Genomic DNA, 502,168 nt, shown 5'->3' with positions numbered 1-502,168 from the left:
TGAGCATGTCCTTTTTTCCCACCTCTCCTCCAGTAAGAGTTAAGGTTTTTAACCTCCTGATCAGAATTTCAGAGAGTTTCTTCACAGCATATTTTCATGAGAGTGTTTTTTCCTGCCAAGGAGTAGTTCATCCACCTATTCCACTTGGATTTTTTTTTTTTTTTTTGACTATTGTACCTTTCCTGAGATCAGAACCCAGATGGAAATAATCACTAAGCTTTGTTAGCTCAGCACAAAAGATGACTTTGCTCAGATACAAAGTGGCTTTGGAAAGGAACTTCTCTGTGGGCATGTTTACAATGCTTTCTGACGTTGCCTACGGAGTCACAGATTGTGATCTTCTTTAGCATCAGCAGTCTGCAGAAACAAGCTCCTTAAGCAGTGATGGTATTTTGGCTGCATTGAGGACAAGAGTGTGATTAAATATATTCCTGGATCACTGTTGACTGATTTTTTTTTCCCAGAAAATCAGCTAATGACCTTGGACGTCCCATCTGAGACATCTGACTTCCAGAGGAGAATGTCAGGAATTTCTGAAGAATCAAAACCCCATACCCAGCATATATTTTGAACTGGGCACCCAAAACAAATGGACTCTTGGGAGGAGTCTTCTGTTTTCTGAACACTCCCAAATAACTCAGAATGCTTTGTTGAGGAAGTGAGGTGTCCACTAGAAAATTGCAAACTATTCAGAAATGCCAAGCACCAGAAGGGAACATTAAGAAAAGCCTATTTGACATCCAATGGCAAATTAAAAAAAAAAAATTAAAACGCCAAACAAACAAAAAACTTCCACCAAAATAAAACGAAGTAAACCACAACATTTTTGGCTCTTAAAATGTAAAAAATTCTGACTCACATTGTTTAGCAGCATGTCCCTGGCAGAACTGGGGTTAAGAGTGGCCCAGCCAGAGGTACACCACCAGCTCTCAGCAATCAGCCACTTCGGTATTTGCTGCCAAATGTCTCCTCTGGGATCACTATGCCTATACATACGCTATTCTTCCTAGAATGCCCCCAGGAAAGGACTGGGATAGTGCAGGAGAGAGGGGAAGAAGAGGAGGCATTGCATTGACTCTGGGACCATGACACAATACCTGGGCTCCACCAGCTGGTTTACGGGCTCTGTGAAGTGTGACCTTTCATTTTGGCTCTCAGTGCCTCAGACCGCACACTCACAGTTGGGCACTGGGTGAAAGCAGGCTCTGGACTGTGTGAAAGCTAAAACCAGAGCAGGGGAATTCTTGCCCTTGGCATGAACAGCTACCACAGCAGCTGGCTGAAAATGTTATAATACATGGGAATCTGGCAGGTGGCTCAGGGCTCTGCATAGCTTTTGTGGAAACATTCTGCATTGCCCCAGAAAGCAGGAGTCAAGAGAGAAAGCAATTTGCATGTACTGCATAGTGACAAATAAAATATTGAAATAACTCAAAGTATATTGTCCATGTTTAACATTAAATATAAAGCCCACAGATTACTATGAAATCTTCTTGTGCTCTGAGAGCAAAGCATGCTAACTCTCAGGGAAGGGATACTATGTACATACCACAAGTTCTCTGGATGGCATAACAATTCAACAGGCAATCATGCTGCTGCAAATACTAGAAGAGGCACGTGGGGATCTGTAGGCTCTGAAGCCCTCTTAACAAGTGCTGTGTGCTGTGCAGGAATCAAGGGAGGAACTTCTGCACAGGCAGGGTTACCCCATACCTTTGCAATGTGAGCAACAGTGTTTGAAGCCTCATCTGACTTCTCAGGTAAATCTATTTCTCCAGAACTAATTTGGCACTTGCAGATGTTGATCTAGTTGTAGATAATGTAACAAACAGGATTCAAATTCCCTGAGCTGAAGACAAGGGTTGAGTACATAATGGAAAGGATTCACTGGTTTTTTTTCCCACTCTACTACATACTTCTTCCAGAGAACTGTGAATGCTTCTGAAAGAGAAGAGGAAAAATAATGATGAATGATTTTGAATATCTGTACAAGTCATTAAGTTCTGAAGAATTCTCTCCAGAACAAAGTTCTCAGATATTTTGGGATATTTTGCTGGCTGTGAGGATGTGATACTCATAATTTAATACAATGATACTCATGAAATCAGCGTGATGCCATAAAGTTTTCTGCTGGTATAAGTCAGAAGAAAAGCCAGCATTTTACAGAACATTCTTTCAAACAGAACTTAAAAAATACATTATTTAATACTGTGAGTTTGTCCGGGATCAGCAATGGGAATAAAAAAGTAGATAGAACAACAGATTTAAACTATGTCCTGGAGAAATGTATTCACCAAAGAGGTGCATCCTTAGGTTTTTAATACTTTTAAAAAAAATTTAAGTAATCTTGTCAGATTAGAATTAATACCAAACCAAATTCAGTAGTAGTTCTGTGACCAATCAGTGTGCATTTCCTATATATCAGCCTATATGCACTTTTATCCATGCATTTCTGTAGCTGGTAGTAACTTCAGGGTTTGCTTTTCCATTGCACAGATGATGCCTGCAGGGCGCAAGTCCCAGGCTACTGTAAGTGCTTCTGTATGAACATTTATTGGCATATGAGGCTTAATGATAAACACATTTAGTGAGACAGCTCTCTTTTATTACCCCATTTCTTGTTTCTGAAAAATGTGAAGCAGGAGTAGAAGGAAGACCAGATCCCCACCCCAAAAGGGGTGGAAGCAAGGCCAGTTCCCATTGTAAAGGTACATGCCCATCCTCCTTGGCCATGATACCTGCAAGGTGGAGGACACTCAGTCCTGTCACAAGCTCTGTTTTTAAATGGTATTTGGATGCCTCATGCTTCTCATAGTGCATGCCTATCATGAACACCTAAGGGGTTCTCACACATCATTTAACACTTTGCACACATATGTGAAAAATTGGACATTACGTTCTAGTTTCATGTACAGGCTCTGTGGTTCTCTTTTTAATTTTCCCTTCCTTTTTATTTTTCTATAAACATTCCTGCAAAACCAATGCCTTTAATATCACCATGTGCTTAGCCTCGAAAATTGCCAGCTTTCATTGGAAACGCTGCTCATGATTCAACTGTTTGCCAATTATTTCCTTTAATGTTTTAATCCTATGTGGTCCCATAAAATAGTTCTATGCAAGTTTGATTTTTTCAGACATTTGATCAGTCCAGCTTGCCTGCTAAAAATGATGCTTGACTCATATCCTGGCAACAGTGTTTATTTGACGTGCACTGGTGAAGCACTCTAGAAAACCTTACTCAGTCTACTCCAAATTTAGCCTCCTACATCTGTGTGTGTTTTGGTGTTTGGGTGCGTCTGAGTTATCGCTGTGTCTAGTGGGTGACACAAGCTGATCAGTGCACCTTTGTTGTTTAATTAGAAGTTCAGTGTTGAAGAAGCCTTGAGAGAGAAAATATCTGTGTTCCTTGTGGGCTTTTTTTAGGTTTGTTTATCTTGGGTAGCTTTGTGTTATAAGAAAATCCAAGTCGCTTTAGACTGTGTCTATCTTCAGCCAAATTCCAACTACTTTTGTATTTCTGTCCAAATAAAACTACTTGCCATAAGTCCAAACCTATGAAAAATGTGCAGCTGTGAAGTTACATCCATTCCTATGCTCAAAAATGTAAAACAATGGGACCAAAGTGTTTTTTTCAGAGGGAGGCATACCTGAAGACTAGACAAAGGGAGAGGCTGGCCACATGCTGAGTTTCAGGTGGGAATGCAGGACAGTAAAGAGGGGAATGTCTCATTAAAGTAGCTGTGCTAAGTTGGCTGAGTTGGTCTTCCTGCGCATGACGGGTGTCAAACAATGTGAGCACCTTGCCAAGGAGCATCCTCCAGGATCACAACAGCTGTGGTGGGAGTGGAGGCATCAGGCCAAGGTTCCAGCCAAGCCCCAGGCTAGGGCTGCGTGCTGCTTTTACTGAAAGCTTCTTGCAGTTTCAGTTCAGTGACATATTTCTTACTCCTACTCCAAGAGGTGGGGGCTGGCTAGTTTGTCCTACAAAAATGGGTTTAAAATCCTTTTATTCCTGTTTACATGAAGTGAGCAAACATGTAACTGCTCCAATAACCAGGCACTAAATTCACTTCATTGCACCTCCTCAGCAACTGCACCACTCAACACAGACCTTCAGAGCCTGTGGTGCCACATGCCAGAGCTAATTGGGTTTGCTCATCAGTGGAGGCAGCAAGTGCACAGGTGCTAGCAGCAGGAGAGGGCAGGTGCCTTCACCACCAGCCTTCCACCATTGCAGCTGCCTCAGACACCCCAGAGCACCCCTGGGCGCTGCATGAGCTGCAGTCACACCATGGGTATGGGGCGCATACATCTGAAGAAGGCTGTACACATCTCCTTTCTTATCACGTCCATGGTCAATTAGACTGTATTTTCACCAAGCAGAGGTGTCCCTGCCCGTGCTATGAGGACAAGGCAGCACCCTGTCCCAAGGAGCCTGGTGGGATAATGCTGCTCCTTTGGGAGACCTGACCATTACTGTTTGTAGTGTATGCAAATCTGTGGAGGATAATGGGGCTGCTAAAATTCCCTTCTGCTGATTCATTCCTACCTGAGACTATTTACCTTCAGGGCTCAACATCAGTCTAGTTCTGGAATGTATCAGATTGTGCCAAAAAAGAAATGATGGGGAAAAGGCAGGGTAACAGCCGGAGATTTTAAACCAAGCTACCTGCCGCCAGCCCTGCCTCTGTGCATGCTCTCCATTTCACATCACACAAGCAGGGTGACACACAAAAGCCTTAATGCATTCAGAATATTTCTTTTCAGGATGAAAGTGTATTTCCAGCCAGCCCAGCAAGCTTGGGTTAACTTGCCAAGATTTGTTGCATTTTTCTTTAATTACAGCAGCAGCCAATAGGTTTAAATTTGAGACCCAATGAGCAGAATCCCTGCCTCTCCTCCCTCTTCACTGATTGTTTGAATCTTTAAGAAACAGCTTCCTAGTGTCTTCGGGACAGTCAGGAGAGCCTTTAAGCACATGCTTATCTTCAGCTAATGCATTGCACTCAGCTGGGTGGTACATGTTTGCCAAGTTTAGTGTGTGCTGAAGTGCTTTCCTGGGATGGAGGCTGAAATACACTTGGTTCACAACTCTGAAAGCATGTGATTGCAATGAATTTGTCTTGCATCACAGAGGAATTTTTTGGAAGGTCTCCTGTTTAAACAACAATCCATTGGTGTTTCTGAGGCTTCTAGAACAAAGTTGCTTTTAAAAAATGCAAGTATTTCAATGTTACACATATGTGACATTATGTGTTTTATATAGTTTGCAAAGTGTGGGAGACTTCTGGTAGAAAAGTGCTCTGCACATCCACATCACCATCATCATTATAAATGCATTGAAGGCAGAGGAGCCTAAGCTGATCTATTATGGGCACCTGCCCTGTATAATTTTCTAACACTGCCTGCCTGGCTGAACTAATGAGATCTCCACTAAATTGGGGTAGCCTGTCTTTTTATTCAGATTGAAATGGATTTTCTTGCCTTGAATTCCTGGCAGAGAGAAAACAATCAAAAAATAATGGCTTACAGACAATAAGGCTGTGTGTCGAGCTAGGCATAACAGATACACAGCTGTCAACACTTTTCCTGCTCACATTTACATCATTTCATTATGAGATGAGCAAGCCCAGGATGAGAGGCAAAACAGGGCCAGGGTGTTTACCACTTGACCCCCCCAAAAAAAAAAAACAAATGGGTCTCCTCCTAATAAAGCTGGTTCTTGTAATTTGCAACAGCCAGAGAGACAGGCTCCCAGGCAGAAGGGTAGGCAAATAGTTTGCCTTCCTTCAGATAAGCAAAACTGATTGTGTTCCACTGAAATGATATCTAATAAGGGCTTTTGTATATTTTGGCCCTCAGCATGGCACCACTTCTCCTGCTCTCATCTCTGGAGAGCTCTTAAAGTCCAAGTGATGCATTTTGTAGAGATTTCAAGAAAAATACAGGCATTCTGGACAGCTTTCCTTTTTCAAGGCTACATGGGAAGCTGTAACTCAATACATAATGGCTTGCCTTGGTTGTCAACAGAGTCATACTGGCCCAGGACAAAAACCTGCTTGAGCCCCATGACTCCATTATACTACTCAGGCCAAGGCACACCAACTTCACAGCAAGCAGCAGACAGGAGGGGCGTGTTGTTATCACACCAGGCTGACTCTGATTCCCCAGACTGGATGAAATAGTGACACTTTCCAATGGGATGAACCTGCAGTGTCTTGGTTCTCTGGTGCCAGAACCAACTACTTCAGCTGCTCTGCTATCCTGTCCATGTCATGTCTTTTTTGCTTACCTGATTCAGCCTGATAAACTTATTTTTGGAGTATGAAAATATATCTAAAATATGTACTTGATTTGTCCCTTCCTTGCTGTGTCTGAGTACGTACTGCAAAACTGGAAGCAGTGGAGTTAGCAGCAGCTGCCTGCAGCTCATCTGTTGGCAAGGCTGGAGCTGAAATCACATTCTAAAAGTGCCAGAAAGATAGACCTTCTGAAAGGAAATGTCGGGTGAAAGAGCAGGAAAGCAAGCTCGCTTCCAAACAATAAACATGCAGATCGGAAATAATTGAGGCACTAGAACAAGGAGAAGGGAAAACAAAACAAACCATAACAACAGATCCTCAGATGAACTGGTTTTCCTTGTAGTAGGGAAGAAGGACAAGGGAGAAACGGAAGAAACCAAAGCCATCCAGCTTTAGGTAGCTCAGAACTGACCAGAATAACATTTTTCACTTTGTGATAAATCCTGAGGAGCTGCTATGTTCAGTGTCACAATGATAAGCTGGCATCCTGGTGGTTCTGACAAAACAAAGTCTTTCAGGACCTGTCTGCCTGCTGGCTGACCTACTGATGAGCCAGGAAACTACTTGCTGTGGCTGGTTTCCTTTAAAACCTTTCTTTTTGGTGTTTTAAAACACAAAAAAAATTGACCTGTTTCAACAGAGCATGTCAGTTCTATCAACTCACTGTCTTTCCAGCAGACTCCTGTCTGATGGGGAGATTTCCAAACTGCTCCATGATGCCAGACAATTACAGCTATAAGTATTTTTATTATGGAATACCACAGTATCGTTCTGCAGAAAGACAAAAAGAGCAGAATAAAAACTTAATTCCTTTTCTACTAGACAGCACTTAAACTGTGTCAGAATGGTATCTCCAGGCTCCTAAGCAGATGGCCTGTGGAGGCTACTAAGCAGATGGCCTGTGGGTCACTTGGGGTCCAAGGAGAGAGGGACAAAGGATTCTGGAAAGAAGGAGAACACACACACAAAATCTAGAGCCAAGCAGGGTAAAGAGACTTTTTTCATAGCTTCATGGGATACAGTGTACAGGTGTAAACCTACGTGACACTGTTTTTTACAGCACAAGAAGTACTGCTAAAGCACTGAATTTAGGCACCCAGCCTAGCTGGTTTAGTTACCTGGCTTGCCTCCTTGAATTTCCTTAATAGAGAAGCTCTCCCAGAGGCAATTCAGAACAGAAGCCTGACACAGGCTTACTGAATTGCTCCTGGAAGTGAGTCTCTCTCCCCCTGTTTTTCCATTGACTCCAGGGGGAACCTGGAGAGCCCAGCTGGCTAGCATAACCAGCCAAATTGGGTGGCTAAATTTGGGTGGTCTGAACACCTACAGTTCTGCATGAGGCCTGGATTAGGCTTGGACCTTTGTCTTAAACACCTGCATTGCAAGAAAAAGACATTGTTTCTCTTCAACCTTATGTTGCTATGCTTTAGATGAACTGTATATTTATGTTAGACATTGCTTTTCACACTTGTACAGGATGTGGAAGTGAAAATCTAGTGGTGTGTTGTATTGAAGAATGGGAGGACTGGGGGAAGTTGATAAACAACCTGGAAGCTATCAGAAGTTCACATTCACTTTGGGGCATTGCCTCTATGGAAGACAGAATCTTCCTGCTGGGTGACAGTAGTGAATGATGAATATCAGTGAATATTAGCCCTGAGTGGCTGTATGAGCAACGTGGTACTGTTCACTCCTTGTTCACCAGCTTTATAATGAAATCTGAGTGTGTCTGCTCTCTGTCTGGTTTTTGCAGCCTTCCAAATATGAACATGCCTCCCCAGCTTCAGCCTGCATTGTTGCATTCCAGCATACTCGCTTTGCGTGACGTACCAGTTACCTTCAAACAAACTTTGGGCTAAGTTTGCACAGACCAATTCAAAGGGTGCCATTCAAAGAAGCTGAGCTCTCACCACACATTTAGTCAGATGTTTCTTTCAGGCCAGTGAAATAATATGCAGGCAGCCACCTCCTGCATTTCCAAAGCTGGCCTTCAACAGCACAGGCTCAGACCAGATTAGGAAGATGAATTGTAAATTATTCCTTAAAAAAATAAGCCAAGTCACTTTCTGTGGTCCCAGGAGCCCAGTTCTTACCCCAGTACGATGAGCTGCCTCTCATGTGACAGTGTTTGCAGTTTGAAAGTGGCAGTATCTGCAAACACTTGGCACATAGGAGGAAAAGCACTGGATAGACCTGGGCCTATCAGTCCAAACAGAAGCTTGGGAGAATGACAAGGTCCTGCTCTTGAACATTGTTCCTTCCCCAGGTGATGCACAATCACCCAAAGGATCACCTTTTGTAGCCCAGACTTCTAGTCCCTTTCTGAACAGACAAGAGAGAAATAGATATTTATTATCAGAACAGTCCAAGCATGAACCTAATAGACCAGAGGGTAAGTCTTGTTGACAAAGATGGAGCTATCATTACTAATACATTTTTCAAGGCAGCACCACAAAGATCCTGTGTAATACATCTAACTTTTCCATAGGATGGGGAAGAGGAGTGATGTGGTGGGAAGAAAGACTGAAATGTTTTCCAGTCTTGACATTACTGCTACTGCATACCGCTTCTTATAGTTCCTTCCAGCTGAAAAGGCATTAAAGAACCGATATATGTTTGGACTCATGCAGAGAAACAACAGAGAAGAAAAAAAAAATCCCATGCTCCTGTTGCCTGATTTTGACTATGCAGAGCAGAGACTTGGAATTGTGCTATTATATATTCCTCAAATAAAGGTAGGTCTGAAAACATCTGCCCTGGTCACATTGTGCATTGTGCTTGGCAAGGATAAAAGTTAATACATAAACTCTAATAACCAAGATCTACTGATAGGCAAAAAATGCTGAGATTTTGTTGTGTATACTTTGAGAGAAGTAATTACATTTCGTTATATAATCAGTTATACAACACAGATTCTCCTCAAAGTAAATGGTAGCTCCATCCATGAAGACTTTTGATGTGTGTTCCAAGAATTTGTAATAAATCAAAACATAAATAGACTTATTTTGGTGGCACAGGTTGGATGGCTTACGAGGAAACAAAAGTTCCCTTGAATAAAACACAGCTTTTAATCAAACACTTTGCTTTCACTGAATTTTTACCAAATCCAAGACTTTGGGCCATACATGGGTCTAGGGGTAGTTTGCTTGAGGCCAGTGGTCTTCAGGTCCTGGAATCCCTTGGCCTCACAGCACCTCACACATGCACCTGGTCTGCAGCCACACCCCCATCCTGCTGCCAGAGCTGCTAGCACTGGAGTGCTCCTAACACCTGAGTGCTCCTGGCTCCATGGCTCACTCATCCAACAGCTCTGCCTTAGGAAAGGAAGATGTCTGGAAGCTGCTTGCAACCACCCTGAGAGAGTAATGTTTTTGAATATTGTGAAGCCAGCAGAGCTCCCAGCTTGATTGCAGAAAATTAAATAAAAGTTGGATTCTCATCAGAATCCAGACAAGTTGAATTAAAATTAGAGATCATCCTGCAAGCCTCTGCATGGTGTGTGGCACTCTCAGTATTAAACGTCTTGATTTTCTCAAGAACTGGAAGCAGTTTTGTCAGCACACCAGGATGAACTATCAGCTGGTGCTCATGCAAGTCAGAGGGGACTGTGCCTGATCAAATCAGTCAAGGAAAGCAGAAAGTAAGCACAAGGTTCATTTTTGGGGCCCATTAATGCTATGTAGAAGTAACTTTCTCCTGTCACCACAGAAGCTTTGACATATTTACTGTGGTCAGCCCTCAAGATCTCACATTTCAGCGCTGCAATGCATGAATGAGCAATGTAAGAAAGAGATACCAAATCCTCCTGGCTCAATCCAAAATCTTGTGTCTTCCTTGAAAGAAAATTCTAAATAATGAACAAAAAACCTGGAAGTATTTAAAAGAGAGTGTGAAGAAGGAAAAAAAAAAAAAGAGGGGGAACCTTTCAGAACTCTAGCACAAGTAGCTTGGCCCATCTTGTGTTACATGTCTGCAGGAGCTGGCTGGCAATAATCTTGATATTTGGTCCTCAAGGCCAACAGTCAGGCAATAACCAGAAATATTAGGCTGAGGGATTGGTGGGGAAATTTAGGCCACCTGACTTGACCCCCCAAATTCATGCACAAGATTTTAATTAATTTTGTTGTGGTTATCCTGACATTCTATTTCCTTTATTACTATGGCCTGAAGTCAGTAATACACTTGAAAGTACATGTATATCTTTACCATAACTTTGAACTTTTGAGAAGCCTTATTATCCTCAATGAATGTATGTGAGTACTTTCCTGGAGACTGGGCATGCTTTTACTCACTGGTTCAGCAGGGATAGCCAAAAAAAGAGACTCTTTTTTTTTATTATTTTAATTAAGTAGAGCATGACAATAAAGATTCTGTAAATTATGTCCCCCATTAAACCAATAGAGGCATACATTTTGGTGCAGTCATTATTTCTATTTCAAGGCCCCTAATTGAAGCAACAAAGGCTTAAAATCACTTTCAGTGTTTTACACAACTCCACATGGTGACCTAGTGCAGCTACAGCTGTAACACAGAGATGTATTTAAGGTATTGCCTTGTTTTGGTTATTTAGCTATGTCACTGCACAAGTTCAGAAGGCCTTTTATCAGGAGATTTTCTGCCAGGCTGTGGTCCATGGAAGTCTCTCAGAACTCAGTAGAACTGAAAATTTTGGCTGTAGCAATCATATAAATTTTCCCCTGTGCCTTTAATGTTTTTCTCAGAGGCAGTGTTTTATGGATAATCCCCTACAGTGTGTCCATTTACAAAAAAAATAGGAAAACCCCTTTGTCAGTTTCAAGTTTGGATCCCTGTAGATTAATGCAGCAAATTCAAACAGTGTGAAAATACCTAATTCAGTAGACACGTTTGTAAACAGGATATTCTCCTTTCCTACCAAAGTAAAAACAAATGCATTTTCTTGCTGAATGATCTCCACAAAACGGGCTACATTTATTTATGTGAAGTTAATTAGGTCATAACATTTACTTTTCCTGTTCACAGATTAACAACTTCTTGTAAATCAAAATTGAAACTTTGCCTCATTTCCAGTATGCAATTTTTAAAATACTTTTGGTGACTATCATAATTATATTTTTTAGATTTTGAGATATTACTTTTATTACAATATTTGCAATGGGAAATCTAATCAATAGAATTGTAGCTTTTCAGGCATCACACTTTTCCACATGGCAGGTCTCAACTCTTTTTAATGCTGAAAAACCATTTGAATTTTTATTGAACCTATGTTAGAGATTTTTCTAAGGATTAAACCCACCAATTTATAAGTATGCATCATGTAGTTAAGGTCATACTATCGATTTTCATCTGTATGTAAATATATTCATTCAGTGGATCCTAAGTCTACAGTAAAAAGACTCTTATGAACATGCTTTCTTATAACAATGGGAAGCCTATTCAAGAAAATGCCTTCAAAATCACCAGTTAAATGTACTCACAGATATGTACATATAAAAATACATGCCCATGTATGTATGCATATGTATGTAGCACTGAATAACATTTGAGAAAGTACCAATCTTTATGGGGCTGCTCTCTGTGCCAAGAAAATAATTAATGGACACTTGCAATAATTCTGTAAATCATACTTACAATAATAATATATGGGCTCGAAAAGGGGCCGCAGTAGCATTTTTGGCACAGTGTGAAGCTATTAATTTCTATTTATGTCTCTGCAACAAAGTAATTAAATACATGCATAAATCCCCAATAACCTGAGTTGAACTTCCAAATATTTCAAAGGGCTTTGCATAATGGGCCTGGGACATAAGAGGTCAGAAAGTGAACAATTCTACTTCCCAGCAAATACTGATATTTTGACTCTTTTCCATTTTGAAATGGTGCAATAGGATGAAAATATTTTGCAAAAGGAACACTCCACAATTAATTTTTATAACAAAGGTTAGCAATTTCAAAGAGATTTGACAGGTAAACCATTACAAAATAGTAATACATAAATTAAAAGAAATCCCTGCAAGATCAATAGAAATGGAAAAACGAGAGCAAAATATGTTGGTGCCCTCCCAAAAAATAAAAATGAATTCTCCATCTACATATTTTCTCTTCTCAACACTATAAAACCAAGACAATCCCCAGAAACACTGCCAGTTTTAAAAAAACCCAGATTCCAATTAATTTTGTTTTTGAGCTGTTTGTAAACCAACCAACCTGTATTATTTGTAGGCGTAGGCACATAAAACAAATCTTGATGTCTATTCTGCCTTCAGCGTTCGGTTCAGTTTCTACAATGCTGCAGAAATTGATCTTTGTGTTTCTTATACAATAACTAGAGCCTGGGTTGCATGTTCCATGGTTCCAGGTTATGAAGCAGCAGCTGGGTATCTTCATAATGGAATTTCAGTAAAACCACTTCTAGAAATAATGCACATAATTTTGGGAGTAAATGAATACTGGAAATACATCAACTCTTTGCAGTGAAAAGCAATGAAAAGATGCACAGTTTAAGCTGGGGAATTGAATGTTCTCAAAATTAGATGTATAAAAATATGGCCCACCCATAAAAAAAAAAATCTCAATTTAAAACCAACCAGGCTTGCTCACAGCAAGATATACATCCTCCTGTTATAATTTATGCTGCAGTAGTTCCTAGAAGCCCTGAGTCCCCGTCATGCCACACACTGCACTAATATTTATTTATTTATTTTTAGAGCATTAAAGTTACGTGCTCTTGAGTGAACAGGTAAAGCACTGATTACTTGAGGACACCACATACACCCAGGCAGCCAGCCACAGAAAGTAATTTCAGCCTTTGTTTTAAATAAACACCTGCATTTTCATATGGAGAAAAGAATTTGTTTCACAATGAGCTGTCACAGCATGTTTGCCGGCTAATGAACCAAAAGCTCTTTGAATTCTCTCTCCCATTCTTCCCACACTGCAATTTTGCCAGCCCTCACTATCCCTTTTAGTGCTTTTTCTTTTTTTTTTTTTTTTCCTCTTGAACAAAACATTCCTGCTTAGGCCTGCAGTTACTTGGTAATTCCCATTTCATTTACTGCAGGGAAAGGCCTTGTTTCCGTTCACAGACGAAAGAAGCAGATCGTTGTCACTGCCGTGTGCAGACAGGTAGTCTCCGTTTGACGGTATTTCAGTGGAAAAATATATTTGGAAAAATGTATTTATATAGACAGGGAGCTCAAGACAAGGCTTCTCATGGCATCCAGGATCATGGCATAGGATACTGTGCCACATGCAGCCCAACCTAGTCCCACAGTGCATGAAACCCCCAAAGACTTCCAAGGATCAGGCCCTCCTCCAGCGTGAGAGTGTCTGGCATGTGTCAAAGCACACCCTGCTCCCCACAGGAGCCAACCCCTGCTTCTAGCACTGTAAAACCAGACCCAGCCTCTGCTTTTCTGTATCATATTGAGCAGTGCTCCAGTGGGACTTTAAACAAGAAAGTTTGTTTTCTTTGGGCTCCTGGATCAAGGCAAGTCCTTTGGCAGTTATGACATTTAACCTTTCTGCTCCCCCAGATGCTCACTGGGGAGAAACACATTTTGAAGAAGTGATGTTATGCATGCACAAGGCTTTTTTAACCTAGGAAATTTCTCATGGGGCCCATTATATCATATGAGGAAGAACAACTGAGTCATTTTTAAGTATAGGAATTTAGCATAAAAATAGCCAAGAAATTCTTAGCTTGAGCATCTGTCCAAAACTCACCCCTCCTCCCTTTCCTTCTGCCTTCCCATCATGCGTGGGCTTTCCCCTGAGCTCATTCAGTGTTTTCCTTGCCTGCCTTGTACTACTGCATATATCTCACCTAAACTTTATTGCATGGCAACATGGAAAGGACTCCAAAAGTGCTCCCTTCTTCCCCCAGCTTAGCAGAGGAGCCCACCAGAATGCTGGGAGTGTGGGGTTAAAGACGGTCTCCTCTGGCAGCAAGGGCTGAGCCATGGGAGTGAGAGAACTGCCTGGGGAAGGGAGGGAAAGGTGGTGTAGAAGCTCTCTGCTGTCCAGAGCTGTGGTGATATATGCACACAGAGGTGTCAATGTCACCATGAGACATCTTCATGGGGTGACCCCAGTCACCCTCAGCACTTCACTATTGGAAAAGCCTCTTTTAAGCTCCTATTTTCTTCCAAATCCTCCTGCCCTGAGCATTAGACTCCACAAACCATAGACTTTTTTGAGCTCCACACAGATAATAATATAGAAATAAAATGTTCAAAAAGGCTGTGACACCTTTTGCAAGACAAGTACTGAGAGTGGATAGAGGAAGGAGACGGGATGGCTCACCAAACCACCCCCTCTTCCTGCTCTTTACAAAAGTCAGCTGGGCTGTTCTTAGGGGCCTGGCATGCACGTCCCAGGTGCCTGGATTTGTTGGCACCAACAAAATTCCCCTGGAAAGAGGATAGAGTCCCAGCCCTGCCTTGCCTGTCAGGGCTAGGTTAGGAAGATGAAGGACCTGCTGTCTGCAGTCCATATCCTCAAATGTTAGCATAGCTGGCATGGTGGTGCTTCCTGCAGCGTCTCATCTTCCTCTGGTCTAGGGCCACCAGCATCACCTTCCAAAGCAGCCCTCAGCACGCAAAACCAAACATGTTTAAGCTGAGGCTGTAGCAAGCATGGGCTTTGCTCGTCTAGCAAATTCTTCCTCTCAGCAAAGTCACCCTCTGCTTTGTCAGCTGCACCTTGAAATTAAAAGTACTTTATAAAAAATAATACAGGTAATGTAGCAAGTAAGAATTGCCTAGATACTGCACATCATATTCCCTGTGAGGCTGGGCTGCTGTTCCACTGTGATGACCGAGGGATCAGAATAAAACCTGTGTTCATGTTACAGAAGATGGGGAGGGAGGTGCTTTTGGCTGGAAGGCAGAGGATGTGGGGCTGTGACCCAGTGCTCCTGCTGCCCCTCTGCCAGCTCTCCCAGAGAGGTCCACTCTCTGCCTTTCCCTCCAAGTCCTGCAGGTGGACTGGACACACAGGGATGCCCAGCATGGCTGAGGCTTTGAAACTCCTCCTCTGCAGAGGTAAGAAATAAAGGACAATATTTCCTTTACTCCTTGCCATGAGCCAGATAGAACGAAGGCCGTTTACAACAGATGAGTATTAACATGTAAGAAAGAAAATAAGGCAAAACAGATACGATATCTGATAAAAGTTCTCAGTTGGAGGTCTTTTAGCCCTTATTGCCATATTTACTGTGCTACACACCTGTTTTACACTTCCAGGGACATCAAGCAGTTAATACTAACAGAAAATTGTGTACTATCCCCACAGCAGAGATAAACCAAGAAATTAAACAAGAATCTACCTTGCTTTGAATTGTGGCTGAATTTAACTGAAAGATGTCAAAGTCAGATTAAATTTAAAAAAACCCAAACCAACCAAAATTTCCTTATTTACAACTGCATATGCACAGTTGGGCTCACCAGGATTGAAAGGACCAGAGTGGTTTTCTTGCACCTTGATGAAAGGGAATCAACAGGCCAAAAGACCATTTTAAAGCTGTCTTGAAAGACAAACTTAAAAGAAATACTTTATAACCAGAGGGTAAGGTGGTAGGAGTGGATAGCATTTTGTTCTTCTGTTTATTAAAAACACACCTTGGGCATGATTCTAATCTGATTTAAGCATCACGTGAGGTGCATTTATTACATGGGAAAATTGCCTCAGTGTGTTCACTGACACAGTTTGGACCCAGCCTGTAGAAGCTCCTCTGCATGCAGAAGACTCTCCAGTGCACAGAGATGAAGTGCGGGGCAGGTAGCAGCAGCCAAGAAATAAAAAGGTAATATCTGGGGGAAAGCCACCTGAAAAATAGCAGAAGGTTGAGTGAGCAAGTATATCCTGCTCCTGAAACCTGCAGGGCAGTGGCATCCAAGAAGGGTGGGACCACTGGCAGAAGGAAGGGAGAGTATGAGGAGAAACCAGTGGAGTCTGAATGGTCTTGGAACCACACTATAAAACTGAGCTAATTATAGTTGGCAAAATAATGTGTGAAAAAGCCAGCTGTTCCTGAAAATGCTGGACTCCTGCTGCTGCGAGGTTCAAGGTTTATAGCCTGGAGGTACAGAAACCCCAGAACAAGGAACAAGCAGTAAGATTCTTGTCTTCCAGATGGACCAAAGATCATCTGTGAGGCACCCACTTCACAGTACAGCCAGCTAGAAAACAGCTTAGGGGTGCAGGCAGTGAATAAAAGTGTCTGGCAATGACAGCAACAGGGACTGATGAGCTGAAGCACCTGACCAAGGGTGCAGTGAGCAGAGAAGAGCAGCTTTACACCACAGAGTTAACAGGAATTAATTTGGTGACAGCTCCCTCCATGCAGCCCAATCTTGCCTCCTCCTCAGTGGAACTGTCGGACTTGACATCGACACTGCCATGTGCGTGGGATAAGGGAGGCAGTGAAACAGAAACAGCCAGGGTCTCATTATATAATCATGAATCTCTGCTCCAAAAGTACGACTTATTATTCAAAAATAGCCAGTTTTCTGGGCAATAGCCCAGGGCAGTACTTTGCCAGAGGTCTGTAGAAACCAAACCCATCCTTTTCCCTTTGCTGCCAAAGGAATTGTAATAGGCTCCCCATATCACAGTCACTCCTCTCTCCTAGAAACACAGTTGGAGAAATCATCACAAAGGTCTCCAGGGTTAAATTCCAACTTCTCAGAGTAGATCAGTTGGTTACCAAAAGGATTCAGCAGGCCCCGGATAGCACTGCAACATGACCAGTAAGTCTGGAATTACCGTTTCGAAACTGAAGTGTACTCCAGATCCTTAAAAACAGATACTTCCTTTGGAAAACTCTCCCTACAAACCTCTGGCTGCAGGGAAAAGCCCATTTAGCCCAGTCTCATCCTTACTCTCAGCTGGAAGAAGCCTTCTGAACTTTCAGAGTCCTGTCATATGGAAGCTAGATGTGGAGAGGTTGAGGTTCTGCCTACAGCAGCTAGAGAAGAAGGAGGATGATGCATGTGTGGGGAAAAATATCATAAAAGTGTCTTTAATTATTAATATTCACCAGAGCTTGTGAGGGCCTAGTGGGAGTTAGGACCCCAGAGAGCTGAGCACACCACAAGGCTTTTGTCCCTGCAAGGGGATGAGTCACTACATAGAAATCCCTGTGGCAACAGAAACCAAACATGCTCCCAAAGCAGCAGCATCCTCTCAGTCAATCACTGAACAGCTCCATTACCTTGGGAAAGGCACATTGTTATGTGTCTCCTGAAGCCCTGTCTGGCACATCAGCAGCTGAAGCCCATTCCAGGGATGTCCAACCTGGAAAAAAGCTGCCAGGAACAATATCTTATGCTGCAAAGTTTGGATTTTACTCCAGTCCCAGCCCCTCTGCCCAAGTCTAGAGCCCTGCAGCACAGCAGGTGCTGAGGAACACACCTGGTGTGGGCAGCCTGGTTTGTAAGGTGCAGCGTGAGATGCAGGTGGAGCTCTGGGTGGGAGCCCAGAGAGACAAGAGGCCGTGAGCTGCCAGCCCTTGGCATAACAAAGGGCACAAAGAGCGGTGGCAGCCGGTGAATGGACATTGAGAGACTCGGGAGGAAGAGCCAGACTCGTGAGTGGGTAGATTGTGAGGGGAGAAAAGCCCGGGGTTCCTTTGCTGGGGATCCTCCTCGGAGGCACCAGCTCGGGCTGTTTGTGTTACTGTGCCCTGAATGAATGGCTTTATGGAAGGAGATGTCTGACATTGCCATGTGAAACCCAGGGTCGAACTGGGCAGCTCTAGTGAGTGACAGTATTAAGATAAGGCTAGGAGTGATGAGCCCCCTTTCAACATGGCATCATTCTGAAGCTGGCCAAATTATTCTGGAATTTGGCTATTAAGAGCAGGCTGTGTTGGATTTATTAATAGTGGGCTTTCTACACCATTATTTTCCGTTTTTCAGGATCAAAACTGCATAATGTCAATACACTACAAGAAATGCCTCATCTCAGATCACAGAAAGCAATTTCAGTAGGTGAAACTATAATGTTAGCAGCATTTTATGTCAGTCACTGACATAAAAAATACAACTCCTGTCTACTGTGTCCTCAAAGAGACCCTCTGTTTTTCCTAAATTAGGTGTGAAACATACAGTACATGCCACATTAGGATATGGGCTTCCTACTTCAGGGATAGAAACGTGCAGTCAAGCCTGTAGATGACCAAAGCACCATCTAAACTTCGGCAAGCACAGGCATATGCTCAAGATATGGGTCGCAATATCTGGTTCTGAGTTCCACTCCTGTACATATCTTCTAAAGGTGAATTCAGGGCAATTACCTATGCAAAAGCATCATTCTCACTTCAGAAGCCACATCCACAGAGGAAATCATGGCAAAGTCATTTAGGAAGGGGCCTCAAGAAGATTTCTGCCTTACCCCCTGTGCTGAGGAGAATCACAGGTTCCTAGTTGGTGTGGCTCTGTGACTGAGACAAATGTGTATTAATGTGGAAGAAATCACATATTGACTTTTTATGATACCAGGTTACTTCTTAGAAAGCTGCATGGTCCAGGAGGGTAGATTGTAGTTGCAGCAATGGGATTTGTTATTAGTGAGATCTTTGGTTGCAGCTTAAAGTCTGCATTGAATCTCTCAGGTCAGACTTTCTTGCTGCCAGTGCCATCAAAGAATTTGTAATTGCCTCCATAATTCACTTAAGTTTTTCTGGCACTACATTGAGCACTACCTGATGCTTCCTCCTACATAAGTTCCTTACATTGTACAGGGTAATAATGACTTATTCAACCCTTGCATATATGTATTTCATTTCCCATGCATAAAACATCAGTTGAAATCCAGATTATTATTTTTTTATCCATAGAAAGCAACTATCTCCTATTTCACATGGACTTCCTTGTGACTGCAAAGACATCCTGGAAGAAAACAAGCAATTCAATTAAGGGACGCTTGCTGCTCAGCTTTCCTTCTCTCTTGCCATAAAAAAAAAATAAAAAAATTAATGATTTATTAAGGAATTGGTTCTGGCTCAGTTAATCTGACTGGCAAGGTCAGAACAGTGCCTTCCTGTCTGCCTATCCCATCCTTAATTAGGTACTCCAAATAGTTGCATTTCATGGGAAAAGACCTATGGTTTCTGCAGCTACTGTAGAAAACTCACTCATGAGCTGTCTACTGCTCCACCAGGAATTGTGGCTGGCATACACTGTGGTATAAATTCCATGGCTTATTGTCTGAGCATTTAATGGCAGAACTGCATGAAAAAGTAAGGAACTGTAATAAAAATAATTAAAGAGAAGGAATAATAATTAAAAAGAAATCCATATATGGTAGTTCAAACACACATTACTACATGAGCTAAATGAGTTTTCTTCAGATTCTTCTTCTCCGACATGAATGAGTACTCCCTTTCTGCTCAGGAGCAAGTACACCTAACATGGTAGCGGGGCTTTATTTTGTTTCAAAACCAGCAACATTATGTGACTATAGAAATAGAAATTACAGCTCCACTATGGAAGTACTCATTCTCAAGGCTGCCATTGTCTCTCCACAATGTAGCAGGAAAGTGGTTGTGCAAAGGGAAGTGAAGTTGTAAACACTTTGACAAAATATTAATTCACTTCAGCTGATTTGGTTCACTATCTTAGCCTCAGCTACCATGTTAGCTTCCCGAATAACAACATGGATCATGAAGAGTTGTCAGTTCCCTGCTAATATTCTAGCAAGGAATATATAAGAGAGAGCTATAACTTCCTCCCACTGTCCATGGGATAAATGCTTGATTGGTTTCCTGAGCTGGAGGATGTAAGAAGTGTGCTTTGAGGTGACCCTGCTCCCCAGTATCACCATATAACATTTCTGGTTTATAGAGCAGAATTTAAAACAAAAGTGTCTTGTCTGACATTACATGATGCTAAAAACAAAATCTAGGTGTTCCAAATCCTGGTACAACAACAACCTTTCAATTTCATACCAACCTATTTAATCTCCAGCTCAGCAATTCCAGGAGCAAGATTCTGCAGTTGGGCTTTATGAGCTACTGGCACCTTGCATTTACTTTAGATGAGAAAAAATGCCATGGTCTAGACCTGAAAAAACTCAACCTTCCCCACCACCTGCTACTCTCCTACACACTTATATTAGCACAGCATACACTGGGTTAACAATTTTCAACTAAATTTATTCTCAGCCTCTTTCAATATTTTTTTAGCCCTATGATGAGTGAAATTTTGCTTTATTGACAACAACTTGATTTCTTGTTTACCTGTCATTAATATCCTCAGAAGCTCCTCATGGTCTGTGAGGGCTCTGGCAAACATAGACTGAAACCACTTCTCTGGAGAGCTGCTTGTCAAGGAATTTTATGCCTTGGTCTTTTACACTGCAACATAAATCCTACAGTAAACATAAGGCAAACTTTGTATTCAAGTGGACCAGCTTATTTCCAGAGTTTATTACTTCCTATCTTGTCACATCTTCACCACCTTTGATTTACATAATACTTGTCATCCATAAGGACTTCAGACGCTTGCTCCAAAATGCTTGTGTCTGCTGCAGGCATTCCTGCTTTCCCAGGACAAAAACCAGAGCCACCCTCTCTTTTCAAACTCCACAACACACAGGAAGGGAGTCCTGCTCTCCACTAAGGTCACTGGTTAAAACCCATGCTTCAAAATGGCAAATACCACAGGCAGATTGTATCTGTTACAGGCTCACATGAACTACAAAGTAGTAACCAGTAAGCGAGATTTCTATGCTGATACCTTAAATGTCTTAAACAAATGTCTTTCTCTGCCTAACACAAGCTGCTGCAGAAGGATGTCTCTGCAGTGTTTTACTCAGAGAGGCAGCAAATCTCCTCTGCTTTCACCCACGGCTGAAAAACAACAGACACATTCGGGAGGAGCTGAGCTCCTGGGCATGGCTTGCACCATCATCAATCTCAGCCCTGCACCAATTCCTTGAGCAACCCCAAGAAAAAAGCACCAAACAAACCAACAAAAAATGACCCTTCTCATACTGCTGTCTGCATTTTATCTGCAAGGTGAAGAAAATAGTAAGTTCTTATCAATGTAAAATATCTGTCAATCCATGAAGAGACCTGGCACTCTAGAGATGTTCCCACAGACTGCTGAGCAACCATTGTCTACCATCATAAAAGCAAAACTCCTCTGGGACAAAAGCCAAAAATAATTGTAACAACCAGAATATGTATTTCAATATAAATAGATGATGTATGACAACATTATTAACATCATTACTATTATTATTATTATTATCATCATTATTACTATTATTATTACTATTATTATTACTGTTATTAACAAAAGCAAACTGTAGTTATTTGATGTTTGGATTTTGATCAAGAAATGATGCAAACTTTGTGGAAAAACATTTTTTGCTCAAGAGAAGAGGAAAAATTTTGCTGATTCTCCCCCTCTGAAGACATGCTCATTTTGGGAAAGAGCAGGCAAAACTGACAATCTACTGAATGCCAAGCAAGAGTCTCATCCCTTTGACATTTCATCCTCTTGAATAGTGATATTTCCTCTTGTGATAAAATATCATAGTCTCTCCAGCTTTGGGATCCCAGGCATCAGGTCTAGCTGAGCAGTTGCCAATGAACCAGACATCCCTAGCACCTGTGGGTATGGACCTGGCCACAATGGACCAGAGAGTGCCTCTGAGCAAGGCTCCTCTTGGGAGGCACATGCTCCTAATGGCAGTTCCAGCTGGTGGCCCTCTTACCGAAGCAGGGCCTTGAGGGCTCCTCCCATGGGCAGATAAGGAGAGAAACGCCTTCTCCCTATTAAAAGTCACTTGCAACACATGGCACGGAAGAGGATAAAAGGAAATAAGTCTTGAAAATGTAAGTCTGAAGTGCAACTTTGCTTGAGATAAGTGCTTGGATGTCTGGGTCTATTCAAACTCTCTTGGGTTTGTGGCAAATGGGCTGTGAAATTTCCAAGGCAATTGCCTGGTATGAGGTTATCACTACTACAGGGAGTGTAGAAAGGAGCTCAAAGTTGTTTTTCCTGACTCCCTATGTGCACAGAAGTCCAGTAGACAGCTACTATTTGGTACACTGACTGCCATTAAAAAATGTCTATCCCTTTTTTCTCTGCTCCTTTCACTTTTCCCACCTCCTAAGTTTGGTGCCTTATGCTGACCTTTGAACTCCTGTGCAGTGAAAGTGAATGTGCCCCCGCAATCTGGTAGTGCTGTACATCCACTTTGCACAAGCATAAATTATTTAGCAGTGTTTCAGACAGAAGCAATTGGGTCAACACCATCCCTCTCACAAAGACAGTGCTTTTTGCTCTTGTCTTGTTTGCTCAATCTGAAAGGTCACTGCAACTGGAAGCATATGTTTATTCTTTTATATGGAAAATATAATACTACTTATTTCCTTCCTGAGAAGACAGAATTGCTGGAATAACCATTTCTTTCACAACATTACTGCACTTCTGCTTCTTGTCCTGTCTGGAATCTAGAATTTCAAAAGGGCATAGAATAATGGAAAAGCTATGATGAACATTTCTGGAAAGTAATAAAGGGAAATATTAATTTGAGTTGTCTCTAAAAGTACAAATTATAATGCATTTCCAATTGGTTCATCCACTTTGCCTGACTTTGTGTTCCCGGGGGCTGTCAGCCAGAGCAATTGCTAAGGCTTCCCAATCAGCTCTTTTGAAAGGATGCATTTTCTTTTTTTATCACCAGCTTTGTCTTATCTGCAAAATGATAAAGAAATAAATCTTTATTAATGATGTGTACCCACACAATTAATCCATCTTTTACTTTTAATTTAACCTTTCAGAGTTTTGTTGCAGAGCTATAAGCAGTTCTATAAATTCTGTATTTCTGCAGTTCTTCCCTGTGGATCCCCTTAGCAGCTTTGCCAGAACTGAACCTAAGCTCAGCTGCTAAGGCAGAAATCGCACAGGTCTGTGGAACAAAATTTCTTGGCGTGTGCCAAGAAAATACTTTGATTCATTAACAAGCTAAAAAATCAGAAAAAATGGACTTTATGTATGTAGTAAATGGCCTTTATTTATGTAGTTCTGCAAACTACACTTCAACTTTCTGAAATATTTTCTGCATAGTTTGAGCTTTAACTTATTTTAGCTCTGAGTCTCCTATGGGGAATTTCTGGTTATTCTGAGAATTTCTGATGGGTAAGAACCAGGCATTTCCCTGATTTCCACATTAGTCAATGACCAGGGGTCTCATTCTTTAAAAGCTCTTTGCTTTCTTGAAAATAGAAGTGATATTTGATGCATGTGATACCTGAAGACCAAGGGTGAAACTCTGTGCTTGAGAGTCTTCGTGGAACTTTGCTCTCAGTGTTATCCATGTGATCAACAACATTCCTACTCAGGAGTGATAGGTGAAAGGAATGAAAGGCACGAGGAAAAGTCTTTATAAAGAATAAAACAAATAGGCTGAGTTTTGCTCTTTCACATGACTTCTAGCATGCCAGGAAAAAAAACCCAACCAACCTTCTGTGTTTCTTCAGACATGCTCATTTTAGTGTAATGATGATAAATGAAAAAATGTTTTATTTTTCTTTTCGTATTTTCTTTTTTCTCATTTGAAAGCTTAAAAAGGTAAATTCTTCCAGACAAAGAACTAATTCCTCATGAAAGTGCAAAAGAACTCTTGCAGTAGTACTTCAAGTATGCCTGCTGTATTCTTACAGAACAGATTCCTCTTTCTTTTTCTTGTACAGCATTTTACTCCAGAAGTTGTGCCCTGAAAATGAGCATGAAATGAAGAGCTGGATGCTAGCTGGGTGAATGGCAACAGCACAACTAGAACAAGAAGCTCAGGCACCTACATTGCATTGTAAGCAGGGTTTTTTTTAACCTCTGGCAGAGCTTGCAGAGCAAGTACCTAAGTTCAGTTTGAAGAGGAGTGGCAATGTACTTAGCCACGAAATAAAAAACCACTAGATAGATCAGTAACTTGTAAAGATGTTGTCCATGGGACCAAGATGTTCTTTTTTCCTATATATATTTAGCTAGGGATGTCATTATGAGAGAAGAGTTTTTTCCCTCCTCTGGAATTATATGTAAAAAAAAAAAAATTAAATCTGTCTTTATTCATTATTTTTACATTTCTCTTAATAAAGAGGTCATCTACAATTTCTTCTTTTATATTTTTCATCCAAAGAAAATCACTTACAAGCCACAAAGAGATGACCTTGGAGGTCCATAAATCAATGTGACAGGTGATTCAATCAGCCACATGCCTTCTCTGATTTAAGCAGCTGCTGACTCTCCTGGAGCATGCCGAGTGCAGGTCCCAGAGGCCCCGCCAGTGATGAAGAAAGCAGCAGGTTTGCACTTTTAAAACCACCGAAGCCTGGCTGAGGAAATCACTGACACAAGTGAAATAAGAGGGACTGAATATTTAATTGCATGATCTGCTGGCACTGCGCACACCTCCACACTGCGCCTTCTTATCCTACGTGCGCCGTCAGTGTTGCTGCAGAGACTGCAACTGCCGTGGAGATTTTCTTGCTACAAAGTGATTCTTCAAGTTCATGACTGCAATTTTTGTGCACTTCCCAGGCAAGCACTTCATGAACTTTTAGAGAACTGAAACAAGGGTAGGGGGAATATTGTTCAAACTCAAACAGATGCAGAACTGGACAGGCTGCTGAGTGCCAGCAGGAGGCCTTCTCCTGGTTGGCCAAATTCTCCTTAAATTCAGAATGGCTCATTATATTGCTAAGTTTTGATGGCATTCCTTTGGATTTTTTCAGATAGATAAAATGAGAGGTCTCAACAGAGTTGCTAGGGTCTAAGCAAAGATACAGTTTATTCCTGAAACAAAAAATGTATACTTCATCTACTCTGATAGCCCATATTTTTCTTCTCACTTAAAATTTATTTGCACATTGTTATCCCAAAATACCCTGTAAATTCAACAGTTCACAGTGCTTTCCCAGGAATGAAACCTGTCTTCTCAATTCTACTCCTTCAGGACACCAAAGGAATCACAAAGAAAGATTCAGGAAGATGATCTATGAGTGCTGAAAAGCCTAATCTTTGAAAGCAAGTTGCCAGTATGCTCCTAACTTTGTAAAATCTCCTTTGCATGAGTATTTAGCAAGCTATTGGAACCAGCAGGTTTCATACAGTTAGAATAAAGTCTCTGAGTCTCAGAACCTTTCTTTTTTAGTAGATGATATTGTACAGATTAATTCACTGAAAGAACATGTAAACATGGAAGAAAAAACAGAAAACTGTCAACTTATTTTTATAAAACTTGCAAAATTCATGTCTTTCTTGCGGGGAAAACAATGAAAATGTTCTGAAATGTATGTGGAAGAATTCCTCCAGATCCTGGAACATAAGATCTCTCAGACTGCCTTTGATGAAAGATTTGTCTAGCCCAGTGTCCTGATTTAAAAGTACAGACAGTAGAAGCTCAAGCTAAAAGACACAGGAAAACCAGCAGGTAGTTATATAAAGCAAAACTATCCCTTACCTTACCACCTCCTGTCTCACTGCCTCAGCATGTGGCCACCATCCTGACTGAGTGGCAACAGCCTTACCAGGGCTTTGAATTGTGTCAAATTCAAGCAATAGGATGGGCCACAAGCACATTTCACCCAGAAAGAACAGCTGATTTTTCAAGGCATGGCTCCTTTTTGTCCTCTCCTCCACACATGGTTTTGATCAAAGGTTAATTTGGGAAAGTTTTGTGGCTAATGTTATGAAGAAAATCAGACTGATTTACTGCAATGGTCCATTTTGTCCTTGAAATGGAAAAAAAAATGGTGCACAAAAAGTTTTGAAGGATGTACTCCCTCACTCTCAGCAGGGAAAATGAGAAAGGCAAGGCAAGGTCTCTAATCCCTCTCTCTCATGAATTACTTTCCTTCTACTCACTGTATTTTCCATCATCATTATTTTTTCATGGATCTGCTTTCTCCAATATCTTATTGTCATCTTTCCTCCCTCAAATAAGCCCATTAAGCATGTTCAACTTCAAAAGCTAATAGGCAGAGGTGCAAAAAACCACTGACACAGACATGATCATTAATAATGAGCAATGGTGAGCAGGTCTTATGCTTTTTCTCTTTAATTGCAGCGCATCAGCTGTATTAATGTATGGTGCCTAAACTCTATCCCACAAAATAATGCAGGCTTAGGGAAACAGCAGCCCAGTCCTGATTGTTTCAGGCAGGTTTCTTGTCGCCTTCAAATTGTAATTTTCTACTGAATCCTCAGCCAGCAGTGGGGAACATGCAGGTAAGAAAAGTGAAATACTGAAACAAAGATCAGACCTTCCTTTGGCATTAAAGACTTTCAAGTGAAGTACACAGTCTTGAATAGTCTTGACAGCGTGTGCAAGAAATCCCTGAAACTAATCTATGCTCAGGCAGGTTGCATGACTACACTATTTCATGCTAAGTAAAAATACTTAGAAGAGATGACCAAAAGGCACGGAAAATATTTAGGAACAGAATACAGATCATGCTTCTCAGATGGAAAGTTAACTTCTTTGAAGACAAGGTGAATTTAAAGCTTGGATTAAGGGAAAAAAAAAAAAAAAGAGAGAGGAAAGATTTATGGTACATTCACACTGAAGTCGATCTGAAACATAGGCAATAATTCTTCATTTAGTAGTTGAAGAACAGATTAAAGGCTACTTCCTTAGTTGAAGCAAATTAATTTAGTTTTATGAGTATGAATGGAGGTTTGCATAAGACAAGGATAAGCCTTTATATTTTTCTAAGTGTGTAGTAAATTTGCTTATTTTCATTATAATTCTAACAATGAAATAATTTGGGGGAGAAAAAGATTTCTTTCCATGGAAGAGTTAAAGGAAAAAACATAACGAGAGCTTGTGCCAAGGCTCCAGCTGCTCTGAAATGACAAGTTCTGAAAGTTCTCGCTGAAGCTACGGTGAAATATCTCTGTCTATCATTTCATCTGCTTCAAGGATTTTCAAAGAAATACATCACTACATTCAAAAAACTCAGTCCTTTGCCCGGTATTGCTTCACTTCTTGTAATACTTTTGACAAGTCTCCCTTATGAAGTAAGTCTGAGAAAATGAGCAGATGAAAAGGGAACATCTTTCTAAGGAGTTAAATCACCAAGTTATTCTTAGAACTATGGAGATGACAAAAATTAGGGGTTTTTTTAATAAAATCCATAAAATATTAGTTACAATAAACTTACAGTAACTTTATTAGTATAATGAACTGTCCATGTATGGTATTTTCTCCCTCTCTTATCTCTCGCTCTCTCTTTTTTTTTTTTTAACCAGTAAAATCCCCAATAACTGGGGTACTGTGATATCACATTTTGGGATCCCAGCCCACCCTATGTAGCTGCTCCTCCTCTGCTGGTCACTGTAGCTAATCTCCTGTTCCTCTGCTCTGCCTGTTCTCCAGGAATTGTGGAGTGAGGACTAAGGACAGGCATTTCAGAGAGGTAACACTTTGCAAGTACTTTCTCATTTCAAAGACGTGACATTTTACAAACACTATTTTCTCTCAGGCTCCAGTTTTTGCACTCCAAAGGTGCAAATTATTGCCCTGAATTAAGATGACCCCAGAACTGCTTAGAAGTAGTTGCTTGATTGTCATTTTTACACTTAATAAAATTGCTGTACTTTAAGATAGGCTTATATTTATTACAGAAATGCTGCAAATATGATAACACAAATAAACATAAATTAGATACTTAAGGCAAATCTATTTTTTATATTCATGCCCACTCCTCTCAACAAGACATGACTGGACTCTTTCCCTACTCTACACATCAGAAGACCAAACTTTGGGCTACATGTTTTGTCTGAAATGTGTCTTTCATCAAGATAAAGACAGCAGACAAAAGTGCAAGATGTGAGCAACTATGCCCCTCCATTTGTAACTGTAAAAGTCTTGTTCTGATGACTGCTAAATCCGATAGATTTTTTTTCCTAAGTACAAAACAAATTAACTCTTTCATTGTATAAAAGAAAAATATTTTTCTTTCATTGTCAAAAGCAAATACTTCCAGACACTTGATCCTGACTCTTACAGCAAGGTGTGTATGGAAAACAGGAATGGTTTTCTATCTAAAATTTCTAAGGCACTTTGAGGATTATGTTTCCCTTCTTGGTCTTGGCTCAAAAGTACAAGCACAGCTCTGTCAGCTCATAAACAGTGTAATAAAGATGAAAAAGAGACAATGGTCTTGCAAATTAATCCAACTATGCTGGAAGAAGAAACCATTGAGTTATAAACTTGACTTGGATTTAATCCTCATTAACATCTTATTTGGTTTGGATGCAGTAAGAGGCAGGAGCATGGGAACAAGGAGAGTGCTAGGGAGATTCTGATGACTCTTCTTATTGGAAATGGGAAAGTTTACTTTTGAAGGTGGATATTTTGGGCATCAGTAGACAACAGATAACAAAGCCTGCTTTTCAGAGTTGGATGAAAAATGTTAACAGTAATTCCACTCTTTTGCATGACATGCCAAAATCTTTAGATTTCTCTGAAATTTTAAAGATGTTATGCTGACCCATTTTAAGGAGGCTTATATTTCTCTGTTTAAAAACTTGTGTGGGATACTTTTTTACCATTCTTTCATTCCTTTAACAAATTATGAAATGGGGGAAAATAATAACAGTAAGGGCCATCTCTGAAAGCTCAAATGACCAGGAAACACAGTGTTTTTTTCAATCATGTTGAGGGTTTTGGAAGTCAGCATAAATCTATTTATTTTGATACAATCCCTGTCAAACATGCCACACTTCTAATATTCAGGGTATTATTTTGGAACTCTTCAGGTTCTCAGTTCAATTTTATCAGCCTACTATCAGTTTGAGAAACCTTGGCCTGTAGCAGTATTATCTTTTTATTCCCCCAAACATCTTTGAGAGATGGATGGTCATGTGCAAGGTTTTCTGGCTTTAGGGAGAAGTACAGTAGGGACAGGACAAAAACAATCTGCTCATGGGCAGGTGTGGCAATTCAGAACAGTACACAGCCCTTGTCTCATGGATTTGATGCCAGCTAAGGGAGTTCCTGGTCTTGCTCCATAATGTCACACTTCTAAACTCAAGCATGCATGGGCTGGGATCAGGAACTACATCAATGAACCATACTGCAAAAGATTTAAAGGAGTTTATTCCAGCCCCTCTCTGAGCTGCAACCGGTGTTGAAAAACAAATATGTGCATGTAAGGTGAGGAAGGATAGTGTGGGAAGAACCAGCTGGGATTCACTATGACAGAAGGGAACAGATTAGACCAACATAACTTCTAAACGAAACGTCTGAGCTGGCAGAGCCTGAAGAACATGTATCTTCCTGACATTTATTTCCACAGGCATGTGTGTGATACATGTCATATCTTGTTTCTCCCAGTTTATCACCTGAGTTTCCTACTCAGTTTTAAGATAACCCTCCACCATTAAATCTTGTCTTCCAGTTTTCTGTGCAATATTTTCCTCGTTTTCACTAATAGCATCCAAAGGAGATCTAAAAAAGGTGACACAGAGCTCAGGAAAGGAGGGAGGAGCAAAAATGCCTCTTTGTGTGACAATTTACGTGTGGATAATAGTACACAGTGTTCATCAGCTGCAATTTGAACCAGGTCTCTGGAGCTCTTGAATCAACCTAGTAAACTGGGGTCAGGTCCTGACCAAATCTGGGCTGAATTTCAAGTGATGTAACTCTCTCTCCATGGGCTTCACGCAAAGTTTACACATTATTTCAGTAGGGTTTGGATAGATCTTATGAAGGTGTGAGCAGATGGATTTTATTTTGTTTTTAAGTTAGAAAATATCTTAACGCATTAAAGTTATGAATGGTCCAAAGTGAATGCCAGCCCACGAGCCTCAAACTCAGGTTTTATGCAAGAAATGGTGCAACACTTATTACTATGATATTTCGGTGGCCATTTCTTTTATGATACAAAACACGGATAGTGTTTAGAATAGTCTTCCACACTAATGCAGTGACAATCACTAGAAGGTCCCTGTTCCCTAATAGTTATAAGGGTTACCATGAGTCTTTTGTAAGTGAGTAAATGTGAGGAGACGACACATGGTATGCACACACCAAAGCCCCACGTGTATGTCACGATCCGCCCTTACGGACAAGATTGTGATGGTTCGTTATCTGATCTCAGGGTACAAAACACCAACACGGCAAGGGGGTTTGCAGCAACAAAATCAATGTACTTTATTGAATGATCACAGCAAAATGCATTGGAGAGAATTGGGGAGAGAGAGAGAGAGAAGGAGAGAGAGAGAGAGAGAGAGAGAGAGAAACCCTATAGGAAAGGAAGGAAAGACAGAGTAAGTATATCTACCAACATAGAGGTGATGCAATTCTTCGAGGTCCAGTCGATGTCCAGTCGAGGAGTCGCCTTTACGTTGGGGAGATCTCAAAAATCTAGCTGACTCGAGGGGTTTTTTATATTAAAAGTTGGGAAGGAGAGGGGGAAAGAATACAAAAGTCTTATGATCTCAACAGTGGGGAGAGCTATTGTTTTCCTGGTTCACTGCCTGCAGGCAAACATGATCAGTTCGATTAGCTGTTCTCCCCACACACACTGCCCTCCTCCCCCCAGATTACAGGTTTCAGCCCTTGAGGAGAAAAAGAGTCTTGTCCACATAGGGGTTTCATGTCTCAGTCTTAGAGGGAGTGGTTTCTCCTATCTCAGTCCATCTGCCACGGTTAAAAGAAGGGTCTTCTGTGGAGACCACCAAAGGGTAATTCCAGAAGACAGTCCAGCCAGGCTTGGGGGTGGAAAACTCCAGGCCATTGTTACAGAGCGATGCAGGTGAAGGAAGGTCAAGATGCTCCTTGTCCTTTTCACTGGGAGCAGTGTAGCGTGAGGTACAATAACTCAAGTTCCAGTCCCGGGAACTTGGTGAACCCCCACCAAACCAGGATGTAGGATCCTCTCTCTTTCAGTGGTCTCAGTCTTCTTTCACGACGATCGTGAGGCAGATGAGAAAGCAATCTTGGGCAGAGTCTTACAGTGTAGACTGAACGTTGTTGTGCTGCTTGGGCAAGGACATGGCTAGATGATATAGCAGGCAGAGAGGTATAATAATGTTTTCATTTTTCTGAGAATTTCAAAAGCAAAACCGAAATAATCCATCAAATGCATTCCAAGGGGGGGACACAGCAGAGCTATCTTTGGATGGGACATGTCTCTCACAACCACAACTTCACACAGACTTACTACTGATAATTAATAAAGGATTATGATCCTCAGACAGGGACAATTGTTCACCTGCTGAGCTTCACTCAGGATCTTAGTCCCTTGAGTGAATGCAAAGAGAAGGGTGACTATTTCCATGAATCCATCTGCTTTCACCCTTTAGCTTGAAAAGCTACTAAACCTGAACACACTGTTAGAAAGTTATCTGACTATGGATATCCTACAGATTAGAAGTTCTACTGCAGAGCAACATCATTGCACCCTTCTTTCTGTTTTTCTCAATTTCATCTGGTCCAATAAACATTCCACATTCTTTCAGGGATATGAGCAAATGCAGGGGCTGAGAGAAGTGAGGGGAGGGTGCAACAGCACCAGGGTGTAGTGCCTGGCATTGTTGAGGCTGAGCCATTTGGACACTGCAGAGATGGAGCCACTGACCTGAACAAGACAAGCTGCAAATCCTATGCATGCAAAATGAGATTCACGGTATGCTCTTGTTTCCCCACCTCTGCTTCCCAGGACTGCCTGGTCAGAGATGCCAAGCTTGCTCTTTCTGCAAGGGCAGCCATGGTTTTGGGGACTCCCTCAGAGCCTATATGCTTTGGCAAATCCCCCAGTTTTATCAGGGACTTTTGTGGGCTCAACAAAGGAGGCAGAGAAAGTACTCCAAACCTCAAAAGAGCCTTCAAGTTACAGCTGAGAAATTGGAGCAGGGACCAAAATCAAACACACTCAGAAATTTGGAGAAGAGAGTCACTCCTTCGACAGCTGGCAAGGAGAAAGTAGAGGGGACTGCAACACTGACAGGAAGATGACCTGCAAATTTCCAATTAAAAAAAATCCTTCAGAATGCACTTAAGCCCTTTGAACTGCACTCCATTGATGATCTTAAACAGATTGCACATCAGTTTTCTATCCCATTCCACAAGGTTAAAAAAATAATTTCTATAGAAAGCTATTTATTTAATCCTTTGAATCTTTTCAAGTACATTTTCTGTGTTTGTTATTCACTTCTGATCTTTAGATGTATGGGATTAAATTTGTATTGCAGAAGAGCCTGGAGTGTTTCTTTTCAGTTTTATTTTACTGAGGGGAAACACCCCCCAAGTTTAAATTACTGAAATAAATATCGAATGACCCAAAGCAGCAGTTCATCAAGTTCACACCACTACAAGTCAGAGCAAGCTATGGATTTAGAAAGCATGAACCATGAGAACAATTGCAACACAGATCCAGTGAAAACCCCAGTCCCTAAAGGATTGCACTGCTGTTTTAGGCGATCTACATCTATCTTCCCTGGGTGTATGCTTTGATCATTTTCCCACAATGACATTTATTTCAGATTTTGTGACCTCTTCCTTATTTCTTTGCTGCCTCACTCCTTGAATGCCTGGTTTCTTCTTGTGCCCTATGCAAAGTGAGTCTGGGGTGGTTGTAAAAAGTCACTGAATTGAAACTGCTCTACTGCCCATGGGACGTTCACTTTGTATAGGAGTGCGCAACTCTCTCTGTAATTCTAGGAGGCAAAAAAATAGCGGGTCTTGCTGGGTGGTTTTCTACTCTACCCCTCCCCTGCCTGTTTCAAAATCAATTTGTAATATGGTTTGTGGCCCAGCCTCACAAACAGCTTTACTGCAGCAACTCAGGGAGCAGCATGGGAAAGCTGTGGCCTTAGCAGTTAAAGGAATCTGCTGAGTTACACAAACTTTCTTTTTAAACTATGAGGAATAAAAGATAATTATCCTGACTTTTTCATAACTGTATTCTCTAGGTTCAGTTTCACAGATAGTATATATTATATGGGCAAAAACCAAAAAAATCCCCCATCCAGAAAAGGAATACCTTGCCATGGGAGAAGTGCAATTTCTCTGTACAAAAGGCCAATTTTTATGAGGCGACATGCAACTCTCATTTCAGTGTCTCATATCAGTATCAGTCTGTGAGAAAGTTCAGGATAACCCATTGAAAGTGTGAGGCGAAAGATGCTTGGTGACGTTTATTCTCTGCTGTTCTGTGATGGCAGCAAGCAAGTCCCCCTTGGCAAAGCAAGGAGATAAAAGGTCGTGGATTTTACCCAGTATTTTGCAGGTAATCAGTTACCAGCCCAGCTGACAGGATGAAACTAATTTGCCCATGAAATACACCTCAGCTGACACACCAGTGCCTGATGTCACCAACCAGCTCATACCTTACTCATGCTCAAGTCCCACCAAGACCTTGTACCTATTACCCTGATATTCCTGTCTCTCATGGTTCACTCTAACCAAGCATGGCTAGAGGGGAAAGAGTACATGGTGATTGTGAGGATGATGTTCCCGGGTCCTTGTAAAGCAGTAATTCAACAATCTGATAATCTGCCACGTGAGAGAACCAGGTTCAGCTCCTTCTTCATCAGAAGAGTTGTGTGATTGCACCTCCTCTTATAGAAGGAAATGTTTTAGCCCAGACCAGAAGGTTGCAGGCATGTCCCTCAGTCCTCTTTGCAGAAGAGGACAGACAGATGAAGTAATTATTACAATTGTTAACAAAAAGTACAAAATACTTCTAAATCTATAACTGCTGCAGTTCTTAAAAACAGATACACAACACTTGGCCTCACAATGAAATGATACAACATAAGGATACCTGCTGTAACTGGAAGAGTGGCCTCCCACACATGTACTTGTTCAGCAGTCACAGTTCTTTTTGCTGGAAGGGCTCGGATATTTGCTTTGAAGCTCAGCATGGAGCTAAGGGGAGCAGTTATCACTAACCACTGCATGGTCATGTATTCTCTTCTCATTTTTTTTAAATCCCTTTTATAAAATATTTCATCCTCTTGGAAGCTGCTGTTCTAGTAAGCTGCAGCAAGGTTTCTGAGATGCATGCTGTGCTTTGAATACAGAGTAAGCAGTGAGGTTGCTGTGTCAGTGTCTGCCTTGTGTGAAGCAGCTCTTAGTGAGTTTTCAGAGTTTGCTTCTTCTGTTTTCAAAAGCTTAATAACTGTGGTAACAAGTGTTGTTTGTTTTGTTTTGTTTTTATATAAAAAAAGATGGCACCATTAAGCAAGAAAGCAGTGTGTAGTGTCCTAAATAGGAACCTGTGAACTATACAAAGTTTAGTCTAGCTACTCAGTTTAACTTGCTCTCCATCATAGGCTCTGAGAGGGACACTACTCATCAGCAGTATTTTCAGTTAGGACTCTGAATGTATATTGACATTATCCCTGGCAGCTTGACTGGAAGAAGAGGCCTTTTTAAAACTGCACTAACACATTAAGATACTCAATAAACACATATGTGTTTTGACAATTATAGAGCTGTATGATTTAACTTCAAAACTAGCCATCCTTCAGGAGCTTGAAGGAGCCCATTTTTTTCCTCCTCAAAAGTACAAGGAGGTTGGGCAGTAATTACTAAAATCACAGTGCCTCAATGCACATTAAAATACCTCTTTTCTTCTTAAAATCCATTCTAGAACAAACCCCCTCCTCATCAACTGTATGGATAGGTGAAGAATAGTTGAGAAGAAAGGGAGAGGAAGAACACCTTTCAGCAGGATTTAAACCTCACACTAAACACCTGGAAGCTCTACCAGTGCTAAAAGCCTCTCTGAGAGCAAAGGAGGACAGGCAGCAGAGCAGGGGACACTTTGCAAATGCCCAAAATAAGCAGCTCCACTATAGTGGAAGGCTGACTACAGACAGTTTCTCAGATGGATCCCAGCTCACAAACAGCCTGGAAGTACTGAAACAATGACTGCAGAGATGTGCAGTGTGAGAAGGACAAGTATATTTGCCTCCATGAAAAATACAGAATCTTTCCTGGCCCAGATGCCCCTTACAAAGAGATGCAGGGTTCCTTGGCTGCCCAGGCTAAAGAGAGAGAAATAGCAGGACATGGAAATTAGGAGCCACCCTGGAAAACCTTAAAGACTGTATTCTAAATCATCAGAGTATGAACCAGAGTTCTAAATCATCAGAGTGTGCAAAAGGATAAATTTATTTGGGTGATAACCCCTCTGCTGCACTCCCCTCTCCTCACAGACTTTTGTGGATATTCACGTGTAGGGCAGGGCACTGGGGCAGGAATAGTAGAAGAGATGTAAATTTCACAAACCTGGAAGCATTTGCAAATGGTGCAAGTATTTGCACCGTTATTTGCACAGCTGGGGTGTGTGGAGGGTATTGCTTGATCCTCAAACACCACTGACTTACTATCTGCAATTTATACCCTGTGAAGACTTCTCTGGCAACCAGCAATGCTACAGCAAGATGAGATGCAGAAGAAAATGCTGTCTTTTAGATAATGTTTTCAAAAGTGATTGAGAAAGAAACTGTAGTTCACAGACAGAGTGCTCAGTCTTTTTTTGGTGAGAATGTGACATGGAGTGGTTTAGCTGAATTAGGGCTGTGGGGTTTGCCCTTCAGTGCTGCTCTGAAAAATTCTTATCAAGAACTAAGCCTTACCATTTGTATTGGCCCAGCTCGTCCTGCTTTTCAGAAAGCAATAATTGCACACAGCTTGCTTTACTTTGCTTCAGCTCTCCCCTGGGGAACCAATACTTCTCATTTCAGTGAACAGAGCTGAAGCTGAGAAAACGAAGTCTATTGTTACTTGAGCTCAAGAGGCAAAAGATGTTTGGAAATTTTATAAATTTGGCTTAGAAGACAAGAGTCTTTCCTACCCTCAGCATCCACTGGGACTAGCTGAGCTACAGATTTATGTTTTGATAATATGGAAAAATGTTCTCCCACCACTGCAAGGGCACCACCCTTCTCCAAACACCTTTGTCCATTGAGCAGACCTCTTTGGCAGCTCCCTCAGTACAATTACAGTCCATCTCAAGCACTGCATGTATCATGTATCCTGATTTCCCCTAGGTGTCCAATTCAGATTGAACATAAATGAGCTGTAACTACATCTCAGACGGGAAATAAGGCTTCTAACAAGCAGAGCAGAGAGAATCTGAATCTGTCATGTCACTGGAGGAGTGAATACAAAAGGTTTATTTATTTTTAATAGAGAACTTGGTCTAGCACTTCCTAGCATTAGAGTGAATAGTTCTCCACACAACCATGAGGTTACTGCTCATGGCATCTCTTCTGGGCCTGCAGTGTACCAATGAATTTGCATGAAGCTAGTAAACCAGTGGGCTAATGCTCTGTGCTCTGAGCTAACTAGCTCTCACTGCAGCTGCATCTCCATTTCCTAACAACTAGCTTTGCACATACTAGAGAGCTGGAATACAAAGATCTTCTTAATTCAGTGGAAAGATGTGCATCTCAGAGACTACAGAATTCCACCAGCTATGCTGGCAAGCCTGTCTTCTGTTTGCCAGAGAGACATCACATAACCTCTGCTGCAAACCTTCTTCTTTGTATAAGCTAAGCTACCTTGAAGCTGCAGGACACCCTCCTCCTGTTAAAAAGGCATCAGCTGAGCCTTCTCTCTTTGCAGTCCCTGCCACCCACACCTCTCACTTGCATACAGCTGGTTATGATCCTGTGAGACTTAGGGCAGGTGAAGGGCAGTGTGGGCCACCCATCTTCAGAAACCAGGCCTTGCTATGCTCCATCTAAGTACAGGTCTGGGGTGGGCTGATGCCTCCTAAGTCCAGTCCCTCTTTTCCATAACCCTTCCCTACTTGGGAAAATTCAATAGGGAGTTTCCCCAAGAAACAGCACAATGGGACCAAAGGTATTCCTCATTACTGTCCTAGATCCTGTGAAAGAAATCTCTGAATTGAAAGTTGATTTAAGGTACAGGACTGGTATTAAAAATATTCCAAATGTTTGATACTTACCTTCCTGGCTTGGTGTGAACCTTGCAGACAAATAAATGATATTAGCAAAACCTAAAGGTGTCTTGAGTGCATAGAGTCTTAAAACTCCTAAGTGTTTCTCATATTACTGTAGGTCATTCATCACTCATGTTATCCTCCCACACAGAATAGCCAACACCTGGGATTCACCTCTTCAGTGACTGATCCACCAAAGTTTTCAGATGCTGTATTCTACCTCATAAATACTCAATAAGTTTGACACAAAAATGCTTAGGAGCTTCATGTATCACAGTTGAACCAAAGGGATCCACACCTTTATTAGCTCTAGAAATGACAAGGAAATAAGGGACCATACCAGCACAAGCAAAATGTTGAAAATAGGCTCTATCATGGCATTTCTACTTCTGCTGCAGGAAGGCACCATTTTGCAAGCTTTTTGCAATTGTAAGGGATTGAATTTTTCAAAAAGCTGCTCAGGAAACACATACTGCCAAGAAAGTCCTAACTTAGGGATTTTGCAAAGCATTTATCTGCACATGGTGAAGTTTGGATTTCTGACAGCTCATACATCAGGCAATTCTAAGCCTAGAGGTCCATCTTGTAAGAATTGTTTTTGTTTCCTTTTTTGGCCTTATTATTTGGCTTCTTATTCTAGATCTGTGATTTTAAACAAGCCTTTCTTTCAAAACAAGACATATTTCCTGCTGGAATTTAAACAGTCCTACAGTGTTAAATGAATTATCCCCTTAGACAAATGTCAAAATATATACCAACTCAAAACAAAATAGTGTCTACTGTCTTCAGTTCAGGCTTACAAGCAATAAACTCCAAGAAGCTTATGTAAAAGAACTTGTAATTGTGTATTTTATATGAAATAGCAGAAATACTTTGGCACTAGAGTGCTAGCAGAGAGCATAAAAGTATACTTCTCTTGTACTTTCTAGAGATCAGGCAAATGGGCAAATGGATGAAAGCAAAAAGTTTATTTTCTATGGAAAATTCTAAAAAGCTGAAATAATTCTCTTTTAGACGTTTTAAACTTAAGTGTCTTTGAAACTTATATATATGGGGGATTTTGTCAAAAGCTAAAATGTTTAGACTTTTGAAATGTTTAGGTCCTTCCCAAAGAAATAACACATAAATCTTCAGCAAAACAATTATTTACTAAAATTTTGCTTTAATTTCTTTTCTTTTTTCTTTACTTATTTTGTAAGAATGGCACCCATGAGAAAAGTCGAACTTCGGTATGTGGTGATTTGTGTTATTATTCAATGTTTCCTATAGCTTCAAGAGGCTGTAAGATATAGGATTAAAATTATGTTACCAAGCAAGCACATTCTCCCTGAAACCATTGAGATTTAGGTTGAAATTCAACAAAATGTCTTTCAGTGTATAAATCAGAGTTGTGTACGTGAGGAAGTAAAAGTACTAAGCTGACTTCTGACACTCACTGACTTGTGTGAGTGGCTTAAACATTCTTTAAAGTCTGGCTTCTCTTTTGTGATCCTGAATTTTGACATAGAGTTTTAAATATCCAGGCATTAATTTCTGTTGCTATAATAGTTTGTACATTTCATTTTCGTTTTGAAGTTTTTGTATAGTTTTACATACACATATAGAAAATGGTATCTTCAATGTTACCAGAGAATATTGTAGAAATGGAAGTTATATTTACCTTTTTCAGACCGTGTAAACTCCAAGCATCATCACTGAAGATGAAGTTCTTCACAGTGAATTTCAGTGTAGCTAGAAACACAGCTTGGTCCACTCTCTCTTCAGGGAGTTGCAAAATGGCCCTATGCTACATCTTCCCTGTAACACACTCGTAATTACTTTCTGGCCCTGATTTGGTCCTTTGAAACTAAGCAGATGGTCCTGCCACCCCACTGCCCCCTTCTCCATGAAAGATTGGTGTTGGCAAGTGAATTCTTTGTAGATGGAACCCAGGAGAGGCACTCACAGTGACAGCTGTGGGACCAGCTAACCCTTGACTAATGGGGCATTTGTGATGTCTGTGGTTTCTGAAGACATTGACAGTCTTGGAACCACACTGCCAGCCCTAGAGGGAGGTCTGGTATTTCACACAGACTGTCCACTACATCATTTTTACATTTGGGGGTTATGCATGGATGCACATGAGCTGGGCTCTCCATTTTGAACTAGGTTCAACCATTTTGAACCTTCCTAGTGCTTGGCAGCACAGGTGCATTTTCTCTCTATTCCTTAAAAAGAACCAAAACCAAAACAGCAGGCTTGGGAGGCCAAAAGCAACAAAGCCACAGTTTTGACAAGTGATTATTAAATTGATGTTCTGGGATACTGTAATTTTGGGACAGCAAAGTTAGTGATCATCACTCTTCTTGCTTCCAGGTCTCTGATGACCAAAAGCCAGCTCCTTCTGTCTGGCCACCTGTCACGAGGTGCTGCAGACTGAGTGGTGGCCTCAGAAGAACTTGTTCACCATCACTGGTTTTGCAGATTTGTCACATGGAGCTGGCTAGATTTTGGGAGTCAGTGGTTTGCAAAAGAGCTGCTGGCAGTCAGTAGAAGCAAAGTGCACTTCTCAGCAGCAGACTCAGCAGGTAGGACAGACGGCAGCTCAATCAGGTTAGAAGATATTGGTTTAAAACAGGCAATACTTCAGAGAAGGACCCATTTTTTAGGCTTTGTGTAAAGGCATTTTGACATATGTGACAGAGAGAAGACTTGGAGGTCTCTCATCTATAAACAACCTATTCCATCTGTTGCTGAGCTTCATTTCCTGACCTCAGAGACCTAACATTTGACACCTACTAGACCATTTTTAGCCTTGTACCAGAAACTGAGATAATGGCCTTGTTCTAATGGGAAGCATGACCTCTGAAATCCTGCCCATTTGTAAACACCCACCCTGACCCGGTTTGTACTACTGATACAGCACAGCTGTGCACAGCAGTAAATGACTTCAGTAAATAACTTCATACACTTAAAATACTATTTCTATATAGAGTCAATCAGTAGTTGAAGCCTGTCTCATCTCTCACCTGCCAGCCACTTGGCTTGGGGTGCTAGTCAAGTGAGCTCTCCTAATTCATCAGATGCCAAATCACCAAAATAATCTTTTTCTTAACAAGACCTAAGCTTAAAGTAAACATATTTTGCAAGTTATTCTTCAATGTGTTATATCTGTTATTTATCAAATGCTGTTCTGTTGGCTTACTTTATCTTCATGTTTTCTGCTGCTCACCCATAACTCTTGGCACTTTAAAATTAGCATCTCTTGCACTTCTTTAAAATAAAGAGTGAGTTTTCAGTACAAGTGTTCAGTTAATCATCTTTCCAGTGCTATTCTTTCAGTTTCTATCCTTCCACTCAGACCAGTATGCAGCCTACCCAACTACTATTTAACATTCGAGGGTGCAGGGGTAAGGAATTTAAGGGTTTTACTCAGACTTACAGGAAAATAGAAGAGGCCATTGTTTTTGCTTATTTGATGCATTTTTCACGCAATTTTAGTGTTATTCAGGGGTCCTTCTTTTAAAGGTCTGAAAACTACAATTGTCCAGACTGTTCTAAAATTTTCTAGGGTTAGAAGACAAGGATGAGAGATGCATACTGAGTGATTTGTTTTTGTGGTCTTTGAGCCATATATATGTATAGCTTCCCTATACCCAAACTAAAGAAAAGCTTTCCTTAAGGTTAGGTTTGAACAGAACTTTCTGAAATCAAATTTCAGCTCTGAACTTGTTTAGACAGTCCTAATGGCTTGGCACCTCTTCCCAAGCTTGCCACGTGCTCTACTTTTGGTGAAGGAGAGTTGATCAGCATAATTAAGTGCTTATAACAAAGAATCCAGAGCATAGGTCCCTAAACAGCCATCTTCTCGCTGCTCACAAAAAAGATGGATTACATGACATACACACAAACTGCACTACTAACATTTATCCTGCCAGTTTTGCTCCATGCTGAAGGAGACATGCAGATGCTCTCGAACCCAACCTACATCTAATCTGTGTCACTCCAGGTCTCACTCTTGGCAGAAAGCAGAACAACAATTAAAAAAAAGCACAGTACTGCCATCTGCTTGATTTTATTTGGAAAAATATGACCTAAAGTTGATGAAAAGGCAGAAAGTTCCTCAACCTATTGTTAAAAAATAATGTAGATATATGGATGTTTGCTGGAAGGGACAGGAGATCCATGTAAATGGGGATCATGAAAGGATTTGGGAGGGCAGATGAGAGAAGAAAAGCACTGAATAGGTGAGATGATCAAGTGAGCAGTGCAAATTATGAACATTGAGGTGTTTCCTGAATGTTCACATCCTGAGTACCAAGACAACTGAGGCCCCTGGATGGTCAAGAGCCATGGCTCAATAGGTCAGAGCACAGCAGGAGCCAGATGCCCAGGGCCTGGAAAACTGCTCAGTTTGATATATCTGGAAAGGAGATGTACCATCACTTGGACTTGCAGTAGAAGACACCGAGACATCAACAGCAATTCACTTGTGAATAGTTTAGATGAATAAACTACCTTAAGGGGAGGGATAATGGAAATGGTAGCTGATGGGGAAAGACAGACATGTCTCCCTTGTTTTTGGTTTCTGTAACTCTGGAATGAAATGGCTGAGACTTGGGGATACAGCCCAGGACTGTGATTCCTCTTGGTTGGTCAGTTACAAGTAACACACACGTGGAGTACTTAAAGTACAAAAATAATCTCCATTTAATGTCAAAAGGGTAAGGGGTGGAGAGGGAGAAACAGGTAAAGCAATTCAGTTTCTAACCGTAGTAGTGTCTTAGGCAGATAAACTCATTTCCCATTTGGCTGTGAACATTTTCCCATGGCAAGAAGTTTGCTGAGGGCTATCACTGTTGCCACCTTTGAGAGGAGGCATCCTGGAGCTCCTTCACAAAAAAAGGCTCCCAGGGCTCTTTGTTCATATGTGGCCAGGTGAGGCAGCAGAGCTCTCCTGTCTGGCACAGAAACATGGCCCAGCCACATCTTTTCTTGTCATAGCTAAACTGTGCTTCCTTATAAGCACAGCTCTCTTCTGACTAATGCAATGGGTACAAGCCACACAATCAATGCAGCCAGAAAGTTGTCACTGGCTACTGGTGGCTGCAGGGACAGGGCAGTCGTGGGCTTCAGCGTGCTAGGGGTGTGCTAACAGTTTTGTTATCTAGGGGTTTTCAGATAATTGATCCTGAAACACGTAACTTTTCCACCTCTCCAAAGGCAAGAGGTGTGCTGAACAGTCGGTTTCAGAAGGCGGTGAAACACCATGGCATCTCTTTCACTGCTAGTGAAGTTGGCTGCTGAGGAGCAAAGCTCTGAGGTGGCAAGATTGAGTTGCAATGGCAGCTGTACTCCTCTAGCCCTCGGGGAGGTACTGTCTCTGCCAGCTCCTCCTTGGCTCCTACCACTCCAGAGGCCTCACTTTATTAGCAGGAAATCACATCTGCTTTGCCAGTTTCCAGAGTCTGTTATTTTTCTCTGTTGCACCAGCTGTACCCTCCGTGACACCAACACACAACTGAAAGTTAGCTTCTATTTCTCTTGTAATTTATTGATTGCATATCCATTAGATGGAAAGATAAGCACTGCACATGGGAGGGCTGCCTGAAACCCTCATGCACATATGGCTGCAGATTGGCTTACACTGGAGTCTGCTTGTGATAATTCCTTCCATCAGTTTGTTTACAAATCTGTCTCTGTGTTTTGCGTAACAGGCTGTGTTAGCAGCTACTGCTTGGGATTCTCAACGTGTGTCTGACTTAAGAAGACAGATACCAATGCAAAAGAAGCCAGGAGTGGCAGCAGATACTGTTGGCATTACTTATACATAACAAGAGTGAGAACCACCGCTGCTTCTTCTGCTGCGCAGAAGAAAATTCACACAGGTAAATCTGAAGTACTAATCAAAGAACAGGGACAGACTGGGCTTCCTTCTGGACTGATGAGGAACTACTGGACAAAACTAAAGCTTTTCACATCCTATATCTCTCTCTGTTTAAGAATTCTCTTAAGAATGCTTAGACCTTGGCCACATTCAAGTGCTACATGAAGCCTTGGACCAGCTTATAATTTTCCCACATGGCTCTTTATTAGGGGGCTTGCACTGAAATATTTGTGATTTCTGGCTTCTCATTTATACCCACTTCAAAGCTTCTTAATAACAAAATTATTCTCTCTGAAGAGTTGAATTTTGCTGCATTTGAAAAGAACGAAAAATAATTATGTATCAAGTAATGAAGGATTGGTCCTAAGACTCTTGGCCACTGAAGAAGGACATGGTATTCATTCTGCATTGAGACTAAAGTATTTTATATTGTTTTGAGTATAAACAGCTCTCAGAAATCCTAGTGGGAAGAAATAATAAGGGAGGCAGTCAGCCTGAGATGATGTTGATTAAATCAGCATTAACAGAGGCATTTGTGAAGCTGAAGAGCAAAACTGTAAACTACCAGCTTGGTTCAACTGACCCCCAAACCCATAGGAGATAAAAATGTCTGCAGATTGGGGAGGCATCTCTATAGCCTGGACCTCTTCTCAGTTCCTGCCTCTCTTCAGAGCCATTGTCACCAGATGTGGGTCCCAAATGCTGTCACTACACAGAAAGACACACCTTCCAAGTGGGTAACATGAAGATGGGAATTACAATTTATTTCCTATGCATCTACACAATTCTGATCACAAAGGCAACCATGATCAGAAGAGAGAGGCTATAATTAATGCTTAGTATGAAAACAGACAGACCAAATTGTTCCTACCCTAGCTGATACTTTAGAAAAATTGGGCCCACCAAATTACAAATTCCAGAGTGGAAAGCTGAGAAATCTCTTGGGTGACCCTTTTTTCTCCCCTCAAATAAAAGTCAGAATTTAAAACCTAAAGCCATGACTTGTTTACAATTACTGTGAAGACCTTTCTGGGATTTTCAAGGAACTCCATCTTACAATTCTCTCCTTTACAGTGAGAAATTGAACAATTCCCAGGATTATGAAAGCAGAAGGAATTTGCCGAGTTATATCATATCCAAATGATAATGGAATCATTTCAATTTGAGGGAGTCAATTTTTCCATTTTAGCCTTCTCTTTAGGACACCCCACCCTTTTCTGCAGACTTGCTAAAATCTCATTCCTTCCATCTGAGCTGCTCCAAGAAAAAAAATGGAAGTAACTATTTTCCTCAGCAAAAGCTGACTCGGTAGAAAACATTATCCTTTTGAACACAGCACACAGCATGCTATCTTATCAGAAGCTGGATGAAAATATCTTGGAGGCATTTTCTTTGTTCAGTGCAGTTACAGGGAGCTTTAAAACTGTTCAATCACTGACAGGCTGTTTCTTTTCAGAAGGATTTTACTATCTGCCTTCCATTTGATCCCACACTACTTACTATGTGGATGTTTCTGCACGTCCAACCAACATATCCAGACACAGATGGCTCTGTATCCAGGAACTGTGGTGGTGGTAAGATGAAAAAAGGCTAGTGGTTGTTGTAGTGTGTCATTTTTGTTGCAGATGATGTAAAGTTGGTATGTTCTGTTCACCCCTGTTCACTCCTGTTACATGGTTCTGCCCTGGTTCTCCCCTCCCCATCAGTTCATGCCAATCCCCTTATCTCCACCCCAATTGTCCTTATTTGTGATAATTCATTACTGTAACCCCTCCCCAGACCCCTATCCATCACTCTGCGTCCCCTCCCGTTGTTCCAGAATCTTCTGCTGTTCCCGTCGAGTGATTGGATTAGGAGCTGGTGTCCCGCCCCCAGTTCAAATGCATTTGTCACCCCAACTGTCATTCCTCTGTAGCCCCCTACCCCCCTGTTTCCCGATTGGACCTGGGTCCAGTTCCACCCCTGTTCTCCGCCCCCTTTATAACCCCGTGTAGCTGACTGCCCGGGGTCCCCGGTCGGCTGGTTCCCCTGGTGTTCAATAAAGCCGGATTTCTACCCCCGGACGGAGACCCTCTTTTCTTCACTTTGCCGCAGCTGCCTCTAATTATTCCAGCTAGGCGCTCTCTGGACACCGCAGTGCCTCCGGAGAGTGCCCCCCGGTGCTGGCTGTGTCGGAGCTAGCCGCCGTCGATCCTGCTCCCCCAGCCGGGAGCAGAGAGACACAGTGCAGCAAGTGGTGAATTTTATTCCACTGTTGCAACTGTGTGTACAACTCAATGTAGAAAGCAGGGCCCATTCGGAAAGTACTCTTAAAACTGCCATTAACTCTGGCATCTTTAGAAACACATCTGGCTAGTAAGCTTCAGATCTCTTCTTGAAAGGCAAGCTGAGGTGACCACTACAAAGATTAATACATATATTTAGAGGAAGCCATTGCCAGGTCAATCTGTATAACCAGATCTTTGGAAGCAGATTTTGGTTGTGGGGCCTTTCCCTCTCCTTTTCACTTCTGCAAGCCCTGTAGAAGGAATATGGAGAGTGCCTGGCAATGAACACTTGAGCAGCCTGAGGCACAGTGCCTTCATTCCCATCTTCTTCTCCAAGATGGGTATCAAAATGTGGAGCCTGACTGTGCACAAAGTTATATAATTTTTCCACATACTTCTGTAGGAGCCTTTACTACTTTCCAAGGGCAAAGTTATGGTGGTCAGAGAACGAGCTCATCAGCTATCTTGGATGTCTAAAACATGTTAAACAAATTAGCTCATCTGATATCTGCCACTGTAGAAATTGTTGTTGGAATAAATAACCTGCTTCTCAGATGTACAAAGCAGTGCACCCCCACTTTGAGCACAGCTGGAGCCTTGAAAAACAGGGACCTCAGAAAATTAGGCCATTCATGGCAACTCAGAGAGCAGTAAAAAATATTCGCAAATAGCAGCCAAGACTCCAGTGCTTACTCAGTATGGGCAATGTTGAGGCTTGTTCATCTTCCTATAAACATTAACAGTGCTAAAAAATATCTAGGAGGTCTTTTTGCTTGGTTTTTTTTCAGAAAGAAGAAGAAAGAGAGAAGGAGGAGTGGAGAGTATGAATACCTGCTGGTGCTTGTTTTCAGCATACTAACTGAACCAATTTCAGTAAAATTCCTCATTATCTCAACAAGTGAGACTAGAGATATTGTCAGCTCATGGAATTTGTCAGGACACACCCTAAAAATGGCAAGTGTTTGGCTAAGCCTCTTGTTAAAGTTGCCTTAAATGTATATTGTCCTGTTTGTGAATGTTTGGTAAGCTAAAAATACGTGCCATTTTGAAATGGACACTCTCTTTTGCAAATGCTGTGATGGGTAAAGACAGATAAATGTTTCTATGCAAGAGATTTGTGCTCAGATGTGGAAATGTGTCTGCTTTGAATTGCTACCCATTCCCCTGCTGTGGTGTGCAATCCCTGCAAGAGACATTTATTGAGCCCTTACCCACATCAGTACACAAACACTTTATAATGCTAAAACCAAGCATCAACCTATGTAAAAAGAACAGGAACATGGCTTAGTTGCAATATTGGCACGTTTGCTCTTGAATCTCCATTTCTCTGAACCCCTATAAAACAGATTAATAATGCCAAGCTGTCTCTATGACCCACATCCACTCCTGCCTGCATCCCCCTCCTCTGCTGCAGTTTGGCTGGCATCTTTGTCCCCCGGACCAAACCAGTCACACACATTGCTTTTGGGAGTGACAGTCATCTGTTCTTCTCCTCCCAGCTACTGAAATCTCCTCCTGGTTCCAAAGCCATGACAAATTCAGGCTGCCCTACATGGTCTGTGATTTTGTGATTTACATATCATATGGCTGCTCTTCACACATGAATGACTTTCATTTTACATTCAGCAAAATTCATAGGTTAAACCTTGCCCTTTTCATCCATGAAGGGGGAAACAGATATGAGTATTCAGCAACTGAGTGGAGAGGGAGAAGAGGTTGATGGAGGGGGAAAGAGGAAAGGCTTAATCATTCTTCTCTCATGCTGAGGTGTCTGCCTGATGTAAGGAAGTATCTAGCCAAGAGAAAAATTAGAAGAGAGTGTTAATGAATTTTTTTCTATTGTTGTAATTTTTGTGTCCAATTTAACCAATGCATAAAGCAAGACCCTCTACAGAAAGTACTCTTAAAACTGCCATTAGGTCCATCATCTTCACAAGAAATGTGTCTGCATACAAAGTCTCAGGCTTCTTCCTTTCAGGGAAGCTGCTGTAGCCACTAAAAGGAATAATACACATTTTTGGAAGAAGGCATTTTCTTGGTCATAGACTGATGATCCTGGTTATCTGGTCTTGTTAGTCCACTGGGAACAAGGTATGTACGAGCATTGAAAAACAATATTTTTTTTTCCTTTTTCAGTAAAGAAGTTGACTATCTTACAGTCATCAGCACAGCCCAAAGGCATTAAGGGGTTCTTTAACAGCCTGGTAGCTTTCCTCAGCCAGCAGGGGCTGGAGTGGGGCACCCCTTAAGGATTTGCCTAGCTGATGATGAGCACATTTTGACAAGCCCTGCTCTCCCAGCTCACCCCTAGCCACCTCTAGCTAACCTGCTTACAGGCCTTTCTAAGCCTGAAGTGCCAATATAAGCAATGAGATGAGCATTTGCCTTGTGTCTGCTGGTGTTTCAAAGAGGAATGAAACATCATGACATGAATTAGCCACAAGCCAGAATTCATTATTTTTTCAGTTATTTATTTATTTTTTTTTAATAAAAAGTGGTGCTTCATTTCAGGAAAGCATCTGGAAAAGCATTTGGAGACCTTGTCTCCAAATAAACTGCTTTCAGACTAAACTTTGAATGACAAGCTTCTGAACGAAGCAAGCTCTTCTAGTGATGTGTAAGAGAACTGCCAGCAAATAGCAAAAGATATTGTTCAGCTATAATTAGAGCAGCAGACTTAAACAATGAAGCTAGAAGTATTTTGGCTGTACCTGACAATTTAGAGGGAAATTCGATCAGAAAAAACTGTTTCAGTGTGAGGATGAGTGAGGTAGTACTGATAAACCCATGCTACATTCAAACTAACAGTAACAACACAGCCTTGCTAAACAGAAAATTCAATCCCAAATAGAAAGGATCTTGTAGTACTGGGGCCTGTGTTAATGCTAGTGAAGTTAAATCAGACAGGCAGATACTACACGTATGAGCAGCAGTATCAAAAACTGCAAGGTTCAGTTGGACAACAGCCACTAGCCAATCTGACATGATGAGCTATTCCTAAAATGCCACTAACCCAGTATTAGGATACCAACTCCATTGTGACGACAGAGGGTTGATCAATTCAGCCTTTGGTTATCAACAGAGAGTGCCTTTATGCCAAATTCATGGGCCTAGCAAAATCTATAATGCATAACAGGAACATAGTTACTTGCGTCACTGTGGAGGTTCATTTAAGTCTTGTGTGTGGGAAGGCTCTGTATCCTTTCAAATCAAGACATTACTCATGACTGTTTTCCTTCCAAGTAGTTCATCTGTAAGAACCACCTCTGAGAAGTGTTCATGCTTGCTCATTCATGTGCTGTCTTCCCCACAAAGGCTTTTACCAACTGATTTTGAGAGGAAACGCTTTTCAGGGCTACACAGCACAGCCTTTTGGGGCTGCTTTATCCTATGGGCTTGGTTCCCCCTTGGCATTTGCCTGGCTGCAGGCAGATGGCAGTGGGGGTCTCTGGCAGCCGGTGAGCAGATGACAGACTCCGGGTGCGCTCTCTGCTCCAGCATGCTGCAAGGCAGCCAAACCGAGCTCCTCAGGGTCAGTCCTCCCGTGGTATTCTGAGGATTGCTCTAAATCTGGGAAGGAGTTAATCAGACTGTAGCTGCCTGTGATGTGTCTGCAGCCTTAGAAAGCTGATTAGTATTTTCTTCAGGAGCAAGACCTCAATGTAGTCACTCCCAGCAACCTATTCAATTATTTTTTAAGGGGTTCAGTATCAGATATCTGCAGTGTACAGTCTTACATTACCCAAATTTTATTTTTATTATTTACAGAAGCAGTGAAGAAGCAGGGAAATTAAAAGATACCATAGGCACATCAAATTGTAGGAGGTACCAAGCCATGAACTGTATTTTGTGCTGGTTTATATCCCAAACAGTGTCAAATCACAAGACCTTTAGATATGTAAGCGTAGGAATGACTGCTCTGGAGAGGCATGGGAGTTGGTTTCAGCAAAGGGACTTTAAATCTGTTTCCCAGAAGTTTGGGGATTGTGAAGATTAAATGTTGCTTTGGAATCATCTTTCTGTTGTCTGAGGCGTTCAGTCCAGTGCCTTGACCAGACACCACATGCTGCTTGTTCCCTGTGGCAAACCTTTCACACTTGGCAGCTTGGAGGAAAAACAGAATACATTTGCTGGAACTTTACACATACATTAATTCTTGGCCAGTGTTAAAGAAAAATCAAAACAATAATTTCATGGATATAATATTAAACCATTGAAAAGGGGGGCTTCTAATAAAACTGATGATTTAATTAATATCAGCAAATTGCCCATAGCTGGACCATAGAGTTGTCATGGCAAATAGTCCAGTGTGAAGATTTTAGTTTCTGTGTCAAAAGCACCAGTGCTTCCCATCATCCTCAGAAGCACAATGCATAGCTCAGGGTCTGTGGTAATAGAAGGACCAATCACTTTCAGGTGAGGGCATAAAGCACCTTAGCCTGTCCTCCACAGGGGAAAGGGAGAGAGAACTCATTCAAAACCAGCTGCTAGTGAGGAATGCAGTCTAAGATACCCTGCTGTGAAAGTGGTTTGTTTGCACAATAGTCTTATGAAAGATGGCCTACTATATAGCTGTTGGGATTTCATTGTTGGTCTTCTACAGCCAGTGGAGATTTAACCTTTAGGTCCTCAGATGCTCCCTAGTGCAGCAATCTTTGTCCTCAGTAACCTTACTAGCCATCACACTTCTCATCCAACAAACATTTGGAAATTCCAGCCTGATTTCTCAAGAACTCCTAAAAAGTGACTGCAGCAATATCCCCAAGTCAGAGATAATCACAAATGCCTTCCTGCTTGCAGAAAGGAGCTTTAAAACTTAGTCACACAATATTTCATGTAACTTGGCTACTGGTGGGAGCACTGGGAAGGGATAGTCAGCCTAAGTAGTGGTTTATTGTGGAAAGGAGGAGGAACTGTTGCAATCCATCCCAGAAAAGTTGTGCTGCTTGAGTGGGGTCCTATGCATGAACAGACTTCCATTGTTAAGCTCTGGGGTGAAAAGCACTTTAACCTCAGGCAGACAAGGAAAAAATGCTAGACTGGACCTTTCTGCCTATTAGTCTGTGGGTGAGATACTACACTGTTAGCTAAGGAATGTTCTCAACTTGGGTTCATCAAGCAGAGATGAATCCACACTGTAAATCTGAGTTCATCCCAGACAAGATGACTTAACTCCTTTAGAGCTTGCTTTTTATCTACCAGAGAGCATCATCCTTTCAAATTCCAGGCAGAAGTTTCCCAGAATCTCAGCAATATTTCCTCCTTTCCACACTAGTAAACTCAAAAGTATCTTCCCACATGTCTTGGTGCAAGGAGAACCAAGTGTTAAGTTGCTCAGCCTTCCAGCTCTGCTTTTACACAGCTGAACATGTGCTGTTACTGCAGATCCAAACACCACTTCAACACCTACTTTCTTCCCAGATTCAAAAGCCATTCATAGTGGGGCTCAGAACAAACCTGTGGAAGTTTGCCAATGCTCAGGTAAAATTTAAATGACTTGAATAGTGTTTCTTTGGGGAGCTTTGAAAGGTTTTGATTAGAACTGCTTAAGCTAAAAGGTTCTTTTCTTTAACTCTTGTGCATTGCTACTTCCTCAGGAGAGATTTGGAACAAATTTTCCAGATATAGATGGCTATGTTTGTATTGGAGTGTTACACATCTTCTACATGGCTAAGAAGTGCAGATGTAGCTGGCATTATTTTCATTCTCCAAGCTGTTAAATACATCAACTTCTAGACAAAAAAGATTGGTACTTTGTGGCCCCTGTGTAAAAATAATCAGATGTCATAACCATGAGAAAGAACTCAAGGCCACATCCAAGTCTGAATTTACGCTGCAAATTATACTTGAAACTTCATGGTGTTGGGATCCTTATGATGGGTTCATTCCTGCTAGGCAGAGGGCTGACTGCAAAGGTCATTTGTGCCAGGAGCTGTCAGAGCTCCCAAGGAGCCAGCTTGGAGGAACTAAATTGCACCAAGGGTAAGTTGGGGAGATGAGGAAGGATAGCTGTTGTGGCAGAGCTGTTAAGCAAGAAACCTCAACACTATCAAATCCAGACAGCCAAAGTGGCAGAATCTGTTCAAAATGGCATTCATTTTGGAAGGGAGATAAAAGTACAGAAAACATTTCCTTCTAACTATTGTACATGCAAGGCCTAATTGTGGAAAAGATTTCTCTTCACCCAGTCTAGAATTCAGCCCTTGTTTTGAAATGTAAAAAGACGTGTTTCCTCATTGTCCAGAAATATTTTGCCCAGTCCAGAATTCAGGAAATCCTGTTATACAACACTTAGAAGATGGGTGTCTGTCTGACCTTTAGGAAGCAGAATTAACAGAAGTGATATCAGTCAGAGGTATTTAAAAGCAAAATTAGCAGCATGGTATCCTGTGGAGTGACCTGATAGGGATGTGTTTACTTTATAGCTTGACCTTCTGGCACTAGAAGTTTAAACAAATTCGGAGATTTTCACTGGCCTTGGTACTCAGCTTCTCTTATCCTATGTCACTTCTCACAAGCTGTGAAAATAATTATATATGTGATGGAAAACTGCAATTTTTCTTCCTTGTGACTTTTTCCCATAATGTAAATCTACAATTTTCCTAAAAACCAACAAGGAGCAAAAGTTATTTAACGTCAGATTGTATTTTTCTTCTGTTCAGGGCAAATTAATTATCAATCATTAAAATAAAGAGCATATTAAGTGAGTTACTCCTGAACTTTAACCATAATCACGCATGGCACTGTAGGGAATTGCCAAAACTAGACAGGTAAATAAATGCACAGAGCTTTCAGAAGACAGTGCAAAGCAAAGGCATAAAGAAAAAAGAGATTAGGGACACAGTACCAGCTCTCCTGGGAAACTTATTAATGAAGGTGATAGGATTAAAAAGAAGAGGAAAAAGAATCTTAATGCTTACTTTTCACTCTCCCTCTCCCCCAGACTTCTTCAGGGAAGGTTTTTGAAAATTTGAACACACTCAGACCTAAGGGGACATAATTAGGAATCTGATCTGGCATCCTGTTTCAGGGACTCTCTATGATCTGTGGAGCTGACATGACTGCTCTCACACATTACATCTTACAGTAATATTATTGCAGCTGTGAAGAAATCCCAGTGTCTGTATTTCTGGATGATTACAGATGAACATCATGCCCTGGATATAACCTTTTGGTATGGCATGTAGTAAACTATGAATCTACCGCGACAATCAGGAACGGAACTTCAAATCAAAAAGTTTTGGTTTTAATTGCTCAGCACCCAATGATATTGATAGGAATGTGGCAGTCGAAGCAGAATATAAAGCTCTGAATACATGCCAATCCTCAAGTCCTCACTATGTCAAAATCATCCCATTACACTGAATTCAGCATTGGCATGGATGACCAAAACTATTTAGGCGCACATCACTCAACTCCAATTTAATCTAAGTAATGACTGCAGTCCAATCCATAGGATTTCCATTAAAATGTATTCAAAATATAGGTCTTATCTCTTCATCTGTTTAGAAACAAAGCTAGACATGACAGTTAAAAAAATGCATTTGTCTCACTAAAATATTCTCAGATACAGTTACAACCTAGTTTCCTAGGCTGTGCAATTAGCTGGAAGAAAACAGTCTTTAATTCTCACCATTATCTTTGGACCTTCTCTGGGCTCCACATTTATCACAAACACTATTCTGAACGAGGCAGAGACACCATTAGAGTACTTTGGTGAATAGTTAACAACAATACCAAGAAATAGTACTAGCAGGGATTTTTCCCCTCAAGGTTAGATCACAGATTGATTTTCTTCCTCTGCCTTGACTTTCTTCCTTTAATAAATATTAACAATTCTGAGCCACTGGGAAAGTTGATTGTGAAAAAAAATCAGTATCCTCTAATGATGGCTTTGTTAGAATTGATAACCTCTCAGAGCGCAATTAGGCAAGCTTCAGACAAGTAATGAATAACTAGGGAAGCTGAGAAGACCTTTTTCCTCCCCACAAAGTATTCATACATCCACAAACACAGAGAGTAAAATGTTCATTACTTATCTCTTCTGCCTTTCTCATAAATATAATTAAATATTTCCCTCATTTGTCCCTGAGAAAGATTACCTTCTTGGGCAGAAACAGCAAAGAGGAAAAGCATGGCTGTACTCTTATGTCTTCTAAATGCCTGTTATGTGAGCAGCTTAAAAGTCAATATATAGAAAGGTTTTGTTTGTTTTTTTTTTTTCCCACCATACTTCTGGCACCATCACTCTGGTGCGTAATTTGCACTCACCTGCTAAAACAGACACACAATGTGCTGCACACTTTGTGTGTCTGAAACAAAGGGCTCTACTGGGCAACCAGGATGCAGAGTACCCAGCACATTTATCCCATGCTCCCAGGAGAGGACAAGTGATACAACAGAGGTTTTGATCCAGAGATCTAATTTCATCACTTATTATTTACTGTACAGAGCTGCTCCCTATTGTGTAATTCATCAATTACAATAATAATTCATTGAATTACAATAATAGTTCCTGATCCTACTCTCCACATCTCCCCTTTTATTTTACAGCTATAGAGTCTATCAGCAGTTTCAGGGGTTCATTATTATTCAAAGTGATGTTTAACATCTAGGTTAGAAAGCTGTTTTTCTTTTTGAATCAAATCCGGCTGACATTTACGTAGTAGTTTCTCAGATCTACAAGTAAAAAAAAAGAAGTAGCTTTGTTATTTCAGTCTGCTTTTATAATTTTTCTAGGCTAGCTTGAATTAAAAAACAAACAGGAAGCCCATATACTAGGCTTTGCAAATGAAAAGCCCTTTGAACAGCTAAAATGATAGACTAAATTCAGGGGTTATATGTCAAGTGGTTCAAGATTTTCATCAGAGATAAATACAAGAGTCTGAAGCTAAAATCCCAGCTCTGCTTAAATTAAAACCAAAGACTCATGATCATTTCAGCCCAAGATCATGTAAACCAGTCAAGAAGAAGGAGGAGCTCATCTGCAAGTTAAGTTGGAAGGAGTCTAAATTAAACATCCTTGTGGGATACTTTGTTGTGAAAGATGTCCCCAGAAGGCGACAAACAACCCCAAACAAAGCTAGGGCTTTGGTGAGATCAAAGGTCTATGGAATTTGGTAGATAATAATAAATATATAAAATATTAAAGTCATTTTTAGAGTGCAATGAAAATTTTACTCTGTTACTATAATCTACAGATGGATTTAAAATTAATGGAATTAATTCAAGAGTTTTCTATTACATGCTGTGATTTTTCCACAACACTGTTTCTATTATCTAAGACTTGGCTGAATGACTCACAAATACTGGAAGTGACTCATGCTTTCCACTGAGATCACCATTAGGACAGGTAAACCCTGAAGAAAGGTGCTTCTGGCAGGTATGCAGAGACAGTGATTCATGCATGAAGGCAGGAGACAGATGTTTTCCCAGCTGAACACTCCTGGTCATTTCGGCCACGTCAGAACAAGGCAATTGCAGTGATCGCAGTGGGGAGACCAGCCAGGCAAGGCTCCATCCAATCTGTTTGAGGAGGCAAGGGTTCCTCATTTTTGCTGTTCTACCATAGCATCACATATCACTTCGATCTTTCTGATATCTTTATAGAATCATTGCCCACTAATGATCTTGCTATAGGCATCAAAAGTTTTACTAGAGAAAAATGGTTGGCATTACCTCCAACTATGAGGACATAGTAGATGCAACAGAGAAAAGAGACTCATGCTCACCTGGGCATCATACTGGAAACTCACCAAGCCTAGAACACCATGAAAGATGCCCTGCTTTCCTCTTCTCCCAGTAATTAATGCACAATGAGGAAAATCAGGACATGGATCATGATGAATCCCCATGAGGTAAAATGAGTTAAAACTCTATGGAAAGTGGTACAGCAGAGAGGATCTATAACTTGAGAGGCCTTTTGTCCTGAGCAGAAAAAAAACCTACCATCTATACAAGATGGCAGAAAAAACACTTGATGTCAGTTGCTGGAACATGTAGTAGAAGACAGGTACTTTCCTGTGGTGTGAATGGGTACTTCCAGTGCCTGTCTCAGATTCCCAAATGGTAGTAGCTCGAGTGAGTTGCACCAGTGGCACACCACATATAGATTTTGCCATATAGTTTTATTTTTCTACTGGCAATAAAATAGAGGTAAAATATATTAAAAACACAGTGAAAATATCCTCACATAGTGATTGAGAAACTGAGAAAGACCAAGGCACATAGAAGACATATTTTCTGCATGAAGTAACGGTTCTTTCTACTTGAAAAATTCTTTGGGGTTCAATGATGAATTTCAATAGGAATCCCAAATGTTTGGTTTCCCTTGAGCATGTTCATTTAGCATGTACAGGCAGACTTTCAAACATACTCTCTTCTCAACAACTCCTATTAAGAATAATGAGACTTGCTGTATGCTAAACAAATTAAAGATGTAGCAGGAACAGGATAAGGAAGCAAAGCCTTCACAAACACAGCAGTGCCAAGGATCTGCCACTGAGCTCAGCAGTGCCTCTTCTTGGCCTGTTCTCTTATGTCGGTGCTACTGGGAACCGTTGTCAGATGAGGCAAACATTGTAAGCTGGTTTCTCATTGCAGTCATGCAGCACCTAACCCTGAGAAACTATGGAAAACTATGTCATTATTTGGCTTCATCATATTTACATTGATTTGACATGTACACAGAGGAATGGGAACTGGGCCCTGAAACTTCACACGCCGTGTGGGGAAGGAAAGTCACTTGTTGAACACCAACAGCAGGTTTGATGAGTGCCAAGAACCACAATATATTAATAATATTTTCTCTGTGACATTAAGAAGCTTGGAATTAGATCCAAAAGAGCAAAGAAGTTGCTTGGAAAAAATGTTGTGCACTTTCACTGCTGTCGTATGTCACCCTGCCAGCATGACTGATCCTACAGAAGACAGGCCAAAATAAAGAGTGGGTGATTTCCTTTGCAATGAGGACAATAAAATATATTTGCTATTAGACACAAACCATAAAGATGAAAAGAAATGCAGAATGAAAAAATAGAAGATAATGAAATATTTGTATTTCTTGCAAATACTCGAAAATACAGTGAAATAACTCATCTCCGATTGAAATTATCTCCATAAATGGTGGGTAAGGTAATCTGCTGACAGCAACTGTTTTCCCAAACTGACACAGCTAAACAGATAGCTGTCCCATTTAAGTCAAAACAATTCCCTCCAGGAGTTTTGTGTTGTCTTAATTGAACTTGGTACAAGGGGGGAAGGGAAGAGCAGAAGAAAAAAAAAAAAAAAAAGATAACCACACTTTAATTAAATTGACACAACTATTGTCTTAGAAAAGCCACCTTGAGGTCCTGGATTTAACAATCCTCCTTGTTGTACATGGGTTTGGAAGAATACCTTCACTTATGCCACCCAATACAGAGGCACAGTTGCTGCTGAAGCCCTTTGATGGACAATTTCTTAGAATGCTATTCAGTGCATGCTCCAAAGAGCCAGGTTGAGACAGGGTAATAAACCCTGCAAATGGGGAAAGGAGGACAAGAGTAAACAATTTTTTAAATTATTAAAGGGAACAACCAAAAATATTTCAGAGCAAATAAAGACTTAAATAAATAACAGAGGAGCCAATAGTGACAATGAATGGCAGTAATAAGTTGATCTCTGTGATCCTAGTGAGTGCATCTTTGAGGAGATGGGAATAAAAGTATCCCTTCAGATCACAAAGTGGCTGTGAAGATAAAAATATTGCAATCTGCAAGGCATTCAGGTACAAGGATGATGGAGGCCATATTAACTTACAAAGATAAAAGTGTGGTAACCCAGAAAATAACCCAAAGCAACAAAAACCAGACCTGTTTGCAGCTGGTATGGGGCCTTCTCTGTAGCTACAACTTTTCTGCAAATGAGTCCCATACTGCCACCAGCTAATGTTTGCAAACATCCACGCTATCCTTTACATTATGGTTACAGGTGATTATGAGAGAGCAAGTTGCAGCAGCAGTACTACCTAGTTCTTAGCTAGGCTCTACAGCCACCATAAAGCATGTTAAAGCAGAGCTGCTACAGCAGACCATGAAATGTGTAGTAGAAATCCTTTTGTGTTCCAGGTACTGGTACCTTCCTGATAGTTTAAACTCCCGGATTCCACCCCACGGTGCAAAACTGGAATCTATTTAATAAAAGCACTGACTCAGTCTCATTACTGAGCTATTGAATGGCAGTTTAGTGCTGTAACTACCTATATACTGATACACAGACTTTCTGTAAGGTTTTCCTGCAGTCCTGTAGGCTTATAAAGACTGGTATATATGCCACATATATGTAAATATGGATAAATACACAGGAGAATCCATTTATAGAATTTGAATTTAACCTGCAGACCCAATCATCTGGGAGAAGTTCTTTGGTTTTGCCATTTTACTTCTTTTACTGCTTTTTTGTGAGGGACACTCTAAAGCTATGTACTAATTTCAGCCTTCCTCTATTAATTCCTGTCTTTTATCTTGGTCCTCATCCCTGCTGCATATAGAAACAAAGGACAAACGTGTTAATAGCACTGAGAGATACCAAATAGATATTTAGGGTGATTAACAGGCATGCACATCTGGTCCCTCACATTAACCCATATCATCATGTTACATGAGGGTCCATTATAAACCATGCCATCAAACAAGGTTACCAGGCCAGAAACCAAATTAGTAAACATTTAGGTCTGATACCCAGCTGTAACTTATACCAAGTCAAAGTTCACTGCAGCAAGATGAAGTAGGGGAAAAGAAAAGGAAAAACAAAGCAATTCAGAAGATACACTAATTATCTTCTGCAGTTCAAGCAGAGGAGATGCATAAGTAGGGAATTATCTATGTTACATTCAGGAACAGTTTGGATTACAACCTTTTAACAAAAGGCCATTAGTTACAATGTGAGAAAATCAAGTAAAGAAAAGATCCATAATGAAGCTACAATTATATTCTGGTTTGACTTGGGTGTGGAATAGGGGAGAAATTGCTCATGGGAAGTTTTGGCATCTGTCTCAAAAATGTATTTAAAACAAAGATGAGATTCAGCTGCAAAGTATGAACTTGGATTTCCCCAAAGCTCACAGATGTTTGACTCCAAGGTTTGATTCAAGTGCATCTATATGTAAAGAGTGGAATTAACTCATTAAGATTCACTCTAGCTGTTATTTTAAACCTTTTTGAAAAGTAACATAAAAATGGAATTTCAGCATCTACAGTTTAAGACAAATTGTTGATCTCTAAATCAAATTGAGGTACATACAACCAGGTGTGAATAATTACAAAAATTTGCACCCCCTACCTCCCAAAAGTCACTTTTAGTCAAATGACTTGGTATGCAGTCACTGATTATTTTAATTTGCACATTACGATTTCCGCAGTTGCTTTGGGGAGTGACAGTTCCTTTGGCATTTGATTTGCCTTTCACACAACACTCTTTTTGCTTTTCTTCCCTATATCCATTCTTTGGAGTGTGTTCATCCTGCTCTCTGATTCTTCTTATTTGTACCATTCTTTGATGCAAAACAGGAACAAAAAACAACTACCACAAACATATTTGATGTTCTGAGGAACAGAGGGCTGCACCTAGGAACAGCTGGGGAAGAGTGAGGAGAAGATGTCACAGGGAATAACAAGAACAGTATTTCTTTTCAACCATGCCACTGCCAGAGGGACTCACAGGCCCAGGAGTGTGCAGCAGCTGATGAGGGTCAAAGCTAGTGCCATTCAGAATCCCAAGCCCATCCCAGTGCTACAGAGGTGATGTGGATTGCTTGATGCTGCCCTCAGCAAAAACAGCGTGTGCTGTGTTCAGAAATCAGGATTATAAATCAGAAATATTTTGAATAAAGCAACTGTTGCTTGTTCAGCCCTATGGAATTAAAATCTCTCTCTAGGTAACCATATAAACAGCTTCAGGTAATGGAGCTGGAAAAAACCTTCAGGAATTGGAGCACAGATCCATTTATACTCTGAACTGTTTTGAGTCACAAAGGCCTAGAGCCAAAGATTTCTCTTCCATTAGCCTTATCGTGGATGCAGGTCACAGCTCTGCTCCAAACATGGCACTTCCGTTACTCAAGACATGCATCTCTCATGCTCCCATGGAATGAGTAAAAGCCTTTTCTATAGCAGCCATCAGTCAACAAACAGCTGCAGTTTGCCATTCCTTTCTCATCTTACGATTTTCTTCTTTCATTTTGACACGGTTCTGACCTTAGATATCCTCAAGGTCTTCATATGTGGCAAAATGTGTGGCCTAATCCTCCTCTTGCTGCCTACCTGCTGCGAAAGTCCCATGATGGCATTTTACTTCTGCTCCTGGTGCCATGTTCCCATGAATTACCCCACTGAACACCTGTGTCCATCTGCTGGAGACCATTTACCCTGTAGATTTCTAAACCCAGAAAATATCACTTAAACATCTCACTGCTTGAGAGATTTTAAGAAAACAGCATGGCCTGTGTGGCTACAACTACTCTAGGTAAAAATAAATCATAGGATCATTGGATAAATGAAGTGTGGCAGCCTATCACTCAGTTTTCAGTGGATCAATCCTGTCTCAGCATCAGGATACTTGACATCTCTTACCAGGAAGTGGCAAAGGGCATTCAGGCAGTGCGCTATAGCCTACACAACAGCTCCAGCAGATACAGCTTTCCTCTTACAGCCATGCTCTGGTAAGCCCTTTGCATCCTACCTGCTGTGGGACAGCAAGGATAGGCCTCAATCCCAGGACTGACATCTCAAGACCCAGAAGTCCTGGATGCTGACACAGCCCTGGTCACAGGGTGAAAGCCATACTGGCCCTCCCGTCATTGCCAGAGAGGATGGGCCAAACCTGTCAGATCATACTTCTCTGACACCACTACTCTCAGAGAAGTAGCCTTGGCTTGTCACAAGTAAATAAACCTTGAAGAACTAGGGAATGGCCAGATGTGAACTTCCCTACTTATTCCAGGCTCCATTTGGCTTATAATCTCACCAAAGTGTTTGTGGCAGCTTTTTCTGCCCAGCACTTCTCTGCTTCAGAACTATTTGCTGTTTTCTTGTCCCAGTCCTCATGGTCTGCATGAGTAACTTCCATTAGCAAGACACACTATCTTGCTTTGACACCTGACTGATTTTTTTTCAGTTTCTTTGTTCAATATTAGACAGAAGTATTTAGGAGCAGTACTCAATTAGTAGAACTGTGTCAAGCTCAATTTCTTCATGACAGTCTTTATAAGTCACCTCTTGGTAATACTGAGTGTGGCACACTGTCTCAAACACTCCGAAGAATGTAGATATGTGGATCACCTCCAGAGAAAGAAAAGATGAATGGTTACTTGTAACTTGAATTTTTTGAGCTATGCTATCTACATGTTTGTTCTTTTTCTGCCTCTCTCACCTCACTCTTGACTACTTCTGCTCGACTCACACTTTCTCAAGAGCTGAAGGAAAGGACATTCTCTCCAAGCCCACATGTACGTATAAGAGGGGGACAGAAACTCAATCCACTATTGCTAAGGAAAAGTAACAGCTTAAATCCTGTATCCTCTTGACTCACAACCATGAACACACAAAACAGACACAGCATCTTAGACAACTTTGATTACAGGAAAGTGGCACCACTTGGGCTTGAGAACATGTGATTTACAACACACAGAGATGCTTAGATATCCTCAAATTTATTAAATATTTTGATTTCTATCCTACAAGAAGGAGAAATGATGCAAGGTTGTCTCAATTTTTATCACAATCTTTCCTAACTTTGTCCAGTGTGTCTGTAAATGTCAAAGATGTTGCATATTTGGTAAGATAGCTAAGATATTCCTGGCTTATATAGCTATGTAAGCTCAGATTTTGAAGAACATATATTACATTTGGAGTCATTTCAAGTCTAATTTTTCAATGGAATGGTTATTTCTGGGTGAAGAAACTAAAATAGAATGAGGCCACAAAGCTGGCAGCATTGCTGACCTGTCATACCTATGCTTATGATTCTTACATCTTTACATTACAAATATTTTTAGGTGCTCCTGTTGAAATGTTGTGTTCTGGAAACATCAGCAAATCTTTACATTTTGAGTGAAAATAGAATCCCGCTTTGATGACTGTAATGGAATTACAGCAAAACAATCCTCTATGTCTCCTTTAGCTTAACTGACCAATTGCCAGACTGTCATTTGCTAGACTTTCAACTCCCAGCTTCTCCTATTCATATGGATTACACACTGGGAAGTATAATTAGGAAAATGTTTCTGTGGAATAATACACCACCCTACTGAAAAATACCTCAAGCTTCTAGAAAAATAAGAACAAAATGGCATTTTTGAACAAGAACAACATGGTGAGACAGGCCCATGTCTTAGGTATTGCCCTCCTTACTTTTTTTTACCTTATCTTAGCTACATGCCTCTTCTTAGGTATTATAGTACCATGCTTTCCCCCTTTCCAACGGCTCTTGGCAAGAAAACATAGTTAATCCAGGCCTACAGCAAATCTTGAGAGGCTCAGACATTTTCCCAGAGAAACAACACCCTAATCTAGCTGAGGCACATGAAAGTTTGGGTATTTCTGGAGTCTCTGTGTTCCAAGAAAAATAGAGCAGCAAACTCTTACACACACCTGCTCCACTCAAGTGCTGGCAAATCATCAAGTCTCTCTTCTTGTAGGGAGACTTGGATAAGCAACAGTCTTCCTTGGACTCCAGCTGTTCTGCAGGTAGAGGGTAAAGACCCAACCACCCTACCTAGCTGCCAGTCCTAGTGCTGTGACCTCCAGTTCTATACCAGAAACCTGCACAGGTTTTGCTGCCTGACTACAGGTTTAGTCATCATCTTATTTATATTTTTGATGAGTAAATGAATTTTGTTTATGTCAGCGCCATCTCCCTTGCCAAGAGCAGTAACAATACACCTCTATTGGAAAATAAGGGCACGCATTTCCATGGAAAGAAAAAAAAATAGCTTGCTGTTGACACGTCCTTATAATTTTGGTTACTTCATGGTAAATGCCACACCCAATAATATGTGCAATAGATTCTGCCAGTTGCTGATCTTCAAGTTTTTGTAGGATATAATGTCCACTCAGAAGGTAACCCCAACTAAAGATATGCAAATAAATGGAATCTTCATTTTAATGCCTATTTTCAGTGCCTTGCCCTTTGTTAAAAAGAAAAATAAAGAAAATAAATTCCTCCATTAGCATGTGAGTTAGAAGGAAATATTTTGTTGCTTTTTCTGAGTAAAAGTTTTCCTGAGAAATTTTGAAATAAATTGTTCAACATTTTAATTTTGAATAAACTGAAAACTCATTTTGACTTTTCAAATTTTTATCTTCTCTTTGTTGATATCAAGTCCTCTTTAATGAATAGTGAGAATCCTGTTTGAAACAGTACATTTGTTTCAAAACACAGTTCATTGGGGATCACTTGCCCATGTGCACAATTGCCCAGTGCAGACTTTTGCTCAATAGCAGGCTTCCATTGGACCATACTGACTGATTCTCCCCAGTTCATATGGATACCACAGCAGAAGCTCTCCATTGACTCAGGAGCCTTTCAATCTCTTTGTTCTGGAATATTGTTTTATTTCCTTGTTGATCATGTGGTTAGTTTAGATGCATTCGGCAGCGTGGTAGCATTTTCTTCCTCTCAATTTTTTACACCAGACCTAACTAAAATAAATCACTGTTGAGAAGAGTTTGAAATTCTCTGTAACATTCAGACAAGACCTGCTAGAAAGGTTAAATTCTGTTTTCTCCCCTTTCGATAAGTACATTCCCCTCTTGTAAACTACAGCTTTTAATTCTTTTCACCCTCATGGGCTTGTACACAAAGAGGGACATACACTTTGGAGCATCCAACCAAGAGGTTCTAACCTGAAGTCAACTCATTGCTGGTAATATCAAAGACATTCAGTGAAGTGAATCCACCATCACTGATTGCTAACTACACCAAAAAAAAGTCAGTTTCTATTAACCATAAAAGCAGTTGTCACCTAGGTAGTGTAGACACTTTACCAAATTTCCTTCTTATGAAGAAATAGATATACCATAAAATCTTCTGCATGCTTTGCTGGGCAATTTCCCTGCCAGAATAGGTATCAAAGATGAGTTATGAGATTAAATAGAGACTAACACCATCATATACTTTCCTTTGCTGCACAGCCAAATTCAATTTTGTGTTGTTGACCCTTGCAGCCAAAATAAACGTACAGCTGGGATGATGTTGGCTGGTGACTCCTGTTAGCTTAGCTTTGCTGGGGTTAAGGATGCTTGGAGTACTGCACAGGCGTTGCCTGCAAGTCTCCAGGGCAAATGCCTTTTGCAGAGGCATACTTGAGTGACAAAGTACACCAAGCATCAAAGTAAACAATGCAAAATAACTATAAAACAGACGCCTGGAAGATGGAGAACAGATCTGGACCTGAAAAGAGACATCCTTTTCTCTTGTATCCTTCCAGTGTCTCTGGTGTTCTTTACCTCCAATGGCACAAAGCTGGGTGTGGCAAAGCTGAAACTATGGATAATACCATGATTGTTAAAGTTCCTGATGAACTTATGTTTTCCTTTTAACATTTTACTTGAGAAAACCTCGTGCTCACCTATAGTCTTCTCAATTCAAGGTTGCAACAGAGCTAACATCCCCACAGCACTGGATCTTAATTCTTGGGAATATATGCCTCACTTTGGACCATGCAGCTTTCATGAGTCTTATTGCAAACCTTTCAGGTGCCTCTTCTCTAAAGGCAGATGGGCATGAGCCCCAAACCAAACTCAGTTTTCAGGCAAGGCATTTAAATTCACGAGAAGCAGCTTGCTTAATTGTTCCTCCTCATGCATATTCCAACCAGTTCTGGGGAACATCAGAAAGCTGGAGCCACCTGTGGTTTAGGTGGCCAGATAATAAAGACTCTCTAGTACCTTTCAGCTTGAAGAGAATGCCAAAAAGAAAATCAGACAAAGACCAAGCAGATCTCATGACACTGCCTCCTTCTGTGGTCTAGATTAATTCCTCACTTCCACTCTAGCCCAGAGCTAACCTGTCCACTTAGGTTATAACACTCTGCCAGTCTGACACTGCAATCACAGATACATGCTTCCTCCTCCTTCTCCCTGGCAATTTTACAATAGCAATTTCCCTTCAGCTTCTGGTAGGGTGAGCATATGAAGAATACTTGACACAACAGGTTCTTTAGGGTGGATGATTAGAAAGACAAGTGATGCTGTGGGGATGCCCTGAGACCCACTGCCTCAGCTTCTTTGAGAAGACAGCACTTTCCTTAGACTGCAATTACAAGACACTCAAAACAGATAATGGGCAAGAGCCCTGCACACAGCAGTAACTCATTTAGAGAGCACTCTTCCTTTCCCGGGAGCTAATGCTGCAGAGAAGCTGTTCCATCCTTCTTTTGGATTGGTTTATTGTAATGCCCTTTTCTATTTTGATCAAGTTTATTGCCACAGAGGTAAGTTATTGTCTGAGCTATTCCACACGCCTAGTTTACACAGCACATGTTGAACCATGTCTTTGTTAGTGCTCCAGCATGTAGAAGCTTAGCTATAGCCCCCAGTGTTGAACCAATTGTCACTATGAATTCTTTTGATCCAAAAGTGCTCACGTCTTGTCTTAGGCATGCATGCTTATCTCAAATAGCAATGTCATTGCAAATAGATAAGTAATGATATTTTGTGTTGCTCTTCTTGCCTCTTTGCTCTGCTTGGCGCTTTGTTTTAAACAGGTACAGTTACTCTTTTATATGGTGCTGAGTAGCGACTGAAATGGTCACCATGCCACCTGTCCCTCCTGATGACGGAAGTCCAACTCCTTAGATCAAACAAGCCCAGCAGAGAAACAGAGCTCTCAAATATCTGTTTTTGTTAGAAAGCATGGGGTACTGTAGGGCAGATTTGGCTTCAAAGAGGTCAGTAACAATGGAATCCAGTCCAGTAGCTGTCTTCTCTTGCTCTTCCTGTGATGCCTATCCTTTCCAAAATGCCCAGCTATATGCTCTGCTCTGACAGCAGAGCTCCCTGAGCACCATTAGCTTGGCCTCACTACCATCAGTGACAACAGCATGGCCAAACTTTCTCCTAGTTCTGAGCACAAGATATGAGCAACCAACACAGGAGCCAAAGGATGTTTAGCCCCATAAAAGACGCAACATAGCAAAGATTTTCATAAGGTCTGTGTACCATTGATGAGTAGTCACATCTGGCTGAAGCCAGTGATCACACATGCAGGAGCAAGAGCTCACAGAGAAGCACATGCATTTCCCTGGATAATTGTATTTCTATTATTACTCCAAATATTACTGAATTATTACAGTCACTAAGCTTAATAGTCATCTGCAAAGAAAGACAAGCTATTAAGGCAAGGTGATCACTCTTAAGTACCTTACAGCATTCCTTTGAAGTTTGTCACTGGAGAAGCAGACCCTGGTTAAAGGTCCTGCTGAACTGGTTTCAAGGAACAGGGCAAAAATCCAGGAAAGCATAAAAACAAAGGACTCTTGCTTCAGTGAGGGCATCAGGCCCTTGGCCAAGTGCAGAAATTGTGTAAATGTTTTGTATTATGCCAACATGAATGCAAGTCCTTGCCCCTCTTTCTCTTGACCAGAAATGCTACAAGCAAGAAGACAAAAGTTCTGACAGATGATGAAGAAAGGAATGCCCTGATTTAAAATACAATGATTTTGTATCAGATGATGGAGAGCAAGTTTGATACAAGCATTTTTCAGCATAGGATTCTGGCTTATAGGCCCTGCACTCAATGTTTTGGTCCTCTCTTCAGTCCCTCTGTGATCTTGGACTAGTCACACACTGTTCTTCCCCTTCGGAAAAAGCAGTCGGCAGTGCTTCCCTGCCTCCCTCAGCGTTTGTGAGGATGTGCTCAGGCACAATGCTACAGGCATTGTCAGTGTGGGGGGAAGAGATACCTGTAAGGCAGTGGACCTATGTGTTCCATAACACCACCAAGCTGTGATTCCACTGCTCCCTTGCCATCTTCCACTCTCCAAGGCACTTCTTAAACTGGAGATACAAATACCTCCTTTCTTGTTGATCAGATGTACTGATTACTTCAGGAGTTTTCATCCAGCACATAAAACTCTGTTATCTGTCACTCACTAAAAATCAATAAATGAAATTTTAAGACCAATTTTTTTGTTATCTAGAAAAGCTAAGTAATTTACTGGCAATCTCAATACAACTCATGGTAAATGAATGTATTTTAACAACCAACGTCACTTTACATTTTCTGTTGCAACTTCGTACATTAGTGAGACCATAAATTCTGGAAACAGAATAGGCTAATCAAAAAAGACTCTGTGATATATGAGATTTAAATTAATACCAGTAGTTGTACCTCACTCCCAGGTTACATGTGTGCTTGCTGAGTTCAGTAGTAAAAGTGTCACCAAGTGTAATGATAGCTGGTCTGACAACCATTCACTGGTTAGTTGTGAGCCAGTACTTTGAGGGTCACAGCTACAGAAAGCCCAGCTCTCTGTGGAGTCCTTGTTCTTCATCCTGAAATGGTACAGCAGGAGTAGTTAGACACTCTTACTGTGAGAGATCTGCCAGAGATCACTGGTGGAGACCAAGGGCACTGCACTCATCAAGCTACAAAAGCAACTTGCTACGTAGAATCAATTGAGTATGTTTGTCTAAGCAAGATTTTCTACGCTAATTAAAATGGATACATGCAACTCAGATCTGAAATTAAAAAGCAACACAGAAATCCAGTCTGTCATTATATTGCTTTGTTACTTCTGAGAATGTATTCCCATTCATAAAAGAGTCTTTGACACACACAAATATCGCGTAACACTCTCAAGAGGAAGATCCTGTCTCTTCAGAAACTGGTTGAAGTACTTAAGGATGCAGAAAAGGAATAACTTCACAAAAAAAAAAACCACCAAAAAAACCCACTTTCTGCAGTTGTCTATGCATTAGCCTGGAGGAAAGAAGCAGGCATTCGATATTTGGAGCAATTCATCCCAGCAGAACACAATTAACTTATGCTGCGTATGTGGTCCCATGGCAGTCACCTTCAGATGCACGTGATGGATAAACCCCTCAGAAAGGTTTATATGAAGTGAGGAGGGTATGAGGAACGCAAATGTTAGGTGTTGATCAAGCAGAACGCCCATTTAAGTATCTAAGGAAGTCCTGAAAGCAAGGATTTGTCAGACATCATTCTTTTCCTAAAAATTGTGATTCAGCCATGGTTGGTAACTGGCTGGCTCACTTTGCCTGTGTGTTATCCAGGCCCTCGAATTAAAGGTTGCGGTTCGTGGCAGCACAATTGGGTGGGAATTCAATTCACTGAGGGGGTGAATCTTGTCTTTAATGTCTTAGAAACACACAAATTTTAATCCCAGTGATGTTAGGACTGCAGGATATGGACACTGACAGAATGCTGTCAAGAACCTTAGCACAGCAGCAATGGCCAGCTCTGTAGCCCCACATTTCTCTTCACAGAGAAAAGCAAGGCACAATTGTTCCCAAGAATATTTCTGGGATTCACATTCTCTGAACCTCAAAGAAAGGAAAAACAATTCTTATCATTTGCTGTGCCTGTGTTTGTGCTAAAGTAGAATGCAATATGGAGATTGTTTACCCAAAGTCATGGTGTTTTGTTTCCTTGGCCTATCAGGGCCGAGTGTGTGTGTCGGGACTGTCGGGGGACAGTTACAAATTTCTGTGCAGTTGTGCAGCTGTGTGCAGGGTTGAGTGCTTGGCAGATTCAGTTTAGATGTAATGTAATATAGTATAGAATAAAGTAATTAATTAGCCTTCTGATAACATGGAGGCTGCATAATTTCTCTGTCCCCTCATTGGGGTTGCCTGCAAATTTGATATAGCTCTCAAAAAAGAATCAACTAGTCCATTTACTCCAGCTAAGGAGTTGGTTTATTGAGGGTACAAAAGCTCTCTGCTTCTAAGCATGGCTCTTCTGTGCTCTCCTCCTTCAGAGTTTGCTTGCACACACCTGCAACTTATACATGCCAGCCACACAGAGAGGCTGGGAGGTGGCAGGGAGCCAGATCTCCCATATTTCCTCCTGCACCTTCACCCCAGACATGGCAGTGCAGAAATTCCTAAACTTCTGCAGAGCAGCGCAGGCTGCTCACAGACCTCAAACACTGCTTTTATATACAAAGCTGCTTGTTGGGAACTGGTTAGCCAGCTTGTACTATGAATCAGCTTTATGCTGCTGTGTTTCCTCCAGAGGATTCACCTTTGGGGCAAGAATGCCATTCGTGTGTTTCGGCTTTCAATCCACATATTTGACAAGAGATGGTGTATGAAAACAGGCTTCTCTTGTGATAATACCATCTTTTCCCCCCTTCCACATGGCAGCTAAGCTCACAAGAAGAGCTAATGCTCATCCTGCAAGTATATCAACGAGTTAGAAAGAGAAAACATTAATTTAATTTTTTCATTTTACAAACTTAGTTTTCTCATTTCTTGTCTGCACATGCCAAAGGAAGGCAAGAATAATTTTCTCCCAGCTGACACCACACAGGATTTTTTATCTCTTTACACATACAAAGACCCAAGCAGTTCAACCATAGCTAATTTCCAGAACTGCAGGTGCAGAACCAGACAGTCAGTACAACTAAAGCAAGGCTGTAGAAGCCTGTAAATTATATACATTTAGAGTTTTTTACATCTTCCAAAAAAGCAGCGGGTTGTTTAAGTAAATTCTATCTAATCCTTTGGCTGCTACCTCCCACAAAACATTGAACAAATCCTTTATTATAGAAGAAAAATCTCTTTTTTCTCTAAATTGCTTTTTTTGAGAAGTGCTTCAGTTCACTGTATTTGACCTTCTGTATCTATTTCACAAATCCTTGTATTTTAATTTTCATAGTGTGACCTTTCTTATGGTTAGTTCCTTCCTTGTTAACACTGCACAACCCAAAGGCCTCTTAGGAAAAGTAGATATCTAATTGAACATTGACATACTTACAGAGAAGAAATGCTGTGGCTTTCATTGTATGGATCTCTGTTGTACCCTCAAAAGATGCTACCCATCAGTTCCCTGACCTCTCCTCCATCTTTCTGCACCAAAATCCACAGACAGAAACCATTTATCGTTGGCTATGTCTGTCATATTGTTTCTCATGTCAAAGAAGGTCTTGCATGATAGCAACTTGGTGTGTTCTGTCATTAAATAATCTGATATTTAACCCATGCAAGAGAGGAGATAAAACGGGAAAGGCTGTTATTGATCATCAGGCTTCCTGGCCATGATTTCCTGCCTGGGCTAGAAGAATTGGGTTTTATTCATTTTTCTGTTTATCTGTCTTTTTATTTACTGATGCAAAATGCATTCCTATTATCTTATATAATCTGTGACAAGACAAAGGTATTACATTGATAATTATAATACAAAATGAACAAACTATTCAATGAGTAAAATTGCATCTGAACAGATGCAAGAAGGCACAAATCAAGGGTCATCCTTTTGATCCTTCTGAACAATTCTAAGCAAAGTTATTTTCACACCCCTTTGATGTTCAAACGCTATCTGTACTATATACTGTGCAGCTCTATGGCCTGGGGGGTAACTTGGATTTATGCAGTCTGCTAAAATATTCCAGTGCATGTCACCCCTAAATTTGAGCTATGTAAATACTCAAATGTTACTTTTTAAGCAAGGGCTGTATCTGCCAGGTTTGTTGTCACAATGCCTGTCTCCTGCCTGTAGCAAGAAACAAATTGTTGGTGTCCCTTATATAGACACAGAGGGCTTGCTTTGGGTTCTGAGTACAGCAGCTGGGAAAAGGCAGTATCTGTTACCAAAGCAAATACAGATATTTCAATACAATACATACAGAATACATGCAATTATTTCCAATATTGTGGAGACTTTGGAATTCATCATGTGCAAAGAAGAATGAAAGTGCTTCCTGGCTAAGAGTAGTATTTGCACCATGTGAAGTTCTCACACCTTTGTAGGTACAACAGAATTTTTAGTGCAACTAACTACATGCAAGACTCTACAAGTTAAGACTGCTAGAAATTCTTCCTGAAATGTTGCATTAGCACACTGAAAACCGACTGAGAGCAAAGAGACAAGAAAGAAATAATTTTCCAGCAAATTAGAGTGTAAGTAATATGAAATATTGATCTGAAATCATGAGCCGGTGAGAATTTTATTTTAAAAAACTGCCTGAACTGGACAACACAGCCTTCCACATAAAGCAGTACAATTTTTTCTATGGTACCTGGTCTCATCAGCTCCAGTCTGGTTTATTATTAATTACTTCTTAGAGATGCAGCTGTAGCTGGGAAAGCCTTATGTGGTGGTATCTGGTAGAGATTTTTCCTTCATATTAATCCCTTTTATGTCTGAATTAAAGCCAGAGGCTATGGAAGTTAATTCTATGCTGGCCATGCTAGAACTATAATAACCTGTGAAAACTGCAACCTTGACAAAGAGAATTAATCACTGCTTACATGTATGGGCTTGTGAAACCGAGCAAAGGTTTACATCAGTAGGAAATGCATTTTTCTTTCACTGATTGAAGGATATGAATCTACGTGCTCATTCAACGTCTTGGCACCATGAAACAGGGATTAAAAAAATAAACCTTTTTACCACTTTTACAGAAGAAATTGGATTTGCCAAGACATTTAAAAATATGAAGTTGAAAGATTTATTTGTGCAGGATTAAATGAGACAGCTGAGAAAGTGAAGGCTGGCAGCAGGGCTGGCAGTGTAGTTACCCCCAACATGCAGCTATGTTCCTGCCTCAATCAGTGCCATTAAATTTAACACGGAGACAGTTCAGAGCCAGAGAAGATTGTTGGTGGCCCAGGAAGCTCACAGTATGTCCTGGGAGCTGGTTACTAAATACTTCTGAAGCTGGGTCAGGATTGTAATCTCTCTGGCATGCAGGTTCCTCCATACAATCCCTGATCCAGAGCACGAAGCCTGACTTGGAAAGCATCCATCTGAGCAACAGACTAGTCACTCAATGTTAGTTGTAAGATCACAGTGGCTAGATTACCTAACAGGGGATCCAGATTCAGATCCTTCTGCTACAGATTCAAAATACTCTCCCACTTCCTAGGAATGTGCTTTCATCCACATATTCATGGAACCATCCCTGTTTAGGTTGTGGGATGAAATCAGGTTGTTGTGCAGCTGGCAGGAGCTGTGGGGCAGAAGAGGCTTAGAAAAAAGGGAGACTAATGATAACCTGGCAGTGGCAGCACTTGAAGTCCTAGGGGGTTCATTCTGAGCTGTTGCTCCTCATGCAGGTATATGTGCTTAGCTTGCTTAATCCTACAAAGTCAAACATTGAAGGAGCACCGTTCCTGGCAGCAAGCACCACCCTCCTTTGCACCTATGGTCTTTGCCTTTTCCCCCTCTTTCCAGCTCCCTGTTTACATCCCTTGCTGTACATTAACCAGACACAACCTGGAGGTTAGGGCCCTCTTTCAGGGTGCGTGGGATGTGCAGGAGTAAATCCCTTCGCCCTGAGACAGGAAGTGATGCAGATAGCTCCATTCATAGGTAAATGCTTGAACTAATTAACAATTATACAAATCAAAGGAAATAGAGCTCTCCAGCCTCATTTTTTTAGGAAAGAAGGTGGTTGCTGAGCTTTGTTCCCAATTACTTTCTGCCTCTAATGACATAAAGTCTGTTCAGAGATTTCAACCTTATTAGCTCAGACCCCTCTCTGTCTCATTTCTGAACTGCTGTAGTGTTACATAAGGTGCTAAGCTGGCAGACCCTAAGTTCTCAGGAGAGAGGTTTGCCTGTTGCTCTGTATTTGGGCTGCATCCAGATAGAGACATTTAAATCCCCTTGAGGATCTGATGAATCTAAGTTCCTGTTCAATATCCTCAAAGAATTCTCCAGCGAAGGAAAAAAATCAAGTGGAGAATTTTTCAGTCTTTAATCAATTATTAATCTGTAAGAGCATCTACTCCTAAGAGTACCGGTCTTGTACTATGCCCAGGTTCTCATCTTTAATAATTCACTTTGGACTGAAGAACCCTAAATTATTAAGATGAGACCCACTTTTAATTCTCTGTATATCTATTGGGAGTTGCTTATCTTTGCTATGGCTAAAAGTTATTTTATCTTGTTTTCCTTTAGTTATGCACTAAATTAAATAGTTTATATAACCTTGATCTTTGCCCCTACATTTCCATTCAAATTCTGCTAAACATTCCCCATACTCAAAAAACAAGCAAGGACATACACTATTTTTTTTCCAATTAGGAAAACAAGAAGATACAATCTTGACAAGAAATTATATTTCTATGACAGCATTTTCTATTTGCTACTGTGTAAAAATAAAGTTGGTAAACCCTGTAACCAGACAGCATTTGCAGGTATTTAGAAGAACAGACATAGAAAATGTGATTGTTCAAATTCTCAGTGACAGATCAGGAAACTACCACAATGTATGCCATGATGGATGAATTGAGACTTTACTCATTTTAAAGAAAGATGCCTTGCTTGAGCAACTCTTAAGTGATAAAACTCCTCAGAACACTTACATGAAACCTCTCTCTGCCTCTGAATTTTGGTGACAGCAGTGTTGCCCTGCTCTGTCTAACTGCATTGGGCTGCACAGGGATTTTTCTACAAGTCATGAGAACCTGTGTCATTCCACAACACGATAATCATTGCAGTCACATCTCAGTAGCATTGCAGCATACAAAGGAGGACTGGAAATCATCTCAGGTTAAACTGGCAAATTTCTGTGGGCTAAGACTCAAGTTACATAGAACAACACAGACCTCAGCAGCTTTGATTCATAGGCACTTTCATGAGCTGTTTTTTGTTACTGGGTTGACTTCCCTGAAGCCAGACCTTAAGTTCACATCACACCAGTCACAAGGGAGAAAGTTCAGTGGAGGGGGTTTACTCACCCTCCCAGGGCTGTTTGCACTTTCCACAGCCCCTGGGACAGCTTCATTTCTGGACAAGGGACTGAGATGTGAGTCACAGGTGAAGCACTGCCAGCTTGCGAATGGCCAAGGAATGTTCAGGATGAGTAACATGCAGACAATGAGATGAAAGGAAAGACAGAGAGAGGCTGAAGGGACCTGCCTCCCAGACTGAACAACTATATGAGGACACGAAAATCCCCAGGATCTTTACCAGACTTTTCAATAAATGGGCAAGTAACTTCCTTTGCCAGTCAGAGTAAACAATAGAAATTGCAAGCAAACTGCAAAGCCAGAGAGGGTCTTCCTCCTATACAGGCCCTGAGCAAAAAGTGGGCAATGCCACTTGGGAAAAAGACAACCCAAAATCTCTTTTCATATTCTTCTGAGAACACACACATTTCAAAAAAAATCCCAAATCCAGTTTCTTTTTTATCTCCAAGCGCCTCATGCCATGAGAATGAGAGATTATGCCCTTTCTATAAATAAGGAATAACATTATGGGTTCTGTCATTATCTGTATAAACACCAAATCCTCTTCTGACCCTCACTAAAGTATTTGCTTTGCTTCAGGCTCAGACCTTCCACAGTTTTATTGAGCTCCATGTTGCACTTCACCTGGAACAAACTCATGCTCTGTCAGGGAGATATTATTTGGGACAGGTATGTTGTGATGATGTAAGGCAATATTAAGCCTCTACATACACTGCATGATATTACCTGCATTCAGGTACAGCAGCAGGGGCCACCTATGCCAAAATGCAGAAGGTCATGCTGCATGACCCTCTCTCTTTCTTTAACTGCAAGTTCGGTTTTGTTAAGTGTTGAAAAGCTTCATTATATTCTCCAGGTTCCTTTACATGGTGCCTGTAACTTAAGAACCAGACTCAGAAGATGCCTCATAGAAGTAACACCCTTGATGTGACAGATCAATCGAAGAACAGTAATCTGAAGGATTACTAAGAGGAGCTCTTAAGGATCACAAAGCACTTCTCAAAAACTCAGCATTTATTTGGAGAGGGTGACTTTCTGGAACTACAGTGTCTTTACCCTTCCCACAATGGAGATACTGCTTTTCTAAATTAATAATTTCTACATTTTGAACTCTTTCCTAATACTTATTCTTTGTAGGTTGATCTAGCAGAAAAAGATGAGTAGGTGGTTACAATTCTGCCTGAGATTCAAGATTTACAGGGTGCCCACTTTGTGATGGCTTCACCCTGGATTTTAAGCAAGTCCTGAATTTTATTTTCCTATTTTCCTTAAATGCATTGTGCTGATAAAGTATCTAGTAGATAGGCATGTTACAAAGGCAAATTCTTTGTATCAATGTAGTGATGTAAACCTGTAAGATGAAGGTAGAGGAGATGTAATAACATTATAGAGAAACCCTTCAGCTATTCACACACCAATGAGATGCACTGTTTACTGGATATTGAGAAAAAGCTGCAAGGAAGGGAAAGGAGTCCTGATCCACCTGAAATTCATAATGTGACTGAACTCACTGCAACAAGGATTAGCTTTTCTGTGTTTATAACAGGAGCAGTACAGTCTGAAGCAGGTTTTGAAATACTGTCCTGGGGACAGGGCTGTCAATTGGCAGGTGTACGATAAACCTGTACAGCCCCGAATTCTCTTATGCTATTATGTAACATCATAAAACACACTTACCTTTCCACTCCAGAGCATGGAGTTGTACAAGAACCCCTCCCCCACTGCCAAGGCATTGCCTTGTTAATACCTGGGATCATCTTTCTGTTACATGTCCAGGCTTTTCCTTTCTGATGTAGACTGGTTTGATTCCCACAAATGAGCCTGCAAGCAAGTGATTACACTCTTTGCATTTCATGCAGAGGTATGGAAACCAGCCTGTTCCATCAAAAGTCTGGGTGCTGCCTGGGGAATGTGTGGGAACTGGGCAAAGGGAACTTTTCTCGCCCTTCACAAAAGTTTAGTGCTGGGTATGGTATTAAGCTCCTGGAGGAAATATGCCAGTAAAAACCACACACGCCTGAGCTTGATTAGAATCTGGGGTTTTTTTAGCATCTCAATTGTCTTTTTATCCAAATAGAATGGATTAATTTACTTTTTTATTTATATTAAGTAAGCAAACATTTATGGCACTTGGGAGAAATCTAGAGCTTGAGCAATGACCACAGAGAATTAACTTCCAATAAAGTCAGAGCACAGTGAGGAAGTGCACACCAGGACACTATCTCTGACCAGGTCCACTGGCTAACTGAGATTTTATTTAGGGAGTATGGAATCCAGCCTTCCCAGATTTCTGTTTCTTTTAACCATTTATATACTTGGATCATTTTAATCCTTGCATTATTTGGTTGCATGCATTCTACCTACCCTGAATGCCCCACCTGCACAGCCTCATGATAACCTCTTAGACACTTCACAGCCCCAAGGCCTGCCTTCGTTAAATGAACTTAATCACCATCAAAATGAGAAGCTGAGCAATGCTTTGCTAGATGTAGCAGCACTAACTGCTTAGTGCTAATTCCTTCTCTAGATTGTGTTATTAAAACATAGAGTGAAAAATGTGGGGCAAGTCAAGTAATTTCCTTCCTCCAGAAAGGTCAGCTAAGAAAGAGAAAAGAGAAAAGATCAGCTACAGTGATGTGCGAAGGTTATTGCCACAAATACTGTTTGCTAATTAAAGATGTGGGGCTTGTCATTATATCCACTGGAACAACTCCACTGATGATGGGAGGTGTCAGGGTCATAAGACAATCTATCTCTTAACTTGGGCAAGCAGTCCTAGAAAGAAAGTAAGGGAAGCCTTGTTGCATGGAAGATGAAAAAACCATGGAAAGCATTTATGTCTCCAGCCTTGAAGGTGGAAGTGGGACACCTCTACCTTACCCCAAGGCAGGACTGATGTCAGTGCTAATCTTCTTGAAAAAAAGCCACAAGGAATTCAGTCTTTTACATACGAGAGTATTGTCGTTTTCTCGCAGGCTTTTTTGTTGGTGTTATTTTTTAAGAGTGCATGGACTTGCAATGTTTTCCTTAAAGCCTCAGCTCCAGGAAGCAAGTTGTTATATGAGCAATTCAGCCATAAATTGAAATTACAAGGAATAATTTCTAGCCCTCATAGCTATACAAAGAAGAAAAATGGGAGGGAGGAAATAGAATCTCTAAGGTTCAAAATCAGTAGGGCAAAAGGTCCAATCCCAAAAATAAGCCTGACACTTCAGTTTTTACATCTGTGAGAGATAAACACTGATAACAAAAAATTACAATAATGCCAGTTACAATCAAAAACTGTACAATACCTCTGTCAAGACAAAGGTATTAGTGCAGCTGCCCTGGCACATTTACCGGCTTTTGTCTTCCCAGTCCTCAGCATTTAAATACTTTCCATTAGAAACAGCCTTTTTCTTCCTTCTGCCAACAGAGACTGGAAGCTGACTTGGCAGAGCACAGCACCCACCATGCTCTCTCTCCCTTTTGGCTATAGGTGAAGAGACCTCTTTACATACAGAGCCAACTCCTCCATTCACTTGACTTTCCACGGGTTTAAGTTACCCTGCATTCTCCCTTGTGAAAGAGCAGATATTGGCACAGGGTGGGAAATGCTTTGCAACTCCTCAACATGAAAAATACAGTTAAAGAGGAGGTGTAATTATTAACGCGTGAGCTAGAGAAGACTGTCTGAGAATTTGGAAGCAAATCTAAAATTACAAGCAAGATCAAACTAGTCACCTGAGGGAGGGTGGAGTGGAACAATAAAAATTTATTTCTCAGGGCAGAAAGGCAACAGCAGTCTTGTTGGTGCATGCTAGCAAATATACCCATTTCTCTCATTTTCTATCTGAAAATTAAGGTTATTATAAGGCACATATATCCTTTGTCATACTTCATGAAAACATCTCTACTAAATGATACTCTGCACCTCACAGCTTGTGCCTCTAGGTATGCCATTAAAATAGGTCCCACGTTTATTGGTTTATGCTTGCCGAGGTGTGAATGGCATGTTCATGCATATCTGACTAACTGATAAACAATGTGAACAGAGTGAGCCTTTGTGGATGAAGACAAATTGTTATTTATCAGGTGCATTTATCTCCAGTGTTTCTTGGAGCTCAGTTGTTCTCCCCCAGGGCTCAGAAACAGCAGTTAGGTGCCTCAGGGCTGGACCAGTCCTTCTCTGAAGCCTCTGTCTTGCACACAAGCTTCTTCCTTATGTGTGCAAGAGACCTCAAAGACCCAAAGAGGATCAGCATCAGTTTATATCTTATACAAATTAAAAGGCACTCCCTGGCTTGAATAACCAAGGTAAACACCCTCCTTTTCCTCCACTATCATTTGCCAGCCTTCCAGCTCTGTACCCACCCTTGAGCTCCAGCGAGCAGAGCAATGGATGGGCTTTCCAATGTTTACCTGCCCTGGCTGAATTCATAGGCCCCTTCCCTCGTGTTCCTGCTTCTCTTCTGCGCATATTCCTGCTGCTTCTCTGGCGATGAAAAATTACCACACAGGCTCTACATGGCTGAAAAACAGCCTCCTTGCCATGACCCACAGAGCAGAAGGCACATTTCCAACAGGGGTGTGCGGGACAATGACACAGATTTGATAACAGCCCTTCTTTTTATTTTTTTTTAACTTAATCTTTAGCAAATCTAGAATTTCTTTTCCCACAAGAGCAATGCCAGTGCCTGCCGTGGCACCCTGTGAGACCTGCAGCAAAAATGTCATATCACTTAAAGAGGCATAATCAGCATCTGGAACACAGCTGGCCATGGCATCCAGGTAGATGTAGATGGAATTTGAGCAAAAACATTCCAAAAAGAATAGATGAAAGGAGTGTACACTTTGATACAGAATGTAAAAAAATGTAACAGGAGAATTTCCTGTTAATTTACCTGTCATAGTAATGTTTGCTACGCCTTTTAAAGTAGCCACACGGATGAGTAAGTAGAAAAATAAAGAAAGGGAAAAATTGATAAAGTAAACCACAAATCACATTGTTCAAATTTTACCTTAAGCAAAACTTTATGGAAATCGGACCTGTTTCACCCCAAATATTTATCCTGTGCTTCCTAACAAATGGGAACCAGATCTAACTCCTTTGCAACACAGCTCTGATCTAGGATGAATTATAATTTTAGCTCCGTTACCAGCCTCATCTACTACATTGGGTGGGAAATTATTCAACCATACTGTGCTTCAATTCCTTGGTCTGTCCAAGAGGAGGATACTTTTCCCAGCCTCCTCTGAACAAGTTCCTCACAATGTCTTTCTGAGAAGGCTCATTTCAACGTGAAGCAGAGCCTTCTGCCCCAGTTGCAAGTGGCACATGAAAGTTACATATTGTGGGTTTGGTGGCATTATTACGAAAGGGCACTGCAGAATTCTGAGATTAATCCATTTTAGACCTGCCATTAGAGGGAAAATGGCAGTTGAGTGTAGTACAATGAGTGTATCTGAACTGATGATGAGTTCTCCCTTTGCAGCAGCAGAGATCTGCCCTTTCTTCTGTAATTGGGAGCAGGAATGTCTCCTATGGTTACACTGAAATGGACAAAATTAAATAGTAACCCTCACTGTTCTTCATAATTAATATTCTTTCCTCACACTGCCTCTGCCTCCTTTGATGACTTAAACTCCAGCTGTAATGAGCCATCCTCTATGCTTAAGTTTCTTAGTCATAGCTTCAAAAAAACCCCAAACGATTTAGTCTGTTCCATGACTTCCAACTATATTCTCTCCTTTCCACAAAGTACATACAAATCATTCAGCAGCCATGATCTGCTCCCTTTAGTATAGAAAGTCTGTGTCTGGACACAGTTACAACAGACTTGAATGGCTCTTTTTTGCTCAGTCCTTGGACTCAAAAAACACTTAAATATGGCACACTGGGGAGCAGATCACTAGAGGTAGTGTTTTTGTTTTTTGTTACCATCCACCACAATGAAAGAAGTCAACAACATACTCACAAGAGAGAGGGAAGACATTAACTTTTTATCCCCACCAGAAATGCTTCCTCCAGCAAAATGTTTGGAATGAAGCCACTGTTGTGTCCCTATCACCAATGCAATATTATTTAAAAATAAAATAAAAATCCCACCCACTGGACGAACTCCCTTAGCAGGAACCTCTGTCCATTTGGATGGAGCTGCCTCCCAGTACAAGCAGCTTTTGTTTTACAGAGGCTGCCAGGTATTACAAAGCTGAAATTCCTGTTTGGACTTATTTGAATCACAAGTCTCAAGACAGCAGAGAAAATAAAAAGAAGTAGCAAAAATAAATACTCCAAGGGTGACGTATCAGCTGCCTCATCATTATAGCATAAACATGCACTTATTTTATGACTGTTTATTAATAAACAAATCACAATAAATAATTAGTTTTCCACCTGTTTTTCTTCCGAGAAAATAAAAAAGTTATTCCATTACTCAAGCCAAGAAACTATGACTCTAAGTCTTCTTCTATTGTAAAATTCTGTTAGCTTTCCATACCCATCTCCCTTATTTTTCTTGCACCTTTTGAAAGTTGTGTCATGAGAATTGATTGAAAAATCTTGTAATAGTTATAAAGCTAAAGAACAAACCAAGCAGGAAATACACTCACAAAAGAGTGTTTTGATAAGCAGTGGAGATTTGCTGAAAAGTAAATGAGGGTGGCTAACACCAGTGTGCTAATCTGATGCTCAGACAAAAAGAGTGCAAATATTTTGGCACAGAAAAAGGTTCACTTCCTAGGAGACGTACAGGAAAGGAGAAAAGCACAAAAAAGCATAAAAAGAAATTCCAGGCTACAAATAAATTAATCTCACTTGCCTTTCCAGGTTCATTTCTGGCTCACCAGAAGGCTTCTCCTTTTTATATCCCTATTTTCATTAGTTTTATCTGCCCTCTTACTGTCTGACACCTATGTAGCCCTTCATATTTTCACGCCTGATGAATCTCTCTGTAATTCTGTGGATTAACTGGTCAAAAAGAATGAGAGATTCAGGACATTTTTCTCTTCTGTGGAACACGATTACTTTTTAAAAGAAGTCTTATTCAAGGACATAATTTATTGTTTTCAAGTAAACAAGTGGTAGCTGCCTCTCAGGTGTTTTATGGAGAGGTATCTATTTCTGAGTATTACAAAACAAGAAAAGCACTATCAACCACCAGTAGACCCAGACATGAAGAAGGACATGTTGGCTTGCTCTGCAAGTTTATACTGAGGAAGAAAGTTGTTTTGTTTACATGAACACCTCATCTGGTTTTTCCAGGCAAAGAAATTCTTGACTCATGAATGCCCAAAATATTTCTCTCCCTTTTCCTACAAGCCAGATTAGATCAAATATATGCAGCTGCCATGAATAGATGAGTCTCCTTCTACTTTTCCTAAAACTGAACAAGGAGACATTTTCAGGCATCTGCATGCAACAACACCTAATTTAGTAGTGGTACCTCCTTCCTTGAATACTGGTATGGGGTGCAAGGTGTTTAAAAAAAACCCAAATATTTTTAAGGAGGTTGACTCTTCTTTACATTAAAAAACTGATAAAAAATTGTAATTGAACTTTTTTTTAAAAAAACCAAACATGTTACTCAAATCTGATGGCTTAATGACATATCTTGTAATATATTTATACAAAAATATATATAAATATATAAATATATATAAAATACAAGTATATCATTTAGCAACTACAGGTACCCATACATGTCCAAATATTGTGACAGATATTGTCTATACTTTTATTTCATATATCATCACATCCTGATGAAGCTACCTTTAATATTTTAAATTTTCAAGACTGCTGTTAAAAATTAGGAAAGCTCTCAACAACATTTATAGGAAACAAATAGATCAACTAGGGTGTTATCTAACACTTCTTAAAGCTTGAATTTCTTCTCCCTGTATTATGTATCTCTTAGATAAACAATGCTGGGAAACTGGTAACAGCAGATGAGAAGAAGGCTGAGGTACTCAAAATTTTTTTTGCCTTAGTCTTCAATGGCAACCTCTCTTCCCACATCTCTCGAGCTGATGGACAGAAGGATGGGACTGGGGGACAAAGTGCTTCTCACTGTAAGTAAAGATCAGGTTCATGACTGTCTGAGGAACCTGAGTGTACATAAGTCTATGTGAGCTGATGAAATACATCCCAGAGTCCTGAGGGAACTGGGTGATGTAGCTGCCAAACTGCTTTCCATGATATTTGAAAAGTCCTGGCAGCCAGGTGAAGTCCCAGGTGAAGGGAAAAGGGGAAACATCGTACCCATGACTAGAAAAGGGGAAAAACACTACCCATCTTTAAAATGTGTAGAAAGGAGGCCCCTGGGAACCACTGACCTGTCAGTCTCACCTCTGTGCCTGGGAGGATCATAGAACAGATCCTCCTAGAAGCTGTGCTGAGGCACATGGAGAATGGCAACATGATTCAAGGCAGTCATCATGGCTTCACTAAGAGCAAGTCCTGAGTGACCAGCCCAGTGACCATCTATGATAGAGTAATTACATCAGTGGACAAGGGAAGAGCTACACATGTCATTTATTTGGATTTCTGTAATGCCTTTGACATGGTCACCCTCAGCATCCTGGAGAGAGATTCATTTGAGGAGTGGACTGTTAGAGGAGAAGAAAGTGGTTGAACAGTCGCATCCAGAGGGTCATGGTCAATGACTCAGAGTTGAACAACCTGATCTTGTGAAAAGTGCCTCTGCCTATGGCAGGGTGGTTGGAGCCAGGCAATCTTTAAGGTCCCTCCCAGCCCAGGCCATTCTATAATTCCCTGCTTGTATATCAATAAAAAGTTTATCCTGAATCAGTACAGATGTTTGTTGCTCAGGGTCTTACAAACCTCCCTCAGAGGTGTTTGTGCAATTCAAGTGTCAAGAATCAGCTTTCAAATTCCTACAAAACCAGGCTGTTCCCATACAGAATTTTTGAATATCTTTCCAATTATTTTGTTTTAACAAAAGATGTGCTTCTCAAAACAAAAAGCTCTCTGGAAGGATTTAGTGGAGATTAACCACAGTCCATTTCTACCTCAGTCAAGGTAGACACCTTGAACTGTACATCTTCAGCAGGGGAGTTCTCCAAAGCTCTACTGCAGCAAAATGGGCTGGGATTTATCTCTGCTGAGACTGTCTATCAAGGAGGACATCTTCAGCTTGTTATTCTGTTAAAAGTGGTCTTGTGGCACCACATGACTGAGAAAGCACCTCAGAGGCTGTCAACAAGGGGCTTCTCACAAGAATTTAGGTCTCGTGATAACAAGAATACAGCTTAAGCTGTGCCCATATCCTTCATTTTGATGATAATTAGAAAATGATGTGCAGCCAACCATACAACTGCTGTCCTGCCAGAGAAACCCACACAGCAGTGAGCTGGACTGAGGAAAGTCTGTGCTTCTAGATGGACACAAAACTCAGGAACAGTGGGGCAGGCTGTGAGAGGTGTTACCCATACATTTGATGCCACTAGAAGGATGGGGTATATGCCATATGCATATGCAACAACATATGCCAGTTGCCCTACTAGGACTGGGGCATTGGATACAACAAAATCACAGTTCTGTACATTAAAAAAAGAGCTAATCCTGGGATTGTTAAGACCTTCAAATATGCATTGCTGATGACTTTTTCTTTCTTCAGAGTTCAGGTAATAGTCTCATCCTGGCAGTTCTGTACAGTTTGACAAGTCTAAATTAATTTTTATTTGTTTGGTAAATGACCCTTAATAAAAAGGCTATAAACAAGATGAATGAATATGGCTGAGGAAACTGCAAATCACATACAATGTGCTGTCAAACAAATGCACTCTAAAACACCTCTCTAAGGAAGGCAAACCTAGAACGGCATGAACACTTGGGGCAGGATGGACACTTAGTATGAGGTATCTTCTACTGGACTAAAAGAAGACACTAAAACATTTTAATTGGTGATCTGCTCTCTTGCCCAATGTGAGCATGGTGAGAAGTCCCTGTTACCAAAGAGAGGACTGAGACACACAGGTTGGCCTTTATTTGCTTTTCAAAAGAAAAGAAAATCTGCAGACTTTGGATGTTTGAAGTTCTGTTGGCTAAAACAGAATTTGTAGCCACAGAAATTACTATATAGGATTGTCTGCCATTGTCTCCAGAAACATCCTCTGTTAGCAACACCCAGAAAGATGTAGACACAGCTGGTGATACTGAACCAGAGTCCCTTATCCAGCATCATGAATCATGATCAGATAAATCCTTTTCATCTCATTAGGTCATTAACAAAGGCAAACTGCTCAATGTGAGTACTAATCAAAATGAACATCCAGAAAACAATAGTAAAAGAGTTAGAAAACCTTTCCAGCCTCTGTACAAAGCAAGGATTTGTTTTCCCAACACTCTCCACAGGCAGCTAATGAGGAGCTGAGCTGTTTTGGCTATGTCTGGGTTTGTCTCTGCTCACATGCTCTCATTTGAGTCAGTGTTTTGAGTATCCCCTCCAGCTCCTGCTCACTTTTTAGGATAAGCTAAAAGACGGGAAATGTTTTTCTGCTCATGTATTTACACACACTGGGAGAAGGGCAGCAATCCTCTCAAGAGGCAAGAGGGTGAGCACTCAAGACTGCTTGAATGAAGATCATTGCTGTGGGGTATAAACAGCGGGTGACTGCTGAATTGGCTCAAATGATATTGCCCTGCAGATAGAGGTGACCGTGGCAACCTTTTCCTTGGCACCTGCGACCTCACACAAAAGAGAAGCAGCAGCCAGGTCTGTTCCAGCAGCAAGGAAAGCAGGGGTATGGTCTGCCCACAGAACAACCTTAAAACCTGATGTAGAAATCCGTGCTATTTTTTGTGTTATCTGCTGAGGTGAAAGGTATGCTGAGATGAAAAGGTATCTGTTGCGTTAATCAGGAAGTCTGGGATGATTTTTTCATTTTGTCATTAAAATTCAATTACGTTTCTTTATCAGACCACAGTCTCTTGATTTTTTTATGTTGAGAATTAGTATCTCACTCTCTTGCTACAGGGGTGAAAACACAGAAACCTACTTTGACTGAAGACTTGACCATTGAAGGTTTTTTAACTGTATCCAGCAGCATGAATCAGCAGTGCTCACCCACCCTCTGAGGTGAGAAAAGAAAAAAAATTCCAAACCCCGCATTAACATGTCCCCATCTTCCCAACCCCCAATGCATTAACCTTTGACAGAAACTCAGCCTAGACACTGAACGAATTAGCACTGCTTTGCTGCATATAAAACCACACTCTATTAATATAGAAATATTAATACAGTAATAAAGCAACAAGACTGTTAATGTAATCAGTATATTAGTACATTAAATTAGATATGAAAATTAAAAAAAATATCTAGCATTCATACTGCAGCGGTGTTATGTGCCATATACACGTATATATGTATATATAACAAGAAACATGTCAATGTGTATACTTATATTAAAAAAAATATAGACCTTTGCCTGAGGAATTTCACAACATTATCTGTAGGTCTCACAGTAGACTGAGCTTCTCTGCATGCCTGGGGCTACACAGGCAACATGGAATCATGTGTACAGCCCAGGCATCCTCTCCAGTAACTCCCAAAGGCAAACACCCATGTCACAGGAAACCCATAGATGGAGAGAGTTCTTGGTTTGCCTAAAGCTTGTGATTGAATGCTGGAAAAGACATATTTGGAAAAGGCCTCCATGACTGTTGCCTGTTATTATAGTCAGTAAAATACTTATTTTTATTCAAAATTATGTGAAACAAGGAATCCATATTTTCCAGCTTAGGGCATAGGTAAGGAGCAGCACTTGTGGTGAACTCAGGGTCCATTTGCAATGTCAGCTTGCATTTTTTAAAATTTGTTTTCAGAGAGTTAAGGCCCTTTTTACTGATTGTTGACAGGTGCTACTAGCAAACTGCAGTACCAGTGGGGGAAATAAACCCTAAAAGATTGGAGATGCTTTCCTGGGTCTATTCAAAATAATTTCAGAACAGATGCTTTGTAAAAGAAAAGAAATCTTAAAATAAAATTTCAAACTCTGGCAAGTACTTAAAATTTGAATTTGCTGAATATTAGTTATTCTTTTCATTATATGAGTTTCCATTTGCAGGTTTTATTTTCATAACCTTCATAGGGTCAATAAAAGAAGAAAGAGTTATGTAAAACCCCCAACTTGTTTGTTGTTATACTGGGGGTATGACATTTTTAACTCTAAGGATCAGGAGGAAAGGGTTGTGTCCTCATGCTAAAGAAGCTAATGAGGCCCATGGGAACTCGGCTCTGCTGACTCTTAGTGCTATTTACATTGGAGTCACTCTTAATTTCCTGATCTTAGCAAGACTTGAAAAGAAAAACACTGCTGATCAACAGAGTTTTATCTTCACTCAGAGATAATACACACATCAATACATATTATAATTTTACACAGGACATAGCAAAACCACACACATTCATGTACATTTATAAAGATACAGCATCTGATAAATAACTTTGTTGTTTCAGAGAATGCCAAACAGCTAAGTGAAACACAGGCTTTTGCTGTATCTCCATAAATATCCTTATGTATTTGTGTAGTTAACACTGGTTGCATAAAACTGACATTAATGAAAGTAGTTTGCTGAGGGTTTGACTTTTCCTCTTTAGAAAGGTAGGTGAGGAAGACTTCTGATTTTGGAATGCTGGCAGTAGGGTAGGTATGGATAAACTTTTGGCTGAGATAAAAGGAGCCTGAAGCCCATTTTCCAGAGGGAAGTGAAAACAACCAACAAAAAGGATGAAACTCAGTAAATACTGATTGGTCAGAACAATAATTTCTGTCCTGTTAAGGCAAGAGAAGCTGGGGGAGGGGAGGTGTGGTGGAATTTGGACCTGAAAAGTAACAAAATGTGAGCTATAACAAGTTTGAGGGGAACTCCTGACTGTACAGACAAGAAGGGACAGCACAGGAAGGACTGCTGGTTTTAAAATCCTTTATAAAGAGAATCTCCTCTAGGGAAGTACAGCAGAGCAATAAAACACTTGCTGTAGTCAAGGACAACCTTGTATTATATATGCACCTCACAGCACACACGCACAGAGTCTCTGAACCTGCTCTACCTGATCTTTGCAAATCTGAGCAGCCGCCTGTGTTATCATAATTTTTACTCTGCCAGACACGTATTCATTTGACCTTTTTTGGGAATTTCATGCTAAGGCTAGGCACTGCAAAAACGGGATTTCACAGTTTGGTGTGAAGGTTTGCTTGTCTTGTCTCATCACCTAAAGGAAGACATGAAGTAGATAGGTGTGGAACAACAACAGACAGACAATAAAGATTGGATGTCTTTGGCTAGGTGAAATATAGGACCAAAAATAAAGCCAACACACACATCCTAAAAGCATGAGCAGGCATATCCTGGCTCAAAACCCAAAGGCAGATCTGCATATCTGAATCTAGGTACACATCAAGCTTGCAGAGGTTTAGAATAACATAGGACATTGCTGAAATACTTCAAAGGGCTCTGCAGTGCTTGAGAAGAATTGCTATGGCATGGCACAGCTGTGACCACAGGGGCTTTTCCAGATGCTAATATGAGACTTGCTCTTTAAAAACATAAACCAGAAGGCAGACAGGGATTTCATATGCTCTCAGAATGATCACGGTTCACAAACTTTAGAGGAAAGAAAAAATTAAACAGAAATATTTAGTGATGTTTGCCATTTCCTAAATGGCCTATTAAGATATTAGCATGAAAATACTACATATATATATATATATATACACATATATATATATACATATATGTATATGTATAATGAATGCGGCACTGTGAGTCTACTCTAGTGTAATTTAATATCACATCGTGATTTACACTAGGAGACAAACAGTCAGAGAAATGGTTAAGCAAAACAAATCAATGCCTTTTATGAGGCCTGGGAATTTAATAAGCCACAGGATAAATATTGACAAGCTGCAGACAGGTGGAACAGGTTTGTAAAGACATAAAATGACTGTTCTAAGGTTCAAGAAACCTTGAAGCTTACTAACGGGTTGTACAAGATAAGTTCCTGGTGTGTTCTCTTCCTGCTAAGTAAGGTCAATCAGTCTCAGTCCATGCAGAACTGGGATGACTTTTAATGCTCTCCTGAAGTAACACTGCCATCTAGATGTAACCTCCTTACCCATGCCTTCTGCTGCTGATTGCTTCTAATTGAGGAGATTTTGCCAATCTGATTAGAGCATAACAAAAGCAAAGCATGCATGTGCATATATCAGCAACTGGAGGTTTGGGTTCAGCCCCAGGCGTGTGCTACCTCAGAAGGAAACCAGATTGTCTTAAATTCTTCAGTCTGGTAGGGCAGCAGAAGGACAGGGTACCACACTGCTGCGGATGTCAGAGAAAAGCTCTAAGGCAACCAAGTGGTGGACTGTATCCCGCTTCATACTAACTATCCATGAGGCTTTCCTCACACTACTACCATCAGCAGTTGTAGACCTGCACTTTGGCATGCATGCATAGGGACTGTGAGGTGCTTAGAGTATAAGTAGAAGCAAAACCTCTTTCGTGAGCAAGTACTTCTGATCCCATGGTCTAACAAGAGAGCCAAGGGCAAGGAAATCAATGGTTCACCTCGTCAAAAAGCAAGTTCAGATAAAGAACCTCCAATATAACTACATGAAAATTAAACCAACACAGTTCTAATGATTTGGGTCCTGTTTGACTCATGAGGTCTGTATGAGAGGAGAGCTTTTATATATCCACTTGTGAGCTGAAACACCTGCCAATGAGACTCCTCATATTTACATCAGTTGTAGCATTCCACTGTCAAGCTGTGAATTTTATGGATCCTGAGAAAGTGCAGATTAGATTCAAGCATAAGTTTAAGATTTCTTAGAGGGTCTCTAGCCCCACAGTTTTAACATGCTCTTCCAGAAGTAAGCTGTTTTTATTCCAGGCACATGCACACTCCCTACATAGGCACAGATCTAGATCTAGATGGGAGAAGGAAAAGGTCACATTAATTTTTAGCCCTTACCCTTTATCTAAAGGGCATTTAAGATGACAAACAGCCAAGAACTTCTATTATGAAGCCCTGACACTGAATCTTTTAATGCATGTTTGCATTTTCTCACTTGTAATATGGAAATTGTGTCTAATCCTTTCAAGCCTACAGAGGCAGCTCCGATTTGCATTGCCTAGCAGAAAGAACAGGGCGCTGGCCCATGCACAGGGTCCCACGCTTCTTGCACGCAGAAGACAGACTGGAAATGTAGAACCCTTTTGAAAGAATACTTCTGTACCATGCACACAAGTAAGCAATGTATCTGGCCATTCTATTGTGTTTATTTATTATGGCTCATTCAAATGGGGCTGGATTATTACACGGAAGAAAAAGTCCTCTAGAGTTCAGAAAATTAGCAGATCTATCTCCAAATGTATGACTTGCATTGGCCTAAGATAGAAACAAAGTGTATTGATGAGAAAATCCCAGGCTTAGCTTGAATGGGTAACAGTTAGGAAAACCACCACAATGCAGAAATTAATTTAAATTTATAACTGGATAAGCATACTCTCCCCAGAAAGCAAGGTCATTCTCACAGAAAGCAAGGTCATTCTCAAAGTCTATTTAAAGGCATGTCCCTTTGGATGCACAACAGAGTTCAAAGTTGGAAAAAAGGTAGGAAACACAAGGGCAGAGTTTCAGAGTTGAATGGGAAAAAAACACACTAAAAGGGGATGACAGTCTTTTACAGAGCCTAGTTCTTCAGTACCTCACAGCACTGTTGCAAATTTGAGTGCAAAAATATTAGAGCCACCATGAGTGCATTATTCAAGGTTAGTAGCATCCTTGCAAATAACACTGGAGCTGCTGGATGAGGCTGAATAAACACACAGGAGAGCAGGAATTCAAAGAAGTTGTCTATTTGTTTCTGGCAGCAGCACCACGTAGTTCTGCTAGTAAAAAATCCCCTGCTCCCCTGAAAATGCCAGTCAGTGCTGCTACCACTTTTTTTGGCATTCAATAGAAAGAACCCACAAAAGGGCATCCCTTTACAGACAATGTGTGAAATTTGTCCCTCTGCTGTGAATAGAGGTCTGCATCTCTCCTCCTTCAGGCACTGGATTTATTTCCCAGCCAGTGCTGGAGTGGCCTTGCAGGCAGATTTCTTGCCAGCATAGTCACACTCAATGTGGGAACATTGGATGCAGACAATGAGTGTTTAATAAAAGCTTACAAGGGTTGGGTGTTTTTTACTTTTTTTTTTTTTTTTAATTTAACTTGAGCTTGTTTCATTGCTAATGCAATAATTGATTGCAGTTAAGTCCAGTGCAGTCAAAATTCAAATAAACCCATAAAAGCCCTTTCTGGGAAGTTACAAGGCATCAGAGCAACCAAAAAAAAAATTAAAGAATAATCCCCCATGTTTCTCAAGACACACAAATGGCTAGCCCAAAGGTTGTAAAGAACTCAGGCAAGGCAGAGCAGAGCAGAGGCAGCTTAGGGCAGAGACAGCTCAGAATTGTGGTGAAACAAGAGCTTTGTCTACTACTGAGCAATACTCTGCCCCCAGCCAGTTCACTGCTCTTATCTCCCACCTGCTGTGACTATCTTCTGGCAGGGAACCATCTAGAGGGCAGCCTTTTCGTCAGCTGTCTGTTCTGCTGAGTGAGAAACTATGCTGGCAGGAGGTTAGAGAGAGAACGGAGGCTACCACAGGAATGGCATCCATCATCTCCCAGCATACACCAAGGCAAGAGACACACAGTGTCCCAAGCAGTGCAATACTCTGTGCATTGTGAAGCTGGTGTCACTGTAAACTACAAGGACAAAAGCAGATTTCATGCTTCATAGGGATTTCTTTCTCCAAAACTCTGGATGGCTTCAGTAAAACTTTAGGGATTTTTCTCCTTATTTGGGGTTTGTGGTAGTTCCTTCCCTCTGTTTTAATTGCCTCCAGCAAAGTTACTTAATCCTCTACCTTCCTTCCCACACATAGAAATATAAAATTATGCTGAACACAGCAAATATGCATATTTTTCACAGGTTTTAAGATTGACAATTTTCCCATAAGAGGAAGGAAGCATCTGTAGAAGTTTTGCAACAGTTTTCCTTGAGGTTATTTGAATGCTTTCAGATATTTTAAGAACATGTCTTCAGAGAAAGCACATTTCTCAGGTTTTCCTGTCACCACCTCTTGCTTCAGCAGTTTATATTTTTCATGCAAGTAATTTCAGTGACCACTGTTAAATTAATTTAGAACTGCAATTCCTGTGAGCAAACATCCACATCACTAAAGTCACTGCTATGACTAGTATTGACCCATCAGATGGAAACACTGCATATAAGACAAAGAGTAATCCATTATGAAAATTAAAATGTGGTCTGTCCAGAAAATGGTTAAAAAACGCCAGCAATGGTAGGGCAGTGTAGAGAAGTGTGTATTTTTACCATCAAGATGTATCTCTTCTTTGGGTAAATAAAAGGACAAACTGTTTAAGTCCAGCAGCCCCAAAGAAAGGCTTTGCTCAACTGGCAAAAACATAACACAAGTGTGGAAAAATGTTGTGTGAAATGGTATGTGTGTGGCAGGAGGTTTTTTTTTCCTTCCATCAGTTAATTTGGTAGAAACATTCTTTACCTTAATATCAAGGTAACTCCACTCAAGTTGGCAAGTTCCTACTAGCTGGAGATGCAAAGCTCTGGAGCCCCAGCAAAGGCGTGCTTCCATCTGTGGCACCGAGGTTATTTTCTCAACAGCCTATCTGCAGGATGAGTCGTTTTCTTAATTTCCACCTCCTTTTTGTTTTCTGCCAGTTCCTGTGGTGAGGTAGAAATCCTGTGACTAGTGACCAGTTGCTGAGGCTGGGTTTGCAGACAGTGATCCCATCAAGCCTGACATGCTGCTGAAGTCCAGGTCCATGTATCCCATGAAGATTTAGTTTACATACTCTTACCAAAGATTCAAATATTAGGTAAAGGTAGAGCAGGGCAGAATAAAAACTGAAACCAGAAAATTTCTTTGTGTAGAACCAGAACTGAAGTCAGTAAGGTTATGTTCCTTTGATCATTTTCTCTTCTCAAAGACTGTGTGGAAATCCTTTCCTGGCATTCACCTACACACTCCACACCACTGAAACTACCTGCTGCTACCTCTCCTCAAGCAAGATTGTCTCATATTCCTCTCTTCCAGATGTTCTTTTGTGCTGTGACACTCACCATTTTCATCAGGATTTTGTCATTGTGCATTTCCAGCAAAACATTTTGCATTCCAGCAAAGCAATATTCAGCATGAAAAACTTAGTAGATATCCAGGATCTACCTTAATATTTATTTATCTCCAGTTAAAAGAGTATCTCAAGCTGCCTGTGGGCTTTTCCCAGTTGATCCTTCCCTTCAGCTCACCAAGGTGAAGGGCAATGGGGTACCTGTCACATTTTTGGGCAACTGGCATCTCACTATCAAGGCTGAAAAGATTTTCTGCTGCAAGATCCACAAAAAACAACGTACACACATTTTATAGAATACATTGTCTTTGCCCGTGACATTTTTCTATATCCAAACCCAAAGTACCAAAGAACAGATGGTAATGATACAATCTGGCACAAAATTAAGAAGTCAGTGGATGTGGTAAAAGCACTGGTTCCCAATAGGACCCTGGATAATAAGACCATGAAGAGAGAGTGAACTTGGGTCACCGCCCTGGATTACATCATGCTCAGTGCATGATTACACCTGACATTTCATCTAATGTGTTTAATTCCTCTACTATAGTAGGTTGTCCCCATGACTCGGGATCAAATTTTCTTCTTATTAGGCATTTTCTCTCCTTACTGTTTAATCCAAAGTCTGTCTTACTCTTGTCACTACGATGATTAAAACCCCCACTGCTATTGTAGCAGGAAAGCAGATTCCTTCGTTTCACTGCAGTTATAGTTTACAGATTAGGATGTCCTACCAACCCAATGTTCCCTTCTGCTTTCAAGGCAGTACAGTGTTTTTGTCCCAGGGCATGATGAAGAGCTGTATTACATTGCTTGACACGGAGATGCTGCCTTATAAAGTCAGAAGGCTATATAAATAATTCATGATGAGGAGAACAGTGTGCCCTGAAATCTGCCATACATTACAGTTAGTGCCGTCTTGGGGAAACAAACAAACAAACAAACAAAACCCAACAAAAAAGTTATCTGCAGAATAACTAGATGGGAAACACCTGCCATGACTTTCCTATCTTAAGACAAAAATTTCCAATCAATTACTAGGTCTGAATTAAAAATCTAATAAGCTTTCTTAGAGGGAAAATCTTGTAAATTTAACAAAAATTTCATTTTTCATTATCTAGAGGAGCCCACAAGTTAGACAAGGGGTCTATTTAATTATCGTTAAATGTGGCACTCCAGTTCTTCATCCTCTCTGGTACAAATAGATGTGGAACAGGCTGAAAGACCAGGAAATGAGGAAGGGGAAAACAAGTGACTCCAATAGGTGGCATCAAACTGCTGCCTGGGGATCCTGTGAAGGAACATGAAGGGTCTCTCCTTCTACTCAGCCTTTCATAGGTTCCTCACTTAAAATCATCTTCTTATTTGCAGAACAGGGAACAAATAATAGGAGGGAAGGGCCAGTGTTTAGCATGCAAAGAGTTTCTGTGTAAAATCTGAGATACTTTATGGGTGAAAAGCCTTCTTGGCACGCTCTCACTCGTAGGATCTTAACCTCATGCGAGTGAGTAATTTGCATGCCTGTGGCTGGACAGGCTGGCTCAAAAATTCTTTATTGTCCAAGTCAAAAATGCAGCAGTCTTCTAGATTAGGTCTAAACTGAGTAGAATTAAAATTCAGTATGATTAATATTTTAATCTACCCAAGTTTTGATGTCTCGGTACAGAAAGGAGACAGAAGATACCAAAGAAGGAGGCAGAAGATACCAAAGAAGATACAGAAAGGAGGCAGAAGATACCAAATCCCACAGCCGAGAACATCAGAAGAAATGATACTAAGGAATCTAATAGTTATTTTCTGCCTTTTGTGGTGGGGAAATATCTAAATTTGGTATTTCAACTGTTGACAGAGTTAATAATTCAGATCTACTTCAACAGTGTACAGAAGTCATGACTTCTTGGTGATGTCCTTCTTCTTATACAACAGTATTAGTTTACATTTTCCAGTGGAAAGCCAACCAGCTGTTGGTTTCTGATGCAACTTTCTCACTCACAACATGAGCTATTATTCAGCAATGCAGCCAAGATCCAATTGTTTCCATGATAAATCCTGCCCACATCTGAGATTACACATCACAGTTGGAACTGTGATTTTATAACCACTAAAAAGCAGAATCAGCCAATGTGGTCAGAACCTCAGCAGTGTGGTCTCTGTTCTCACAGCAGTATCTGTACCCAGCCCCAGGCACTACTGTGCCATGGGAGGGATGCTGGGCAGGCATCCTGCAGACCCTCCAGAAAAAACAGCTCTGCCAAGGAGCACAGCTGGTTTAACAGAGCCCCTCCACTGCCTTAGCAGGATTATGGGATAATCCTTTTCCTCAGGGGTCACAGTTCATTTTGCCATCACAGACACATTACTGTCAGTCTAAGGTGCTGGATTTATTGATGCCTGTATCATGCAGCCTGTGAGACGTGACAAAGCACAGATCAGAAATTACAAGAATCTCCCAAAAAAAGGCATAACCTAAAAAGGGCCAGCTTATATCCAGCCAGACCACCCTCCTGGCAGTTCAATACAACTACTCCCAAGATATGCAAAATGTCTGCTCCATTGGTAGAATTGACTACAGCTCTTCATTTGACCATGAAAGCCTGAAGAAATAAATCCCATTTGGTTCACTAGGAATTCAGATGTGTGCAGAGCTGCAGTTTTATCAATGCAGGGTTTTCCCCAAGACAAGCTGTTAACCACAGCAGGATTAGAGTTCCTGGGTGGAAGCAGAAAGGGGAGTGTGAGGAAGAAAGGAGACTTTCTTAGTAAGCTGGGAGTGTAAGTTGCACAACATTACCAGGTCGGTGAAAGTCTCTAAAATGTGCCCTGGCTGACTTGTTCCTAAAATTTTGCCCTCAGTTAATCAGGGGAATTCTGATTCACTGGTTGCTCAGGGTATGGTGGTTACCTACAGGCTGCTTGAGAAAACTGACACCCTACAGCCTCTCAAGATGTGCATCTACAAGAGATTGGCTTCTTTTTATCCCACAGGCAGGAAGAGGCAGACATGATTCTCTTCATCCTTCATTCTGGTGTAACAGCAATCCGGATTGAAGCAAAAGGACCTCATATAATCTGACAAGTTCCTGTGAACATAATAACTATTCTATTCTTATTCTTCCAAATAATTCTAATAATATTCTTAATAGGTCTAAATTACTGCCCCCTGTACAACAGCTAGTACTACAGTATTAGTCCTATTGGTCTCTTGGTTTTTTTCCTTTCCTTCCATATGAAGTGTTTAACTTGACACTGTTTCAGCCCTCTTCATTCCCTCTCTAGAGAGAGGCATAGTACCAGACCTACCAAAAGCAATATCAGAAGTGGAGCTTTACTATGTTAATAAGGATGATTTGGCAGTGAATATTATGCACATTTTCCTCTTCTTTCTAGTCAGACCACAAGTTTCATCAGGGGATGTCAGTAATGCAAATTTTTACCAAATGCCAAAAAACAATTTCTGTCTTTTTCTCTCTGAAGGTGGTCTTTCATTTGGGCTAACTCCATCTGCACGCCACATCACAAAGCCACACCACAATCTGGCATCCAGACTAACAGTGAGTAACATCCAGGCAGTCATGGTATTTTTTGGACCAACTCTACGATATAGTTTCCTTACATCTACTTGGGGCCAACCACAGCCACAGCCTGTGGCTGTGCTGCAATGAAACCCCACAGCATTGTTCCTAATGGGCACATCACCTGCTCTGTCCTGGACCCTGCTGACACTCACAGGCACAGGTTCCTGCCCTGGCCACATGCAAATATTCTTCTTTGGTGCCCTCTCATCCCATCCAGTGTGCACCTAAGCTTTGGTACATAAAACGATAGGGAGTAGGTGTCAAGGAAGATACCTCCCATGTAGGGAGTAGGTGTCAAGGAAGATACCGCTCCTTCACAAACATAAGAAAAAGGAAAACTGTGTCCTTGGCCAGGTATCTGATTTCTCCTATCCTTTTAAAATAGTAAGATAAGTGTCAGACTGGATCTATTACTAAATGCAAGGTGAAAATAAAAGGCTTCTGCTACATACCAGACTGATTATAGATCAGGGACTGCTAGTGATGGTGATTCATTGCCTTGCAATGATTGTCTAGAAAAAAAACCAGCAGGGATTACTCTCTGGCCCTGAGCATCAAACTAGGTTGTCTTCCTCCCCAGTAAAGTGCCCAGGCTCATATGAATACAGGATTTCTAAGGCACCAGTCACACCCCAAAACCCAGCACCCTCAGCTAAGAGATATTTTGGTAATTTATGGCTCAGTAGCTCCTCATATGGCTTCCCCTCAAGGCCTTTCACCATCCTTGTAGGCCTGCCCTGGAAGGTCTCCAAAAACTTTATACCTTACTTCTGTTTTAGCACCCAGAAACACACACAATATCCAAAGCGAGGCCACTTGAGTGAATGACAGAGAGGGACAATCCTCTCCTTTGCCAGGTCACTGTTTCTAGGCCTGATACCGATACCCCTCAGGACACGGGTGGCACTCCCACCTGCCAGGGCATGGCTGACATTTCCATGTCAGTCAGCACAGTGAACTCAGGCTTTCTAGACTGAGACCAGACTTCTAATTCTTCTGTTTCTCTTCCATAGTGTATGTATTTGTGTCAAATCACTTCAAACAAGACAATGGGAATGGCAGTGGGAAAGAAAATGGTCAAATTCTCCTTGTTCTGCTGTCCTTGTGGGCACTTCTTTCTTGTTTCCAGTATGTGACCTTTCTTTGAGGAGTCTCCAGGAAGATCCTACCAATTTCCTCCTGCACCTTCTGAGTGCTCCAAAGACTGCTCTCCACCTTACACAGATCAGTCCACAAGTGGCTCAGAGCTTCAAATATGAGATGTGTCCCACTAACTGAGGGGGCCCCCACCAGTAACAGCCCCAGGAATAGACAGCATGAACAACCTGAAACCCTGGCGGACTTCCATCCTTCCTTGCAGGGCTCCGTGCACGGCTCCAGCTCCAGCAGCTGCTGGCACCAAGACCCAGGGCACATCCCTGCCATTGCTGGGCAGCCTCAAGCAGGGCCATCCTTGACTGAGCACTGTTCCTACCCCTTGGCCCGCACAGAGTGCGCTCTGGCAGCCAGATCCCTGGGAGCCAGACGTCTTCTTTTGTTGCCCTCCTCTGTTAGAGAATTCCTCTCGAGGGGCTACGGAGGCTTTGGCCTATGCTCCAAGGTTGTGTTGCTTTCCTTGACACACTTCCTCAGTCCTATCTCAGCTGACTGCCAGTGCTAGTTCTCTCCCTGCTCCTGTTCCCTGGGCACGGATCCAGTCCTAGCCTTCAGAGATGAGTTCTGAACCTTTTGAGTCCCATTCTCCTCTGCTTGGAGGGCTACAGCACTTGAAGACACCTTGAGATTGCCCTTCTGTCACACCAGTCGCATGGCACAACTGCCTTTCGTGTGCTGCTCCAGCTCCATCTTAAAACTCAAGGCGCTGCTGACTGAAAAGCTCTTCCAGAACCCTGTATTTCAGACAATACCAGTCCGCTTCAATTTTCCAGCCACAGTCTTTTTCCCATTCTATTTATAGACACTTATTCTGGTACCAAGTGCCTCTTAAATGGAGTAGTTAATTCCTGAAGGGATGCTTTCTTCTTTAAGGCAAATATAAAAAGAATAATGAAAGCAGCCCCTTGCAATGGCCCAAAAGTTGAGTAACACTCCTTGGCACAGCCTCTGCTGTGTAAGGTGCCTACAGACAACTTACAGATGAGGCAGTGCCAACCTTCTCAAGAGGTGGGCAAGGACAAGAGAGAGTAGACTGCAAGAAGAGGCTTAAGCTGTGCCAAGGAACATTTGGGTTGGACCTTAGGAAGAACTTTTTCCCTGAAAAGGGGGATTCCATATTGGAATGGGCTGCCCAGGGCCAGGGTGGAATCCCCACAGTGGGAGATGGCCAGGAAAGGAAAGCCTGGGTGGGGCCCTCAGTGTTGCGCTCCAGTTGCCATGGTGGGGTTGGGTCCCAGGTTGGACGCCATGGTCCCAACAGGGCTCTTGGAAGGCAATGAAAGCCATACTTCTTTGACATCGCAGCCCCTGGGCACAGCGTGGGAGCTGGCATCCACTGCCAGCCCCTGCCCAGAGCCCGGGCATAGAGCGAGGCCAGAGCCTGTGTGGAGCTGGTGGCTAGTTGCACAGCAGCACCATGGCTGGTCAGGGCTTCCCCTGGCTCCTGCCGCTTGCGCTGCTGGTGATCTTGGGCCGTCCCCTGGACACTTCCAGCCATCCTGCTGGGGACACGGGCACGTCAGCTGAGCTTGCCGAGGTCCTGGAGCAGCGGGACATGGGCCCAGGGACGATCCCCTTGGGGCATGTGGTGCTGCTTTCTTGGAGCTGTGCAGCTCTGGACCTGCTGGTGATGGGCGTCTCACTCAGCGGCTGGCTGCACAAAAGGCTCCGGAGACACTGGCGAGAGGTCAGGAAGGGACAGAGACAGGCAGATGGAATGGGGCTGGGAGCTGTCCAAGGCCTTGGGCCAAGCCAGTGCTGAGCACGACCTGAGCGCCTCGTAGGGGAGAAAAGTTGGGCAGGTCCCAGGGTCCTGGGCAGCCCTTTGGCCAAGGCCCGGAGGCAGCGAATGGGGCCCGGGCTGAGCCCCAGGGACACCTGGCAGAACCTCCCCCAGGGCAGCCCAGCCAGGCGCGAGTGTCTCCTGCACGGGCCAAAGCCAGCCCCAGGGGCCTCAGCCCCCCGAGGCCCCTCTGCCCCCTTACATCAGCTCCCTGTGTTGTGCCCTCCAGGAGATGCACCAGAGCCCCTCAGCCTCTGCAGGGATGGGCTGCCAGGGACACAGCTGCTGCAAGAAGCTGCTCCAGCTGCTGAGGGACAACCGTGCCCTGGTGTGGCTGTGCATGCACCACCACCCTCTGCAGAGGCCCAGAGAGAAGAGACTAAGGAAATGGGGCACTTGGAACAGGAGCAGACGCTGCTTCTCCCCTTGATGCTGCCTCTGCAGCCCAGCTCTCCGTTAGTAGGTCTCTGCCTGGGATGCATGACCAATGCTCAGCCCGGGCACTGCAACATACATATACTAACATACATATACTAGCACCATAGGTGTTAGTGAAGCCCCCCAGTCTTAGGCTTAGGTATAGTGTTCCCAGCAGTCTGTTCCCCCAAAAGTTGTACTTTCTCATAGAGTTAAATTTCCCCAAAGTTGATGTAGTCTTAGGCATAAGGTTCTCTCCCCTGTAGTTTTTGCACCCCCTAGCTGTAGCTCCTAGGAGAAGTCCAAACTAATAAAGTTCATCTTTTCTCTACATTGCTGCCATACAATCTTTTATTGCTGTCATACAATCTTTTATTGCTGTCATACAATCTTTTACTGCTGTTGCATCTGAGAGGGAACAGCCATTGCCTGGTTTTGCACCTGAGCTGCATAGCAGCTGGAATGGGGAGGTTTGGTGCAAGAGCAGTGCTTGAGAGAGAGTTTGGAGGGCAGGTGGGAAGAAGACTGGGCAACATTCTCTTGCCTCCATCTTCAAAGGAAGCTCTGATTTGATCACTGTCTGCACTGTGCCAAAGGCACAGGGAGGTGTTGTTTGGGTGGTGTATGCTGGGGAACTCAAAGTAGTCATTTAGGAGGCAGAAGGCTGAGACACACACAAGGCTGCCTAGCATTTTTTCTATTATTTTTCTATGTTTCTTCCTTTCTAGGAAGCCCTCCACCCCCTTTCATGCTAAGTAAAGAAACAGAGGAGCAACTTTCTGTAAAAGAGAAAATCCATTCTAAATGAGATCATTACTGCTTACAAATATTGAATAAAACAACCCTTAAATTGAACAGATGTTAGTACTCTACCAAATTACTGCAGCAGCTCCTATCCATTCCTTCAGCATTCACACAGCTTCAGAAAATTCCATCCAACCAAACATCTTTAATTCTCATCTCCACTTGAAAACAGTCTTGCTGCTCCTTTCTCTTCAAATCCCCCTCCTGCTAATAGGCATCACTTTAAGGGGCATCCTGCCACAGTGAACTAGTAGCTGGAACCATAGCACACGAGGTTCTGCTCTCCGTGTGTGTTTGGGTATCTGATTATTCCCTTGGTTTTGTTTTGAGCTCCTCCATTTGTAATGCACCCAATAATATTTTCAGTCTGCTATAAGAATACTCAGAGTTTATAATATCCATCTAATTCCTTGAATCCTTAATCCTCAAAATAAATTGCATTAGATGTTCCCAGCACTCACAGTCCAGAAATTTGAAAATAAAAGCAATTTTGACTAAAAGCTCAGAATTTAAATAAATAAAGACAGCCAAAACCTGGTTCACAACACATGAATTTTAAATAATTTACAACCGTCCCACTATTTGATTGGATTTTACTGTAAAGGCTCAAATCCTGCTGTTTAGCTTTTTAGTGGCTGCAGGCCTCAGCAACTGACTGTGCAGTAGGCATTTTAAGAAACAAGCCTAGAGTTTGAGTGTAAAGCCACTAACACAATGTGTGTACCCCAGGTGGCTGAAATACAGCACTTATAAAGGGACTTGCTGACATCAGAATGTCCTCCCCCTGCAGAGAGCAGGGATCCTTTTGAGAGTTCAAGCAATTCAGACAGTGATCCCCTCAAACTACCCTATGTCAGAAGCAATACACAATTTCATTTTTTCTTCACACCATGAATTCACTTTGACATTTTTTAACTCTCCATTGAATGCCCATTCTTTTCCTTCAGCAATGATTCCTGACTTTTATTAAATGCCTAAGCCTCTCGTTCTCCAGGAAGGAGCCAAATACATACACAGATAGAAGGCAATTGAACCTGCACAAGAATTGAATCTCAACAACTGGGGTGTTTTTGGAGGGTCTCATGTGTGAGCTTGTATGTGGATCAAAATACGGTATGGGAAATGCTACAAATATTTGCTTAAAAATACATTTTAAAAGAAGTACCAATTCTATATGTGCCTTTGGAATTTTGCTTTAAAGCACACCTGCAGATGACTCCAAACTGAGCTCAGCTCTTCAACAAACATTTCTTGTTTGTTTTTTCATTGGGTCAGACAACCAACCATACCTCTGAGAACCACTCTGATTTGGAGGAGTTCCAAAAGGTCTTTGCAGGTGGTCTCAGTGCACATTTTGGTTAGTCTGTGCTTTCCTCAGGGCTCAGCCCTTTCTCCAGTGCAATTTTTGGCCCTCGCATTCTGTTCCTCTTTTCTCCCAGCCTCTCCCCAACTGCCATGAAGACAATTGCTTCTTCTTTCAGGTCATTCCTCTGAGATAATTCCAGTTCTCCAGAGTCCATATATCTTACAGATTTGAAAACAACCCAAACCACGTGGACTTGAGACTACATTACTTTTATTTCAGTTCTTGAACCACCCTTTCCACCACACCAACTTAGAACTCTTGCAAACAACGGGTTTGCACAATCTCTGCAATATTATTCAGTGTGTGGATAGGAAAAAACCAGCAAGCCTGGAGCAAAAATGAGCAGTCCAGATAGGCTCAGGGATTAACACTGAATCAACAATCTGTTTAACCTGCCACATCTGCAGGACCCAAACAAAGCACAGTTAATCCGCATAAACTGAAAGAGCTCTTTAGAAACTTCGCCCAAAAAAGCGGCCCGTGGAGGATCCTGTTCGGAGGGCAGCGGTGCCATCTAGCGAGAGGAAGGACTCGCTGCGCCATTTAGATCCCGCACCAGCAACACAGAACACCCGGATTCACCTGCTGGAAAGGCTGGAACGTTGAAAAGGCGCACTACAGGAAATAAAATGCCTTCTCGTGACGCCATTTTTCTTAAAAAGGAAAGAAATAAACAGATTTTTTAGCAACACCTGAATATTCATTTCTATGGGAAGATTTCTTTATCTCTTCTTGGCTTCCCCATTATAAATATATATTCAAAATTACTGGAAATATTTTTAATTATGGACTTTTTTAAAAAATAAGCAGTAATTTTTTCAGTGCTTTGCCTTCAAGAACTTATATGACAACTGATTACAATGACAATTGATCAGATTAAAACAAGTTTCAAAGTTGATTTTAATCCTATTGCTTCGTTGACTCCAAGGAAGTCTGACAGACACCCCATCTGCCTGTTCGGTACTTTTAAAAATTCTTATGTATGATTATGCACTGAAAAATCTATGAAAATATGAAAGACACATTTATATATACAAGCAAACATTCCAAAAGATGTTAGACCAAAGCTGAAAGAGCCCAACTTAAACAGAGAAAAAGCCCAGGCAAAAGAATAGAATATGTCTGAAAGAAGAAAATATGAGATGCCTTAATTATCTGAAGGGGACAGACCTCAGACAAGTCAGATGTTGCTCATGTGTAACCCCTTTGCACTCCTGTGTCTCATAGCCTAAGACACGGTACCATGGCGCTGTACTATGAATATGTGTTCATGTATGTGTTTAGCATGAGCTGCAGAAAAGTGCTTAGAAACCTAGACACCTTTGTGGCTGTTTATTCATGTCTCACAACTGGTATTGGAGTTCACCTGTTGTATATTGATTCTGAAAGTTTAGTTCATAGATTGCCACTTGTCATTATTAAATCTCAGCAGACCAAGAGTTTCGGGTGGAAGAGCAAGACTTGTGAGCGGGTAGATTATGAGGAGAGAAAAGTCCAGGATTCCTTTGCTGGGGATCCTCCTTGGAGGAGGATCCAACTCAGGCTGTTTGTATTACTGTGCCCTGAATAAATGGCTTTATGGAAGGAGATGTCTGACACTGCCATGGAAAACCCAGGGTCGAAGTGGTGAGGAAACCTGGTCTGACCGTGTGAGTGGGGGATGTGGGGAGTCAAGCTGGGCTTCCACTGGAGCCACCCACTCTGGAGAGCTTCGGTCCCAGCAGTGAAAGTCTCTGGCCTTGGGAGTGTGACCAGCAGAGAGGCTTGAGAATCGTGAGACCGGGAATTTTCCTTAACATTCTTTCAAGCCTGTTTTAAACCATGTGAGGTGACCATGACCAGTTTTTCCCTGAGACAGAGATACGCTGTTCACCTTTTAACTCTTCCCAAGCAAGGTCCTCTGCATCTTCTCAGATGAACAAATTGTGCATATCAAGACACCTTTAAGTTTGTTGTTGCAGCCTCTACAGGTCATGGTATTCGGCTCCATGAAAACAGCGGGTATCCAGCAATGCCTGAAACAAATTTCTGGCAAATACATACATATTTGTCACTCAAAATTCAAAATTTGCTCTTTTATTTTGACAAGCTGTAAGAAAGATCCCCTGACAAAATTATGACTTCACAGCTCACAGCTGTTATTTATGCTCTATAAAATGTCACCAACATCTGCTATCGTAGTGAAATGCAGAACTACAAAGCAATCTGAAGTTCAGATGTAAACAAACAAAACCATTTTCCAAACAGTGGTTTAAAAGGCAATAACGCTGAAATAGCCTAAGTATTTTAAAATCTAAAAGGGTATCAATCTGTTGAATGTTTATGGAATGAGATGCATATGTGAATAGAAAACTTCAGTCTCCCAAATGTAAATTGTATGTGACTCTCTGGATAAAGTCAAGGTTTTCAAAGGTTGTCTTCTATGTTTCTATGTCTGTTGTGTTGGCACTCCTGGTCCTCACATTTAATATTCACAGAAAGACAGGAGCTCCTTTACATAGTGCCTTAGGATGTCTCACTTCTGGGCAATTCAGAAATACCACAGGCACTCTGACAGTCACATCAAGAAAGGGATGTCCTGGGACACTTAGCCAGACCTGCAGGCACCTCCTCTGAGGCCTCATGTCACACAGCAGCCACCCTGACCTGGCTGAGAAAAGGAACATGCGTATTATTTGCCTTAGGGCAGCCAAATTGCTCCAACTGTTCTTTCAAGCATCTGGAAATGGCCCTGATCAGTGAAAAAGCATCAGTTCTTGCAATCCAAATACCTGAAACTTTAGAAATGTCTTGTGGAACACTTTGTGAAAATGTAACCCCTGCCATCAAGGATGCAAAACTATATGTACATTTCCAAATACACACAGTCCAATTTTTACGGCATGCAATGGATCTCCACACCCCATCTTTACTATCCTTTGATACAAAGAACTTGCTGACTCAGAGCAAAAGAACCTGTCCTGATCTCCCAAATGAAGTAAAATCTTCACTTCTTGGACTTTTCTCAAAGGAGTTCCTGCAAAAACAATCAGCAAGGGACACTGCAGAAAGCATTGGAAAGACAAAGGCTGGACATCCAAACCACTCTGACAGTTTCTTGGGATATACTGACAGCCAGTCTCCTAGAAATAAGCTAGATGATGAGATGATGAGAGTAAGACAGTAATGAGAACTTTTCCCAAATGTGCAGTTCTATCCACACTCCCCAAAGCTGTAGGCTGGTTTCAGAACAGCCAGAATCCAACAGACCTGCTCTTCCTGGAGTCATGTAAACACTAGGTATAGGACGGAGCTGGTGCCAAATATCATCGAGATTTTGCAAGTGTTAAAGGAGATCAGTGAGAAGGTTTTCTCCACCTGTGGCACATGGAAGGATGTCGGAACTCAGAATGTCCCACAGACATTCTCGGACGTTCCAGACCCAGGTCAAAAGCATCTGAGACCCTGGCATGCAGCCAGAGACCCCTGTGGCTTTGAATCTGACCCATGGAACAGTTTACCAACTTTGCAGGAAGAACAAGAAGTCACAAAAGTTTAGATATTGTAGTAGAAGTAGTCACGAAGTAAAGGGTAGGATTTCTGAGTGCTGTACAGGGGGGTTTTAAGCCTTGTACGCAGGGGTCCAAGTTTTGTACATGGGGGTCAGGAGATCTAAGATGGAGGGACTTGGGTGTGCCCTGTCCTCTTTCTTTCTCCTTCCTAGCCTCCATGTCTTTGGTGATGTTGGCACTCACAGATTGGTTTAGAGTAGAAAGTCACCATTCAATATAGATAGTAGGTATTGGAGAAAAAGCATAAACATGTAGTACGTAATATATGATATAAAAGATAGCACCAGCCCCCTGGGAGGGCAGTGTGCCTTTGTCTGAGCTGCTGAACGGGCCACAGCAGTTCAGGGAGAAGAATCTTGTAGATAACCAACAATAAACTACCTTGAGAACAGACAACAGAAGACTACTGAGTCTTTCTTCGAAGGCACGGGTTGGAGGAGGGACTTTTCCATCTTTTGGGGTCATCCCAATCCGGGGGTGAAACCCCACAGAAGGACTCCAGGAATAGGAGCAGGTGGTTTCCTCCCAGGATCACAGTTTTATCTTGGCATAGGCAACCTATCAACAGGATCAAGGAAGTCACCACTGCTAGGTGACCTTTAAAAAGTAACATCTCATAAACTTCAAATTTTCAGAGAAAAGTCCAGAGAGAAACAAAGCTACAGGTGGCTCACTACCCTGAGGACCCACGTGGAGAAGCAAAACTTGAAGGTGCACAGGGGCTGATAAATTAGCCTCTATATTTCCTGTGTGTTCATAGAGCTTGGAGCTGTTGGATGCTCTGAGATTGTCTGTCACCTTCCAAGGCTATGACTCCCAAGCCTGGCTAGGACAACACTGGAACTGGGGATAGCCAGAAGCTGGATTTTGAAAACAGTACTTGCTGTGGATAGCAGGGTAGCATTTCCACCTAAGGTTTGGGATTAAGGAATGGAATAAAACATTCTCGACTCCATGGACATTTTTAAGGACTTTAGTGAGATATTTAATGAAAGTGCTAAGATTACAAGCAGCTTCAAGAAAGCTCAGGAGTCTAAGGACAGACAAGTAAAGATTATCCTGCTAAACAACTTGTAGAGGTAACTAAGAGCCAGACAACACTGAAGAACCTCTGCATTCTATGTGACATTCAAGGAGTGGCAGAGAATGTGACACCATCACAGACAGTACTGTAAGTGATTTAACAAAGGGTGTCTAATAAGAAAAAAATACAGATACACTTTGACAACTAGTATATACTATATATATATACAACTAGTATATACTATATACTTGTCAACTAGTAGTAAGATAGGCTAAAGTCATATGACTATTAAACTGCAGACAAGAGGCTGAGCCAGGATCTAACACCTCGGAATAACATGGAGTCCTGGGAACTCTCAGAAAAGAAACCAAAAATGCTCCAAGAAAATAAGAGGAACTGAGGCAGAAGCACATTCCCCTTTGTTTCAGCTACATGCTGGGTGGGTACAATTTCAGATCTAAAGGACTGGCCTCGTTATTGCAGCCAACAAAGACTACGTGGCGCAGTGCTCGTAGGCAGGTAGCCCTACAGTGCAGTGGAGTTGCAGAATTATGGATGTTTAAGATTCACTTCACAGAAAAGACAGAAGTTACGTATAAAACCTTTAATCTTATACTCTTTCAGTCTAAGCCAAAATCATATTACAATTTGTCAGTGTCTCTACAATTGCAAGACTGGAACAAGCTAGTATTTGCCATTTATTTCCAGACTACATTGCTAGTCACAGGAAATCTGCAAGAGACTCACAACTGTGATTCTTTATCCTCTCCTATAAGAGAGGACACAGAGCCTAAGACAGCTACAGAAGAGCCCAAATTGCTCAAGTCCTCTCAAGTTCTCTATTCAAATCTCGTTCATCTAGAACAGCTTCACTGGATCATTTATGCTATAGTTCATATCTGCTGGCCTTCTCTCACATTGCAACCTCTGAGAGGTAAGGCAATAAGAATTCACTGCTCTAGGGTAAAAGAACAGAAAAAGTAATCTTGGCTGTTTTCTGTGAAACATAGTTTGCAAGCATTTCAAAATCAGAAGTTTTATTAGCATCACCTCTCCCAATCCATGACAAAGTACAGACCACCAGTAAGATTAGTACTGCAAAGCTGCTGATGCAATAAAAGACCGTAACTTATGTAATTGAAGCTGTGTATTTTAAAGGCCAAAGGCATCAATAATGCTGAACTGACAATAACAAAGATTTGTCAGCCTTTAAAAGACTTAAATCTGTGTGGTAGACAAGCCATAGATTTTTCAGCATTTAATGTAATTTTAAACAGCTTAATGATTAACTGACAATTGATTACAGCATGTTCGGTGGCCAGTATTTTTGACAGGTTCATGCCTATAAGTTAAATACCAGTTTACCTGGACTGTGGCCCCAAAGGAATAACAAAAACCTCTGCAATGTACAGGTCAGACCCTGTAGATACCACAGTCAAAGCTGAAATACTACCCACCAGGCACCCTTATCTTGCACCCAAGGTAAAACTAAAAAAGGATCCACACTTCCTCCAACTGAGCTACCTAAATAACCAGAGGAGATAGGTTGATACAGATAAATCACACTTTTGTCCCTTGAGTCAAAGGATGTTTAGTTTTGCAATTTAATTGCCAAAGGGGCTTAATGCAGAAGTGCATCAAGAAGCACCAGAAAAACAAAAACAAAAAACCAAAAAAGTTCCGGCACTTTGACAATGTAACCAGTCCATCACTGCTTTACCTGGCATTTTCTCTGACTCCTCAGCTCATCCTTCCCTTTAGTTCAGATCCTTCACACCACCATGCCATGTTTTTCCCCCTTACATTATGTACCACATCTGAATATTCCCTGGCTTCATCACTGCAGGGAAACACAGACTAACACCTCCTTATCCAGCTCCTACAGGTAGGATGAACTAAACAAGGTTTTTTTCCCTAAGCACATGAATTCTCAGAAGCTAACTAAGGGAGTTAAGGGCAGACTATTCTTTTATAGTGAAAATGAGGCTTAGGATTGAGCGAGGAAAAAGTCCTAAAGGAATGGCTGCAGAAAGGAGGGTTAATAGCGATTGAAAGACAGACCAAGCAGTGTGATGCTGCAAGGACGTTTACTGACAAAAGGCACAGATATTTGTATTGTTTTAGCCTCTGCATAACAACTACAAATTGCTCTGTCCACGTATGATTTAGTACATAGCAGGCCATAGTGTATACTTTCTCTTTTGCACAATTACCTACCACAGCAGGCTGTTCTTTTCTTTGGGAGGGGGACACAGTTTCTGAAGTTCCTTCTTTGTGTATCTTTCTCAGTTTCTGCAGTTTTTTCTCACAGCTCTTGCTGTACTATCTTTAGCAATACAAGTGTACTGTTCATGTCGTTCACCTCATTCTGCTCTGCAACAGAGGGTCATAAGTGAGTTGGGATTGAGCAGTTAAGAGCCTACTCTGCTTGTGCCTGGTGCGGATAAAACTGTAAAGAAACTATTTATAGGTTCCTTAGCCAAGAAAAACCCCTCAGGTGATGTTTATCAGCAACACTGCTACATAACATACAATTACTATTTTACAGTGTTAGTTTCCTACAGGTTTATTTTTATGCAAGAAGAGTGATATATTAAATCCAAAAGAACTCCAAAGATGAGGACAAAAATGCCTTTTTCATAGCTTGACTCTAATCAGGATTACAGCTCTTAGAGGCCCAGAGCAGATATCTTTATTCCAGCTGCATAAATTCAGGATAACAAAAATATATTATTTATACTTATGAAATACATATGAGATCAAGTTCTCTGTCAGGAAAAGTGCTGTAACTACTGCTGTTGACTTGAAAACCGTAATGTTACAAATGCCAGTACCAAACATCTGGCAGGTGCTTTACAAATGATTTTATAAAGGTAACCCAGATATCATTCAGATTCCATACCACGAATTTGCTAGAAGATAAACAATTCAATAAATAGCATTACCAGGATAGCAGTGTGTCCACACATTGAGACAGATGCAAGGTTCAAATTTGCAGATACCATTTGGGGAAGACTATTTCATACTTGACTAATTTAGCTAACAATTTGAAAAAGGTGCTAATTAAAATATGCCTGGGGCTGTCAGCTGCTGCCAAAACTGCAGAGATGCTCCATTGAAATGTTTCTACTTTGTTATTAAACCAAGCACTTGGACTGGTTCGGGCAAACAGACACAAACTTACCATGATGTTAGCAGAACTAACTTTTGAAACTTCCCATATCTGATTATTGCAACATTTTGGAAAGCTCTGCAATACTAAGTCCATCACTAAACGGAAGTGACGCCTGGGTAATAAAGCTAGCAGAAAGTGCTAGATCTTCAGGTATTTATTTTTTAAACCAACACCACCTTGCAGGATTCTATCTTTTCAGCAATAATGGAAGTAATTGATTTTTATCTTACTAGGAGAGGAAGGGAGAGAAATTAGATTTACAAACATTTCATTGCCGGTTGCAGTAGTTTCTGTCGTGACTTGGGAACACTGGCAATTTTGTGTTGAAAAACTGCTGGACACATTTGTACCACTTGAACAGGTGATTCCCCAAATCTTTATCACTAATGCAGAGTTGGAGCATTACTGGTGAAATAGAGAAGCAGAATAAGCGACAGAACCTTCCTATTCCTTCTGCAGGAACAAAACAAATTTACTGAGAATGCTGCAGATTCAGACTATAGCAAGGAAGACCTGCAGCTTCTTCATGCGGTGAAAAGCAGCTTTGTCCCGTGAGCAGCTTTGCATGTGAGGAAGATCATGCACTCAACCAGTGACCAAGCAAAACTGCTTCTCTAGTGACCACCCCTTTCAGTTCTCAAATCACCTTTAAAGCTGAACTGTGTGCAGTTCAGAGACACTGTCTCTGGTTCACTGAACAGCAGGACCTATCAAGGTTCTTCAGCAAGACTGGAATATAAGTTTCCATTTAAGTTTCTAACACAGAAAGCAAAGATTTGTGAGGGCAGAAAGGAGGAAAGGGGAAGCATTTAAAAATAACTTCAAAAGGGTAGTGAAAAGTACATTAAAAAAAAAATAAAAGAAACTTTGCAATTCTAGCTTTTTGAAGTTCAGAAATTATTCCCATCCCTGTAAAACCTTCCACTGCCCAAACTCCTCTGGATTCTTTTACACTCAAGTTATTACATATTTAGAATATGTTTCCAAGGCGCCCTTTGAGAAAGCACATGCCGCCAGCATGCCTGAAGCACATGGCTCCTGTACAAATCAGTGACATGTCTGCTTTAGCACAGACACTTGGCAAAATTCAGGAGACCTCAGCAGAATCACAAAAGCTTAACTTGAGCCAAAGGGAAATGTCCTGTTTAATCTGAAGGTAGGAACAAAAGACAACTCTATATAGATCAACTGGAGAAAAAAAAAAGTTAAAAAAACTAGGGCCAAGAAGTTATTTTGCTTTTCAGTAGTAGGAAGTAGTAGTAGTAGATAGGAAGAATTCTGCCTATCCAGCTCCATCCTTTCAGCTGCACAATATTCCCTACCCCTCAAATGGTTCTCACCCTTATAAAGCAGTGTCTCTCAACTTCTCTCAAATTTTTTAGAGTTTTACAGCAGGAAGAAGCTGAAGAAACACCTTTTACCTCTCAAGAAAAAGAGAGCATTCTGGCCCACATTCCTAGCCAGGAGCTTGTGCTGGGATCCTGAACCTCAGTGTACATGTAATGAAACATGGTTTTGTACCAAAATGCATATAATGATAGTGGAACTGGGGTTCAGCTCAGCCAACCCCAATCATGCATCATGACCCTGTTACATGGAATGGAACAGACATCCTGAGCCACCAATGGAGTGGAAGGTGTGTTGGAACATCACAGAAGGGAAAGATTTAGTTTACTCCATGTTCCAAAAAGAAGCATGGGCCATACTTCATGAACTAAGTGCAGATTTGCCAAAACAATTTAAAACAAGGTTTTATCATGAAAAATCATCTTAAGGTTAAGAGTATTTCCAATTTTAATTTCCCCCTCCCCTTTTCCTTTTTAATCTGAAGTGTTAATTAGTATTTCCACAACCACTACTAGCATTTTTAAAGGATTCAGTGATTTATTTGTTAATATACACACACAAAAAAAAAAATCTTCATGTGGAAATTACAAAGTGGACAAGGCCCATATCATCAGCTGCTATTTATTAGAGCAAGACAAAACAATCCTTTATAAGCACTGCATCAGAGAAACTAGTAAGCATTTGATTTTTCTCTCTCTGACCTGAACAGCTGATGGAGGAATTATTATTCCTCTGTTAACTTCCCTGTATTTCTTTTGCTAGACAGAAAGCTTCAGACATTTTTTTAGTCTGAAGTATCATTTAGCAATGTCATTCTGGTATACTGCTCTTGTTTCTCTCCTATTTTGTCTATCATTATGCAAATGCAAATCTTCCAAGTGCTGTCTTTCAAATAAAATGGAACACAGGCTTTTTAAAAAAGGTCATCTTTAAAATTATATACAATAAATTAAACACTGGGAAAAATCTATTTTGACAGCACTTCTCCCTCATCCCACATTTCATCTCCATTGAATATTAAGCAGCACAAATCAAAAGATGGGGCTTGTTGGCTGCTTCAGACTAGAGACATTCTCTTTCACAACCACAGCATTGAAGTGTGATCTAGTGGCATTTCTGTTAATTATTGAGGCTAAACCCCAAGACATGGACCACAAGCACTCCATCATTTTTTCCTGACCCCCAAATCTGAGCTATCATTTTCCTCTTAACATTAATTTCCCATTTATGTTCTTCCCCAGCATCTGTACAGATACTGAAGAGGGAAATAATCTTTCTTCCTCTCATAAATCATGCAGATGAGCTTATCAAGTCCAAACAGAGTCTCTGGATTGTTTAGGGCAATGAAAAGCTAAAATTAATTTTTAAATGTCAGACACACAGAGATATTCCAATGCCTTTTCAAGATATAAACTAATCAAACACATTTATGATAATGTAGAATTAAAAAATAAAAGGTCCCATATATCTTTGCAATTTCTGAAGACTGAATTTTATAGTTATTTAGTTATCCAACAACACCGACTGTCAAGCAACAGAGCATTAGCATGACTTCAGTCAATGGGGCTACTATGCTGCTGCTGCCTCTGAAAATCTGAGAAGGCAGCTCCCTGCAGCACTGCTCAACAAGGATGTCTCTTAACCTTTCCCACAACATCATCTTGCTTTCCCCTCTCTTTCTTCCTTCTCTACATTATTCCCCTGTTTGGGCTGTAAATCTCTGCTGCTGTGTGGTCTTTGTTCTCTGCTGTTTTCTGACCCAGAGCATAATCAGAAGCCCACTGACTGCAGTGACCAATCTTCCTTGCATACATGATTCCACAGGCGGCCACCTTCCCAGTTTTCTTAGTCTTTTTCTTCTCTTTTGCTGTCCGTCTGGATAACTATTTGCCCCTTAAATGCATAAAGGAAAGTCAGATTGTCCCCAAATCCTACTCCTGCTCAGACAGTCCATCCGTCCCAAAAATCCCCCTGGGGAAGAAGCCAGTGTTTTGCCTTGCCTCCTCCAGTTCAAATGCCTTTTGGCAGGCTTAAGAGATCCTGGGCACAGCACTGGCTCTGCCTTCTGCCCACCTATTCATCCCTCTGGCTCTTCCTACATGGGAGCAGCTCAGTTCCTGCTGTCCATCATGGGATGGCTTGGGATGGGAAGGAGATAGCTCAGCAAGACTTCATATCCCAAAGTACCACTTATTATCAGCCACAGGAACCTGCCAAGACCACTGCAAGTGCTTTCTCCTAGCATGTGGGGAGTAATCCTTCAAACAAGAGAACCAGACTGGTAGGTCTCCCCACTCTGGGATGCAGACAATGGAGCGCTGCCCCTGCCATCGAGCTGCTGCTGAGGCCAGGCAGCACCAGCTGCATGGGAACCTGAGCAGGACCTGCCTGGGGCTGGAGCAGAGTCAGGGTGGGCAAAATGGGGTTATACCTCACAGGGGAACAGAGAGGCTTGGAGACCTATTCAGACAGAGCTACTGCTCTGTCCTTCCCACAACCACTTGGAGATCACACATGTGCCATCCCACCATACAGAGGCTGAGCTCTCTCTTATACTGAAGTCTGTGTCTTTTCTCCTCTCAGCTGATCCTAAAATTATGTTTGCTGCAGCTGCTGGCAGCTCACTGGCTCCTGGCATCCCACCATATTCTGCAGGCTGCAGTGAGATCTGTGCTGTGGCAGGCAGGCAGCATGGAATGGGAAAGGCTAAAGAGGAGGCTGATCACACTGTCTAAGTGTCCAGATCCAGAGGGATGGATGTCATACAACAGTCTAATGTGCCAGTAGTTGAAAGCAGATATTTATCTTGCATGTCCTCAAAAGGACAAGAACAAACTACAAACTAAAATGTGCAATATGCAAAGTGAAACTGTCATCAAAAGAAGTCCCTCACCCTTTCATCCTTGGAGCATATGGAGGATGAAAACCTTCTCTCCACCCCCACCATGAGGCTCCAGTTTATGCAATATTCAAAAGCAAATCAGTGCTAGCACATACTGCATAGGATAACAATGGTCTTTTTTACTGTTGAGGGAATGCTTATGTACTGCTTAGATGTTGCCATAAAAGCAGACTTGAAAAACTGCCATAAAAATTCACCTGTGCAAGCACACCACTTTGTTCCCCAACCTTGCAAGAACCATAAAGAAGTAGAAACAAAACACCCTAGTAGCACTCTAGCTTCAAAAAAAAAAAAAAAAAAAAAAAAAGACACATGCCAAGGAGATGTAAACCTTTTCCTATCTTCTGTAAGTGCAGATGGCTCTTTGTAAATATATATAGAACACGGACATATTGTTTCTGTTTGTTGTTAGTTTGTTGTTCCTAACATGAGGACTGAATCTAAGTAACCATGTATTATTAGTTCAAGGACACTAAAAACCCCATAAATACTGGAAAATCCTGTGAGGAGAACAGCAAATGCTTTCTGTGCACAAATCAGGACTCTGCCTCTCCTAAGCTGCTGAAGTCCAAACTTGCAAGCTGGCAGGCAAAGACAAGATTCTCTTCACTCTTATAATGGCAGAATGAAGGAAGCTGAGACAGGACAATGAATACCTTCTACCCCGCCTCAGAGAACCCATAGTACAAACTTATGCCAAAGTCACATGGTTAAGACATGCAAGATATGCTATGTTTCTCTAGAACATTTCTCCCCGTGAAATACAACTTAAAATAGAGAATTGTGGGGGAACTAAGCTTTACTTCAGCAAATGCTTTCTAAAATAAAAATCTAATCCAACCAGAAATCTGTGTCATTAATGGTTTCATACACATCTTCTTTTTTCAGGCTAAATTTTTTCCCAGTCAGTGCCTTTTGCTTACGTCCACTGTGTAGATAGTTCACTGCAAGGCTCCTCATGCAGCATAGCTGGAAATGTGAGTTTCCTCTGTTGATAAAGTCTCTGGCTGTGATACCGAAGGGAAAAAACCCAAATGAGACAAAGCCCACCAAAATGCCTCTGCATATGGAATCTCATTCAAAGGTTCAGCAATTTACTCTGCCCCATCATACACTGTCCACTGTTGGCTACCAGACCCTTTGCTGCTTTCCTTAGGGATCTTCCTCTCCTCTTCCTTCCATCCTGGCAGACTGCAGACTGGCATCAAAAACAAGAGCCAAGTTATACACATACCTGCTGTGGGAGGCCTCACTGACACTCTAATATTTCTGTGCTGGTGTGCCAATGGAAGAGGTCCAGCAGAATAAGGCCCCATCTAAGAAACAGTGCTGCAGGAATTTTCATTCAAAACAAAATCGAATCCAAAGGCAGACTTGTGGAGAAAACCTGTAGAGGACCTCAAGTCAATAACTTTCCATTGCCAATTAGAGAGCTCATCTCTGAAGCAGGTCAGTAATACTGAAGGACCTGCCCTGTGGCCAGAGACAAAGAAGGTGGCTGCCAAAAAAATCCATGGAATGACCAACAATTCCCTACTGCGATGTGATGGCACTTTACCTGTAATGAAGGCTGTCAGCAAAAATTTAAGCCCAGAAAATATTTTGTGCACACTTAGATGCAACAGGGAGTTGAGATCAGCAAAGCATTTGCTGAACTGGCTGCAGAGGCCCCACAGTCTGATGAATAATTAATAAGCTTTGGAGACTTAATATAAACTCAAAGGTGGAGTCAACCAGGAACAGAGCTCTAGAGAAAAATCAATAACATCAAAAGCAAAGTAAGGATAAAAACACTAAATCCATTTTGTCTTTGTTCTTCCTTTATCTGTTACTAGATGAAGCAGCAGGGAAGCTGCTCCCTTTAGGCAGTGACAAGCTCTTTTCCCCCTCATGCAAGGAAGTGTCCTATGCTACCCCCCTGGTGCTGAAATGTACGGAGCCTTCCCACCTTTGAGCACTGCACACTTCTCTACACAAGCAAAATCCTTTGTCTTCAAAGGTGATGAACTTCCTTAGTTCACAATGGCTCCAGCATTCCTGAAAACCAAGTTTTACACTGGGGTTTTTTGGTTGGTTGGTTTGTTGTGTTTTGGTTTTTTTTTTTTTTTTTTTTTTTTGGGGTGTGTGGTTTTTTTTGGACATCTTTTCACCGAAGAGCATTTGTTACAGGCATATCCAGAGAATCAATTAGGTTGGAAAAGACCTCTGAGATCATCGAGCCCAGCCTGTGCCCTAACACCACCTTGACAACTGTCCCCCGGCACTGAGGGCCACGTCAGTCTTTCCTTAAACACCTCCAGGGACAGCGACTCCACCAGTGCCCTGGGCAGCCCGTTCCGATATCTAACCACCCTTTCTATCAGGAAATTCCTCCTAATGTCCAACCTAAACCTCCCGCGGCACAGCTTGAGACTGCTCCTCTCATCCTTGTCCCTGTTCGTCTGGGAGAACAGCGGCACCTTCTTGCCTTTGCCTCCCGCTGGGACGCCGCGGGATCCCAAGGCTCCAAGGGCACGGGAAGCAAACGCGCTGCCACCAGCCGCAGAGGCGCTGCGGGAGCAGATCGGCCCTCACGGCTGTGCCCGCCCCGCCGGCGAGGCGGGAGGAGCGACAGAGCCCGGAAACCGGAAGGGAAAAAGAAACTCCAAGTGAAACCCCGCCCTCAAAACCCTTCAATTTCCACCCAAAACCCGCCCTGCTCGCCGTGGTGGCGTCACACGCTCCGCAGCTCAGTGCGACGTGTCCCTCGGCCGGCGGTGAGGGCGGCTCGGGGGACCGGGTATCCCCGGGTGTTCCACGGCCCTGGGAGACGGGAATCAGGGATGGGGCTTGGGCAGCGGGGATTGGGATGGGGCCGGGGCCAAGGATGAGGGATTGGAATGGGGGATTGCCATGGGGGATTGCCCGGACTGCGGCAGGCAGGGGGACCTCGGCCGGAGCGAGGGGGAAGGGGGTCGCTGGGGACAGGAGAGGGGCCGGCATCACACCGGGAGCCTCCTGCCAGGGGGTCCGTATGGATTGGCGGGAGCAAATCCTTCCGGTGGGTGTTCTGCGTGCGGTGGCAATGCCGGCACACGCCTGCTGTGAGGATAAGGCTCGGCCACAGCGTGGGGGTCTCCTCAAACCGGCGACTTTTGTCTATTTAGACGCCTTTGGTGTTCTCAGAAACACGGCCTAGGACGTGAGCTGAACGCCCGAATGTGATGGGGCTGTTTTCCTTTTCTGGGCTGAAGGGCACAATTTCCCATATTTTCTTCTTTTGTAGTCAGAAATAGGCCCTCATGTTTATTTACTGAAACAGTGTCTTCATTTCCTGCAAAGTGGAAGTGTCTTAGGTTGGAATGTAACAATTAAGGTTATCTTAAGCCTTTAACAAATTTTCTAGGTAACTGCTACTAACGTAATTAAAAAAATTCTTGTTTTCAGTATATGTGTGGAACCATCAATGCTAAACGTGTATGTCTTTGCAGGCAATCATGGATCAGGTAATGCAATTTGTGGAACCCAGCCGTCAGTTTGTAAAAGATTCCATACGACTTGTTAAGAGATGCACCAAGCCTGACAGGAAAGGTAAAGCACACAATAAACCAGAACACACTCCTTATTTTGTCTTGTATCTTAGCACGTGTCTTTCCACATGTCACTTATGTTGATTTGTTTGCTGTGGATGTTTCTTAGCTGCCAGTATGAGATTTAAACTTGAACTTTAGTTGTCTAAATGTCAATGTGTTTAAGCTTCTGGCTATAATAAACACACATACGTAGGTGTGTGAATGGTACTCAAATTCACTTTAGGAGAGGTTAAGTAGCTGGAATTCAGTGCTCCACAGTTGTCAGTCATTGCCTGGTTGGGACAGGAACAATTTTGTTGCTGGGAGTATGGAAGAGGAGGTTTTGGACTAGAGAGGCCCCAGAGAGAAGCTATAAGTAAAACCAGAATGTAACTGGTCCTCTGAAAGTTACAGTGCTTCATTCACATGCTCAGAGTGAACAGGTCTGCGGCTTAAGTTTGCTCTTGAGATCCATAAGGAGCTTCATTCCTTGTCAGATTGGCAGGTTTCTGAGGGGCTGTTAATCACCTTCGTCAACTTCATTGCTGTCCTAAAGTAATTGAAAATATGCCAAGTATTCGATTTTTGTGGGGTCTTACGGTGCTGTCTGCCTGTGACAGACATAAATACAGATTTTCTATTTTTGATGCTGTATTGGAGATTACTTTCAGGGCTTGTAAGGATGTAAAGGAAACATAATGGGATAAATGTTCTATGAATTGTCATTGTGGGTATTTTTGATTCTGCTTATTTAAAAAAGATTGTGATTGGCTATTCTTTGTAGAAATGTGCATCTTCTCTCTGAAAAATCTCATCTGTCTTTTGAAAAAGTGGATTTGTTTCTCAGCATCTGTGCAGATTTTGAAGTGTTTCTGGTATTAACATGGTTCTGTAAAGAGAGATCTCTCCTTTGGTCTCTGCAGTGCACACATATGTATGCCATACATGAGACATCCTAACAAATTTTTTTTTTGGTTTTTTACAGAGTTCCAGAAGATTGCCATGGCAACAGCAATAGGCTTTGCGATAATGGGATTTATTGGTTTCTTTGTCAAATTGATCCATATCCCCATCAACAATATAATTGTGTAAGTGAATATGGCCTTCAGTTTCACTAAATTTTTACCTATTCAGTTTTAAACTGAGGACATTAGTGAGCCCTGTGGGACTCATGTTGTTTTAGTGTCTGTGCATTTCACATGTTGGTGTAATATTACAAGTATTACTTGATTCAAAGGACTTTATGAACAATGTTAATGAACTTTATGTTAATTCAGCATGCTGCAAAGTATTAGATGCATAGTTCTCAAGGTTTTTTCTGAGTATTCTGCTTCAAAACTGAACGTCAGATATTTTGATCTCCAGTTCCTTAGTGTATGTTTGACCACAGAACATTTACCTTATTTGTATCCTAATGCTCTTACTGTTTCCAGTTTATAGTCTCGGTATACAAAGTAAATGATGGATGGATAAAGAAAACTGAGTGGGTATGCTGTAGGATGACAGGGCACAGAACAAGGCTGATCTTGTTTCATTTACTTAGTGCTAGATATGTTTGAAACATTGTTTTATGTGTAACTGCATCCTGTAAAATCCCTTTTGGAATGAATATTACATCATGAAGAATTTGAACTTCAGGTTGACTGAAGTACTGACATACTAACAGTACTATATTCTCCAGAGCTAATGTGATCCCCTCTCCAGCACTGGAAGAGAGGTTAAAGACCATTCTGTGTCCAAGATATATGACTTCCTTATACCTGTAAGAGTGGTCATCGAGGCGAGGAGTGTTTGAAAATGGGAGATAAGCTGTAATGGTTGTCCTAACAAGGCAGTGGTGGGAGGATAAGTAAGACTTTAGGTGGGATAACTTGATCACACTTCATTAGTTGAAACTGATTACTTTGTTCTCTCAACAGAGGTGGCTGAATATTCATCATGAAGAAGACTGTTGTGACACCTGCTACAGTGATTTCACAGCTTTAATTTGTTTGATATTAAACAAGCTCAGTTTGCATTTTCAAACATTCTTGTCATCTTATTACTTTTTTAAAGTGTATGCGATCATACCTCTCTACAGGCTTGCTTTTTTTTCCCAGTAATAGTAGTTGTGTGCTTTACTTGTTTTGTTACTTCTTTTAACCATAGTAGAATCATTCAGGTGGGAAGGAAGCTTGGAAGATCTCTAGTCCAATGTCCTGTTTGAAGCTGGGTCGGTATTGCATTCTGATGAGGTTGCCTAAGGTTTTCCCAAGTCAAATACTGAAAGCGTCCATGGGGGACAGCTGTTATGACCTCTCTTCAGGAGCTGTTTACAAAGCAGTAAATTAAGCTTTGGAACAGCATTCTTCTAACAAAAGCAGACTGCAACAAAACAGCCTTTCCGTATTCTTTCAAGTGGTGTAAAAGTGCATGGGAATTCCTGTCACCCATTTCTGGAATCACCATAATTATCACTAATTCCTTTCTGCATTTGGAAGTCATGCTAGGTTATAGTATGTTCTTGACAGGAAAAAAACCTCATGTCAAACAAAGAAATTGCATTGCCAGTCCTTATTCTGATGGCATAATTAAAAAACCCAACATAATTGATTACTGAGGTACACCATTTGAGGATAGTTTAGTTGTCAGAGACACTAAGCAGTCCTTCAGCAAATCCACAACTTGCTCACGCTGTTGGACAGGATATATACCCATATTGGATCCTGTTCTGTACACAGAATTATATTGGCCCCTGCATGTTGACCTGGAAGTTTCCATTATTTTAAATTATTGCATATTTTGATTTTATGAACTAAGCCTGCAAAAACTGCAATGCTCTTCCTCCTCAGATTGAGATTAAGACATTTACTTCACTTCAAAAATCTTACTGTAAGCATTTGGTATTTGCGGAAGGTACAATGTTACTTCTGTTACTGACTTTAAAAGCACTTGATACTGGGACATCTGATACTGGTATTACAGCCAAACTGAAGGTTCTTCAGTACACTAACTTGCTTCCTAAGTAGAAATGATTATTATTCTTGAGAAATCTTCACCAGCCCCTACATATGATACAAACCAGGACAGAAAAATGAGTTTACTTAATCTTGGTGCTATCACCTTGTCATACAGTTATACTATGTGCAACTGGATACTGTATTTCCTTTTGGCCGGACAGGAAAAATAGTTTAGTATTGGAATAAAATACTTTGTAAAAGTAGCTTGAACTAACCAGATAAGCAGCAGCAGTTTCTTTACATTCATTTCAGTTTGTGGTTGTACTGAGTGGCTGCTCATGCATCTTCTGATTAAGTAGTGTGATTTACCAGAATGAAGTACTCTATTACAGCAAGTAATTTTGATTCAATCTCAAGTGACTTTTATTTCAGAGTTGTTTTTCATTCAATACAATCAGTGCCTGCTTATATCTTGCAGTAGCTTCACTGTCTTAACTCAGTGAAATTTTGTAGTAATTTGAGTCTTGTCAGATCAGAAAAGGCAGCTGTAGCTGATCTTATCTCTTGATAGCCATTGTCCACAGCAAAGGTTTGTCCGTCTCGATGGTCACAATCCCGGAGTTGTCATAGGTGTTGGAAGTACTGACGAGTGTTCCAAACTTCAGCACCTGGTTAGCTGTGGAAAGTAAGGAAGAGACTGAGTGGTTCTCTACAACAATTAAAGGCCATCAGTGCATTTGATTTAAAAGACCACTGCTCCCACAAAGAACAAAGAAGTAGCTGAATAAATTTAACCGGGATAAACATTACCTATTTAGAAGGCTTGTATGAGATTTTTCAATGACCTGAAGAGGCAATAAATTAATCCCCAAATTAACAGTTTGAGTTTATGCCAAGTTATTACAATAGCAGTGTGTTGGATAATCCTCAGAGTTTCACATCTGGAAATTTGTATTTCATTAGAATCAGTTCAAGTACTAGTACTAGAAAAGGTGTTTAAAGTAAAACAAAGAGAATCTTACTGTAGTTCCAAACTTGGGATTTGCTTTAGCTCAGTAACAAGGCTATAATCTTTTAAAACAGGAACAGTTCTAGAACAGAGGCCAGCAGTTAAAAGTGATAAATAAATTATTTAACAACTTTGAATTAAGGGACTTGTGTCTTTTCTTCTATTGCATGTGAGGTAGGTGTTTGTGCACATTAGAAACCAAGTGGCATTACTCTAATAAATAGCAAACCATACAGTTTAAGTTCTGCCTTTCATGTCTTCCCTTTTTGAGATAGCATCATTTGCATGTTGCGAACATATCAGCTTCCTCAAAGGTACTCTAGAACTACTCAGTTCTGTGGTAGTCCTTGCTCATAGAAAGGTTCAGAGTAAGAATTCTAATACTATCCTTTGCTTTAGCTTGTAAAACAAGCCAAATGACAGCTCTTTCCCACTGGCAGCTCAGAAAAACATTTCCATGGAGGATACAATGACGGCTGCAGCTGGGGAGGATTGTTTTGAAAGATCAGCAAGTCTGTGTGACCTATCAGAACAACCAAATCTTGCATTGCTACCAAAGTAAAAATCCTCTGGGTTTGCTATTAAGTGACCTAATGCAAAGGAAGATCTCCCTGTGGTACCGAAAGGAGTGCAAAACAACTTAATAAGCTCTGTTTTGTGGTTTGCACAGGAGACACATTTTCCAGTGTTGGATATGAACCTTGGCTATAGTAAATTTGGGTGTAGTGCATTACTGCAATGCATGTACTGTCTGCCCCTTGCTGGAAGCTGCACAGGAGGAACTGATCTTGCCAGGCTCTACTGCTTTAAAAGGAAGGATGTTCAGACAAAAGCCAGGACATGTAGCTCAGTGTCTCTTCTGCCAAATCTGTGCTTGCTGCTACTTATTCCTGCTCCTACGCTTGTTAGTAGCTTGAAGTGAACTGAAGAGGAGGTTTCAGCTGCTAGCTGAATTTGTTGGAATGAGAGTAACACCCAAGTTTTAGTAATGTAAAAGGAAGAGTCCTGACATTTCAAGTTCAGGAGCTGGGAGCATAACTGCAACGCAGTGCAGAAATCCAGCAAAGAGAAAAGAAAAAAAAAACAAAACCCAGTACTACTCTACTATATCAATTGTGTACCTAAAATAAAGGTACAAGATTCTGTCAGGATACTTTTGGACATGCAACAGTACCAGGCAGGCTCCTAGACAAATGCCAGGATGGATGAGTTTTGGTGTTTGTCTTTGGAAGACACAGCAGAGGCCACAGGGGCTGTGTCTCGCCAGAAAACACAGATATCACCATTTGCAGGTAAACAAGTCATTTAATGCTGAGGTACAGCATGGATAGAGTTCCCTGAGTAAAAATACTCCCAAAATACTGTGTTAAGTGCTGTGGTCAAACTATGAGTGTTTCCAGTCAGTTTTAAGTAGGAAAGAAGCTTAAATACTTTAAAAGATTTGCTGACATACAAATTACCTTCTTTTGGTTACTATATATTGAAACTTGAAAGGAGTGGTGAGGAAGAACTTTTTTGATGAACTGCTGTATAAAGCTACTCATTTAGTATCATTTATTGCTTCTTGCTCAAGACTCAGAATAATACTTAATGTTTCACAGCTTTGCATATAAAATAATGGCTCTGCAGAAGGCAAGAATTAACAACAACATGGCAGCTTAATGAAACAAAATCTAAAGCCGTATTTCTTAGTGCATAAAATCAAGTGAAAATGAGAGCCTTTTTCCCCCCTTTCAATAGAAAATTCTAGCCCACTAGATGGAGCCTTTTATCTTTATCAGGTTTTCTGCTGGGCAAGGAGCATAGTGTGAAAAGTGAAATGAAAAACAAATGCAAAAACTGTTAAACAGTACTGCTGATTCACGTGGCTCAAATGGACCAATTCCAAGCACTTGGTTTCACAACTAGCCAACATTTCAACTAACATAATTAAAAATGTATGTTTTCCATTCAATAAATGAACAGTAATTAATGTAAAAACCCAGGTTTGAGCCGGTAAAGGAAATAAGAGGATGTGTGCAAACCTACTGCTGCTAGGCAAACTTCCTGCTGTGTCATGCATTCTGATGGAAGTTTACAAGGTCAAAGAACTGGTAAGTTTTATCAGTTCACACCTGATCCATTCCCTTTTTTTAAAATGAATTTCAGTTTTATTTGTTAAGTCCTACCAAGGACTTATGTCTTGGGGAAAAAAACCCAACCTATTACAACACCTATTTTCATCATTGAGACTACTTTTCAAGATACAGATTCCAAAGAAAACCACCTTTTTATTTTCTACTATTTAGTATGTATAGTTTTGCTAAAATTTGGTACCAAATCCAATTTTAATAAAGAATTCCACACTACGATTAAAAAAATCCAAATCTCAAAACCCCTGGAAATTCTATAAGTTTCTAATTAAAAGAAGTCTTATTTTGGATCATTGAAAGCTTTCTTTTTGACCAGTAGTAGTCTCTTTAAAGACTTGATTTGGATAAACCCATAAGTGATGAACTGAAATACCCCCCAGCATTAGAAGTTTTGTTTAGCACTTCAGTTCCAATCAAACTGAGTTTACTGATAATGGATTGTTGATGAGAAAAATACCCAGCTCCTCCACTGTAGCTATACCATTTTTTCATTACTCTCCATTTACCAAGTCAGCAAGGAATCCCAATATTAAAAGCAAACGCTGTTCCTGCCTTTTTTTTGGAGGGGGAGAAAAAAACCCCACCAGTATTCCACCTACCCCCCATCCCACCCCTCCAAACTCCCTCCCCCAACAAAATCTACCATGAGACAGTTTTTTTATGGTGTGCCTTATGTTCTTACCAGTAACAAATTTCTGTCTGATGGATTGCAACATACCACTTATTCACACCTAAACATGGGCATGGAGAGGACTGACTTTGATGGGGTAGCGGAGGAATGTTTCTCTAGCAGTTTTTGTTTTGTTTAGATGGTGTTTCAGTCCGCCAGGGTTTGAGAATATTGGACATAATTTAAGAGAAAACTGAGGGCATGTAGGTGAGCTTCCCAAAGGAGCATAATCATAAAGATCATTACTTCTTAGACATCTGTTTTGCTGACCAAATTACATGACAGAAACATGACAGAAGAGATCTCAGTAAACACAAGACTGAAAATTTCCACTATTTTATTGCTTTTACTCTGATAATTTAAAAAAAGTATACAAATCCAAGGACGCTATATGAAAAATATTAATTTCAGAGGTAAAATTCTGAAAATTCATTAATCTTATGGATGCAAGAAGAACATTTGGAAATGTTAACAGAACACACCCTATAGATAATTAAGTTACAGAAATAATCAAAAACCCCAAACCTAAAAATTTATTTTAAAATCTCATCCTATTTATCCTTCTACCACAGTAGGGAGTTATTTTTGAGGGGCTGGTACTGAAAAATCAGTTATTTTTGAGTGGCTGGTATATAAGCCTCGCTTGTAATCCTTGTGCTGCTAGCTTTCAGCCTGGAAACTGAGAAATAGTGTGGCCTAGTTATAACTAGATTGGAGGTCATCATGTCAAGTGCTGCAAAAATACTCTCAATATCAGGTAAGGTCTCTTAATGAATGTATTCATGATCTAGTAGACTTCTAAACATAATTTCTATGTTCCATTGTACTATTTAGGACACTTAAAGTTCAGTCCAAAGAAGAGAACTTATCTAGCTAAAAAAATATATCAATCAAGGTTTCATATGTGTCTTAGAAGCTGCACTTAAGTAGTGCTTGAGGGAGGCAGAGAAAAACTTCATCCTAAACCTGTTCAGAGAAAACTTCATCCTAAATTTGTCATATATGGCAAAACCAAATCATGTCAGGGTCTCATTACTGTTACCACAGTAACAGTATGGCTAAGGACCAAAGACTATCGTGTTAAGCATGTCCTACATAAATGCTGTAATACTTATGCTATGCTGCCTTTTCTCAACTGTGTCTCAATTACTTCCGATATATGTAAAGCCACATCTTGCTGGCTTCCACCACTGAAAATAGAAACAAGGAAAGGAATACAAGCAGATTGCCACTGCTGGCATGAATGTGGGGAATATTAAAATAATTAATTATTAATTAAAAGCTGTATTATAGTGAATGTAATCCTCTTCCCCCTAGGCAAATGCTGCATCAAAATGATAGAAAATTAAGATCAATAAGCTGAAACACAAGCTAAAGTGAAATATTGAATCACCATTTGGTATCCTATTACAGTTTATCTGTAAGAGATATTTCCCTGAAGTTCTGTTAGGAGCAAAAATCTGCATTTAAATGGAGATACATTAGTAATGCATGAGCTAGTACTTTGCAGGTCACTCAGTGTCTGCAGAACAGCAGCATTAATTTTGCTATTTACAAATAAAAATCCCAAGTAGATTGTAGACTGATCTTCCTTTCATTCCTCCTAGGTTTACACTTGTGGTTAGGCTGACTTCACTGGAGTTAATCTTGATTTACACTGATGGATACAAAGAAAAATTGGGTGCTTGATCTCTGTGCAGTGGGAACTGTGGAACTGGACGTTGCAAATAACAGTAATTTACAATCAAACATGAACTATTTTCAATAGTGATACAACAGAAGTACCATAAAGGCTTGCTGAGTCTGCTGGGAGGGGCTGACTAGCCTGGTAGTCAGATTCCCTCAGGGCGAAGGGGAGTTTGGAATAAGCAGAAACTGCATTGGGCATTTTTTTATAACGATTGTAACTTTGGGTACCTGGTTTTGTGGCACAGAACAATGGTTTTATAATCGCAGTGCATTCATACAAGCAGACTTACGAAAGCAGTGAGAGGCTATGGGAGGAAGGGGGGCCAGCAGGCAGGGCCAGTGGCTTTTCCACTGGTTCAGGTGCTGGCAGAGACTCTTGTCCAGGGCTCTGCAGCACAGACTGCCTTGGCCTCACACTGGGGGAAATTTAGGAGGTTGAAACAAAAGTTTAAAGGCTGTCAAAGCTTCACAATTTCATTTAAAAAGAGAAAAAAATATATTAGGAGTACCGTGTGTTCTACCCTGGATAGAAACCACCCATGTTGAGAGAGCCTTCAGAAATGCAAATGAATGTCAGAAGTTTTCAAATCTATTTCCAGCACACTTTTCTTTCCACATTTTTTCCCAGCTTTGTAATAATGGTGGTACTGCAAGAACAGCTCACAGTCTTGCTGTCACATCACTTGCTTGGTGGCAATTTAAAATGATTAGCTGATAAAAATGATGCTAAGAAAGACTGTTTCCTACACTAAGGTCTGTGCTGCTACTACTGCTTCACCAAGATCAACAAGAATCATTAACTGCATGGAGTTTCTACAGCTATTAGCACGATTTTCACACTACCAACAAGATGCGCTTCTGTGTTTGTTCAAAATCACATTAGCATCTTAATTAAAAGGGTCTGCAAAGTTAGACAAGGAAACTCAACCTACTGTTTTCAGTAGCGCCTCTCTAGATTGTTATGATAAAGTTGTAGGTCTAGATGTTATGATAAAGTTGTAACAGGATTGATCTAGCAAAACCATAAGTAAGAGAAATAGCTGTCTGGAAGACTGTTTCCCTAAGCTAAAGGCAAAGCCAGGCTACAAAGTAATTTTTAGAATTGAGTTTAGCCACTAAGAAGTAGGGTGTTTACTTACTTTTTGATGCTTTCCACTAAGTTTGTATGTTTCTCAAACTGCTAACAACTCTGAGGTGCTGTACAGGTGACAGGTACTATTAATAATAGTGTTAGAGCACTGAAGGAACAGCTGCAGAAATAAAATGTAGCTTCAGTTTGACAGTAGCTGCTGTAGAAATTTTGCATATAAGCTAGACAAAATAACTTGTTGCTATTTTGGTCTGTCTCTACTTCATGTTGTGAGATAAAGAACACTATTCTCATGAGAAAAAGGGCAAGAGTAATACTGAGATGCATCAGCTAATGAATTGTCTTACTGCTAACTTGTCCATAAGACACCTCATAGCACACATCATCCTATTACGTTGTCATCTTTAGAGGCATTACTTAGTCACACAAAGCTGAGGATGGCAATCTGGTGCAACACTGAAACCTGAGATTAGCTAAAAACAATGGTGTTCTGTCACAGCATTTAGGTCTGAAGCTCTGGTTTGACATGACAGCAAAGAACCTAAAAATACTTGCTATTTTGAAAGCTGCTACACTGTCAAGTTGATATGATGCATGTAGCAGTGAAATCTACTGAATTTGTTAGAGAAAGGTATCCAAATGATCCTAGCAATTGACCACAGACAGTGCTGCAGAAAGCAGTGAAATTACCCCTACATTCCTCATGACCAGGCTGTTGGAGACAGGGAAGAGAGATGGGAAGAGGAAGTAGAGGGAATCTTCCTCACCCAAATCTAGGTCTAGGTGACTACATCTATGTACTCAGGCTTTGAACAACATAGCACCAGAAAAGTGTTTCAGCACAATCAGATCCAGGACTGATCAAGATCAACAATTCACCTCTAGCTACAGTAATTTTCCAGCGCTTCATATACAAATTTAAAAAAAAGAAACCCTCTATCACAAACCCCTATATGTCCTTTAATAGGTTTTAAAATGTGATATTAGTTACGAACAGAACACAATGTTAATTATTTTTTTCTTCTATTCTTTGGATTCCTGCTAAATCCTCTCACACTTAGATTACTATATTTGCAAGAAGAAGCAGTAAAAGAGGATTTTAAAACACATTCATAATACAAGTTTTTCAGCTTCTGTATGCATACCATTGTTCCCATCATTTGCAAAAATGTGCAGACACAATGATTATTTCAGTATCATTCAAACTGGGCCTGTAGGTGAAATATTGGTATATGAATATTTGCTCAGTAAATACCTACACATGTTGGGTGAAATGGGGATCTCATTCAATTGCTCCATGGAGAAGAACAGCAGCAATGCCATAAACATTTCACAACAGTCTTGGCCAACTGCTTATATCGCCTACCACTGTGTAGGACGAGTCCCTAACAGCAAGTCTCCCAAGAATTTAGCACTTCTCTGCTTTCTGTGATGGGGATATGATTTTCCTAAGGGAATTGATCTAAAGCCAGTTCCTTAGCCAGCCCTGAAAAACAAATTTAAGCAGGCTGTCTTCTTATTGCTGCTGCCAGCACTAGCTCAGCACCATACCCAGAGTCCTGTTCTGCTGCCCACACTGCTCCATCACTGGGCTTCAGTGCCAAAATTAAATGAAATATGATTTGATAAAGCTCTGTAAAGTCTCAGTCCTTAACTCCAATATGAAAAGTTACAATGGCAAAGATCAAAGTACACCTTCTGAACTCTGGGAGGGTGTATTGGGTTTGCATGGCCAGATTTTGGTAGCAGGAGGCTACAGGGGTGACTTCTCTGTGAGAAGCTGCTGGAAGCTTCCTCTATGTCCAACAGGGCCAACCCCAGCCAGCTCCAGAACAGATGCACTGCTGGCCGAGGCTGAGCCAACCAGAAATTATGGTAACACCCTTGTAACAAGAGATTTAAGACAGGTTAAAAAAAGGTTATTGCACACAGATATAATTGTGGTTAGAGAGGAATAAGAATGTGTGAGAGGAACAACTTCAAAGACAACAAGGTCAGTGAAGAATGAGAGGGAGGAGGTACTTCAGGTGCTGTATCTGAGATTCCTCTGCAGGCTGTGGTACAGACCGTGGTGAAGCAGCTGTACCCCTGAAGCCCATGGAGGTCCATGGATACACAGCGATCCATCTGTAGCCTGTGTATGAGTCCCAGATTGGAGCAGGTAGATGATCAAAACAGGCTGTGAACCTGGGGTAAGCCCCTGCTGGAACAGGCTCCTGGCAGGGATGTGTGGACCCATGGAGAGGGGAGCACATGCTGGAGCAGGTTTCCTGGTAAGGCTTGTGACCCTCTGGGGGACCCATGCTAGAGCAGCATGTCCTTGAAGGACTCTGCAACTTGTAGTCAGGGATGCATGCTAGGGCAGTTTGTGAAGAACTGTAGCCTGTGGGATGGACTCCCAGAGAAGTTCGCAGAAGATTGTCTTTGTGGGAAGGACTACATGCTGGAGCAGGAGAAGGACTCCTTTAAGTCAGCAGTGGCAGAAACAACTTGTGATGAACCAACCATAACCACCATTCCCTGTCTCCCTGTGCTGCTAGTGGGGATGAGGTAGAGCCCGAGAAGGAGGGAGGGGTGGGGAGGAAACAATGGTTTTGTGGTTTATTTCTCAATATCCTGCTCTGATTTTTTTAGTAATAACCTAAATTAATATCCCCAAGTTCAGTCTGTTTTGCTCATGACAGTAATCAGTGAGTGTTATCTCCGGGTCCTTATGAATGAACCTTTCACTATATTTTCTCTCCCCTGTCCAGTTTTGGATGGGAGTAATAGAAAGGCTTTAGTGGGCACCAGGCATCCAGCCAGAGGGGTCCCACCACAGAGGGGTCCAACACGTTGCATATTTAAACCCTTCCCCTGCCCAGTCCAACTCCCACCAGGACCGACCTGGTTCACAGCTGCTCCTTTCAGACTCCTGGGTGGGCCCCAGGAGCCCCACACTCTCTTGACCACCAAGAGTTACTTGCTGCAAGACCTCAGTCAAGCTGCCAGACCAGACAGACTATTGAACTGTGCCAGAGTGGTGGATCTTGTGCTCAAAGAGCTCCTCTGACCACACGGAAGTAAACAGCTGCCTTCACCTCTGAGCAATGGTCAAGGTGCAAAAAAAGATACATGCCCTGCCACACTGAATCGCAGGACAGCTGTTTGCATTATGGCTTGCTCAGGGCAAGGGCATCGCCAGGCTTGAAAGCAAGCTGCAGCCCCTCTGAGCTGCTAGCACAAATAACGAACTTCAACCAAATTAAATCCCTGACAAACAATTTTATTATGCAAGCTTTAACAGCGAATGGCACCATTTCCTAACAGAGTTTTATGTAAATATGGTATTCTATTTACACAAAAAATGAAGAGAACAAACTGGAATATTCATCCTTATGCACAAAAAGCACCCTTAATAAAGCAGCTGTGCTTTTGTCTAAAATATTTCTCTGGAAGGGGGTAATTATTATTTAAAAAAAACCCACACTGATCTACTCCTGACAGCTCACAAGGTACATGTTCATCTACTTGCTCTCCCTGACAGCTGATCTATTCTAGGCACACATAACTAACTAATAAAGACTATTATACTTCTGATGGAAAAGTAATGCCATTTATCTTTACCCTTCCTAGCAGCACTGCTTCCTTTCAGTGTTGGGGAGGGATGCTGTATGAGATTTCTAAAATGTGGTTATTTTCACCCCTACTATTGCTGTATAGTATATTCTAAATATAATTCTAAGTACATTCTATACTTAGAATTTTAGACTGCTCTGCTTTCTTGAGAAAAACAATTCAACACAGATAGCATCACCCTGAGGATGAAGCAAAAGCAATTATTTCTGTTAAAAAATGTCCCCCTAGATCTGCATGTGAACAACTAAGCTTTTGATTTTTCATTTTGCCTTTCTGTTAACAAATAATTAATGTGATTACTAACACCCTATGTACCTCTAATGTCTATACAATTTCAATTACAAAGCCATTACTGCTGCTTATTAATTCTATTCCATTTATCTTCAAACTAGCATCTTAAACTTACAACATTTGTTGACGTTCATGGAACTGCAGCTCCTCCAAACTTGCTCACTGCTTACTGGAGTCCAGCACCATTTATGTGTTACAACCCTTGAGACAGATCATGACATTCAATAGGAGACTGCAAGCTACACTGTTTATAGTTTAGAGGCACTCAATTGGATTAGATGGCTCTCCATGTCCTCCAAAAAATAAAGGATTGCTTTTGAAACAGTGCAGTCCATTGCATCTTTCAATCTCCAATCTTTCTAAGCTTTAAAGTCAGCTTTTCAGAAAAAAAAAATCCAACAAAAATGTAACTTATGACACAGCACAGCCTATTTTAGCTAGTATTACCCCCTTCTTCCACTTCACCCACTATTAGAACCTTTTGCTTTGGGAAGGCCATGGGAGGGGTATCTGCCATGTATATGAATTAGTAAGTCATTGCATATGGCTCATTTAACGTTCCTGGCTGTTTGCTTTTACAGTGGTTTTTTTTGTGGATGCAAGGTTAAGATTTGTGATCGATGCTGCTGAATACAAACAGCACCTCTATAATGTTTGTCCCAAAATGAAAAAAGATATTTGTCATTAGAGGCAAATCCTAAGTCATTGACTGTCAAAAACTTCATTCAAGTGGAAAACTCGCTACTGAGAATCTGTTAGCTGGCTGTGCACTCTTGAAAAAGTCGGATTGATTTCCAGTAATGATTTCCAATAAGAACGGTGCTCTTCATATTGGTGTGCTTCCTCCTCCTGACCTGAAAAGCCTTTTTTAGCCTTGCCCCCCACCCTCTTCTCCCCTCTGCAAACCAGCTCAGCTACTTGTCCCTTACATTCAGAAACATGCCATGTACTTCCAGCCCCCTTGCAAGGATTCAGTGGCTTGGGGGATCTTTTCTTTGGCTTCTTCTTCTCTAGAGAGGAGTGCCTCAGCAGGGCTGTAGAAAGCTTTCTGCCCGGGCTGAGAAGAAGGAAAGGCTTCTTCATTAAATCACACAGCGCCGTGTCAGGCACTGCCCAGGCCAGGTGGTGTAAGCCCTTCGACCTAAAATGCAGAGGCCGAATGCAGCACTAAACTAATGTACTGCTACATGGTGCAGTCAAAGACATTAAAGTTTTAAGGCTGCAATTGATTATATGTAGCTCAACTTTCAAACACACTGGTCAAGATGGATTGCAACAGTCATGCCATGGCACAGTGATGCATGTCAGCAGGCTCTCAGTTTTACTGTACAGAGGACTTGACATTGGCTTTTAGCTTACCAATAAACTGCCCTAACACACTGAAAGAAGTGGGAAGGAAAAGGAACTACAAATCCAACAGTCACATGTAAAATAAAAGACTACACCAACTACACTACAGCTTGTCTGCTGCCAACAGCACTTGGTGTTAAAAGAACATGATGGCTGCAATTGCCAAGAAAGGAAATACATCCTCAAACAGCCCATTTTTTAAGGCTCATGGAGCTTCCATACAGTAAATCTGTCTTTAGTCTGGAATGTTCCTTATCTTACCTGAAATTACTCTCATCTTCAAACATTTGTAATTCCTCATTAATTATCAGTGTTTGGGGCATACTGTAGGAGAAACATTCCTATCAGCATCTAAGAAAGCTACATTTCTGAATTATATTTTGAACTCAGAATTGAAGTGGTGAGACACTGGAACAGGTTGCCTTGAGAAGCTGTGGATGCCCCATCCCTGGAAATGTTCAAGGCCAGGTTGGATGGTGTTTTGAGCAACCTGGTCTAGAGGGAGGTATCCCACTAGATGGGACACTAGATGAACTAGATGACACTAGATGAACTTTAAGGTATCTTCCAAACCAAACTGTTCTATGATTCTATGAAATACGATTGTATCTTATTTGACATTGTTTTTCCCATCCTGGCCATTTGTTGTACTCAATATTTCCCACTCTTTTTTTTTTGTTTTGTTTTGTTTTTTGTTTCTTTTGTAGTCACTTCACAAAAAATATGATAAATAGCAGAATTTAATTGACATAAACTATTTCACTGATTGTTTAAAATCACTAGATGTGAAATACTTTTTTATTTTGCAGATATGGAAAATTTTGCTGAAAGCAAAATTATCTCAGAGGAAAAGCAAACTTTAAATTACTATTACAGATTTCTGTTAGTTCTAGAAATAATGATAGCAGCTTAAATTCCTTTTAAACTGACATCTTCCTTAAAAGTATTGAAAAGGATAAAAAAATTAGCACTTTATTTGCTGTACTATTTTAAACAAACTACAACACCCAGAAAACACCCCATCTCTGAGGTCTATGTGATAACAAAGTAAACAGAAATACCTAAGAACATAGTGACATATCTGAAGATTAATCCTCAGATATTTCAACCAGACTAGACACTTTATAATTAGCCAATGCAGAAGTCTCGAAGCAAGTGAGCCCTACAGCTCTATTCCACCTCTTGGAAGATGTGACTACAGGCACATATGCTTCTTAATATCACAGTTTTAGAAGGATATTGTTACATATCACTACAAGACATCCAGTTCCGAGGAAGAAGTCGGTGTAACCCTTAGATAAGCCTCAGAACCTAGAGATGTCTCATGCAAGCTTTGAACCCAACATCAAGCTTGGTGATCTCTGAATGGATACATCTACTTCATAATTTAAGGCATGGCCACCGATCAAAAAGTGTGTCTGTTCCAGAATAGGCAGCACTGCTCTTCTAGAAACAGGCAGGCTTGTTTCAAGACCATCAAAATACTATCTCATGTGTGCCCACTACAAGGCAGCCTTCATGAGACCAAGGGAAGCACTTCACCATGATGCCCAAAATCAGGAAGAAAGTCTGATAAGACCTTAGAGCTTACTGGAGGGTGGATTTAGAAAACACCGAGTTAAACATTTCCAGGAAGAACTGGAGAACCTTGCAAGTTCTGTATAGAACTGATATTGATGAGCCTTGCAGCACTGAGGACAGGACACAGCAAGAGGTTTGTCATGTCATGTGCAAGAGTGGAACCTGGATGATACAGATTTTGAAGGGCTCATTTATAGCTACTTAAGCATAAAAGAGACCAATAAAGTATCCTGCTTAAAAGCTGTGAGCAAAAATGTAGTTATACAACTTCTAATATCATTGGCAGCCAGGGAGATAAATCTCTGCTGCTCTGAAAGGGTATCCATAAATAGCCATAACACTCTTCAGCAAAGCACAGGGCCTTTAAGGAAGGCCAGAATACTGCAGGAAACTCTTACTCAATTATCCCTGAAGTCAGTCAGCCATGAAGAATGCCTTACACAAGTCTCACACAAAAACTGTACTGGAAATGGACTGAGAGCTTTGAAAACAATGCTTCAGAACAGAAAAGTCCCTCAAATCTATCGTTCTGGGAGAGGGAAGGAAAACTACCAAAGATTTAACAGTAGCAAAAACAGGCCTTGGAAAGCTTGCCTTGCTGTAGCTGTCTAAGCTCAGTAAGTGCAGCTTTCCTAGCCTAACCTCTGCTGCCCACAGGTAAACACCTGTGTTAAGAAGTTTTGCTCCCTCTCTTGAATCATGGACTTCAGAAGTCAGGGGATGCTGAACGCAGCACTGTAATTTGTAGAGCACAGAATGGACAATATCAGTGATGCAGTGTAATGAGCCCTTTCCCCCCTCCCTGCTGTGATTAATGGTGTGGACAGGAGGTCTGCTGGCAGATCTCACACACGATTCTGGCCCTGGAGGCATGGCCTATATAAAGCACCCTGCGTATGCTTGCATGAGAGATTGGCAGGCAGAGGCAGCTCTGGGAGCCTTTGTTATTGTCCGGTTTACTCTTTCCTGAGCTCCTCCAGCTTGCACAATCTGTGTAGCCTCTGGGAAGGCAGCTTTAGAATTGGCTTATTTGATGGAAAAACTTGATGCATATGATGCAAAGTAATGTGACAGTGATTGACAGCTAGGGGAGAAGAGGAGGGGAAAATTGAGTTAAGTTGGGTATTGTGTGAAGAAGCAGAAGGGAGAAGGAAAAAAAGAAGAATTCCTCATTACCACAGGACGTGTACAGTGGGAGAGATAAGAGTGGCTGGGTTTTATAATAATAATCATTATTAAGGTCAGTTAAGTTGACACAAGTTTATGATGATATAAATAGTACCCCAGCGATTACTGGATGTTTTTCTTCAAAACTTAATCTTCCCCAAACAGAAAATAATTAATAAGTGTAGGAGGCTGACAGTGTACTCACCCCTCACATTTGTGAACAGGCCATGTAATGTGAATAGAAACCCCAGGGTCTGGTCCTATCTGCACTTCCACTGATACACTGTGCTCCTCATTTATACATTTAAGGTGAGTCAGTACTTGCCTGCCAGCTTCTCATTTCCTTCTCCCTTACACTGTGAAGTCAGTTGTAATTTTTAGTGAATGATGCAATTACATTGCCATGTACCAGGCAAAAGTGCACTGATGCTTTAGTGATTTTTGAGTTTGGGTCTGAAAACAGAAGAAAAGACTGTAATTGATTCCAGCAGCATGGTGTTTTTTTTTTTTTTTTTTTTTTTTTTTTGTATTGAAACAAAAGTTAAAACCCAGAGAAACTTCCTTCCACTAGAAAAATGACCTCAAAATGTGGAGTCTCACACTTTTTTTGCTTTAGGAGAGGTATATGCTCAAGAGACATCCTATCTTAGTTTGTATCTTAGTTTATCTTCAGCAGACTGTTAGGTTCTGGACCACTGGCATGGAAAGCTGAAATCTTGGGGGAAAAGAAAAAGGGAGGGGCAGAAATTATAACAACTTGAAGACACTTGTGGCAAAACTAGAGATAGCAATTGTATATCAAAGAGGAAAGGGCTTATTTGAACAAATCCCAGCTGGCTCTTATTCTTAGTTATGAGTAAGAAGACCCTTTTCCAGAGCTCCAGAAGGCATACTAGAAATCACTACTTGTTGCTGCTTTTTGGAAAGTTTTGCAAGTGTCTCATAAGAATAAGCCATGCTTACATTCAGCCTTAGGGAACTCCCATCATTAGTAAACAGGTTATGCTGTAGTTTCCCTCCTGCTGCCTATTTGCAAGCAGCTCAGTACAAGAAAGGAGATAGGATATAAGGTTAGGAAATTACATGCACAGTAGTTTTCTGTCTGTCAATACAGAAACCTTTTCTTCCAGAACAAAAACAAATGGTTTAGGGGTTTTTTGTTTAAATCCCAATTTTCTACAGTTACTAATATCAGACCACATGCCACAGCACACTCACTTTGATGTAGCATTAATATCAGTATTTTAATAAGTTCTATGTGTGATCATAATGCACTAAACAGCAAAACATCTCCTCCAAACCTTTCAATAGCTAAGAGAACTAATTTCAGCATCTATCCCTCTGAAAATCCTAGAACTCAAACCTCTGTAATCCAGGGTCATCTATGCAAAAGATCTGCAAGTCAAGATGGGTCATGACAGGTCAAACTTTGAATATATTTCCTGCTTTGAAAACACCTGGTAGGTCTCTCTATCATTCCTTAGGGATATGGGGTTCAACTAGTACAAATCTGCAGGCCAGTTGAGTACATTTACTACCATGTTCAGGGACAACTGCAACTGCAAGACACATGCACACATCTTTAGGGTAAATTCATATCTAATTTGGACCTTATCTGCTCAGTCTACTTCACTGCTCATTTCTGCAGGCTACAGTTCAGGGAGGAACTAAATCATGTGCTTAACTCACACTTACCACAGAAACCTCAGCACCTCCCCTGTGCTGTACTGAATCGAAGCCCAAAGAACTCCTTTAAACTTCTGACCATATAACATGATGGAAAAAAGACAGAGAAATTTGCAACCTCTCAAAATAACATATGGGCCCCGCCGTGTCTTTAATTCTTGATATGAAAAGCTTTACATTTTGGCTTGCATACAGAACTTCAAAACCAAAAAATCTTTGCTAAGAAAGATCTAGTGTTCAAAAACTACTCAGTCTTGACACTATATGGGCTCCTTCATTTTTGTTGCAACTTCATTATGAAGGATTAAAGTTCCTTAACTTGTCACATTATGCCAAAATTGTGTTGATCTGACCCTAATGGCAATGAGCTGATTTAAGAAACACATGAAAGTCCCTTGCTACTTTTCAAGAAATAGTGCAAGCAAGAGTTACCTTTTCCCCAGTTTCTCAAACAAATACCCCTTTTCTATCCATCCACCGCTAAAATGAGAGATGTATGCTTAGAAATTCATCCTCTGAAGTGTTTAAGACATTCTGATGGCTGCAATTTATCAACATAAATTACTGTACTTCACAGCAACGCTCCTGTCATAAGAAAACACCATGTGCCCTAAATTGTCTGCTGCCCTCTCCAATAATCAGCCTACTTTTTAAGATCTAGAGATTTGCTGATAAAAGACACCTCAGTGCATACAGCGACAAAAAAAAAAAAATTGAGTTTCATACACATCACTGGAAACGTCCACACACTGCTCTATTAATCTTTAGATTGGGGTCATTTTTCTCTTGAGATGTGGTAATAGATTACTTCAAGAGAAAATGGGGAAGAGCACCCAGGCAGGGGCCTACTGAATACTAAGCAAGTCTGCCTCCTTCCATCTTGGTCTAATCCTAAAATATATCTAATGACCAAAGCTGCTCTTTACTCCATACCAACCAAACTCATGCAGGAGCACATGATGTTTAGTGCCATCTGCCTGCCCCTGCCCCTCCTCAAGCACCCTGAGCCATAAGACCTGGCACTGCTCCTCTTCTCTCCCTGATCAACACACATTTTGCTGGTTGCAGCATCATCACTCACCTGCCCAGAAGCTCCTGAAATCCCATACCCAACCTGCTTTGCAGTTATTTTTTTAATTTTCTCTGGGAATCAAAACCTACTCTCTTCTGGATAAGCACTCTGATCCCTTGTCTTTTCTCCTGTGGCAATTCAGTCTCTAAGTTACAGCATATAGCAAAGACTTTCTCTGTCTCATTCCTCAGTCCCTCTGGATGGTACCAGACATTGAGCCCTATATTTAATGTTCTTTTGTTTCAGGACATTTAAAACTGCATGAGGAAAAACAGACATGAAAGTGCCTGGGAGGAAATTATGAAGGGAAGTGGCATCATGTTCTTCAGTGCCTAAAAACCAGTCTTGATTTTTATAGTATTCTTCCACATGTGAAAACTGTGATTACCAGCAGCATAGGAAATGCCCACCACTGTCTTTAGAGGCACACTTCTCCATCCACAAGACAGAAATCAGTGGAGTGCCCTTTGTGCAAATCACAGAACAGTGTGAGTTGGAAGGGCCCCAGATGGATCAATCAAGTCCAACTCCTAACTGAATGGCCCATATGGGGATTGAACCAATGATCTTGGCATTAATTGCATCACGCTTGTACGAAATGACCAAGAGCAAGGGTGTTGTGCCTTTGCTCGTGAGGGTACAGTCCCATTTCCTTGGAAGATCCCTGCCGGATTCCTTCTCTCACTATTTAATTCTGCAGCCAAGGAGATGGTCCACCAGGATAGAAGAAAAGCACATTGGGCTTTACTACTCCTACTCAGCTGAACTGCCTGTGGGGCTGTGGCTAAAGGCATAAACAAAAGCAGTGCCAAGCTGCTGTGTGGAATGCTGGCATCCAGCCTGCCTCCTGAGATGGCTCAGGAACCCCTGCACAGGGAAGGACAATTCAGTGGTTTAGTGACACCACTGCTTGGCATCTCTGCAGTTCCTCCAGTAATTTTGCACCTCCAGGGAGCCTCAAAATGAAGCTCTTCTGATCTACGGCCTGCTCATAGTAACCTCAGAACACCTCCTCCCTTGTAACACATGCACCACCCATGCAGAAGTCTTTGTTTGGATTTCCCCTGCATCTTCCTCCTTCTAAGAAATCAGTGTAAGATTTTCTGTCGTTACCCATAACGACAGGTTTCCCAGGACACACACAGCTTTTAAATGATGACAATGTCTTTAAAGTTTTAGGCTCTGCATTATCAGCTAAGAAAATCTATGAAAAGGGTGTTCACATTTTGAGTTTTTTGGGCCAATGCAGACTGGAATTTATTGAGAGAGAAGAAAGGTATTTCTATGAAAAGCAAGCTAAAGTACTACCAGGTAAGCCCATATATAATGGGACTGTATAACACCAACCATTTCTAATATATTCTCTAATGGCCCTGCTCTGTTTCAGTCTTGAACCCATAAATGTCACTTGTGCTGTGAGAGACTGTTACAGACCCTCTTTGATATTAATGGCATCTGCTCCACACAGCCAACAAGCCCCCAACATCATGAGACAGAGCTTTAGAAGGGGAGATGTTCTCACTGTACTTAATCACAGACAACGAGAACTTCTGCCTCTCCACACTCTGGGAGCATCACCCCAATTTCACAGCAAGGATGACTTGCTCACTCTTGCTGTTTAGATGCTACACACCTTATTTTGCATAAACTTCCCCCTCCTTTTAATGGCTTGTGCCAGTCTCATAATTTCATGGAGGAAAAAGGACTTTGCTTCTTGGGAGAAGCTGCACAAATGAATAATAGAAGTCCATACTGTAAGCACCTTGCAAAAATAGACACTGAGAAAGATCCAGCACATATTGGTGTTGGATGCTAAACCATAGGCAAAGCAGTTTTTGGCTGGCAACAGTGGTTTTGAGTGTCTGCACACAACCTTTTGAGCATCAACTTCGAAATTTTTTTTTTTTTTACACTAAGTGGGTCATAATTTTTGTTCCCAAGTCACCGTGCAGACAGAAAGAAAAAATCACTGGGGCATCCAGTGACATTATGGGGGATAGGATGAAGGTAAAATGACAGTGCTTATTTCTTCATTAAAGCAAAGCATCTGCCACTTGGTTAATATTCCAGTATGCCCTGCTCCCAGAGAACTGTGAAGGCAGCAATGATTAAAGGCAGCTCTGACTGGGGAAAATGCATGTTACACTGACCTCAAAAATGTAATTCAAAATTTATGCTGCTGAATGGTCTACACTCTAATCTGAGGAACCATCTGTGTAGATGTAGGTACAGTACATACACAGTCTCAGGAGAGGCACCCCGAACTTATCGTCAGCGTGACAGGGAACAAAAGATGACGGTCCACTGCCAACCCCTCCTGCCTAAAAAAAAAATTTTGAGTGAAGCTTATGATCCAGGAGGTGAAAGGTTACTGAACCTGGTCCTTAGAGAGGCCACTGCCCTGACCCATCAGCTGTAATTGCTCAAAGAAGCCACCACAGGCTGCTCAGGGCCGTTTTGCTGTAAATAGGCAGCTGTGAACACAGGAGACTACAGTGGCTTCCTGCCAAAATCTGCATTTTAATAACTTTGTAATTGCATATTTTTTGCAATCTGTTGACACTGACTTATTTTAAGAACATCCAAAGAGTAAAACAGTATCACCACCAGATTTTCTGGTACTTTAAATTTCACAATGAAGTTTGCATCAACTCAGTAATTACTGTGCCTAATTCATAATAAAGGTTATAATGATGTGACACATTCTAGTGAATCCCTGAAATTTTGGATGTTGAAGTGATAAAAACAAAATAAAAATTAAATTCGATAGTAAATATTAGAAGAAAAATAATTAAATTCCATAATTAAAAAAACAGATTGCAAATCCAGCCTGGGTGATGGTGTTGCTATCAAGCTTATGTAATTTCATTAGAAGTGATTTGCTTTAAAGATGAAAAATAATTTTAGCAAAAATGGCTGTGATCCTGCAAATGCCAGCATCCACAGGCATAACCATGCATGCGACTAGTCTAATGCACTATGGGACCACTTGTGTGAAACTGTTTGCAAGACTGAGGCTCCAGTCAGAGTTTGCACAACAAAATACTTAAGAAAATTATCCATCTTAATAAAAATAATGTGGAATTAAATCCACTTTTAAGTGGATCTAGGTGTCTTGTGGCCCACCCTGGAAGTCTGCTGTAGGGATCATGATTTCAGAATATTGGATGGAAAGGGTATGATGAGCTAAGGTGAGCCAAAACATGTTTGACTCTGTTTCTTTAAGCAAAGGGACTTGGATAATTTGAAATGCATTATATTTCTCATAGCACTAATCTGAAAAGCACAACCAAGTAAAAGTGGATTTAATTCCACATTATTTTTATTAAGATGGATAATTTTTTAAAGTATTTTGTTGTGCAAACTCTGACTGGAGCCTCAGTCTTGCAAACAGTTTCACACAAGTGGTCCCATAGTGCATTAGACTAGTCGCATGCATGGTTATGCCTGTGGATGCTGGCATTTGCAGGATCACAGCCATTTTTGCTAAAATTATTTTTCATCTTTAAAGCAAATCACTTCTAATGAAATTACATAAGCTTGATAGCAACACCATCACCCAGGCTGGTTTTGCATCTCCAAAGGTTGATTGGGCTGAATGGGCTCTGACTGGCTCCTTTTCTTCCCTAATCCTGAAAAGTAATGACAAAAGCTCCCAGTGGGCAGGTGAATTTGCGCCAGTATACCCTGGGAAGGACAGTGAAAGGCTGCCAGAGCTATGATTGAAGGTTTAGCTACACCAGTTCAGCCCAAGAGGTGTTGGGCTTTTTGTTTTTATCCTTCCCTCCACCCCCGAGTTGTCATTCCTTGTCATTAGAGCTTATTTCCTCAGTAAAGGTGTGTTTGCTAGCAAGAGAGGGAAAGTGCTGGGTGACAGATCCTGGTGACAGATTTGCCACATATAATGATATACAGATGTGATTTTCATTCTGATTTGCAAAAGGAAATGCAGTGTTTTTACCCAATTCTGAAGAATGTAAAAAACGCAAGGTTTTTTTTTTTTTTTTTTACCCTGAATATTTAGCAATACTTTTCTTAAAAGCTTGTTGCAATTATTTCTTTTTTCTCATTAATTTTCTTCCACAGCCACTACATGTACCCCAGCCCTCCAGCTTGAAACAGTATCATGTAGCCCCAATGAATACAGTTTTTACCAAGAGTGAATGAAGTATTCAGAGAGAATAAACTAGAGTTGCAAGTATTTAGCATTGGTCAATAAATACAGAAGAATAATCCTAGAAGGATGGCAGCCATCGTAGATGAGACTGATTTATTATATATGTGGAGTGCAAACTCCCCCCACCTTCCTAATGCCACAACTTGTCTAGTGGCAAGGGAAACCCAGCAGTTGTTTCATCCCCTTGTCAGCTCCAAGAAGCAACCCGAAGAGCTTTATTCACTTAGAAATGTAAAGTAATACACAGTGAAAGACGACACTTGAAACATTCTCCATCACTCACCCACTATGAAACCTTCATCGCCAGGCAGCAACTGCAACACTTTCTAGCAGGGGCCTCCAGTGGCTGCTTCAAGGCTCAGCAATGCCATAGGAGGAAAGTAACACTTAATTTTACTTCTTTATTGGTGGGTGGGAGGGATGGGAATGTAACAAATGACCCCTGACATAAGGCATTTCATGGAGAATTGACCAGTTGGGATTAATGGCCCTTGGCTGAATCTAGGCTATAAAATTTTTCAGCCAGCCATTAATTTTCAGGAAATGTTCTATCCCTCAGCCATTATTACTTAAATAAAAACATATATTGTATATATGGTCAAATCAAATTACCGCTAGAATTTTGTCAAGCACAGATAAGGGTGTAAATTTACTGTGTTATTAGGGTTTTTCCTTTTATGCTCAGATAACTATAGTTTGGTAGTGGAAATGACTGTTACACGTGCTCAGGGAAAACACCCTTGCTTTGTCCTTGTGTAAAGTGATCACGGGATTAGAAGCTGGGATAACTAATTAAAAAAATCATCATCAATTACCTCAATTTTTCTGTTAGGATCATGAAGAAAAGCAGTGTACATATACTCACAGATGTTCACTGTAATTACACTCAATGATATGTATATTTATCACACAAAAATATATACAGTATATCAAACACATGGAAGGTGGCGTGGCATTTTTGCAGTGAATTTGGGCTGAATATATTAATTATGCACATGAAAGCTGTAATTGCATAGTGCAGATCATCCTAAAGAAAGGTTAATAAAACTTTCCTACCACACAAATACTCCCCGGTTTTTGCTGCACACTGCAGGAGCACCAATTTATGAAAAGGAATTTAGCAAAATTTTATGGAAGCTATCGCTTGCAAGACTGAGTCTGTACTTCAGCTGCCATAGGTGAGGCCATACAGTTATTTGAGAAGGAAGAAGACTATCACCACTAAAATTTTAGAAGCCTTTATAAATGACTGAAAATAGATTTTCTACAAGTGCCTTGACTTGAAAATGTCAGGGTGAGGTCTGGACCCATGACAGGTACACAGTCCAGTATAGTTAGTATTAATATATTATTCTACCAATAGAGAGAAGTAATTTATAAGCTTACAAAGCATCTATGTAGGGCCAAGGATGACCCACAGATACATGACTTTAAAATCATGAATGCTTTTTATGTACACAGAAGTGATGTTCTCGTGTGATGTTTTACCTTTATGAGCTGCTCTGTTTTCCTCCCAGAGAGTCCGGCACAGTGTGCCTCAGGCTGTATCCTTGGGGGTGGCCTCACCGAGGACACAACAGAGGGTGGACTGGTTTTGAGGTGACAAAGCTAAGAAAGGAGTGGCGAAGCTTCGGCCACCCCAGCAGCAACAGGGGACTAATGCCATTCCCTGTCTTTGAGGAGCAGCAGGGCTGGACGTCCAGCCCTGTGGTGTCCCTCAGCACCTGAGGCTGACAGGATCTCTGCAGTGCATGCCAGTCACCCCAACACCCCTGATGGGAGGTACTGCACTGTTTTTACAATGCCACTTGCAGAAAATGAAGGATATTCTAAATCCACATCACGGAAGGACAAATACCGATCTTATTTATCCTGAAATGTGCATTAGTTCATGTCAGTGTTTGGGCAGGCAGTCCCTGGCCCTTGCCCCTCCCCTTGCTGCATCAGTGCTGAGCTCCCTGGCACCCTCAATATGGTGCCCTTGAGGTGCTCTGACCATTCCTCTTCCTTCTCACACTCAGCCTTTGGTCTTCCCCTTGTCTCCTGTGAGGTCTGGCAAGCTCTTGCTTCATTCAGTTACCACATTCAGCCACCTCACACTCCCTTCCCCACACTAGGAAGCGCTTTGTCTTTTAGCAAAATAACAACATGAATCTTCCAAGCTACTCAGCACCTGCAGTTTGTCAAGTGAGAAGGAAGTCTGTCCCAAGCTGTTCTAGAAAGAGTTTCAGCTTTCCAAATCATTTGCTATTCCTAATGTCTTCCACGGTGGTCTGCCTCATGCCTTGTTAGTTCTGTAGATTGCAGAAAGACTTCCAAGCAGAGTGATAATAAATGCTCTAAAAGATGACAAAACCAGGACGGGGCCTAGTGTAATACTAATACACAATCAGTGAAATAATGACTTACTGCCTCCACACTTCATGGGAACATTTGAAACAAAGGAAAATTAAGCTTGCATGTTCTGATTCACCTTGGCCTTCTTCAGTCTTGTACTTAATGTAGTCACTGATATGCAAACCAATTTTATCGAGTCTTGAGAGATTATTCTGGCTGGTACTAATGACTGAGCTAAAAAAATCAGGTTTGATCAGGCTCTGGTGCTGAAGAGCTATATTTTCAGCTCTAAATTTGTATTTCCTGGCATTTACTGCCCATTTTCTGTGAGCACATACAGCTGAAAAAAAAGTGCTTTGTAAGGACACAACTCTGGACAAGATTTACTCTCAAATCCTGTCCATATGAGAAGGCAGCCAAGATCTTCTTTCCTTTTTCACTCTTTGTACTGAAATGAAACTTTTTTACCATATCACATTAACCCAGAAGAAAATCAGGAGGCAAATATTAATTTCTGCCATAAAAGCAATGAGCAAATGTAGCAAATATTTTATATTGTAATTTCTGTAATCAATACTATAAAAGTTGGTGAAAAATGCACCACCACCTTAAAATACATTGAAACCTGTAATGAAGTTTAATAGTAATCATAATGTTTAATTCACCAAATGGATGGAGCATAAGAGATCATCCACTGTGAAGAATACAATTCAAACATTCTTAGAGCCCTAGAATAATACAAAAACAATAGAAAATAGAAGCATACTTATATACTGCAGATTGAAGTTCTTTTCTGAGTAGACAAAAGGCAGGAAGACACCATGATGTGATATTGCCATGTTCCCTTAGTGTACAAACTACTTAAAAAAACAATTAGGTAAGAAGATTCATACTTTGCTTTTTTCCCCCGCAAACCAGTATGCCTTATCAGCACTACAAAGAAAGGTATCACCTAGGAGACAGAGCAAACAGCAATGCTGTTTAAATTAATACTCCTTTTAAATTTTTAAAAGGAAACTGTTTTCCCTAGCTGTGACCCTTGGCTAATGCAAATCCACTTGCTTCTATTGCTTCATTCTCCTTGCTTTATTTTCCTATGTCATTCAATATATTCAATTCTTTTTGTAAGACTGAGAGCCTTTAGAGGCAGATATTATGCATATGCTATATGTTCATAGAATGCTTGTTTAAGCCTTTTTTATAGTTTCTAAACAAGCTTCAAAGCCTTGTTTGTAGTCTCAGCAATGACTGAAAAATGAAATTTCATCAGCTCAGAAATATAATCCATGAGATGCAACATAGACAGGTATCCAAGTAGATAGTTTGATTTTAAAAGTAAGAATCCAATACTTCCAAAAACTTTAGTAGAATTTTTAGTAATTTGTGCTACACCTAAACAAACTAAGAATGGATTAAGGGGGGATATTTCCAGGACTTTTGGATATTTTTATCTGTAATGGTTGTTGGTTAGCAGAGGAAATTTGTTAAGTATTTCTGAAAAATCAAGACACTTAGTACAAGGCTTAATTTTGGCTTGTAAATGTTTTGGTCACACTGGCATAGGAAATGCATAGTTAGTGGAAAAATACCTAATACTTTTTTCAATTTAAAACCACTGTACTATTATTCTCCATTTAGCCAAAGCTACTCCAATTTCCTTATGCACATGAAAAATAACACCAGACACTGAGAAGCAATTGCCAGCTCCTGTGTGATGAGTCCCTTATGCTTGTAATTAATGTGCTTTAGCTTAACAACAAAACAAATCTGAAATTAGTAAGTATTTTTTTACACTTTCTTTGCTTTACAAAGAAAACCCACCAGGCAGTGAAAGAAGAGCTATATCAACATATCTTCTCATAGTTTTCAAAGTTTTTTGGTCTAGGTTATAAAATAAAGATGGTGGAGGAAAAGAACTGCCCATAATGCTTTGAATGGCACGATGATGTTGCCAGCTTGAAACGATTAGCTGCTCATTAATACAATGCTGAAGTGATTTTTCCCTTGTCAGTCCTCACATACATGGATTTTACATACACACATACAAGATGTGAAAGTATATCACAAAATAAACCAAAAGCACCATTAACAGTATCATCTAGTCATATTCAACTGATGCTGATGAGAATTATTTGCCTCCTTTCTTACTTGTACATTAAGATATGATTTTAAACACTTGCACAGGAGCTATTTTTTCTCCCATTTCCTGCCTCTTTGATACTGAGGTGTTTTATTCAAACCCTTGAATTACGATTCTGTGAGTGGTTTTCCCTGTGCAATGTTCTGGACCTGATTTTGTATTGTGTTTATTTCAGCAGTGTTGAGAGTTTTTTGTCCAACATAGCTCAAGTTGTGGTGATGCTTGTGGTGATTCAGCTCTGGTGTCTGAATTGCTTTGAAATCTCACTAGGTGAGAAACAGCACAAGCTTGCTTGATCATGGTATTCAGGCCTTTTGTTCACCCCTGACTGAACAGGCACTGTGGGTGAGGATTTTGATTGGGAAAGAGAAATTTTGGGCCAAAACCCTACAGTGAGATGTGGTCTCCAGAAAGGTTAATAAGTTCTTCAACACAGCAAAGATAGATTGCTGCTTGTCAGTAGCACTGTGATCCACTTAGCTGAGGCATTAAAGAAAAAAAAAATTGCTCCTTCTGCTTTCTGATGCCTTTCATCATTCTTTATGTAGGAAAGTAAATAGCTGATGCTAGCCCAGCACCTGGCCAGTCATTGCCCTGTTCATAAATCAGAATAAAGCAAACATCACTTTCTCCACAGTGTAATCAGGACACAAGTTCCCAGTGTATGGTGCTTTCAGCTGTCAGCTTTCCGTATTTATCTTGTTTTTTGGAAATCAATCCTATGCAACATGAACATGGAGAGGTGGAAATGAAGAAATTTGCACAGTATCACTCTTCAAGTTTACTTATCTTGTAAATCCATAAGGCACCTCTCATGCTCATGTAATGAGCATGTTATAAATAAAAAAGGGAAAGAAATCACCTCTGCCAAGTAAAACCAACAACGATTCTAACACTTTCCCCCTAGTAAATGCTAGAAAAATGCAAGGAAAAGAGATCACTCCTTAAATATTTTAAGGCAATATATTTATGAGAGCATAACTCATTGAGTATGCTTCCAGTATTAAAGACAAAACCAGTTTTCCTTAAAACTCATGCTATACTTGAAAAAAAACAACAAAAAAGTTACTTATGGTAGACCAACGGGTTTCCCACATGGAATCAGACCTGTATAAATAAAGTCATTGTATTATTGAGTATTAACTCAGTTGCAACTTTGTCTATAACTGACACATAGAGCAATCTATTTTCAAAGATGGTTTGTTGTGACTGGCTATTTACTTCCAAATGATGAAACTTATGGTTCAGCTTTCTTTTATGTGGCCCAAAGAAGATTTGGAGATAAGGCAAAGGAAGGACCTCAGGATTTCAACTGGTGTCAACAGACAAAAAAGTGTATATATTTTATAACATTTTTATAAACTCTTTAATACTGTTTTAGCTTTTACTTGCATCATGTTCTAGCAAACAAGCAGAATGCAAATGCATTCAAATAATGAAACTTCCTCTAATAGTCCCAAGAGTAAATATTCATAAAGTTTTCTTTAGACATTTAATTTGATGTCTAAACAAGAAGAATTCTAGAATTGCACAGAACTGCAGCAGTGCCTTGCAACACGGAGGAACTAAGTTGCCTAACTTTAAAAGCCTCTAAATCATACCTAAACTGGAAGCATAAAGTGATTCAAAACAGGTAGTGGAGATGCCCTAAAAGAGGTTTCTGGAGGACACTTCTAAGCCACTGATGATTCACTGCTCATGACCTTCTTTAAGATTGTGGATCATGAGCATATGGAAATGGAAAACCCAACAACAGTGACACAGAGAATTGTAAATAATTGCAGTGTCCATCTTGAAAGTGAAGTAATTATCTTCATAACTTTTAAACAGACCTGAAACCTGTATTCCCAAGAAGGATAGGCCAGAAGTGAAGAGGGGGACATTTTCTTCTCTATTGCAGCTCACATTTCTCAGTTCAAGAGATTTCAGCTTGGTGTCATCCAGAGGGACAAATTTCTAGGGGAGGCAGACCACTAAATATCTTATGGTAAGAAATACCAGCTGATGTTTGCTCTTGCCACCTCACCTGCAGATGCTGTGGAGCGGAAAAATGAAGAGAGAGCCAAAACACAAGTGAAGTTTAAATGAGACTGGTGTGAATCATGACTGCAATAACCAGCTCACCTGGGGCATGTCTCCTATGTGTAGGCAGGAGCTCAATCAAAGCAGTCTGGTATAAATGATATGATTTTAGAGAGAATGACTAAAGCTAACTCAACCTGGTATGTGAACATTTTGTGTTGATCAAAACCTGAAAAAAAATCAATACAAAATGAAAATTCCGCTGGTCAGGCTTTGAGTAGTGGCAGACTCTGACATTTAGATCCGGGCACCGCAGGCAGACAGACATCTCTTTTCAGGTACAGGCCTGTCTCCAAATCAGATGCTCATTTCACCTGTTTGGCACAGCAGGCCTTTAAATTGACTGTCCCTTACTTCCTCTGGACACAAAAACAAATCAGGTTCGCTCAGCCTGACAACTGGAACCGTTAAAGCTAGCCTGGCCTGCAGCAGATCAGGAAATGTTCAGGTGCCCTGCTCTGGCAGCAGAGTGATGGAGTAGCAAGTCCCATAAAGGAGGATGAGGGAGTAGTGATGCACCTCTGTCAGTAGGTTGCATCAGGTGCAGAGGGGCCACAGCCTCAGGGGAAAATGCAAGGGTCCACTTTAAGGGCATGCTGTGCTAATCCATCATGATGGGACAACCTCAAGATTTCTCCTTCCTTGTTTGCATTTGGAGCCTGGGTAAAACAGACCAGCCTTAATTCCCATGCACACAGTCCAGGTAAATGCTTAAAGCCTGCAGACAACCTTTAGTGAAAAACTCTCTTTTTCCAAAAAAACACAGAAGTACATAAGCAAGAAGCTCCAATTCAAATCAGCAGGCTGCTCCATATCCTTATGATAGGTGAGCAACAGAGAGACGCTGAGCTACATATGTGAACTTACCTAACATAACTTTACTAATCCTAGTATGTAGGGTACTAATTATGCACAGAAGGTTTTAAAAGAAGTCCTTGTTGACAAAATGAGTAGCATATTTCCTGTGACAAAGGGTCTTTCAATACTCTTCATGTTTACATCACACTACCTGAGTTGCTCTTATGCTTCCCATCTTCTTTTCTCTCCTACCCTCAATCTATAGCTCATGGAGTTTGCCTCTGCTCGGGTTAATGGACTCCATTTTCAGCCATCTTCTCACTTGCCAGGCAGAACTGAGCTACATCTTGGGGAGAACTGTACAAATACAAACAAAGTGAACAAAAATTAAACAGCTTTACTTTGTTTGTAAAGGCTTACACAGGATGCTACAACAGGTATTATATTAAAACCTAAAATAAATAAATGTAAGCTGTTCCTAGCATAGTAAATATGACATTACTTTCCATATAACCCAAGGATTGAAATGAGAAGAGGAAAAAACCCAAATAAAAAAGGTGATAGAACAAAACAGTCACTACACCTTGGTAAAAGTGAAATCACTTACACTAAAACCTAAAGCAATATTTGTACCCTTTGTCCTGGGTGATCAACAGGCAGTAATTATTTGTTCATTAGCTGCTCAGACCACCGTAAGCTGGTGATGTGCTCAGAAATGTCTGGGGAGTAGACAAAGAAATTTGTCTCCCAAGAAATCAATTTGGGTCCTTCAAGAAAACATGATTAATGTTTTCTTGGGATGCTGCCTGCACCGGAAGGGCAGCTATGTCTTTAGACATTATTAATATAGAGTGCACTCCTGCTATAAAACTCTCTCAGGTAAAGCCAGCTATGACAGAATTACCGACCTGTCAAACTTCACCAATTTGCTTTCTAACACTGAGACCATCCAAAACATGTTAGGGCTTACCAAAGCTGCTATTTCTCACTACTCCTGCCTGGCAAGGCCACCTGCCCAATGATAGGCATGGGGAGGTGGACAGGGTTTTTTTTTCCTTTTGCATACGTGCATAACGGTGTGGAAACTTGGACAACATGTAACAAACCACAATCAATTAGGTGGTGAACCCACTCTTACATGAGACCCGTAAACTGCTCCAGGATGAGGGAGATATTTCGGTTTTCTTTCGGATAAGAATCACTGTATTTATCATACAAATTTACTGCTGAAATGGGTATTTGAATAGCTTTCTTGCGGGTTTTTTTTGATATTTCTACAGGTCTTCTCTCATTAAAAGCCTACCTGATTGCATGATGAAAGTGTACATTTAAACCTTCTTAGTAACCAAGACATATACCTACACTATACCTAAAAATCTGAATGTGCCTTTTTATGTATGCAAATATCCACTTATATATAATGTAAGTGATCCTAGAACATAGCACCAAGCTTTTTTTTGGTGTTAAAACAGAAAACCCCCACAAATACAGACCTCACAGCTTTTTCCTATGAGAAAAGTCATTGCCGATGCCTATGGAAAAGTTTCTTGCTACTACAAAATAAGACAATTTATTCTCAAGATGTCAACTGAGCAATAAAGCACAAGTAACCATAAAGTATTCAGAAACTTTTCTGCAGTTGGCTGTACTTTTTTATCCAAGATATTTTTATGTGTGTGCAAATGAGCACATACATTATCTGACTTGTCATTAGCTTATCTAAATCTTGACATGAAGTATAAATTGTTAATGATGTGCAGCTGAGAAATGTCAAAAGTATATAGCAGGGCCAAAAGTAAGCACAAAAAGGTAAACAAGAAAACTTTCCATGGCATCTTCTTTCCTGCTAAAAAATGTATAGTTATACCAGTTAACCAATCTTCACACAGCACTAAACAGGTGAAAGTGGAGAAAAATCCTTCTTTCACAACAATACTTAGGGGAAAAAATAAAATTCCTGAAATGAATCCTGGAATAGTCAGTCCTGATTCTTCTTTCATGACAGAAACCTTCAGATTCCCATGTCATTTTCACTATTGTTGGCAACTGATCACTAAGCAGGATAATTGGACTCTAGTGCCATCCTTGATTTTACACCACATTTGGATACACTGGTTCATTTAAACAAAGGTTTCTCACTCCTGTTATTTATCTTTTTAGTTAACTGTATGAGGAAGGGTCTCATTCATAAGCATTGTTACATATTTTTACACCAAGATTTGAAGAACAGTTGCTATAGGCCTGGAGTTTGACAGGGATTGTACATCTAATGAAAGAAAAAGAAAATTGTACTCTGTAAAACCAAGGTATATCCCAGGGAAGAAGGAGGGAGAGTGGCAGGATACTGTCTAGCTTCTTTCTTGTGACCCATTCAGATGCCACAAGCTCTGAGATGACAGGAAGATGTTGGTTTCCACTGTTGTGTTGGTGATGTTTAAGCAGGAGAGTGTTGTTCTTTCCTTCTAGAGAAGGGAAGGGTCATCACACATCTCCCTGCATCAGGCACGCACGGATATACAGCCAGCACGGATGCTCTCGAGGTGTTGCAGTTTAAACACTGCCTCTTCCTCAAGGGTGCATAAAATCAATGTCAAGCTCATACTGGCTTCTAGTGGTTACAACATAAACCCAAAGGTACCCTACTGAGGTGAAGTGAGTCATTTATGATTTATATCAGCTAAAGCAAAGCAAAGCAAAATACAGTAACCTCTGTAGCCCACAGCTCATGTACTCCTTGTAAATACGTGTGACTCTGAAAGCTTATCCAACCTCTTTGTCTGAGGAAGTATTTACTTTGTGAACTGCATGTTTCAAAGTCACATTTCACATCCAGCACATGTTCATACTGAAGTCTGTATATCAGCAACTCTTGGCCCACATGTCTCCTAGCTGCAGCATCGACTCTCTGGCTAGCAAAGCTGCCCTGCTTCCTTAAGACTGTTAGGCTTTGCATCCATTTTATAGCTCAGTGCTCTTTCACCGAGGTTTAACACACTCTAGAAGGTCACGCAGAACATCAGCTGATTTTTAATTGAGAAAGACATATTTCATATGAGCATTTTTCATTCACTTTGCAGGAATGCTGGTTTGCAGAGTGCATAGCTATCCCATGATAGTGTGTGTTGTGTCCTCAGCCATTGTTATTACTACTGAAAAAGTCGTTCAGTAATATTTCATGAAAAAAATGCCTCTTTTACTTGTCCAAGGTTTCCTAGAGTACTCTGGTACTCATTGGAGAAATAGGAAAGCAAGAGCACAAAACCCAGGGCTGAGCAGCCAAACTAGGTGGCATCAAGCCATCATAAGAATATGTGGAATATGAAAATAGTAGCAGAAATAGACACTTTCAAGTGCCAAAGTTTGATGTCCTGGAGGCTAAATTAAATCAGAACCAAGTTTCTGCACTAAGGGAAAACAACTAGAAATTTGTCCAGAATGTCGTATTTGGAAAACCTGCTGATGCAGCAAGTTAGGGTCTGTCAAATGACTGCTACACATAACATCAGTAATTAACCTCCAGATATTAAACTTTCTTTTTGTATTTACTGCCATTCAAATGCAGACATGCAGGGTGCATTTCTTCTACTTCCTCCAAGGAAGTGGACATGCTAAAGAAATGAAAAGATTAAGTCAAAGGACAGGTTTAGGGCACAACATTTCATTTTAATTTAAAACTAGAATATTGAAGTTTTAAGGACAAATTTGCCAAACAAGCATGGAAATTTCCAAAGTATCATGTAATTAAAGAGAAAAAAGAGTTACATGTTGAAGAATACAGTGACATCTAATAATCCTGACCATAAATCAGGATCATCATATTACCTGAGTAAAGTAAGGATTCTTTTTGGTCCAAGAAACCTCAGAAAGCTGAAACTATAACTACGGCAAATGACTAACCCTAAAATTTTCATAGCTGACAGTATCAGTAGTACTGGTAGTTCAGAAATAGAAAACTTGATATAATCCACGTTATGATGCCTAATAACAGCTTTGTTCTTTAAATAATAAAGCTGCTAGAGAGACTGAGTTTCAGGGAAGGGGAACAAATTACTCCCTTTACTTTAAACTAACTTTGAGGACTGTTCCTCACCTCCCTAAGGAGGTGGAGCAGGGCACCAAATAGTGCTTATTACTTTCCAACAAAGCTGAAAATGAGGAAGGTGCTAACAGTCAGATTGCTAAATTAATTCTTAATTCCCTGTTCACTGTTCTAGTGCTCACTCTCATTATGCCCTGGATTAAAACAAACAAACTAAAAGAACCTACCAAAAATAGAAGAAAAATTACAATGCAGCAACTATTCATTGTAAGGAAGAAAAGGAGTTTTAAAAAAGTTGGGAAAAACAAGGGTCGGTCCCCTCCACACTTTTCATACAAATTATATCATTATATTTTCAACCTTTATCCCAGATTTCAATGTAAAAATCTTGTGAATTCAGAAATGGATTTTACAAAGATTGACAGCTTTAATAACTATTCAAAATGACGAACAGCGCTGAGCTTGGAACAGAGGGGAGTCTAAGCAGGGCTGCTATTAAGCTTGAGCAATTTATTGACCTTCTGTTCTATAAAAAAATATTAAAAATTCAGAGAATAAATTTCACATTATCTTGTTGGAATTATTTGTTGTTTGCAAGAGCAATCTTTAAAATTTATTTAAAAGGTTCTTGATTAAATGATTTGATATACAGGCAGTAAAATAAACCCCAGAAAAGCAAGTGTTGTATCTTGGCTAGTATGAAAATGCCACAAGTGCACTCATTTTTCAGTTTTTTGAGTTGCACCAATTATTAATAAAACACTTTAGAAAATAAGCAATTTGCATTAAGAAAACATTAAGAAAGCGTTTTTCTGCACAGTAATGGTCATCTTTAGAATTCATCAGATGTGTGAGATAGCAGGCGTTCCCCAAGCAGCCAATTTCAAATTCTACTGAGGACAGGAGAAGAAAACAGTTTGACCTTGGAAAAATGTCTAAATAAAGTACAGACTTACAAACATGCACATTTGCATCTGCAATGAAAATCCTCCGACCATACAAAGAAATAAGAATGCAATTCATAAAGTACTTCTCCTTCTGAAAAAAATACTTCACCCAGGAGAGGAAATGGGGGTGAGATTCATCTGAGTAAACGCAAACACCTACAATGCCCTAAGGCTGTAACTGTACAGGGGGTGTGACTCAAGCTAGACTTGTGAAGTAAATCAAATAAATGACACTTTCAAACTGCCCACTCATCTTCTGAGCTTAAAAGGAGCAACTGTGACTTGCTAGCTGCAGAAGTACAATGTTTGGCAAGATGAATCATAGTATGGGTAGCTACATTTTCCTAACTGCACCACTGAGTACAGATGATTTGTCCCTTAATCCCCTTCCCTTCTCCCCTTGCAAATGTTATATTTCCTACATATTTTCCCAGTTATATTTTGAGAGAAATGCAATAACTGTTACAAGTCTGAAATACCTACATCAATATTGTTTGTAATGGATTATGTATGTATGGATAGATGGATCTCTGTATCCTCTGCTGTGAAGTCAAGGGTGCAATAGTATTCCACCTGATTATACATATATCATAAAAATGTCTGAAATATTGTTAAAAGCAGCCTGCAATATTTTGAGTAACATAAACTACAGCTGCTGATTTACATCCATCCAAACAGCTACTGATGGTTTATGGGCTATGTATTGATAGCCTTTTTATTAAAAGAGTGACCTCAGCTCCCAGAGAGTCCCTTTGTGTCTCCTGCACTAGGAATTACAGGCTTTTCCATTGGAAATGTCATTTCCACTTATTCACTACATTGCTTATGTAGAACAAGTCCATAAGAAGTATTGTGGGATCAGTGCTATGTCAAGGAAGAACTAAATCAACCCCCAACTCTGCTGTTACTCTGGGAGCTCATCTGAAATGCAAGGAGGAGTCAAAAGTCATATTAATATCATACAAATGAAGGGAGAGTGATTACAGTTAATGTGACATTTGAGAAATTGTATGCTAAACAAATACAGAAAGAAACAGAAGGCAGCCCAAGCTGTTTTGCTGACCCTCACGTGCACATACATTTAACTCTCAACAAAACATTTTTATCATAATTCTGCAGCAAGCCTGTCAGCTAATTCTCAACCAGACTCCCTGCCCTCCTTCTTCCCAACCCTCTCTGGTTGCACAAGCACTTCTGCAGCTGGCCAGCTGTTCACTGCTTCATGTTGTCATAGGGAAAGAACTATATTAAAATGCACAGGCCAACAAGAAATGGTGTCAATGTTGCAGAACATGTTGGCAAAGGGCAAGTTCCCCTGCTTCTGATGTAGCAGAATTTTACAGAGAGTTAACCAACTGCCCAGGAGAGCAATAATAATTACTTGGCAAAATTATAATAGTATGGGTAGAAATAGGACAGTGCAATGAACACTGAATTGTCAAACTGCTGGCTGATGTTTTTCATGGTGACTTGAAGTCCCATCTCTCATTAAGTTGTGCATTGGCTTCAAACAACACCACAGCACTACACAGGTCAATGTATGTTCTGCCAAAACCTGTGTCAAGAACCTCTGGAAGGCCCTTCTGCAGTTGTCAGGATGCACCCACAGCTGCACAACCCTCTCCTTTTCCTTGCTCCCCTCTCTAGTCATCACAGTTAAGAAGACAGCTTAGAAGAAGTGCACAGAGTGAGACAAAGTAAATGCTACCCTATGCAACAGACACCTCATCAGTCACAGTGACTTGTTAAACTATTGAACATAAAAGGTGACAATTAAATATCAGCACAATCATTTAGCTGCTGATCGTTTAGCAGAAATATCAAGTCTGTCCTACAATCCAAACTGCCTCCCACACGATGCCAGGAGGAAAATTGAATACTGCAACAACACCAAGGGAAGAATGTCTTTTTCTAGTCTGTACTCTCATCTTCCCCTCTGCTAAAACATTAAATTAAAAACTTCCTTTTTTTTCACAACTTGCTAATACAACAAAAATTATTTAAGTAGAACACAAATTTTAACTAATACAGTTATTCTTATGTAATCCCCCATATTAGCTGAAAGCATCTTCTCGAGTTCAAGTCTACCTGGGCTGGGACATAAGATTAGTTGTAAAAGCTGCAGTTTTAAGGAATAAAAGCACCTAAACCAGCATTATATGAGCAGTTTGGCTGTAGTGATATAACAAGAGAACACAGACGTTGAACAGATATGAAGTAAGAAGCCATGAAAAAGTTCTTAGGGTAGAAATATGACTGGTGTAAGAAGATTAAGTACAAAGTTGAGATTCAGAATAGAAGGCCATTTAGATCTAGTGCTTAGAGACATGGTTTAGTGGTGGATTTGTCAGTGTGAGGGTTACGGTTGAACTCCATGATCTTAAAGGACTTTTCCAAACTAAATGATTCAATGATTCTATGAAAGTGGTTAACGAAACAAGTAAGAGAGAAGATCTATCTCCTCCCTATCAAATGGAGACACAAAAGAACAGGATGCTCCTTCCAAACATGTCATGTTAGGTTTTCTTCCCAGGAGTGAGCTGAATACAAGCAGCAGTCAGGGGCCTTTCCAGAACCTCTCACTTGGCAGTCCAAAGGCAGGAGCTCTCCAGCACCTCCTGTCTTCCACCTCCAACCACCCTCATCTCCAGTTCCTTGACATCTCTGCAGTGATCTTCATCTTTCCTCCAGCCCTGTGTCAAAACTCTACTCGTTACTCTCTGCATATTGGCAGCTTATCACTGCTTCTTTTGCTGACTGCATTTCTTCCTTGAGAGAAGCTGGCACCTGTGACAGGAGCTGCACTAGGACCACCTCTTATGGGGGCAAAAATGACAGGGATGGGAGGGACAAATCATGCAAGGAAAAGATTACTACGGCTTTTTAGGATGAGGACTAAAACACAAGACCTTCACTTTTTTTTTTTTTTTTTTTTTTTTTTTTTTTTTTTTAACCTGAAAATACAATTTAACAGTTATCAAACACTTCAGGTTCTAATGGTCAGGCACAACAGATGCCCAGTACAGAAGCTTAGGGCTGTCCTCTCAGCAAACATGTTGATTATTAAATGCTGCTTTTTGTGTTGTCCTCACCAAGAACACAAGTATCTTTGATGCTTTAGCAAGACTGTAAGTACAGATACCTTATTAAACAACAAATGCCAGAGTGGTCTTAAGAAGTACTTGATAGAAGGAAAAACAGAGCTGTATTATTTGTACAAGCAGCTGCTAATGGAGATCCACCTGTGATCTGAGACAGCTGAAAGAATAAAAAACTGTAAAAAGTCGGGTTCTTAACCCTGCAACCTTCATTCCTCTGTTAAAGCCCTTTATATTTCTTTTTAAATGACATTTTTCCCCACATATTTTTTGACTTTCAAATGAAACAATACCCTCCCCACCATGTTCAGAGTTGTCATTGAAAGATTGTGTTACAGCTGTTGCCTCTCATCGAATTCAAAACAGTCTAGGTAGAAGCAGTGAGAAAGAATGTATTTTTTTAATGCTCTGATACAACCCACTGATTGTGCCATCTGTCCAACACATGATGAAGAATCTCTAAACAGAGAATAGCTGTAGGGGACACAGTACAGTATTTGCAGATCTGTTCTGGGTAAGAGATAAGAATTTGTATTAAAAAAGGAAATTCAGCTTTCTTTTTAAACACAATATATTAGATATGCAGTATGTTTCTGGCAGAAGTGAGGAAAAAATAAAATAGTAGATCTGTCCAGATGGAGGGGGGAGTACTGCCAAAGGCAGGACAAGAAAAAGGTGCTTGATCCCATGTGAAGACCATGTCAATGCAATCTGCCTATCACGAGTTCAAAAGAAGATGATGGGAGTTCTATAGATGTCTTTCTGCAATGCAGTTCTATAGATGTCTTTCTGCAATGCAGGAAGCCACATAAAGAATGAAAAATATGAAGTTCAAGTTACTATGGCATGAGTGTGCAAAAGTATGCTAATAAAAGTGACAGCTCTAAGTGCTTCAGTTAAGTATTTAATAGGATTGTAACAGCCACATCCATAAATCTGCCCATACCAAATATCAATTATGTGGCATCTATCTCACTGCAATAATTTCTCTAAATTGACTCCTCACTGGCAGCTCTCCAATTATTCTTAGTAAGGATAGTATGTCTTTATCCTTTTGACTGGCATAGGACAACATATCTTCAGATATGGATATATTTATAGGTCATTTCACCTCAGAAAAACCTGTGTGTGTCACAGGAATTTCAAAGGCTCAGGGAACAGCAGCAGAGATCAGAGAGAGGAAAATCTTCTACCCATTCAGCAACTCTGCTTGGATGCCTCTTTGAAATGTCTCAGGCTGTGCTCAGGGCTCAGGGCAGCCACAGAGAAGGGGCTGGGGCTGTGCCAAGTACTGTGACTCCCTGGAAATGCAGGGCTGGGTCAGGAGTGCCCAGCCCCTGTAGGTGCAGAGCTGGCTGAGGGCTAGAGGAGTAGCTTTTAGGCTGTGGAGATTGATGGTCTGTTCAGTTCTACTGCCTGCAGACCCCATGGGCTTAATATTCTCCCTTCTAAAACTGCATGCCCAAATCCCAACCCCTAGAGCTTGCAAGAGCCTTTCAGGAACACTGCTCTTCAATCGGATGAGAACTGAAGCATTTTAAAGTCATTATATAAATACTTGTGTAAACACAGTGAACAGAAGAACACTTTCCTGTATGCCTACAGCCCAAACTACAACTTAAAATATTCAGTGGCAATTTTATTTTCCCTCCCAGAATATAAATTATACATTGGAATTGGAAGCACAGCCCATGCAGACACTGCAGTTTAAATAAAGAACAAGTTAGCTGCAGTTTGATTACAAGGTCTTAAAGAGTTCCACTTCAAAAGGCAAAGAAGCTTGTAAATTTAGCAAGACAAACTGAGAAAAAAACCAAAAACTAAGACCAGCTTTGTGAAACCAATGGAGTCAGTATACTTCAAAAACTGACCCCAACTACTGTGTTTTCTCTCCAAGTATTCCAGCTTGCCTAAAAATCTGCAATTTCCATTCTACATACTAAGAAAACCTGCAAGATCAAAATGTCTTAAGTAAAAAAATCCAACAAGTTAAGAGTGATCCAGTTCTGTGCAGGAGGGATTTACAGGCTATTAACATAATAACCACCCTGTTACAAGCTATTAACCTAACCATCTCATCAGCTTACCAAATTCAGTTTTAATTATCAGTGCAATAGCAGTCATTGCCTTCAGACTTCATTATGCTGGGCACTGTGCAAAGAAAAACTACATAATTGTCCCAGTCCTGAAAAAACCTACCAATGTGAGGAACAGAGACAGCGAGATGCTGGGAAAAGAAACAAACCAACAAAGAGTGCAACCTTCTGCCACAGCAACACAGCACATCCAAGAAGGACCCAGGCAGGAATAACAGCAGCACCATCAGCTCTGTAAAGAAACATTTACCAATAGATCTCACAGCACTTAAAGGATGGCCAGTGGCATCACTCCTGTTCCTGAACTGGAGAAAAAGAAGCACAAAGTATGCTTGGAGTTGCCCTGGGTAATGCAGCAGAACATGAGAAAATACCTGTCTAGTGATTCCTAGTTCAGTTCCCCATTTGCTGGACTAAGATGTTTCTAATCTAAAACATAATTGAAAACTTTATTGGAGTATAATAGAAAGGTCTTTTTTTTAAGAGGTCAAGTCCAGACAGAATACTGGAACAAGTACCCAGAATACAGGCAGCGGACACTCATGACAACAGATACTCATGTTGACACCAGCTCATAAAAAATCCAGAATTTTATGATTGTTTATGCTGCTAAAAACTTTGCACATAATAAAGTCTGTCTACTCCACTTCATAATTGTGAGATGTATGGGAATAACCCAGTGTTGAAGACAGTACTACTTCAAACTGAAGGAACCTCCATAACTCCTAATTATCAGAGCTTTCCCTCAGGTGACAAAACCACCCAGCAATTCCCAAGCCTTCAGCTGGCTAGTTCTGGCAATAATTCCTTCTTCCTGCCTCAGACTGTAGACCTGTGACACAAATTAATTGTTAGTATCATTAACTAAGGAAGTTATACCTTTGAATATGTGTACATGAAACTGTGTGCAGTGGCAAACCAGATTAAAAGGTAAAGATGCAGTTTAAAACCAAAGCGGAACAAAAATGTCAGGCTGACTTTATATGTGAAAAAATAATCTTCAACACAACCTAATCCAGATATTTTTTTTTTTAATGTAGCTATAACAAGGAAAAAAATATAGATTTAGATTACTTAAAAAGGATTTCCTGGGTTTAAAAATATTTTGTCACAAATGTGAACCCAAGATAAAATTAACATCGACGCAACACAAATGAAAATATACTTGCCTACTACTCAGCCATCTTGTCTGACATCTCTGTCCCTCTCCCTTACACACAGTGAGAAAGGTTTTAGATTCTCCAGTTAACTGAGGATGTGGTCTAATTTCAGAACTGATTAACAGTTCATCTTTAAATTAGCTAATAAACCAGCTGTGATATCAACCTTTATGGGGATCTCTCTTGCTCCCCAATCTCCATTCCTGCTGAATACTGAGGCTGTGCAATGGTTTGCTTATTTTTCCCACAATACTTCCTCTTGAAAAACAACATTCTGTAATGAGGAAATATAAACTACGGAGACCTATGTTAAAACTTTTAACAATCTTCCCACTACTTAGGCTGCCCTGAGTACCACTCTGCTGCATAGTGTGAATTTATGTTAGTACTGTCACTGAGGTTGGCTGTAAGTTTCTTAAGCACTTCTGATTTATGCCTCGTGCTTCTGAAGGAAAGCAAAACAAACAAGGTTAAGGAAAGACCTGGTATTTACTTAACATTAAAATTTATTTTAAATACATGTTTTGGGTTTTAGGCAGACAACAACCTTAAGTGGTGATTCTAGGAGGTGGAAAATCTTATGAAAACAAGAAGAAACTAAATTTATGTGAATACAAACATAAAATGGAATGCTAACACACATTCTGAATCTCTGAATTACTAAGTTTTTCTCAAAACTGCTTAAAACAGCAGCAGTGGTACAATGTACTTGGAGTTTATTCTCATCCTAGAATTTCAGTGCACTTTTCTAAATGCTAATTAATTAAACTTCAAAAGGCTCCTGTGAGATACAGTAGGTAAGTATTATTGTACCTATTAAGCACATATAAACCAGAGTTACGATGTTTAATTATATTCAGAGTTGTTTCTTTTTAAATTGATTTTCCTCTATAAAAGAAGATGCTGATGGTCTATTACTTCTAGGACAGGTTTTTATGAGTTTAGTTTTTAATAGGCAACATTTCACTGCACCTATGCTTGCACATGCGTGCATTCATTTAGAGTTTAAAAATACACAGCCAACCAAGAGCTGGTAAGATTCTATACAATTGGTTTGAGAGATAAGGCTTAAACCAGAACTAGGAGCAGTTATGGGAAAAGGCACACTGATCTCACCAGAAGCTTCTTTTCCCCTTGTTTGTAATTTTGGTAACTTCCCAACCAAATTCAAAGGTAACCCTCCCCTCCACATAATCTAGGCAGTCCTGACACAGCTAGAGTATTTCCCCAGGGAAATATTGTTCTAACCTCTAAAGATTGACTACAATAATGGAAACACAAAACTTCGGAAAAGTGTTTGTGTTTATCCTATTTTAACATTCTGTTACTCAAATAAATCATCCACTGTTTCTTCCAGCATTCTCACATCAGGAGCATTCAGGATGGTTTGTGTCTGGGGTGGATGTTGCACATTGCATGCTATTATGTCAAATGCAGCCAAGGACAAAGCAGTCAGGCAGGATTACCTGCTGCTGCCCAGGCACACACAACCAGTGCTGAACAAAACCTGATACCACCTCAGCCCATGTACTCCAAAGTGAAATTATGCACTGCAGAAAGTGGTACCTTCTCATCAGTTTTCAATTTAGTTTGAAGTTCAGTTGTGTTGAGTATCCCCTAGTGGCTCCCAAGTCTGCATTCTATTTAAGTTCCAGAAGGACAGACTATATTTAGCAATTATCTAATTGTAATAACCAATTGCTAAGCCTTTCAGGAGCAGATGGAATAATAAATATGTATGTGTTCCAAAACTAAAACACACAAGGCAATACAATTCTACTAATAATTAAGTTTTCTTTGATACAATATGTTGTCCAATAGTATCAGACAACCTGCATCAGGAGGATTTGATTTCTTGCACTTAGATGTTCAAGAAGCAAATTCTCTGTGGAGAAGAATCTGTTTTGCTTTGCCTCTGAGTCTCCAGAGCATCCATGTAATTATCACTGTGATTGTCATTCCCAGCCAGATTAGTGACAGTGGAGACTAAAGTGTCATCTGCAGGCTATGGCAAAAGCTGTCTGCTTGAACCAGCCTCTACTAGCTCTAGTGAACCTTGATACAAGAAGGCAGAAGGTCTAAAATACTAAGTACCATAATTTAATGCATTTTTCTTCCCAAGACAAAACACTGTGTTTTCAAGAAGTGGGATGATTTTTCATTTTCTGAAGCAATACAATCAGCAGCTTGGAAATTTCCTGCCAGTACAGCACGTTAGCTGAACTCTTGATTAGGAGGCAGGAACTTCCGCATCATCTCTTCCCATCAATTTCTTTTCAATTCATCACATTTTCACTTTTTCCAGGCCACTCACTGCATATCAATTTTCCAACAGGGGCAACTCGATTCCTGAAACCCAAGACTTTTCACTTTCCTGCTGAGCAGAGCACTGCCTTTATTTCCCACAAAGGATCTCCTAACTTTCTGTAAGGGGTTCATGAGACCAAACCATTCATGTTTGTTTAGTAACTTGCAAGTCACGGGCCATTTCTCTTCCAAGATAAGATTGTACCTAAATGGTGGCTAGACAGAGTAATCCAGGCTACAGAAGCATAAAGAACAGGCAAATATGTGATGAGAATGGTGTTATTCATGCAACTCGAAGTAACACTGCAAAAAGGCAGTTACATCAGGAGCACTAATTTTGGACAAGAGATCTGCTCAAGGTCAGTCACCACTCTACTTCTCACCTTGCGGGACTTGTGGTAGAATCACCATCCCTGGAAGTATTAAAAAAATGAGCAGATTTGTGGACCTTCGTGATAGAGTTCAGTTGACACGGTGGTATTTAGTCAAAGGCTGGACTTGATGGACTTGGATCTCTTTTCCTGCCTTAATGAGTCTATGATTCTGTGATGAGGTATTTACCCTGAGTGGCTTAGTTTTGGCAAATAAGCTTTCTGCCAGAATTAGATGCTGCAAACAGGAAAAAAAAAAGGTATTATCTACTTCAAAACAAAATTTAACATTAATTACTTGAACGTATGTTACTCTAAATATTACATAATGAAATCATCCTGATAATCTGAATTCACTACTCTGTAACTCTCATGTTACTTATATATATATATATATATATACACACACACACATATATATATATATATATATATATATATATATATATATATGTCTCCATCCACAAGAGACAATCTGGGTTTCTTTTCCTTCTGTTTTTCTTTTTGTCTTTTCTTGTAGAGAATAGACTGTACACATTCCAGACTGAAGGGGAAAAAAAAAAGGCAGAACTCATATCCATAATACTTCTCTTCTGCATATAGGAAAATTTCACAACCCTTTGCTGGATATTACTTCAATTAACTTCAATTAACATTAGCTCAGTAATGCTTCAGTCAAACCATCTGAATGAAAAATCACACTGAAGAGAGAAGGTTCTCTTTTGCATGGTGATGGCTGTATTTATCGATGTGAAGGATATCATCCACCTGACATTCCCTGGAGACAAGGTGCTAAAAAACCAGGCTCCTTTAGAAAGATGTGAAAAATTACACACTTTGCTTTGTATAGCATAATTCAATTACCTTTCTAAATTTGAAGTTGAAATAGTTTACAGATTTAGGTGTAAACTCATGACAAGGAAGTTCAAGACAAACAGGATCTTGACATTTTGGATATAACACAACAGGCTAACAATCACAATTACCAATCAAGCTTCAAATTAGGACATCAGATGACCCCCCCGCCCTGCAAAAGCGGCATTTCCTTCAGAATAAAATAAAACCTGACAATACTGGATATTGTTAGTAAAATGTGCAAAGATGTTTCACTCACCTTCCTTTCCCATTACCCTGTATATAAATGTTATGTAGTAACATAAAAGCCACAAAGTTATAATGGCAGCCATAAGAATTTCGGAACCTTATGCTCCTGCCAGCTGCTACTGTATCTGCAGCTAAAGAAAGAGACATTACAGTCTTTAGAAAGCACCATCAAGTGGCTATTATACTGTAGTTTTACCTTTCAAGTCTGTGATGCAACATGCCAAGAAGGTATTGATGGAACTTCCAAACTGCACTTTCAGTCTAAAACTGATTCACATAAAAACCCCAACTGTAAAAGCAAACATGGACTAGTCAAAAGCCTAGTTCGTGGCTATATTCTGCCCAAAAGCATTCCCTTTGAGCCAGCAGAGATTATATACATCAGAGAAGATACAAATGGGATGAATTGAAGAGAATTAAAAGTAATTTAATTCTTTCTCAAAGAGGGCTTAAGGAAAGCAGTGAGGAGTTTCCACCTGTCAGGTGAGATGCTATGAATGCACTTATGGTCAGCAACCACAGCTTAAAAAGAGCATTTAATGAAAAAGCAGTAGACAACTGCTTACAGTTAGATGAACCACTACTCTCACAGCTCGAGACCTTAAGCACTCTCATAGCTTCATACTCTGGGACACGTGCATTTACTTACAAGCCTCTGGCAGAGAAGCAACAACTGCACCAGTTTAAAAAAGCCCAACCAAGCAAAACCAACCAAAGGAACCCAAACATTTTCCTAAAGAGTCTGAACATTCAGGAGAATATATGAGGGGAAGTCATCTTGTTCTCTGCTTGAGAATCCACACTTCCATAAACCCATTTCCACTGGTGCCCGCAGATCTACAATACCACTTTTAGAAACCCCAACTAGAAAGTAGGTTTTCAAGTAAAGGAGAAAAGTCCTGCTCTGAAACCTTTGTAGCCAAAGCCCATTAAAATGCTGAGGCAGACTCTCAATTGCCAACTGAGTTTGACAATTTAGCAAGCAATCGAAGGCTGTATTTTACAGCTGCACTAGCAGAAAGAGCCTAGAGATGGTAAAAAACATGTAGCAGGTTAGATGTTTTCAGCAGAGATAAACACATATTATTGCTACAGTACAGGTGGTACATTGTACAAGGGAATGCTCTCTGACAAAGGGCATATAATTCTAGTCCTCTGTCTAAGAAAGGATAATTTCTCTTTAAAAGGTAAGTCCCTAATCTAGGTAGAGGACAAAACAGCTTGGAGAGAAGCTCAAATGGAAGAACATATTTGTGCTCTCAGGAAGACTCTACGGGTCAGAAGAGCAAAAAAGCAGCCATTGTTGTCATCCCAAGGATTTACCTTGCTAGGACACTGACACAGGACCCTCAGGCAATGGTCCATTAGAGGTATTTGGGAAAGAATTTAAAAGACCAGGCAATATGGAGCAGTATTTTTCTCAGCATACCCTTCCTCAAAAACCTGCAGCTTAGGGATTTCTTGAAGTGGAGACTATATCACTGTTTTCTGTGGTTCACAGTGTTCTGTGGCAGTGCTTCCCAAAGCCCAGCTGAGCCTTGTGCAGTGGAGTATGGCTGGACATTGCACAGCATGCCTCCCTGAAGGAGCAAAGACTTGAATCAAATGAATCACAGACCTAAATTTCCCTCAAGGAGTCCCCAGCCCAAGATAATTTCTGTTCTTGGGTAATGAGTTATCTCAAAGGCTACCTGAGAATATGCTGGTGCTCTCACCCTGGCAACTAATGGTTAAAGTGCTGTTGAAGTGGATACCAAATACTATGCTTGGCTTTTCAGAAAACCAATTTGAGCTCAATATTTACACCTAGACACCCTCTTTATGTTCAGGGATGGACATGCACAAAATGAACAACAGCTGACCATATATTCTAAGAGAAAGGCAGAGTTCCTAAATATAATTTTCTTAGATACACTTTGAAAATATTGACTATGTGCAGTAATATTACAAATATATATTGAAAATCCCTAAATATGAAAGATTTAATTCCTTTGTTATAATTTATTTCTATCATGATAAGAAAATAATCCCAAAGCCCAGGATACTCAGATACCTTCTGATTAGCTTCACTTACAATTTTGGATGAGAAAAATGCTCTGCACCTCAGTTTCCTCAATCAAGAGATTGGGAATGGAGCAGTTTCTCACAAAGAAATGCTTTCCACACAAGGCAGTGCACTCACTATTGGTAAAGTGCCTGTAGAGGTGGCTGGTGGCAGGTGCTGTGTAAGTGCAATGAATTACTTATGTTTTTCCACTTCCTCCTCTGCAAAGGAGGAAACTTGTCATTCCTCCTTTTATGAGCAAATGCAGCTGGGAGCTAAATACTCTGGTGACTCCAACTGACTGATTTGGTAGTGTTTATGCAAGTAAGCAGCAAGAGGCACTAAATCAGAGCATAAACAAATCTTGAGCTAAATGTGCAGATGAAAACCTAATACATACTAAAAACTGTATGTTCCTGAAATTAGTATTCAGTCAGTAAAGATCCAAATTTTATTTTTCTGTTTAATTTTCAAATAATTTCAGTACTAAAGTATAACTGCAGACTGCATGGGGAAAAATACTGTAATGGTTATTTTCCCCAAATTTAGAAACCATCTGTTTTGAAGTTCTGTTTGGCTAAGCAAATTACAGGACTCACAGACCAGCCAAGCAGTTAAACACATACAGAATACCTTTTCTTCAGCACAGGAGAAAAAGGTCTTTAGCTGAGCTGTTTTGCATGGCACCTCCAATTTATCCCTTTTCAGCTCTCTCTGACATCTGTGTCGTGGCACTAGGGTAACGATCACATCGGGGTGCTCCACAAAGGTTAACACAGACAACAGCCTGGCAGCATTTCATGTGTAAGGAAACAGGACTACCATTTCCCTTGCATCCTAAAGGTCAACAAAACACAACCTAATTCCCTTCTTTTGTACAAGCCCAAGGGCAGGCACATGACAGAAAAGATGGCAAGTTCATTGTTAGTTCTACAACACCACAGGAAAAGTAACAGACGAATTTCAGCACTGCCAGTGAAGTGAACAGAGCAGGGAGTAGAGGCTGCTAATGATCTGGGCCTTTTCTTTGATAATATCCTGCTTATTTTTTCCTCAGTGAATAGAACAATTTATGTAGAATGAAGACTTAGCCTGTAATTTAATTACCACAGGTTACTTTTTGCATTGTACGATACACAAAGAGCTGATATTAAACTCAAGCTGCTGCAATAAAATTCCCTTTCAATTAATGTAACTAAAAAATGTTGTTACTGTGATTAATAATTAGCAAATGGCAGGTGACAAACCAAATAGCATTATACCACCGTTAAGAGTGCACAAACCTTTTACACCACCCTGTTTTTCTAGAGACATGCATATTTGTCTCCTTGTACCCATCAACTTCCAGTGATCCAAACACACTTCTTCTGTCCCAAATGGCTCCTACAACGTGGGTGTAACACAGTCACTCCATGGCTGTCAAATAATGCATTACAAATGTCTCATCGATCCACAGGAGACAGGTCACGGGAAAGTTGTGAAAGAAGGCAGAAGCCATGGGAGGCAATAGAAAAATGAAGAGAAATGGCATCTCCTTTTGAGCAGGGGATCAGGGGGTCTTCCACACCAAAAGCCATCATTCAACAGTGCTCAGCATCCCCATCTCTACTTTTAAGCTCTTTCCTGTAAACCTTGTATCCAGGCTCTGGATGTCAGGTGGCACATGTTTGGGGCTCAGCCTGATGATACCAATGGCAAAGGGTACCAGTTCCTCAGGTAACAACTCAGTATTGGCCCTACAATATTGGCCCTCTATACTCTTAAAAGCACTGCAGTTTGAATCCATATTTCACACATCATCAATTTTCCTCCAGACTCCATCCTCACTGAGTAAAAAGTGTTTACAGCAGTATATAATGATAAACATATAAAGCCATCATCAATCATTTATCAGTTACAATTACTATTTGCATCTGTTTATCTAATCACAGTCTGCAGTAACTGCTGCACTTACACAGCTCAAAACCGCTTTAAAGATGGAAATGTTGAGGATAACTACTACATAATTAACTTCACATTTTGTAGCACTCTGCTAACTCATATTTCTATCCCTTTTCAGTCTTAATGTATATTAAATAAAGAGGAATTATTATTTACATACACCCCCATTCACCTACACAGTCACATGTGCTGACTGTGACAGTGCAGGTGACAAATGGCAGACTAGTCTCATAAACTCTATTTAACGTGCAACTTCAGCTGTCTCAGACACTCAGACTCCCAGTACATCTCTGCTGCTACTTTAAATTCACTGAATTTCACATGTAACTATATAAGAAAACAAAGACCTTTCTCTTTTCCCCTCTCCCTCTTCACCTGTGCAAGACCATCTGCCAAAACATTATTTCGTCTCAGCCTTGGATGTCAGAATCCATTCTCAGCCCTCCCTTTCCATTTCTGCTTTTCAAACTCACTAACTTGGAGGTGACAAAAAGTGGGTCCTGAGCTAGTAACAGGTTAAAGATAACTTGCCGTGTTCAGGAGCCAAAAGAGGACAGACAACAGTTTTTTTCTGTAGTGACCACAATAATTTAATTTGTTATGTTACATAAATAATGGATTCCTGAGAGTGGAAGGTGTAAGACTTCGGTGTTCTTTCACTTCTTCTGTCTTTAAAAATAAATCAAATTTTCTGCATCAAAATTAACATTTATCTGAAGATCACTCTAAAGACTTTGGGGGTTTAATCCAACTCTTCTTGCACTGTCATTTTAACCAGTGAACCATGCAAACACGCAACCATTGCTTAACAGTTTTCTCTATAGCACATGCTGTAGTAACAGTATGGGAAGGCCCACTGCCCTTGACCCCCACATTTAAACTGACTCTGAACAGAGGGGACAGTTGACAAGGTGCCTTACGTACTTCATGTTCACAGAACATGATCACAGATGGACTTTTTCCTCTCTGGCCCCTTTCCTCCCTTTTTTTCACCTCTGCCTGCCTGTCAGACTGCTGTGGTAGGTCATGTGATTGCCAGGAAGGTTGGCTGCAGATGCAGCATTTCTAGAAATAGTTGAATTTTAAAAAAGACAACCACCCCCCCCCGCCCCCCCCAACAATATAGGCTTCTAAGAGAAAGTTAAGAGTGGCTATTGTTGCTGAAGCCTAGCCCATGGATATTGCTGATTGTGACCAAAAGAGACGAGAGCACAAACCTTTCTCCTCCTCATCCTCCAATGCTGCCAGCATCTGACAAAAACTCTGCATACACTCTCTAGCCATTAATGCCAACTGGACAGTGACAAAAAAAAAAAAAAACAAACAAAAAAACAAAAAAAACAAAAAAAAACAACCCAACCAAAATCCCCCCTATAATGTAAGAAGCGCAGGTTACATAGCCTGCTCTGTAGATGGCACTGTATATTAAACAATGATTTTCTTCTTTTTCCACAGTACCATTTCTGAAGATAATAATCCAGATGCAGACTCTTAAACTCACAGAATATGCATTTATTTTAAATCAGGAATCATTCCATGGTAATAGCTTTCAACTGTAACTCCAGAAGTCACCTCCCATTTGCAATTAATTATGTTTATCCCTGTAGTATGTGACTACCAGGAAGGACAGAGACCCTGTGTAGTCCCTGCTCCAAAGAGTTAACATGACGAGCAGTAGGACAAGTGAGGCAGTATGCTACTGAGACATAATGATGTACTCCAGCCACACTGCTGGATCCCCAGCCTGGTGTGCTACCCACTGAGTCAGCAAGTGGTGCTGTGCCATGATAACAATATAAGTTTTTGGGTTGACTTTTTTTTGTTTGCTTGTGGGTTTGTTAGTTTTTTTAAGAGACTGTCTTCATTATTTGTAACTTTTAAAGAATTTTTTGAAACTGGTATGAGAGCAGAGAGAACACAAAATTGACAGAGAAATTCAGGAAGCATGGGTACAAAACCCAGACTGACAAATATCTAGGGAATCATTATTCTGGAAAGTTAGAGAATGGCATAAACTGGAAAGAGTGAATCTCTCAACAGTAAGTAAAATTCTTTTGAGATTCTGTCAGCTGGGACACTAAAGTAATTATGGTATTAAAAGGAAGACAAGCTAATTTACAAATTCACTGACAACGTTTTCTCGAGATATTTGGGATGTAAAATTAATTGCCAGCAGCAGAGTTCTCAAAAATCCAAGACAAGTGTTAAATGGTCCAGAACTACGCTAACGTAAACACACAGGCTAACAAAAGGCAGCAGCAAAAACAAAGTGGCACACACAGGCTCTGAATAACCAACCAGCCTTCCTACTGTACACTGCAAATGAGCAATATAAATCTCTCCAGAAGCTCACAACAGAAAGCTGTCTTTCAGGATGTTGCCAGTGTTTGTTGATTTGCACTCACCAAAGGAAGAGTTTGTGGGCTTTTGGAACGTTAAAAGGTAAACATAACTACACTTCATATTTAAAAATAAAAAAACAACCCAACAGGAACAATACCAAATTATTCTAGTACAAAAAGATTTCTGTCATATTATTTCACACATTCTAGCCCATAATATGATGGGGAAAGCATTCCCTGTTCCCTAGCAAGGGCCTTGTATCAGCTGCATACATGGTTTTAAAGTGGATTGAAAATCTTGCTTCACATATGGCAGAGAAAGATACAAAAGTGAGGCAAATTTGTATCATGGTTAAAAAAAAATTAAAAAAAAAAAACCTCATCTCCTCTGTGGTTGATTTACTCCATCCTAAGTGTTTTGTTCTCTTACAACTACACCAGACATGCACCATATTCTAACATTTTTTGCTATATATGAGAAATTTATGATTGTTTAAGGATTGTGGTAGTTTATGATTGTTTAGGATTTTGGAGAATTTCTCCAAAATTCTCATGTAAAAAATTTACTTGATACATGGACTTGACAGCTGTACTGGTAGGAAACCACAACTGCTGAGCTACAGGTAAAGAAACCACATGTGAGAAATATTTCAAAGTCATTTGTCTTTCCATGTCTTCACACTTTGCCCAGGCATTCAACAGTAAAATTTGTGTAAATTACTACACTCAACCATCAATACATAAAAAATGAGCAGAACTAAAAAAGGGAGCTTTATAGCATTGGTGAGTGAGAAGAGAGATTAGAATAGGTACAAGCCAAGGCAGCTAACCCTGGAAGTTGAGATTAAACCTTATTTTGCATACAGAAAAGCCTTTCAGACATTTTTGAACTTCCACTTCAGAGTCTGACTTGTAGTAAGTACTTCTGCATATTTAACTCTACCCACTGAATAATCCCTTTATATTCAATGGAACTAGTAACATGTATAAAAATGCATGAATGCCTAAATCTTCTGATGAATTCAGGGCTTAAGTAACTCTAGTAAGGAAGGGACAGAGGCACCTCCAGATTAAAATATTAATATTAAAGTCAGTGTGCAATTCTCCCATTAATTCCACACGCTTGGTATGAAACTCTAAGATTTTCATAAAACATGAATTCTTTAATATATACTGGATATACAGCTTACAGAGCTGTGTTTACAAGGTGTGTTTACATGGGTTTTAGAGTGATTACTCGAGGATAAATTTGGAAAATGTACTTTATTTGTGCTGGTCAAAGCTATTCATAAATTTGTCAGGTCAAATGAAGCTCATGTTGTTAAAAACTCCTAAGTCATATAATGAATTGCTTCCATGCCAGACACACTTGACCCAGCTTACACGTGATTTAGATGACATTTCCAAAATTAAAGCTTTTCTATTACGGAACAAAAGAATGAAGTAGATAGGAAGAAAGCATGGAATAATTAATTATTCTTTGAGTGGAAAAGAAATGTGAAATAAATGGAAAACTAACTGTGCCTCAGTTCCAACTGACGAGATCCAACAGAATATCTACTATATCACACAATTATTATTAAACAATGATTGGAAATGTAACACCTGTTAAAAACAAGAATGTTAATATTTAAGCTATCATCATCCAGTTTCAAAATGCACAAAAGAAATAGCCTGATGAATGCTGATTCATTCATGCCATGGCTTTTAAGTCTACACTGAACTTTTGAAAGCATAATCCAGATTCATGAAATCAAAGCTTTCTATATTTGTGTCATTTCTCTTTTTAATTTGCTTTTTTCCCCGGTTTGTTTTTCTAAGCAAAACAAATGCTCTCTCTCCAATTCTGCTGTAAATCAAGACACAAGCTCCTGATGAGTGTTCACGAAGCTGATTAGAAAATTGCCTTATAAACAGCATCATTAAGTGGCCTGTCAATCAGCAGTGATACAGTGGTATTGCTGGTGCCTCGGTAAATTACAGTTATGCCCCACACTTGGGAAACTTAAACGCACAATTCTGAGATTTCTTATTGGCAATTAGATTCTAAACGCTGTGTTACAATGCTTAACAGCTTGAGAATATATTTATCACATACTGTATCTGCAGAATACAGAAAGAAAAAAAATTAATTGGAGGAGAGTTTCTTAAGATGGTGTTATAAAGGAATCCCCAAAGTTGAACTGAAAGCTCATAAAAAAGAAGCCTTTTTTCAGGTTTTCCAGGAGCGATGCCCAGGAAAGCTATACAGATTGTAAGATCTCTTGACATTCATTACACCTCCATTTATTTGTATTTACTGTTTGGTTTATGACATGTATTACCACATAAAATACACTAAAAATACTTGGAATTTTTGAAAGATTTAGGTTTTTTTCATATTAAATGCTAGGAAAAGCTTCAAAATGTAAATAACAGGAAAATCTGCTGCCACATGCTGACCTAAACTTCTATAGATACAATAGGACATGCTACATATGCTTTACTTGTCAATTGTATATGAACCCACATTGACCTGGAGATAATACCCATGGAAGACAACTCTTCAGAAATGCTGCGGCTGCAAAGTCATGGGCTTGAGAGCAGGGGGATGCAAGAATTAATGTTTGCCTGTGCAATTTTAATGCAGTTTCTTTGGCCTTCATCCTTTAATTACACAGTCCCATTAACCAAGCAGGCCAGATTCATTTTGGCAAATAATATTCTCTTAACTGACACTCTCTGAGTCCTAATTAATCATAGTGCTCTTATGCCTTACTTACTGTATAAACTGCATTGAATGCATGCATGTTGAATTCCTCAAGGGTTTGTGTTGCTCATTTTGATAGAATTGATAATACCATTGGCACATGTGAAACTGTTCAAGAGTAATGACACAGACATATTAACATCTTATGCAGTATCTTAAAGATGATACTACAGCTTTCATTTTGGAGTATCCTGTGCTTTACAGAACCAAGGCAGAGCTCTCAGGAATGTTAGGGTGCTGAAAATGCAGCTTGAGTGCTATGAGAAATGAATAGATAACTTGCAAGTAGATGGAGTACCTGCATAGAGTAAACACTCCAGACAATCAACTGCCTGAACCGCAAGAAAATCAGCAGTGCTTCACCTTATTCCTCCCAGGTGTCTCCATTCCTGCAGGGGGAAAAGCTGAGCTTGTACATATCTGCACTGTCTACTGTGACTGCAGATTCATTCCTAGAGAACACACCTGGGACACTGAGTGATGCCAGTGTCTCAAATCTGTAAGTTCCAAGACATCCAAACACTAATTAATTTTATTTCTCTGTTTCTGGTTTTTCCTTAGTTTCAGTCTTGAATTTATATCTTTAGGAGTGCAAGTTGTTTTCAAATCAAATGTCTAATGCCATCTTTTGCTGTTGGATCAATACCTAGGCAGATCCTAGGGACGCTTGGATGCATAACTTCAGCTTACCAGTTTACTGACAGTAGAAGTAGGTTATAATGCCTGGACAGCATTGGAAAATGAGAGAGATGACAAACAGCAGAGAAATAACAAGACAGAAATTTTCATCTCAATTCAGTGCTTCAAAAAGGAAGAAGAAACCAGCCTACTTAAAACACCCCCATTCTCATTTTCTCAATCTCTGTATTCATATCTTTGTGTATTTTGATGTTATCTGCCTTTTCTCCAAAACACGTTTCTAATCCTGAATGCAATCTCACATTGCTATTCTGCCACTTTTTCTTTTTTCTTCCCCTTGATTTGGCTTGACTCCCCCCTGCCATATGAATTAACTGCTCCAAAGAAGTCACAGCTGCTTCTATGGCAAGACATAGAATCATCTATCAAAAATTTGTATTTCCCAACTCACCTGCAAACAACAGCTTTGCTTAGTGATGGGTAATTGGTATGCATGTCTAAAATTAATAGTTCCAGAGCACACTCGCTACAGTCAGTTGTTAATGGCTTATTAATTACACATCAGGATGCCATAAAAAACTTACAGCCAAAATGTAAGTATTTACAACACACAACAAAAGTCAGTGATGATCCACCAGACTTTCATCCTCTATGGAACTTGATATAACAGTAGGAAAGAAACACCTTTTCCACAAAGATCTAGAGCCAAAAACTGGGGGAGAGCAGTGACCCCTCAGATAGAACATGCAAAATGCTTACAAAGGGAACAGTGAATGAAGAATTGAGACACTGCAGAAGAGATATCCAGGACTGTTTGCCATTAGGGTACAGGAATAGATCACTGCAAAGAAAATAATTTCCTTCAGTGTCATATTTTTGGGAAGAAGAGATCAATCACATACACTAGTATGTTCTAAAAAATGTCAACAGAACTAAAAGGTCTATAAACAAATTGCAAAGGAGGAGTCAATGCTTAGTGGCAATGCTTACCTACTTGAACAAACCCCCAAAAAATCTAAATAGCACACATTCATTAACTGAGTCGTCACAGATAAACACATTTCATTTTTCAATTCCAGAATACTCTAGCCAGATGTGATTGATTTGTCCTCCAACTGCTCCTTGCCCTTTTGTGGTTCTGCAGACATTGAGAACTGGCAATAACTCACCACATGCCTCAGAGAGCTTTTTTGTTTTTGGAAATCTCCAGGCAGTGTGACATTTACATTTATTATGGCTGGTTCTGGGCATTTAAAGATGAAAACAATTAAAGTATATTTGCAAGAGATGTGACAAACGGGCATTTGCACTCTGGCCAATTTTTCACTGACTTTCATTGAAGTACACCATTATGTTCCAGCTTTGACTCCACTGCTGTCTAAAAGAGATGATTTCCCAGTATCCATGTGGGCAGGTTGACTGATGAGAATGACTTTAGGGTTAAATGTCATCAGTGTAAACTATGAGGTCTCTTTCTTGGACAAATTCAGCCCCCACACTCACTGATAACAATTCAGTCAGTGCTGAAATCCACAGAAATAATTTGGACCCCTACCAATCGAAAAGGCAGCTTTCTGGCTCTCTGCAGATCTCCCTCTTGCTCTGAAAGGTGTTTTGCCTTTATAACAGGCATCCTTCAGTAGCAGCAGGTTGCTTTTGATTTTCATGTGACTTTTTGTACTCTCACCAATTTACAGCCATCAGAGTGATGAGGATTATCTGCACCAATGCTGGGCTGTATCAGAGCACCTATCTTTTCATACCTCTGGGTTAGATTTCCATTAGCAGAAGCTGATGGAAAGGACTGAAGTAACAGAGGGGATGCAAGGGAAAAAACAGCGTTTTACTCTCTTGACAACCCTCTCCTCTCTAGATTAATAATGAAATTAGTTTCCATAGTTGCAATGTGCCACAAAAATGTAACTGCACATATATAAGTGTTCTGGTCGGGGGAGGTGAAGTGAGTTAACTGGGGAAAGCCTGGGCTGCAGTGACCACACACTGCGTTTGCAGTCCTGAGGTGTACAGGTCAGGCAAGGAATAAAGTTAAGCTCTGAGCTTTAGGAAGGCAAAATTCCAGCTCTTCAGAGAGACAGTAGGATCCCTTGTGAAACTGTCCTCACGGACAGGTGAGGAGAGTAGAGCTGGCAGATTTTTAAGGAAGTCTTCCATAGAGCACAAGAGCTGGCAATCCCCAGGAGCAAGAAATTAGGCAGGGAAAACAAGAGATGGGCATGGCTGAGTAGGCAAGTGCTGGTCAAATTAAAGGGAAAAAAGTAAATGCACAGGCAGTGGAAACAAGGACAGGAAACCTGGGAAGAGTACAGAGATTAAATACAGCTGAGAAAGGCCAAGGGAAGCTGAACCTGGCAAGAGATGCAAGGAATAACAGAAAGGGCTTCCACAGGTCTGTTAACCAGAAAAGGAAGGTCAAAGAAGGTGCACCCACCCCCAATAAACAGTGGTGGAACACTGGTAACAATGGATGAGGAGAGGGCTGAGGTACTCAACACCTCTTTTGCCTCAGTCTTTGTGTCAACCTCTCTTCCCACTCCTCTTGAAGTGGATGGACAGCAGGATGAGGACTGGGAGACAAAGTACTTCTGACTGTAAGACCAGATTGATGCCTATCTAAGGAACCTGGATGTACATAAGTCTACAGGACCTGAAGAAATCCATCCCAGAGTCCTGAGGGAATTGGCTGATGTAGCTGCCAAACTGCTCTACATGCTATTTGAAAAGTCCTGGCAGTCAGGTGAAGTCCCAGGTGACTGAAAAAAGAGAAACATCGTACCTCTCAGAAATGTAGGAAGTAAGACCCTGGGAACTACTGACCTGTCAGGCTTACCTCTGAGCCTGGGAAGATCATGGAACAGATCCTCCTAGAAACCATGCTAAAGCACATGGAGGACAGGGAGGTGATTTGGTACAGCCAGCACAGCTCCACCAAGGGAAGTCCTGCCAGAGCAACCCAATGGCCTTCTATGATGGGGTGACAACATCAGTGGAGAAGGCCCCCCAGAGAAGTGGTCAAGGCTACAGATGTCATTTATCTGGACTTCTGTAAAAAGTCTTGGATATAGTTCCCCACAATATTCTCCGCTTCAAACTGCATAGGGATGGATTTGACGGGTAGACTGTTAGGCGGATAAGGAATTGGTTGTATGCTCACATTCAGAGGGTGGTGGTCAATGACTCAGAGTCCCAATGGACATCTGTAACAAGACGTGTCACTCAGGGATCCCTATTGGAACCTTTGCTATTTAATGTCTTCATTAATGATGTAGATGAAAGGACTAAGTGCATCCTCCACAAATTTAGAGATGACACCAAACTGAATGGTGCAGTTGACACAGCTGAGTAATGGGATGCCATCCAGAGGGACCTAATTATAGCCTTCCAGTAGAAGCCTACAAGAAAGATGAAGAGACACATTTTCCAGGGTCATGCAGTTCAAAAATTACTTGGACAACATTCTCAGGCATGGTGTGATTTTTTTTTGTGTTGTCCTGCACAGGGCCAGGAGCTGGATTTGATGATCCTGATGGGTCCATTCCAACTCAGGACATTCTGTTATGATTCTAAATACCTCAGGATGGTATTACTCAGGTTTTGGATAGTCTTCTACTCTGTGTACAGCTGTGCTGGAGTCTCTCTGGGATTTTTTTATTCTACTCCTTCCTGGCAATTATTGCCTATTACTGCTGCATAGAAGGATCATATATACATTCTCTATCTCCCATTAAAGATGGCTTTCCAGCTGAGATAAACTTACCTCTGGAAGTGGTTTGAGCTAGTTCAGAACTAAAGTACTCATAGGAATCTTTCTGTAAGAGGAGTCCCACAGTAGTAATGTTGCCCCAACAGCATGATCTAGAAAAGCGTATCTGTTTATCACCTTAAAGCAGCCTTTCCAAACTGAATGCCAGGGACCCTGCTACCTTGCTAAAGAGGAGCGGGATCTGAAACTCTCTCCCACTAAGTCCAAACATTTATTGAACTATGTGGAAATGAACTGAATGTGTGAGCCCAAATCCCCATTTCAAGCCTTTTCACAAAGTCTGACTGAGTTTTCAAGCTGCTGTTCAGCAAAAACTGCAAAAACAGGTTTAGAGGCCCAGCCCAACTGAGCTCTGTATTCATCAGTCATTTAATCTACACCAAATGGTCTTTGCGGCTCGAAATCATTTTATGCAATGCTAAGCAAGGCCCTCGTTGTTTTTGCTGACTTGCAGTAAGCCAGTGGGATGCCAGGCTGCCACCATCAGAACATCTGCTTCATTGGAAAAGTATTTCAGCAGGCCGTGCCTTGTAATAAATGATATGACCCTGGAAGGCCGACAGCAGCACTCCTGCGGGCAAACAGCTTGCCAAAGGTCAAAGCCACCCAACGCTTTGGGACCAGCAACATCATTTCTGTCCACTCCACCCCTACCCAGAGTCTCAGAGCTGCAATGGATAAGTGAAAAACTACATCACTGATAATATATCTTCTGCCAGCAAAGAACAAGAGAAGGGAGGGAAAGAGAGGAAAGCTGAGGAGAATGGGAATCCAGCTGTGAAGCTATTTACTCTGCCACTGAAAACAAAGCTATTCCCACAAGCACCACTTAGTTTACCTCACTCAGAACTGGGGTAGCAAAATGTGTATAGAAACTATTTCAGTTATGAAACAGGTTAGAGAGTGCTCATACAAACAGCCTCACTAGCACAGATACCTGCCCATTTTAATTTACAACCTTTCCCAGAACAGTCCCTGACCCTCTTTCTTTTCTTTTTTTAAAGAAGTTACTATTTTTCTTTCATCTTTTAGACTATGAATTCTCCTGAAACACAAACCACAACTGCTTTTGTAAACTTCTTGCTCCATTCACAGTGCAACATCAATAAAACCACAGTGAAGTAAAACAGTGCAAACATTTTAATTTTACTAACAATGTAAACAGCATAAAAAGATTTGGGATCCTGTTCGTCTACCTGTGACATTAGTAGTCAGTGGATGCTCTGTTGCTACAGTTAGAGAAAGGTCGTGCTCCCATTGTTATTGCTATTGCCTTTTGAAGTGAAATGACAGTGGCACTCTTTTGAATGGCAACATTATACAGCAATTTAACTTCCTGCCTAAAGAAGGCAAACTGGCATGAAAATTATCTGGAAAGCACAATCACATATCAAGAGTTTATATATATAGATAGATAGGTCGATATCGACACACACACACATAGACACACACACACATACACACACACACAAATGTGCTGGCATTTTCAGTACAGGCATCACATACAGCATATCAAAGGCCCTAAGGATGAAGAATAAATTGCTTGGCAAGATTATTTTCTAAAGTAATTTCACAGAAAAGGAACCATTTCCTAAAAAGCCTACCACTACCCTCCAACCTCTTCTTTGATGAGCACTGCAGCTGATTTCTGCCTTCATTTTTATTTACCTTCCATGAAAGCACCACTGAGGACCTAATGAAGAATGCTGGAAGTTCTGGCATTATTGGATTTTTTGTTATTTATTTATTAGACATGAGAGCTGTTATCAGCAAGCAGTCAGGTGAGTCAAATCAGACAAAGCATTATCTGATTCCTGTGCTGTAAATCAGATTTTAATAGAGAAAAGATTAGTATCCCTTTGGGAATGGAAAGAATATGTTTATAATGTGTTCTGAGTATGTGCTACACAATAGCAAGTATGAATAAAAATATTTTTTCTAATCAATTTTCCACTTTCTTCTCCAAGTTCTTTCACCCATAAGATGAGAACTAAAATAAATGAAAATTCTATTTGTGGCAAGTGCCAGTAAATAACGAAGATAAGCATACTTAAAAGCACGCATACATGCTGCATTCTCAAACTGACATACAAAAAATGCTGAATTCTGTAATATTAAAAGCCATCATCTCTGCTAGTAGAATAACTTACGGATTTTGGGTTTATCTAATTCAGCCATCGAAATGAGACCTTTGGTAGCTTATTCTTAACAATACAGCTTTTGTCCCAGGTATTTATTCTTGTCTTTTTCTTTTCAGAACCTATGAAGTATCATGACAGCACCTGCACACTGGACACAGATAACGTTTGACTACCTCTTGAAGGTTTTACAAATTTTAATTGGCAGAGTATTCTCGATATGGTCAGGCAGAAATTGGTATTAAACATCAAAAACCTTGATGCAAAGCCAGCTCTTTCTTGTACTGCAGTGTTATTTGATTTTTGCTTTGCTGGAAATTACTGTTTGCAAAAATGAGGGCTCCCCTACCACCTAATGCATCACTGTTTCAACTAAAATTCTGAAATTAGTTTACTGCCCAGATACCTAAATATCCCGAGAGCTCAAAAATTGCTTTTTAAAACCCAACTTGTTAGGTCACATCCAATTAATTTTATAACAAACTTGAGGAATAGGCCTTTCATGTCATGCTCAGCCTAAATATTTAATTATTTTTTTATTTACACATGAAAATGAATTTATAACCACAAAAAATTATTCACTGAGGTTTGCAATATATTTACATGGAGGTTTACAAAGATGTGTGCTCAGATTGCTGTTAATGAATGAACAGGTAAAGTTCTGCCATTGCCAGCTATTAGCAGCAAGTCTGACATCCATATCCCACTTCAGTTTCCATTCCTATCATTCTATTTCCTCCCACTTGATCCTCTGCTTCTCCATCCCAATTTACAGGAGGATTAATATTTTTTGAACTAAGTGCAAAACTACAGGCAGCATAAAAGTGCAGTAACACAGTGGAAGTTAGTCTCAAACTTTAACTATCAGAATGCAGATCCTATTTATTAGGGAAAAAAATCCAACCAAGTCACAACTAACCACATGCTGTATTGAAGATATTGGTTTCCCTTTTAGGAAATGTAATTGCACTTCAATTTTTTTAATCAGTGTCTGAACAATAACCTAATTCAATGGTTATTCTGCATTCAGATGAGTGAAAAGGTTAGCTCTAGTGGCTTGGGTAAGAGAGCAGGTTCAGGTAGTAATGGCCTTTATGTCTCAGATAGATTCAGGCTCTTCAAGAAAGACCAGATCATTTTTCGGTTTTACATATATATCTGTAATTAATATGGAGAAATAAATGAAAGAACTACAGCCTGGGAGAAACATGAGTATTGAGAGTGGAAACAGCCTGTAACAGGATGCAATATATACATCACTAAGAAAAACACTGTAGTGGTTTGCTCTCTTTCCTCCTGGAAAATAGCAGTAACAAGAGCGGGAGAAGCAGACATGATGGTGTCGTGTTAAGATGAAACAAGCAGGAAAGTCACATAAATACTTTTTTGTCCCCCAGAAAAAGAAAAAAAAAGCGATGAAATTAAGCGTATTAAAATCCCTTTAGGTCAATATCCTGTTATGACCAACATTTAAGAAACTGATGTCTTAACCCAACCCTAGAGAGAAAAAGTATTTGCTGCCATTTCATCTCCCCCCTGCATCCTCCTCCAGCTGGCACAGCTGACTTGCAATCCCTTTCTCTTTAGCTTTAGCAGATCAGGCAATCATAATTCAGTACTAACAATGAAACAGACCAGACAGACCATCTTTAAAATTACCAACTTTCTAATGAGCACCATGTAAATCTGATGAATTTTATGGAATTAAACTGAAAAAAATTCTGTTGTATCTGAAAAATGGCTTTTTCAACTAATAAAAATCAGAAGAAAGGGCTGCAACCTCATTGCATCTACCACATGTTGATCCACACAGTGGCCTTTTGCAACACAGCACAGGATTCAGAGATGCTTCCTTCATTAACATGAGGCTGGTTTGAGCTTCTTGCACCTCATTCTGAAGGACAGAACATTTTCTAAGAAATTAGTACCTCAGTGCAATGGGTCACAGAAGTCGCTGGACAACAGGAGATGAGCAGATGAAAATTCAGTATCGTACATGTCAACTGTGTTTATACATACAAATGAAAATATCTGACTGACTCTCTTTCAAATTAGGGGAATGTCTCTGACGCAATATATTCAGCTCTTCCAATCCAGTTTAAAAGGACAGAAATATTGCTAGCCAAACAGCCCTTCATCTGGCAATTCTCCCACAATCCAAAACTAATGCCATATTTATATATTTTATCATTAATGAGCTACTAATGCCTACCACCACCTTAACTGCACGTGCTCAAGCTCTCAGTGGAATCAGCAGATGTTCTGCTGGCTGGCACAGTGGGTCACTCACATTAATTCTTAGCCAGTGAAGGAACTGCACTGCAAACTGTGAGAACAGCACGCCCTTTCTGCATGGAATGGCTCTAAAGCCTGAACATGTCAATCAGACTGAGACTAGAGCCTCTCAATTACTGCTTTGCTCCCATTAAAGCTTTAATGAATGTTCATTGAAAATATCCATTACTTTACTGTGTAAACACATCCCAAATGACTCAGTGTGGGAGGAAGAGGCAGGAGGATGAAAGTTGTTTCAGATTTTTTTTGGGTCATAAAACCTCCTTTCTCTACAGATAAATGTCCATGGTTCTAGATCAAATGGACTCTTTTCCACTTTAAAGTAAGAAAAAGGATCTATTCATTCAGAGTTGAGAAACAGACAATATACATGAAGCAGTTCAGGCGAAGTGAGATAGCTCTGATAATCTGTATCCCGTTAGTATTTGTCTGTTGTAACTTTATGGCTTATAAGCAGGAGTTTAGACACTCATGACTTCTTCTCCCTGGAGGGCAATGTATCAAGATGGTAATGTATCATGACCTCAACAAATGTTCTATTTGAAGAGCACAATGACTCCCAAATGGAAAATGTGTTTCTGCCTGTGAGATCTCAGGTTTAAACATATCTCTTCCCTTTTTTTTTTTTTTTTTTTTTATTTTGTAAAAACCCCTTCATTTCTAGGAAAAAAATGGCCTGGCAAGGATTCAATGCCATGCTTCACCTTCAAACCTGTAAGGCCCTTCATCACTGCATCACTGGTGAAGCTGCTCTAAATGTAGGGCCAGGACCACACCAAACCCCCTGTCCCAGAGGCATCTCACTTACTGAGGTTCCACTTAAGGCCTGTCGTGGTCACACTCTCGCAGGGGTTCCCGATGGGGATGAGGCCACACCAGGGGCCCTCCAGTCCTGTGTCCACATGCAGCTTGTGCTTGCCCTGCAAGACAGAAGTGTTTCTGCAGTCAGTGATTGCCCAAATGGCACTTGATCACAAACCTTGCCAACAAAAGAGGAGGTACTTGGAGACAGCTCCAGAATGTCTGCCAAGGGCTCAGGTGTGAGATTTGCAGGGGTCCCAGGATGAGGGAAGAAATGAGAATCTTGATTCCATGTTTCAGAAGGCTGATTTCTTATGTTATTACATATATTATATTAAAAACGCTCTATTAAAACTATACTAAAAGAGTAGAGAGAAAGGAATCATCAGAAGGCAAGACAGGAATAGAATGGAATGATAACAAAGGCTCATGACTGACCAGCGAGTCTGACCCAGCTGTATCCTTGATTGGTTATTAAGTAGAAACACCTCACATGGACCAATCAGAGATGCACCTGTTGCATTCCACAGCAGCAGATAGTAACTGTTTACATTTCTTTCCTCAGACTGCTCAGATTCTCAGGAGAAGAAAATCCTAGCAAAAGATTTTCATAAAATATGTCTGTGACACTCAGGAATATTTGGTTACAGCAGGAAGTCAGGCCATTGATGTTTACAGAGGAAGGAGAGATGTGTGCTTAGGTTCCAGACTTTAGGGCTTTCAAAAGTTTGTTTCTAGGCTTTTCTAAGCAGAATCTATCTTTGCTCATTCTTACCTGGCATTATTTGAATAGGTCCTTCTGTCAAACCTAGGCTCTTTATTTCTGTGAAATGAAGGCATCCTGATCCATTCACACATTTTTTCCTTTCCATTTTGTTCCTAAACAGCTGTGTTTCACTTCCTAAACAGAGCTAGTCAAAGCACCACTGAAAGCGCTTCAATTATTTTGACAACATCTGTAAAATTTCATGTACTTCTCCAGGCATGTACTCTACCCAGAAGGAGGAATACATGCAGAAATTTAACTACGTGCTACAAAAATTAACCTAAATATTTAGAGTAACCTGCTTACACTAAATAATGAGAAAACTGAAATTAAAACATATTTTTAAATCCAAGATAAATTTATCTAGTAACTAAAACATTCATGGGATGCAGGAGAAGCAACAGCTATTAATGATGATGTATTTGTGATAAATCTCTTAATTAGCACTTACAGCTCCTGTGTGAGCATCCCATGAACAGTTACAAGGAAGAGTAGTTAGTGGAAATCTTTAACAGAATGAAAAGTGCTGAGTGTTACAGTTCTAGCACAATCTGTGTTCTAAGAAACCAAGAAAGTGTTTATGGAAACTAGCTACAGGAAACCAGCAAATGAAAAGTAGTGACAAGATCGGTGGAGAAATCATCCTCTGGTCTCTTCTACACAGATAATTTATTCTTTCAAATAAGCCTGGGCTTCATGTGGGAGAAGCTTCTTTGAAATAGAGGATTTCTTTTTCATTTTATTTTATTCTCTTTTGGATGCAGGCAAGCAAAACTCTTGAGCATGTCTTTTAAACACAAATTCTTCATCACTATAAATAAAATCAGATATGTCTATTTATAAATATATGGACTCTGAAGCCCTATGATTATTCAGTGAACACTTTGTTAAGCAAGAAACCAAGGTTTTATATAAAAAGAAATGAAGAACAGTTGAACCATAAAAGTCAACTAAATGTCCCAAGCAGCAAAAAATAGTCCCACAAATTTTCTTATGAGAATGCATTTAAGCTTTTTTCTCCTGCCCTGTCCTGTCTTATGCTCATTTCACATGCTCTTGCAAATACAAAGTCACTAGTTAGAAAGTCAAAACTGTAGGCAAAATATCTTATTGCTGAGATATTGATGTCTGAGGCATTCAACAGCTTCTCCTGTTAATGCCAAATGCATTATGAAGAAACAACTTCAATACATGTCATGCTCTCAGTTAACAAATGAACCTTGGAAAAGCTGTCAGTTAGGGAATATCATATTGCATAGCTTAAGTCTATTTGATTGTTTGCAGAGCAATGAGAAAACCAATCCAATATTATCTGTCTTCTCAGGGTGTCCAGCTTCACGTGGTGATGAGCCATATATGTGTGTAGGGGTTGTGAATGCTTGCCTGCCAAATTCAGAGGTGTAACAAATTCAGGCTTGATAAGCTTTTGGCTATGCAATATGCCATGCCACCTCTCTCTCACAGCATAGAGGGAGGAGGAAAGGAAGAGGAGAGCTGCAGGTACGAGCTCTCTCGTTGTGTGATTACAGATATTGTCGATAATGAAGGTGATGATGAGTGAGAGATGAAGGAGTGGGACTGTCTGAGCCAAATGAACGTACATATTGCTGCTCAGAGCTACTGGAGGAGAGGAGTAAATTCACCATATTACTCAATCAGTAAAGGAATATGAAAAGCAGATGAGAAAGTAGCTGGCCCCACAGAGAACCTGATTAAATTCCATGTCCTCAAAGTCTGTGTCTAACTAATACCAGGTTTGCATTTCCTATTTTATGTCATTCTGGCCCAGCTTGCAGATAGGGAATCAATTCAGTAGAAATGTATGCAGATAGCTGACTTTCTGTGCTCATGAAATAAATCTTTAAAACAGAAGATGCCAACACCAGAGGCTCACCAATATGCAGGATTTTATCAGGAGTCTTTCAATGTCTGATACTTCACGAAAATCCCAGTTCACACATTCCAGTGATTATGTGAGCACAATGATTTTCTTCCCTAAAAGGACATTTTCTATCACTCAGTTGTTAAGGGGAATTTCAAATAGGGAGCCCAAATGGCTAAACCCAAGTCAGCATATAGGTAATATTGCAATACAAATAATTTTTTTTTTTTAAAAACCCTCTCAACTGTCAGGCCAAACTTATGTTTTAGGGATTGGTTCAATAATACAACAGAAGTCAGTTTCTAAGTCAGTTTCTAAGTTTCTAAGGCTTTTCTTTAAATAAATCAAGAAGGGATCTTAATATTACTGGGGATAGAGGGAGAAGAAAAGGGAAATGAATGCTGGGAAAATACAAACAAACAAACAAATGACAAATAACCCACTCCTTTTTGCTAACAAATATTAATCAGCCAGTGCATTTGTACAGTAAGGCTCTAAATAAGAAGCACTGTGAACCTGCCATGAGGGAAAATCAGTTCCCAAGCTTATCTCCAATTTTTTGAATACAGATCTCTCAACCAAGAAAGATGGAACTGATATTTGCAGGAGGAAGGGAGGATCAGAGCTTGCAATTTGCAAATACAAGAAATAATTTGTTCTATTTAAGTCTGTGTGATTAAAGGAATAATTACATACTGTCACTTAAAATATCAAACTGTTTTCAATTTCTGCAGAACTCAAATTTCCAAAACTAGGTTTAAAAAGAAAACTGAACTTTAACTAAATAAATCCCTTGTTATATTTTTTTGTCTCTGTAGGAGGTAACTAAAATATTTTCACATTTAACTTAAGAATCAAATATTACCATGTTTGAATGTTCCTGGTGATGAAAGAATGACAAATAATACAGCTGCATTGATTTTTATCTTATTAAGTCAGTTTTGAAAAACATTGATCAATCTTCAGCATTGATTTCTTTTCCTTCATTTTGTTTTGATGCTGGAAAATAAGATCAATTTTTTGAGTTCAGCAATAAGAAGAAAATGTCAGAAGATATTTTTAAGAATGCATTATACACATAGGTTAAACTTTTCCTTTTGATTCTAATGCCTTGTGTTATAAGAAAGCATTTAAGAAGTAGTGGTTAAATATACACCCACTCCAACACTCTTTTTTGCTGAGGAAATACCTAAAGACATAGTTGTTATTTTCCACAGCTAGCTGAAATGAATAGAAGTCTGATTGCCAGGAATTCATACACCTAACCTCATTCAAAGCTGTGAGATGCTAAAATCCTTAGTCAAAAATCTGCAAGCTGAATGCACATGAACAGCATCAAGACAAAAGTGGTAGCTTCCCTATGTGCATGGATACCCCAGTACAGAGAAAATTACTTCTCCAAGTGCTTTTAGACCATCTTGAATAGATGTGTTGCAATAAATGTACACTCTAAAATAGATATCAAGGAACAAAATGTTATGAAAGAGAGACAGAATGGGGAGCAATCTTCAGTAAAACATTCTGAAGGGATCTGAAGGAGGGAAACCTGGAACTTGTCAGGCTGAAGCTAAACACTGAGGAGAGGCATAAAGTCAGTTAACAAGATGCTGAGGAAGGATAAGGAATTAAAATTAAGCTTTGAAAAACAAATTAGGAAAGACATAGTAAACAGATCTTGGAAACTGCTGAAAAACTAGGACATGGGAAAGGTAACGGGGAAGGAAAAGAAAAAGGAATGAGTTACCAGATTGAAGGACAAAGCAAACGTACTCTGATTTAAAGAAATCAACTGAATAATTTCATTACTAGAAATCATTTATTTTCTAAAAGGTGTATTTTCACCCATGCTTGCTGTGAGATCTGGGACTACAGAGAAACAGGATTTCTGGAGATCGGGCCAACTGCTCTACAATACCTCCTCCACTGTCTAGATTTTGTTTTCCATGATCTTCTGATAAAACATCTTTTTTTATACCAGCTTTATTTATATGATTACTCCATAGATGGCAGCACACACTTGAAAGCAACAACAGCAGCAAAAAACCAAATACACATGTCATAGTGTTACCCAGGGAAAAGGCAAAGACCACAATCTGTTTTAGTACATAAACATCTGGGTGCAGAAAATGCTATACAGAAAGAAGACTTGGGGAATGAGTGGAAATCAACACAATCACCAAAGACAGCAGCAGAAGGGAGGAAGAGAAAAGGAACAAGGATGAAACAAAGCTGAGAACATTTACGTTTAAAATCAAATATGAATGGCAATAAAGTAAAAAAATAAGTTCCAGAAATATTTCTACTAATCATTAGTTGTGTAAGAGCTTGATTTAACAACAATAAAAGCTTTTAGGCTAAGATTTTGAGCAAGACAAGTACAGCCAATTTTTCTAAAAGGATGTATTTAAAAGAACCGTTTTGTTATAACCCTAAAATATCATCAATTGTCTTTTCACACAAATACACACAGTGCCACATAGCTATTATGTGAACGCTATTTGGAGAGCGTTTTCTGAGCCAATCAGACTTTTGGTTGCTGTTATCCACAGTTCCAGCAAAAACTCGTATGTCTAAAAGCTCTCATATGTCATATCAATGACTGCTTAAACACATAGAGAAAAACCAGCAAATTTATTATACTTCAAAATAATATGGAAAACTGTTGGACCCAATCCTGCCAATACCTACTATCAAAGCTTAGATTGTTCCTGTGCTGGAATGGACAGACTTCAGTGTATCAGTTATTTGCAAGACAGAGCCCTACCAAGGCTACCCTTCAAGAGGAGCACTGAATTAAAAAAATGACTTTACAGTGAATAAAATCCCAGGTAGGAAACACAGAATATATTATAATTATTATTAGACCCAATTAATGAACACATCTGTTTCAAACCAATTTATGATAAGGGTACAGAAGGAAATCCCTGTGGAGGTGAGTGCCACTAAACTGAAAGGAGTTACTATACCCTGAGGTTATACCTTTAAATGGTTGCTACTGTATATCTAATGTACAAATTATCCACAGAGAGCAAATGATTCCAGAATTTCACACATTCACACATGAACATCTACAGTCCTAGCAAAAACCAGCTTGAGAGAACATTTCTCATGTCTCTGAGCACAGGGAGCAAATCCCTTGTTTGCTCATCTCTTGTAGCAGCATGAGCCTATGAAACAATGAAACAACTCTCTGCCTTCTGCAGGCCAGTCTATATGGGTGGCAAACCCCCAGGAATCACAGGTGGAAACAATGTGAAAGTATACTTCCCTCAGAATACTGCAAGCAGTTAAAAGGGACAGCAGCATGCGTGCTAACATGCACACAAATAAAGGGATGAAAACATTTTTTAAACCTAAAAAGATATCTGGGAATACAAAAGATACTTTAAAAGGGAGATTCATTAGCTTAATTCCTTTTCACAGACATATCTTAAAGATTGACAAATTCCATAAATACGAATTCTTGTTCTACTCTGAACACCACCGAAAAGAGAAACTCATCCTGTTTAAACTTCCCACTTGCAAATGAGATTCCACAACATTTTCTCCAGTTTTCCACAAATCAGCACAAAATACACCACAAATACAGAGTGAAACGACAATAATCAAGAAATCCCTGGTCCTTTTCTAAATTCAAGCAAGCCTTAGACTGGTCCAGTGTGACATTTTATCCTTGAGCTTGTGCATTTGGTGCCCTATCCTCAGCAGGCTCATCATTATAGGTTTAATTAGCATTTTTAGAGATGCCTTAAAAAAATCAGAACCATTTCTTTATATCCATTTATGAGACTACAGAGAATGATAGATTGCAGATAAGAGTGAAAAGTGGACAAGCTGCTGAAGATTTCATATTGCCTGTATAATTATTATGCAGTGTTGCAGTTAAATTGTCAGCCTAGAGGGGCCTTTACTAAGGGCACTAATACTCTGCAATTCTTAAGTGATAAAAATGCAGCATAATCTTTTTCATTATGAATCAGTGCATAATACATTTAGTGTCACTGCCCTTCCTTTTTTTTTTTTTTTGTGTATTTCTACAGGGGAAGAGTCTGTAGGATCCCTTCTATCTAGACTATATTATCTTATTTTTCTGGGTATTAGAGAAGTGTGTGAATTAAAAGACAGGGTAATGTTGACCCAACTTGTGGCAAGAAACAATTTCTTTTTCTTAGCACTGAATCACTGACTGTTATAGAATGGCACCTTTATGCTACGTAAGAATACACAAATCTGTTTATCTGTTCCCACGAGTCTTCCCAGGCAAACTGGCAAATCTCTGTAGCTCTCCTACTCCAAACTCTCACTTGGAAATCTTCTATACTGCATAAATAAGAAGAATGATCAACAGACCAACAAAAAAGAAGGTGGTCAACACCTTCTTTTTTAGTTTTTTGTACTTCTCAATCTTGTACTTCTCAATCCCTAGGATGCCTTTTTTTAAACGTTTTATACAATGGCTGCAAATCATGAGCCCACCAATCCTCTCATTTACCATCATCCTTTTAGTAGAACTGGCTTCACATTTGGAGGTTTCCTGTTAGGATTAGGGCTTCATAAAAGCCTGGCCTCTCAAATTTCTTCAGTGCAAACAAACTGAGGAACAGAATTCCTTTCACAGAGTGGGGGAATCCCACAAATGCTCTTTTCTCCCTTTTGTTGCTGACCGTAACTTTCATATATCTCTAGGCAAGAAGGATAGAGGCTGGAAGTAGCAAAGAATGAACTTAGGAGACAATTTTGCATTCCTTCTTGATCTCTGCTACAGGAAGAAATAATTTTCTATCATTATAAAGATATTCATTGACCTAGGATAAGAAACCATATCTACTTTCAGTAGACAGGAAAATGGCTTCTGCTTTGTAACAGCAGGCTTTGAAGATATGTTATGCTCCAGATCTGGTGCTAGCAATGACTGACTGCTCCTTTCTACAATGATTGATTGACTGACTTCTTTCTACACCTGTGAAACTCAAAAGATGTGTTGCTCAGGTCAAGAAGAACAAATATAATTAAAGAAAATTGAAGCTGGCCATTCAAAGATACATTTTTTTCTCCTCTTTTTTTCCCAAACACTTTTTCTTTTCTCTTGTAAAACTCTGTAAAGTCAGTTGGAGATTACAGTTCTCACAAAAGTCTATTATTTTGTTGAAGGATGTGGTGGGGGAATGGAATATTGTACTGCTCAGAATTTATGGCTGGTGACCAGTGACCAGTGGTGTTCTTCAGGGCTTAATTCTAGGGCCAGTTCTGTTCAATGTTTGTATTGATGACTTGGATACAGCAGCTGAATGCACAGTTAGCAAGTTTGCAGATGAAACTGGGAGGTGCTGTTGGCTGTCTCAGGGGACAAGAAGCCTTGCAGGGGGATCTGGATAGATTGGAGCATTGGGCAATCATCAATGGCATGAAACTGAATAAGTCCAAATGCTGGATTCTGCACCTGGGATGGAGCAATGTCAGACATGAGACTAAACTGAGAGAGGAGTGGCTGGAGAGCAGCACCGCAGAAAGGGATCTGGGAGTGCTGGTTGACAGGAGGCTTGACAGGAGTCAGCAGTGTGTATGCCCTGGCAGCAAGGAGGGCAAAGCCCATCCTGGAGTGCACCAAACACAGCATCACCAGCTGCTCAAAAGAGGTTATTGAATGATCACCTCTGCATTTAGTGATGGTGCAGCCCTATCTTGAGTAGCATGTGCAGTTCAATTTAAGAAAGATGTGAAGATACTTGAATGTGTCCCAAGGAGGGCACCAAGATGGCAAAGGGCACAGCAGACACGTCCTTGAGGACTTTGTGTTTGTCTGGTTTGGAGAGAAGGAGGCCAAGGGGTGACCTCAGTGCTCCCCACAGCTTCCTGAAAAAGGGCAGTTGAGAGGGAGGTGCTGAGCTTTTCTCCCTGGCACCCAGTGCTAGGACATGTGGGAACAGCTAAAAGCTGCATCCATCAGGGAAGGTTCAGACTTGACATAAGCAAATATTTTCCTTACCCAAAGGGTGGTGAAACCCTGGACCAGACTTCCTTGAGAAGCGGTCAGTGCCCTGTGCCTGTCAGTGTTGAAGAGGCATTTGGACAATGCCCTTAAAGCCATGCTTTAACTTTTGGTCAGTCCTGAAAGTGGTCAGGTAGTTGGACTAGGTGCTTGTTGTGGGTTCCTTCCAGCTGACCTATTCTACTGTATTCTATGAAATTCTTTCAATTTACTGTCTGGGAATAAAATAGAACTTGAACCCATGAAACAGGACCACAGCAGAACAAGTCTATAGCAAATACAGAGTAGTATAATGCAAGATGAAAAGCACTGACATAAAAAAAACATAAAAGAAGGGTCAACAGAATGACAGGTTGCTGTTAAAACTCATGGCTCATCCTCACAAAAGCAGCAAGGCTAGAACAAGTAATACTGCCTATTTAGACCCTTTGACTCATGCATATTGTTGCATTTTCTGTATATAAAAGCTTTCAGTCTCTTTCACACAATAGAAAGTCAGGATGCATCTTCTGAAAAAGGGACTGAACCCTTCCATAAAACAGAAACTTGCTAGGTCAAACCTGATTGTAGGCTTTATTCATGAGACAGAAGAATAAAATATCTCATAAAAATATCAAAAAGAATCAAAAACAATCAAGAAAGAAAACATACAGTCAAATACTTGAAAAACCTAGAAGCTAAACTATCAATTTCAAGCTATTTAAAGTAGTAATAAACTTAATACATAATCAAGGATTGCTTAAGGAATTAGGAGCATTACTCTTGCCTACTGGATTTCTTGCCTTCCTAAACTTCTCTAGCTACATTTCCCTCTTGGAAAGCATGTGATTTCATTGCTATTCCTGCTCCATAAAAGGAGATGCTGTTGGGTTAGTATTAGGAGAGAATTGCAATCAAGACATCAAAGATTTCAGAATAAAAACCCTATTACTTGCCTGTATTGGTTTAGCATGGTTTTGGCAGGGGGGAAGCTACAAGGGTGGCTTCTGTGAGAAGCTGCTGGAAGCCCATGATGGTATTTGATGAGTGATCTGTCCAGGTCCTTACCTCAAGCCATGAACCCTTCATTATATTTTTCTCTCCTCTGTCCACTGTCCAGATGCAGAGGGGAGTGGAAGAGAGGCTTTGGTGGGTACCTGAGATCCTACCAGCATCAACCCACTACACTTAGCTCAAACCATTACCAGCCAAAAATGTGGAGTTTTGCAGACCACAAGAACTTCCCACAGAATGGGTCAGGTTAGAAAGGACCACAGTAGGTCATCAAGATCCCTGCTCAAGCAGGGTCATCCTCAAGCACGTGGCAGAGGATTGCATCCAGACAGTTCTTGAATACCTCCAGTGAGGGAGACTCCACAAGCTCTCCAGGAAATCTGTTCCAGTATTTGATCACCCACACAGTAAAGAAGTTCATCCCTGTATTCTGGTGGAATTTTCTATGCATCAGTTTCTGCCAGTTGTTACCTAACAAGTTCTCTTTCTCTAAGAAATCTACACCGCAGCAGGAGAAGATGTTGGAAAATTCTTTTAACTTTAGCACAATAGTGTATAATCCCTACACTCATCATTAATGCTTAGTTTTTACCATACAGTGCTTAGTACAAATATCAGAGATTAATGTGGCCTTGTGCTAACTCTCTACATCTGTGACTAATAAGTCTTGTGCCAGCCAATGCTTCCTTATTTCCTTTACATTAGTGATCAATATGTACTAGCAGATATCTCAGGTTTTAGAAAAAAATCGGATTGAGTGTCACAACAAAGAATGGTAAAGGAAATACATTACAACCTGATCCCATATTTGAAATAGTCTCAAAAAGAACAGATTCATCAGAAGATCCAGAACCATATTAAAATAAGTCCATGTAAATAATTAGCATATATGCATGGTTGAGGAAATGTGATGAATATGTGCTAGTTTCAGGAATATAACCTGGTCTCTTTGAGTTACTAGGCATGCACGCTTTGAGGAGAATTCCCCATGCATCCAGTGCTGCTAATAGTAATGTTTTTCTAACCCAGTAAATTGGTTAGAGAGTTTCTTTCCTGGTTTCTGGTGATACTGCTGCCTCTTGTCCTAGTGCTTGGCACCACCAAGAAGTGCCTGGCTCCATGCTCTTCACAAGCTCCCTTCAGATACTGATAGACATTGATAGAGCACTGCAGGCCCATGGACAGCTTGCTGTCCACCAGGACCCACAGGTCCTTCTCTGCTGAGCTGCTTTCCAGCAGTTTGGCCCCCAGCTTGCACTGGTGCAGGGGGCTTTTCTTCCCCAGGCATAGGACTCTGCAATTGCCTTTGTTGAATTTCAGACAGTTCTTCTCTGCCTATCTCTCCAACCTGTTAAGATCCTTCTGAAGGGCTGCACAGCCCTCTGGGGTACTGACCACTTGTCTCAGCTTTGGGACATCACTGAACTTGCTCAGTCATTGATAAATAAGTTAAACAGTTCTGTGCTAGTACTGAACCTTGGGGACACCACTAGTGACAGACCTGCAAACAGACCCTGTGCCACTGATTGCAGCTCTCTGGGATCTGCTGGTCAGTTCTCAATCTCACTGTCCACTCATCCACACTTCCTGAGTTTGTCTGTGAGGATGCTGTGAGAGACAGAGTCAAAAGCCTTGCTGAAGTCAAGGTAGACAAAGTTCGCTGCTCTCCCCTCATCCATGCCAGTACTTGTCTCATCATAGAAGGCCATCAGGTTGGTCAAGAAGAATTTCCCTATAGTGAATCCATGCTGACTACTCTAAGCACATTCTTGCACCCATGTGGATAGGCATGGTCTCCAAAATAAGGTGCTCCATCACTGACTTGTCAGTTGTTCCCTGGGTCTTGCCCTTTTTTGAAGACCAGGGTGACTTGTTCTTACTTCCAGTCCTCAGGCATCCCTTCTGATCTCCAGGGCCTTTCAAAGAGCATGATTATAGTGTCTGCCAGCTCTCTCAGCACTCATAGATGCATCCTGTCAGGTTCCATGAACTTGTGGATGTCAAGTTGGCCTAGGTGTTCTTTGACCCAATCCTCCTTGACTAAGGGAAATCTTCTACTAATAAAAAAATAGATTGTCTACAACAAATCTCTGAGGACTACATATGGTACAAAAAGGAATTTGAAGGTGCATTTTTGTCTTGTTTTAAAAGAACTAGCTAATTCTTTGGAACAGGAAGGGGAAAAGGTGGCTTTCAAATCTCCAGTAATAGAGACTTAGTATTCTCTTAAAAATATGAGAAAAACTATTTCCTAGTGTTGATTTTGGATGCTCAAATATGAAACACTTAACTTCTCAATTTAAATGGCACATTATGATGAATGAAATGCAATACATATATGTGTATTAATTTCCTCATGTTTGTGTATGCTTATGAACATTTCAGCTAAATTTAATGCTTTGAGAACTATGTATGGTAACAGCCATCTTCATTAAATGAAAACAACTAAGCTTGGGCATCTGTCAATGTACCTATCCATTTGTTCATGTCTCCATCTAATTTATGGAAAAAATCTAAACCTACCTTCTTCCTGTTTAGGCTGTCATTACTTGTTCTGTCACAAAAATTTTTGTTAAAACGTCTCTGTCTATCTTTCTTGTAAGACCCCTTATATATAGAAAACACCACAAGAAAGTCTCACCAGAGCCTTCTCCAGGGAGAGCTGAACAACCCCAACTCTCAGCCTTTTTCATAGAAGATATATGGAGAAAGCCATTTAGCTCAATATGATCAAAAACGTCTAATGAGGACGAAAGTTTTGAACTAGAACTTCTCTCCAAGCCACTTGAACCCTATTAAAAAAAAAACAACAAAACAACAATAGACAACTAAATTGCAACTGATTTTGCAAGGACTCTGTAAAATCACAGCAATGAGAAAACAAAAAAAATTAATTACTCTCAAGTTTTTCCTGTCTTTTCATTTCAGAGGATCAGGTTTAAAACTATCTGGAGTATATTGCAACGTTGACTTGATTGAGTGAATTTCAATAAAAGCATCTCTAAAAACAAACAAACAAACAAAACTCTAAACATTTTAAATGTGTTATCTTACATTTTGAAACAGGCACAAATAAACATTCCTGGCTCAAAATAAGCAGCCCTTATGCAGACACTCATGTTCACATACAGGATTTGCAGAGGCACCCTTTCCAAAATCAGTGTAGGCAGAGATTACTGTTTCTTACAAATGAGAAGCTCAGGATATGAAGTCTTTCTCTTCTGAAAGACTTTTATGATGTGCGTCTCAGTCCCTCCCTGATGCCCAGCTCCTCTTCCTATTCATCAAAGCCTTAAGGATCTGCTTCTTAACAATCATGAGTAGAGACCAGCTGTAGAGAAGCCTACAATGGTTCACTGAAAGGACACTCACATAACACTCCAGATAAGAAAACAACCAATTTCATGGCTGTTTTCTTCAGGACGTTTTGGGAAAAAGGTCAGACTCACTCCTGACAGGCCACTATAGTGGGAAACATTCCTGTATGCATTCATGGGCCACTGCTGGCTGCATTACACCACTTAGAGAGCTGGGGACATGGAACCATCATCAGGAAGCTTTTGCACTGAGGTGAGCAGAATGAGCTCCAGCAGCTCCTGCCACGGGCCAGACTCTGCACAAACACAAAGCAGTAATACACTTTCCCATTTAAAACAGAAATTAAAGTCCTACAGTAGAGATACAAGGCAGGAACTGACATGTGACAGGCAGCTGTCAATCACCACAGCACTACAAAGCCTTTCAATGGATGTCTCTCCAAAAAGTTAATAGTTAACAATCCCTGGATGGCACTTTAGGAGGGCTGAACATAGATAATTAGCCACAGGTAATTAGCCACATGTTCTGGCGACAGGGCCAAGCATAGTGGCAGGATGAAACCAGAGAGAAATAATCTCAAGAGAAATCATCCATTTCTTCTGGAGTGTTTTGGACTTTATTAGCAAGAAACCAAATGGAGACAAATGCAGAGTTTCAGACTGTGTTGAAGACTATACTGGTTAGTCAATACGGCCAAGAAATATTAAGCACATCAGATTTTTAAAATGCCCTCAAGACAAAGAGAGAAACATAAGACATTTTAAAATGTAATTCACCTTGACTGGTGGGGAAAATAGTGTGTTTTTGTTAACAGACTATAAAACAGGCACTCCAGATTTCTTTTGGAAATGAATGGAAGACAACCCCTCTCTAACCTGGTATTACTCAACAAAACACTCATCCAATCAAATAAAACCTATACATTGAATCAATGTAAACATTTTAAATAGTAACAATATCTTTGGTTAGTTACCTGAGAACCACTTGCTTAGATAATTACTGAGTATCTAGAGTAGAGGAAATGCACAAGGAGGTTTTATATGGACACTTTGAGAAAGAACATTTAAATATAAATAATAATAATAAATAAGGCAAGTTAATTTGGCTCTGCTTTAGCATGGTTAATGCCAAAATAGTTAGCTAGTATGTTCTCTCATTCACTTGGGGCTGCACGCTTCTCTATATTCTACAATGTATTACTAATCTAAATTACCTTAGATATTTGAGCTTAATTTAGAAAATATATCTTGTTAAGTCCCCAAAAATATGTCATTTCAACTAATTAATATGATAAATTAATGGAGATTAATTCATCAGTATTTTTTTTAATGAAGTTCATCAGAAGTCAAATCTGAGATTTGACATATAACAGGAAATATATTTGACATATAACAGGAAATGTTAGTGTCTGGGCAATAAATTTTTATGCTCTTGTCTTAGCTTGCACATACAATAAGTTTTGGAAAAAAATTATGATTATGTTCAAATGTGAATGTACATAACATAACAAATATTCTTCATCTCCACTTTACACAAAAAAGCATAACTTGACTTTTTGGGATACAAGGAAGAAAAAAAAAATCAGATCTGTCTTCTAAATTCGTACAGCCTGTTTTTCTCAATTTCTCCTTCTCTCCTTTTCCTTTCTTAGGATAGTTTCAGGACAGCAACTTATCAGCCTCAAGGACTAATAAATTCCATTTTAATATTAGTGTTTTCTGTTAAACTTCAGGAAAACATTATTTTTGATGAAGGTGAGTCATTGCTGTCTTCTCAGTAGTGGTGGGTGAGGAAACCATGTCACCTGTTTGCTCTCAGCCACCAACCTATGACTCCCCAGAAGTCCTGAAAATGCCAAGAGGGCATCAAAAGCCAGTGAATTTTTATTTTCTTCATTCAAATACTTCCCTAGTCTGTTGGTAAAGACACTATAAAAGCCCATGAATATACATATCTGTTTAACTGCATCATTCCCGTTTTCACATCTGGTCCTTGAGTGCCATGCTAAATTTTATCCAAAATCCACAAATCTTCAATTTTTGCTAAGTTACCTTTTGGTAGTGAAACTGGAGATGCAGTTGTTTCCCCCATCTATTTTATGTCAGTCTAACTGGAAGCATGCACTTTGATTTAATGCAGAAAAAAAAAAAGAAAAAATGAAGAACTCAGATGTCTGAAATGCTTCCCACTGCAAATACAAACACAGACAGCAGAAATTTCAGACTTGACCGTGTTAAATAAGACTGGAGGATTTAAAGCAGAGTTTATTGGGGCATCAGAGGTTTTGGGGCAGCAGAACTTTTATCCAACTGGAGTGAAACTGCTGGCAAACAAAAATGATAAAGCTTTTGAGAGATTAAACAAGAGTGAGAAAGAAGGCTGACAGGTGCTAAGGAGCACTCAGGTCAGACAAAGACATCTGCCAGAGACTTCAACAACATAAAACTAACTTTGAATCCAGTAGTGGAGGACAAGACAAAAAATTAGAGTTGAAATGAAGGAGGTGCAAGCTGAAATCAGAAGTAATTTACATAGAGAAAAAACATCCATCAGGATTTAAAAAAATCCATTATCATTATAATGAATTTAAATAAAAGTCCACCTACATGTGATGCTCTTTTGGCATGTATAAAATGCTGTTTTGGCATGTATAAAATAAGAGAAAACTTAAAGGGGTTAAAGCTGTAAAATAGAAAAAGCTGTAAAAAACCCCATACATACTAATAGGGTTTACTATTGCCAACTTACTGTATGTTTACAGTAATATTTTTTAATTCATTTTTGTTGATACTTTGACTGTCTCCACACTGGGATCCACAGTGACTTGAGCACACACAGAAAATTCCTTCTGGGCAAAATAAACTGGAAGATCTCTTCAGAAGAGCACCTAAAGCACTCCACCCATTAATGGGCATTCACAGAATCACAGACCCAGACCAGGACGAGTCTGAAATAAAACCCTGAAAAGTGTGCAAGGTGGACATCAGACACCACAAAGTGTTTCAGTACTAGGAGCCTCCTTTTACTGGTCTGCACTGCTTTTTATCAAAGACACAGGGTCTGGAAAGGTGTAAAACAAGAGTGATAATAGAGGCTAGCACAATATGTCTCCATAGAAAGTGTCAAACTATTACATTCAGCAAGATTTTGGAAAGCAAATTCTTGAAACAACTTGCTGTCCTTGGCAACAATTTTTAAATGCTGTACAGTCACATGATACATTCTATGAATACTGTCGTTTTATCTTAGTATTTTTTACAGAAAACAGGCATTGAACAAAACTTTATCTCAGGATAAATTCTTCTTGAGTAGAACATATTTATTTATTTTATTTATTATAATAACTGGAGAGATGAACAACTACAAAGGTTTTACTTTTTAACTCAAGACAAAAAATATTGGCTCAGCGGATGCCAGATAAAATTCTGGATCCAAACAAATTGCTTCTGGCTGTGTGGAAGGACCTGCCACTCTCTGGCAAGGAAGTGGAGCACTTTTGGAGGCACTTTGGTTTGGAGGGTATTTCCAAATATAGGTCTGTCACCACCAGAGAGGATTTAGGCTGTTTGACAGACTTAGAAACAGCAAACAATCCACCCTCCCCCCAGCTCCAAACTGAAATTTAGCCTTCTCAACACAAAACTTTAAAAAATGCACCATTTCATGACTTGCTTACAAGTTAATAAATGCAATTCACACATTTTATTTCTGCTGTATTTGATCTGCTCTCACCCTCTCCATATAAACAAGTTTCTTCCCAAAAAACAAAGTGAAACAAAAAAATATACTGACACACAGAAAAACCTCCAGTAACACATCATTAGATCTGCAACCTCTCTGCTGCATAAGGTGGTTCCTCTCAAATTTATTACTAAAGCTGTGCATGGCTACTAAGACATGTTGCAAAAAGTAACCACTGTAGTCTTATTTACAAGTATATATATAGATTTAAATAATACAATTACTGTTATTCTACATTCCAAGTTTAACTAAGGAACCAATAAATAACCATATTAAAGAATAAATAAAGAGCTTCTTGTTTACTAAACTTCTACCCTCTCCTTTTCTCCTGAATTATAACTGTATAAGTTTCTTCATTTCAAACATAGCATACACAGTACTGACTTGTTCGAGAAACAAACACATTCTTGTCTTAGGAAATGGTTATACCTCTGTGCAGGGGAAGAAAAAGGCAAATATGGTACAATCAAAAAGTTCAAATCCAACCTTAAATCCAAGCTTTTCCCAAACTTTCAATCCTAAAATACAGTTTTGGTTTTCTATTACTCCCAAATGCGACTCATGATGGAAACTTGCTCTCAGATCATCACAGGAGAAATATCTAGAAGACATTTACATTTATTTTAGTTCTAGAGTAAATTAATGAAACAGAAAAAACAGTGGGGAAAATGTCAATGCTTGAGATTTTCATACACACAAATAAAACAGACATTTCTGTCTTACTGCTTCCATACAGCCTCTTTGCTAATCTGCTGGGTGTATGAGTAGTCCTTTCATTTCTTTAAACAGCTGTTGAAACTGAAAAAACACTTGTATTAGAGACTGCCTTGCAATTTCCTGAGATGATGGACTGCTCTCAGTTTGGACATCACTCATAAGAGACAGCTCTGAGGGCCCATTGGCATCTGGGAATTCCAGCCATAAACCTAGTGGTGATTCTGTTTTGCAAAGGGGTTAGTTTTTCATACATCAGAATTATTAGCTGCTTCATTGCTTATGCCTTTGTCCACGTGCTGTCTTTGCAGTTACAAACCATATAATCATTAACTTTTTCTCCAAAATACATAAGTGGCAGACAGTATTCATCAGAGCAGCTACTATTTTTGCAATGAATCCGAAAAAAATCCTTTTTTTTTTTTTAATCTTTTCTTTATTTTAATCCTGGAAAACAAAGAAAGAGCAAGATCTAACAAAAAAATAAATTTGAGTTATTACCCCTAACCTAGAGCTACTGCAGCTACATCCAAAAGAAATGTGGCAGTAGTTAAAGTTTCATGCTCAAAGCAGCAAGTTTGCTTTCAGGATATTGCATCTTATACTCCTAATGGGTGAAGTCAAAAATGCCACTGTGTTTCCTGATGTCTGCAGCTGAGGCAGCCTTAAATCCACTCTAAGTTTGGAGAGTTTGTTTTAAATACCAAGCACTTGGGGCACAACTTTGATGCCTAATCTTTTTCTTTTCTGTGCTTGTGTACTTTGTGTCAATACATGTAAGCGTATATATAAGATTTAAATGTTTTCAGACTCCATATATCTCATTTGCATGTCCAATGAAATATCTATGTAGCCAAAACTTATGTTTGTTTTTAGAATCAGAAGCATCAGAAAGAGCTGCAAGTAAACATTTACCTATCATACATTCCTTTGAACTGTTCCAACTGTCACTGAAGGTAATGTCATCTACAGGTTTATATACTAAACCTCTGGACTACTACTGTGCTTTCTACTGGAAAGTTTGTGTACATAAGCAGCTTCCCTTTTGAAATTCTCCAAAAGCAGACAGGTTTTGTGAACAATTACCCTCCTTCCCTACATTCCAAGATCAGAGGTGAATGCATCTAGTGGAATGTATTACCTGAAATTATACTGCATATTTTCTGAATCACTTATCTCTCCTCAGTGTATGCAGGTATGACAAACAGAGCTGTGATCACATGTGGTGTTTATTACCATAAATCTCTACAATCCACTGAATAAGTTTTTTTTTTTCAAGCATTCAACAGCCCATTCTATAAATTGAGGATAATTAAATCTGGGAAGGGCAATCTCTCTAAAACCAAAGGCAGTAGTAGAGGTCGTAGTACAACTTTAGCAGTACCAATGGTTGTAGTACAACTTTTCTGCACCATGGAGTCAGAGACTGAATTTTTGTCTATATCCCAAAAAGGATATGTGATAAATGGTACACTATCAAAATATGCTTTTTAAAAATTGCAAATACTGTTAATCTGCAATTTTAAATATTTAAAGATATCTGAAATGTCTTTTGAGATTCTTATGAAGTCTAAAGCTCTTAAGCATCTGTGTCTTATGACACAGATATATATCTATAATCCCACTCACATTGCACATATTTTTAAATACTACTCCCATGATGAAAAGAAAAAAAACCCTTGCTCAGAAAGATAAATTCTAGTGTTTTCTAAATTGAAGATAAGCTGCCATGCTGTGTAAAAAGAGGAAATTCTGGTTACATCTTCAACTGGTTCACCATACAGTGAAACTTAACCTGAACACAGATGTGGGCTGAACAATAAACACAGGTTATACCCCGGGGATGTGTAATGTGAAGCGCAAGAGGATAATCAGGCCACCAGCTGATCACATCTACAGAGCTGAGAGATGAAGAACTATTTGCTGTAGGCACCTATTTATTTGGAAAGAGAGAAATAAGAGTAATTTGTTTTGCTTCCATAATAAAGACTTCTGACTTTGGTTAAAAAAATGGATGACTGTAAGACTGACAGGCTGGAGAGCAGCCAAAAGTATAGTTTACCATAGAAATTTATTAAGATAAGCTTGCCCAAAATTTTAAAGTATTTTCTGCTTCATAGGTAAACAGAACATTGCTATTGTACTTCAAGAATTTCTTCTTCATTGCTGCCTTCATATCATCATGCAAAAACCTTTCAAGCCATTTCCAAAAATGCATAATCTCCTAACACTGCATAATCTCTTAATGTCTGCAGAGCCAGAATGAAATGAACAAATGTGTTCTGAGTTCGTGAATGAAAGATTCTATGTTTCAGTGACGAGACTATGCAGTAAATGCCCATTAACCATTCATCTGATCATGTTTAATTTTCAGCATGTCTGCAAAAACCTCATTAATGATCTGCAAATTACTGACATGCAGTTGGTCTCAGTTTATGTGAGTAGCATTGCGTGTAGTCATGTAGCACAACTAACACCCAGCAGATTACAGGCCAAATCTTCATTTCATTGCAAGGCAACAATTTACTATAAATTTGTATGGCTGAAAGATAGGGAGTTTCTTTTGTTACTTCCACAGATTTATCCAACAATCATGGATTTGAATCACTACTGAAATATGCTGCAGAGGATTCAGCTAACTTGAGGAGAAAGAGGAAATCAATGCATCCTAGACCCTTACCGGGCATTTACATTTCTACTTCTGGCAGCCCTTGCCTAGCCCAAAGAAGAGTTGCTCATTGCTTTTAATTTAAAACCAAAATCTCCCTCCCTCAGAAAAGTCTCACAGGGATCCCTGCATAAACAAGAAAGTCAGCTGATATGTGGAAAAACATTCAATCCCTTCCCACTTTCAGATTAGCTATTATTAACGAGAGGCTGAAAACAGGCACTCCAGGATGCTTTTTCTGCAGCTGCCTAAAGATCAGCTCCACAATGCCTGCCTGATGGGGAGAGCTCCCTTAGTCACCGGAAAATGAGAAATACAAAACCCCAAATCTACTCTGAGAAACATGAATAACTGTTCATTTTCATACTCAAATAAGATTATTGCTAATTGCCTCTGCATGCCATGAAACACGCTACTGCTGCTGCACCTTCCACTTCCATGCAGAGCATGGGCCTGCTCAGCTTTAATCCCTTGCATAAATAACTCTTTTGACCCAGGCCTCGCATTCCTGATAAAACCTCTTTCCATTGCCTGAAAAACAGCAGGTTTTGTGAAACTATAAGCAAAAGAAGCAAGCAAAATGTCAATCAGCAGCCTGAAAACATACTTGCTGTCAAGGCAATGCAACATCTCTCACCAGCAGTCACGCGGCTCTTGCATGTTCTGTCCACCTCCCACAACATTTTGTCTGTGCTGCAGTGCCCAGAAAGGCTGAATAAAGGAGCCAACCTTCGTTCTACCAGCAAACAGCAGTCCCCAGCAGACCCTAGGCTGGGGGCCTTTATGGGAAAGCTGTACATGCAGAGAGCAGGGCCTGATTCACACAAGAAGTAAAAGCACCTGGAACTCCCTCTCAGGGGAACTCACTGACAGCCACATCACTAATTTTAAACACTGAAACCCCTTCACCTCACCCTCCTGGGGTTCTTAAAGCAGTGCCAGCTCTGACTGCGCCTGCCCAGCCCCTTGGGGCTCCTCCACTCTGCTTGTTGCCCACATCCCGGAGCAATCAGCACCTGACCCAGTGTCCCCAGGTCCCCATGGCCCTGCCTTCCGGGGCTCACACCCTGTCCTGTCCCCATCCCCATGTAGGTGCCCAGTTCCTGGGGCTGGGGTTGCTATGTGGCTGGGATTGTGGAAGGGCTTGGGCTGCCAGGCCCCCCAGTCACCTCCTGGTATCCAGGGAGCCTGAGCTACTGCACCTTGGATGTCTCCTTTCATCTTACTCCTAAGTGAAAAAGGCTCAAGAAATTGGGACATACAAGGGGGGAAAAGTGCAATTCAAGTTGAACAGAAATAAAGGTCATAAAAAATTATTTGCTTTCTCTACTAGACCAGTTATCAGTGACTAATGGATCATCTAATAGAATATTGCTATTTTGTTGAAAAAGGACACCTCCCAAACCATATTTTATTCATTCTTTGCCAGAAGTTGTTTCATTTCTCCTAATTTTTCAATATTAAAATGAAGGTCAAAAAGGACCATCTCTTTTCAGTTGCAAAGTTATTCAACCAAGTCCATTGCATTAATTACAGATTCTATATACTGCTTGAAATAAGAATGACAGAGGAAAGCCAAATTAATGTGCAAAATGCTTATCTGAAACTTAGATTTCTCTTGAAACAAAGAGAAATGACTTAAGATGCCACTCCAAGAAAATCAATTTACAAAATGCAATTGTTTCTTCCTACAGTGAAAAGTAACCAGCCAGCAGTATATTGGTATTTTATTGATGGACATAGTAAAAGACCATATAAAAACATTTTCTGTAGACTCATTTACAAGATTTTCATCCATGTTTCTTCATGTGCTATTTCTTCAGTTGATCTGAGTTCCACTTACACTTTCTAAAAATACTCTTTGTCTTGAAAGGTCTGCCTTGATTAAGACGTCCTTACTTTTACTCTGCAAAAGTTAGGAAACCACTTCACCATGCCACAACTTTTTTTTTTTTTTTTCCTCCTCCCAAGCCCCAGAATCAACTAAATTAAAAAGACATGCTTCCCCCAAACTCAAGTCCTTGGAAGTACAGCTGCAGGTGCCTCAGTTTTACTAATCATTGCAGATGCACTGAAATGCAGAAATTAGCTTTCAGGTCACCATGTACATACCTTCTCTCTTATGCACCACACATTTTAAACATCTGACAACAGTTTTATTTTAGGATGGTTAATCATCCATGAGTATTTACTTATAAAAGCCTGTTTTCAAGGGAACCTAACTAGACCATAAAAATTTGCTTTAGGCAGAGACAAGCACAAAACAGAAGTTAATGCTTTTAGTTTGTTTCCAGAATAATAAAAACTCATTTGAGCACTCCTAAGTCATTGACATCAGTGGATCCAATAAAAATTGCTTTTACTTTTAAACCAAGTTTTGCTAACCAGAATGTAAAGATGCCTAACTGTTCTGATATTTATTTGAGGTCTAAGATACTTCAGAGAATGGCAAAGTCTGGCAGAAAAGGCTTTTCTTGAGAAGGGAGGGGATGTTATTACAAAAGGTTCCTTTTTACAGATCTCACAGAGCAGAGCTGTCACTGGGAAGAAAATCTGTTGTAGGTCATGCTATCACAATGTTTTTCTTGCACATCAGTGAGAAGTCAGAATAGTGTTTTCAAGGGCACTCAGAGCCCACCTACTTCTCCTCCCACTAATATTGATGCCTCAAGTTTTAGTTTTCAAATTTTTCAGATTATGTTCTGCTTCAGTGCATAAGTCTAGGCTTCATATCAGGGGATAGTGAGCTCTCTCTACAGAATAGGTAGACAAATCAATTCCTTCTCCAGCTGGAGACCCAAGGACAACTGATCCAAGTCTCAGGCCCAACAGTAGACTGAAGAGAGAAAACAAGAAGGATGGGACTTCATGGGCTAAAGCTGTAGATGGACAATTAACTCCAATATGCTAATAGACCAAAACTTATAAAAGTGTGAGACCCCGTGACTGGTCTTCCATTTCTGTGGCCATTATGGTTGTGCTGCTCAAGGTGGATCTATTGAGGCCTCTCAACAAATACCTACTTTATTCTTTAACTCCGCCTAGTCTCTATTCTAGGTCAGCCATCACAAGGCATCAATATTACCATCACTAACATCCCCTGGGGTCCAGTGGGAGCTCAGGTGAGTCACACCAAACATTTTCTAAAAACATGTTAATAATAACTTCTGAATATTGTTTAAAAATAGGAATGTTCATCTTTCTAATGCCACATCACTGTCTGTCCTCCATGTATTTTTCTTTCTTATTTCAGAAGTAGTGACCAACTGTCTAAAACACTGGTTTCCTATTTTGTCCAATACAATTATCTGTAGACAGCTATTGCAGTGATCTTTAGAATCAAACAGAATTTTTGTACTGTAATGTTATACATACAGGGTATTTACATAAAGGAATGATACACTAGCCTGCCTGCAAAACATTTTCCCCATTCATTTCTATCCCAGACTCAATCCTATCAAAATTCCTTTAAGAGTTTCTTGATATTCTTTAAAAACTAAGAAACTGCCACAATCAAAGTTGATTTGCTAGAAGCAGGTACTTACTTACAATGTAGCATATTTATAAAGCATTCCTATGCACTGCTGGCAAATCCTACAGGGCATATAGTTTATGCACCAGCATGCAGGGAATACTGTTCCCACACCTTTATCCTCTCTTTTTTTTTCTTAATTTCTTCTTTCTTTGGGTTTTTTTCACTATGCTCACTCCCTACTTTTCTTTTTTTCAGTCTTTATTCTAAGCCTATTTTTCTATTTGTCCGTAGAGTCAAACACATGAGTCAAACCATGCTAAGACTCAAGCCTACACAAATCCCTCTTATTCATAAATAAAAGAAACAGCAGGGATGGCTTTGGACTAAGCCTCTAATCTGACCTCCCTAGAATCTGGAGAAAGCTCAGATCTAACTTGACCTTTCCTAACCAGGACCATATATATACCTGTGCAAGCAAACCCCATCACATTTTAGATTTCATACAAAAAGTATGAAATTCAGAAAAATATATCAGGAATGAAGCACATTGGAGACAAACATACAAGTGACTTAAAAATGTAGGGATTTTTCTTGTCTACTGAGAGTACTAGAAGTGCCAATAAGACTTGCTATGCTACAGCACATCAAGGCAATGTTTTTCAGCTTGGCACATAACATTTTGACAAGTCATTTAAGGCCTTAAACTTTAATGAATATGGAAGCAATAATAAAAATGCATGACATATACTGTGTGTATTTGCTGGCTTAGAGAATGTTTTTCTACCAGAATGTGTTCTGCCTGTACCTGCCCAAAATGTGGCTAGTTATCTGCTGACGAACTCACAAATGCTCTTAAATTCAATGCTTTATTGTAAAAGTCTGTATGGTTTTATTACTTGTGTACACAAACACACCCACATTTCCCACCCATCATAAATATAAATCAGGAGAGAAATAAGGAATCAAAATTCCTCCTCAGCCATTCTCAACAACTGCAGTAATCTCATTTTCACCATTCAGTGCTCACACATACAGAAATGCAGATGCTTATTTTTAGTATTGCTAAGATAGTAAGTTAAATCAGTTGAGGGGTCAGGAACAATGTTTGGTAATTCAATGTTTGAAAAAGGGTTCAGGTAGCCTTTTGAAAAATTAACTCCTGCAAATGAGGTCTTGTCCCCCTGCAAAGAGCTTCATTCTTCTGGGCAGTACAATTACACTAGAGTCTTAGAGAAGTGTAAGATTTCTCATCAGCATGGGCACCAAAGTTCAGAGAGTGCTAACTACTCTGCTTCCAATTTCCAATTAGCTTTCTCATAAACAGATGCATTTTCCTGCTGATGCATAAAACATATCTGTTAGTCTGAGCAATGCCTTAGATTCAAAGAGTGTCAAACACGGAACAACTAAATGTTCCAAAAATTCTAATGAAGTAACTGGCAGAGTACACAATTCTGAAGTTGCACATATATTTCTAGGATATACGTCTTTGGGATATTTCTGCTCTAAAGCCAATATATTTATTTTTTCTCTTAAAAAACACAGACAGATATTTGGAGAAGACTCTGAGAGTGTTTTAGTTCTTTTACATTACAGATTACAAGAACAGACTCATCTTTGCATTTCCATCAAGATGAAAGCTGGATTTTAAATGACTTACTCAGTTTTTAGCTAATCTGTCTTAATATCATAAAATGGAAATACCCTTTTTAAGCAGCAGAAACATCAATCAATTCAGAGCAGCTTTCAAATAATTTCCAATAAATATCAATATATTGCTTCTTCTCTCCCATAACAATAAAAATAAATGGCACATTTGAGCACACCATCCCCAAATGACTTTTAATAATATATTGTCCATGCATCCATCCATCCATCCATCCATCCATCCATCCATCCATCCATCCATCCATCCATCCAGGAAGCATAACAGTTATAACACTATGATTAATAATACTGCAAAAATCATGTTCCATTTTTGGCAACATATTATGGGTCTATAACGAAACTAGGCTAAATGTTCTTTATTAGACAGCTTTCAGTTTTTAGAACTATATTATTTTCTCAAGGTATGTAGGAGCCCACCCACATAGCAGAAAAAAAGTCAGGAGTTTTGGAAGGGGAAAACATGTGTAACTGTGATATATTTATAGTCAAACACACACAGACCTACCTACAATCTTTAAACCAAACTCTCCTCATTAGGTATTACATGATACATCATATTTATGTGATGATTAGTCCCAGAAATCGCATCAGTTCCTCAGATACAAAATTACTTCTGAGAAGCTCTGCCTTTTACTCTGCATTTGTTTAACCCTCACTTATGATAGACCAGGGCCATTAAGTTGCAAAGAACAGACTGGAAGCAATTCTGTTTATTTCCTTGGAATATTTCTTTGGATGAAGAAAATAAATCACACTTATCATTTGCCCCTCAGTTACAGGTAATGAATATTAAGGCTCTAGCTAGTACCAATTATAGCCCATTTTGAAAAGACTGGCATGCCTTGCATGACCTTCTCTGTCCTTGGAAAGGGAAGAATTTGTTTATAGCTGACTTGGGAAACTCACTGCTTTGTGATGCAGAAACAGAACTCAGGTAAGAAAAATGCTCATCCTTCCAGTGTATCTCCCTCTGCTTTCCAACTCCTTTCCAATCTTTTTGTGGCTGTCTCCTAGCTGGCTCTGTCTCCACCTGCCACACCACCCTGTACTTGTCACAATGCCTGGGCTCCAGAGTAGAGTACTATGAGTGTACTTGTGGATATTTGCACTGGTTTAACATAAAATACCAACCAAAACCCAAAGCAATGAATCTGAACGAATCATTCCCTTTGTCTCAAATAAATCAAACACAGAAGAATTTTGTCCCTGACATGAATAAATTCTGCCTGGGGGAGCAGTCAACCCAACAAGTAGAGTGAGTGAGCACATGTGTGTGTAGACTTGCAACAAATACTCTTCTGTGAACTTAGAGATCATTTCAATCTCCTTTTCAATCTACCATGGATCCAGATAATGCTTATGAGCATCTCTTGAAATTTTTCCTAAATGATATAATACAAAAACAAATGCTTCACATTTCAATCCCAGTAAATAATCACCATATCCTTACTCTGTTAGTTCTTCAAGTGATTCATTTCATGCTCTCTTTTTATAGCCTGTCTAAAGTCCATAGCACTCTCCAGTCCATATATAATTTGCAAGATTTGCATTGCCTCTCTTCTCTTTGCATCTTTTCACCAATTTCACTCCTGCAGCATATTAAGTATGAATATTTTTGCTCCATTTGCAAAGTTATTGCCTAACTTGGCCTAGACTACCTAACCAAATACTTAAAAACCTCCTCTACCTTCTCCCTATAGAAGGACAGGCATGATTCTGATTTTCTCATAGTGCACTCTGTTGCTTCCCTGTGCTGAATGCTACAATTAAATACTTTATTTGACACATAATATTTGAAGTGCCTTAATTTCAGGAAAAAGAAAGATAAAGAAATGTATGCTAGTCCTACACAACTGTGGTGAATAAGCATTCAACTATATATTTTTGAACTAATTTCAAGAAACTTGGTCTCCCTAAAAATACAGGCCAGCAGCTCTTCCAAGAAATGAAAGAATTGGCTACTTGCTTAGGGATTTACACATCTACATTTAGAGATTAGTTTGGCTAAGAGAGGGGGAAAATGTGCCTGCCCATCCAACCACTGAAGATTGTCTGGCTACATACTAACGGAGCTACAACTTCCTGCTATGCTTGAGTAAGCTGTGCTCATGACAGCTCATTGTACTGGGACATGATATATGTATTTTGTAGACACCTCAGAGAATGAGAACAAATCTTACTGTAAGCTCTATTATGTGATACCCCAGGATTTTCTTTTGCTCACTCGCCTATGAAAGACTGTGAAAGCTATAGTCATTTTCCCTTCTGCATCTCTAACCTCCACATCTCTAACACATTAAAATAGGCAGGGGGGAAAAAACATTCATCCTCTGATGTCTCCTGTGAACTGCTTTTTCTGATGACAATTGAAATAGAACTGGTAAAATTCTGATGAGATGAGAAATGTTTTATTGGATGGCACAGCGGTCATGCACAGGGGCAGAAAGCTGAAAGATGCTAAAATGTAGAAGTTATTATTTCTAATAATTGTCTGCCACACTTTGACTAACTCTTTGTTTCTTCTTTTCCTGGATAAATTGTTCATTAGAAATAATTGGCTGTTATAACAGGCATATATTTAGCCACTCCAAGCCATGGCATTCTCAGATTCAAGCATAAGATTTTTTTTTTAGGCTTCTTAAGAAATGAGATTATTTATAAAAATCCATCTCTTCACAATTTCTCCTAACGAAATTTAGGATGAGTTTTACTATAGAAAAGTGAGCTTCTCTGATTTTCTGAAAGGATTAAGCATTTTCAGTAAAAATCTCCATCATCTCTAAAGGTCATTCTTAATAAAGTCACAAGGACCAAGGAGGAAATAGGTCCCAGTTGACAGGTTACTAGAAATAGAAACCTGGAAAACTGAATTCAATTTTCAGTATGGTATTGACTCCCTGAGTGCCTGAGCAAATAATTTCACTTCCTCATGCCTTTGTCTCTCCCTCTCCCCCTCTGTAATATAGGAGTAATATACCCTGAGATCCAGCTAAAGAGTGTGACATGACATGTAGTCCATGACTTACCAACGGAAGATCAGAGCCCATATGAAAAGCTAGGCAAGTTATTATTTGTCATCTTATAGATTCTTCTAAAAATAACTATTTCCACCAAAGACTTTGTACATCAGTTACCCTGCACAATAAAAAATGCTGAGAATACACAGAGCTACAGTAACCTGATTTTAGGTGCACAGGCTGAAGGAAAGGATCATGGTATGACAGTTCAGTACAGTATAACACCGTAGAGGCCACTGTCAAGCACATCTAAATACTAAGTTAATTTTCAGATTTACTCCACTTTCCCCCTCTCCAAGATGACTACAAAGAAGGAGTTATCAAAACAATCAGCTTCAGGTAAGCTCTTGCTGACTCAACATTGGATTTTTATCCCTCAGATGGGAAAAAAAAAAAAAAAAAGTCCAATTATAAAACAGTGGTATTTAAATCACCCTGCATTTCCAGAGTTCCATGGAGAAATACTGCCAAACTTCAAGGAGAGACAATCTTGTTCTCACTCCCTCAGCTGAAAGTGAAGTTTGCATTGGAGCAACCAGATGCAGGCATTTGGCAGGCCTTCCAGGAGGAAACACCAGCAGGGTGTCGGCTCCACTGAACTGCAGGGGTTGACTCAGGCTGTTTCAGAAACATGAGTTCCTACTGTCTTTCAAGATGGGAGATTTGAAGATCATCATGCATGGGTTTCCAAGGGCTACAGAAATGAGTGATTACATCACTTCATTATCTGAAGGCTGTGCCTTGGGCAGGGACACCTTTCACTAGACCAGGCTGCTCAAAGTCCCATCTAGCCTGGCCTTCACACTTCCAGGGATGGGGCACCACAGCTTCTCTGCCTTTTAACAGACTGCATAAATAATTAAAACTGCTTCACTTTCTCAAATGATTTGGAATTAAAAAGAAGGTTTAATATTTTACCTCCTTAACAGTTTTTGAGGACTATGTTTGACAGTTCAGTGGGCTTTAATACTAGAAATACTTAAAAATTCCTACACTATTGCTAGAAAACTTGTTTTCTAAAACAACAGCTTCATAATACCTCTCCTCTAAGGAGACACCGAATGCATTTAGTACAATAATCTGGAACTAGGTTTAAGTACAAAAGAGAATTTAAAAACAAGAGAGATGTTCATGAAGGGCATTACTATTGATAAACTGGAAATTAGATGTTGCCCTGATATTTCTGCAACTTCACTGTGTGCTTGTGAACAGGAAAGGAGATCCAGAAGTCAGACAGATGAAACACCAAGAAATGACACAAGCATTACTAATTCAGTTATATCACTAGGCTTACACAAAATTGATAAAATATGTGTAAGAGGGATGATGAGCTACTCCCTTTATCTGCACGGGTTCTGAAGTGCATCTCTTTTGTGGCATACGCCATCTGGCACACCAGAATGGCTGGATTTGTTTATGATAACTCAGGATGCTGCTCAAGAGGTTCTGCCTCTGGCCATCCATCTCACTCAACAGGAATACACCAGCCTCTCCACATTCCTCAAGGATTTCAAGAACCATTAAGCATGGGTGGGTTAAGGCTGCATGTGGTAGCTTACACACCTACAACATATGGACATAACTCCCACAAAATCCTGAATGGACAGGAGGGTCTACGACTTTATGCAGAGACATACTGGCCCCTCAGAGACCTATTGAGTCCTCTCTTGGTGCTCTTCTAATTGCTTTAAAGCTTCAGTCAATACCCTGGGTAGAGTTAATATCTTATCAGTTTTATTCTCAGTTCCCAGGTTCCTCTAACATAAACGAAACAGGTAGCTCTTCCTTAAAAAAAATCTCTAAGCTTGCAGCTAATGAGACTGTCTGCCTGTGGCATCATTTCCACAGAAGACTAATTCCAGATCTTCAGCTGCTCTTGCTTCACTCTGAAGTGTGTCATCCAGTGAGGAAAAACTGCTGGTGGTTAACAATAGCAGAAAAACACACCATTTTTTTCCCCCTTTTTTTACCAGAGAGTCTTCCTCTTTTCCCTGCCCTAAAAGAAAAGTTATATCTGAGAAAGAACTAAATAGTGTGCCCCCATTATTGAGAGACATATACATACTGCAATGCAGCTTTTAAATGCTTGCATCTAAAAACCTTTAAGGTATGAGGCAGGAAGACCTCAGACTCAAAAAACAAGGGTACATTTCATTGCCAACATTGTGGTTTGTAGAAGAGAATTCTGCAAGCTAATTATTCTTCAATCTGATAATTTGTTCTTTCACCAGAATAAAAGGATTCCCCTCTGGGTGCAGCTCCTTCTTTTCCCTCAGGTACCTGACACTGCTGAAATTGAAGACCATAATTCAATTAACAAAGAATAGGAAATCTTAATGGAAATTAACCACTCAGAAACAGATGTTGATGACACAGAAATGTCGATACTCCCCATGAAGCACCACTGGCTGCCATGTGGATGGGAAAATGCAGAGACATCTGAAGTTGGAATTACATACCAGATGAGATAACTATACTTACATCTGCAGACCACTGTTCAAAGAAGTGTTTAAGCACAGAGTAAATTACATTAATCTGCTTTGCTATATGCTTACATTTATTCTGTATGGGTAACATCACTAGCCAAAAGGTATACAATTTTGCAGTAGTACATTCTCCCTGATTGCTAAACCATGTTTGGATATCTGATTTCTTATGGCATACATGAAAGCAATGCCTAGATTTCAGAATTTCAGAATTTTTAGGGTTGGAAGGGACCTCTGGGGATCACCTAGTCCAATGCACCTGCAAAGGCAGGGTCACCTAGAGCAGGTTACATAGGAATGCATCCACAGAGGGAGACTTCCACGACCTCCCTGAGCAGCCTTTCCAGTTCTCTGCCAATCTCAATGTAAAGAAGTTCTTCCTCATGTTGAGGTGCAATTTCTTGTGTTTTAGTTTATGGGCATTGCTCCTCATTCTCTCACTGGGCACCACTGAAAAGAGTCTGGCACCATCCTATTGGCATCTGCCTTTGAGGTATTTACAAGCACTAAAAAGATCATCTCTCACTCTTTCCTCTAAACAAGCCCAGCTCCCACAGCATAAGAGAGATGCTCCAGACCCCAGATCATCTTTGTGGCCTCCACTGGACACTCAGTAGCAACTTGTCCAGACACAGCACTCCAGATGTGGCCTCACCAGGGCAGAGTAAAAGGGCAGGATCACCTACCTTGACCTTCTGGCCACACTCTTCCCAGGGCACTCCAGGATACCATTGCCCCTCCTGGACACAAAGGCACTGCTGGCTCATGCACAATTTGTTACCCACCAAGACTCCCAGGCCCTTCTCTGCAGTGCTACTCTCTAGGAGTTCAGCCCTCAACCTCTGCTGATACTTGGGGTTATTCCTCCCTAGGTTTGGGATCCTACACTTGTCCTTGTTAGTTTTCTCCCCACCCAATGCTCCAGCCTATCAAGATCCCACTGAGTGGCAGCCCAGCTTTCAGGTGTATCAGCCTCTGCCCCTCAGTTTCATACCATCAGCAAACTTGCTGAGGGTACATTCTATCCCTTCATCCAGGTCACTGATAAACAAGTTCAATAAGACTGGACTCAGCAGATTCCTGACCACAGGCCTCCAGCTGACCATAACCCTCTGAGCTCTGACACTCAGCCAGTCCTTGGTCCACCCCCACCGTCCATCCATCTAACCCATACTTCCTACAATTACCTGTGATGATGGTAGGGGAGACAGTGTATTTCCAGCTAGAGTAAATAAAAGGCAAAAGGAAGCTACACCTGTGAAAAAGACTCCGTGGGTGGGGCTGGAACTCATGCTCACTGTTTGCAAACCAGCACTGCTGAAAAGCTGATCACAGACCAGTATGGCTCATGTGACTCAACATTCAAATGGATTAATGTCACTTTCAGGCTTCATGTTAAAAAAGCAGCAAATTAAGGACAGTTGGAAACACAATGCCTACATTTTAACAACTTTGGAAATTTTGTGTTTGCTTTTGGTGGGAATAGAGTTGAGGATGTAAAATCAGCATACTGAGCTCTGATTCTGCCTCCCTCTTCCACAGTTTTCCCTTTTGTAAACCTGTTGTGCAATCTCACCCAAAGAATGATTAGGGACTTTTCCTTCTAATTTCATAGAGTCATAGAATCCCATGGGCAGGGGATTCTGCTATTCACTTCACCAGGTTGCTCAGGGCCCTGTCCAACTAGGCCTGGAACACTTCCAGGGATGGGGCATCCACAACTTCTCTGGGCAACCTGTACCAGTATCTCACCAGCCTTGTGACAAAGAGTTTCCTTCTAATAGGAAAGAGAGGCATTTCCTTTCCTCTCTTTCAGCTTAAAACCTGTCCTGTCATTATCTACCCATGTAAAAATTCCCTCTCTCTTGCTCCTCTTTATAAGCTCCTGTAAAATATTGGAAGGGGCTCCAAGGTTTACCTGAAGCCTTCTGTTCTCCAGGCTGAATGACTGCACTCTCTCAGCCTGTCTTTATAGGAGAAGTGCTCCAGCCCTCTGAGCAGCTTTGTGGCCTCCTCTGGACTCACTGCAGCAGGTCCATGCTGGGGATGTTGTAGCACTGCAGGTGGGGTCTCACCAGAGAGGAGCAGAGGGGCAGAATTCTCTCCCTCACCCTTCTGGCCACGCTGCTTTGGAGGCAGCCCAGGACACGTTTGTCTCTCTGGGCTGTGAGTGCACATGGCTGGGTCATGTCCAGCCTCTCATCCAGCAGCACCTCCAAGTCCCTCTCAGCAGGGCTGCTCTCAATAATTTCTTCTTCCAGCCTCTACTTATGACTGGGATAGGTGCACTTGGACTTGTTAAACATCATGAGGAAGACTGTGGGCCCACTTCTCAAGTTTGTCCAGCTCCCTCTGAACGGCATAATTTTTGATGGAAATTTATCCATCACTGGTTTAAAGGAATTTACTCTTTTTCTAACATTGGGCTTGAGCTTAACCAGTTCTGGTTTATCTCCCTGGCATTTACTCAGTGCATTCAGGGACGGCAATAATTTCTCCTTTCAGCATTTTCTTCTGTGAGGTTACATGAGAGACTACAACACTTCCCTTTGTAAGGTAACAAAAACATAAGAAGAGATCAGAGTGGACAGAGCCATTATTTCTTGATGTGGCCACAGCCTCCTTCTGTATCAGGAGATTGTAAATTCTCAATAGTTACTTGTACAATGGTTCTAACACACCTAGTCGTCCTACCCGTGCCTCTGCAAGTGTCCCAGAATCACTTGGGTGGGAGGGAGTCTCGGGAGTGCAGCCTTCCCATCAGGTTTTGAACACTGTCAGGGACAGAGATTCTCTGGGCAACCTATTCCTGTATGTAATTTGTAATTATCTTCAGAGTAGAAACTTTTCCTTATAGCTACCCTGAATCTTTCATCTCAGTTTAGGGCCACTGTCTGTCATTCTTCTGCTGTGCATCTCAGGAATAAACCTAGCTTCATTCATCTTCTTGAAACCCCCTTCACAGGTCCTGGAAGATTGTTTCCAGATACCTTTTCTTCCTTTTAACAGAAACATATTCACTCCAAATCCCTTGATTTTAGGATTAAGAGTAGGAAGCCTGTGCACTGCCCTGAAGGTCATTGGCCCAGCTGCAGTGCTGGCAAGTATTTTTGACTGGAGTTGTCGTGAGTGACAGGCACATTACAGCCTTAAAAGACAATGAAGAATTCAATCCCTGATCCCCATCTGCTCTTGGGATGTTCTGTTAGAGCAGAGAGAGTCCTGAAGTAATGTAATCAGTTGTTATCAACATGAAGAAAATTCGGATTGCCAAGTCAATCACTTCCCATGGCAAAGCTGAATAGTTCTACCTAAATCTTGTTTATCAGCGTGGTACAGTGTTTTCTCTAGAACCTCTGGTATTACCAAATATTATCATTCTTCTGCCCTGACCCTTTTTTAACATTAAGAGTAAATGTTGAACATCCATACAGTTGACACCACTGCCCTGGCAGATGCAGAATTAACAGTGATACTGTACGGGATTGCAAAAGCCTAAGCCATTTCACAAAGGGATTGAATTGAAGAGATAAGACATTTTCAAATATAACTGAGGCCAGAATTCAGATGCTCACCTTCTACAACTTTAACTATTACCAGCACTCAGATGTGAACAGAAAAGGCCATTATTAAATTTACCTCTAAAGGATTCTATAAACCCTTCAGGTCAACAATTAAGTATTCAGCATTTTTATTTTTTTAAATTTTGTAGTAGAAAATAATTTATCACCTACTATCACTTCAATTTTTACTGTTATTTACATTCAGGAAAGGAACAATAATACTGATTTTCCCTGCTATATTTTTGATTGTATGAAATAAAATATTTTCCATTAATTTTCTTTCCAGATAAGGTTCTGTCACAGATTACAGACTTCTGACACTTGTTAAGTTTCTCTACAGAACTTTCTGTAACTCGGGCAGGGAGTGAAAAAAAATGGCATGCCCCTAAACTATCATTGAAATCCACTTAATACTCAGAGGAAAGTTGCTACTGCAAAACTCTAGTGAAATTCACCTCAAGCAAGGCAGTAAGGTGCCTTCAGAAAGACACTGTCACTTAGTGGGTAGAACAGAATTCCAGGACTTGAGAAATGAGGGCTAGCACAATAAAGCTGAACAAAGAGTTACAACTCAGCAATGATTTCAGGGTGATGCAAAGGCACACTGCAGCAGGTATCACCCCAGCAGATTCCTGTACTAAATATGGGGCTGCTTTGGTCATTGGTACATTGGTAAGATGAAACATTGTGAGACCCAAGAGGAATATGATTCTATGATTCTATGAATAGATGAAGCCAGAATGACTGGGCATTGATGAATTAATGCTTCATAGCACACAGTTGTGACTGATGAGAGGAGATAAATCCTGGGAAAAATCTTCAGGGTAGCAGTGGCTGCTTAAGTTAAAGATAGAACAGTTTAGAAAAAAGTGAACTAAAAAATTAAGATAAGATGATGTGCTGAGAAAAGATAGTTGAGAGGATTCAATGAAAATTCAGAGGGAAAAGAAAGGGAAAGTGGAAGAAACAAGATTAGATAAAGAAAGTAAGATCTTGCAGTATGATGACTACTTAGTAAGGAGGATAGCATCTGATAAGGCAAGACACAGAAAGTGTTAATAACTATTCTTCTGAGTCCTGTCACTTCTTCATGTCTAATGGTTGACCTTGAAATTCAAAATATTGCATTACTCCTCCCAGGTGTTAAATGATAGACAAATAATTTAAATCATAATCATAAAAATACTACAAAATCAATCTGCAAAGCACCAGTCTATGACACCTTCATACTGACATGCATTTACATAATGTTCCGTTTTTAAAGTATAAAAATATGATACCTTATAGAAATAGAAAGTATATTGAATTATGTACAAAATATTTAAATCTTTTGGTCAAATTTGGAATCCATATTAACAGTCTCTTGAAGTGCTTTTGTCTTTATTTTTTCCTTTTGGGCCAAAAATCTATTCACAAAAAACTTAGAAATTCTGCAGCTTGCTAAAAAAATCCCCATATAGGAGTAAAGTCCTACCTGGGAAAAAAACCCAAACAAATCTGGAAAGACACCCCCCCCCCCCCCCCCCCCCCCCCCCATTCTCCAGCTTTGTTCCATTCAGTTGCAGAATAAAGAGAAGTGAAAATACTGCTGTGATCTTCTTTAGCTTACCAATATTGTCAAAACTGGAGAGAGTTTGACCAGCTTCCTATTGATCCCAGGTTATATATCAGCTCCTACCCATAAGCAAATGGCAAAGACAAACATTTTGTATTTTGCTGCTGACCATTTAATGGAAAGCAGAATAATTGTTTATAGTACACAAAATTATTAATACAACACTGAACACAAACGCCCAAAGTATCAGGCCACTGCAAAAAGAAGTTGTTAAGGGACAGAATGAAAAGATGGATTAAGATTTTGAAGGAAAGAAAAGTAATTGACAAGTTTGGGGGAAAAAAACTCCAACAAAACAGCTCTAAGATAATCAGCTTTGTAGCAAAGCCACATGTGGTTTCCATAAACCAATAAAATAGATATTATCATATTGACAAGATCATATCACAGCAGCTAGGGGCAACAACAGAGAGCAGGAATCTCATTGGAAGAGTTTTATTTAGGGTGAAGGTTCTCCTTGATGATCATCCATCAGCAGCTGCAGTAATTAATTAAAAATCTGGGCAAATATTGAAAAAAGTTGCAAGCAGAACTGTTGACACTTACCAAGTGCAAACTATTGATTGAGAATCACACTGGATGACTTCAGAATTTAGAAACACCTAAGTAATCCAATTAGACTCCTTACATCATCTTCTCTTGCAGACACCGTCAAGATGTGGATTCAAAAACAGCTGTGTGATTATCAGATCCTGCTATAGAGTATGACTTGTTTCTTAACAGTTATGAACAGATGAAAATTTTATTTAATAAGCCTATTTTTTTTCACTTGGTAATGATGTTTTGGTACTTTCCTTTCCTCTCTGAAGGATAGGTACTTTATTAAACTGGTTACCTGCAAGCTAACAAATTGATTTATGATTTTTTTTGTTGTCAGTTTGTCTTCCTTATAAAGAAGAAATCCATAACTATTAGATGTCATCCATAAAGCTGATGCAGGTGGCACTTCTAACTGATGCTAAATAAACTGTTTAAAAGGATTTGACTGTTTCAAAAGCTAATTATTATTTCTCAGGTTCTATATAATCTTGGTCTATTTCATACTACACATCTGCTGGTGTTGGAATAGAAAAAAGTTACAAAGACTGTAGCTGTTAAGAGAAAATACATCCAGAAGTTTCCTTTTACAGCAGTGAGAAGCAAGAAAGCAAGTAAATATTTTCCAGGTCAGAATGTTATTGACAAATAGGAATTAATTTTGGATCACTGCTATTCAGTAAAACAGAGAAATCCTGTGCAAAACCATGAAGTAACATCACTTCATAGCCATGAATTACCATGAAATAAACCTGAGTCCTTTAGACCTGTGGCCTTTTGTAGGTCACATTTACATAGGCCTACTACATTACCACAGGAAAAAAATTAATTGGTCCAGCTGAATTTTCCCAAGAAAGAATAAAAAACCAGGCTAGTTTAAGTCTTATTTTAAGAAGAGAAGTTGAGCTGTAACCAAGTCCTCAAATTTTCTTACCAAAGAAGAAAACTAAGGCAGCCAAACTACCAACATAGAAACTTTTTTTTTTTTTTTTTTTACCTCCTGAGAAGCTACTTCAATGTAATACCAAACCTCTGGAAGCACAAAACCCATTTCTGCAAGGTTTTCTGTGAAGGACTCAGGCTCCTAAAGAAAGGTTGGATGAAGACTTTTCCTCAGCTAGTATTTTTGATATTTCAGTGTCTCTGTCCAGCTGAATGGCCGGCTTTCTCATAGAAAAAGTCACAAAAAGAGGTATTTATCAAAGAACAAGGAGTTGTATATTTGTGAATTCCACAAGGACCTGAAGGCACAGAGACTGACTGCTTTGTCAAGTATATTGAGTTCCAATAGTGTTCTCTGAGAGAAGATATCAAACAGGAGAGACAGCCTTTCAGGACAATAAACACTGTAAGTACTAAATGCATGTTTAGATATTGGATATATGTTTAAATGCCTTCCTTTACAACTGTAATCTTTTTGAAACTGAATTTACCCATCAAAAATACATATCCAGGAAAAGGAGACATTAAATTTCCAGATCCCAAAATTATCCCCCATAGAAGGCACATTCATTAAGAATTTTCTCCATTGAGCACAAGCCAGATCTGCTTCTTACACACATGAGGTGGTACAGATCTGATCAGATAACTCATTCTTGAGGTTCCTGCAAATTTCAAGAACTGGCTGCCAGAGAAAACTCACAAGTTGAAGGTATATACCCTGAAATTCCCATTAAATTTCACAAGCATGGACACAAACCAAATCAAATAACATTGGCACAGAGAACTGCAACAAACCCCAGCAAACTTTCTGGTCTTTGTACCTTCTCTCACATCTGCTGCAGCGTCTCCATCTAGGAGCACATCTTCATGCCAAGTCACTCTGTCTGCACTTGTAAATCAGTTCAGGTAATAGCTCTGGAACTCAAGCCAACCACCACAGCAGTGCTCATGTGCGTGTGGCTGTTCTCTCTTGGCCCCATGACAAGGCGGTCTCTTCCAAACGCTTGGGAAGCTGCTCCTGGCCTGTGCTAAACCCAAGGCATGCCCAGTCACCATCTATGAGAAGGATGGCTGGCTCCCTCTGAAACTGCGCTTGGCACCATGCTGACTAATTATCTGCACAGCCTCCTCTATGGCAATATTTATGCTAATTAAGGGCCTTGCTAATACTGCTGTTACTATTACCATGACAGTACATTCCATGCCAGAGCAGGGCAGAGGGTGTAATGGCATTTTGTAAATAACCAAACGAGCTTCACAGTATCCATTCAGAGAAGGACATGGTTTTTACTCAATTTACTATCTAGAAGACTGTGGGATCAGAAGACTACCCAATATACTTCTCTTCAAGGAAATGATGGTAAAGAGCCAAGAATAAGGGATGGAATTCCCGATTCTTATTTCTCACATTTAGCTGCTGGGCCACTACCTACGATGTTAAATTATTCATCATTTCTCACAGGGAAGGCAGGCATGCACTCAAAAGAGAAGCCGGGTGCAAGAAAAAGGGTTATCAAAGTATTCACACACTCTTTCAAAAGAGTTAGTTAACTGACAAAAATATGCTGCTGTAATGCATTTTCATGTGTAGGCAGCAATTCTCCTCTACATCCTAGGGCAGGAATCCTGTGTGGGGAAAACTGAACTGCTCAGTATATGTAAAAGACAGGCCTCATTAACTCTTGGACATCTTCTCATTTCTTGGTCATAAATCCTATTACCTTGTATTACAAACTGCCATAAAACTCACAGATAAAAGATAATTTATGCTCAGTGTACAGAAGCTAATGTTTCTGTACTCCTGAGAAGCACACAACCAGAAAATGAGAAAGTATGTATGTGAAACCTTAAGCCATTCATATTGAGCATGGCTAGCATGATAAACATGACTCTAAGGGAATTATGCTCTTCAGCCAGGGTACAGTCTAATGGTAATTGATATTACCAAATTTCTAACATAAAATGTATGAACTCTTGCATAAAATATCCTGCTTATAAAGACTGATTACTCCTTATTAAAAATTCAAGCTTTCCTCCCTCCCCCATCACAGAATGAAATATGAAATCTATTCAGTACACAGGTACATTTTTTCTTTTTTTTTTCAAACTCCAATCATCAGATAAGCAAATGCTTCATAACAAGCATCACATCCTAGAATTCTTACAAAGTTTCCCTATTTCTGACTCCTATCCTAATTAGTGTTGCATGGCACACAAAAAATAACAGCCCTTGGAGTTGGCAGAATCAAAGGCAGCTCAATCTTTTATTTGCTTTTTCTCTGAAGCAATTTAAATTCCTCAGACTTTGGCACCGATTTTAACTGTACTGGTTATCTGCTCAAAGGAATATTTTGCTTTAGTGAAGACTGAGCAAATGCGCCCATTTAGGCTGCTTGTCATTAGTTTTCCTTTCCCATTCAGACAAAAGAAAATCTTTCACTGTCAATTTATAAATTCTGTAGCTACAAACTATGTTCTCATTGTGTGGGCCCTTCCATAGGCACAACTCATTTCATGCCTTCTTTCTTTTCTTCAATATTTTATTAGTGGTTTGACATATATTGGAATTAATTTATCTAAATTTACATACTTACAGTCTATATATCTTCATTTCAGCCTCCCACCCAGTTTCCCCATAGAGATCATGTAGACAGGTATTTATGGGATGTAATTATTCCCATCTTTTTCCCATTTTCCTTACAGGAGCTCATCCTTAAAGGTCAGAAATGAACATAAGAGAATTGACTTCCTTGTGGTTTTCTTCGCTTTCCATGTCAAAACATTTTTATCTATATGTTTCAAAAACTTGCACTGTCTATTTCCCAAGAAATGCCTCAATGCTCAAAGTTCTAATTATTTGGATAATGTACTTGGATTCAGCACTTGGATAATGTTATTGGCTGATGGAAAAAGGCACTTTTTACCTGGTCCACCTTGCCTGGTAGTCTGCACTGGATCCCAAATCAGGCATTGTCCTTGCTGTCTTCCTCTTCCAACCCTGAAGACTTTTAGCAAGTCCATAATGTTTACGCTGTGGACCCTTTACAAGTGTGTTAAATATTGATGTATTTCTTCTACCATAACCTTTTACACCAACATTGCAACAATGTGAAATCTCTCTCTTTCAAACAATTAATATATTTTTGGTGGTCTTAGATATATACTCACACCATCCTCCCCTTAGTTTCTGCACTAGTAACTATAAATTCAGCAGCTTGACTTGTTACTCCCCTTGTTATCCTTCCTAGGGGTCTTAAGGAATTATCAGTCTATGTGCTGTATCCAAATACTTTAGACTTTGCCTAGGTACACATGACAGAGAACCACTCTCCTACTACAATGAACCAAAAGCTAACATTATTTGCAAACAAAACCATAATTTTGTTTGTCTCATATATTTTATCCAAAGAATCCAATAAAGATCAGTTTCTTCTTCCCAAGAGAGAAAGTTTCTCTTCTACATTTATAGAAATGTTTCCGTTCTACATTTATAGAAAAAAGCAACATGATCTCAACTTTATAATCTGCATCAGCATTTGAATCTCAAAACCTTGCTTCATTTATTGCACAGTTTCCAGACTTGTATTTCGAACAGTCAGTGGGTCTCCTACTGTGTTAAACTCCCTCCTACCTTGATTTTAAATTACAAAGGAAACAGAGGGAAAAGAGAGAATGCCATGATTGTAGCTGTTTGGAAGAGAAAAATATCAAGCTGAACTCCATTAAAAAAACTCAAAAAAAACCCAAAAAAACCCCCCACCCAACTCCCTGCCCCTCCCAAAAAAACAAACCAACCAAAAACGAGAGAGTACTTCCAAACTTAGGATCCTTGTTTCTCTCAGTTTATAAACTACTCACTTTTTAAGAGAAAAACAACTATCAACTCTGCAGGATTAATGTTATTATCTGTTATTATCCACAACAGTTGACTGAAAATGCCAACAGTGACAAGTTTAAACCAACAATGAAAAGCAATTTTGTATCAAAGTTAGCACCAAGATTGTTTAAATGTCCTGCCCCTATACCAGCCCCTTTTCTCCGTATGCTAGAAATAGCCTGAAGTTTCCTGTGGAACTTTGCCCATCTACAAAAAAGTATTAAAAGCTTTTGTATGGCATTATTAAAAATAGAACAAAGAAGTTTCCAGAAAACAAAACAATTAGCAACCTCCCATTTCTATTTTAAAGGCACAGATCACGTTGTTTTTTTTCAAGTTGTAAAGGCTTTAATTATTCATGGAAGACTCATGAAAGCAACCTTAGGCATTGCATTTTAAAGCTGCTTATGGAAAAGATGAATGAAAATAATTATAAATCTTTCCAGTCTTAGCAAGAGTTTTGTAAGTTAAAATGTAAATTGTCCACTTTATTTCAGCTCTTCAACATGTTCTTAAAAATACCCTAAAAGAAATTTACAGTTGTCAGCAAAGTACTGCACTCACAGATCAATTACAAGCAAGTTACTCCTGACTTTTAGGTTTTAACCACAGTTATCCTTTATTTCTCTTTCCCCTTCACTCTGCTGCCTCCCTCTATTTAGTTGTGCAACTAATGATCAGAGTAATTCCTCATCATACTGGCAAAAGAGCTCCTGTGCCTACTACTTTTCCTGGAGACACAGTGCTTGAAATTGTTAATAGAGCACCTGCCCCTGTGGCTTTAAATCTATAATCTCATAGAACTTCATTAATGCTTTTCTCAAATTACACTGAAGCAGATTTGGTGCAAGGTTGTATCAAATTTACCTGTGAATGTTATTTATTTTAATAGAACAAGCTTTCCAAGAGAAACTGGGAAAGTTAGATAAGCTTTAGAAACCTTGCCAAAGGGAAAACATATTTTCAAAAAAATAAATGAATCACTGTTAGAGAACAGTGTTTGATGTTGAGATTTGCCTTTAATTTAAATCTCAGAAGCAGAAGATCAGCAAGATTATTTTGTGTGCGTTGTTTTATGAATCAATAAATGCAATAACAGATCTGAAAAACCACAGAAATAACACATCTTAAATAAATTCCCTCGTTGATGCTAGATGGATTCCCATCATAATGAACTGTGCCATTTGGACTGCATAGGAGCTCTGCCTGATGGGGATGTCAGGAGCTCCCTCCTAACATCCTCTCACGTCTTTTCTTTGTTCCTCTTATTGAAGACATCCGTATTGCTACTCAACATGCAAAAGGGGTGTATGCTAAATTTAGACTTACTGGAATCTAATTTAAAAGATTAATTTTTTCCCCCATTTATAATAAATATTCTATATTTACCCAATTCAGTTTTCATACTTTCTGGTTTTCTTGTTTCTCCCCTTTAAACAAGTTTATCGTGAACAAATTAAACATAATTTCCAAAGGAGGAATTCAGAGCCCATCATTAGTTGTCCACTTGCCTGCAATGTATTTTATATTTCAGCTCTGACCCTACAGAACACAGGAGATAAAGTAAGCATTTAATGGTGCAAGACCTATGGTGTCAGTGTGGGTGGAAGGTCAGTTTTATTACAAAGTAACTTTTCACAACACTTACAGGTTGAAGCAGGTAAATCAGCGAGCACTCCTGGATAACTATCACTGGAGAAGGAGTGATATTTGTTGCATGAAAAAGCGTTTCCACAGATGCCATTGTTTGGTCAAAGCGTCCTCCAAGTCCACCAAGAGCCACAATCACATCGACCTAAAAGACCGAACAAAAAGATGCACCAAGAAAAGTTTCAGGAATGATCTTTGGACCCTGAAAATCCACAATAAAATCAGTTTGAGAAAAAAACCAAAAAAAACCCCCAAAAAACCCAAAACAAACAAACAACAAAAACCAACCCAAAAAACCCACTGACTATAGAAAAGCAAATGTCAAATACAGTTATTTACTCCCATTACCGATAAATACCGGTATGTGATTTTCAAGCTGAGTATTAAAACCATAAATCCATGGCCAACATGTGGCACTTTTTAAAAGGACATAACCATTCTCCCTAAAATACAGGCAAGTCTGTGAAGGTACTAACCTGTCTGTCCTGAATATATAGAGTCTAGGATATATCACTCCACATGGAAACTCTTGGGTAAGTGCAGCATATCTGAGCCACAGAATCCCCCATTCTTTGCATCACTTCATTATTATACTCACAGTTCACAGAGCAAATAAAGGAAATATCAGGTTAGGCCATTATGCATCATTCTCATTCCTGCCATACAGCATTTCAATGTACAAGCAATACCACTCAAAGGCTGGCCCTGCTCAAGATTAGAAGTAGTACTGCATAGAAAGTTCTGCCCCAAGTGTCTAGGACATCACCTCCCAGCTGTCAGGGACAGACAGCCACAGGAGCACTCTCCAGTCCCAGTCACACAGAAAACACCATCTGACTGCTCGCAATATGCCATGGAGTTGGACTGCTCCTGCTCAATTCTCTCACACAGGTGTTCCAGATTCTGAACACTTCATTTCCTATAAGCAGAAAAGTAGTATTCAAAATGCTTGGTTAAGAGCTTTTAGGTACTTAAATAAAAGGTCACTGAGTGCAAAGTATTATTATTATTACTTCCATAATGTAGATCAGTTATGTTCAGTAATTGTATTTTAAAAAGTTAATGCTAAGTCATATCTAGGGCCCTAAGACATTTCAGCTATGAAGTCTTTAGAAGCTGCTTTGACAATGGCCATCTGGTTAAGTTTCCAACTTTACAGAGCTTAAGTCTGTGGTTTCTGTGATTAAATGAGATTTTACTCAACCCGAGAGCCACATAATGGTGCTCTGTGTATCTGGAATGATGTATTAATAGCATCAGCTTCTATTTTTATTACCAGGTCTAGGGCTTTATGATTCTGTTGAATATTGTTTTGCATGAAAATTAAGGTCTTGAGGAGATATACCATCTTTCTCATCACCACCTGGAAAATTCTTCAGAGACCAGAGTGGATCAATACAACACATTACACTAGCAGCAAACCCTGCAACAAAAACACCTATCCTTGTACTGCTGACAGCATGTATTTTCTGGGCAGAATATGGATTACACAGACCAAATGTACAACCAAGAGAATAGGGATGGTAAGAAAACCTACCCTTAAACAGAAGACAAAATAGCAAAAGGTAAAAAGCATGTGTTTCCATCTAAGATATAACACCATAATATATTTTCCCTTTTATTGATTCCACTTTAGAAACAAACTGCTTTTGTTTGACTGGTGATGACTGTGAGTTAAAAGGGTGGATTGATTCTCTGAAAATAATACTACTAATATGACCCACCAACACCCATCAGTTCCCTACCAGACAGCCAGCACTAAAATGCTCCTCTCCTTCCCCAAGAGAGGTCATGGAGAAAATCAGATTTACTAAACTGGAACCACAGTAAACTTAAGGTGGCTTGACAAAGGATCAGCATCCACATGTATATTGTTTTTCTTCTAAGCAATAGGAATGAAGCTCAAATATTAGCCTAGATGAGTCCTCAAGAAACCAAGCAACTACTTTATAGTTTCTTGATGTATATATACCTCACCATACATTAACACTTTTTTTGGCTTTGATGATTCATACCAATGTAAAAGGTAGGAATGAAGGAAATATAGAGTTCCTTTGACTTGGAATTGAAATGATGCAATAACATTCTAGAAGTGCCTTCTTTCCTCTCTAAACCCTTCTTTATTATTACCACACTTGTGCTTCCCATGAAGTACAGGACCCAGCTCAAGTTATGAAGTGCACAGAACCGCAGAGTTCTGTGGCAGAGACGGCCAGAGAACTGCAAGTTGAAGAAAAAACGGAGCAAAAACCCCACTTCTTATATTTTCAAGTAATACAGAATCCTGCTCAAAGTCCTACTCCTTATTCAGTTGAAACAGTGCAGTCTTGTGGATTGGTTACCAAAAAGGAAGAAAATAAAACCAACATTACATGGAGTGGAGGCATGTTGAAAAGGCATTCACAAACAAGAGGTATGGGGTTGAGTTGTGTTGGGAGAAGGATAATAAAGATATCTGAAAAGGGAATGTATCTATTATTTAGGGTTTGCATGGATTGTGAAAATTAAGAACAAGCATGTGGCAGGTATGCAAACAAACCCAGCTGGAGTATGAGAGGAACAGACAGAGAGAAAAGCTAAAATTCTGCACTTCTATGACAGTTTACAGTACCACCTTTCACTGGATAATCTTGGCAGAAGAGACAGGCATTCAGACATCGTAGTACTTTTAGAGCCTTTATTTGAAGGGCTAAGCATTCACACTTTGTTTATTGAAAAAAAACCCCAAAAGGCTAAGCGCAGCCAAAACCTCAAGAACCTTTTCATTCTAAAGCTATCACCTCTGTTAAAAAATGAAAAACCACCTAAAACACACAACACAAAAATCACAAACTAACAAAACAATCAGTTCCTTCCCTGTAATCACTGCTCTTGTCACACTGCCAAGAACTTAAGAAAATGGATGTACATGAAAGCATGTACACAACTCCGTGTCATTCTAGCATCTAACACAAAGAGAATACCCAAGGACTGGTACATTTAGATATTCCCACACTATAGAGAAGAAAGGCCATTCATTTTTGCACTATGATTTCCTGCGTACCACAGGCCACAGAATTAATCCTGTTACTGCTAATGAGCCCAGCAGGCAACATTTGACTAACACGCTGTACTTCAACTGAAATGTCCATGCTTCACTTAAATGTCCCATCACCAGTCCCCTTACACAATTTGTTTTCACACTGTGCCATTCATTTCCTGAAAAAAAGGACATAAAATCATAAATAACTACAGAGAACAGCTTATATCATTGCAGGCACATTCTCTTGGGCTATCTATAGCCTGAATTAAATGCACAGTGTTTTTAAAGGCTATCAAGCTTTAACTTAGAAGTAGTTGAAGATCTAAGGATAGGATCCAGTCATCTTTAAAAGATACATCCATATGTTAGCATATCTTGAGAAAGTTTTAGAAGTCACTATCAAAGAGCAGGGCAGTTAAAAGGGGAAGGAAAGCAGAGAGTAAAACTTTGTGCTAGCAATTCAGGGACGCATTTTTTTGTTCTCCTGCAAACTTGTAATTTAGAGGGTGCAGTAACCAAGAGGAACTGAGGCTCTCACCACATCAGAATGAAGTTGCTCAGGTTCCTCCTTCTACTCTCACTATGAAATGAGACTATGAAATGGACAACCTGCTGTAAACTCTTTGCAGGCTTGCTAAATTAAACAATGTGAAAGCTGGCCCAGCTGACATTCCTCTTTCTGGTATCAATGGGTTAAATACAAAAAATGATTTTCACTTTATGACTGAGGAACATGCATTTAAGGACACAGGAAGCTGGGAACTGCCTGGAATGGGTGAAAAGAGAGCAGTGTCTAGCTTTGCAATGTCAGCATCACCATGACTTTTAAGAGTGAAGTCCAACGCTCAAACTGACAGCAAATGATGCATACTCTTTTCAAAACTATGCTCATTATCTCTGATAAGAAATCCTCTCCCCAGGGAGAGGACAGACAACTCAAACTACTTTCTTCCCCATGAGTTCACTTTTAGCCAGACAACTTGCAAACAAAAATGCTTCAGTCTCAGGGAGGTGGGTAGATGAAAGGAAACAAATTTACTAACAACTACCAGCAACACTGAACAAACTGCAAAGATCTCCCCTAAAACAAAATGAGCAATCAAGACCTTGATGACTTAGTCATGACTTTAGTCACGACTAAAACTCCCCCTCCTCTGAGATCATGGAGACCACCCATTGCTAATATCCAACAGTTTAGATATCTGATTGGAACATAGTGGGTTTTTAGCATCTTCTCACTTCCCTGAAATCCTTTCATCTCCACAGCCTTTCTTAATTTTCTAGAACTCATAAGATGATTCCTTTAATTTAATTTTTAAAGCAACATGACACAGACAACAAAATTATTGTAGCAATATGCATAGCATGTTAGAAGTTTATTATATGGTGATATATATATATACACACACATATATATAAGTATCTTGTGTTGAAAAACAAACAATTAATTAGTAGTGTGAATGTTACATTTATTATTGTTTTATTGCTTTGTCACTTCATCAATTTTGGCCAGTTTACAAGAAAAGCATTTTATTCTTCATAAGGCTATTTGTCAGCTCAGGATGTGGTTTAAATTATTTTCTGGTCTTTTCATCAGCTTCAGTACCAAAGACTTTAAAACACACCAAGCACTTCCCTTGACAACAAATGGGCCAGAGTAGATTTTAACTCATTTGCCCATAGCTGTGCCAGAGCTCTAGTACTGGCCAGATAAGTAATTTTTTATATCATCCCCAAAATTGCAATGTAAATTTCATGGACTACTAAAATCCCACAATCCAATGTTAAATATGTAGCAAGATATTGTCCACTTGAGTGGACAATATACTAGCTCCCTAGCTCAGTGTTTTACATAAAAGGTATGACATTCATTTCGATAGAAATGAGATGCTGAACCACACAGCAGCATCTGAGCTTTGCTCAGGTAGAATCCTCTTTACTTTAGCCAGAATTTTCTTGTTGCTTCAGCTATGTGACTCTTTCTGGGAACAAAAGCTCTCAGACAAAGGCTACCATCCTGTCTGTGTACCTGAGATGATAACCTTCAATCAGCTTCATCCTCACCTCACTGACTCCACTAATCTATATATTATATTGTTCCAGCTCCCTCACAAAGCATTTCTTGCTTTTTTCCATCATTTTCTTACCGTTTCACCCAAGTGCTTTCTCTATTGGCAATGCTTTTTTTTTTTTTTTTCAAATAAGAGGTTAATTCTCTCTGGTAATGACAATAAGTATGCAAACAGATTGCATTTGTCTGCTTAAAGCAAGAAACATGTATGATGGTAAGATGGAAATGAGAAAGATAATCTTAAAATCCAGAACCAGACTTGAGTTGCTGGAAATATTTTAAGGTTGGTTTTACTATTGATTTGTGTTTACAACTCTGGTTGAGTAACTATTTCATTTCAAAGAAATGAAGCCTCGGCTTTGCCCTCTTTTGCAGGTAAATGGAATGTCTGAGAGCCTGTATAACATAAACCAGCATTAGTTTTGTGGAAAATGAATTTCATAACCATTGACTTAATTCTTTATTACTTGAAGAAACCTAATCAACAAAATCCTTGTGAACTGCTGGATTCCAAGCAATCTGAATTTGACTTCCTGCTTTTGTGCTGAATATTTGTGTATGACTTTGGTCAAACAATGCCCACTGTGCCTGAGGTAGAGAGGGGACAGCAACAACTCCTGCTCTGCTACTGCTGGTCAACTGGAGCAAAGCTCTACAATTCTTTCTGCATGCGAGATCAGGGTCAGTGGAATTCATTGTCGCCTAAGATTTTCTGGGTGAAGGTTTGTCTGTACTCCTGACTGTTACCATGCTGTGCTGCACAGGTAAAAGCACTACAGCTCTTCAAGCAATCTGTTTACTGATGCTTTGGAGAAAAATGTGTGCTGGTTTTGATCCAGACACACTTATTTTGTGAATGAACAAGGATTCCAGTACTATCAATCATTTGTCTTCTGAAAAATCATAAAATCATATCATCTTTTAAAACAGCATGAAAAAACATTCACAAGCTAACCTTTCTCTTCCCATAAGTGAACCACTGTAATCCACAGTGTGCACAGTGGTATCACCACCATGGAAATGTGAAATCAAAAACTAAACTGTCATAACCTGAAGAAAGGAAGTCCTGGATTTGTATTAGGAGCAATGCAAAAGGCCCTCGAAAGATTATACTAAAATGGTCTAGCAAATATCTTCAATGATCTAATAGCTACTTAATTCCAGGGCCAAAAGCTGTGTTTGGCACATGCTGTGGTTTTAGTCATTCTGAACCCTGCTTCCAGGAGTTAAAATAAGAAAATAACTACAAACTCTCATCAATGAACAATTCAAGGAAGGAAAAAAAAAATCTTCTTCAAGAGAATCTGTTCATTGTGAGCTTTGCATCCCACATTTCTCTTAACTCTGGCTCTCAGTCTTTACCATAGTAGCCTTCCTCCCCGTCCCTCCAATACAATTCCATGTTGCCACAAGATCAGTAGGACAACACAAGCACAACCCACTGCTTCTGAGCCAGCAGGGCCCCTACCCCCTGTGCTGATGCCTTATCCTGTGTGGATCCCACACCCCTCAACAAGAGCCAGCCCACAGCCCATGCTGGAGGTTAACCCACTCCTGCAGCATCAGCAGGTGGGAAGGACACAGCACAGGGAAGAGGCTCTTTGTTGCAAAGAGTCTCTCTTCAAAGCCTCTATTCTTCCCTCAGTGGATACAGATCATGATCCACACCAGGGAGCCTTGCCCTGGGCAGTGGCTCCTGCTGCAGCCTGCTTGGCAGAGTCTTGTACAGGAAGGTCCCTGGCTACTCAGGACCTGATGGATCAGACACTAGAAGTTTTGCCTGCTGGCCACAAATATGATTTTCATCCTGTATCAGTGAGAGTGTGTGCACTTTTGCACATCTCCATGAGCCCTGACAACTTCCCTTTGATTTCCTCTACAGTTCTGTGGTGGGTTAATCTCAGCTGGCTGCCAGGCATTCACCCAGCCTCTCTCCTCAACAGGACAGGGGGAGAAAATGAGATGAGAAAGCTCATGGGTCAGGACAAGGACAGGGAAATTGTTAATTATCAATTACCACCACAGGGAAAAAAGACTTGACTTGGGGAAAATTAATATAATTTATTGCCAATTAAAAATCAAATTAGAGAGAAAAAAAAAGACAAAGCTAAACCCACCTTTCTATCACCCATCTTTTTTACAGGCCCAGCTTCACACCTTCATTCATTACTCCTCTATCTCACCATTCCACTGAGTGCACAGGGAAAGAGGGGATTGCGTTGTGATCAGTTCATACCAGCTCCTCTCTGCTGTTCCTTTCTTATCATGTTCTGCTACAGTTTGGGGTTGTCTCCACAGAATCCAGCCCTTCAGGAACAAACTCTTCCACCGTGGCTCCCCTACATCCTGTGGCTCCTACAGGAGCCTGTTCCTGTGTGGGCTTGTTTTCACAGCCTGCAGCTTCCCTCAGGGCACATCCACCCCGCAGTATGGCACAGGGCCCTCCACTGCCTGCAGTATGGACATTTGCTCCACCATGGTGCTCCATGGGTGGATACCTGCTCCAGCATGGGCTCCTCTGCACAGGCTGCAGTTCCCTCGGGAGAGATCCACCTGCTTTGCCCAGGGTTCTCCAGGGAAATCTGAGGCTGAAGCCCCTCCTTCTGCTCTCCCCTTGGTGCTGACATGGCCATTTTGTCCCCCTTTTCCCCTCACGCCTCCCTGCCTGGGCTGAGGGGCTCAGCTGTGCCTCTGCTCATGAACACCCGTGCACTCCACCAGCACCCGGGCACACAAACCTGACAGCTTATTACTGTGCCTGTTTCTCTTGAAGGTTGAGATGAAGAGACGTGTACTTCCTTTTTCACCACAGCTTCATGTGGTGAGCTCCTGTTCAGATGCTGGTCCAGGACACATGGAAAGCCCATAAAGGAAGCTAAACAAACCCATGATATTGTGAGGCAAGGGGTAGAATTTCTGTAGCCAAAGGAGTCCATATGAAACACTGCCAGCTGCCCACAGACATGTCCCCATGAACAGGGAATGCCAACTTCAACACTATTGAGAGTTGAGACCTTGTCCTGTGGCTTCCTAGACCAGGTGTGTCTTTTCTTTAAAACTAACTTTCTGCCTGTTTTGTTTTCAATTTTGTCATATTAAGTTTAGGTGTCAAATTTTAATGAGAGAATCATAGATTTTTAAGGAGAAACTTAAAGAACTTAAATTTCCATTTTATATATGTATATATATACACACACACACACGTACACACAGGCATACTTATTTTTTGTTTGTTTCATCTGAGTTAAAAGTAACAACTCAGGCACTTTCCCACTGTAACATTTAGCAGTGAAGTCTGTATAAAAGATGTCACAAGTAAGGCAGAGCTTTGGAGGACCTTCACTCTCCCACAGCAGCATCACAGAGGACATAACAGCCTGAGGCACTTGTGTCTAGCTAGGGCAAGGTGTTAGCTCTGCTATTTAAAATGTTTAAACTCAGGTTCACACAGGTCTGAAGATCTCTCAATAGGTCCCAGCAGAACAGTAATATTTTCAGCTGGTCTGAACATTAATCTTCATGATTAACAAGGGGATAATAACCTGTCCTATTATGCTCTAGAGACAAATAGAAGACCTGAAACTAAAGATGGAAAATTTTTTCCTGTGTCTCTCAGGCCCCATTCTGTGAGTGGTTCCTCTTTTGAGTGATTTCACTGAATACCTGGGCAGTACACAAGGACTTTTTTTTTCCTCCTAAGGGAGTGCAGACTTGCAGAGAGAAGTCTTGAATTTATACATTTGTTTCAAAGAAGCCAGACATATTTTTATACTGAAGGAAGTACATTATGATCTGGATGTCAATTTTCCTCATCAGCGTTGTTTCAGTATTTATAGCAGGTAAGTCAAACATAGCCTGTGTAATTACAGAATGTATTTTACTTTTCTACACTGTCCTTTAGACCATATAAATTTAGCCACACACTTAAAAAGAAATGGAGCATGATTTCTTTAACTGGAGGCGCTTGTGAAGCTGTAAACATTTTATGTTCACATTTAATTTGCAGAAAATATTGAGCTTTAATTGTTCAGTAGTTAGTTGTTCAGTTGTTTAAAAGGGAAACTTGATGAGTTCTTTAGTCAAGTTGAAGAGACCATCCCCTGTCAGTGGCAAAGTAAAAGGCAGGTGATTTCATAAGAAATAGCACGAGCATCAGAACTAGCAAAGTCTGGTTGCCAGGGCAGCTCTGCTATGAAGACCCTTCAGACTTTTGTTGAGCTCGTGCTGCTGCCTTATTTTACTGTGGGAATATTGTAGGAGCCTTTCATATGTTACCAGGCTGCCTCATTTTCTCAATATTTGTTAAGAGTTAAATTACTCTACACCCCTCTGCCCCTTCTTGGGCAGCATTGATATCAGCAAAGAGGTGGCAGAGTTAAATGCCAGGAAAAGCCAAAGGATTGCAGAAAACAGTGAGGCCTCAGGACCACAGGCGAAAACATTTCTGTGTAGCACTGGCCACACACTTTTACTTTCCAATGGTCTTAATACCTTCCTCTCCCCTCTGCCCCAATATTCCTTTCTAGATAAGGAAAAGAAAAGAAGAGGAAGAGCCACCACTGCTTCAAAAGCTTTTACCAGTAATACAATTTCACTGTTTCTCTTGGCTGTTCAAAGGCCATTCAATATTACAAAAAGAGGAAATATGTCATGGCAAAAAACCCCTAAATAATCCAAAACCAGTAAGGAAGAATGCTTATATACATTACTTAGGTTAAATAAGTTTATTTGAATAGCCATTTATTTGAATATTGGATTAAAAAAAGAAGCCACATTAAAAGTTAATTTGTTGACTGATTCACCCTCTGCTTTAAGGACCAGATCACTGCAGGTCATGAAGTCATCAAAGTGTGATCTCTAAAGCCAGTGCTTCTTACACTCAGAAAAGTAGAAAACTGCTACAAGTTTTTATGAAGCTATCTCTGCAACAGCCAAAAAACCTGTCATTCTTGACAGGCATCTTAATTTAGTAAGAAGAAACCAATTTGAGTTGTAAAAAATGCTCCATTGTAATTTGCAGTTAAAATTTATCATACTAGCTCAAATTTTTTAATATGCTTAACAATAAACTTACATTCCATTAACTAAACAGAATCTAATAAAAACAGTTGTAATTTATGGGAGATTTCATAACACCACAGTATTCATGTGTCAAAGAAAAAAAAACAAAAAAACAAACACAAGTTATTTATGAAAATCTCAGGCCACAAGCTGAGGTCTCAGTCCTCGAATTGCAAAAAGAATTCCTTGTGTCAAAAGATATGGCTGTTCAAGATCTCCCCCTACAATATCCATGATCATGATAGTGCCAATGCAAGTATGACAGGGTAATGACATCTCCTTGAAGCCCAACCACTTTCCCAGCATGGGGGCAGTTACATCAGCAATAGCTGCTCTCAGGGAAGCTGTGCTCCTGCAAAGCAGAAGGGGCTGAAAGGGGGAGGAGAATTACATCTCCTATGACAAAGTTATAAACAGAGCAAAATTGGTGGTTGCAAAGGGAACAGTACATTGCCTGTAGTAACCACACGCTTTCTGCTTTAAAGACATTTAGCCTTTAACTAAGTTGAGAGAGCAGTTGCTGGCTTCCTCATTAGCTTCTGCAGTCTGGTTAATGAGCATATCCTTGATCTCTTGAATCCCTTGAACTGCCTAAATAAACAGTATTTTTCCCCTTGTTCTTCCTCTCCCCAAAGCTTGATATGGGATTTAACTTTTTTAAGCAAACAAACTGAAATCAATGTGTTCTCCAGAACCCCTGCCCTGTTTGTGTCTTAAAAAAATTATCATCATAGGTCCAATACAAGCCCCAGCAGAACATAGAAGAATTATGTAAGAAAATTTCTTGGTATGTGATGCACTGTGCTCTTGCAGACACCCATACTGCATAAAATTATTTGAAGGCAAAGATGCTCAGTGTGTCTTGATGCTCACAGCTATAGTGGAAGACACCTTACATGATATCAGGGTTTCTCTTTGGGAACTGGCAGGTTCTGATATCCTGTATTATAAGAAATGGATTTTGCCATACCTTTACAATGGGAAGCATTAAAATAATTCAGCAGTGGGAAAGATGGATTAGATACTGCATTCCTTGAAGGTAGACTTGGACCTTAAGAGTTAAAATAGTCTTCAAGGATATGTCTGATGCCCTAAAGGAGGGATTTAGTCCTGTTGAAAAGTATTATGTAATTCTAACGTTTTAGAAGTGGAATTAACAGGAAACACTTCAGATTCATTTGTTTCTTTTGGACAGGAAAGGTTTATGAAGAAGATTACTATTAATAACTCATAAAAAAAATCTTTTGATGCAGCACTTGACAGAATAAGAACTTTTTCATTACACATATTTAACTTCCCCTAAAATATATCTCATTTGCATTTTTATTCTCCTGTGAAGCATTAAGAAGAAAAACTCACTAGTGCCACCAGAACAGAACAGGTTTATTCTCAGCCCTTCCTTCTATATAGGATTTGGTGATAAATCCACAAGCTTCAGTGTCCTTATGGTCCTTCAGGTCCAGTGGCGAGGCACTGGAAAGTGGTTCCAGGGAAAAGTTATGGATGCTCCATCCTTGGAAGTGTTCCAGGCCAGGCTGGATGGGACCCGGAGCAGTCTGGTCTAGCTGAAGGTGCCCCTGCCTGCAGCTGTGGGTTGGAACTAAATAATCCTTAAGGTCCCTTCTAACCCAAACCATCCTGTGATTCTGTGATTGTTACAAAAGCTTCACATTTCATGTCAGCTATGGGATTTTCTAGTCTGCCTCTCCCCTTTATTTTCGTATTTTTATAACTTCCCTGTTCTCAAGTCCTGGTAACAGACTGCCCTCATTCCTAGGCTTAGCTTTAAGAGCCATTCCCACTACTATTCTGGATACCCACAAGACTTCAGAAATGAAAACAAGTAGTGTTCCATCTTGAAATTACCAACTACCACCACGAGCAGCAAAATTATGATTTAGTCAGGAAATGAAACTGATCTATTTGCTACTAAAAAAAGCCACATCATCAGGAATAACCTCAACTGGTAGCCAAAAACAAAACTAAACCAAATAGAGCCAAGTATTTGCAATAATTATACCCTTTCTCTGTGGGACTTGTCTTTATGTAAAAAATTACTCTCTTTTAAAGTATCTTCTGATTTTTGTTTTAGAGTACTTTGGGTTTTCCTTCAGGGCCTTTTTTTCTCATATAAAGACAAACCAGAGAGGACTTAGTAAGCTGTTTGAACACTGCACAGATGAAGGTGATATATGAACATCACTGTCTTCTCTTTGGCACTTTATAAACACAGGACTTCACTAACTTGTTTAGCCTTGCTCAACATAAAAGAAAATGGACTGATTTGACACTTTTTTTAAAAGTAGAAAGAGAAGAAGGCTTGCATTCACTTAAAAGAATTACTACCCTAGACTGCTGACTGATTGAACCTCTGAAGCATAATTTCAAAATGGAAATGTTAGTAGAGTATCCCTTTATTGCCAAGGGTTTTTAGGAAGAGTTGGTTAAGGTATTTTCCCTTTTTCATACTGACACTGGTGCTTTTATCAATTTAAACACACTAACATTAAACCACTAAAAGGCATGTGGGTTTCAATAAAACTCATTTTTTATATCTTCAGCCCATATAACCAAATGAGCTGCTTTAACTTTTTTTTAAGCAGAAAAGATAATAAAGCTAAATGAAAAGTCCCAGAGCTTAGTTTTAAGACTAAATGGTATTTTAGATGAAACAGTTAAGGAAAGTACAGTTTGTAACTCTGAGATAAGGATAATGGCTTAAATCTATCTTCTTTATATTATGAGTATTCTTCTTGGAGCTGCAAAATTGATAAACATACTTTCAGTTCTCATTGGCATGAGCTGCTACAAGCTGAGACCAGAGATGCTGTTATTGAAAGAGCATTTGATGAATATTGGGAATTGGAGGATCTTTCCCAACTATACCACTAGCATGCTGGTAGGCTGTGGACAAATTGCTTTTGTACTTCTGCTTTCCAATCTGCAAATCAAAGATAATAGCATACACGTCTAATGCAAGATCTGTTGATCCCTAAATAAGAGATACTGTAAGCTTGCCTATTATTTTGCCTGTTCAGTTGGTTTCTTGAAATAGCTTATGTTAAGATGAGAGAAAATTAACAACAGAAAGTAGTACTAGACAGACATAAGTTTATTTGAAGGTCTTGTAATGAAGAAAGGAAAGTACTCACATAACTACAGAATGAATAAAATAGTGATTAAAGCAGTAAAGCAAAATGTGCACACCTAATAGACCATAAACAATGTGAAAGACACACACAGCAGCAATAAAGACAGAGTTATTAAGACATTTAAAAAGCACCAATTAGGGCCAGGAAGGAACACTACCAGAAAATATGAGCATTTATATAAATACTTGCACGTGCATGTGTGTGCATGCATACTCACAGTCATGCAAAAAGAGAAAGAAATATATCTAAAAGCCTTTAGGTTGGAAAGAAACTTCAGGAGTCAGATTCTCTTGGTGGTACTTCATTGCTTCACCATCCAATAGAATGCAATTCACAAATGAATTAGGGCTGTGGAGAGGGAAGATTAAGACTGATTCTAGTTTGCACGTATAAAGGGTACTGCTTTTTCTAAAATTTACTGCAGTATGTAATTATAAATACATATAATTAGGTGACTTAGATCTTAAAAAATGACCACAATGCTGCTTTCTGCATGACTTGGCTATGCAACCAAAATATGCAATGTAAATCAGAAATTAATTACCCTGAGGACTCAGAAACTATTCTAAGAGTGTTTATTTGAGAATTAAGAAAAAGGCAGTCATGAATTTGGCTAATTTTTCCAGAAGACAGAATTCCCGCTCTTTATATTGAGCAAGGAGTTCAAAAACTAACGAGGTACTTTTTCTCCCTGATTTGTATCTCAGCTGACCATCAACTCTAGCTGCATATTTCCTTGTGATAAAGAAATTTCTAAGGCTCTTATCAAAGTAACTGCCAGTAAAAATTTAAGCTAACTTTTTTTGCATCCTTCTTTACAAGTAGGGGCACTGAATGTCTACCTCTTCTGCATTCTCACTCAGCTGACCTCCAAGAAAGCTGTTTGACACGGTTGTCTTTCAATATGCTATTCCTCTATTCAAAAGTTATTTCTTCAAAAGCTATTTGGATGAACAGCAAGAAAGAAAAGGAGGAGGATAAAGGCACAGAGACATGGAAAATAAATTACACAAACCTAATCCCTTTGGAACAAAATATCACCTGCATATGTTCAAGTGAGCTCAAAAACCTCCATGACTTAGAACTTCCATAGAAGTGACTGATAAATCAGAGCAGAAATTTTAATCTATTCAGTATAGCAAGCAAATGCTAACTTATTCTCTGACCAATGGAGGGATGCCTGTTTTAAATACCTCAGCTACTCACACTTGAATTTCATCCAGACAAACTACCTCACAGGATTGTGGATCCATGGTATACATTGAATGCTAATTAACTTCCCAGCTTAACATATTGCTACCCAGAAATAGCAGCAAACACAGCATGACTGTGGCATCAATTTTTTAAAGATACTAAAGAGATACCTTCTTTGTTTCCTAACTTCAACTATAAATCATGGGAAAACAAATTTGTAGCGTGTCTTTGTCTTATTCCTCTTTGACAAGTGCTTTAAATAGAGTGGGGAAAAAACCAAAACTGGAGACAAACATATTTTTTCTGGCACCAGGAAGACATATTCCACCTAGTTAATACTCTCTGCTAAAGGAAAAGCTTTTATGACATTTTACAGAAGTCCACTTTGTGACATGCAAGTTTGTCCTTGAGGTCAAAAAACATAAATGCAGATGAAGAACCCCTTCTTTATCTACTTCTAATTTTCAGACCCTGGACTTCCTTTTCTTCTCAGCAGTGTGTACCTCTCAGGTCACCACAGAATTCAACGTCAGCTTTCTTTGTTGAAAATACTTGCATTCTCCTCAAAGACTTCAGGTCTACGGCTGGAACACTCTGTTGTCATACTTGACATTCTTTACAGCAGAATGTTACCCATAAAGAAACCTAAATTAAGTGCAAATTTAGGTATTTAAAGAGGCTAGAGTTTCAGAAGAGCCAAGAGGTTGCATGCATAAACTGAGGCCAGTGCATTTTCCAAGTGCTCAGAATCTCTGTGTCATTTGGGGACCAGACATCAAGTTACTCTCTGCATCATTAGGACATTCTGAAGAACCATCAAACTGCCAATCAGTGTTTCTGAACAAAGGGCAAATTAGAAACTGAACTAATAATTTATAGAGTTCTGATACAGTTTAGTCTTACATTTGTTCAAGTTTCACATTTTATCTCCCCAAGTGGAGTCAATGACTTCTTCAAATTCCTTAGTCAGAGAATGCAGAAGACCAGAAGTAGAAATGCATTACGCTTTATCTATAGTGCATGACTAAGATAGCATCTTACGATGTTTTACGGAACAGGCACAGAAAAAAAGAAGTAGCTAGCATTTAATGAACATGGTGCTTAGTTTTAGAAAATTTATCTGTGTTAGTTCTTTCACCTCTGAAAAACTCAGATTGTCTTTAAAACACATCTCTTACATGTAACAGCATACAATTGTAACTGAACCAAAATCTTAGGTTTAGTGCATTGGCATGAACACTGAACAATTACTGCAATTACACTCAGGCTTGTGCTTTACAAAATATCCTCACAGATCACAATGTGGTATCCTTTAGTCAACTAAACACAGCTTTACTGTGAGAGTGATCACAGAACTCAAACTTTTACAAAGAGACTACTTATTGCTTGAACACACCTGCTGTAGCTGTCACATTCCCATTGCTCTTATTTTAACCACACATTGATTATTCATCATAAAATCTCTTGTAATAGCTTAAAAAAGTTAGCTCTCTAGCAATAGCTGGGATTGGATAATGAACTGAATCCAAGAAGCGTTTACGTTCTTCTTCATTGAAAGGGAATTTCTATTAAGAGGAAAGCACCTTGCCAAATTCAAACCAAATCCTAGGCATAGGTGGCTCAGCTGTTCCAATGGCACTCATTACCATTCCTGTCCCAGACGCAAAGACATGCCTCTGAGCTCTTGTGATGATAAATTATAGGGGGGAAGAAAATAAACTGTTTTATAAAGAGTTTCCTGGCTCCCAGCCAGACAGTAAGACAAGTGCATAGTGAAACCATCCCATTTCTGTCTATACTGATGGGGAAAAAAAACTCTGATGAACAACAGCATTGTATTGAGATGCAATTGCAGATAGGCATTGTGTGACAGCACTCCAAAGTGTCCCGTGGACATTTATTGTCTTTAGAAGAACAAGAAGTTTTAAAGAAGCTTAAGCAAAAACTGGTGAATTTTTTATCAGCCTGGAGTGAGGACGGAAGAAGGAGAGAAAGGTATTGGCATTTCAATCCCTTGCTGTTTTGTTGTAGAATGGTGATCTCAGAAAATCAGGCAACTTTCTTATCCTGCTACAATGAAAATGGGAAAAGAGGTTTACATGTCTCTTTCCATGTTGTGCTATTGTTTTAATTTTCTTACATGCCTCTTGTTCCCACTGTGGGTGAAGGATGAAGCAGCTGCTACCTCGCTTCACTCATACATGAAGAGCAGAAGAGAGAGGTCAGCTCTTATGAATGACTGTTCCATGGGGAGGAAAGGGCAGCAATCCCAAGTGCTCATCTGCCGCCAACTCATCACATTTGAAATTTCCAAGGAATTTCACCTGTGCATCTCAGAGACAAAACAAGGGGGCCTATGAAATTAAACTGTGGAAAAGAAGAGGGAATGTTGCCTCCCTTGTCCTTCCCATGAAAAGAGACAGACAACTCCATATGGCTTTTTTTAAGTTTAGTGCACTGGTTGCTCTGCAAAGTCTGCCTTTGATTCCAAGGGAACATTTTGCAGAAGGAGGTATTGCTTACCATTTGTAATGTTGGTAGGACAAGATTTTCCCTCTCCATTTCACCTTTGAAAGGTGAGAGAAAGGGGAATGGGCCTGAACATCAAGGCTTAGTGTGCCAAGACTTGAAAATATATTTACATGCCAAAGTGGAACTCTTGCTTTAAACACCAGCCACAACAGTCTTCTGCACTTTGGGTAGTTCATTAATAGAAATCAATACAAGCTGCCTTTTAAGAAAGCTAACACTTGTTCATTGACACACTTTGTAATTCCTTTTAGCAGAAGCATCAATGCTTACAAATGTGCAGTAAATTATGGCAAAATTGGAGAATGTCAAGGCTACTGAAAATAGTTTCATTTCAGTGCAAACTTGAAAGATTAACCTAAATACAATGAGAAAAAGAGTAATTACTAAGAAAAACAGGAAAAAAAAGTGTTGTCTTTACCTGGAGGCCCTTCTTCTCTATCTTTTTCTGGAGTATTTGAAGGCACTTGGTGAAATCTGTGAGGTCCTGATCCATGGTCTCAATTAACTCACATCCCTAGTGAAGAAGCAATAAAAGAGAGACAGAGAAAAAAAAAGAAGTCAGTAAGTTTTCAATTTTGAGAACTAATACCATCTTTGGTGAAATTAACTGCAGACAACCACTCAGAGTCTCTGCATGGAGATACAGGATGAAGTAAAACACCCTTACAGAGCCCAATAACTGTAGGTCCCAGTTGAACTAGTTACTATCAACCAGCTATTTTGATAGGCCCAGGCGTATATCCTCAAAGTCACTTGAATAAATCTGTGAGTCATCTTGAATACATCTTTATACAAACATCTGTTTGGATAAGCATGTTTTACAGTAGTCTGCTGGATGGACAAATTCTGGTGTAGTGAGACCTGGGTGATTGGTAATTTTCAGGAAAATGACTGTCCTCTCTGGTTCTGCACTTACTGTGTCTCTGCTACATACATTCAAACCTGTATAAATGTGAGCACACAAAAGTGTTCAAGCACACCAGAAACAGTGCAGTTGTGCTGCAGTCAATTTGCAGTGGTTCAACAACAATTTCCTTGCACTGGGGTATTATGGCTGAGAACATGTTGGAGAAGAGCAGGAGTTCAGATTTCTGAACTGAAAGGTAAGGCAATTTCTAAGCCTCTGATAAAAAGCTGAGTAAGGAAAAGTGAGGTGTATCTACCACATTCAGAGGTTTAAAGAATAAAAAATACCTAATACAGCATTGCGAATTAAAATTAGAATCATACACATTGGATTTAGAAGTTCCCTCTCCTACCACTTCAAGGTTCCCTTAAAAGCCTCCTAGCTTTTCCTTACCTGACAGATTTTATGTTTCTACTATACACATAACAACTGATAAGAGAAAAGCATTCAGAATACAGCATCTTTGTATGTGTGCCTCTGTGTATAAAGTACATTATTCTGTTACATCAGAAAAAAACCCAAACAACAAAGCCAACATAAAAATGTTAAAGTTGCCTTTACCTTGGTGATAAAAATAAAGGCAGAGAAGACAAAATTTCCAAGATTAGTGAAGGCGTGGAGTTTAGTGAATTACATGCAAAAAAGTAGCAAGCCTCCAATAGGAAGACATACACTACCACTGAAATGCTTTCCCACACAGCCAGAATGCATATAAACCCAAATAAAGTCATCAGGCGGTAGAGAATTTGGATAAAGTAGAAAATAAAAGTGAGAAGATAATAACAGGTTTTCTGAGTTTTTATTACACTTTTCAAAAACTTCTGAAAGAAAACTGGTCAAAAGTAGCAGCCTTTCTGAGACCTGATATTGCTCTAAATATGTTTTCAAATAGTAATAATAGGCTTGCCAAGATGAAGCATCATGCAGCTGCAAAAGCACATGTAATCAGAGACCTCCATCGCAGAAGCCATGCTGCTTCCCCTGCAAAGCAGCGAGGGAAAAGGTAGCTGGATTCTGCGCTCAGTGCTAAGCACAAAACTCTTTCAAGAGCTGCCATATCTTCACTTTTCTCTAGAAAAGACTGAAAATGAAAAATTTTCAGGGGGAGACATGACACAGGCCATCTGGAACCTATAATGAACATGAGAGTTTGGCAACACCAGCCAGAGACACCCAGGGAGCCCAGGAAAGGCAGAGGGTTGTTCAGTCCCACTCAGGAAAGCTTAGTCAGATCTGAAAACTACTGAAGGGAACTTGTTTATCAAAGCCACTCTAAATGAAAAAGTGTCTCATTCACTAAGAATGGGGTGCTCTCAGACAGTCTTGATATCAGCACTGATAGTGGGAAGAGAGACCAAGCTGTGAGAAACCATGAATAGACAGGACCTCAGAATTTCTCAGCCTCTGAGCAGCTTGAGAATGTGACAGATGAAGACTAAATCAGTGGCAGGGACATCAGTGCTGAGTATGGGAGAAGACACAACCTCAGCTGCCAGCTCTTAAATTAGCAGTAGAGAAGTCAAGCCTTTTATCTTTTGCCAGGGCCATTCCTTGGCTTCACAGCATTGACAGAAGTAAGCGGTTTATAGATACCAATTTATGAATGAAAAATTTAATCCCTACTCTCCCTCAGCAAAATACTCCTTCCTGCAGTCATTAACAAGCCTGATCCTGAACAGGCAAGTTTGTCAGCAGAAGGTAGGCTGCAATTCTACTTTCCACATAGGGAATGTCAAGGTGTCTGGGTTTTTTTTTTTTTGTTTGTTTTTGTTTTTGTTTTTTTTGTTTTGTTTTTTTTTTGGTGTGTTTTTTATCTTTTTTTAATGGTGGCTTACAACGCCTTAAATTATGATTTATTATTTTACGCTACTACTAGAAACATTTCTCTTAAGTTTAATTCTTGTCTAGCATCTCAGGATGTTCTTTGACAAAAAATTATTCTAGAGGAACTGCAAGGTACTACCAAGGCAACATTAGCATAGTGATTGGAGGGCACTGAAGGTCATTCAGCTCTGGGAGAAAGCTATGCTGCACCATGCATAGACAACGTATGTTCAGCCCGGATACTGTCTTCTGTGTAAATTCACAATCAAAGGCCTCAAACACATATCACTGGAATGCAGTGTAAACATGTGAATGGGATGTCAGATGTACTGTTCATAAAAGGCAGATTACTATACCTATGAGTACAGTAAGAGCTGGTGCTTATAAATGCCTGGAGCTGTTTACTCACTGCCTGTACTTTTAATGTTTTACACAAGTACTGCTGTAGATCATCATATCAAAAAGTGTTGATAGAGTGCTACCATTAAAGCCACCACTTTCTTCAAATTAAACTGTGATTTCTCATTCTCTTTCCACATCAAACAGATTACCAGTTGTAGAATTGGCAGACATTTTAGTATTGCTCCTTTCGCCACAATGTCAAAGACACTAGCATGGTCAGATTGAACAGGGGGCAGGGACAAGCAGCAGAACTGGATCCTCCATCCTCTTTACAGTCTTGCTGAAATTAATGTCTGTGCAGTTCATGTTTGTTGATGGTATAAGAGCCTCAGATAAATCTGTTGCTCCTGACATATCAAGTCCAATATTTTATGCCACAGAATTGGATGACAATTGTAATGCAGTTCCTTTCAACCTTCCCTGCATTATTCTGGAATGACAAAAATCTTCAAGACAGAGCTATCCAAAACAGTCAGAGTTTAATGAAAGGACAGTATAACAATGCAAGATATGCAATAACACATGTAGTTTTATAGATACCTGCTCAACTTAATGACATTAACCTTTGGTAAGAAAGTTTAAAAGCCAAACAAATTTAACATTAGGAAAGGTTAGAAAAATCAATAGCACACAGCAGGAAAGAAAACAATAGATTTCATCTGATGGTGATACAGCTTTGGTGAATGATAGGATGAGACACAGAGTATGAGGCTTTCGCTGTTCTGTCTTATTATAGCAGCTATGGGAGGCACTTTGCTAAAGAAGGAGGAGTGTGTCAGACACACTTAACAGGATTGTTGAATCCTATATTTCAGACAGACACTGAATTCAGACAGGCACTGAAATGCCAACCTGAACATCTCGGCATTTCTCCATTTTTAGAAATGTTACACATCACAGGACATTGTGTGTTTGTAGAAAGCAGTGCGTAGTTGCCCATTCTCCCATGTTGTTCTTAATCTTTTATTAAGAGAATGCAATGGCTTTTTTCTTTCTGCAACCTTTCTGAGTATGGGAACATAATTGGAACATAATACATAAAATATCTTAATGTGTACTCTATCTTCCAGGTCTTCCTATGGCAAACCATTTAACACTACCTTTTGAAGCCTGTATCTGGCTGTGCTCAGTGGGTGCACCAGTGACATTCAGTTCAGTCTTTTAACAATACCTGAGCACAGAGGCTCAACTTTGAGCTATCAAACTCAAACAGATGTGCTTATGTATAGTGCTAATGCCACACATCCTCAAGCAAAAAAAGGAGAAAGGAGACGGCCTGTAGATTCTCTCAAAACCACAGCACTGACAAATAAATTTTAAGAAACTTATATAAATTAAATGTTATCTCCAAACATTCTCCTTCCCCTAGACTTCACCTTCACAAACAGCAATGTACCCATTTATCCTAATATTTCACTGACCAACTGGGTAAGAGCTAAAGATTCTTAGAGTTACTTCATTTGGAAGGGACTTTTCAAAGTCATCTGGCCTGATCTCTTGCTAAGAGTATGTTAGATTTGCTCAGGTTTCTCAAGGCCCTTTCCAGTCCAAGTTTAGCTGGAAATGGAGTCACCACTGCCAGGATGGAGATGCCACTCCCCTGGGCTACCTCTTCCCGTGCTTGACCACTCTTGTGAAATTTTCTTTCCCAGTGGCAAAAAGGATTCTCTTGTATTGCAAATAGTGGTTGTTGCTTGTTCTCCTACTCCAACTTAAGGAAGAATCTTCTGTTTTCTCTCTGCCCTTCCATTAGGAGGTGTAAGACAGCAATATGATCGGCTGCTCACCTTTTCTTCTGGAGGTTTGAACAAGACAGTTCACATCAGCCTTTTCTCATGTCATATGTTCTAGATTTCCCTAAAATGTATTTCCTTTACTTGTACTGTATTGGCATGCAGTATTTCCACCTTGGAGAGCCTGAAGAGGTCATTTAAGAGCAAGGAGGCAGAGGGTTCCCAGATATCTCTTCCTTTTAAAGTAAATTTCTGGCCACAGGGAATTTCATTTTGCCCCTCTGGTATCCTCTTCCTCTTTAGCCCACTCAGAGAGCAACTCCAACCTTCATATTCCTCACACACCAGCTGCAGCCACCTGAAAGTTTTGGCCTCCCCAACATTTTCATACACAAATGTGAAACAAACCAGCATTTACCTCCTGAATTAGACTCAAAACAATTTACACTGAAAAACAACTCTAGGAAAAAGCCTACATGCATTGAAGCAAAGTACTGCTCTATGTACAGAAAGAGGAACAGAAATGGACTGCTGGATCTGACTGTGGGTCTTGGACCAGGCCTAGCAAACAAGATAAAACATGTGGATGCATAACCCTACAAGTTCAACAGATGACAGACATTATGTTCTACCAACTCATCTGTAATAGGAGGGTGGTTTTTGGGGCCAGAACATTCAATCAGTATCAAGAAGAAAAAAACAAAAACCCATAGCTGGGGAAAATTTGTTTGCAGAGATGGCAGAAACCCAGATTATGGCTGTTGGCCCAGTATTCCACAGCTGACTCAAAACACTTCTCCCAGAATGGAAAGCAAGTCCAGCATGGGACAAAGACGAGACAGGCTAAAATGTCCCAGGACACTTCTGAAAATGTTTAAAGATACAGGATTGTAGATAGACAGGCAGAACAAGAACCTCTAGTTTGAGCTACTTCTAGCCATAAAAGTTGAATAGATTTCCTCTAGGTGGTAACATTGAGTTAACATAATGGCACCAAACAAACATGGCTGGTTTACCACTTTGAATTACAACTAGCACGAAATTAGGGAATTGAAGCCTTTTGCATTTGGGGAGTAGGATGCAAGTAAGGAAGGCAAAGCAGTTAAGTTCACTGACTTCTTTTGGGAATTTCAAATACTGTTGAACAAAAGTGTTGAACAGTTTCTCTTTAACTCAATTTAATTGTATGAATTGTCTTTTCATTTTTAAAATGGAAAACAAACCAAGTGAAAATTATTTTTGATATTTAAATAGCCAAAATACTTAAGTGAAATTTATTTTCTTCTAGTTTTTGGGCTCAAACTTGTCTGACTGCCTGGCATCAGTAAAAACCTAATACTGTATGGATTGCTTCACCCCCAGTCCTAGGGTTCATGATGTTTTCACTCATCCAATTGCACATTAAGGGCCACTGCCATTCAGATTGACTAAAATAATTCATTAATCAGGTTGAAACCTATGCTCTGAAAGCCAAATAACTGAAATTTACATTCAGGTGAAAGCCCCATTACTGAAAAGCAAACCAAGAATGTTCAGGTTTGACTATCACTTCTAACCTTATATAACATCACTTTATTTATTAAACAAGTACTGCATGGTGGTAGAAACAAAATCAGTAAATATATATAAACATATGCACAGTTCCACAACCCAGAAGCTACATGAACTTGTCAAATATGACAAGCATTTAAAACAACCACAAAAAAAGCTCTCTGTAGTTGAAACTGACTGCAACAGCTGCAACCTCTCCTCCCTTTCCCCATTTCTATTTTGATGTGATCTTTTCCACAGTAAATAAAATGTTTCCTGCTTTTGTTTTTAACAAGGCAGCATGTGGCTTCTGGTGGAGGATTTTTTTTTTTGACATCATACATTTTATGTTGAGATAATAGCAATGAAAGATTTCATCTGCATTAATTAGGTTGTCCCCTTTCAAAAGAAAAGTCTATTGTTCATGAAATAGCAATTATTTAAAATGAACAAAATATGAGTCTGTTTTGTTGGTATCTGACCAATACTAAAGAAAGCCACTGCACCTTCTCTGCCACCTATTAGATACCAAAAACCAGAAACCCAAATGTTTCTAAATCTAAAAAAAAACAAATGGAAGCAATCTGCCCTTCTGCTCCCCAAATTAAAAAAAAAAAAAAAAAAAAGAAAAAAAAGAAAAGTAAACCAACAAACCCGGCAAGCAGACAAAAAAACCCAGCACAGTTAATGTTCCATTTGATGGGAAAATTCCCAGTATTTATCCGTACTGGAGCAAATTCTTCTGATGTATTAAGTTTGGTGAATGAAAGCAAAGAAATGCTCACAGGTCAGAAAGTGTGGTGATATACACATCACTGCAACACCTTTATCAGAAGGCCACTAACATCTTTTAAAACTTTTAAATAACTGAGCAGAGAAGCAGGAGTGTTGCGTGAGAGAGGTCTGTCAGGAGTTGCAGTCTCATATTAAACCCATATCTCTCCATACCCATTTCTTGCATTTAAACAGTAGACCTACTTTTGTACATCCCTGTGCAACCCAAACATGTTATTTTTCAATCTGATGATTAAAACTGAGCACAGTACAGCAGTGACAGCCACCTGCTATTTTTGGATCTTCTCTGAAATTTCCCCTATGTGCCCTTTTCTGAAAAACAAAGGTTCAGAGGGAGGAGTTTTAATTGATGGTCAGTCTCTCTCAGTAATCAGCACTGTGAAAAGCTTTTGTCCACCAAGATGGTTAGGCCCTTTGGATCCCAACCTAGTGATGGGTCTGATTACAGAACCTTGCTTTTCTTGGAAAATAGCTTGAAAACAGTAATTGCCCCTCTGTGTGCATTTACATACTAAGATATGAGGTAGCTCTTGGAAGGGAAATCAGAGTCCTGGAATTGCACCAGTGTCTGGTCACAAAAGGAAAGCACGTGCCACTGATTGTAGACAGCAAGAGCCATTACCCAGCTGCGCTGATGACAGTCTTTTTTGTTGACTTGTATGCACTTTGAACCAAGACAAACTTTGAACAGTAACATTTTCAAAAATAAGGCAACTACACTTAAACATGTGCTAAAACTGTCTTTGGCACTTGCACCAATGCAAAGAAGAGTCAAGCACTCTTCTGAAATAAAGCAAGAAAGAGAAAAGTTGCCTTAACCACAAATCCTATCTGTGCCCCACAAAGCTGAAGAAATAGAGCATGCAGTATTCCTTGCAATTCAACCATCTGAGCTGGGAGGGAGCAAGAGAGGCCATCTACAATTCAAATATCCCACACCAATTTATTCGCAGTAACCAAACAGGTTTTTGTCTTGGCTCTTGTGATTCCGTTTTTGTTGTGGTGGTGGCGGTTTTGTTTGTTCTTTTTTTAATTTTTTTTTAATTAAAAGGGCTTCAGGTTAACTACTCTTGCTTTTTACCACACAGGATGACAGACACTCTACAGAAATAAAGTTAATAAGCAGACATTGTATTTGAATCGACTTCAGTTTCCAGACTAATTGCCAATTCCCAAGAACATCTCAAGGTAAGAAAAACAAGGAGAAAACAGCATGGCTTGTACTGAGGTGTTTTCAAAGATCTGGGCTGACAAAATTTAGACATCCTAAACACTATCTTAACATGTTCCTTTGCCAGCAGCCAAGGAACCCAAGAGCACCGTGACTGTGAAAAATGCATAGAAAATAGCCAAAGAGATGTTAACTTGGACAGCATAAAATTCCCTGCAAGGCATTTCTAATCATTAATCTTATTTGAATACATATGACTAGTACACATAGTTCCTCTCTCTTGCATTTGGACAGATTTTATGCAACAGAATTTTTATTCCTTAGTTAGTATTTCCCAGTATGTCCCTTATGTCCCTACTTTCAAAGGTATGTAATTTTAAATATTGATTACTGGACAAATTTTATTGAGACCAGGCTCCAAATGTGCACTAAAGGCAAAAAAAAAAAAAAAAAAAAAAAAAAAAAAAAAAAAAAAAAAAAGAAGGTATTCTTTCTTACACAACTCTGTCTATGAGTACAAGATGAGTACAAAGGGATTTGAAGGTTTTGATTACCTGAAGACATCAAATTGAAAGGAGAAATATTCTCCTATCATGGATAAAACTCCAAAAATTGTGTTATCAAGACAAACCAGTAGCTCCTCTTTTCTTTTTGGCATTGGGGTATTAATAAAACCAGCAAAATTAGTCTCAAGACTGATCCATCAGGAAAGATACTAATTACTTCCCACTGCTTGTTAGTTTTCTTATGAATCACTGCCTGCCTTCAATTTGTGTCTTAAGCTCTAACTTGGCTAGATATGTGACGAGATAATACTCTTTCCTTTCCTTCGTATTGTTCTGTCTGACAGTTTCTAAAACCTCTCAGCCTCAGTGTAAGAGCTGTATATCACAAGGAATAGAAGACAGAAGAAACTTTCTGTGAGGAGAGTTTATTCATCGTCTGTAATACCCCATTGTTAAAGGGTCATTTAATATAGATCAAATGGAGAATGCCAAACTATACAAATCCTCAGCACAATGCAGGTCAGCTTCTGTGTTCCAAATTTTGAATCATATTTCTGTCCTCACTTCCTCCAGTTTTTCTTTCCAGTCTTTTCAATGAAGGGAATGGCTATTTTAAACTTAGATCTCCCTTGCTTTCTCTAGGCAGATCGTCTATGACAGCCAGATTATATAAGATTTCCAATATGTGCTGGTGCCTGAGAGAGGCAGAAGCTTTGCATTGCTGAAGACTGGGTATCTCCCAACACTGCCACACCAGGTGTACATCCTGCTTCCATATTTATAGGATACCAGAAAAAGTAAGGCAGAATGTAGGAAATATTTGTTGTTATCCGTACATACGCCACGTTTACTACGGGTAGAAAATTAACACAAAAAAGAGATGTTGCTTTGGGAACTTATTGGAGGAGAGTTCCTAGTCATACCTCCACAGCCTCCAGTTGGAAGTAGCAATGTTGTAAAGAATGCCAAACTCAAAGACACACTACTATTAATTTAGTTACTTCTGTATTGAAAAGAATTTTGTGGCTCCAAGAATGAGAAAGGCTGCATAGGTTTGGCAAATGCCCAATCTTAATGTAGACCAGTGAAAACAGGTTTCAGAAACTCAAAATAAAATTAAATTGTTCAGTATTTTAATAACTATAAATATTGCAAAGCTAACAGCAATGAAAATACATAACAATAATAATTACAATAACAGCAGCAGCAGCAACAACCACCAGTCAGCTTTACAATCCTTTTCCATCAAAGATCATCAAATTATCTAGGAGCAATGAACAGAAATAATTGACATGCTGACATTTTGACAGACATAAGAGAAAGCTTGGGAAATTAAAGCACTGCCCAGCAGAGCAGTTCTGACTTCATCACTAGCAAGTGTTACACTGAATATGAACACATTTCCAAGTGAAATGCAGGCTATTTGCTGTATTTCCACAGAACTGAGGTCGATTCTTGAATAATAATAGATCACACATCATATTCACACAGTTGCTCCATTTTCTATTTGTGGAGGATTTCAAATCTCAATTGAAATTGCTGAACAAATGTTCAGTCCTTAGATCTGAGAGCACTTGGTTACTTGCTAAGTTGGACACCAGTTTTATCTTCAAGGCCTGATTTTCAATAAGCAAAGGCTGTGGGTTTAAAAACAGAGAACACCTAGAAACTGGGCTGTATATCCTTCTCCCTGTCTCTCTTTTCCACATGAAATATAAGTGACTACTCAGGGGACTGTTCAATTAGAAATCAGAAAATACAAGCTTACTGTACCGAAAATACTTCCATTACACATGACATGCTTCAAGCTTTGAACAAGTGACAAATATGACATCAAATAAATAACATATTCAAGTAACTGTAATTACTCTGCAAGTAATACAGAGCTTTGCAAGACAAGATTTTGCATTGGTATACCCTAGATCTCTCCTAGTGGGATATTCCTTTGCTCTACGTAGCAACAGTGATTCCTGAAGTGTCACTTCTAGCTCTTCTTACAGATAGCTATGATCCCTGGGAAAAGCAAGCTAGCACAACATAATGGGTAAAAAGCATTATAAAGGCACTATATAGTCAACTTCTTGTTCTAACAGGTTCTGTTCAGAACCCACCCCACTAACTAGTCTGTGAGCACTGATAACAATCCCCTGGATAGCCTACATATTAAAGGGATAAATCACAGAACAACAGAATGTTCATCTCCAGAAAGCAGGGGTCCCACTTTCATGTTTATTAATAATGTAGGGTATGCCTAAAGCAAATTACACTGAACTGAAATCTATATAAAAAATCAGATCCCATGATCTTCCCCAACATGACAGAGAACAGGATTTGGCCTCCTGCATCTTCTGTTGACAAAGGGCAATGGAACCATCAGGCATATTCATAACACAAAATGCAAGCCACTGCTGTTTGTGCAAAGAGTTGGAATGGGTTTGCTGGAATTGAATGCAGCAAAAAACCTGAGTGTCATATTGTGCTAAAACAGAAATGCAAGTGAGAAAACGAGCTGGGTGCACACACAGGGGCAGACTAGTCTAACAGACTACCTGGAAGACGTAAGGATGCAAGACATTTCCCTAACTACTGCCTAGACAAAGCCTAAGGCTCCGGAGCATCCAGCTGTGCTCTGACCTTCTCATCAGCTACCCAGCCTAACATGATTGCTGAGTGAACTTGACCTAACACTCACTGATACCAGTACTCAAGACAGTAAGCCTTTTTTTATTAAAAATAAATATAAAATGTCCATAACACACTACTCTAACACATAATCAGATCTCTAGGGATCTGGGAGCTTCTCCTATTCTGCTTTCCTTCACTCTATCCATACTCTATTTTAAACTACTGCTGTTAGAAAGAAAAAAATATCAAGACACGCTTATGCATTTTGATCAGGGACCTAAAAAAACCTTACAGCTTCAAAAAGCTGTGAGAAGATGCATCAGAAGCTCAGCAAAGCTATATGTGCACATTTTGAAGGGGCAATTTCAAATTTTTATTTTAGCTCAGTCAAGACCTCCAAACATTATTTTCACTAAATTTTGCCTGAATGGTAAGTTTGAAGCAGATCCACATGAAGATAAGACACAAAGATACACAGTCCCCCAAATTCTGAAGTTTTCAGAGTATTTGGCACTTTACTAACAATGGTTACATCTCTACCATAGCCAGTGCTGGAACTGGAAACTGTAGTGGACCTAACCAAGCTTTAGCGGGCAACAGAGCTCAGCCTAGGCTGTACCTGAAAGCCTCTTGTCTTCTCTGGTCTAAATACTGCCACTGCTCCTGGTGGCACTCCTAGACCAACTAGCTGGTTCAGAGCTAGGAAGGTTGATCTAGTTCAATGCAAGGCAGGTTATGTCTGCACTGAGCAGGCACAGAACAGCCCTATGAGCCCTATTGCCATACCTTATTCTACCACTCAAAAAGATCCCCATGCACAGCAGTTCTAAACAAAGATGAAAACTAGTGACTGCCCTTTAACCCATTCTGCTAAAGATTTGTCAGACACTTCTGAAAGTAGGAGGACAGTTGCAAGGAAAACTCTTCCTAACATTCTCCAGGTTTGGATTTGCTGTGAGAAAGCAATATATATACACTGATCAGATGATAAATTATGGAGATTAAACTAACCCTCAAGTTATCCTGACCATACCTCTAAAGAGAAAGTTTTTCTCTGTTCTTTCTCAAGTGTTGTGTTCAGTTTAATTAAAAGATTTTTCAAAGCCTCAGAAGCTTTACTTCTTTATAGAGAAAAAACCCAAAACTACCACACCGCAACTGATCTCTCTTGGTATTTTTCCTGGTATTTACCAAAAAGCCTTTTATTCAGCCATATCCTTCTTTGCACACAGGTATTATATATCTCCCCTGTCCATGTGATGCCCACTTACACTCTATCTCATTCTTAATCTTCCTTCAAATTCATGCTTTAAAATCCCTAGCATCCACACAAAATATAAAGGTAAATCAAATACACAAGCAATACCTGCTATATAGAAAGCAGCCTTTCTCTACTGACAAAGAGCATTAGAGCTGTTTTCCTTTTTGCAGGAACTCATTGTGCTTTTCCTTACATATTGGAATGGCAATCCCGTGCCTGAATTGTACTACAAAAATTATTTTTAAGAGGCTTTGCTTTTCAAGCTGCAGATCCTGTTTTAAAATACCAACAGATTATAGCACATTCAGACACTTAATAGTTTTCCCTTATACATGCAAAATGTCACCCAATACCTTTCATTCTACATCTAATTAGTAAACATCCACACATAGCTTATGTAGACAATGCCCTGCTTTTACCACACATTGCAGCCTGCAGCTTTATAATCCACATCCAAAATGTTCACCAGGAAACTGTCTAGAGATCAAGGCACCAACAAAACATTCATCAAGTAAGGGATCAGCCACTTATGCTACCATGAGAATCTGGTGTGATCTGGGCAAGTAGTCAGTGACATTTGGGCACTAAATTGTTCCTAGCTTCTGTGGGTCTTAGGCTTGATTTTGGCCTCCCTTCACCTCAGTAGTGCAAGGTCTGGTCTCTCTCCATCTCAGTCTTGCAGGTTTTGGTCTATCTCAGTCCTGCAAGTGTGCAATAAATTAATACTTTTGGCATGTACTGAGGAAATAAGTGAATAAGCATTCAAGAGGCAATCTATGGCACATACATGTAAAGTGGCTATTTCCCAATTGCGTAAACATCTACTTAAGGCAAACATCTACCTCTTCTCCACAATTTTTGAAGACATAGCTATGCAGATACATCTGTGCTTTTTCTATACTAAAATTCCTTAAATATTTAGTTTCTTTACCTTGACTTTTACGAAAAGAAGTTAGCCTAAAAAGGTAGCAATCGTCATCTGTCCTGCCTCCCCGTTTTAGCTACCATAGAAGCTTTTCCTTCCTTTGGAAATTCAAAAACTAAGCATTCTAGAATTACATGCTGCATCAAGTAAAATAAAAATATCACAACAGAGGAAGTATGTAACACACTTATATCTTCATTTGAATGAATCACATTGGAGATACACAGTGGAAATTATTTTGCAGCAGATTTAAAGCAAAAGCTGAGCTTTTTTGATTAAAACATATCATTATGAAGTAAAAGAAGACAGTTATTTAATACCTTCTTGATATAAACTTCACAAACTACTGTTATATTTCCAGACATTGTATGTGGTCAGTATTTCTATTTCCTGGATACTTTAACTCTTTTCAACTCTTGTGCATGTAATACAAATGAAATTCAAATCAGCAGCTTTCACTCAGATTTTTTTTGAATGTGGCAGTCTAATACTAAAATTAGACTACCTGAATGCAGTCTAGTAGAACATAAAATACATTGTTTTTAATGGATTCACTGGAAAAAAATTAAAACCACTGTAATCACTTCATTCAAATTATGATTAAGCAAATAAAGATTTTGCTAGATTGTTACAATGAAAGTAGAAGAGAACAATCACAGATTTAGGTAAGACCATAGCATTAAGAAAAAACTTTGTGTTCAGTATGTATTGCAAAAGACCATAACACATCTCTTCTGACAGTAGAGCATTTTCCTCTACTCTCAGCAAGCTCAGCCAAAATTTAGCTAATATTAAACATCAGGCAGTGTTATAGTTCCAGACGTTTTAATTAATGACTTATTTGTTCCTAATAATTTGTCTGAGAGTGAACAGAGCTCATTTTTAAAGGAGCCAAGATTATAATGTGTGAGAAGAAATAGAATTCCTCATTCAAGAAGAAATAGTAGGTCACCATAAATAATATCTGCACACTTATTGTAAATAATTTTGGTGACAGAAGGTACTGCCATGCAGTCTGATTAACATTACCAATGAAGCACAGCCAATTTTGATATGTTTGTATGACAGATTGCTGTTATTAGTCAACATCAGGATGTTTGATGTAGTTGCATAGGGCTCTCAGCCCCCAAAATTCTTGTTTTGTATTCTCAGAAAAGCATCTCTGTAAAAAAATTAAATTGACATAAGAAATGGAGACGAGGATTTTATTCACTTGCATACTGTAAAGTTCAACTTCAAGCCACATCTTTTGTAACTTATCTTTAAAGTCAACTTCAAGCCACATCTTTTGTAACTTATCTTTAAAATCAAATTCTTGTGCTGTACTCTGAGTGCCTGCCAGGGTCTGCAATCAGAACTCAACCAACACCTATGCTCTGCATGACGCAACATTGAACTGAGCCCTTCTCCTGCTGAGCTGGAATGACTAAGGGCAAGATCTCCTTTTGCTTCAGGATATATTCCATTTTCTCCAAGTTTCTTAGCGAACAAAGTAGAGTTTCTTTATGTACAGATCATTGCAAGGAGGGCACAGTAATTCTGGTCCCATTCTGTTACTGGTCTTAGGCCAACCCTGATGTAAGGAGCGGGTTCTACTCTGGGAGACATGAGGCATGAATGTTCTTTGAAAGACCCGCTTAGAATTGAGGGCCAAAGAGCTATATTTCAAGGAATCCAGCTGCTTCTTTCTGAAGACATGGAATATTAGAAACAGTGTATATAAATAAAGAATTTGTGAGTCAATAGGCATACAATAGCTACATGCGCTGGAAGGCATTGCTGTGCAGACTTTTCTAGGGCTGGCAAAGCAGGCGACATAACCAAGAAAGTCCAAAGGCAGTATGAGTTCTGAACACTACAGCTGGATTTGCTACCAAGATCTGCATCATTCCACATTCATCTTCTAGTTCATTTTTCATGTATCACACCCGCTTTGAATAAATAACGAATTATTGCCTCAGATAATCATTTTTACATATGACATTCCTCTCAATAAGAGTCCTGCAAGTGCTCCGAATCACTGTAGAGCCCATCTCTGAGACGGCTGATATACTGTCTGCTTCTCTTACACAAATTCATTTCCTTTAAAAGTCACAAACCTAATAGCTATTTAATACTGAACTCCTTATTGCCCACTAGAAATTTCCAGTGACTAAGACAGAAATACATGATCTGAGTGGATATTCCTGCCACACCATCCAGCTCTTGCTTTCTCCTCTTCTGTTCTAAATATTCAGTTATTTGATTCCCCTAATTTTAACTCACTAACCACTTACCCAGATTTCTAGCTCAGAAGAGGAAAAAAGACAGTATAAATCACAAATTATTAGGAAAGTAGAAACCTATGTAATTATTCCCAGGGCTGGCCTTTCCCTATTCACTAGCTTATTTCTGTTCTTCATAATTTAATTTCTCTGCCCAAACCTTCTGCCTATGTGTCGCTGCAGGATCCAATGGCAGTACCTCAGTGGCCCAGCCAGGCAGTGGAAAAAGCCAGTCCCTTTGTCAACAACTGCACTCCAAAGCAAAACAAAACATCATTGCAATGACATCCATTCTCTGCACTGACTTCCAGATGAAAGGTGTCCTGCCAACCACCTTTCTGAATTTCCCATGTTGACGCCTCTTGGCCTGACAAGCAACTGGGATAACCTGGTTTCCCAGGTTGCTCTGTCCCGGACAGCAGGAGAGTCACTCATCCTTACAATAAGCTCTGAAACAAGACCTGCTTTTAACACTTGGAAGATGTCTCCAATTTCTGGCTTGGCTTAAGAAAAGACAACTGGATGGAGTAGACTGAGCCAGATGCTGATTAGTCTGGTACTGAACCTGTACTTCCCAGTGCAAGGAGGGAGGAAGGGAAGAGCACGTATAGACAGTTACACTCCACATAATCCCTTAGGATGTTCTTTACTCAGTTAGTCCAGTGACTGTGAAAGAACATCAATGTGTGAATTGAATCTTAAGAAGCACTCAATGAGGCAAACAAGAGGTAACAATACAGGGAAGGCAGAGTGCCTGACCAGTCTTTGTAAACCTCTTCACAAGACCTCTTGTGCTCGAAGCCAGAGCTTTCACCTGTATGAGGAAGAGGGGAGAGGCACGGAATAAAACTTAAACATATCGGGCTTACAGGCACTGCGACACCACAAATGATACAAAACATCATATATTTGACTCCTAAAGGGCAGGATGCACAGTGAAATCAATAAAGCAAAAGGGATGAGGGAAACAAAGTACTCAGAAACACATGGACATGGATCAATGAGTTAATAAATTGGCCTTGGAATATTGGGCAAAGGTTTTTTGCAAGGCATCTCTGATAAACTGGAATGCTAGTGAGAATCTGCACTATCCCATCTTCTTTAACTGTGCCTAAGCCCTAAACTAACATGATCCCTTCCTCTGTTACTGATTTTTCTTGGGCCATCCTTTTTCTGTACAGAGATGCAAAATAGCCCTGAGAAGATTAAATCAAGCACCTTCTTTCAAGTAAGCTATTAGTAACACTCAAGGGAGGCAGGGGGAAGGGAGCATAAACACTGTCTGATTGTAGTACAACAGTAGCTTTTCTTCTCAGTAGTTCACTTACAGAGATGGCTTTTCCGGATGAAAAATCAGACACAGCAGATTTTATTACTTTCCATAATACACAGTGATAAAGACAACTATTGGAATAATTACATTATGCTATAATTACCTATAGTAACCAATTGTCAAGGGCAATGGCAGTGCTCTGGAAGTACTTTGAATTCTAAACTCTCTGTGTATTTCTCAGGCAGCTGTTAAGGGTTTTTTCCTTTACTGATAATTTCAAATCCTATGAGTTATCTGCATATGACAAGTGAAACCCAAGCACACAAGCACTGATCCCTCCATGACAGCTCAGTGGAGAATTGTTCCAGAGACCTCAGGGTCGGGAGCACCCCAGGTGATGCTGCAGAGGCATTCAGGTCAATCAGGATAAAGACATCCCAAGGGACACCTCATCAAGGTGGCCTCAAAGTTAAAAAGGAAGCCTGTGCTGGCAGCAGAAGAGGAGTCAGGAGGAAAGACAAAACATGGCAGTGTCTTTGAGGGAATTTAACCAGGAGCACTGCAACCTGCAATTCAACCAGAAACCAGATACACATCAGGCAGACTTGGTTCTGGAACAAGCACGGCAAGGAAACTTTATATTTGATTGGGTAGAAATAAAAAAGAAACAAAAGGTAAAAATCAATATTTCTGTTATTGTCTTACTTATCCTCCTGACCACTCTTTAAGCAAGTCCTGTCTTAATTAAGGAAAAACAATTCCCTCTTTTTGCACTGTGTTTCTACAGTGGAGGAAAGTTAACATAAATTATAAATAGCATTAAAATATCAGTCACAACTGTAGGCTCCATAACCACAAACTGTTTGATGTGGAAGCTGCTTGATGTAGAAGGACACAAGAGAGCAGATAAAAATCTGCATCTGTTTACACCAAAGATGCATCTCCATTTAATTTTGAGTAGAGTTCTCTCAGGATACTTATCTAGAATAATCAGATTAACGTATCTGTGGACTGTCCTGTATGATGGATTGTCTGAATTTCTTACCTAACATTTGCATGAAATGTAGTGGCTGGTTTTTCTGGAGGTCAAACAGGAAACTTGATCTGAAATTTTGTTTGTACTTTTTGTAGTTCAAAGGCACAACTGTTTGAAGTTCCTCTGAAAAAAACAAATTCACTGTAGTAACTGCTCACCTGGATTGGTACATAGAGCTAAGTGAAAAGCAGGCTTCAGCTCTGTAAGTATGGAGATGCTTATTTTCCTTGAAAAATATAATGTTATGTCTTGCAATGCACATATCAGCAGTTAGGAAAATGCAGGAGAAATTGTTAAAAAGAAAAAAATTGTGTAAAATTTAAAATTGCCAGTTTATTGCATATACAGAAAACAATGCCTAAGATTTCAATCTATGAATCAGATGTATGCTGATGTAAAAAATTAGGACATATTGCTTTTTTCCTATTTTTTTAGCTTTTGCTGAATTCCTTAAAAATTGCCAAGAGAATCATAATATGGTTTGGGTTGGAAAGGACCTTAGTGACCAAGTCCCAACCCCTCTGCCACAGGCAGGGGCACCTTCCATTACAGCAGGTTGCTCAAATGCTCATCTAACCTGACCTTTAACACTTTCAGGGATGGGGCATCCACAATTTCTTTGGACAGCCTATTCCCGTGCTTCAACACCTTAACGGAAAAGAATTTATTCCCAATATCTAATCTAAACCTGCCCTCTTTAAAGCCATTTCTCTTGTCCTATCAATACATGCCCTTGTGAAACTCTTCCTCTGGAGAGGAACTTTTCATTTGGAACTCTAAAGAGGCCTATCTGATTTGGGGGAAAAATCCTGGAACAGTATTAGTGGCAACAGTCATCTCAATATGCCAATACTGAAGAAGAATCTTGATACGTTGGTATCAAGATTTGATTTAGGCCCATTCTTATACCATATTTTTAAACAAGGTTTAGTCTATCAATTGTCAAATTTACCAATGAAGTCGTTAATATGAAATACAAGCTCTTTCCACAACAGATGCAAATCACATCAGGTCACATTAAACTGGCTATTAAAAACAATCATAACCCAATGATTGTAAAATCCAGTTTTGCTTCTAGACTATATTGCAGATTGAACAGGTTTAAAAAGGAAGCAAACAAAACAATCACCTGTGCTCTTTATGTCTAATGATTAGAGTTACAACTTGAGAACCATATGCCTCGATCCTTTCTTCAGAGTCAAGCTGGTTTCATATCAAGTTTACAGAAGTACCTAAACTGATCATCCAAAAAAGAAAAACAAAAAAGTATCTTCTAAAAGAAAAGCTTTTTCTCAGTAGGTACTCAGCATGAGCTCAACCCAAAAACAAATTTTGTTATTATTCTTAAATGACACTCTTACTTTCCCAGAAGACTATCTAAATACGCTTCTAGACAGTTTATTAATTTTATGCATATTTTTATTCTTTTAGAAAATAGTGAATAACGCTTCTCAGTTTTTGAAGGTTTTTTTTTTGTTTTGTTTGTTTTTTAAATCAAGCTTCTTTCAGATGGAAATTGGAACAAAACAAATGCCACAACCATTATTTCCTTTTTTTAAAAGCAGTTAAAGATTTTAGTTAGTTAGATTGTAGTTTTCCCTGACTTCCCCTCTTGTCCTCTTTCCCAAAGCTTTAGGCAAGTTTTGTTCTGCCCTGGAGTGTTATCTTCAATAACCATGCTGCCTCGTGAGTCAGTTTGTCTTCACCTTTCTGCATTTTCTAGGTAACTAAAGTACCCATTGCTACATGTGCAGCTGATAGCAGAGAGCTCTAATTCACCTGTATTTTTGCTCATCATCCCTCCTCCTCTTCCATGCTTCACACTTCTTAGTTTCCTTTCAGAGTTCACATGGTTATATTGGAAGTCTTCCTTGTCTTTTACCTTTTCCTTACAAATCAGTTCCAGGTAGAAGATGTCAAGACAAAAGGAATGAAAATTTGCCTTCTTTTTGTTTACTGCAAAAGCTCCTCTACAGATGGCCTTCTGTTTTCAATTTCTCAAGGCATTTTCCTTTTGAAACACAGTTACATAAGATTTATAAATAAACCCCCAAAACTGAAGTACAGTACAGACCCCACAGACTTACTGTTCATCTCCACTGTTTGCAAGCCAACATCTTATCATTCTCTCCAGAAATTACTTTGGTCCCCAAATGTACCAGAAATGTTTTACTGTCTACCAGAACAATACTGAAAATACCACATAACCTCATTTCTTCAGAGACTGCATGCTGAAATATTATCTGCCATCCACCAATCAGGTACACACAAGTTTTACCATTTAAACTGCATTTTTTCCCCTCATGCCCATAAACATGAGTACAAACCTGATTTTAAGTCCATCATAAACATACAAAGTAATTTCACATTAACCTTCTTTTCTTTTTAATAATGTAATATCTCTATTTAATCCTCACCTGCCACTTCACCGTATTTCCAGTAAAGATGTAAAAATCTATCTGCATAGCAATAATAATTGTCTTAGTACTTCTATTTTGCTGCCAAGTTTCTTGTACAATAGTCAACAAAGCATTGTATTTAGTCCTTGCTGACTTCATCCAATTTTCTAGCTGGGTTACATATATTGACCAACTACCACTCCAATCCACTTATTATTGTACTTCCCTCTGTTCCATGCTCTGGCCCCCAGTTTGGGTCTTTACCCTTTACTAAATAAAGCAATTTTATATCCTACAGATATATAAATATGCTACAGAGACACAAATATGCTTATCTAACCACATTTTGCATTTAAAAAATAACTGATTTACTGGTTGAACTCAGGAGCTAGAGATAATGCTGATCGCTTCTCATCACCACGGACTTGATCATTATCTCATAACTAATTTTTATTCATACACTGAAAGAGAAAATAAACCATTTTACTTTTTTTCAAATCGAAGCATGGAACTGAAGTTAAATGACTACAATAAAATAATAATAATAATAATAATAATAAAAAATCTTTGGCCCTACAGTAATCCCCCATCAAAACCTTCTTTAGCTTACTCTATATTCAAATGCTGAGCTAGTAAGGTGACCAGTTCTGTCTGTTCCCCTTAACTTTCAGCAGTTCATATTTTAAAAGGCTTTTTTATTTACTTTGTATGATTTTAAACCAAACGGACAAATTTATCAAGAAAGTGCCACATTATTAATTTCAATTAAGTCAACTTTTCAAGAGAAATGTATGAATTTAGTGAAATATAAAACCTTTGGTTTTATCTTTCAAATCAGGTTTGTTGTTTTAAATTTGTGAAAGTAATACAAAAGGTAGTTGCTACACATTTATTAACTGCTGAAAAGTAGGTAGATGGCACTGTATATTTCTAAATCAGATACTCACACAAGTGTCTGACAAGCAGATTTCAACAACTGTCTTATCTGCCAACACAGCTACTGGAAGAGACCTTCTGTCTCATCCCATTTGCTGCCTGCAGTCCTAGTTAATTGCATCCTAAACACCCTTCCACTGAATCATCAAAGACCAAAGTTGGGCTCCCTACTCTCAGGCACACAATTTGGGGTTGAAATATCTGGGATTTCATAGCCTCATCAATATAATTTTCAAGGATGCAGTTAACTAGGACTTTAGAAAGCATGCTTTTGTAATGTTCCACTCAATATTACACATATACATTCAATGAATGCAATTTTGAGGGTGCAATTTCAAAGTCTGGCTCTCCTGTCATGTTTTAATTCAGATTTTTTGTCCAGCTATACTGCTCTTACTCTATTCATACCTCAGACAAAACTCTCAGCAAGAGGTCTCATGATCCATTATTTTAAACTAGTGAATCATTGGAAATAGTGAGGGAAAAAAAATAGGAGAATGGGATGGCCTGTAGTGAAAAGAAATAGTTGATCTATTAACAGATAACAGGACTGGAAGGCATTGGACCTTACAGTACCTTTTGTGCAACTTCTTTAAAAGTGAATTTAACTAAAAGACAGGCAGTGTAAACACCAGTTATATGATATGGGAATGTCTCATCTTTACAGATTTTCCCAGAATTTATCAATATATCATATCTACGCTAACCCTTCAAAACATCTCAAGTTTGCCACTAAAAGTACATAACTTAAGTGATAAATAGTGCTCCCTAAGGGACCTTTAACTTTTCATACTATTTCATTCCCAAATCTAACCAATCCACCACCCTTTCCTCCTGCCACAGGGAGTTCTGAGTTATCCCAAAGCATCTATAAGCTGTCAACCCACACTTAAATTTTTCACACTATACAGAACCAAGTTCAAGAAGAGCCTGTCAAAAAATGTCAAATGCAATTATTCTCTCTTTCTCATATCACTTGCATTCTCACCCTATGAATCTGCTTAAACTTCAGGTCTGCGAGGCGTTCAGACATTGCACTGACACACCAAAACATTACACGGGGCCGTCCTGTGTTCTGTACAGGAGGACAAAACCACTGGAGAATCACTGACTTTCAATCTTAAAGCTGTGTAACCTATTTCCCTGTACAAAATCCTGAAAGCCTCACCATTTGTCACAAATCTGTCTTAAATAATTTTTCCTAAATCAGCTGAAAAATTATCAATTACCTCCTTTTATTAACTTTAAGAGATGATCTGAGATTTCACCATGGCTTTTGGCCTCCTCTCTGCAAATGGCTGGCTTGGGGAGGATCCATCCTGAAAATCCTGCCACAATCAGAGAACTGGCATTGACTTGGATGGGAACACCACACCAAGACACTGCTGCATGGCATTACGCTTTATCTGGAAGCCTGATGCTAAGAACTACAACAAACACTTCATCACAAACTGCAGTCAGTTGGAAGAAAACTATTATTTTTGATGAAAAAGTGTTCAGAAAGACTGTCCAGTGAAGCAAGAAGGTTGGTTTGCATTTAAGGCACTGAAATGCATTTAAGGCACTGAAATGTTGAAGGTTCACAGCTAGAAGGGTGCTCTTCTACGGAAGGGGAGCAAAGCAGAAAGAAACTGAGTGTGGCTACAATGGGCTATTTTCATTTCAGGCTATGTGAAAATCCATAAAAATGGTAAAATTAGAGGGGAAGGTTGTCTCTTTTGGCTGGATAGTTTCTAACTGCTCCTGGATTGTGGGAATGGCTCTTTGGCAGTCACTGTTTGAAGCCCAGGGCTGCAAAACACAGCCAGGGCAGTCCCATGAGGGTGGCAGAAAGACTGAAGCATACAGAAACACAGTAGGTAAAGTAAAAGCATGTGCTTGAATCTGTAACTGCCTGGAGAGAGGAGCACCTGGCTTGTCCAAACACAACTAATTACAAAAAGTACTTGAAAACTTCTCCTCACCCCAGTCCAAGATCAGGCCAAACATATTTTTAAGCTGGAATATGTGTGAATTGATTCCACTGCTGTTGAGAAAAATGTCCCCTGCAACATCCTGCCCCTCACACCACGCCACACTTGCTCAAGGTCAGATAGAACCAGAGCTCTTTTGGAATCTTACTGGAGCTCTTAAGAAGGAAAAACATCTAAAGGAGTGTCAGACCTCCTCAACCCTCTCTCTTGTTTTACCTTATGAGTGGGAGAATATAACAGAAGTTGACCTGTGATATTCACAGTTTCCTCCTCCCCTATGGCCCACTTCTAGTCTGGGATGAGTTCAAGATATCAGGAATATAACCTTATTGAGGAAAAGATTTTGCTGAATCATTCTAGAGACCTTCCCCACATTCAGCTATAAAAGCTGTTGGTGCCAGATCAGAAATGCACTTTTGCAATTATGGTAGGTATTCATGAGTACATTTATTTGCTCCAAAGAACCTGCAAAAAATACAGGACATAGAACATGCTCTGAGGCTTGAGTGTGCTCCATTATAACTATTGATATTTTCATTAGGAAAGGTATCCTAAAGTCCCGAAGACTGTTAACTTGTTAACTGACTTCTGGTAGTGTTAACCAGCAACTTCTGGTGAGTTCACAATTCCTTACTTGAAGGGTTATTATCAATTAACTGCAAAGTAAATTTACACCTGTAAATTTACTGTAAATACATTCTACTTTCATTGTAGTTTGTTACATTTTTAGCTTCTTGTAGGATTTTTTATTCTTCACAGATGATTCTCCCATCAAAGCCCAGATAAGAATGGGATAAAGATATTTAAAGTCCTATTTTAACTTCAAACAAAAAGATTTCAAAACAAAAAAAAAAAAAAAAAAAAAAAAAAAAAAAACCAAAACAAAAAAAAATCAAAGAAAACCACCAAAACCAACCACTCTCCACTCCTTCCTAATAAACTAAAAATCTATTAGATTTAAAAAATATGGTGTCCATGTGTGTGTGCTTATTTTATCCTCGTCACTTCTTCACAACCACAAAAAAGTGTCAGCAGATTTAATTTGCTGATGTGCCTGGGAATTTTTTCTATTTCTATCCAGTTCTCTTTCCTGCTCTCTGCTCCTACCTTTATTTTTCTCTCTTAAAATACTTACCTTCTCCTATTTAAAGAGTCTCTGTTTTTTTCCTCAGTTTTCATTCCTCATTTTCCTCTCCCCAACATTTCATTTTTCTTTCTTAACTCATGTCATCACATAGGGGACTGTTTCCATTTCTAATTATAACTCCAAATCTATTTCACTTACAGAACTTTTTATCAAGACCACCCTTCTTCAACTGAAGGGAATCCAACAGCATATCAGAATGCAAAATAACTTAAGCCTGGACAGATTTCAGCTGACTTTCTTGCATATCAGCTTATCAATGCTTCATCCAAGACCTGTTTACTGGACTCTGCTGAGCACTCAAGGAAAACAGGAGAATTGAAACAGACAAACAGAGCTTCAAATGAGCTTGCTGATGACAGGGAAAACAGCAAGGGTCCAAAAGTATATTACAGTCAGAAAAATAAAAAGAGAAAGTACCAAGAAAGGTAAGTATGAGAAATACTGCAATTTGCAGAAATTTCCCTGCCCAGCTGTAATTAAAGCTGCCAGAACTGAAGTTCTTTCCTTCCCCTCCACCCCCTGTAATGGTATTTCTCTGCCACTAATATCTTCTTTCAAAAATTACATCTTAATTAAGTTTCTTCCTGGTATATCTGAATGTAACTTTCCGCATCTTGCACTGAGTGCAGCTATAAAAACAGACCTTGTATTTTGCATGTTTTTGACAACTCAAAATTCAATTAGTAAAAATAACTATCTGTGCTCCATTAACCACACTTGAATTTTCCTATTGGACTCTACCTCTGTCTTGGTTTGTAAATAATCCTAAACTTCCTTGGCTTGGTGAACTAACGCAGGCAAATGCAAATTTGGCAGCTTTAGCTCATTCTTTGTCTCAGTGTAAAGCTAAAAGCACTTAACTTCTCTACTTGGACAATACACATTATTTTCCTTCTTTTCCATTTCGTGGCTGGTAGAGCACTCATCTTATGTGTGAACACAAACAGAACAACACCAACCTTATTCCAGATGGACTGTCATCCTTGAGGTTTTGTAACTGTATTTCTGTATGTGAAGTACAAGCACCACTTGGGCAACTTTATGGAAAGTTAAGATATGCCATCCCTGGGTCATGTGTCCCAATTTATTGGGTCTTTTTAAGTTCATAGTTGTATGAAGAAGCAAAGGCTATGATGGCCTTGGTGAATCTGCCTCTGGAGTCTGGATGTGAGGGAGAATGATCCAGAATAGCCCACACACTCCTTTCAAAGCAAGGGAGCTCGCTCTCCAGCACACTTACTACAGGTCCCTCAAAGCATGTCAGAAGCATTCCTCCTCCTTCTCCTCCAGCCCACCCACAAACCTTCCAACTTCAAAAAGAGCAACAGATTGCATCGTTTCACTCTGCTTCTGAAATGAGAGCTGACTGCTCTTTGATAAGATGCACAATAGAATCATTTGCACAGGCTGCTTCTAAAAAGACTTAAAAATGGTAACATAAGGATTTTAGGTATCACTTTTCTTGGTCAATGATCATATTTGAGTACCTGTTTCTGGCCAGACTTGTGCTTTGGCTGGCTCGTGAGCTGCCACACAACAGAATCAAGCTTATAAATCCCACAGGACATTTGGGCTGAACTTGAGTTTGCAGAAACATTTGATGAGCTATGAGGTTGTGGGTTCTGGAGTTTTGCTGGAGTCTGGCCTAATTAGGAGTCCATAGGCAAGGGCACAGAGCCCTGTGCTCTGGGAACAATTTTCTCTTAAATTCCCTAAAAAAAATTAAATAAAAAAATATAGATGTATGAATCCCATTTACATCTAAAATGACTTATAATCTCAGTCTTCAGCCTCTAGTACCATATCAAAGTTGTCTCTTTTGTGTGAAGAAGCTTAATCACAAAATAACTGCTCAATTTCCTTCTCCAGATTAAGCTGTCATTGTTTAAAATACCTTTTTTATTCCTTGCACTGGAAATTAGGTTCATTCAATGCATTTCTATTTTTCAAACTTTTCTGTTATTTTCTCCATCACAGGGTGACAGATCAGAGTAATGACTTCTTTCAGAGATTAACACCAGATTAAATTTTTTAAAACTCTTGAAAGTAACTCAAATGTCTAATGCAATATAGATTCTACCCTTTCCCTTCCTCGGGCCATAACCAATGGAAGGGAGAAATAAATCTTACACTGCAACATAATATTAAACTGAAATTGGATGCAAGACTAAAATACCACCACCATCATTTTTGTTATATGGTGCACTGTTTTCTTCCATATTCTACTGTCAAGCAGTTGAGCTCCAGCTAAAGCACTTGCAAGAAGAAAGCAAGCAACTCTTAATGAGGAAATAATTGTCATTTGAAACCTAAGCAAAAGAAAGACAAACCATCTCAGATAAAAGTTTCATCTCTTGATTTCTATATACTGTCTCCAAAAGCTAAATTACAAGCTGCAAAATACTGCAAAGGAAAATAGAGTAATACTTTTTTTTAAGGAATAAGAACTTGGCCAAATTAAATTCTCAAATCTCCTGTGTAAATAAGGGACTGACTCAGGCTCTAATAAACATATATAGTAGCTCTCAATGACCTCAAAACCATGAGAATCTCACTGATATTACATCTTACAACAGAAGTAGGACTTAGCTGTTTCTTCAGGTTCAAAAGGAGTGAGTTGCACTCACACAGAAAGGACACACATTACTTAGAAAGATGCAGGCCTGCATAATTGAATTTGTTCTGACTTCCCCACCCCCTCCTCCCAAATCTCATCCTCATTTAAACAGATACATTTTTTTGTAAACTGCTACCTTAGTGAAAGGATAAAGAGTGATCTAGAACTGGACAGACATTTTTTGGAGATTATTTTTTAAAGGCACATAAAGAACAGCTCAATGCAAGCTCAGAGTCCTGAAATTCTTTGCTTTAAGACAAATTCTTTTCAACAGGACTTTCCAGACATTTACATATATTAATTCAGCAGGACATAAAACATCTGTACAGGCTGTACTTAATTTTAGGACGTAAATTTGATGGCATATGCCATATTTCACTGGCTTTGTTGTGCACACACCCCTGTATACCTATGGGAATGCTAGTCACCAGTGACAATCATTCCAATACAAGCAGAACTGCACTGAAAAGGTTGTTGATGTATATTTATCCACTCTTTATCACAATACAAGAATTCAGGACACTCCACTATAACTATTAAAAAGTAAAGCTCAAAGCCAAAAAAACATCCAAAAGACAGATTTTTCTTAACTGCAAACAAACTAGGGAACACATTGCCAAGGGGTTTCTTTTTGTTTGTTTGGGTTTGTTTTGGCTTGTTTTTTGTTGGTTTTTTTGGGTTTTTTGGTGGATACTTGCATTCTCATCAATGTAGTGTTAAGAAAAGGGAGTAGACTAATTTTGGGGAGAATTAAATCAATCTATGAAGCTATTAAACACAAAGACATAGGAAATCTTTAAGCAATACATTAGAGCGTGATGAAAAACTCTATCAAAGAAGCCCCACTGTGCATACTTTTGCTTTCAACAATATTCTGTTCTGGTCCAGTTGAATGAACCTTTGATCTGACCTAGTGTGACTGTCTGTCATGTTCACCTTTACAAAAGTGCCACCAAGCACAGGATCTCTTACAAATTTATGACATATCTGGAACATTGAGATATTGTCACTTTCATTTAGCATGACTAGGAAATCCACATAACCAGACTCACCTAGACAAGTCACTTGAAAACACAATCTTGACAAGACCTCTGACATACTATTCAAGAATGGAACCATTTGTGAAAGCTCCTGTTGAATAATTACAGGACTAAGGCATCCAGAAAGCTTCCAGTCTAAAATCCTAAATTGCATATACAGTAATACACAGTTTTACCATTAATAGCAGGACTATACGAGATTTATAAATAATTTTGATTTGATGAACCTCTATCTATATTAAGACACTAAGACTCTTTCAATTAATGCATATCAGTAGAAAAAAACTACAACTTGGATCTAAGTCCAGGTGGCATTAGGCACCCCCAACACATCAGAAGGAGAGCTGAGGTAGTCACAGCACTTTTTATACTTGTCAAAGATGTTAGCAGAACATATTAACCAAGGGATTGCTTGGAAGCTTAATAGTAAATGTCAAGCAGAAGTAGCCAGTACAACAGTAAGACTGAATTGTTTCAGATCCACTTGCACAAATTTTAGAGTTCCTTCTGAAACCTTAAAACATTTCACAAAGGAACCAGGCCCTAAAATAAACAATTTTTTTCTTAGATAACTGTTCAGTCTAACAAGAATGTTGTAAATGAGTCAAGCATTTTAATATCTGAAGTCTCATCCTGTATTAAAAATTAGTACTAGAAAAAAATGTAACATTCAGGGATAAAATATAAATTAAAATAGGCGCATAAAAACTTAGTGGTTATCTTTGTTTTAAATTATAGTAATATAACTCAGCCAAATCAATTAACACTGTGATTTCATAAAATTATTAAAATGTTTGGCCTTGGAAAGCAAGCAGGAAACATGGCCTAAAACATGCAGTTCATCCAGAAAGTGTAGAAGTTAGAGAGACATAAAAGCACTACATCAGTGTTACCAATACATTTTGTAAATCTAATTATAGGTACCTCATCATAGAACAAAAATACAATACCCACACCCTACCTATTAAACCTTTTTACAGCCCTGATAACCATTAGCTCTGGAAATGAAAGTAGGAAAGTGCTACAGCTGCAGAACTGCCTGCAAAAATAAGCAGCCCTACAGGACTTAAAAAGAAAAAAAAAAGAATAGGAAAAGAAATGGATTTGTAAATAAATTCACAGCATTTAATTACAGATCTGAAGTAGAGCCTTCTTAGTCTGCAGCAGCTTTTCAAGGCACATGAAGTTTGCTTGGCGGGAAAGCCAAACCGGATTTTTAATAAATAGCATAGCCTGGATTTCAAAGAACATTGGATTCAACTTTCTGCTTCCTGGCGTAAGTACAGATTTGGTGTAATTTTAGATAATGTCTCTGGACTTAAGACTTCAGAAACAGAACCTTGTTTGAGGCATAACAATACAAATGGCTGCTTTAACTTCAAAGCAATGTTTAAAAGGTTTCAATAATAGAAACATTCAGCTAAAACAAGAAAAAGCTGAAACTCCAATGACAGAAAGGAAATATCACCACAAATCCTCCCTGCTTTGTGCAGTGTCATTTCCAAAGCACTTCAGACTGTACAGAGAAAGAATGCCAGTGCATGTATTATGGGATCACATGAACATGCATATTTATCATGAGAGTATGAAACCTCTTCTCAATTTCTACTTTAACAATGACAGAAAATACACAGAATAAAGAATACTAAATTGCTATTCTTTATCCTTCATTTATAGTGCAATATAATTTTAAAAAGAAATTTTAAATACGACATTTCGTTTTCAGTTGTGGTGCAGTTTTATCCAGTTTTAACATTATTTAACTCTAGGAAATGGAAGAAATAATCTGTAATATTTTAATAAATTTTATATAGAAGACCACAAGTACATCCTTGACAAGCCAATGAGGTAAAACCAAGACCACAGAAAATAAAAAGTAAAGCTGAATAACCTCTGAAATATGCTTACTTATTCTCTCCCAAAAGGAATGCCTAACTCCTCACTTACACATCCCACTCAGAAGTCTGTTACACAGTTACTTTCCAAAACAGAACTTTTGCCTTCAGGTCTCTTCACTATGGCATACTACACCTAACATAGATAAAATGGATTTATTTGCTTCATGCTTACGAACTTTGTTTAAATAAGGTTTCCCAATACAATAGTGATTGTCCTCCTAAAGAGAAAATGGAAACACGTGTCTTGTAATCCCTACTCAAATAAAAACACCAGAGCAACTGGCTTAAATATAGTGCATTCAGTAAAACTCCTCGGCTTTGGGAATCTGTATGTCATGTCTTCCTGTAGTGACAAAAATCTCCTTGCTCTCATCACTTAAATGAGGTAGAAAACTTTCTGAGACCGGGAGCAAGGTCCTGGTGGGAAGCTGGTGTGGTGAAGAGTCAGGCTGTTGCTGTGTTGTGATGATGACACAACTGCTGTAGACGTTTCCTACAACCATTAGTTTCATGCACTGAGTTTAAAACAGTCCACTACTTACCCAGCACTACACTGGGCTGTCTTTGACACAAACCCTTGCATATGATTATATTTTATAGCTCAGTAATTAACATCCATAAGCTTTACTATGAAGAAGTAACTCTTCTTAAGCAGTGGCAGAATATCTTCAGATAGGTAGAAAATGTCACAATGCATTAATTTCTGCCAATACAGGTAACTTTTATAAAATGATTAAAAAATTGATAAAAGAGAATACTTGAAACAATACAGTAATATTATATAATGATAGTGGCTTACCTTGGTCTCTAGGTGTCATCTGCACATGGGTAAGGAAGGATGGTATGGGAAGCAACCCTAATTGACAACATGATGCTTCCCTAAAGTCAATGGTGCTACACTGATCTACTCACCTGACCTTCTCCACAGCCTGCTTTAAGCAGCATTAATATCTTTTGGGTCATACATATTATGAACACATACAGCATTTCCAAAAGACAGGGACTTTGGAAATTGTCTGGACTACAGAAGGTGCTTTAATGAACAAAATGCTTTACAAGAAAAGAAATATACACCTCTCTCCAGTTTCTGTGTTCTGTTATATCTTTTGCTCAAGATCTCCTTAGACACTCATGCATATTTACCATTCTAATTTTCTGACTATGGGAAGTTGATTTAAAAATGCAAAAAATTATTTTTCCTACCATGTACCCAAACTTAAAATTCTAACGTCTATCTGCATATTCCTCAGTCCTGTATGAGGACCCCAGGCAAGGATTCTGTAGGCTAGATGATGCTGTTCATTACACCTTTAAAATCCTCATTAATTACTCCTTTTTTTTACAGCCTATCAGCTCAGTCCTTGCACAGATGTATTAACTCTGTATGAAACAGAAAGATCCACTATGTGTTCATATGAAGAAGATGTAAACTGCTCATCACCAGTAAGATGCAACTAAGCTGACAAAAAGGATGCTATGGCCAGAAAAGTAACCCCTCTGAAAAAGGGTAATACCTACTGTGTTCTTCCACCTACTACCTCTTTCATCTCCCCTCTCTCTGTTGAACAATCCTTAACTTGGACTCTTTGGTAGGACTTACCTACCTACCAGCATGCTGTTCCATATAAGCATTAATTGCAGAATCATAGAACGGTTCAGGTTGGAAGAGACCCTAAGGAGCATCAAGTTCCATGGGCAGGGACACCTTCCACTAGACCAGTTTGCTCAGAGTCCTATCCAAGCTGGCCTTGAACACTACCAAGGGTGGGGCAACCACAGCTTCTCTGGTCAACCTCTTCCAGATTCTCACCACCCTCACAATAAAGAGACTCTTCCTAAGATCTAATCTAAACCTACTATCAATTCAAAGCCATTTCTACTAGTCCTGTCACTATACACTCTTGTAAAAAGTCTCCATCTTTCTTTTATGCTCCCTTCAGGTACTGAAAGGTTGCAATTAGGTCACTCTGAAGCCTTCTATTTTCCAGGTGGAATCATCCCAATTCTCTCAGCCTTTCCTCATCTCCTGATCCGTTCACCTCACTAATCATCTTTATGGCCTCCTCTGGACTCACTCCAATAGGTTCATGTCCTTCCTGTGCTGGGGACCCCAGAGCTGGATGCAGCACTGCAGGTGGGGTCTCACCAGAGAGGAGCAGAGGGCAGAATCCCCTCCCTCACCCTTCTGGCCACGCTGCTTTGGAGGCAGCCCAGGACACGTTTGTCTCTCTGGGCTGTGAGTGCAGATGTCTGGGTCATGTCCAGCCTCTCATCCAGCAGCACCTCCAAGTCCTTCTCCCTACAGCTGCTTTTGATCTGTGCATCCCCCAGCCTGTGTTGGTACTGGGGCTTGTCCATGTCCATGCCAAACAGAGTAGAGCATTTTGCAGTTTCGCCTTTTACAGACTCACAGAATTGCAGAAAAAGCTAAGTTGGAACGGACCCACAAGGATCAGTGAGTCCAACTCCCAGCCCTGCACAGCATCATCCCCAAGAGTCACACCATGTGCCCAAGAGTGTTGTCCAAATACTTCTTGAATTCATCTATTCCCAGATCATGAATTTTCAGTCTGTAGTGAATAGTATTAACCCAAAGCTTTTAAACCTATTTTCACTTCCCAAACTGTAATTTAGATTCCTGAGCATTTTTCTTGAGTGGTTCTCCTAGAGGTGAACAGCCATCACACATTTCTCCATCCTAAAAAATGGGGTAGAATATGGAAATAAAACCCCACAGTGCCCAGAGAGAGAATATAACCCTGCTCTACACATTCCTCCAGCCCTCCCCTCACAGTTTGAAACCTTTTGTTTTAACCATTTGATCTCAAGTCCATCAGGGAAGATTTTAGGCAAATTTCATTCTTATACATGAATCAGCACCATACTAAGTCAACTACTTCAGAAGGATCAAACACTCCTCTTGCAAGTGCAGCCTGCTGCAAAGGTAAGCTGGCCTGTCAAGGCAATCTCTGAATTTGCAGAAGCCTGCTGTCCAAGATCCGAGGGTGAAGAACTGTGCTTATCACAAAAGCCTAAACAAGTAGGCAGGTGAAGTGTTAAATACTAAAGAGTCAGGTAAAGGCAGAACTTTGAGCCCTATGACCTGAGAAAAGTGAGTTTACATTTATGCTGCTCACTGGAAATAAATTAACACAAGCAGGAATTTATCCAATAACTCATTAAGGAGGGCACTCCACCAGTGTAGCAGAAGTAGTCGACTGTAATTCAATGCTTCAGTGGGTGAGGAAAAGAGACAGATTTCTCCATCTGCAGCTTTCCTCTAAAAAGGTAAAGTCATATCCTACAAATAGCACACCAAGAAACTCTCTCTAGAAAGTATGTGGATACCCACCAGGTGGGAATCATGGTAAGTTAATCTTTAATTCTCTGTATCACACCATGCAAAAGAAGTCACAGATTTTTTTGGAAGTTTTATCCTAGTTTCTAGATGCTGTAATCTCTACCACCATATGATCTATTTCATCACCTGATACTATGAAAACTCACCCAGGATTCGGGCAGTACTGCACCTCCTGTGTTTATTTTAGTACAGTACCACAAAGCACAACTTCTGAGCTTCTCAGGTTCCATGGGCAGGGACAACTGAAGCCTCAAAGGAAGCAGTGAAGCCAGAATCGCTTAATGACCAACTGGAGCACTTGGATCTTACAATGCTCTATCACAGAAAAACTCAAAGGGATTTAATTTACCTTGACCTTGTAGTACTCCTTGACTTCAGGCAGAATGGAATCAAAATCACCACTGATGTAATCAGGCAAGAAGCTGAAAGGAAAGCAACGAGCAGTGAAATGAAACTTAATCCATCTTACTATATTTAATATTTATTTTCTCAAGAGTACTATGGGATACAAGCATTAATCTTCTTAAAAGAATATGAGTTCCTTGAAGGCATGCTCAAACAAGTTGATGTGAGGTGATACAAAAAAAGGTAACAAACAAAATGTAAAACTGGTTAATCTATTGTCCCTTTGCTGAGGGAGCTGCACATTGCTTAGATGCTTATATACCTCTCCGGGTCAGTAAGACTTGTATTTGCCTGGTCCTAGAAAGACAACTTTTAAATATCTTTCAAATGTATCATTCAGTCAGCAAAGTGTTTGAAATAGCATATCTGAGTGCTTGCATTTCAAGCCTCAGAGGATATCATTTGTCAGAAGATGATGATGCTGATGCTTCTTGGACAGCTGGTATGCCATAAATGTTTCAAGGATTTGTATTTTAGTTGTTAGTGATGTCATCTCATTGCTACTCTTCTCGATTATTAAAATATTCCCAAAATATGGAAGCCAAATGCTCAGTGATTTTTAACTCACATGAACTTAATTTCAACTCCTAACCATCATTTGTACAGTAATATTGCTGCAAAGCACATAGAAATAATTTTGTGATATTTATCTTGCCACATGTAGCTTTTTAATTGCAGAATGCTTAAAAATATTTATTGTAGAAATTCATGTCAAATTCCTAATGAAATTTCCCCTGGGCTATAGAAGGAGCAGTGTAAGAATATCTTTTGAAAGAATGTCAATGCCCTCCAAAACACTCCGCACATCTTCCCATCTGGCAAAATTTCTAGAGTTTGAAGGAGCAGCTGACAGGTGAGAAGTGTTTCCAATGTTTCAACAGATAAGGCTGCACTGAGTTTTGAAAGTAAAACTGATTTTACTTAACCCCATGGATACCGTTCTTTACAAGGGGGATGACAATTCACCAGCAAATTAGTTTCCAGCTTAAACTGTGTTACAAGGAATCAAGCAGAGTATATTGGGGCATATTTTTTCTGCCACATGATTTCAGAAGAATGCTGCAGGGTCTAGAAACTCCTAATACCAGCAAAACTTATAAAAATCTCATTTTCTGTGTCCGTGCAGAGGTTTCAAAAGAGACACGTGGTCACTGGTAACCATTTTCTTTGAAAATTGAAAGCTGCTCCAGTAGAAGCTGGTAAGTACCATTGCTGTGAGTTAGGTCTTGTTCAACTATGGCATTTCGAATTCCCTGATCTCCAACATTACTAAGGCTGTTAGAAAAGGATAATCCTAAGGATGTTCTAAAAATAATCCCTCCAGAAGTGATGGTCCAACACTCACTGCAGTGACAAGGGCGGTCCCTGCTGCACTGGGTTTGAGTGAGGACACTGGGATCAAGTGGGAGAAATGCAAATACTTCAGTGCTCTGTTTCATATGCCTCCATCAGCATTGTTCAAAACTAAACAGAAAATTAGGTTTGCTCCTTCATTGAAAAGATTAACCTTTCCAATGTACAAAAAATACCGCATTTTCAAAAGTTAAAATTTAAATAGTTTTTTTTTTTTACCTTTCCATGACTTCTCTGATGAAATATTTACTGAATACAACATGCCTAAAAACTTGCAGGTATTCTCTTTCAATTTTTTATTTTATAGTTATTTCTTCCTGATTGAAACAGAGCCATTAAAAGTAAACTCACTCTAGGCATTTCAGTGGTGGCCCTGAATGCAAGCCCTGGAAGTGTTCCAGCAGGTTGGGCAGGAAGAACAGCAGCCAGTTGTCATGGAATGCTAGCTTGGTATGACATAGACATCCACTGTGATGAAACAGCTGTTTATCTTACTGAAATGCCATATATAAATCCAAAAGTGTCTTACTTTTTTTTTTTTTTTCCTCTCTACAGCAGCTACAAATGGCAGTGCTTTTAAATAATCAACTATTTCTCCTGAATGCTTCAAGAGATATAAGTTGGAGAAGAACTAGGCAAAAAAAGGTGTCTTCTAAAATCAAGTGCTCATTCACAGCTTTTTGTCTCATCCAAAGTGAAACAATTTCCAATCAAAAGTTAGTTTGAATTTTTCCAAGCAGAAGGAACAGGCATTTTAGTTGCACCTTCTATGGGCTCTGCTAGAGCTCCTGGCTGTGCTTCTTGAATACATCTCCTCTGTCAGGAAGCTCTGTGTCCATTTTCAACATATCCTCTCCAAATCACTCACTTGGAGCAACCACAAAACCAGAAGTGACTAAAGGGATTAAGGAATTGTGGCTGGGGACTTAAAAATTTCAAGATGTCTAAGCCTCCTATTAATGATCACGAAGAGAAGAATTCCTTTTTCTTTTCTCCTTCTCTTTTAGAAACACCAGAAACAAGGAAAGTTCAGAAAGTAATGCCTGATGAATTGAAAAAAAAACTAGTAAATCTCAACTCCACTGTCTGCCTCACAGACATGAAAAAATATGTCTGCTTTATCTTCAGAGGGAGGATGGCTGCTCTTTGTTGCTCATTGACTATGCAAACCAGCAAAAGTGTGGAAGAGGTTTTACAGCGACTTTTGTGAGCCAGAGAGAAGTTTGATAAGAGGATTCATGTTTGCCCCTGAAAGAATCCTCTACCAAGGTTGTTGACATAGAAACCAAGAAAGAAAGAAAGAAAGAAGGATAAATAAGACAAACCTGCAACTGCCTATTCAAATAAGCACTTTGTCTCCAGTGACTAATGAGTAAAGTGCAAATTTATGAGTTTTGTATGTATGTATAAAAGGCATGCATGCTATAATAAAAACAGGTTTCAAGCCTTCTGAAAATGGAGTGTGTTGCTTTGTATTGTCTCTGTCTCAACTACGACACAAAAGTAAGCCAACATTCAGTATAGAGTCAAAGGCTGCATTTGACACAGTTCTTTTTGAGTTCTGTGGAACAAATTTCTTGATCCAGGTGAGCAGATTTGAGTCAAGGCTCTTTCCAACAAATGATAGTGAACAAAGCTCATCTTGTGAAGAATTTTTCCTGACTGACTAACCTCAGAAATTAGCACTGATATAGAAACAGGGAAAATAGTTGAGAGAGTTCTAGGGAAAAAAAAAACTTCATACTAAAGTAACTCAAGAATATTTTGTAATAATCGGGTTTCATTTGTTTGCTTTCAAATGGTTTTGTATCTACTCCTGAGTACAGACTCTGGTGCCGGAGAACAGACTTGGGAGAATCATGCATCAAGCTCACTTCTATTTGAGTGGAAGAAATGATGTCAGGAGAAAAGTAACAAGAAAAGCCGCTCCATAAAAGTTAAAACAGCTGTCCTTACTTAAAGTACAGATTAAAACCAGGTATTATATTAGTCTAACCCATGTTTTCCTGCCCTCTGAACTAAAATTAATGAATAATTCTTATTCTGATGCATAACTGTATTGAAGATGACATATTTCAGTGACATATCTGACACACATCCTTTAGCAAAGGAGTTTAACTTTTTGCCCATGATGGCAAAATATGTCTTTAATTCCTAGTGCAATTTAAAATTTTAATTTCTAAACAGTCTTGATGATGCAGTCTACTGCATTTCAGAACCATATTTTATCAGTCTCATTAGCTATTAATTATCACTATGCGTATAAGGTCATGACCAGCTCAGCTGGCTTGATTCTCTGCTGCTTTATATTGACATTTATCAGGAGTGAGCCAAATCCTTAATCCTAATGGGACTGAAAGTACAAAATTCATGTGAGATCAGCCTACTCTACAAAGTCTTTTCTAGAGCTGTCAAGAAGCATAACACCAGGCACTGGGCAACAAAAAAGTCGTCAGAGGTTTGGGCCAACTGGAGTTTTTCTCACTCTTTTCAATCTTTTTTGGTTTTTCTGTATGTTGAGAGGTTTATTTTGGTTGGATTTAGATGTGTGCTTTCTGCTGTTCTTTGGACTTGCCTTTTTTTTTCCTCATCAGGGTATTTTAGAATCATACTGCATCCATCTAAAATGAGTATGGAGTCACAAGGGCCAGGATTACTTTCAGATAAGGATCCAAAGGCACTTCCATACCAGACCGCTTATCTTTTATCTAACTTCTTTTTTTTTTACATAAAACCTCCATAATTTCCACATGAAATCTTTAAAAGTTTAGCTAGTCTAGAAAGGAAAAACAACACTATTTCTCAGCAGTTTGGAGATGGATACCAGCTAGATGACTTATACAAATCGGATAAAGGCTGAATGTTGACTGAACAGTTTTATGAACTCCCAGGACCCTGGGCTAGAAAGCAGGGGGAAAAAAAGGAGAGATTCCAGCAAGTTTGACATAGTTTCCATTTACCCCAATAAATTTTTAGTCACCAGTACCATAAAGCAGCAATTGATTCTTATCATAGAGAGATTACAAAATAAATAGAAGATATTACACTCTGAGGTTCTGCAAATAAGCACAACTGTGCCTTTTTTCCTCAAGTAATACATCTAAAAGAAACAGCAATATTATTTTTAAATATTCAGCACTAATGAACACTAACATTTAACACATTTAGCACTAGAGTTAAATTTAAAACATCAGAATATTTGCTTCTTTATTCACTCACTTTAAGAATTCAGTGTGAAGTGTAAAATATGCGTTTTCACAGTTATGAAAAAGAAAAAAACAACCTCACAAAAAACCATCACACTGTAGCAGTTTATAATAAAAAGCCATTCTGCCTTCTTAAATAAAATGCTTGAGCATAACTGCTCAGCTCTATCATTAATTCAAAGTTACAGTTTCCTAGTACTATTGACTTTTCTTGTGATGCAGCTCCTTTAGACCATAATTGCATGCAATTAACCTTTTTTAAACAAATGTTAACATCAGAGACATGAGCATTTAAAGGCAGTATCTGCACACCCTTTGACTCCTTCAGCAACAGCACAGAAAATAATCCCATGCAGACAAACCGTGTATCCCCCAGCTGTATCATCTGAGGGCAGAATGGGTTCCCTTTGTTTTTTCTTCAGTACTAAAAATAAATTTGAAAATGGGTGCCTTTACCCTGGACTGATTGGCACACACAAGCTACATCCCTGTGGAATAAAAACCAGTGAGGATAAAATGCTGCAGACTGAACATGAAGCAAAGTCAGCTCTGACTTTTGTAAGCATCTAGTATTGGGAATACAGAAGATAAAACTCTGTAGTGCTACTTCAGGATAAGCATGAAAATCACAGTTTAACACCAAAAAAACCCACAACAACAAACCCATAAACCAACCAACAAACAAAAGTTAATGGTCTCAACTCTATATTTGCTAACTGCTAAGGTGCACTTTCAGCTTGCTCTCCTGATGTCTTGACAGAAAGAGTAAGTGAGGGCTGTTCTCATCAGAAAGGTGTTAAGTCTGTTTAAATCTGTCAAAAGTATACTGTTATCTGCTGTGAAGATCAAAGTGCCTTTTTAACTCTCAGAGACATGAACAGCACAATCAGATGCCTTTTATGTATTGTCTTAGAGCAGCATTTTTGGATGCTCCAAGTAGCTGCACAGAGGTGAGTTCCTGGGTAAAGGAGAAATGTCAGATCGTGAGATATATTCAGAGTTAATGTCTATTCAACCTATAAATACCTTCATGCATTACCTGCAAGGTTACCACAAGAAAGCTCACACCTGCAGCTCAGAAGCCCAACACTAAAATTCCAATACAATTAATGAATTCAAACTGACCATAGAAAAGAATTTTGGTTTGATCAATCTTGAACAGATGACACAAATGATTCCATAACTCATTATTATCACGAGGCTTTAAAAAACAGCTAAACCCCAGTCCTTAGCTTGTTCCCCCTCTATTTCCCAAAAAAGACTCTCCTGAAGACAATAAGCTTACTTTTTCTGACTCCATGATTCCCATCACTGCTCTTTCAATCCCCAAAACCTCCCTTATCACTATACAATGTTTGTAGTAGGGTGGCACTGACAATGATGCGCTAGTTCTGTATGAATTTTGAGAGAAAAAACAACATCAACAAAAAACCCCCAATTGTTTCCCACACTCTCTTCAAAGGCCTTAATAAACCCTAATGTTCATTATGCAATTGCTTCACAAAACAATTCCCAAACAGCACACCACAATAATCCAGATGCGACTTAATAAGACTTAAAGGAAAAAAAAAAAAAAAAGGAGGTGGTACAACGTCAGAACTGCAAACATCAATTTAACAAAGAAAGCAAGTGTATGCCTACATCAAATTATACAGACAACCCAAACTCTTTGCACAGACTGTTAGCATATCTGCATATTACAGTCAGATAGTTATGTGGTTAAAAGTATTTAGGTGACCTTGAAAAACAGCCTCTTTTTTTTTTTCCTTACTTTTTAAGGAGCTTAGTGTTAAAGAGCATGTAAGTATTATTTCATTTGCAAACCCTACAATTCAAAGAAAAAGATAAAAGTGTGTGAAGATATGAAGGCAACAATGCATTCATTTATGCTTGTCTGGTATGCAGTGTCACCTTGCAAATAATAAAAAAGTATCTAAAATAAATTGAAGAACATATTACCTTCAGCTCAAACTGCTATGCAAAGCACACATCAGGGGGACACCTTCCAGAGGGGACAGCCAACTTTCTCCCATTATCATTACAAATTCAAAGAAGCTTACACCCTGCCTCAAAACCTTGTCCCTCAGTGACAAAGATGAGAGTTAATGATAGCTAAAACAGTTGCATTTTTCTTTTTAATAGTCAATATTTGAAGTTTTTTTTTCCAGTTGGAATTGATACAGTATGAAATAAGCCATGCTATGAGATTTAAGAACTACTCACTTGTTTGCCACGGTGCTGAACATCCTCCTGTGTTCAGGTAAGTACATGTACTTAATGAAAAACTCAGTATGCTCAGAACAAGCAACTCCCAGGGACTGCTGCTAAGTACCTGTGGTTTTGTTTATACAACTCATAGACTGAAGTATTTCTTAAAATAAAGGATAGCTGACGGCAATACATGATCTTAGGGCAAATTGAAGCTGAAGCTATTCAGCACAACTCAGCATTGCACAGGCGCAAGCCTTGCTGTTGGATCCTTGGCAAAAGGAATTTTAGAAAAGGGAGCTGAGCTGTGAGTTTTTGTCCTCACACAGGGCAGCACATTAACGCAGGGGCAAAAAACGCTCCAGTGCCTCAGCACGAGTCACCCACAAGCACATGATTTTGAATGCAGGCAAAGCATAAATACTTGTCTGGAAGTGCCAGACTCCAGTCTTCTAGGACTCAAAGCCAGAGGAAAGGGGTGGGGAGAAGATAAGCACTGCAGCCTCTGACAGGTGAGGGTATCTGACTCACTGAGAAGATAGAGGCTGACAAGACCCTTGAAACAGTTTTCTCTCTTCATGTCAAAGCAACAGATGGCAGAATTTGCTCAAAAAATTGAGAAAATCAGCTATTACATTAAAGAAATGTAAATTATTTAATAAAATTTCATACTGTGCATGAAGAATCAAAAGGATGTGACCTAAAATGTGGTAAACTTAGAGCAGTCACAAACTACACAAACAGATTCAGAAACTAGTCTCAAAAAGATGGCACTAGAAGCCACAGAAGGCTTCATGGACTGCCACCCAAGTTAGATGTTGCTGCTACAAGTTAGTAGACTTTTCCAAGACAAGATAAACAATTCCTCTTCTTTCCCAGAAATGCTAAAACATGCATATTATATTTGTCCACCTAATCAGTTACTAACAATATCTTCAGTGCGGCTTGAAAACTCAACTGTACAATTACAAAAGTCAGTATGCATGACTAGTATTTAAACTCTAGGTGTCCTTTCTGTGAACTTTCACACCAATAAGAACACTTAAAAAGTCAAGCACAATCAAACAGTGAGAAGTTACTTGTGAAAGATGTTCACTGGGATTTCCCTGCTTCCATTACTTTACTTACTCTCACTAGAGTACATCAAGTACCTGCTCTGAGTTTAGTATCTGTTTACATACTTAGAAAACCAGGGAAGAACATCTTTGCAGGGGAGGTTGAGCTTGAAGAAGCCCTTTGCTTCTAGAAACTAGTAACTGAAATAAATAGCTTGCAGCAGAAATCCTCTAGAGCCCTTTCCACATGATGAGTCATGAGTACAATGAGAAGAGATTTATCCCCTTACTGAGCAACTTGTTTCAAGCAAACAAGAGGAAATCTGCAGGTTTTCAAAAGTCTGTATTATGCTTCTCCTGTTTGGGCCTGCATTTTCTTTTCTGATTTTCACATATACATCATTTTATAGATGGATATTCTGTTTTGTGGCCACAAAAGAGGCACCTCTACACTTAGCTATAAGTAGGATGATCAGCCATGAAAAATGAATTGTTATATAAAAATTTGTTTGTTGTAAAGAACACCTACTCATAAAAAAAGTATTCAGGAGAAAACCAGAACATCTGATTACAACACAATTATTGAAAGGCAAAGTTGATTCTGTACAGTTATTGAACATGCTTCTTATCCCAGGCTCTGATTGCTTGCAGAGGAGCCACTGAGCAAACCATTTTTATTTTTGGTGAAGCTGTGCTTGAGTACCTTAAACATATTAACATAATTCCCTCAAGTTTCAAGCCCTTGCACTGATAAGGTTTATAATAATGTTCAGAGAAATAATGCATTGAGGATCCTGAAAACACCCAGACTACACAGAGGAACAAAATGTATCTCTCCATGTTTTTAGGGGCAAGGAAGGGAGAAAAGGCAAGGAAGGGAGAAAAGACACAGAACAGCAGACAGCTGTTTGAAGTCTGTTGTCTCTGTATAACTGAAACTGGATAAGTCACTGCAAGGCAGAAGTTTTATTAAACCTTTTGCTGCTGACCTCTGCTGCAGCTTCTCCAGAGCTGACAGACAACCAGGATATTCCAGCAGAGCATTAGCATTTCAAAAGGTACCTGCACCTCTTGCCTAGCACAGCACTGCAGCATTAATTAGAGAGACTGCAGAAGATAAATGCGCATACAAAATGAGAGTTGGGCTCTATTTGATGCTGAGTAACCTCTACCAAAAGCACCGTCCCTTTCATCAGATAAACTCAAGGGAGAATTCTCCCATTTCTCCACAATTTAGTGGTACAATGGATGACTGTATTTAATTCTCTGGAACCTGTGATTTAGACAACAAGGTATTGAAAATTTTAATAGAAATTCTTTTAAGGTTTGTACTAATTGAAAAGATGAAAGGTAGGCTTAGAGCTCTGAAGGAATTGGTGGAAAACTGTTTAGTATACCAGGGCTTCTGTCTTCAGTGGGCTGGAGCATCACAGCTCTGTAAAGCTCCTGCAGCTGGCAGAGATCCTTCTCACTTTAATCCTTGTTTTGCTTTTCTGGCTCTGTCATAGCCTCTACAGAGTCAAGGTACTAGTGCCATATTTTAGTTAACAAAGTCAGCAGCTTTACAGTTATGAATGCACACAAGCAGTTCTCTCTTTCACGAGATTAAAAGTGTTTCAAATGACTATTTTCATGAGCACAGCTGCAATTAAGATGCCTCTGATGAAGCTCTAATTAAAGAATAAAACCACCTTTTATAGTTACTTGACATATGGATGAAATTAAGAAACAAAGTAAAGCTGCTACTCTCATGTATCAATAAATCTGCCTTCTGATCACAGCCTGATGTATTTAATTGAAATAGCAGCATTTTTCTACCAGCATTTTATTTGCTAAACTTTTTATAAAGGATAAAGAATGAGGGACTGACAAAATGTGTTAATCTAGGGAAAAATCAGCTCTCTTGACATTTTCTTCTGTAAAACATTTAAACTGCTATACCAAACAGGTAAGTTCATACCTATACTCTGCACCTTAATAAATATAAAAGAACGTCTGGTTGGCAGTGACTTGGTTGACAGACCTAAATTTTTATTTCTTTTCACTGCTCATTAGTGAACAAACGCACTTGCAATGAAATACAGTAATGTAAGGAAACCTGCTGCAGTGTCACCCTGGCTACTATATGAACTGTCTGCTTTCCCAAAGACTCCCAAGTACAAGGAAATTCTGTTCTAGCTGTTAAAATTCTCCATTAGCTTAGCTGCAGTCAGGTTCCTCCTCCTGGCAGTCAGCACAGCTTCCAATGCCTCCTGAAAAAAAGCCTGTTTTAGAAGTTAGCCTTTACCACCCCCAGTACCACAGGGAAGCTCCCTGCAGCTCCCTGGATGGCTAATCTGAAAAGAAGACTGTAATTACACAGCCATGGTATCCAGTGTAAGGGTGGGAAATACTCCTTAAGGGAAAAACCCCATAACTTTGAACTGGCCAAAGTACCATGTCAAAACCTTTAGTCCTTCCTGCTTCTCAGAGCTTCCTTCACCACTCAAAAGCACCTGCTGTCACAGAGATATGCAGAAGATAAAATCTTTTCCCATCTTCAGCTGGAAAAACTGATCAGCAGCTGATCTTCAGCTGGAAAAACTGATCAAGCCAAGGTAACTTAGAAGAGCTGAGGATCTGGTTTGTATTAGTTATTTCACAATTTAGCTCACAGGTCATAAATGTCAAAAGGATGAAGCAAGCCATATCCTTTCAGACCTCTCATACCTGGGAGGTGACTACTGTGGACACCTCTCATGATACTCTCATTTGACCTACTAAAAATGTCACCTTCTGCTTATTAAATTAATTTTACCAAGGAAATACTGATTCTCAGCTCAACATAAAATTGCTTTCATAATCATAGGAGTCTGTGCCAGTTTTTATGTTTGGTACAGATTTGGCAGTCCTAACTCAGGAGAAAAACATAACAGCAATTCACAGAATCATAGAATGATTGGAATTGGATAGAAGCTTAAGGATCATCTAGCTCCAACCCCACTGCCATGGGTAGGGACACCTTCCATACCATCAGGTTGCTCAAAGTCCCACCTAGACTGGTCTTGAACAATTCCAGGGATGATAAATACATCAAGGCAGTAAAATTCTGCAAGAGGTCAAGGTCTGCAAGTAATCCTTCCTTCAGATCACATTCTATTTCTACCACTGTGAGGCCTTAACTATAGCTATCACTGACAAGCACCAGAAATCTGCACGCATGTGCTAAAATCCTCACTAGGTCCCAGTCCTTCAAACCTGCACGTGTACAGCCCCACCTGGCACACACAGCCAGCATCTCTCCTCTCCAGGGAGAGGGAAGCTCTGTATCAGCTCCATCTGAAACCAGCACAGCTACGCGCAACACAGCTGGCAACACAGCTGGTGAGTCAGAACACACAAGGAGTCCGATGCAAAACTCAAGCTCAGAAGCAAATTCATCATTGCATTCAGAATTGGTAGAGCAGGAAAGAATGTAAAATTATTTTGTTATATTTTAATACATTCAAAACAGAGCAATTTTCCACATAATCTTTGCTAAGGGAAAAAAACCAACCACCACCAACTAAATGCAAACTACACACACACACACACACAAAGGAAAAGAATCAAAAAAAAACCCCCCAAAAACCTGCAAGCATGACCAAGAGAAATCTAAAGGGCACTGTGAAGGGTCTCCAAGGCTACATTGAGAATTTGGTTGGCTGAAGTGTATATAAATCTGAGCTAGCTTTAAAACAGCTCAGAGACTGGTAGTAGTTATAATGGCAGCGCTTGCTGTGCTGGTTCAGAACATTGCCAGCTTCACATCTAAGGGTCTTAACTGTGTTCAAGAAACAAATGTGTGTGACTCTCCATCTCCCCCCACCCACCAGTCAGACTAGGGTGCTACAGTAAATTGTCAGCAGAGAAAGCAGGTTTGTGTTAGTCCTGCTATTAAGCTTTTAATATCCAGGCTGTGGCTAGGATCTACCTACCAAGCTCCTACTGCCTGTTACTTAAGCTGGCTGTCCTTATTAATGTCTCATCCAAAGCAAGGAAATCGTACCATGGAGGGAAAGTTTGAAGAGAACCAGAGGTAGTCTTCACGTTTGTGTCTGCAGCATTTAGTTTACTGCCACTTCAGAGCACAAATGAAAGCATTGAGATAACTACCTACCTGACAGATTTGAGACGCAGGCCAATGTACAGATTTGTGCTTATTTGTAAGTGGCAATCACAGAAAAAAACCCTGTGCACTGGATTGAGGCATTAAAAACATTACGAGCATACACGTACCTCCTCAATCCTCCTTTCTCTCTCTTTGTCTATGTGGGCTAAAAGCACTCAGAGAGAAAATACCTAATTCTTGATAAGTAACACATATTCCAAAAAAATCCCTGTCTTGGCCTCAGCACAAGTAATTTTCTATCAAGCTGAAATAATTTAATGTTAACTCTGATGCTGTTGATGCCCTGCTTATTATAAAAAAAGTGTAATAATACTCCCATATGAACTTCACAATTTATTGTGATTAAAAAAATTGTATAACCCTTAACTTCTATTCTACTAAGTTCTATTATTGTCATAATCACTTTGACTTAATCTTTTATTAGATTTCAACACATTAATTAACTTTTCTTATAGGATGAGAACTAGATCTTAAGGACATAGATCTGCCTATAAATAATACAAGTGCAATGATGAGCTCTTATTAAAAGCTATTCCCTTTACATACAGTTATAGTAATTTTTCCTTAGGGAAGACATTCAGAGGTCTAATATCCCTGCTGCCATCTGCACCATGTGCACTAAAAGAAGGGAGAGGAGAACCCTGAATGGATGCAGCATTGGAAATGTTTTGGAAAAGACTGGACACAGATGAGCTGTGAATCAGACACTTTGAATTAGTGTATATTGAGATGCTCTGGGAGTAGCCTGAAGACTACCACAGGTGACATGGAGTGTAACCATCATTAGACATGTCATTCAACAGAAGATGTAATTCATCTGAATGACAGTGTAGCCCATTCCTTCAGTCTAAAATTCGCTACTAGATAATTCATTCCACACATTTTAATACCAGCAGGACATTAATTCTCAGGTTGATAAGTTTTTGAAAAATGTGTAAAGTTAGGAAGATTAGACCTATCTGCCTGATAATGAGGTAAAAGATACATATTTTACTGGCAGAAAAACTGTCACTGAGATTACTTTTGTAATTGTTCTTGGAAAGAAATGCAAAGTCCTCCTGAAGATTAACAGAAAACTCTGTTTCATTGTAAGCAAAGTCATTGCCTAAATCCTGTTAAATACCTATTAAGTTCCAATGCAAAACAAGCCTGCACCAGCCAGCTACAGCCAGCCAGCTGGTAATAAACTGGAATTTGGACTTACATGATAAAAAGGCACCAAGATTTTGGACCATTCTCACCTTCAAATCCAGCTCCAGGTACTCTAGGAAGTGCAGCACACCCACTCTCTCTAGGTAGCAATGAACCTCAGGTGCGCTTAATACAGCAACAGCTTTTGGGGATCCCATCTGAAGGTTTTCAGGCTATGTTGCTCTCTAATTCTAACAAACACCTCCTCCCTTACCTAGATAGGTATGTCCATGATAGAGTGGGAGGTGGACAATATCTTCGTTCCAAGCCATGGCGTTACAATCAGGTCTAAGGCCCAAGAAGGGCAGGCTGCAGCCAGTGCAGCTTTTCCAGAGGCCAAGCTGTGGAATGAAAGGGCCACTTCTTTTCAGTTGTGCTCCTGGCTGATGGTGGCGCATGGAAGAGCTCGAAGAAGGAGGAGAACGTAGGAGCAGTTTTCCCCGTTTCTGTCTTTTACAATGTGGGAAAAACAGTTTGTAAATGCAGCTTTCAGATGAGGAAATAAAATAATTAAAATTACTTTTTAAACACAGAAGTAAGGAATTAAAGCTACAACCTACTGGTAAGTCATGCTTTGGGTCTCTAGATTCCTACAATATGTTTAGAGATTAAAATAACTAACTCTTCAGAGATAACAGAGTGGAACAAGTCAGTGTGTGAATGTCAGAATTGGCTAATTTTCAAAGAAGGTTGGGGCAAACAAAGAAAAAGTACACTTGGATTGACAGCTTGTGTATGGTCCTGTGTCATGATCCAGCCTAATGCACTTGAACAGCCTGAAATATTAAATCCCAGAAGCACAAGAACTAAAAGGGAAATTTTGATGAGCTCTTAAACAGGGTCATGAACATGACTGTATTTCTGCTGGCGCTACTATAAGAAGGCAAAACTTGCCACAGTTTTTCCATTGTGAACATGGCAAAGGAAGCACCTTCCCCTCTGACTAAAAATGCGATCCTGCAGAATGGGGAAGGCATCACACTCCTGATGAAAGCCCTCTTCAGCATACTGGGAATGCTATTAGAGTTCTTGAAACCCCTACTGAGGTGTATTATGATCACATATATGCATGACAGTGCTGACCACTTAATCCCCATTCTGTCATAGGCAAGTTGGAGAATAAAAATTACACTGACACCCAAGGGTATTTTATAATAGAATACGAAATAAAACAATAAATTTGCAGATGATTTTGGCTTTGCCTCATGGTACTGCATTATGCACCAAATATTCCTGGCGTCTCATTCATTACTATTTAATTACAACAGAACACCTTTCTTTCAGACTTAATTAACCTCTGAAAGGAGTTTGTGACCTTGGGACCCTCCTGCACATTTGCTATGTGCTGTTGGAATATTGCTCTGCCTGGAAACACTTTCTTTAATGCTGAGATTTAATGAAGTGCACAGGTTTTTACAGGGAACACACAAAATACGAGAACCCTGCATGTGGTCACTTAATGAACAAGAGCTAGAGCATATCAATTAGAATCATAAATCAATACTAAATTAACATTAAAAGATGCCACAAGAGTATCCCCAGAGGAGAGGGTCATTACAGTAAACATGATCATGAATGCTCTTCCTGATTACTTTCACTGTGGGGCAGACAAGAGGGAGTAATGAAATGAGGAGGGATTTGTCCATTTAATTCCTATTTGTTTAAACCAGCAGAACCTTAAGTATCCCTCTAAGCCAAATGACAGTGTAGTACAGTTCCAGCTCCTGTCTTTATCAGAAAGTGCTGTTCAAGCTGAAACACTTTGACTCTGAACGGAAATCGGAGAGCAGTAACCCTTCACAAGATGAGAGGCAGAACCACAGCTTGTACAACTCCTTTCATTGCTTTGCTGCAAAGCTTCAAACAATGGATTAATGTTGGCCCCTTGGTGCCAATCAGAGCAGACTGGTGCTTGCAGAGTAGGTGCTGATCCTGTAACTCACTTGCTAGGAATGTTAACTCGTCAAAATGGATACCTCACCATCCTGAGAATTCCTTCTGAGAACTAAAAAGCACATCAATCCATGCATTCTCCTCATACAATTCCCTCCTGTACAAAACCACCCCAAAATCACCTTATGCACAGTTTTCATTTTTTTTCCTACAATTGAATGCATCAGAAAGAAGAGATATTGACATCCACATCTGTCACTTCATTAATTACAACCATTTGTTGTCAAACCTCACAGATGATGTTTTAGCAAAAAAGAAAGAAAAAGGCACTGAATTCTTTACTGACTCTTTTCAGGTGTCTTTTTGGGACAGCCTGTCTTTCTCTCACTACTCAAAATACCTTTATATACACGATTCCAATCTGATCTGTCACCAATATTTAACACCCCTGCTGCAGCTTACAAAATTAGAAAACATCAATCCTCCCACAGATACTGCTGGAACTTGCAGGGGAAAATAGCAAAGCCTTTCTTTTCTTCTCTTTCTTTCTTGTTACAGAACAACAGTTGCTCCACTGGAGTCATTAGCTAGGTTTCTTCCAGAGACTTTTCTCCTTCTCAGTTTTAGTATCAAAAACATTTTCACTCCCTTCCCATCTTTTTCCTTGTGCCCTGTTTTTCTCCCTCCCTTCCAATTTTTGACTTTTTTCAATTATGTCTGCCCCTAACCTGTTTAGATCCTCCTAACACCAAGACAAAAACCCTGCTGACAAAGAAACAGAGATATTCAGAGTTCTGTTGCATTGGTGCATAAAAACTCTGTGATTCCAAGCCTTTGTAGAGTGGCTTCACTTCTGTGCAGAGGGAATGACAGCCACAGGCACCGCTGTAGCCCACAGCTGCACGACCACCACTGAACAATGAACGTCACTGGACTTGTAACACACACCAATTGCAGAAACAATCAATCAATCAATCAATCACTCTACTACCCACTCAAAAGCTTAAAAAAAAAAAAACCCAAAAGAGCAAAAGCTGACCTAAAAATCCTACCGATCTTATAGAAAATATTTTGAGCTACACCCACATACCAGTCTCTTTTTAATGCTGAAGAAAAAGAGGAAGTCCAAAGGCACAACCTTTTACCCGCTACCATTGCTACTCCCTCCGCCATTGCTTCATACATCAAGCACTCTAAAAATACACCTTTTCTAACTTGCTGATCCTTATCAATCTTCTTCACTGGCATCCTATTAGGTCTCTCCACACCAATGGGTTAATTCAGTCTCAGGCTGCAAACCTCGACATTTCCTTTCACTTAGATAGTCACTCTAATTTGTGCAAAACACTTACAATGAATAAATAAAGGGGAAGAGCTATATTTTTTTTAATTGCTTCTATTCTTTTTTTTTTTTTTTTAATTTGCCAGATACCTTTTACACAGAGATCAAAACACTGGAGAAAATGAAGACCAAACTGCATGCACATGTGTACTCTGTGATACAGACCATCTTATCTACACATCCCAATTAGTCACGTGATGTGAGTACCTTCAACTCCCTATTCAGCTTTACTTCAAAAGAAAGAAACTTATTCCAACTGGAGTTTCCTAACCACCAGGGAAAGCCAGGCAATTTAAGAGTTAAGCACTCTTAAACTAGGTGGGATAGCCCTCAAGAGTTAGACCAAGAATAAACCAACAATTATTCTTAGACCAAGAATAATTTGTTACTACAGGATTAATTTAATTTCTGATCTTACTGCTACTATTTTAAATAACCTAAATATTTTGATCACTGTGTGGGCACCTCAAAGTTGCTTCACATACAGTAAGCAGTAAAAATTTCCAACAACTGCCAATTGCTGGAATCAGAGTAATAGATGCTCAAACAGTATTTACACAGTAAAAAGTTTTTTGTTTGGTTTGAGATTTTTTTTAAAGCAAAAGGGATAAAAATGGATTATATCCCAGTCTGGAAGATGTGGTTACTGACAAAGCAACAGCAGGAGTCTCACTGCTGTTCCATCCATTTCACAGGCTGTTGGAACAATACCAGGTTGCTGAAAACATTAGATCCAGCTGTGGTGATTTCCCTGCTTGCAATCACCATGGAGAAGTGATGCATTATGTAAAACATCAGTTATAATGCAAGAATTCAGGGCAATATATGGAGAGGGTATAATTGCTTAGGCATCTAGTGCTTAATATATTACCAATTAAGTCAATAGAACATCCTGAATTTGTACTAAAGGCAATCTGGGTCCCTGTTCAACAAGTGCAGGACCCATCTATTTCTGTGTTGTGACAATAAAGAAAAATACCTAAGTAACAGTAAAAAGACAACAAGACTGACAAGCTTGCATGGAATTGCAGTTCTCCTCATTCACCAGGTTAGTTTCAAAATCCTGAAAAAAGCCACAACATAATTTCTACAGGCTCTTCATGCTGTGTGCCCAACGAGATAGTCACTGGTCAGTCTTGGTTTGTTTCTTCTCTCTCTAGAATGAAGCATAACTTTTAATCACGTTCAGCTGTATTCTTTCTCAAGTATTATTTGTCAGACCCTTTTTATTTTGTAGTCAGTTTAATATTCCCTGGTACTCAGAGGAACAAACAAGGACATTGCTCTAAAGCCAATAGAAGCTGAATGCGTCTCTTCCTTAGCTCACTTCCATAATTTCTTTGTACAGTACATACACATGCCCCAATCTGAGCCAAAAAGAACTAGTGCAGGATAGACGTATTTTTATTCTGAATGTTTCCATGTTCAGACTGTGTTGCAACACACAGGTATTTTGGTGGTGTGCTAGAGTTGTTGTCCAGCCCTATATCTAATGCTCTCTTCTCTCATCTCTCTAAAATTCACTCTTCTTGTCATATCCTTGCAGTGCTAATCTTTCCTGAGCTGCTGATATGTACACAAGCGCTTACAAAAAGATAAGAAGAATGGAAAATATTTGCAAGTAAAGGCAATGCCCACAGCACACAGAAGATGCTCATGCTGGTATCAGAAACCATCTTAGTGCCTTAGCGCATATTTGAGTTGAAACACTCCCTGTTTCATAGCTGAGTCAGAGCTGAAGGATGTGCTGATACTGGTCCAGGCTTCTGCAGAGACATCAAAACCTGTTTGCAAATAGCCTCTAGACTTGCTCGTGTGGAATGTCCCACACAGGTAGAAAAGCATCAAAACACAACCCCAGTGGACCTTGATTAATTTCCATTAATTTTAAGACACTGTAACCTTGGATCTAATCTACCTGCTGCATGATCAGACATTATTCTGTTCATTTATTTGGGATCAGTATGAAAGATATTTCTGTACAGCTTATACAACTTCCAACAGGCTTTTGACTATCTTTTAACATTAATGCCCGATGTATTTTCATTTTATCTGTTATCAAAAATCAGAATTCTCTACATTTGTCTATAACTGACATTCACTACATTTTCAGGTATACCAACTAAAACTTTTTTTTTTAAGTCTGTATGCAAGAGACAGCAATTTATCTCCTTTTTTATTTAACACATCTAACTCAATGCATTTCAAGATTTTTTCCTCCACCATTTTGCAAGAATGGAGCCCAGGCTGTTACCTAAGTAAGGCCAGTAGTATGGTGGTTGGAGATGAGTCTGCACACCCAAGAGTGTGATTTTTGTATGAACTATTAGTTGAAGGAGATTTGAGTTTCTCTGAACATAAGTGTATGCAAGAGCAGCTTTGGAGGTACCACTGTACACATTATCCACATGCTTGAGCAAGTTATTTCTGGCAGCAGAACAAAACTGATTCTGTGACAGCTCAGAGCTCCAATTTTTTAATAAGGATCAACCCTCTTGTCTTAAATGATGGAATTTGCCAGGCTGACTGGCAACCTTATCTAATCCAACTTTCAATCAACCAGCAATTAATTGATGCTCAATCCTTCATGATGATGGCTTTGCAACTGCTCCTGCAGTTTTTGCTCTCTAGTTTATCCTTGTCGGAAGAGGCATAGGGTATTCATCTTTTGACCCTAAAAATTAAATGTATTAAATATTCTCAGTTATCAGCTGTAATAAGCAGCCTTGATCATAGTTTTAGAATACAGTTCCTTGTTCTTGACAGCATTTTCTGTGAAAACAACTGTGGCACAAAACATTTTTAAATGAAAAGATGAAAGAGTCCATTTGTAAAATGAAACCACTCTTGGAATACAATTAAATTTAAAAACAAATCTTACCAGAACAACTAAGTAAAATAAAGATGAATGGATTTATAGTCTCAAGTTTTACTTCTCATCATATTCTACAATACATAAAGTCTCCCCCTTCACAAGCTTCCGGTTTCACTAACACTAAATTTAAACAGATTTGAAGAATAGAATCATCTGTTCTGAAAATAAAAGTGTCTATTTGAATGCAAATTGTTAAAAGTCAGAACTTCTGGCATTCACATATTTATAGAAAGAGAGCAACATCTACTGAAGAAAGAGAATAGGAAAGAAAACCAAGCAATAAATACCCAGAATATGTTTATGCTCTGACAATCACTAATAAGTTTACTAAAAGAACATTCTAGAGATGGCAAAAACTAATCTGAATAATTTATCTATGGATATTTTTGTGTTCAGTCCCATTAGGCAATATACTGTAATTTGAAGTCAGCTGCAAGGGACTATACCTGCTCTTCCCCAACATTTTCCAGGCTATGAAGAAAAAGAAAACAACAACAACAACAACAACAACAAAAAAAAAAAAAAAAAAAAAAAAAAAAGAATGGGTGTTATAGCACTAGTAATTCCTCCCTAAATGTCTGAAGTGAAGCAGAGCAGATTAGTCAACTTCAAGGTCATTTGTTAACATGCATTCATTTTAAGACATTGATAGCACATGGATTTCTGTGCTCCCTAATTGAATACTGCTCTTGGCATTCTTCTCAGGTCTTAACAGAGCTTCTTTCAAATCTAAGATCATTGTTGACATGTTCAATATAAAATCTGTACTTTAAATTTTAAATGACAAGTACTTTTGCAGCAAACACCCAGCTTTGTTTGAGGCTTGTAAGAACTTTCTAGTTTTGCTTTGTTTCAAGAACAGGAAAACTCCCAGTCCCCAGACTGTCCCCAACATCTGTAGAAAGCATTGCACCATAAAAACAAGCATTGCTGACCTAATCCTTAATTTCTATTGCTAGTCAGAGATACAAAGGAAACAAAGGCATACATTTCACCCTAACACTACACACAAAGCCAGCTTCTCCTGAATCCTGAGAATTACTCCTTAGGCACAACAGACCAAACCACTATAAAGTACTGAGTACTTTTTAGCCAGCTCAGAAGTCTTTTCAAAGCTGCTTGCTCCAGATGTGACTCAATGCACGGATATTTTATCACTGCAAAGTCCTAACCTCTAGCATTGGGGTGGCCATAAATGATTTTTACCATGTCATAAAGCCAGAAATCACCCAGATGGCAATGACATTCCTCTACTTACAGTACACTAGGGGCAGAGATGCAGCTATTTGAAGAATACAATGAAGCAGTAAAGAACCTCTGATTGAAAGACCTGGGATTAATTGAAAATGTCCCTTTATTCTGCTTTTCTTAGCCTTTTTTTTTTTCCCTGCTTTTTTTTTTTTTTTTCTCTCTAAAACTACTGTTCTGGACAAGTCATGACCCTTTCATTTCCTGGTTGGAAATTTAAACTTGGTTTATGGTGCTCTTACTGGGACAGAGCAGTTTTATGGGCAAAACACTTCACTTGCAGCCAGGAGACCTTGTTTCCAAAGTTGAACTCTTCACCTGTTTTGTATTTGCTCATCACTCCATCTCCCCAGACTTTTATCTTGGTCCTTCTTATCTACTCCTAAGCAAGATTAGAATTATTCAAAAAAAGCAGAGATTCATGCTTAGTGTTTGTTGAGTGACTGAAACAGGGTCCTAATGCCATCTTTGAATATCTTGAGGTATGCAAAAAAATGAAAAAAACCCCAGTGGATTTATACCAAAGCATGAAGATCCCCAGAGCACTCATGAAGATCAAGTTTGCCTCCACCTAGGAATTGCTATTCATTAATAAATACTGATCTCATGAGGAATGATACCTGGTCCTTTGATAGGCTCATCTTCTAACAAGGAAATATCAGAAACTCCGATGAGATCATGTGAATGAGAAGAGCATTTTATTTATTATTAAGAACTATTTTTCTGCATTTTAAAGGTGACTAACTGAGAATGTGAGATGATTTTGTAACCCAATGCATGACTTTGAGCAAAGGAATAAAGGAACAAAATAAAAGTCTTGGTTCCCAGTTCTCCACTTTACCCTGTAGACAACACTGTCACTCTTGCTCTACACAAAACCTGGTACATCTACATCTGCCTCTTGTGAATCACATCCAGAGGTTCTACTGAGGACTGGTTTTTCTTTTCTACCTTCTCCTGTAAAGAAAGCATGTTCCTGTAGTAAGGCAGTAACTTGCTTCCACTGTTTCCTGACATAAAAGAAACAAGGCATCTACGTACACACATGTACCTCAGGGATGAAAAGCCAGCCATTTCACAGCTTCTGTGAGGGCATGATGCGACCAAGCCTTCTTTTAATAGATACCTAAATTTCATGGGTCACAACAACAGCTGTCACCTCCCATCATTTTTAGTCATAAATATTACTATGATTCTACAATTACCATCTTGACTAGCAAAAGCAATAGAAATTCAACATGAAGAGTAATTTAATCTCACTTAGATATTGCTAATATTTATAAGACTATATGTTTTATTATTATCTGCCATTTGATTTTCAGTTTGAGGGAATGATAAAAAAACCAAAAACTTGCCCATTTTCTGTTATGGTTTATGCAGTAAGTTCACTTAAAAGTACCTCCAAATAAACCCAGTTGCTTGTGTCTCTCTCAAAATATATCTTCACTTCTTGTGATATGCAATAGAGTACTTCTGCCCCTTCTAAAATTCTCAAGTGAATCCCAAACAATAGTTGTGTAACTCCCAGATTTTTCCTTTACAGCATAAAATGATTAAGTGAATAGAAATAACTCCTTTACTCCAGAAGAATACATACTCCTGGGTCTAGCTTATACAGCTGTTTAATATGAAGATGAACCTAGCAGTAAAAAAAAAAAAAAAAAATAGACCAGTGATTTCCATCTGTCTCAATTTCTGTAAGCGTTTGATTCAGAGACTAAATAAGTCTGATATGCCTAGTGATATTGTTGCCCTAATACTTTCAGGAGACCCCTTCAAATACAGGAAGCTAATTTTGGTTTAAATTGAGGACTGAAACCACGCATATCTCATTATATCCATGCCTTGCTACCTCAACTCTTCACTGTTTCTGAAACAAATCTTGACTTAACAGTGAACAGCTACTGGAATATAAATGTATTTGAAAACACAATCGAGTGAAAGTAATTAAATTTAAGATATAAATGAAAAAAGCAAAAAATTACACTATCCTGAGGTATCTTGAGAATTTCCCATCTGTATTGAAGTTACATTATGTAACTTCAAATTTATTAATCCTTCCAAACACCAGGAGATAGATTTCTTTGGTTTCTTTAAATTTGTTGGTGCCTGTTTTCTAAAAATTTAAAAATGGATCCCAAGTCAGGTATTTCCTGAAGGAGGAAACTGTGGATAGGGAGGGTTTTTTTTTCTGAACACTCCTGCAGAATTTTTTAGGATAAATGCAAGATTCTAATTTTGATCTTTAAACACTGCTATAGTTTTTATGTCGGGCAAAGATGTCTGATGTAAAAGATCTCGTTTAAGCCATTTGACAAATAAAGCACTGCCTGAGCTTCCAACTTTCTTGGCTTTTGGATTGTAATCCCTCAAATCAAAGAACTCTTCACCACTAGCAGCAATGGGACTGGCTTTGACCTCACAGTTTCAGAGGTTATATTTTTTTTTAACAGTATTAAAACACATTCTCATATCAACATGAATAAAGCAAAAACTTCATGAGTATAACTGTCTCACATACTCCCCAAATCATACAATGAATAGGTTTTAAAGACAAGAAAGGATCATTGTATTCTTCTTGTAGAACTCTGTACTCAGATAATCTCATTCAGTGTTTTCTGCATCAGTGCCCTAAATTTTGCCTGAATATAAGACATCTTAAAAACAATACTCAGTTTAATCTGAAGAGTTCAAGCAAAGAATTCCTCTCAACTGTACATTAATTTATGTCAATGGCTAATTACCTTCATAAGTACTCTATTTCTAATCCAATATGGAACACAGCAAAGTATGTATGAATTTATCAGTCTAATAATCTTATTAGGGACCCACTTTTCCACGAGTAGAAGGTTATTCAGGAAAAATAGATCTCATTTTACAGATGGGTTTTGCTAGCTGTGGTCTAGAGGTTTCTCGTTTGGTTGTCTTGTCAATGGAGGCACTGGTTCTTAGACTAGTCAAATTCAGTGCAAGCTATTAATAGCCAATTGAAGTAGCCAAGGCACTACTAACCCCCACTAATTGCTAAAATGCACACCCGAAACTGTCCAAATATACAGACACTACGATTCATCTTTCCATATTTCACGCAGGCAAATATATGATGATGACTACCTTTCCTCATGGAAGTTATATTAACTTGGTTTTCCTATTCAAAGGTTAAACTTCTGTTTAGCTTTCAAACTTTGATGCAAAATAAACCCCCTAAAAAATTCATGCAGCTTGGGAGAAAAACAAAGAGATCTGTGAGCAGTTGCAGAGCTACAATCTTGTTGGGTCACAGAAACATGACTGAGTATTGCAATGAGGGGATCCAGGCTTTTTAGGAAGAGCAGGATGGGAAGGTGGGGAAGAAGAGTTGCTCTTTCTTTGGAGTTGCTCTTTTTTAAGAGGGAAGATGGAGTGCACAGGGCTCTGCCTAAGGATGGGTGAAGCTAGGCAAGCTAAAGCTGAAGTGGAATTGCATCGTGACAGGGATTTCAAAGACATAAGTTGATTGTAAAAAGATATTTTTGAGGTCTGTATTTGAAATTTAGCAGCTGCATCAGCTGGAAATGTCTAAAAAATTTATTCCTAATTTTCAAAAACTACTGTAGAGCTTCTTGAGGCTGCCTGCATTTACAACCAGTTCAGAGAAGAATTGTATAGTAGCAGCTGTGTTTTCATGCATTACCTGAGTTCACCTCATTTATGTTTAATATGTAGAAAATGCTACCATTTTCCAGTTTTACTGCTACTCTTATATTTTACATAGTTTACAGGGAGAAACTGAAAGGGTAGTGAAAGTGATGTTCTCTGTGACTGTAGGCAACCCAACTAGCATCACACATTCAGTCTGAAATACTAACCCAATCTCCAGAAACACAGGGTTTTTTTCATGATTAGTTTATCCTTCCTCTTGTAGAGCTCACCAGTCCCCTCTTTAACCTGATGTTCTTAACACTGCAAAACCTCACATTGGATTTGACACTTCTCTGGGAAACAGCATCTAAGACACAAGAACTAGTGACTGGTTTTAAAAGTTCCAATGTGATGACAGTTTTCAATGCATTTTCACCTTTGTATACCCCAAAGCCAGTGACACCCAGGTTAATCAATGGCCTGAGATGTAATCACAAGGTGTTGAGAAACAAGTTCTGCAGTGTGATACAGATAAACAACCGTCTAATGCTGAAGTGGAAAGCAGTGCTTCATAATGATTCAAGAAAATTCATAATTGTATAGGCAAGGCAGACAGAATGAGGCACAGCAAAGAACCCATAAGACCTGTAACTGGTTAGTAGCAAATGTTTAGCAATCAAGAATGGTTTAGCAGTAATCCTTATTTCTAAGTGGGAACTGGTGTTAACAGTCTAAGGAAAATAACCTTTCTGGACTGTATAATCAGAGAGAGAAAAGCACCAGCATTCAGTCCTTTTTCACTCCTGCCTTTCCCTTGTCCCTAGCACTGACAGTTCCCAAGGACCAGCCTCTTTAGGGGAAAGTTATCCTCCCCTTTTTGAGCCCTCATGCTCTAGAAGGCAATTTGTTTTAACATATAATTTAAAAAACCTGGCATGGTTTCCCCATGTTAGCACTTACACAAATTGAGGTTTTCTTGGACAGGTTTGTTTTTAAACAAAAATAATTGCAACTCAGATTTTTTGAGAAAATGAGAAAACCAACAAACATCATAAAAACAACACCACAAAACCAGAGGAAGACAGATAACATCTTACATATGTTAAACTCATGACATAAAGTCTCATTGCTATGTCAGCCTGTGCCATGCTCCAGAGAGGAAGGTGTGAACTTCCTTTGCTTGATGAGTCTATCACAAAAGCAAGTCAAGATATCAGTGGACAAAATAGGAAACAGATGGAGGCAGGGGGCTCTTGAATCACCCTTTGCTGCTTTTCATCCACCAGCACAGGCCAACATAATGAAAAGCAAGTTAAAGAATTGTTCAGCACTGAAGAAGAGCTACAGCAACCATGGGAGCAGCAAAAAGAGGCTTAAGAGGGAATATCTCAATTAAACACAAGCATGCAAAGACACAACCAGTAGAAAGATGATGCATCATCCCTCTGCACCCCTTCCAGGATATTGACACAATCAAATACCTCTATAAAGTGCCTGTATGCCAACACACACAGTATGGGAAACAAACAAGAGGAAGGATAGATCTGTGTGCAGTCACAGATCCCACTGTGATTATGGAGATGGATAACTCCCGTGGCTGGAATGTTGTCATGAAGGGCTATACACTGTTTAGGAGAGATAGACTGGGAAGGTGTGGTAGTGGAGCTGCCCTCTATGAGTGAGGTAACACTTGGAATGTATTGAGCTCTGTCTTGGTGAGGATGATGAGTGAGTTGAGGGCTTATGAGTTTGGATAAAATGACAGACTAGTAAGGGTGATGCTGTTGGGTGTGTTTGCTACAGGTTGCCTGGGCAGGAGGAGGAGGTTGGCGAGGCCTTCTACAGGCAGCACGAAGCAGCCTCAAAGTCACAGGTGCTGGTTCCTGTGGGGGATTTTAACTATGCTGACATCTACTGGAGAAACAACACAGTGAAGCACAAAACCATCCAGGAGGTTCCTGGAAAGCCTTGAGGACTACTTCCTGACACAAGAAGCGGATGATCCTACAAGGAATGGTGCGCTGCTTGAGCTCATACTAATAAACACAGAAGAGCTTGTTGGAGATGTGAATAATGGGCACAGCTTCGGTTGTAGTGATCATGAGAGTTCAGTGTGGGGAAGGAGGAAGCAGGGTATTAAGATTGTAACCATGAACTTCAGAAGAGGTAACTTTAGCCTCTTCAGGGATGTTCTTGGAAGAATCCCATGGGAATGAGGCCTGCAGGAAAGAGAAGTCCAAGAAAGCTGGTTCATATTCAAAGATCACTTCCTCCAGTCCCAAGAATGTTGCATCCCAGTGAGAAAGAAATCAGACCAAGGGGAAAGAGGCCTGTGGATGATCAAGGAACTCCTGTCACTACTTCAGTGTAGGCAGGAAATATGGAAAATAAGAGGCAGGACATAGAATCAATGTCAGGACACTTGGAATGAATACAGAGAGGTTGTCACAGTAAGTATAAATGAGATGAAGAATGTCAAGACCCATCTGGAATTAAAGCCGGCCAAGGCTGTCAAAGACAAAAAGGGCATCTTCAATCCACTGGGGTCCCTTCCAACTTTACCTATTCTGTGATTCTGTAATATGAACTTATCTCCAAAGGAAGAGCACCAGTACACAGCACTCATCTCCAGTAAAAGAGCACCATACTGCAAGCTATTCTTTTCCCAAAGTATTATCACTATTTCTCATTCTAAAGGATTCTTCATAAAATTTAGTGTCATTGAGAATCAAGCCCAAAATATCAATCAAATTCTTTACTTATATCTGTTATATATTATAATATCCCTAAAATTAAAGGACTATTGTTTTTTAGGTTTTGATACAACACAATTAGATATCAAGACTTTGAATAAAGTATAGTTTTAAAATGTTAAGACAACATTAAAAATTATTAGTATGTCAGTAGAGTCTGAGCAGACAGCTCTTTAATAACAATGGACAGGGAATTTAAAGAAAAAATACTTCAGAGAAGTAAATGGATATTCTTTCCAGCAGAATGATTTCTTTAAAGACAAAAATCCAAATTATGCACTCTTTTTTTTTTTTTTTTTGTTTCAAAAGAACAACTTTGAAGGTAAAATATACCCAACCAAAGCAATTAAGATGAGAAGAACAAAGATAGAGGAAAAGAATACTCCAAGGGCCAAGTATGTAAGACTGAAAGAACTATTAAGTCAAAGTACAATCATCCATTTTCCCCCGAATTATATTTATTTCATACAAACATAAAATATGTGCAGAACAGATTAATGGGTTACCATTTCTCTTTACCAGAGAAGGTAAAGCAAAAGCTCTCAAATGCTGTTCTTTGGAGAGCATCACCATTATCAAAGAGAACTGTTTGCTGCAAGTCAGTCTTGAATTCAAACAGACACCTGCTTAAGTTTTCCATGGCTTTGTGAGCAACTACTAGAAAAGGACAAATAGAATTTTTTAAAACATAGTGTGCAACAGTAGTGCTTCCCAGATTCCAGTCTTAGCAGTTGCAGAACTTTAGATAAACTTCTCACAGATGACAAAGGAAGAATTTTTTACTTTAATTTTTACTTTTGGACTACATCCTTCTTCTCTAACTCTTGTCTTTTTTTCTGAAGGAGAGGAGGAAACTGAGCTTCCTCTTGTCCCCATCATATACCTTCCATGAGATGAAAAGCAAACTTTGTGTCAGATTTTGCTGTATGAATAAAACTGTTCATAAGCTTGTAAGTTCTACCAGATGCCTTTCTCATTCCTTTGCTCCAACAGTCAGTGTATCAATTCACTTTTATTAAAATATTTATTTATGAATTCCTGCTCAAAAACTGTGAAAATCCTAAATACAGCAAAAAGAGTCCTTAGTAAGCTAAGTTTGCACAATGTTTCATGGTTCCACTACAACGATAAATCATTTGAATGAAATATTTTGCATCACAAACCCCACTCAACACCTCTGCTGCAGAAACCTGGGATGTTTTACAATTTTAAATGCCATTGCAGAAAACAAGAACATCATTTTTCAATCATATTTCCTCACCTAGTGTACACATTTACAGATAGTGTTTGTACTTGCCTTTGGTCATTTATAATGCCCGGATGCTAATTTAAAAAATAATTCACAAAGAAGACTTCCTAGGAAGTCTAAGTAAGTAAGATTTCCTCTAAGGCCTCATGAAAAAAGAAGAGGATGTACTTTGTTTCAGCTCATGGTGACAAGCATCAGATATTCCTCTAGGCAACCCTTGCTAGGGGCACAGCAAATTTTTTCAGAGGCCTAACTCTGATGGATGCACAAAATAAGACAGACTGAGAGCAGAGCTTTCAAGAAGAAAAAAGACCAGTGGGCTTCAGTGAAAATGGTGTTTCAGGCAACCTGTGTTTTTATAAATTGTAGCCAGGAATAAAAATTTAGGATAATGTGGAGAAAATATTATACTACCTGCCACAGTTCATTAAAGTACCATGCACAGAGCAAGCAGCTTCTTAAGTAACTGAACAGATCCTGCTCCTCCACATTTTACTTTCATTGAGAAGAGATGACTTCAGTGACTTCAACTGTATTGCTGACATACCTTTCCTGGCTCCCTTCTGTGATGTGGTAGAGAAGATTGGCACCTCCATCAGCACAAGCTCTCAAGGCTGCTGCAAGCGAAGAAAGAAAACATCAGCACATTTGCATTATAAATGAAAATCCACAACTAGTTGACAGTGCTGTGTAAATTAATTGTTCATAGTGGCACAGGGAGTAAGCTTGAGGTCTTGTATGGCTTTTAGCTTCCAGTACTTTACTGCTTTCCCTGTTTCTCTAAATAGAAATTTTAACTGTTTTGATGAGACTAGTGCCCATCTCCATCTGACTGTGCCATTGCACTTGCAAATAGCTTATTTCTGTTATGAATAAAGTTCTATATGTCTAATTCAATGAACAACAAAGTTGAATTTAGCAACAATTTTAATTGAGCAGCAATTTCATATAAAATAATACAATCAAATATAATCAAGCAGATATCAAAATAATTTGGCAGTGGTTTGGATAAAACATAAACAAAACCAACCAGGGTACAAACCCGACCAGGGTACGGGGGAGAGTTTCTCACCCTGCCTCCCGTATGAAAAACAAAGGAATCCAAAGACAACTTATTTACTGCATGCTAATACATATTCATCAATATTTGACCATAAATCTCCTCCTATTTTCAATTCTTGAAAACTACGTCACTGTACTGCACAGCGCCTGCTCCGCTTGTTTCTAAGGGGTCTTCTGGCTCTTTGGTTGTCGCTTCCGATGAAGGCTTCTCCTCATTGTCCCTGTCCTTTGAACAACCCCACAGGTTGCACATGTGCCCCAAGTCTTGTGTTATAGAAGCCAGCATTATATTACAAAAATGAGCCTTATTATTTCATAGTTACCTGGAATCATCCAAATTTTGTCCATTTCATGTCTGATTCCTTAATTATCCCGAAGACTATTCAGTTTTGGGATGTTACTTATCTCAAATTACATCCTGCATCCTACTTCTTGTGAACATTTGAAAACATGTTTTGTTACACTAATTACATATTCTTTTTCACTATTACTTTTTAACAAATATTTTCTATAATGTCAATATAGTTACAATTGTTAGCACGAATGAGATTCATTTATTACATTTCTATCTATCTGAACCTACTGCCCAGCCAGCTTAAACTACAAGACAGGCAACTATTAAAACCTGAAAAGGCCACCCTCTATCTACAGATGGATCCTCCACCTTGTCACGAGTGAGAACTTGCACTGTAAACACAACTATCTTCTCACCCAGGCAGAAAGTCCCCTATGGTGGCTCTACAGCAACCTGCATAACAATTGGGAAAGAAAAATAACCAAGAGTTAATAATGACAACACCCTTTTTCTCTTCCCCCCCCCCCCATGACACAAAAATGATAACATTATTACAGTTCCGATATTTTTCCACAGACTGCTTGACTCTTCTAATGTTAAGTAGGTGGTTTATGTCTTAGCTTTAAATCTTGGACTATCCTGGTACAAAACCACAACATGTTTCAGTACTTCCACCTAACTTGGGGACCACAAAGGGCATATGCCACTAATTCCAGTTGATTTAAACAAAAAGAGACATGCTGTTGTGATCCTTTTGTTTATACAGACTTAAGTCAGAGAAGAGACAAGTCTAACACTCTTACAAAATCAAACATTAATTGTTATCTTTTTTTCACAAGCTTCCCTATTAATCATTCTTTAACTAACACACAGCTCTTTCACAAGGTCTTTAAAACCTGATAAGCTATTAAAGATTGAAAATGACCATCTTGTCTTAGCAGTCTTTATCAGTTTTGCTCTGAGATGCACAAGTAAGATAACTATAGCACTCAAGATAAAAGAAACTGTTGCTTCCACGCTAAGGCAGATTGTTCCTTCCAGGCACAGAGAGACTGACTGGCAATACTGAAAGTGCTGAAAGCCACAGGGCCAAGGGGAAAAAGGGGAGAGATAAGTAAAAAAAGGTACAAACAATCAGATCAGACACTTCTTGCTGCTAAGAATCCAATTTTCAGCCAAAGCCGCTTTCCTTTGGTGTGTATTTTTCAGTCAGAACCACCCGTCAGAAACTACACAAACCTGCATCTTGCCTTTTGGTGTACATTAGATGGGCAATCCACCTCCCCCCTACTTAGCCAGCCTATACAAATTGGGACAACAGAGTTCACCTCTATAGCTGTTCTCATCTTTAAGTCATTCTTTCCTATGTGGGTGCTAAAATCCCACAGGGAGTGTTTGTAAATGAATATCGAGTGTGCAGTACCAAGTGACCTTGACTGAGGATTTTTGGGGGGGCAGGGAGAAAGAAGGAAACAGGACAAAACAAAAGCTACCAGTTTGACTGGCTATGGGTGACTTTGGGTACCTCAGCTTTTTTTCTTTCAGGCTGAAGCCATGAGCAGAGCAGGAGAATAAGCACTGTAGTCCTCTGTATTGTTTCTAGCGCAACTTCTGCAACTGCTCTCTCCAGTACCCACCATGGCAAGCACTACTGCCCTCAGCCTTCTTGTACAGACCATGCCCTTCTCCGTCCCCTTACACCCCGTCACCCACTCCTTACAGCATCCACCCAAACCCATATTAACAAGCCAAGGTCAAGGAGATTTGATCCTGAGAAATCTTATCATGTGAAGAAATTTCTAGATTATTCTAGAAGCTTGCCAGCCACTTCCTATGATGATTCCCTGCTTCAGGCAAGTGTCTATTCATCCAGTCAGATGAATACAAGATCACAAGACAAGAACACTACTTTTTGCCTGCTGTGTTTGACTGGAAAATTTTAACTTCTCCTTTCACTTGAGGTTCCAGCTGAAAATGGATTGATATACTTCCTTCCACCTGGACATACCTGTTCTCTCAGGGAGTTCAGCTTACACAGAACATAGTAATGGCCCATTGCAAGAACTGTGTGTAATACCTGTCCTTAAGTCAGCCATCCTGTCCACTGGGTTATTTAGCAGATAGAAGGCATCCAAGCAAGGCCTAGGACCTAAGGTACATGACCTGCTTAAAGGATGTTTCCCAGACATTTCCAGACAGCCACAGCTTTCTCTTTCTGAAAATGGTGAGTTTTCCATCTGTTCTCCCACATTAAAAAAAAAAAAAAAAAAAAAAAAAAAAAAAAAAAAAAGTAGCTTATTAGCTTATAACTTCTGAGAAAAAAATAATGGGATGAGATACATAGAAAGAGATTAAAATCTATTATTGGTCTCAATTATTTTAACACAGCCAGGGCCTTAACTCTTGTACATTCTCCCAATGGACTTACCACAATTGAAGGCTGGCCCAAGAGCTCTTCATCTGATCTTACAATTTTAAAACAACATGACCCAAAAAAACCCAAACCAAACTAAGCAGTACAAAACTGTCCTGGTTTAGGGCAAATTTGGGACAAAAACCTCTAAAGGGGTTCCTCTAGAAAGCAGATTCAAGCGGCCCCTCTCCTAACTGGTTCAGGAAAATAGATCCTTGGGGAAAAGTGGAAAAAAACTGTTTATTTACCAGGCAAAGCATTCACCAGCACAAAAATAAACAATATTAAACAATAAAACCTCTTGCCACTCCAAAGGACATGACAAACTCTGAAAAGTCCCCTCCGTGGGCTGTAGCTTGGCTCACTCAGTCTCCTATCAGTCCCTCCTGTGCTGGAAATGACTCGGCCCAGGCCCAGCCTGGTGGGCCACAGGTGCGAGCTGCTGGTGCTGCTCTGGGTGTTCAGTCCAGAGCAGGTTTGAACAGGTCCAAGAAAAAGAAAACCCACACAAAACCCTCAGCTGGCTAAAAGCAAAGAAGAGCTCTGTCCTGCTGTCCGTGCTGCAGACAATGCAGTCCAGGAGCAGGATGCAGGGGAGCAAGTGCAGTTTCTGATAACAAACTCCACACTCCTTCTCTCCCCACCTCACTCTCGGAACAAGTCTTAAAGGTGCAATATCCAGCATAAACAGAACAGACAGCTGGGGATACAAGCATCGTATAGCCAACCCAGGACAAAAACAAATTAGTCTTCAGTCTGGTACATGTAAAAGTACTGAGATTCTCCCAAAGAAAGGAAGGTGCCTAAGTAACATATCTATGACATTTGGATGTTTTTCACATGAATATGGTGCTACTATTTGATATCTCAAATCAAAAGAGTTGCCTTATATAATTGCAATTTAAAGCTGTCCCTCACATATTTATTCTTATTTATTAAAAAAAAAATTAAACTCCTGTAGCATTGTAAAGTTATTTAGAGAAACAATTTATGAGGTACTGATCCTTCACCAGCAAGTTAATAACTTACACTGAAATCAAACAAAGCCTCAGTTGCATTAAGGAACTAGCAGGTAATTAACAGATTGGCTGGAGGCCAGTAAATCATAATATTTCTACAGCTATGAACTAAGTTTTGCTCAACAAAAACTAATGATATATGTTAGCTGGAAGAATATGTATCATTATTACCTGGAAGTGTTTAAGGAGATGGTCAGCAATTCTAAGCTTACAGTTTGGATGGAAAATTCTCTATGAAAAATAATAGGAACTAATTTTTAACAGTGCCTTTTTTATTAGAGACAAAATTGCTTTACAAAGAGCTATTTGGCCAAGGTGCACCATGGCAACTGGGTAGGCAAATCTAAGAATCTCTAGGCACTTTGCAACAGCTCACATGAAACCTCATTAATTATTTCAGTAGAAACTGAAGGACCTGAACAAGATTTGGGCTTTGTTTTGCTTGGCTTGGCATTCTGAACACAGAAACACCTTCTTCTGAGATGCTTTCAATTTAAACAGATGAAAAATAAATTAAAAGGTGGAAAGTGACACAGATGGATGAAATGCTAAGGGTCACAAATGGATCAAAGGCAAGTTATCTTCTAGGGCGACGATGGTGAGGCTTATAAAGTGAAGAATAACTTAAGTGGCCAGTCAGAACACCAAAAGTCTTGCTCTTACCATCTCTTCTACCCCAAAAGGTACCATCATATTATGGCAGACCCCTCAAATTTGCTAGGTGGGCTGCACATGGAAGTGTGCTCTTGCTTATGTATGCCAGAAAAATCTAAGTCACCAAAGACATTATCTAAGGGCTAGAGGCAGTTAACCTGGCCTCTGTGAAGAGACACATACCAAGGAATGGTTGTCCAAGTAGGTCACTGGTGGGTCAGGAGGACCAACACCTCCAGAAAAAAAGTCGTGATATGCAATTGGTAGCTGTGGCTTTTTCAACCAGAACAACTGGAAGCAGAGGAGGCCTGTGATTTTGGTTACCCAGCTCAGCTGCAGAGCCCCATCGTACCTTTTCATGCTTCTGGTAGTAGAAGAGATGATGCTAAGAGGACAAGTGCACTGCAGCCCCAGCCTAGCATGTGAATTTGCACTCCTTGGCATTACCACAAATGAACGCATTTCCAATCTCAATATTCTGTGTTAAACTTCACTCCTCAGAAATAGCTCTGTCTGCCAAATTACCACCTTTTCTATCTGTTGGATTCCTTTTTCATATAACTCCAGTGTCAGCCAGGGAACTAGAGCATGGAGATATAATCAAAAAGTCAACTGTTTTATTGTGCAGGAGGGGGAACTCAATGCCACTGTCAATAACTGCTTCCCAAGTTATTGGGAGCAGCATGTGTTCAGTTCAGTCCAACTCTTGCCATGTCTGAAATTATGGCCAGAGTTAATACCCCTCAGGCCATCTATGCCAAGGAAGAGTTACATAAAGAGCATATTATCAAGCCATCCTATCTAAGAGTTACTCACAGGCAGCATGAATGAAGAAACAGAAGCCTTTCTGAGCAATGCCCTTCCTTTTAAATGGTGCATCTTCTGCTAGTAACCAGTGAAGCATGGTTACTAGCAGAAAACTTAAAACTTCCTGTCCCTGTGAGATAGGATATGAGCAGCATATGAAAAAACACAAAAAAGGGAGGTCTTGGCTGTGAGCTAATAAATTCTGATACTTTTTACAGAAAAGGAGCAAGTATATGATTGTATTCAATAGCCCTGCAAATTCAGGGGGGGCAAAAGACTCCACAGAAGAGATGCAACTCTTGCAGACTAAGATGAGTGCATAGAAAGGGAATAAATTTATAAACATTACCAATACATCGGAAAGAAAAGCATAACCTTATTACTCCTATTCTATTATTCCTTCCAATTAGCATTAAAAATATATTATTTTCTGAACAGATCTTGAAATAAATTCTTTTTTTTTTTTCTTAAATTCAAATTTGTGACAACTGTCCTTAAACTGCTTTAGTATAGCCCCTCTGTTCCTTTCCTAATTTCACACAACTTCTTCTAGGTATGCAATCTCTTTCCCTCATTCCTTTATTGATTCAGTAGCCTGGTAACCATAATTAACCTGCCAGCAAAATCTACGCATAAGAGAACTCCGCTTAATTAATGACTTGGAGTTCTGGTAGTAATACATATGTGAAACAAATGGTAGATACACAGAGAATTGCTTGGTTGGCTTGATACATAGGGCCAACACATTTTTGTCCCAGTATTACTAAAAAATAGCGGTTACCAACAACAAAATGCATAATCTGTATTTATGTGCTGTCTCATTTTCTCCTTTGTCCTGCAGAACCTGCAAAAATAAATTTAACAAACCCATGGCTTTGTACAGCTGCAGATTGCTACAAAGGGTATCAAACTGCATCTCAAACTATTGCCTCCCACCCATGCGTTTCCACCTGTGTTATCAGGACTGTTTGCAGCTGCTATTCCATTTCAATTACAGGGCACTGCAGACATCCCTCTTCTGTCAGCTGCAGCTCTGTTTAGCAAATCAACTACCAATCCATAATAGTTTTCTGCTTTGTGGTTGGACACTGGTCTTGCTATGAGGCTTTTTAACTATTTAAAATAGGTCTATCCTTATGTTGCAAATGAGTGATTTGGCTACTTAAAGAAACACCATCAAAGACATTGGTGAAAGCAGGGTTTAATATAAATTTGTGAAAATACAACTTTATATAGTTTGACGATAAGGTTCACTCTACTACTTGCTACAAAGATGAAAGCATACAAAAGAAGATCACATTAGAAACAATTTGAAATGATTTACATGGAAGCTGGGAATACTAGAGGGGGTAAGGGTGCAAAGGATCCAGATGCAATGATAAGGGTGCAAAAGGGCTTAGCAGCTCTTAGTCACTGAGTAATTAATATTTACAGAGCAATTTGATAGTGTTCCCTACAATTATAACAATGATTAACTATAGATTTGAGATGGTAACATTCATACTATAATCAATTCAGAGGCACACAGATAAATTTATGTGTACACTCTTTTGTATTTGTGCAAAGGCACCTATCATAAATTCCCCTCGAGTTCAGTGAAATGCTAACATCAAATCCCTTTGTGCTTGCCAGCAGGCAAGGCTTCACCTCAAGAAGTGTGGAGATGGGGTGGGGTGGGGGTGTCAGCCCAGGCCTCAATGTTAGTGACAGTTCTTTGAGTATCACAGACTTGAGGGCATGCAAGCTCTGAGGTGTCACACTCAGAGGGTTGCTATTCTAAAATTGTTTGTGTGTCCAAGAAAGATCCACCAGCTACAAATCTCTTATACCTAAACCATGACTCCTAAACTGTCCATATCAAAGAACATAGGTACCCACCCATTAGTCCTGAGGCAAATGAATCACCAACACTGGAGCTATGCTCCCATATGGACCAGACTGGATCTCAATATGCAAAATTACTTTTGAGAAGGTAATTATATGTTTCCTATAAAGCTGCTATGCTTCTTTAATTACTCTGTTTTGAGCTGTAAACATCATAGAGATCTCAGCCTAGCAGTAGCAAGATCCATTAAACAATTGAATATGAGAAGACAAGGAAGAAACCAATATGAGAATGAATTAGGAACACTATTCTTTTTCCAGTGCATTGATTCAATATTGAGCTAAAGCCACACAGATAACACTTCTCTTTTAAAAAGTTCACACAGAAATTAAACACATGGAAAAGGAAACCATTTCTCCCACAGACAAAAACCACCACTGAATTTTAGTCAAAAATGTTACAGTCACAAAAAAAAAAAATCTTACTTTAAAAGAAAAATCTAGGAAAACTTATATTTTAACACTCACTTGGGGAAAAAAAAAAAAAAAAAGAACAGAGTAACCCTTAAAAAATAAATGTATAACTACCAAAACCCACAAATTCAAGCAAAAAACCTTGAGTACCAGTAAACATAGTAGCAGTAATGTGCTGTCAGAGACAGAGGCAAGGGAGCAACTGAGATTTTACTAAAAGTGAGCTTCTGAACTGTCTTCAGGAGCACTTCGATGCAGAGTTCATTATGATGATTCATATTCAAGGCTGCTGGGTTTGGAGTAATCTCCTGTCAGGAGTTAGATTTAATATTCCTACAAGCCTTACTTAAGATATGATTTTGTCTTCTCTTTTCTGTCATTCTCCCATTCTGTCAAACCCAAGAGCCCTGGTACTCACTGAGCTGCTTTACACCCACCGCTGTAACAGGCTCCACAAGCAAAGCAGCCCTGTGCTGTCTCACAGAGAAAACCAGGAGGAGAGGGCTTAAACATAAAGTACTTGCTGCCGTCATTTCCTTTAAAATCTAAGTGACCTTTTCATGACAAGACCATGTGGCTTGATGCCACTGGGGGAAGAATCAGGAAGAAGTTCATGCTTTTTATTTTCTCTTTTTTTTTTCCTCTCTGTTTGAAAAATGACAGCTAAAGCTATATTATAACATTTAATCAGCTTTTCTTTTTGCCCTGTGCACACATCTATTATTACTAGGTAACAGTAGGAAAACACTTATTAGGGTACAGACAGAAAAAAAAAAAGGAAAAGTGCACTGAAATGCATAATATTAATCCTGACTTTTTTCCCCTGATACACTACTTGTTGTGAATGTATTTAAAGAATAACTTTTGTCAAATATAAGATCCTCACAAATCAAATGAGCTGCTGAAACAAAAGCAGGAAGTCCTACCTGGGCCTTAAATCTGCATTTTCCAGAGTGACAAGGAATACAAGCTCTCTCCAGCCATATATTTGCATTTTATTGAAGCCTGGTCTGATACCAGGAATTCCCCAGAGATTCACAAGCCCTTCCTGTAGTGCCACACATTGGCCCCAGGGTTGGGTTGCATCCTGGTTTGCAGACCTTGCCTCTGTAATCCCTGACTGCTGATGAAGGATCAAGCAAGTCTCAAACATCAAACCCCTACTGACACAATGCTGCAGACACAATACATCCCATCAGGAAGCCTTTCGAACAACACCTGCTTTCATTGCTTTGCAAGTGCAATGCACCTCACTAACAAAAATTTACTCTAGCCTGTCTACCAGGGTCCTATACCTACAGCAAACATCTACATCAAAATATAATTGAAGGTGAAGTAGCTGCCAGAGTGTGCAGCTAGCTTTTTCTGCATCCATTACCTGGTTATCAAATGAAATGGAGAGGCTTCAACATTGATTTTATTTCTGAAGTTTTAAAATCCTATTGTTTAATAATATGATTGACCTCAAGCTTTGAATGCAACTTTTTATTTCTTCATTTCCTATTTTCCATTGCTGCAGCATTGATTTCTGACAGAAGGAAAACAAACAGCTACAAACACAATGGAATACCCCAACTGCCTGCAATTTTAATTGTCGGTCAGCATTGTCATCAGACAAACTTTAGTAACAAGCTGACTCTATTCCTATATGGAAAAAATCCTGACTGAAAAAATAATCACCTTTATTAGCACTATACATCTACATTTGCTGCAAGGAGAAAAAAAAAAAAGAAGCTTTTTTTTTTTTTGATCTGGCATTGCATCAGCAATAACAGACTTAATGAAATCACTGCTCTCTACCTCCGAATAAGAAGGATGTGGGGCAGGCAGGGAGGCAATATTTGGAAAAGGGTGTTCAGCTGTGCTAAAACAGCAAAGAAAAAGATATAGTTTTCTACTGCTGCTGGCAACCAGCAACTCTATGTTCCTCATCACAACCAGATCAGTACTGTCTCTTCTGCTTCCCCTCAATAAAATGCATTAATAATTCAAGCCAACTGCAAGTGTAAAGCAATGAGCATGATAAGTTCATATTCATGTTTATGATTAAATATTTTCAGCTAATGCATTTATATTTCAAATTTTGTTTGCCTAAATTGGATTTGCAGTAGCTGGCAACTCATAAAAAAATTAATCACACACGTATTTAAATTGCACAAAATGTATTAATTCTCATGCTACTAAAACACACATCTTTCCTTAGAGCGCAGAAGAAATTTCCACACAAACATTTTATATCACAGTCTAACAAAAACTTGTGTGTGCCAAGGAAATTTCAGGGCTCATAAAAGTCAGAAACTCCAATTTTGTTAAAAGACTACTAGACTATTACAATGCATAATTTCTCAATGAATCAAGTATGCTTTGACACCTACTTGAAAACATATCTAAATATTCAAGAAAATAATCTTGGTCTAAAAGTTGTTTGGAAATAAGTATCTAAAAGAGGGACAAACAAGAAACCAGATAAGGATGGTAGATACATTTTCCTAATGCAAGTGGAACTGATCTTTATACTTTATTTTCTAATGTCTTGATAACATAACCTGTGTTCATGCTACATACTCTTGTGTATTAGTAATTTTCCCTACTTTTAACAGGTAGCTGTTCAATAGATTTTCAAGCAAACAATTGTAACACCATCCAGAGAAATGGCCAAAGCCTCCCCCCTTCCCCCAAACTGTTGTTATTTAACTTCTGACAGTTTCATTCTTGTTTCTGACTGACCCCCACATCTTTTCTGTTGTCTTAACTCCCAGATTTGGGCAGTGGTAAGCTGCAGTAGAAGTTTCTTTGAAGAAACTGGAAATGTAAAATTGCAAGAAGACCTGATCTTACGTACTTTATTTCATATTTGGAATAACTAGAACTACATATGCACTGGCATTTGCACTAATCTACACCAGAGTGGTTTCATGGAAGCAGTGGATTTGCATTGCTTTTACTCTAGTACTGGCAGTTCAAAGGATGAAAATGAACACAGATATTACAATGTATTGCTCCTCTCAGGAAAAGAGGAGTTTTAGCTACTTGCATCAAGATTTATCCTGATCTCCAACATCTTCCCACACAAAATAGATCTAAAATTAAAATAATATTCTTGTTAGGCACCTCCTTTTAGCTAAGTTTTCTAATAGTCAAGAAAGTAGGTCAGCTAGCATATTGATATAAAAGATCAGATTTATGATATAATTTTCCGAAACACATTGATTTCATTATTTATTATTTAATAAAATAGTTGAAAATCCCCAAAGGATGCAAAAATAGGATATTTTCATTCTTAAAATAATATAGAAGGTGTGAATGAGAATTTTCAAATGAAATAATCAGCACCAACAATAATTTTTGGAAGTTTTTAGCTATCTTGATGAAATAATATGTTAAATCATCACAAGACACAAAGAAAGCTCATTTGGACCATCAGAATCAGCTTCAAACCAGACTAGAAGGTGCATTTCTGAATGCTAAATGGGATTTCACATCTGAATTCTCTTACATAACACAAATGCAAAACCAATGCTGTCATCCTTGAAAGAAAATAATCAACATCTATATGGAAAGTCTGGTTATGAATGAAGATGGCATAGCAGTAATGTCCCGGCTCATAAAAGAGATGAAGAAACAAGTGCATTGATTTCAAATCCTCTCTCTATTAAGGCTATAAAAGAACTTCTAACACAAAATTTCCAAGCAAAAATATTTGCAGGAAGAAATCTAGAGCTTACTGTACAAAATTGACTGTATATACTCAAGGGGAATAAACTTCTGTGTGACAACTCTCCTCATGGCAAGGCTGCAAACAGGTAATTAATTTATAGATCTCTGCATAAAGTAGAAACAGCTCTTGTCCTCTGGCAGTTCCCTAAGGCTTCAAAAAGGAAAAAGGGCCTAAAGTGAATGGAAAAGTAGAGGCTCCGGGGGTATTCCCAACCCTGAATTTAGGACTGTTCAGTGTTCTAAACTATTCAAAACATTATTTTAGTGGCAGATTTGTCCATATCTAGTTTCCAGTTACAAAGATAATCAGTATATTGCACATGACTTTTATCAAAATGATATAGTTACTGCTCCAGGCCTTCCATTTCAATGTGTTATAAACAGGCCTAAAAGTGCAATATCAAAGAACTTTTCCCTCTCATTTTGGTTGATTTTTTTCCTTTTGAAGAAGAGAGACTGCTGCAATGGCATATATTGAAGTTGGTAGTTCAGAAGTCAATTCATGCAAACCTGGTATGAAGTCTTTGTTTTGTTTAAATGACCTCCTATCTAACTGAATTATATCCCCTTTTAAATAAATGCTAATACAGAAGCATTTTACCATCCCTGAGGATAAGCCAAACCACTTAATTTTTATTGACCAGAAATATTGGCCTCTTCTTTGGGGCCATTTTCCCCTTGTAGCTGAAACCTGCACATTCAATAAACAAAACCTTAGATTTAGTGCACCTGAGCTTATTCTGAAAGTCTGCTTTTAGAACATGTTCCCTGTGAAACAAACAAGCAAAACCCCAGGACACAGCCTTGTTCAAATGGTAATACATTACATGTTGTATCTGCTGCTCTTTGTTCTCAAAATGGCATGGTGAAAAAGAACCCCAAGAACTATATAGCGGCTGTGAGCACTACTATAGAAAGTGTTCCATTTCAATGTTGCTATTTAATTGCAAATTATCACCCTGTTAAATTTTCCCAAGAAATATGGCTTATATAAATGTCCTAAGTATATCTAATATATCCTTATTTAAATCAGCCAAGTGATGGCCAAAAAGAATATCAATATTCTATTTAATTTACAAGCTCTGTCCATACTAAACACTTCATTATCAGGAACAGAAAATATTAGAAGACAGGATGTTCAAATGTGATTTGAATTACTGTACGAATCCCATGCTACCTTATCTGCCAGATGCGCTGGAGATTCCAGATTAGTACACAACATTTTCATTAAAGTAGTGCATTCCTGCACTCAGCCTTGTTTAAATCAGTATTGATAGTGAAGAGGTGGTAAAATAATTAATAAAATTTTATTTTTACATGCTTAATCTGGATTCATCTTTCACGACCCTTCAGTATCATTACCTACTGGGCTTTGAAGCACAAGAATTAAACAGAAGTAGGTCTTTTCACCTGGCACTTATGTCCCTGTTCTAAAAGAAGAGATCTCCTGTCATCTCCAGATACCCTGTTTTCTTTCTCTGTGCTCATCAGTTCTTGACTGCGGCTCTGATAGCATTCCTATATAGGGGGATTACCAGGCCTGAACCTTAAATATTGAATATTAGAGAGTTAAAAACAAATAAACAAACATCCAACCACGCTACGTAAAAAAAAACCAAACCAAAACCAACAAACTCCAAACCAAATCCAACTCTACCACAAACACATATTAGTATGTGTAAGAAAGGACTCTATTTTCTCACTGCTTTTTACTGGTTTACTTCCAAACGTCTCTGCCGGTCATGCATTAGCTAAGACACTCAAGGTCAAACTCAGCCAGCCCACTTCAGCACCGTGTATTTAAGGCAGGATTCTTTCTCATGAGAGGTTTGATGAAAGAATTGCTCTAACTCATGTGACAATACATGAGTAAGCCCCTGGGGCAGATGGCTGTCTGTGTGCAGAGCTGAACATCCAGCACTGGGGCACTGTCCTCCCCAGCAAGGAACAGGAACAGCAGTGCCCTGATCTCACACACAACACTCACACAGACCTGGAAAGACACCTCTGAATCTTTGGTTCACAAGATGCTACACAGGTATCATAAAGACATTAAGCATGGTTTTGCCAATGTAGAAAAAGATTTGCATAATGCCTCACCACCTGCTTGGTACAGTCACCAGAGCTTCTAACAGATTTTGCAATTTCAAGGGGGTTTTTGCTTAAAGATGTAATGTTTTCTCTGAAAGATTAAAAGGTGACCAAACTGCCACCTTTATAAACTAAAATAATGTTAAAAAATGAGAACTAGAGATTCTAGTTCTTTCATTTATATTGTTCACAGGTAAAACTGGGTACTATCAAGTCACAGCCTATCGATAGTCCCCTGGTAGAGAAAAAATGTCTTCAAAATTTGATTTTACAGCTGACTTCCCAGTCTCAGAAACATTTGATGCTCTTTCCACAAACCATAATCAATAGCTGTGACAACTGAAAAAGGTTTTGTTTATGTGATTAATTCCTCCTCTAGTCAACCCAACACCTAACTTCTTAAAAGGCTTACCTGGAGGGGAGTGAAATAGTATTTGCTTTAAGCCATAATTTGAGAGGTTCCTGCATGCAGGTGGTCCTCACCCCTCTCTGTTCTGCCCCCACTGCTGCTCCTCATCCCAACTGCCTTCTATTCCAGGATCTGCTTTATGAGCCACAGAGTTAGTTTACTTAAAATTTAGCAATTGAGAGAAAAGTAAAAAATGTAAGCAGAAGAGTATGGACCTCCTGGGGTTCTGTACAAAAAAATTCTGAAAACAAAGCAAAGAAGACAGGTTCTTATACTATAAGCAAGAATAAAAGGGGTAAGGGTCACACTATTTCTCTCTACATGCAATAACCTCATGCACCGTCCTGTCACACTACCAAGGATGAGAGCCCCGAGCCAAGCTGTTCCCATGCCAGCAGTTTGTCAAAGACTGTATTATATACCCTGGGCAGGTTCAGAGGGGAGGCAAACTGGCCTGGGAGAGAGTGTGTGTGCCCAGGGAGATGCAGACACAGCACTGCTATCACTTTCTCCATTTGAATGGTTCCCATGCCCCTGGAGAGAAGGGAATTGCACACTACACTATGCCTGCTGCCTCCTTCCAGCAGCAGACAAGGGTCACACCAAGCCATCAGTGATGCTGCTCTCCCAGCCACTACAAACCAATGGGAAAGCCTTTGCAGGGTGAGAAGACAACCACTGGCCGCCAGGGAGGCATTCATCTGGTTTGAGAGTAAAGAATGGGACAGGTAGGAAATCAAATTGTATCTCTTTTCTTCCCAGGCATGAGGGGTGCATTCCCTCACATACAGTGAAAACAACAAGCAATGTTTAAAGAAATATTTGCTCCCTAACACAGCTGAATTCACCAGGGCATTTCCAGTCTCTCCTCTTCTAAAGAGGAATGACCACCCATTCAACAATAAAATGATGCAATATGCATTTGGGAAAAATAAAAATAAAAAAAAACCAAAAACCTAAACAAGAGAACCCACAAACCACTGGTCTGTTAAAACATAATAATACTAAGAAAGAAATGCTTATATAAGAAGAAATATTTAAAAGTAACCACACAAAAAATAAATTAAAAACCCCACAACAAATAACTAAAGGTAACCTTTAAATTACTGTTGCAGTCTATAAGAGATATGCTACAAATTTTAATAATATTGTTTGGAACATCAGTCATTTTGCTCTTGCTGAAATTCATTTTTGATAATGCAATAGTAACATCTCAGGAATGATATTAAATTTCTACTTTAATACAAAGTAGAATTGTATTATTAGCATGGTACAGTGTGTACATCTCTGCTGGGATTACATCCATGCTGAAAAAAACAATGTTATTATTCTATTACTGATATACGTTATCTGTTTTGACACTGGAAAATATATTTCACTAAACTATAAACTAACAAAATCTCTCATCTAAGAGGATATCACTGAAGTTTCCCTCCTTGTGTATTTTCAATTCCTAGCCAGCAGACATTCTGCTAATTTTTTTTTTGCACAAACTCATTTGATTTGCAGCATACCTGTGAGCCCATATACTAGAGTTAGCATGTCCAGTCCAATTATTCTTGCTCAATCTTTGACCAAGCTATTGGGAAATCTGCCTGCGGGAAGAACAAAAGATTGCAGCTGACAGACCTATGTCTTTCTGAACAAAATTCAAGTGGCCTCCTTCCAGGATCTCTCTCTATTCAGTCTTTCCATTTGCCTATCAGCACCCTGAGACAGTGAGTCCCATGGCAGCTTGGAGGGAGAAAGAAATGGAGAATTATTGTTATATTTATTTTCAAACGTATCTATACTTTACTGACATGATTTTCTAAAGCATTCAACCTCATGCTAACGTTTGTTTCTCAGTTTAAGAAGTGAGATCACTGGTTTCTATTCACCTTTCACACCAATGAATCACCTTGAACATCCTCCAGCTGGCCCTAACCCTCCCAATTTCTTGTCAGGGTATTGAAGAAATGAGCTCTAACAGGGATTTAAAAGGGGAATAGAAAGGACTCACTTATCTGATAAAATCTGCCTTCTGCTATAGGCTGCAAACAGTTCCAGATATGAATTAGGGAGGTTCATGAAAGACAGGCAAGGAAATCAGGCTCCTCACTAATCAATCCCCCTACTAATGGGTCAAGACTCTGGTTAGCAAATACTGGTACCTCAGCAAAATTCAGGTTTTAGCCACATAATTACTTCAATTCACTGCAGAGGGTACATTTCCAAACACACCCCCTAATTTGCTGTTGCAGAATGATGTATAATTTACAGTGCATTCTGTACTGGTTCTGAAGCCCACCAACACACTTCCATGTGCTGAAGTGACACATCCCATCACACCTGATCAGTAGGGGAGATTCCATAAAAAGAGATTAAATTCTCAAACGGTGCAAAAAGCAGCCATGGGCATTAAGTTTGGGACTGGTGGTAAATGCACACCACGTGGGTTTAAACTGGTGCCCTCAGAGGCATTTTTTTTCTTTTGAAATAACACCAGAATCTGGAAGAAGATAGGGAACTTGAATATAGTCTAGAAAAGCTACTAACAGTCACCTGGGGAGCAGCAAATGACACCTTCGAGCCACAAAGCAGCTTTCTGTGAAGCCTGCCCTTGGCAGCAGGTGTCGCTGCAAGGCAAAGGCACAGCAATTAGTAAATTATTGGGACACAGACAAGAACAGAAGCAGGCAAAGATGCTTCGTGGTACGCAGGAAGAACATGCACACTCCTGACAGCTGGTAGCTGCGCACTCCTCTTGTGATAAGTGTTTTGGCTGCAAACATGATCAAACAGCAGATTGCTAGTATACACCTGCCTGAAAAAAAGCATGGAAACTCTTACTATTAAGGTAACAGCTTGCATAGCAGCATTCTTTATGTTTAGTTTTCCACTTATTGAGTGCTCAGTTCTCTTGACACATTAAAGAGTTTACTGCTGTTCAGTACAAACAGAACTCTATGCAGCACCTCGTTTAATCCTCCAAGACCAGCTGCAAACTACCTAAAGCATGCCTTTAAGTTCCTGCACTGAGCCTTCTAAGGATGAATTCATGCATAAATTCCTGTCACTCTAGTGTCCAGCCATCCCAGGTTATGGATATTTCATCTTCTAGGGAGCAGTGTCAGCTAGGTTACATCCAGAACAAAACAAGAGGTAGACACCTCTGCTCAGCTCTTGTGTGTCATTTCAGCCACTGGCTGATATTAGAGATCACCATTTTTGACCCTCTTCAAGTCCTTTAGGATTCTGTAATGTGTTTCTCTTCACACTGCAGAGAAATTGCAGAGCCTGATGTCTCTGTGAAAGGAGAAGGCTTTTTCCAGAAGGGTTTTCAGCCTGCTGTCAAGTAGTCTCTCCCTTCTACTCTTTCACGCCTGGAATATTAGCCTTCAGTTGCCACTGACACAAAAAAAGCCATTTTTGCTACAGCATTGAGCCATTTTACAAAGAAACTGCCAGCTAAATTAAGAGCTAGTCTTTTACTACAAGTCTAACAAGGCAAGAAAACTATTTAAATAATCACAAGGCAGGAAAAATACTAACTCATAGTCCAGAGATTCCTAGAACTACAGTGCCATGATTTATTTTGAAAAGAGGGCTGTTGCTGCTAAGAACAGATCCTACAAGGTCTTGACTTCCCCAAATGGTTTCAAGCCAGAGATATAAAAGTCACTGCTCTTATCATCACCACCAGATTCTACTACTAAAGGTGCTAACTTAGTTTTAAAAGAACACTTAGAAAGCAGATATACACTATAGTAAGCAAAGGTTGTGCAGAGACCTGAAACGGGCACTGGGGCAAACCGTGAATGTGCTGAGTACCTGCACTGTCAGCCTGGCAGAAGGTGCAGATCAGCAGAACTGCTGAGTGAACTGAGCAAGGAGGGGTTTCCAGCCATTGCCTGGAAGAAGCCAGTAAAATAGCTTTTCATCGAGGAATGACCTTAAAGATGCACATGGAGCATACTTGGGGATTTTTGTTTTGTTTTGTTTCTTTAACAAACTGAAACCACTTCTACAGCAAAGGTTTTATGCCATCCTCTCTGAAGCACACTCAGTTTTCCTGCAGGGAGAAGTATAAGAACTTGGAGTGTGAAAACACAAGTTACTCCTCCTCCGATGAGGCACAGAGGTACTATTTCACCCTGCCACCAAAGCTGATACCACCACGCTGTAGTGGCAGTTAGTGGCACTAAAACAAACCAGACTGCAGGGCATCAGGCAAGCAAAGTAAGTACCTTACTACAACTTTTACTCCTCTCTTCTCTCTCTTCCACCCGCACCCCACCAATTTAATATGAACAGGAGCTTGGCCTAAGACTTTTTGTGCTTACAGTGACTGGCACATCAACCCTCTCCAGGCACTACCTTAATAAAAACAAGACAGACAAAGCAGAGAGAAAATGGATAACATAATATCTATAAAACACACAATACCCACTGGAAGCAACCTGTAGGTTGCTAATGCCAATCCCTAATGCAGCAGTACTCTCTTATGTCTGTACAATATCTAATAAAATGCAACCTCTGGGAAAGAAACTCATCATCTCCTTCTGTTCCTCTGTGCAAGAAAGACCTCTTGTTTGCCAGTTCAGCAAAGATCCTGAGCTGTGACCAGAAAAAAATGGTGCCAAAATTATTTACTGTGCTGTGGACTGTACCCAGACTGTGACCAGCGAGGCAGGAGGTGACGGGCTCATTGCTCCGCTCCTGCAATCGTTTTCCCCAGCAGAACTTGGTGTGTGACCCAAGGAAGGTGTGCAGCTACAGCGGGGGTGGGTGCAGGCACAGCAGAGCCCTGCAGGCAGTGCTCAGGTGTGGGGAATGGGACACTTGACTGCTATATCCATCTTAGGAGGTAGAAGCCAAGCCCAAACTCTGAAAATACAACCTGAACCAGGGGAGACACAACAGCAACAACAGCAGCTTATAAACGTGCACTGTGAAGCAGCTTTAGAAGGGGAAAGAAAACCCCATAGAGACTGCAGTCAGGGAAGAATAAGATAAGGTTGTAAAAGGTTTTACTTCCCATAAAGCATAACATTAAGTTAGTGATTACAGTCTGAATAGGCACTAATTTTATTTAAAAATTGAAATTTTACTGTCTGTCTTTTTTTTTTATTATTATTTTTTAATGACGAAAAACTGCATGGCTTGTTAAAATCTGATTTTTCTTCGGCTTAAGAAATGGTCATCTGTATACATAACAGGCACATATTGATTACAATATGACTCTGACAGACAAGTTACAGGGAAATCTGTTTCAAAAACATATTTAGTAGTAGAATCATAAACATTTTCAAACTGAACGCTTCTGTTTTAAAAGGCATGACTCTTAGAGAAGTGTTTGTGGTAATGTATGGAAGTATAGTCACAATGTAAGAAAAAAAAAGGAGACCATAATGTGTGCAATGAGAAAGAAAGGATCACTGAAAATGTTCAATATGCTCAGTACACTGTTGTTTGAAGTATTATAGATTATCAAATTTCCACCTTGATACTGTTGAGTCAGGGATGGAAGGAAGACTCCAGTCTTCAGGTGGATCAGAAGGCAAAAGTGTTTAATGAAAATAGTGGGTCTTTTTATAATGTGACTCACTAAGGTGATTCTAGATTGGTCTCAAAGTAGAAACATCTCACATTATTGGTGACTATGAATAGCATACTCTGGAGAACCATATCTATAAACAATGGTTACAGAAAGAGAGATAATAATTGTTTGAATTCTTTCCTCTATTTTTCCCACAGCTTCTACACAGCTTCCCAGGATTTTCCTGGGAGAACCATCTCTCTCTGTTCAGAGGATATGTAATTACTACACCACCTGGGTTTTTATTTACTATTTCACAGCAATATTAAACCATTCTTTTTAGTAGTTTTGTCATTTGAAAATATTTTTCTTCTCCCCTTTTCTCTGGTAGCATGGATTGTTTTAGAACCAGTTAGTTTTACGTGATCAAAGAGCAAAGCATACCTAAAAGCAAAACTAGACTTTGTTATTGTAATTGCCATAGCATCAGAAATGTGCCTTTTGGGTGGCCAAGGAACCTTTAGTGTTCTTGTGACATGGTCCATAGCTTGGCCCATGTCCTGACCTGACTGGAGCTCCATAATAAAGTGAGCAGTACTGTGCTAAATGTAATTCTCCTACAAGTTTGTTGTGTAAAGTTGCCAAGGCTCTTCTAGAACAGAGAAGTTTCAGCTTCAGCTCATGTGAATCCATACAGCTACAGCTATTTAAATTCCCACTGCCGAGAGGCACATGTGCACTGTTTGCTCATACTGCACGGCTTCCGCTCTCATTTTTAAGCCATCTGTTATTGCACCAAAGTCCAAATGACTTTTAACAAAGACAGAATGTTCAAACCAACAGTGAAAAGACAGCTGAAAAGTCCATAAATAAATATCTCCAAGATATCTGCCTAGCCTGAAAAGACATGTTAATAAAATTAACAAGGACAAGTAAGGTACAAGAGGCTACAGAAGCACATTTTTTTCCCCCACAAAATCATCTTAAAATATCAATTAAAAAAATTGTTCATCTCAACTCTATGGGTATACATCATCTGTATCAAAAAGCTGCTATGCCCTTCATGATATGAACATCTGAGCATGTGAGGCCTTTAGTATCACCCATGGTATCTTTCTTTAGTGAGGTTTTTATGTTACTTGCACTCAGTTGAGATCAGTTACTTCAGCTGTGACTTCTGCACACATTCACTAGACTTCTCAGCAAGCATATATTCCTTTTACTCAATATTAACATAAATCAAACGCTTTTCTCACATAAGTGTTAAATCTGGTGCCATAACTTGGCTACATAAGTGCCAGAAGTCAAGAAGCACCAGAAATCACTGTTTTAGAACAAGCATTTTTCTTGTTATATTTGAGATACTACAAATTGAGCAATTTCTTTTCAGTCTTTAAACTGCATTACAATGATCCTGCACCTCAGGTTCAGGAGAGCTGGGTAAGTAAAATACTTAAAAAAAACAAGCAAATTATAACAAAAGTGAAAGTGATTGGGAAATAAAATGGTATGTGCTAAAAATTTTCTTACAGAAACTGTCCTTTGCTTTTCAACTTAAAACTGAGCAATGAAAAACAGACTAAATACCTTTTGAATGCAAAGCTAAACAGTAATATCTGGGAAACAGCCAGAATCAAACTTTAAACAAAATTCTCAATTTCTTCTGACAAACTAAGCTATGGAGTTTGTTATTTGGATCAAGTGGTGGGATATAATTGGATAAAGAAGGAAAGGAGTTAACCCAATTCCACCTACTCCCCATTCAATACAAATATATTGCACACCTCAAATTATGCATGTGTGAACCCTATGGTACTCCTAGTTTTCACAGGGATGCCCCTGAATTTCCCTTTCTACTCTATAACATTCAGCTCACCTTGAAGACAAGAGAGCTTGTCAAACTACTATTAACACAGAAGGAAAATAAATATTTAAATCTCACTCCTGTTAATCAGATCTGAATAAATGCAAAGGCACAATTTAATCATTAGCCTGAAACAAGAATGACAGTAATACAGACACAAAGGAAGCCTAAGTAAATAATTTTATTTTTGTTTGGGATTTTTTTACCTACCCCCAACTTAAGGGGGACCATTAAAACCCACTTTCATCTACCATTTGAGAGTTATGTGGTGATCTCAAATACATGAAAATAAATTCTTTATTCCACCTTGTCTTCCTCCATGCTCTTTGCTTTTACGGTGGTTGTAACTTTGCTACTCATAAAGAGCGACAGAGAAGGCAGTCCAAACACAGCAAAGTCAGCATTAACTAATAAAAGGAAATCTCATCACAGAAGGGAAAGTTATAAGCAAGCTTAAACCCATCTAAAATTAACACACAAATCCACTTCCCAGCAGTCCTGCAGTACACTCAAAGCCAATTCCCTCAAGGACCTCTCAACTTAGAAAATGGGATAAGGGAAAAAAAAAAACGAGGAGAAATAAGTAAGCTGAGAGTCTACATGTGTACATTTATGTACATAATTTATTATTAGCATAGTCACTGAGCAAGCAAATTCCTATGGATTTAAATATACAGCTTTAACATGTTGCTTCTTGTGAGTTTTAAAGGTAGAATTTCCACCACAGCTTCCAAGTCATTAATATAAGCATCTAAAGGAAGAAAATAAAAATAACATATATTAAGAACTAGATCAATGAGACCTTTACTAAAGACCAATTCCAAAAGAAACAGGATAATCCAGACAAGTTTAGCAGTCAAAAATTAATTTCCAAGAAAAAAAAAAAAAAAAAAAAAAAAAGGAAATTATTCTTTCATAGCTTACGTAGATCTAGCAGCATGTTTTACTGTCCTCTCTCCTGGAACCCTCTACTACAATTCTGATACCTCCTTCTTTGGGAGGGTAAGTCTTTTTACTCAACTAGAATCTTAAGGGAGTATGCTAAATAAACCAACAAAAACAAACAAAAAATACTGCAAGCCAAGTTCTCCATTTTTTAGTTATACATGTACATACAAATTGATTCTATGCATATTAACATTGTATATACATATACACTAAGTTAAAATATTTTAGGCATTCTCTCTAACAAGAGAAAAACCTTTCTATATTTATGTCAGCTTCTGGTGGAAGCAGAGATAGATATTTATTGTCAATACAGTATCTTTTTCAACAGCAAATGTTCTTTCAGAAATATTTTGATTAATCTTTTAGGCATATGGATCTTTCTATTAGCTGTGGCAAAATTCAAGGTAATTGATTATGCTAAACTATTTGAAGAACATTAGTATAGCAATATTTATTTATGAGGTAGCAAAACAAGGAAAACAAAGCTCTCAAGTGAAAGATGTGTTTTTTCAACAGTGTTCCTGACAATTATTTTGGAATCATACATATTCATGCCAAACTCCCCAGTGTGACACCAATGAGGGGCTGGAAGGAAGAAGGATCCAGGAAACTACCATCCCGTCAGCCTGACCTTGGTGCCAGGCAAGGTTATGGAACACATTATCTTGAGTGCGAGCACATGGCACTTACGGGTAAAACAGGGGATCAGACCCAGCCAGCAGAGGTTTAGGAAAGCCTTGCCTGAGCAGCCTGATCTCCTCTTACGACCAGGTGACCTGCCTGGTAGATGAGAGGAAGGCTGTGGATGCTGTCTAACTAGACATCAGGAAACTTTTGATATTGTATCCCATGACATCTCCAGGGGAAGCTGGCACACCATGCGTTGGATGGGTGCACTTTTTGCCAGATTAAGAACAAACCTGGATGGCTCAGCCAAGACAGTCACAGCAAATGGTGCTGCATCCAGTGAGTGGCCAGCCACCAATGGTGTCCCCCAGGGATCTGTGTTGGGCCTAGTCCTGTTTAATATCTTTACCTATGATCAGGATGAGGAGGTTAAGAATAAATTCATGGATGACAGCAAGTCCATCTGCTGGAGGGTATCTGCAGAGGGATTTGGACAGGCCGGATTGACAGGCCAAGACCAACAGTATGAGGTTCAACACAGCCAGGTGCCAGGGCCGACACTGCAGCCACAACAACCCCAGGCTAAAAGTCTCCTGCAGACAATGGCTGGAAAGCTGCCTGTTGAGGAAGGACCGGGGGGGTGCTGGTCAACAGCAGCTGAACATGAGCCAGCAGTGTGCCCAGGTGGCCAAGCAGGCCAAGGGCATCCTGGCCCGTATCAGGAACAGTGTGGCCAGCAGGAGCAGGGCCAGAACCAGATTGTTCCCCTGTACTTGGCACTGGTGAGGCTGCATCTCAAATCCTGTGTTCAGTTTTGGGCCCCTCACTACAAGAAAGATAATGAGGTGCTGCAGCACGTCCAGAGAAAGGTAACAAAGCTGGTGAAGGGTCTGGGGGATAAGTCTTATTAGGAGCAGCTGAGGGAGCTGAGGTGGTTTAGCCTGGAGAAGAGAAGGCTCAGGGGAGACCTCATCACTCTACACTCTGAAAGCTGGCTGTAGACAGGTGATGGTCAGTCTCTTCTCCCAGGTAACAGGATGACAGGACAGGATGAGAGGACATAACTCTCAAGTTGTACCAGGGAAGGTTCAGGCTGGACATCAGGAACAACTTTTTAATAGAAAGGGTTTTTAAACATTGGAATGGACTGCTCAGGAAGGTGGTGAGGTCACCACCTGGAGCTGTTCAAGAAATAACTGGAAGCAGTACTTTCTGCCATGGTCTAATTGACAAAGTGAGGATTGGTAGAAGGTTAGACTCAATGATCTTGGAAGTCTTTTCCAACGTAAATGATTCTGTGATTCTGTTTATTAAAATTTATTCAAAAATACTTTAAGCCATCAGTACAAAGAGCATCCCACACAGACCAGTCACAATCAGGGAGTTGTTTCTCAACAACAGATATTTCCCTATGATGCAAGGGAGCAGAACTGGCTTAAAGGTGCACAGCTCCAAAGGGTTCATTTTGCAGCAAAGCATTAACAAACTGCTACCACCATGAAGTCAAATTCAGGTCAGATCTCGAAAATCATTCACATCAGCACCACTCAAACAAATACAAAGCCTCACGGAATCTTCCTTGGGACAATGTAGGCAGAGACCTACACAACTAACACACTGCCCAGAGCACACCAGCACAGGGACTGAGTACCCAACACAAGTTCCCAGATGAGGGCACAAAACACTCCAGTACCACAGTCATTTCACACTTCACCATACACATCAAACAAATGCCATCTTTAATTAAGGTCATGCCAGAGAAGCAACACCAAGTCATTTTCATGCTCTCTAGCAAGCTTTGATGAACTATGCTCTCCATCTGTGATTTGGAAGCAAGGGACAAGAATAAAAAAAAAGATAATCTATTATTAAGTTCAATAAAAACACATGAATGAACACAGCTTCAAGAGCTCCTTGCTGACTTTAAAGCAAATATTTTTTAATGGGCTATCATGCCTGTTCAGGAAACTCAGAGTTTGTTGTTGTTGTTAGAAAAAATAAATATATATAAACACAACTCCAAAACAAACACTAGTAAGTGAAACTTTTTCCACCCAGCCCAACAGAATATTCCTACTGGGTGCCAGGGTCAAGAAAAGCACAGTTAAGCCGCAAACATCACCCATTCTTTCCCAGCTCTGCTGCCTCAACCACACAGTTAATTTTTGGCTGCTGGTACTCTCTGATGGAGATGTGGTCATGCATCTTTTCCATTCTTTTACTTACTTTCCCACTTCCCCCACCACATCATTCAATTCTGTGTCATGAACATTTTGTTTGTTTGTATGAGCACAGAGCAAGTGAACTGAACCCACGTCGTCAATTAAACCAAAGTCAATTTGGAGAGAAATACAGAAGGTTAATTAACTGCTAATGATTTTGGCATTTATTTAGGTTAGTCCCTAAACTTAATTTATTGATGTGACAGTATATCAATGTGCCATGATTTATAAAAGACACTGGAAAAGCAAAAAGGTTGGTCATGCAACATTCAGGGTTGCACCCTAAAAAAACATACAGGTGTAATAAAAACTCTTTTAAAGGAACACTCTCAGATTACAAACATTGAATTTCACACCTGAAACAACATATCAGAGGAGACTTGCTCTGAGAACCAGCTAAGCCTAACACAGCCAAAGAGTGCTTTTCTCTGCTAGCAAAGTGTAAGTACTTAAGTACCTAACTACAGGTTTAGAAACTTAGTGTCAAGCTGCTACTTCCAAAGCCCTCTTGGAGGTCATTTCATGGCATACCCTGATGCACTGTTTTTTCATAGCTGATGGTAGCACTGAAAATCAGGGACATGCAAAATCAATAGATTTGAATGAAAACTGCTCTTTCTAGGAGTACAACATAAGCTATGGCACAGAGAGTACAACCTAGAAAATTTACTTCAAGTTAACTTTCCTGTAAGAAATTAAGGCAACTGTGACAACAGCATGAGAGGATAAATAAATACATGATTCTCAACCACTTTCAGTCATGGGTCAATCTTTTAGTCTGAAGTGCTCCAGCACAGTCAGGTCAAGCTTCTCAGAAGCTCAAGTACACAACACAGCATGAATCAAGGAAAGCACTTCTTGTTGCTGAGGTGGGAAGGGAAAACAGCACGACTTGGATGAGAACCTGAAAGTTGGCTTTGCGCAGTATGTTTGATTTAAAAAAAGAGCAAAATTAAGATCCAAAACTAAGTAAAACTTAGTTTACTCCACAAAGGAATACAAGAACCTTCTTCCCAGTTTTAGACTTAATACATTCACCTTCTATCCACAGAGGTCAAAGCTGAGATAAACAGGTAACACACTGGTGCTCAACACAACATGGAGAGAAGGAATCACACTGCCATTCATTTATGCACCAAAATCTTAATTAAGTTTCTAAACAAGAGCCTTTTGAGATTCCAGCTTAAAATGCTGGAAGGCTCATGTGGACACTTCCTATAATAAGGGTCATGCAGAAGGAGTAGAGGAGACATCCAAACTCAGGTAGAAACACTTGTCTGAGTGCAGCCCTTTTCTCACTCTAAGACCAATATTGCAAGTCCGCATTGTAAATTCTAAAGGATTGACTCAATCATGAATACTGTAGTCAAGATATTCAGAGCAAACTAAAAAAAACTTTGGCACATTTTAGCAGACAATCTGCAGTGCAAATGCAGAAAGCATAAGAAAGAGACTGATATAACAATCAGCATTTATTGCAGTAATTCAGTGGACTGAATAAAAGATAATTAAGTTAGTAGTGAGCTGTGACCCAATCTGTTTGTCACTAACAGGCCACAACCAAAACAAAGATAAATGGAAGATGATGACAGGAAATCATTCAATAAAGTACTTCAAAAATAGCCCTATTGGTACAGAACATATTCAAAGAAATGTGGTTATTTATCAAATGCCTTGAATCAAAGGGTACAATAAATATATGAATAATAAAAATTGTTGTTATTAGGAGGAAGACCTCAGAGAAGAGGAGCTTTGCCTTGTGGGAAACAATTAAGTTTGTAAGCCAGACCAAGAACACCAGCATGAAACCCACAAATGAGCAGAGTGACCCTGGGAGAATCGGTGCATGAGCTTGGAACACTGAGCATGCAATTAACACATGGATAGCAGGAATATACACATTTCCATCAAAGCCCTACTAGACAGACCGTACCTGTTTAAAAAATATCTGAACACAAAGAATAACAAGCTTGCTTTTGCAGCACGAGGATGAAACAGAGTACTGAGCTACAGTCCTCTACTCTTCTACAGCTGTATTGCCTGTGTGACTCCAGGGAAGTCATTTCACACCTTGACCTTTTATTGTCCTTCCAATTCAGAGTACTTAAGCCACTATCCTAAGCAGTAATAACAAATTATTGTTAATTAATATACACTGATATGTAGCAATAATTATCCTTGAAATGACACATATGCAAAAAACCTCAACATATGTCATGCCATAAACAAGTTTTTATTGACCAGAAACTTGTGAAATGCAGCACAGGGGTTGAACAGATTCCAGTTCTCATTTCATTCTGTGGTATCCCAAGGCAACTGTCAGGAAGAGATTCAGATGCTCCTTTCACACTTGAAGTTTCTACCTGTTGGCCACAGCAGCTTCAGTGTTGCTCCTGTTTTAGAGTGATACCACGCTACACATAACACTGACTGTGCTGCCACAGTCACACATTCTCCCAGCTGCTAAGAAAGCAGCAGTGGCTGCTTCAACCAAAGTGTTAGGTCATCTTGAAAATTAGCTGCACACCTGCTCACTCCTGTCTTCATTGTAAGAGGCAGAGTCACTGAGGGATCACTGCAATATTCAATCTGATCATCCCTTAACTCCCTCAGATACAGAAGGATGATATATCTTGTGGTGCTCTGCATAGAGAATTTGTGGGTTTGCTTGTCAGGTGAATGCAGGATTTTGTCTGAGACAATCAGGAATAGATGTCACACATTACCATTTCCACATCACCTGAATGACACAGGCTGCAAAACTTCTCATCCTCCTCAGTGTCCCTAAATCCATTGCTACACAAACCAAACCAACTTCTGGCTCTTCTGTGAAACTTCACATCTAATACAGGACACAGATGTGAACAAAACAGAACTACAAATCCAGAGAACAGCAACTACTGTCTTGCTCCCTTCTGGAAATGAAGGAATGTGGAAGACAAAGAAAAAAAGAGAAAAGGTTACTTGTATGATTCCTATCCCCTCCTCTTCCAGCTGTCTCTGGTAAATTCTCTCCCTAAGAGAAATCCCTGAGATTTTCACACCAGGCTTTTACACATTGTTTTAACATGGTCTAACTTAGCCTCTCAATACACCCCCGAGTGCTCCTAAATTTCATGACATGCTGTAGTAGTGGACAATAACATGCCTGAAAAGAAACTAAGGTATAGAAAAGGTGAAAGTGCTTTGTTTGCAGGTTTCAGACATTGTTGGATATGTTTTATTGATCCAGCCATGCAGAGCTCTGAGCTGCTATCAGACAGCAGCAACCACTCAAGGCCAACACCAAAGAAAAGGAAAATATAGAAGCTTTGAGATCATTTTGCCATTTTAAAAATCCCTCAGTTCAGGACTCCAACATCCTATTTGCTACAAGCTTATTTTGAAAACCAAAAGCCATTTTGCTGCTCCTGCCTCTCTTCTCCTTTTGATCACTGCACAGCAATAGCATTCCAGATCCACTGTTCTCAAATGAGTAAAGGTGGTGCTTCTTTCTCCTCAGACCTACAGTAACAGTCAAGTTGATTTCTATCTCCCCTTTAAGGACAAATGAACAAAAACTCCCCAAAAAATACTCCAAAGCAAAACTCACAAATCTTGGGGAGATAAATTAGAAACAGTTTGATTTATCTCCCTCACTCCAATGCACACTGCTTTGACTACTAGTAAAACTACCTCCTAGCAAAATGATGAAAAGTGCATGAAGAAAGCTGTAGCAGAAATAGGCAACCCACTTTTGACGTTTAGTCAGCTGAGGAAAAACTGGCAGCCAAGCTTCAGAAGTAGGTGATATGGCTTTTGTCATTACACTCACCTAGCCATGATGCATATTTATTTTCATCTTAAAAACTTATTCCTCAAATGTTTAAGGGAAAAAAAAAAAAAAGCCCAGCAAATTTAGCCGTAGCTGTAATTGAAAGCGAAACTTCAGACATGACTGGCCAGCCAGCTCCACAGCAGCTGAAGCTCTCCTGGAGAAAGGAAATCAGATACTTTAGACTGCCTCAGAAATTAATATCTTTATATCACACACCAGTGAGACAGAAAACACATCACCTCCAAGGTATATCCTCTGACAGCATATAACTGACATATACTACCACTTGCTATAAATTTAGTCATATAATACCTCTGTGTTACTCTGCCCTCCAGACTTCTGATCCCAGTACCTTCAAGGGATCCCTAACAGAAAAGGAGAGCAGGAGCCAGGACTCAGACTCCTGTCACTGTTGCAGAATGGATATGAAGGAAAAGGAGGAGCCTCCAAAGAGATGTGTGAGATTACAGCTCAAGAAGGTTTATTAATTGCATAGCTACGCTGGCTGTGCAAGAGAGCATCACACACAACTACAGTCTTCCCAGCACACCAAAACATTTGATGAATCAGCAGTCAGCTCTGCCAGTTTATTTAAAAAATAGCATACAGATAGTCACCACAATTAACCTCTGATTCAGCAATTTCTATCGGTTAGGATTTATTGGATTTCTGTGGGTCCTTGAGAAGTAGCTTGAAAAAGCACAGAATGTTTTAAAAGCATGTATCCCTTTTCTTGAATATGATAATAGCAAAAAAAGTATGCACAGAAAGTTTCAGGGGGTCTTAGATTGGTAAAGGACCAGAAGTGTGGAACTAGAAAACAAACATAGCCTGATTATAGAAGAGGCTGAGACTCTGCTCTTCAATGAAGCTCATTTTCTTGAAATTAGCTGCTTATAATAATCTCTTATTGCTAATGAAACCTTCCCCTTGCCCCTCTATTAATATTTTTAAATTACACTCAACCCAAAGTTTGCTATTAACAATTTCGTGCTAGGTACTAATCTTCCCTAATCAACACTAGCAGACACCTCCATTTTCCTAAGTGAAAGCACATACTTGGAGGTTAAATCTGGGGCTTTTCTGTCTCAATTGTCAGAGCACTTAGTATCCTCTGATCCTCTTGAACATATAATCCACCTAAATTATTGATCGAAACACTGGCACTTTTTTCCTTCTCCTACTCTTCATATATCAAATGAAGGCAGCCTAATGGTATGTTGCAGATTTTGTTTTCTTACTTTTTATAAAATACGGGGTGGCTTTTTTTGGCAAGCAGTATTAACCTGAGTTGCTGAATGAATCACAGAATGGTTGGGGTTGAGAGGGACCTTAAAGATCTTGTAGTTCCAACCCCCATGCCATGGACAGGCACACCTCTCACTAGATCAGGTTGTCAAAGTCCTATCCAACCTGGCCTTCAGCACTTCCAGTTATGTTCCAGGTTATGTTCATAAATCAATGGGACCAGATGGGATCCATCCCAGGGTGATGGGGGAGCTGGCAGATGAAACCATTCTTCATCATTTACCAGCCGCCCTGGCTCACTAGTGAGGTTCCAGGTGCCTGGAAACTGGCCAGTGTGACGCCCATTCACAAAAAAGGTGGGAAGGAGGGTCCTGGTAATTCTAGGCCAGTTAGCCTGACCTCAGTACCTGGTAAGGCAATGGAGCAGTTTATACCAAATGTCATCACACAGCACTTACAGGATGGCCAGGGTTTAGGAGGGGTAGGTTGTGTTTGACCAACCTGATCTCCTTTTATGACCAGGTGACCCACCTGGTGGATGCGGGAAAGGCTGTGGATGTTGTCTATTTGGACTTCAGCAAGGCCTTTGACACTGTCTCCCACAGCACACTCCTGGAAAAGCTGGCAGCCCACAGCTTGGACAGGAGCAATCTTGCTGGGTAAAAACTGGTGGGATGGCCAGGCCCAGAGAGTGGTGGTGAACAGTGCTACATCTAGCTGGTGGCCAGTCACCAGTGGTGTCCCTCAGGGGTCTGTGCTGGGAACAGTTCTCTTCAATATCTTCATTGATGACATGGATGAGGGTGTTGAGTCTTTCATTAGTAAATTTGGGGGCAACACTAAGCTGGGAGCGTGTGTTGATCTGTTGGAAGGTAGGAGGGCTCTGCAGAGAGACCTGGAATGGTTGGATGGATGGGCAGAGTCCAATAGGATGAGGTTTAATAAATCCAAGTGCCGAGTCCTGCATTTTGGCCACAATAACCCCCTGCAGCATTACAGGCTGGGGATGATGTGGCTGGACAGTGCCCAGGCAGAAAGGGACCTGGGGGTGCTGGTCGACAGCTGACTGAACATGAGCCAGCAGTGTGCCCTGGGGGCCAAGAAGGCCAACGGCATCCTGGCCAGTATCAGGAACAGTGTGGCCAGCAGGAGCAGGGAGGTCACCCTTCCCCTGTACTCTGCACTGGTGGGGCCACACCTTGAGTGCTGTGTCCAGTTCTGGCCCCTCAGTTTGGGAAGGACGTTGAGACGCTTGAGCGCATCCAGAGGAGGGCAACGAGGCTGGTGAGGGGCTTGGAACACAATCCCTAAGAGCAATGACTGAGGGAGCTGGGGTTGTTTAGCCTGGAGAAAAGCAGAGTCAGGGATGACTTTATCACTCTCTACAACTTCCTGAAAGGTGGCTGTAGTCAGGTGGGGGTCGGCCTCTTTCTCCAGGCAGCAGCTAACAGAATGAGGACACAGTCTTAAGCTGCACCAAGGGAAATATGGGTTGGATATTAGGAAAAAGTTTTGGTTTTTTTTTATGGAAAGATAATAAAGTACTGGAATTGTCTGCCCCAGCAGGTGGTGGAGTCACCATCCCTGGATGTATTTAAAAAAAGATTGGATGTGGCACTCAGTGCCATAGTTTAGTTGAAGTGGTGTTAGGGCATGGGTTGGACTTGATGATCTTGAAGGTCTCTTCCAACCTAGTGATTCTGTGATGAGGCACCTGCAACTTCTCTGGACAAACTATTCCAGTGCTACACCACCCTCCAAGTAAAATGTTTCTTCCTAATATCTAAACTAAAACTGCCTTCTTTTATTTAAAACCTTTGCCCCTTGTCCAGTCACTATCTGCCCTTATAAAAAGTCCCTCTCCCCTCCTTTTATATGCTCCTGTAATGTGCTGGAAGGCTGCAATGAGGTCTCCCTGAAGCATTCTCTTCTCCATGCTGAATGACATGAATTTTTTGCCAGGGGAAGTAGAAGAGGAGGAAGACATCCAAAGCTGAAAAAGCTCTTGCAGAGAAACAGGGTAGTCAGTCTTCTTACTGCTCAAAATTGAAGAACAAGATACTACACTATCACTTTTTATACCATGTCCAGACAGAAAAATGGTAACAGACATATATATAAGCATAAAGAAAATAGTCTTCATGGGACTTGCACCTTTTGCACCTTTGCTTTACTATCTTTAGCTCTTTCAGCTTCAGAAATTCAGGGACAGATAGACAAGGGAGTAGCTGTGAAAAAGAGCTAGCAATCAAACCTCCATAGCAAGTACCGTCATTCAAAGATTCTCAGTAGTGGGGAAAGAAAATAAATAAATTGAATAAAAAGCTGGCAACAGGTTATATATGCTTTTACATCCAATGGCAGTGGTCATTGAAGTGGTCCTGAAGTGTGTCCTGACTGACCATGACAAGTGAGTGTGTTTGCTGCCAGATAGATTTGTCTCTTCAATAGGACCTCATGACAGCCAGTAAGGCAACTAATGCAGAAGCTAATAACTTAGAAAAAACATATTTGTGAACTGGATAAAACAAGACAAGATGCCAACTAGAGATTCAGCTGTTACACTTAACTACTGAGAACTACAAATGCTAATTACGTCTATATTCAAGCTCATACTAACACTACAGCATTTCAAGCTCTCAAGGCACCTCATGGTGGAAGGTCTGTGGATGCTTAACAAGACAAATGCAGCCTGTTTGCTCTGGCTGCTCTACACACACAGTCAATTTCCCCAGGTCCCCATTTTAATCTCAGACCCATTTTTTTTCCTGCAGACAGCCATCTGTTCCTATCATTAGCATGTTTCTCTGCATCTAAGGACAGGAAGCCTTTAAGATACAAGTTTTTCCAGATGAATGTTTCCTCTATGTTTGCCCCTGGTTTTGTCCTCAAGGATAGAAAGTGTTGATGAGAGGAGTGTGAAGTGTGCTGTGTACTAGCAGGAACATGCAAGTTCTGCTTTTGCCCTGAGTACTGCAAGAAAAACACCCAAATCCTCAAAACAGGCATTTTTGTGCATTGGAGCTGCCTTAGAGAGAGTTTTCATAACTTTCCTGATTTCACTGCTGATGTTTTCTACCCTTTACCCCATCTCTTTTTCTCTGATGTACACCCATTTATACACCCATTTTGATAATCCCTCAAAAAACATTAAAGAAGAAACCAAGTTTTATGTTCCCTCAATATCATACACCCAGTTTGATCTTAGAAATAATCAGGGATTTTACACCATGTTATGCATCCAATGCCAACATCTGTAACCACAGAGTCCTGCTTCTTGTCACCCAGCCTTCACATGCTGGCAAACACTTGTACCCAAAAGATAAATGGCAAAGTCACCTCCAAAAACTGAGTATGTCCTTGTGTATCTCTGGCATTATTCCAGTATGCTCCCACATTTCAAACCTATGTACAGTTTCAAGTAAGGAATTGCCAGTCATCTTCACTGTTATGGAACTGCAGTTCCATTGGAACCGACTCTTCATTGAAAGCACTTGATTGATTGGTTACTGTGCATGTAAAAAACAAAACTTCTCTGAAATACATCTCAGCTAAAGCACAATACCCCCCACCAAAGCCAAACACTTTGTATGTTCTGAAATATCTTCTCAGCACTGCCAAATGTGACTCTTCTCGCATCAGAAATTCTTAGAACACTGCCAGTGGGAGACAAGGAGGAATATGCTTTTTTGTTGCTCACTCTGCATATATTTCTGATACCACTGAATGCTTATTCCAGATCTTGTTTAACGTTATAATGCAACCACAAAAGACCCTTGAAATTCCTCTGAGAGGAATTACGAGAAATAATTAAGAAAATTCTGAGAGAATTATGGAAAATATAAGCAAATGCAAGACAGTTTACAATTAAAGCATTCAAGCAATCATAATTACAGAATCTAGATCTAATACTTGAAATAAACATTAACAAAGAAATACACTGTCTTAGTCTCAATATAAATGTTTGCTTTAATTGTGCCATGATATTTGTACTATTAATATTTATATGTTATAAATAAAATTTAGTGCTTGGCACAAACTAGGAGGTTTGAATTGATTATTCCTTATATCCCTACACATATTTTATTACATAATTGGCTAAGATTTACTTACTTTTGTAGTGTCTAGCTGAAAACTTGGGCACACCCTCTAGAAGAGAAAGGCTATAATTTTTGTTTGCTGTTATCAGCTATGCTACATAGTATTCCCATGGATGCTCATATTTCCTGATGTTGATATTTTTTATGCCATTCATAAACTGTTCATGAAGATCATGTGGATGCCATCAGTAAAGAATCAGGAAACCAGCTCAGTCTAGCCATATACTTAAGTTGGGAGTGAGATGAAGATGTCTGTAATCTTCTCCTTCTATTACAATGAGAACCTGCACAGTTGTCTTCTGCCACATGAGAAACATTTATAGTATTCTCACTCCTTCTCTTCTTTGTTGCATTCCCTGCAGAATTGACTATTTGACTTAATACCACATCTGGGAGCCAGATTTTTTTAAATCAAAGTTCCATTAAACTTGCTTCCTACACAAATCAGATTGACTGAATCACTCATTACATTTCTATTAAATCTCATACTCACTTATTCAGCATTGGCTTTTTAATATAGCTAGCTGAAATTTAGTCCCTTTGTGCAGCCATTAAGATGTTCCCATCAAGATTACAGCATAGGTGAAAGCAATAGGGTATTAGCACACTCTACAACTCACTCCATCAATTTATGTGCTGAATATGAATTTGGAAACTCCCATGAACTTTAATGCATACTATGCACACAAACATCCACTGTCCTGACAAGATATTTAGCCTCCTTAAATTGCAAAGGCATAAATCACCTGCTTCAGCCACAGCAAACCCAGTAAACTCAGTATTACTGAAATAAGTGGAATTTGTATTTCCTACTCAATTTTATGTAGATGGCCCACTAAAGTTATGGTAAATAAAAACACCTAGAAGTGGTGAGCTTCATGCATGGTCAGTAGACTGACTTTAGTCCCACTTTTGGCAAAAATGTGATTAATTTATGTATGAATGCACATTTTGATATTGTGCATATTAAGCATTCATTTCTGAGGTCTAGGTTGTCTTATTTTCTCCGGAACACTAAGAGCCCTCAATACTCGATAACATTAGTGAAGAACTATTAAGATGTTTTCCACTGCTACCAAGAAATCAAATTAATTAAGGTCAAAAAACCAAAGATGATGCTCTGCTAGCTGCTTCAGTTACCAGAATAAGCAGGAAGAACCAGCATGAGTCATTGTTGCAGCAATACACTTTGGCATGTTTAGTAGATATACAACAACTTCCTTTCCCTTCCATTTATCTCCTTCAACCCCTATATTTATTTCAAAAGAGTTTATTCACTGCAGATTAGGTTTTGTCATTCTTGTGAGTCCCAGTCTATTCCGTGATAACACTGGTAATTTACATTCAGCATTCACTTATATATATAAAATGTACATAAGCTAAACCAAGATATTTGAAAAGCAGTTGCATTTTCACAAACACCTTACTCACTGCTCTAACATCTCTTCTACATTGCCAGAGAAGAGGAGCATTTGATTCATACTCCACTTTCAAATCCTCTTCTCACCAGGCAAAATGCTGTAAATGAGTGTTACTGCAAGGAAAAAAAAAAACTTGATGGGAAGTTCTCCTATGGTTTTGAGTCTGGAAGCTGTCATAGTATCTTCATAACTTTAATAAAATTAATTACTATACTGCAAAGTTGCAATTTTGCAGATGTTATTCAGTGAGTCTGAAGAAAACCTTCCACAACGCCTACATCTACTAACATGTTTCTTTCTTAACACCATATGTACAGTCACTATAAGCAGATGTTTTCCTCCAGTGGTTCAGCAACATTTCTAGTACTCAGTGGGACATAGCACCTTTTTGAGAACTAGTAGGCTAATATGATGCTCTTTCAGTGATGATATAAACTGCTCAATGTTTAAGTGCAGCTTCACTGCCGCTTGGCTTACACCACTCTGTCAGGAAAAGGTGGACACATTAAAGGGATTATTCTCTTCTGAGCCTTAAAGAAGAAAAACTCCCCCAGGAGTGACAGCCTTATTGCTGCACACATACAGGTGCATGATACCTGTTAGTGAAGCACAGCTTTGCCAGCCCCGTGAGAACTGAAAATCCTTTAGAGGTTAAATTTCCAGCTGTAGCTGCTTTAAACAGATTCTCAACAAGGAGTAAAAGCTATTATAATTTTAAGTGGAGAAGACTCAGAATGGAGACTGAAGGAGGAGAAGGAAAGATAAGAGCTCCTTCTGGGTTTGGCTGCCAGCAAGGTCAGAGCAAAGAGAGGTACACAACATCAGCAATGCAAAACACTCAACTCCAGAAGTCACTTCCCTCACTGATCTGCACTTGAGTCTTCAAAAATCATCCCAGGTAACATCTACTCATTCACTGCATTGCTTGAGACTTAGAGCTTGAAAGGATGGCATTTTAGAAGCAGAGTAGAGTGAATTAGAAGAGAGATTTTCTGCTACTTTTTGGCTTTATTATGTGTGGGTTTATATAGAGGAACACACAAAGCCTTTTTCATTTAAAGCAACAACATCAGGAAATCCAGTCAGAGTACTATTCCCTCTTGCTCCATAGCTCTGAGGGGTCCAAGTAAGCACAACCAATTGCTTTTGTGAGTGTATGATATTGTCTGATGCACACTCATACAGCTTCTGCCAAATTCAGCCACTGAATGAAAGTGCTAGAACACATTTAAAATAATAAAGTACAGTGAAAGTGGGCCAAGAGGGGGTATAAAATTTTCATGTGAGACATTCCAGTGGGCGACAGCAAGTTTTAAGGGCCTGTCCATCAAATGACCACCAAAGGAGCAATTATCTACTATGCATAGAATCACATTAAGTGGACTTTATTTTTATATATACGGGCAATTAATAAATCTTCAGGTAGCACACAAGCATTCTTCTCTTGTACATTCAAACTCCCAATGAACTGTGGAATCTCGCTTGGATTCCCCCCCCAAAAAATTTAACCCACAGAATAAATGTTAACAAAAAAGACAGAGACCGACAACATCCCATATTTTCTACTATGATAGTAGCTCACTAGTAGTAGAAATTAAAACAAAGCACTTCCAGATTTGACATGAATGAAAAAAAAACTTCTTTCATTAAAAAACAAAAAAAAGAAAAAGTCAACTCCCCTCCTATGAAGGGCATGAAAACTCAGTTTTAGTTAAACTACAGAAGCACAACAGTACACACCGTATCAGGGTATTTCCTAAGCCAGGATTGGCACCCGCCCTCCTTGCTCTATGCCCTAACTTTAATTTTCACTTTTCATCACAGAATTAGAAAGAAAATGAGTAAGTAATCAGGGATACCATCAGGGTTGGTTTTTTTTTTTTTTTAGTTTGTTCTTTTTTGTTGTTGTTGTGTGTTTGTTTTGGGTTTTTTTTTCCCACTACAAGATATAGTTTTGCTAAGGAAGCCTTTTGCAGAATGGAGAAGAATCAATCAGGTAATGTACAATAATATGCAACAATATCTGAAAGCCTACATTATTGTACTCTATTATGTTATTGTGTCCTAACTTCCATTATGATCTTCTGCTATGGGTTTTAATTATTTCCAGCAACAATTAATGAGATCAGAGACCATAAAATACCTACAAAATAGATCAGTCTTCTTTTAGATTAAAAACGTTTTAAAAGGGAGCTTTCCACTTCATCTCAGGAACAGAGACCTTCTTTCTTTTTCTTCTAAAGAGAACATGCACATAATTGTTATGGGTTTTTGTTGCCATTGGTCAGGTTACTCAAAACTTCATTACAATACTTCACTCTCTCTATCCACTTGCACTTAGCACACATTGATTTTCATCCCATCTTGCTACAGGAGGATCAGCCATCACAGCTCTGTTTTATTTATTTTCATCAATACTTGTGTGAACATGTATCACATTCGAGAAAAACAACAAAAAAGGATGGGCTGGTTCTTAACTGTTACAGAGGAGAGTGAGGAAGGAAAATGGGAACCATGAAATGCTGGTAGTTTTCTTACAGAAAAAATAAAACTTGTAAAATCTCTTTTATGTAGCTGACAATGTGTTTTGTACAAGATGGGTTTTCTGGCATCCAGTTGAGAACTTATAGTATAATTTCAGTGAGACACTAGATGAGAAGCTAGGGGTAACACCACTTCCCCTATTTCAGCTAGCTACCTATATTAAAAAATGCCTAGTGCACCTTATTATTTTGATACTTCTATCCCTCTCTCAACATGAATATTGATTAATCAATTCAAAACTTATTTTGAAAGAAAAACAGTATAATCACAAATGTCTTATGTGATGTAACTTTACATGGACGAAGAATGAACAGGCTACTCTATCAATTCTCAGCAGTTAACAGTAGCTGGCACAAAGATCTGCAATGTCATCCCCACACACAGGCACAGTGCACCTTGGCTTGTACACCTGAACTAGTCTTGTGGAGCAACAGCATTGCTTATGTGAAAACATGAACTGTGGTGTGGTCAAGAACAGGTTGTAGATAATGTTTTGCACTGAGCTATGGCCAGATCAATCCAATGTTTTACTCTAACTGCAATGTTTCTGGGCAGCCAACTTTGTGGGGATCTCTTTTTTATTTTCTTTAACAGACATATATCAGACAGCATTATTCACTATTCAAAAAATATCCATGTTGCCAGACTTCCTTCTCATTTTGCACTGGGATTCACTAACAATGATCAATTAAGGAAAAAGTTCTGTACTTGTAAATAAACCAGCTAGGTTCCTTAACAGCCTGCTTATTTGCTTGATTTCAGTTACCATTAGCCTGTCCCAGACTGCAACTTTTATTTGACGTTATTAAAAACCTTTTAATGTATTGCCTAGTGGCTTTTCACAACTTAAATTTATTTTTGGCATTAAGCAATCACTAGCCAAAATACAAGTACCTAAATTATTAACATCTCCAGGTCGGAGAAATTTAAAATCATTATAAGGTGAGTATCTTGTGATTCTTATCTTAGGTGTGGGTTTTACCTACTTTCTTATCTGTTGATGATTTAAATATATATATGTAGAAATTTTCCATGGCTACAATTTGCTTAGTAATGGAAATGACTAGGACCCAAGTAAGAAGCATTTTAGAAAGCTGCTCAACAAAAGAATATTCCACAAGTGGATAAAAGGATTGCTGGTGTATGGAAAGCCTTATGCTACCCTGCCACAATATGGACATAAGAGAAAACATAAATGAAAACTGTACATTTCTATCCATTGAAATACATAATTTTCTAATACTGGGTATATTGAGCACCACTGACTTAGTAAGCAGACAAATTATTTTAAATTAGAAATTTTCTAGGTAATTACCACACTCCTTATTATATGTGGATTTGTGGAAAAGAGTTTGCACTATCCAGTGTATATCCTTTACCAAAATATTTTTTACAAATGTGGGAATATGAAGTGCTATGTTAAATACTTGCACAGGTTCTGACTCGCCAGTGTTCCGGCTTACAAGCTGCTGAAGTCACCTACACACCCACCAAAATTGCAGGACTGGTGCAAGAGGGAACTGAAGAGTAAATCTGATCACAGCACTCACTGCCCTCTTTGTGTATGATCAGCCTTTACTCCAACAAGGCCGTCTTTCAAAATCCCCAGCACCTTGTTCTTGTGTAAAATGACCATCATCTATTGGCAACAGACAAGCTCATTTAATATTTTTACAGAGTTAATCCAGGTGCATAAATAATCTACACACACTTCCTTCATCACGGAGGAAAGGCAGACGCAAATCTGTGAATAATTATGGTTGCATAAATTATGGTTGCATATACTGCAACAAGATAACCATAAAAGTCCAATTAGTTCACTCATGATTTCCCTGTGGGAAATCCATTCATTTTTGGAAGCAAGACTGTGCTTCTTTATAGAAGGTGTAAGCATTATTTTAAAGCTGGCATTAAAACTCACACCCACTGTAATAAATACCCTTTACAGTGACATAGTTACTGAGAAGCTAATAGCTAGTTGAAAAGCTGAGAAGTCCATTTAAATATGAATCCCATCTTCTTCTCCAGTTATCAGTTAAGAGGCAAGGATCTGACCTTAAGCAGAAGTCAGTTACACCTCTGGTGTAAGCATCCACTGACTACTCAAGCACGATACCAATTTGTGAGTAAATTCTTGGTGAGTGAATGCAAGGTTCTCCAGGGAGAAGCTTGAAACATCCAGGTATTAACTATTTATGAAGCATAATGTAAATGAAAGGGTGGCCCTGTGTGAGGAAGAGATGCATTGTCAGAAGCCAGGCTGAGGGCATGGAGGGGATGTAAAAAATGGATGCTCTTGGCAAGCCTCTATGTGTCAGATGGAAGATAAGCAGAAAAAAAAAAAACCAACAAACTGTTCTTACAAGTATCAAGGGAAATAAAGGTTCAAATGCACATGCTGACCCTGATTCATCCTGCCTAACTGATCCTAAAAATCTCTGCACAGCAATCAGAAGGACTGCCCAACAGGGTGAGTTGGGTCAGTATGTTAGTGTCAGCACTCTGAGCCGCCTTTCTGGAGAAGTCTCTGCCTCCCCCTTCACCAGGAAAGACCCCCTGGACAGATGCTTCAAATCAAGTGGTGTTAAAAAAATGGTATTTTAAAGAATTTTTATTTTCTTTACCTATTTTATATAGGTATTTTACAGTGCTTCTGTAGCAGTAATGTCCTTTGTGATTGCCATCATTCACAAATGATCCTACTGCAACATAGAAGGGATAGTTCAGTAATACCAGTACAGGATCACAGTGATTACAACAGCAAATTGGAAAAGACAAAAGGAATCACACTTGTGTTTAGTCTTGCTATGGTGTGGCAAAGCTGGATCAGGTACAGAAAAAAAAAAATCCAAAAACCAGAATAAGGTTATTTTCACCCAATTTATTTTCTGGAGGGTATAAGCATTACCTTGAAGCTGAAACTAAAACTTGCATCCATTTTAATATATACCCTTCACAATGACATCATGATTGAGAAGCTACTAGCTTCAGTCAAAAAGCTGACATTCATAGCAGAGCCATTTTATCCTACATGTTCTATAGCACTGTTTCCCAAGGTTGTTTTCTTTTCCATACCAAAGGCCCTTTCACCCTGCACCATCAATTTGCTTCACATGAAAACACTAAACTAGGTACTTAATGTACTACTTCTCCCACAATCTCACCTGAGAAAGGATGGTAAAAACGACAAAAATGCAGCATTAGAACCAGCAGAACAAATGAGTTTAAGGATCACAGCATCCCTGTCAGTCAGTTCAACTTTCCAACCAATGAATCAAAAAGCTCCTGCTTAAAAGCCATTCCCAAAGGCTGGAGGGAATTTTCTTTCTCACACAGTAGCTAATACTGACATTGGATTCTTCCTTTATTCTGTGGACATACATGTTTTCTGCTAAAATGCATTTCTCAACCCAGCTGCTCAAGGATAAACTTCCTTGTGTCCCCTCCCTTTTCCCAGAAGTATGTCACCAGTTTCTACTACAGAACTCACTTGTTACCTAAGGAAACCAGCTAACCCAAAAGCCAGGTTAAAGAGGTAATTTATCCTGCTGCAGATCCAAATCCTATTGACGCCCCATGTCATGAACTTGTGCTGGTAGCAGAATAGGAAACCCAAAAGGCCCATTTGAGCACACAGGACCCATTTTGATACAACAGAGCAGATTTCAGTCTGGTTTGACCCAGGCTTACTTGTCTCAACAAAACCACAAAGTTCTAGCACTACCTCTGTCCTCCTTCATTCAAGGGACATTATGTTTTCCTACTACTTAAAATTCTTCATCCAGCTATCCTTTTATTATTACTTTTGGACCATGTTCTGTAATTACGTTAGGTGCTTGTTTATTCAAAACACCCACCATGTCTCTAAGCCTCCCTTTGTAACAAGCTGCCAGCTTGTCTCTCTGTTCAGATGATTCCCATTATCTGGCCTACCCATCATCTGAATATATTTAGTCGCACCCAAGTAGTTTTGATTATCAAGATTTTACTACGGTCTAATTAGTGACATTTTTATTACTAATTTGTCACTCAGACACTTTCAGTCACATTAAAAATTCCTGCCAGCTTCTCTGAAATTGCTGTGTGTCTGCAGTCTCTTTTTCTTTTCACACAAGATCAGCTAAGCATTTTTATTTTGCTGGATCTCTGGAGGACTTTTAAAGAAACACTTCGGAAAATAATTTTAAGTTGAAGGAGACTTTTGAGCACCGCAAAGAGGATGCACAGCCCAAGGAAGTAGTGTGTGGTATCACACCTCTCATATAAAGGTTTGAGTATCACCAAGAAGGACTTAAAAACCACTTGATACCTTTAGGCCCTTCTCATTTTATTTCTAAAGGTATGAAAGTTGTTGAATCATGTCAGAGTGACACTTCCTCATACACAACCTATCAGTCAGCAGAAACTCTGGTGGTTCCTGAGAGTTTTTGACATACGTGGCTGGCTATGCCATGTGAGTCCCTGAGGAGCTGCAACAGTATGCCAAAACAAGCAGGAGAGGTGAGGCTGGACTTGGTGAAGGGCTGCCAAGCCCTACCCAAAACTCAGCCCTGCACATCAATAGAGACATCAGAACAAACCACTGAATTTTGTATCTCTATCTCGAGCTCTCCTAGTGTGTCCGTCCTTTCAACTGAATGGAAGATGAGGTTTGCACCCATGCATTCTACAACCCATTGCTCTGGGTGACCCAATTCAGGCCCTATTGCTGCATCTGCCTTCATCATGTTCTGCTGTTTTCAACCACTAGATTTAAATCCAAGGTGTAAGCCTTCCAGAACAGCACACACTGGTGAAGGGAGACAATGTCTGGAAACATGATACAGCTATAAATTGTATTTTAAATTACTAACTCAATATTACACTTGTTTTAAACAAAATCTGTCCTGGAATTTAGAATGCAGCCACACATCACTTGCAAAGGATTAATAAACAGTGGCAATATGCATCTTATAAAACAAACTGCTTGTGCCTTTAACTGTTAATTACATAGATCATCTTATAAATAGTTCTGAAGCAATCCATTAACCAGATGGCTTTTAGCAAATCAGAATTTATTACTCTTTTGTGAGCTACTTATAAAAATGTAACTTTCAGATAAAGAATGGGAAACAGCTGAAGCAGTTGACCATATCTGTTTTCCATTATACCATCTTTGAAGGTAGGGTGAGGGAGGGAAGAAATAAAGTGTCTTATTAATAGCTCATCCTATTGGAAACTTCCCCCTTCTTCTCCTAAGGATAACTCACACAAAGACTTTACTGCACTGAAGAGTGATGAGGTCTATTAGCAAGGGCAAAGAAGGTAGCTGAGATATTCACTTTCTGAAACGGTGACTGAAGTCAAGGAAACAACTACTTTTGACATGAGTAGGAACAGAACTTCTGTCTCAAGTGCCTATGGCTGCAAATAAAAGCAAATGCTGTAAAATTTCTGAATACCTTGGTATCAAACATTAGTTGATTAATTACTTCCTTATGAATCTACTGAAAAGAATTAAAATTCCGAGTGACATAAATGTAATTTATTTTCAGCCCAAGCCATCAGTATTTGCTTACATTTCTAAAGTTTTTACATTAGAGATTTTGACACGGTTGCAGCCTGTACATTCAGAGGCTATCCATGGCACAAGAGCATAGGAAAGGGTTAACCTTCAAACATGTCAATAAAATCCATTTCACAAGTCTTACGGTCTAAATCATATCAGTGGGCAATGAACTGGAATTCACAATCATTTGGAACTTTAAGAGATTATACTCCAACAGAAAGCTGGCAGATAAAAAAAGCTGAGATTGAAAAATGGCTCCTAACATTCAGGATTCATTTTACTGCATTCGTCTAAAGAATTCTTACCCAAGGGAAGCGTTAATTGGGAAGGTGTTGCTGTTTGAAGTTTGTCTGGATGAATGTTTTTGTGGAAACCTGAGATCCTACCATCATGCAAATTAGTGATTTATGCTCCTACACAAGCTGACATCCAGAATGGTGTGCCAGCTCATCATCCACAGCCCACCATACTCTAAAGAGAGAGCACCAAGCCAAGATTTAATGAAGTCATAGAAAAGCTAACCAATGGCTACAAGACTTGCAGTCTCTGGCTACAAGACTTGCAGCCAACAAAGGCTCAAAGAAAATTTATCCACCTCTATCTTCTAAACAGAAATAACTCATACAAAAAAAGGAAGACTACCACATAGCTATACACAACCTTCACAACTGATGAAGGCTTTTGGCCTATTTTCTTATCACACTCAAACACTCTACATAAGTCTTGAAACCATAAACTTTGATATTCATCACTACTTGAACAGATCTCAACAACCACCATGCACAAAAAGAAGACTCATGATACATGGATACTCACATCTTAGCATGACAGGATCTTTTCCCAGCTTTCACTTGTAAATCAGGAAAAGAAAGTCTGGGGACCTCAATTAGATAAACATGCATTTTTTACATGATTTGAGTAGGATTTTCCAAAGAACTGAAGGTGATGGAACTTGCCAATTTTAAATGGCATAAAATCTCCAGGCTACTTTGAAAAAGTATTCCTTGTGCTTACTTATGCTTGGGTATATTGCAACTTCAGTATTTCTCCTGGAATGCCCAAATGTCGTACATTCTCCATGAAAATACAGTGTGTCAAACTCCACATTCAGCTTCTCCCTTAGCTGCTTCTAGCATGGATTCAGAATGCCTTTTCTAAACAAAATAAAGCTGGGCTAGAGCATTATCACTAGACAGAAGCAACATCCTGAACAGACATTGCTTTAACACAAGTAAATGAGTGGTTGGTTTTCAGTCCCTGGTGGACACTGTGGCAATTTGTTTATTTTAGCACTATATCTCAAATGCTGAGTGAACAGGAAGATACCCCAGTATCATGTCATCACAGTATTGGTTGCTGAAAACATGTATGTTTCAAACTTGAATGTGGTGCCAGATGCTCCTTTCCACTGCTTCTGTCAGTGTCTGAAAACATTTTGCATTTCAGACCTATTACACACAGGATAAGTACTCGCAGTATGATTTGAAACACAATTCAGGTTCTGGTGATAAATCCCAAACAGAAAATGAGGTATCACATGAGAACCAGAAACTCTAGACTTAGAAAAAATCTCTGAAGTGACCTAAAGAAACATGCAACTAAACAATCACTCCTCCATGTTCAGAGAGAGGAGTTCTTCCACAGAGAGGTCAGGACTCAGTGCCCTCATGCAAATCTGTGTCCCACTTCCACATCCTACTTTTTCTAGATTCCTTGGGGCAAGGCCAATAACTCCTAACTGAGTGTAGAAAAAGAAATCACTGAACTCCCAAGGGAGCAGACTCAAATGACTTTTGATCTTTTTACATGGAGGGGTTTCCTAAACCAAAGCTCAAAATTCTTCAGTCTGTATCAGAGGGGTTTTGACTCTAATGAGAGAATTATTTCTTACCATTCTCTGATCCTAAAGACTTTAGCATGAAATTATCAAATCCACTGATATCCACTATCTACTAGGGTCTAAAAATTACTTTTACCTCCCATCTGAATATCTACAGTGGCTTTGCCCTCTCAGTAAGAAAAAAGTAACACCCACACAAGTTCCTCTTTTCACAGGTTCAACAACTGTGCCTATGAATGAAGGAAAACACATCATTAGGTCCCCTTCAGACCATTATATTAATTCATTTAAAAAAATGATATTCTTTTATAATACAATGCCAGGAAAAGTATTAAAAACAAAATACTTAGGAGTAAGGAGATTAATAGGCTTTGAACAGCCCTAAACCATTCTGAACAAAATCTTATATAGTTTCTTTTTAGCAGTGCATTCAGTTTGGAGGCAATGATTGTGCCATGCTTCTGGACCTGGGAAGGAGCTGGATACTTCTTTACTGCAAACACAGCATAAAAAATGTAAATTTGTTGCCCTGAAGTGTCTCCAAGATCCTTTTTCCCAACCTTTTATGGCTAGTAATATGGATTATCAGTTAGAGCATCCTGCACTACCTTCATAAAGGAGTGGCCTAGACAGTTTGATGCTAGTGCACCAGCAAGGACAAAGGTGCAGTTACTCATGCTATTATAAGCAGTTCCAGTAGGATAAGATAGCACACTCACAAAAGAAAAAAGGTCGCACACAAAAAAAAGGCCAAACAAAAAACCTCAAAGCCCCCACAAAAAAAATTCCCCCACCCAACCCTGCAAAAACTTGCAGCAGACTTCAACAAATTTTTCACACCTCTAAATTTAATATCTAAAAGAGAACAGCAGCAGCATGCCCTTGCAATATAAAAGAAAACTGTTTTAGTAAAGATTTATTATGTTAATAACACTGGAGCCTCCCTATTGTCCCACACATTTTTAAAAAGGACACTGCATATGTATATTCAAATTGCCAGAGATGAACAGTGGGTCACAAACAAAACTTAAAATGTTGAACTGTGTCAGCCAAATTGATAGTGCATTTATTATTTCTACCCTTTCTTATGCATTTTGGCATAGTCAGTTCTGCTGCCAAAGCATTTCTAGAAGGTGAATATAAAGGATGTGAAACACTATAGTCACTAACGAAATATGAGTGATGCATTAATGCTCACTCAAATCTATAGATCTAAAGAAAAAGCAATAAAAATTAAATGCATGATTTAGAAGTAATCTTAAACACTAAACAGATCCTAAATTCACCAAGGAAAGCAGACTTCACAAATCACTGCTAAGAGCACTAGCAATCTCCCTTCCAGACAAAAGGTCAGCTCTGGATGCCTTGTTAATATGTATCTAGGTTTTACAAAGTCCTAATGAGAATGTTGCTCTCTGACAAAGGTGCATAGGCCTACAGAAAAAGAAGTGGTCAAGGAAAACGACAACCACAGCATGTTCAAAATTAAATGACAGCTTTGCAGTCTCCAGGGTCTTACCCTTATTGTCCCTCTCCTGTTGCTAAATAGAGAAAGTTTGACATGGCTAATGGGAAAGACTTGAGAGTAGAAGACAACACTGAGATTAAATATAGCAGACTAACTATAGACTCCCACAGAATTTACTTGCCTCTTTTTTGCACTACACTGGCAAAGGAAAAAGAAGAGAAAATAACTTGACATCTGGGCTCCTATTCAGGCCTCCACACCTCCTCAATTATAGATACCTAGCTGATAAATCTAAATTTCTATGGTGATCCAGAAGACAACTCAGATCTCTGTCCATTGACTGAGGAAAATACTGGCATCAGCCTAGGAAACTAACAAACTTCAGCTAAATATCCTCAGTTAAGAGAGAAATAACTGGAGGACCCAGTGCACTACAACTTAAGCAACTTTTAACCCCGTCAGTGTGAGATTAAGTGGACATTTACTATGCCTCATGCACCCTCTTATGTTTCCTCAGCTCCTTCAGGAAGCAAAGGGAAAGACGCATTCACAAAAATAAATTTAACAAAAAAGGGAAACTGACTTTTGCCAAACAGTTGATAAGATCACAGTTATTTATATAATAACATCAAGGACAATGTATAGACAGATTTGAAGAACCAGTCTACTTCCTTAATATGTTAATATTCTAAGGAATTAAGTTTGGCTACAATCCCACTTGTTCTGACCTTTTTTTTTCCCTAAAAATGATGGATTATATAGTAATTCTTCTCCAATAAACTTGGATATGTTGCTCAACTTTCTCCTTCTGTCCATGTCTTTTCTCACTTTCAATTCCCACCCGAACTTCTGTAGCAGTTATTCAATTTTGGAAAACAAATCAAAAAGCATAGTCTCTGAATCTCTGAATAAGCACAGAAGTGAACCAAAACAGACAGTTCTGTGAGATATTCAGAGGGTTCAACCTACTCAAAGTTCTTGGTAAGATTACTACTGCCAACAAAAGCTTATTCTGATCATCTAAAGCCTTTCCTGCAATGTAAATACACTTTTTGATACCTTAAGACAGCCTTGCATATATTTGTCAAAACTATTATACAGCTCAGTTAAACAGAGCTGACACATGATCTATGTCATGCTAAGGGCAATTCATTTGACAGTGACCAAATGTTGTGACTTCTTGAGCACATTTTTCTGACATTAATCACTTTCTCTAGAAACCTCATCAGCAATCATGTTCCAAATCTGTAATTACTGCACATCTTTTTAGCAATGAAAAGATTTAAGTCTGAATGACCACAGAGATGCCTTCAAATGCAGGATCCACCACAGAGAACATGATTTTTCACATTTACTTAAAACTGGGATAGGAAGAAAATAACTGTAAACATTAGAGAGAAATGATTTCTACACTACTTTTGTGATACAGGCTTACCTAGAAAATTCTTCTGACTCCTGAAATTCTTCAGGTTTGGAAGTTTTTAAAGAATGAGAAACTATACTGCACTGCTGCTTTGTAAAGGTTTATTCATAGTCATGCTCTGTGTAAGGAATAAGGGACTTAATATTTATCCTCCTAGGAATAGAAGGTGTAATTCTCATTCCCTTTATCTTGGATTAGTTGTCAAGACAGTAAGTGGACTATTCAAACATTCAGTGTTTTCAGTGGTTTTAAATCAAGATGAAACATAGGCCAAGCTGTTAAGATGTGCCACATGACTGCATGTCTCATCTGCTCAGTGCTCAGCTTCCCTCCCAGTCCTGGATGGGTAAAACGGAAGGTTAGGAAACCAGAGTCCATTTAAGGTGGCAATTTAGGCATCCAAAACCAAGAGATAATCAAAGCATTTTATTTCTGGTATGATTTGGGCCAGACACTGCACTTACACCACTTTTGCCTTGTACCTCAAAGGATTTCAAAATCCAATGGACCCACATTAATCCTGTACTAAAACATGAGCTTGTTGTTTTGTTGAAGCATTTATTTTCACAGGATAAATAACTTACTCATAATTCTTTGTAAAAATCTGAAGTTTATTAGCAATGTACAGAATTAGCAATTACAGAATATCCCCAAGTTAATTTTAAGTCATTGTGACAGCATGTTATGAATTTGTGTTCTTTCTTAGAACACTTATGTTGCCAAATAGGTCAGTCTAAATGCATTCCGAGCCTTTCCAATTTTTGCACTTCAAAATGTTTGGGGCCTCTTCAAGGACTTGCAGTCAAATCAGCCCCTCTTTCTCTTTTCCCCCTCAAAAGAAACACATTTCAAATGTGCTGTTCTGTTACTATCCAGTTTAACCTGACAATCAATTAGTCATAGCTTATTACACCTCACAAACACCAAGCTAATACTATGGGCAACTATGGGCATCTGGAAGCTAGGGCCTAAAGCTAAGGGTTTGTTGTAGGTAACATCAAGAAGCTTTAAAGATAAGTGCATGTTCAGATAAGGAAAAACTTAGTTACCTACTTAATGACTTACACTGCCAGAAACAGAACTCCCAATGAGCCAGACCTTGGGCTCAGAACATAAGCAGCAAAGGTTTGAAGAAGCTGGGGTTTTTCAAAAGAAAATCCAACAGAATCATACTCATACTCGAAAGTACCAAATTATTTCAGTGCTAATGCAGCTGACATTGAACCAACATTGATTCTTGTGATTACACCTTATCCAGGACATCCAAGTTAACATTAAGCTTTATTTCAGTGAAAATAGAGGGAGGCCCTCTTTAAAGAAAGAATTTTATGGAGGTCTAAACCAAATTTGAATTCCAAGTAACTGAGGGAATATTCATATCAATAGCTTCTACATCAGGCTGTACTAGTCATAAATCTTCCAACAATGGAAGATGATAATAAAACACCCCTAAAAATTATAGTTTGTCCCCATTATTTCTAAGGTCAGTGGAATTTTCCCCAATGAAAAGCCTATGACAATGTTTTGTTTCTGTTCCAATGTGATTCACTGTAGATGAAACCAAAGACAGGCGGATATGCATCACCATTGTCTTTTCAGAGTATGAGATGAAGAATTGTTAACTTGCAAGACAAAATGATGTTAATAGCCACAACACTTGTTCCACTTCTATGTGCTACATTTTTGGCTAACATCTAACCAATTACACATTAAATGAAATAATCCTACTATGCTGTTTTCTAAATGTAAATGCACAGATTATTTTAGTAACACATTTATATAATGCTGAAATTTAACAAAACAGCCTACTTTACAAAAGAGAAGAGACAATGAGTAGAGCAGAAAAGATAGCTATTTTCTGACTTACATGAATTTACAGTTCAATTTTAATACTTGATAATATGGGTGAGTAAGACAGCATGTATACCATTCAGATGAGAAAACCAGCAATCCAACATCCATATCCTCAAACTACTGCTGTCCCTTCAGGCACTGAACACACTGAAGGATGCACACTCCATCAGTCAAGAAGCTAATAAATACTAGCATAGTCTCAACATATTACAGAAGAGTTAAACTGTTCACTGGCCGAATTAGTCATAATTGCAATCATAGTAATAAAGTAATAAAAACTTTTAATTTTAAAAATCTGGAAATACAACAAGACTTGGCAAATTAAAAAGAAAAATCCACTTTTAAAAAGCAATCACCATTTGAAATCACCACTGAATCAAGGTGAGCCACTTGTACCACTGTGGGCTTCTTGGGACTTTTTTTCCTTTTGTTTTTCTTTTTTTTTTTATTTCCTTATTATTAAAAAAAGGTTTGTCTGCCCTAAGGCAACCCTGAAGTAAGAGAAAAAGGAAGACTATAACACTATGGTTTGATCCAAAGGCCATCAGAGCCAGTGAGAAGACCCTAACACTGACAACCCTAGATAACATCCATATTTTACAAGACCTTAACACTTCACCCTAGTAATGGATTCATGCTAAGCTCTAGCTGTGAAAATAATACTCTTGCCCTGTAGTAACTCCCAGAGAAACAATGTTTTTATATACTTTTCACTGTGTAGCTTGAGGCAATGAAAATCCAAGAGTTCCTTTCATGGGATTCAAAACCTGCTCTTTTCTGACACAGGTCTTACTTATGCTAACCTCAAGCATTCACCTCTGCTCCTTGAGTTCATTCCCAGGACACTTGCTCTTCTTGAATCACTAACATAATGAGCCATAAATAATCTTTTTTGCCTATTGTCTTATGCTTGTCTTTCTGCTTGGGGTGCTCCAAAGCACTCTCCTGACAGTATTTTCCAAAGCTCCTTCTTTCAACAGTCCTCTGGGAAACATCATGGTAACTAGATATATAGCACGATGCTATCAAAGGCTTCCATACAGCAAATCTTGTAACAATAGAACTCCCCTAATGGGATTTGCATCCTGGCTTCATAGCAAAAGCACTGTAATAACCTCCCATTTTTTCCTTGTGCTGTAATCATCTGTTATGCTTCTTGCCAGTACTTCAAAGTAATTCTCTATTGTTCTCTTACTCTGAACTTCAGCTCAGCAGGGTTTAGTTTTTCAAAGCATCACAGAGGGGAATCTTAATCACTCTATTTTTTTTTTTAATTTTTCAAACAAAACCTCAAATCCATAAAACAAACAAAAAATTATTTTAGATCTCAGAATTTCCTGGTGCTGGATTTGCAGAGAACTAAAATCAACAACAAAGCATATTCAGCCTACTATGTCTCAAAATTTATCTAGAGACCTCATTCTGTCACAGCTTCTATGTGGTGATGGAATTTGAACCATGCAAAAGGCCTAGAAGATCAGCTCTGTCCTCAGCTTTGCCAACAACTATCTAAAAATTCTCAAAAAACACAGAGACCTTCCTTTTAAATTGGCCACACACCTAGGCTATGTCTCTCAAGAGTCCGAATTCCGAACCAGAAAGGCACTAACAATAAATATGTCACAAATACAATAATTTTACCATATTTCTGGAGTTTTAAGCTTGGTTTTCTAAAGATAAATTTAAGCTTCTAGTTCACCACTGAAAATCTGGTTGATATCAGGCTTATACAGAGTCACAGGCTAAGCGCAGTCTACAAAAACTCTCTTCCCAAAATCCCTTCTGGTGCAAACTACGGCATGTCCTAAGATCCAGATCCTACTTCACACCTTGAGTCCTGTGTCCAGTTTTGTTCTTGTCGTATTTCAAAAAAGACACTGAGGCACTGGAGCAAGTCCAGAGAAGGACTACAAGGCTGGTACAGGGTCTGGAACACAAGCCCTGTGAGGAGCTGAGGTGGTTTAGCCTGGAGAAAAGGAGGCTCAGGGGAAACCTCATCACTCTTTACAGCTGCCTGAAAGCTGGCTGTAGACAGGGGGAGGTCAGCCTCTTTCCTCAGGTAACAAGTCACCAGATAAGAGGATGTAACCTCAAACAGCTCCAGGGAAGGTTCAGGCCGGACATCAGAAGGAATTTCTTCACTGACAGGGTTGTTAAATACTGGACTGCACTGCCCAGGGAAGTGGCAAGGTCACAGTCCCTGGATATGTTCAAGAAACAACCGGATGTGGTACATAGTGCCATGTACCAGGTGGTGATCAATCAAAGGTTGGACTCTATTTTCTTGGAAGTCATTTCCAAATGATTCTGTGGTTCATGTCCAAGCTTAAAGCATGGTGCTAGCCAGCCCTAGAGAGGGACAGATTTTCTTGTTCCTAAAGTATATCATATATTCCCTACCCTTAAGAACACTTGAAATAACTTCTCTCAGACTCCTGTAGTTAAGGACCTAACTTGCATGCAATCCAACAACAGGCACATCACCATAAAAAAATGTTGTTTAAATCTAAATTGTGTCACAGAACATCAAATTTAAGTTATTAAATACAAACTAGAAATTATATTCCTGTTTTGATTCAAATGTGGAAAAATGAACTTCATATTGACATTTCAAAAGCCTAATAGAACAGAGTCCCTCAGTGGAGAACAGAGTAGTTTAGCTGAGGCCAGCAGTAAGAGTTACTGCTAGTCTGGATGCCTGCTAGAAAGTGCAATAAAGCATACAAGTCCATGTGACATCCCAATCACCATTTTTATGAACATTTTCCTATTTATTAATAGTAGCTGCTCTGAATTCCCTCAAGTTTTATGCCAACTGCCAATTCTGGGTCCAGTACAAATTTGAGATATATTACAAGTAAGTTCAGCTAGAAATGAAAATAAAAGGTGAGAAAAAAGCTCACCATATGCCAACAAGGCAAGCTTGTTGGATGACAGGCAAAAGGTCAAGTGAATGGCTGCACATACTAATAATTCTGGAAGTGTAGGTGAGTTCTACCCCTAAAGACTAAAGTAAAAGATATTAGTCATAGAGAAGAAAAAAATAGCACCAGGGAAAGTCAGGTTATTTCCCCTCCTCTTATTAAACTGCAATATTTTTTCTTCTGCTCTGAGACATTAAAACTGTTCCAACTGACCTGTTACCTTCCTCTCTGTACCCCTGAACTTTGTATTGTTACTTGTATCTCATTTCCCTCTTAAACCTCAACTGAAGACATTCAAAAAATCAATCACCAATTACATTGCAGACAAAAGCATATGAAACATAAATTGTATGGCAGCATGTGGCATTCAAAGACAGATTACTTGGAAATCGTTCATACAAATCAGCACCTTTTCTGATCTGATTGTTTGGTAAGGAGAGATATTTGGTACTGCACAGCACCTCTAGGGGCTAACCAACCATTCATTATTGGCGTTTTCACCAAAGAGTAGGCCGGCCTTGACAGGAAAGTTGCCTGACATTCAAGAGAAGATTTAGAATGCAATGGCTGCTTTGATTGAGCAGTTGCAATATGGGTATTGATGGAGAAAACTCAGTTTATGGATAGGCCATCACAATACAAATAGTCTGAGAAAATACTGTTTGAAGACACTTTAACAGAGTTTGGATTTGACTTACTACACTGCTGTCATAGAAGAATGCTTTCTGTTATCTCAATATAGAGCCCACACACAATATAGAGCTGGAGTCTCCATGGTGAGCAACATTCCTCTTTCTGGAGTTCCTCCTCCTCATGATCTACAAGGTACCATAAAATGCGCATATACTATGCATATGAAGTGGCTGGTCGTGTTGCCTGTAGAGCAGCATAAGAAGATGCAGCTAGACCCCAAATTCCTTCATTGGACAGAATTGTCTATGGAAGAGTCTGTTTAGGGATGTGCACCTGAAGGACATTTTGGCAGCCTGGTTTCATAGAGGTCTCCTTTCTATGGACTTGTCCAACATTAAACACACCTCCCACAGGTCAGGACATTACCAAATGTCCTTGGTAATGTATTAGAATAAGCTACCAAGATCCCTACCAAAGGGATCTTGGTAGCTTATTCTAATACATTACCAAGGACATTTGGTAGTATGAATGGCTAATATTTGAAGTTGTTCAACATGTTTTGTTTTAAAAGCTTTCATGGAAAGTGTTTATTTGTGGAAAGAAATCACAATCCTTTTGAGGAAGGCACAGTGGCCAATGTGTCACAACCATTGTGTGAACTAAAAAACACACACGGACACATTTTCTTACTATAAAGTCCAACGTCATCAGGTTGCTATAGAATGTTATTATTTAAAAAGTCAGAGTGAAATGATAGTCTTATTTTCCAGAGCATAACTCCTTGCTCTTTACAGCTGTCATTGCCAAAATTTAAGAGTGGAAAGTACTCTGCAATGTACAGCTATTTAACATCCTGTCATAAAGCAGAGACATAAGAAAATTCTGGATCATTTGAGTAGCTTGTAGGGGTAATGTTTTCAGAAACAAGTAACAATTTTCAGATCCTGAACTTAAGACAAATTTCACTGAGGTAATTTTTCAGCACTTCAATAATTCTGCCTCTTCCCTAGGGAGACATCAAAAAATCAGAGCACTCAGCACTAGACATAGCTGTAATTCTTGGCATAAGTAAGTCATTGCATTTCTGATTAAAGAGATTTTTAAAAGCAGAATCAAAGTCTCAGGAACTTTCATTTACTCCCCAGAAAGCCCATTCTCTTTTCAGTCACTAAAACCAGGGCTTCTGTACTTTTCAAACTTAACATAAAGACAGCTTCAGACTTTCAACTCACAGTCAATTCCATGAAAGATATATTTACATTTGAAATCACTTGAGAAGTAGCCCCAGAGACTAATTCAAACTGGATTTTTTCACAACCATTTTTTTTTTATTAAATAGGATTCAAACCAGAAGCTAGAAACTTTGCATAAGCAGATATTTAGGATGCATGACAGTGTTGTTAAGGTGAGGCACACTGGATCCAGTCTTCCTTACAGAAAACTCAGAGACAGAAAAATGTGCAGCTCTGAGAAAAGCAGGGTCCTGACTCTTTGACATATTTTCCACTTTACTTCCTATTCCCCTTTACTAACCTGTTCTCTTTAATTTCTCTTGCCATTTGGTTTTTCCCTTTTCTCACTATATGCAGCCCAATAAATCCTTCAGGGAACAGCCAGTGTTGTCTGCCATATTAGTCTTCATCCTGGTTTTGCAAACTGTCCCTTCTCCAGCATTTCATCCATCCTGCTTTTAGGACAGCACTAATGCTGCATGACTGTACCAAACAAGTGAACATATTTTAGATTGTTTCATTACAGTAATGATATATAATAGACTAAAATCATATTGTCCTTAGCTTGTACTCCTTCACTATTGTCACTTATCCAGCTTGTATGGCAAGAATGGTAAAAGAGGTCTCTTGGAAGTGATGAAATCCGATTTCAGTGTCCTTCACAAAGCACAAAGAAAGAAGTTTGTGCAAAATTGTACTGACTTAGTTCTTTAGAATGTATGTCAGTAAAAATAGATTTCATAAATGTGTGTAATAAGACAAAGGTTAATTAGCTGCAACCACTTTTTTTCAAGGTCAAGAGGAGTTACACCTGGGATTATTTTAGCCTAGAATAGCCACTTATTAATGTGATTTTTTTTTTTAAACTTAGGACATCTCACATCACACCACTTTTTACTTGACACTAAACTGACAGGACTGACAAATGAAGTTATTTTGATAGGTGTTGTAGGGTAATTTTATGATGCTTGTATCATTTGCTTTCCTCCCAAATTTGCCCTAAACCAGGACAATAGAACCCAAACTACTTGAAAATAACACATCTCAGCATTCTGTACTGAATATAACAACTCAAGATTCCTGTAAGTGGGAGAAGTGGGACAATATTTTATCTTATTTTTCCTTCGCATTTTTTTCTCCCTTTCTCCCTAAGTTTGTGTAGCTTGCAATATGTTGTGGATTAAAAGCTCCATTATTTCCTTCTCATCTCTCCTTTATGCTATCTCAAGCATATGCAGCTGGTCATCAAGTACTGTTCCTAAGGATGATTCCTTCAAAACTTCTTTCAGCTCACATACCAAACCCCCCAGGTTCTCCTAGTCCTGCAACAGTCCCTGTGCTAGCACTCCTCCAGAAGCAGGATCTAGAAAACTGCTGACACCTAAAGAAGTCCACTAGCACTGTAAGCCAGGCATTACCAAAACCTTGTCCTGGATTCACTAAGGTTTGCTGCAGCTGAGATGCTTTGAAGAAAAACATTTCACATTTACCATGTAACCACCACCATCTGTCATTTTATTTAGATAGAAAATATCCACCTATTTCTTAAAGTAATCTACCAGCAAAAGTCTTAATGGCTTAATTAGGACTTCTGCTCCTCTCACAAACTATTTGGAAAACTGTTTACAGCACCAGTGATCCCTTTCAAAGCAGTTATGCTCAGAGAACAGCAACCCATTCAGATAGCTTCGAATTAGACAGTCTTTGGCCTACTTGATTTTATTCAGCTTCTTATTTCAACCCTTTACAGAAGCACTACAGTTTAAAGGCTTATTAGTGTTACAGTAAGAACACTATGCCCCATGGTTTGATCAAATGAGGAAGATTTAAAATTCCAAAGGACAGACAAAAAAAAGTCTGATCAACAAAATACAGCACTAAAGCAATACATGCAATGTACTACAAGACACTAAATACTGCCATGCAGAAACTGCATGTCCGGTATACTGTCTCCTTTTTAACCCCAATCCTGAAAACAGGAAAGGAGGGACAAAGAAATAAGATCAAATGCTTCACCTTGTTTCCTTGTCTATTTAATACAAAGCAGGTGTTTCAGTGCATCTTTTTAAATGAAAAAAATATATAGAATCACATCTATAAAATAACTGGACAGGTTTTCCACTGAGTGCTTGTTATTTTCTTGCTGATTATGCAAATGAAAGTGAGTCTGTTTGGGGTACAGCACTTGTTCAGATGCTTTGAATCATCCTGTACAACAATCTTCCTTTTTTATCACTCCTCTGGCTATATGGGTACCAATTTGGGTTTACTGGAATTAAGTGCTATGAATATATCCTGCTCACTTCATCCCTTACTTCAATTCCTTTTAACTGTAGAGCTACCCCCTGCCAGCCCTTCTGCCTGTGGTGCAACCAAATAGCTCTATCTGCTCCAGTCAGTTAAGAGGAATCTCTCTGCAAGGTTCCCATCCTGGGAATAAGTTAGAGACAGTTCCTGTGGCTTTTCAGAAAGCTTCTGAAGGACTACGTTCCTGCACGGAGGAATTAATAGCTTCAAGCTTGTAAAGATTTACATATCTCCACAAAATGTCAGCAAATCTGAAGCTATCATACTAGAGATGATGATTAGCACTGTGCATATTTAACAAAGGGGTAGTGAAATCTGATTTGCATATTTCTGACAAGCACACAAATTCCCCACTGCTTTCACAGCTTAGTATCTACATGGTTCATTTTATTTTGATTAAATTTAACACTTTTCACTGATGACCTTTAAAGAAATGCTCACTTCCAGACTCTTAAATGCACCATTGATCTGCTACACTTTGTCAGCAAAACAATGATTGTTCCTAAGAAGCCTCTGAAAAGCTACAGTCTTACACAGATCAGTGCACAAAGTTCCCTCTGACGTGTGCAATGCAGGGATGCAGAATTTGCATAATCAGCTCATTTGCTGCATTCAGCAACAAGGGACACACTCTTCCAGTTCACACCCTCACCAGAAGGTTGCTCTAGAAAAGAGGAAATCGCCACACTGCAAAATTCAACAGACATGAAGTACATTAGCAGGGTAACAGCTAAGAAAATAGGCAAATGAAGATGTATGTAAGTTATTATTACCTCTGCTCCACAGACAATGGAAATGACCTTTGTTGAAAGGCTGGTTCAGAATCAGAAGGCAAAACTTCAGGTTCCCTGTAAGATAAATGGTGGATCTCATTAGCAAGAATATTGATTTTGTCCTTTTTTAAAAATTTTATTTTTGCCAGATGAATTTTAGTCCAACCACATCAGAGTAACTCCACTAATATCCTTGCTCCTCAGGTTTTACCACTGTCAGATTGAGAAACTGTCAGAACTTCATAAGATACCTTTTACTTGGTAGTGTTTTGCTACATGTTTAATTTAAAAGTGACTTTTACTTACTGAAGGCCATCCTCAACAGGACCCCACATCTATACAGCTCTCTCATTTAATCTCCCACTTGCTACTGCTGCCTGGATGCAGCAATTACTGATATGAGCTTACCCTGGTCTCCTTTAAAGAGGAAGGCTGGAGGAGACTCCATATAAGATGTCTCTAACCTATACAAAATATTCCACCCTCCTGGAGGATGCAGAACTCTTGCTGCCATGAGTGGCTTCTGTGCCTGTGTTTTCATATCATGTATAAGCTCTAATTGTGGTAGATACTCTACAAATAAAGAATGAAAGGCCGTGACCCAGAAGCTTAAAATCAAAAGCTAGTAAAAGCAAAAGTATACTTTAGCCTCTGTTATCTAGGTGATACTGCAGACTAAAAATCTCAGTGGATTTACCAGCCCAACTTGATTGAGCTCATAAAGCCTCCTGTCCCTGCAAAATTCACATGCTGAAGGTCGATAATAAACCTACAGTTAGAAAAGCCTTAAAAGAAAGGAAGGATGTATGATATGACACACTTTGAATTCAAACAGTAAATACGTAAAGCTTTGACGGCTGCCTGCAGTGGGATTTGCATTATTTCACTTCCTAATTATCTTGCCAATCATATAGGAATACAAGTTTCCCCTGGAGCTTGATATCCTTAGGCAATCAAGTTAATGAATAATATTTGGTCATGTGAAGCCACTGTAACTGAAAAAAACCCCTCTATCACTAGAAAGTCTTTTGAGAAGATCCAGTATGGCAGGAGGCAGAAGGCTACAGTAGAAACCTGTGGCCTAAGCCATATCATGTTATCAAGGAAAATACAGCTGATCAAACTGCTGAAGTTGAAAGAACATCTAGGGATGGGAATTGGAAGGGGCAGTCTTTAAAACAATTAATTAAATGTGTGATTAGGAGAACAAACTGAAGGTTAGCAGACTGGGACACCACTATTCTGCATCTTCTGCACCTTTCCCTTTGAGTGATTTAGGGTTTCCCTCTCCACTGACCCATTCGAAGCCTCAGTTTCCCAAAACAGAAGCAACAGTATTGTCATCCTTCATACGTATCAAGAAAAACAGAAATGAAGACCTAGATGATTTTTACTCCAGTGAAAAGTCTACATGATTATCATAGCTATCTTCTGGCTGGTGCTTTAAAATACCTCCCTCAAGCCTTCTGCTACTATCTTTGCTGACATTGTCCTCACTTCCATTTAATTCACATATATATAGGGGAATAAATTTTCATAGGGAATAAATGGAGGAGAGGTGGAAAGACCAAGTAAACAAAGAAAAGTGAGAAAAAGTTTTTTCTCTGTGCAGTCTGAACAGTTTTGCCTTGTCCTTGAACTTAAAGAGAAAGGTAGAAAACAATACGTTCAAACTAAGTGCCAATTTCCAGCTGCCTCACAAAATGGGACCTCAGCAGCAGATCTCCTAATGATTGTTAAGTGAGAAAGGCTGCCAACTCCTTGTATTAAACATAATCATCTAGTGATGCTCTCCATTAAAAAGAGCAAGCAAATATCACAGGTTCTGTTACTGGTATAGTAATACAAAGCAGGCATGGGTGCTCTAAGCCTATTCTTGCTGGTGAATCACAAAAGGCATTTCTGTGCCTGTCTTAAACCCTTAAGCCATTTCAGCATATGAAAACAGCCATAGATTGCAGATTTTTTTGCACCTCAGAAGTACTCTTGTTATATATATATTAGGTAAATGGTAAATTTTTGAAGCCAAGACCTGGCTGTAGGTGTCTATACTGAGGTTTCAGAGACTGATTTTCAGAGATTACACTTCTAAGAGATTCTAGTGAGGCCCATAAGAGCTGCTGGGTCTTACATGTTCAGTTGTTGCGAAGAAGTCAAGAAGTATATGCCCACAGCACACACAGTTAGGAGACAGGGGGGTTATGTCTTTAGGGTTGTTTGCTGTTTGGGTTTTTTAAAGTACAGTTATGGGTTGAAAAAGTAGAGAAATGGAAATTATTGTTTCACCTGCTTTTAGAGAAGTGAACACTCCAGTCATTTCAAACCAGTCATTTCATACAATTAAGGCATGATAAAATGCTATGATTAATGCTATGATTAATGCTGCCAAAATGAACCTAAATGTCAATATTTTAATGGTGCCTGCTGAGTTAATATAAAGCTGCACACGAGGCTCAGTCCTCGGTAGATGTAAAACAGTAATAAAATTGGGGCTGCAATAATTTACAACCATTGCCCTAAAAACTATTAATATATTGGGACATCTGATGGCAAAGACCACGTCAACAGACAGAATATGCAACATTCATCACTCTGAGAAAAACTGATGACAGCTCACTGTGCCACTGCTCTGAACACTCTACTGGCTATTCATTTGAAAACAAATCTACTTCAAGGCCATTTATCTTTAAAAGCCCTCAACAAATTAGGACACATCTATCTCCTGGACTGTCTACTCATCTATTTTTCACAAAGATAATTAGCACCCTGACCCAACTCTTACTGACACTGTGATCTGTTTGGACTAATGGGAAAGAGGTTTCTGTAAGCAAGAAATCGCCAGCAATATCCCCAGATATGGTTATCGCCACTGAAGAAACTTTTGTGAGCCTCTTGCTAAAGGCAGAATAAGTGTCTCTCTTGCATAGTCTCTTCCATTTTTAGTGCAATTTTCTCTTTCATTATGTACTTTTGCAGCTCTTGCAGCCTGAACAAATTCAAATATCTGCAGCAAAAGCAGAAAATAATAAATTGCTCCCTACAAAACCTGCAGCTTATTCTTAATATTTACATCAACACAGAGAACAAATGGAGTCAAGTCTCACCGTCAAAGTCCTCCTGTAGAAGAATTAGTCACACAGAAAGGCCTGTGATGTACAGGCCTACAGAAAAGGAAGATGACTATAGGAATTTTTTACTTGCATTTAAGGAACCAAATTCTTCCCCCCTCTTGTTTTTCTATTTGATGCTTATAAACCTTGCAGTCTTACAGGCATAACTTACTGAGTAAGAATGAACATGTGCACAACTATGTGAATGGGCAGTTACATGAAAAAATAGTTAAAAATCTTCTAGCAGACTTGGAAAAGTCCTAATCTTCAAATAAAGCTGGATCACTTTTCTTCCTGTTGGAAATCTTTCCTAAGTTACAAATCAGTCCATCAATCAATCAATCAACAATGCCTACGAGTTTCTACACTGGCACCATCACCTCATTCTTTCTGAAAATTGTTTTCCTTCTCTTCTTTCCAAAATTATTTAGCTGAACTTCTTTGATTAAACTTCTCATGCTTGCTTTGAAAAGGACTTCTATCAAAAGTATAATGAATATTCCTGATAGCCTATGCACTGCCTATGCAGTTACTTTTTACCACATTGTAACTCACTCTGAACAATTCCAATATATTTTAGAGCACAGATTTGCTATTCTAAAAGCCTTCTTGGCTTCTCCCTCTCATATTGTGTTTATCTAGCTATTTTATAAATATTTATACTATCATTATGCATTTTTAGTTGATTCCCCTTTGCCATGTGCCAGTCTTCAGGGTGTATGTCCGTCACAAAGCATAGGTAAAAAGCACATATATTTTTAAAGACAACCTTTGCTCTGGTAGCCAATAAATTAATATATGCCACTTTGCTTCCTTTCAGTGTTAGAATCATATCACTAAGAGCTTTTCTACATACTGTGAGGATGTTGGTATTGAATTTTCTGAAGTGGGGAAAAAACTTTCAATGCTTCAAACAAGAGGGTCTTTGGGAAAGATCACCGCTATTCCCAGACCTTCTGACACGATGCAAGTGGTAATGCACAATGGGGGGACATGCTGTGCTATGATACAGGCATGTCTCAAGGTGCTGACAAAATATGACTTCAAATTCAGAGTTTCAGCCACAGAAAGTGGCTTCCACTAAACAATTAATGTTTTGGATTTGTTTCTTTGGTATTTGCATTTTACTGTTTGCCTGAAGAGGAGCCATTCCTTTCCTTTCCAGTGTTCCATCAAACATCAACAAAGAAACAGGTTCAGTGCAGGGGAAGAAATAGGAAAGAGACAGGCAGTACAGGGGCAGAGCTGAAAGTTGGAAGATGGTCATAAGTTTCCAGAAAATTTGTGTACTGATAGAAATACATCTAAATACCCAAGATACTAACCAAGATCCTTTGAAAAGACACTGCAGTTACACAAATTCCTGATCATATAGGTGGATGTCCAAATATAAAACAGCTTCTGAGAGAAAAAGTTCTGAATGATCTTACTGAAAATTTCTTCCTGCTCGTGTTTCTGCTCTCACATCAGTCTACAGATACACCATGATTTATTTAAATATACCATAACAGCAAAAACAAAGAAAAAACCCACACCAAATCAAACAAAAAACCCCACAAAAATAGCCAAACAACAAACTCCCAACGAAACAAACACCCAAACCAAAAAAAACCCCACAAAAACCAAACACACACATGCAAAAAAAATTGGTTTTCAGTACCATAACTTACTAAGAAAATTTCTACCCCCCAGATTAATTTTAAATGAACAATCACTGCCCACTTCAATGTCAGAATATGTAGAAAGAGACGAGGCTGTTTTTCACAGTTCCAAAACTGACTGATTAGAGAGGAGAGAAACAGGCTGAGGTAGATCTTCGGGCAGTAGACATTCCTTCAGCTGCACGAGCATTAACACCAAAATTGTGATTCTAAGAATTCCACGTAAGTCAGATTTACTTTGAGCCTATCATAAGAAACCCTAAAGAAAGCAGTTCATGAAACCAGCAAACATAACAAAACCACAATGACAAATAATCCAGATATTGCCACAGATCACCAGAGCAAGATTACTGTGGCAACTTGGGGTTTTCAAACTAAAACAAAGGAGTCTGGGGTGTCAGCACCAAATCTACACCATTGTTCTGCCAAGGAAGCACCTGTCTACAAGTGTTAAGTCAAAACTGGTACTCTTCTTATTAAAATGGACCATTTCATTCAGGGCTTTTTCAAGAGCTACCATCCACTTCCCAAAAATGGAACAATCTCACCACCAGGAATGAAGTAAATTATTAATTAGAAACTAAGGGGGAATGGGTCTGTCAGACTAAGGAACATTCCCCATTTCCTGACAGGCTCTCTTTATCATGGTTGTTTGCTTTTTGGTTTTTTTAGACACTGAAAAACCCACCTGTCGTACCTGCTACACACATACAATTCCTAATTTGCTTGCTGATATAGCACTTCTTGAAAGTTGGCTTCTGATCCACAACACAAGATTCTGACTTTATCAGTTAATATCTTTGGCAGCTCACTATGAGTAGTATGTAGATCTACCCTAGAAAGTAGCATGGCAGAATAAAATCAGTCTGTAAAGCAAAACTGTTGGTACTGAAGGTATGATATTCAGATTACACAGGTTTTGGGAGAAAGGAAGAGAGGGAGGCTACTTCAGGTTAAGTTTAGTCTGGTTTTGTAGACCCATTAGCAGTAGGGGAGCGTAATGTGTACTCCTGCAGCACATTTTTATCCAAAAGGAAATTAGTTTACATATTCCAAAATCACCCTGCGAGGTAAAGCAAACCACAGCAAACTCTCAGGATCATGAGACTTGCTTCAAAATTATATTCTTGATCCACAGTAAAATACTAATGCAAATATGCCAATAGCCACATGGCTTTTGATTTCTGCATTTTTATTTATATTTTATGTCACAAGATCAGTTTAACTTACATGACACTTTCGTAATTTTATACTCATCAAAATTTGGCTCTAAACTTCACATTTTTATATTTAAGAGCCAATCTGAGACTTTTATCTATCCTGTATGGAAGGTGGGAGGGGGACTTAAGAATTATAAATATAGCATTATAAACTCCTGAAAAAGCACTTAACATCAAATCCTAAGATGCTACTTTCTAATGTTATGTTTTAGGCTAAAACCTCACTTTGAACAGAACAAATAGTGCACTTTATACAAAAATACTCCTCATTCTGCTGTTCTCTTTCTTGAGCCAAGATTTCCCCCAACAGTGCTTCCTCTCCTCAGGAAACCCAGTGCTCTGCTGTGATACCAAGGAATATAAAAAAAAGGATAATTTCCCAGGATCATTATGCAGACCAATCAACACTCTAAAATATAAACATTTCACATTTTAAAAGTTTCACAACTCCTGCAGAACTACTCCTCTGAAAATGGAAAAACTTCAAGTCAGTAAAATCTACTTCCTCCATCTGTGCTCTTGCTGAAAAGGTAGTTGTCAGTCTTAATTCAGAGAAACAGTTAAGCTTAGACTACTGTATTAATTATAGCCACTGCTTATAAAACATTGTGTAGCTGTTTTTTTCCACACTGAATCCCAAGCCTCCAAACAAGCCATTTAATTTTCCTCATAACAGCGACAACTCCAATAATAAACCTGCACAAATTATGCAAAAGGATCACAGACCTTACAAACATGTTCTCAAACTTCTTGAATGAATAAATCAAACATGCATACCCAAATGATTTTTGTGCAAAGGCACTCTTATCCCTGTCAATGCATTTTAGTGTTCATTTTTTCATGTAAATTCTATTGATTTTTAAACATTTCGCAGCTCTTAATTCTCCAGGCAAATTCCAGCAAGAAGAGTAGGAAGAAAAGGGGATTTGTGCAAACAGTCTTATTGAAAAGCTGCAATGTGTTACCCTCTGGAGAACACTCTACAAGAATTTATGTGGATGAATCCAAACCAACTAATTTCTCACAATAAGTTACAAACATGGCCATACACATGGGATAATTTACCCACATCATCAACCACTGCGCCTAGAAGGGTGCCATGCCTTGCAATGAAATTTGTCAATTAATGCTGATGCTTCTCTGGAGAATGTGAGAGCTGCATTTCTGATTTCAGTTTGTGATGGGACACTTCTTTTCATCCTAAGTCCTATAGTCTATAGCTGCATTTCTGAGTACTTAAGACTTCTGCTCTTTACGTGTCAAACATCTCAGTCTGGTCAAGCAAAATAAGGTCACACAATTCCCAGAAGGGTATCTTCAGCTTTAGATAACTTGTCCAGCATCACAAAGAAACTTCATGGCAGGATTCAACTCTCTAGGGCAACACAGAACTCAACTGAATCACGAGAACTGACTATTTAAATAAAAATCCTAACCACACTTACTATTATGTACATGGAAATGATGCTTGTGTCCCATTAGCAACTCTCAATTTATTTGAAAATAAACACAGTGGAGTAACCAGTCACTTTGGAGGGGGCAGCAATGTACACAAACCATAAAACAGGCTTTTCGAGGCACACACTGGCATGACCATTTGCCACTGCAAGGCCTTTGGTTTGATTTACCTCACACCCTTGTGGCTTGTCTCAAGGGATGTGGCCAGACCTTACCCATCATTCTGCACCTTGTGCAACCTGGACTTTCATTTCCAGCCAAGCAAAGCAAAGGCCAGAATTAACTGGAAGCAGCAGTGGTTGGTTTAGCTGAGATATTATCACCCGGTAACTTACACTCTTCCAGTTTTCAAGACTGGACTCAAATTATCCAACAATCCAAAAAAAAGAGAGATTTCTGATATAGGCACAGACAATAGAGTTCTACAATATTATTCAGATATGTTTTATCCTGTGGCATGGAAAAAACATCCAAGTGATGCTGAAGTGATGAATAGGAAGTGAAATAGCAGGAGGAAAGACAATTTTGTGCAGAATGGGAAAACTGGGTTGCAGAATCAGACACGTCTTTCAGACTTAAGGTAAAGTTTTAAAATGCATTAATTTCATTGCAACTACGTTATAAAAAAATACTAAATGCTATGCTTTGTTATTCACAAGCAAGTCATCATCTGAAACAGTACCCATTTGATAACTTTTAAATTTGATACCAGGTGGAAGACCTTAAGAGACAAGAATTAGACAAAGTCTTGCTATAAAAATATTGACAGTCTTATGGTAAAATTAACTTTAGTGTTTAAAATTTCTTAGACTGGAGCTTAAATCTGCATCAAAATGAAAATGAAAGCAAATCTTGAGAAAATATAAATAACTATTACTATTCAAGAAAGTTCCAACCATGAATGAAAACCGAAGATATGTGCTCACTTTCTCACTCTGCAATAGCCAGGTCTAATGTAATGCCCTCCATGCATTTTAAAAACACAGCATCAACACCATCTGAATACATCACATTAACAATACTTGTTATCTAGGATGTCTCTATTTCCAAGGAGACAACCAGGCATACAAGCTCCCCTGGCAGTCGATATTGTCAGCTCAATCTGCACACAGCAAGGGCAAGGTGACTTCAAGGAATCACAAGGCAGAGCAGGCAGATGTCAGTAGTCTCTCTGGGCAAATAGGTACGAAGCACAACCCCTTCAGCAAACATTCAGCTCAGCAAACAGTACAGTGCCATTTCTATGGTCAACAGATATCTTTGGATATTTTCTACAGGATTAACAAAATGTAATACACATTTAATGATTCACATATTGGAGTACTGACCAAAGAGTAAGAACCATGGGAACACAGAAGTGCCTGACTGCACAGGATTTAGAACCCCTGCTTGCTGCTACCAAGCACTACACTGAGCCTTCAGTTCCTGGCACTAACATCTCCCATGCACATAAAAGTCTGAATTCTATTTGCACCAAGATGCACTTTAAGAGGCTGACAGAACCTGATGCCTCTTTTGATGTCAAAACACCACTCCTATGCACCAACGAGATATTTCTCTACTGATCTCATTTGAAGCACATGTTTCAAGCAGCTGTTTTTGGAGCATATCTATTAGATCCTGCTTCACAGTGTCAGCTATCTCGTTTTTAAAAACTGGGAAGGAGATATATCTTTCATCAGCATGGATAAAGTTAGTGTGTGCCTTCAGGAAACTGATGACCCACATTCAGTTTCCCTCTCTATCAAGAGGGAATTCAACATCCAAACTCGGTCAAGACAGTGCTCTCCCTCCCAGACATGACATTATTCTTGGGGAAGAAGATTTTCCCTCCCTGCTATAAAATTAAATAGGGGGGACTATTATTATAAAACAGTTAAACATGAGAAGCCTGTGGAAAACTGATGCTGCAGTCCACTGACCTAAACAAAGTTTGTGCTCCAATTTATTCAAACCTATCTTTTCCACTTTGAATACATCCTCCAATTACTTCACCATGGTATTGCAGGATTACATCCACTGCCTCCTTCCTAATGTGTGACATGCTGTCGGAGAACAGTGTAACCTCTGGTTTTGCAAGATAATTTTCAGGCAAGAGTGGTTTTCTAACTATCTTCAGAAGACTTGGCACTAGCTGTCATAAAAGGAGGGGATAACTTTCTGCAACACAGCATAAAATGTCCAAATCCAACAGAGCAGGATTTTAGATGCTTCAATCATCCCACTTCTCATGGTATTCTCACTGCCAAACTCAGCTTGATTCCTCCTTAGTACATTTACACTGATGGATTGTACTCTTTGCATACCATGTTCTCCCTCTTCCCTGTATATACAGTCCCACTACCATGCTGAGGACAAGTACACTATCATTAGAAGTCCAGTGTGCGTCCACTGAATAGCCCAGGGGCTAAACTCCAGTATAATGTTGTGAAGGCACACAGTTATGTCCCATCTTCAGAAAGGGGAAAATAGGCATTATATGACTGTAGGAAGATCACACTCCTATGCAGCAAATTAGTCAATACGAAAAAACAAAAATTCCTTTCCTCTTCTCAGCTTTCTCTTATAAGACATGTTACAAATCACAAACAGCTTCTGGCCAAACTCCAGTGTGGACAATTACAGGCTTCTTTTCCCTACTTCTGTTCAGCCATCCAAGTGAAATGCACTATCTTTCACTGTCCTGAACTCATGTGTACTAATTAAGCACTTATTTAAAAGCACAAAGCATTCAATCAGGCTACAATGTACTTTGGAGAAGGTTGGATTTCGTATTTAGTAAGTTCACCAAGTTTAAAACAGTTGAGCAAATTGTGACCCATGTAACATTAATTATTTACTCCTCACATATAACGGATGAGACCGATGAGTCAACTCCCATTGACTCCCAGGATTTTACCTCATATGCTTTCGTGAAAATCCATGCTGAGACAGTTGGTTCTGCAACACCTCAAACCCCTTTGGGGTGTATGTCAGAAAGGACATTTGTGCCCATACTACCTTCTCAGTCTTGCTGTTTTCCCAAAGCAGATTATTCTGTACTCTAATGTTGTCATATATGCATATATGTAACAGGAATTTTATACTCTCATCTCTTTATTACAAAAGTTTTGTACCTTTTCGGTATTTTCTGGTGAGCAGCTCCTCCAAGCACGCCCTTTCTCTCTCACCAGGTAACCAACTGACTCCAGTTCCCTTTCCACTTTGGAACATGCTCTCTTAACAAGCCAACCCACTCTTTTATGGCTCCCATTGTTCTTATTAGTTACAGCTGTGGCCTGTTGAAGTTAGGCCTTCTCATTTTTGACAATTGGCCCAGCTGCAACTCCTTAGGGGTAAGATTACTTTCTATACCATCTCTATTCTATCCCTCCACATTCTGAAGGGAGTGGATCTGATACGAGGTTGAGAGTGCCATCCAAAAGGTTCAGAAAAACAAAGGGGGCTTTCCAGGTGGTCGTAACAACAGCCTACACAAGCAGTGGTGGCAGTGGGAGGGTGTTTGGGCCTCTGGAGTAAGATTCTGGCAAAGAATGACGAGGAGGGGAATGTTTTCTTATATCACAAAAAGAGTTTTTAACAGATATAGGAAGGAAAGACAAAGACTTTAATTTCCCAACCTTCACAAACATTTCAGTCCTAAAATTATGTCTTCTGATTTCACGAGCTTCATTTTATTATTTCTAGAGTTAATTTTTTTTACCTTATGAAGGCAGCTCAGTTTTGCTGCCTGTTTTAGGACATTCTATAACTTTACATCCACCACTGGCTTCTTTTTTTAACTAAACATTTTAAAGACCTACCTGTATATATTTGATAAATAGATAAATCTAAACTTGGAGAAAACAAGGTAAAATAAACAAAAATAAAGACAAAACCCACAAAGGTGATGAAAACTGCATTACATTATCAGTCAGGTAAGGAATTTTTATGTAATCTGGATGAAGTTCCTCTTCACATTTTATTCGGCAATATGTCATTGTGCTGCATCTGGCAGAAAAGTAAGACCTAAAATCAAAGTTCTGTGGACTGAATAGCAACAATAGGTTTACTTAAATCATGGACTAACACCTGTCTCTTGGAATAAAACTAGGGGGTGATAAAGAAACAAAGAGAGAACACTATCAGAATATTGACGCTTCTTCGACAGGTGTAAAATAACTACCTAATGTTGAAAATTTTGTAATGAGAGCTGTTTAATGTTCATGTAACTTTTAAACAAGATTGAAAAAGCCGTTTGCAAGTAAATGGTGTGACACCATTACTGAGATCATTGTAGTCTGGCAGAACAGGACACTATATCCAGCAAAGATCACCTCAGAAAAAACTAGGTTATACTTGTAAGTGGACTACTCACTCAAGCAGACCTCCAAATCCTTACGACAAACTGTTGCCATGAGATACCTGTCACACTAATAAAGTTTGGTAGGTTTAGTCACTACACAAAGCTTACGATAACTGCTTTTACTGCAAGTCATTTGTGCTAGTTTATAGTCCCTTGTTTTGACATGCTGCACATGACATATAATTAAAGAGAACTGTTACTTTCTTCTTTTTCTCACAATACGGTAAAGCCTGTAAACAAACACAAGCTCAGGGACCATTAAGAGAGGCTCTTGTTTGCAGACTGTCTTTTCAACCAACTACTTCAATTTCAGTGCTAAAACTGTCAAGCTTTAATTAAGAGTTATGGGGCAGAACCATTTCAAAATCATAAATCCATACAGTACAAAAGTATAACGACTGCCTTAGTGAACATCTCTTTTTAAATAAGCAGTATCTCTTACCAAGACCTAATTTAAGTTCCTTATACACAACATTGTATTATAAATAACTTTATTACTTCTCCTGAAGTGAATATAAAGACTACTAAAGAATATAAAGTAATTTCATCCTGATGTCTTTCGGTTTATTTGACTATTTAAAGTGGACCTCAAAGCATATTCTAGGGCTTACACTGCTACTCCATCCAAATCCACCAGAGCTCTTTGTGATCCTCCAACATTTTTGCAGAGAACTGCCTTTTGCTCCAGCTTCTTTTAATATCTTTTTTCCTAAAGTCTCTTTGACTTTTGAGTGTGCACAGCTGTTCACACACCCTCACAGCTTCAGGCAGAAAGAAACAGAGAAAGAGGTATCAGGAGCTCACCACACAAGCACTCCCCTTTAAAAACAGCCATAGCACTCAGCACACCCAGCCTGAGCCACTAGTGACACAGTCCAAAAAATCCACCAAAACAGCACTGTAGGGCAGGTAGATGTAAATCTCAAAGCCACACTATCCATTCCAGAAGAACCACACATTTATTTCCTTTTTAACAGTGGTTATAGTCTTCTACCACAACCTCTGCAAAATCAGTGCTCTAGGGAGCACCCAACCCAGTCAGAAAACCTAGTGCAGCCTGAGTCATATTGGTACCTTCAGCCAGAAATTAAAATTTAACATACAACTGATTACTGTGCTTCAAAGGCTTGAGCCTCACAGTACTGGACAGATTTTAAAATGAATCGAATTTCAATTAACCATTTTCAGTGTGAAAAAAGTCCCACATACAGTCCTACCATTAGCTTTCTCATAGTTAAGGCGATTTTCTGGACTTTGCAGCAAAGGAGTTACCCTTAAAAATGCAAATCCTAAAGGCTTGAACGTGTAAGGGTGATTGAAACAGTATCATGTTTATTACTATTTCTTAATCTAATGACTTTTGTAATATGATTGCATGAGGAAGCTTTCTCCACCTGCTTCATGGACTAGCAGATTAATTCAATTTATAGAACTGTGATCATATAATAGTCTAGAGGCATGCCCTCAAAATAAAAGATTTTAAAGAAACTTAAATTATTTCTATCCTGATGAGCACTTTTTTATGTGTTAAACAACATTTGGGTCAAGATCTAGAGGAAATAGTGGCTGAATATCTAAAAGCATAATTTATGCAGATTAAACATAACTCTTATCAGCTGTAAAAGACACTTATCAGTGGTTTATCAGATCCAGAGAGGAACAGAAAATACACCCTGGTCAGCATGTTAGTGCATTTGGAGAGAAGATACTTAGAAAAGGAGCTACATTTCTCTCTTCTTCATTACCCTATCTGGAAAATGTGGTTAATAATAATAATGCTTTGAACTTAAATTTCCATTTGTAGATTTAAAATCACTTTATAAAGGTGCATAAGCATTATTATTCTCATTTCACAGTTGGCCTCACTAAGTACAGAGATTTGTAGCAATTTGTATGAGAAGCAGCATCCTCTAGTGAATAAGTTAAGACTCTGAAATTATGTCCCCAGGGTTTTCTTCCCAGCTAAATTGTAAACTTCAGACTACACCAATATCCACTGTGGTAAAACCAGACACAGTCCATCTGAAATTGGAGGGTTTCTGCATGGGAATAGGCACACAAGCCAGGAATACATAACATAGAGAAAAAAGAATTTCTGCCTTACATTGATCTAGTAACTTAAACTTTCTGGAACCATGGGGAGGTGGTCATCACAGACAGCATCAGAGTGTTCAAACAGAAAAAAAAAATGAAATTACATCTTTCCAGAAGAAAAAAAGGAAATAATACAATACATAGCAGTGGATAGCCTGAAGCTTAATCAAGAGAACTCCTTAACCACCAGCATCAAAATCTTCTCCTCTCTTGTTGACAAAAGATACCTCTTGCCAATTCCCTGAAATAACGATTTTCTTACTCAATAATATTCCTCCTCTGGACAAAAGCTCCTGCACATGGCATCTACCTTACTGATGGGTTTTAAATTTTGTCATGAAAGGCATTTCTCTGTGGCAAGGAGTCAGGAAAATATTGAGTAAGAGAGTAGGTTAAACTTTAACCAACATTTCCAATTTCACACTAGACTAAAGGCTAAAAACAAGGAAGCAATATGATAGTTTTTCTTTTTAGAATTATGGGAATTATAAAAATCAGACTAAAAGGCTAATAGGGAGATATAAATCTTTTCAAGATTGGAGGCCTAAAACTATTATCTGTTTTTCAAAAAGCTGCTTAATTTCAGAGCCAGGCCAGTAAAGTCAAAAGAATCTCTCATCAGTTTCAAAACTACTCCAATTTTTTTCCCCAAATATCAGTTGGCCAAGAAAGAATACCAACACAGTTAGGAGATTAAGCCAAAAACATGTTTGCAGGTTTTTAAATTTAAATAAACATAAGCCTTAAATAATTTAAAAACTGGTATATTATAGACAAATTACAAGAGTTGCCACTGAAATTAATCTGCAATAGCTTATACACGTGAAACTTGTAAGGACAATCAATTTTGGACACACAGGAGAAAAACATAAACAAAAGTGAGCTGTCAAAACAAAAATAAAAATGTTAAATGTTTTTAATGCAAAAATAATTTACCAAGCTTTATAGAGAGTATGAGTATTATATATATATATATATATATATATATATATATATATATATATATATATATATATATATATATATAGAGTTAGATCAAATTACTTCTCCAAGCATATTATGTTGGACAAAAACCAGGAGATACCAAACGGGGGTTATAGTAAATCACAATTGTGCCACAGATGCTGACACCCCTGCAAAATTTTGCAATTCAAAAACAAGTGGTCAAAACAACAACTATTAAATAATTTAAATTTAATAACAGATTAACTTTTTTCCATTCTTCTATACTTCTTGTAATCACAGAAAAGCCTATTCAAATTACTCAGAAAATCCCCAGCTGCATCAGTTCTCTCTTCTGTTTCAGCTTTGTATAAAGGCATAAATCCATGACAGATTCATGTTAATTTATTCCCAGGGCAATACCTGGTATACTGTGTTTTTGGAGACTTTAGCAGCATTTGTTTACACATTGACCTCTCTAACACACCTTGACTACAACTAGAGTTGGTCAAACTATAACACGTGAATGTGCATCAATGATGGCAGCAGGCAGAGCAGAACCTTTGGGTTCAGAAATCCAAAGATGTGCAGTTATTCCACCAGCATCAAGACCTCTTGATCAGTTCTGCAACACAGCACACTGAGTGACTCTTCAAAAGAGGTGATCTCAGTGAAAGCACTTCTCCCTCCCCAGCCAGGGCATTACAGGGCCCCCGACACACAGGACTCATTATGTCAGGGAAGACGGTGCACGGGAGTCTTGAGCTCCGCAGAAAAAAATCACCAGAGAAGTAGCAGAAATGGTGAGCTGCTGTTTTAGTGTACTTCTGTGTTAACTTTTGCTTGAACTTCACTATAACTGTACGACAACCAAATCAAGGTTTCCTGTCAGCATGATATACTGGGAACACACATTTCCTCCAGCTTAACAGCTCTCAGGCTTCTTATGCCACCTCCTACTGCCTCCCTAAAGCCACAACAAAGATCACTATCGACCAATATGACAACACCTAACAAGGGTACAGCTGATAAACGCTAAGTTTGATCCTGTCTACAATGCTCATATGCCTCCAGCAGATGATTCATCTGTCTGATTTTGAAACAGGAGGCAGCATTTCAATTAAATGCAGATGAACTGAGGAACATGTATCAAATGTAAGTTTTTGTTTTAGAAAGCATATTCAAAGAGCACCTCTAAATATGGGTAGAATGAAAGAAAAGAACCATGAATACTGGTCCCAACAGGACTGGGTTGATTTTCTAGTTTTGCATGTGAATATAAATGAATCTTTAATCAGCATTCGTAATTTCTGCACCAGAACAAAGTTAGAGGAAGCAGAATTTAAAGGAGGAAAACAAAGAAGGCTGAAAGCGTAAAAATAATCATGCACGTACACATATGTGCACACTCCCACACATCCAGCAAGCCCTACTTTGCCATACGGAATTACTGCTCTCTATTTAGCTAATGGATTAAGCACCAATAACTTTAAAAAAAGATATGAATATTACTTTTCCAATAAAAATAAGTCAAGGATTTAAAATAGAAAAGCCTTTTTAATGAAAAACAAATGGCATTTAAAACTTAATAGCCTTTAGGTCTGATAAAAAAGTCAAAGCCTTTATTTAAAGAAAATAAACTTTCTTTAATAGTCACTGGCACTGCAGTGCACAAAAGGCACCACTTCAAAGGCAGTGAGTGCTACCTATGGCAGTCTGGCTATGACAAATGATAGGATACTAATGGAAGAAAAAACATATGCCTACAAGAAAGATGGAAAATGGTTTAAATCAGATGAGGGGCCATTAACTTTTCCTTTTAAGAACACTTTTAAAAAACATTAGCAAGTGTAAACACTCTTAACTCTAGTGATGACAAGTCAAATCAAACAGATCTTCAAGTACCCCTAACTAAAGAAAAGGGGTTACAAAATTTAGGGCAACTTTCCAAGATTAAGCACACACTGAGCTGGCACACGACATTTGCTGGCACTGATACTGACACTGCTGTCCGGGGCATCACCAGTGTGATTTGTGGGGACTTAGGAAGCACTGAGACATGCCCAAGCTGGCAGTCATGACTGGTGAAAGAGTCTCATAACCAAATATTTCCCTGGCACAATCAGGTATTGTCAAACCTGTATTTAATGGACACAGTCCCCATCCCAGGGACTGCCACAGTGTTCAAACAACTTGTAAAGTTCGAGCCCTTTGGGGAGCTCCTAAACCCACAGCTGGAAGTTCTCTGTTCATTTTCTAAAGGGCCACAATTTCACTCCATATGCCAAGTAAGAAAGTCTGTGCTGCTAACTTTACTTCATCTTTGTGCCATTTTCCTGAACCACAGTAAAAGAACCAGATGTTTTGACTATTAGGATAAAAACTAGTGAAAGAAATTCTAGATATGAAGTGTGCCCACAAGTGTTTCACTCTCAAAGAGGCAAAAACAAGTAAAAGCTTCAGCAAAGCAACTGTTATGTTGCTGACCCTCTTCCAGCTTTTCTGTGTCACTGGTATGCTGCTGACTTTTAGGTTTATCCTATCCCAAGATTCCCTCCTGCATGCAGTCTTACCACCTTAAGGTTATTGAAATAATCAGTACCAACAAGACCATTCATACACTACACTTACCTTCAATAGGTGCATTAGAAGGGCTTAAGAACCACTGAAAGCCAGTTTCAGTCTCCCCTAATATTACTGTTTAAAAAAACCTATTAAATTCTTATGCCTTATATATTCTAAACAATGCCTTCCCTTACTTCCTTTTTTTTGCTATAATGATGATCAGATAAAACCAGTGAGCAACACTACTTTTTTTTTCCATTTTCCAGAGAGAAGATAATAGTTTAGATGGATGTGCCCTATCAACTGCAGCATGCAATTTAATGAGGGAAGTTTCACACCTGTAGTTTTAAAATCAATGAAGTTTCAATGGTGAAAAAAACAGCAGAGTGCAGATGAAGGTTTACTTCTAACTCTTGATTCCTTAGAAAGCTAAAATCACCACCATATACAAAACAATAAAACTACATATGGTGCTTGCCCTGCAAAAATCTTGCTGATGCTTTTTTGTTTTGGTTTGTTTTGGGTTTGCGTTTTTTTTAATAAATGTAAACCTGTACTTCTCAAAGCATTTTGAAATTCAAATGACAATTCAATGGACCGCTAAGTATACCTCTATAGACACACAAATGAATATTTTCTTCTAATTACCTTATTTCTCTGATGTGGAATGGGAAAAAAATCACATAACTTCAGCATTAAAATAAGAGATTAAAATGCCTCATTTGGCACCAAATGCCAGCATCATAAAATAAATGAGGGAACCTGAAATGTGCTTCCACTTTTTGAATATCCAGTTCAAATCCAAAAGCTGTGAATTTCAAAATAATTTGGGTCTGAACTGAGTAACCATCCAAACATTCTTGAGTGACAACACAAAAATTGCTTATAACATGTTCTGACCTCCAAAAAATTGAAAAACACTAGCACTCTAGTGGAAACTTGATGCTAGGCAGCTACCTAGAAGAGGGGGTGTTCACAAGGTCACCAGTGAGCCAAGCAGCCAGCCTGCTGTACCGCTTGCTCAATGAATTAGGCTAGGTCAGTTAAGTAAATACAAGATAAAAAGTGCTGATTTTCCAGATGAGTAGGGTTAGGGAATTTCTTGGGAATGGCAGTGTATCACTTCATCTGCTCTGCATCTTCAAATCAAACCCCACCAAACAAAACCAAAGTCACCCACCAAATTAGCTAAATACATAATGGCACTGACACCACCTGGCTGAGACGGCGGTTTCCACACCAGGAACAGTTTTTACCCAAGTTGGATACCTGCACCTGGCTTTTGGGTACCTTTTTATAAGTCCCAGGTGAATGAAATCTATGTACAAATACACAAATGGGACGAGACTGCTGGGGAAGGTGTCTCAAGCTGCTTATTTTCCAGCATCAGTCTCATTACATGGTTATGACAATGGGAAGATGCCAGCAGCTCACATCCCTGGCAGCAGACAAAGAACTCAATGATACAACTTACTTTAGAAGGTTTTTGACCAATCACACAAAGCTAAAGCATATTGACAGTAGTTCTATCCAATCACTGTAAGCACACATACCTTTGGTTAAAATAATGCTTGCTTATTTTGAATACAACACCTACTTGTAAGCTTTAAAACACAATACACAGAGCTCCATTATTAAGCTTAGAACTTCCTAACATCTTTCTAGATATACTTTTCTGTAACTTTGATAATTATTCTAAATAAGCATTAATACACAGACCATTGTTCTATTTGTCCTTACTTTTCTACTTTTTTATAACTTTTCTACTGACAAATTTTATGGCTACTGCTTAACTCTAATCATAGTTCTGCTGTCTCTGAGGCCTGCCTTTTACAGCTTTCCCAAAACCCTCTGATTTTAAAGATTCCCACAATGGACAGCCAAGCTGCATAAATTAACATTTTGGGTGCACAGCAGCATTCCCAGGGTGCCAGCTCAGACCTGGCTGCCACACAATTACACTCAGGTGTGCATTCTGCTCTCCAGCTCCACCAACCATGCTGACCATGGACAGGGACAGATGTCGAACTGCCTCTCCGCCAACATCTCCCCTTAACACCTGCAAACGGCACTTCAGCAGCATTTATTCTACAAGGTTCAGGCTCTCTCCTTCCAAATGCCACAGCCTTCACTTCCACATTTAGGCCTACCCATTATGCAGTGCTTCTTCCAGGCCTCTCTACATTGGAAGAGTCTATGAGGCAGTAACAGGAAATGCTGCTAATTAGAGCTTACCAACAGTAACCTTCTTTAGAACTGTGGCTAGCAGGGTGATGGATTTAGCAAGCTGCTGTCCTGAAAGATTGCTGAATCCACAAAACATTTTCTTAAACCTTATTTTCCAAAGTTCCCTATACAAAGACCTGTTCATATTTCTGTCAAGGTCACAGTAGTTAATGCACTCACCATACCAATGGTTTCCTTCTGCTAAGCAGATGTCAAGAAGAGAAAATATATTAATATCTTTGAAAGAGGATATTTGGGGTAGGAAAAATCTACCCCACAATCTACTTCCCATCCTTTTCCTAAGCCACATTCCAAGTATGTACACCTCCAAATCTTTGTGGAGTTTGGTTTAGAGAATGCAGCAACTCTTGGTCAGGATTCTGGGCAGAAATTTGGTTTTTAGGTAACTCAATTCACTGCCTGGGCCAAATGCAATCTCCAGGTATGCACAGAAACAGAAGACAGCTGTCAAATCAAAAAAATTAACACCAGCTTCCCCTCCCACACCCAACCTTAGGAAATTTCAGTTGCAGTTCCCTGGGTTTTTACTAGAGGCTTTTGTATCTTGTCTATCAAAATATTATGGACATACTGTATACATAAAACCAGCCCAGATGAAATGACAATAAACCAGCACATACTTACTAGCCTCTGGTTCTGCATGCATAAAACACATGGATTAAAAAAATGAAATAAGGTAAAATAAAGATATTGACACATCTTAAATAATGTTGTTACAAACTGGCAGAAGTACTGTGGGCTTATACAGAGCCAGATGTGACAGAGAGAGATAATTGTGAGTTGTTGAGCTTTACAGTGAGTGCAGAAGCAGCATTCTTTTTTAACCTGAACTCTCCATCACACATGCGTTTACTACGTCTGATATTCCAGTGGAAATGTGATGTCTTTTGAAAACAACACTTCAGTATGACTTTAAATTATTCCCCATGGGGGACCATTTTACTGCAACGTGCTTTGTTTACTAGCTCTGCTGCTTCCAGCAAGCTGCTTGATAGATGCCAAAGATGAAGATGAGCTCTGTAATGCACATTTTTGGATGACTGAAGACAAAATTCTCTGCTTCTTGGCATAGTTTTCCAAATGATCATGATTCTTAAAGCATTCATTACTGTGTAGTAAGGCAATCCATATTTCTGTCAAATCCTGTTATTTACAATTTATGAGAATAAAGATTAGAAAGGAGAGATACTTCAGTGAGCAAAACAACACACACAAGGAACACTTTCTGTTCTAATTTTTATTCTCCCCAGTGACCTTGTTATCCCTGTCCTTAAGTGACAGAAGGGTCATTAACAAGTCACACACTTGCAAACAGGAATGGCAATTGTACAGTGAAGTACTTGGATGTAAAAAATAAAAGCATTCCAAGATTATAGGAAAGGACAGCCTTTTGGAAAAAAGATAAACAGCCCAATCATTTTGTATTATTACTGGTTTTAAAGTAACAGCTATAAGCTCCAGTGAAGATCAGAGTTTCACTGTAATGGTACCGCCCAAGAACATAAGAACAGGTGCTCTGGATTGGAAGAGCTGATCACTAATTAAATCCAGTTACCAAAAGGAGAGAGAAGAGAGAGAAGAAGGGCCAATCAAGCCACTGAAACAAAGTGCCACTTGTTGTATACTTTGAATCATGCTAGCAACATACACAGGCATGAAAAAAAAAATTACCTGATCATTAAAAAAACACTCTGAGAGACCTTATCAAGAGAAACTCATGTCATACTTCCCAAGCAGCTGGTCAAGCACATAGAAAAGAAAAACAAGAAAAAAGCCATAGTAATCATTTGAACAATGCATGTTAATCCTACTGATTCTAACCAATGCCTCTAACATCTAAACATCATGACTCAGCTATATCCATAAATACTGTCAATGGTCACCATTCTCAGGCTGGACTCTTTTCGACACAGAACCTTTTATTTGTGCTTTCTTTATCTCAGCAAGGAAATATTAAGCTTGTTGATGGAAAGAAAATTCCATTTTTCAGAAGAAACTATTTTTTAAATTATATGATGATGACAGATCTACTGAATATAACTTTAAAAAAAGGAAATTTTTCCTGCCACTTGATTCTCCACTGAGCATTCTAATTAAAACCAATCAGCTTTCACAATTTTTCTTACTGTTTTAAGATGTATTAAAGGTCACAACTATCCTGGCTTGATGCAGGCATGCCAGTTGCATCAGAGGAACCTTAGGTAGTCATCTCCAGTCTATATCAGAGCCTATTATTTGCCATTTCAGTTATTTCAGAAAGTTGGCAAGTGTGTAGCACATCAATGCCAAAGGCATGGACCACGAAGTTACTCTGCAAAGAGCTGCTAAGAAACATTGCTCACCTTATCTGCCTGATCTGCTCCCATGGCCAACACACAAATACTAGCAGAAGCTTTACACTGCACCTTCCAAGTCTTTTTGAGGGAAAATCAGGTGGGGAAATCAAACCTACTACTAACCAAGCAGTACAGAAATAATCTCAAACCAGTTGCATAACAACCAGAATCAAAGGAAAAACATTTGTGATCTAGTTATTCCTGGGATCACTTCCATTTCCACTCAGGATTATAAACTGCCTGCAGCAAGAACCATGTTTTCTCACAACACAGTCAATGCAGCTATATAAACATGCAGATTTAGGCGCATCATCAATTTCCTGAACTGGCACCTGAAGTCCTGGTAACAAATTGATTTATTTTTACATGTACTGTACACTTGTGTACTACATCCCTAACCAATGCAAACTTTCAAGCCGGATCTTCAAATCAAAACACCGACTTTATTTTGCTTTCAGTCCATTCCTTACATACTCATGAACCACTTGTATTTATAAGCAAAGGTTGAATCCACTAACCCTTCCTCACCACAGATATCTTAAAAATGGAACTGCTATGACAACATTAATTCAATCTCACACCCCACTTCAGGCAGCCAATTCTGTCATCTACAATTCCCAGTCCACTGTGGTCCTTCTCATTCCCCACAGTCCTCAAGCATCTCTCTTCTATAAATCTTGGGAAGTATCAGACACCTGGCACCAACCTGATCTCTCTTTAGCAACAGGCACTTTTGAGAATCAAGGGTGACTTGAAACCTTTCTCAGCCATTTTCACTTACATAAAAACTGTGGTAAAATGAGATGCTGTTATTTTGAAGTAATGCTTGCAATCAAGATTTGTCTCAAATTCTGCACCTATAAATAATTTGCAAGAAAAAGTATTTTCTTACTTAAAGCTACTCATAACTTATCATTAAATGATTATGTAAACATTTTTTACTATTATTTTCCATGTGCTTTTATTTAAAATTGGAACTCATGCATTATTAACTGATGACTAAATAGAGACTCATCTGCCTATTTTCAAGAGAAAGGTTTCTCCTGTGTTTCCACAGATTATGTTCCACTTCCTCAGATTCTTCACCTCACACAAGTTTTTCCTATAGCAAAGTAGAACTGGGCACAGAAATAATTCATGTCCCCAAAAATATGCCATATAACCCTACTGGAACACATGACGCAGGAAAGTTTTGAAAACAATCAAGAGAAAATGACTAATGCTTTTGTAGAATAAAAACCAAACCACAAACAAACTAGAACAAAACCCCCAGGCTCCCCCCAAAACAACAACAACCACCAAAATGAAAAAGAAAAAAAAATTAAAAACCCAACCAAACAAACAAAAAACCAAACCAAAATAAAATAAACAAACAAACCCCCCCAAAAAAACCCAAAAAACAAGAGTAAAGAAGAAATGTTTGGAACGAAATTGCTGAGGCTCATTTGTGAGATTTGGTCAACTCAAGCAGCAGCCTTAAGGAACTCAAGGATGTTTGAAATCTGGCGTTTGTCTTTTTTATCTGATAATTCGTAATCCTTAAAGATTTCTAGCAAGCCTTGGCCAGCCAAGATACTGAAGTGCTTTCATAATTTTCACATTATGCACAAGTATGGGCAACAAGTAAAGATAAACTATGCTTAATGCTACCACCTGCATTAAGCCCCAGGACTGTGTGATGCCTCCCAGCACCTCCAACAGGGTACACAAGGAGCACCTTTGGCTAGACTAAAAGCTATACACAACAGGTATCCTGGAAAATATAACAATGTAATCGGATTCAGAGTGAACCATAAAATAATATTTAATGCAACATTAACCAGAAGCAACAAACGGGTCTAAACCAGTGTAACCATGGTAAAGTAAGCTCAAGTGCACAGATTAGTGTTCTCCCCTAAAAAAGTTTAATTACTTTATTCCACATTATTTTACACTTGATAATGTGGTGGGTCCCCATGCAACAACCTGTACTCAAAAAGAGAACACAGAGACAGAGAGGTAGACTAGGCAAGGAAGGACACTACAAGCATAAAAAAGGATTAGACAGACGTAAAAATGTTCAGCAATGTTGGTGAGTCCCTAGGAAACCAATGGAACATGGGTTGAATCAGAAAAGGTCACAAAGACACTGACAAGAAAGTTGAGTTTGATGCAAGGTGAAGGCATTTGGAAGTTCCAGGATGGAATGTGGCACCAGCTGGGAGGGAGGGAACTCTTTTAACACCCACACACTGCCCTTCACACACTCACTCTATGTTGCAAACACTCTCTATGAGCCAAGTTCTCCTGCAAACTTCTCTCACAAAGATAAACCAATATAGCTCTGAGTCTTCCTGCATCTTGGAGGATGCCTCATTTCTCACTGCCCTTGTCAATTAGTGTACACCAGAACTGGACATGGTATTTTAGTAATGAAGGGCAAAAGCAGAGGTAGCAGAAGATTCCCTTGCACAGAAATAGGCTCTGCCACAGAAGTTTGTGAATTCATATTCACTAGAACCATTGTTTCCCACTGCAAAGTCTTCCCTCTCTGAATTAATTTTGTACACTGGATTGTATTTTAATCACTTAACCCTATCTGTGTATGTGCAGTTCACCCAGAGATTCAGATACCACTGTACTCCATACTCTTCATTGCTATTTCCCAGTCCAACATCTTTGTGTCCATAATCATTCCTAGTGATGATTTTGCATTTCCTTTCATTGCAGACAAAATATGACAAAACATAAAACCGTGCTAGATTTCTCAGGGTGCACTCATATACTGGTCTATTTTGAGATTTGTCACACAGTCACTCTATAACCTACACAGATTCATCATACTTATTTTGTGCCATACCAGTTTCTACATCACAAGTGCCTTGAAACGTGTCTTACAGAACCATACAAAGATTACATGGCTTCTGTAAATGTTCTATCCAAGCTCTAGTTCACTTGACAGTACCTTTGTTCAAAACCCCTAATGAATTTCTTTAAAAAACAATTTGGCTAAATTGTAGGTTTAAAGCTATAACTATTTTCAAGGTATAGTTTTTATCTATATACAACATTACACTGTTTCTATTTGCCTTAGAGAGGCAAATATATCTATTTACTTTCAGAACAGAGTTAATTTTAGTAAGACTGTAAATGTGCCCCAAAAGTATGTCCAAATATGTATAAGTTGGACTACTAATGCTAATAATATATCTGAAATAGACAGTTCAACAGAATTGTCATCTGCTTTCTCTACTGCAAAATAGATCTTTAATTCACAGAGGAAAAAGGTTGAAAGCAGGGAATTACAAAAAGGATGTGGAGGCTCCTTTTACATTTTGGTTGCAAAAATTATTTCATCTGAAAGAGTTTTTTTTAGGTTGAACAATGAAGAGCTTCACTGTGATCAGCATTACCAAGGATCCACAAGTTTTCTACAGAAGCAATTGTCCTTTTCATCAGAGGAATAATAACCCAGGTTTGCTATTTTCAAATTCTGTCTGTAAATAATACTTGCCAGAACTATATACACAATCTTCTGGGTGCCCAGTGCAGGACCAAAGGCAATTGGCATACAACTGAAACACAGGACGTTCCCTCTGAATATCAGGAAATACCTTTTCATTGTGAGGGGACTGAGGACTGGCACAGGTGCCCAGGGAGAGGGCAGAGGAGCCCTCCTTGGAGATACTCTAAAGATGTCTGGAGGTCTGGGCTACTGGCTGCAGGTGGCCAAGCTTGCACAACAGGGCTGAACCAGAGGACTTCCAGTGATCCTTTTTAGGCTAAACCCTTCTGTGATTCTGTGATGCAAGTGTCTTATCTACACTGAAAAATTATATATTATCAAAACTTAAAATGCAGAGAGTAATCGCTCTTCTAGACAGAAATATTGTTGTATTTGCAACAACAGCTGATGGGGTTTTATAAGAGACTGACAGGGTAAATTGGAGCATACGACTAAAAACTAGTGTTGTTACACCGCTTTATTCTGGTTGAACATCTGTTCTGTAGTTGGTTTGTGTATTTTGTTTGATTTCCAAACAGATTGTAGAATGAACAGAGTTTAAAGACTGTTCTGAAGAACAGTATGGACAGAGCCACGGTCAGTGCATGAGGAAATATTACAATCACAGAATAACAGCAATCCCATGGGCTACCAGGAATCTATAATTTAGATGTCAGGATTTCACAGTTATGTCCCATAGCAAAGAATCCCTTGGCTTTATGTTATAAGCCATCAGTTTGGCAATATTTTGAAATCAGAATCTAAGGAATTTAAGTTTATTGACTCTGCACTGTTAAGCAGAGAATGTCATACATCTCTTCTAAAGAGGTGATGAGTCCAGCGTTATAAAAATTCAAAAATTAATACAAGAATATTGTAAAGGAAGCTCATGGGGATTCTTTTAGTTTATTTTAAAAGGTTGGCCAAATTTCTTTAGTTTTTAGTTTTAAGCAAACACTACCAGGCTGAACAGGTCAAAGAAGGTTGAATGGAGTAATTGAGTAGTTTAAGAACATGAGCACTTTGTTCTTGCTGATAAATTAGACAGCTGCTCTGAATTACATTTCATGCTGTTTTCACACAACATCTAATTTCCTCCTGCTAGTTCTAAAGCTACTTGGAACTGTACACAATTAACTCCACCACCTTTCCTTTATCCTTCAAAAAGAATAAATTTTGTTTGCTTACAGTTCTCTACATATTTTCCTTTCTCCTATAATATCATAACAAATAATACACATTTGTAATAGAAGAAATGCATTAGCAGCATAATGCAATGAAAATGAATATGATGCATGATCAATTAATTGTAAAAGAGTGCATATTCTTTTATTACAGAATACTCGTGGAACTGCAAGCTCCAACATACTGGAGCTTTTTTCCTGGTTTCAATATATTTTGAACACCTCAAAATATTTTCCCCTTATATTTGGAAATAGTAAAAAAAGCTAACTTTTTTGTTTTCTGAATACAATTCACACTTTGTCATCAACCTACTTTCAATTATGCAAATTGCAATATGAGTGGATCCAAAATGAAGCAGAGCTTTTTTACTAAAGAAAAAAAAAAGAAATAGTATTTGTAATAAAAGACATTTATAAAAAATAAGGTTGCACAAAACCAGTTTTATACAAACATATAAACAAAACATGCTTTTAGGAAGAAGTATCTCTTGGACAGTGTAAGAATATTACATAGCACAGAGATCTATAGTACCTATGAATACTCTTTACCGAATGCCTTGATGTCCAGGTTCTGGAAAAGGAAAAACAGTTTTTGCAAGGAAAAACAGTTAAGGCACACCGTTAATTTTAAACACAGGCTTAAGTTCTCCTTCCTTGCCCAAGCTTGAGTGGGACAGGTACATGAGCTGCACAGCCACACTGAAAAGAATGGGTCATATTTGCTTCTTTGGAAAGACACTGCCAAGAAATTCATGCTTAATTCACAGAAGTCAGCTGTAATCTTTTCCATTATTTCAACAGACTTTGTTTAATATTTGGGTATTTTAAAAAAAATGCATAAAAATTTATTCAAATTGTAATTATATTCACTGAATTTAGAACCTTACACTTGTACATACTTCTCACCTACAGGAGTGTAAACCAGCACAAACAGTAAGCTTATCTAAAATGTTCCATGAAGTCGTTAATTCTCTTACCATGGTATTTTCTAATAATGACAAAAATATTTATGATTTTGGGTAAAAGTTTGCCATAAAATTCTCAAAATAAATAAAAAAGATAGGAATTTCTGTTATTCTTGCAGGTAGTATGAAGCTAAAATAATGTATTATCTTGCAATTTAAATTTCATTTTGACATTCCTCTAGCAAAGGAAGACGTAGGCAAATGTTAAATCAGTTTCAAACAGACTAGATTCTGAAGGATCAAACAGATACTCTTATTACAAATTGCTCCTTTTCCTTCTCTTTTTACTGAACCATTTAAGTTTGGCATTTTTTAAATTTGCTTCAATAAATTGTTGATACTAAAAAAATGAAAACAAGGAAGAATAAAAAGAACCACATTTTAGATTCCATAAGGTTATTAAGAAGTATAATATTGAATTAAGAGCATTTAGACCAATTCATTCATCACATCCTCACATTTCAACCAACTTTTCCAGGAGCTAGTAGCAGTTGAGTAATTTGTTCACAGCAGTTCTGAGTCACACCAGTATGTAGGTTATTTTTTTTCTTTCTACTTGCTCAAAATGCAAAAAAAATATTTATTAAGTTTGGGAAAAAAGTAGCCTCAAAGAAACAGGGAAGCATCCAGATAAAGTTATTAGGAGTTGTGCTTCCTTAAGTTAGACTAAATTTTGACCTTAAGCATAAGCATTTTGTCCCAGTGAAAGTACTTAGCAAATTAGTTTTATGGTAGGATGAGTTTCACAGTTTGTTTTGCTATCTTCCCAGAGTTATCTAGTTTCATATGACAGTTCTCAGACCAAATACCACTGATGTACAAGTATTTTTGATAAAACCATCTATAGGCTTCAGCAAAAAACCCAGGTAGAGTGAATTTCTAAAGTGTTAATTAAAAAAAAAATGCACCAGACTTCACATCTATTCTGATGAAGTGATTGTGTGGATTCTCTTGACTCATGATAAGACAAAATTACTCATCTTCAGCCTTTTATGTATTTATTTCAATTTATTTATTTTAATCCAAAGCCCTGAATAATATTCCAGGTGAAGTCACCATGAGGTAGTCATGCAACAAATACAGCAAAAGACTCCACTTTTAATATCACATATCTGTGATTTATTTGATCCCTCACAGAATCTGATGGAGGATGAGAGACTTTTAATTAAAAGAAGTGATTAAATGCAAATCCTTCACAAGCCTTTCATGAAAATCTTGCTTCAGAGTGATTTGAAGACCCATAGCAAAGCTGAGTCAGTATGTTTAGAAAGAAAAGGTGTATTGCTAATGAAATTAGTTGCATTGAGGTAAGATACTATTGAAGATAAGGTTCTGAGTAGGAAACAATTTCTAGTTCTTAATATGAAACAGCTGACAAAACTAGCACTGAAGAATACTTTTTTGCTCTTGCAAAATTAGCAAAGCTGCTATTCTTACATCTTTCAGAAAATTTTATCGGATTTAAAATTGCTCTGGCATGTCCCTTTGTTTTATTCACTCTAATGACAAAGAATTGAATCTTGTTTAAGTGAAGCTGTTTCCATAACTGTAGCAGGGGAAAGTGTAATAGAAACAGATGACAGTGAACATTGTGTCTTACTTCAAGGTGATACCTTGGCACTGCAGACAGTCCTTCTGTTAGAGAAGGCTCAGCTTAGTCAATTAAATATATCACTGATGTGACCTCCTTAGTTTCAGGGAATGAGCTGAAAATGTCTTTTCTCATTAAATTCCATTTTGTCATAAGTGAACCAACACAGAAAGAATTTAGTTTCATAATTTCTCATTCTTCTTAAAACAGCCATAACATGTTGGGATCTATGACTATCTTAATGAACTGTTCCTAAGCATCCTCTTCCTGCTTAAATTTTTCTTGACAATTTCCTTTAAACATATTTATACATATCTTTAAATTTTTCTCTTTTAATTTCATTTTTATTTGTATAGCAATTGACATAAAACATTAAAGTCAAAAATATAATCCCAGAAAAAAAAAAAAAATTCTTAATGTAAAAGCTCAAGCATGAAGAAAAAAAACCTCCAAAACCAGAGAATTAAGGCAGAAGGAATCTTAAGAAATTATTCAATAAGTCTGCTTAATCAAAGCCAGACACAAATACACCTAATGTGAAGAGGGCAGAAAGCACACAAATAGTAAACTGACTGAAACAAAAGCAACATTTAGAATTCATATGAAGGACAAGACCTTACTGTCTACACTGGGAGGAGGAAGGAGACTTTAATGTGTATGCAATTACATGGAAAAGAATACGAAACCAGAAAGACTCAAAAGTAGATAAGTAGAAAAGAATCACAGATTCACAGAATACGGCAAGTTGGAAATGACCCATAAGGATCACTGAGTTCAACTCGTTGCCCTGCACAGGACCATCCCCAAGAGCCACACCACATGCCCAAGAGTATTGTCCAAATTCTTCTTGAACTGTGTCAGGCTTGGTGCTGTGACCACTTCCCTGGGGAGCCCATTCCAGTGCCCAAACACCTTTGGGGGGATGAACCTTTCTCTAACATCCAACCTACACCTACCCTGACAATTTCCGCTCATTGCCTTGGGGCCTGTCACTGGTCACCACAGAGAAGAGATCAATGCCTGCCCCTGCTCTTCCCCTCATGAAAAAGTTGTAACTGCAACAAGGTCTCCCCTCAGTCTCCTCCAGACTGAACAGACCAAGTAGCCTCAGTCCCTCATCATCTGGCTTCCCTTCAAGGCCCATCACTGCCCTTCTTGTTCTCCTCTGGACACTCTCTAATAGTTTAATATATTTCTTATATTGCTGTGACCAAGACTAAGGTGTTTTATAGAGGAATATTTGGGTAGGAGTCAAATCCAAAAGAAAAATACTACAAATCTATGGGGTTTATGTCACTCAGAAACACACAGCAGATACCCATCTGTAAACCACTTTGGATCAAAATGTGCAGACACAAAGGCTCAGGAACCACAACTCAGAAAAGAAAAGGAACATGTTTGTCACCTTATCAGTACCCAGGCTAGGTAGAGCTAAACTAGAGGTACATTTAAAGCTGCACATGTGCTCAGCTGCCTCCCAGGCAACAAGCAGGCTCCTGTAAGGCTCCTGGCTAAGGCAAAGGTTAAGACATGTGTCAGTGAGTACTGTGCAATCCTCCATGTGGGTGTCTCGGAGCTCTTCTGTAGGATATAAATAAATAAACCCCCCTAGGCAAGCAATGACTGGATTACTCATCTACGTATTATTCGAGTTTCACTTCTCTTGTTCTAGCAGGAGTTTTGACCTTCCACCTCAGACTACTCTCCCTCCAAAAATATTTGCTATTATTACACTCCATTTTCACCCAAAAATTCTCCATTATCTCTATCTAATACCTACTTCATTTGGTATAATGAAATACACAACATTTTTGTCAGTAAAAATTTCAGTGACCCAGTAGGAAGAACTCTGGAAAAATACAATGTGTTGTTATTGTCATGCAATTATTAGTGATAACTGCATTCTAAACCAATTCTGAAATATGAAGCTACTCAACTGGAATTTTTCTTGAGCATGATAATACTATATTTAAAAATCTCTTCTTGGTTTCATACAATTTACAAAATGGTAAGTTCACAGATTTCTATTGAGTCAGTCCTGATTTACACAGTTAGAAAAAATTTGCAATTGTCTGACTGAAAATCTCATTGTGAGAACTTCTTCAGTTGCACAGCTAATAGTGCATTATCATAAAGGAGTCTTAAAAGTATCTACCAATGATGTCTGCAGTTATTTTTTGAAATACAGCATTATCAAGTGAAGAACTCAAGCATATTTTTGGTAAATATGAATTCACTGAAGAAAATCACATCAGAACAAATGTTTTGAGGGGTGTTTTAATTTTTTTCTTTACTAGTTTTCAGAAGAAGGAATATGCCATAAAATCTGGAACCATCATAAAGCTGAACAGGGTTTTACACTAACTACAGAAAAAAAGGACCAGAAGAAGGCAGCTAATAAGGACAAGAAGTTGGCTAATAAGCAAATGATACTGATTTTTTCTAAAAGAAAATGTACTAAATTGAAGACAAGGTTAGTAGGATAGATTCTCAAGGATCAGGGCTAGCACTAACATTAATATTTTAATAACTGTAGCATAAGACAAAGTTTACTAATGATTAAGTCAGAAGACATCATGAACACAAACAAAGAGATGGACACCTTATGGAATTTAATGCATGGCCCTGTGGCACAAAATAAAAATAGGATGAAACTTAATAGCACCAAAAGCACAAGAAATGCATTTCTGGGGTGTAATAAAAAAACATGCTATGCCCTGGGAGCTGATGAACTGCCAAAGAACAAGAAGTATGTAAGTATGCCAACTGATCACAAGATCACTCCAAGTCATGCAAGACAACTAGGTTGTATAAATAATACATACAACCCAATGTTACACTCAGCACACAGAATAGCGAAACTTTTCTGTCAAAGCCAGAAAACCTCCTATGGAAGATTCCATGCAGAAAAATATTCACACATTAATGACCTGTTATACATTGCCCATAAAAAGGGAAATTAGAAGACAGTTCCTTGTTATTAGAACAATGGCCTACTGCAGTATGAGCCAAATAGGGGAGAGTAAAGGATAAAATCCACCTGCTGTTACATAAAAACAAAGAGCTAGTTGAAAGCGAGAAAAGGATTACATTGTGTGGGATGAAATTTTCCAGCCATTTGATGACCCAGCCAACCTTTTTCATTCCTCTTGTCTCTACTTTCTAGTTTATAAAGTCATTGTAAAAGTTGCACTCACCACATATCCAGAGATATACATTATTTAAAACCTTCATTAGTAGTATTTTTGTTTCCACAACAGACGGCATTTGCAAAGTACAAAACTGCCTGATCCATATCTAGTATAACATTATATAATCTAAAACTGGAAAAAGAATTGCATTGTATTTTTCTTCTCCCACTTGAGAATATATGTACTATGAGGAGAACTATCAAGGGAATCTGAATCCAAATCAAACAGTCACTCTAGAAAATGTCCTGTGTTTCCAGCTCTGCAGACTGTGCTTTGTGAGGTGCTGGACTTCAATAATCCATCTGCTTTTCAACACAAAGTCAAGAGACTTTCTAAAACTGAGAGCAGAAGAACAACCATTTATTAACTATACAAAGTCAGTCCCTCTACAGAGGCACAAACTGAAAGTCGGTTTTGTTTCTTTCTTAAGGCCCAGTATTGCATTCCATGGTTCAGATGAACATTTCACGAGCTGTCATTTCTGGGACTTCTGAACAATAATTAAACCAAAGAGGACATGATGTTCTGTCATGAATTCTCTCGAGATCTGCACTCAATACAGCTTTTTCCATAGTTAATGCACAGTGTTGACACATAGTTATGAGTATATTTACTCGGTTTTTACTGGATGATTGGTTATCAAACAAGTTTTTATCACTCCACTCCATTGGGAAATTTGTATTACAAACCGTAATGCTCCATGGCTCAAAATAAGCTAGTTATTTTTTAACATGTCTATAATTACAGCTGATTTTTTTTAATAAAAGTAGAATTCTGTGTTGCAGCTAGTTTATTTATTTTTTTCTGAGTTCAGGTAATGAAGTAGGCACTCTGCAAATATACTGAACTCTTGAAAGTTAAATTTCTACACTACACACTACAAGCCAGATTTGCTTTGTTTCCACACAGCTTTAACCTCTCAAGTGATAAAAAAATACCCAGAACTATTCAGTCATTGAGTTTTGGTTGGTTTGGGGTTTGTTGGTTGTTTTTTTTTTTTTTGGTAAGGCAGAGAAGAATCTAATCACTTTCTTGTATAATTTTCCTCAGCACTTTGCCATAATCACCATCAATATAATTACATTGCACTTCCATGCAAGGAGCTCAAGGACCTTACAAAACATCACAGAGAAAAATGTCTTCTGTCCTTTAGCTTGCTATAAGATGTGCTTTAGTTCCTCAAGGGATACTTAACATCTGAAATGAGGTCAATATGAAACACTGTACTAGTCAAAAGACCTTTAAGATCTCAAATACTGTGTATTTAGAGATGACAAAAAAATGGAGTAGTGATACAGTTCTAGTAACAGTGAAAAATAGTGCATTTCGTTGCATCGAAAATTATTCTGATAGGATTTTATTAATATAATAAAATTATGGAATATCTGGATTTAGAAGGACCATGACAAGGACAGTCCAACTCAGCCCTGCACAGGACAGCCCCAAGAGTCACACTATATGTGCCTGAGGGTATTTTCCAAATTCTTCTTGAATTCTGTCTGGCTTGGTGCTATGACCACTTCCCTGGGGAGCCTGTTCCAGTGCCCAACCACCCTCTGGGGCAAGCAAACCTTTTTCTAACATCCAACCTAAACCTCCCCTGACACAGCTCCAGGCCCTTCCTTCAGGTCCTGTCACTGGTCACCAGAGAGAAGAGATCAGGGTCCGCCCCTCCTCTTCCCTTCGTGAGGAGGTTGTAGACTGTTGTTCTTCCATTTAAGCTTCTACCTTTAGTTCATTAGAAATTAACTACTAGGTATTGAAAAAAAACCAAAAAAAAAAAAACCAACCAAACTTGGGAAATATACAGAAATTGTATATGCATGAAACAACATTTATTGTTATTCAGCATCCAGGACTTAATGAACTGAACCAAAGGCTGCATCCAGGCTCTTAACAGTAACTGCTGTTTATTTCTCCATAAATTTCTCTAATCTCTCTGAAAATCTTAATACTTTTAATTGTCCCCGTATCTGTGGCTGTGAGCTTGTACAATTTAATTGCAATCTGCACAAAATTAGTTATTTTCCTATAAACATGGAACATGTTTGATATCATACCCTGAGCTTTGGCATTAAAAAAACAAACAAACAAAAAACCCAACACAATAACAAAAACCCACAAACAGGAAATATTTGTTACTGGTTTTTCTTATAAGTTTCTACTATATTTTCTATGTCTTTTTTTTTTTTTTCCAAGCTGAAGTTCTAATCCATTTCTTCTCTTTGCATAGAAACACTCCACAACACTGATAGTCATCATTACCTATTCCTATACTTTTTTAAAATCTAGCTGTACAAAACTGCATCTGTTTGCCCTATACAGTCAATTTGGTCTGATCTGATTCAGCTTTTATCTAACCCTGTGGCAAACAAAACATTCATCAAGTTCAATGATCGAAAGTCAAACTCCTAACTATATTTATGCTGCAATACCTGTATTTGAAGTACTTTAACAACTGACTACACACCTTAAAAGAAAGGTAGGAAATACAGAACTGGTGCTAGCATGAGTGGGCACAACAATAGCAAAATGAATAAGATAATAACAAGGTGTATCAGGTGAGAATCTGTCACTAGACACATCTGAATTAGTAAAAAATAGCTTAATTATACATAGTTTGAAAGAATCACTCCCATCTTAAGATCCCCCATAATGTATTTACAATGCACAATAATCTTCTGTATGCCAGGATTGTTCAGCAAACATATGAAAATTAATATGAAAAGTATGCCTATCTAAATTACTTTACCTTGTTCTGCCTTCCGTTTTGAAGTGTAGGTATAAACTACTGCTTAGATTTTATGTAAGAATTGTATTATTTATCAAAATAGTCTTTCCTTGACTGTCATGATTTTGTTGTTTTACAAAGAAATACAAGAAGACATTAAATTTAAAGAACATTGGAATGAAAATATTTCTGTAAGAAGCAAATTTTATCATGTGGAATAACAAAATCTGAGTCTACAGAAGAAAAAAATATGCAGCAGGATAGGGCAAGCTGGGACAATTTTTGAGAAAACATCTTTTTGTCTCAGAATAGTCATTAGTAAAACTGCTCACAGGAAAGATGAGGTTTGATAAACACATTTGCTTTCAAAATCTCTTAATCTGTTCAAATATCTGAACTCATAATTCTCCAAGTGAGATATTTCACTGAAAAAGAAAGTTCACTTAAAGCATGAACTTGAACAGTCACATTTGAAATTATTATATATATACATACATACATATATATATATATAATTTAAATGAAAATGCAAATGCTTTGGTTGATTTTAAGTATAATTCTATAATTTAGGAATATCTCTGAGAATTCAACTTCTTGTTACAATTTAGGACAAAGACATCATTTAAAGATTTGACTATTTTTCCAGGACAAATTAATCTCCTCTCAACTCCAGATGTACAGTAAAAGCACAAAGTATCTGTGATCGCAGGTGCTTATCTAACCTTACTCTTCTGAAAATGACACAAAGTGAGTACAGCAGCTTTTTTGTAAGAGTCGGGCAGAGCTGATCTTCTAGAACTCCACAGGAGCAGGCAACCTGCTCATTTGGATCTGCTGGATGACAGGGAACCACCATTTTTTGGAGGTTTGTGTGGGTTTTTTTCCACTAAAAAAAAATAAAAAAGTGTTGTATTTTTAACCACAGATTTCCACTAAGCACCATTTTCAAAGGAATTTTTTTTTTGTTATTACTTCACCCACATCTGTGACACATATATAATAAGCACTGCACTAATAATTGGACTTTTCAGTGCTTCATCCCTCCCAAAACAACTTGCAACAAAGACCTTAAAGTGCAGTGAATAAATGTCTTAACAACATAATTTTCCTGGCAGAACCAAACCCCGTGCAGAAGCATTGCACGTCCAAACAAGAGCCTCTAGTCTTCCCATATCCACAGGTGACCTTGGTGGCATACTGCTAAAACAATTTGAAAACCAAGGAGTATGTCACAATCTACAACGTGTTTTGCACACACACACACAGAAGAAAACAATATTCCCATTAAAGATGTTAAAGGAGGATGGCCCAAGCTGATCAGGCAGTCTATCATAACTTCATTGTATTTCTGCTGTATAATTTCAATGAAAGGAAGGAAATATTAAAGAGTATTTTAAAAGCTACACCATAGGTGTTTGCAGCACCTGTTTCCAGTCTACACAGACTAATTCTTTCTGATGAATGTAACCAACAGAAAAGACCTATAAAATACTCACTTAAGGGAAACAATCACAGTTCTCACCAGTACACTCACCAGTTCTCCTGTAAAACTACCAATCACATCTATTGTTTGCACACATCAGAAGTTTATTGATAATTTTAATTTCCATTTAGAAAACAGCACTCAGTTATTGCATGGCAGTTAGGGTTTTTTGGCTTTTTGCTATGTTGTTGTTTGGGTTTTTTTTTTTTTTTTTTTTAAAGATCTACGTAACTGCTAAGCTCTTTCACCAACAGGGAATTACCCAGATTTTTTAATAAAAAGGTCTGGAAAGACCATGAACTAGCGATATTAAATTTTATCAACAGGCTTCTCAGCTTCATTCTTACAGACAGGAAACCAATACAACAATAAAAATGCTAATTGAGAAAGTTTTTGGAAAGATGCTGCAGACAATACAACTACATGCATGGGAAATTAATTCTGTAGATGATGTGTAAAAGATGGGTTATAAAGTTAACGAGATATTACTTAAGGCAAGAGAAACAATTAGACTATTAACAGTGAAGATAAAGCAACATTTTGCCATCAAATATAATGAAACTAATTAAAAGTTAAATGAAAATTTAGATATGAATATGAAAATAAAATTGAACAAATTAAAAGGCCTATAGAGTTCACAGGCTCTAAAGCCCAACAATCTGTCCAAAACCACAGCACCTACAAAGAACCTGAACAGCCTGTTAGTTTATCATTTTTGCACATGCTAAAAATCTGAAAGATCTATCCTCCGTCGAGGCATGGATAGAAAGAGATTTTATGGGCACCAGAAACAAAACTAAAAGACATGGGTGTAATTGCAAACAGAGTGAGTACTGAAAAAGCAGTAAGCTGTGCTATGCAGGTAATAATTCTGAAGAATCTGTAATGCTTAAAGGGAAGATTCTTCTCCAAGGAATGTTGCAGGCACATGAAACAATGGAGCAAATGAAATCTATAGCTATTATGTTGTATTGCTTCACAAAATACTTCTCTGACACTGCAGAAGCATGACAGATGCCAAGTCCAATTCTGCTTACACATATCTGTTTAAGTCACATAACCTGATAAAACAACAGGGGATTTAGACTTAAAAGACATTGCATGCAATAAACAGTCTTTCTTACTCTGCCATCACCAGGTGGGACTGCATACTAACACTTTACTCCCCTTGTTTCAGAGGGCTTTTGAAGCACAGAATGGAATGGTTTCAAGATTCTGGTTAGCCATGCCAACATGTTCCTCATGGCAGTCACCATCTTTCATGTGTCTGTCTCCATTTTATATTTTGCTTTCCAAGTGTTTCCTTGCTGTTTCTTTACTGCTCATTCACTTTCAAAACTCTGAAGGCCCTCTGATGACCCCTCTCCTCCCACTGTTTTGAACAATCCCACTACTAGCCTCATTATCCAACGATGATGCTGTCCTTACCCTCTGCTGCTGGCTCCTCTCTGTCAGTACTGACATCTTGTTCATGTCTTGTTCATGGATGTCCTGCAACGATTTCAGCCTAAAAGACCTATGAGCGACATTTGAATTTTCAATGCTTTTAGTTAAACCATCCCACTTTTGTGAAAAGTTCACTTATATATTATCCTTAAAAAGCTCTCAGATTCACCAGGTTCCACAATTCCACAGGCATGGACTGGCAGTTAAGGGTTTGCATGCCATATTTACTAAGCATGGTGCTGACCACAGACATCTCACATTCCCTTGGTGCTTCCTTTTGCTCTTTTTTCATAGTTTGTACTACAAATATCCTAGCTGTTGTCTTGGAACTAGTATGTGAATTCTTTTTAATAAGAACTAGTCTACATATTAATTTCCCCAATCCTAGAGGCCTCATCTTTCAGGACGTATTTTAATGCAAATACACGTTTCAATTCCCTTTTACATAGCACTTGCTAGTCTGTCTTAATAATGCATCCCTCATGCTCAGAAAAATATAACGAGATAAGATGGAGTGTCTTTGGAAAATTTCCAGAAATAAGGAGAGCCACAACAAGGAAAGTAATGACAGAGCATCCTAAAAGCAATGTTTCCTAACTGCACAACATGCAAGAAATGCAAGCAAATAATCATACCCTCTCCTGTTCTCCAGAAACATCCTTTGCTAATTTAGCCTTGAAAAGCTTACGGCATTGTCCACGTGACATCAAGCAAACCTGTAACGTTGTATAAAATATAACCGCTTAATAATGACTTTGTTCAACATATGTTCTCAAGAGAAAAGGAATAAGCATTTTCCCAGTAATTACCCTTTTAATTCCAATTAGCCAGCCTATATATACTCTGCATGAGTAAGTGTATTAGCCAGCCTATACACTTCCTCTCAGTGACCAGGTCTGCAAAGACTAAACTCTCCACCCTCACAAGTGTGACAGTTACTTTGCTAATCTGAATCACAGACAATCACATACAAATCACTATCAAAATCTAGCAGCAGAAGCACAATGTGCCGGGGAATCTCCAGACCATTTGGTGCTACAAGCACTGGCCACATGTTTGTTGAATCACATGCACTTCTCTGAGAACTGCAAGGCACAGAACTTAGTTCCATGGACTGCCTGATCTCTAGAACATGAGACACTGAAAGCAGGGAGTCACTTGCTCAAATCTTACGTTTTCCAGTGACAAGCCATGTATGTGAACAGTTACCAAAACTTCAGTCTATTATTCGAATTGGGGCCAAAATGAGACCTTTTATAATTTTTCTTCTGATTTCAATGATATGAATGCTAGCATTGGAAAATTAAAGACTTTCTCCTCACCTGTCCAGTCCCAGTAAGGGACTGTCTCCAAGAAAATGCTGAATAGATATCTGGAAGGTATGATTTTCAACCAGCTTAATTATATTTTGATAAAAAGCTGCATGGATACTCTTTCTTCAGCTCCCAATAGTTTTACTTTAGTTGAGGCTTTTTTTATTTCTTTTGCTTAGGGACACATTTAAGATGAATGGAAGAAGCTGCTTTTGCATAACAAAATAGAGTCCGTAAAGGGATTTGTAAAAGTTTACTTATCCAGTGGGGACTCATGCCTTTAAATAAAACTTTCTCATATGGACAATATCAAACTGCCACTTCTTTCCAAATTCCCCAAACAAATTTAAAAGCAAGGTGCATTCTTTCCTCGCCAGCACAATCAGAGACTACAGACTGAGCGATACCACTTCTAGACAATATCATTTTTATTCCTAGTATGCTCTTAAGGGATTCCCCAGGGAAACTTACTTATTTCGAGCAAATTACAGGAGCACACAGCTGGAGTTTTAGAAATATTTCTTAAGAACCCACTCAGAGAGAAAAGATTTGAAAGACAGTACATATTTAACGATGATCTGGCAACGCCACAGCAACTCACCAAGAAGATTAATACAAGTGTGCACAATAGGGGCACCCCAAGATAACTAAGGGGAAAAGATCCTTTTACATACAAGCATGGTTAAAAACAGACATACATTTCATACTTCTAAAAAGATTTGATACAATCATAGCTATAGAACGAAAAAAAAAATAGGTTAAACAAGGCACTGGAGGGATTATCAAGTTTACAACAAAAGAAACAGCTTTGTGATTTAGTTTAATCCTATAGGCTGCTGGGAGGTAAAATAACAACCATTTTCATTGAATGGTCTGCATTAGTTAAGTTATATGTGGAACATCAGCTAAGCAAGCACTGGAGTGGCAATGTCTACTTTCAAGTTCTTTGACTTTGTTTTCAAGAAAAATCAAATGCCATCTATCACAGGGGACAGAATTAAAGACCTAAGACAGAAAGGTGACATTAAGCAGACTGCATGTGAATGGGGTCCAGTGAGCAATCTCAAAAGAAGCTGGATGCATTTGGTAAAAAACGATTGACATTTATGTTTTTCTCAGTAGGCCTAATTAGGTCTGACATACATCCATTCACACTCAAATAGGCACGGAAACCTTCAAGGTTATCTTCCAATTATTTCCACCTACAGTGCCTCATTTTGAAAGGACTGGGAATCTGAACCTTCAAAAGAGGCTACAGGTGCTGTTCCTGCATTCTCTCTCAGCAACTGAATGCTTAATAAGAAAAGTACTTATTATTTAAAACTCATTACTTTCAAAAAAGATTTCTAATCTCAGCATCTTTGATTCCATCTTTACTTGTGATTGACAGAATTTTTCATCATACAAATGGTATAAGTACTGTTCTAATATTGTAAAAGCGTTTTAAATACTCAAAAAGTCAGGTTGGTTCATAACACTATTATTATTGTAGTAACATAAATATCCATTTAAACAGCATAAAAGGTGCTAAAGGATGGTAAAGTAAATTTTCACACATGAAAGAATCAGATAAAACAGCTTACCCAAAGTGGTTATGAAATATTAAAGTTAAGATAAAGGTCACTTGAAAAGACACATCCCATTTAGCACTGTGTCATGGGCTGGTGGTAGAATTCCCAAAACAAATGAATCTCTTCTCTTTGCTTTGCTTAAAAAAGCAGAGCTTGCTCTAGGTTTATATAAATATTGTCATGAAATGCCAGAGGCCCATCAGCAGTCAGCTGCATTTCCACAATAGCCAGATTACCTCTGAAAGGACAGAATTCTTAATTTAGTTCCTAAATATCACAATATTCTGAATGATCTTTCCTAAAAATACTTTTTCCTGTGATTTTGTTACAGATTTTGTAATCTGCTGTATCATGAACTGAAAACAGCAGTCAAATCAACAATATTATGAACACACTATCTCAGGAAGGCAAGCCAAAAAAACCTCTTGGTAAGACCTGTATATTTTTTTTATACCACATCTGTTCAACTGTATTTGCTTTGCTTCTGATGATGGCATTCAAACTGTCAGAAGCAGAGACTTTAATCTAAGAAATAACAATGACATCCTTTCTGCAAGGACTTAAGGAATGTCCTTTAGGTTCTAAGCAAACAGTATTATATTTAAACCCACAATTGACATAAACATTAAAAGAAAGGAAAAAGTGTCCTTACTATTGGCTAAGCTTCAGAATTTTTCAACATAGTATTTCAGAAAGTATAACTGCCTCCAATTTTTTGATGAGGAACTAAGGCAAAACAAGGTTAAAAGCTTACCTGATATTATGCAGCATAGGACTTGAGAAAGAAACCTATGTACCTTCAGGTTCATGATAATTGGAAATGAAAAAATTGACAAAATGCAACTGTTTGTGCAGCACACAAAGCCTTTTCCAGAGACAATTGTGTAAAAGTGGAATAACCAGCAATATTGATGTTTAAGGCAAAAAATAAATCCCGTGGCTATGAAGAAAAAAATGTCAACTTTGTACTTAATAGCTGAGAAACAGTGAACTTGAATCAACATCTGTAGTGTCAGAACAAACCCTCCCTCATACACACAAAATGTTGTAAAGCACTAGGATGTCAAAAATGAAAATGAATTATCAGGGTTGTAGAACAACATTTACTGTTTCAGCTATCTTTTGAATTTCTATATACATGTAGTGATCTGCAAAATACCTCTTTCGTACCTATGCTATTTTAGCTGCTCTTTTTTGGCTGACAATGCTGTAAAAGCTGTGCCTCTGCACAGGCTCTGGGCACCTCCATGTTGAGTAGACACCATGAAGTGCCAGGCTCAGACAGGAGGCTGCCCTCTGCAAGATGAGATGTTAAAGCATTCAGGACAGGAATAACATTTTGTCATCTTCCTCCTCTACCACAGATGCCCTGTGAGGACTTAAGAGTGTGAAAAAATAGAGCAATAATACATTTAAAGTTCACCCTTCTAGTTAAACCTAAACTTCAGAAGTATTGGGTGCATATAAATGCCTTCTTAACAGAGACTTTTCTGTATTACATTCAGAGAAGCTTACTGTGTCTGCCTCTGTTACATACCCTAGGTATCTCATACTGTTCCCCATCATCTTATTCTGGAATTCCAACATCATCATTTTAGGATTTGGTGCCAATGTGAGCACATTTAAACACATTCCATTCATGTTTCACTCTCACAAAAGACTGGCTATTTGCTTCTAACCTCTAAGGAAGCCCATAGCATGATCGATGTCAGGAATAATCAAGAAAACTAGTTTTATGCCCCTAAAGAACAAAATGTCATCTTTGTCCTCTCAGGCAGGATGTTGTCTTTTCTTAATAAAAAGAATGGCTTTTGGCATCTACCAAGTAAATCCAAATCATCATGTCATTAGAGATTACTCATATTTATTCCTGCATCTTGCTTCATTTCTTCCTTCAGTTTTATGACATTACCTTCTGTGACATCTACAATCACAGACTACTGTGAGAGATTAGCAAAAAAACCAGCACTACTATTACCCCTCTTTCCTTCCCGAGGGAAATCAACTATAGTTTTTACTACTCCAGAGACTGTCCGAGAACTTAGCATGTAACAGTCCAGGAAATAGCCTTCCCCAGCCTCCTGCTCTCCCCTTGCGATCTGGAAGCATTTAATTTCTATGAAGCAGTTGTTATGAGTTACTAAGCACTGTCATTTCACACATCTATCCAGGGCTACCAAAACAAATTAAAGGGCTAAGCAACAATCACAACGTAAGCAAAGCACGCATCTCTTGATGTGAGGTATCAGTGAAAACATTTCAGTGTCATACCCTTCCCCTAACTGCTGCAGGTTAGTAGCTCAAACTTTAATGTATATAGCAACTAAAAACACAACTAACAAAAACATCCCACCAAAAGCCGCAGTTGTATAGTAAGAATACAGCTTGTTTCAAAGCCCCAGTTTGTGTGCCAAGAATGTGTTGTGGAGCCAGTGGTTTGTTGCACACCACCCCTCAAATACTGACATGTTTTGACAACGCTGCCACCAATTCTGATTTTTAAAGCTGAAGAGAGGGTAGATGTTCACCTCAGCCATCTGCCAATGCAGCAGATGAACACGATGCAGACATTCCATAACTGATGTACCTCAACTCAACAGAAATCCTGTGACTTGAGACACACTTTCTCACTGGAGATAATGACTACAGAAACTACAGTGACAGCAGAATTTTTCTCAAGAGTGATATGCATGAAAACTAAATATATTAACTCTTTCACCACAAAGTAGATTAAACGATAGAAAAACTCTTGGCAGATGCATTCCCTTGCTGATTTTTATCCTCGGAAATGCATAATTGGAGCTCTTGAAAAAAAAATTAGGAGCTATTACCTCAAAGAAGCTTTCTTTTTGAAAATTTATAGTCCCTTTTGGACATCAAGAGAAAGCATATTCCTAGAAAATTCATCACAGCCTATAGAACACAGTTGTGCTTCTCATCAATATGAAAGATCATCTGTAAAAAAATATATGAGAATTTGAAAATGTTCAGGGTTTTTTTTCAAGGTAATCCCTCTGAAACCTCAAAAAATTTAAGTGCCAATTATCAGCAGTATGGAAACAGATCAAGTGAAATTACAGAGGCAGATTTCACCATCTGGAAAACTCATAGCAATTTCTACACATAGTTTTCGCTCCTTATTTAAGAACTTATGGAGCTTCACTCCTCATACCTCTTTTCACATATTTGTCAACTTTTGACATCATCTGTGATTTAGCTAAAAATAAATGCTATTATTGTACTGCAGAAGAAAGCATCATTAACTTGCAATTTGAAAACTATAGACCACAAGAACAAATCCTGCTGGTCTGAGCAGCCCAGATGAAGCCAGTCTGATCACCTGAGTGAGAATGTGTGCAGAAATGGCCTGTCCTCCCTTCAGAGACCAATATGCACACAGGTAGCTGCCTCTGACTCTACAGATATGATACTTTAATTCCCATCTCAGTCTTCTACAGTTTTGTATACTGAAGTTTTGTACATTTGGTTTATTTTTCTGCCCCAAAGTAGAATTAGTTCTCTGATCTGATTCTACTTCATTCTTCTTCACGTACCCTTGAAAAAGGAAAGGCTCCTAGCAACAGGGACTTCAGCTTCTCAAATAATGTATTCCAGTGCTTCCTCCTGCTACTTGCATGTTATTCCCCAAATATCTAACTCAAGCCATCTTTGCTATAGCTGAAATTCATTTCTTACCCAACTGCAATATAATTGGTGCATATTTCCAAGGTCTGTTATATATGCTCTTGGGGAAACTATGAATAGGACAATTCTGTACAGATACACTGTGAGCTGCAAAGGTTCTTCCACTGAATAGAACAGCAGGATCTCCTTCCTAAATTCTCCTCTTTTCATGGCTCCTTCTCCCAAGAAAAGTCACAAAACTCCTTTTACCTAGTATTTGTATCACAAAATGTGCATTTTCCATATGTATTTGCTGCATAGGGAAAAGAAGAAAAGCAAAGACTAAAAAGCAAAGGACAAGATTGTTATCATATATGCATATATGTAACAGGAATTTGATACTACTATCTCTTTATTACAAAAGTTTCATATCTTTTCAGTGTTTTCTTGCCAGCAGCTCCTCTGAGCACACCCTTTCTCTCTCACCAGGTAACCGACCACCTCTAATTTCCTTCCCACTTTGGAGCATACTCTCTTAACAAGCCAACCCACTCTTTTATGGCTCCCGTTGTTCTTATTAGTTACAGCTGTGGCCTGTTGAAGTCAGGCCTTCTCATTTTTGACAATTGGCCCAGCTGCAACTCCTTAGGGGTAAAATTACTTTCTATACCATCTCCATTCTATCCCCCCACACAAGATTACAAAACTAGAAGTTTATAAACTCTCACAAAATATTACTGTCTCTTCCTATGCATTAACTTTAGATTTCCTCTCTACTGTTCTAATTTACATTATATGGGCTGTATAACTATACTGGTTTAGAGTTCAGCCCCTTTGTTAATACTTGGAAGCTTTACATTTATTCAGTTCCAACTCTGCTCTCAAAGGAAACTGGCTATTTATTTCAGCAAATGTATTCAAGAAATGTAAATCCAGCAAGAAACGGAATAGTTGTGCATAATATTATATAAGTTTAGCATAACTATTCATTTCACTGTCTAAATCCAAGTTTTTTTTTCCTCCTTGTGGGATTCACAATTATAATATTTATAGATAAATAAGAATAGATTCTATGGAAATAATTTCAAAGCTTTTGATAGCTCACAGTAACCAACAGTAAATTCTGCACAGTGTGTAGTAAAATCTTACTGCAGTAACTTATTCTTGCTACCTAGGAACAATAACAAAATATTAAAGAGTTTCTGGGTGTTTCATTTTTGATTTTTTTTTCCATTTTAAAAACATAATTTACTCAAGACATAAGGAAGAAGTACCACCCTCTAAATTTCTGAATTGCATTGCAAGAGCTCTGAAATCTGCTCCTTATTCTCCAACACCTTCTTTGTTTCACATGACTAGCCCCTCATACTCCATACTGCAGGATATACCCATCTCCAGATATACCCATTCCTCCCTTTCTTCACAAGTCTGTCCATTCTACTTAAAGAGAAAGGAAAATAAGTCTCTCCTTTGGCAGGCCAAGTGTTTCAAATTTATAGACTAAGAGGCCAGAAAGGATCGCTGTGACAATCTAGTTCAGCCTTTTGTATAAAGGATAGCCTGACACTCATTTTGGTTTCAAGCTGAGTTGCAACTGACTTAGGCATATTCTACATCAGTGTTCCTCTAGGTACAGTATTCAAATGGTTGGTTATTCTTTCCCATGTTAAAGATCAGTACCTGATTCAGGTATGACTTTGTCTGGCTCCTATGTCCAGCCTCTGCATCTTATAAATACCTTTGCCTGACAAAACACAGCTAAATCCAATGCAAATAATAGATTACACTGTGTTACCTAAAGAGCATTCCTCCTTAAGTGCACCCTGGGACAGCTCTAACACCCCCTTACTGGAGCTGACTGACACAAAGTTTTTGGCAACAAGTATGCTATCAAAACATCTGTTGTGACCCCCTTGCAAGCACCCCCTCTACCACACCATATGGCCATCACCACTGAGTGGTACCCAAGGCCACAACCCAGCTTTCATCACTCCCTGTCCGGCTCTGGGGACACCAGACACTGATGGATAATTTCACACACACTTCACACTTCATCAGCAGGGAAGACAGCCTGCTGCAGTGAAAGGAGACAGGCCAAGCATGTCCATGTTACAACACACTCTGTCCATGTTGCTGTCAGAAAACCCTGCTCATGGAGTATGTGTTGTATATGCTATTTTTTTTTTTTTGTGTCTAGCACTGCTATTGTTCCTCCCAAGCGGCAACTGCTTTCTGTGTAACTGGGAGTACACTTGGGGCTTTGTCAACACAACTACAGGAGCTGCAGGTGTGAGGAGAAACAAATAAAAGACAAACATGTCACAGAAACACAGCAAAAACATAACACAGCGGATCAAACTTCCCGCTGACTTAAAGAGCTTTGCTGGCACAAAAATTTAACTTATGATCTTATGACAGGTTGGCAGACCAAGAGAAAATAAGAAATTCTTCCACAAGGTGAAGTGCCAAAACCTGTTACTATTAATAAGGTAAATACAGCAGCAGCATTACTACTCACCAGTACTTTAGAACAGTAATGCAAACAGAGGCACAGGGAACTAAGAGATTTAATTTCCAAGCAAAAGCCCTACCAGCAAGTCAGTTCAAGGAAGAACATCTGGTAGCAGTGATTTTATTTCCCACAGCTATAAAATGACCATTTAAATCCTCTGTTCATAGTTACCAAAGTCATTAGATAGGCTCAAAGTCCATGCATACAGTACTAAATGTCACTCCCACAGTGCATTCTGTGCAAAGAAAGCAGAGCTAATAGGAAGGCACTCTTGATAACAGCAGGAACACACCAGCATCTTAAGAAGACAGAAATGAAGATAACACCAATCTACAGTGAGAGTTATATCATAGAAGGGTTGAGCTTGGAAGGACCTTAAAGATCACCTAGTTCCAGCTCCCCTGAAACAGGCAGGGACACATTCCACTAAACCAGGTTACTCAGAGCCTCATCCAGCCCAGCCTTGAACACTTCCAGGGATGGGGAACCCACAACTTTTCTGGGCATCTTATTCCAGTGCCTCGCCACTGTCACAGTCAAGAGTTTCCTCCTCAAATGTAATCTAAACTTACCCTCTTTCACTTTAAACCTGGTTCCCCCTTGTCCTATTACATGTCCTTGCCAAAAGTTCTCCACCAGCTCTCTTGCAGGGGCCCTTAAAGTACTGGAAAGCTTAGAAGTTGCTCTAAGGTCTGCCCAGAGCATTCTCTGCTCCAGGCTGCACAATCCCAGGTCTCTCAGCCTGTTTTCATAGGGGAGGTACTCCAACCCCTTGATCATGTTTGTGGCCCTCCAGCAGATCCATGTCCTCATTCTGGGGTCTCCAGGGCTGGATACTGGACTCCAGAGGGGGTCTTATGATAGTAGAGTCATTAGATCAGTTTGAGGCAAAATCTTGTGGCTGTATCTGTCAAGAACACTGCTGGGCAGAGTCCAGAAAGCCAAACATTAACTTGCCCTTAACAAATGTTTCTTCAGTATTGTTCCCTTTCCTTCTTTCTTGCTGTGTTTTTTTATGAATAAATCAAGCTCTTCTTTAGGAAACTTGAAAGGTAAATTTTCCATTTGTAGCAGGAAATGGCAATATGGAGACAAAAACTTTCATATCCGAGCTTAATCACCTCCACTGTGCCCAGGTTGACTCATTATGAAATTAGGTGATCACACATTGCCCAAGAGCTATTTTTGTTGCATCTGCAACAGCTAAGACACTACACCACCACTTCTGGCACTCCAAGTGTCCAAGCAGCAGATCTTTAGCTGCTTAACTCTCAAGTTGTCCTCTAATATGTTTTCTCTCTTTGATTTACAGTATGGCAAAAAACTGCTTACGTGCTTATTCAACATACCTGTAAACTGAACAAGGAAACAGCTCCATATGAGGACACAGGCTATACTCACAAGGCTGTGCTTTACCCTCTACAGCTTGTAGAACACTAATTTTCTGAAATGAAAGTGTTTCCCGACTCAAAGTATCTGCATTAGAGGCTGTCGGTTACATTTAAAGCACACAGAGATCTTGATGCCTTGTAAGCATTACTGATGCACAGGTTAAACTCCCTGGTATAAACCTCACTTCAGCCTCCAGGACTACCTCATACACAACTCTCATCAAGAGTACAAAGTCTCAAAATGGAGCACCTGGAGATCGATGCTATTTTCACAGCTGCTCTGTGACACATGTCCACCTCAGGAATGTTTTGAGTGATTTAAGTCACATCACCTGCTGAAAAACTGCCCAGGTACAGTTTCAAACCAACAGCCTTTTAACTCATCCTGAAGAACTAGACCTTTAGCCTTAGTTCTGGTCTATGGGTCAGTGCTTTGCTTGCCACACTTAAATTAGCTATAATTACAAAAGTAAATAAATCTCACACACAGATTTCATTGACATACCAGAGCCCTTCTTCTACAAAAGCTGAACCACAGAATCGTTAAGGTTGGAATGGACCTCTGGAGATCATTTAGGCCAACCCTCCTGCCAAGGGAGGGTCACCCAGAGCAGGTTACACAGGAACTCATCCAGGCGCACTTTGAATGTTTCCAAAGGGGAGACTCCACAGCCTCCCCGGGAAGCCTGTTCCAGTTTTCTGCCACTCTCAATGGAAAGAAGTTCTTACATTGAGCGGGTACTACTTGGGTTTTAGTTTATGGCCATTGCTCTTTGTTCTGCCACTGGGGGCCACTGAAAAGAGTCTGGCATCATTCTCTTGGCACCCCCCTTTGAAACATTTATATGCATAAGATCCCCTCTTAGTTTCTTCTCCAGATAAAATAGGCCCAGCTCTCAGTGTCTCTCTTCCTAAGAGACATTTCAGACCCCTGATCATCTTTCACTGGACAAGTAGTTCCATGTTTTTCTTGTACTGTGGATCCCAGAACTGGACACAGCACTCCAGATGTGGCATCACTGGGGCTGAGTAGAAGGGCAGGATCAGCTCCCTTGACCTGCTGGGCACATTCTTTCTCATGCACCTCACAATACCATTGGCTCACCTGGCCACAAGGGCTCATAATCAACCTGTCATCCACCAAGACTCCCAGGTCCTTCTCAGCAGAGCTGCTCTCTAGCAGGTCAGCCCCCAACCCATACTGGTGCTCGAGTTCTCTTCTTCCATCTATGCTTATACAGAATACATAATTGTGAATTGCGTCTGTGGGAAAACAAAGAGAAGCAAGAAAGAATGCCTTTCCTGACCCACTTTGCTGTGTCTGCACCAAGCAAGTCCACAGACACCCTTACTGACACTGTCATGGAAGTCAAAGCTTCTCTAGTTGAGTCCCCAGTGTTTTGTAACATCAACATATTTTCCTTCTGCAGTAAAGCAAACTTCCTTCTGTCAGACAGTTCTTACCACCAAAGACACTGAACAATCTGGTCAAAAACTGTACTTATAAATACTTCTTAACTACTCACTTACTGCTGTGTTACCCAGTATCAGTGTTGACGAGATAATTTGGGGTAAAGGATTGACCAGAAAAAAAGAGCTACAGTAAGAGAAAACAAGAAATAAAACCAAACAGAACCCACACCACCAGTCACAACTATAGAATAAATAAATAAATTGTAAGGGTACAGGTTCTGCTCCGACTGAATTCACGGGCCAGCTTCCTATTTATTTCAATTGGCCTGATAAACACATGCATCCCTCCAGCTTCTGTCCTGCCAGAGAGGAAGCCTGGCAGACAATCCATCAACATAAGCTACAAAGAATCAGCACTAGCACTGTGAAAATTCAACTGCCATTCAAAATAAAATTCAAAGCTAGGAAATTACAGGAAAAGCCTTCCAGCAGCTTCAACTGCTGTTGGATATACAGCAATAGATTTAATTTAAAGCAATACAAAAGCTACTATGTGTGCTCTCTATGTAAAATTTAACTAACAGAATGTTCCTGTAAAACTTTAAATTCTCAATTCTCTTTTTAATTTTGCAAAGGCAATACTACACAAACACTGTTAATCATATTCCTCATGTTTAAGGTCAGACCTGAATGGAATGGAGAACCTGTTTCCATAAAATCACATCTAATTCACCACAGCCATACTTTACAGAAAAATGTAAGGCAAAAATCTGAAGAACTGGTTATATTTCAGCTATACTCTGGTGGAAGGGACAACTGATATTCAGTTCTTTTACATTTTGAAGTTATTTGGCTATAGATCAAATTAATTAACCTTGCTGGACACAGTGCAAATTGCCCTCTCTGTGTAGAAATCAGAGACAGGAAATGTTCTGTGATATACCAAAAAGTGGTTGTACACATCTGAGTTCTCTCCTGTTGATTTACTACATTTTGTACTGGATAAGATCTACTACTCGGTTGTTGATTTTATTTGTTTGTGGGTTGGTTCTGTGGTTTGTTGGTTTATTTGCTAATCTGGGGGTTTTGTTTGGTTGGAGGGCAGAGGGAGAGAAGCACCCCCCCTCTTTTTATCCACATTTTTCAACAAGGGTACTTTGAGGCTGGCATGGTTATTTTTATGTGACACAGAAAATAAAACTGTTACATTTGTAACTAGCAATTTCTCTGGACAAAGTTAACAGCATTGTTCTTAAAGGTCCGAACCCCTGAGCTTACATCCAAACCTAAAACTCATTAGAAGTGAAAGCTGATGAGAATTGACCAATGAAAAGAAGCTTCTAGTCCTTTAACTTGTTTACAGGTGGCTTTTTTACTTGGGTTTTTTTTTAGTTTGCTTTTTTTAAGACTTTGATTTTAAGTTTCACTCTAGATTTTGCTATTTTCTACAAAGATTAAGCTTTGATTAGTATCTCAAGATGTCCAAACCTAAAGCAAATGCACAAGGATGCCTAGGATTTGTTATTTTGGATCTTGAAAAATCTGAAATCTACCAGTGTTATGTTTTCTCCTGAGTAAATAAAGTGCTTCATTTCCATGCTTCATATTAAATTTCTCCATAAATCAAACTTAGATGAGCTTTGTAAACAGGATAAAAAACAAACAAAGCCTCTTCTGTTTTACACTTCAAGAAAGTAAAACTAACTTTTATATATACGTATACGCACAGATTTCAGATATAGCATAATGCTAAAGGTGCTGTGAAACTGCTGTAGTGTTTTAAGGGCTGATCAGAGACATTCAAGTGAATAGAGCAGAGGAGAAACAAAAGCTGAAAGTCCACTATTCTCCTTGTCTACCTGTACCTTCTTAAGATTAATATTTTGCTCTTGTAACACTAAAAAATTTAGATGGTTTTCAGTAGTCCTGCACACAAGTAATTGGATACAAGCAACATGAACATTTGATGACTGGAACAAGTGGATTTCCCATCTCCTTATCTCCTTAAATAGAAGAAGAAAAAAAAAAAAGAGAGATAAGAAAAAAAGAATAATAAAAGAATAAAAAATTTTAAAAATAATAAGAATAAGAAAAAAAGAATAAAAAGAAAGACTAGGAGATCAGCTAGTGCATTTCCTAGCTTTAAGCGTCAGCTGATTTAAAATAACAGACCTTCCAAGAGGAATTTAATTTATCCAGGTGCTTTACTATCTGGGCAAGCAGTAGTGAATGTTTTTGTCTCAGTAATTCCAGTAACATCATTATTGCTCTTATACTCAATGGGGTCTTGAAGATTTTTTTGTTAGTTTGGGGATCTTTCTGTTAGGGTCCTTATTTGTGGTGCTTTTGGGGGGTGGATTTTGTTTTTGTATTGGGTTTGTTCTTTTCTTTTTTTTTTTTTTTTGGGTGTTTTTTCAGATGACCTCAGACCCTTCCACCATCATATTCCCACTCAAAAGAGAGCTATGCCCTATTTGTGACTGCAAGATATGGAACTATCCGTGCAGACACTTTAAAACATGAGAATCCAACATCCACATAAACAGCAACTGAAGTCAACACATTTCGAAAGGTGGTCCTGCATGTGTACAAAACCAAGTAAAATAAGTAAACATCTATTCATTTTCCTATTAGCTCCAATGGTTAAATATGCCTTGTTAAAATGATTAAAGATGCCTTGTTACCCCATTCCAAATAACACACCTGCACAGAAAGCATTAAAAATATATATATATAAACATCTCCAAAAGCTTTCCATGAATGAAAGATCTAAAAGAAAGTGGTGAGGTTAACAATGAATGTGTCTTTTAAATGCCATTCTGCCTGTAATACTTCACTCATAAGTGCACCTGTAAGTAATCTATACAATAATACTTACAAAACAAATGCTGACCCAGCACAGCAGATTAGCAAGCAGCAGGGTCTGAGTAGCTGAATATTAACAGCTACTTCAAAAACAAATTAATGAGTTTCAGGTAACTAGACTAGATTAATGGTGTTGCTACTTAAATGAAATGAAGAACAAGTGAAGGTCAGCAACATTTACAGTAAAAAAACAAACAAACAACATTTTGAAATTATTTAAGTTAAAAAGACAGAACAATGTAAAAGCCATATGGAAATGTTTCCTAATTTTATTAAGGAATGCAGTAGTAATCTTCAAAGAACTGACCCTCCTGCTAACACTTTTTCAATTCAGGTGAATTCAGTAACAGCTTTTGAATTACCGAATTCACCTAAAAGCTTCACTAGCCTGAACAACAGCTGTGGCACAAATCCTGCAAAACTGCAGAGCTATCCAATAGTTTAGGACTGCACACCTTTTCCATACATCTTTAATATTCAGAAACTAACAGAGACCATCAGGTTGATTTTCTAGCCCCATGACTGTCTTAATTTCTATCACAGTTTTTGTGAATTAATTGGCAAGATAATGGACCACAGATACCATGCAGAGCTCTAGTAAAGGGACATTTAAACAGCCATTGGCACCTGCACCAGGCTGGAGGTCATTCACTGAATGGCAAACATGTCACTGTTTCACAAAATAACTTCGCATCCCTAGTGTCAGATAAAAGGGAACATTAAGGAAGAAGTTCAAGCTCCAGGCCTTTAAAAGGAATATGGTGATACAATCCTTTCAGAGGTAACTCGTTTACAGCCAGCAACATTTCCAGAAGACACAGAGTAAAGCAAGAGACAATCAAGCCTGCAGAATGATGGAAGAGCATTCAGAACATATTGTTGCTTCCTCTTGTTCTCTTTGCTTTAAATTCAACTCAGGATTTTATAGTCCCTTTGCACAAAGAGATGACTATATATTTTCTCCATAATTCTGAAGCAGTCTTTGTCCTATATGTTGTGGATCTGTCTCTCATGGCATATAGATGACCTTGCTTTAGTGAGATAAAGGCAGCACACCCACTTCTGAGCAAACCACGTCTTACCACCAGTTCTGAACACAGTTCAGTAGTTCAGGAGTGCATTTGACTCGGGGCATGGAGAACTGGGGACAGGGAAACCAACTTTCACTGGTAGCACAGGCTCCCTGTCACTCAAAGCAAGCTCAGCTCCAACATACCCTCGGCAAGGCACAGAAGAGAGCAGAAGGATAAATCAGATTTGCCACTTCTTTGCAGCTCCTCCACCTCTACAGGGCAAGACACTTATATTGGGAGCTGTCGGATTATAAACTGAGGAAGATATCCTCCTTCTGCATCACTCCACTTGATAAAACCAATGCTGAGCCACACTTTAAAGACTGTACAAGGCAAGGAATCATTAATCACATCTGGAGATGAGCAAGAATCCAGGCCATGCTACGGCAGGCAAAAATGTTCCCTGTGAGAAAACACAGCCTGGCAAACTGGCACTCTGCCCTTCTCAAAATCTCAAGTGGTATTCAGGAGCAACCTTATTAGAGGATGCTACAGTACTTCCACTGTTAAGCAGTCACAAGCGCAGCACACTCAGCTCCCAAAGTTCAGGGTATTAAAATAATAAATTAGAAACACTTGTCTCTCTGCAGAAGTGCCTGCAGCACAGTCTGGGACAAGCAGCAGGAGGCAATGACAGCGCAAGAGAAGGGTATAAACAGCAGGAGGGAAATGTCAAGTCTGTCAAAGGATGCTCCAGATAAACAAAGCTACTCTTGTCATGAACTCACAGGCTGTAGTGTGACATCATTACGAGCCTTGTACAAGAGCCTTGCCTGTGAAGCTTCTGCCTGACCCTTTCACACATCGTACAGGTCTCTGGTGGAGCCTTCTGTGAGACTTTTCATAGGTTTCGTTCCATGAGGAAATGAAAGTATATTTTTTTCAGTGTGCAAGACATAAATTTAGACTCAATCCCACTTTAAATTCTATCTTGTTACCCATTCTGAACTATGTTAAGCGAATCAACATAGTTCCAAAGTCCACAGCATGGTGTTCTAACTGCTGTATGGTGATTTTCAACTGTGCTCCAGCTGTTTGATTGAACAATGTTCAAAGTCCCTGAGCATACTAGTTAGCACACTAGTTCTCAAACATCTACTACTTGAACATCAATCAGGTGAGATAGAGAGAGATGTACAATCTAACAATCTCTCTGACTACACTGACTAAAATTACCGAGGCATACATGGCCCTGTAATTCCAATTCAGGTATCTAATATCACAATGTTCTAAAACCTGGGAGTGTTTTACTCTATCCTGTATCAATAAAATAGTAATTTATGACAAACTCCAAAAAGAGAAACAAAGTAATGAATAATTTTCAAACAGAGGTGATGAATCTTTCACAGTGTCCCCACCATAAACACAGTCACACACACATTTCCATACATAATACTATTTCTAGTATTGAAGGAAAGGGGCAAGGCCCTTAGTGCTTCAATGGCCTCAAAAAGGTTTATGTTGTAAGCTTCTAAGAAGTGCCATGTTCTTCACTGATTAGCTTTCTACTATTTGGACACTTAAATACCTATCCCAGTGAAGAAAACAGATGAAAGAACTACTGTAGCTACTTTCTCCAGAAGAAATTGGGAGGCTCATTTTAGCTATCCAGTTTTGAAAACCTTATTTCTGAGTTCCCCAAGTGGGATGCCAGAGTTTAAATGGTGGAATAAAAAAATAAATAAATAAATAAATCTGCTCAGCATTGAATACTTTGAGATGGCTAATTCAGTTGGTAATGCTGGTAATGAATGTCTGTAATGATGACAAGGATCCTGATGAAGTACCACTATGCATTTTACAGGCACAGCCTGTATAGCCAACTGATCTCTCGGCAAGTAGCAGACTTTTCTTTCAGAGAAGCAGGCCTCTTTGCATCCAGCTGGAGCCTCTGGTATGAGAAGGCTGTGGGTCACAAGAAGACTGAAAAACATCTCCAATCTTCAAATCCAACCAGACATAAGCAAAGAAAAAGACAGGCAACTCCTGGAAACTGAGGACATATGGTAGCCCTAGCATTGTACAATGTCTATCAAAGGCAACTATCTTATAATACAAACAGCAATGCTGGTACTTCCACAGGGATGAATTTATAGAATCATAAGACATTAAGGGGTTGGAATGGACCTCATAAATTACCTGGTTCAAATCTTCCCTGCCACGGATAGGGACACCACCCACTAAATCAGGTTGCTCAAGGCCTTATCCAGCCTGGTCTTGAACAATGTCAGAGTTAGGGCATCCACAGCCTCTCTGGGCAACCTGTTCCAGTGTCTCACCACCATCACAATAAAGAATTTCTTCCTAATATCTATAACCTAAATTTCTCCTTTTTGAATTTGAGCCCATTACTCCTTGTCCTATCACTACAGCTCCAGATGGAGAGTTCCTCTCTGGCTTCCCTGTAGGCCCCCTTCAGATACTGGGCACTTGCTATGAGGTCTCCACACAACCTCACAGCAACCTCTTCTCCAGCCTGAACGGCCCAATTTTCTCAGCCTGTTCTCGTAGGGCAAGCACTCCAGTCCTGTTATCAACTAAAGGCAGCTTTTTGTTTGGCCTTATTACATATTTGGTAATCACTTATTGTATACAAGAGGACATCATGTCACAATGAATCAAAATTCACCCGTTGAAATCTCTCCTACATGTTCATTTCCTCTTTCCCCCCAAAGCAACAGTGTGTCTAAGTCCACATCCATACACTGTCAAATACACATTTCTGGCAAGAATACCTTGAGTACAGCTTTACCTGTTAGAAGTTTTGACCATACCTGGAAGTTTTTAAGAATCAGAGCGAAGCATGACTTAAAAAATGCATCACAGTGGAATGAATTTTAAAATGCTCTTAAAATGATAGCTGTAAAAACGTACTGAATTGTTGAAAGTGTGCATTCTGTTAAACTCTGCCCTTCCTACAGATCTTACTAGTAAATAAATAACAACAGTTACCTCAATGCAGCAGCTGGTGTCTGCCACAACAGAGTAGAAAAGAGCAGTGTCAGTTAGAATTCAGCTGCTATGCCAAAAAAGATTTTTATGCAGCTTTAAAGTCACGTTATAGAAAGATAAAAATATTTACTGTTTATAATTGTATCACTGAACAACAAATTGGACCCTACTGAATTAGACTCTGTGCAAACACAGAGTGAAGAAGAGGTGCCTATTCCAAACTGTGTACAAGCCACTTGGATAAGTCTGTGCTTATTACAGGTGCTCCATCCTTTAGACAGGTTAATGATGCATATTAATAAACCTCACCTCTCAGGTCTCAAAAACAGTATCAAAACTACAATACTGTTGCATAGCTTGGGGAAACCAAAGAAAACCCTGAACTCCATCCTCAAAGCTTTGCTGCGCAGAAGGGCAAGGCAGGGTGCAAGGGTGGCTCTAGGGAAAAAGCACACGGGCAGGAGGCGGGGAGCCAAAGGCACACGGGGGATGGATGCCAAGCCGGGGACCCCTTGCTCGAGGGGACAGCCAGGAGATACGGGACAGACAGGCGTCACCGGGGCGCTGTGCCCGGCCGAGCCGAGAAAACGGTGCCAGCAAAACGGAAAGCACCGACTGAACCCGAAGGGCTCGGGGTTTAAGTGACAATTTGGACTCCAGAGGGGGTTAACACGGTACCGAGCCCCTGTACCGAGCCCAAAACTCAGCCTAAGCGGGGCAGACACGGCGGGGCAGACACACGGCGCCGTTTCCGCAGCGGGGCTCGGCGGGCTGCGGGAGGCAGGGTCGGGGCGGGAGGCGCGGCCGCCCCCCCGCCCTCCCTGCGCTGCCCGGCGCGGCTGGGGCGGGAGGTACCGTACCGGCGGGCAGGAGGCATTCCAGCGGCGTGAACGCGCGCTCCATGGCCCCGCGGGACGGGCAGGCACCCGCCGGAGGCACGGAGAGCCGGGCGGCACCGGCGGCGGGGGGCAGGCGGGGAGCAGCCGTGCCCCTTCCCGGTGTCCCCGAGGAACGCCTACAGCCACACGGCCGCGGCGGCGGCTGCGCCCGCCCTTGCAGGCGACAGGCGGCGGCGCTGCCCGGGTACCTTCGGCCGCGCGTCCTCCTACATCCCCCGGCCAGGACCAGGGACCGGCACCGGGACCGACACCGGGATGTGCCCGGCACTGGGACGGCAGGGCAAGCCGAGGGAATCGATACCGCCACAATCCGTTGCTCGGCGGTTGATTCAGAAGCGGGGAGGAAAGGCGGGACACGCTGACTGACAGCGGCGAAGGCCTATGGGCGTGCGTCGGAGGGGCGGGGCTAAGAGAGGGCTCCACCTCCAGCACCGTCAGAGCGCCCCCGAGGCGGGAGCGGGAGAGAGGAGCGGGAAGGAACAGGGACCGGGCCGGAGCGCCAGGGAGGGGACAGGCAGCGAGCGGAGCAATACCCGGCCTCTCTGGGCACCTGAGCACTGCCGACCTCGGTGCAGCGACGCTCGGGGAGGGCCGCGAGCACCTGCGGCGCTGTACCGAGCGCTTGGCTTGGAGGGAAAGTCCTCAAATGGATTTCAGCGCATGGAAACCCGGAGAGAAATAAAACTGTGCCACGAGTGCTCGTGCTTTCGCATGCCGCCTGTGTGTCGGCGCGCTCGGGATGCAGGGAAAGCCGTGCCGGAGGGCTGGCAGCATCCCTGCGGTGCTGCTGCTGTCCCCGCCGGTGCCGCCCGTGCCCTTCCAGCTCGCCCAGAATGATGCGGCATTCCTAGGTGCCGCCGAAGTTTCAGTTAATATCGTTCCAGTAACATCACAAAACTTGTCAAATTCGTATTTTCTCCTCGCCCAGAACTCTTAATTGGGGCGTTAATCATCTTCAGGCATAAAATGGACAACACTGCTAAATTCAAGTTTGCTCTGGAAGCATAGGGGAACAAGTTTTGACCCTCAAATGTGTCAATAATGTGTTTTCACCTCCTGGACCGGCCTGTGTCCCTGCAGGTACCCCTCTTCAGCCTCTCCATCGGGCACAGCGCGGCACCGCCCCGCACCCGGCTGCGTTCCCGTCTCCCGGCCGCACGGAGCTAAGCTTGGCACGGCGGCTCCCGGGAGCTCGGAGGGAGCGCGGCGGCGCGGGGCCCCGCAGCAGAGGGCAGCAGAGGAGCGCCGGTCCTCCCTCCATGTCCTCCTGCTCCCTTTCTTCCCTCCATCCCGTCCGTCTGCCCGTCCATCCGCCCGTCCGTCCGCCGCCCCGGCAGCGCGGCTCGGAGCGGCCGGGAGGGTCCGCAGGGCTCCGCACGGAGCCGCCGTGCCGCTGCTCGGGCGTGCCCCGCGCCGCGGGGTGGGACCCGACGGGACGACAAGGTCTCCTTGTCCTGGAGAAAGCGTGAACGAGGTCCATGGGCTAAATGCTCACAGGGATATTTTCCATCCTAGTAATTGTGTGATTGCCTGTCAGTGAGGGTTTCATGTCAGATCGAAGGGAAATGGGACCAACATGTCAGCCCACTCCTCAGTCCGTCCTGTTAGTCTGAGATTCACACTCAGATCAGCACGGTTTGAGTGACTTCAGTGGTGGGCTAGTCTGGGCCACATTTTTAGGACTAGGGGAAGTGGCTCCAAACTGAAAAAAGGCAGGTTTAGATTGGTTATTAGGAAGAAACCCTTTAGGGGTTTGCAGTGTGGTGAGGCACTGAAACAGGTTGCCCAGAGCAGTTGTAGATGCCCCAGCCCTGGGAGTATTCAAGGACAGGCTGGATGGGGCTCTGAGCAACCTGGTGTCCCTGCCCACGAAAGGGAGATTGAAATGATCCAGATGACCTTGAAGATCCATTTCAACCCATACCATTCCAGGATTCTGTGGTTACCACTTTGACTGCAGGTGCACCTTTAGTTTTAATGGTACAAGCACCAAACCTTTGCTCGGACCTTTCAGATAAGCAGCCCTGCCACCTATAAGAGACTACATTGTATAAACAATTCTGGTCCACAAAGACTGATAGAAATTCAGAAGTATTGGAGGCATTCGTGCCTTGGCAATGAGAGAAATGAGAGATTATTGGGAAACAAGGAAAAGTTATTAAGGGCATCAAAAGATTACTGTTATTTACACTACAGAAATAGAAAATGGTTTGTTACACTTTTGTGCCATTTAAAATTTTATTTCCTCTCCATTCAGGACTTGAATTTCAAAGGCTCTTAGGACATTGGAATCCTTTCAGTGTCCTTTTTCAACCAGGTTAAAAACAACCCACATTAGGAAGAAGCAGCTTGCTGTCTTGATCCAAGAATGGAGACCATGTGTGGGCTACCATGCAGTTGGCCAATGCTCTCCTCCTCTTAATTATATTCTCTTCCACTCTGTCTCCCCACCCTGCATCCTTTCAATTTTGACAGGCACTTTTCAGTTGCCTGGTAATACTATTAAACCTTTTCCAGGATAGCTTGTTTTTCTTCTTCAGTATCTTTCAGTGTCTCTGTCATTATTTTTTTTTTTAAATTGCTCTTGAGGGGGTACCATCTGCTACAAATAGTTGCTGATAAGCAGGTTCTTATGCATGAGAAGAGTCATTCTTGCTCAAAGGGAAGGTCCAATTCAGTCAGGGCCCTGTTCCTGGTAGCGTTCATTTACATTTTCACCTCCTGTTCCCCTCTTCAATTTCTTTTTTTCTTTTTTCTTTGTTTATTTTTTAACTGTAAATGCAACAGTTTCCATTTCTCCATTCCCTTCATGTCCCAGAAGACGCTTTTTCCACCTCTGTCATATCTGGGCTTTCAGGCAATCCTTTACCAGCCACGGCTGCAAAAAAGTAATTGTACCTCTCTCTCCTAATCATAGTAATGCATGATTCATCACAATAGCATTGCAGAGAGAAATCAGTCTTGAGAGACCAGGCTGGTACTAGTATGCTTTAAATCTTTTCAAGATGAGCAAGGGTCTGCAAGGTAAGGCAAACTGCCAGCCCACTACACAATTAGGCAAAGGGCAAACAAGGCAGACACTTCTCTCCCTGAACTCAGTTATTCTTTCACTGCTCTTTCCTTCAGATACAAATCTCTCATCCAGAGTAAAAAGCTCTTTTTCAGAATCAGCTCCACAGGAATAACTTTAGTAGATGCTATAATGCACTGGTTGTGAAGGCAGGACCTGACAGCTATTTAATACTGTTTATCAGAGCCTAACAAAGGTATCTAGTAGAGGAAATGTAGAGAGCAAAATTGATAACTCCATGCAGACTGGCACGTTGTCTTATGGATAGTCCCTTAAGAACACTGAACAGTCAGGAGGCTGATTTGCTGTTTTGAAAAATAAGCACTTTCAACTCCTTTTTGCACTTTACATCTGTGCTAGGACATCCATTGAATTATCCTGTGAAAAGCTACCATTTATTAAACTTGGTGATATTTTTCTTGTCACACATGAGAAATTCCTCAGTAAATATTACACCTGTTTTTCCAGGTAGCATATAGATTGAGCAATACTTTTTTCCTCTAGCTAAACCTTTTCCCCTGTTCTTTTCCTCTGTTTGTACATGTCTACATTACTTTGCAAGATTTGCAGAACAGCGTGCAGAGACACTATTCAAAAAAGACATCCCGGGAGCACAGATATTGTGCTTTGATTACTACTGTCTCCTCTGATTAGCTAAAAGGAGGGCAAGTGACCTTAACCCCAAGTGAGAAAATAAACAGGAAAGCAGATGTAGTTCCTGAGTGACAGATGGGGCTGTCTAACAGAGAAAGTTTCAGAATGACGGGCAGGAAAGGTTGAGGGAATGTTCACACACTTTAAACTTACTCTGGTAGCTAAGCAGCCAGTCATGCCTCTCACCTGAGATATTATCCATTAAGTTTATACAGGCTTGGTGACTGGACTGCACAGAGAGAAAATGCAATTTATAAATTTTTATATATATATATACATACATATATATATATATATATAAGCTTATTCCTAGGAGACTCCAGATAACTTCCTATTCTTTAGGAAAACTATGCCAACAAGTGGTCAGTTGGGCAGCTTCTGTGGAACACAGTTATGACGTTAACTGGTGCTGCTTTTCAGCAGCACTAAAACTGATCAGGTGGGAAGGGTTGAAGGGTGATTAAGGGGGCAGCAGCTTTAATTTACTGATAACATCTCCTGGGACTTAGCAAGGAAAGAAAAGGGAAGTCGAATTGCCAGGGGATTTACTCAATGGGACTAAAGCCTGTATTGTTTCCTGTTCTTCCTTAGGATGATCAATCTGTGTGTATCCTGGTACAGATCTGTGTATCCTGGTGCAGATACACTGCTGAGGCTAACTTGTGGTAGCATTAGTTGCTCTCAGAATTTCTTTTCTTTCTTTCAGATATACTAATCTAAATGAGACTGAAAGATTTTGAGGTATCTGGGGACTTTGTCCAGCAAAATGATAGGACATGTCTCTCGAATTCACAGCATAATGTCTCTCTCCCAGATGAAAGTTGAATAGGCCTGGTAATGCCAGACATGATCATTTAATGCTTTATTTTTTGCCCTCTCCCTTCTTACATTTTTCACCAAAATGAGAATCATATTTCTGTGCTTGACTGTAAGTGCTTTAGGTTCTATTCAAGGGCTATGGCAGATTTCACAAATTGGCATTCTGAAGCCTTTTGATTGGAAATTATGTAGAATCAAAACTACCCAGGTACCTCCAGAGGTCCCTCTTGGTGATGTCTGAAACAAGCTGCTTGTAAAGCAGGGGGCATTTGTTCTTCCAGCTACTCTAATTTTATTGCTAAAAGAGAACAGTCTGTACGAGGCTGGCAATCAGGATTCATGGAACACATAAATGTTAAGAATACTTTCTCCTTCTCCACACAGCTTAGCTTTATACTAAAGGGAATCCAGAGTTAAAACTCGCAAGCTGGGATGGTTCATTCTGGTACCTATTCCAGCATTTATGCAGAATAATAAAGTTGAGAATGTTTAGCTAACTCAGCTGTCTGATTGTCTGTACATCCCTAAGTGCTTGATAATTCAAAAAAGGCAGGCATAAGTAGATAAATGGGATGCTTTATTATAGACATTATATCTTTGCAGTTCTCCTGTGCCAGCAATTTAAGTCCTCACAACATTCTCAAAACTCAAACAACAATTTGAAAGGTACAGTCATTGAGGGGAAAAAAAAACAAACCTGCAAACACAGGCAGACAGAATCTAACACATATACTCGTTAAGTCCAGGTCCTGTAACAATTAATGGAGTCAATTTCACATTTGTTTTAAGTCCTGAAGAGATTATGAAACTTTAAAAAATATCATGTTAGTGCAATATGTTCCTGAAATGGTATAGAGCAGGCTGGAGATAAAACATATTAATTATTTTAGGCCAGAGAGTAAAGCAGAAAAAAATAGTCAAATAATCCTGTGGCTTACCAGGCAAGACACTGCATTCGACACCAAGTCGCAAGACTTGGGTTTGAATCCTGTCTCTACTACTGGCATGTGTAAACAGAACCAAACCCCATGGATCCATAGCCTGTAGTGTATATAATGGCTTAGGAATTAGCTTCAAAGAGATCTAGCTCATAGCATTCTATGCCTTTGTTGCCTCATCTATAGAATGGCATCAATAAGGTATACCCATACTTTTAAATCAAACTAAGATCAACAGCCAAATACAAATGCTTTTGTATTACTAATGAATAGACAGATGGCATTTGTTTAAGAATCAATTCTATACAAATTGAGAAGAAGATTTAGTATAATAATCGGCAATATTCTGTCATGAAGATGGATGAAATATAAACTTTGGAAAGAGGATTGTGTCTTGAAGTGATAACTTTTAGAAACAACATTTGCATCAAATCAGCTGCTATCAAGACACTATGGACAGCAGTAAGCAGAGACTGTGCAGGCTAATACCTATGATTATATTCTTGACTTCATGAGGTCAGGAGACTGTGGATTCTTGAGATGATAGGCAAGCTGTTTGGCTAACCTGGCAAGGAATTCCTGGGAGGCCTTGGCTGTGGTAACCTGGCAGCACAAGAAGAGTTAAGTAGGAGCAATCCAATGATTTGCTGTGCTCTATTCTGCCTGGAAAAATTGTCCTTTTTTGACTGACATGTACAGGAACCTTAATTGTCTTACCGGAACTTTCACTGTCTTACCGATGTGCGACAGCCAATGTGGAGAACCACTCCACAGATTCCTCTCAGGCTCTTTTCTCTAGCACAGCCTAATTTCTATTTTAGATGCATTCCACAACACCAAAAAAAGGCTGTGTTTTTCATTCTTGATGTCTTTACCCTGAGTTTTGTTAACTCTTCTACAAACAGCTCTCTCAGTAGGTGACCCAAGGAAGCGGAATTTGGGAAATGAGTATTGTGTGTTTGGACTGGGTGTGAGGTGTGATGAATACTGTCCTGGGTCACTGGACATGTCCAGTGCATTAAGTGATAGAAAGCAAGTTGCAGTAGCTCCACACAGGGGTTTATGAGGTTCTCATCCGTGTCCCATGGGAGTGAAGCAGTATTCTAAAACTGCAAAGGACACCATTTATCATTAGTCATTTCAGCATGCAGCGAAGTCAAGGTGACCTTAAGGCTGTAGAGATCAGAAGGCGAATAGTGGCTCAGGATAAGAACAGGGCAAGGTCCTGCTCACTAATCATTGTCCTTTCTGCCTTGGCTGGGCTGAGTTTGGCCAAGGACTGTATGGAATTGTCCATGGTGGTGACTTGCCAGGGTGACGGGAAGTGTGGCCACTGATAACTGGCATTTACATTTACTTGCATACATTTACTGTATTGACCTCTCCAAGTTACTGTTCTAAGTCATCAAAGTAAGGGAAGAAATGTTGAGATGTTGAGTCCTGAAAGGACCTGAATCTGTCAGGGTTAGTGTTATTGTGAGGGGGAGCCGCTTAGAAGGAACTCTGGATTGGAAATGATGGGAGGCACCCAGCTGCTTCAGTGTCTTTGTTAGGTTCCATAAAAGTGGCAGTCCTGTCTGAGAAACTGTTTAAAAGGCAGCAATAGACAAAAGATAATGGCTGCAATTCTGTCCCGCTAGTCTGAACAAAGCTGCCTGAGCCTGCCCTTTCCTCAAAGGCTAAATCTGTTACAACTTGCTTGCTAATTCTGTCCTTGGGTCCCAGGTGGAGAGAAAAGGACATCCTGCTGGGACAGAGGGCAGCCCTCAGATATACCCACTAGAGTTGTTATGTGAAGAAAACAAGCTCTTCTCTCATTTGTACAACCTCTCTCAACTAGTGAAAGCCTAGCTGGAGATGCCTGCTATTAACTCTTCTTTAATTGAGAAGGAAAAAAAAATCCTGAAACACCCTATGGAACAATGAAAGGCCCATAGCAAAAGAGCATTACACAAGGCACAGTTTGTCATTTATTCACATGTTTTAGATGCTGCTGCTTGTGGACATGCCTACAAGTATGCACATAGATAAATATGGTGCATCTTCTTTTAGTTTTGTTGCTTAAGTTAGCTGTAGGCTGACATATGATAGAGTTCAGGTTTAAATCCTCCAAGTAAAACACTTTGAAAGCAAACCTATTAAGGCTAATAGAATGAACTTACAATGCCCATGGTTAAGAAGGAGGGGGAAGTGAGACACTCAGTAAATTGTTCACCAAATAGCCTGTCACCTCTTAGTCTGCAGCTGAAGGCCTGCCGATGGATCATTCTATTATCTTTAATAAGCTTAATTTTAAAGTGGTATGCACATCAAATGTAAAATATCTATGTCAGTTTTGTTATCTGTGATGCTGGATCTATCTTAAATATGTTAATAAAGAATATATACAGTCTAAGAAGGTGCAAAAGCAGTATACAAACAGTGCTCACCTAAAAATGCTTAAAATTTAGAAAAAACGTATTTCTGTTCTTTAAGCTACTCCATGCATAAAAAACAGTGCACTCTTACAAATGTTCAAAGCAATTTCTAGAAAATATCTTTAAAGTAGAACAAACTTACCAAGTCAGTTGTTTGGGAGTTTTATACCACTCCATGATAGCCATTTACTTGAAGCATAAGCTCAGATTTTCCAAGCCCCTAATACAAATTAGAACCCTATGAGATTTTTGCTGTACTTGATTACATTCTTCCCATGGGCACTTTGTCACCTTAGAAAATTCATCCAAGTATTTTAAGACCTTTTAAGACAAACTACCACTTCCAGTTGGGCTGCTCATGCATTTGACGAAACATGCAGGATATTTTTACTCCTGCCCGACCCCTGCTTTTCCTAGCCTCCCCTTTAAGAAATTGTGCTCAGCTTGCCACAACATCAATCACATTTGCTTGATGACACTTCATAGAATCATAGAATGGTTTGTGTTGGAAGAGACTCCAAAAATCATCTTGTTCCAAGCTCCCTGCCATTTGAGATGCTTAAATTCCAGTGTCCATTGCTGAAGCAGCTCCTATCCCAAGAGTTCCAAGCCGTGTCCTGGCTTCTACTGCAGAAATATTCTGAGTCTTATCAGGGACATTGCTAAGAGGTTTCTCGCCATGAAATCCAAATGTCAATGAAGAAGATGTTTCAAACTGAGATTCAGTATGTGTCAGCCCAGTCATGGGAATGCAATCACTAAAGATCACTAAAGCAACATTTTTATTTGCATATCAAGGCTCTGCCTGTGAACCACAAAGGACAGACAGAAGGTTGACAGCACAGCTGGGAAAAGGAAGATATGGGTAAAGTTACTGGCACAGAGCTCAGGGGTGTTCTCTCCCTCTATGAAGTAGAAGTCAAATGGGAAGACCAAACCTAACAGTAACCTATGGCAGCTTGCAACTGCATAAGTACCTAAGGATAATGTAATTTCAGTGAACTTACTTGTAGGTTGATGTTAGCAGATGCTCATTTTTAAACTTAAGTTTAGCACATCCAAAGCACTTCTTGTGAAAATGTGATGTGTACTTTTGCCTGGTAATAAAAAACAACAACAGCAAAAAATAAAAAAAACACCAAAAAACCCACAAAAAACAAACAAACAAACAAACAAAAAACCCAACCCAAAACAAATACTTTTCCACAGAGTTGCCCCTTACTGGTGGAAACTGGCTAGGAATTGGTTTAAAAGAAGAAACCCAGAAAATACTGGATGAACTCTAGTTACCTTAACAGGCAACCTGGCCCCTGATAAGTCACAGGTGTACTAATTACCAAAGTAGAGTAAAGATTAGTGGGAAAAAAAGGGGTAGGTTGGCTGGCCAGGGAAAACATTGAGGAAAAGGACCTGGAGCAAAAGGACCTTGAGGAGGTAGGGGAGCCTATTCTATCGTCTCCTCATCTCAAGTATGAAGACCCATTTGGAAATGGAAGGTAAGAACCTTGCCCATCTCCTTTCCTTGAGTATGAAGAGCCATTTGAGGGAGATGAGATGCAACACAGGCAAGGTTCTTACCTTCTGTTTCCAAATGGCTCTTCATACTCAAGGAGAGGGGCAAGTTTTTTACCTTTTGTTTTCAAATGGGTCTTTGTACTCAAGGAGAGGAGAGGATAGTCATACTTTCTGCAGTGCCTATGGTAATTTAAAAGCATCTTGTATACTGGAATACAAGCTTGCCATCAGAGCATAATATGCTGCCTCAGTAGCAAATCAAATTAAGGGAATGATGTGGAAACATTTTTAAAAGTCTCTGTTATTCATAAACCCTAGTCATATAATACAAGGTGGAGAAACAACTTCAGTGTTATTTTTTAAGGTTGAACTTATGTTTTAGTCTGTTTTTTGAAGAAAAAGTTGCTTTTTAAAATTTCAGAAAGTAAATAAAAGGGATCTGTATACATGAAATCATGGGGAAAGTTAAGAAAAAGAGCATTTGGTTATCCCGAGGAATTTCTGAATTTACAGCTCAGTTTTTGTTAATGTTGAGAGTGAAACAGATTTCTTCCAGTTTCATGATAAAAAACATGATGAAGAAAAGAAAATTGAGACTGACATGTTAGAGACGCCAGAGAATCCTCCTGGACCTACTCACTTTCTGGGCTTTGCAGTATGGAAAAAAAGATTTATTAAGTATTTACAATCATTACAATGACTATTTTAGCATTTCAGCCATGTAAAAGAGAATGGAGTTTGGGGTTGAAGGGCAGAGACCTAGTAAATTAAAGCTTTGACAAGGAATGTCGAAGAAAGGCAAAGACCAATTTATCCTTGAGTAACAACATGGGTTATGTCTCGCTTCTGCTAATCAGAGGGGGAGGCACTAAGCTTTATTTTGCTTCAGCTTGTTAGAATCAGAACAAAAGGCAAGTCCAAATATGTTATTTCAGCAAAATATTGTGCATTAAATTTACTTTTCTTGGGTTATTTTTTTAGTATCAAAATCTTCTAATGAGCAGAAGTTTACACATTGCCCATTGAGCTAAGAAATAATTTTTACTCCAGTTACTGTTGCAGTAGTCCAATAGTCCACAATGATGCCATTAATACAGAAAAACTGAATTGATGCTGCAGTTACATTTTTTTATACAAAATGGACTAATACCAATCCTGTTTACTGTTTAGGTGTACCTCTGAGTCCTAAGCTTCACTGTTTCTTTCTCCCTCATCTCACACTGATGGTGGGGAGTCACATCAGTGGTATTCTGAAGTCCTCACTGGGAAGACCTCAATAGTGGAATTTTGTTCCTATTCAGGCTTGGGTCTTCTTGGGACTAATTTTGTTAATTTTCTCTTCCCAGTCTCATTCTTCATCAGCTCCCAGCCAAGGTTTGAAGGTTGCACAACAGGCTCACTTCAGCAAAGGGCTGCTGTTGTGCACACAGGGACAATGTGGTCTGTCAGTCCTTTGCTGTCCATGAGGTTCACAGCAGAAGCCCATCAACTTTGGTGGCTGCTGGCAAGCATTAAGCCACCTACAACAAGCCTAGGCCAATGCAAACCCAGTTAGTTCCAGAGACCCTGTGCTCTCAGGTTGACATAAATCTGCAGCCTTTTACTAGTGATTGCAAAAAGAGTCATATTCCCTGTCCTAAAAGAGCCCAAGTAATTCTTACTGGGCTACAATTTATGCCATATATAATTGATTAATGTATAAATCAGCCAGTATGAAGATAAGACAGCCGTTAAAGACTGGCTGTTTGGAGCTGTTCCCCAAGGTGATATCACAATGGCTGTCATTCACATTATCTCTGCAGTGCAGCAGGTGGGATGCTCAGGAAGTCTCTCTTGTTTGTCTGTAACTGAATTTGATTTTAAAAACAAAGAAAGTAGCTCATAAAATGCTTTTTTTTCCCTCTTCTGTTGCAAACACAGCTCCTCTTCAGTAACATCATCTGCGACTCCTGTAGGGGGATGGACATAATAAATACAGTGAGCTAACTTGAAAAATGAACAATAGTAATGAGAAGTAAAGTGTGAGTTTAATGAAGTAGGAAATCTGGCTTCATTAGTTACAGGGTTCACAAGACTCTTTAATGTATAGTACCTCAGGCTGGATAAAAGTTGCCCAGAGCCTTTCCTAGAATAGTTACAAAAATTAAGATCCTCAGTATGATTGAAAATCCCCTTCCTCTGATGATGGATCTCAGAGGGCTGCAGTGTGTGAAATCCAGTAAGTAAAGAACTCTGTCATAATAGGGCATCTTGTACTGAATTACTGTATAATAAACGTGATGCTTGTTTCACTACACTCTTTTGGTAGTTAAAAAGAAATCAAACCTCCAAATTAGTCCTCCTCAACCAACAAAAATGGATACAATACCTGCTAATCCAAGGGAAATGCAGCCCTTCACAAAGAGCTCAAATTTCATTGTGCTCATTTCCTACCTTCCAGCTGAGAGCACATTATTACTTTTCCTTTTGGATGCCTGATTGATAAGAAAATTCAGGGCGTATGCAGAGCAGTGTCACTAACAGTACCATCTAGCAGGAACTCTACTGGCACTGCAGGATCATGAAACATTTCTTTGCCTACCTAGTGGGAGTTTCAAGACCACTTCCAAGTATTAATCCCTTCAGATAACGTGAATGGGCAGGTTAGAAAGAGAAAGAGGCAACTAACTGCCAAACAAAATGAAATTGATTGAAACAGTTCATGTCTTTACCCAATCTTTTATGCTTTAAACACTGCCTTTGAAATGAGATGACCAGGACATGATCAGTGGACAGATCTCTGATGTAGTCCAGGAACAGAGATGTTTAAATCATAAGGAGAAGAGGCTGGAAAGTACTGTTTGATCCTCCTGAGCACAAAAAAAAAAGAAAAAAAAAAGTCAAGAGACGGAAGACTGTTGTATGTGTTTTGAAGATGCATATACCAGGAAGTCTGATCTCCTGGCTATTTGTCTTCTGAAAAGATGGTATTAGAATATCTTTTCCCCCTTCCACTCTCCATCTCATCCATTCACTTCAGATCTTTTCAGAGTCAGAAGCTGTACGACTATCTAAATCCGCAAAACACCACGTGTTGCTCTTTCCCTCTTTTTAGCTTATAGCCAACACTCTGATTATTTTGGACAAAGCCCTTCATACCACCATTGCCCCTGAGAGAATAAATTATAATCACTGTTCATTTGTCTCCTAGTATTGAAGCTGTGTAAGTTGGACCATTGCACCATTCAAATGAAGACAAATTTTGCCAGTTCCCACTTATTATTCATTTCCACAGCAACTTCTCATCAGAAGGTTGTGTCCACATGGTATGAAAAGTGGGCTTAAACTTGGAATTTTATTGGTGTTTACTTAAAAGTGCTAATACCACTGCCAAAGACTATTGGAAAGGAATTAATTCTCCTCCCAATGCCTTTTAAAACCTGTTTCTGTAGTAAGCAGATCATAAACTGTAATCTAACCTCAGTGCCTATTTAAAACAAGCTCAATTTAGTCAACCCTTAATTTCCAACAGTAACAAATCAGAATTTAACCCCTTAATTAAGCCTGCGCTCAAAGTTTGATCCAGAAGAGGATCTGAGTAATGCAATAACACTGAAGCTGCCTACAAGGGTACTCATCTGGAGACTCAGCTTCTTGTCTGTGCTCCAATGAATTGATCAGTTGTTAAGTGATTTAGACAAGATTCTCACCGCTTAGGAAAAAGAAAAAAAAAAAAAAAAAAAAGAAGGAAGCATCTGTTAAAGTTTCTACATAGAATTACTTTTGGCATAACAATCTATATAGAGTAAGTAAAGAACTTGTCAGTTCTCTGCTTTGTCTCTGTTAATCTTTTGTGTCTAGTCTTCATGCTTAATATTATATCACAACTTTTGTCTGCAACCACGAAAGCTCTCTTCTGCTCACCAAGGAGGAGACGGGACAATCAAATAACCAGTTTCAAAAAGAGCTTTCTATATGTATTTCCATGAGCCAATTCCTTTTTTCCCCTCTTAAAAAGTTAGAATGAACTTATCCAGTGTATCAAAAACCTAGGGAAATTCTGATGCAATAAAAGGTGGGGCAACTGGCATGTCTGGGAAAGTGAATCCTTTTGAGAAAAATTCAGACAAGTGCTTGAAGGGGAAGGAAGTCAAAAAAGTGCTGTGTAAATCTGCAATGTTCACAGGAAAATGAGAAAAATCAGAGAGTAGTAGTAGGTTTAAAATAACTGGAAGGCTCTCAGAGCAGCATTATGAGTCAGAGTTCTTGGTCACCAGGAGAATAGTGGTAGCGAGAAAATATAAGTCAATTTGGTGTTTGTTTAAAACTGTCAAATCTCCTCATCCAAATCAATCTAAATAGGTTTCACCAGGTCTTCAATGAACTACCTCTCTTCGAAATGCATCTTCCTTGTCTAGAACAGTGAACACTGAAACTTGTGCTAAGCACCAACTGATCTTGAACGAATAATGATCTTTCAAACTAGTGAATGCTCTAGATGCAAAAGATTTCAATGCCTTGTAAAAACCAATAAATCACCTATACACTATTCACCTATAAACCTATACACTAAAAAGAAAGATGCATCTGGAACAACATACGGAGTTACTTTGCTATTTGATATTAGTTTAAAAAAATGAAAAAAAATCCAAACTATTAAATCAACAAATTAAATCTAAAATAGGTGAAAATTAGTAGAGATGCATGCAGAATAGAGTTATTAGATCTGAAACTCCGTGTTTATGAGGAATAGTAATCTTGCATTTTTCAAAAGGGACAGTGGAACTGCCTAAAAGCAGTCAGAGTTCCTCATGTGTATGTTGTCAAAGATTTGGTTCCTCAACATGTATTTTCACTGCGATTTTCTGTAGTTCTCATCCCTGACTTAGAATGAGGAGTTCTCTTGTAGTCCTGAAACACTGTCAGCACCTCAGTCTCAAGTACACATCAAGGCAGAGTGTCAATTCTGTTGCAGAGCATAAATGGAGATAGGTGCAAATGGCAAATTATAGTTTGCTAAATAAGCAATGCCTAAACACTCTCTAAAATGAAGACCTTCCCATACTTCAAAAAATAATCTACTTTAATCGCTTCTATTGCTTCAGCAAACTGAAGAGCAAAGTAATACGATGCTACCACTTCAGAAGATGGAAATGCTCTGATGGATTTAGCTGGATATTAACAATCACAACACCAGAGCTCTTCTATTCATATATCTCACTTAAAGCTGTATTTCTCACCTAAAGCCACATAACAATTCTGGGCAAAGCTTCCTACCCCTGTTTGGAAACAATTAAGACCAAACTGCAAAAAATTAAGATCAACAACAACAAAACAACAGACCTCCCCCTCCCACTCAAAAAACACCCCAAACACAAAAAAGGCAAAAACCCAACCAAAACCAAACCACAGGACATCCCAAGAATTTAAGAAAGCTTAATTAACGCTTTGGAGAAACAAATTTGAAGGTGTTACATTCTGTAAGGATTTGTTATGTTCTGACTAGCCTATGGAGAAATAAGGCCTCTAATTATATTAGTGATGACCTTCCATGCTACATATATGTGAACATTATTTCCTCAAACTCTACCCTTCAAACCTACTTGAGACGTTAAATCTGTGCAACTTGAACAACAGATCTTTGTTATAAGGTGCTATCAAGAGATTTATGCTTTGATACACTTCCAGGCATTTTTCTTCTAAACTGTCCTCAATAACATTTTTGCAGTATATTTCCTGAGAGAATTTATTTTATTCCAAGGTGGGAGCAAACACAATATGCCAGCTAACATCACAAGTAGAAAATTTTGTTCCAGCCAGCAATCTGAAATGAGACACTCTAAAGATACGCAGGGTTTGCACAGGAAAGAGTATGAAGTTGCCTTATGAGAGCTCTTTACTACTTTAGGATACAAATAAAGGTGGCTACGTAGAAAACATATGCTAGAAAAGCCAGTTTTCCTTCATGTCATGCACCAGTAAAGAGATTTTTAGAAACCAAACAAACCATTGACCTAGAGCATATTATGAGAGACATCTTTATAGTGAGTGAGTAGTAGCTATACTCATTAGTGTAGTCTTCCTACCTTTGAAATATTTTCTTTGTTCCTCTCAGCACAGACAACAGAGTTCATGAAATCTTTGCCAGTCTACAAAAGCTTGCCAGTTAAAGCCAGCATGGAAATGTTATAAAGAGAGGTACAGTTATCATGATGACAGATGGACTGTACAGAATAGATAGCAATTTACTTCTTCAAGGGTAATTACAAAAGTTTTTGGAAAATAATCAGGCCCTTATTCGCCAGCCAGGAAGATAGAAGGCAGCTTTACAAATAACAATGTTCATTATGAAGTGCAGCCAAAATGAGAGCTGAAGATGAACTGGGCATCCTGGAAAAAGGTGTCTAAATGCATCATTGCTTCCTGATGAAGGTACTCAAAGGTGGTCACAAGAGTATTTGGAAAAGGAGAATCAAAGAGACACTGGCTATTTCAGTGGCTGGCTATTGATGTGGATGTACCAAGGGGTGTTACAGGGCTTTTTTCTGGGCCCTTTCAGTGTTTGCCCAACTATCAAGAATGATGAAATGGAGAAGTTTGTTACATTGTCTGATGAGCTCAAGGTGCATGTAACTGCAACACACTAAGAGATTGGGACCAGAATTACAAAAAACCCTAAGGCAATTACATGGCAAGAAATAGATGGTATTGTTCTCCAGGAACAGTCAAATTCCACCCATAAGACAGCTCCTTATGTGCTTAACCATTGGGGAAAAAAAGGGATCTTGAAGTAGATTTTAAAGATGTGAATTAATAGTGGTCTCCTATTACAAATAAAAAGACATGGAAATTAAAGTGCTGTCTGTCAGCATAGGGACATATTTTCAGATCACTCAGAAACTGAGATAGATGCTCTTGAGTGGAGGTTTTTGGGCAGTTTTGAGCATGTTTGTTAATAAAGATGGAGAACAGCTGTGCATAACAGAAGCCTAGGAAATACATCTGGACAAGAGGGGCGTATAAAGACAAGAGAAAAGACCTAACACCACAGAGCTAAGAGCATAACTGTTCTAATACATAGGAGCCTGTAAAATAGAGGAGAACCATATCCTGTTTCTCTTTCTCTACAATGAATAGGACATGAATGAAGCTAAACTACAGCAAGTAAGATTTATAGTAGCTAGTAGCTACTATACTACAGTATAGTAGGAGAGCAAATAGTGATGGTTAAACAGCATAATACACTTCCAGGCAAGGCTGGGGGTCCTTCATCAGTGGGATTTTTTAGGAACAGGTTATCTCACTGAGAATGGTTTATGTTCAACTAATACAGGCTTGTGAGGTGACAGTTTTTATTTTACTTGATTTTGTCCTTCTTATGTGCACACACATACCATGCATCCTATGCATATTCATGTTTGAAAAACTAATTAACTTCATCAAATTTGATCAAATTAATTTCATCACAATTCTCCTCTGCTCTTTCAAATCTTCCTGTACCACTGCTCACTTTCCATATCTCTTGGAACCTGTTATGTTTTTAACTTCATCTTCTTCATCTCTTCTCCCCTTCTCCTTCCTTAAAAGCTGTCATTTTTCTCCTCTGAAAATGTTAGCTACCAGGAAATTGCACAAAAATTAGAGACTGATAATTTTTTACCTGGAAGAATGAAGAGTAGAGAAACAGGATACATTTGTCCAATTTGTTCTATCCTTCAAGTCACATTTTTTAGTGTTCAGTAATGTTTCTAAAAGTAATTTCCAGCTGTGTATTCCTCTCCTTTCCTGTTCTTTAAGTCAGAGCAATTTCACTGCCCGTCACTTCATGACAAGTCTGATCAGAGCCTGCTGCACCCCTACCTGGCAGCTCTCCTGCCAAACAAAACCCTTTTGGTTGCTCCACTTCTCTGCACCTCTGCTGTAGCTTTGATCATCTTAGGCTCGCACTACAGTCAGGAGAAACATAGAGGCATTTCCAGAGGACAAGTAAGCCTAGCTGTGGCTCAGATCTGCCCTCTGGAAATACCTCTCTCCCCTGACTACAGAGGGCTTAAATTGTGAACTTGCCGCTGGGAAGTACCATACCCTGAAGAAAAATACACTGAATTGCCCTCAGAAACCTTATTTCTTTCAAGACAGAAAGTTTTCCCCTGAGGCAGGGACACCCTCATGATGCCAGTTAGTTGGCACATGCTAGGTGCAACAGGGAGAAAGGGGACATCTACATTTCCAGAAAGTGTCTGGCCTTATTTACACAACTCCTACAAATAACATATATACTGAAAAAAAGTGTATCCCCCTAGTGAAGGCCGTCTAATCAGAAATTTGTCCTCACAGGTGAAAAGGCTCTAATGTAGGAACTTGAGAGCTGCTGACAGTGAGCATGGCCTGGAAAATAGCAGAAACTAAATGGGACTACTAGGCTTTGGAGCATGGAGCCCTGGAAATAGCACACAGTGATTCAAAATATTAAGTATCGTCTCAGTAGAGAGCAAGCACTTAATGAAATGGGAACATTTGATAGCCCAATAGACAAATAAATAAGACAGGCAGCTACAGAGTACACAAGTTTCTAGTGACATGATTAATCATGAGAGCACAGTTCATCTGGATAAGGACATTACTAGAATCTCTTTGTTTGTCTTTGTAATTTATAGTGTCTGCGTTATAAAACAGGATTCTCAACAACACATACTACCAGGATATTTTTTGCTTCCTTTTTTTTTCTTTTTTTGGCAGAGTTGTATCAAACAAAAAATTGTAATTGTCATTTTTTTTCCCCTACAAGAAGATGATCCTTTAGTTATTCAGATTATTTTTCCTTGATGACTGAGTTGAAAAGTTTAGCTTTTTGGATGAAAAATAGGTATGTAAAGTTAGAATTTCTCATTGTTGCTATGTTTCTGAATGACACTTTTCATACCCAAACAATAAGTAGTTCTTGGGACTATATAAAAATATATAAATATTTTGTTTTTTCTATTGGAAGGAAAACTGAAAGCACATTCAGCAGGATATTTCCATTTCTCATGAAGCACCACATGTTCAATCTACACCGGTATGAAAACTTTCTGAAAATTTCTGGTCTGCTGTTGCACTACCATTTATGGTGACTGCAAAATAAGCATGGTAGTGGGTTTTTATGACCATCACCTTCACTACTCTTAAGAGCAATTGTGGCAATAGGCTAATTTCAAATGACAGCAGCCCAAATTATCTGATTTTTTTAAAACTGGTTGCAATGTCTATGCAAACATGTGACTATAAACAGTGAAGTTGATGCAAGAATTATTCAGTCGAACAGGAGCTTTGAAGTTTTATTTAAAAATTCTCTTTGAAATCACCTATAAAAATAAAATCTAATTTTTGAGTCTTAAAGTTTTCATGTCATCAATGAAAATTAGGTTGGCACAAAAAGACTTACAAATTAAACTATCAATAATTTTGACAGCTAGAAAAGTGTGAGCTGATCTTTCTTCAAAAGAAATCTAAACCACTCTAATCTCCTCATCTTGTTTCAACTATTGTTTCTGATCTGGTCATCAGTTTTCTTTTGAAGATGTTTGCCTCAATTTGTCATTTTTTTCATGACAAATAACATAAATAAGTAAATTTAAGAGCCAAGCCCCAGCTCCAATCTCTGGCAATGATTACATTTTATGTCCAGAAAAGAAAGCTCTCATTCCATTGAGCGTGACAGATGACACATTGTCATTTCAAATATAACTGGTCTGCCAGCAGAGGAGAATCTGCCCTGCTTTTCCTACACAGTTACGTGCTTGCTAGGCATAATAGGCTCCATGAACCGACAGTTTAGCAGCAGAGTTAATTCTTTTATTTTGTGTGTTTTTCTCATCATTTACAGCAGCTTTGTTGTACCTCTAAATGCTCACAGAACTGGGCTTTCATCTGAAAACACCCCAGCATCCCAAATTTTTGAAGCTTCAAACAAAGCAATCAAACAAACAAACAAAAAAAAACCCAAAAAAAAAACCTGAGAAGAAAAAAAAAAAAATCTCTTGCAACCCACGTTATTATCCCCAAAAGATATTAAGAACCACCATGCACCTCAGACTCAGATTTACAAAGTGGTAGTTGTTGCTTACTGGTCATGACATCAGATTGCCTCATCTACATCCAGTGGAGAACTCTACTGCCCAGAAACTGCTATGAGTTCTTAGGAAGTTTTGCATTGGCATTTTGATATTCTGTGCTTTGGAAACTGAGTCTATTGAAGACACAGAGAGAGAGAGAGAGAGAGAGAGAGAGAGAGAGAGAGAGAGAGAGAGAGAGAGAGAGAGAGAATTGAGTACTTTATATACATGACACAAATATACAAATGCACATACTTATGTACCACAATCCAGAAAAAGAAAGGTTGGATGCTGATTTCATTTGAACAGAGATGGTTTTATGCTCTCTGATGACTCAAGAGCTAAAAATACAATGTTTACACACTGTTTTTAACACTCAAGTTCATGGGGAATTTTTTGTTGTTTTATGACCTGCATTCATTCATGTATTTTGCAGAAGTTTTAATACCAGTAAATACCTGGATCTTTGCATTTTGTAGCTCTCTTGTTCTTCCAGGGAACTGAAAAGAACATGGATATGATTAGAAATACTCATCTCTTACATTTGCAGTAGATCCTCTTCAGCTGTAGCATTCTCAGCTACAATGTGCAAGCACAGAGTTCATGAATTGTGTATTGATATAAATTATTGAAATCACAAATGATTACAGTTGTACCATCCTCTGCTGCAATATTAATAAATGGCATAGCAAGTGCAATGAGAATGTGCATTTCTCCAGCAAGTTCTTTCCTAAGGCAAGGCAAATAAACTGTTCTTCCCTTTCCTATCTGCATTTCTGTTGGTACTTTTTCCAAGTTCAAATTAAAATGAATCATACCTGAAGAGAACAGCTCTAAAGGAAAATGCATGTTTTGGAAACACCCATTTCAGGTAACTCCTGCTTGAAGTGCTACCCAGGTTGTTCTTCTTAGTCTTTCAAATATTCTTGATGATCACCAATCCCTGTCTGCTCTTTGCATTAAAAAACACACGGATATGAACCTCAGGACCCTAGGGAGACAGGCAAATGCCTGAATGGAATTTGCTGATGATTAGTCCTTGAGGGCTGGATCTCCTGATGATAGCAACAGTAGGCCAGCAGGAGAACAGTACTGTTGGAATTGTGCCACAGATAAGGTTGGCAGGTCCTTAATTAGCCACGCTTGAAAGCCCAGCCAAGTTCTTGCGGAGTTTGCAGCATTTGTTGTGCTTTTATGTTATACTGTCAGGACCATAAGATAATTTTTTTTTTGCTATGCCCAAAGTTAATTGGAAGTTTAAAGCACATATGTGCCATGAGACATTCATGCTGTATGTATCAGAGGGAGTGCATACTGCAAACATTTTAGCTTCACGGTGTTTTTTTCACAATTCATGCTGCCTGGAGACACGGGGCATGTCAAGATACAAGTTGGCCAGTGGGTAGTGGAGTCCATGTGGCCTCATGAGTTTTCCTCTGAAGTCCTACTAACCTCAGAGGAATTATAAAAATAACTAAAAGTGAGGAAGACTAAACGAGATGTGTAAAATGAATTAAAGGCAAAAGGGATGAAAATGTACTATAAAATAATAATGACAAAAATAGAAAATGCATTCTCTACTGCTGCATGTGTAGCTTGTGTGTGTGTGCCTCACACATTCAAGGTAACTGATGCACTAAAGCTAGTGCAAAGAACAACCCCCTTTGCCCCACCACAAACTCACACTGTGAACCAAGCACAATGGGTTCAAGATGTTCAGCATCAACTCTTCTTTCCCACACATCTATTTGCTTTACAGTTGAGTTACTTGCTTTAGCTGTTGAGGTAGACATAACTTTTGTTGAACTGACATTTTCTTGAAAACACTATTCTATGGTGGTGTTCTCAATGCAAATAAAGTTAAGAGTTTCCTTTCCAGATAGCAATTTGGATGTAAAATACTTGTCCAGAACATGATATGTGTTTTTTCTACCCTGTGCAGCTGGTCACAATCAATCCTGTACTCTGGTTATAGCCCCTGTGACCATATCCTCTTTATAAGTCCATTACTAGTTGGTTAATAGAGATTCAGCTTTTGTATTCCATGTCTTTTAAATGCATTTGGTCTAAGAATTGAGGCCCTGAATGTCTGGCATCTGAAATGCATTTCCTTGTGTGGATCTGAGCGCTGACAGATCTCCAGAAGAAACATCACATGGTCTAGTTACTCGGGTCCTTTAAAGTTGAAGCAGAACTGCTGAGGAAAAAAGAAAGTAATCACACCATTTGTCTTTAAACCCAGATTTAGATGCCCTCCATAGGCAATGGAGAAAAGTAGATATTCTCTAAAGATGCATTTTGCTCAAATAAATTAGGCTCCTTTTCTGAATTACCCTCCAGAGAAATACTTGCTTTCCACTGGCAATGGAGGGAGTCTACAGAAAGCAGCTGGCAATGTAAAATCAGCACAGTAAGGTTTGACTATCCCTCTGTGTCAGGGTCAAAGCCAGAACCATACACAGGACCACTGAAAAGGGACGCATGCATAAATGCCATCTTCTCCCTTCATTGCCCTGTCTCTATCATAAGGTGTCTTTCTTTCCCAAAGCATCTCAAACCATCGTACCTCTCCTCATTTCATTTGAGAATCTCCCTCTTGTTCTCTCCTCCCCCCCTCATGTCTGACCACTTAGCTCACCTTGTTCAAATTTGCTCAGCATGAAACTCTCAAGCACTAGCTCTTTCACTAAAAATAAGGATGCAGCACGATGGTTACACTTCCAGCTGGAAAAAAAACTTCAAGCATGTTTTTTACTCTCTGAAAATTTCCCACCTCGAACTAAATTTACCAGCAAATCTGTAGTGAATTTTCTCAGTTGTTTTCATTGAAAAATCAGAGGGACAAAACAAAAGCTTCTGCAAATTTTTCTACTAAAATGAACCTCTGATGATTTATGTAATGTGTAGCTTTTTTTGCTTCACTGGAAAGCCAGAAAGTTTGGCTTCATAACCAGCCTGAGACAATTCACACTGATGTTGTTCACAGGTCTAGCAAGTCACCAGTGAAAGACATTAATCCATTTTACATTCAAAACTGAGGCAGATATATAATAGGGCTTAAAAAAAACCCTGATTTGTATAACAGTAAAATTTAGAGAAAATATCATAAGCACCGACTTGCATGAATGACAGTCAGAGAGAAAAAGGCAAATGTCTTGATGTGTTAGAACCACTATCTGTTAGATTGTAGTCTCAATACAAAAAGACAACTTTGCAGAGAAGTCAAAACTCAGGTTCAATAACAGCATTTCATGAAAAATGAGAATAATTTTGAAATTATTTCACTGTTTCTTATCCTTTGCATTTTTGTAGAAAGGGGTGTCAAATCTTACACAACAGACAGAAGTGACACAAATCCTGTGAGTTTAAGGGCAAATTATTTCAGTATTTGAACAGTGTGCTTCATAGTGAGGACTTTCAGCTCCTCCAGTAAACTGGCAAGGCTGATTCAGCTTTTTGTTTTCATCTCTAAAAAGAAATGAATAGTGTAAACTGACCTATGGCAAAGTTCATTTAATTGTATATACAGCACTTGAGCATCCCCACATGAAACCTACCATAGAACTTGAGATACTGTTGACCCTTTCATCCAGTGAAAGGTGAGCCCGTATCTACTTGTGGTTCTGCAGGGACAAACTGCATGGTAAAATCGGTACAAAGACCCCAATGCTAAGCAGAGAAGTCTTACAGAAATCAGCATCCAAGAAGTGCTACTATCTTTTTGAGCTCCTCTGGATATAGGTTATTACACAGCTCATTAAATTCTGTTTCTAATAGAAAGCTACAAGTGTAAATTCTGAACAGTAACATTTAGGTAAAATCTGCAAATCATTCTAGTTTCCTTATGAAGTTTTTCAAAGTTGGATCAATACCAGATCAGGAAAATTTCTGGTGATGTTCAATAAACTCCTTTAATTTTATCCTTTCTTCCACAAAGTAAAATTTAGAACTAAATTCATTCTACATTTCTGCAGGGTTATAGCAGAGATAAATTTGGCCAATATGTATTCATTGCTCTGCTAAACACATTACAGTAGTTTTCTTGTGATATTGCAGGGAAGAGCCAAAAATAACTTGTTTTTCCAGTGTCTTCATCTACTTTTACAACAAATATAGTTGGTGAATGTAAATTAATGGTTATTACAGCATCTGCTCTGCATTTCACTTATTTTTATAGTGAAAGGCTGAGTAGACTTTTTATTTTGATATTGCAATAGTAACACACCTGCTGGAGCCCACTATATTGCTACTCTAGGGAAATATGGTTAATTGCATTTTCTGCCTATTAAAAACAGAAGGATTTAGATTTAGTATTGTTTTCCATAAGGTTTTTTAAACATCTTATCAAGGCTTTCCAAAAAAATAAACAACTCAGTCCTCCTTACTGCCCACCAAGAAAAGCTCTGCCAAAACAAATTTATTGGAGAATGAGTCTCATATGATGAGTATATTTTCTATGTTGAATAATAAACATTCCAATATTTACAGTTAACAATAGCATTAGTTATCACTTTCTTACATGTACTAAAATGATGCTTCAGAGGAGGACTAGAGTAGTGACCAATGCAGTGTGAACTGTAAGACTTAAATCTAACTCGCCAACTAGAATGAAATTTTACAGAGGTAAAAACTGCAGGCTGTAACTACTGGCAAAATCAGAGGAAGGGTCCATTTCTCTTCATTTCAGCAAAGAATAAAAAAAAATTAGAGGCCAAAAAGTTAAACTTACAATTTTATGAGCAGAATTTTTTTGCACGTACTCACTATAAAAGCAGGTACTAAGCATGCTGTTAAGTCACTGGTGGATGAGTGGCTAGTGGGTTGGCAAGGGAGGACACTATTCATAAGAATTGACAGGTGATCTGAAAGAAAAAGACCAGGTATTTTGCTCTCCTATGATGGAAGAGGCTGGGGAAAAAAAAAAAAAAGCAAACCCAAAAGACACAAGAAAGAAAGGCAAAGAGGAAGATAATAGAGTTGGAGTCTTAGTCTTTGTTTACCTTAGAAATAGGTAATTTCTGTGGATGACACTGAAGGATATGGTTAATGTGCCTTTTAGCAACCACCCAAAAGAATAAGAAACAGGTGTTGATGACATGAGAGTCCTGGAGGGACTATGGAAAATGAAAAGCAGCAGTGATCAGGCGCCCACACTAGGAGCAGCTGCTTGATGAGGACCATTAAAAAAAAACCACAAAAAACCAAAAAAAAAACCAAACAAACAAAAAAACCCTCAAAAAAACCCAACAAAACCCTAGCCTGGAGTAGGAGGAAGAAGACTAAAAGAAAAAGAGTGAAATAAAGGCAAAATCTGGAAATAAAGAGACAAAACCAAAGCCAGCTTTTATTGGCCAATGTTACAATTATCAGTGTAGCCAGGGCAAAACTCACAGTACTAACTGTAACAGCTTTGCACCATTTTCCCAGCTTCCTGGGACTCCCTCCTCTTGCACAGACAGCAGCAGTGGGTCCCTGTTCCAGCATGCCTCCTACCACCCAGTGTGAATTAGGAGCCTCATTTTACTGCCTCCACCTAGACAAGAGGGAGGGTGTTTATGTTCTGCATGTAGGAGACTATTTTGAAATCCAAATTGAACTGCATAAAATTGACTTCCATACAGTTTGAGGCAAGTGCTTCCTTCTACTGAAGAAATTGTGTAGTGTAATCTATCTCAGAGTAACAGACCCACCGAGCATCTTGGGTACTTTGGGCTAAATCGAGGGGAATAAAAATAACCAAACGCAAGCACATTACAATCTTTTTCAACATCTGAAGCATACAATTTGCATTCCAGTATATCCTCTAATGGCTGTGTCCTGTAGTGTTTACCTGTATAATGTGTTGTTTGCATTTATTCCTCTTATTGTTAATGCTAGCATGAGACATAATTCATTTTTGTCAAAGTGTATGGAATTACATGGCTATAAAGAAAAGGTAAATAGAGATGTAGGATTGAGTAAGACAGTTTGTTTTCACAGTGAAACTAATATAAAACTAGCCTAGCTCCATTCATATTCATATTCAGGCACAATTCCCTCTTTAAATAAACCCACCCCAGAAGCAAGCCTATATCTTAAATGGTAAGTATTTCAGGTTGGCACAGTGGTATTTGTACTGTGCCAGAATAATATAACTGCTGTTTTCAAACACTTCCGTGGTAGGGATGAATCCTATGAGTAAAAATAGCGAAATAGAAAGAAGAATAAACTGCATATGGATGAGAGGGAAAGAACAAAAAGCAATGAGCATACAAGTCAGTCAGTCAGGCAACTAACAAGAAGGTTGAGGGCTCTTCAGGGATAGGAATGGTAAATGGCATCTTACTGTTTGTCTGTAATATCTTGGTGTAATACAAAGGCAAGTGCAAGATCTCTTAAGAGACCTGAGGGTATTACAGTAATGCAGATAAGAACAGCTTCTATTTCAAGGGTCTAACCATTAATGATGATTTTTTTTTGTAAACAAGCCTCTAACAGTAGATGTTATATTAAAATAGCTGTCCCACAAAATTACAAAAAAAAAAAAAGCTCTATCAGCAGAAGACATTTTCAGATGCCTATTGTAGAATTGTATTATAAAGGATGGGGTAAAGACATTTATGAAAGAAAAAAAAGCCAGGTTGATTATTCTTGAAAGGCATCCTACTGCATTATAAAATATCTGAGCCATGACCAAAATAAGACACAGCAAATGTTTGGTGACAAGGCATTTTGCATGATAGAACAGGTAGTTACCACCAGGAGCTATTTTGCAAAGGCTTCTTCTTCACCAGTCCTGAGTAGACAACTTGTTTGATCAATGCAACAATGCTGAATGCTTCAGGCTCTTTTACAGGGCCACCAGCATGTTCCCAAAGTCGCTGTCCAAGGCAAAACCAGAAATTTCAGAGACAATGACCATTTGCTTGAGGTGATGAGGATGAATTTAAACATCTTCTCAAATGTTGTAGTTCAAAGAAAGTTTATTTATTGAGAAACAATAGTGAAAATTGCAGTTGAAAGAGAATATGTGATGCTATGAAAGAGGCTAAGATACAGGAGTTGGAAATGAGTGGAGTGTTCTGGCTCTCCTGGGGACTTCCAGCTACTGCTTTGTTTTGTTTCCGTTCAGACATCTGTTAAATGGGTATAATTTTTCTTACATACTTCACAGTAATATTTAATTACTTGCTTAAAAAGTGACCACGGGTTGTAAGGTACATTGTGCTAGAAAAGCACATTCTGTAACTGCAAACTTAAGTCTATGGCTCTCCTGAGTTGTCTTCTATCCAGGACTTGCATTTCATTTACAAAAAGCTATATTTTTTTGAGCAGTACCTGGAAGATGGAAAACATTTGGGGGTTTCAAGAAAATTAAGGTTTCTGCTCTGCTGAGCTACATGGGAGTTGTAGCTTACCAGGAATATTCCATCCATGAAGAATTGCACTGAATCATCAAAAGGTGACACCTCACAGAAGATCCAGTTTCGACTGGAAGTTTGTTTCAAAGGAAAGGCAGACCTTGGGGAGCATCCTCCTAAATTTCCAGACAAAATATTTTGAGGTGGTGGAACCTTGCTTATATTCCTTCAAGGTAAAAAAAAACCCCAATATTTTTATGCACAAACCACACATATAAACAGATCAGATTTTGCTGTGTGTGTGCTACATGTCATATATATATATATATATATATATATATATGTATATGTATATGTATCTATAGGCAGTTGTGATGAAAAACTGCAAACAAAACCAATTCAGACAGTTAATTTCATGCAATGATTAATACATCATGTAAGGAATAACTATTTTAGCATATTTCTGCAGCAGAGCTTCAGACTGGCAGCCTTGTGCCTTAGAGTGGTGTCTTTGAATTAGCTGCCTCTGCAAGCTCCAGCAGGAGTCATCCTTCTAGAGACATACTCCTTATCTTAGTAAGCAAGAGATTACTTTGTCAGTTACATAAGAGAAGTCTAATCAGTCCAACTGGGGAAGCAATTAACACCTTTTCTCTTCTCTGGTACACCAGGAGCACAGTAATAATTGAAATTTTGCTAAAGTTAAGTTCTCCTTGGTGTTCAGAAGTAGTTGAGCTGTGATAGCCCTTTCTCCATCTACCTTGACTGAGTGTGGTGTAACATATGGTAAACAAACAGGAATGGGTTTACCCTGGTTTTAGCTTCATCCAGGTTCTCTTTTCCCATTGCCCCTGCAGGGTCATGCAGCTGAGGAGCTTATTTTTCCTAAATCTCACTTTCTGACAGTATCAACATTTCAGTCTTAAACTTTGTGTGCCCCAAAAGTGATGTGATGTTCAGACTTCTAAGGACTCAGGAATCCTACTTATTTTAAACAAACTGATAGGAAAAAAAATAAAATCAAAGTCCATCTACTTGTTAGTGCTTGGTTAATGCTTTAAATATGTAACTGTGGACCACCAGATTAGGCTGTTTGGCCTAAATAGCCTAAGACACACTAAGACGAGCAGTTAAACTGCCAAGGAGGCAGCTAAACTGCAGCAAACACTAGAAAAAAACCCCCAACCATATGCTCAAGGTGCTTTGCTGGGGAAAGAGAGAGGCTCTGTTGTGCAGGCTGGGGGATCAAACATAGTACACCTGAAGTGTTTCACCATACCAAAGCTTAATCAAGAGATCCCAGTACAGCCTGAGCCCATTAACTCCAGACAAGCATGAAGTGTGCAGCTACTGCTGCAAAAAGGGGTGATTGCTGTTTTGAAATGCATAAACAGTAGCATTACCCAGTGAGGAATCAAGGGAGCAATAGAAGCACTATTTTACATCAACTCTGTGAGGCCAGGTCTGCATTTGTACGCACCACTCTGGTGCTGCCATTACCTTCGTTTCTGTTATGCCAAGATTTATTTTGTAAGTCAAGTTGGTGCTGGTGGAAAAGCACTGGCTTTGACCCAAAATATGAAATAAATCAGAAAGAAACCAATGAGGGCAACTAAAGCAATAAAAGACTGAAGAAATATATTCAGTGCAGACTGCTAGGAGAACCAAGTGTGTATTGTGTAGAGACAACAACTTGATAGAATGCATGTACCTGGAAAAGATTACTTGTGAGTGCAGTTTATTCTCAGTCATGAACATGGACATGAGAGGAGAAAAATCTTAACTAGTTTCTCAGTATCAGAGAGAGTAAATCCCTGTTTTCTATGGATTCATGGACAACTGTTTATGTGGACTCACTGTTAGTACAAAATCATACAATTATCTCATTTCTCCTCCTCAGTCTCTACTCACCACAAAGTTTGAAGGGACTTCATATTTATATGGGGTGTACCCATCCAAAAAAGTGCATCTGAAATTAGCAAATATTTAAAAACCACTAGAGCTAAAGTGGAAAATTACAGAGAACCAGCTTACTCAACACAAGATTAACAATAAAAGTACATTAATAAATAGTGGATTTCTTTCAGCGATAAACCAGTCCAGCTAAATTATTAACTAGCTAAATTGTGTCATGGGAGGAAATGGATAATGGATTCTGGCATCTCTTTATGTCATCCTTGTATTATTACAGGAGGAATACCTAAGAATAGAAGTTAAATGGTCCTGTCAACTTTGTTTACTTCTAACTCTAGATCTCTGACACTTGGCAAGACACGTTTTGAGGAGGGTAAATTTTAAGAGCTTCAACCTTGAAATTGCAGGACCTGTGCTGTTCACAGCACCTAACTTTGAAAGGAAAGTGCAAAACATAAAGACTACTGACTGAATTTCGAAAATATATTGGTAGCACAAAGCACAGGGCCTTAATGTGACCATGTATCAAAAGCCACCAAGCAAGACTTTAGAAAGTCAAAGGACAACTGATCTTTTTCTCTTTGACAAAACAGTTTTGTAACACTAGCCACTTTATAGAAGTACATTGAAGGAATACCTCTGTTGTCAGTGACATTTTCCATGGGAAATAGTAATAAATAGCTAGCTTCAACTTCAATAGGGAAGCCCTTTTTTCAGACAGTTTAACATTATTAGATGAGGTCCAGAATAACAAATCCACTTATTTTCAAAATCAAGGAAGTTATCAGTGCTGTAGTTTAAGCAATACCTTTAAATGCAGTGGCTTTATAACAAAACTGAAATGCATACCAGTCTCCATGTAGATTTCCTTCAGGAAGTTACTCCTGATATCTGTATATTTATTGCTTGGCCATACATACAGACAACACCAAGTTGATTTGCTGGAGGGCAGGAAGGCTCTACAGAAGGATCTGGTTCAATAAGGTGAATTGCCAGATCCTGCACTTGGATCACAAAAACCCCAGGCAGCATGACAAGCTGTTGGAAGAGTGATTGTTGGGGAGCTGCACAGAGGGGACCTGGGGCTGCTGTTTGACAGTGACTCAACATGAGCCAGTGTGTGCCCAGGTGGCCAAGAGGGCAAATGGCTTCCTGGCCTCTATCAGCAAAAGTGTAGCCAGCAGGACCAGAGAAGTGGTGATTCCCCTGTACTTGGCACCGGTGAGGCCACACCTTGAGTATCTCAGGTTCTGGGCCTCTCACTACAGGAAAGACATTGAGGTGCTGGAGTGCATCCAGAGAAGGGCAACAGAGCTGGTGAAGAGTCTGGAACATAAGTCTTCAGACAAGAGGCTGAAGGAGAGATCATATCTCTCTCTACATCTGCCTGAAAGGAGGTTGTAGGAAGCTGGAGCTTGGGCTTTGCTCATAGGCAACCAGTGATAGGACAAGGGAAAATGTCCTTAAGTTGCACTAAGAAAGGTTCAGGTTGGAAATTTTGAAAAATGTCTTCAGTGAAAGAGTAGTTAAGCCTCAGAACTGGTGGAGTCACCATGCCTGGAAGTGTTCAAAAACTAATAGATGTGGCATTTGGTGATATGGCTTAGTGGGCATAGTGGTATTTGGTCAAAGATTGGGTTCAGTGATCTTGAAAGTCTTTTCCAATTTTAATTATTCTATGATTCTCTTCTATGTATTCTCTGATGAGTTATGGCTCTTATTAGTTTCCCAGGTTGTTATCCCTGTCTCAGTCCATGTTAGCCAGAGTGCAAGTCAGCTGGGGGAATCTTCTCATTTTCTTGTTCTTTGTGCTCTGTGTATGTTTCTTTAGTGTAGAAGAGTCAATGGGTTTCCACTTTGTGCCAGGTTCCATATATAAGCAGAGAATAAAAAAGTCAAGTTACATAAACATTAAGCTGAATGTGGTGTAGAGCACTGTCCAAATGTATTCTGGGTTAAAACGGCTGTAGGAGTGTTTCAGGAGGGGTGCTATTTTCCAATTACTTTTCATCCTTTGTGAGTCTATTTTGAGTATCTCCTTTCCCTTGTAAAAAGAAATGGAAGAAGGCACTCACCTGGAACTTCACAGGCAGTAATTCATAAGGCAGACCCTGAACGAAAGGAATGCTGATGAACTGCGAGATGGCCAGCTCTTTGAATGCAGACAGATGAACATCAGGTGTTGTTATCTGCCAAATGAGTGTCAAATTTGACCCACTTTATCCAGTCTTCTTCTATTTTTGGTAATTTTCTGGCACATTGTCTGGTTTAAAGAGCATGTGTTCCATCAGATTAACACGGTGGGGGTGCTGGATCTAAGCAAAATGTTAGAGAGCTGGTGGTCAAGTACTGTTCATTGGCACATATAGATTTAACAGCATTGTGTTTACTATAAATACAGTCCTTCAAATCCTCCTTTGTTATGCTTCCTTGGTCGAGTCTTTTAAATTCTACTGCTAGTCTCCCTGGTGCAAAACCAGTCCTTCACAAAGGTGATGACATATTTAAAAAATTTGGAAGCACAGTCTGGCTGCTTTCCTGCCTGGATTTTGCAGGCTCAAAGGACTTAAACCTGACATTCCAAGTACCTGTTATATAAATCTGTCTTGGTTTGAAAAGACAGGTGTCTGCTAAGGAAGGCAGAACCCTCCCTTGAAATGGAAAACGTAAACCCCCTCCCTCCAAATTATTAGAATTTTGAAATTAAGGGGCTCTTAGGAAAGATATGGGAATAGGAATAACAGTTCTTTATTAGGAAAATTAAAAATATAAATGCAATAGTACAAAAAAAATTCCCAAACTACTGACTGAGTCAGAATACTACCTGACACCCTATGGGTCAGGATGTTGGTAGCAGTTTGATTAAATGGTGGCTGCAGTGCTCCTGGAGTGACAGATGTGGTTCTGTTGAAGCAGTGATCCTGTAGAGGGGTGTAGTTTTCTTCTGAAGGTCCAGTGGTGGTGTAGACGGGGCCTGGTCTTCCTCTGGGAATCCAGTGGAAAAGGCTCCCTGTTCCAAATCTCAGACTATATCCATTTAGGAATACTTGGCTCCTCTTCCTGGGCAGAGCATCTCACAATGGGATGATGTAATTTTATCAGTCATGCAGTGAGACTCAATATCTTAACAGAAGATATTTCCTGGAGGGAGGATTGGTTGTGGAAAAGATAAAGAAAATTGCCCAATTAACAGAAGATAACTGGCCCACCTCTAACAGACGGCAATATAATGCACACCCCCAGCCACATCTTGCAACCTATCTGTTGTATGTGTTTGTATATATTACTTTAGTTTACAGGAAAAATATAGCGAAGCTTTTTTTTTTTTTTTGTTGGGAGGAAGGACAGTTACTGGACACTTTTTTTATTAAAAACAAGCATATACTGAAAGAAATTTTAGTAACTGATGACTGTTTTCAAACATTGTGAACGTTTGCCAGACCCAACATGGCACCATAACAAAAACGCTGTATTTTCTCTGTGAGCAAGCTCAGGGATCTGCAAACCTTTACTAGCAGAACTACTACCCTAAAACATTTGTTGCGGGCTCCTCTGCACTTCTTTTATCATGCTTTTCATTAAAAGTGCAACAAAGACAATGCAAATGATAGACTACTATTTAATAACCACTGGCTTTATTGCTTGTGATAAAAGAATTTCACTTGGTTGTATTCACCTCACATTTGGGAATAAGGAGGAAGGGAAAAAACAGAGCTTCATAAGTAGCATAAATCATCAACAAAACTTTCTTGTTTGAATACAAAATATACAAAGCATTAAACTTAACTGGATGCTAAAGAGCAATTAGGGGTTGTTTGATAAACTGAGAGGAATTTTAAAGTGAAAGCCCCTGGGAAAGAAACTGCAAAATCATAAAGAGGCCTTGATTTAGCTAAGTGTAGTTGTGGCCTTGTTTTATCTGGCCGACAAACTGCTTTCTTAAAATCAGAGAAAGTCTTGGGAGACTACAAGGGTATCAGAAGGAAAAGCATACGGCCAGAAGTTAATTAGATAAAACCAAAAACCCGATGGTTTTGTCCAAAGGAATGCTAAACAATTCAAATCTAGGGTCCTGCAAGGGCACCTTTATTTTTTTTATAAACAGTCTTCAGTTATTCTTCTTTTGACAGTAGTAGTATTGCCATAGCTGTGATATACTAATGTATAATGAAGTCAAGGCTGGAAGGAAAAGGTTAACAAATAATGGGAAGACAAACTTTCAGACGCAAGTATTCTTTCTCCAAGTCTGAAACAGAAGCAGCAAACTACAAAGTCAAACTCAATCTAAAAAACAGCTCCTCTGGATTTTACTCAGATTAAATCTTTCACATTAGGACACTGCCTATAGAGCAGAAAGAGACAGTCATAAGATTGTCTCTGCAGGAGAGAAACAGGAAGATATTTTTTGTTGAACACAGGTGAGGCTTCAGAAATAGGGAAAGTTATAAGATGCCATAAAACTAGTATCACTAATGAATAGATGTTTTTAATGTCTAATAGAGTAAGGAGTTTTTGATTTGTGTGTGTCATTGGGAGATATTTTGCATGGTGTGTTTTTGAATATTTATTTTTGCAAATGACAAAAAGATGTGCAATAAAAGAGATTTATTCTGAATATGATGACAGATCATTTCTGCAGGAAAAACCCCTTATCTTCATCTCTGTTATATTGTTTCCACCCCTTACAGAGCAAAGAAAGGACATACTCCAGGTAGCAGGACAATTGTGTTACCAGTAAAAATATGCAGATTACAGACAGAATACAGACATGTGTTACCCAATTTAAGAACTAACTCCAGCTATAGCTGTTGAAGGAGCTACTTCTCTCACAGTGCCAAGCAACTAAAGAACAAGGAGTGGAGAAGAACACTTGGCACTCAGTTTCAGACCCTATCTAAATTAGTAGCCAGTTGTGTCCATAAGAAGTTAATTTCACCCAATAAAAATATTTTAAAGGGAGAGTCTAATGGGCTTTATTATAAATAGTCCAAATAAATAGAGATTAGAGTTTACTGAACTAGTTATCAAAGAAATTTACAGGAAAACATTAAGCAGACTCAGGTAATTATTTTACCCCCTCCATCCTTCTGAAATATTTGTCTGTGACCATAAATTAAAAGAAGAGAAAAAGAGTTAATTCAATTTATTAAGTGGATAACCCCTTTCTTATAATGATAAATGCAAACTATATTTAATTGACAGTCACCTGAGGACAATATACTTAAGACAGATGTCATGGAAGCATAGCAAAAAATTAAATATAAACTCAAGGCATTTCATTTAGTGTCCAAGGAACGATGATTGAACACCTTCAAAGTTGCCACTGAGAGCTATAGAGTTATCTGAGAGATTTGGAACTTTTTGATCAAATGAAGATTCAAAGCCTTCCCAACTCTGCTGTATTTATGGAATTACTACACGAAAGGATTTACTGGTTTGGAGGCGGAGATCAATAACAGTTTGTGAAAAGCTCAAGTTAGAAACATCTTGAACTAAGACAAGCGTTCAATATAGAGTTCATTGCTATAGGCTTTAAATTGTCCAGTATAAAAAGAGGGACTGATGTTTGACCTTCACCAGTTCCTCTGTGAGGAAGAAAAAAAAAAAGTATATTTACGGGAAAAAGGGATGAAAAAAGGCCCTAAAATTGAAGTGGGAGATTAAGCACACCAGTTAAAGGTGATTGATGGGCATTTCCAAGCAGGCCTTGGCAAGGAAACACAAGGCCTGATGCTCATTTATAAATACTTTGTTACTGTTTGACTGCATTAGCCTTTTTCCAGAGTCCAGGATTCTGGAGAAAAAATGTTGCATGTTTTAGATACTAGCTAAATTACCAATCTACCTATAGGTGCAAATTTTTAATGAAATTAAGGATTTAGGCCTTCTTTTAGCAAATGAAAAGGCTGCTAAGGGCTCTTGACCTTTGTCTGTTCTTTTGAGACAAGATCTTAGCTTGTCTTATGCATTAATTTCTTTGAGGCCAGAATTTCTTTGAGGCCAGAATTTCACCAGTCTTTGGTGAAAGTAATGCAAGCTTAACTGGGTGTCACCAACTGGTACCTCAGCATTGAGTTGTTTTTTAGTGAAGAGCCTCTATGTCCAAAAGCAAACTAAAACATTCAATCTCCTAACCCATCCACTCTAATTCACCTGATGTTGAATTGTCACTTTCTAGAGGTTTTCTTTGAATGTTTCAGCATTTTCCAAATCCCATCTCTCTCCATCAAGAAGCAGGTTCATTACTGAGCATATTCTGGAGTCACAGGTCACCAGATCACAGATCACCTCCTTCATTTTCTTTTCATAGGAGGAAAAAGAACAATTCTCATAAAAGTGCAACATGTTACTGACACAACATCATTGAGGATAGGGGATCCCACAAACAAATAAAAAAGGCAAAGTTCACAGTTTCACAGAGGTAAAAGAGCTTGCTTTGGACACGATGTTGGATATTTCCTTAACACAGAGAGTAAAGTGACTGTGGAGATAAGGTGGACCAGCTTGAGATTCATCAGCAGGGACTGTGGCAGCAAGAGCTCAGACTGGTGCCTATTGCCGAATTCAAGTATGGACATGGAAAAACCACTAAAACTTAAAATGTTCTCTGTCTTTGACTTTTCCCCTCCATGAAATCAAGCTCACATAAATTATTTCACTATCTTGTCTGATATTAAACTATTAGCTTTTGGAGTTAGGGCTGTAACCCCTAAAGAGAATAAACTAAAGGAGAGCTTTAAGAACACCTAAATGATTCAGGAATCTCAGGCTTACTGGACTTGAATGAGATTTAAGAGACTCAAAAAGCAATTTAGCACTGTGGGAAAATGTGTACAGTGCTTAATTCAGTGAATTCTAATTCCTATTAAAATTCAAAGTACAGTATGACCAAAAAAAATAGCAAATCAAGGCCTAGGCTATGAGTTATCTAATGCAAAATCTGAACACATTAAAATGGGGCTTGACCAAAGTTATAATTATTGTGATTTTTCTCATTTACTCATTTTCTTCACTACAGCACAAAAGCAAATTTCTAACATAGTTTAAAACTATCCTGAATACTTAGTCTCAGAATACTTAGTCTCAGAAAGAAAACCTTTCCTTAGATATGTGTTTTAGAGTTGTTTTCATACTTGTTAGAGTAGTCATAAAGCAGCTATATCAATAGGAAGTTACTTTTCTCCTTTTACCTATGATAAACTTGTCTCTAAAATGACCATTAAATCATGTGAGGTGCTGGAAAACTGTCACAAAATGAAAGAAGATTAAAACCACAGTTGTGAGAGTACAATGTTCCCTGAATTTTGGGTGGTTTGTTGGTGAGATGCCCCTCTACCACTGAGGAGATCATTGCTTTCTTCAGGGGGATGTGAGAGCAGGCCTGGAGAGAAAGGAGAAAGCAGGGGAATGAGAGCAGTGGAAGGTATAAGCAGAGAGAAAAGTAAAAAAACAAAAAAAAACCCAACCAAAAACCCAAAAAAACCCAGTGCTAAAAGTGTTCTAATAACACCAAAGTATTTTGCTTCCTTTTACTAAGACATTTTCCCCCTTCTTCTTGTTTAAAATAACACAGATGAGATATTTCTGAGCAGCCAAAAGTTCAAAGGTTAATGAAGTATCTCATTAATCTTTCATAGTTGTCGCATGCCCTTGTGACCCTTGGATCCATAGTATAACAGCAACATTCAGGTTATGATTCAGAAGAGCCAAAAATAAGATCAAAATCCTGTAAATAGACCCCCAGCATGCCTCTGAATACTAGGTGTAGTGTGCCATACCCTCCCGTGGCTGAGAGGGTAGCTGGCTTCTGGGAATATGCTATACCAGCTGTTAGCCTGTATGGCTCAACACAGAGAAGGCAAGTGCTTTATCTCTTCCCTTTCTGCTTTATTTACCATTGTGTTTGTGATTCAGTAGTGGTGAAACACTTGGTAGGCAGCACCACAAGTACAGAGGGGGAGGACTAGGTGCAGGATAGCCAGGGTGGGCTGCCATGCAAATTTGTGAACCAGCATCTGACTCTCTCACCTAAAGTGCATCCTTTGGAAAAAAAATGAGAACAACTGCAGACTGCTAAAAAGAGACAGAGGGAGCCAGGTAGCTTTTGGAGTAGGGAAAGCACTCATTAGCAAGCTGGAGGCAGAAATCACTATAAAGGCAGCACAGCCTGTCTTCTTCCCTTGTTAAGAAATGCCAGCTGGCAGAGGTTCCTTGGGCATACAGGGCAGGGACATGGGCCCCTGCACCACCTTGTGACAGCTAATGGGAAGGTTTACAGGCCAGCCAGGTGTTCTGGGGGAAGAGAACTACAGCCAGTAGTTTCCAGGGTTGTTTCCTGGTGGTCACTGCTTTGCTAAGTGATATTCTGTCTGGTTTTCCTTCTTCTTTTTTCTCCTTTAATTTGTCTCACTACTGGAACAAAACAGTTCATCCAGACCACTTGAGATGTCTGATAGGTGATACAGAACCTGCTATCCTTCTTGAAAGATTAATCCAATCTATAATCTTATCATTCTACCCACAGGCTTACGTATGTTTTCACTCTGAAGGGTATAAAATTGACTTGCTATCTCTGTCTGATAGAGCAATACGAGCAAATAATAGCAGGTCACTCCTTCTGTTTATTTGTATCACACTGTTGGGTACAGATTATGACATCCATTGTTGGGTGCCATCCAAACATAACATGAGAAATAGCACCTCTCCTTGCAGTTCATCAAAAAAGTGTGATCAGGAAAGGAGAATTTCATAGAAAAAGGCTGAAGCATGGAGTAGAGATGTTTACAAATACAGTGCAGCTCTGGGGATACTCAAGCCTGGAAGATACTCAGCTTGTCAGTTAGGGGGTTAAGTAGCTTAAATGGAGTGCTGTGTGAATAGCAGCCCTCTTCTTGGCACCTAACTAGCTTGGGAACATTTCCACAGCATTGCAAATTATCTGGTAAGCATAGCTAAAGCTGGTTTAAAAAGCTCATGAAGGAATTCTGTAGCATACCTGGGACTTGATCCTAATTCTCATGTCTCTCAGCTTTGCACAGACCACTGGTTGTCTTATTTAGCTCTTCCCTCCCTCCCTGCCTCCCCCAACTCATATTTAGAAAGCAGTGAAGAATAACAATTTGTGTCTGGCAGGGCCTGGACCCTCCCTCAGAGACAGCTCTTGTGTGAGAGAGTTCTTGGTCTGTGCCTAGTGAAGACAAAGCAGCCAAGGGTGACTAGCAGAATGTAAACGACAACTCTTAATATCATGCAAGCAACTGAGACAACCTAATGTGAATATTAAGACCTGACTCACATATATAAAAAACACCCAACAACATAAAGCAAAGATTGATTTTAAGCTAAAAGTAAAACTGCAGGAATTATTATTTAAAATGTATAGTACTTCAGATAAAAAGGTGACAGCCCTTATTATTAAATGAAACTCCAGCTTCAGAAAAAAAAAAACAACAAAACAAACAAAACCTCCTGGCTAGATATGAAATTACTTGCCTGTAATGTTTCATTTATATTGATAATAAAGCCTTTGGTATGGAGAACGTTCATTTTTTATTCACAGGTGTAAATGGGACTGCAAACTGCTAGATCAGGTCCCCAGTCACTACACCAACAGAACATCCAACAGCAAATTCCCCACCAATGCAACCACCTAAAAGCAAACAACTCCATCCCAAAATGCAGACAACCTGCCAAACCTAAGCTATCCTGATGTTAATTAGAAAACACGGAAATCAGGTATCACTGTTGATCAACTTCCAAGTCCACTCTCATGAGCTGGTATTACCTTACTTGCTTGATAAGATAAAGAAGAAAGAGAGGAGAAAAGAGGGAGGGGAAGAGGGAGAAGGAGAAGGAGGAGAAGGAGAAGAAGGAGGAGGAGGAGGAAGAGAAGAGTTGTGCCACGTTAAACCCAGAGCTCTGCATGACAAGGTCTGAGCAGGTCTGAGGGCTCCACCCCAGAGAGCAGCTCTGCAGTGCAGGTCCCAGGTCCATCCAGGAGACAGGGGCAGAGATGGGCACAGCCACAGCAGGGCTCCGGCAGGGACTGAAGGCCCCAGGCAGAGGTGGGACACGTCCCCTGGGCCCTTGGCAGGAGGTGGTGGGGCTGGGGGTCCCAGGGCAGGCCAGTCCCAGCCACTGAGGCCTGTGAGCACCACCAGGACCCTGTCAGGACCAGACTTCAGTGCTCATGTGCTCTTCTTCAGACACTGGTGGTTGGACACTTTGGAGACCACTTCCCCTCAGGAAGCTGTCAGGAGCAGTGAGGTCACCTCTCAGCTTCCTCCTCTCCAAACTAGACAAGCCCAGTGCCCTTAGCCACTCCTCAGAGAACATTCCTGCCAGCCCCTTCCCTAGCTTTGGTGCCCTTCTCTGGATGCATTCACGCACCTTCACATCCTTCTTAAACTGAACTGCATACAGTACTCACAGTACTCAAGGCTGCACCAGTGCTAAATACAGCAGGATAATTGTCTCTTTTGAGCAGCTGGTGATGCTGTGTTTGATGCACTCCAGGATGGGGTTTGCCTTCCTTTCTGCCAGCACCCCCACATCCCTTCCTGCAGGGCTGTTCTCCTGCCACTCCTCTCCCAGTTTGGTCTCATGTCTGTTGTTACTCCATCCCACGTGCAGAATCTGGCATTTCATGCCACTGGTGATTGCCCAATGCTCCATTCTATCCAGATACCCCTGCAAGGCTTCTTGTCCCCTGAGACAGCCAACAGCACCTCCCAGTTTGGTTTCCTCTGCAGACTTACTAACTGTGCATTCATCTCCTGTATCCAGCTCATCAATAACAATATTGAACAGAATTGGCCCTAGAATTGCACCCTGAGGAACGCTCTGGTCACTATCACCAGGCAGATGTGACCATGCACCACAACTCTTTGAGCTCTGCCCTTCAGCCAGTTCTTCACCATTTGCACCTGCTCATCTCAGCTGGGCAGCTTGTCCAGAAGGATGTTACAAGGGACACTGTCACCTTTCAATGAAATTGGGTTTTACATACAGATGTGTGCAGGAATTATTGCCACCTTCCCTCTCTGCTCAGCTTGCTCACGTCATAGTCTTGCCTCTGCATTTATTACTTCTCATCTACAGCCTGAAACCAATTGGCTGGGGTACAACTAATTACCACTAGAGATCAAGCACTAACCTCAAGATTCTCTAAATAATAACAGCCATAGAAAGGTTAATAACCATAATAATAATGTGTTGTTGTGGGGCAAAACATCTTCATCATTTCCTACCATGTTTGCAACATTTACTTGGGGACACTAGGAGTGCTGGAGACTTCAGCATAACATATGTTCCTGCCAGATTTCTGCATGCCCAAAGACTGGTGAATACATAAAAATGGTCTCTTGCACCAGAGACCAGTTGCAAAATCATTTGGGAGTTCAGAGCACTCCTAATGAAAAACCCATGTAATTCACTGAAGGCAATATTTTTAATTATATCACGTCAGAGCTGCAATAGAGACACATAATTTGCTGGTAAGACAAGACACACAACACACCAGCATATCTAGCCCTCAGGGGTACCAGGCAGTAACCCATTTTATCAGGAAAAGCAGAAGGTGACGCCACATTCAGAAAAAAAGGCCTTAATATATAAATTAAATAATTTTACACACTCTAAAAAGAGAAATAACAGTAGAAAAAGACAGGAGTAAAATAGAAACTATGTATTCTGCTATGAACTCAGATATTTCACAGATTCATTACAAAACATTCAAGTCATACATTTCTAAGAGATAATAGCTTCTGGATTTGTTAAAAAGCTCTTATTACTCCAGGTTTATAAGAAAGTTCTTTCAATTTAATCACTTTTGAGACTAATGGAGCTAATTTGACTTTGTCCTAAAATCTTCTAGCTGGTTTAATTCAATATATTCATCATTCATATAAAAGTCTCTGAACGAAAGTCTTTGCCAATAAACGGCTTTCAGAGATTTACAGCCACAGTATTCAGGAAAATTAGACATTACCAAAAGTTACTCAAATCTCTCCCCATGCATTTTGTTGTGTAGGTGTTTTTAAAACTTGTATAGATCTAAACCTGGTTGGAAAAACTAAATATTCTGGATTTAGGTTGCTTTTTATACCAGCTTCAAGATTTTTCTGGTTTCAAGAAAATGCACACATGTGCTTTGTTTTGTATCACATAATTAATTCACTGTAGTTCTGTAAGTTGAGCAATGCATCTGGGCTGAATAAATTATTTGAGCATGAATCAAGAAACATGTCTTCTGTCCCTTTTATCTGGAAGTCTTTCAAGTAAGCTGTCATCCTATCATGTAATGAATGAAAAAATTTCTTGACATCTAACATCGTCCTGATCATAGTAGTTGCACAATGGAGGGTTAGATGACACAACAAGGATTTATATGGCTTATCATCTAAATAGCTAGATTAGATGCATCTGAGAACAATTTGTTATCCCATTCCTACTTGTCATTACAACTTCATTTGTTACTGCATGACAACCTCTTCACACGTACAGCCTGGTGCAAGCACAATGCCCTCATATACATTTTTCTTTATGCTGCATTTTGTTTATTTTTATGTTTATTTGAACCCTTTGCAATTTCAGCCATTTGTAAAAAAGCTCTGACTGATCTTGCTCATATTTACTTGCATATTGCTGATCTTTTCTTAGAGACTCAGGGTTTGTTTGCTTATTTGTAGAGCACTTTTACCCTGGCTGGGATCATACCTTATCTCATGGTCTGGCAGATGAACGGTATCTAAGATTTTCCACAAGCAGGATTGATGAAGTAGCAGCAGAGACCTTGCAAGAACCAGATCAAACAATGACTTGACACGGTGTAATGGTTTAAGCCAGCAATCAGCCAAGCCCCACATCTGCTTGCTCACTCCCCTACCAGTGGGATTGGGAAGAGAATTAGAAGGGTAAAAGGTAGAAAGCTTGTGGGTTGAGATAAAGACAGTTTAATAGGGAAAGAGAAAGCTAAGTACAGAAGCAAAGCAAAACAAGGAATTAATTCACTGCTTCCCATCCACAGCAGGTGTTCAGCCATCTCCAAGACAGCAAGGTCCCATCACACGTAATGGTTACTTGAAAAGACAAACGTCATCAGTCCAAACATAACCCCTCCTCCTTCTTCCCCCCACTTTATATACTGAGCATGATGTCATATCAGTGTGGTCAGTTTGGGTCGCCTGTCCTAGCTGTGTCTCCTCCCAATCTCCCATGCACCCCGAGCTTCCTGGCCAGAGTGGCAGTATGAAAAGCAGGAAAGGCCTTGGCTCTGTAAGCCCAGTTCAGCAATAATAAAAAGATCTCTATATTATCAACCCTGTGTTCAGCACAAATCAGAAACACAGCCCCATATCAGCATTGTGAAGAAAATAAACTACCCCAAGCAAAATCAGCACACATGGACCTGACATGATATTTTTTTCTCAGTAGTACAAGACCCTTAAATGATGTAGTTTCATCTTTTCAAGCAACTTTTTTGAGGTGCCAGATGGAAACATAGTAATGAGAAGTACTGATCCTGATAATGCTATTTCAGAAGTAATAAAGATCATTGAGGTGACTGACACTGTTCCTTTGCGCTTTATGTTAAAACACTCTTAGCTCATTCTGTCCAGCTGCAGTTTCTGCAAGGCAGAAGAGCATCACTTTATCTTAACATTGCTCTTAAAATAGGATCTGGGAACTACATGCTTCTTCAGAATGTAGAAACTGTCAATATAAATTAATTTTATGGGTCTATCTGAGTTTCTGTGGAGAGGTTCAGTACTTGCAGATGTAATTTTAGCCTGGGAAATAGGATGACTGGGAAATAGGACACATGGGAAATAAGGATGCTTTTATGCATGTGGCTTGTGTGGACTTGCCTATCTGTTCATCTTTTCTTCCTCACCCTCATGAGGGACTTTGGCCATTGGTGGGTTTCTAGATGATCTGACAGCTAAGCACGTCCTCCAGTCCCCTGTACCGCATCCTCACCAGCCTTGTGAAAAATCAAAGGCTGGGTGGAGGAGAGAAACCCAGATTAGAACTCCACTGATGAGCAGATTGCATCACAAGCATGATGCTGCATCTGTCAGCAGCAAGAAGCTCTGAATGAACTGGTCTGATAGCACAGGTAACTCAGCTTTAGTAGGAATTTGGACTAGAGACCTCCTGGGATCCCTTAAAACCTGAGTTGTCCTATGACTCAACATTGAGCAGTAGTTGAGAATGCTGATGATACTTCATACCAGCTAGCAGAGGGGACAGATTGTTAAAGAAATTTAATGAAAGTCTAACATTATTAATATTGTGGGGAAGATGTACAAATGGAGGATGCAAATCCAGAGGAGACCAGACTTCATTAGTGTTGACGTCCTCCCCAAAATGCTTTTATCTTACATTTCTATGGCAAAGTTGCCCTAATTTATTTAGGATTTTAAAAACTGAGGTGCATTAACAGTAAGGCTTGCAAATTATGAAGAAAATGAGCTAATTTCTCATTTCTACTTTTATGCCAAGAGTGACATAAACCCAGCAATAACCTGGCATTTTATTTGATAAACTTTTTTCTTAAGTATTTCAAAGAAATCTGACTTGCAATGGTACACAATCTGAAATTAGTTCCTTGACAGTCCCTCATGGTATCAGTTTCACTTGGGAAAAACTAATTAAATGTGAGTTCTCTTTGATGCAGGAAATAAATGTGTTATAATCGCTTACCCTACAGGCAGCCCCTGTGCTTAATTATACGCACCATATGCATGGTCTGACCAGAATCCATCAGTTCTTCCATGGGTGAACAGTAGCAAGCAGGCCTGGCACAAAACTGAGACCAAAAGGGAACTGCTGATGAACAACTCTTGGGTCCATATTCCATTTTTAATGGTGTTTAGGCATGGATTATCCCCCAAAAATATGTAGGAGGAGGAAAGTTAAGAATATGGTCACCAGAGGCAGTTTCTGTATTCAGTGTAGGTAGACTCGCAGCCCTTTCTCACTGAGCAGAGAAAGGAACTTGGCTGACATTTTAAATTGCTAATAGAAAACTTCATCTGGGTTCCTTAGATGGACCATAGATTCAAGGCAAAGTTAGTAAGGCTGCTTTCCTCTTTGTTTCATTTGAAACATGCCACACAGCAAACAGCATGCAATTCATCTGCTTTAGAAGGACAAAGGGCTGAGTCGACTCCACTGGATTGCTCCCTCACTGCTGCTCCTTAGGATATTGTGTAATAAGCTGATATTTGCTTACTGTGATTTGGCTTTAAACAAATCCTGAAATTGCCTCTTGCAATAAAATATATGCATCTGCCACTGAATGTAACTGATCTATGAGAACAAATTGAAAATTTCAGAGTCACTTCAGGTGCAAACATAAATAGCGGATAATGATTTTTTTTCTAATTTTTTTCCTTATTTGTAAATCCTTGATATGGCCTTTGCTAATGCTGCATCTATCCTTTTTACTACCCGCTTGATGTGTGAGTAAACATAGCATTGACTTAAGCAATGAATTATTCCTAGTCCCCTATTAAGAAACCAACTAAGCCAATAAAAAAAAATAGATCCAACTACTTCTTCAGTCATAGCCAGATTTAAACTATTTTTACATCATAGTAGCCAGATTAAGACAATGTCCATTTCCAGTCAGCCTGGTAGAGCTCTGTTTAGCAGATTATACCTTTTTTCAATCTAGAAAGCTGGCACAGGTTTTTTGGGGGCTGTAACATGCAAATGCCTGAACAAATCCCTTTAACAAAAGGGCAGAGACAACAGCTGAAAGGTCAGCACCTCAGGTCATTAACAAAGAGAAATGCTGACTTTAAATTCAAGGATTTGGTTTCTGTTAATAACCATCCCAGAGTTACTCAGCAGTACTAAGAATTGCTGTCAGTAGATTTAGAATCCTGTGCTTTGGGCAGAAATGATTACAAAAAAATGCCTCTTCCATTTAAAGCCACAGAGAGGAGAGAGGGGGAAGAGTCCAGTCCTATCCCTCCAGGAGAGAGTCAGGTAGGAGGAAGCAAGTCCAGAAAAGGTACAAGGTGCAATACTGTACAATTATTTTCAAGGTGAAATAAATTCCAACCAGCAAGGCTCAGGGTTGTATTTTGCTCATCACCTTCATGGTTTCACTTGTTCTCCTGCCTGTTACTTCAGCCCACCTGCTTATCTTCTCCCCCATGCACCACTGGCATACACTGGCTTGCCACTTGCACTTCCCTTTCCTCCATCTGTTTGTGCTGGTCAATGCCTGTGACGCCCCATCCCATTCACGGCCTCTGGCATTGCTTCCATCTCACTTTATGCCATCTCTTACTACATCTCCTGTTTCAATTCTGCCTATCCTTGCTGGGCTCACCCCACACCTCTACCACCTCCTTCTCTCCTTCTGTCCTCTACTCCTGTTCATCATTTCCTCATTGTCTCTTGCAACCTCATCAGTACCTGCCTTGCCCTATTTCTCCTAGGGTGCCCTTACCTAATTCCCTTCAGTGCCTCTCTCCTCAACACCTCACCATCTCATTTTATTGCCTCATGTGCTGTTATTCTGTCCCATTGTCACCTTCCCCTATGGTCCCAGAGCTTTGTCCTGCTCTTTGACACTCACCTTCAACACTTCTTTGCTTGCCTCTGATTTCCCTTCTTACTGCTCTGTTTTCCACCACACCTTGCAACTGTAATTCACTGCTTGTTCTGGTCAGCCCCATTTACTACTGTTTCTTCTCCTCCTCTTCTTCTCCCAGCAGCCATGTTTGCTCTCTACACAAACTATTTTAGTTTACTGTTCCACTTAAACGCTTGCTCTTGGTCCCCAAATGACCAGGACCTTTCTCAGATCACCTTGCCAAGCCGTTACTTACTGCTATTTGACATCCTGCCTCTTCTCGCTGCTTCATTTCATCTCCACCTGTCTGGAGCTGCCTTGTTTGCACACAGCCCTCATAACTTCTCCATTTCCCATCTGCTGACCATGCTTGTCATGACCATGCCTGTCCCCACTCACCTTCATCACCAAACTCCTCCTCCATTTACTTCCTCTGATGCCTGGAAAGGCCACCTAGAACAGAGGCTAGACAGATTTAAAGGATAAAGGTAGGTATTTATTGAAAGGCCTTCAAAAGGTACACCTTGGGCAAGACAGGAGTCTTGCAGTCTTGCACCCAAGATGGATGACAATCATGAGTTTTTCGGACAGATAGAAGTTCTGTCTATTTGCATATCAGCGGTTAATTGTTGAATTACAGCTTCAGGTAACAAAGTCACTTACTCCAAGTTTGCCCCCACTTATTCCCTGTTGTTTCCATTTTTCAGGGCCTGAGACAGTGAGGTGTCCTTGAGTTTCAGGTCTAGAGAGAAACTGTTTTGTCTAAATAAAGTGGGAGAACAGTAGCTGACAGGAGTTTTAGACTTATACACTAAAGGAGTACTAATCTGAAAAATATAAAAGCTAAAATTTAAAGCATCGGTTCCTCCTGCCATGCTGTTCCCCCTGCACATTTCACCTCTCTTCACTGACTCCTTTCCATGCCACTAGCATGTATTGCTGCCCATGGCCAACTTGATGCAGAACAAGCCTCTTTTTTTCTTCCTTGCCTTCACTGTTTTCCTTAGCTTCAGGCTCTTACTGCCTGTCCTGCCAGCTTGTTCTTGCCACTGCTTGATTCCTACACTTGTAAACACCCTTCCTACAGCTTTTGAAAGCAACATTTCTGGATTGAGCTCTCAAGCTTTTCTTTCTGTATATCACCTTTTCCCTACTCTGCTTCTTCCTGGCTTCATCACATCATTTCAATGCCTGACCTGCTGACTGTGGTAATTTTTCATGTTGGACCATGCTTGCCATCTCTGTTCAGGAGCATGTTTGCTGATGCCTGCTGTTGCCAGCCCCCTGCCTCTGCTTTGCACCTTGTTTGCACCTTGAGCTCAGTGTGTCCTCTCAAGCCTTGATCTGCTGCATACATTTCTCCTCAGCTTGTTGCCCCAAATGCTGACTGCTTTCTCCTTATTGCCCAGAAACTGCATCTGCTGCCCATTTACTCTTATTCCTTGTTCTTTCTCGCTTGTTATCCTGCTTGTCCCCCTCCTCTTACCAGCCTGTCAGACATGCGCCTTTCTCATTGCTGCACAGCCTTCAGCTTTGCTCTTATCATGTCACTAGCACTTTCTGCCTATGATTGCTACTTCATTTCCTAGCAAACCTCATCATTCTCCTTACTGACTGCTCTCAAACCTCCCCTTGCCTACAAGCTTGCAGCTGTAATGCAGCTGGCCTTTTACTGCTTCCCATAGCTGTTTCTGCTCCCGACTTAGCTGCCTGCCTTTGGTGCCTTTCCAGGCAGCAGTATTCAGCTCCATGGTGGGTTGACCACAGCCAGCAGCAAAACTCCCACACAGCTTCTTGCTTATTCTTGTCCCAGTGGGGTAGAGAAGAGTACAAGAAGAATGAAAGCTAGAAAACTTGAGATAAGGACACTTTAATGCAGTTAATAAATGCAGTTAATAAGCAAAGACAGTTTTACAACTAAGGGAAAGAAGCAGGGGAAAAAAAACAATGCAAAACCAATCACTTACCCCCTCCCACATGCTGACTGATACCCACCCAACCTCTAAGCAATAGTTACCTTGGAGGACTCTTTTCCTTCCTCCTTTCCCCTGTTTTGTTGCTGAACATGATGATGTGTTGTATGGATATATCTTCATCCAGTTATGTCAACTATCCTGACTGTGTCTCCGTCCAATCTCTTTCCCACCTCATTTGAGTGTGAGGAATGGAGGAAGGCTAGATGGGAAACAGACAAAACCTTGATAAACAGATAAAACCTGAGCAAACATTGCTCAGCAATAGCAAAAACATTGGTGTGTTACCAACACTGGTTTTGTCACAAATCTAAAATGTAGTACCTCATGGGCTGAGAAATATGGAGAAATGAACTCCATCCCATCCAGACCCAGCACAATTTCCTTCCAAAACAGCTGACCTTCATGTGTGATTTTCTATTACTGCTTGTCATACTACTGTTTTTGCTCTTTCCTCTCCTTTCATCCTACCCTTTCCTCACTGTCCTCCTTGCCACCACGACCTCCCTTGCCCAATGCCAGTCCTTTCCACACAGTTACCTGCCCTTTACCACCCACCCCTCAACTGCTGTGCTCCACTGCTGTCCTTTTTACCACCAGTGCTTCTCTCATCTTTGCCTTTTACTGCATCTTCTCACTAAGGGGGAGGAATCTTTTAGGCACATAGTAGTCTCCAGGCTTTGATTCTTCCTTCACTCTATCCTTCGCCACCTATCCTTTGCCTTGTTTCCCACCTTTTCTCACTGCTTTCTTTTTTGACACCAGGCTGTGTGTGTCCCATCACTCCCTTTTGCCCTTTCCCTCTTCTTTGTATTGATCTGTTCATCAATCTGGCTTCACCTGCTCATAAACTTGGCCTGTTACAAGGTTATTCAGCCTATTAGCCTTGCTTCCGGGGTTTCTGGCATTTCAGACTACTCCTTCTCACCCCACTTGCTAGTGTCTCAAGATGCTCACCACCTTCTGCACCTCCTTCCTCCTCCCCATCACGGCTGCCCTGTTCCCCACTTTTAATGCTGCTGACTGGGCTATGGGGTGTACCCAGGAGCTTCATCAAAGCCGGATAGCTCAGCTCAGAGGAGAGCCAGTCAGCCCAAGCCTCCAGCCTCTAGCAGCGCCTCCAGCCTGCGCCTCAGCAAGCCTTTAGTGATATTCAGCTTTAGTGATTCTCAGCTCATGAGTGATTTCAGCTCTTAGGCTCGCTAGGCTCGGCTGGGGCATGCAGCAGGCATTCGGAAGACCAGGAAAAGATGAGAAGAGAGAGGCTGTGTGAAATATTCTGCAGCCATGTCCTTTATTATCTTCTTTCTGCAAAGGGGTTCAGTGACAGCTCTTCTCTAATGAGCCAGGCAGAAACAGGGATTTATATAGGGCAAAGGAGGATCGAGAATTGTCCAATGGTAAGGGTTAAAGGAAAGTGACCTATAGCCTTACAGAGAGATAAGCAAGGGTCAGAGAGCAGGAGAGAGGGGCTCCTATGGTCCAGTCATCCTGACTCAGCATCCTGCCTGTCCTAGGCCTCTGAACGCCAAGGCAGGTTTGCAGGGCCTGCTCCTGCTACACCCCGCCATGACCCTTGTTCCGTACCTGCAAAGGAAAATTCCTGCCAGACCACAACCTGGTCACTCACAGCTGTGTCAGCTGTGTCATCATCTAGTCCCTCACTGCTAGAGGTCATTGCAGCCTGGTACCTCTGCTTTCTCTGCCCCAGACACTGCTATTTGTGTCCCTGCCATCCATTGTAGCACTTCATGCATAATACACAACTTCCAGAAGTACCCATTTGATTTATTTTCTCAAATTCTTCATTTTGGAAAACAGAATCTCTAGCTCTTAACAGCTTAGGTTTTATTGCAAGTCGATGAAAACTGAACTACTAAATGCCCTGTGTCTGAATTTTCAAAGCTGTTCAAGCATGCACAAAATAGCCTCAGGGAACCAGCTTAATTTTCAACCATATGTGGGACACCAAAGTTGGCTTTTGAAATTTCTCTAGGCTGGTCTTGTAAAAGGCCTAAATACATCTGAAAATTTGGCCACAGATTCCCTCTGAAGCAGAAGAAAGAAGGGGAGAATATTCTGAGTTTCTAAACAGCTTGCATGCTTTTTAAAAATGTACCACTAGGTTTTTAACCCTAAAATAACTAATTATCAGACTAAAGAGTTAATTATAGTACAGCACCTTTTGGAGAACCTTTCAGGAGAAACATGTTAATTGAAGGCTAAGTATTAGGAGTGGAGGTGTGAACTTTTTTAAAGCATTCAGATCATTGCTCTCTCCCACGCACACTGTTAAGATGGGCTAAGCTCAAAAGCAATTTTGTACAAAATATATCTAGGGGGGTAGATTATAGAGGGTTACATTTAAAACCTGTGGTACATGAATGGATCTGTTATTTATTAATGTGTCTACAGGAAAAAAAAAGTAAAAATTAGAGGCTGAGACAGAGTGAACTAGAATTGTTTGAATGAGCTACACATCTAAAATGTGACATTGTGAGGTATTTCTTATGGAAAGGAACAAGCATTTCATATTAAGTATACCTACTTGTAGCATTTTATCTACAAAAGCTTAATATCCACTCTTTCACATGTGTATTCCTGCAAGGGAGAAAAAGAAGGACCAACCATACTGTAAACATCCAGGCTTGGAGCAGTTGAGTAAGCAATATCTTATTTTGAATAGGAATAAATGGAAGGAAGTTGGGAAAAGTCCAGTCGACTATCAATGAAACATATACTACCTTTTTGGTGCCAATCTGGGGACTAGGTGAGGCTTTTCTCGAGAAATAATGCAGGTTCACAATCTGCCCTTCAGATTGAAGGGCTCAGAGAAATATTAATGAGACAGAGTCTGCAGAGCTACAAGAATTTCTTGCTGAATGGTATCAAAGTATAGCTGCTTTATTGACATCCTCTGTGGTGGGTTGACCTTGGCTGGATGCCTGGTACCCACAAAGCCCCTCTCTCATTCTCCTCCTCCTCGTAGGACAGGGGCAACAGAAAATTTAAAAAAAAACCAAAAACAAACACAAAAGCCAAAACTCTCATTGGTCAGGATAAAGACAGTTTTATAAAGCAAAAAGTAAAGGTCATTAGCAGAAGGAAAGAAAAACAAAATATTTATTCTCTATTTCCCATTAACAGGGATGTTCAGGTACTTCCTGGGAGGTAGGGCTTCACTCTCACTTAGTGGTTGCTCTGTGAGACAAACACAGTAAAAAATGGCCCTTCCCCATTCTCTTAGCTTTTATTGCTGAACAATAAAATGTGGAATATCCATTTGGTTAGTTTTGGTCAGCTGTCCTGCCTACATCCCCTCCTAAGGTTTTGTCCATCTCTAGCCAAGTGCTGTGGAGAGACAGTGCTGATGGGGAGTTATCAGCTTTACAGCTACCAGTGCAAAGCACAGCTCTGTGAGGGCTGCTGTGGGGAAAGGGAACTCCAGCTCAGTCAGATCAGACAGATATATCCTCTCAATGGGACCGCAGTATAAAAGAACAGTGATACTAAAAGACAAACTCTAGGCTCTTCCTCAGCCATAGAGTACATAACCACAGTGGGTTAATCTTACACAGGTATGAACAGACCCAAATAATTCTCATTTGGCTGTTTTTATTAAAATCCATCTGGTGAACTTAGCTTAGGTTTCTCTACAGCAAATAGTGTAATTCAAGGCTGACTGGCTTGGGACTCTAGTTAATAGGCTGAGCTGGATTGCCCTTTGGATGTTCTGCTGTATTCTTCAAAAGGTAGTACTTGTACTTTTGCTTCTCACCTTTATTTGCTACATTCACATAAGGAAGACTTAATAACAGAAGGCAAAAGAATGTGAGAGGGAAAACTCCTCCAGTAATCAGCAATCCAAAAGCAATTGCAGCTCTTCCTCCAGCTAGTTCTACTTAGGGACTGCCATTACCTCTGTCTCTCCTGTCTGCTAAGCTATTGCAGAAATATAATGATCTGCAAATGAGGAGGAAAAGTGTGAAAAAAGAGAAAAAAAAGCAAAACCCGGTATTTAGCAGAATCTTGCTTTGACTGTTAAGACACCACTCTCAGCTTTGTCAAATTCCAATGCAGTGGCCTTGCCTCTTCACGGTACCTGAAACAGCCCCAATTTAATTAATTGTCTCTTCCATTTTAGATGAAAGAATTGAGCATATTTTTTCAACAAACCTAATTTTGCTGGGTTATGCAGCTTATTTTTCATCTTAGCTTGATCAGAAATCCTGCATCCAAATAAGCCTCCACAGTTTTCACCTAAAATGGAAAACGCCAGTGCTTTTTATATTGACTGTTTCTCCAAATTTAAATATGCAGTAATTAACATAAATAGAAAAAAATTTACAGAAGCAGCTGTAAGTGATAGGGTACTTGGCAAACACTGTTTGTATTTAGCCTTTATATACAGCCTATTAATGAGTAGAGCTCCAGAAGTGTGCACAGAACTGAAAATGGATCAGCTATGCCATAAAAATAATAGGTCATTGCCCCAGGTGGCTGATCCTTGGAAGGATTATGAGAGTGCAACAAAAGCAATCAAAATTATTGAGCCACTAAATTATTATTCAGTTTCAAAAACTCAACATACATTAGCATAGTTTATGTGGTGCTATAAGGGCTTTCCATACAGCTAGAGTGCACAGGCATGGTCCTCTCAGGAAGAAGCATGTAATTCTGAAGACCAAAGTGCCTGCAGGCCAATTAAAAAGAATACTTTTCCATGTAGTATTAGCACCACCTTGATTTTTTTCCCTGTAAATCTGTATCAGCAGAAACAATTTCAAGAAACACGACAAATGCTGTATTTAAAATAAGCAAATCTCTTTCTCCTTTCTGCTATTAAGTTCTTACTACTTGCACTTAGGATTTATTTTTTTTATTGGAATAAAAATAAAACCAACCTGAAGTTCATCCAGCCATCTAGCATAAAAAATAAACAGTAGTTAGAAAGGTCATAGAAACTCTGGAGCTTGAGCACATATTATTCAGGAAAATTAAGTATGTAAAGAATTAGAAGCATCTATGTAACACAAAATTTTTCCTAGCTGCTTACCAAGATCTAAGATTTCATCTGCTACCAGAAGCATGGACTACTTCCCTACACCCCCACTATACTTTTAGATTTAACCTTTCTATGGGTCTCAAGATATTTTTCTGTTAAAATAACAGCACAGTCAAGACTTGGGCTTAAACCCTGAATGTCTCTTAAATCTGTGTCACAGCCACAATGCACAGAGCACCACCATCCACTATCAGAGTATCAGCCCACAAAGAGCAACACCACTTCAAGATGCTTCAAACACACACCCTTTATGTGTGTTCAGTCCAACCTTTTATACCCTTTATCTGACACTCCTTACACCTGTGTGTCCTCTCTACCCTTTGGTGATTGGTCAGTGCCCCTCAACACTCCATGTCTCATTACCTTCAATGCTGTTCACCTGTCCTGCACAGCTGTAGCCCATTAGGGATGAGGCTCAGCCCCACTCCCAATTACTACAAACTGTGTGTCTACCTGTTTGTAAATGTAAGAAAATTCTTTTTGTTCACATTTAACTGTCATATATGTAATAACATGTTATTTATGATCATATTTATTAACATAGCCAACATGTTATTTCAGCCATTTAGACACTGTGTAGCTTTCAAAGATAGAAGGTACTCTAACAACAATATAGTAATCCTAAAAAAATGGGTTTCAGACACCTAAGAACCAGTTATAAACCCCTACTAAAACTATTTAGTAAACTTCATATTTATTTAATAAGTATACCATTTTGTCTGCATATCTTTATGGGAAATATAATTTGCACTCTGCTCATCTTTAGAATCATCTGCCCTCCAGTGTAAGGACATTTCCAGTTTTTAAAGTTCTTTGATGTCTTTTTGGAAAAGATAAATCCCCAAGTCTCCTTCACTTCTTGCCATGGACTACAAAGTGGGCACTTATTATTGATCAAATACAGCCATAAGAAAGAGATCTAAGCCCTAAGTCCCACTTAACATGAGTTTTCAGGGCTTTGGTTCCCTCAAACAGAACCAGTCGTCCTGATCTCCTCCTGTGCAGGCTTTGCTTTATGGGGTTAAGAAAAAGCCAAATGTCAGTTGATTCAATTCAGTGATGCTGGTGGAATGAAATCTGTTTATATCAGTTGAAAAGGTGTATCTCAGGAGTCTGACCTTTTACAAGAGAAAGTTGATCCTTAAAATACCACAGATCTGTATGAGAAAAAATTAAAAAAATATTTTAAGAAACTGTTTGGCTCTTAATAGGTTTTGCATCTAACATTTCAGTATTCTCTATTCTAAATATAGGTTCCTGGAAAGAACATAATATTTCTTATATAAATATTTGTTCCAATAATTTGAACTACCTGTAATTCTATGCTTTCAGGGAACAGCAATGATCTGCTGAAGCCCATTTCCATTTTACAACGTCTCTGTTATTGCATGTCCTCTGGATCCTGATTTGTGAACCACAGCCTTTACCCCATAGAGTAGAATTTATCATTGCAAGCAAAAAACCAAAACCAAACAAACAAAAAACCCACCACCACAACCCCCAGAAAAGAAAAGAAAAGAAAAGAAAAGAAAAGAAAAGAAAAGAAAAGAAAAGAAAAGAAAAGAAAAGAAAAGAAAAGAAGAAAGAGTATGCTTTCTATTAAAATTGTAAGATTAAACAAATATTTATTGTTTTGCTTGACATTTCCAGAAAAAAAAAAATCATTGTTTTGAACCAGGTGAGATTCTTGTGAGATTCTTCCCTTTTCCTCACTGTATTTCCCAGTGAAGGAAAATGGGAGCAGAGCAAGAGTTCACATTTTTACCTTTTACAAAGAAACTGCTTTTGAGGGAGTTTACCTCTCCTTGACCCCAGTAATAGAAAACTAAGTATTTTTACACAGATGGAAAAATTCTATGTTAAAGCTGTGCTAGTTGTGAAAATCTCAATCTTGACCAAAATGATGAAATATTTTCAAAAAGTTTGTTTAGTTTATATCAAGCTTGATGAATTCAACTTATAGAATTGCATGTGCTCATAGCTTCTGTTGCACTTTGTTCCTCTTTCAGTTGGAAACATAAAAACATTTCCTTTTTTCCCCTCATAATACAGTTTGCTGTTTCTGAAGAGTTGATGTAGGTATTGATATGTTGTTATACTTCTCTCTGATTATCCAGATATAAGACTGATTCTAGACTAATTCTAATTGTAGAAGTTTATGCTGTTTCTTACTAATCTAATTTCTCCACCATTTCACATTTTTTTAAGTTAGAATTTTAAATGCAGTGACAGGAATTGTTATAGTATTCTTTTCTTTCTAGAAGGTACAAATCTCTTAGGTTTCCTAATTAAGAAAAGCTGGTCGAATGATAAATTTAGCATTAACAGCAAATACAATACCTTAAGGCTAAGCCTCCAATATTCCACCTATTTTAGCACAAGGAAGGTTTGATGACATGTAGTTAAGTCAGTATCCAATACTACTGTTTAAAGCCTGAAAATCCAATTACAGTCTTTGTTGGGTGTAATTAGTGACACTTCTTTGGTACGTTTTAGCCACTGCTTTAAAAAGTCCAGTAAAGAATCTATTGTCATCAGTCTCATACAGGAGTAAGATGGTCACCTCAAAAAAGAGACATAGACAAGGTAGAGATGTTTAATGGTTTCTTTGCCTCTGCTTTCCACACCAATGATGGGCTAAGGAGGTCCCAGTGCCCTGAGCTTGCCTATGAGAGTGATCAACTCCCTGTCGACTCTGAACTTGTGCGAGATCTGCTGCTCCAGCTGGGTCCCTACAAGCCTGTCAGACCTGATGGGATATATCCAAGAATACTCAAAGAGCTGCCTGATGTCATTTCAATGCCTCCCTCAATGATTTTTTAATAGTTTTGGGATTCTGGAGAGGTCCCAGTTGGCTGGAAGCTGGTTAATATTGCCCCAGTTTTCATGGAGGGTAAAAAGGATGAGCTTGGAAATATGGGTCTGTCAGTCTCATGGTAAAATGATGGAGAAAATTATTCTGGAAAGTATTGAAAAACCTGAAGAACAGTGCAGTCATTAGTCACACCCAGCATGGCTTCATGAGAGGAAAGTCCTGCTTGTTAAATTTTCTTTTGTGAAAATGTAACCCACCTAGCTGATCAACCAAAGCTAGTTGGTGTAATCTTTATGGATTTCAGCAAAGCTTTTGATATTGTCTGTCACAGGATCCTTCATGACAAAAATGTCCAGCATACAGCTGGATAAACACATCATGCAGTAGGTGAGCAACTGGCTCACGGGTTGGGCACAAAGGGTTACAGTCAATGGGGTCACATCAGACTGGTGACCTGTTACTAGTGGGGTTCTGCAGGGGTCCATCCTCAGCCCTCTGCTCTTCAGCATCTTCATAAATGACTTGGGTCTCCAAAGTATACTAGGTAAATTCACAGATGATACAACACTGTGAGAAGCTGTTGACTCCCTTGAAGGCAGACAGACCCTGAAGAGAGACCTGGACAAATCAGAGGACTGGACAAGCACCAACCATATGAAGTTTAACAAGGTCAAGTGCCAGATTTTGCACCTGGGATGGGGCAGCTCTGGATGTATAGACAGGCTGGGAAATGAGACGCTGAAGAGCTGCACCATGGAAAGGGATCTGGGGGTCCTGGTTGACAGAAAGTTGAATGTGAGTCAGGAATGCCATGGCAGGCAGAAGGGCCAAGTGTGTCCTGGGGTGCATCAGGCACAGCATCACCAGCCAGGCAGGGGAGGGGATTGTCCCTCTCTGCTCTGCTCTGCACTGGGGAGGCCTCACCTTGAGTCCTGGGAGCAGTTTTGGGTGCCACAATATAAGAAGGATATAAAACTATAGGAGAGCTTCCAATGGAGGGCAACAAAGATGGTGAAGGGCCTTGAGGGGAAGGCGTAAAAGAAGTGGCTGAGGTCACTTGTCTTGTTCAGCCTGGAGAAGAGAACAGAGGAGAGACCTCATTGCAGTCTACAACTTTGTCATAAGAAGCAGAGGAGGGACAGAGACTGATCTCTTCTCTCAGATGACCAGTGACAGTCCCTGAGGCAATGACCAGAACTTGTGTTAGTGGAGGTTTAGTTTGTATGTAAGGAAACTGTTCTTCCCCCAGAGAGTGGTTGGGAATTGAATAGGCAGCTCCCCAGGGAATTGGTTACAGCACCAAGCCGGACACAGTTCAATAAGAATTTGGACAATACTCTTGGGCATGTGGTGTGACTCTTGGGGCTGTCCTGTGCAGGGCAACGAGTTGGGCCCAATGATCCTTGTGAGCTCCTTCCAGCTCAGGATGTTCTATGATTCTGTCTGTCTTGATTTTGTTCTTCCTTTTTTAGTTCTCTACCAGGCAATGGTCAGGAGAACTGGACACAATACACAAAGTAAGAAAAACTGTGTGGAATATAGTCTCATCTCACATATTAATAGGCCTTTGCTCAGTTGTCAGCTGAGACTGCTGCCGTCAACTAAATTTTGAAGTGAAGGATTCTTAGGATAGTCTAGTCCAATCTCCTGTCAAATCACAGACTGTAGACACTGGCTTGGTAATTCCTGTGACAAACCCACATCACTTCCTTGAACTAAGGTGTTCTTATTGAATATTCCAAATAGTACATCTATAGCTACAGAAAATGACCGAGCAAGAAGAACAGGAAGTTAAACAATATTTACTTTACCATTTTTCTGTCTCTTATTATCATTGTATCTCATCCTTTTTGAAACTACTGATAGATTGTGTTCTCAAAAATGCTCTTAAAATTGAGAATTACTATTTATAAAATGGGCAATAGAGTTAGATGGTAGATAAGGTGATTTTTCTGAAGGTCACAGTATTTATGAATAAACCACAAAATGAGCTAAAGTTTTCCGCAATCTCTCTTGACACACAATGTTATTTCTCAGAAAAAATACAAAGCATATTTTTTTTTCTGTGCTCTAAGGTCAGGCAGAATTCATGTCATTCAAAATAGCTCAAAACAGTAAAAATAGCCACTCAACATAGTCAAAGTCCTCTCATGACTTACGATGACAAAACAAGTACCCTGTGAGCAGCGTAGGCAGGCTCCATTAATCATGGATAACAGGTTATCTGGATCTTCCACCCTTATGATACAGGCTGGCTCATTTTTAGTAACAATCCACACATTAATCTTCATTCCTTTAGACAGACTATATTTTAATATCTCTTAAAGGGAAATCTGACAATAAGAGGCCCAGCTATACATACATTTATATTCATATACAACGACTGATTGGAAACTAGAAACTTCAATCTTACAATTGAGCAATTTAAAAAAGAAAAAAATTCAGTTGGGGTTTCTTGCATGATTTCTGGATCACCACCCTTACAAGAGCTGCAAACTTTTTTCTGAGACAGGGCTTAATATATATATATATATATTTTTTAATATATATATGTATACACACAATATCTAAAAAGCATTTTGTTTTTCATCAGAGAAATACTGCATAATATAATTGTGATCCTAGAATAATAATGTAATAAAAGTTACAGTTATGCAAGCAAGTATGTGCAATTTAGTGTGGGCTCAGGGTTTTCAAAATTCATCCATTTCAAACATGTATTTTTCTTTCAATGAAACAGAATTTCAATGGCAAACAGTGTCAGTGGTGTTTTGCATCCATATTGAACACTTCAGCTGTGAGTTTGAAAACAAACCAATGGACAGATGCTGTCACTTCCATAGGATTTTAAAAGGCCTTCTGGTTTCTAAAATTTTAGCAAACTTCCTGAAAGTTTTATTAAAGCATAAGTATTTTCAGTCTCCATTTGAGACGGCTTCTTCTAATGTAATTGCATTTTTTATATAAACGGCAGTTTCACATTTTAAAATTCGATTTTTTTCACTCTTTATTTGGAGGTGATATGACACAATAGGTATAGAAATCCTAAAGGACAGATTTAATAGATCTAGGATCCCTTATCACATCCCTTTTTAGTTCTTATTTGACAAATGGCTTTCAGATGAGCTCTCCTGAGGAGATAAGTCAGAATCTTTTTATCAGTTCCATTGCCCTTTTCATAAAGGTTCTTCTAGCTAATTTTCTTTACCATGTGCCTTTTTTCCTCTCAACATTTTATTAAGCCTTTGCTTTACATTAATAAGCATTCTGTATCACTTTGGATTTCATGTAGTCTGAAGAACTTCCTTTTTTAATTTCAAGATAAGTACTTTTGTTTACCTTATTGGGTAAATCAAGCAACAATTTTCAAATTATTTTATTGGCCATACCACATAAGGCCAATCATTAGTGATTTATTTTTAATGAGGGAACACTTCATGTGCTTTTCTCACTCAGTCTCTGGGACATCTCAGGAAAGGCCATGAAATGTTAATGTTATCTTCTTGTAACTTTCAGGGATTTATTTTAACACAGTTTATGCTGCTATGCAGGATGCCATTTCTTACATACCTGCTTATCACATTTGATTTGGGAATTCCCATTAATGCATTTTTCCTGCTATATATGTCTCCTGGGTGCAGGTGCCCAGGTTCTGGCTGGCAGCTGCAGGGATGTCCATGAAAAGAGGGGATGAGCTGCCCCATGCTGAACACAGCTGGTTCCAGTGGTCCCAGAGCTGAGACGGGGTGAGGGGAGGGTGAAGGGAGGAAGCAGAGTGTTCTAATGCCCATTTGTCTATTTTACAATACCCAAATCTATTTTATATGGCAATAAAATTAAATTCCCACAAGCCAAATCTTCCACATTGGGGAAGGGTGAGTGAGCGAGCAGCTGGTGGGGGAGGAACACCTTAGCCAAGGTCCTCTCCCCGACTCCCTGCCATACTGTTGAATAGTTGTCCCCAGAAAGAGGGACTGTCATTTTGTCAGAGGCAGCAGCAGACCTGGGAGATGGTTAAAGATGGCTCTAACCAACAGTATGTGTTTGGGAAGTTGCTTTCTACATGGTACAAAGCTAATTTGCAACATGAAAACTTGCAGAGCCCCAGGGCCATGATTCTGTTCTTCTGCTGCCATGAAGCTTCATGGGTATCTGTTTATTTAGGAAGGCTCTTTTTAACCACCACAACACAGTCCCTTCACTTTCCCTGTTCTCTGACCTTCATAAGGTGCAGACCTGGTATCCTATACTCCACAGTTAACATCTGGCTCTAGGGGATACCTAAGGCCCCATCCCCCTCACTACTGACATACTTCTTATTTGCAGGAAAAGATCCTTTATAAAACACTGTCCATTCCACTCTGAAGATACAAATTTCTTACCCTGCAGATATGTCTATAACTCTGCTTTCCAAGAAAAGAAGTCTCACTCAGACATACACAGACATGCTCACTTTCGTTGGTGTGTAGACAGATAGATATATAAGAAGGCTGATCCTTTCTGTTTCACTTAAGAAAGAAGTTTGCAGTTTTCAGCTCAGCTAAAAAAAAAAAAAAACAAACAAAAAAATCAAGAGAGATCTGATTGCTCTTAGCAGTACAGTTTGGAAGCAACTTTGTAGCATATTAATTACAGATCTGGGGTGGCTGAAGGAAGTAGGCTGGGATAGTCTCAGGAAATGTGAGCAGCATCCTTTTAAAAATTTACATAAATATTACAAAATTGGAGGCATCACTCTGTTTATCCCTGAAGGGAAAAAGAGAAAATTCATGCCTCCATCCAAAATGAGTTCTTCACTTTTTCTACAGGTTTTTTTTCATTAGTTTTGACTGTGTACACAAAACACAGGAAAAAAGACAGGAACTAATTAAAACAATTTGAACTGCTTGAGCAAGATCTAAGAAACAAACACCCAAAGGGGTACCTGAACTGTCTATTAAAGAAGAGCTATTCATAACATAACTCTCCTCACAGGTTCTTCCACCTACCATATGCCTTTAACCACCTCTCACTGCATCAAACAGAAAAAAAACCCATTAATTTTTCTTACTATAAATCCAATGAATCACCAGGTTTTTTCCATTTCCCAGTAAACACATATACAATAACTTTTAATATTTCTCTATTAAAATATGTAGCTTACATGATTTTAACAAAAATAGAAAAATTACTCTTTTGCCCTCTTACCCTAAAAAATTATAGACATGGCATAATTCAACATTTAAATATCATTTTTCGAAATTCTACATTTAAACATAATTTTTCCCTTCATCATTCACTGCCTATCTGTAATTTAAAATAAACCTGGGAAAAAAAATTTCAACAAGCCTGAGTGTATGAGTGCTATAAGAATGATATGTTGGACACACAGATTAATTGTTATCATTATTTAGATTATCTATACAGTCCACATATTAAATTACTTCACAAGAATTTTAATTCATGGGGTTTTTTTTGGGAGGGTTTATTTTTGTAAATGGAACTCTTAGAAGACTTCAAAGAACAAAGGATATGCAGATTTCTTTCATTCTGACTTATTTGAGAAAATACAAGTATTCTTTTCCAAGGGGCATCAGAGAACTTCATCATGAAGACTGCTGTGGTCCCAGTTAAAGAGAGCTCATTAATTCATAGCTTAGAGACCAGATAATAGGGGAGTGTAAATGACTGAACTTCACAGATTTAGTCTGCCCTGTATGGAAATTCAACTTCTGCACTCCTTGCAGTTTTTCTTCCCAGAATAAAGTAGATTCATTATTAATCTGAAGGAGCTACTGGGGCAGTTTCTTTACCAGTTTTGGTATCTTGATCAAGAATTTAGATAAAATACACAAAGGACCTTATGAACAAATCAGTATTATCTGGGCTATTTGTATCCTATCAAAAAATTGTAATTTAAAGATGCATTTCAGCAGAGAAAGCTGCTCTTTTTTTATAGAGGCACTTAAACTACTAGTTACACTGAGATAAAATTACAGTTTTTATTTAATAAATGCTGTCTTATATCAGGCTCACAAACAAAAATCTCAGCTTCAGGCTAAGCAGCCACATAAGCAACCTTGTACCAGTTTGAATAACTGGGTCAAAAACTGGCTTTTCATTTGTAAGCACTCTCAAGCTGTTAATTTCAAGTACACGTAAGAAGTTAACACCTAATCCAACAAAAACATCCAAGTGCACTTTCTTTGGTAAATTAAGGTCATACATTCTGGTCTTGAAGAGCACTAAATATCCTTCTGCAGGTTGTGATCGTTAAATATTAGCCATTCCTAAAGACACCCCTGAAATGCCAGCTACGCTGGGAGACAGCTGTGTTGCCATTCCAAGCAGTGGGCTATGCAAGGCAGTGTTCTAGTACTAAGGGAAGGGCTAACCTTGCTTTGCAGACAATTTTTTCCTGCAGGTAGTTAGTCAAGTATCTATCCAGGTACTACCATCTCCCTACATTTTTTTTTAAATTATGAAAGTATTATTTCCCTCAATACCAAGGCACAGACAGAACTTGTTTAGTATGAATCACTTTTTTCTGAAGTGCCTGGAGCTAGCACTCAGCTCTATAACACTACAAACATGACATATCAAGCAAATAAACTCTATGTCTCCATTTTCTTCTCAGTAGGTTACATTGGTGGTAGAAGGTTATTAATACTAGATGAAATAAAAAAGAATAATCATTGAATCTACCCATAAATGTACTGCAATAGTTCTCATTTACATTCATCTCCTTCTACTCCAGCAGTGAAAAGTCATCTAACAGTAGGCAGCTCCTGATCACTAACTTGGATTCTGTCAAGCAGTTTGTAATTAGAGAATAATCTCATAAGGCCATTCACACCTTAGAAGGCTGTGCATACACAATAAATTCCAGAAGTCAACCTGGCCCTAGGAAAGCATTTTTGCATGACAGAGGAGAGTTTTGCTTACAGGTCCCATCACTCACCACGTCAAGAATGTTACAGAAGTATAATATCCAAAACTGAACTTGAATTTAAAAAATTTAAATAACACACAAGAATGTGATGAAAGACTTCTCTAAACAATAGAATGCAAAAGAAATGACGGAAAAGAAAGCCCAAACCAGTGGAGAGAATTTTCAGAAGAACTTGTTGAGCACAATTTAATAAACACAAAAAAACCCTCAGTCATTTTGACAGCTTTCAACAAATATGCAAACAGCATTTTTAATTAGCCTACAGTCATACCTACTTTGACATTTGGATTAATTAGGGCTTCATCAAGACTCCCTTCTGGCTTAGGGCAGATTTCAAAGGAATATATGTTGTCCCTGAAACATATAACTCAGGTGGGAGGCTGGCTATATGTGACATCAGCTGCACAAAAATGAGCACTTACTAAAGAAACTGCATGAGAATTTTTATTGATCCAAAAAAAAAAAAAAAAAAAAAAGAGTAGGCAAGTGCTAATACCAATTCAACACTGCCTTATTTTGGACATCGAAGTCAACTACTGGGTCCCCAAAGCAGTCCTCTATTTTTATTTAATCTCATCAAAAGTTGGTGTTATGAGATGAGAAAATAGATGCTTATATGGCTGCAGAAATGTCTTCAGTCTGTGCCCTGAATGCTGTGACTTTTAGAGTCTTAATTCTCAGTTCTTCTCTATAACAAAAAGCTCATTTGTTTGTTTCTAAGAAAACTCAGGTTCTCAGTGAGCTGATATTTTAATATTGATATTAAATGTCATGACACTCTCAGCTTATTGAGAATTGGCAACTCTGCAAACTGTAGTGGTGCATGGAGTTGTGCATAAGCATGTACATATTAATTGAAGGTTTGGGCTGTAGTTTTCAGGCATGCTGGTGCAGAGGAAAGGTTATAGTTCTATGCATTCATGCTTTCATTAGAATTCAGGTAGGCTGTAGCTTGCACTTAATTTGCTTGAAAAAAGCCCAGAAATATCTCATTTCTGGTCTTCTTGTCAAGAAATTCATGCTGATGTCAAAAGCAGATCCTTTTAAGGTTATCATTTAACAGAGTAACACCAACAGAAGATGGAGGAACATTTAATATCCTTACATTTTTTTATTACTTTCCTAAGGGAAAAAAGTATTTTGAATTCTTAGCATGAGAGTTATATTTCACAGGAGTTTATTGTTGTCTATGTATAAAATTGTGTAAGTTTATATAAAAAAATAAAATACATGTCAACATTTCAAGATCAAAAGGTTAAGCTATCTCTTACTGTGGTTTTAACATCAATGTTTTTATGTCTCTTGTTACTGATTTCCAAACTGAAAGTTGTCAGAAGCCTTTAAACTCTCCAAAATCTGACTCTGACACCATATTCCCTGAGTGGAAAGCTTATATCAAATTGTGGCACAAGCTCCGAGGAGAAAATGTATTTACCATTTACACTAAATACGATTATTATGAGTCATGATGTAGAATGCATTAATCCTAGTGCCTCCTGGATGTCACGGCTCTCTATCTCACACAATACTGTATCTCTCATCCCAAAGATCTGACCTTTTAAAAAGTGAGTCCCTTGTCATCATTTTCTGTGGAAGAGATGGGTTCTTACAAGGCAGTTTGTGCCTTTCTGAACCGTCACTGCCAAGTTTAGCTTAAAAAAAAAAGTACTTTTTGCACATCTCCCCAAGGAGTTTATGCTTTTTCTGGGCTTCCAGTGACTGTGTCATTTGAAATGAAAAATGAGGCCCAGCGTAGCTTTTTTTCCCAGAAAAACCAGCAGTTTCCAGTCTTTCAGTGGTTTGTGACAGCAGAAGAATATTGAGGAGTAAATTTTTAAAGGATTGGATCTTGAAACAAATCACCAATCTGGGAATTTTCTGAAGAAGTTTCTGCAGCCAGGCCACTCATCTATTTTTTTGACCCTTAACAGTAAACATTGTCTCTCCATGTTGATTGTGGATCCAGCAGGTAGAGAAGAGAGAGTTGCAAGTTCAGTAGCAAGAGACATAAGACATCTCAAGTTCTGGGTGATGGATAATGAATATAATCTGAGGAGATTGCACCCAATTCCTCCCCACATTAGGGCTGCTCGTGAAATTACACGGGTCTCTGGATTTCCATCAGGCAAGATGCAGGGCTACCAGCTGCCAGTTCAAGCAGAGCAGAAAAATGGTGAAGGCTGATCACTTTGGACATCAGCATTGAGTCTGGCAGGTCTCACTGAGAAGGCTGTTGGGATATTTTCTGGTGGAGAGATCAACACCGGCATCCTCCTTAGGAATAACCAAGTCACCTTAGCTAAGATATTGCCTCGCACAAGGTAAACATGGCCTTGATATTGTTTGTCAAAGAGGGTCTTGCCTATTCATGCAGTCTCAATCCAGTCATTGCAGCCACATGTAGGCAGATGTGCACACAAAAACACATGTGGATGCACACGCGTTCACTGTATTTCCAAAGACCTTAGCTCTTGCTGGGTCACAAAGATAAAATTTATTTTTAACAGATATTTAAAACCCAATGAAGGGAAAAAGAAATCTAAGAAATCAGAGTGAAAAACCCTCTTACAGATTTTACTTGATTATGAACAAGGTTTGAGATTTAAATGAAACATATTTCATGCCCTCAGACATCGTTCTAGACGTGAAACCCTTTGAATCCATGTTATTGAAACAGAAGATTGCTTCCCCTCCAGGAATTATGAATTGCTGTATCTGTTCAACTCTAATTGAACCAAATGGTAGACATATGCCCTCCAAGTGAAATTTTTCCCACTATACAAAATTTAAATTACCACAAGTTTGTTGTTTTTTTTGAAATCTAAGAAATAACATTAATATTTGGCAGCAGCTAGCTAAGCAAAGCAAAATGAAAAATCCAACTGATCAACCAAAAACCACCCCAGAAACAAAAGCAGAAACCAACACCCCCAGAAACAAACAATCTTCCCCCCAAACCCTAATCTCATTATCAAGATACTAACATTTTTTTTTAAAATCAAGGTATTTTAAAATTCAAACTAAGGGTTAAAATATTTTACCTCTGCACATATTTTTATAAACATTAAAATTATAGAACAGAAATGAAACCTAGAGTTCTGAAAACTAGGCACTTGGCACATAATTTTTTTTAGTTACTTTAAAGATACCACCTCAGTCCTAAAGTTTATGTCAGTTTCTTTTTTTTTTTTTTTTTTTTAATAAGACTTGGTCAGTAGAATTTTGGGTTTTGTTCATTGCACTAGTGCTGAAGGAAAGTAGACAGAAGCAGATAGTGCATACTTCTACATAAAGAATAATCAAATTTAAGGGCTAAGTTGTATATTTAAGCAGCTAAGGTCGGGAAATACAAATGTGCATGGTGCCTTTACAGTCCTAAAGCACCCACTGAGATCCATGTACATGTTTACACTAGGTTTTCTGGAAGCTTAGAGGATGGGTGTTAGAAATAGTGAACAAAACAGGACTGTGCCTCAAATAGAGCTGCTGCCCTCAGAATTCCTGGAAGCACATTGACCTGGATATTGCATGCCTACACACATACATTTCAAGCCCGGCACAGCTGGCTGTGGCATTTAGAGGTTGCCAGAACAGAAGCCAGGCCAATACATTTTACCTACAAGCTTGTCAAAGCCTCAGCACTATCTGTTTCTGTAGCTGTATCTGTAGCTGCCGAGCAAATGTGTGCTGAACCCTTGTGCCAACAGTGGGTTCAATGGCAGGTCCTTGCATCCTCTGGCTCTGCCCTATCCTCATGCCAGAGAAATGTCAGGACAGGAAGGTGCTTGCCGGGAAACACAGTTAGCTTTGTCATATCCTGACCAGACCCCTCTACTGGATAACCTCCACATCCTCTGGCTTTGAGAAGAAAGGACTCTAGCAATGTATTTCCACTTTCTGGTTTTAGTGCTGCTATAATTACAGAATTTCTCATCTGGTAGTGGGATCAGCTAGATACCAGATGAGAAGATGCTGCCTCAATCCTAAAATCCAAGTCCCCCTAATAATGTGAGAATTATGTAATTTAATCCTTTTCGATATGTTTTCTAGCCCATTCTGTAAGTGATTAGATTTATTTCTTATCCTTCTCTGTACCTATATTGTGAAAAGGAACTTAACTAGAGGAAATGTAATGTGGTAATGACAATATCCTGTGGCTAGAGGAAGCTGACATGGCAGACTATATTGGTATGAAGCCTGAAAGTAGAGGAGGAGAATGACAGAACAGTGATACACCATCCATACCTGCAGAGGACCTGCTCTCTTCATTTTGTTGGTTTTTTGATGGTTGCTTATTGACCTAGGAACATGCATTTCCAATTTAACTAGGGCACAACAGATTGCCAGGAGAGGTTCCAGATGCCCCATCCCTGAAACATTCAAGGTCAGCTTGGAGAGAGCTCTGAGAAATCTGATGTGACTGAAGGAGTCCATGACCTGCAGTAGATGAACTTGGACTAGATGACCTTTAAAGGTCCTTTTCAATACAAACCATTTTATGATCCTATGAAAAGAAGGGAATTCAATATATTTTTTCATTTAAAGAACTTGCATATTTTTCACAAACAGAGAAAAGAAATAATTGCTCAATATTTTGACTACATTGATGCCAAGCAGCAACATTCACAATATTAAGGATGTATTCTTAAGTGGAACAAAAGAAAGCCTTTTCACAGGAGTGCAGTAGCATTGCTAACAACCAGATGTATATCTGTCAATTAAAGTCTTTAGTGAAATACCCCACAGAATTTTATCAAAGTCTATGCTACAACTGATTAAAGAAAAGTTTCCCCTTACTAAATACAGAAGGACTTTGAAAGAAAAGCCAATACAACAGAGAACACCACTTATATAAATAATGAATGTAAGCTTTAAAAAGATTTCTTTTAATACACTTTTCAAGAAAAATGAGTCCGCTTTGGCCATTTGCACACAAACAATCTGTACGTAAGATACATCTGCAGAGAAATTGCATGGTAAGGAACAAAATCATGATATCAAATTTTTAGTTCAAGATACAAACATCAAAATAGTTTGGTTTACCGTTTCCAGAACAGTTTCCCCATTTCATCTGGAGACAAATTAGAATCTTATTGGATATTTAAGCTCAAGATTAAATACGAGAACAAATGTCGCCAATGGATGTTATAGGAACACTATTTCCCTAACAATGTGTGCTTGAAAATGGGACACATAAAGAAAAACACACACAGAACTAGCCAAAAGAAGCAGTCAAAGGAGGAGAAAAATGTATTTTGTGTTAGTCAATATACACTGGAATATATATATATATATATATATATATATATATATATATATATATATATATGCTCTGGAAATACCAGGAGACAGAGAAGAACAAATAAGACCAGTGAAAATGCTCAAGTTAAATGAAAAGGTGCAGAAACAGGCTCCGACTGCAAGGCACTACGGACTCAAAAATGCAGTATGAAAGAATCAAGACAGCAGGAGATTTTGCTTGGCTTCAGGCACTGGAAGTAAACATGGATAGATTAATTCTTTCCTTCATGAAGAACTGAGGAAAAAGCATGTACCAGGTGAAAAAAAACAAACCCAAACCAGCTAAGGAATCCTTAGAGGGGCCCTAAAAAGCAAATAAAGAAGTTGACAGAAGAACGACATATGCAAGTAAATAAAGTTGACAGTTCCTAACAAGGAATCATTGAACTATAGAATGGTTTGAGTTGGAAGGGGCATTAAAGATCAGCTAGTTCCACCCTCCTGCCATGGACAGAGACACCTTCCATGAGCCCCTGTCGTACAAGGCCCCTTCCAACCTAACCTTGAACAGTGCCAGGGACAGACACAGAAACACAAGTCCACAATTTCTCTGGGTTGCCAGTTCTTTAAGTGAAGAATTTCTTCCTAATATCTAATCAAAATCAAATTTTAGTTTAAAGCAATTAGTCTTGACCTATCACTATAGGCCTTGGTAAGAAGTCTCCCTCTGGTTCTGATGACACCAGTTGTCCTTCCTTTATGTTACAACCTGCCCTTGAAGGGGAGGATAACTAAAGCCCTTGTTAATAGACCGTTTGGGGCAAATTAGAATGACATGACAGTGAATGATGGTGTATATATATATATATATATATATATATATATATATATATATATATATAAGATTTATATTAGAACAATTTGTTTGCAATGGAAAGGAGGCATGTAGCTGTGGGGTTTCACCCCCGGATTGGGATGACCCCAAAAGATGGAAAAGTCTCTCCTCCAACCCGTGCCTTCAAAGGAAGACTCAGTTGTCTTCTGTTGTCCGTTCTCAAGGTTGTTTATTGTTGGTTATCTAAAAGATTCTTCTCCCTGAACTGCTGTGGCCCGTTCAGCAGCTCAGACAAAGGCACACTGCCCTCCCAGGGGGCTGGTGCCATCTTTTATATCATATATTACGTACTACATGTTTATACCTTTTCTCCAATACCTACTATCTATATTGAATGGTGACTTTCTACTCTAAACCAATCTGTGAGTGCCAACATCACCAAAGACATGGAGGCTAGGAAGGAGAAAGAAAGAGGACAGGGCACACCCAAATCCCTCCATCTTAGAACTCCTGACCCCCATGTACAAAACTTGGACCCCTGCGTACAAGGCTTAAAACCCCCCTGTACAGCACTCAAAAATCCTTCCTTTCACTTCGTGATTATCTCTACTATGCTATCTAAACTTGTGTGTGTGGCTTGTAATTCTTCATACAAAGTTAGTAACTTGCTCCATGGGCTAAGATCAAACCCCACGTGTGTCTTTGGCTGCATGCCAGGGTCTCAGAGCCCCCTGCCAGCGGCTCTGGCCATCCAGGACACCCAGAGGGATGTTCTGGATTCCGACATGTAGCCATTTTGGTTATTATTTTCTAAAGCAATATATAGCAATATAAAAGCATAAAAATAACACCTAAGAAAATGTGTAAGGAAAAGAAAGAAAGAGAAAAAAGGATAAGAGTATAAAGATATCACTACCCGTGGATCCAGATACAAGATTTGATGTCTGGTAAAAGTGATGGTCACAGTCTTGCTCCATGGAGCATTGGCGAAAGCCATGAAACACAAAGTTCAAACATTTAGGTTTAGGTGGAATGCCCAAGCACCTCCCCTGTCAGGAGAGTTTTACACTGTCTTTTGCAGCTCTGTGAATCTGTTGCAACCCCATGGATCACATGCAGCCCTCCGGTGGAAGGTCCCAGAAATGACTCTGGGGGCACCTTGGGCATCTTTGACAATTTATGACTTGTTGCCTCTCACATCAACATGCTGAGCCAGTTATGCTCAATCAGAAAGGATGGATACCCTCAGGCCTGTGCTTGAATGTGAATGCTGTGTGTGAATGTGACATTCCGGGGTGGGGGAGAGTTTTAGTGCTAAGCCAATTGTGTAAGGAAGGACATTGACATGATAAAAAGCATCATCCCACCTTGCAGGATCTGCTTTTTGCCGGATGTGACAAAAATGCACCCTAATCTGGCTCAAAACCCAGCTTGTAAACTCCAGTGCTAGGCATGCACCTCTTCTGCACCTGGGTTGTGACCTTGCACATCAGCAAAGCACCTGCTGCTTTTGCAAATGGCTGTTTGTATCATTAACATTCCAGTCTCTCACACTTGATCCCTCAATGTTGTAGCTCCATCCTAGAAGGCCAACAAATTTGTCGAGCATGACTTGCCCTTAGTGAAGTCATGTTGGCTGTCACAAATAATTTCTTTGCTTTCAATATGTCTTAGCATATATTCCAGGAGCATCTTCTCCATGACCTTGTAAGTTACAAAGTGGTTGGCCTGTAGTTCACTTGGTCTTCTTTTTTCTCTTCTTAAAATGGAGGTTATGTTTCCCCTTTTCCACTCAATAGGAACTTCACCAGACTGCTACAACTTCTCAAATAGGACAGATAGTATTTTAGGTAGTAGTTTAGGAACCTGCCAGTTCCCTCAGGACCCACAGATGCATCTCATCAGGTCCTATAGTTTTGCACTGTAGATATTTTGAAAGATTTTCTAAGGTTCCTTAGATCTTCTCAAATCTGATATTCTCCTACAGTAGGTGGTTCTTCTTTCTTCCAGTTCCTTCCTCTGCCTTCTGCATCTTGGGCAGTGTGGCTGGAGTACTTGCTGGTGGAGATAGGGACAAAAAAGTCATTGAGTACCTCAAGCTATTCCTTATCCTGGGTTACCAGGTCTCTTGTTTCCCTCCAGGGAGGTCTCTCATTTCCCTAGTCTTCTTTTTATCACCAACATACATCTAGAAGCTTTTCTTTTTGCCCTTGACCTCCTTGGGCAGGTTTAATTCTATCAAGTCTTTAACTTTCCTAACAATCTCTGTCTCTTTGGACAACCTCTTTCTATTCCTCCCAGGCTACTTGTCCTGGCTTCCCCCTTCTGTAAGCTTTCTTTCTATGTTTGAGCTTTTTCATGGGCTCCTTGCTCATCCAAGCAGACCTTTTTTTTACCTGAGTTCCTTTTCCTTGGGATGCATTGCTCCTGAGCTCCGAGGATGTGATCCTTGAATATTAACCAGCTTTCTTTGGCTCTTTTTCCCTACAGTGCTGTATTCCATGGTACCTTACCAAGAAAATCCCTGATGAGGCCAAAGCTTGTTGTGTGCCCTCCTTGCAGCTCTGAGCACCTCCAATTCCATAATTTCACAGTCACTGCAGACGAGGCTGCCTTGGAGGACTACATTCCCCACCAGCCCTTTGTTAAGAATAAAGTCCAGCAGAATACCCTTCCTTGTTGTCTCCTGTCTCACTTGGAGAAAGAAGTTATGATCAACATCTTCCAAGATCCTCCTGGATTGCTTATGCCCTGCCATGTTGTCCCTCCAACAGATATTGGGGTGGTTGAAGTCCCCATGAGGACCAGGGCTTGTGAATATGTCTGCTCCTATCTGTCCATAGAGGGCCTCATCCATTCTGTCTTCCTTGTTAAGAGTCACCTGTCCCTGCTTTCCCTTTAGTTCTGACAGATAAGCTCTCGGTCAGTTCCTCATCCTGGCAGAGATCCAGCTGGTCACTTACACAGAGGGCACAACCTCTTCTCATCTCCCCTGCCAAATATAGCAGAAATGCACACACAGACTTGGATTCATTCCAAACATGGAAAGAACAACCTCCCAAGATTGGCAGAAAGACATGGGAGAGATGATGTTGTAGGGAAGTAGCAGCAGTCTGTACAGCGCAGTCATTCTCCGTATAATAAAAAAAATGTATATTCATTTAAGCCAAGAAGGAAACTGCACCTTTGGCATGAAATTAGAAATGTACTTGCAGTTGTTTCAATGAAAAAAATCCTAGCTGACCCCACATTATAAAGGAAGCTAAACTATCAATTCTCATGTTCAGAATACTTTCTTCCTACTTTCCTCGGTAGACCAGCTGAGCTCAAAACATGCTACCAAGTGATGCAATTCTGGCTCAGCTTATTGTCCAAGGGACAAGGCTGTTAGGTGACATGAAAGAAGTGTTCCGTTGCTGTGAAGAGGAAATTTCTAGAGATGTTCTCAGAGGCTGATACTGCCTCTAATTGGAATAGGAGATGAATAAGAGGCTGCTATTATGTAAAAGAAGTGTTCAGGACACCATCACATGTTTCAATGGTCACTACAGTGAGAAGAAAAAGACAGAAACAAATAATTAAAGTTACTCACAAAATCTCAGCTTTAGCATCTCTTCCCTATGCAGTGGGCATCTAATTCATATCCTCTTACCTCTGTAACCACCCCACTCCTCTCTTTTCATCTCCAGTTCCAAATATCTTCATGTCTCTGCCCTAGCACCCTTACGCACCACTCCTACCTCCACCACAATCTTGTAGGTTGATCTCACACCTCCTCTGTATCTCTGCCTCCTTAGGGCTAAAGGGTGGAAAGCATGGAAGAGGTGACGTCTTAACCCACAATGTTGAAAGCTGCTTCCACCTCAGCTCCCCACCCCCACCAGGGCTCAAATATCTGGGCCCCACTTTGTGACACAAGACTGGATAGTTTGAACCAGTGTGACCATAAAAGCAAATATTATCAAATAGGCCAGGGTGTCTGGAGAAACCTGGTGCCCTGATGAAAAAGCTTTTTGGCTCATGCTCAAAAAGTCTTTTTCAGAGGCTTTTGACATGGCTAAAAGTGGGTTGTTTTTTATGGAAATAAAGAGAACATTTGCAGGTAATGATTCACCACCTCAAGTGCTGGCACTAAAACATGGGGTTTGGTGGATTGAGAGAAGGAAAGAACACTGCTAGTGGTTCTTAAAAATATTTTCAGATTTATTCTTTCAAGTGAAATAAACATATTTTCCCCTAATCATCATCTTATAAATAACTGTGCCATGTTGGTCTGAAGCTTTCACAAAAAAAAAATTGCTGGATACAAACAGCTGGAGGTGCATGCACAGCACAGAAAACTCTATCCTGAGGAGTTTGGAGTTGATAAAATCCTCCAAACACCAAAAGCAAGATTATGGGAGACAAATCAGGTTGTTCTAAGGGTTACTTAAGTCTAGACTGTGCCACCCACAGCCACACATATTATACAAGACACCCACAACATGATATCTCAGAGTGTGACTGATGCTTTCCTGTTCTGTCAGTCTCTGAAACAGAATTAAAATTCAGTCAGGCTGAAAGGAGCTTTTTACTCTGTATATGAGGGGAAACAACAATAACTGTGCAATTCATAAAAGCCTTCTAGCATGTATATACACATGCATGCCTCCACTGATAAATCCAAAACAGAGGTAAACATGGAGGAGGCATTAAGTTGTCTTTTCCTGGAGGGAGAGAAATCTGCATGACAAGTTTATTGAAGCATTTTACAGAAATCTGGGATACTGTTCAACATACACAGCAAGTTCTTATTACAGGCTGCAGTTCACCATAAACAGCAATTTTGGATGACAATGTTGTGCATTCATCATCAAACATTGTTGTTTGCAAACAGCAAGAGTATTCCATCTGCCGTTATTTTTTACAATTATATAAATAAGAATATTTAACCAGATAGACATTTTATATATAAAATGTACCAGATTGAGGAATGTAAGCCAGAAAATAAAGTTGAGATAGAAATTTACCCCAGAAAATATAGCATTTTAAAGTGAAATTTAAGGCAAAGAGTAAATTATGTTCTGAATAAAGTAAATTCTGATAACAAATTTAGCATACTTGTTGCTTTCTAATAAAGAAAGGAAAAATGTTCTGTGGAAATGCTTTGAAGCAAAATATGAAAGCATCTGCTTTCCAAAGGTTTTGCCAAAAAATAGAGCATCCAAACCCATAGCAGAATTGAATAAGCTGTCACTGCACTATGGAGGAGTTTGAGTTCAACTGTTTCAGTATACTCACTCTCTTCTATAGAATATGTTCTCTGGCCCTGAAGCACTGGAAAGAGGAAAGAGGGAAATAATCTGGGGAAGATGACTCCCAGTGGAAGAGGACACAGACTTCCAGTACGAGTCCTTTAAAGTATCCTTGTGATATTTCAGGATCATAATGATTTTCTCTCTTTGCTGAAGTTGATATTTTCTATTTCACAATTTCCCAGTCTCTGACTCTTTGAGAAAAAGGCCATTTTCTGACCTGCTACTTTGCTTACTCTCCAATCATAAGGCTTGACAATAAAAGTAGTGTAGCACTTCAGGCCAAAATCAGTGGAAATCAAGTATTCATGAATTACTTTCTTGCAAAGATCTGTCAATAGATCATTAGCATGTATGTGTTGGCAATAAAAGTTTCAGCTGATACAGAGATATAAGTTTCTCTCTCTTAATTTTCTGCTGAGGAGTATTGGGTACTTAAATGCTGTCTGAGTGATGATTCGGCATTTTGAGTGGTCCTGTGAAAGTAATTTGGAGACAGTCAATCCTTTCATATCTTCTATTTCTCAAGAAGCTCCTGCACAGATTCCATTGCTTTAGTCCATATGAACAGTATGCAAAATTATAAGTAAGACAAAGCACAGTATGCTTGTACAAAACAGGTTCACCTCCTCCCAAAAGCATAACTTTTGCAAAGGCTTTGTGAAAAAAAAGAATACTTTCAATTCAGTGAATACACGTGCTGCATGATTCTGTGCTCTGGGGCCTGCCTTACAGCAGCAGTTCATCCCCTAAGTGTGAGAGTGATTACAAAGTTTCTTGCTATGGTAGCATGTGTTTGCCAATTAACTGCATCTAGTTGTTTCAGTAGAAATGTACTGCCAAAAATGCTCAGAAGACCTCTTGCTTTAGTTAAGGACATGTTTCTTGCTTCAGAGAAGACTGCAAAATCTGTAATCTTCACTACAATTAATAAAATATCAGCTTCCACACACAAAAATATAAGGTCTCTGGGTTGTATACGTTACTCTATTAGTTCCTAAGCTATGTCCATTATCCATAGACTTTTATATATTCTTCAGGTGACAGTGGTATTTAAACACCAAGATTGGTTCTTACTTTATGGGAAGAGTATCCCATAACAGAGTAATATAGGATATTTATGGTGCAGCAGCAGTGAAACTCGCCCTCTGCTACACTCTTTGCGTTGTCAGAAAAGTCACAGTGTGGTTTCCCCCCGAGAAAGAGCTACAGCTGGAACTGAGGTTATTACTAAGGACTCTGCTATTCCCCCACTGATAGTACAGTGCAAGAAATACTACAGAATTAAGGCCCTGAGACAAGTTGCTCCCCCAATAACAGAAGGATTGCTGCTACCTTCAAGTTTAAATCTGTCTGTGCCTTTATATAAAATTCTATGTTTCCCTATTTTATCAGAAGCATCAATTGGCATATTCCACTTTTTATTTCTAACTTTAGATGAGAGCTGGAGGGAATAAGAATTGAGCAAGTTAACTCCTCTACAGTCTTACAGTTCCCAAAAATAAAAAAAGAAGTTCCAGATAGGAGACTTGCTGTTAACTTAATTGCATCTTTTTCATTCCTTTGCCTAAGTAGTATTTTTCTCTAAAATATATTTTGAAGTACTTGACTCAATCTGACTTTAAGAGGTTTAAAGCAGTTTTTAAAGGTTAAAGCAGTACTATAAGCATTACTAGGGAGCTGCTCCCAAAGCCAGTAAGGCTTTTAACTGGAACTGTTCCTCAAGGTTTGATTTCTATACAGTCAAGAAATTATTCTTTCTCTTGATAGGTAAAAGGTGCTACCATCAAGACATTTCTTTTCTTAGCACAGAAGTCACAATACTGAGCTTGGGACAGTATATTACAAGTCGCAATCAACTTCCTTTTATCAAAGAGATAAGATAAGAATCACTTCTAAAGCTTCTTTTCAGTTCTAGCATGGCAACACAGAATAGAAATTCTTTTAAAAGACCTTTCATCCAATTTCCTGCTGCATATCAAGTAATTAGACAGAAATTAAGTGTATTTCTTTTGATGGCGCTTCAAAATTTGATATTCAGAGTGGTATTTCAAGATCATTTTACCTAGAACAGACCAATAGGTAACATACAACATCCTTGTTTTGTCAACCAGGCTGTTTTCCTTTACAGATGCACTGGTATCCCAGGAACTTCTTTCCAATATACCAAAGGTTCCCAGGTTTTTTCACCCAGTCAAAGCTATTGACTGAAGTACAATTTGTCCTGTTGCATTCTTTTCTTTTTTTCCCCAATGGATGGTGCCCTAGTGGTACATGTTGTGCTTACAAAAATGAGCATCACAGTACACCAAAAAACACTGGGAAAAGCATGCTCAGTCAAAACCATCATTTCACTGAAAGAGACACTGGATGACATATTCAGCTCCACACAATAAACATGTTTAGAGAACCAAATTTACAGGTATCTGAATGGCAGGTATATATGGAGGACTTGGAGTCTAGCAACAGGAACACAACTTTTTCAAAAGAATATTTGTGATCTTAGGGAAACAAAAAATTTACTCATGAACATACTAGCTCTTAGCTCTACAGAAATGAACTGTGAACATTGAAATAGAAAAATTAGGCAAAATATATTATTTTTTTGTACAAAAGTTTTGTATTGAATTTTAATTCTGATATTTTTTCTTAAGCCTTCAAGTGTCTTTTATTTCTGAAAAAAAAGTGCCTTATCAGCTTTTCTTCATGCAGGAAAAAAAAAGGAGAAAATTGAACACACACTAGAAATCTCCAAGAAGCAATATTTCTGAACTTATAGTATACATACAGGTAAATTACCAGACAGAGATTTGGTGAGTTGGTGAGAGCATGGTGCTACTAATGCCAAGGTTGTTGGTTCAATTCCTGTCTGGGCCATTTGCTCCAGAGTTGGACTTGAGGATCCTTGTGTATCCCTTCCAAATCAGAATACTCTTATCTGTGAAACCTTCCTCCTAAAGAGCTCTGAAGCTAACACAACGAGTTAAAAGAAGCGTCTTTTAAATCTCCTCTTGCTCCACTGTCTGTTCTCTTTTTGTACACTGCTGTAATATCACAGTACCTCAACATGAGCTGGTCGGTGTTCTTGTTCCTTCCTGCAAAATATTCCTGCTGTATCCATCACCTGGGTCATTCTGCATGCTAAATCACACTGTGTTCTGCTCCCAGGTCTGTTCTCTGTAGAGATTTTACTCTGACATGGAAACTATTGTCAGTGGCCCATCTTGGGGATCAAGGACTTGAAGACTAAAGACAACAGATTAAAGCCTTTGACAATATAAATATAAATTGACCACGTGAGATAGTATGTTGACTCATAGTATGTTGACTAAACATTTGTTCACTAACATGTTAGTGTGAATATTTCCAGCAGTCAGTAAACTCATCATGTTTCTAATGTAGTTCCCAGAATTTAGCTTAAAAACAGCAAACCAGCAAAGGCTCAAATCCTTAAAATACTTTTCTACTTTTCCCCCAATAATCTCAATGGAAAAGCATTTTTAAGCCCAAAACCAAGCCTCCAGCTCTTTCTTTCACTTCCTGAAAGCTGGAGGTTTTGGCTGCTAGCTTTGGGATTAAAGAACTGATTAGAAGTTTTTACTACTAAAAATATCAATGTGTCTCATCCTCCAAAATTTCCCCACTGAAGTACTGAGCAAGTTTGTCAAAATTCATTCCTTCACTGTTCTTTGCAAGGTGCAAAGTTGCAATTCTAGAGCAATTCTACTTGATGAGACCAAAAGGGGATTTATTGCTAAAAGCACTCATCAAAGACTCATTAATAATTATGTCCTTTCTAAGGGAAAAAAAAAAAAAGAAGTCAATTTTCATTGCTGCAGCTTGCATGACTTATGGGCATAGTTTGTCTATGTTTTTACTCACAGCCATCACAATATGATTGAAATTGCAAGTATCATTGTAGGTATAACCTACGTGCTGCCTCTTCCCTGGTTATCGAACCTGTGTCCTGTTTCTTGATTTCTTTTTTGGTTTTGGCTCATTACATGATCACATATTAATTCATTGTACCTTATTTATTTTAACTTTCAGAGGGTGACACAAGGTACACCAGATCCCACATAGACATTTCCCCACACCATGCCCTCCCTACTCCAGCTGAGGTCTGCCATGGTGATGATGCCTGAACAAAACATTCTGGATCCATCCTGAGGCACTTGAAATGGAGCAAGAAGTAGAACAAAGTTGTCTGAAAGGATCATTTCCTTTTCATAAGGAGCCTAAGAAGAGTGGAAAGTCAACAGGGAAGAGGAACAAGAGTAGCAGTAGTAATTGGAGTGGGCATAGGAAAGTGAACAAGGAGAGACTTTCAGCTGAATGTTCTGTGGGAAAGGGACTGTCTTCCTTTATAAGATGTTTGTACAGCCCTTGCCATGGAGGTGATCTATCTGATGTTCTGCAGGTGCTATTAAGTATGCAGTGTACATCCCTCACTGCCAGTTCATAGGTGATGAAGTCTTGCTTCAATGCCCTTTCACAGCTTTGGCGGTTCAGATTGAGATGTTCTTTTTCTTCAGTGTTGACAGAGTTCAAACAGAAAAAGACAAGAAAAACACAGCCAGGGAGGGAACAAGGAAAATGTACGAAGATCTTAAGTGGCAAATTTAGCACAAGATGTTGTTTATTGTGACTATTTGACTGAAGGGTGAAGAGAATGTAAAACTAATCTGTTTCGTAGGTTTTTGTTAAGTTATTAACTTAGATGCTATGATTTTGATGGCACAATTATATGAGTGAAGATAATTTTCAGATTGTAATGAGTATGCCAACCAGTGCAATGGTATCTGAGTGAAGCCACTCATTCCAAATAATGTGTGCTTATTCCTGCTCATCTGAACTGCTATTAATACTAAACCATAAAGATATTCTCCCTATCAAAAAAAAAAAAAAAAAAAAAAAGTAGACAAGAAAGAAAGAAAGAAAGAAAAAAAGAAAGAATAGCATTGACATGGTGTGATGATCGGCCTACCTTGAAAAGAAAGGTATCTGTTAATTAGGCAGGCATGGTAGGATGTCACTGATTCTTGACAGAGAGGAGAAGAGGGGCCCAAAAGACTTCAAAATATGATAAGTTCATTTTCTTCTTCACATTTAATATCTGAATAATTTCTATCTTGGGGATAGATGTCAGAGAAATCTGCCTCTGAAGTCCAGGGAGAAACCATGTTGGGTTTCTGACTTGTGCAAATTTGCTGCTCTTGCTGCGACGTACTGTCCAGCTTCCCTGGCAGGTATGTATTTGCTGTTCACCTAAGGATCAGAAAAGTTACTCTTTCCACTGAGAGTTTAATAGGTTTATTTTCTTCAGATCAGATTGAACAAATGTGACTGACAGAGCCACTGAGAGCATGCACACCTATATAGAACCTATTTGTTCTGCTCTGCTCTTCCTTCCTTCTATAGCATCACTCATTCTTTTTGATCAACAACATAAAATGCCTAAAAATATTTTTTCTATGTTGTATTTCTTCAGTTGCAAAAAAAAATAAAAATTAATGCTGTATCAGTGAGAAATATGTGGTTCAACTGAGGTTTGTTTTTCTCTACACAATGGCAAAAATCAACCTTTAATTCAATTTTCTGCTCATGTTTTATGAAATTTGCTGCCAGAAAACAGTCCAAGGAGTCTTAGACAAGTTGCTTTTAGGACATGTTACTACACAGATCAGGAAAATAGGATCAAAGATATTTTCACTTTTTCTAGGCCTTACATTAGATTTTATCTTTTTTTTTTTTTTTACCCCATATTTCACATTTGTCTTCTATTTCTGTAAATAAACAATCTTTAAAATATAAGCCACTGTTTGAAAGTTTTTATTCTATCTACTCTTGTCTCTGTTTTCTTATTTTCTGGCTGAATCACAAAGCAATTAAATAATTTTATTCACAAGTCAAAGGTAAATTCCTAATGCAAAATTAATCTGGTTTATAGACTAAAGGTTTAGGAGTATCAAAGCAGAAGCCATGGTGAAGAACAAGCTAATGAGGAAAATCAAAATCACCACAAATGCATCAAAAAAAGATCGAAATAATTTTAACCATAGTCATTGTTAATGACTTGAACAGCCCCTTCTTGAATTCATGCTTCCCAGTATCAACTTGACACCTTCAAAATGCCAACAGACTTCAATAATATCAATATTTAATCTTTTTCTACTCATCACCTGCAGAGCTAAAGAAACCAAGCGGTATCACAAAATGAGCTTTCAATCCAAGCATTAAAATCCAAGCCCACAAGTACAGGGTGATAAGAGATCCTTTCAGGTCAACCTCTAGACATATAATATTGCTTTCTGAGGAGTTTAGAGCATCTCAGGCTTTCTGAGTCCTCCCTTAGGTTGCATAAGTGAAGGATTTATGTCCATGTCATCCATTTAAAAACCTCTCAGGGGCATTGAAAAATGTGGGATTAAGAGAGATTTTTCAATATGGGGTTTATATGCAAAATGGTGAAAAAAACCTAGTACAATGAATATATACATAATAAAACCTACTTAAACAACAAACATGTAAACTTGAAAAAAGTATACTTAATGGCAGAAAGAAAGCAGGAGACAAGAGGAAAAAATATAAGGAAGACTAATGCCCTTAGACACTGAATATAGAAAAGATATTGTCCTCATATACATTCTTATTTATCTTCACCCTCCTGCAGTTGGTGTATTACCTCCTTACACACAGCAGTTTCTTTCTGTCATGGAGGCAATTCATTCCTATCCTGTCAGGCTCACTTTTTCTTTCCTAGTGTCTCAAGACACTAGTTGCTGTCAAAGCAGTAACAAAAAGAACCCAAGAGGTTTTTTTGCTGACACCTCCCGAAGTGTAGAATCATCACATCAGATATATATTTGGGGTTAGGAAGACCAGCTTCTGCTATATGACCTAATCCAGCCAGAGCTTTCTCTAAATCCTTGTCAAAAAAATGTTTATGATCCCCAGTCTGCCAGGAGAAACACTGTTTGTTCTCTCAAGCCCAGCTAACTTGTTTTCTATTATCTCCTTATTAAAGAAAAAGATTGTGCTTCATAAAGCAGTCCTAGATGTTGCAGAATTACTGCTTGAAACATAGAAATTGGAAAAACTCATTTTTATTTCAATATTGGTATCCTATGCCTTATGAGTCATTCTAATGATTCCCTGTTGCCTTCTGTGCTTAAACAAGTTAGCCATTTTCAAAGCTGTTAACTAAAGTCACAGTGGAATTAAAAACACTTCTGCAGCAAAACACAAAACACAGCTAAAGAAGACCCTTTGCTGGCCTGTACAAATCTCTCTTATAGGAAATTTTGGAACCATCTAGTTCTGGGACCACGCAGAACTGTAGCAGCATTTCTGGCTAAATAATCTTGCATTATTACATTTGTCCACTTGTTTCTTTCCTTTCTAAAACACCTTTGTTATTTATTGTTATATTGTTATATATTTACACCTTTGTTATTAAGGCGCACAATTCAAGGTTGCAATCCTGACAAAATTTTGTGGGTGAACAGTTCCACTGACCAAGGGAGATAGTGAGTACTGATTACCAAGATTTGCGTGAAGGAGGTATCCCCACAATTAAACAAACTAACAAAAAAGCCTCAAACCACCACACTTTGTTTCCATCTAGCCTTTCTCAAGGGGTATTGCTGTGTATTGCTTTATCTGCAGTGTTTTTTCCTAGTATCAGCACTGACTCTCCATACCTGGGGAAAGTAGCATCGGGTACAAAACATATTCCCCACCTGCTTCAAATAAAAGTGAATTTAAATCTAGAGAGCTCAGGATTATGTCGGGTTGTGCTTGGGTTTTTTTTTTTTTTTTTTTTGCTTTTTTAAAACCAAAATAAGTAAAAAAGGTAAATTCAACACAATAATCTCATGAGTGGATATCCATAAGTGAATACCTGCAGTGAAATGTGCTTTTGAAAACAGAACACCAGGGACCAACTCAAACCCCCATAACTGAAACCAGGCTGACTTTGATTTTCTGTTAGCCCAAACTGCACACATACACTTTGTAATTTGCAAATACAATTCACTGCAGCTGTAGAATAAATCAAT

The 502,168-nt window shown here is 39.4% G+C and overlaps 2 protein-coding genes across 5 annotated transcripts; one reads left to right on the top strand and one right to left on the bottom strand.

Moving 5' to 3' along the window:
- The first annotated feature begins 115,142 nt into the window (after positions 1-115,142).
- Positions 115,143-118,115, top strand: SEC61G (SEC61 translocon subunit gamma). Its single transcript, XM_038130031.1, has 4 exons — positions 115,143-115,295; positions 116,010-116,109; positions 117,076-117,178; positions 118,010-118,115. Exons 2-4 carry the CDS (start codon positions 116,016-116,018, stop codon positions 118,017-118,019), a joined length of 207 nt encoding a protein of 68 aa, XP_037985959.1. The 5' UTR covers positions 115,143-115,295; positions 116,010-116,015; the 3' UTR covers positions 118,020-118,115.
- Positions 118,116-119,428: 1,313 nt separating this feature from the next.
- Positions 119,429-420,988, bottom strand: TPK1 (thiamin pyrophosphokinase 1). 4 transcript variants are annotated; one of them, XM_038130027.1, is made up of 8 exons: positions 420,582-420,988; positions 362,955-363,029; positions 304,423-304,492; positions 275,676-275,748; positions 242,122-242,217; positions 224,670-224,816; positions 181,778-181,889; positions 119,429-119,705 (listed from the first exon to the last, which is right to left on the bottom strand). In XM_038130027.1, the coding sequence occupies exons 1-8, from the start codon at positions 420,622-420,624 to the stop codon at positions 119,587-119,589; spliced, it is 735 nt and encodes a 244-aa protein (XP_037985955.1). In that variant the 5' UTR covers positions 420,625-420,988; the 3' UTR covers positions 119,429-119,586. The 4 variants fall into 4 exon arrangements, with proteins under 4 accessions (XP_037985955.1, XP_037985956.1, XP_037985957.1 ...); XM_038130028.1 differs by having other exon boundaries at positions 304,423-304,489; positions 420,582-420,922; XM_038130029.1 differs by lacking the exon at positions 420,582-420,988 and adding an exon at positions 419,544-420,527.
- Between the last annotated feature and the right edge of the window lie 81,180 nt (positions 420,989-502,168).

The sequence above is a fragment of the Motacilla alba genome, chromosome 2, assembly GCF_015832195.1.
Source record: "Motacilla alba alba isolate MOTALB_02 chromosome 2, Motacilla_alba_V1.0_pri, whole genome shotgun sequence".
In the NCBI taxonomy this organism is placed as follows: domain Eukaryota; kingdom Metazoa; phylum Chordata; class Aves; order Passeriformes; family Motacillidae; genus Motacilla; species Motacilla alba.
Note: the sequence above shows the minus strand (reverse complement) of the source record. Positions and strands in the feature narration are given on the sequence as shown.

Excerpts from the sequence above, each read along its gene's own strand:
- SEC61G (XM_038130031.1), top strand. The coding sequence starts at position 116,016 with ATGGATCAGGTAATGCAATTTGTGGAACCCAGCCGTCAGTTTGTAAAA. Across the intron at positions 116,110-117,075 it reads CACCAAGCCTGACAGGAAAG|AGTTCCAGAAGATTGCCATG; the intron begins GTAAAGCACACA and ends GGTTTTTTACAG.
- TPK1 (XM_038130027.1), bottom strand. The coding sequence starts at position 420,624 with ATGGAGCGCGCGTTCACGCCGCTGGAATGCCTCCTGCCCGCCG. Across the intron at positions 242,218-275,675 it reads AGGAGTACTACAAGGTCAAG|GGATGTGAGTTAATTGAGAC; the intron begins GTAAATTAAATC and ends CTTCTTCACTAG. Across the intron at positions 224,817-242,121 it reads TAGAGAAGAAGGGCCTCCAG|GTCGATGTGATTGTGGCTCT; the intron begins GTAAAGACAACA and ends TCGGTCTTTTAG.